Source organism: Bos indicus, chromosome 13, assembly GCF_029378745.1.
Source record: "Bos indicus isolate NIAB-ARS_2022 breed Sahiwal x Tharparkar chromosome 13, NIAB-ARS_B.indTharparkar_mat_pri_1.0, whole genome shotgun sequence".
Classification (NCBI taxonomy): Eukaryota; Metazoa; Chordata; class Mammalia; order Artiodactyla; family Bovidae; genus Bos; species Bos indicus.
The window spans coordinates 21,357,757-21,934,472 of record NC_091772.1 but is presented as its reverse complement, the minus strand read 5'-3'; the positions used below and the strand labels follow the sequence as shown (position 1 = coordinate 21,934,472).

General features: G+C 39.0%; 1 protein-coding gene and 2 long non-coding RNA genes across 7 annotated transcripts; 1 reads left to right on the top strand and 2 right to left on the bottom strand.

Annotated features, from left to right (window-relative positions):
- Nucleotides 1-137,549: 137,549 nt before the first annotated feature.
- On the bottom strand, nt 137,550-562,929 carry PLXDC2 (plexin domain containing 2). Of its 3 annotated transcripts, none has more exons than XM_019973017.2 (14): nt 562,716-562,929; nt 389,238-389,449; nt 344,179-344,325; nt 322,984-323,053; nt 268,344-268,466; nt 262,684-262,802; nt 251,509-251,608; nt 241,070-241,165; nt 240,786-240,867; nt 202,837-202,903; nt 195,541-195,691; nt 194,061-194,099; nt 176,490-176,650; nt 137,550-148,512 (listed from the first exon to the last, which is right to left on the bottom strand). In XM_019973017.2, exons 1-14 carry the CDS (start codon nt 562,825-562,827, stop codon nt 148,396-148,398), a joined length of 1,596 nt encoding a protein of 531 aa, XP_019828576.1. In that variant the 5' UTR covers nt 562,828-562,929; the 3' UTR covers nt 137,550-148,395. The 3 variants fall into 3 exon arrangements, with proteins under 3 accessions (XP_019828576.1, XP_019828577.1, XP_070656906.1); XM_019973018.2 differs by having other exon boundaries at nt 202,843-202,903; XM_070800805.1 differs by lacking the exon at nt 562,716-562,929 and adding an exon at nt 408,387-408,899.
- Nucleotides 521,516-557,703, bottom strand: LOC139186450 (uncharacterized). The gene is made up of 2 exons (XR_011570006.1): nt 539,308-557,703; nt 521,516-539,277 (listed from the first exon to the last, which is right to left on the bottom strand). It is a non-coding gene; the product is annotated as an uncharacterized lncRNA (long non-coding RNA).
- A 1,476-nt stretch (nt 562,930-564,405) lies between the features above and the next one.
- On the top strand, nt 564,406-568,530 carry LOC139186449 (uncharacterized). 3 transcript variants are annotated; one of them, XR_011570005.1, is made up of 4 exons: nt 564,406-565,877; nt 566,190-566,258; nt 566,368-566,526; nt 566,800-568,530. It is a non-coding gene; the product is annotated as an uncharacterized lncRNA (long non-coding RNA). The 3 variants fall into 3 exon arrangements; XR_011570004.1 differs by lacking the exon at nt 566,368-566,526; XR_011570003.1 differs by having other exon boundaries at nt 564,406-566,258.
- The last annotated feature ends 8,186 nt before the right edge of the window (nt 568,531-576,716 follow it).

Sequence of the window (576,716 nt, the reverse complement as noted above, 5' to 3'; positions counted from 1 at the left end):
CATATGTTTTGATAAGCCAGTGTCCTGTGTTTTGAAAGAGTGGGTTTGGTATTTCCATGCAGGACTGATGCTGGAGAAGAGCAAGTGAAACAAGTGTCCTGATGTTCAGAGGATAAATGGTATCCAGAGACAATGCACTCTGTTCCAGTCCTCTCCCCCTATCTGGGTTTGATAATTGCTGAGAAATGATAAATACATAATTGGAACACTCTTACATACTCCATGCACAACAGATAAAGTTAGTTACTAACAGTAAAGTTAGTAACTTAGGACAAAATTGGAATAGAAACATTCTCTGGCAACTGTTACCCCTTCTCATTAGTTGGTGCCTAGAGGATATGTATACTTCTTAATTCCAGCTTTGCCTTACCTCTGAGCAGACAGGAATGACCAAGAGGTAATTACAATGTGTTAGAAGTACAATGCATCCCCTACATACAAATCTTCAGGTTACGAGCTTTCAAAGATGTGAACGTGCATGCCAGCCTCTGTATGCCCATTGTTGTACTCTACTACTGCACTTTTCAAGGTCCTGTACTGTAAGATTAAAAATGGTTTATTGTTTGTTTTTTATGTAAGTATTTGTGTTTGTATTTTTATGTAAGTATGCGTGGTTGTAAAGAGTCAGACATGACTGAGTGACTAAGCACAGCACAGCAAATAAAAAATAAGTAAATGGATGGCGGGGGTGAGCTGAATAATGGTCCCCAGATGTGTCCATCCCTGGACCCTGTGAACATTACCTTACATGGAAAAAGAGACTGTACAGATGTGATTAAATGAAGGACAGAGGATCCTGGATTGTCCAGGATGATAGTCCTTATAAGAGAAAGACTTGAAGCTTCAGAAGAGAAGAGGGTGGGAGGACGGAGGCAGAGATTGGAGTGTGCCTTCTGAGGATGGAGGGAGGGGCTGCAAGCCAAGGAATACAGGTGGTCACAAGATGCTGCAAAAAGGCTAGGAACTAGCTTCTCTCCTCAGAGTCTCCAGAAGGAACTAGCCCTGCTGATAACCCAACTTACGACCAATGAAACCCATTCTGGATTTCTGAACTGTTGAGATTGTCAGAACACAAATTTGTGTTGTTTTAGGCCATTAAGTTAGCGGTCATTTGTAATAATGGCAACAGGAAACTCATACAGGGAGTGAAACTTCTTAATGAAGAAAAACGAGATTTGTGAATAATCATCTTCAAGTAGGCAGGAGATGGCCAAAGATGATGTCAATGTGTCAGCTCCAAGGAGCATGACCTACAAGCTGGCCACTGTGTTCCAGATAGGGGTGTAACCAGAGAGGGGCGTATGGGAGATGCCAAAATACTGGCATTGATCTTTATCTTATGCCAGGTGGCAGGTACATGAGTATTGGTGTTATTGTTTTTTATTATAAATAAAAATATTATATATGTGTGTGTGTGTATATATATATAGAGAGAGAGAGAGACAATTTTTAAAAATCAAGTTTGATGGAAAGAAACAGACTCTCGGAGAATGAATTATGGTTGCCAGAGGGGGAAGGATGGGGGAAGAGATTGTTAGGGGGTTTGGGATTGACATGTATACCCTGCTGTATCTAAAATGGATAACCAACAAAGACCTATTGTATAGCACAGGGAACTCTGCTCAATGTTATGTAGCAGCCTGATGGGAGGGGAATTTGGGGGAGAATGGATATATGTATATATATGGCTGAGTCCCTTTGTTGTTCATCTGAAATTATCACAACATTGTTAATCAGCTATACTCCAATATAACACAAAAAATTTTAAAAACAAATAAACAGGCAAAAAATTAATTAAATTTTAAAAATCAGGTTTGAGTGATTGAGAAAGTGATGTTACCAGTAATAGAAACATCAAACTTCAGGGGGAAAATTGGAAGACATATAAATAGCTTAAGGCACATATTATTCATCAAATCCATAGTACTTAACTAACCTCATTTATAGTAAAGACTGGTCATTCCTAAGAATTCTGGGTGGATGACAATTACAGGAAACAGTTTTAAGTACTTAATATGTGCCAAACACTGGGCTAGGTTCCTGACCAGCACTTTGGCATGAAATTCTGACAACCTGGAGAACTGTATTGACAGACACCAACATACTCATCAGAAGCCAAGAGCAGCCTACTTGGGTTCACAGCTTTGTTCTACCATATACTAGTGCTGGGACCTCAGACAAACTATCGAATCTCTCTGGGTCTCTTTCATGACTTGAGAAATCAGAAGAGTGATAATGGTAGCACCTACTTCATAGAGTTGTTATAAATAATGAATTACCTCGTGAAAAGCCCTTTGAAGAGTACCCAGTACATGGTAAAAATCAATTATTGGGCTTCCCTGGTGGCTCAATGTTAAAGAGTCTGCTTGCCAATGCAGGAGACATAGGTTCTATCCTTGTTCCAGGAAGATCCCACAGGCCTCTGAGCAACTAAGCTTGTGCACCACAGCTACTGAGCCAGCGCTCTAGAGCCTGGGAGTCACAATTACTGAGCCATGTGCTGCAGCTACTGAAGCCCACACACCCTAGAGCCCGTGCTCCACAAGAAAAGCCACTGCAATGGCTTTTGAGAAATCTGAGCACTGCAACTAGAGAGCAGCCCTGCCTCACCACAGCCAGAGTAAAGCCCAGGCAGCAAAGAAGACCCAACACAGTCTAAATAAATAAATAAAATTATATTATAAAAACAAACAAAAAATCAATTATTATAATAACTATGATAAACAGAGGGCTTCCCTTGTGGCTCAGCTGGTGAAGAATCTGCCTGCAATGGGAGAGACTTGGGTTCGATCCCTGAGTTGGGAGTTTCCTCCAGAGAAGGGAAAGGGTACCCACTCCAGTATTCTGGCCTGGAGAATTCCAGTACTATGAGGAGACTCCTGAGAGTCCCTTGGACTGCAAGGAGATCCAACCAGTCCATCCTAAAGGAAGTCAGTCTTGAATATTCACTGGAAGGACTGATGCTGAAGTGGAAACTCCAATACTTTGGCCACCTGATGCAAATAACTGACTCATTTGAAAAGACCTGGATGCTGGGAAATATTGAAGGTGGGAGGAGAAGGGGACGACAGAGGATGAGATGGTTGGATGGCATCACCGACTTTATGAACATGGGTTTGAGTAAACTCTGGGAGTTGGTGATGGACAGGGAAGCCTGGCCTGCTGCAGTCCTCGGGGTTGCAAAGAGTTGGACACGACTGAGCGACTGAACTGAACTGATGATGAACAGAAACCTGAGACTTAGACAATGATCTTAACCAAGAGAATCCAGTTAGTAAACAGTAGAACTGGAATTTCAATTCAGGCAAACTGTGAACACTGATAGAGCTAATTCAATCCAACAAACAACAAGTTCAGTGTAAACAAATCAGCCCAACCAGGATTTTCTTAACCTCTTTGAATTAAATCCGTTCTTCTAGCTTGTTGACATTAAAAATCCTTTTTCTCCCTTAATTAATTGTGTTTGTTCAGTCAGACACAATTTTATTCTCTTGATTTTTCTTCAGAAGAATAATGGGGATCCATAATTTGCTAAAAAATGCAGGTAGAGTTTCCTTTTACTGCCAAATTATTTTCATTGTATTCCTCAACTATTGAGAGAAAAATCTGAAAAGTCCTTAAATATTTCTCTAAGGTACAGAAAAAAAAAATGATTTCCTGCTATCTTGGTCTCTCCTTTGCTGGCCAGTAATAGTTAAAATGGAAAGTGAAAATGTTATTCGCTCAGTTGTGTCCACTCTTGCGCCCCATAGACTGTAGCCCTCAGGCTCCTCTGTCCATGGAATTTTCCAGGCAAGAATACTGGACTGGGGAGCCATTCCTTTTCTCCAGGGGATCTTCCAGACTCAGGAATTGAACCCTCATTTCCTACATTGCAGGCAGATTCTTTACTGTCTGGACTATCTGAATGTTGGGACCAGTTTGTCATTCTTATTAAAAATAACATCTACTCCTGAGTTCCACTTGCTTTTTCCATATGGTGAGGAATTAGCCATGGCCAGAATGAGTCTGTGCAAAATGTTTTTTTCAATTTTAATAATTTTATAATAATTAAGACCAACATTAAAGACAGTCAATTTGTGCAGTTTTAAAATTTTAAATCACTGGGAAGTTTAATCAAACCAGATGTGTTTGAGTAAAACTAGCTTTTCTATTTGAAAAAACAGTGACTTCGTGAGTCTCCAGTCCAATTCACAGAACTCTTTATTAGCTCTTTTTATATTTGTAAAAAATTTTTCACTTTTTGAAGCAGATACATATTGAAGGAATCCAAATACCTCTTTAAAGTGACTTCAAATAGCACAAATTAAATTATTTTTTCCTCAACAGATCAAAAGAGCCTTTTGTCCTTCCCCCTCTGCAGCTCTCAACATACACACAAACACGCATATCAAAACAAGTGGTTAACTAGCTGTTGGCTGTTGCCTAGACTTGAAAAGTAATGCAAAGCCTGTAGGTTGAAATGAAAAACCATGGCTCTAAGGGTACTTATTCCAACTGTGTCTTCAATCAGAAGTAATTCAACCTTTTTTCTTGTTACAGTAGTGTTCAAGGCAATATAGCATCAGTTTCTTTTCATTCTTCAAAGCTCTCCAGATAATTTTTACCAAGCTGAATTCATGATTGGCAGCTTTAAGAACACTCAAGGATTTACCACCTGAATAAGTCAAACTCCCATCTTATTGCTTCTAGGACCACAGAGTGAGATTGGTTGGGGAGCTTCTCATCATAGCCTTGTGCACCTAACTTGCACCAGATCTAATGCTGTGACAACTTCAGAAACCAGCTGCCCTGAAGAAGGAGAAGACCAAAATAATAGCTCTCAATTTGTAGCCTGGGGGATTTTTAGATTCCTATATGTGTGACAAACATTTAGGGGAGTCTTTAAGAAGAGAAGCTATGGACACAGCAAGGGGGAAGAAAAGGATGGGACGAATGTAGAAGGTAGCATGGAAACATATACACTGCTGTATGTAACGGAGAAGGCAATGGCACCCCACTCCAGTCCTCTTGCCTGGAAAATCCCATGGGCCGAGGAGCCTGGTGGGCTGCAGTCCATGGGGTCGCGAAGAGCCGGACACGACTGAGCAACTTCCCTTTCACTTTTCACTTTCATGCATTGGAGAAGGAAATGGCAACTCACTCCAGTGTTCTTGCCTGGAGAATCCCAGGGACGGGGGAGCCTGGTGGCTGCCATCTATGGGGTCACACAGAGTCGGACACGACTGAAGTGACTTAGCAGCAGCAGCAGCTATATGTAAAAATAGATAGCCAGGTGGGAATTTGCTGTATGACTCAGGGAACTCAAAGCAGGGCTCTGTGACAACCTAGAGGGGTGGAATGGAGTGGGATATGGGAGGGAGTTTGAAGAGGGAGGGGACATATGTATACCTATGGCTGATTCATGTTGATGTATGGCAGAAACCAACACAATATTGTAAAGCAATTATCCTTCAATTAAAAGTAAATCATTTTTTTTTTAAAAAGAGAATCATTAGATACCACTGAGAACTAGTCCCGCCTGAGGATAGAGGGCAGACAGAGGGCAGATGTGTTTTTGACTCAAGAGTTTCATTTTGGTGCTTGTGTTTATTTATTTATTTTTTATTTATTTATTTTTTTTTTATTCTTCCAATTTTATTTTATTTTTAAACTTTACATAATTGTATTAGTTTTGCCAAATATCAAAATGAATCCGCCACAGGTATACATGTGTTCCCCATCCCGAACCATCCTCGCTCCTCCCTCCTCCCTCCCCATACCATCCCTCTGGGCCATCCCAGTGCACCAGCTCCAAGCATCCAGCATCATGCATCGAACCTGGACTGGCAACTCGTTTCCTACATGATATTTTACATGTTTCATTGCCAATCTCCCAAATCTTCCCACCCTCTCCCTCTCCCACAGAGTCCATAAGACTGTTAAGAACTTACAGACGAGGCACTTCTACTCCTGCTCAGCTGTTGTCTCTCATGCGGGAAGGTGTTGTATGTCTTCTTCATTAACAGAAAGCAGTAAAGAGGTTTTTATTGCTAAGGGAATGCTCCTTAAACGATACGCACTGAATTTTCAGCTGCTGATTAGTAATGGTAAGTGAAAGATTTTAATGTTTTTACTGACTTTTGCAGTAATGGAACCAGTATGCTGGTGGAAATGATATCTAATAATCTCCTTATTTTCCTTGAATCAGTTCAGTTCAGTTGCTCAGTCGTGTCCAGCTCTGCCACCCCATGGACTGCAGCACTCCAGGCTTCCCTGTCCATCACCATCTCCCGGAGCTTATTCAAACTTGTGTCCATCGAGTCGGTGATGCCATCCAACCATCTCATCCTCTGTCATCCCCTTCTCCCACCTTCAATCTTTCCCAGCATAAGGGTCTTTCCAAATGAGTCAGTTCTTCGCATCAGGTGGCCAAAGTATTGGAGTTTCAGCTTCAGTATCAGTCCTTTCAAAGAACATTCAGGACTGATTTCCTTTAGGATGGACTGGTTGAATCTCTTTGCAGTCCAAGGGACTCTCAGGAGTCTTCTCCAACACCACAGTTCAAAAGCATCAATTCCTCAGCCCTCAGCTCTCTTTATAGTCCAACTCTCACATCCATACATGACTACTGGAAAAACCAAAGCTTTGACTAGACAGACCTTTGTTGGCAAAGTAATGTCTCTGCTTTTTAATATTCTGTCTAGTTTGGTCATAACTTTTCTTCTAAGGAGCAAGGATCTTTTAATTTCATGGCTGCAGTCACCATCCCTGGGCAAAAGGCTCTAAAGAACTTTTGCTAACAAGTATCAAACACACTCATATTTCAGATGAAGGGAAATATAGTATTAGCAAGGCTTATCTTGTACTAAGTAGAATAGTTGCTAACAAAGTTAGTAGTATGACAATCTAAAGAGATGTTGTTCTTTTAGTTGCTAAGTAATGAACTACTGTTTGCGACCCTCTGTACTGTAACCCTCCAGGCTCCTCTGTCCATGGGATTTCCCAGGCAAGAATACTGGAGTGGATTATCATTTCCTTCTCAAGGGGGTCTTTCTGACCCTTGGATTGAACCCATATCTCCTGCATTGGCAGGTGGGTTTTTTTTTTTTTTTTTTTACTAGTGAGCCACCAGGGAAGCCCCAATCTATAGAGATATCCTGTGTTAAATCCTATTTCTATTTCTTCTCCCTAATTCATATATCTCTTCCTTTCATTGTTTTATACCTTTTCTACCTTGTTTTGTGGGGCAGTTCTCCATGGTGATAGTGTGCTGGTGACAGCATTTGTTTAAGACTACCTTTTGAAGGATGTTTGTATAGCAAACACCTCGGAAATTAGACAAGAGTATCTCCATCTGGGTCAGAGGGCAGATGTGTATCATAAATAGTGTACTAAAATGATATCTCCCTTTGGGGTAAAGTTTAAGCAGGTTTGCTTGTAGAACCTCTTTATAAGATTGGGTGTTTCCAGATTGGGGATCTTCAGCGGGGACACAGACCCACTGGACCCCTGGCACACACCTGCATCCATCTTTCTATTTTATTCTCTTATTCTCAGAATCCCTCTGACCCAAGGCATGTTGACAACAGCTTGCCTGTGTTAATTTACTCAATATGGGGAGGAGGGGTTCTTTTACAAAGTAGACAGATATCAAATCATCATGTTTATACTTTAAGTATCTTACAATTTTATTCATCAAGTACCTCACGTCACATGGGGTGTGTGTTTATTATCCATTTAAAAGAATGAATTTGGACCTTTCCTTTCTTGCCATGCTAAACTGGGCACACACTGCTGGTTTTATCCCACAGGACTGTTGATGTCCAGGACCTGGAATTTTGTAGTTTTCCCAAGTGTTTAAATGTAGCCAACACAAGCTGCGCTCTCGGAGGTTTGGTCTACGAAGGTTCCCATTTAATGAACTGTACAGCTGATCCGCCTCAGACCAGACTCAGGATCCGGTCAGCTTAACAGAGGGTGCTCACAGGTTATTTGTCTTCAAAAAGAAAAACACACTAGATGAAATCCTTTATTTTCTAATTTCCTCTTTTTTCTAGGAGGGAGATGAAGGCTAGCTGGTCACTCCCCTTCATCTATGACTCATATTCACAGTCCTTTAATCATCACTGTGGTTTTCCCCTGGGGTGATTCCAAAGTCTCCTCATTCTTCTTTGGCTGAGAGCTCATAACTGGGCATTTGCTCTTCCCCACGCCTGGGAGTCTCTTCTCCAGATTCTTCCCATACTTTGCTCATTCTCATTCTTCAGGGTTTGGCTTAAACCACACTCTACTGAAGGACTGCCTGCCTCTCAAACGTACCCCAGCCACTGCAGACCTCGCAGGTTCTACCACTCAGCTGCCGAGAGAGGGCGCCATGCTCACTGAATTGCTCCTGCAGGGTCCATGAGGTCACAAAGAGTCGGCATGGCTGAGTGAGCGCGCGCTCACACACACACACACACACTCACACACACACACACGGCAGGAGCTAGGTCCCATGCCTGGACCCTGGAAGCAAAGAAATCCAAAAGAATCCATTAGTTTCTTACTTTAGGGAGTGGAATTCATAATGTGGGCTACTCTCAAACAGAGGAAGTGTGTCCCGAATCGTTAAGGAGCTACATGCATGATGACTGTCCTCTCTAGATAGTTATGTTATTGTTGTTTTAGTTGCTAAGTCGTGTCTAACTCTTTTGCGACCCTGTGGACCATAGCCCACCAGGCTACTCTGTCCATGGGATTTCCCAGGCAAGGATACTGGAGTGAGTAGCCATTTCCTTCTCCAGGGGATCTTCCCAACCCAGGGATGGAGCTCACCTCTCCTTCATTGGCAGACGGATTCTTTACCACTCAGACACCAGGAAGTCCAGATGATGAATTATATGTATATGTATATGTATATATAAAGGTGGCTGGCAATTTCAAACAGAAAAACTAGCATCAATAAAGGTCAAATGATGTACTGCCTGGGGAATTGTGTGTAGAACTCACTAAGTTCATGTAGATAAAATCATGACGATACAGCTGCATCAGTGAAGACAATGTTGAATGATGATATCAATAGGTTACATGACCTTGATTTTTATGTCTGAGATTTTTGGAGACCTTGCTGATAGAAACTGGAACAACAGTCCTGAAAAGCCTACATGAAATTTTCTCCATGCATGAGAATGTAGACTTTAATTACTTGCAGGGCGGACTGACTTGTCCATTGGTCTAGAAAGAAAGTCAGCTCCACCAGGATAATAAGGGTGAGTTTAATCCCATAAGTAAGTGAAGTAAGTGAAGTCGCTTAGTCGTGTCCGACTCTTTGGGACCCCATGGACTGTAACCTACCAGACTCCTCCATCCATGGGATTTTCCAGGCAATACTACTGGAGTGGATTGCCAGTTCCTTTTCCAGAGGATCTTCCCGACCCAGGGATCGAACCCAGGTCTCCCGCATTGTAGACAAGACGCTTTACAGTCTGAGCCACCAGTCCAATCCCATAGGTGATAGGAAATCTTTTAAAGGATTTGAACAGGAAAATGGCAATATTCACCACACTCCCTCCAATTAAACCAGAGAGATGAAAGCTGGATAAGAATGAGAAAGAGATTCAACAGAATGTAAAGCAACATGGTACTCAGATTGATGATTTCCTCTGAAATATCTGTGTTTGTGGGAAAAATATCAAAATACAAAATGTCAAAAATAACAAATAGCAAAAAGATCAAAATAGAAGTTTATATAATCACATACTGGTTATTCCATCAGTAGATAATATTAATGCCAATGAAATCATTTCATTATGTAAAAATGAAAGTACGTGGTGAATTTAGTGTAAGGAGACCTCATCATGGTAGGAATCAGATGTCCATTGAGTCTGACCTGAATTCCAGGTCTAGTCTTTTAGGAAATACACCACAGGAGAATGACTAGGGAAAGTGAAAAGCTAGTTTTTCCTTCTGGTCTCAGCGTTTCCTGTTTGGGACTTTAGGTCATGTTCCATGAGGATTGAGTGTTTTTTCCAGACTGTGTCAACATCTCAGGGTTGCCCTCTGGTTGGTCCTGGCTCACTCCCAGTCTCTACCCTTTCCATGGAGAAATGAAGAAGGCGGGGACGAGATTTACTGACAGAGTGGTTCACTGCCTGCATCTCTGATCCTGGTTCCACCTTCAGCAGTTTATTTAATCCCTCTGGGCCTCATTTTCCACAGTATCATCCTCAATAAAATAACAATAGAGCCTTCCTCATTCATCTGTGCCAGTGTCCCACTCTGCTCTAAGCACATGTAAAGCTCCAAGGTCAGGACCAAACACAGAAGCTATCAGTGCTGTCTCCATTATTTTGGAGCAAAGAGTGGAAGGAAGTTTCCATCCCATCCTCTCTTTTTGGTTTCCCACCTCAATGTTTATTTATGAATATATTACCTCCTGTTATGACTGTCAACTGCCATATCAATCAACTGCCAGGAAGGATAGAGATTTTATCAATGTCTATTTTGGCTTTTACTTTCTCTCTTTTAAAAAAATTTTTAAATGTGGGACATTTTAAAAGTCTTTATTGATTTTGTTACAGTATTGGTTCTGTTTTATGCTCTGGCTTTTTGGCCATGAACCACATGGGGTCTTAATTCCCTGATCAGGGATCGAACCCACAACCCCTAAATTGGAAGGTGATGTTTTAACCACCGGACCACCAGGGAAGTCCCTTTACTTCCTCCTTTGAAACTGCTATATAAATGACATATTGTACATCTCCTCAAAGGTCATCCCAAAGGAAGTAAGATTTTAATGAGATGGGGGAGAAGGTCAGCTTTAACCAGGATTCTCACAAGGCTCACTCAGTCACTGCGTTTTTCTGAGCCCAGAAGGCAAGTTTTCCGAATGGGAAAGGGCAAGAAAATATATTCTCTCCTCCCTTCTCTCTTAGGTGAGCAGAGGAAAAGTCAATGATCTCCAGCCACAAAATACATGCCTGACTGTGTACCCGACTCTACTGGGCTTCCAACGTTATAACAGTAAAATCCTAGGCTACCTCCCGTGGAGAGGTTAAAATGCCTGGGGGATCAGCTCAGTGTGGGATATTTTTAAAAATATAATTTTTAAAAAATCTGGAGGGTGTGTAGATTCAGAAACAAATAATTTTCAGCAATTAGTGCTGTGAGAGGTACATTCCCAAATATATAAATGCAATTATAGCTCATAATTTACTCCATTAAATGCTATAAAGGATGCTGAGTGTCACTGCCTCTGAAACCAAGTGTCAGGAACAACAAAACCTCTTGGAAATGTGACTGTTGAACAAGTGGTTAAGTTCACTCACAAGGTAAGTGGGTGCTGTTTTCAAATTTATGCCTCAGAAATATTTCAATTTTGTATACATATTGACTTTTGAGATTGCAGATAACTGATCTATATTGCAGATGCCAGTGAGATAATATAACGATGGTCTTTGTATAAGAAGAGAACAAAGAGCTAAATGTAACGGAAGAAAAGTAACCAAACAAACTTGGACAAACAAAAAGAGGATACCAATAAGAAATAAGGTTAAGGGCCTAGGACACTTCCCCATCTGGTACAAGTTGGTTCTTCTTTTTATTTTTACTAAATATTGAATAGATACAAACACACATTTATAAAACAAGTGATGTATCTAAACTAAATATTAAGAAAAAAACACATACAGTCATATTTATATTTAGCTCAGAGATATTTTGGGTTCAGTTCCAGACCACCACTATAACATAAATATCGCAATAAAGTGAGACACATGAACTTCTTGGTTTCTTGGTGCATGTAAAAGTTATGCTTCCATGATACTGTAGTCTATTAAGTGTGCAGTAGCATTATGTCCAAAAAAAAAAGTACACACCTTAATTAAAAAATACTTTATTGCCAAAAAATGCCAAAACAATCACAATGGTACCATCAAAGATCACTGATCACAGATCACACAACAAATAAATATAGTAATAATAAAAATGCTTGAAATACTGTGGAAATAATTAAAATGTGACACAGAGACGTGAAGTGAGCAAATGCTGTTGAAAAGGGTACTAATAGACTTGGTAGATGTATGGTTGCTACAAAACTTCAGTTTGTAAAAAAAATGCACTATGGGAAAAGTGCAATATAGTGAGGTTATGCCTGTATTTTTCACCCAGTGTAATAGAATGAGAGAAATCATCTAGAATTCCCCACATGTTCCTCCTCCATGCTGCTCCCATCCCACCCTTGTCCACCATACAGATAACACTGTTCTAAACCTTAATCGTCTGGTATATTCATCAATCCGTCGACATTTTGGATTTTCCAAAAGAAATAAAAACATCTGTTTTTAATTACTCATCATTTTTTAGCTTTAGTATCAAAATGCAGAGATGATGGATTTTGTAAGCATCTTACAGCATCATGAAAAATTTATTATTAATCTGCATCTAAATGAAACCTGATTAGAGAAGCTGACATGAAACTATCAGAATTAAAATGAATATTAGTGTTAAAGGAGAAAAGGTAAAGAAGTTCCAGGGAGAAAACTCAATAGACATATGTACACATAAATATTTGCCAAATGTAGGATTTATAATGAATGTGACAAACTGAATTTTTTTTTTTCACACAGTCCTGAAACTGTGGAAACTTGAAAGCAAAAGAGCCGAACTCTGAAGTAATTATGAATGTGTTTGCATAAGTTTTCTTAAGTTATTAAGGCAGCTAAATGAAACACAAACAATGAAATAAAACAACTGCAATTAATGTTCTAAAAGATGAATGGTCTGAGGAGCAAGAGAGCATTAAAATTCTTTTAAAAAGAAAGTGTGTTTCTTAGAAATGAAATTGAAAAAAGCAGTTCTCTGAAAATAAAGTATTTGCCCAGAATTGAAACCACCCCAACTCTGCTCTGCAAAAATCTCTAAGTGAACAGAACTAGTCTTCTTAACATGAAATGTGGTTTTCTACAAGAGAACTTGGTGATTATTATGGAAATGAAATGCTGTGCATTTTTCTAAAAGTGAGTATATATTTATATCATACTCATTTCCCTTTGATAATGTTTCTGTTTTTTGACAACATGAAATTTTAAGCATTTGAATATCATAATTTAAATGCAATTGGAAGTTTCATCATGCAGCTGGCAAATGCTAGGCATTTGTGCTGGTAATAAAGGAGGGAGCCGGGCAATCATTTCATGAACCTCTTGTTGATTATGTGTTTGTATAAGCAGCTGATCAGAAGCATGAACTTGTATTGGAAATAGTTAATACAAAGTAGTGACTTATTTCATCATTTACATCAATTGATATTAATTGTTCAACCTATTGGATATCAATAGTCTTATTCAACATTTGATCTGTCAAAAATAGATATAACTTTAAACACTGGTTTTGCATTTGCCCATTAATTTAAAGTCAAAAGGGTTGTATTTATTTTCTAGATTTAGTTAGAATGTGTTGATGGGTCTGAGGTAAACAAAATTGGAAGCAGCTGTGGGAGTAATGTGGGGCTTCCCCAGTGGTGCTCATGGTAAAGAAACTGCCTGCTGATGTAGGAGATGCAAGAGATGTGGGTTCTATCCCTGGGTTGAGAAGATCCCCTGGAGGGGAAATGGCACCCTACTCCAGTAGTCTTGCCTGGAATATTCCACGGGCAGAGAATTCTGGCAGACTACAGCCCCATGGAATGGGGCTGCAAAGAGTCAGAAACAACTGAGCTCCTGAGCATGTCATGTAGGAGTAAATTCTCAGCTCAAATGATAACTTGCTTTAGAGCTTTGCCTGTTTCTCTGCAGCAGAACTACCCGGAAGCCAGGGGCTCCTCCAGGATTTTCCCAGCAATCACTGCGGCTCATAACGTTAGTTTCTCTTCAGTCTGGTCCATCTTCCTGTTCAGAGTCACAAGCCCCCAAAGGAGTCAGAGCACATCACTGTCTTGCTGACAATCTTCTTGAGTCCCTGTTACTCACAGAAGAATGCCAAGGTTCTTCCCAGTCTGCAACGAACGCCACCCCAGTCTCATCTCCACTGGCCACAGTAGCACCGAACCTCCCCGCCAGATGGCCTGTCTTGCCACCCACAACCGTGTCAGACATTTTATGTCTCTACACATTGCAGTGTGCCCTCTAAATTGTGGCCCCCTCAAATATACTTCCCCCTGGAACCTCAGAACTCACCCTACTTTGGAAGAGGAATCCTTGGAGATGTCGTTAAGATAAGGATCTTTAGATCTTTCTGGATTAGGGCAGGCTCCAAATCCACGATAGGTGGCCTGTAAGAGACAAAACGCAGAGACAAACAGAAGAAGGCTGTGTGAAGATGGAGAGAGATGCATTGTAGGTAATGCACCTACAAGCCACCGAACGCCAAGGATTGCTGGAAGTCGTCAGAAGCCAGGAGAGAGACAAGACGTGGATTTTCCTTGAGAGCCTCCGTAACAATCTAGCCCTACCAATGCCTTGATTTTAAATTTCTGGCCCCCAGCACCATGAAAGAATACATTTCCTTTGTTTAAAGTTACTGAGTGTGTGATAGTGCATTATGTAATTCAGCCCTGAGAAAGTAGGTCAGCTGTCTGCTCGGGATGTCCTCTCTCTTTTCCACAAAGCAAATGTCTTCCTTAAGACCCAGCTCAAATATCTTAATTAATGGCAGAGAAGGAAGAGGAGGTTGGTATATCTTCTTGATAAAAGCAGTATTTATATCCCTACCCTCCCATATGCCAGGTTGGGGATGCCATTTCTCAGCCACCTGCCAAGTCCCAACTCTTGTACCAGGGAAATAGAGTTTTTCTAGAGGTGTGGGCAGTACTTCAGTAGTCATTTTCAGTTCCAATGGAATGTTCAACTACTACTTTTGAACACCTACTGTGTGCCTAGGACTACCAGATATATCTTCTGGTCTACTGCAGCCATCCCCGAGGTTTAGCTAGAAGGGAGTGGGGAAAGAAAGGGATAAAAATTCATACAAATTCTGTGCTACTTACATGCCAGAACTGCTGTGAAATGCTTCATGAGAAAAATGTTAAAGGTACTTTGCACTGATCTCTGTCAGTTGGGGTTCTTTAGCATCAGAAACTTAAATTCTTTAAATGTAACAAAACAGAAAGAAAGAGAAAAAATACATTAGAAAAATAAAGTGAAAAGCTGAACAACTACTGGATTTAGAAAAGATAGGAACCAGAGAAATTCTGGGGATGTAGGTACAGCTTATTCATTCATCCCTTCACTTAATATGTTTTCTTATTGTCTGTGTCCTAGGCAAACACTCTTCTTAAGAAGCAAGACAGAACAGGTACCTGCCCTTTTGCATATGAGAGAAAAATAGAAGAAGTAAATCAATAGGCATACAATAGAAATTCCATTTAGTAAAAACAAGAGGGAAAGACATAGAGCAAGAATAGGGATAGAGTGTGACAGGCCAGAGATGTGGCGTTTCCAGTAAGGTTGTATCTGAGACATGACTTTTAAGCAAAGACTAGAATAAGATGTGAGAGGAGACCACAGAAGTGTCTTGGGGGAATCACACTCTGGTTAGAGAGACAGACAATAGCAAGAGCACTCAATCAGTACTCAACTTGAAAAGCCTCCGAAGACCAGTGATGCTGAACAAAAGTGGAGATAGACAGTAGGAATGGCTGTTTTCAAATTTTATTGCTGTGTTTGTGTTTAGATGTGTTTTTTATTTTATTTTGTTTTATTTTATATAGGAGGATGATTGCGTTACAAGGCTGTGTTGGTTCCTGCTGTACAATGATAATCAGCCATAACTGAGAGTTCTGACAAAACATGGTCCATTGGAGAAGGGAACAGCAAACCACTTCAGATTCTTGCCTTGAGAACACCATGAACAGTATGAAAAGGCAAAAAGATACGACACTGAAAGATGAACTCCTCAGGTCAGTAGGTGCCCAGGTCAGTAGGAGATCAGTGGAGAAACAACTCCAGAAAGAATGAAGAGATGGAGCCAAGCAAAAACAACACCCAGCTGTGGATGTGACTGGTGATGGAAGCAAGGTCCAATGCTGTAAAGAGCAATATTACATGGGAACCTGGAATGTTCAGTTCAGTCCAGTTCAGTCGCTCAGTTGCGTCCAACTCTTTGCAACCCCATGAATCACAACACGCCAGGCCTCCCTGTCCATTACCGACTCCTGGAGTTCACTCAGACTCACGTCCATAGAGTCAGTGATGCCATCCAGCCTTCTCATCCTCTGTCGTCCCCTTCTCCTCCTGCCCCCAATCCCTTCCGGCATCAGAGTCTTTTCCAATGAGTCAACTCTTCCCATGAGGTGGCCAAAGTACTGGAATTTCAGCTTTAGCATCATTCCTTCCAAAGAAATCCCAGGGCTCATCTCCTTCAGAATGGACTGGTTGGATCTCCTTGCAGTCCAAGGGACTCTCAAGAGTCTTCTCCAACACCACAGTTCAAAAGCATCAATTCTTCGGCGCTCAGCCTTCTTCACAGTCCAACTCTCACATCCATACATGATCACAGGAAAAACCATAGCCTTGAGTAGACGGACCTTTGTTGGCAAAGTAATGTCTCTGCTTTTCAATATGCTATCTAGGTTGGTCATAACTTTCCTTCCAAGGAGTAAGCGTCTTTTAATTTCATGGCTGCAGTCACCATCTGCAGTGATTTTGGAGCCCAAAAAAACAAAGTCTGACACTGTTTCCACTGTTTCCCCATCTATTGCCCATGAAGTGATGGGACCAGATGCCATGATCTTAGTTTTCTGAATGTTGAGCTTTAAGCCAACTTTTTCACTCTCCACTTTCACTTTCATCAAAAGGCTTTTTAGTTCCTCTTCACTTTCTGCCATAAGGGTGGTGTCATCTGCATGTCTGAGGTGATTGATATTTCTCCCGGCAATCTTGATTCCAGCTTGTGCTTCTTCCAGCCCAGTGTTTCTCATGATGTACTCTGAGAGGAGCTACCCCACGTCCAAGGTCAGGGGCAGAAGCCGGGAGGACCCCATGGCTGAGGGGCGGTGGCCAAGATGATTTACTGCATATCTAGGTCAGGGGCAGCGGCCGGGAGGAGCTACCCCATGTTCGAGGAGTGGTGGCTGCGCGGGCACAGGGGGGCCTAGAGGAGCTATTCCATGTTCAAGGTCAGGAGGGGCAGCGGTAACATCCAAGGAATGTTAGGCCCATGAATCAAAGCAAATTGGAAGTGGTCAAACAGGAGATGGTGAGACTGAACGTCAACATTTTAGGAATCAGCGAACTAAAATGGACTAGAATGGGTGACTTTAACTCAGATGAACATTATATCTACTACTGTGGACAAGAATCCCTTAGAAGAAATGAAGTAGCCATCATAATCAAACAAAGAGTCCAAAAAGCAGTACTTGGATGCAATCTCAGAAACTATAAAATGATGTTTGTTCGTTTCCTAAGGCAAACCATTCAATATCACAGTAATCCAAGTCTATGCCCCAACCAGTTATGCTGAAGAAGCTGAAGTTGAACAGTTCTATGAAGACCTACAAGACCTAGAACTAACACCCCCAAAGATGTCCTCTTCATTCTAGGGGACTGGAATGCAAAAGTAGGAAGTGAAGAAATACCCGGAGTAACAGGCAAATGTGGCCTTCGAGTACAGAATGAAGCAGGGCAAAGGCTAATAGAGTTTTGCCAAGAGAACGCACTGGTCATAGCAAACACCCTCTTCCAACAATACAACAGAAGACTCTACACAGGAACGTCACCAGATGGTCAATACTGAAATCAGATTGATTGAATTTTTTGCAGCCAAAGATGGAGTGGCTCTATACAGTCAGTAAAAACAAGACTGGAAGCTGACTGTGGCTCAGATCATGAATTCCTTATTGCCAAATTCAGACTTGAATTGAAGAAAGTAGGGAGAACCACTAGACTATTCAGGTATGACCTAAATCAAATCCTTTACGATTATACACAGGAAGTGACAAATAGATTCAAGGGACTAGATCTGATAGACAGAGTGCCTGATGAACTATGGACAGGGTTTCGTGACATTGTACAGGAGGCAGGGATCAAGACCATCCCCAAGAAAAACAAATGCAAAAGCAAAATGGCTGTCTGAGGAGGCCTTACAAATAGCTGTGAAAAGAAAAGTGAAAAGCAAAGGAGAAAATGAAAGATATATCCATTTGAATGCAGGGTTCCAAAGAATAGAAAGGAGAAATAAGAAAGCTTTTCTCAGCAATCAACGCAAAGAAATAGAGGAAAACAGAATGGGAAAGACTAGAGATCTCTTCAAGAAAACTAGAGATACCAAGGGAACATTTCATGCAAAGATGGGCACAATAAAGCACAGAAATGGTATGGACCTAGCAGAAGCAGAAGATATTAAGAAGAGGTGGCAAAAATACACAGAAGAACTATATAAAAAAGAGCTTCATGACCCAGATAATCATGATCACTCACCTAGAACCAGACACCCTGGAATGTGAAGTCAAGTGGGCTTCAGGAAGCAGCACTACAAACAAAGCTAGTGAAGGTGATGGAATTCCAGTTGAGCTATTTCAAATCCTAAAAGATGATGCTGTGAAAATGCTGCACTCAATATGCCAGCAAATTTGGAAAACTCAGCAGTGGCCACAGGACTGGAAAAGGTCAGTTTTCATTCCAGTCCCAAAGAAAGGCAATGCCAAAGAATGTTCAAACTACCACATACTTGCATTCATCTCACACACTAGTAAAGTAATGCTCAAAATTCTCCAAGCCAGGCTTCAACAGTATGTGAACTGTGAACTTCCTGATGTTCAAGCTGGTTTTAGAAAAGGCAAAGGAACCAGAGATCAAATTGCCAATATCCACTGGATCATTGAAAAAGCAAGAGAGTTCCAGAAAAACATCTATTTCTGCTTTACTGACTACACCAAAACCTTTGACTGTGTGGATCACCACAAACTGTGGAAAATTCTTAAAGAGATGGGAATACCAGACCACCTGACCTGCCTCCTGAGAAATCTGTATGCAGGTCAGGAGGCAACAGTTAGAACTGGACATGGAACAACAGACTGGTTTAAGTAGGAAAAGGAGCACGTCAAGGCTGTATATTGTCACCCTGCTTATTTAACTTATATGCAGAGTACATCAAGCAAAATGCTGGGCCGAATGAAGCCAAGCTGGAAGCAAGATTGCTGGGAGAAATATCAATAACCCCAGATATGCAGATGACACCACCCTTATGGCTGAAAGTGAAAAAGAACTAAAGAGCCTCTTGATGAAAATGAAAGAGGAGAGTGAAAAAGTTGGCTTAAAGTTCAACATTTAGAAAACTAAGATTATGGCATCTGGCTCCATCACTTCATGGCAAATAGATGGGGAAACAGTGGCTGACTTTATTTTTGGGGCCTTCAAAATCACTGCAAATGGTGACTGCAGTCATGAAATTTGAAATTAAAAGATGCTTACTGCTTGATAGGAAAGTTATGACCAACCTAGGCAACATATTAAAAAGAAGAAACATTACTTTGTCAACAAAGATCTAGTCAAGGCTATAGTTTTTCTAGTAGTCAGGTAGGAATGTGAGAGTTGGACTATAAAGAAAGTTGAGCACTGAAGAATTGATGCTTTTGAACTGTGGTATTGGAGAAGACTCTTGATAGTCCCTCGGACTGCAAGGAGATCCAACCAGTCCATCCAAAGGAGATCAGTCCTTAATATTAATTGGAAGGACTGATGTTGAAGCTGAAACTCCAATACTTTGGCCACCTGATATGAAGAGCTGACTCATTTGAAAATACACTGATGCTCAGAAAGATTATAGGCGGGAGAAGAAGGGGATGACAGAGGATTTGATGGTTGGATGGCATCACCGACTCAATGGACATGAGTTTGGGTAAACTCCAGGAGTTGGTGATGGACAGGGAGGCCTGGTGTGCTGCAGTCCATGGGGATCACAAAGAGTTGGACACGACTGAGCAACTGGATCGTCACAGAGCACCAGACTGGATTCCCTGTGCTATACAGCTGCTTCCCACTACCTATCTATTTTCCACGTGGTAGTGTGTGTATGTCAATGTTACTTTCTCAATTCATCCTACCCTATCCTTCCCTCGCTGGGTCCACAAGTCCATTCTCTACATCTGCGTCTCTATTCCTACCCCACAAAGAGGTTCACTGGTACTATTTTCCTAGATTTCATATAGTAATAACAAAAGCTAACGCTCATATAGACCTTGAACACCTAGCAGTGTTCTAGGTGCTTGTTTTGTCATGAAGACTTATAACAATCCCAGAAACAAGCGATTTGACTATCCTTGTGTTTCTGATAAGTAAACTGAAGAACCAAGAAGTTGCATAAATATCTCACGGCTGTGTGGCAAGGGATAGAGATGCAGACAGCAAAGCAGATAGTTCGGCTATGGTGTCTATGTTTCAACTGCTTCACTATTCTCTGCATGTGATAATTGCTGGGCTTCGAAATTTTATCTGTGTCATTTTTAAGTTACTAGCAGAATGTGTGTGGAACGGATTGGAGTTCTACAGGGGGATAAATTCATTTTTATCTGAACTTGGAATCTCCAACTGTGTTTCTATCTGGATTTCTTTTAATCTCCCATTGATCCATGCATTTAAATCTGGGGATTGAACTTTGGATCAGCAGGTCACAGGGAAGAATGCCAGAGTCAGGTCTGGCGTATAGTTCAGCCACACCAACAAGAAGCCAAAAATGCTCTTTGGGGGTAATTAGCAGCCTCACCTCTTCGTGTGTTCTTAGTCAGTCTGGTTATCCCAGAGCTCAGACTACTTCCAGGAGATAATTAGGGGCTGCTGAAGGCTGCATTGACTCTGCCAGGCCACAGGGGCATTGTAAATGACGACTTCTCAGAGAGACTTATCAGCTTTCAACAACTTGCAGCACCTCAAACTAATCCCAGAAGGATCCAACATGGGCTGCTTGGATCAGTACATTCTCATTTGGAGGTTTTGAACCTCTTTTTTTTTTGGTAACAGAGACTGATGTCATTTTCATGTGTGAAAGGCAACTTTGGGGACAGCAAGAGAGTTAATGCCATACATCTGGAGAAGCCTGATTAAAAGATGAGAACAGAGTTTAAGGCCTGGGAAAGAGGATTCATCCAGATCTTTTGGATCCATGATGGCTCATATTAATTTTACAGCCAACTTTCCTCTCTTTCTCAAATCATCCAGTATTCTTAATTAGCGCTGGAGAGTTGTTGCTTATAAAATTCCAATTGAGTGCCACATGTTTTTCATGTATTATTTCGAATCCTAGGATAACTATGTTATAATAATCCTAGGAGTAAATCCATAGTGGAAGGCTAAGTGTACTGGGCGTTATTCTGAGCACTTGCACATTTTATACCAGACTACCCGAGAGACCAAGCCTGTATGTTTCATGTCTCCTCAGGAATGTCTGAACCACTCTTATCTAACACTAGTTAGAATCTAACCATTTGGCACTGGGGACCGGTTTTGTGGAAGACAATTCTTCCACGGAGCAGGGTGGGGGTGGTGGTTTCAGGATGATTCGAGCACATTACATATACTGTGCCCTTTATTTCTATTATTATACCATCAGCTCCACCTCAGATCATTAGGCATTAGATCTTGGAGGCTGAGGACCTCTGAATTAGAATATTCTTTTTCTAAGACTATGTTGAGTTTAAGAAATAACAATGCTTGCATAACCACAGCCCAGAATGGCAACTATTAACATGTCGTATATGTTTAAAGACATCGTCTATTACTTAATATGTCTGGTAAACTTTATTCTGCCAAGTAAGCTACAACTCCTGCTTGTCCTGCATGCCCGGATGCATTTCTTTCTTGTCTTGTGGGACAATCCCACATGATATGGAAAAATCATATCATGTGTTTACTTTGATTTATACAAGTGTGTTGGGTTAGCATGTTTTAAAGTCACATAAATGGTTTCATACTTGATATATCATTCTTCACCTTTGTTCATTTAACATGGCTTTTGAGATCTACTCTTACTGCATCAAGATCCAGCCCATCCTGTTTACCACCATCACAGGGCTCCAGCACATCAACATACCGCCTTCCTGTAGCTGGTTATTGGGTGTGTTTCTTATAGCTCATTATTACTAATAGAGAATCTGTGTTTATCTTTTTAAGTATCTCTATTATATACATACAGTTTGTATGGCTACCAAACAAAACACCATAGCTAGGTGTCTTAAATAACAAATTTATTTTCCCACAATTCTAGAGGCTGAAAGTTCAAGAAAAAAGTGTCATCAGATTTGGTTTTTCTTGAAATCCCTCCTTGGCTTGGGTCTGACTTCTCTGTGTTCCCAGGTGGCCTTTCCTCTGTGCACGTACATCCCTGGTGTCTTTCCTTTTTCTTAAAATCACACCAATCATACTGGATCAGGGCCTACCCCTATGACAAAATGAAACTATCTCTTTAAAGACCCAATCTTTAAATACAGTCTCGTTGTGAGACATATTGGGTTAGGATTTCAGCATATGGATTTTGGGGAGGACACAATTCAGCGCCAATAAGGATACCACTGGTCTCCCCAGGTGGTGCTAGTGGTAAAGAACCTGCCTGCCAATGCAGGAAGCGTAAGAGAAGACAGTTCGATCCCTGGGTTGGGAAGATTCCCTGGAGGTGGGCATGAATCCCACTCCATATTCTTGCCTGGAGAACCTCATGGACAGAAGAGCCTGGCAGACTACGGTCTGTAGAGTCACAAAGAGTCAGACATGACTGAAGAGACTTAGCACACAGGCATGCAAGGATACCATCGGAGGCAGTCTAGACTAGGGGTTCCCAGCAAGGGTGCCTGCCTGGGTGGGATCCTGACTGTCCATGTGCTAGCCACATGAGTTTAGCATCCTACCCAACTTGCAGCAATTCATCTACAATAAAACCCATCTGTCTCTTGAGTGATTGTTAAAAGAGCTACCACACTGGGTCTTATTCAACATCAGCTGTTTTGAGGTCTACTTGTGTATATTAAGAAGAGTTTACCTAGAAATGTATCTGATTATGGAATTTCCAAAGCACAAGGAACAATTTTTCAGTTTTTCTATATTCCACCACACTGCTCTCTATGGCAGTTACACCAATGAGCACTTCCACCATGAGTTCTTTTATCCTCGTTTCCTGGCCAAGAAGACATTTTTCCATCCTATTGACAACATTTCTATCCCTGTGATCTTTGAGGGAAAGTATGTCATTGTTTAGTACATTCTTTGATATACATCTGTTTCAGGAGGTCTATAGACCATAAGGGAAAACATATACAGGTTGTTCTATACTCTTCTCACAGTTATTTCCTTGGTATAGTCCAAAGCAAAGACATTCCCAACACAAATGAAGATGCTCTGGTTAGAGTTAAATGGAAGCAGAGGGTCAGTCAGTCTGGTTATCCTTCTCTGATCTCTGGTTCTCTTTCTGTGCTATTAGGGATTTTTCCTTCTTTTTCAGGAAATAAAGAATATATTTTAACTGGAAACACTCCAAAGTTCAGGAAAGTGACATAACTCTTTTCTGGTTGAAGCCATCAACCATTGGCTCTCAAGTCGATTTTGTCCAAAAATCATCTGCAGAGATGGTTAATAAAGCCTGTTTCTGAATTGTACAGTCAGAGATTCTTATTCAACGTTGGGACAAGAGTCCACATTTTTCACAAGTACCTCTTGTGATTTATTTCAGGAAGTCTGTGATCCTCACTTGGAGGAACAGCTCTAAAAATAACATATGTTCTGGATATGTTCCTAAGTATTATGCTATTATGTCCACCCTTGTTAGTTGCTCAGTCATGTTCGACTCTTTGTGACCCCATGGACTGTACCCCCTAGGTTCCTCTGTTCATGGGATTCTCCAGGCAAGAATACTGGAATGGGCTGACATTCCCTTTTCCAGGGGATCTTCCAGACCCAGGGTTCGAACCTGGGTCTCCTGCATTGCAAGCAGATTCTTCACTCTCTGAGCCACTAAGAAAGCCCCCATGTACACCCTTCCTTGTATTGTAACCTAAATAAACATCCAGCCTGCAAACAAATGTTGCAGGCTTTGGAAACGTGTCTTCTTGAGTTTTCAGTCAGTTCAGTCGCTCAGTTATGTCGACTCTTTGCAACGCCATGGACTGCAGCATGCCAGGCCTCCCTGTCCATCACCAACTCCCGGAGCATACTCAAACTCATGTGCATGGACTTGGTGATGCCATCCAACCATGTCATCTTTTGTTTCCCCCTTTTCCTTCCACCTTCAATATTTCCCAGTATCAGGGTCTTTTCAAATGAGTCAGTTCTTTGCATCAGGTGGCCAAATTATTGGAGTTTCAGCATCAGTCCTTCCAATGAATATTCCAGACTGATTTCCTTTAGGATGGACTGGTTGTATGTCCTTGCAGTCCAAGGGACTGTTAACAGTCTTCTCCAACACCACAGTTCAAAAGCATCAATTCTTCAGCACTCAGCTTTCTTTATAGTCCAACTCTCACATCCATACATGACTACTGGAAAAACCATAGCCTTGACTAGACGAACCTTTGTTGGCAAAGTAATGTCTCTGCTTTTTAATATGCTGTCTAGGTTGGTCATAACTTTTCTTCCAAGGAGCAAGCATGTTTTAATTTCATGGCTGCAGTCACCATCTCCTGCTATTTTGGAGCCCAAGAAAATAAAGTCTCTCACTGTTTCCCCATCTATTTGCCATGAAGTGATGGGACTGGATGCCATGATTTTAGTTTTCTGAATATTGAGTTTTAAGCCAACTTTTTCACTCTCCTCTTTTACTTTCATCAAGACGCTGTTTAGTTCTTCTTTGCTTTCTGCCATAAGCGTGGTGTCATCTGCATGTCTGAGGTTATTGATATTTCTCCCAGCAATCTTGATTCTAGCTTGGGCTTTGTTTTGCCCAGGATTTTGCCTGATGTACTCTGCATATAAGTTAAATAAGCAAGGTGACAATATACAACTTTGACATACTCCTTTCCCAATTCAGAACCACTCTGTTGTTCCACGTCCAGTTCTAACTGTTGCTTCTTGACATGCATACAGATTTCTAAGGAAGCAGGTCAGGTGGTCTGGTATTCCTATACAGATTTCTAAGGAAGCAGGTTAGGTCTGGTGTTCTCATCTCTTTCAGAATTTTCCACAGTTTGTTGTGATCCACATAGTCAAAGGCTTTGGTGTAGTCAGTAAAGCAAAGTAAATGTTTTTCTGGGACTCTCTTACTTTTTCAGTGATCCAATGGATGTTGGCAATTTGATCTGTGGATCCTCTGCCTTTTCTAAATCCCACTTGAACATCTGGAAGCTCACGGTTCATGCATTGTTGAAGCCTGGCTTGGAGAATTTTGAGCATTACTTTATTAGGGTGTGAGATGAGTGTAATTGTGTGTTACTTTGAGCATTCTTTGGCATTGCCTTTCTTTGGGACTGGAATGAAAACATTTTTTCCAGTCCTGTGGTCACTGCTGGGTTTTCCAAATTTGCTGGCATATTGAGTGCAGCATTTTCACAGCATCATCTTTTAGGATTTGAGATAGCTCAACTGGAATTCCATCACCTCCACTAGTTTTGTTTATAGTGGTGCTTTCTGAAGCCCATTTGACTTCGCATTCCAGGGTGTCTGGCTCTAGGTAAGTGATCACACCATGGTGGTTATCTGGGTCATGAAGTTCTTTTTTGTATAGTTCTTCTATGTATTTTTGCCACTTCTTAATATCTTCTGCTTCTGCTAGGTCCATACCATTTCTGTCCTTTATTGTTCCATCTTTGCATGAAATGTTCCCTTGGTATCTCTAATTTTCTTGAATGGATATCTAGCCTTCCCCATTCTATTGTTTTCCTCTATTTCCTTGCACTGATTACTGAGGAAGGCTTTCTTATCTCTCCTTGTTATCCTTTGGAATTCTGCATTCAAATGGGTATATCTTTCCTTTTCTCCTTTGCTTTTCATGTCTTTTCTTTTCTCAGCTATTTGTAAGGCCTCCTTGGACAACCATTTTGCCTTTTGCATTTGTTTTTCTTGGGGATGGTCTTGATCCCTGCCTCCTGTACAATGTCACGAACCTCCATCCATAATTCTTCAGGCACTCTGTCTATCAGATCTAATCCCTTGAATCTATTTGTCACTTCCAGTGTATAATCGTAAAAGATATGATTTAGGTCATACCTGAATGGTCTAGTGGTTTTCCCTACTTACTTCAATTTAAGTCTGAATTTGGCAATAAGGAGTTCATGATCTGAGCCACAGTCAGCTCCTGGTGTTTTTTTTTTTTTTTGCTGACTGTATAGAGCTTCTCCATCTTTGGCTGCAAAGAATATAATCAATCTGCTTTCAGTATTGACCATCTGGTGATGTTCATGTGTAGAGTCTTCTCTTGTATTGTTGGAAGAGGGTGTTTGCTATGACTAGTGCGTTCTCTTGGCAAAACTCTGTTAGCTTTTACCTGCTTCATTTTGTACTCCAAGACCAAATTTACCTGTTACTCCAGGTATTTCTTCACTTCCTACTTTTGCATTTCAGTCCCCTAGAATGAAAAGGACATCTTTTGGGGGTGTTAGTTCTAGAAGGTCTTGTAGGTCTTCATAGAACTGCTCAACTTTGGCTTCTTCAGCATTGCTCATCGGGGCATAGACTTGGATTACTGTGATATTGAATGGTTTACTTTGGAAACAAACAGAGATCATTCTGTCATTTTTGAGATTGCATCCAAGTACTGCATTTTGGACTCTTTTGTTGACTATGAGGCTATTCCATTTCTTCTAAGGGATTCTTGCCCACAGTAGTAGATATAATGGTCATCTGAATTAAGTTCACCCATTCCAGTCCATTTTAGTTTGCTAATTTCTAAAATGTCGATGTTCACTTTTGCTATCTCCTGTTTAACCACTTCCAGTTTGCCTTGATTCATGGACTTAACATTCCAGGTTCCTATGCAATATTGCTCTTTACAGCATCAGACCTTGCTTCCACCACCAGTAATATCCACAACTGTGTGTTGTTTTTGCTTTGGCTTTCTCTCTTCATTCTTTCTGGAGTTGTTTCTCCACTGATCTCCAGTAGCATATTGGGCATCCACCGACCTGGGGAGTTCATCTTTCAGTGTTCTGTCTTTTTGCCTTTTCATACTGTTCATGGGGTTCTCAAGGCAAGAATCTGAAGTGGTTTGCCATTCCCTTCTCCTGTGGAACACATTTTGTCAGAATTCTTCACCATTACTTGTCTGTCTTGGGTGGTCCTCCACGACATGGCTCCTAGTTTCATTGAGTTAGACAATGCTGTGGTCTTGAGTTTTATGTTCTCTGTTTAACGTGACTAGGAAATTTCCAAAGGTTCTTTCTAGTCCTGATGTTCTGTGGTCTGGTTCTGTTACGTATCCTTCTCATTTATTGCCAGGTGTTCAGAACCCAATGCAGCAACACACTGACCCACTATCACACCCCATGAATCATTTAGCAGCAACAATAATGAATTTCTCTCAGAAACTTGACGCACAGTTAAATAAGGGTACCCCTTGAAACTTAAATATTTAATTGAACTATATAATTGAACATGATAGATAAGATCATTCCATTTGTAAATGTCCCTTCAGAAGATAGAAATCTCCCAGATTTAAAACAAAGAAACAAACAAAAAAACTGAAACTGGAAGCACAAGATCTAAATCTAATCCAAATTGTTTAGATCTAATCTAAAGTGTTGAATTTAATATGACATAAAGACATAGCTATCAGTGTAATAAGTCTGGAGGAGATAATATGGGAATACAATCATATTGAATATATTCAATAAATTCAAGAAAATATTGAAGTGAAGTGAAGTGAAAGTGAAAGTGTTAGTCATTCAGTCATGTCCAACTCTTTGTGACCCCATGAACTGTAGCCCATCAGGCTCCTCTGTCTGTGGAATTCTCCATGCAAGAATACTGGAGTTGGTTGTCATTTCCTTTTCCAAGGGATCTTTCAGATCCTGTCTCAAAGATCCAGTCAGAGAACCCAGGTCTCTTGCATTGCAGGCAGATTCTTTACCATCTGAGCCATCAGGGAAGCCCAAGAATATATTGCATGTTCAGTTGCTCAGTCGTGTCCAACTCTTTGCGACCCCATGGACTGTAGCCTGCCAGCCTCCTCTGTCCATGGGATTCTCCAGGCAAGAATACAGGAGTGGGTTGTCATTTCTTTCTCCAGCAAGAATATATTAGAAAATATCAAATACATTACAGAATATCAAATACCAAAGAAAGAGTCTAAAAAGCCAGCATGCCTTGGCCTACACATCTCTTCTATCTGGCTGTTCTTGAGTTGTATCCTTAATAATAAAGCAGGAATAGCACCTAACCTGTTTTCTTGAGACCTGTAAGCATTACAGCAAATTATCACACTGAGGAGAGGATGGTGCTGTCCCTGGCCTTATAGCAGATCAGCCAGCAGTACAGGGAACCCAGACTTGTGGTTGATATCTGAGGTGGGGGTGGTCCTATGGGACTGAGCCCTTGGGGGTGGTTAGTGTCACAACTGGATAGAATCCTTGGATACCCAGTTGGTGTCTGGAGAGTTAGAGAACTGATTGTCGGTGTGGGAAAACCCCACAGATTCAGTGTTGAACGGATCCTGAGGGTAGAAATAGATCCTAATAGTAGCAGCACAACTGATATGGGTGTGAGGGCCTTGTGAGCAGACAGGGCCATGTGGACACAGGTCCCTGTGTGTAGGTGGGTAACCAGTGCACTTCCAAATATTTAAAAAAAAAAATCCATTTTGAACCAACTTTACAAAACTGACAACTCTACCAAGGAAACATTACTGGTTTGTCCCTGGCCTCTTGGATGATGTCACTCTTCTCACACTTTCCCCTTTTTCTCTCCCTTTCTCTCTACCCGAATTCTCTCTCATCAGGAAGTCTAATGAAATGTCCCAGTGAAATTTTGTGACTATTTCTAGAATGTAACAAAAAGTTTTTTTCCTCCCTATTTGCCTCTGCTGCTGCTGCTGCTGCTAAGTCACTTCAGTCGTGTCCAACTCTGTGCGACCCCATAGACGGCAGCCCACCAGGCTCCCCCGTCCCTGGGATTCTCCAGGCAAGAACACTGGAGTGAGTTGCCATTTCCTTCTCCAATGCAGGAAAGTGAAAGTGAAGTTGCTCAGTCGTGTCCGACTCTTCGTGACCCCATGGACTGCAGCCTACCAGGCTCCTCCATCCATGGGATTTTCCAGGCAAGAGTACTGGAGTGGGGTGCCATTGCCTTCTCCAACTATTTGCCTCTATTAAGTACGAAAGTGAAGAAGAAAGATGAAACATTCAATTAAAACTTACTTTGATGCACTTCTATATTTGAATACTAGGTGGGATTGTGTGGTATTTTATCACATGGCAGCATATCAGCTTGAGAGTAATAGGTCTGCAATCTTTTACTCATCACTATACTGGACAGATTAAATAATCACTGCCATAGTTCTGCTAACAGATGATGGTGTGCAATTTTGCTGTTGGTGGAAGAAATAAGGAAATCGGAATAAATCATATGTCTTAGTAATGGATTAGATTCCCCCCCAAACCACAGAAACTAAGCTAAGGTAGTTTAAAAAAAGAAAAGAAAAAAGTCTCACAGAACATTGCACAAATAACCAACTGAGAAAGTGAATCTTTTCTCTGGTATCAGAAGGACATTTTTAGTCAAACACTTATGAATATGTATGAATATAATTTTTCCCAGAAATGGTAAGAGAACTTTATTTTAATAAAAATGTTCACTTTTAAAACTGCCCCCTTCCTATGTGACTAGATAGCAGCTTAATAAAGCAATCCTGTGTCACAAGGACACATTGCCCTATAAGGACACTTGCTGTTAACTGAATTCATCACCAGGTCTTGGGGTTGCAGGACATTTGTATTTTATTCTTTGCCCGTGGTTGCATCTTCCGAAAATTTCATGAAGGACCTATGCATTTTCATAGGAAAAACACACAAAAATAATGTCAAAAGTGAAAGAGAATGTGTATTTTTAATATTCTTCCTGCTCTAAAGTCTGAGCTTCATTGGGTTAAAATTCCACTAATAAGAATCTTATTTATAATAGGATCAGGACAGTTTTTGTGTTCCAAGCCAGAAAAAAATAGACATTATTCCCTTATATAGCACTTCATTTACTGATGAAGTTCCCCAGTGCTGCAGATTTTGTTGGTCTTTTTGCCCTGTGCTGAACAGCAGAGTAGTGAGACCACTTAGGTTTCTGGCTTACTGGCAACAAAATTTTTTCTTATTTAGCCAAAAAGTATGCTCAGCCTCCCACCCTGACCCTTGGCAAATCCTTAAGGGGCTCAGGAAGTCTGCCCCACAGTTCTTTTTAAGTTTTTTGCCCTTCTTTGCTTCGCAGACCTAAAATTATCTAGAGGAATATATTAATGAGCAGTTGAAACAATGATGATTTCAGGAATTGAGACATCTGTTTACACCTCTACCTAAAATGCCCTCATGCGTGCACGCTTAATCATGTTTCACTCTTTGAGACACCATGGACTGTAGCCCGCCAGGCAAGAACACTGGAGTGGATTGCCATTTCCTTTTCCAGGGGATCTTCCCAACCTAGGGATCAAACCCCCGTCTCCCACTTGGCAGGTGGACTTTTTACCGCTGTGCCACCTGGGAAGCTCAAACCGCCCTCATTAAGGATCAAAGTCTGGAGCTGCACTTCTGTTTCTTAATTCTTCCAGGAAGTGTCCTCTGCCTTCACTGTTCTATCATTTTCTAGTTATAAGTCTCAAACTGGGTCTTGTCTTCAGCTCTGCCACTTGTATTTGATGTATTTCAGCAGTTTGTCAAAATTGCCAGACCTCAGGAATAATTAAGCCACCAAAATTAAATTGGATTAAAAAAATTCTGATGGATACTGATTGCTCACCTAAGACCTCCCTCTTCTTCTCTCACATAGACATGCCTATTTCTTTCAGATTAAGAAAACATCAGCATGTCCCGCTAAGGAATTGATATAAAACCAAGTTCCAAATTTGATATTTATTGGAAGAAAGTCTTATTGGCAGACTTCCTTTTAGTTCATGTTCATTTCTAACTATCTCTCTATCATCTAACAATCTGCATTTTCTTACCAAATAAAATTTCTGTTGTGAAATAATTTAATATGCAGATTTGAAACAATGGATTCACAGAAAAGGAAGAACTTTCTAAAATTTCATACTGCTTGGTTTTAATTCCAGCATGGAGGGATATTGCCAATGGGATGCACAGAGAGGGGTTATGGGTAAAATTTTCCTGGAAAACTGCAGAACATATTAACAAGTCACAGAGGAGTTAGGGTGCCCCTGAGAAGATACTCTCTTTTCTTCCCCTTGCTCTAGAATATGTCTCAAAGTCTGGTGTGGGCAGGAAAGATTTATTCATGCCCATATTGTGGAGAACCAAACCATTCTGATTTCCAAGGGTTGACAGGATCACAAAGGACTTAAGATAATGGCTAGTTCTATTAGAATAAACTGGATTTCTGAAGATGGCTGGAGATGCTGAGAAGGCTCTGAACAAGAGAATCATACATTTCAGTGATGAAAATAACAATTCTTTGTGTTTTCACTAGGGACTCAATGCTCTAAGAACTTTACATGTTTGATAACCCTGTAACATTGACAGCATCTAATTTGGACACTTGACTTTAAGCATGAGGATAATGAAGGCAAAAAAAGTTACATAACTCGGCTTATGTGACTCAAGGACCCGGGGGGGGCTGAGATTGAGCTATACACAAGGTTCTCTTTTTTTAATCAGGTGCCTTTTTACACTATTCAAGGATTACACTTTAAGTTCGTTGAAACAGAGACATTTGGTAATAAGTCCAGGCAAGTGACATTTTTTAAGTCTTTATTGCATTTAGGTGCTTATAATGGATTAGGGCTTCCCAGGTGGCTCAGTGATAAACAACCAGCTCTGCCAATTCAGGAGACACAAGAGATGTGGGTTTGATTCCTGAGTCGGGAAGATCCCCTGGGGGAGAAATTGACAACCCACTCCTGCATTCTTGCCTGGAAAGTCCCATGGACAGAGGAGCCTGGCCATGGAGTCGCCAAGCGTTGGACACTACTGAGCATGCGTGCACATAATAGATTATGCCACTTTCCAGAAGCAAGTTGTCTCCAAACCTAATGAAAAACAGGTGGAAAAAGAACGCAGGTTGATCACTTCAGGTGAAAGCTTTCTTTTTTTTTTCTCCACTTATTTAGGGCATTGATGTTTTTAAGGGTTTTTCTCCCATCACTTGCGCATTCCTCAGCTTCACCAGGCTAACTTCATTTCCTTACATTTCTAGGCAGGTCGGCTTTTTAATCAGACCAACCAAGGATTTTGATAAACTATGTATTGCCTTAAAAAAAGAATCTCAGCTATATAGATTTTACAACATAGCTATTTTCATGTCTGTCCTCAATTATGTCAAAAAACTTCTTGAAACTTCAGATTGTAAAACGGTAACTTATAATAAATGTCTAAGAAAGTGGCACATCCAAGCATATTTATTTTAGGTCCACTGCTGTTGTTCTGCATTATATGCTGCCTAGAAGGAAGTCAGCCTTTTTCGTCCCAGTGGTGAGCTTAGTTCCAAAAGATCATCACACAGTTGATGTTTTATACATTCGTAATTTGGGGCTTATATGATGATTTTAAATCTCGCAAAGATTGATGATAAGCAATCATGTAACTTTTTCTTTTTTTTTTTTTTTTGCAAAATAGTAAGATGTCTTTTTGCAGAAAAGGTCCAGACTGAACTTGTCAAGTACTGATGTATATCTTACAACTGCTTTTTGTACTAGAGAGGCCTGACTTGGGCTTCCTTATAACTGACTAATGTGAATCGGTATTGGTTTTATAATTACAAGTCTAGATGACTTCTGGAGCTTTTATTTTGTGCCTTTTGGAAAAAATGCTTGGAAAATTGAAGAAGCCTCAAAAATCAGTTTTATGTTGTATACATGTGAAAATGATGTAAGAGATATGAGTAGTTTCCCTGATAAATTGTCAGAAAGATTCAACTCCAACTAATTATTACAGAATTAAAAAGAATAAATTAATGCAAATACAAACAAAGAGGCAAAATTTAATATTCTGTCATGCAGATTTCATGAATCACTAAGAGAGTAAAGGTTTATGAAGCACAATGCCTGGATAATTAGTTTAAATCCATTTTTCAGAGTATGCCTTAAAATAAATTTTTACATTATTAAAAAATGAAATATATTAATAATAATCAGTATATAAAAATTAAGCATATTTTTTCATGAATTTTATATCTCAATGGGAACTAGATAGGGATATTTTTAAGGTCAAATAATAAAATCACTAAGAAAATAATAAAGATAACTTTGTTTTACTATACAAAACATATAAACCTTTCATATGACAGTAATAATGAGCTGATGACTACTGAGTATTCACTAAATATCAGATAGTTGTTCTGAATGAAAACATGAGTTAACTCTTGATTTGCAGAAAGAACCAAAGAAGTAGGTACTGTTATTATCCCATTCTACAGATGAGCAAAGGCACAGAGAAATTAAATCACTTGCTCAAAGTATTGAATAACATGATATTGAAGAGAAGCTTTAAATTTTAATGTATTTAGATTCATCATTCTTTTTTCATGAGTGTCTTATGTCTAGCTAATGCTTCTTGAGTCTCAATTGAAAAATCTGTTCCCTTCCCAAGGTCAGCAACATATTTGCCAATAAAACTAAAAGTTTCAAAGTTTTATATTTAAGTCCTAATCTGTCTGGAATTTATTTTTGTATTTGGAAAGAAATGGGATCCTATTCTATTTTTTTAGTATGTGTAATTTTTTATCTAGCTCTAATCATTGAAAAGTTTGTTGTTTCTCTTGACCTGCCCTGCATCACCATCATGAATCAAATGTTTGTATTTTAATGGGTCTGTTTCTATCCTGCCTATTACACTGGTCACTGTCTACCTCCACATACACCCACATCATCTTAGTTACTTGAGCTTCACAGTAAGTGCAGATGTCAAATAAAAAGGAATTTCCCCATTGTTAGCTTTCTAAAACATTTAGTTTCTCCTTTGCTTGTTACTCTTCCATATACATTTAAGAAAACATTTCTTGGGACTTCCCTGGTGGTCCAGTGGCTAAGACTCCATGATCCCAATGCAGGGGGCCTGGGTTCAATCCCTGGTCAGGAAACTAGAGCCCACACGCCGCAACTAAGGGCTGGCATGCTGCCGCAAAGACCAGACGCAGCCAAATAAATAAACAATTCTTTTTAAAGAATTGTTTCTCAAGTGCCATGAAACATTCTGTTAGAACTTCTGTTGAATTGCTTTGAATCCATAGAGCAATTTTCAGAAGACTGGTATCTTTTGGATAGATGCTATTTTCATTCATCAAATTAGCACACATTTTTAAAAATGAGATGACCTGACACAAATGACAGAAAGCACAGTGTTTATTCTCATACCCAGCCTGAGGGAGTTTAAATTGGTATAATTATTTTCTGAAAAGCAATTTGGCAAAATGTGTGAAGAGCTTTAAAGATCATAACTTTAATCCCACAATTAAAATTTTGCAAATCTATATTTCATAAGGAAATAACTTGAGAATCTATCATGGTTTTACATCTAAAGATGTTTACTAAAGTCTATTAATAATTGAGAAAATTATAAATAATTTAATTACAACAATAGAAATGTGATTAATGAATTATGATGCATTTGTTTATGGAATAACATGTAGTCTTCCTGAAAGATTTTTAATGATATGGGAAAAAGCATGATGAAATGTTCAAGAAAGCATGCTGCAAAGTTGTGTATGCTATATGAGCTCAGTCTTTTAAAATTTCATAGGAAAAAGGCTAGAAAAATATACTTCAATGTCATCCATAATTTCCTTTGGATAATAAAATTATAGGTAATCATTTTTCTATTTCTTGTTACTTTTAAAAAAGTATAATAGATTACTTTTCATTCCCAAAAAGTAAAATGTCTCTCAGTAGCCAAATTTATTTGTGATGGTATAAAATCACAAATGGAATGAGGAAGACTTTGTGTTTCTAATGGTGAAGTTAATATCTGGTATCAGCCACCCTGAAAGAGAAATGGTTCAAAGTTGACTGAGTCCATGAGGTGCCTGGTCTTTCCTTTTGATGTGTCTCTGGAATATCTCAGAAGGAAATTCATTTCCACGAAGACACCTTCAAATGCTTCATCAATATTCCACTGCCCCATTTCTCCCAAGATAAAACTCCTCAGGGTAAAAATGTCCAAGGCTTTGAATGGCAGTAGAGTGTCAGAAAAAGTTTCATTTAGAAATCAGACTTGTGGATCTCAGGCTGCAGGAGCTTAGATATATGATGAATTTTTAAACTGTGGGGCTAACCCAAGAGAACAGGGTGTCTGTGTCTTTGAAGTTTCAGTGCCCAAGTGTCTTTACATGGATAATCAACACCAAGTGCTTAAGTTCAACTCCCCTAATCTCACTGTTGCTATGCAGACTTTCATGTGTTATCCTGTGAAAAGAATGCTTATTGTTGTGTTAGTGGCTAAGTCATGTCCAGCTCTTTTCGCAACCCCATGGACCCTCCAGACTCCTCAGTCCATGGGATTTTCCAGGGAAGCATTCTAGAGTGGGTTGCCATCTCCTTCTCCAGGGGAATCTTTGTAACCCGGGGATTGAACCTGCGTCTCCTGCGTGGCAGGTATATTCTTTACCACCTGGAAAGCCTGAAAAGAATGCTATCAAATGCCTTATTATAAAGCCATTCAGTTGAGCTGAGCGGGTTATATAGCGAGAATCAGTTAGATAAAATTTCCGAAGAAGTTGCTTTAAAGACACAGAAGCAATGCAATTTACATGCATCTGGTACAGAAAGCTATTGCCAGGACCTCCAAGTACAAGATCGTCTGCTGCTGTGTCCAAGTGGGCTGGATCTTCTACAGCCTGGGGAGCATGTGAAGAAGAGCCATAGAAGCTGAAAACCCTGGAGGATTCAATCTATATATACATTGTTGCAAAGATTGTGTTGTTATACTGCATTTTTAAGATATTTCCTTTTTTAATCAATAAAGGGTGGAATCATCTTCGCTTCTTATCAGTCATGGCGTGTTCTACTGGAGATCTGTGGAAACTGGCGTTTGTATGTCGGTGAGTAGACAAGTAATACGGCTGCAACACCCGACACACCTCTAACTCGCCACGTCTTATTTTGCATACCAGACAGTATAGCCATTTTAAAAGCACGAAGTAAATTCGAAGGCAAAGGAACTCCGCAACACAAAATAGGCTTCCTTCCTTTGAAGACATACTACTTAAATAATACTTTCATTGGCAAAAGGGTCTAGAGCTGCCAGTGTTTGTCATTATCACCAGCATCCCTGCTGGAACGTCTGGCAAGGGTTCAAAGTCAGGACAATGTTTCCTTCTTCACTTGGACTATATACTTTGTTAAGATCCAAGTTCTAATAGATGGATTCACGGCACAAAATGTGTGAGGCTGTAAAGGCATCTCATAATTACTGAGATGTAGATTACAAAGATACCCACAATACAATGGAATTAAGTAGAAAGCTTATATTGGATCTTAGCCATAAGATATTCTAAATGTAACTGTCAAACAGTCCTCAATATTACGATCTCTTAAGGTGTAGTGGTGCATCAGAGTATCTGGACAGCTATGTTGCCATGCTCAGTTGTCTTACTCCCATCTGGGGTATTTCAAAATGGTACCACTTTATGCCCATGCTTCTTTCATTTGGTGTTGGCACATGAAGAATATTAATGAAACGCATTTAACATAACAACTTTACAGCCATTGAGATGACTCTGCATCTCACTCAAGTGGATGAGACCGCGTAAGGATATAAATGTCTTAGCAGTTTATCTTCACGTATCCTTCGCATTGCCAAATAACTCTTTTCCTCTCCAGGGTAAAAAAAGATTTAAAGGCTACTAGTCCCAAAATGAAGATGCAAGGATTTGTAAACCGGTATAACAAGCACATCAGTCTTGGATGAATGTCCATGTTTTTTTAGCTTCTTATCCTTAATTACTCAGCTACGATTAACAGTGTTTGCTATTAAAGGAACTTGAAGCTTCCGCTTCTGATTTCTGAAACTCAGAGGGGCTTTATCTAAATCTTGACTTGCTGTTGTTTAAATTGTAGTCGTCTTGAGCATCCACAGTAATCCTCTGCTAGAGAGAATATATTTGGTGCATCCCATTATTGTACTTTAATTCAATAAGCTTTTAGAGCAATCTATTGTACTCAATAAATACAACTGCATCTTTGCAAGAAAGAAAGGAGGAACAAGGGAGAAAGGAAGGAAGAGAAACAAGAAAGCCTATTTATGTGAGGCCAGTACATTTTGTTTATTTTTAAGATTTTTTTTTTTTTTTGATGTGGACCATTTTTAAAGTCTTTCCTGAATTTGTTACAACATTGTTTCTGTTTTATGGTTTGGCTTTTTGGCCACAAGGCCTGTGGAATCTTGGCTACCTGACCTGAGATCAAACCCTCAGCCCTTGTGGTGGAAGAGGAGGTCTTAACCTCTGTACCACCAGGGAAGTCCTGAGGCCAGTACATTTTAAACAAAAGATTTCTAATACCTTATTTTCAGAATTCTTTTCCCTGTAAATCTTGGCTTCTGTAAGGTGATCTTAGTTAGCAAGAGAAACTTGAATGCTCCAGACAGTAACTTGACAAGGAGCTTCCATAGGCATTTTGGTTCTTTGTGTACTGGGCTTCTTTTTCTGTTACTTAGTGAAATTACAGAAATCCAGCGAGATACCTGGAGGCTTGCTTTTCACTGGTGGCTTACAAAGAAAGCTGTATGACCTCTAATACTTGGTCTTGAGGATTTCACACAAGGCATCTTGGAAGCACATATCTTGAAGGGCATAAGGAAAGGACAGAGAGTAGAGAGTATGTAGAAAATTTCAACCCAGAATTGTTGCTGTTTAGTGTGGTATCCAGAAATGTGCATTATCTTTGAAAGCCTTTTTTCCATGAGTGAGTGAACATTGGGAGAGGCAGGTGAGAGGATGGTAGGGTGGATAGGAAACAGGGAAAGTGCTCCGAACCTGATCTTCTGCCCCGAATCTGGAAGTGACATACAAATGGGGGACACATTGCACTAGATAATGCCCAAATGCCACTACAGGGCTGATGATCTCCAAATGGAGCGATGGTCCTAGCAGAGAGTGCAGGCAGCTGGGAATCAAAACATGCATGTGAGCAGGCTAAGTTGTTTCAGTTGTGTTTGGCTCTTTGTGACCCTTTGGACTGTAGTCTGTCAGCTCCTCTGTCCATGGAATTCTGCAAGCAAGAATACTGGAGGGGGTTGCCATGCTGTCCTCCAGGAGATCTTCTCTAGGTATTGAACCAGCATCTCTTACGTCTCTTGTGTTGACAGGTGGGTTCTTTAGCACCACCTGGGAAGCTCAGGAATCAAAACAGGGTCTTTTTTTTTTTCCTCTTTTTTTATATTAAGGTGTAGTTACTTTAGGGCTTCCCTGGTGGTTCTGTGGTAAAGAATCCTCCTGCCAATGCAGGAGACACCAGTTCGATCTCTGGGTTAGGAAGATCCCCTGGAGGAGGAAATGGCAACCCACTCCAGTATTCTTGCCTGGAAAATTCCAGGGACAGAGGAGCCTGGTGGGCTACAGTCCATGGAGTCTCAAAAAGTTGGACACAACTTAGGAATTGAGCATGTATAGTTGCTTTACAATGGTGTGTTGGTTTCTGCTCTACAATGAAGTGAATCACCGTATGTAAATAAAAATCTCCTTCCTCTTGGACCTCCTTCCAACTCCTGTTCCCACCCCACCCATCTGCTGCTGCTAAATTGCTTCAGCCATGTCCAACTCTGTGAGACCCCATAGACGGCAGCCCACCAGGCTTCCCCGTCCCTGGGATTCTCCAGGCAAGAACACTGGAGTGGGTTGCCATTTCCTTCTCCAATGCATGAAAGTGAAAGTGAAGTCACTCAGTCATGTCCGACTCTTAGCGACCCCACGGACTGTAGCCCACCAGGCTCCTCTGTCCATGGGATTTTCCAGGCAAGAGTACTGGAATGGGGTGCCATTGCCTTCTCCCACACCCCACCCATCTAAGTCATCACAAAAGTCCGAGCTGAGCTCCCTGTGCTATATAGCAGCTTCCCACCACCTATCTATTTTACACATGTTAGTGTATATCTGTCAATTCTAATCTCCTAATTCATTCCACCCCCCAAAAACAGTTGTTATTTTTAACGACTATTCTGATTTTGAGCCAGTTTTATCAGTTTGATGGGTCTCGAGTAGCAAATATCGGACTTTTTATGTTAGTACATTATCCCCATTAACGAAGCATGTTTAATTGAGAACTGTACTTTGTTTATATTTCTGTGCAACTGCAAACAGAAAAATGATGGATTTCTAAAAAATGTGAGTACATTTATTATCCTTTTGTCGATACGCATCATAGTGAAAGCTAAGAATGATATATAACAAAATGTGTCTGTTATTGTTTATTATTAAGAATAGAAATGTTTTCATCAATGAAACTCAAATCTACAAAGTGTTTTCAGATCCAGGTTTGTGAATAAGTTGCAAAAATACCATCAAACCCAACTGGAAAAAACACCGCAACACGATTTTTAAATCTCTATAAAACTACAAAGAGCATCGTCTGGAAAAGGTGATGATCCCCGAGACTCAGTCTAAGGCTTTCCATGCAGACAGTAGGATTTAGTAGCTTACACAGTGCATTGAGAACGGTTGACTTGGCCTACACGCTGGCTTGCTCCACAACTTGGAGAGGGCATTTGCACGGTCTTGGTTTCATTTCTCTGACTACATGTGAATTCCAGTCCGAAGTGTGTCTCCTCCTGTTTCTCTAAGGCTTATGTGAGATGAGAGCTTCTTGGCTCCTATCAGTCACCTAGAGGCATAAGTCTTATATTTTGGGGTCACGTGAGTTGTGTACATTATCCTTACAGGCATAACTGCCTGGAGGTGACCGACCAGGTGCCTTTGAAACTGGGGAAGCAAGAGATTGCCCCCTGCATCTCATCACCTCATTTCTGGTTCTCCTCCTTAGGCTCTTTCAAGTACCAATTGTTTTTTTTTTTTTTTTTAGCATTTCACTTAGCAAGTCCAGAAAAGTTAGGCGGAAGCCAAAAGTTCTTTCTCCCCAACCTCCTGTTATAGATCTTATGTCTTTGAACATCTGGGAAAGAATAAGTGTTCTAAACGTTCAGTTCAGTTGCTCAGTCATGTCCAACTCTTTGCAACTCCATAAATCACAGCACGCCAGGCCTCCTTGTCCATCACCAACTCCCGGAGTTCACTCAAACTCATGTCCATTCAGTCGGTGATGCCATCCAGCCATCTCATCCTCTGTTGTCCCCTTCTCTTCCTGCCCCCAATTCCTCCCAGCATCAGAGTCTTTTCCAATGAGTCAACTCTTCGCATAAGGTGGCCAAAGTACTGGAGTTTCAGCTTTAGCATCAGTCCTTCCAATGAACACCCAGGACAGATCTCCTTTAGAATGAACTGGTTGGATGTCCTTGCAGTCCAAGGGACTCTCAAGAGTCTTCTCCAACACCACAGTTCAAAAGCATCAATTCTTCAGTGCTCAGCTTTCTTCACAGTCCAACTCTCACATCCATACATGACCACTGGAAAAACCATAGCCTTGACTAGATGGACCTTTGTTGGCAAAGTAATGTCTCTGCTTTTCAATATGCTATCTAGGTTGGTCATAACTTTCCTTCCAAGGAGTAAGCGTCTTTTAATTTCATGGCTGCAATCACCATCTGCAGTGTTCTAAAAGTTAGAGCTGCTTGAAATTGACTGAAATAATTATTAATATATGTCTTAGGGAGGAACTTGATAGTGGAGAAGAGGTGGATTTGGATTAAATCTAATCAACAGACTTATTTGATTATTAGCCGTAGGGTAACTCAGTGAATTCTCTTTACATAAAGATAATGGTGCATTCAAAACTATTATTATTATTTGGCTGTACCACGTCAAACTTATGGGATCTTAGTTCCCCAACCAGGGATCAAACCCGTGTCTCCTGCAATAGAAATGCAGAGTCCTAACCACCGGACTGCCAGATAATTTCCCCACATTATTAAACATATGTTATTATAGAGAAAAGTAAAGCAGTTCAGAAGAAATTCTTTCTGTGGCCTTCATACATTGGACCAAATAAAAAGACTCACTCCATGTCAACTCTATGAGGCACAATAAAAATTTAGTAAATATCAGTTGCCCGACTGAATAATTGAGTGAATGAATAAAACTGTATCTACTCAGACTATATGTGGTTTAACACTATTCTATTCTCCAGATGATTTGGTCACTGTCAGATGTTGTATAGAATGATTCATGGATTCCCTAATAGCTCAGTTGGTAAAAAATCCGCCTGCAATGTAGGAGACCTTGGTTCGATTTCTGGGTCAGGAAGATCCACTGGAGAAAGGGTAGGCTACCCACTCCAGTATTCTTGGGTTTCCCTAGTGGCCCAGGTGGTAAGGAATCCACCTGCAATGTGGGAGATCTGGATTCAATCCCTGGGTTGGGAAGATCTCCTGGAGAAGGGAAAAGCTACCCACTCCAGTCTTCTGGCCTGGAGAATTCCATGGACTGTAAAGTCCATGGGGTCACAAAGAGACACGACTGAGCAACTTGCATTTTCACTTTTCACTTTCAAACTCCCTTTCATTACTCTAATAATGATATACAGTTAATTGGAATATTACCATAACTCTTTAATTCTCCTGGCCATCATAGACAACCTTGAAATGAAGAAATCTTGATGATGGCCAAGGGCTTTGCCATCCAGCATCACTGTCAGTTACACTCAGGGTTTGTGGCTGGTGGCTCTGTGTTTATTTCAATGTTTGGTCCATTTCAATGTTTATTATCTGGAGCTGGTCATGCCATTTTTGGATTGAATGTATATTTGCTCTGTAGGGATGGGAATAGAAAGATAAGTTTTTGTTTGTTTGTTTAATGAAGCAGGTGACCAGGGAATTCAGGAGAAACGCATTTCATTCCATACCCAGTCAATACACATCAAGAAAAAAGGGAACTGCTTGTTTCATTTTTTTTTTATCACAACTTCCTTTATTATCATTTAACGGGACTAATTACCATTTTGGCCAACAGTTTTCCTTGATTACTTCTATGAATCTGTTTTTCGTTTTCCTTAAAGGAAGACATTATTGTTAGAAGCAGCAAAATCCCTTAATACCCCCTCAAGAATTTATTCTTTTTTTTCAATTACTTTAAAGGCAGAATTCAAAGACTTAAAATTTTAAAATGTTTTGAGAATTCATGCATCAAAGATTTTTATTTTTAGAAGCAAACGGAGATGGCACCAAAATAGCACACCATTATTTTTGGTAAGATCCCTGAAATAGCAATAACAGCGTGCCTCAATTTTAAAATAAGAAGTGAGAAACATATACTTAAAAGGTGTAACATTTTAAAATGTTATAATTTGGTGTAATGGTATGTATCCATTTCTTTTTTTCATTTAAGAGTTCTTGAAGTCAGTATTTGAGCGTGCATGTTAAGTTGCTTCAGTCGTGTCCAACTCAGCAACCATGGACTATAGCCCACCAGTTTCCTCTGTCCTTGGGATTCTCCAGGCAAGAATACTGGAGAGGGTTGCCATTCCCTCCTCCAAGGGGTCTTCCTGACCCAGGGATCAAACGCTTGTCTCCTGTATCTCCTGCATTGGCAGGCGGGTTCTTTACCATTTGTGCCACCTGGGAAGCCCTGAATGCAGTATACCTTACTCTTGACAGGTCAGTTCATCTTCTGACAGTCCTTTCTTTACACCTTCCCAAGGGCTCAGTGGTAAAGAATCCACCTGCCAATGCAGGAGACACAGGAGATGTGGGTTCAATCCCTAGGTCAGGAAGATCCCCTAGGAAGGAAGTGGCAACCCACTCACATATTCCTGCCTGGAAAATTCAATAAACAGAGGAGCCTGGAGGGCTACATGGGATAGCAGAGAGTCTGACATGACTGAGCGCACAAGCAAGTCCTTTCTTTAATTACTTTAAAATTTTCAGAGTCTAACCATGTTTTCTGTAGAAAAAATTGAATTGTGCATGGCTTCACAACTCTTTAGATTTACTAAAAATCTTTAAATTCTATACTTAAAACAATGAATTTTATGATATGTAAATTGTACTTCAGTAAAGTTGTTTAAAATATGAGAAGGTAACCGAGGTCTAAAAGTTCTTTGTGTACTGATGTTCTTTGCATGTTGAATTGATGATCAGATTGATAATAAATGTTATTTTGGATTTGAAAGGAGTAGAAGTGAAGGTTTCTAAAGCACTATTTTTGCCATCATAGTGATTAAAGCAAAGGTTCAAACCTCTCCTTTCCTGTTCACATTCTGGTGTCCTATAATCATTCATTAACAGAACTTTTAGGAAAAGGATCAAGGAAGGTCAAAGTTGAGTGCTGAAATGTGTTCTATTTCACTCCAGGGACATTTGGCTTCTTACTGTTAATTATGGGACACCTAGTGAGTATTTTTGGAGAAGGCAATGGCACCCCCCTCCAGTACTCTTGCCTGGAAAATCCCATGGATGGAGGAGCCTGGTAAGCTGCAGTCCATGCGGTCGCTAAGAGTGAGCGACTTCGCTTTCACTTTTCACTTTCATGCATTGGAGAAGGAAATGGCAACCCACTCTAGTGTTCTTGCCTGGAGAATCCCAGGGATGGGGGAGCATGGTGGCTGCCGTCTATGGGGACACACAGAATCAGACATGACTGAAGTGACTTAGCATAGCATAGCATAGCATAGCATAGCATAATGAGTATTTTAGGTTCTGGTGAGATGACCTTGAACTTCTTCACTCAATTTTCTTAGCTTTGCAAACTTTTTCCTTGCTAATGAGGATCCTTGCCCTTCGGTAGATAAAAAGAGAATCAGATTTCGTGTATCTTAGCCGGCTTTCAGAGAAAGTTAGAAAGAGAGGGTAAGACTGGACAGGTTTTTCTTGTTCTGTTTCTTATTTGTTTGTGAATTCCACAAGGAATAAAATCTAAAACATTTCCTGCCGTCTCTAAAGAAGAAAAAAAAACTGTGTTGTACAGTGTGTCAAAAATTTCCATTTATTTATGGTTGTTTTAAAAAAGAAGAAAACAACTCGACTTGTTCTGAGGGAAAAATAATCTGAAGAGCAGCCCGTCAAGGTGAACATTCCAATAGCACTCTTACCTCAAAACGTTATTTCAAAGAAAACTCAGCAGCAAAATGTTTTCCAGCTAAAGATTACACGTTCTCTGAACACACGTCCTGTTAAAATAAAGATTTTGTATGTAAAATATTATACACAAGGCCCTTTGGTTATACACGTAGTCCAGACCTCCCCAGTAACCATGGTCTTGACCTCTTGCTAGTATCTTTTGCACACTGGTAACCTTCCCATATGTTTTTAAACAGATTTATTCAGTAGTTATTTACATATCATAAAATTCATTCATGTGGCATGTATAATTTAATGGGTTTTAGTAAATTTATAGACTTCACCACCACCACAATCTGACTTAGAAAATTTTTCATCACCCCCTCAAAAAACTATGCTCTAATTTTTTGTTGTTTAGTGCCTAAGTTGTGTCTGACTCTTTTTGACTCCATGGACTATGGCCCACCATGCTCCTCTGTCCATGGGATTTCCTAGACAAGAATACTGGAGTGGGTTGCCATTTCCTTCTTCAGGGGATCTTCCTGACTCGGGGCTCAAACCCACGCCTGGGAAATCATTAATCTGTTTTGTGTCCCTATACAGTTACCTAGTTATTCTGGACATTTCACATACTTGGGCTCGTGAAATCTGTGGTCTTTCGTGCCTAGTTTTTTTTCACTTAGCATCACTTTTCCAGGTTCATCTGTATTGCAGCTTGTATCTGTACTTCATTCCTCATTATTGATGACTAGGATTCCATTCTGAAGAGTCATCCGTTCACCGGGTGATGGAAATTTAGTTTGTTTCTCCTTTTTTAGCTATTACGAATAACGTTGCTATGAACATTTATGTGCCAATTTTTATGTGGACATATATTTTCATTTCTCTTGGGTAAACAGGTAGGTGTGGAGTGGCTGGATCATATGGTAAGCCTACGTGTAGCATTTTAAGAAACGGCCAAACTGTGTTCCAAAAATGACCACACCATTTGCAGTCCCACCTGCGGTGTTGAGGGTTCCAGTTCCCCACATCCTTGCCAGTTTTCTGTGGTGTGAAGTGATATCATACACGCATACATACACCCCTGCCACACACATACAGACGCTGCCTTCAAAATGTTCCAAAAGCTTTATTTTCCTGATGGAAATTCACTAACTTATTTATTATTCATTAATTTTTATTAGAGTATAGTTGATTTACAATGTTGTGTTAATTTCTTTGTACAGCAAAAGTGATTCAGTTATACATATACACATATCCACTCTTTTTTTTTAGCCATACATACACATGTATCCATTCTCCCCCAAATTCCACTCCTGTCCAGCCTGCTACATAACATTGTGCAGAGTTCCCTGTTTTATACAGTATATCTTATTGGTTATCCATCTTAAATATAGCAGTGTGTACCTGTCCATCCCCAACTCCCTAACTATCCCTTTGCCCCCTGTTCCCCCCCATAACCATACAAAAACACTTTTAACATCAAGAGAGAAGTACACATTCCATAGCCCTTCACAGCTAAACCAGTCCAGTTTCTCCCCCATTCATGTTCAATCCATCAAAACTATAATCAAAATAAGAAGATCAGTAATGGTACTTTTCCACTATTAGGGAGGCCAGTTCAGGAATAAAACTTGTATAAGCTATCATCTAAGTAAATTCATCTTCAAAATATATAGAGATGCAGTTCAACTGCTGAAGTTTGGTGTAGCAAAAGCCATAAACAATTGCAGGGTAATAAACTCCAGGATTTAGGTACAATATTTCTTTTTTCCCATTGAGAAGTCAAATAAAAAGTTCAAGAACATTAATAAACTTTGTCCTTACTTTCTGTAGGCAAAGCTTTTCTCTAGTAGATAAAAGAAGTAGAGAAGCCATTGTACTGTTTTCTCACTGATTTGAGCGCTCTCCACTCCTCGTATATTTCCCTGAGACTGCCCCTCCATGTGTTGTTTTTCATTTCAGGAAAATTAAGCTCTAGATATTCCCACCTGGTGTGCAGTCAATTGGTCCAGGTATCTAAGACTATGGAAAACTCTAAGGACTGGGAATTATGACTATGACTTTCTTTTTTTATTTTTTAATAGGGATATAATTGATTTACAGTGTTGTGTTGGTTTCTGCTGTATAGCAATACGAATCAGCCATAAGTATACATATATCCCTTGCCTTGGAGCATCGTCCCTCCACATGCCACCCCTCTAGGTCATCACAGAGCACCAAACAGCTCCTTGTGCTATACAGCAGCTTCCTGCTAGTCTTTTACACATGATGACTGTGGCTGTCTTAATACAAGTACTACATAATCACTAAACAGGTAAATTCCACGTATTTACTTCAACAAAGATACCTCAACTCTTATATTAGTTGACTTTAGTTGGCTTGTGCCAGGCTTAAAATTAACTAGTATTTCCAATCCATTTGAAATATAGGGACTTGGGAGGCAGAAGGGAGGGGAGGATTTCCGCTATATTGGCCATCCTTTCAGATCTTTCATATAGAAATAAATATATACTTGAGTGTAAAATGTATATGAATATGCTTGCATATACACTTAATTAGTGGGTTGACATTATACATTATACTTTCTGTATCTTTATGTTGTACAGGAGGCTGAGTACCAGCTTTTTTTTCTTTAGATTTAATTCACTTTAGATAACATTTCATATTAATGCGTTCATTTAAAAATAGTTGTATAATCTCCTCTATTTGCATGTTGTACATTTAAAAAATTAGTCCCCTGTTGTTGGACGTCTTCCCCTGTGACTCAGTGGTAAAAATTCTACCTACCAATGCAGGAGACCCAGGAGACCCAGGTTTGATCCCTGGATTGGGAAGATCCCCTGGAGAAGGAAATGGCAACCCACCCCAGTATTCTTGCCTAGAGAATCCCATGGACAGAGAAGCCTGGCAGGATACAGTCCATGTGGTCACAAAGAGTCGGACACAACTAACACACACACATGGATATTGTTGAACATTTAGAAAACACACACACCCATACATATCACATCATGCGTATATAGTAAAAGTACAGAAGAGCAGAGTCTAAAGGACTTTTAATTTTAATGCACAATGCCCATTACCCTCCCCAAAGAATACGTTTCCACATTCTATGTACAGGAATGCATATTTCTCAAACTTTTATCAACATATTTGTGGCATTCTGTATCTTTATGTTGTACACGACTCATTTTGCCAATGTATTAAGACCATTAGTATTGACCAGAAATGAAAAGAAAAGAAAGTCATAAATATCGTATTCCTAAATCAGCCACTCTTTGGCCTCTGAGCTGAGGCATCAGGTCTCTTATTTTGCACTAAGGGAGCATAGACTCAGGGAGTCAGTTACTCACCCAGAGCCCCAGATCTCTCAAGAGTCCTTTAAGAGCAAAGGTCACCTTGACTGTGACCCTGCAGGGCTTCCACAGCATAGTCCAGTGTCTCTTCAGTAGGAAGAAGTGCTTCTGATTCACGCCAGCCTGCATGAAGCAGGGCACATGAAGGCGGGGACAATCACCACATGGGATATTTTCCATCTCACTCATAAATGAAGATGATCTGCGCCAGTCTTGTTCTCTGGACTGAGGCAGACAACACATTTGTTTCCTCAGTCTTAGCAGTCAAGACTGTCTTTTCACTGCTGCCATGACTGGAAATATCGGCGGCATGCTCAGCCTCCCCACCATCAGCTTAACTTCCCTCAAGGGAGTGACTGATGCAGTGATACTCAACATGGACACAGGGGGAAAAAAGACCTTCTTTAAAGGACCACAGTGAATAAAAGAACATAATGTGATCCATCTAAGGATGACCGCCAAGCTTGTGTTTACATTGGAGAGCATCTTAGTTCATCACCCCCAAGTTTATTTGGTCAAAGGTGGCCTCCTCTTAAATATGGGATTTTCCTCCTGGTACCATTCTCTGAGGAACAGTGAGCTCACACAAGTAGTGGATCCTGCTCCTTTGTGGATCAGCCCTGAGCTCAGCTTCATGGGTTCAGATCCACTGGAATCTTGGATGTGTGACTCTGGGGCAAGTCACTCCAACTCTCTGAGCATCCGTTTTGTACTCTATCAAATGGACATGACAATGCCTCCTTTTCAGAACATTGTGTGTCTGCTGTGAGTTCACATGTGCAGGGCGGCACTTGACCAAGACAATCTGAAACACACAATAAAACCTTCACATTCTCTGCTCTCTTCTCTTCCTGCCCTTGTCGAGGGAGCCCTGGATTCAGGGGAGGAAGATGAAAGCTGCTGACTAGCTCCTGGGAACTGACAGAGATTTCTGGACTCTGGTTTTAGGAAGTCTTTGGCAGTAAGGGTGGTCTGGTTGGTGAAAGTGGATATGGAGAGTGTGAGTGTAGGCAACAGATGTCAGATAAAAAAAGTTGGAAGATAGGTTTTAGGAGGATTTTTGAGAACAGACAGAGAAAATTTCTGAATTTTCAGTTTGCTTTAGGGAATGGAGGCTTTCAGTGCCAGAAACCATAAACCCAATATGGATCCCCTGCGAGAGAAAGCATAGCTGATAGCCAAGGTCTTAAAGTTGATCAAGAAACATGATTTCTAGTCTCTGGAAGCAGAGCATGGCCTTAAACTCAGGCCAGATGAGGGCCAGCCAACAATGAAAGCTGATGTTAGAGAAATGCCTCAATTTCACTCCAGCCATCATTCTGAAATGTCATCCCAATGGCAATCAACTTACTCGGAGATCCCAGGGCTGGGTGCCGGCAGGCTGGGGCCAGTCAGGACCACACCAGGTGGGCCAGTGAGCTAATCTGATGGGCTCAGAGAACAGAGATGCAGCCAGGAAAGACAGGATGTCAGGAAACTCAAGATCAAGGGGCAAGGATATCTGAACCTAGACGAAGAGGCATGAGCTTCGGGGAAAACAAGCAGGACCCTAAAGGGCCCTTCCAGGCACAAAGCCTTTTTGTGTTCACCATTTCTTATTTGTAGGATGATAGCTTTCAGCCTCCTAGACCTCTGAATTCCAAAGGGCAGATGAAAACAGTTACTAAGTAGGAGAGTGAGGCAATGCAGGAAGGAACAACAGTGCAATATGGGAGAAGGAGAATATAAAAGAAATTTTAAAATGTGCTGTTTGGGCTTTAGGAGATTAAAGTCCAGTTGTTGTTCAGTCGTTAAGTGGGGTCTGACTCTTTTTGTGACCCCACGGAATGTAGCTGGCCAGTCTCCTCTGTCCATGGGATTTCCCAGGCAAGAATATTAGAGTGGGTTGCTATTTCCTTCTCCAGGGGATATTCCTGACCCAGGGATCTCCTGAATTGGCAGGCAGATTCTTTACTGCTGAGCCACCAGGGAAGCCCAAAGAATCCAGTAGAGGATACAAAATCTTTATTGCTGTATCTATTATCTGTAGGTCTATCTATCTGTCTAAAAATCTTTCTCCAAAAGCTGGGAGAACAGAGTAAAGTGGTGAGCATTATGGGATAAATTAGAGAAGTTTCTGGAAAGTTTTGACTCTTGAAATTATCCTAAAGGAAATAGGGAGTGCCAAAGTGAATGGAAGAGGGACTGATAGACATGGGGTTTTGGAGGGAGTGAGCCCCAGTCACCTGGTTCAGTAGGAGGGGGAGTGTTGTATGGAGCAGTGGGAGAGAGTGAGCCCCAGTCACCTGGTTCAGTAGGAGGGGAAGTGTTGTATGGAGCAGTGGGAGGGAGTGAGCCCCAGTCACCTGGCTCAGTAGGAGGGGGAAGTGTTGTATGGAGCAGTGGGAGGGAGTGAGCCCCAGTCACCTGGTTCAGTAGGAGGGGGAAGTGTTGTATGGAGCAGTGTGAGGGTGTGAGGGGTGGAGTTTTACTCAGAATGAATCCTACAGATCCTCAGGACTGGCTTATGGGCAAATAGAGAGGAAGGTCCCAGAGGCAGCAATGCTTCAATGGGACTGGTGGTTCTGTGGCCCTCTCTGACTTATCTGAAAGAGCTCAATCCTGGAAGATGTTCCTATTTGCTTAAGTCAACAATGTTCAACCTTCCAACAACATCTTCTCTACCTGGACACTCCAGGGCGTCTCAGAGAGCCTATGGATGGGGGCCAGGTGGATGTGGAGTCCTCTGAAGATCTGGCAAGTTTTCTTTATTGATTTGTCCTCTGGGGCTCTGCTGCTTTGACCAGTGTGAGTACCCTGGTTGGGGGACTTTGCCATGTATGGGTTAAGAGTTGTTCAGACGATCACATCTTCACAGCCTCTGTGCTTGGAGGAATCTTCCATGGGAGTGTTTATGTCAGATGAGCTCTGCTGTCAACAGCACCACCAGTACCGCCAATGGCGCTCAGTTCTCTATCCATGAAATGAAGATGTATGGGCTTGATGGTCAACAGGTGACTCTCAATTCTAACTTCCTTTGCTTTCAGACAATACACATAGAGGTTGGAAAAACAGCTCTTGGGAATGTCACCATTAAGTGAAACCTCATCTCTGGAGACAAGGATGAAGACTCCATCATAAGATGCTCCTCAATGGCCAGGGACACATGTCTAGTGTGGGGCCAAGTGAGGAGTATGTTGGAAAGGGGCAACAACATACTGTTACCCTGGAAACCCTCAACTCTTTAGAGAAGACATTCATTGTCTGAGATTGTCAAAAAACAGAATGGACTAAACAGGAATTTTGTATATTTGCACATTATGCTGAAACTATCACAATTTGTCCCTTTTTTGTTGTTAAATCAAACTAGCATACCTATATTCTTATTAAAAACCTGTGAGCTCAGGACTTTCTTGGTGGTCCAGTGGTTAAAAATCTGCCTTCTAATGCAGGAGATGCAGGTTCAATCCCTGGTCAGAGAACTAAGATCCCACATGCTGAGGAGCAATTAACCCCCGCCACAACAAAGAGCCCATGTGCTGCAACTAAGACTCAACACAGTCAAATAAATAAGTATTTAAAACAAAAAACCTGTGAGCTATGTGTTTTGTTGTGGTAAAAGGGTGCTGAGTTTTTTTCTGAAAAGCACAGCAGGATATTTCTCAAAAGTCCTATGCTCATATGTTTGAAAATAAGGTACAGAATATGTTTTTATTTATGTGTGTGATGAAATATTACCAAATTATTCACATACAAGATGGTCTTATTATTGAAGTATTCATTATCTGAGTTCTTGCTAACTTGAAGTTATGTAGAGAAACAAAGGTCACCAGAATATTATTGACTAAGGAGCTTAAACAATTATAAAATTAGCACACATTCAAATTTTCCTTCTTTGCACCTAACTGTTAAACATCTAATTATTCAACGCAGGATGAAATAGAAAATCTTGCTTAAAAATATGGGAGTGATGCATTTGATGAAAAGAAATGTTGCTGAACTCTTTCAACTACAGGTCACAGCACTGACAAATGAGAATCTGGCATAGTTTACCAATTAAATTGAGGAAGAGAAAAAAATGCACAAAGTTGACTACAGAATAGTTATTTCAAAAGGGAATAATTTGATTATATAAGGATTAGACAAAACCCCTGGGAAAACTGATGAAAGCTTCAAATATTTTTGCAAACATGACCCTAAGACATGAAATGAAGGATCTTAACAAGTAATCATACAAATAAAGAAAAAACAAAATTACCACAACTTTTATTTTCCAGAATCTATACTAAGAACACAGTTCTAACAATATAGTTGTTTGTTCTTGGCCACACCCCTCAGCGTGTGGGATCTTAGTTCCCCAACCAAGATGGAGCCCATGCCCCCTGCATTAGAAGCCCTGAATCTCAACCACTGGACTGCCAGGGAAGTCCCAACAATATAGCTTTATTCGCAACATACATTTAATAATAAGAATATGTAAGATAAAATAGATTTATTTTTAGAATTCTTGTCTTATTTTTAAAAATAAAGACTCAAGTCAAACTGGATTTTTTAAATTAAAAATCTGGCTTAAAACTCAACATTCAAAAAATGAAGATCATAGCATCTGGTCCCATTACTTGATGGCAAATAGATGGGGAAAAAATGGAAACAGTGAGAGATTTTATTCTCTTGGGCTGCAAAATCACTGCAGATGGTGACTGCAGCCATGAAATTAAAAGATGCTTGCTCCTTGGAAGAAAAGCTATGACCAAACTAGACAGCATATTAAAAAGCAGAGACATTACTTTGCCAACAAAGGTCCATCTAGTCAAAGTCATAATTTTTCCAGTAGTCATTTATGGATATGAGAGTTGGACCATAAAGAAAGCTGAGTGCTGAAGAATTGATGCTTTTGAACTGTGGTGTTGGAAAAGAGTCTTGAGAGTCCCTTGGACTGCAAGGAGATCCAGCCAGTCCATCCTAAAGGAAATCAGTCCTGAATATTCATTGGAAGGACTGATGCTGAAGCTGAAACTCCAATAATTTGGCCACCTGATGCGAAGAACTGACTCACTGGAAAAGACCCTGATGCTGGGAAAGATTGAAGGCAAGAGGAGAAGATGAGATGGTTGGATGGCATCACCAACTTGATGGACGTGATTTTGAGCAAGCTCTGGGAGTTGATGATGGACAAAGAAGCCTGGCGTGCTGCAGTCCATGGGGTCACCAAGAGTTGGACATGACTGAGCGACTGAACTGAACAGTTGATGTACAATATCATGTAAGTTAAAGGAGTATAATATAGTGGTTCACAATTTTTAAATACTACATTCAGTTTGCAGTTATTATGAAATATTGGCTATATTCCCTGTATTGGACAATATATCCTTGTAGCTTATTTTATACAAACTGAATTAAAAAAATATTTACAAAGAAATTTTTGACCCCATCTGGGTACCAACTACTGTCATCTGGTAAAAACCTCCTATAATATATAATTCTTGTAGGAAAGTTATACAAAAAAAACCCAGCAGCAAAACAGAGAATGACCACCCAGAAAACCCACTATTAACATTTAGGCCTAAAAACTTTCAAATATTTTTTTCTATCAAAAATGTACATATAGGCAATTTCCCATGTCAGTGCTTTTCAGCTTTCTATTTCACACGAGCTATTTTGTTTCCCTCCATATTTTCTCTGAAGAACATTTGCTTAGTTCTTTGTATTTAGAAATAACTCCATTTGTGCTGGGCTTCCCTGGTGGCATAGTGGTAAAGAATCCATCTGCAGTGCAGGTGTGCATTCCACACCTGGATTGGGAAGATCTTCCAGAGAAGGAAATGGCAACCCATTCCAGTATTCTTGCCTGGGAAATCCAATGGACACAGGAGCCTGCCGGCCTACAGTTGGGCATGACTTAGCAACTCAACCACCACCACCTACTTGTGCTGCTTTTCTGATCCTCTGCATAAAAGCAAAAGATTCCAGTGCTATAAAACTCACTCATCCGAACATGGCAACCCACTCCAGTCTTCTTGTCTGGAGAATCCCAGGGACGGGGGAGCCTGGTGGGCTGCCATCTATGGGGTCGCACAGAGTCGAACACGACTGAAGCGACTTGGCGGCAGCAGCATCCGAACATTGATTATGTCTGCTGTTACTAAATACAAGTATAAGAGCCTGCATGCCACCTTCCAGGGCAATGTTTCTCCATTTTTCCCCATTATTGCCCTTATTTAGACAATTCCCCCTAATTGCTTACCAATTAGTACCATAGACACACTGTGTATATGTTTATGTTCTGTGGCCCGCGGGGGATGTATTAGATTTCTGTTGCAGCTATAACAAATGACCACAAATTTAACAGTATAAACACACAAGTGTGTTATCATATGTCTGTAGTAATAGAAGTATGACTCACCATGTTAAAATGATGAAGCTGGAGGGATGCATTCCTTTATAGAAACCTAATGGAGAATCTGTTTCCAGCTTTCAGAGGGCACTCACATGTCTTTTCTGGGGTCGTCTTCCTCTACCTTCAAAGCAAACACTTCATCTGTGACTTCTCTTCCTTGTCTTGCTTTCCTCTTGTACTTTTAAGGACCCATGTGATTACATGGGGCCCACCCAGATAATCCAAAATAATCTCCCCATTCTGAAGACAGTAAATTATCAAATTTAATTCCTATTTTTCACATGACATAACATGTTCCCAGTTTCCAGGGATTAGGGCATAGACTTCTTTGATGGGCCAAGGCCAGGGTTAGGGGGACATTTTTCTGGTTGCCATAGAAGGCCACGAACCACTGTAATACCTAACATTTTCTTTGAGAAGCAATTTTGAGAAGCATTTTTCACCCCACTGGGGGCAGTATCACCCCTCTGGGAACACAGGCTCTGGGTATCAGGTCTCCCATCATCTCCCTTTGCCTTTGAGGTTTTTGAGCAGTGTTCGATATCCTTCCAGATGAAAAATTCCTAGTAGACTATAACAACTTTTCCAGATACTCCTGTGCATCTCAATGCACATTTTTCAAAATGAGAAATTAACAAAATACATTTATTTTTAATGACCCAATTCATTACTGCCCACAAGTGAGGAGCCTTTTAATTATTCAGTCAGTCTATGAGGCACATACATAATCATGTCAAATAAAGATTTCTTTATGTCATCATTAGAAATACGAGAAACCAACATTTAGATTGAGGAAAAAAAGTGAAATGTACTTTAGGTTCTTTTGTCGATTGTTCAGTGTTTCTGTCTCTTAAACATACTTTTGCTGTAAATAAACTATCTCTGGGTTTTCTTCTGCAATATGGTATATAGAAACTGCAGGTAAAAACATGCATTCTCCAGGGAAATGATCAAGCACATTGCTTCCTTTCTTTGCTACAGGTATTGCTGTGGAAGCAGCAAGAAGGCTGACATTTGAGGCCTGGAGGCTTTCCACACTGAAGTCTTTTTCTTAAAAAAAAAAAAAAGCCTTGAGGCAAATCATTAGATTTCTGTTCCCTCTGTTACATCAATTAATGGCACCTGAAAATCCAATTCAACTTAATTTTCTTGTAATGGAAACCTAGAGAAAAACTCCTCTTTTTTAAAGGAAATCCACCTGAAAAACTGTCCTGGCTATCAAAGATGATTGTACTCTGGGCTTCAGGATGGCAGAGACAAAGTCACAGTAATGGTGTCCAGAAAATGAGACAATTTCAAAGCACAGCTATATCTATTTAGATAATTGCTCAGGAAGGAAGGCATTGATTTCTGTGTGTTAAAAATCAAATCACTTGTGATAGTTAGAGAGTTCTCTTCATGGAGATGAAACCTCTCCATTTTTGTTTAGGCCATTTTAAAGAATCTGGCGATTCCACTTCCCTTCTCCCCGCCCCGCCTTTAAGATGATACCATGGAGAAGCCACAAGTCCATCAAGCAAGAATCCAGTTCTTAATTAAATTGCACAATAGGTCAAGTAGGTTTTCAATAAGCTTGGTTCGCCAAGTCCCTTAAGCTCAACCGCATATCTATTTAATAAGGAGCCCTAAGTTGGCTGTCTTGATGCTGTGGGTGCTAGAAAATTTCTTCTTTCAGCCTAATTATACCCACAGACCACCCCAAAATTAAGCAAGTTTTCCCCATCCTCTAAAGAATAATCTCTGCTTTCTGAACAAAGAAATGTCCAAAATGACCCAGTAAACCCTTTAACTGGCTCAAAGAGAAAAATCACGAAATCCCAAACATCAGAGCAGTTCTTCACCACCTCCATCTGCAGTCCCTACTCCTTGTCAGTCTACAAGGGTGGGATGGGAGTATGGGTGGGAGGCTCCGCAGGGAGGGGATGAAAGTGAAAGTGTTAGTTGCTCAATCGGCTCCCACTCTTTGCAAGTTCATGGACTGTAGCCTGCCAGGCTCCTCTGTTGATGGAATTCTCCAGGCAAGAATATTGCAGTGGGTTGCCATTCCTTTCTCCAGGGAATCTTCCCGACCCAGGGATCAAATCCAGGTCTCCTGCATTGCAGCCCTATATATATATTTGTGTGTGTGTATATATATATATATATATATATATATGTATGTGTCACACATATATAATTGTGACTAATTTGCATTGTTGTACAGCAGAAATCAATACAACATTGTAAAACAATTATTCCCCTACTGAAAAAAAATAAAGCAAGCTAAACAAACAAGCTGCTGCTTCTCTGGACTTTTTCTGATGGCTCCCAGCTTCAATCCCAGCATCCTCCACTCCTGCCCTTCACAATTCTCCCTGATCCAGAGGGATCTATTTGAAGTGATGTTACGGTTAGATTATGTCACACTGGTTAATTTCTTGTGTCATGCAGAGTAAAATCCAAAATTCTCACATGCCCACCACATATCTTTTGACCTGCCAACCAGTCTGCTCTCTGACATCATCGCCAAACACTTTTGATTCCTTCATGATGTTCCAACCACAGAGGAACCCACACTTTCCCTCAAACACAGCAGGTGTGGTGGCCCTGACTCTGGTCTTTGTACTTACTTTGCACTTTCCTCTGCCTGGAATGTTCTTCCCCCAGATTTCTGGATGGTTCATTCCTTCATGTCACTCTCCTCTGCATAATGCCACTGCTTTGGATAAGTTTTCTCTGTTTATCTCATTTACAATGGCACATCTCTATTCCTCTCTCCCTTTGTCCAGTTTTATTTTATTTTTGCCAGGCTCTTATCACCCTCTAATACACAATTATTTGTTCATAAGGCTTCATGCCTCTCCTCTCTATAATGTGAATTCCACAAGATTAGGGTTTGGCTTTGTTGACTGTTCTACGTCAAGACCTGTGCCCAGCATGTGTTGCTCAGTATATTATTCCTTATGGGGCAAAGGTTTAATGCACATCACCTATGTTCATGGTACAAGGATGGCTCAGCCATGAGGGAGCCACTGCACAAAGAGTGATACTGAAAAGAAGTGAGTGAATAGCATGTGGAGATGATGGGAGAATTCCAGCTGAACCAGTCCAGTTACGCAGCTTACTCGTTTTGAAAGTTTCTGCTCCTGTGAAAATTGATAACGTTTGCCACATCAAATCATTGCAAATATTAAATAAGGTAGATAAAAGTACTTAGCAAGGTGTTGTCTTCTGGACTTGAACCCATGGCTTCTGACTTTTTAAAAAGATTAATTAATTTATTTTAGTTGGAGGCTGATTACTTTATACTATTGGGTCGGGATGGTTTTTGCCATACATCCACATGAATTTAATCCAATACATCTTTCAACCCCTGCAGGTGCTTGGGAGAATCAGACAGCTACATCTGTTAAGAAATGGTTGGGTTCAAAGCACATTTATGCTCAAAATGGTGATCTTTGCTGTTGAGACTGGAAGCAGCTGGGTTCTCACCATTTTAAAATAGCTGCTGTTTTTGAATAGCAAATTCTTTTTCAAAAATAGAAGAAGAGATATAAATCCCTAATAGCATTTTATGCCCTACTAAATGAATGTCCCTCTGCCATGATGACTGCCAGGACGTTTTACCTCAGGCATGACTATTGGTTACGGACGGATGAGGTATATTCCAGCACGTATGCTGTCCCACCTGTTTCATCTTCTGCAATGTGAAGCTTACTTTCTGATTCCTTTAGTAGCTACTCTGTTACCTTTTGCAGCACCTAATCTAAGGGTTTCAAATTTCGTGAATCTAACGATCAGCATCTGAGTACTACTATCATTGCATAATCTCTTTTTTAGTAGGAATTTCTCCTTTTGGATGATACACATCTCAGTAAGTATTGTTTCTAAGTGTCTGTTTGTTCAGTCCTGATGGTTAAGAGGACATTTTCATTATTTTAGTGGAAATAATTTGACAATACTCTTAGAAAGTCCTTTACGTAAACTGAATTGTGTCATCTGTGAAAAGATGATACACACACACATTTATGTTTTATCTTCATTCACATAGCTGATTGATAATTTCTCAGCAGTACTGTGTGTGTGAGGGCATGCACTGTGGGTTGGGATAAGGATTCATTCTAAGAATGCATTTCTTTATTGCTTGACATTGACAATCAGAGAAAACCTATAGAATTTCCATCTCATATACATATATATATTCCTACATATATACAACTTATCTTAATGAAAATTTAAGTTTGAATTTTATTACATTCATATGGAAGTTATGCACTTAGGGTTTTAAAGTTACTTTAATTCCGGAAGTGTTCTCTGGCTTTTAAGCTACGCTATAGTAACAAATAATAACTATATTTGCATTTAAAAATGTACCAAAATATTATGCTATAAATGGATTTTTCAGAGTAGATCGATATAAAATATATGGTATCTAATTTTTATATGGGCTGTGAGAACTATCCAAATGTGTTAATATGAACAAATGGATATTCCCTTTTTAAAATAAACAAATAAAACATAATAGGAAAAATCAAGAATATCAATTACATTTAATGATATCATAAAAATGTAAACTTTGTTTTTAGCTGTAAAAGCTACCAAAAAGAAAACTAACTCTCTTTCTCAGAGAACAAACAGCTCTTATTTATAATTTATCGCTTTAATTATCCTTTTAATTTTATATGCATAAAATAATGAATTGTTCCTTTCAACAGGGAAGGGAAAAGAGGTCACATAAAATTATTTTAGAAACTTTCAAAGTACATAAATACTTCTGAAAAAAAGAAATAGTGGTGTGTGTGCCCTCAATCATGTCCAACTCTTTGCGACCCCATGGACTGTAATCCATCAGGCTCCTCTGTCCATGGAATTTTCCGGGCAAGAATACTGGAGTGCGTTGCCATTTCCTACTCCAGGGGATCCTCCCGACCCAAGGATTAAACTCACATCTCTTGCATTTCCTGCACTGGCAGGCTGGTTCTTTACCACTGCACCACCTAGGAAGCCCTTAAGGAAACTGTATATGACTCTAAATTAATAAATTTCTCTCATTTAACATTTATGTCTTTGTAGTTATAAGAGACCAAGGACTCCTACACTTTTTTTTTTCTTGCTTACTCTTTTCTTTCAGAGAAGTCCAGTCATTTAAAAATTTGTCATACTTTCATCAACCATGAATATGAAACTCTTAGAGATTGGTAAGAACTACATATGCTTTGAGCAGTATTCTAATCTCACTTGTCTGGGTCTGGCTCCCCATAGCATTTTGACTGAAACACTGAAGAAAACCTTAGACTCTTATTTAATCAGGTGGTATCATTAGTCCCTGAGTGCCTCTTCAGGTCAATATACATGTGATATAATATCCTCATTTCTTTGAAATATATTCTGAATGGTTCTGAGGACTCTTTGCCTCTGGGAAGTATAAAGCACAGTCACGATGATGAAGGAGGAAAATCTAGTGAAATGCTGAAGGTTTTGGATTTGTTCCAAGACTATATCAACTCAAATTTTATGACTTTTTTAGATGCCCTTTACTGCCCCTGAGTTCATTTTAAAACTATTCTTTTATCCTGGTAATACCCTCTAGACAGTTCTTAAAGAGGAATTAGGGTAATTTACAATCATGCAATTGAAGGAACACTCAACCATCATGCACTCTCTCATTCACTTGAAGTTTTTCAATTAGATGTCACAGTAGAAAACTCTAGAATTCAGATTAGTCTGGCTGAAGTTACCATTTTATTGATTACAATTACCTTGAAACTCTAAAGAATAATATAATGGAAAGATTTCAGATGTCAATTTACTGCCACAATTCCATGTAGCATTTGGAGTCCAGACTATCTTGACATTGGCTTCTGCTGTCATTAGCCTGAAGCTTCTGATCTCATTGCTCCAGGTGTGTTATGTTTGTATTATTCTGGTTTTAGAGGTGCTATTAAGTGGAAGTTAAAATATATTATTTAAAATTTTCAGTTAGGATATTGCTCCCATATAATGTTGTGAAATCAACGAATATGCAAATGAACAATTTATAAAGAAATGACTAAAAGGAAGTGTAACAAAATAGTCACCATCTTTTTCACTAGGGGAAAGTAATGATTTTTCCCTTTTTTCTACTATTTTGTGTTTTCTAAATTTTTTAATAAAAAGAAGTAACCAATTTTAATGATAAAAACTACTGATTTTAAAACTCATACTGTATTTCTGTAAAGGAATACTTTTACTCTTTAGAAAGTCATACTAAATTATTTATGCACAATATCTGCAAATTCCTCTCAGAATTGTGTAGAAAAAATAATAAGATTTTAAACCTGGTGAACTGTTGTAGGTCACAAGATCTTGCATGCCACAACTAAGACCTGGCCTGGCCAAATAAATAACAAAATATTTTTAATAAAAAAGTAAATAAAGTAGATGAGGATTTGACAACTACATTCACTATGTGGTTCTTTATCATATCCTTGATTTAAAAATGTTATGAAGGCTATCACTGGAAAATTTGGGGAAATTTGAATGTGGACTCAATGTTAGAAAATAGACTGAATCAATGTTAAATTTCTTGAGTAGGATTATTAAATTGTGAAATACCTTCGAAAATACCTTTGTTCTCAGATAATGAAGACTGAAGTATTTAAAGGTGAAATGTCAAGATATCAACTGATTCTTACAAAGGTCATGAAAATAAAAAGGAGAGAGAAGTGATTCCAATGAGGCAAAATGTTGGTAGTTGATGAATCTGGGTAAATGACATGAATGTTCACTGTCTTAGTCTTATAAATCTCCTATAGGCTTAGAATTTCTTAAAATATAAAATTGGGGGTGGGGAGAACTCCAATATGTGCTTTTAATTAAAAATATTTTTGCTACTAAGAAGAAAATGCAAGTTTTGCTTTAACTTATCAGATCAGCTTTCCATATTAATCAAGTAGATTAATCCATTAATCTATATGAATCCAGGTGAAGGTAGTTTATTAACTGTACTTATTAGCTTTATTACTTTCAATTTCATCCAGTGACAGGATAGTCAAACAGAGTTGTATTAGTTCAAGTTCCTGAATTTTAATATTTATGGAGTGCGCTTTGAGCACTTTCAATTAAATGAAACTAGTTCAGGGAGTGCAAGATCTGATTTTTGCTAATGGACAGGTAATGTAAGGTGTTTTAGATTCAAATTACATGCCCCCCACAATGTTCTTTAAAAGTGTGTCTTCTGAAGTAGCGCTTTCCTTTTTAACTGCCGAGAGGAAAATTGAGAAAGAAGGGAAGAAAATGGGGAAACATGGTTTTTAAAAAGACTCCATTTAAAATAAAGCTCTTGTTTTTTTCTTCCAGCTCAAATTTTGGATTCTGATGCAATATCCCAGAAATACCTGAGCTATATATTATAGCTCAAAGAACAGGCACAGCAATTCCAAACCTCAGTAGAACCATCTTCCTGGTCATAAACTAGACTGGTTGGGATTTTTCACGTTATAAATCACCTACCACACACAATAAGTAGTCCATAAAATTGGTAAGTAGGTTTTAAAAAGTGCTGATGGGAAACTTAGAAAACTTCTACAAAACAAGTAAGATATGAATGACCTGGAGCTTACAATCTCCAGAGTACCACAGAGTGGGGATGGGGACTCCAGTGAAAAGAAAATAGCATTTGTCCCCCTGTGTTTCCACAAAACACATTCTTTGGGCTCTCAAATCACTCAACACCTTTCCTTCCCTTGGCAGGAATATCTGGCAGCTTCACCCAAAATGCTCCTGTTTCTATTGCCAAATTTATTTTACCCTTGCAGTGGTTGATGTAGCCCCCTCTTGGTTTCCATGGAAATGTCTATCCTAATGCCCATGTGAGAGTGCTGATTGGCTTGGACCCAGTGGTTGCTCTTATATTACCATCACTCACAGGCTTGCTGTGTGGTCACCATATTTGTCCTTGGTGTCATCTCTCCTTCCTTAGCCTATAGCCAATATGGTAGCATGGTGGCCTGCCCATGCTAGGCTTTTTTTCTTTTCTTTCAGTGTTGCTGTAGTCCTTATGGTCTTATTGTTCTACTGTATTGTCAAATTGGACTTTTATTTCTTTTACTTCCTGTTCTGAGATAATCCGTGCTAGATCTCAAGGTCATGGTCATAGGACACTTGAGATGTTGGACTGGCATGATGCAGGATTGGTAACTTCCTCTCTACTCAGAATGAACTTGCACCCCAGGAAGGGCTCCAATATTTAACCCTCTCCATTCCCAGAATGAGTCATTTTCCCATCCCAGACTTTCAGAAGTTTCATTCCTAGGCATCAGTAATTAATTCCCTTATTCTCTTGTGTCTCTGAAGAGGCTTATTGGAAACTCTATGAATAAAGAGCTCCAGAAAGTCTAATAGTTGCATTTATGAAACGGATAACCTTTTCAGAACTCGAGAGTTCCAGAAAAACATCTATTTCTGCTTTATTGACTATGCCAAAGCCTTTGACTGTGTGGATCACAATAAACTGTGGAAAATTCTGAAAGAGATGGGAATACCAGACCACCTGATCTGCCTCTTGAGAAATCTGTATTCAGGTCAGGAAGCAACAGTTAGAACTGGACATGGAACAACAGACTGGTTCCAAATAGGAAAAGGAGTTCGTCAAGGCTGTATATTGTCACCCTGCTTATTTAACTTATATGCAGAGTACATCATGAGAAACACTGGACTGGAAGAAACACAAGCTGGAATCCAGATTGCCGGGAGAAATATCAATCACCTCAGATATGCAGATGACACCACCCTTATTGCAGAAAGTGAAGAGGAACTCAAAATCCTCCTGATGAAAGTGAAAGAGGAGAGTGAAAAAGTTGGCTTAAAGCTCAACATTCAGAAAATGAAGATCATGGCATCTGGTCCCATCACTTCATGGAAAATAGATGGGGAAACAGTGGAAACAGTGGCTGACTTTATTTTTCTGGGCTCCAAAATCACTGCAGATGGTGACTGCATCTGAAATTAAAAGATGCTTACTCCTTGGAAGGAAAGTTATGACCAATCTAGATAGCATATTCAAAAACAGACACATCACTTTGCCAACAAAGGTCCGTCTAGTCAAGGCTATGGTTTTTCCTGTGGTCATGTATGGATGTGAGAGTTGGACTGTGAAGAAGACTGAGCGCTGAAGAATTGATGCTTTTGAACTGTGGTGTTGGAGAAGACTCTTGAGAGTCCCTTGGACTGCAAGGAGATCCAACCAGTCCATTCTGAAGGAGATCAGCCCTGGGATTTCTTTGGAAGGAATGATGCTAAAGCTGAAACTCCAGTACTTTGGCCACCTCATGCTAAGAGTTGACTCATTGGAAAAGACTCTGATGCTGGGAGGGATTGGGGGCAGGAGGAGAAGGGGACAACAGAGGATGAGATGGCTGGATGGTATCATTGACTCGATGGACGTGAGTCTCAGTGTACTCTGGGAGTTGGTGATGGACAGGGAGGCCTGGTGTGCTGCAATTCATGGGGTGGCAAAGAGTCGGACATGACTGAGCTAATGATCTGATCTGATGAGCCATCTAGTAGAATTGTTATGATAATTGTCTTTTAAAAGGACAGACCTCTCTGGTATGTATAAAGAAATGGACTCAACAAGGTGAATGTTCTCAAGAGATAAGAAAATATCCTTTTATTGGGAATACTATCTACAATGAATTAGAAGCTAAACTTGGTTACTTAGTTTCTTTTCTGTGACTTAAGGAAAATATTGCACACCATGATTTTTTTCCTTTCACTCATTCATGATGGGGTGGTTGTTATGCTGATGGTGAAGATTCTGTTAGATAGAAGCTTAATTTTCCCTAAGAGGAATGAATTGACAAGCTTGCATAGCCAATAAAAATAAAATTGGATAAAAATTATCTTGGATAACTAGAATTTCAAGAACATGGATAATCGTTATATTATAATAGAACTAAACATGAAATTTCAGTGGTAATGTGGCCTGTCTGTTTAATCTCTAAATAGCAAAATCATGACTAAGGAGAATTAAGATTTGTAGCCATTTTCATTCCTTTTAGAGGATAAGACACTCCCCCTTCCCCAAGTGGTGTTTCAGTTTGGTCTTAGAAAAAACACTTTAACTATACTTTGTCTATAAACATGGACTCCTTATTGCCAAATTCAGACTTAAATTTAAAAAAGTAGGGAAAACCACTAGACCATTCAGGTATGGCCTAAATCAAATCCCTTATGATTATACAGTGGAAGCGACAAACAGATTCAAGGGATTAGATCTGATAGACAGAGTGCCTGAAGAACTATGGATGGAGGTTTGTGACATTGTACAGGATGCAGTGATCAAGACCATCCACAAGAAAAAGAAATGCAAAAAGGTAAAATGGCTGTCTGAGGACCTGAGAAAAGAAAAGAAGCTAAGGGCAAAGGAGAAAAGAGAAGATATACCCATTTGAATACAGAGTTCCAAAGAATAGCAAGGAGAGATAAGAAAGACTTCCTTCGTGATCAATGCAAAGAAATAGAAGAAAACAACAGAATGGGGAAAACTAGAGATCTCTTCAAAAAATTATAGATACCAAGCAAACATTTCATGAAAAGATGGGCACAATGAAGGACAGAAATGGTATGGACCTAACAGAAGCAGAAGATATTAAGAAGAAGTGGCAAGAATACACAGAACTATACAAAAAAGAGCTTCATGACCCAGATAACCATGATGGTGTGATCACTCACCTAGAGCCAGACATCCTGGAATGTGAAGTCAAGAGGGCCTTAGGAAGCATCACTATGAACAAAGCTGGTGGAGGTGATGGAATTCCAGTTGAGCTCTTTCAAATCCTAAAAGATGATGCTGTGAAAGTGCTGCACTCAATATGCCAGCAAATTTGGAAAACTCAGCAGTGGCCACAGGACTGGAAAAGGTCAGTTTTCATTCCAATCCCAAAGAAAGGTAATGCCAGGAATGTTCAAACTACCATACAATTGCCCTCATCTCACATGCTAGCAAAGTAATGCTCAAAATTCTCCAAGCCAGTCTTCAATAGTACATGAACTATAAATTTCCAGATGCTCAAGCTGGTTTTAGAAAAGGCAGAGGAACCAGAGATCAAATGGCCAACATCCACTGGATCATTGACAAAGCAAGAGAGTTCCAGAAAAACATCTACTTCTGCTTCATTGACTACACCAAAGCCTTTGACTGTGGATCACAACAAACTGTAGGAAATTCTTAAAGAGATGGGAATACCAGGGCACCTGACCTGCTTCCTGAGAAATCTGTATGCAGGTCAAGAAGCAACAGTTGGAACTGGACATGGAAAACAGGCTGGTTTCAAATTGGGAAAGGAGTACGTCAAGGCTGTATATTGTCACCCTGCTTATTTAACTTATATGCAGAGTACCACATGAGAAATGCTGGGCTGGATGAAGCCCAAGCTGGAATCAAGATTGCCAGGAGAAATATCAATAACCTCAGATATGCAGATGACACCACCCTTATGGCAGAAAGTGAAGAAGAACTAAAGAGCCTCTTGATGAAAGTGAAAGAGGAGAGTGAAAAAGTTGGCATAAAACTCAACATTCAGAAAACTAAGATCATGGCATCTGGTCCCATCACTGCATGGCAAACAGATGGGGAAAAAATGGAAACAGTGAGAGACTTTATTGTGGGGGTCTCCAAAATCATTGCAGATGGTGACTGCAGCCATGAAATTAAAAGACGCCTGTTCCTTGGAAAAAAGCTATGACCAACCAAGGCAGCATATTAAAAAGCAGAGACATTACTTTGCCAACAAAGGTCTGTCTAGTCAAAGCTTTGGTTTTTCCAGTAGTCATGTATGGATGTGAGAGTTGGACTATAACGAAAGCTGAGTGCCGAAGAATTGATGCTTTTGAACTGTGGTGTTGGAGAAGACTGTCAAGAGTCCCTTGGACTGCAAGGAGATCCAACCAGTCCATCCTAAAGGAAATCAGTCTGGAATATTCATTGGAAGGACTGATGCTGAAACTCCAATACTTTGGCCACCTGATGCGAAGAACTGACTCATTGGAAAAGACTCTGATGCTGGGAAAGATTGAAGGCAGGAGGAGAAGGGGACGACAGAGGATGAGAGGGTTGGATGGCATCACTGACTCTATGGACATTAGTTTGAGCAAGCTCTGGGAGTTGGTGATGGACAGGGAAGCCTGGCGTGCTGCAGTCTATGGGGTTGCAAATAATTGGACAGGACTGAGTGACTGAACTGAACTGACTGATAAACCTGGACAGAGTAGAAGAAGGCTGCATGTACTTCCCCTTATGTTCATGTGTTTTTCCCATTTTCTTCTGAACTATTTCTTATTGTTTTATAAGCATTTGAATATTCTAGATCTTTTTGCTTACTGTAGTAGTCATGTGGCTATTGAGTACTTACAATGTGATTTGTCCAAACTGAGATGTTTTATAAGTTTAACATAAAAATTGAAGTTGAAACCAGTATGAAAAAATGTAAACTATCTTTTTACCAGTTTTGGTATTAATTACTTGTTGACTTGATTACATTTTTGATATATTAGAGTAATAAAATATATGTTATTTTTGTCTGTTTCTTTTGATCGTTTTGAATATGACTATTAGAAAATTTAAATTTGCCATTGTGGCTCACATTATATTTCTACTATATACCACTACTCTAGCCTTATAGCAATCTTTGATTAGTAGCATGTGTTTGTGTTCATTTGTGGAGGATTTGTCTTTCACTGTCTTCTTTGTATGTATTGATGAGAAGAAATCGTGGCTCTAGTTGCAGAGTAGAGACTGAATGGGGCCAAGGAGAGAAGTGAATGAATCCCAGAAAATTTTTGGGAAAACTGCAGGTGGATGAGATGTAGTGAGCAATGACATTGAATTGTTAAGGATGACTTGGGTTTTTAGCAAACCATAGTGCTATTTTCTGTGATGGGGAGACCAACATGGGGGAATACATTAAGTGGGGAAAACAAAGTGATTTTCGAGCTGGTAAGTTTGATGCAGCTCAGTGGAGTTATAAATTGGGTAAATAAATCTGGAATGCTCATATTATAAATTCCCGCATGTGCAAGAAGATGAGACTTGTCTCTGTTAGCTATTGTAGTGTGTATAATAACCACAAAATCTTGTGGCATGTGACCATAAACATTTATTTCTCATGCATTTGTGAAATAGTTAGGGTTCAGCTGATCTAGGTCGGGCTTCTCAGTGCAGGCTGGGCTCTGGTCTGGTCCAAAGGTGTCTACTATGGGGATGAGGTGCAAGATGCAGCAGCTACAGAAGAACTTCTTCGTGTCACAATCATGATGCTCATGACAGAACGACATTCTCATGTGGATGTACCCTTCCCTCCTCAGGCTCAGCCGGAATTGGCACATAATCATTTCTGCTCCTATTCCATCGTTCACATAAGCTCAAACACAATGTCAATGGGACTGGACACTAAACTCTGCCTACCTTAGCCACTGATACTGAAAAAGCATGTGGCAAAGTTTGTAGATGTATAAGGCATTGGGATGGGAGGGGGGTGAGCAGTGTGAGTAAAGAATTTTAATAATTTTTTGCGGGGGGCGGGTTGCTGAGCTGTGGGGCCTGTGGCATGCTAGGTCTCTGAACAGGGATTGAACCTGGGTCCCCTGCAGTGGAAGCTCGGATTCCCAACAACTGGACTGCAAGGGAAATTCCCAAGAGTACAGAATTTTGAACAATGATTCAATTGACCACAAAGCTTATCATTTTCAGGTCAAAATAAGGGCGCCAACATGCCTTGTTTGAAAACGATTCTCCAGTTATTAGATATTGCTGATAACTTTTGTAGTCCAGCAGCACAGCAGGGTGACTCCAGATGTGAAGAAGAGTGGTTTTGAGAATACAATAATCCTCACTAGACATGTGGACAGACATGCTGACAGAAAGTCTAGTGCTTTGGGGTCTGTACTTCTCTGACCTCTGTGTGATTAGCCTGACTGAAGAGATAAGCAGAATGAGTCCTATGAAGCTAATTCACAAACTGGGAAAATCAACAGGAGGACTCGGTTTGACTTTCTATTGTGATACTTATTCATTTTCTTTGAACTTTTGAAAGTTTAACTTTCTTGATCCATATAGTTCTCATTTGTGAAGTGGAAATGAAAAACCTGCTTTTCAGGATTATATTTGCTCGTATTTTGATCTCTGTGTCCTATAGATACTTATTTTGCCAGTAACACTTCATTATTGGAGAAGGAAATGGCAACCCACTCCAGTGTTCTTTCCTGGAGAATCCCAGGGACAGAGGAGCCTGGTGGGCTGCCATCTATGGGGTCGAACAGAGTCGGACATGACTGACGTAACTTAGCAGCAGTGGCAGCAGCAACACTTCATTATATCTATTTGTTTACCTTTTTCTCCTCACCCCTCCCAAAATACCACCTTCTTGAGGAAAAATAGATCAACTCTGTAATTGTAATATCTAGTACAATACTTAGGCTTCCCAGGTGGCCCAGCAATAAAGAATCTGCCGGCCGACGCAGGAGAGGTAAGTGACGCAAGTTTGATTCCTGGGTTGGGAAGATCCCCTGGAGAAGGGCATGGCAACTCACTCATGCAGTATTGCCTGGGAACAATGACACAACTGAGCACACACCCGGCATCAGCTCAGCTGGGTTTCCTTACAGTGCTGTTGTTTTACAGTACAATACTCGGCATGTTGTAGGAACTTAGCAAACTTTTCTTGATCAAATTAAATGACTTCTTCATTTTTGTGTTGCAGGGACAAGGGAAACAAAGGAGGGCCTAAGTTGTGGCTGCTGACCTTCTCTTGAATGACTCTATTATAAATCATCTTACCATGCAGTAGAATGCCTTATAGGGCTTCCCAGGTGCCAATGCAGGAGACGAGGGTTTGATCCCTGAGTCAGAAAAATCCCCTGGAGTAGGAAATGTCAACCCACTCCAGTATTCTTGCCTGAAAAATCCCAAGGACAGAAGAGTCTGATGGGCTATTGTCCACGGGCCGCAGAGAGTCAGACACAGCTTAGCGACTCAGCAGAGCACAGCACAGAATGTCTTATAAAGTATCTGACACATATTATGAGCTTGGTAAATCTTATCTTTCTTTCTTTTCTATCTGCAGATTTTTAGGAGCTACAAGAATGTGTAACGGTGAGCCCCTGTCCCATGGGGCATCACGGCACCAGAATTTCTTTAATTAACAGATATTTTAATCAAACTGAAAGTTCCCTTTTGTGAAGCTAATTCTACTAAAGCTAATTGTACAAAACAAATCCATTAAGTGCTTTAGTAGTTATAATGATCAGAGAAGTTTTATTGCTCTGGTGAATGGTTACTTCAGAATGGTTACTAAAATATGACTGTATCAGATAGTTACATAGGAAATGTCCCCCCAAGTTTTTCTATAGTAAAGTTATCCTGGAAAAAATTTTTCACTGCTTATCAAAATTGTCATCCTAAATAAACTATGTAGTGCTCGTTGTATGACATGGACCTAAAGTCCTTCAGGATGCTATACACCTATCTTAATGATTCATTCTTGAAATAAAAATAAGAATGGACATCACCAAAATTTAAGAATTTTGTGCTGCAAAGTCTACCATCAAGAAGATGAAAAAGCAACCAGCAGAAAAGAAGAAAATAAGGGCAGATCATATACCTGAAAAGGAACTTGCATCCTGAACATACAAAAAGTTATGTAACTCAATAGTTAAAAGGACAAATAATCCAGTTAATAAAAGCCAAGGATCAGAACAGACATTGCCCTAAGACAATGAACATAGCTAACAGACACATGGAAAGATACTCTATATCTTTACTCATGAAGAAAACAAAAATCAAAACCACTATAAGCTACCACTACACAGACTAGTATGGCTATAATCAAAAAGAAAATAGCAAGTGTTGGTGAGAATGTGCAGAAATTAAAACTCTCAGACATGGCTGTATGACCTTTAACATGGTTCAGGACATTTAGAAAACCAGTTTGACCATTCTTCAAAATGTAAGACACAAAGTTACCATGTGTTGTGCTGTGCTTAGTCACGACTTAGTCACTCAGTCGTGTCCGACTCTTCGCAACCCCATAGTGTGTGGCCCTCCAGGCTCCTCTGTCCATGGGGATTCTCCAGGCAAGAATACTGGAGTGGCTTGCCACATCCTCCTCCAGAGGATCTTCCCAACCCAGGGATCAAACTGTATTTCAGGCAGACTCTTTACCATCTGAGCCACCAGGGAAGCCCAAGAATGCTGGAGTGGGTAGCCTATCCCTTCTCCAGAGGGTCTTCCCGACTCAGGAATCGAACTTTATTGCAGGTGGGTTCTTCACCAGCTGAGCTCCCAGGGAAGCCCAATGTTACCATATGTGATGGTATTTGGATGTGGGGCCTTTCAGGAGATAAACAGGTCTTCAGGGTGGAGCCCTCTTGATGGGACTATTGCCCCTACAAGAGTGGTCAGAGAATTCAATAGTTCTAAGCAGATGGAGATGTCTACTGAAAATGGCATTTATCACTCAGTGAAACTATGACAGAACATCTCTGTGTTCTATAGACTTAGAAACACGGTGACATTTTATTTCGTCTATGTCACGGTAGAAAGAAAGCTTGTCAGATATGTGAAACCCAGGAAAAATGGTTGACATTCCATATTGAGTTAGCTATCACTCTGTCTTTTGAAGCCCAAAGTTTTTATGTTTGGTCTCAGAGATGGAGGGCAAATTTGATGCTGTGATTTTTACTTGAGAGTCAGTTACACTATCCACAGTTTAACGTAGAAAAAAATTCATTCTGACAGACAAAAAAGACCTTATCATAAATAATAATCAAGTAACAATCAAGCCTTTAAAGGGAGAGTATTTCATTGCCAATAGCTAATACCACTCTAAATTATAGCAACAAATGCCCAAGGAACCCTCCCAAAACAAAGTGGTAATTACACTACTTCTTGGCTTTCAGGGCCAACCCAATTTTCCTTTTTGGTGTTATGTTCATTCACAGGGTTATATTTGGCTACTTAAATACTATATCATTTGCCAATATCTATAAATAGCTGTATATTATTGAGTCTTCAGGCCATCATCTGTAATTCTGGATCATTTCCCCTTTTCATTTCCCAATATACCATGCAACAGGAAAATAACTTTTCTTCACATTTCATGAGGGTGTCAGGAATCATGACAAAATGGAATTATGATTCTGTTATTTTCCTTTTGCAGCATATAATACATTAAATATTAATGTATGATGATGATTCCCTGAGAAACTGTAATTAAATTAGGTTGGCCCCTCTCCTGGACTGTTATTACTATAATATCAATTAGAGTTAAATATGAAAACTGCATATGCCAAAATAGACAAATGAATTTTTTGGAATACTGAGCATAACCATGTAATTTTGAGGTCCTGATGGGATTTGGCTATTGATGGCAATGTGAGACTTAATCCCCCTGATCATTTTATCTTGGGTTTGCTGTTTCTGTTTCTACATTTAAAAATCATAGTCCCATTGAAGGGATGGTTAGGGAGTTTGGGATCATCATGTATATACTGTTTTATCTAAAATGGATAAATAACAAGGACCTACTGTGTAAGCACATGGAACTTTGCTCAATGCTATGTAGCAGCCTGGATAGGAGGGGAGTTTGGGAGAGAATGGATATAGGTGTATGTATGACTGAGTCCTGCAGGGTTCACCTGAAACTATCACAACATAGTTAATTGGCTATAATGCAAAACAAAATAAAAAGTTGAAATAAATAAATGAAAAATATAAAGTCCCATTGAAAAATGTATAAATTCCACTAGCAGCTTCACTTCACTTTTAGTTTCTTGTCCTATGATTTCTTCTAAAGGGTAGGCTTCTATTTTTTTTTTTTTTTTTTTCATTTTTGGGTATTTTTATGTGACTTTTGTTTCAGGGATAGCATTGCTCTTTCCTTTATTTTTAAGTTAATACACTTTATTTTTTTAAGTTTTTTTTTTTTAATGTAGACCATTTTGAAAGTCCTTCATTGGATTTGTTACAATATTGATTCTGTTTTATGTTTTGGTCTTTTGGCTGTGAGGCATGTGGGATCTTAGCTCTCAGACCAGGGGTCAAACCCTCACCCCCTGCATTGGAAGATGAAGTCCTCCTCACTGGGAAGTCCTGGTATACTTTCGATTTTAAAGTAGTGTTAGGTTTGCAGAAAAATTGAGCAGAAATGATAGTTTCCATATACCCCCTCCTCCCTTCAAATCATGATTAAACAAATCTTCCTCCCAACAGCCAAGCATTAAGAGTAATCCTAAATTTCCACTACATGGAATTTTGCCATAACAAAAGGAAACTCTTTCCTGAGTTAAACCATCAGCCAAGGCCCAAACAACCAAAATTAAGTTTAAAAACATTTGGAGAAGTATATCTTAAAATATAAAGCACAATATTGCCAATAATCTGTTATCTAACATAACCATCACCTCAATTTTTATAGTGGAAGAGACTCTTTTAAAAAGGCATTGTGTTAAGGGTACTTCCTTTGTTTCTTCACTGCCAAATCTAAATAGAAATAAGTATTTCCTGGGGATATGAGCCTCAAGGTGTTGTGTGTGTGCTTGCAACAAGTTAATACTTTCTTTGGAATTATCTCCATCCTGTCTGCTACCATCTTTAATCCTTTCTTTCTATTATTGTCCAAATTACAACTTTTCTCTTATTATTTCTCTGCCAATTATACAATTAGCAGTATCGTTATGTTGAGAGAGCAGACTCTGTAGCCACATTTATTTCAACCTTTTTTTTTTTTTTCGGTGGTACCAAGCAGCACTTGGGATCTCAGTTCCCTGACTCGGGATCAAACCCTCGAAACCTGCACTGGAAGCATAGAAAGTCTTAACCACTGGACTGCCAGGGAAGTTCCTATTTTAACATTAAAATCTAATTCTTAAGTTGTAGCGAATGTTTGTATATGTTTTCTGTTATTTTAAAATTCTCTGTTGCTCTTGTTCAGTCGCTTAGTCATGTCCAACTCTTTGTGACCCTATGGACAGCAGCATGCTAGGCTTCCCTGTCCTTCACTATCTCCCAGGCTCATGTCCATTGAGTTGGTGATGCCATGCAATGATCTCTTCCTCTGTCGTCCCCTTCTCCTCCTGCTTTCAATCTTTCCCAGCATCAGGGTCTTTTTCAATGAGTCAGCTATTCATATCAGGTACTGCTAAATATTATTTGTCACCTTCACTTATTGGAACCATTCACTTATACTGATCTATATGAAGAGAACAGTTTATTTGCCTTCCAAATTAATAAACAAATTCAACAAAATAAAAATAACTATACTATAAGATGTTTAAAATTAATACTTTTCTACCTATAGAAGCACTTTATCCTAAAAAACAAGATAGTTTAATATCTACAGTTAACGCCTTGGTTTCCAATTTTGAATGAAGCCTGTGAAATCAGTGTAATATGCATTTAACTACATATTTTTCCTTTATTTATCAATTTTTATCTTTCAGCAGTCCATACATTAAGAACTTTGGAATTTTAAAGATCAAATTGCCAACATCCATTGGATTATACAAACAGCAAGAGAATTCCAAAAGAACATCTATTTCTGCTTCAATGACCACACCAAAGCCTTTGACTGTGTGGATCACAACAAACTGTGGAAAATTCTTAAAGAGATGGGAACACCAGCCCACCTTACCTGCCTCCTGAGAAGTCTATATGCAAGTCAAGAAGCAACAGTTAGAACCAGACATGGAACAAGGAACCGGTTCCAAATTGGGAAAGGAATACGTCAAGGTTGTATATTGTCAACTTGCTTATTTAACTTATATGCAGAGTATATCATGCGAAGTGCTGGGTTGAATGAAGCACAAGCTGGAATCAAGATTGCAGAGAGAAATATCAATAACCTCAGATATGCAGATGACACCACCCTTATGGCTGAAAGCGAAGAGGAACTAAAGAGCCTCTTATGAAAGTGAAAGAGGAGAGTGAAAATCGGGCTTAAAACTCAACATTCAAAAAATGAAGATCATGGCATCAGATTCCATGGCAAATAGATGGGGAAACAATGGAAACAGTGACAGACTTTGTTTTTTGAGGGGGCTCCAAAATCACTACAGATGGAGACTGCAGCCATGAAATTAAAAGACACTTGCTCCTTGGAAGAAAAGCTATGACCAACCTGCTGCTGCTGCTAAGTTGCTTCAGTCATGTTCGACTCTGTGTGACCCCATAGACGGCAGACTGGTGGGCTGCTGTCTATGGGGTCACTAGACAGCATATTAAAAAGCAGAGACATTCATATGCTGACAAAGGTCCCTCTAGTCAAAGCTATGGTTTTTTCAGTAGTCATGTATGGATATGAGAGTTGGACCATAAAGAAAGCTGAGCACTGAAGAACTGATGCTTTTGAATTGTGGTGTTGGAGAAGACTGTTGAAGGTCCCTTGGACTGCAAGGAGATCAAACTAGTCAATCCTAAAGGAAATCAATCCTAAGTATTCATTGGAAGGACTGATGCCGAAGCTGAAGCTCCAATATTTTGGCTACCTGATGCGAAGAACTGACTCACTGGAAAAGACCCTGATGCTGGGAAAGATTGAAGGCAGGAGGAGAAGGGGATGACAGAGGATGAGAGGGTTGGATGGCATCACCGACTCCATGGACTTGAGTTTGACCAAGCTCTGGAAGTTGATGATGGACAGGGAAGCCCGGCATGCTGCAGTCCATTGGGTCCTGAAGAGTCAGACACGACTGAGTGACTGAATTGAACTGAATGTAAAGGAAATCATAACCATAGAATTTGGGGGGTTGAGTATGACAGAAGTGGGAGGTTTCAATATTTATTCCACTTGAATCTCTGCAAGTTATATCTGACTGATGTTCACTTACATTTCTTCAATTGTCCCTTACCTCTTTCCTACATGTTTACTACTAAAATGTGTTATTTGATTGGAATTTCAACTGATACGTGTCTTTTCCTAAGAAATCTATAATTTACTTTCATAAAGCAACTTGTTAAATTTATTGAATTATATATGTTTTCAACCTATTTTGTTAAGACAGTCTCTTGTGTATTATGTTTTATGTCATTATTTATGCTTCTAAAGGTTTTGCCTGAATCCTTCCATAGCCCGTGGCAATGTCCTGAATGAGTCAGCCAGCATTTCACGACCTTTTCTAGCTAGAAACTTACCTGTGAACAACTGAAATACTTGAGATCAATTTTTGAAACAGTAGATATTTCATTTCAAAGTCCAAACAGCTCAACACCGCACAGAAAAGGTAATGAAAGCCTTCAGCTGTAGAAACCCAAGGCAGATCTCTTGACCTTTCAAACCTGTTGTCACTGTCACTGCTTTTGATAAGAAGCTTTTAAGAGTAGAAAACAGCTTTCACTCTTTATATGCAAAGTTTCTGGAATGAAAAAATGACTTTTCTTAACTCAAAAGCATTTCTCTATATTTGGGTGACCTTATTTGATTTATGCATGGTCCTTTGAAGGTGTGATTTCATTTTGTAAATTCAAGATAGGAACTACATGCTGAATGATCCAGGCAGACTTAGAATCACTTCCTGAGTGGAAATGTGGCTATTTTTGAAATGTAAAAATGGAATTTCAATGGCACTGTCAGAGTATCTTCAGAGTACACCCAAGTGTTTTCACTAATGGCTTAAGTAATAATTGCTTAACTCTGCTGTCTTAAGTGTGATTCTCAGACCACCAGTGCAAAAAAAAAAATGCAATTCACTCAGTTGTGTCCGACTCTCTGTGACCCCGTGGACTATACAGTCCATGGAATTCTCCAGGCCAGAATACTGGAGTGGATTGCCCTTCCCTTCTCTGGGGGATCATCCCAACCCAGGAATCTAACCCAGGTCTCCCACATTGAAGGTGGATTATTTACCAGTTGAACCACCAGGGAAGCCCATTTTGCATTTTTGCATTTTTTCAGACCACCAGTAATAGCCTGTTTTGGGAGCTTGTCAGAAATGCAGACCATCAAGGCCTACACTAGACAACTGAATCAGAATTTAATTTTGAGAAACACTGGCTTACTCAACTCCCAGATTCAAAAGGTGAAATCTCAGACAAATCTAATGGTGGATTTTGTGAAGGGTTAAACACAGGCAGTTAAAACATTTTTATGAAAGCCACAATTTGTTGGTGAAGTTGAAAGGTTGTTGCTGAGCTATGAAAGACGCCAGGATTGTTGGCCTCTGGAGAAGAGGAATTCAATCTGGGGCCAGTGACAAGGTTTGATCACTCAGAGCATTTGTGTAGTAAAGTTTTATTAAAGTGTAAAAGAGATAGAGAAAGTTTCTGACATAGACATCAGAAGGGGGCAGAAAGAGTGCCCACCTGCTAGCCTTTAGCAATATGTTATATACCTATTAGGAAGCTGTTAATTAGAGAAAGGAGATGTCTCAAAACTCAGAGTGGCACAGGCCCCTCACCAACAACATGCATTTTGAGATAACACTGGCACCAGGTGAGTCATCCTGGGCCATAGAACGATTGACATGAATCTTGAAGAAAAGCAGGTTTCCAAGTAAATATACAGTTTCATTAACATAGATTAGGAGAACAGTGTATGAGTAAAACATACAAGTTTGTTGAGCCCTTATTGGTTCTGAGTCTTAAGTGGAACCAACTTAAAGGCAGAGTCTAGGGTAAATACATAGTTCACTAATATAGCTTCAGAAAAACATTTCCATAAGAAAAACGCATTGGTTACCTCAAGGTTTGACAAAAGTTAAGTTCAGGTGGTGCCAGGTGTTGTCATGGCAACACAGAATTTTCAGAGCTGCCTCCTTTTAATTTTGTATAGAGAAGGGGGAAAAAAATCTGACATTTGTAGTTTGTTTTTTCCTGCCGCTTAAGAGAGAGAGAAAAAATGTCTGACACTTGCAGCTAGTCTTTCTGCCTGTTACCCTCTCAAAGTCAAGCCAGTTTACATAGCTAAATCACTTGTAAGGGAAAACAGGAAAGCTTAATCTTACATAAAGAGCATTCTCAGGAGCAAGTGTAATTTAAGACACATGTTGGTCTGCTCACTGCCAGGCAGTCCAGATGAAAAAGAAAAGAATCTTACATGTCATGCAGAGACACTCAATTCTAGACATCTGGTCCACCTTCAAGAAATTTGGCGATTTGACTTCAATAAATTTTCATCAAGATTTTTGCCCTTGTATTGACACAGCATTGTTTCCCAGCTCCCTCACAGACTTCTCCAGATGACAAAGCATTTACATATCGACTACTGTATGCTCATGGGGCATGAGGGGTGGGGAATGGAGTTCTTTTCCTGTGTCATTGTAGATTTCCTGAAGCTTCCGGCATTTGGTCTGTGAGCAGACGGTGTTCCCACATGATCCGGGTGTGAAGCTGTTGAATAATGGATCTTGTGGTGATGTTTTCTGATACAGCACTTCAACTGAAGCATATTTAGCATTTTTCACCAATGCATTACCTCCAGAAAAAGTACCTAGAGACATTTGCAACTAGAGAAGAGAGACATTGCTTTTACTTTCAAATGTTCTTACTGGGGGGAAGAATGAGTTCTGATCCTAGTTCCATAATTGGAAGTTCCTAGTGCATCTGTTCCTAAACAGATAAAGGGCAATAGATTCTGAATTGAATTAATTCAACCATTATTTTATCATTAAATTCCCGTAGTCATCTGTTTATCGTTCTAGCTCCAGCTGGAACATTTTAGGATTAGAGGTGACTCCCTGATAAATAAAGAATTATCATTTTACTTATATAATTTATTTATTGTCCTGATAAAATCTTGGCTTATTTCCCCTGTTTTAGATGCAGTTATTGGAATGTTCATGAAATGAGGTGAATCCTATTCCAAATTACATATGAACTAATAACTGTTGTGCCAAAGACAGATTAGCCTATTTATACTGAGACTATGTTTCTTCAACTTGGATTTAGTTGTAATTTTGGGAAAAAAAAAAAAGGACTTAGAAATGGCAAGATCTACAGGTCAACTCATTTCACAGGCAAGCAAAGCTGTGAAGTTAGATAAATATTGTGATTGCAACAATAATACTTTAACAATAAATGTAAATTGTAAGATTCTTTAATAGTTTTCCAGAAAAAAAATACTCTTGGAAATAGAAAAAAGAAAATATGACTTAATTTTCTAGCAACTTTGGTGTAATGATGTCACATTTGTATATTTTCAAAATTTTCATTGTTTCAGAATCTTCTCCCCATTGTTTCTCTAAAGTGTGTAGATTTCTTTACCTCTTCTCTTGGAGTGAAAGAATAAGGACAACGTAGTATAGTAGCTTTTTGTACAATGGCTCCAAATTAGGCATGGCTGTAGGCTCCCAGACTCCCAGGGAGAAAGTCCTTATCCTTTTAGATCATGCAGTCTGCTTAATTTTTCATTAAAGCACACTCTGATCTCATCTCTAGAGCTTGCCTTAAACAAAAGCACTTAAGAGTCAGAAGAATGGATTGAAGTTATTGTATACAACCAGCTTAGCAGAGATGTATTTCTGGAAGATGGATGTGTTTGCATAATCATTGGCTATAAACATAAAGTTCTGCTATATTCTAATTGTTCTCTTACATTCAGTTCAGTTCAGTTCAGTCGCTCAGTCGTGTCCGACTCTTTGCGACCCCATGAACTGCAGCACGCCAGGCCTCCCTGTCCATCACCAACTCCTGGAGTCCACCCAAACCCATGTCCATCAGGTCGGTGGTGCCATCCAACCCTCTCATCCTCTGTTGTCTGCCGGGAGCCGGCATATTGCATATTGAGTGCATATTGCATATTGAGTGCAGCACTTTTCAGGATCTGGAATAGCTCAACTGGAAATTCTATCACTGCCGGTAGCCAGCGTGAGGAACTCCGCCCATGACAAAGGTCATGAGGAAGGAGGCTCGGCATACGCAAAGGCGGGATCGAGCTTCAGGAGTCCCCCTGGAAATTCTCGAGCAATCTACCCCCAAAACCAGAGTCTGCCTACTTTCTGCTTTGTGCTTTCACCTACACCTCTGACTTTACGGGGGGCTGTCCCCCACTACCTCTCTGAAAAAAGAGTTAGCTTACAGCTCCAGTTAATAATTCCTGGGTGTGACAGTGTTTAACCTACAAACTCCTTTGGAAATCCTCTAGCCTGCCTGAATAGGTTTTTCCGGCCACATGTGATTGTTCAGAGCCTCCCAACTGTGAGAGGCAGGAGATGTTCTAAACTGTCTAAACACAGATTCTTTTGAGTAGTTAAAAGATTGATTAGAAATTGTATTGGTGAAGGGATTTTCACTTGTTGGGCCAATGTTTGCTGCTAAGTTTCCATATCCCTTACCTGCTGTGTCCCTGGCAGTGTATTGGTTAATATAATTGGTGTAAATAGTAGCTTTAATGTTTGTAACCTGGGACCCTTGAGTTAATTCTTTTTGTAGCCCACCACACCTTTGCGCTGTACGAATGCAACTTTATCTAATGCTTTTGGAGGGTGGCTCCTGACCAATCACCTTTAGAGAAAAATAAGTTTTCTGAAGAAAAGGTCTTAAAATGTTAACAGGCCTCCAGGCCAGAAGATGATGCAAATCACCTAAGCTTTTGCATATGATAAGTTTGCAGGAAGAAAGCCTGGTTTGCTGCAAGACTCTACCCCTTCCCCCATTATCCTCTGTGCATAACTTAAGGTATAAAAACTACTTTGAAAAATAAAGTGCGGGCCTTGTTCACCGAAACTTGGTCTCACCATGTCGTTCTTTCTCTTACCTTCTGGCTGAATTATTCAGCCTCTTTTCTCCACTGAATTTCCTCACTGAGCTATCCTTATTTCAGCCTCTTTTCTTCACTGAATTTTCCTACTGAGCTATCCTCATTCTATTACTCTTTATATCCTTAATTAACATTTAATTAAGCAATTGTTTCCTGATCTTCGCCTACGCCGTCTCTCCTTCGAATACCCTGGTTCAGCCGGGGCTGGTCCCCGGCAGTTGTCCCCTTCTCCTCCTGCCCTCAATCCTTCCCAGCATCAGAGTCTTTTCAAATGAGTCAGCTCTTCACATCAGGTGGCCAAAGTATTGGAGTTTCAACTTCAACATCAGTCCTTTCAGTGAACAACCAGGACTCATCTGCTATAGGATGGACTGGTTGGATCTCCTTGCAGTCCACGGGACTCTCAAGAGTCTTCTCCAACACCACAGTTCAAAAGCATCAATTCTTCAGCTCTCAGCTTTCTTCACAGTCCAACTCTCACATCCAAACATGACCACTGGAAAAACCATAGCCTTGACTAGACGGACCTTTGTTGGCAAAGTAATGTCTCTGCTTTTGAATATGCTGTCTAGGCTGGTCATAACTTTCCTTCCAAGGAGTAAGTGTCTTTTAATTTCATGGCTGCAGTCACCATCTGCAGCCATCTTGGAGCCTAGAAAAATAAAGTCAGCCACTGTTTCCACTGTTTCCCCATCTATTTGCCATGAAGTGATGGGACCGGATGCCATGATCTTAGTTTTCTGAATGTTGAGCTTTAAGCCAACTTTTTCACTCTCCTCTTTCACTTTCATCAAACTTGGTAATTTTTGAGTTGACTTAAATCATTTTCTTTTCACGTTTAGACTTTGGAACGTTAGCTCACATAGCATGGTGAAGAGTTATGTTCTTGATATTAACCTTAAACTCTTCCTGAAAGACTGAAGAGCTTGCCTTCTTGCTCTAACATCCCAGGATCTGATGAACTAGCTGATGTTCTTCATTCATATCTTCAGCTTTTGCAATTTTTAACATCAAAAATAACCTCACTCAGTCTTTACCTCTCCAACTGCAAATTCTAAACTTTTTCATTTGTCTTCCTTGACATCTCTCACTACAACTCTGGTATCATTTTACTTGTTTTCTCTGGATCTTTTCCAGGTCAATTTTATTCTATCCATTACAAATAGATCTATTAACTTTGTGATCTTAAGCAAGAAGAAAAAAGAGGGAGAGCTGGATATGTAACAAGCCCCATCATTAATTTATATCAATGATTGTTATGTGGCATAAACTTTTAAAGTTTGGCATTTGTTGAGTATTCTGACATGTTTTCAACTCTCTTTTAGTTTAATGATGTTCTTATATTATTTTATACAATTTCTACAATTAGGTAACTCAGACTTTACCATCTGGTAATATGCTGGAAGCTGTTGACAATGAAAATGACATTTGCTAAAAGCTGAATGGTTATTTCTCATCATTCTCATCAATTTTAATGTGTTTTTCTGAGTTTTTGAGTTTTTGCTTGAAATGTTTGTTAACATAATTTAAACCGAAATATTTTAATAATTTTGTTCATGTCTTGCACAAAATGTGAATCTAAGGGTTGCTTTTCTTTAAAAAAAAAACACACACAGAATTCTGCTTCTTTTAGTAGTGAGATTTGTATTATCTTATAAAGTTGATGTTTTCAATGAAATGGACCTTTTGAAACTGCAGGGTTATATACCTTCTGTAATTTGATAACTTTAAACATCTAATTCCCAGACTAGGTGTGACTCTTCCAAGATTACAATTAGATTAGGAGATGTTTTCTGGCTTGTTCTAGAATAATCTTGCTATTATTGCCTTATGCTGTTTTTTTAAAATCATGTGGATTCAATATAATAATTTTGACTTGGGTAAACATATTTAGTCACTTATCCCAGGTCACATTTGATGGAGTATAATTGACAAGTTAAAATTAATTTTAGGATGAATTTATATTAAATTAAATATTATTATTCAATACGCAATTGGAATGTATGAGTCATTTTTTCTTATTGTTTTTCATTCATGAAGCATAAATTCATCTATGACTTTCTTTCCTGGAAAAATTTATTGGCATATGCAAACCTGGGTAGTTCCTCATATATGGTCTCCACCACTTTTTATGTGAAATATGTTTCAAATAGAACTGATCTTTTAGAACTTTATGATCTTTCAAATAGAACTGATCAAATAGATCTGACTCTCTATGAAATTCCATTGTTCACATATTTTCTTATGTGTGACCTTTTATGCCACACACATTTTATTTTATTCTTTGTACTTCCTTTCTTGTTGGGTTGTGGATTTGGTAGAGTATGTATTACTTTGTATTTTCCATAGTTCCTAACTAAGCATGTAATAAATATTCATCAAATTAAATGTCAATTTTCTATAATGGTAAAACAGTTCTATGTTGATTTTCTTAAAACCTAATAGCCTTGCTGTACAACTTTTTCCAAGACATTTTGAAAATTTAAACAAATTGTATTCTCTGTGTCTGTTTTTCCACATAAATATGTATCACCTCCAAGAAGTCGATTGGATTAGTCAGGCATGAGTTATGCTTAAGAGAACCACATTACTTTTTCCAAATAGATTATGTTGAGAAAAATGTTTAGTGATCTGCTCTTTATTTTTATATCAATGCAATTCATTCCAGTCAATCTTCTCTGGTACTGGACAGGAGGATGCCCATCATGGGATGGCTGTCCTTAGAGTATTTACTGTTGCAAGGTATTAAAAGTGTACATGCTGCTTATTCCTATATGCATCTGGGACACATAATCCCTATAAAAATGTCATTCAATTGACAAAATCAGTTGAACACAATAGCCAAAAAGTGGAAAAAACCTGAGTGTCCATTCATCAGATAAATAAACAAATGTGATACATATGTTCCAGGCAAGAGTACTGGAGTGGGGTGCCACTGCCTTCTCTGAATGAAATATTACTTAGCCATAAAAAGGAATGAAATTCTGACACACACTACAATATGTATGAGCCAGAAGAACATTGTGTTAATTGAAATAATCCATGAAGAAAAGGAAAAATATTGAATAATTCTATTTATATTAAATATTTAGAATAGGCAGATTCATTAAGATAGAAAGTAGATTAGAGATTACCAAGGGCTTGTGAAAGGAGGGGAATGGGGAGGTTTTGCTTACTCATTACAGAGTTTCGATTTGGGGTGATAAAAATGTTTTGGAAATAGTGGTGATGTTTGTATACCATTGTGAATATAATTCATGGCACTGAATTGTACATTTATAAAGAGTCAAAATGGCAAATTATGTTATATATATCTTACCAGTTTAACTAAATTAATAATTCAATGTAATAAAAACTGTGACTTTTTATTTTAAATGGGTGAGTTAGATGGCACATGAGTTGTATCTCAATAAAGCTGTTTTCCTTTTCTTTTCTTTTAAGATTTTTTTGATGTGGACCATTTTTAAAGTCTTTATTAAATTCATTACAACATTGTTTCTTTTTTCTATATTTTGGGTTTTGGGGCCCGAGGCATGTGGAATCTTAGCTTCCCTAGCTGGGATGGAACCCACACCTCCTGCATTGACATGTGCAATCTTAACCACTGGACCACCAGGGAAGTCCTTAATGCTGCTTCTGTCTAAAAAAAAGTTAAAGATTGGAGCGGGGACACATATAACCCTCTAGTGCCCTTGTTAAGTTTTTCTTAAATTATGGAACTAATAGTAATAACAAAATGACAAGTTTGCATCCTCACTATAAATTTCATGAAGTCTGAGATGATTCTGGAAACTGTGTGAAAATCAATACATAGATGGCCTTCTATAATGCCCATCATCATTTATGCATTTAAAAACTTTCAAAATAAGGCTTCTTTGGAAAGAATTATTAAATACAATCTCTTCACTCTCAATCTTGGCAGAGCTGGTCATATTTCCAGAATGCTTTTAGGTGCCTGAAATGAATGATATCCCTCCCACCCCCCACCCCCACCTTTCATCTAGGAACTTTGCAAATTGCAAGAACTGCTTTGTAGTCTGAAGGGCCCCTGAGTCTGTGAGCTGTGTGGCTTTGCCAAGATTGCCAGCCTGCCAAATCCTCAGCTGCCAAAAGACTAGCCAGGGCTTCCTCATATAATAAAAGTACAAAAAAGGCCATGTGCTTGGCAGACTGGCCCAATTCCCTCTGCTTCATAGGAAAAAAATAAATCTCTGAAGAAGTCCAAGAGAGAGCTACCATCTGGTCACACTCTTGGCTTTCTCAATATGGCTCCCAATACCTATAGCCAAGTGTCAGGAGGGCTTCCTGTGTTGGATAAAGGCAGGCTGCAGAGAATATGTGAAAGTCAGATGGGAGCCTAATGAGGTGGGACTTGGCAGTCCAGTTTTGACCTGCAGTCTCATCATTGCTTCTGGCACATTCACAGAAGGGTCAACTTTTCAGCAATAAAAATTGGAGTAATTTAATAGCTGGCCCTGTGGTTGCTGACTATCTGTTAATTTCTTTAAGAATCAGCAACCCATCCAAGTACAAACCCACCCAACCACTACAACGCTGTACATCCCAGATGACTTGAAGGCCACACCATTGGGAAAAGTTGCAGAACTGTTTTTACAGTCCTGACACTTTGCAGCTATTTTGGCTCACTTTTTGGACACTTAGCTCTTCAGTTTCAAAAACCAAAGCCAATTTTTTTTTGGTGCAGAGTAGTTCATGCTACAAAAGTTCACTTCTTATAAGAAGCCCTTCTTTTGTGGTAAACGATTGCATGGAATTTTCATATTTATGATGTCATTACACTGGCCTTGGTGATCTATTTGGTTTCAACACTCATCATGTTTATCATTGGATTTTTACCTTTAACATCTTAGGTCGGTAGTAATGAATATAGTCAAAGATTTAAACTCTACTCATAGTTCCAATTTTTTATGACAATTAGAAGTCACTGATGGTGTATGCAAATTTTGAATGGGAAAGATCAGTATCACTTTCTGGGTCTCCATGAGAGAACTACTTTTATTATTGTCTTTTAGATTGAAAAGCAAAGCCAGTACATTAACATTTTTCTTCTCCAATTAAAGACTCTCTTCCTAAGCTCTCCAGGCTGGCAGAACAAATCGCACCCTATGCAAGCTGTTTCTCCTAGCTGGGCTGTGCTCTTGTCATTTCAAACAAAGTATCCAACCTTCCCCACCTCTCTCTCTTGCTCTCTCACTCTATCTCTCTCATGCCCTACTGTTGTTCTTCACATCCCTTTAAAATCTGGGCATCCTCTAAGATACTCCCCTCTCCTTTTCCTTTTCCATCCAATCCAGCATCAGATCCTGATGGTCTGTTCTTGTCTCTTCCTTCCCACCAAAGGGGTTCAGACATGCCACCCCATAAACATTGCCACTTTGAAGTATTATTTTGAGCCCAAGTCACTTGAGAAACTGTTGATGCGAGGCACTCCCTGCCCTGCTCCTCTCCCTCTAAGAGCAGGTCATATGATTTCTGGTGAGAAATCTGCCCTCAAGGCACCGGTAAGAGAAGCTCTTTCTTATCTCTGGAGACTGGGAGTCATCCCCGGACTGAATAGGTACAAACAACCTAAACAACCCCGATCTTCCACTCGTTTTCCCCATTTATTTCCTGGTCACTTGCCCACAATTCACTGTCCCAGCTCAAGCCTCTCTGTCATGTCACTCTCCAAATACATTGTTCCTTTGCTTAGAAAACTTCTAAGGGCTTGGTCCTACCTGCTTCTTCAGATCTTCATTTTCCTCATCAACACTCAGTGTACTTGTAAAAAATACAGCTGACCCTGAACAATGCAGGGGTTAGGGGCGCTACCCTCTGTGCAGTAGCAAATCCTCTGATAATTTGTAGTCTACCTTAATTCCCTGGCAGTCCAGTGGTTAGGACTCCGAGCCTCCATTGCAGGGGCTGGGGGTTTGATCTTTGGTTGGGGATCCCACATGCTGCATGTCACGGGGCTCAGCCAAAAAACAAAAACAAAAATCACCTTACAGTCCACCCTTCATATCTGTGGTTCCACATCTACCACCTGAAGAACCTGTAGTCCAATCACATCTATGTTGAAAAAAAAATTTACATATAGGTGGAGCCATGCAGTTCAGACCTGCTTTGTTTAAGCGCGGACTATATTAAATAACACCTATAGGCTTTTTCCTGTAATCCGTCTTATGGCAATGTGATTCTTAGGCTCAGCCACAGAACCCAAGAGGACAGAAGGAAAGCTTTCCTCCCTGGCTGTTTTCCTTCTTATGCCTTACGTATGGTTACAAAAGTGAACTCCTTTCCTTCCCATTTTTTTTTTTAACCTCTACATATTGTTGTGTTAAATGTTCCTAAATGGTTTGGTTTTGTAATAACTTGTTCAGTTGCTAAGTAATGTCCGACTCTTTGCAACCCCCATGGACTACAGCACGCCAGGCTTCCCTGTCCTCCGCTATCTCCCAAAGTATGCTCAAACTCTTGTCCACTGAGTCAGTGCTACTACCTAACCATCTCATCCTCTGCCCCCCTACTCTTTTCCTTTTGCCTTCCATCTTTCCCTGCATAGGGTCCTTTGCAATGAGTTGCCTTTTTCACATCAGTTGGCCAAAGTATTGGAGCTTCAGCTCCAGCATCAATCCTTCCAGTGACTATTTAGGGCTGATTTCTTTTAGGACTGACTGGTTGGATTTCTGTGCTGTCCTAGGGATTCTCGAGTCTTCTCTAGCTCCACAATTTGAAAGCTTCAACTTTTCTGGCACTCAGCCTCCTTTATGGGCCAACACTCACATTCATATATGAGTACTTTGGAATACCCTCAACCAGTTTAAAAAAGTTCCAAAAAGAGAATGAGAGACAGAATACGATATTCCATATCCAACAGAAGCAAATGAAAACCTACAGATACATCCTCAGAGTCCAATAGGCCTGAGTCTTTTCATTGTGGTCAAGGCGACACCCTCTCCACAAGAGCTAAATCGCTTTATCCTCTGACTGTGTGGTCATCCCAAGCCACAGTCCTCACTTCCCTAAATCCTTGTCAACTTCCCTGAAGATACAGCTTTTAAAAAAATCTGTTACACTTTTGATTATTCTTCATTTTAACTTCATATTGTTTGTATTTATATTTACCTGTCCTGCATGCCTGACTAGACAATGAATCCCTGAGATGCTCCCAGAGTTTGGCATCCTCAGTGGCCACTATGCCATCCTGCATTCATTGACATTTATCCAAATTTATGTTGCCTCTGGTATCCACTGGCTGTTATCTTAGGTCTGAGGTTGTGGCTAGTGAATGCGGCATACTCCCCACTCCTGGAAGCTGCATTTTATTAAACAAGAAAGGAATAGGTCATTGAAAAAGCTGCAAAACATGGATTAAAAAAAATCTGCCACTCTGCATGTGCAGAGTGACCAAACTAACATGCAGGTGACCAAAGGTAGGCGAAAGAGTTCAGGAATGTTTTGTGCGGAAGTGATATTTAAGCTGAGACCTGAAGGGTGAGCAGTAAAGTCTTAATAACTGACAATAACTCTCTAGAAATTAAACTACAAAACTAACTTTAAAGAGCAAATAAAAAGGTCACAGGGGGATTTGGAGATTCAACCAATTCAGTTATGGCAACTTCAACTTACGTGAAAGACAAGAAGTAAAAGAGAGAGCATTTTATTTGATTCACAACTTATCTAAAATCTTCTCAAGGGACTTCCTTAGTGGTTCAATTGTTAAGACTTCACCTTCCAATGCTGAGGTGGTCAAAACATAGAAAGGGTGATTCTTAGAGTCATCTGCTGTAAAAAAAAAAAAAAAAAACAAAACACCAAAAAACAGTTTTTTTCATAGTTTAATCATTTCCTTTGTTTTAATAGCATAGCGACTTCATACCAAAGGGGCTTCCCAGGTAGCTCTAGTGCTAAAGACCCACCCTGCCAATGCAGGAGACATAAAAGATGTGGGTTCCATCCCTGGGTCAGGAAGATGTGGATTCAATCCTTGGGTCCAGAGGATCTCCTGGAGGAGGAAACAGAAACCTACTCCAGTATTCTTGCCTGGAGAATCCCATGGGCGGAGGAGCCTGGCGGGCTACAGTCCATAGTGTAGCAAAGAGTCGGACATGACTGAAAGTGATTTAGCATACATGCTATTCATACCAAAGTGCTTGTGACTGTTACATAAATTAGCCAACATAAAACCTCTTTAAGAGATCAAGATCTCCAGGAATAGAAGATACTTTACTTCTTGCCTTCCTTTGTGTGCTGCAATAGAGGAGGCTTTCTTTTTACAAAGAATTTTAAAGAACAACGATTAAGCATGTCCTTGGATACCATACCACCAATGTGGTCAAATTAATGCCTCCTAAAATTAGATGAAGGCTCATAAAGGTATAAACATGAGGAAGAAAAGGCATTTACAGAATCTTTTCCTACATCTGTGAGATGCCCATCAGCATTAGTTAAAAAATTGTTCTCTTAGTGCTGATCAAAAGTGAATGGAAGGCTGAGGGGTGAGTTGATGGGTAGACACTAATAGATGAAATGATGTGATCTCTTCAATCGCCAATTTATCTCTTACAAAATTTCTGCAATAAATAACTTGACTCAAGAAAGACACAAACTGAGTGACTGCTGGCAGGTCACTGAGCACTCTATATATGTGTGTGTGTGTGTGTGTGTGTATGCAACTACATTAAAAATGGAAGGTTGTGGGTAGATATGTACAGATAGATCTGGAAAGTAAGCTTTCCTATGATTCAATGAAAAGCACATCAGAGAATATCATCATTGCCTCCTATTTTCTGAATTGGTTACAAGGCAGTGCTTACAAGGAACTTAAGAAAGAGAGGGGACTTCCCTGGCAGTTCAGTGGTTAAGAATCCACCTTCCAATGCAGGGGATTTGAGTTCAGTGCCTGGTCAGAGAACTAAGATCCCACATGCCTGTGCATTGCAAGTACTCATCTGCACTCCACAACTGGAGAGAAGCCATCATGCTGCACCTAAGATCTGGCACAGCCTAAAATAAGTAAATAAATATAAAAGCAAAATGACTATTTAAAACAAATAATAATGGCAGAAAAGGGAGAACCTCATATTCAAATGAGATGGTATCTGGAACTCTCAAATAAAGACATAAAATTAAAGGTAATCTAATTGAAAGTGGTAATTAAAACCAACAGTTCTGCTTTGCCAGTGTCTGTGATGATGTCCTGACTCTTAGAATCCCCTACCAGCAAACCAGAACCTTCCTGGGATGGTTAAATCCTGGTTAGTCCGTATCTTCCTGGAAGCCAGGGGATGTTGCAAAGCCTTGGATTGCATGCCCATGGTCTATGGGGGATAAACTAAGAAAGCGCAGAAGGAAGCATTGTCTGAAGTGACAAATTGGAATAGTGGCCCCACCACAGCTGTGCCTACCAAGGGGTCAAAAAAGACAGACAACAGGATTGCTTTCCACGGAAAGTGAACATGCAAGGTGGGGCCAGTATAACTTCCGCTCAAACCAGCAAGCAAGATTTTTTAACCTGGAGCAAAATTTAATTATACTTTACTGAGATTTATAAGGGTATTTGTGTGTCCATATTTTCTTGTTAGGCATCTGCAATAGCTTCATTTTGCATTTCAGTTTTTTGTTTCTGTCATAATATTCCCAGATATAGAATGTGTTTTCAAAATTTAATATAAAGACATAAAAATGTATCAATTTAAAATTAGATTTTGTGGCAACATTTAGCCAATGACTATGAAAAAACTCAACATGGAAAAAGAAAAGATAAAATTTTCATGTGTTAGGAATTTATTTTTAATGAGAAACATTTTCTGTCTACTCAAATGAAGAAGTATAAATCAGTTGACCATAAATTATGAATGCTGATATTTGAAACATGCAAGTGTAAATTTAGACCACTCAAGTAAATGCTATCCTTTCATTATGCAAAATAAAGCATAATCACAGCAGAGTATTGTAATGTGGGGGAAAATAATCCCTAACTATCATTTTTGTCTCTGCCATTCTAATCAGTTTGAAAATAGGGATCCAAGTTGGCAATCTTTTATTCATTTTCTGTTTGCTGTAGATGGCTCAGATGCTTATGACTCCCTCCATAGGAATTAAATTTGGGGGGCAAAAAAGGAGAGAGTAGTCCTTTTTACTTACTTTGTTTTCTTTGTTTGTTTTCAGGATTTTTTCCTTTTCTTTGTTACGGTATAGCTGTTTTACAGTGCTGTGTTGCTTTCTGCTGTACAACGACATGAACCAGCTATATGTGTACATATATCTCCTCTTGCCCCCACCCCACCGCTCTAGGTACCACAGAACACCAAGCTGAGCTTTTTGCACTACACAGCAGGTTCCCACTGGCTGTTTGCTTCGCACATGGCAGTGTGTATTGGGCTTCCCTGGTAGCTCAGATGGTGAAGAATCCACCTGCAATGAAGGAGACTCTGGTTAAATTCCTGGCCTGGAAAGATCCCCTGGAGAAGGAATAGGCTACCCATTCCAGTATTCTTTGGCTTCCCTGGTGGCTCAGACAGTAAAAGAATCTGTCTGCACTAAGGCCTGGGTTTGATCCCTATGTTGGGAAATTCCCCTCGAGGAGGGCATGGCAACACACTCCAGTATTCTTGCCTGGAGAATCCTCATGGACAGAGGAGCCTGGTGGGCTACAGTCCATGGGGTTGCAGAGTCGGACACAACTGCGTGACTAAGCATAGCACAGTGTGTATATGTCAATCCTAATCCCCCAAATTCATCCCATCCCTCCTCCCCACCCCATGTCCACACCTCTGTTCTCTACGTCTGCATCTCTATTCCTACACATACAGAATGAGGTAAGTCAGAAAGAGAAAAACAAATATCTATTAACCCACATACATAGAATCTAGAAAAATGGTACAGGTGAACTTATTCACTTGCTGTTTTGATATTTTTCATAGTCTTGCGTTCAGCTCTTGGTTTGATGTAACCATGGATGTTATTCTTTATCACGCAAACCTATTTGTTGTTTAGCCCTGCGTTATGTAGATATTCCATCCCCTAGTCCAAAAGTGTGCTGTAACTTGAGGATAGTGGAGGAGCAATTTATGACTATGGAGGTGTTGCATCTCCCCAGAGCCCACCCCCCTAACCCAAAAAACTATGATGTGGTTGAAGCACTGTTACAGGCATTTTTATATCTCAAAACCTAAGTCTCCCAGGAATCTTTGCAGACCCATCCTGGAAACATTTGAAACATTCTGAGATGGTGTAACTGCTCTCTAGAGGGTCCTCTGAACTTAGGGATCGACTGCCCCTCCAGCTTTGTCTCCAGAGGAAACCTACAGGGTATAGATCTGAGTCTAATACTTGGAGGAGACTGACCTGGTACCCAAATCAGCTAAGCCACAGCCAGAAGCAGAGTTGCCCAACTGAGCCCACCTTGAAGCCACAGAACCAGAACCAACCTGCAGATTTCAGAGCATGGGAATAACAGCATGTTGCTGCAAGCCACTCTGTTTTTCGAGGGATTGTTCTACAGCCTCACTGCCGCCAATAAGGCTGGTCAAGGTAGAACTTTAGCCCACCTGATTCCAAGTCCTCCTTCAAGACATGTAGGAAGAAGAGAGTATTCAATCAAACAGTGCTTGGTCCAGCAATTTTCAGTCTTTCAGCAGTTGTTTCTCTAAGGGCTGGTCTGCCTGTCTTTCTTCTTTTTCTAAGTTGCCTCATGCTGCTTCAGAATTCCTGAAAGTTGGTACACCCACAGGAAGCATCAGTGCCGCAGGATTAGCAGGAAGTCCAGTAATAAAGCCCCGATTCTCCACTCTTGGGGTTTGTTTAAAAACACAGATGCCAACCACTGCCCCAAATTGAGTGATCCAGATCTCTGGGGATGGAGTCCCAAAATGTGTAACAAATTCCCCCAGTGAATTCTGATAGAACAGGTATAGGACAAATGTCTGCAAAGCACTCGTGTAAAACAAACAGTACTTGGGTTCAAACAAGTATTAACAGGAAAACAGACTGCAGCTTCATCACTGAAGGGTACTTCTATCATTCTGATGGTGATACTTAATGCTAAAAAGGATTTGTCACAGGGATCTAACAAGACTTTGCTGCTCATAAAATACAGGTTCAAGATTTTCATAGAAAAGCCATAAATGAAGTAACTAATGAAATCCATACTTTGAATGAGAGGCAAATCTAACTCCTTATGCTGGTCAGAGTTTGCATATTTTGTCTCTTTAGAAAGAGAGGTTAATAATGTCCTGGAAGAATTATTAACAACCTGGGACTTCCCAGGCGGTCCAGTGGTTAAGTCTCTGCGCTTCTGCTGCAGGGGGCGTGGGTTCAATTTCTGTTCAGGGAACTAAGATCCTGCATGCCATCCTGCAGGGCCCAAAAAATGAAAAAAAAAAAAAAAAAAAAGAACGATTATTAACATCCTACATTGTTTCTAGATTATTATTCTTCCTGTTCAGTTGGTAGAAAACATATGGCTTTCACAGCCACACAAAGACAGTTTACTGGTGAAATTAGAAATTGCAGACTATGTGTTATGGATTAAGAGGGGAAAAAAAAGACCAGAATCTTATGTTGGTGCCCCATTTCTGCTGTTTCTAGGTCTGTGGCTCTGAGCAGGCACTCCATCTCTCTGCTCACTGTGCTTTTATGTCTAGGAAAGAAGTGATATCGCCACCTTCATCACAGTGCTGCTGTGAGAACCCATGTCATGGTGCTATGAAGCTGCTATAAGCTAGTCATATGTGAAACTGATGTTAGGAGCAACACGTCATAACACTGAAGGGCACTGGCTTGGAAGTGACACAAACCTGGATTCAGACTCCAACTCTTTTCCTAGATGTGTGATTTTGAGAAGGTTATTTACCAACCTGAGCTTCAGGTTTCCCTGGCTAAATGGGGTCACAGTGTAAATGAAAGTGGGGCCTGGCTGCTTGCAGCTCAAAGGTCAATAAAGAGACAAGTCAGAGGAAAAGAAAGCTTGCTTTATCTCAGGGGCTGCAACCAGGGGTCGGGGGTGGGGAGGGCAGACTCCTGTCCAAAGGTCGACTACCCCCACCTTGACTGACAACCAGTGGGCAAGAGCTTTTATAGATGGAGGGAGGGGGCTACATGCAGAAACTGTACAGTCAGCTCTGTCATTTTGAAATCGATCTTTGGTGGTCTGATTAGCATCATCTTGATTGTTTTAAGTATAGTTAATCTTCAGTTTCGACGTCCCTGGTGGCTTAGAAGGTAAAGCGTCTGCCTACAATGCTGGAGACCCGGGTTTGATCCCTGGGTCGGGAAGTTCCCCTGGAGAAGGAAATGGCAACCCACTCTAGTATTCTTGCCTGGAAAATCCCATGGATGGAGGAGCCCAGTAGGCTACAGTCCACGGGCTTGCAAAGAGTCGGACACAACTGAGCGACTTCACTTCACTTCAATCTTCAGTTTCAGGGTCAGTTTATTCCCATTTCTTTGAGACCGATTCTCAGAATTGTGGCAACTTATGTCATAGCTGTGTCCCTTGTGGCTCAGATGGTAAAGAATCTGCCTGCAATGCAGGAGACCTGGATGCACTCCCTGGGTTGGGAAGATCCCCTGGAGGAGGAAATGGCAACCCACTCCAGTGTTCTTGCCTGGAGAATCCCAGGGAAGGGGAGCCTGGTGGGCTGCCATCTCAGGGGTCGCACAGAGTTGGACACGACTGAAGCGACTTAGCAGCAGCAGCAGCAGCCCTTGAGGAAGAACCAAAGGTCCTCAACTTTGCTTAATGACCAAACTATTATTATTTAGTCTTGTTGGACTGTTTTCCTTTGTTTCTGCATTTTCTCACTTCTCTGATTATACTTATTCTTGGCTAAAGTTTTTCCACAGACAAATGGCAGGCTGAGGACATGAGAGGCAAAGACCACAGGGTCCTGCTCTGTTTCAACTGCACCTGCTGTAGAGCTGTGAGTCCCAGATGAGATAAAGAATTTGAAACATTTACCACAATGCTCAGCATAGAGTAGGGACTCCCAAATATGGTAGATGGATTCATGACCAGGCATTGTTTTCTCAGCACTTGTTGACACAGTGGTAGCGGATGCAGGCACTGAACCTCAGCAGTCACACTGTTCTTGTGCCAGGGAGAAAGTCCAGAAGTTTGTTGAAGATCTGTTCTCCTTTTCCTCACTTCTGTTATTGATGAGGGCTGCTACTTTCCAGGCTAGAGCTTGTATTAATATCTTCTGTCGTGTCTTCTCCAATGGCTCACCCCACACTGTAACATCTGGGTTAGACTGAGTCCAGAAAGGTCAGCCTTGCCTCTCCCCTGATGACTGTCCCAAATCTAACCCTACATAATTTATTGCCTTACAATTTGGTAATTTTTGTGCCAGAGCGTAATGATGGTTGATTCATATTAAGGAAGACGTATCACTAACACTGGACCATGATTTCAGCTTGTTAAGATAAAGAAGAACAAAAGCCATATTATTGATTGGTATGTGAAAATAGAGAAAACTCATATTCCTCAAATACTGGACATCAGGGGGACATAGGTTTCCCTGTTCTCTATCAATAAATAAGTATTTCCAGGAGAACTAGAGAATTTTAAAATTCACTTGTAAATTCTAATCACTTATTAAGCTAATGTGTTCACTTCATAAAGGAGTTGGCATCCTGTTAGATGTAACAGTTAAGTAGAACATTAAAACATATATATTTAGCTTTATCTCAATGAAACATCATTCAATTCCCATTGTAAGAAATTTAGGAAAAGGAAGAGAAATTGGCAGAAGAATTGAAAGACACACATAGTTCTACCCACAAATGATAATTCTTTACATTTTTGCTGTGGACAGTTTTATTTAGATCATTTCCAAGTGAAATATTTTTATCTGATTGAAGGCTGGATTTCAGAAAAGATATGCCAATGTCAGAAAGCTAGGCCTCTTTCAGACTCACAGTGGTTATTCAGCATCTTTGACTTTGAGTTTTCCAAGCCGCCCAAAATCTGGGCTGGCTTTCCAAGGCATCTATAACGATTACTTAAAGCATAATACTGGTAAAGACTTACTGTCTTAAAAATTTGTGTCCAAATCTTAGCTCTTTAGCTGAAAAATTAAGAGACAATTCTCAGCAAATGGACTTGTGCAGTGTTATTCTCAGTCCTGCTAAAAGAGGCATAATACATTTTAATTGACGATAGCAGAGGCACCTTATTTGGATTTGTTTTTCTGAGTGTCTTCCACATGGGATTTACAAAATCTACACAAGCTCCGAGAAAGCTGCAATTTCCTGTCTATTAAGCCCCAAATGGAAAAAGAACAAATACAATGAAAAACAGCAACCTAGTTGACAGACTAATATATATTAATCCCATTGCCATAGCTGAGAGATGGAAAATTATTATTGAATAAGACTCTTTCATCAAACCAAAGATTTCCTAATACTCCAAAGTACATATCTGGCATTGTTTCTGCTTTACACATCTGCTTCTGTCTTTGAACTCTGATATTAATCTGAAGGTTGCATGCAGCTGCAGTGTTCCAAGATAATTAGTTCTTTCCATTATATATTACAATTGATAGGGCAGACCTCAAAAGCATTCAGAACTTGGATTTGCATAAACTCTGGGCAATTAGAAGACTTTTCCAAAATTCAAATCAATCTTCTGGAAAAACTTGTACAGTTTCCCAGGCCTTCCTGGAATCTTTACATTTCACCTCTCTCTGAATATTTTTTTCTTTTAGCTGATTTCTCTACATTCTTATACTTAATTGCTATCAGGACTTCAGGATCCTTTGGGGGATGTTTCAGAGACAACCAACCTACAGGTGACACCTGCCCCTACAGATATGGGAGCAAAGCTTTGAGTTGGCTTTTTACATTAAACATGAAGGATTTTATGTTGATGGCATTTTCTCCGGAGCTTCAGGTATTTGGAAATATCCATATAAAAATGGCGTTCATGGGGACTTCCCTGACAGTCCAGTGGTTAAGACTCTGCACTCCCAATGCAGGGGGCACGGATTTGATCCCTGATCAGGGAACTAACACCCACCCCCTTCAAAGTGGCATTATGGTTATCTTCCTGCAAGACATGAACCCCACACCTCAAAGGATGATGATGAAACAGTTCATGTCCTGTATTATAATTTCCTCCCATGACTGTCAACCATCCATAGAGAATGTTCCAGGGCTTTTTAAAGAGCAAAGATTCTAGATTTTTTTTCTCTTTTTCATGTTCAGTGCTTTGTGTTCACTGAAAGAGAGGAGGCCAGAGAGGAGGGGAGATGAGGTGAAATCCTGACATCCCAAGTGGGCAGCAGCTAGTCTGTGGGTGAATAAGGCATCCTAGGATGGAAGAATATTTTAAGCAAATTGCAGCAATCGCTTCCAAGAAACTCAAGCTAGCTTGTGCTCATCCTACAGTACCATCCAGGTGGCCATCCTTTACAAAACTCTTTCATAAATGTAGTTGGAAAAGGAAATTTCTACTTGTCAACAGCATTCCTACATGATTTATGCTTACTGAAAATATACATCATATCTTGGTTCTTAATTTTCCCAGAAGATTATCCTTCCCCTCAAATACAAGTGAGTGAAATGGCAAGATGTTTGATTTTTCCGTACAAGGGCACTGTTCAGACATACTGTTGATTTGATGCTCTTTTTCTCTTCCCTACATGTTGTTCTTATTACAAACATATTCTGCTTGGCCTCCAAGTGTCACGGTGTCAAGTTTATTGGGTCTTTACATCCTGCCCACCCCCCTGGAAATTCATGCTATTTAAATGTTTTCTTACTTGTACAAAAACAAAATTTAGATTTATTCAAAACCCTGCTGATAATTTTAACTCAGTAGGAGAGTATGCTATTGTTATTTGTTCTAGAATGTGGTCCATTCAGTGGGGCTGGCAGGACAGCTGATGAGGAGGAGCATATATCCTCTGTGCAGTCTGTCTGTCTCCACTTGCTCTCTTTGCTGTCTTCTGTAAACACTACACTGGCCAGCTTCCCTTCCTCTTCTTCTGAACACTCTCTCTCTTTTATACCATGAGCTACTCCACTGCCTGAACTGGAATTGCTCGATTGTTAGCACTGAACCTTCTTCTTTTCTTGCTCCATACTCTCTTTGGAGTAGTAGTGTTCAGTTTCATAGTTCCCAAATTTATTCATCAAGCGTGGAGCTCTCTTTGGGGATCCAGAGTCTTATCCAAGAGTCTATCTGAAATTTTTTAAAATTGGAATATAGTTGACTTACAATATTGCTTAGCTTCAGGTGTATGGCAAAGTGACTTAATTATATATTTTATATATATATATACACACACACACACACATACATAACTATATTCCTTTGAAAAAAGTTTCCATTTTAATTTATTACAGGATGTTGAATCTAGTTCCCTGTGCTGTATAGTAAATCCTTGTTGTTTAGTTTAAGTACAGTGGTGTGCATCTGTTAATCCCATATTCCAAATTTATTCCTTTCCCCTTTCCCCTTTGGTAACCATAAGTTTGTTTTATGTCTGTGCATCTGTTTCTGTTTTGTAAATAAGTTCATTGGTTCTAATTTTTAGTTTCCACATATAAGTGATATCATATAATATTTGTCTTTCAGTATCTGCCTTCACTTAGTACGATAATTTCTAGGTTCCTCCATGTTGCTGCATTTATTTGCAATATTAACTTGTCTCTCTCAATTTCAGATGCTGAATTGAACTTTCATCTTCAAATCTGCTCCCCCTTCCTTCATGCTTCTCCATCTGTGGTAGATTAAAAATGACTCCAATTTATTTGGCACCACTCCCATAGAGAGGTGGCATCTTCAGCCTGGGGAACTTTGATAAGAATGATGTTGTAAAGTGTCTGGGTTCAGACTTTAAAACACTTACAGCTCCCATAGTATCTCTAGGTGTACTGTGGTGTATCTGGAACAGAATTTGTTACCTGGAGGCAGAATGCAGCCATAACCAAATATCAAAACGTAGTATCAGTGTTAGAACCAGCTAGCAAGTGGAAATTGGAGGTTCCTCAGGAGACAAGTGGGAAGACTTGAAGGACAGTGAGGAAAGCGCTGGAGAGAAGATAACTGTGTTACATCATAGGGGAAAGAACAGAAAAACTATCAGTGTAGAATATGGAAAATAGATCATGTATCTAACGAACTTGTGAATCTAGGTAAGGAGATTTCCAGATAGAATGTCCAAAGATCCAACTAGTTTCTTTTGTCTATGTATGATAACATATATGAAGAGGGAAGGAACTTTAAAAAGCACTTGTTAAGTTTCAATGTGAGTTTAGAGGATCCATCAGATCAGATCAGTCGCTCACTCGTGTCCGACTCTTTGCGACCCCATGAATCGCAGCACGCCAGGCCTCCCTGTCCATCACCAACTCCCGGAGTTCACTCAGATTCACGTCCATTGAGTCACTGATGCCATCCAGCCATCTCATCCTCTGTTGTCCCCTTCTCCTCCTGCCCCCAATCCCTCCCAGCATCAGCGTCTTTTCCAACGAGTCAACTCTTAGCATGAGGTGGCCAAAGTACTGGAGTTTCAGCTTTAGCATCATTCCTTCCAAAGAAATCCCAGGGCTGATCTCCTTCAGAATGGACTGGTTGGATCTCCTTGCAGTCCAAGGGACTCTCAAGAGTCTTCTCCAACACCACACTTCAAAAGCATCAATTCTTCGGCACTCAGCCTTCTTCACAGTCCAACTCTCACATCCATACATGACCACAGGATAAACCATAGCCTTGACTAGATGAACATTTGTTGGCAAAGTAATGTCTCTGCTTTTGAATATGCTATCTAGGTTGGTCATAACTTTCCTTCCAAGGAGTAAGCGTCTTTTAATTTCATGGCTGCAGTCACCATCTGTAGTGATTTTGGAGCCCAGAAAAATGAAGTCCAACACTGTTTCCACTGTTTCCCCATCTATTTTCCATGAAGTGATGGGACCGGATGCCATGATCTTCGTTTTCTGAATGTTGAGTTTTAAGCCAACTTTTTCACTCTCCACTTTCACTTTCATCAGGAAGATTTTGAGTTCCTCTTCACTTTCTGCCATAAGGGTGGTGTCATCTGCATATCTGAGGTTATTGATATTTCTCCCGGCAATCTTGATTCCAGCTTGTGTTTCTTCCAGTCCAGCGTTTCTCATGATGTTCTCTACATATAAGTTAAATAAACAGGGTGACAATATACAGCCTTGACGTACTTTTCCTATTTGGAACCAGTCTGTTGTTCCATGTCCAGTTCTAACTGTTGCTTCCTGACCTGCATACAAATTTCTATCAAGAGGCAGATCAGGTGGTCTGGTATTCCCATCTTTTAAAGAATTTTCCACAGTTTATTGTGATCCACACAGTCAAAGGCTTTGGCATAGTCAATAAAGCAGAAATAGATGTTTTTCTGGAACTCTCTTGCTTTTTCTATGATCCAGCGGATGTTGGCAATTTGATCTCTGGTTCCTCTGCCTTTTCTAAAACCAGCTTGAACATCAGGAAGTTCACGGTTCACATATTGCTGAAGCCTGGCTTAGAGAATTTTGAGCATTACTTTACTAGTGTGTGAGATGAGTGCAATTGTGTGGTAGTTTGAGCATTCTTTGGCATTGCCTTTCTTTGGGATTGGAATGAAAACTGACTTTTTCCAGTCCTGTGGCCACTGCTGAGTTTTCCAAACTTGCTGGCATATTGAGTGCAGCACTTTCACAGCATCATCTTTCAGGATTTGGAATAGCTCAACTGGAATTCCATCACCTCCACTAGCTTTGTTCGTAGCGATGCTTTCTAAGTCCCACTTGACTTCACATTCCAGGATATCTGGCTCTAGGTGAGTGATCACACCATCGTGATTATCTGGGTCGTGAAGATCTTTTTTGTACAGTTCTTCTGTGTATTCTTTAAAGAAACCAAAACTTTTGGGTTCAAAAATAAACTATTCTCAACCCTATTATCACCGAGGGAAAAAATTTCAAAGCAAATGGCTTCCAAGCAAAGAATCAATCTAGGGCTCTACCAGGAAAGCATGGCACCCTTTAGACAGAAACTGGCTCCCTCAGGGGCCAAGGTTTACAGAATTTGCTTTCTGGGACTTTCCTGGTGGACTGGTGGTTAAGAATTTGCCTTCCAACTTGGGATATGTGGGTTCCATCCCTGTTAGGGGAACTAAGATCCTGCATCCTATGGAGCAAGTAAGTCCACGGCCCACAGCTAGAGAGAAGCAACTAATACCTGATAGAGTCATATATATGTATATAAAGTCTTTGACCTCTTTTTATCCTTAACCATCATTTCTGATCACACATTCCCATCAAATTCCCTCACAGTGTAAGGATATTTTAGCCAATCTCCCTGGCTCCAGTCTTTCTACATTCTGATCTATCATTTGAAACCACTAGATTAATAGTTCTAAAGTACTACCTTGATTATTAATGCAAAACATTTCTGTCTATTATGTACAGTTTTAAAACCTGACAGTGAAGGGAAAGAGCAGGACAAATATTCTGTATTTAAGGAGGTCCCTGAATAGTGGGTGAAAGAAACATGCCAACAATAATTATAATAACATATATTTTAAATAGAGGGAAGAATAGGTACTATGAAATGTTTTCCTCTATGCCAAGTAGCTTACATAGCTTTTATTTAAACTAAAATAAAACATGTCAAAAGCTTGCTGCTGCTGCTGCTAAGTTGCTTCAGTCGTATCCGACTCTGTGTGACCCCATAGACGGCAGCCCACCAGGCTCCCCCATATATGGGATTTTCCAGGCAAGAGTACTGGAGTGGCGTGCCATTGCCTTCTCTGGTCAAAAGCTTAGGAAGCAAATATTATTGCCAGGCTGATATTACATCAACTAGGAGACTAAATCTCTAAGGGTTTTGATAAGAGAGAGAGTACGTGGCGAAACTAGACTGTGAACCTACTTTAAGGATAAAGTAGGCAACTGTAACCATGACGCTGTCCATCTTCTCACTGATAGTGTGCTTCTCTATCTTAACGAAAGAGTCTTGGATTATAATAACCACAGAAGTCTAAGAATAAGAGGCAGGATTTCAAACTCCTCCTTCAGATCACACGACCCCAGGATGTTGTTTCCACCACTGAGTGTGGAATGATGGAGCACTTCCCAGACATTACTTAGCTCAAGTGTTCCAGGCACCATTTTTCCTCCCCCAGAGCCCCTGCATCTGTGTCCACACATTATCAAGGACAGGAAACCTTTCAGGCTAATGCACTGGGATTTGAACATCTATCTTTGGAAACCTGGATCCACACCACTCATCCATTTAAATTAATTATGGAGTTCCTAAGAGAGTAGATCATAAAAGTTCTCATTAAGGGGAGAAAAAAAACTGTAACTATGTGAGGTGATGGATGTTAACTAAACTTATCGTGGTGATCATTTTGCAATATCTACATATATCAAATCACTATGATGTATGAGTTACACTAATACAATGTTTTTGCCAATTATGTCACAATAAAAGGGATTCCCAGGTGGCTCAGTGGTAAAGAATCCACCTGCCAATGCAGGAGATGTAAGGAACTCGGGTTCCATCCCTGGGCCAGGAAGATCCCCTGGAGAAAGAAATGGCAACCCACTCCAGTATTCTTGCCTGGAGAATCCCGTGGACAGAGGAGCTTGGCAGGCTACTGTTCATGGGGTCACAATGAGTCAGACATACATTGTATCACATTACAGGGAGCTAAAATCCCACATGCCTTTATGGCCAAAAGCCAAAACCTGAGACAGAGACAACATTATTATAACAAACTCAATAAAGCCTTTCAAAATGGTCCACATCAAAAGAAAAAAAAAATTTTTTTTTTCTAAAAAGGGAAACTTAAGGTGTTTGTGGTCCTGAGACCCAAACATTTCACCTTCAGTATAGGTCACAGATAAGCCCTCACCCAGGGCACAGTAGATCTTTGTAATAGAGAAAAATTAGAAATAAGCTATTTTTTACCAAAGACAGGATGAAGATATTGCTATCTGTCACAAAGAAAATACTGCAGAGCAAGTTAATGAGTGAATTAAATTTACACATCTCACTTCAGATAAATCTTTAAAACTTAGTATTTAACCAGAAAAAGCATATTGAAAATATCATTTATATGAAAATAATACTATATTTTTCAATGGTCACCTACATATGTATGAAAATTGTAAAAATAATTACTGTGATGATAAATGCAAGTCCAAGATAATAATTACTTCTAGGAAGGGAAATGGAGAACGGGATTACAGTGGAATATATAAAGGGCTTTCAAATACCTCATAGTATTTTATTGCTTAAAATAATCTGAGATGTGTGATACAAAATGATCAAGAATTTATAAAATAAGATGTCTTGTGTTAGACCCTTCATTCAATTAGCCTCTATATTACTTGCCTAAATATTTGAAGTACTTTAATTTTTTTTTAAGTTACAAAAGATATTCACCACGATCTTATCTTATTGCTATGGATTGTTAAGATCTGGGAGACTGAGTTATACAGATAACTCAGTCTGGTAAATACAACTGGTAAATACTGGTAAATATTTACTGGTAATTAATAAATAAATAAATACTGGTAAATAACTCAGTCTGGTAAATACAACTGGGAAATAATATGAAAATTAGCAAGTTGACCTGATTTTATTTTTAAATTAGTGACAAATCTTAGTGCAAATCCCCCAGTTCTTATACTTGAGTCTTTATATGATCAAAATCGGGGAATCATTTATAAATGCTTAAAAAATCAGAATTAAGCAATTTAAACCTCTTTAATTGGGATTACTGAATGGCAAGGTGGATAATTACTTTTTATCAATCCTAACAGTATCCTGCCCCATCCAATCCTTTTAAGACCCAGAAATTACTTTTCTTTGAATGGATAATTCAACAGAGTCTTTTGATGAATATCTCTTTATACAGAAGGTAAGGGTAACATGACCCCTTTTTAAAAAATACATAAGCAGGAAAATGAAAAATATTAATAGTTACATGTCTTTCCACACAACTCCCATCTCCCAAATGAAATCCAAGAGATTTAAAAGCTGGTAACCATTTCCTATAAAATAATAGAAACTTTTTAAAATTACAAAAATAAAAAATAACAGTTTCCCCAAAGTTTCTACTTTATCTTCAGAGTTAATGTTTCTTATCTTTTAATTATCCCTGAGACTTGAACCAACACACACCAAATATATTATGCTATCACGTTAGCTACAAACTTTGGTGAACATTTTTTCAACCAATATTCCACAATAAACTTGGTATATATGTATGAGTTCTTTTCTTACAAAAATATCTCTATAATAAACATCATGCTTCCTTCAGTTGATGAAATAGCCTTCCTACTATCTTTCGTTTGCTATCGGTTACTATTAATCTTTCTCCAGTTAAATATTCTTTCTATTATTGCATTTGTCTGAATATCTAATTTTGCTGTGTGTGCTGTTTAATCAGTCACTAATTTGTATCCAACTAACCCTAACCTAGACAGCATATTGAAAAGCAGAGACACTACTTTGCCAACAAAAGTCCATCTAGTCAAGGCTATGGTTTTTCCAGTAGTCATGTATGGATGTGAGAGTTGGACTATGAAGAAAGCTGAGCACTGAAGATGCTTTTGAACTGTGGTGTTGGAGAAGACTCTTGAGTGTCCCTTGGACTGCAAGAAGATCCAACCAGTCCATCCTAAAGGAGATCAGTCCTGGGTGTTCATTGGAAGGACTGATGTTGAAGCTGAAACTACAATACTTTGGCCACCTCATGCGAAGAGTTGACTCATTGGAAAAGACCCTGATGCTGGGAGGGATTGGGGGCAGGAGGAGAAGGGGATGACAGAGGATGAGATGGCTGGATGGCATCACCGACTCGATGGACATGAGTTTGGGTAAACTGCAGGAATTGGTGATGGACAGGGAGGCCTGGCGTGCTGCGATTCATGGGGTCGCAAAGAGTCGGACACGACTGAGTGACTGATCTGATCTGATTTGTGACCCCATGGACTATAGCCCGCCAGGCTCCTCTGTCCACGGAATTCTCTAGGCAAGAATACTGGAGCGGGTTGTCATTTTCTCCTCCAGGAGATCTTCCTGACACAAGGACTGAACCTGCATCTCCTGAATCTCCTGCATTGGCAGGCGGATTCTTTACCATAATAGAGTACATTATATAGGTATAGATATAGTACCGTATCTACTAGAGTACCTCTATTGATACATAAGGCCCAATCATACAGGATGGTAACCTTTGTTCTTCCTGATTGGCTATAAAGAAAATTACAACAAACAGTTATTGAGTATCTACAATGCTGTGGATGTTGTGTTATCACATTATAAAGCTCTTCTAACGAAAACTGTCTAAGATAGTTATGCCAATTGTCAGAGAGGGCTTGGAGAGGTTAAACTTCCGTTTCCGGCCCTGATGGATATCCAAATGATTTGGAGAGCTTTTATTTATTTTATTTTTTAATTGGAGTACAATTGCTTTACAATGCTGTGTTAGTTTCTGCTGTACAAAAACATGAATCAGTTGTATGTATATATATATCCCCTCCTTCTGGAGCCTCCCTCCAACCCATTCCCCATCATAGCCCTCTAGGTCATCACTGAGATGAGACTCTCAGATAAGAGCACTGAGAGCTTTTAAAACACACCAATTCCTGAGATGGAGATTTGCAAGCAGGAGAATTTTTTAAGCAGTGGACCTGGGAATGAAGTCCATAAGGAGGTGGGGGAAGAAGCATGGGACTGAGGGACACCATGAACTGTGATAATGTCACTACAAAAGGGGCTGTCATAGACCCCAAAGCATCATCAAACTGGAAGACGCTCCCACATCATCCCCAAGGGAGGTGAGGGGCCGGAATTTTGCACTGACACATGGATTGCTTTCCTGAAGGCAGTTTCCTGCTGAAGCGGGCAATTGCTGGAGGGAACTCAGCTGTGAGCTGCCAGCAGCCACACTCACAGCAGATGGGGAAATCAGCACTCAGGTACAGAAGACACGATCTGGGTGGCACCTCGCACAGTACTGTTTCTTTTTAACTCCATTCAGTTCATTCAGTTCAGTAGCTCAGTCGTGTCTGACTCTTTGTGACCCCCAGGGACTGCAACACACCAGGCTTCCCTGTCCATCACCAACTCCCAGGGTTTACTCACACTTGTGTCCATTGAGTCGGTGATGCCATCCAACCATCTCATCCTCTGTCATCCCCTTCTCCTCCTCCCTTCAATCTTTCCCAGCATCAGGATCTTTTCTAGTGAGTTAGTTCTTCCCATCAGATGGCCAAAGTATTTGAGTTTCAGCTTCAGCATCAGTCCTTCCAACGAATATTCAGGACTGATTTCCTTTAGGATGTACTGGTTGGATCTCCTTGCAATCCAAGGGACTCTCAAGAGTCTTCTCCAACACTACAGTTCAAAAGCATCAATTCTTTGGTGCTCAGCTTTCTTTATGGTTCAACTCTCACATCCATATATGACTACTGGAAAGATCGTAGCTTTGACTAGACAGACTTTTGTTGGCAAAGTAATGTCTTTGCTTTTTAATAAGCTGTCTAGCTTTGACATAGCTTTTCTTCCAAGGAGAAAGTGTCTTCTAATTTCATGGCTGCAGTCACCATCTGCAGTGATTTTTGGAGCCCATAAAAATAAAGTCTGACACTGTTTCCAGTGCTTCCCCATCTATTTGCTATGAAGTGATGGGACTGGATGCCATGATCATGGTCGTCATTTTAACTCCATGGATGATTGCAAACTAGCTGAACCTCTACAACATGACTTGCCTTTTCGGCCTTGCTATCTGCCAGGGACCCAGAGGACCTTGCCTGCTTGTGTATTCAGAGGTAAGAGAACTGAAGTGGTATACTGACCTGATGGCAGAATGATCTTATTTTTCCACAGTATGTTCCGGATTATCGAAAACTCTTTTTCAGTATTTCATTTGAAACTGGAAATGACCCTCTAGGTAGGAGCAGGTCCAGTTTTACAGGCCAGCACCCCAAGACTCAGGTCTGTAAGTACCAAATCACATATGCAGAAGGTCTTGGATTAATTCAATGGCCAAACCTCAGTTCTTACGGACCCAGGTGCCTGTGTGTTGCAATCTCATGTCCATGAGGCCAGGGTGTTGATAAAACTTCAACCTCCCTTCATCCCTCATTTCTGACAACCTTTTATACTTTCTTACAAAGCACAAGCTCAGCACACCCAATGACTTAAACGTGGAAGAAAACACAAAAACTGTGCATCACTGCATAAATATTTGCTTTATAAGTCACCCTTCCTAAGGGAGCCTATTAAACTATGCATTTTAGCATAAGATAAACCTATTAGTCTTGACACTCACTACATCTTACACATCCACATGTACTGGAAACATGAAATGTCATAGATATGAATGAACATACCTAAGGAAATTTTTATGTGTAGTGTCTCAAGATACAGTGTAACAGACTATTTTAAAGCAATACAGTATGTCAATGAAGAAAAAATATATAGCAAAAACACAACAAAATTTGGCTACTTTTATTTTTTCTACCCATTCATACTTTTCCTAAAATCTGAAGAATCTGCATCAAGTTAGCACCAGGAATGCTCAGGAAATGATGTGGTTGTTATTGAGAGGACCACAGACAAACAATATTTCAGAGATTTGGGGGAATAGATGTGGTCCATATCGGGCCTTCATTGTGTAAAAATGAAGAACTGTATCTGAATTCTTTATAGCATGTGGCTGTCTTAGTCCAACAATAAATTCACAGGAAGAAATACTGAAACAGAGCTCTGTTTTCTGAGTTAGGTTGCAGACTGAGGCTATTCTATGGCAGGATTTTGAGTCAAGACAGATGTTTTAATTCTAGCAGGTATGACTTCTACAATGAGAAGTCCTCATTTTAGAAATTTGGAGATGTTCAGAAATAAAATATGTACTCTGATAGGAAAAGGCCACTTGTTTCTGGGGAAAGGTTCTGCTGGGTGAGGCTGGTGTGAAGGTGGGGCCACTTTCTGGAGTAGGACATAGGTTCTTAGACAGGAAAGGCGGTCTGGAGGGTTTCCAGTTGTTAACATACATGGCCCGCATTTCACCTGAGGCTAAAAAGAGGGGTTCCAGCCTTTACTGGGGTTGGAGGAAGAGGATATTGCATATGAGCCAAAGATCAGGAGAAGAGGGGTGGGGCCAAAGGATTCATAGAAGCTTCCTGTTGGTCGACCTCATCAGAGGACGTCAGCAACTATAGACCAGGAATCCACAGTATATAAACCCAGCCAAGTTTGAGCCCCAGCTAACCTACTGCTTCCCTGTAAAAACTAAAATGGAAATCTTAAAACCAGAGCACAGAGGAAAGAAGCAGTTATGTGTGGAAGTTGGGTTCTATTCCCTGGTAGGCTACAGAGGTCAATCCTAGGAAATCAACCCTGAGTATTCATTGGAAGGACTGATGCTGAAGCTGAAACTCCAACACTTTGGCCACCTGATGCGAAGAGCCAATTCATTGAAAAAGATCCTGATGCTGCCAAAGATTAAGGGCAAGAAGAGAGGGGGACAACAGAGGATGAGATGGTTGGATGGCATCACCGACTCAATATACATGAGTTTGAGTAAGCTCTGGGAGATAGTGAAGGACAGGGGAGCCTCACGTGCTGCAGTCCATGGACTTGCAAAGAGTCAGACACAACTTAAACAAAAGCTACCTATCACATAATGGGACATATCAGGTCATGTCAGTCTTTATTATTATCATGACTATTTTAGCCCTGTAAACACATCTCTAAGAGTGTCAATGCCTCTTTTTCCAGTCTGGATTGGGTGCAACTTTAGATTTCTGCACAGATTTTTTTTTCACCTTGTCATGGAAATTCTTGTCCTTCATTTCTATACCTTTCTCTCCCTTTCTCATCTCCCATGCCCTTCTCTCTTTTTCTTTCTTTCCCTTCTTTACTTCTTCATTTTTATTGGAACATATCTTCCAAAACCCTGAAAACAGATCTACAGGGAATCCACTGCTTGGAGACCTGGCGTATCTGAAAATGTCAACACTTGCACTTGATTTATTATTTGACTGGAAATAGAATTCCATGTTGTAAATCATTCCTTATTTGTTTTGAAGGTAATTTTCCATTCTCTTCTATTTTGGGGGGAGCTGTTGAGAAATCTGATTCCATTCTGAGCCCTTTGGTATGTGACCCACTTCCTCTTCCCTCCTCTTCTTCCTGCAAAAATCCCTCAAACATTGAAATGCTGATTTGAATACATCTGTCAATCTGTTAGACAAAGCATAGTCTCTCATTATTCATTGAAATCTTGGGGACATTTCCACAGGAAGATCAGGCATCACCTCGGTCACATTCTGGATTCTTTTCTACATACCAAGGCAAGAGAGCTTGCAAACACTGATGGTCTTACCAAATGGAGAAATTCTCCCGAGTCAGGACACTGGTTAAATTAGGCCCATTTGTCAAATAGATTGAATTCTGTTCACATTACTCCATTTATCAAATGAGACAACTCTTCTCACTTAGATGTTCCCCCCACTTTCATTTACTTTATGCCATAGAGGAAAGTAGATGGTTTGAGGCTGACGTCAGGAAAAGAAAGTGTTTAGCACGGAACTCTAATGTACCAAGATATAAAATGTAAGCCAGAGAATGGAATGGAAAATTAGAAACTATTGCTGGTCAAACTGATATAACCCTCAAGGAATGTACATTTATATAGCCCTAAAAGAATAGTAACATATTCCCTAGAGGAATATGTTCTTCAGGGAATTAGAGAACATGTTCAATTAAAACATGTTCTTAAAGTTTAAAAATTACATGGAAGTGAAATTCATCACAGTGTGATTTGTTTTAGTTTCATCTTAAATAGGATACGGATGTGCATGCTGAGGAGCTTCAATTGTGTCCAACTCTTTGTGATTCTATAGACCATAGTGCGCCAAACTTCTCTGTCTATGAGGATTCTCCAGGCATGAATTCTGGAATGGGTTGCCACGCCCTCCTCCAGGGGATCTTCCCAACTCAGGGATCAAACCCAAGTCTCTTGCATCTCCTGCATTGGCAGGCAAGTTCTTTACCACTAGTGCCTTATGGGAAGCCATTAAATAGGATAAGAAAATCAAAAGATAAAAAAATTAAAACGGGTCCAGTATAGATTTTAAGCAGAAATTTATACAAATCACAATGGCCAAACAAGCTCAAGTTGTAACTTGCAGAATTACCTGCTCAGAAATACCTGTGCTTGCTCTTCCCCTACACTTGCACCCCCTCCCCCAGGGCTGTGTAAAGAGGGAGGTTTCAGGCTTCTTTTCTCTGGGTTCTGGCTGGCTGTGTCTAACATGCAGCACTGGCAGGAGAGCAGATTGGGTGCTCTCACCCGCAATGGGAAGGATTGCCTTCCCATTCCTCCCTGTGAAGGTCGCCTTGCTGCTTGTTCCCAACTGGTTGTGGTGGTAATTCCACTAAATTTAGCCCCAGGTTCCTGTAACATCACTCCTTTCCTCTGCTCCTTGTTGCCTGTGGGTGTTAATGGCCCTTATTAGATCTCCATGTACCCCGTTATTTCCACATATCTAGTTCCCTTGTTAAATTCTACCCACCTCAAGCCTTTTGAATACCCAGCTCTTCCTCCTGGGACTCTAACAATGCAGCCTGCTCTCTGGCTTCCTCTCCCACCCGTTCTGAGATGCACCCTTTACTCTAGCCATAAAGAACCTGTGCAGATACCCCAAAGCTTCTGAGCTTTAAATATATTATTTATGCTCATTTTTCTTCATATCCATCATTTAAAACACCCTTCCAAGTTTGCCTTCCCTGGAGACCTTTGACTACTAAATGTGACTTAAATGTTTAGACTATGCCTCTTTTCACCCTATTACTACCTTTTTGTTGTTCAGGAAATTATAAATGCACTTTTCTACCCTTCGCAGCCTCCTCCGCTGCCTTGAACCCCGAAGCTTCTTCAGAGCAGATGTCACGTCTTGGTCTTCTTTGACACCCTGGTCTTTGGAGTCTGTTGACTCGGATAAATGAATGGTGAGAGAGTGGAGGCACCAGAGCCAAGGGCAAGATGATTGCAGTAGGTTGAACATAGGAAAGAGAAAGATCTTGGTGAAGACAAATCAAGAAAAAAAAGAGAACAAGAACAATAAGAGCTTAACAGGAAAATTTTTGTGAATTCAGGTGTCACCATTGCCAGAAGTTAGGATGTGCAGAGAGGATCATGGCTTAGAAGAAAGCAGAAGTTAAAAGCATCTTCTAGGATTCAGGGAGAGAGGTAAACTGAAGCCAGGGAGGGAACATGAGCTTTGATACTAATATAGACATTGTTTTTCTTTTAGGGGTTGTGGCCAATAGACTGGCTGAGATTTCAGAGGAAAGTACTCTTGTGTGAGAGCCAGAGATGTGGGGGAAAAACACCAAAGAGGCAAAACCAGTGAAGGAAAGAGAGGCAAAAGGAGAGAAAGTACCATCTCTTGGGGCCACTGAGAGATGGATAAAGGGACCCCAGGAGAAGTTGGGTATAGACAATAGTATCATGTATGAGGAGACCAGGGTTCAATCCCTGGGTGAGGCAGATCCTCTGGAGAAGGGAACAGCAATCCAGTCCAGTATTCTTGCCTGGGAAATACCATGGACAGAGGAGCCTGGTGGGCTAAAGTCCATGGGGTCGCAAAGAGTCAGACACGACTGAGCAACTAACAGACGCACACATCGTGTATCAAGTGGAAGTATCAAAGGGGAGAGAAAAGGTTAGCAGGATTAGTGTTATGAACCCACTGGGTATCTTGGAGGCAGAAGTCATGCTGAGGGGGAGGGATATGGCAGAGAAATGATGTAACAGGAGGAATTCTGGGGAGGTGATAACATGAGGAGGAAGCAACTTTTTGAAATGGGCAGAAAAGATCAAGAAACTGCCTGGATTTCTTTGAAATTACTTCCAAAAGCAGACAGGGGATGTTATTTTCAATATCTACACTCTTAAATCTGACTTGCCTTACACTATTTGTCCCTACTATCCTTTAGTGGACAGATCCAGGCTTTGGCAGCATATGCACTCCAGAGCATATGCCCCACACATCTGTGGGACATTTAATTATCTTCACAAATTTAAACTTTAAATTTAAATACCAGCATATTTAAACTTTGCTTTGCCATGTTGTCCTAGCCATTCTGCGGTTGAGGCTCTCAAAATTGCCTTTTGATCTGTTTAGTGGAGAGACCTGTCTGGTCCCTTCAGATGCTCATGTGCCCTTTTCCAATTTGTAGTTACCATTTTAGGGAAGGGGTTTTAGAGAAATGCATATGGCAAGTCTCAGCATTTGATGGTCCATTCAAGTTTAATCTTTGGGAATTACATTTTTTTTTTCTCTTGGAAAACAGAAAATATTCACCAAGGAAAGCAGTATTAACAGAAAGAGAAATGGCCATATTTCCTCCATTCAAAAAAAAAGAGCGAGAGAAGGGGAAATAATCCATACTTCTTCCGGAGAAACCTTTTTGCCTAGTTAAGATCACTAAATTTTCATTGCAATAGTCATAAACCCAAAATTACTTTACAGGACTGACTAATTGTCTCTTAATTCCCCGCAGGAAAAACTGGAAAGGTGAACAGAAATATGACTGTGATGCTTCCCCAGAAAACAGAAAGTTCAGAGCAAGTTGATGAGACACAGAATAAAATAAACCGTGAGACAGATGCATGTGACAGACACAGCCCCAAAGGCTGCGGATGCAGTGCGGGTGTTATTTCCGTTAGAGAAAGAACAGAAAATGGATTCAAAAATAAAAAAGAAGCTGGAAGATAATAGTAACTGCTGAAATTGAAGCATTGGCACCTTAAAAAAGATGTTCAGGAAGAATAAACCAGCAGGAGAATATAAGATCTTGAAGATGTGTGGGGTGTGGGTTTTTTTTTTTTCCCCTCATCTTGGCACTTAGAGATCTATTCTTAGCTGGGAGCACTGAACCATTTGTATTCTTGCTGTGGAGTTAACAATCTGTACTGCACCTCAGCTTCTGTAATCCAAAAGACACAAACCCTAGAAATCCTATTATCATAGTCTCTGATTTGGTGATAGAGATGAAGAGCACAAATTGTATTATTAATGGAGTGAGTAGATTCCTAAATCTTGGTAGATATCACATTACAGTTTTGAGCCCAGAGATGCAAGTTTTAAAGTACAGCATGTTGATATTTGAGTGTGTGTGTGTTAGTTGCTCAGTCCTGTCCAACTTTTTGCGACCCCATGGATTGTAGCCCGCCAGGCTCTTCTGTCCATGGGATTCTCCAGGCAAGAATACTGGAGTGGGTTGCCATTTCCTTCTCCAATTTGACTGTAGGTCTATATATAATTATGGCTACTTTCTATCCTTTAAAAAACTTTGGATGGGTGGGAACGCTTAAAGTGGTAGATTCTCCATAGAGTTTGAAAACCAGGAAGCTGGATTGCTCTTGGTCACTAGCAAGACTGCTGCTAATGGAGAAATAGAGTGAGCTGGAGTTTCATGGAAAAGTATCTCCCCATCTATTTTTATTTGATGTCTTCTTTACATTTTGACGGCATTTTTAGCTGACTTCCTAGACTCTACGCTGCTGAAACTAAAGCTCTAATACTTTGATCACCTGATGTGAAGAGCCAACTCATTGGAAGGGACCCTGATGCTGGGAAAGATTGAGGGCAGAAGGAGAAGAAGGCAACACAGGATGAGATGGTTGGATGGCATCACTGACTCAATGAACATGAGTTTGAGCAAACTCTGGGAGATAGTGAAGGGCAGGGAAGCCTGGTGTGCTGCAGTCCATGGGGTCACAAAGAGTCAGACACAGCTTAGCAACTGAACAACTGGACTCTAATTTTCTGACTAGGAATATATTTGAATTTTGCATGCATTCTCCCCTAAATAGCCAAAAGATTCAACTTACAAAACAGGAAAGTTTTTTTGCTTTCCTGAAGGATCTTATACTCTGGGCTCCCCTGGTAGCTCAGCTGGTAAAGAATCCACCTACAATGCAGGAGACCCCAGTTCAATTCCTGAGTCAGAAAGATCCCCTGGAGAAGGCGTAAACTACTCACTCCAATATTCTGGCCTGGAGAATTCCATGGAGACAGGAACCTGGCAGGCTATAGTCCATGGGGTCGCAAAGAGTTGGACATGAGTGAGCGACTTTCACTTTCACTTTCACTTTTCTTATATTGTATTTCTTTTCAGAGCCTGGAGCTCAGAGACACCATCTCCTTTAGAACAATAAAAGCCATTCTCCTTGTTGCTAGGAAGTTTATAATTGTTTAAGGAGGGTTTATTACAGTGATGATATGAGATCCCTGATTAAATAGTTTCCTCAGGACATGATGGAAATTAACACTGGGCCTGATTGGTCCTGTGTAAAATATACACAATGAGGTGTAATGTCACTTTTTTCTGAATAATACTTTCCTGAAGCTTCTAAGTAAACCCTTCCCACTGAGGCAGCATCCTCAATAAAGGGTGGATTGGCTGGTGGTGGCGGGAGTGCGTGGAGGTGACCTGCAGAATCAATGGGTCAAGCTTCTGCCTTGAATTGTGCATCTCTGAGAGGCTATGAGTGAGGAGCTCAGCTCTTTCATGTGTCCCTCAGGACTGCAGGTCATGCCCCTTCCATTTATTTCAAGAAAGTTTGTTTCAACTCTGCCCGGATGTTGTTTCCTACCAACTGCAGTAGAGGTTATTGTTTTTGTGGCCAGTGTCCATTTCTACCTCTATTTTCCTTTAGGGAACCATCCTACCATCCATCTCAATCCCCATTGTGGTTGGGGAATTATTGATATTAGTCTGAGCTACAGAGATGGGCAAGTGACTCATGCCTGGCTAACTGGAATACCCCTTTCTCCCAGCCACAGAAATTAGTTCAGGGATGGGCAAAAGTCTTAGTCAGAATAAGTGTGATGAAATCTTTGGACAATGGCAGGGTATGTTGAAGGAAAGATATGTTATCATTTTCTATGTGCCATGAAGGTGTGGGAGTGCAAGCTTAAAGCTGTTGGCAGCTACTTTGCATCATGAGGGAGTAATCACTGAGCATCATACCAACTCATGGGAATCCAGGAGCATAGTAAATGTTCATGAAGAACTGAAATGATTTTCAAAATAAAGTACTACTGCTAGTATGCTAACATAGATCTAGTAATCTGGTTCTTAGGTTTAATTATCTCTGCCTCTGTGCCACTGTTGAGAACTTACTTTCCTTTTCCATACCTTATGGCTTCTGTGTACTCATAGCTTTCAGTTATTGCTTTCTCGCTAGATGTGTCTTGGCTTCTGTGCTACTCTACTGTCTGAGTCCTGTTATATGTTTCTCATATTCAACATGATCAAGTACAGAGGTCTACATATGTTATTCACCAACTAGTACAGAGTGCTGTTGTGTAAAATTTGGGGAGGAAAAACTTCTACCCTCCTAAGTTCTGTGCCTGGCCCTGACAACATAAGATTAACAGGAGAAAAGCATGCAAGTTTTAATATTCTTACCTGCACTCAGGAATCTTGATGAGGGACATGAAGATGTAAAGAAGTGAATTTAGGCCCTAGAGCTTATATATGATTGTAAAAAAGGACAATAAATTGTGAGGATGGGATAAGACAAAGGGACTTGGTTTGGGACAGTGAATTAAATGGCAACCTACTCCAGTATTCTTGCCTAGAAAATCCCATGGACAGAGGAACCTGGTAGCTACAGTCCATGAGATCGCAAAGAGTCAGAGATGACTGAGCGACTTCATTTTCTTTCTTTCTAGGACATACACAAAGGGCTTCCTTGGTGGCTCAGCGGTAAAGAATCTGCCTGCCAATGCAGAAGATCTGGGCTCAATCCCTGGGTCGGGAAGATCTTCTGGAGGAGGAAATGGCAACCAGTATTCTTGCCTGGGAAATCCCATGGACAGAAGAGCCTATGGGGTTGCAGAGTTGAATATGACTGAGCAACTGAAACACACACAAGAAATATATGGGGAAATGAATGGGAGATCAGGGTTGTTTTTATTGTTTTGTTTGTATAGATTCATTTAGGTTTCAACTCACAATCTCCAGTGATAATAATATTTTTTTCTTTCTAGTGCTGGGAGGGCAGATTTTTTTCATGGAAATCTCATGACCAGCTTTTAGATAGAAAGGAGGGTAGAGAGCCCTTCCAGCTATGGTTTCTCAATTGCCTTGCTCTCAAAATAATCAATATGCCAAAGTGGCAGTATTTTAGGATGGCATGTTGTGAACCACTTCAATACTTTAAAGATAATCTATAGGTAGACTATATCCTTTAAAAAGTATTTATTGAGCACCTGCTATGTGCTAGGCATTGTTCTATGCATGTTAACCCATATTCACTTATTTTATTCTCATAAAACCCCACCACAGGGGGTTCAGGATGGGGAATACGTGTACACCCGTGGCGGATGCATGTTGATGTATGGCAAAACCAATACAATATTTTAAAGTAAAAATAATAATAATAATAATTAAAAAAATTAAAAAAAAAACACACCAGGTAAGAACTATTAGTATCTTTCATTGTATGGAGGAGGCAACTATAATAAATAATTTGCCTCAGGTTACATGGCTAATCAGCAGACAAGCATTGTTTAAACTACCCACTATTCCTGTATTGACCTTTCCTCTATAACCACCCAGGCTTCCTCCATCACATTAAGTCATAGGTGTCCGCTTCCTTCCTGCCGATCATTGAACAAGTCTTCCTTCTGTGTCAGGGGCCAAACTCCAGGTGGATCACCTGGCCCAGGAAGTCATGTTAGCCAATGTGTAGGAAAGGGCTTCTGTCCTCTTGGGGCTCTTCCTCAGCACTGGTGAGAAAAATGTCACTTAGGTAATTGTTTTCATTTTCAATGGGATACTTGGTTAAACCGTGACTTCCTCTTACAGGACAGGGGGCACATTGCAAGCTGCTTCCTTTTCCTTTCCCCTCCCCACTCATAGTCTTCTTTCCATTTTTATCACATCAGCTTTCCTCATAGCACTTAGCACAGTGTTCACTTATATTTATCTACCTGTGTATTTATCCCTTTATCTCCTCCCTTTCTATAAGGATGTGAAGTGTAATCTGCTTCATCCATGCTGAGTCATCAGCAGGGTCTGGCTGTGGTGAACCATCCAAAATATGTTTCACATGAATAAATGAGCAAAGAAATGAATGAATAAACTTATCTGGATTTCTTTTTTAGGGAAAGGAAAATCTAAAAATAGAGGTGAAGGGAGTTTAGGATTCACATGTACACACTGCTATATTTAAAATGGATAACCAACAAGGAGAAGAGTCTTTCCTGAGACTTCCTTGAACTGCAAGGAGATCAAACCAGTCAATCCTAAAGGAACTCAACACTGAATATTCATTGGAAGGACTGATGCTGAAGCTCCAATACTTTGGCCACCAGATGTGAATAATGGACTCATTGGGAAAGACCCTGATACTGGGAAAGATTGAAGGCAGGAGAAGGGGATGACAAAGGATGAGATGGTTGGATGGCATCACCGATTCAGTGGACATGAGTTTGAGCAGACTCCAAGAGATAGTAAAGGACAGGGAAGCCTGATGTGATGCAGTCCATGGAATCGCAAAGAGTTGGACACGACTGAGTGACTGAACAACAACAAACCAACAAGGATTTCCGGTGTAGTACAGGGAACTCTGCTCAATGTTATATGGCAGCCAGGATGGGAAGGGAGTTTGGAGAAGAATGCATAACATATATATGTATGACTGAGTCCCTTCGCTGTCTACCTGAAGCTATCACAACATTGTTAATCAGTTATACCCGAAAAATTAAGTAAAAATTTTTAAGTGTCAAAAAATAAACAATAAAATAATTAAAAAATAAATAAAAATAGAGGTGAAAGGGTGAATTCCTTAAGAATGAAACAGCGATTTAGACAAAGAAAATGACCATTTAGAGTACGGCATGAGTGTGGCAGGCCGAACCAAGCTGGATCTTATCTTTGGTTAATATTGCATATGATAGATGCTCTTAGACAAGGTGACCATATGTTCCTGTTTATTTGGGGTAGTCCTGGTTTGCCCCTCTACCTGGCATCCTGTTTGATTTAGCATTTGTTTAGGGTAATGTGATTATATGTAAAATGCAATCTTTGGTGACCTCTCTCCCTTTCCCTGACTCCTTCCAGGCATAAGGATATTTACACCTCCCTTTCAAGGAAAGCATGCCCAGGGCTTGCTGATAACACCATGTGTGCTCTGACAGCCCCAGATCCCCTGATTCTCAGTGTCAGGAGGCTGTGGGAGAAGCACACTGTGTGACTGCCCATGATGCCCACTTGGTGTGCAGCCAAATGTGCCATAGAGCCCAGCAGTTGCTTCAACATATATCAAGCAGCAGCCGCAGTTGGGGGATCAGAGGGGAATAAGGGAAAATTATAGGTTAAGTGGGTGTGAAATATCTATAAGAGATATATTCTTTCCCCCCCCCAAAATGGTACAGAGGAATCTATTTTCAGAAATAGAGACACAGACACAGAGAACACGACTGAGTGACTGAACTGAACTGAACTGAAGCGGGGAAAGGAAGGTGGGATACTTTGGGAGACTAGGATTGACATATATATATATATTTCTATAGATCTGACATATTTATATATAAGTATATATATATATTACTATCTGTAGATAGCTAATGAGAACCTACTATATACAGCAGAGGTGGGAAAAAAAGAAGGTACCTGTTTGTAGGACATATATTAAGGTAACCTAAAACATGCATTCCAGGGCCTTTCCTGTGGCTCAGTGGTAAAGAATACACCTGGTAATGCAGAAGACACAGGTTCTATCCCTGATCCAGGAAGATCCCACTTGCCTCAGAGCAGCTAAGTTTACGCACCACAACTATTGAGCCTGTGCTCTAGAGCCCAGGAGCTGCAACTAAAGAGTCCGTGTGCCCTACCTAGAACCCGTGCTCCACAACGGGAGAAGCTACCACCTTGAGAAGCCTGGGTACCACACTTAAAGAGTAGCCCCTGCTCTCTGCAACTAGAGAAAAGCCTGTGCAGCAATGAAGACCCAGCACAGTCACAAATACATAAAATTATTAAAAATGCACCCCAGTATATTAATATATTAGGTGCAGACAAATACTGTTTGATTCCATTTCCATGAGGTACCTAGAATAGTCAAATTCATAGAGTAAGAAAGTACTCTGGTCGGTGCCAGGGGTCAGAGAGGGGATGGGCTGGGGAGTGGGGATGGGGAATTAGTGTTTAACAGGGACAGAGTTTCAGTTTAGAAAGGTGAACAACCCAGGAGATGGATGATGGTGAGAGCTGCACAACACTGTGAATGTACTTAGTGCCCCTGAGCTGTGCAGTTAAATATGGTTTCCCTGCCTTGATGGGGAAGATTGCGGACAGGAGGAGAAGGGGACGACAGAGGATGAGATGCTTGGATGGCATCACTGGCTCAGTGGACGTGAGTTTGAGCAAGCTCCAGGAGATGGTGAAGGACAGGGAAGCCTGGTATGCTGCAGTCCATGCGGTCACAAAGACTCGGACACGACTGAGCAACTGAACAATCACAAAATCTTTTCTATTTTTAATCTCATTTTCCCCTTGTATGTTTTGTGAATATTTATGATTCTAAAAGTTTTGCTTATAAATGAAGCATCCAGATTCCAGGACTGCCTTATAGGTACTGAAATTCAATAAACTCCAGGGGGAGCCCAGAAACCTGAATTTCAATACGTTTGCTCCAGGATTCTGACGCTAGTGGCCTACAGAACAGCCTTGGGGAAAAGCGCATGTGTCCACAGAGGGGCAGTACTTTTCCAAGGGCAAACTGTGGTGGTAACAAGAATCCTGGACCTGAGTGTGGATCCAGGGCCCTGGAGGAGAGAAAGGATGTGAATTTAGGAAGGAGGGAGCCAGAACCACCTGCTCAAAGTCCTGCTTAACCTACGTGGGTTTTATAGGATCTTTGAACAGAATTTTTTTAAATTAATTAATTCAGCTGCACTGGGTCTGTTTCTGCACGCAGGCTTTCTTTAGCTGTAGTAAGTAGGGGCTACTCTCTCGTTTGCAATGCGAGGGCTTCTCATTGCGGTGGCTTCTCTTGTTGCACAGCATGGGCTATAGGGTGTGAGGACTTCAGTACTTGTGGCACATGGACTCGGTAGCTGCAGTGCACAGGCTTAGTTCCCCAAGGCATGTGGGATCTTCCTGGACAAGGGATCAAACTAGTGTCCCCTGCACTGGCAGGAGGATTCTTAACCACTGGGCCACCAGGGAAGTCTCTGAACAGGATATTGATACCATGTATCTAAGGTGCACCACATGTGAGACTTTACTTGTATATAACTACATATATGTGCCGAACACCAAGCACACACAGTGATTTTTTTCCTGAAGTCCAGGTCACTGGATGATTTGAGGACCTGATATTTAGTCAGCTGCCACTCATATTCCTTACCATCGGTGGACAGGGTTGGGTTGTTCGATTTGTGTGTGTGGTTCCTATGTGCAGGCACACAGGTGATGGCAGTTGAAGAGAATAATGTTGCCCTCAAACCCCAGGGATGATCCTGACACAGATTCCTTGCTTGACTAAACTTAAATCAAGCTCCATCGCCTTTTCCTAGGGCCATTTGTGCACCTGTTTGTAAAATCTCGTTTTAGCAAGAGCCATGTTAATTCAATTTAGTGTGAGTTTGCCATCCTTCTTCCTCTTATGGCCCCTCAATATCTAATTGATTTCCTCATTCTCCATCATCCCCCAGGTCTGTCTTCAGCAAAGGTCCTGTTAGCCAGGTTCAGCCAGAACCCTTCTACCCTTGATGCTTCCTCTTAGTAATTCTTCATCCACTGACCCCCAGACTGTAAATTCCCCAGGGATTTACAGACTGCTTCTTGTCTATAAATCCCTCCTTACTCTGCTGTATTCGGAGCTGAGCCTGGTTCTATACTGAGGTCTCTGTCCCTCTTTTGCAATAGTCTTGAATAAAATCTACTTTCCCTGCTTAACTTCCGTCCAGCTCTGGTTTTCTTTTGCTCTGTTTTTTCTTTACTGGTACTGATATTTACATAGAATATGGCCAGGATGGATGCGTTTAATCTCAACAGGTTGGAAGTAAAAAATTTGATTGTATTTAACTACATAAATACATATTATAGTTTTTCTTTTAGAAGGCACGATTTTTTCTGAGATCTGAGAACATCCTGTTTTTTAAAAAAGTCAATCCATCTGCTGAATTTGCAACGCACAAAAGAAAACGTTCCCAGTTGGGTTGATTTTTCGCTAGTTTCAAGCCATTGCATGTACTGAATTGGTTTTCAATAATAAAAGCTACAAAGATCTACTTTGTTCCTTTCCAAAAAGCCTCGTTTATATTCTTCCTTGAATGTAGTGGTGCCCAGATGGTGCAAAAATGAAGTGAGACACGTGGTTCCTGGAGCTGGCTGTCCAGCAGTCTCTCCACGAGCTCATGGGTGTGCCGTCAGCATGGCCGGCCACGAGGCACATGCCACCAGTGTCTGAGAACTCTGCAATACATTTATGTATGAACGGAAAAACAAAGCAAACCAACCAACAGTATTTGTTAAATGTTGTCACTTAAAAACAACAAAGATTTCAGTGAATTTCAAAGTTCTGGCAGTAGCAGTAAGATTCGGAAGAAAGAGCCCCTTACTTGAAATTAGAATATGGAGGTTGGAGTCCTGTCTCCTCCATGCACTGGGTGTGTGAAAATGTCAAATCTTTGAGGGGGAAAAGATGAAGAATAAAATGATAATTTGAGGAGGGCATGGCAACCCACTCCACTATTCTTGCCCCAAAACTGCCATGGACAGAGGAGCCTGGCAGGCTACAGTCCATGGGGTCGCAAAGAGTTGGACATGAATGAAGCGACTTAGCATGAGGATGACAATAGCTATTGTATATTGTCGTCCCACAGGGACAAATTAGACCCCATGGTGGACCGATTTGGGGTCCCCGAGTCCCTCCAAGATAGAAGAAAGTACAATGAGGAGAGAAATAATTTGTATGTTAAAGGAGGTCTGAATTCTTGCATTTGTCTTTCTGACTCTAGCAGTTTCTAGCTGGGTGACCTTAGGCAACAAATACAAAATCTCTGACCTGCTAAGCCTCAGTATCTATGAAATGGGGAGGAACTGTAGTGTCTATTTCTCCAGGTTACTGTTAGGATCTAGAAATAACATCTAAACATAGATGAATGCCTGGTAGACACAGTACTCAGCATGCGCTGAATGCCATTATTATGATTCCCTTCAGTAACACAACATGAGAATCAACAGCTTTACATGAAGTTCATTAACTAGGAACTCTCTTCACTTGGCATATTCTGGAATTTTCTCTTTTGGTTTCAAAAGCTTTTAGATTCATGATTGAAATGCACACCAGTGACACCCTTAAAATCTTTTCTTTTTAATCCTTTGTTAAGAAAGTGGATTCAATGAACTTCTCTCTGCAGCAGATTTTCTTTTTCTAAAAAAACAAAACGAGAAGCATGGTTTTCCTAGATAAAGTTGTTGTGGAGGGGATAAAAAGGAGTGGGATGGAGTTAGGTGGGGCAGGGGTTTCCTTGGTCAAAGTTTGGGAAACTCCAGATTAACTTTTTTCCTGAAGAAAATTTCAGAGACCTTTGTTGTTCAATAAATACATATTCAGTGCGTATTATGTGCCAGAAATTTTTAAGTGCTTCATAAATATTAACATAGTAATCACATGAAGTAGAAGGTATCGTCACTTCACCTCTAAGAAAACAGATGTTAAGTACATAAGTCTTACAGCAAAGGAATGAAGAGTGGATAGTTGTCCTTAGACTCTGCTTTGAATCCCTTGCACAAGCTAAGAATCAGTTTCAAGCTCCAAGAGGGAGTCTGGCCCTTGGACTCTGTGATTCCCTATACTTATTTGACTAAAGAACCCACTTTTTGACAGAACAGATGGAAACAGAACTAAGGGACTAGTTTTCTCCATAATTCACAAATTCATTGATCTCAGTGGGGAAGGAAATTTACATTTATTGAACAGCTGCTCTATGCCAGGTATAAGGCTGGTGTTTCTCCTCCCAACAGTGATAGGTAGTCAGTACATACGCAAAGCTTTTACCTGAGAATGATGGGTTGTCTTTGGATTTGATTAATAGAGCCGATATGCTGTGCTATAGCTGGGTAGTTCATCCTACTGCTGGATTTTCCTATCTACCAGACACAACTATTTATGCTATCAGCCAGGATGAAATAAACTAGGTGTTGGGATCATAAACAACAATCTCAAATTAGATCACAAATCATTTCTAAAACAGCCAAGCCCACCGTTAAGCTGAAGGTGTTTGCATTAATATACAGCCTGGGTTCCAACCTTCTCTAGGGAGCATCCATCTGTCTGCTCAGTTCCACTCAATCACTTCAGGTCTTTTTTCTCTGAAGCCCTCCCACCACTTGACAAAGCAATGCTGATTGTTCTGGAAGCCCCCTCTGTCTGCAAAGAGACCTTTTTGTTTTTTTTAAAGTCTTTAATGAATTTGTTACAATACTGTCTCTGTTTTATGTCTTGGTTTTTTAGCTGCAAGGCATATGGGATCTTAGTTTCCCAAGCAGGAATCAAACCCAAACTCCCTGCATTGGAAGGCAACATCTAAACCACCAGACTGCCAGAGAAGTTCGGTAAAGAGACCTTTTTAATCCATTAGTTGTGAATTTTAATCTGAAGCCTAAGACAGAGTAAAATCACACTTTGGAAATAAACATGCTCTACTCACTAAATTTTTCAGAAAGTTAAAGGAAAAAGCACACACAGTTTAAATTTAATGAAATGTTCTTTTAGAGCTGCCTTGGCAACTGTAAAATATGACGGCATCTCTGAACTACAGGGCTTGCTTGATTTAAGATATCCTAGGCTGAACACAGAGGCAGAAAAATGGAAAAATGATCATTGCCTCTAGCTTTCACTATGCCTCCAAACCTTGATGACAAAAAGCCAACCTTCTTCTCTAAGCAAATACATTATCTTTATAACTAATTTGTGTTGCTCATCTTTGGTTTCATTCAAATGTGGTTGTTAATGACAATGCCCAGGTATTTCCAACTCTTCCTAAATATATGAGCTCAATATATGTTTTTCTGTGTGTACTTTATTTATCTCTTTAAAAATAATTCAGAGAGAATTTTTGCTTGTTTTATTGTTATGTAAAATGAAGCAGGATAACTTTAAATGTTATTGGATTGAACTGCTATCTTTCTCCAACAGTAGCTGGTGTTATCATATCAGCTTTTAAGATATTCCCAAGAAAATGAAGAAAACAAAACAAAACAAGGAAACAATAAATCAACAACAGCAGCAAGAAATCCTGGAGATTAAAAAAGAGAGAAAAGTTAAAGTGTCCTAGAAGGTTCAGTTTCTTGGAAAATTTTTCCCTTAAAGAAGTACTTTGGAATGCTTATATGTCAAGAATGAGTAAAGGCAAATTTTCCATAAAATTGTATAACTCCAGTAAAATGTTTTTATAAGAAAAATATAGTTATACAGAACCATGAGGGCTTTGATATTTGATACTAAGTTTGATATTTACACTTATTTAGTTAAAAGAGTTTCATTCTTCCCTTTCTTTGGAAGCTCAGGGCTACTCACCAGGTAACTTTTTTTTCTGGCTGTACCTCAATAGGAAAGAGGTGATCATCTGACCAAGCTAATAATAATGTATATATATTTTATGAACATGTCTGTTTTTTTCTTCTTGCTGTTCTGCCTTTTTGCTTTCCCTTCATTCACCAAATGTTCTGCTCCACACTGATTACCTCATGACCCAGATGTGGCAGAGCAGAAAACCAAATTAAGAGGTAAAATACTTTCCTCTCCAACTTTATTCTTGCAGAAGCCTAAGTACTTAGGGGCGTTTAGATGATTTCACACTGAGATAAAAAGGATAGAATTTCTGGCTGCAGATAGCCAAAGTATCTTGGCCTGAAACACTAGAAAAGCTTTTCACCAACCTTGACTGAGCATCAAGAGATGCCCTTGACTGAGTGGTGGGTAAGGTGGGAGATTCAGAGCTTGCCAGAGTCAGGAAGACCAGGGTCAGGGACTGTATATCACATCCAGGACAAAGCCGACCATCCCCAAGTGCATCAGTGTGGGGACAGTTAGCAGCCTAGCAAAATCATCTCCAGTGGTCCCTGACTTTTTGGCGCCAGGAACCGGTTTCGTGGAAGACAATTTTTCCATGGAAAGGGTTGTGGCGGGGGTGGTGTGTGTAGGGGACAGGGGGATGGTTTCAGGATGATTCAAGCGTGTTACATTTATTGTGCACTTTATTTCTATGATTATTATTACATCAGCTCCACTTCAGATCATCAGGCATTTGATCCTGGAGGATGGGGAGCCCTGAATTCTAGACCTTAGTATGTCAAGGGAAAGAGTCCTGGGAGTGCCCAGGGCTATGAGATTGTAGTCCACAGAATTGCTCCCTCCCCCACCCCTGGCCTTGCTTGAGCAGCTCTACCCCAGCCTCTCCCAGGGGCCCCCAAAATTCCTTCCTATCTTTGTCAGTGATGATGATAATGACTCACCAGCAGACAGTTGCTCGCCCGGTGAAAGCCAAGCACTACCTTCACTCATTCATTAATCCATTTTAATTAATTCAACACATATTTATTGAACACTTCCTATTGCTGGGCCCTATGTAGGCAATGGACAGAGAGAGAAATGAGTCTCTCCCCTCACATGTCTTCCATTCCCTTGGGGAGCCCAGCCATGGGCCGCTAAAACACATCAGGTAGCCCCATGAAAAAAAAATAGGGTTGAGGAGGAGAGAGAGAAGGGAGAAGGTTCTAAATATTCTAGAGAAATGGGTCAGTCAGGGAAGGTGGCTGAGAGGATAGAACATCTGAGCAGAAGCCTGCCTGCAGGGAAAGACGGTGGAGGACTTAAAGGCTGGAGGGGAAAGAACAAGAGGGATCCTTGGTTCCTGAGAATGGGACATCAGCTTGGCATAAAGAAGCAGAGCCTGAGTAGCTCATGGGGAGTGGGGGATGGGAAGTGGGGAGGGGGATAGGGCAGCAGCTGGATGGTGAGGAGGAGCTATCAGAGAGTTGGGAACAAAGAGATGACACTTCATAGATCAGTGCAGACTGCGACACTGACACTCCAGGACAGGCACATCACAGGCAATGTACACGATACTTTCAAGTGACCAGGTCAGTGGCATAAAGTGGACCTTGAGTCCCACCAGGGTTGGGATGAAGTCACATGGCCAGCAAGACTTGGACCCAGGCTCTCTGTGGCCCTGACCACTAGTCACCTGCTCTACTGTGCTACCTGCTTCTATACTAATGCCTGCAGGCACTCAAAATGGGACGCTGGTGGTTTCTCCCCATATAAAAGGGAAAATAGTTTCCTGACTGTCAGGCATAAAACAGGTTTAATCATCTTTAACCATCTTTCTCACCCAGTTATTTTAGCCCCATTTCGTAGACAGCTCCATTCTGGCCCCTCCGCTGAACTGTTTTCTGTCCACTCTGGGGCTTTCATGATTCTGCTTTGTTTTATGTTGTGTTGGTCTCCGCTTGGGCTGCTTTTTCCTTCTCTGCACCCCCCAGGGCGCAGTCAACACCATCTTGTCTGTGAAGTTATCCTTTCTCACCTCTTTTTCAAACGTCACTCTTATAGTTCTTGTTACACATTCCTTCATTTCTGCCTTTGCGTGCCTGCTCAGTCACTTAGTCGTGTCTGACTCTGTGATCCCATGGACTGCAGCCCACCAGGCTCCTCTGCCCATGGAATTTTCCAGGCAAGAAAGAATACTGGAGTGGGCCGTCATTTCCTTCTCCAGGGGGATCTTCCTGACCCAGGGACTGAACCCATGTCTCTTGCAACTTCTACGGTGGCAGGCAGATTCTTAACGCTGTTACATTTCACATGAGTGTGATGTGCTTTCTCCTCTAGACAATGAGTTTCTCTGGAATAGGAGCTATAACAAGGATGTGAATCTGTTCTTCCCAAGGGTCTCCTCTGACCATTCCAGGAGGCAGAAGAGTGCCTGGTGTGTAGTAGTCGTACCATTGACTGCGTTATTGAATATGTTAGGATGTGAATAAACTGATTTTTATCACAGGGAGAGCTCAAAAAGGGGGTAAAGCACCTAAGGAATCGATTTGAAAAATAGGGGTTATAGAATAAAAGGAAAAAAGACTATGTTCGTAAATTAACCCTGGTCCTCAATAAAATAAATTTTCTGAAAATGTTTAACTCCTTCAGCTTTTTATATCACAGTGAATCAACTCAGCCACCAAAGGAGTAATAAAGGATCTGGCAGGGTTAGGGATGGTTTCTAAAGTCATCTTAGTCTTTATAAGTGAGTAGTTAGAATTATGAAATTATAAGAAAATGACTTTTATATAAATGAGGAAACTGGTGCTTAATTCTTCACTCTGTTTTCATTCTTATAATCTTTCTTTGGGAGGAACTCATGAACTCAAAGTTTGCTCTGGATTCTATAGTAGGTGGCTGAAGCTGCTTCTTCTTCAACAATTTAATTAATTAATTAATTAAGTTTTTGTCCATGGTGTGTGACATGTGGGATCTTAGTTCCCCAACTAGGAATCGAACCTGTGCCCCCTGCATTCGAAGTGTGGAATCTTAGCCACTGGATCTCCAGGGAAGTCCCTGAAGGAGAATAGGAACTTACAGGAGAGGCCATCAGATTTTCCTTGTGTGTGAGAGAGATCGCCTCCCAAATACATGAATATAATCAAGTAAACCATGACATAATCAGTTAACTTTTTGAGCCACTACTTTCTCATGATGCCTACTTGTTAGAATTAAATGAACAAGGTATATGAATGACTAGCACAGTGCTTTTCACACAGTAGGTTTCCAATAAATGGTAAGTATCAGTTTGGGACATTATCTTATTTTCCTCAATTAGTGCAGTAGCATGAGGGTTTCCTGTGTCATTAAATACACTTTTCAATCATCATTTGTCTGGACTACATTATCCAGTTTATTTGGGACTTACACATTTTGGAATAATTTTCCTTGTCCAAAATGTAATTTCCCCCCTACCTGTTCACTAATATAAATAACCCTGCAGAGAACATCTGTGAATATAAAACTTTAAGTTTCTGCTTATTTCTTCAGGGTGGATTCCAAGAAGAGGAAATGCTGAATTTTAGTATGTAGACTTTGTAATGAAGTTGCTCTTATGTCATGTTAAATTCCTTTCCAGAAAGTTCAACCCAGTTATTTTCCCAATTAGGGTGTAAAATGGTGCAACTGTTTCACAGTTCTCTTGACAACATAAAGTGACTGTTTTTAAACTGCCTCCTAATCTAGTGGTCAAAGTGGTATTGCATTGTCATTTTAACATGTACGTCTGATGGCTGGCGATTTTAAATATCTCTGTGTCCATGAAATGCTTGTTCCTGGGGTTCCCTAGAGGCCAGTCCACTGTTCTTCCTTCTGCTACACTGTTTCTTCCCAGTTTTCTTTGCCCCTTTTCCTCAACTTCTTCTTGTTGGAATGTCCCAAGAGTCATGCATTAGGTCACATTTTCCCTTTATCTACATTCACTTCTTAGATGATCTCATTGGTCCCGTGGCTTTAAATACCATATTCATGTCAAGTGCTCTTGAATTTATATCTTCATTTCAGACGTGTCTCTTGAACTGCAGACTCATAAATCCATTTTCTGTTCAACATCTTCACTGCGATGTCATCAAAATAAAATAAAAAGACATATCAAACACAAAATGTTCTACACTGAGCTTCTAATGTTTTCTTACCAACTTGTTCATTTTTCAGTCTTGCTCATCTTCATCAAAGGCAGTTCCAGTCCTCCAGACTCAGGTTCCCAACCCCAGAAATCCTGCAGATGGATGCCTCTTTCTCTCACATCCCATATCTGACCCAATAAAGTCAAGTCAAATCAAGTCACTCAGTCATGTCCGACTCTTTGCATCTCCATGGGCTGCAGCCTACCAGGCTCCTCTGTCCATGGGATTTTCCAGGCGAGAGTACTGGAGTGGGTTGCCATTTCCTTCTCCAGGGGATCGAACCAGTGGGTTGCCATTTCCTTCCCGACCCAGGGATCGAACCTGAGTCTCCAGCATTGCAGATACTTTACCATCTGGGCCACATAGCAAACCCTATTGCTTCTCCTGTCAAATAGAACCATGACCTGACCAATCCTGAACATCTTCATTGCTTCATTGTCATACAGTGTTTTTCTTTATAATGCTCTCATGACCTAGGTTTTCTTTTTTAAGATTTTTTGATGTGGACTGTGTTTAAAGTCTTTACTGATTTTTTTACAATATTTTTTCTGTTTTAAGTTTCGTTCGTTTGGCCCTGAAACACCTGGGATCTTAGTTGCCCAACCAGGGAATAAACTGGCACTCCCTGCACTGGAAGATGAGGTCTTAACCACTGCACCACTAGGGAAGACCCGAGACCTAGTTTGGAAGTCCTGGCTGATGGCTGGTCTGTTTCCTTCTCAAAGCAGATGATTAATCCACACCCAAACCACTTTCCATACACTTGGTTTCACCATCCACTTGCCCTAATCCCTTCAGGGCCAGAAGTGCCCAACAACTAGCAACACCTCCTATGTTCTGGAGCCTCTCAAACTTTTCAAACTAGCCAATCCTGAAGGGACCCCATGGAAACCTAGCTAACCCCACCCTGGCTGTCATACCTGGGCTGTCCCCCACAGCTCCAGCTTGCTGTTGCCTTGTCCCCAGATGCAAAGTCTGTGTGATTCTGCCTAGCAGAATCATGCATGCTGAGAGGATAAAAAACCCATTGTAGCGACTCTGGGTGTGCCTGCCCACCAGACATCCGATCGTGCAAGACCGTCATTAAAGCCTCGCATCTTGCTGCACCTCAACCTCATGTCTCCAAGTCCATTTCTTGGGTTTGGGCCGATGGCTTTATTTTCCACAGACCACACCAGCCTTCTGACATGCTCCCTGTTTCCACCCTGCCGCAGTCCCACCCAGAAGCCAGAGTCATCGTTCCCAGTCAGAAGTCAGGTCTTGTCATCAGACAGCTCAGAACTCTCCATTGGTTGCCATCTCACTTGGGATCACACCTGGCCTTGCCTTCTCTCTGACCTCCTTCTGTTGCCACTCTGATGTCCTTGCTGTTCTTGAACCTGCCAGGAATGTTTCCTCTTCTGTGTGGCTTTGGACTTGCATTTTCCCTGGAAACTCTCAGGTCAATACTCCAAGGTTACCTTCTCTGATTGCCCTCTTAAAATTAGAAGCCCTCTTCTCCAAGGCTCCTGATTTCTCTTTTCTCTTTTATTTTTCTACATAGTGCCTATTTTGTAACTTATTTTAATGGATATAATTTAGATAAGTGTTTCATTTGTCTTTTTCACCTCCTTAGAATATGCATACAGAGGGCAAAGGATTTCTGTTATTTTGGTCACTGTTTTGTTTGAAAAGCAGCCCAGAGCAGTGACCATGAGCACAGCCCCGAGGCGTGCATCTGGTCTCTGCCTCTCGCTGTCTAGGGGCCTGTGGACCAGTTTCTCAAGCACTAATTTCCTCCACTTCCTCTCCTGTGACCTGGGGTTTCTATTCAGGTTGCTATGGCAAAATACCATAGACTGGGTTAGCCTAGGGTTAGGCTTTATAAGCAACAGAGCTTTATTTCTTATATTCTGGAGGCTGGGAAGTTCAAGGTGAAGGTTCTAGCAGATGTGTGGTGAAAATCCATTCCTCCATAGATATCTTCTCACTGTGACCTAACTTAGAGAAAGGGGTCAGAGAGCTCTCTGGGTCTTTTTTTTTTTTTTTGGCTACACCATGTGGCTTGTGGGATCTTAATTCCCCAACCAGGGATTGAACCTGAGGCCATGGCAGGGAATTACACTCCAGGGAATTCTCACTGCAGTCTCTTATGTTGTCGTGTTTTTGTTTGGTCAATATGTTGTGTCCAGCTCTTTTGCCACCCCATGGACTATAGCCCACCAGGCTCCTCTATCCATGGGATTTCCCAGGCAAGAATACTGGAGCAAATTGAATTTCCTTCTCCAGGGTTTATTCCCCTCCCAGGGATCGAACCTGCATCTCCTGCATTGACAGGTGGTTTCTTACCACTGAGCCACCAGGGAAGTGCTGGGGTCTCTTTATTAAGGGCACTAATCATACTCATAAAGGCTTCATGCTCCAACGTAGTGCCTTCCACAAGGGCCCACCTCCTAATACCATTACAGTAGTGGTTAGGTTTCAACCTGTGAATTTTGGGGGGACATGAACATTCAGTCTATGGCATATGGAGATAGACAGAGCAGCTGTTAAGAGGGGGTAATAACAGAATTCAATAATTTCATATCAAATTTTAACATTAAAATTTAATATGTTTATTTCAGTGTCTGGCATAAGAAAAACAGTATTTATGAAATAAATAAAGTGTTAAATTTCCAGCACATAAAACACTATTTGGCTCTTGGAAGATGATCAGCAAACATTCATAGAATGAATCCTCAAAAGAAAAAATGCACAGCAAAAGAAAAACCAGGGCTTGAGTTGGGGGGTATGCTGATGAATGTGTTTCGTTTGCTGGATCTGGGGGAGCCTCCTGTTTCCTGGTGGCTCAGATGGCAAAGAATCTGCCTGCAAAGCAGGAGACCCAGGTTCAATCCCTGGGTCGGGAAGATCCCTTGGAGAAGGTAATGGCAACCCACTCCAGTATTCTGGTCTGGAGAATCCCATGGACAGAGGAGCCTGGCAGACTACAGTCCATGAGGTCGTAAAGAGTTGGACATGACTGAGTGACTAACATACACTCATATTTCAGAGATGTCTCCTGTGAGTTGCTTCCTGAGCAGTGGTGCTATTTGTACAGGTGAACTGGATTAAAATAACACTCAGAAGCCTTACTTGATTTTTCTGTGAATTCATAAACAAATGAACAAAATCAAAAAAGAGTGGAGAGCTCTTTACATTCTATAACCAAATGTTAATAACACATAGTGCTATCATTGTGTGTTTTTTTAATGTTTATTTATTTATTTGGCTGTGCTGGGTGTTAGTTGTGGACACGGGATCTAGTTCCCTGACTGGGGATCAAACCTGCTCCCCCTTCTTTGAGAGCACAGAGTCTTAGCCACTGGACTACGAAGGAAGTCCTTGTGTTTAATTTTTTATTTAATTAAATTATTTAAACTTTTCTAAAATTTGATTTTTAAATTTTTCATCACTTAGGTTTAACGCTCCCTCCTTTTCACTCTGATAAATCTCTCAGAATAAGGAGAGGATAAGACCAAGATATACAGTGGGGAGGAAAAGGAGACTTGCAGGGAGAATGAAAAACAGTTTCCAGTTTGAGCTGCTTGTTTTCCGATCTGCTCTTGCAGTTAATTGCTGCTGTCTGCTTCTTTGCCTTACCTTTATCTTCTTAAGGACTAAGAAAACACTTTTGTAGCCAAATCAATGCATCCTTCATAGGCAACACAATAACATAACTTTTATTGGACATTGTAAATTTAACACAAAGCTAAATATTTTAGTTTGTTTATTTGTCATAATCATCCTAGGAAGGAGGTACTATTTGACGAGTGGGACTATAGATGATGAAATCGAGCTTCGAAAGGTCATTTGGGCAATGTCACAGAGTTTGTCCCCTTCAATGCTAGTATATAGGGTATGTAGGTATCAGATGGCCTAATAGCTCATATTATTGGTGGAGAGAGAAAACTGAGCTCAGGAAACTGATATATGTAGTAAACCTGAAAGCCCATGCCTGCCTGTGAGCCCTCGGCTTCTGGGGGATCCTGGTCTGACATTTATCAGAAGGGCAAAAAGCAATCACCAGCGGACCTTCCTTCCTGTTTTAGCAAGAACTGCTGTTTTCAGTGCCTCTGAGCCATGACTGCCAGGTCAGTTATCAGTTGTCGTTTTCTATCAAGGAAATCAAACTGACTGCAGCAATCTGGCTGAAGTCAATGAACTCCCACCTCGATGCCTCAAATAAAGCATCATATCAGGTCATAAAGAAAAACAATAGGAAATCCACATGAACCCCCTCTTCCTCATGTACTGCCCCTCTTCCAGCCTGGCTGCTGGGGACCCTCATGTGATATTCATGCTCTGGTTTTCACTTCGTCTCTAACCATGTGCTCCTTTCCTATTGGCTTTGTTACTTTAACCCATTGAGATCTGGTCTTGTTCAAACATCCATTTCCTTGCTAAAATGACATCTAATTAAATCCCAAAGGACACTGTTTTACAAAAGGGATTTTTTTTTTTTAAGCAAACCACCTATCTCTTTCTGGCCATGCTTGATTAATGTCTCACTTTGGGGCACCCTGAGGACAATTTGAAATGTTATACAAGAAAATAAGATGCAAGGTTCTATGGCATTTAGAATAATTTATGCGTGCCATCCTCCAGGCTTAGAGCCAAACTGCAGCAGGAGAAATTCGCTTCACACTCTATCAAGGCTCACACCACAATGAATCCTTTTGGAAGGAAATCTAAATTGCAATTGTACAAAGAAATCTGGGGAGAAAAATAGCCCAGTGTTACCCTGCAACCCCAAAATATTTGTTAAAGTTCACCCCCCCCCCAAAAAAAAATGTCAGGAGACTGTCTGGGAGAAGTTCAAAGACACTGAGTAAAGTTTATTGCAGCCAATAAGAGGAATGCACATTAAAAAGGGGTCAATTAACATTTATCAAGAGGTGCTGGCATTTGTGAAGTGTATTTACTTGGGGAGGCCAAGTGCATTTCAGTGTGTCTTTAAAATGATAACAACTCACAGAAAATAATAAGTCCATCTCTAGGTGGAGGCTGGGGTTTCTGCATGACCTAGAGTTGCAAATGTGATGGGAGTCTCATTGATTTTCTCTCTTTGACACATTTTTGAAATTTCCAAAAACTATAATTGCCCTATGTTTAGATTTGGAGAAGCAGACATGTGGATAACATTTCTTGCCGTGCCATCTGCTTGGATCAGGGAAAGAGCATCAGCTGAGGCAGTAATGTCCTGTCTGCAGTCATCTCTTTTTTCTGTTTCCACACTCCCGTCGGCTCTGCCTAGAGACACACTACACCCAAGAGGAGATGGAGGTGTAAGTAATATCACAAAACTGTAGGTTTCTGTGCTTCTACAGGCTCCTTAGATCATCAAGGCATAAGCTTTACTTCCTCATGAGAAAATGGGGCAGATAGGGAGATGAACTGGGAGATTGGGATTGACATACATACACTGTAGATAGGGGCTTCCCTGATGGCTCAGTGGTGAAGAATCTGCCTGGCAATGCAGGAGACACAGGTTCAATTCTTGGGTTGGGAAGATCTCTTAGAGAAGGAAATAGCAACCGACTCCAGTATTCTTGCCTGGAAAATCCCATGGACAGAGAGGAGCCTGGTGGGCTAGAGTCCATGGGGTCGCAAGAGTCGGACATGACTTAGCAACTAAATGACAACAACAGAAACATAATTTAGGTAATTAGTGAGAACCTACTGTATAGCATAGGAAACTCTACTCAGTGTTCTGTGGTGACCTAAATGGGAAGGAAATCCAAAAGAGATGGGATATATGTATACACATAGCTGATTCACTTTGCTATACAGTAGAAACTAACACAACATTTAAAGCAACTCTATACCAATTTGGGGGGGGGTGCTGCAAAAAAGAACGCACTTGACCTGCAAGGCCATGCATGATCTTTAAAATCTTTAAATACAGAGTCAGGTTCAGGGAGCCAACTGGCCTCACGACTGGCATCTCCTTGATTTCCCTGATGACTAACTCAGGAGTTTATCTGCTTCCTTGGAGAGCTTCGAAATACATCAATATACCCACAAATGATCCAGAGGTGGTTTGCATTGAAATCCTCTCACAACTGAGACCTGACACAGTCAAATAAATAAATAAAAATAAATGTTAATAAAAGTTATGTCTATATTGACAGGGAAGAAATTGATGATGTCTCATTTTCCTATTTTGTCCTCATCATGGAGGCAAGTCAGGAGGTCTTGATTGTCTGGGTTGTCCTGGGATTTTTAGGAGATGAATAAAGAGCTCTTGTAGAAGAAGTTGAAGAGATGGATACACCTGGCCTGGTCTACCTGATTTCACATGACAGTCTGTCAGACTGTGCTGTGCTCTTACTTTGGGAAAAAGGAATGTATAATTTGCTGTAAGGGATGCTTACAGAGGAGGGGGAATTTCTCCCATGCCATGGGGCTGTTAACCCTAGAATCATGCCCCAGCCCCTCCTTCAAGTGGAAACTAAGTGCCCTTCTCTGATTGTCAGATTCAACTACAAAAGGAGGTAGCTGCCAGATGAAAAAGAACTGCTTGGAAACAGTTGGGCCCAAGATAGTGGAGGGCCTGACCTCCAGTAGACCTTGAGACTCATTCTACACTCATTGTAATATGTTAACATGCTAAGTGATGCACCCATCAGTGCCAAGACAGTTGATGGTTGCCATGACAACAACTGGAAGAACCCATTCTCTGTGCAAGTCTTATTTTCTCTCCATTATCTAGGTGGGTCTTATTCTCTTCCCATTGTGAGATATTTCTTAGTCTTGAAATGGAGCATTGCCTCAATTTCTCATCCAAACCACGCCCCTATCCTCGGATATGTCACAATCATTCATTCTTTCCTCTCTTTACTTAATTCTTTCTTTTTTACCTTGACTTTCCTATATATATTGCATCTCAGCCCCAATCTAGTTGAGAAGTTGGTTTGCAAACTAAGTTCCTACTTTTCTATTCATTGACCACTGAATAAACTTGGGATGTTCCAGTGTCAGCATCAGTTTCATTACTGAATGCGAGAATCCAAGCAGAAAAAAGAACCTTCCTGGTGGAGACAAAGGGTCTGACTTGGCTAGGACCTTGGCGTGTGTCCAGACAAGCAATTGATAAACATCGGATTTTATTAAAGGGACACATAGAGGCCAGATCTGAGAACTAAGAAGGAAGAGTAGTCATGGAACAGCAGCCAGACTTGAATAGTTATCTCCAGGTGGTCTCCAGATTTCTCCCCTGTGATTCATTCATTACTTTGCCTACTGGGTCATCTTTCTGAAATGGTCTCATTTTTATGGCTTCTCTGCTTCTTAACTTTCTAGTGTATCTACTGCTTTCAAGTTATACTCTGAAGGCCTGTCTGTGGATGTCATTAAGGGCTTTACTCTCCAGCCATCCTCTCATTGTTTCTCTTCCTTGGCCAGTCCATTTGCTCCTAGCCACCCCATCCTGAAGTATTGGAGCTGAAGCTCCAGTTCTTTAGCCACCTGATGTGAAGAGCCGACTCACTGAAAAAGACCCTGATGCTGGGAAAGATTGAAGGCAGGAAGAGAAGGGGACGACAGAGGATGAGATGGTTGGATGGCATCACTGACTCAATGGACATGAGTTTGAACAAGCTCCGGGAGATGGTGAAGATCAGTGAAGTCTGGGGTGCTGCAGTCCTTGGGGTCGCAAAGAGTTGGACATGACTGAGCACCTGAACAACAACAATAATCCCATCCTTGGGCTGCCTCTGTTGTCCCCTGCTAAAGGCCTACTCACCTGCCAAGATCACGTTCAAATATCACTTCTTCCATGAAAGCTCTCCTGATGGCTTCTATACAGAATTGACTCTCCCCTCCTCTGCAACTTAACTATATAACTGTGTTAATATTTCTATCCTATGCCTGTTATCCTTGATCTGCTGTGTTTGTTTAAAGGTGTCTCTCCTCTATTACACTACAGGCTAATTGAAAACAAGGATTTCATCTTCTTTGTTTGTGTAGCCCTGTAGTCAAGCACCCTGCATAGCATGGGGTATGTATGTATATAAAGTTACTCAGTCATGTCTGACTCTTTGCAACCTCATGGACTATAGCCTGCCAGGCTCCTCTGTCCATGAAATTCTCCAGGTCAGAATACGGGAGTGGGTAGTCATTCCCTTCTCCAGGGAATCTTCCCAATGTAGGGATCAAACCTGAGTTTCCTGCATTGCAGATAGATTTGTTACCATCCAAGCCACCAGGGTTAGCAGAGATTAGACATCAATAAATTTTAATTAAAATAAACCAAGGGGGGAAAAAAAATTCCTGACTGCATGTCAGAAAGCTCTGATTCTAAAAACAATGGTTTGGAATAGAGGACCTGTGAGAAGACTTGAATTTATAGGAGACAGATCTACAGCTAATTTAAAAGTTTTATGATTGTCATTAACATCTTTTCTTTAATATTTCCACTGCATTATTAAAGAGATGGCACACATTAAATGATTTTTCAAAGCACTGGCCTTAATGTTTTTTACTGTTAGGGAAAGTTGCATGATTTACATTAATACATTTTTCCTTTTGGCATCAGGAAGCAATTTACACCATTTAAAATGGTAGTTCTGAATTTACTACGTGATTTCAAAGTTTAATCAACCCAGTTCAAAAGATCCAGACAGAGGTAAAGATTTAAAAAGAAAATCACTATTGAGTTGCACAGAATAATTTTTCAACCAGCACCACTGACTGGAATTCTAGCTTCTGGCACTTGCTTCCTGGCCCAAGTTCAGGCTTGGGCATACTTGGTGTTGATAAAAGAATAGCCTGAGAGTGATAGATCAGAAAAGAGAAAGGATATTTGGAACTCAAAGCATCTCACTTCAGACATTCTACTTTAATTAGCTAACAAAGGGGTAAGATCATTTCCAGTTAGGGAAAAGGGGACGGAATCAGGGAGAACCTTCAGTAATTTCTTTGGAAGGTCATGGGAGTTTGTGAACCAAACTAGTGTCAGAGGCAGGAGCTGAACTTCAGCCCCATGATTTATTCCAGTTTGAGGGTGTTTTTATTTCATACTGGCTGCTCAGATCCTCCCATCTATCTGGTCCAGGAGGACTCAACCAAGTCTCCACCTAGACATCCCAGGTCCTCCGTTTTCTACAGTTCACTCTAGTTGGTATCAGTCTTACACTAGGGCTTGCTTAGAAACAAAAACATGGTCCAAAAGGACATATGCACTCCAGTGTTCATTGCAGCACTATCCACAATAGCTAAGACATGGAAGCAACCTAAATATCCATCGACAGAGGAATGGATAAAGATGTGGAACATATACACAATGGAATATTACTCAGCCATAGAAAAGAATGAAGTGAAGCCATTTGCAGCAATATGGATGGATCCAGAGATTGCCATACTGAGTGAAGTCAGATAAAGAAGGAGAAATGTTGTATGACATCTTTTATATGTGGAATCTAAAAAAAAAAAAGGATACAAATGAACTTATGTACAAAACAGAAACACACTCACAGACTTAGAGAATGAACTTATGGCTGCAGGAGCGGGGGAAGGATGGGGGAAAAGGATAGTTAGGGAGTGAGGAATCCACATGTACACACTGCTATATGTAAAATGGATTACCAATAAGCACCTACTGTATAGCACAGGGACTCTATTCAATGTTGAGATCAGTGGCAGCCTGGATGGGAGAGCAGTCTGGGGGAGAATGGATGCCTGTATATGTGTGGCTCAGTCCCTTTGGTGTCCACTGGAAACTATCACAACGTTGTTAACGGGCTATACTCCAATATAAAATAAAACGTTAAAAAAAAGAAACAAAAGGACTTCCTATCCTTTCACTAGCCTACAGCTCTGGACACTGCACTCAGATTTTCTTCCACAATAGGGAAAATGTTTCAAAGGCTAATGGTGGAAAGGAACAAAAATACCTTGAAAGACAAGGGTAAACACATTTAAGAAATGAAAACAGGGCTTCCCTGGTGGCTCCATGGTAAAGAATCTGGCCAATGTAAGATACACAGGTTTGATCCGTGGTGTGGGAAGATCCCATATGCCACGGAGCAACAAAGCCCGCGCACTGCAACAATTGAACCTGTGCTCTAGAGCCTGTGCTCCGCAGCAACAGAAGCCACTGCGCTGAGCCTGTGCGCCGCAGCTGGAGAGTAACCCCCGCTCCGTGCAACTAGAGAAAAGCCCTCACAGCAATGTAGAACCAGCGCAGTCAATAAATAAATAAAACTATTTTAAGAAATTAAAACAAAACGATCATTTATTGTTTTTAATATGTAGTCAAATATGACAGCAGTATTACACAAATTGCTCCCTTCTCCCCCTTCTAAAAATTCCCAAATATGTTGACTCCAACTGAAAGTGAAAAATAAAAAATAAATGATTTAATTCTGAAAATAGCAATTGACAGAGAGAAGACATATGGCATTTGGTCACAACCAGCTTCCAGACCTGAAAAGATGAATTGTGTCACCAAGGCAGTTGATACACTGCGCTTTCTTACAAAATGATTACTAGGAAAAACAAACAAACCAGATTTTCCACATACTGTAAGCAAAAGAAATGCAGAAAAATTGGTTTAAGAAGCTGAGGAAAACTTCAGTGAATTATTGCAATCATAATGATCCCCAGGTAAGAGATAGATGGCAAATGAATAGACTGTAAGGAAATACATTGAAACTTAGATAATTAATCTTATAGTGAAAATAATCAAGAAGATTGCAGACGTATGTAGCATCCAAATTACTGAATTTAAACAGGGGATTCCAGTAAGGTCTTCTGCTATCATATACCATCAGTGCAAATTCAGATACAATCATTTTTACATTTGCAGGTTCAGGTAAGTCAAGCACGAGGTCATCGAGGAAGTATTTGAATGTGATTTTACTATGAAAAAATGTGATCTCCAGTGTCTCATTGACATGGCAAAAGAAGTAGGAATGATGCCTGGAGGATTGGAGTAAATTCAAAACGCTCAGTTTTCTAAGGATTAAATGAAGTTTTGGAAAAACCTCAGTAAAATTAACCTTCACCTGACAGACATGTCCTTGATTTGAAGCCCAGGGCAGTGGAAAAGAGAAACAAACTCAAAAGTGTGACAGCCTTACCCACTGCCTTTCCTTTTGTTGGGGGTTGACTGGGTGGTGGTATTTAATCACTAAGCTGTGTCTGACTCTTGGCGACCCCACAGACTATTGCTTGCCAGGCTTCTCTGTCCATGGGATTTCCCAGGCAAGAATACTGGAGTGTGTTGCCATTTCCTTCTCCAGGGGATCTTCCCAACTCAGGGGTTGAACCTGTGCCTTCTGCATTGCCAGGTGGATTCTTTACCACTGAGCCACCAGAGAAGCCCTGTGTGTAGAGGGTCAGATTTTCCCCTCAGTGTTCTCTTTCAGCAGCTCCATAGTGAGCTTTGTGATTCTGACAAAGGCTACAATTATACCCACTTTGAAATACATTTACAAATATTCTGTGTGCTGGTGCAACTGGCATGAAACACAGACAGCTCTCCCCTCCCCGGGTGCCCAGTTTCTCCTCCTTTCACCCTTCAGCGTTTCAGATGACTACAAGCGGAATTACCAGAAACAGTAGTAAATTCCTGGCATTGGAAGTTACCATGATCCCAGCTGGCATGCAAAAAAAAAAAAAAAAAAGCCTGTTTCTTTTTTCCCCTGAAAATAATGTTCTTCCCAGGCACTGTTCAAATGCCTCAAATGAGGCAAATGAGAGATTTGTTTTGACCGACCAATGAAAAGATTTCCCTCATCTCAGCTAAGGCCCTGAAATGAGGCAAACGAGAGATTTGTTTTGACTGACCAATGAAAAGACTTCCCTCATCTCAGCTAAGGCCCTGAGATTTAGTTCCAATAAACACAAAATGTTTGTGTCTCAAGAAACTTATTTCATTTCCCTAAAATGATCTTAACATTTTTTAGCAAAGGAAGCTCTGATTTCACTTGATGGTATTTTCAGAGTAGCCACTTACAGAGTAGCCAAAGAAGACACTTTGAATTTTTATTTCCTTGCTAAAAATATGACACTGAGTATATTTTTGTTGAAACTAGTTTTACAATGGTTACTTAGGCATGACCACAATGTCTAGACATGAGTATGGAGTCTGGGTCCCAAGATGGTCAAACTTCACAGAGATCTAGAGCTGGGTCTGCAGAATATTGTACACTTTCCTCAGGAAAAGTATTTTTATTGTATTTTATTGCCTATGTGTGGTTGGATGTCTCATGGTCTCTGGTATAAGGGAATCAAAGTACATGGTTATGCCTTGTAAGTCAGAGCGTAATAAGTGAAAAGTGTCTTTTTGGTCATTACTTACTCAAGTAATCCAATTCCCTGGGGAAAAAGCCTTATGAATTTAGCATTGGTGCCATAGAAGAGGTACAGATGGGTAATGGCTGAGTTTTAGCTAAAATGGGGCCACCTCTGCCTTCTGGATGTCATGTATTTCTTGGCATAACTGGCGGGATCTGGACCCAATGTCTCAAAGTCTGGATGACTTAAATTTGAGCTGATCTTCATTGAATATGTATTTGCACATTGCTCTAAAGAAGTTGAAAATTACGCTTGAAAGCATATTTTGATCTTTATTTTTCCATGAATCATCCCCCATCCACCCATTTCTATACTTCTTCTCATATAGCAAATGTCTAAAATTAGTTTCATGCTATGTATCTATTTGATAGGCACCCAAGGTTTATGGTTACATGATAAGTAAGTGATATATTGGTCATGAATATATATATATATATATACATATTTGTAATGCTAGGGATGGGAGAGACCACTTTTATAAAAAAAAAAAAAAGAAAACAACACTCCAGTGGTATTGACAGAAGTCACTGAGGTTTTTCAACTGAAATAAAAATGAATATATTACTATCTGCCAAGTTAAATCTTTTTACCTTATCCCATTAGGAGAGGCTTTTTTAAAAAAGTAATTTTCAAATGTTAATAAATCTTAGAAATTAGAAAAAGATGAGCAAAAGCACATGTTTTGCATTAGTTAATCTTTTATCCTGGATTTAAAGTAACATAGACTCTTTCAGTGTGGACAGTGATCTGGAAATTAATAAGAATTAACACTGAGAAGCCAATGACGATGTGTTCTATAAATTTGTTATGGAGAATTGATTCAAGAATTTAGGTAATTTTACTTGAGTAATTATCATCTTACTGCTTTGCAGTAATCATTGTGAGAGCAATGGGCATTGGATGATTTAAAATACATGTCAGGCAGGCAATAATTAGGCACACGCATTGAAATTTAAGTTGAAACTGGAAAATCTTAGTCAAAACGTTAAGTATCACCATAGCATCTGAGATGACAGTGGTAAAGAAGGAATTCATACACACACTCGAGGATCTCCTAGGTTGGAGTTTTCTGATTTCTGTGATGGTCTTGGTAGGGAAAGGTCTCTCTGGCTGTTCTTGTCAATACTCTATAGCCTTGGATATTATAATCAAAGCTTTCAATTATGTGTGTATATTAGCAACTTGTAGTAAACAATGAAGAATGCTTCCAAAGTCTGGGTTGGTCTTTTAGCAAAGGAGTAGAGGAAGACCTGATACTCCAGTTGGAGGTTTGTTGTTATTTGTAAGATATTCTTAAGGAGTTGTCTCATAATGTCACCGACTTTTCCAATTGGTGCAGCACAGACTCAAGTACAAACACAGGGTTTTTTATAGTAAATCACTGATCCTACAGGAAAACTAACCTAAGGCACATTGAATCAGCAGGAACTTTGGCTTGATAGGTTTAGATAGTACAACTCAGACATCTCCAACTTGCAATTATTTGGGACAGTCTGGTTTTTTTTCCCCAAAGAGGGACAATAAAAAGAAATCAATATCAGAAATAGAAAAGAAAAAAATATTTCATGTAGATATACTTAAAATTGGACATACCAAACATCAACTTCTATGCACATTTTGAAAGCAAAGACGATGGAGCAAGATTTGCAGATGTGTGAAATACCCAAAAGAAAACTCCTTGAAGTCTCTGAGATACTGAAGCTGTGTGACACCAACTCCCTGACTGAGGCCAACACCCCTGTGGCAGCTATTTCAGGGCAAAGCAAAAACACCAAACAGCCTTATCTCTTGCTATGAGAAAGTAAATCCCCAAGTTCCAGAGATAAACAAACAATCTTCGGATCTCTCAATAAATTTGTAAAACTAGGAGATGATGAAACCGAAAAAGATGATGTTCGGTTGTGATTGAACTAGTGACTTTTACAGTCCCTTCTCATACAAAGAGTTTACGATGCCAAGTCTTATTATTAATTAAAAAAAACTATTTATAATGAAGATTAAGTGCCAAGGAAAAGAGAAACATTTCTTTTTATCTCCTGATATATTTTGTTCATTAGATAATTCAGTAGTTTGCCCAATCTCATCCCAGGGGATATTTGGCAATGTCTGGAGACATCTTTCATTGTCACAGCTAAGATATGCGTGTGTGTGTGTGTGTGAGCTACCAGCATGTAGTCAATGGGAACTTGGTAAGCTGGCAAACACTCTGCAATGCAAGGGACCACTCCACCACCCCATCCCCAGCTGTGAATTATGGGACCCCAAATGTCAATAGGGCTGAGGCTGAGAAAACCTGAGACAATCTAATGAATGACAAACAACCACACATACCTAAAGTGCAAATGCTTCATTGATCTATGGATACTTCCAGAAGACCCTGAAAAGATGGCATTGATAAATCACAAAGCCACAGTAGAAATATGAGAATAAGATAGTGAACTATTATTACATCTAATCAGGAAGAATTCAAATGACCTAAAAAGTCCTTCTGGGACTGGGACAACTTTGAATGAGTAACTTTTCTTCTCATAAGTGAAATTAACACATCATTTGAAATTGAGCAAACAGCAGAGATGGGCAATGATCTATCATATTTCAGAAACATTCCTCAGAAAAGTACTTGAAAGTTCCCTATCTTAGTAGAATAGAAATTAGAACTGGAAATTGGATAGAGTAATAGTGAGCTGATCAATTTGCAAAGTTGTGTTTGAAGATTTTACCCTATTACAATTATCAGTGGACATGCCTGATCTCTTATTGTTTGTACCTATCACTGTATATCACAAGACCTAGCACAGGAACTTGGTTCCAGTAGGTGCTCAATAACTATTTAAGTGAACTGGGTGGTTGAATGAATGAACAAATGAAGAAATAAATCAAAGTGCCCTGTAAAATGTAAAGTGCTTTACGAACACAAGGAAATAGGAGTACATAGTATGTAATGCCACTGACCTCGTAACATTTGCTCCAAAGAGCTTCTTAGGCTCCACTAGTTTAAAAGCAAATAAAAATTGTGATAATTCAGTAAGAAAATCTGCCATGAAGATGACTAGTTTTCATGTACATCTGGGAAGAAATGAAGCAAAGGCAGAGCAATTTTAAGTGACACAAGATAGTATTGCTAACTTAGATGGCCATAGGTAGGGGCATGTAAAACCAGATAAAGACCTTGCAATAACCAGAACTGGAACTACTGGTACCATTCTTAGGACAACCACTTGATGGCAGAAGGTTGATCCAATGTTCTCTATTCTAGGACAGAGCAAAGAGTCAGGATAGCAAATAAAAATTGCTTTTAGGCAGACTGTGCCTTCTAAGGGCTTTCCTAATGGCTCAGAAGGTTAAGAACCTGCCTGCAATGCAGGGGACCTGGGTTCAATCCCTGGGTCAGGAAGATCCCCTGGAGAAGGGAATGGCAACCCACTCCAGTATTCTTGAAACTGTGTGGTTGGCTTTAAATACTGACGGAGGGGGTGTAGGCAAAGAGAATTGGAACAAAAATGAATAGTCAGGAGTTTTAAGATCAAGGCCCACTTCTGATGTTGGGCACATGACTATATCTCTCTGGGCCTCAATTTTCTGATCTGTAAATGAAGAGGTTGGATTAGATGACCTTCCATGATTCTGGTATATAGATGATGATGTCAAAAACTGGAGGCTGGTAAAGTAAAAGCAAGAGCAATCTCTGGGAATTAATAAAATACATCTTAATAAAATATCTAAAAAATGCCTGAAGAAATACAAAGCAAAATAACAATTCAAAGGAGGAAAGAGCCTTAACCGCAGCATCTATTTTTCAGTTAATCTTACTTAAATATTAATTCTTATCACGGAAGTGTCTTGAATCAAGGCATGAGTTTCAGCAAAACTTTTCTTATTGCCCTGGGCAATAGACACTAGGGCATTGCCAAACTTATACTCCCTCAGAATAAGGAAATAACATAAGAATTTACCTTTTTGCCAAAACTAAGAAATCACACTAATCTGAGAATATGTATTATCTGAATATGACAAAATTAAATTTTATTCTTTTTATGTAGTTTGCATTTGCAAATTTTTACATTTAAAATTAAGTTCCACCTACTGTTATATTTTAATGTGTCAGGCCCTTACACTTGTGTTACAGGGAGAAAATGCATATTTGAAATGATTTGTTTGAGGTACTCTCTTCTAAAGAGAAGCCTGCTGGTCAGCTCCTGGGTTTCTCTTTGTTGTGAAGAGTTAACTGGGAAATCAGAAAAAACCGGAGAAGCTCAGGGACACTATACAATAAAGAACAGAGCCCGATGAAGGATGCACCCAGGACTTTGAGAGAAAGCATGGTTGAGGCTGATGTCAGGCAGGGGGAACATAAGAGAAAATATTAATATGGGGAAAAAGGAATTGAAGCGATTCCTGCGTGTATGTTCCTTTGGCATTTCCTCAAGAACTGTACTGATCTGATTGTCTTTGAATGCTTTTAGGATGGATGGACTTTCTTCCCTCAGAATACAAGTTCGTGCTGGTACTGGGCCAAGAGATGTGCTTTATATGGGTTGTACATGAGTGCTTAGTTGTTCAGTTGTGTCCAACTCTGCAGTCCTGTGGACTGTGGACCACCAGGCTCCTCTGTCCAAGGGATTTTCAAGGCAAGAGTACTGGAGTGTGTTGCCATTTCCTCCTCCACCGGATCTTCCCGACCCAGGCATCAAACCTAGGTCTTCTACATTGCAGGCGGATTCTTTACTGTCTAGGCAACCAGGGAAGCCCCATCTTTGGGTTCAATTGACATAAGGTTTTAAAAGTCTGTATGTTTAGTCAATCTATATAATAATAATCTTGCAAGGAAGACAGGATAGAAATATTTTTATTTTCCAAACTTGCAAATGGAAACTTCTAGTGGTAAAAGTGATTTTCCTGAGGACATAGTGGAAACTCAAAACCGTGTCAGCTGGGATTCTTTTCATTATTTTAAGCTGCCTCTCTCAAGAAAAACAGGTCCAGGAACTATCAAATCTATTTTTTTATCCTCCTCCTTTTCTCCAGGAAGAAAGTGAAAGTGTTAGTCGCGCAATCGTGTCCGACTCTTTGTGACCCAATGGACTGTAGCCTGCCAGGCTCCTCTGTCCATGGAATTCTCCAGGCAAGCCATTGCCTTCTCCAGGGGCTCTTCCCAACCCAGGGATCGAACCTGGGTCTCCTGCATTGCAGGCAGATTCTTTACTGTTTGAGCCACCGAAAAGGAAAGACTTCTACAGCAGAGTTAATAGAATTTTCTGCAAAGACAGGAGCGTTCAGTGCTGTCTAGTATGGAAGCCACAAGTCCCATGTGACTTTTGGAGGCTTGAAATATGGCTAGAGTGACTGAAGAACTGAATTTTTACTTAATTTTAGTTAATTTAAATCGTTCAATTTGGCTAGTGTATATATTGGACAGTACATCCTAGAAGCTTCCTGTGAGACTGCCCCATTTGTATGTTCTCAGCTAATAAGTTGTGTCTGAATCTTTGGGACCACACAAACTGTGGCCCACCAGGCTTCTCTGTCCATGGAATTTCCCAGGCAGGCATACTGGAATGAGTTGACACTTTCTTCTTCAGGGAGTCTTTGAGACCCAAGGATTGAACCCCGTCTCCTGCATTGGCAGGTGGGTTCTTTACCACTGAGCTCGACATCCCAAATTAAAATAATAATTGGAGGGAAATCGCATTTTATTATTTAGCTTTCTATTTGTTAGCACATGTTGAATTTCAAACCTTTCATAAACAAATCAACACCGTGGTCAGTTTCACCTCATTGGCTTAAGATATTTTTCTTGACTTTTAATACCTTTGAAAAGTGAAAGTGTGTCCAACTCTTTGCAACTCCATGGACTGTAGCCTGCTAGGCTTCTCTGTCCATGGGATTCTCCAGGCAAGAATTCTGGAGTGGGTAGTCATTCTACTCCCAACCCAGGGATTGAACCTGGGTCTCCTACACCACAGGCAGATTGTTTACTGTCTGAGCCATCTGGGAATCCTTTCCCTATTCACTAAATGTTTTTACAAATAATTAAGATGAAATAACTAACTTCCTCTATAGCACCATTTATCTGATTTTTCTAGAACTTTGTATATGTTCCTTTGCTTTTATTCTCCTTTTACTAGGTTCATAGTATATGAAATAACATGCAGATGCATCTTTTCTAATACATAATATATGAAAAGTCCAAAGCACCAGAGTCCATTCTGAATTTCCAGAAACTCTGTGAATGTCTGCTCTTCCTTTGCAGTAAAGGGGCACCAAGAACAAACCAGAGGTACAGAGTTGAATGAAAGTTTCATGAAAAAAAAAAAAAAAGGATTCAGTCAGCCTTTTCTCTTACCTCTAAAAGATTCATCAACAACAGAAACATCTCACCACCTTTAACTCCTGATTTGGCTGGGAAGTTTTCCCATACTTCAGCAGCCTTTTCACTTTCCCTTATTGCGTGCTCTTGAGCACTGGACAATTCAGAGAGTTTTAGGTTATTTTACAAAATTGGCATTTTTTTAAAAAAATCAAAAGTGGAAGATGAACTTTGAAAGGGATAGAAATTACACCACTACTTCAAAGAATTAAGAAAGGTGTTGGATATATATATGCAGGATTTATATAACTGTCAATCAGCTGTATTGGAAGCCACACTTAACACAAAAGCAAGTGAAAGAAGCATCAACTTATCCTAGAAGGAATCGTCTATGTGTTCCTTATGCCTTTGTAGAATACCTGTTGCACCAGTTATATTGGCAAGTCATTTGGTAATTGCTAACTGACCAAACCTACTCCACAAGAAATAAATTGGTTTATTTCATATCAACTGAATGCAGAGAGCTATAGCAGTCATCACACCCTTCAATCACCTTGCTTGTCAATTTTTTTTTTTGCAATTGTTGTCTAAGCAGGTTAGGGAAAAAAAATTAACACCCTCATCAGGTACTTTAAAATGTTAAGCAAAATATACTTGATGGAAAATGGCACGAGTTTACATCAGACGGTTGTGAGGGTAATATGTGATACTCTGTTAGTGGACCGATGTCATTTGATGTAGACACTGTGTACAGATGCTGAGTTGGTAGTAAAGTGCTACTTACGAGACAGCTCTGCTTCTTGATACCTGAATCTGCAAATGCTGGACATGGGTACCTTATGAGAACCAACAGCTTCTTGGCACAACATGTAAGTTTCATGGGTCGAGATGTTGATAAAATTGTACACACAGTACCTGAATTCAAACTTTAGGAGCTCAGTATATATATTAACCACTTTCCTCCTCTGGGGGTGGAGGGTGCCTTTCCTGTCTTCACTCACAGGGATGGTTCAAAATCTGGACTGTGATTATAGGGCAAACAACAGATCCATCTAAGGAGCTTTTTGCATCTGCTTTATTTTTCCAGGGAGGGAAGGGGTTGATATGAACGGGAGAGCGGCTCCAACAGGCAGGAAAATCGATCGGTGCTGCAACCAGTTGAACCACTTCCACTAAGTGACATAAAAATATTCTAATATTAAGGATTATTTTACAACTCTATGGAAGTATGCAGTAATGCATCTCGCATTTGTTTTGTCTTGATGACAAAATGCACTCTGAGTCACAAGAGCCTGCCTTGTGTTAGTTATAAACAAAAATATATTTATATATATATATTTATGTAACTACTATGTGCTTTAAAGAAAATTACTGTATGATTCAGCAGGGTTCTTTCGCTCTTTTTCTCACCAGGGATATGCTGACTTGAAAGCCTTCTTAGATAGGAATCGACAATGAAATGGGCCTCTCAGACTGAAACAGCAAACAGTTAAAAAAAAAACCAAAACACCAAAAACCTCATATGCTTAGAATCCCTTAAACATTTTTGCTTCAAAAACGATTAAGGAACTCATGGTACTGTGACCTTCTGTTTCCTTCAGCCAAGAACAACTGTGGCTTCACAGGACTTCACAGTTGGGAGGTGGAGGCGATGCTTCTGAAAACCAATCAGATGTTTTACTCTGGGGTGGGGGGAACCAGAAGCCTCGTTTGTCCCTCCCTCTGTCCTCATGCTTAGCTAAAAGGCTACAATCCTGTCACTGCTTACACAGAAGGCATCCAGGAAGAGGGAGGCCAAGTCGGAACTGGAAAGATAAAAGACTCATCCTGTAAAGTAGCGAACTGGTTGGAACAGGTGGGTCTGGTGGTTGGAACAGGTGGGTCTAGACCAGCAAAACAAAATCCTTCAGCCACGTGTCTTGTGGAAAGACACAAAATCTCTTCTTTTGTGTCTGTTTGGGCCCCTGCATCAGCTACTTTTCTCAGCAAACTGGAAATATCTGTCACTGTTCTTTTGAGTGAATGGGTTCAGGCTTTGGAACACAATTATCAGAGAAGAATATTTGAACCAAAGGTATAGATCCCTTGTGAACTAAAGCTTTATTATTATTTTTTTTCTCGATCCCTTTGCACCCTGCACCTTAAGCCAACAGCACTGTAATCTTGTCATATTTCTGATAAGTCCACAGGAGATGTGCTGAGTGAACTATAGAGGTCATTCCACTAGGGAATTTTATGTTCAGTGGTAACTGATATCCTCTATAAGTTTAAAAAAATTTTTTAACCCTTTCTGGGCTGGGCTTGTCCAGAAATCGCATCTCCTTCTGGCTAGAGCAGCTTAGGGCTCCTGTGTGTATGTGTGTGTGTGTGGGTGTGTGTTTGTCTTAAAGGTATAGGCAAATTTTTAGTCTTAACACCTGTAAGCCAGCACTGGTGCTGTTCTGTCCTAGAAATTTTAGCACTGCTCTGATACGATAAAACCTTCTTTCTCTCCAACTGGTTCAACTTCAGCATAGGCAGGATGGCCAGAACCTCTTCGGAACTTCATTGCTGGCCATCTGCTTGGGCGTCTCTGAAACAGAAAAATGCAAAAGGAGTGAAAAGCACGGTACCGGTCACATCATAAGAAAAGTATATTTGCCAACTATTTCAGATGAACTTCTGAATTAAATGTAGCAACATATTAAATGATCTCATTACCACCACAGTTGAAATTACACATGCCCAAAGCACCCTGCTTGACTCTCTATTATGGCACTACCAGCACGTCCCAGATGACAGTCCCTTGGCCAAAGCTACCCCCCAAAGGATTGAGAGTTTCTCAAAGACATGGTTTATGCTTTATGCATATTTATGTCTAAAAGACTCCATTAAATGTCCAGATGTAACTAAGCAAAAATGAACAGTCATGAAAAACAAATTTTCTTAATATATAACCATGGACACCTTCTCTTTAGAAGTAAATAGTGATATCACTTCATTTCATTTATTAATTCACTCAAAAAACCTAAGACCATAAAATTCTGCACAGTTATTAGAAGTGTGCTTCAAATTTGGTGCTTAGACTTTCTAGCAAAAACCAAACTAAAAGATCAATCACCTTAATATCTTAAGAATTAATTTATTAAGCTAAGACATCCCATAGATGACTTTTTGTGTTTGAAAATGAACAGATGTCATGCCCTGAAAACTGAATCCAACGTCAGAGGTTGTGAATAATCTCAAACCCATGTAAATAATTGCACATACAGACAATGGTCTTAAAATACAGGTTACTTGTATTGACACTTCTCCCTAACCCTATGTTTATCAAACAAACCTTTTGTGATTTACAAACAGAAGTGATGAAATAAATTATTAAGTTACAGCAGCAGAAGACACTAAAAGGCATTTCTCAGCCATAGTGGCACCAGAAATTACTATTCCATTTATCAGAGTACCTTTATTTTGGAGTAAATAAACCAATAAATATTAAAGGAAGTTTATTTCTACCTAAGAATTTTAATGTGAAAAATGTTAAATATCAGGTTAGGTATATTGGCATTTGGCAGCTTTCTAGATTGGCCAATTACATTCCACTGTCATGATTAATGGCTGTAAAAGAGTTTTCCCATCAGGTTGGAATGAGTATTATTAGCTTTACCTTCTGGAAAAATACCAGTCATGGTAATTGCATCTTGCCTGTTAATAATATTAGTACTGTCTCTATAACGTTATGTGGTCAAAATGCTTTATATTTATTAGCTGGTTAAGTCCCATTATGTAAGTGAAACTGAATTATCTTTATTTTCCTAAAAAAGAAGGTAAAACTGAGAGGGCTAAATAGCAATTTAGTGTCTTTGTTGCGACTAAAAATCATCATCAATGGAAATATACTAGAGATATAAACTATAAATGTTTCTAGAGAGATGGACACTGTAATTTATGGTCACTCCTGTTGTGGGAAAATGCCAATATGCTCATTCGTTCTTTAAAAAAAATCCCTGGCTGCACCGGATCTTAGATCCTCAGAACATGGGATCTTAGTTTCCCGACAAGAGATCAAACCCAAGCCCCCTGCACTGGAGGTGCAGAGTCTTGACCACTGACCACCAGGGAAGTCCTCCGTGTACTCATTCTTTATAACCCCCACTCTGGTTTCAGCTACTTCGCAACAGGGCTTCTTAGGGCACAGCTGCCCTTGTGTTTCTTGGAGTCAGGCAGCACCACTGTCTGTTCTGAAGCTCTACCTTACAAGGCCCATTTGGCCCATGGGTCCAGCAGGCAAGTACAGCCCTATGGACTAGCACTGATTTACCACTCAGGCCATAAAGACATTGTGTTACAGGTGACCATTAGAAAGGAGTGCTGATTGTCATCAAGAAGACAAGAGACGGCAGGTACTGGTGAGAACGTGATGGAAAGGGAAACTTAGACGCTATAGGTGGGAATGTAGATTGGCCCAAAGACTATGGAAAACAATCAGGAAGTTCCTCAAAAACTTAAAAATGAATCTACTACATGATCCAGCAATTCGACTTCTAGTATATACCTAAAAGAAATGAAAACAGAAGTCTGATGAGATAACTATATCCCCATGTTTATGGCAGCATTATTCACAATAGCCAAGATATGGAAGCATCCCAGGTGCACAGCCATGGATGACTGGATAAAAAAGGATGCAGTATGGATACACAATGGAATATTATTCTGCCATGAGAAAAGAGGCTATCCTGTCATTTGTGACAGCATGGGCGGACCTTGAACACACGATGCCAAGTGAGGTAAGTCAGACAGAGAAAGACCAGAACTGTGTGATACCACTTCTCTGTGGAGTCTAAAGAAGTCAGACCTAAGAAAAAAGCAAACAGTGGTTACCAGGTAATACAGATGGGGAGATAAGATTGATAGTACGTACGGGGATACACTTGTGATGAGTATTAAATAATATTGTACTATAAGCATGTAATACACAGCAACAATATTACAATATATAAATGTATCAAAGTAACACATTGTATGCCTTAAACCTACACAATGCCAAACTTATCTAATTAAAGAAATAAAAAGGAACACCACTGATGAGAATTGTTGATGATGATGCCTGGGAAAGTTACATTTTATCAAACATAATTAATCATATTTCATGCTGTTAGAAGGTGATTTACACACATGATCTTATTTAATGTGTACAACTCAATCCTTTACCTTGCACCCAAACCTAAAAAGCTGGCAAATGGCACATCCAAGATTTAAAATGAGAGCTACAAACTTCCAAAGTTAATTCTCCCACTATAGAAATTAGCCCTTAAAATTCATTACTTTGTGTACAACCTATCTGAAATTTGTGAACATAGTTCTATTTTTATTTCAATCTTAAACTATGACATTACAACAACTTCAGTATTCTAAGCATTACTAAGAATTCTAAGAATTACTAAGTTAATAATTAATTCTCTGTCTTAGGTGAAAAAGTTGCAGGATTATTGATAATGTTTATCATGTTCTTTGTGAACTCATCACAGAGGTTCTCAAAATAGAAAGTACAGTGAAGCTACCACTGTTAACACAGTACAAACGTATTTTCTGAATTAATTTCATGTCCTTAAAAAATTTTCTTTCATCTTACCACTACTCATTAGAGAAAAAAACACCCTAACAAGATTTAAAATCACTAGAGATTCCACCACCCACACATAATTTGGTTCAATCTGTGTATATCACTTATACTCATTTCTAGAAACACTAAATCACAGCAGATGCTGTTTTATGAACTCCTTTATTTCCAATTAAGCACACAAAAAATTTTATGAACTATTCCTCTACAAAATTACTTTTAGTGCATGCAAAAGCATACTACATATAACTCAATATGAGTTATACGGTCAATTTGATTTTGAGATTTTTTTTTTTCCAGACTGTTTGATAGTATAAATAATGCTCCAGTGAATATTTTTGCTGCTAACCTCAAAGGAATATTTCTGATTAGTTCCTTTTATAAACTCACAGAAGTGAAATTATTGATCCAAAGAGAATGTGCAGATTATTTACTAAAAATATCTGAAATGTCTAACATGGTGCAAGATGCTGTTTTGAAGGGCATATGACCAAAGAAAAGTATAAAACATGGTTTCCATATGGAAGATAAAAACTTCTTCAGGGTAAAAGGGGTAAGACTTAATTTAGGTTTCAAATAAGCATTCTAAAGATGAACAAGATAGAATAGGTTGTTATATAACTACAAAATTATTCAAGACTCCTATTTTATATGTACAAAACGGAAAGATTTATACTTACTTCTACAGTTTTTGACTAGATGCAAAGAGAGGGCATTTCCCATAATACTATGTCAAAACTTACAATGAAATCTAGAAATTGTCATGCAACTGGTCTGATTTCATGCAATGAAATCTAGCAATTGTCATGCACTTGGTCTGATTTTACATTCTTTTACCAGTTTTTGATATCTCAATTTTAACCCTAAAAATGCCACAGAGTAATAAGTTTATCAAAATCCTGCTTCCTTTCTAGAATGCTTCCACATATCACAAATCAGTTAAATGATCCTAAATAAATCACTTGATTTCTCTGGGCTTTTGTTTCCTTATCTGTACAATGATATTTGGGGATCTGTCCTCTAAAATTGTAGGATCCTTATACCTGCTTGCCTGAGATAACTGAACACTGGGGAGAAAAGTTACTTAAAAACTTCTCAGGGTCATGGTTCTTCTGATCGTTGTCCCTCCTACCTTCCTCCACTAACTTTTAGGATCCCTAAACTGAAATCTATATAATTAGTTAGGACTATATAAATTAGTCCTAACTGAAGTTGTTTTCCTAGATCAATCTGCAGTTGCTCAGAGAATTTCCTTACAAATGAAAACAAGGGGTCAGTTCTCTGACTTTCACGATTCAATGTTTAGTTCTCATAGAACAATCTGTAAGGTTGGTGACTACCAACCTTATCTTTAAGCTTGGTAGATACCATGAGGCATCTATCCAGTAGACAAATGGGATCTAGAAACTTGGGCATCATGTCTGGCTCTGCCACGAAATATGATGGATGGGTCACAACCCAGCATTTAATACTTCTTTCTTGAGGTTTAAACACGTCCCAGTCTGTGTTCTTTTTAGAATGGCTAATTCGAATTATTACAGAAACTGATGGGGGCCACAGGGTCACTTGTTAACAGAGCAGGATGTATGCTGAAAATTGAAAAATTCAAACCAGACTGTACTGTTAATTCATTACAGAGATGCAGGATGTCATGGCTTAAAACATGACTGTGTGTAATGCATGGGTGCTCTCTAATTTCATTTCTGAGAATTATTTATGCGATTCATCACATTCAGAAGTAAATGTTCATGCTGATATGTCTGCAATGGGGTGGGCCATGCAGGCAGGTATTCTTCCTAATTACTCCTTCAGAACTATTAACTGAACAGTCATTCAGATCTGTCTCAATGGTCTGCGGCGAGATAATTAGCTGAAATATCCACAAACAAACCTGCAGGGTACCCTCCGTTAGCAGTGTACACAAAACTGCAGCTGGAGACTTGTCTTCAAGCTCAGAGAGCAAAGCAGAGAGTGCTTTTTATGCGTTAGATGAACCCTTGAAAAGCAGTTACTAGACGTGAGTGTGAAAGACAAGAGGCTAATTCTGAACTTCCAGGCCTAGCTAGAAGACACCTGTGGTGTTTGATGGTGCTTGACAAGCAGTTGTTCTGAGATTTTGTGCTTTCTTTAGTAAACAGGGAGTAGTGGAAGGAGGCTGAGATTTTGAGGCGTGGACAGCATCTTGGTCCTGTCACTTCCCAGCACAGGACTCAGGCACAGTCGAGTGTTTTGTTAGTTTCCCCATTTGGAAAAGGAAATGAACTAGATAATTTTTTTCTAAGAATTTTTTCTTTTTTAATTAAAAAAAAATTAAACCATAGACCATTTGTTCCAATGAAATTTTACCTGAAGCCCAGACAGGATCACTCAGAGTAAAGGTCTCTCTTCATTATAATGGACGAAGCCCTGCTTACACACTTCCTGAGCCCTGGGGGATCCTGTGCCTGAGCATGGTCTGGGAAACTATCGAACTAGATCTCCATTTCTCACCTTGCAGACAATCACAAGGCATCTTGCTAAAATGCAGATTCTGATTCGGCAGACCTGGGCGAGGTCTGGGACTCTGCATTTCTAACAAGGTCCCAGGTGATGCTGATGTTGCTGGTCCACAGCACGTTGGGAATTGCAAGGACAATGATTCGCTATGCTCTCTGCAATCAGCATTCTTTAAAAGTGAGTGGAAGAAAAATATTGAACTCTGACTTTACTTGGATCTCCGCATACCTTCATGGAAACTCCAGTATGACTGAGTCAGCCTTTTCACATTTAGCTTTGATCACGTTTGACTGTCCACAGGAAGGGAATCATTTCTCTCATCTCCTTATTTTGTGTTGCATATTAGTTCAACACAGGTTATATTCACTTATAAATCTGGGCTGCCAGTTTTAGCAAATGCATCTATAGGCCATCAGTTAAATTTGAATGGCAGATAAACAATGAGTAATATTTTTAAACTATACTTCATGGCACATACTCATACTAAAAATTATTCATTGTTTATTTGAAATTCAAATTTATCTAAGTGTCATGTATTTGATTTGGCAACCCTAAATTCACAGGAAAACACAATATAATATCTGTGGGCCCTGGACAGTCAAACTTGCAATCTAATTAAAGTAAATGACTCCTATTTGTGGCTGTGTCTCTTTGCTTCAAAAATTGGAGGTTACTTTTTTCTTAAAAAGAGAACTCAAATGGATTTGTCTGGCTTCTGGTGTGACCAAGAATTCTAAGCAATAACTCTTGTGTGAAACAAAGCCTGGGTGTTTTGGGGTTTTTTTGCACAGTCTCTACTCATCCTATTTTAGTTGCTTTTCCTCACGTGAAAGTTGTTTTACTATCCTGCAGTTGCCTCTTTTCCAACCGAAAATTATATATTCCCAGTGGTCTGTTCCCTTCATTTTAGAACTGTGTTATGGATAAATCCTGAAGAATTAATTACTATAACCATAGTTAATACATACCCCAAATGAAAATTGTCCCAAAGCATATGAAGAATGGTTATTTACTGGGAATAACAAAACTATCATAATACTCACATGATTTTCTAAAAGATAAAGTACCCTTAAAGGGGGGATAGATAGATAGGGAGTTTGGGATTGATAAGTACACACTGCTTTATTTAAAATGGATAACCAACAAGGACTTACTATATAGCACAGGGAACTCTGCTCAATGTTATGTGGCAGCCTGGATGGGAGGGAAATTTGGGGGAGAATGGATACATATACGTGTATGGCTGAGTCCTTTTGCTGTCCACCTGAAATTATCACAACACTGTTAACTGGCTACATTCCAATATAAAATAAAAAGTTTTTAAAAGGAGGGAATAGATTGGGAGTTTGGGACTGACATGTACACACTAATATATTTAAAATAGGTTAGGACTTCCCTGGTGGTCCAGTGGTTAAGAATCCACCTACCAATGCAGGGGCACGGTTTTGATCCCTGGTCTGGGAAGATTCCACATGCCTGCTGCTGCTATTGCTGCTGCTGCTAAGTCGCTTCAGTCATGTCCGACTCTGTGCGACCCAATAGACAGCAGCCCACCAGGCTCCACCGTCCCTGGGATTCTCCAGGCAAGACTAGGGGCACCTAAACCCATGCGCCACAACTGCTGAACCCATGCACTGCAGCTAGAGAGTAGCCCCTGCTTGCCACAACTAGAGAAGCCTATATGCAGCAGTGAACACCCAGCACAGCCAAAAATAAAATTAAAAAAAAGATAACTGGCAAGGACCTACTGTATAGCACAGGGAACTCTGCTCAATATTCTCTAATAAGCTAAATGGGAAAAGAATTTGAGAAAGAACAGATACATGCATAACTGAATCACTTTGTTGTATACATAAAACTAATACAACATTGTTAATCAACTATACTTCAATATAAAATAAAAAATTAAGAAACAAAATAAAATGAAAATTAAGTGATTATTGGCTGCTAAATTAGGGAAAGAAATTTTGTAATATGGGAAGAAAAATCTTGCAAACATACATTTCAAACAATGTCCTTTTTTTTTTTTTTTTTTTTTTTAAATATAGCCCACTGGATCTCAGGGAATTTCACTTGGGGAAATTAAAAAAAATTATTGAAGTCAAAGCCCACCTTGGCCAACTGATTTAGAATCTATCACTGGGGCTCAGGCAGTGGATTTTTTTTTTTTTTTTTAAGTTCTCTGGGTCAGTCAGATGCACAGTAAGGGTTGAGAACCACTTTCCATGTCTATATCACATGCTCTCCTACTTCTGAGCCTTTGCCTGTGGCTCCCCTTACCTGGAATGCCACTTACTTCATCATTTTTACTTATGTAAACACTATCCATTTCATATTATTTCCCAGAAAGCTTTCTGGATTTCCACCTACAGATTAGAAGTTACTTTTCATCTTGCTATGTTGTCACAGACATTTCCTGATATTTTAGCTACATGTCTTATCACAGTTTAGCTCACATGGTTATCGCTTATGTGGTTGCATACATGCACCGTACGTATCTGTCCTTCAGGTCAACGTCATATCTGTTCAACCCTGAACTAGCCATAGCAGTGTGTACTGAAAATCTGGAGTAGATCTGACATCTGGAGTAGATCTCTTTCATACGTAACATCTGTCTCTTCTGCAAGATGTTATTTTCAGTCATAATTGGAAAAGGAAATGAATAATAATAATGACCGGAAAAGAAGAAGACAGTGAAAACCTTCCTGTTTTGAACTTCATAGATGTAATCACATCAGCAAAAAACAAATAAAAATACAAAACAAATATTACTGCACAAATGGTAAAATAGAATGACAATGTATTTTTGAAAAAAGGTGGAAAAGACACATGAGGGAATATTGCTAAATGGGTGAGTACCAGGTTCAGAGAATGATTTGCACTTTGTAAAAATAGAACTGACGTGACTCAAGTTCTTTTTTTTTTGTCTTCACAAACACAATGGTGTCATTCTTTATTTTGAATCTATTGTTTTAACACAGATGCTTGAAGTACTGGTGGGTTGGAGACCTGTTGATTCTGAACACATAAAAAGACTAGACTTTTATGGAGTCATGATTCATAAGAATTCATTCATCCTCTAAATGAATGCATACAACTGAGCCTGTTGTCAGGTGCCAAGCATGCAACTGGGGGTTCTCTGAATTAACTTTCATGTAGAAGACAATATTCACTAAAGGAAAAGTAAAAAAAAACAAAAAAAACAAAAACAGGTGCTGAGTTGAACTTTACATATATACTGTGTTAGCAAAACTCAACAGTGACTGAATCAACTCTTTAGACCTTAGATCAGCAAAAGTTTTTAACACAATTTAGAATTTCAAACACACAGTGATAAGAAAAATCTTAGCTTATTTTGGTTTGCCATTCTCTGTAGACAATCCCTCCCCTCCCCACTTATGACCTGAACCTGGGGGTGACTGTGCTCAAAGCCCTGTCCTTGGTTCCACATTGATCCACCACGTCTAGCAAAGTATAAGGCACAAAGAGACTCATATCGATTTGCATAGATCTTCTTCTCCAAGTTATGCCTTGTGAGATACTAGCATCCAGAGTCTTCTTTTCTCTTTTGACATCAACCCATTATTGGGCATTTTGTTGCCCCAAATAAGAATGACTGGTTGATAGTGACTATTAGTGCATTCATGTGGGTATAAGTGCATTCAGTCAGCCAATAAAATTGTTATTTAAGCACCTATATGTAAAACACAACACTAACTCAAGGCATTTAAAGTATATTTAGGGAAAATAAGGGATTTGCATACAAAAGATTGAATTCACTTAAAGCTAAAAACATACAGACAAGAGATTTGATTACTCAGTATAAAATCAAGTATGTGCTAAAAGTATTTGAAAGTAAATTTTATGAGTTTGGAGGAAAGAGGCATTCCTTTGGATTTGAGTCATCAGAGATGCTTTTATGAGCAGATTGAACATGAAGGCAAAGGACAGAATGAAACTCTCAGTGCAGCCTGGAGGCTACTGGCTGAACTCATTCCAGGTCTTTAGAAAACCTCAGCCTCTGGTTTTGTGTGCTTTGTTTTTTCTCTTCTACTTTATCCCCTCCAACAACTTTAAAAACTTCAACATTCTCTTCCTCAGAATTCCTCCCCGATCACTTTGAAAATATCCACTTCTGTCTCTTCTATATTGCTCATCGTGTCTCATCTCAAAACAGCCATTTCCAAGGCCTGGCCATCTCCCTGCACTGCACTACCTCTAATTCCTTTAGATTAAGTTCTTCCCGCTGTATCTTAAATTCTCATCCTCTACATTTTCCTATTCCAGACTCTAAGCAGTGACACTACTGCAGAAAAAAGTCACATATTCAGGCTAAGCCAGCCCTAAAGGATTAAGGCAGGAGATAGATGGGCCCCAGACTAAGCAGATAGAGTTCATTTCCTATGGACAGAAACGCCATAAAACAGGATAACTGGAGAGGCTGAGCCCTGCCCAGATAAAAGATAAGAGACCACATATTTCTCATTCTCAAAGTCAAGGAGACCTTCTTGATTAGAAAGCTCCTTGGAGGTCAAAAGGGGAGTGATGTCAATCTACCCATAGGCCTCTTTGTTGGAATCCATCTTGCTAAGAGATGTGCACATGGGCGGATCCTAAGATAAATGAAATACAGATTCAGAATCAGGCAAATAGAAATGACTGGCCAAAGGAAACCTGGAAGAAATGCCCCCATAAGTGATCCAAACTGCCACCGGGGCGTGACTCTATTTCTGAGTCACCCTGTGTGTCTCTCCACACTCCTCTTTTCCTCCTAATAAACACTTTACTTATTTCACTATCTTTGTGGGAATTCTTTTCTGCAACAATGAAGGGCCAGGGCCTTGTCACTGATCACTGGTCTAGTGGCTATGATTCACCGCTCTTACTGCTGTGGCCTGACCTCACTCTCTGGCCAGGATCCGAAACCCTGCTTCAAGCTGCTGCAGGCTGAGGCCACCTGAGATCAGAATCACACTCTTTCAATTGTGAACTCAGTGATAAGTTCATTCTTCTCTTGTTAAATCCGTATGATGCACCCAAACTCCATCCAGTTCCAATTCTCTCTCAATCATGTATTTCATCACCATTTTTATTGAGAAGATTAAGCCACTAAGATGCTAACCCTTCCCCTTGTTCTTCACTAAAGACTTCATATCCACTGATCCTTTCTTCTTGTCTGAAATAAAATGATAGTCTCTCTCCATGGCATAGCTAATTGCATTTCCTACTCAATCCTGTGCACCTTAAAAAAAAAAAGTTCATTTTTTTTTTCTTTACCTTATGCCTACACTCAACATCAGAAAAACAAAGAACCGCCTTTACTTGATTTTCTTTGGGGGGGGGGCCTCATTACTAAATCTCTCTTGAATGTCTGACTGAATCCTCTGCCTTCACATTATACAATTATTTTCGCCCCTTAAATCTGATGTCCCCACCTTCCCTTGAAATTGCATCCTCACAGATGACAATCTCTTTGTCAAGTTAGTACCTTTTATTGCTTCAAATTCTTTGGCGTCTCTAGAGCTGTTTATAATGATGGGTACTCTTCATTTCTGATATTCTCCCTGTTGTTGGTTCTCTAAGATGGCATATATTCTTGCATTTGGGTTTTTCCTTTTGTTTTCTTTTTTTTTTTTAATCAACTGTCTCCTTTGCTGGTTTCTAAATGCTAAATGTTAAGATGTCCTAAGAGAGCCATGAACTCTCTGATCCCTCTTCCCAGTGGCATTCTTTATTCTCTTGGAGTTCAATTCTCACTGTTGTAACTTTCATATTTTCTCACCTGACTGCTTTATCTTAATCCATTCCTTCCCTTCAGTTGCTTTTTTGAAGAGGCCCAACTGTGATTTGACCATCAGCTCAAAACAAACATGCTTAAAATCCACCCCTCTCACTTTCTTTCCTAAGCTAACTTTGTCTTCTGATGTTTCTAATTCTAATAACCAGAAAATTTTATGTCCCTGTTTCTCAGATTTTGTACTTTGGAATTATCTTTGCTTCTTTCTTCTTCATCCCACACTTTCAACGCAAAGAATCAGGACACCCTCTCTACCATTACCATGAATTAGCTCTAGGAGTTTTAGAAATTGCTTAACTTCTTCAAGTTACCTTCTCTGTACAACAATGACTACATTTACGGATCTCACTGAGAACCAAAGAAAATTAACTGAAGGCACTTTCAGATACAAAGTATTAAGCAGGTGAAAATGGCTGAATTCTGTCTTCTGCCTTCACATGGCTCTTGAATTAGCTTCATTCCATTCCTTCTATTAATACCCTACTTCAGCTCCCAGTTCTCATGTCACACATGAACTACAAATACAGCCTTCCAGCTCTCCTGTGTGGGTCCTTTCTCTCTTCTCCAGCTGTCTCCAGCCCATTTTCCTAATGCCTTTTCAATTTCTACTTCTTTATTACATCACTGATTTTGACTGCCTGTAGACTGAAGCCCAGATTTTGTAGTTAGTTCTTCAAAATCTGTCACATGTAATCTCCATCTGCATTAAAGCTACTCCCAGTACTTACCATAGATACCAATATACAGTTGAATAAACCAACCAATCTGAACCTTCCTTGATTTAACATTTTTGTAAAATCATAACAGACCCTACTTGCATGTGAATGCCATCTCCTCCTCCACAGCCTGGCACTCATTTGAGACTCTGCTCAAATACTGTCTCTTTAATGAAACTCCCCCTGATTAAATTAATCTCTGTCTCTCTTTCCTAAGAATTTTTCAGTCCTTGACTGCACTATTTTGCCCAAGAATGCTCAAACCATCGCACAATTGCACTCATCTCACATGCTGGCAAGGTAATGCTCAAAATTCTCCAAGCCAGGCTTCAACAGTATGTGAACCGTGAACTTCCTGATGTTCAAGCTGGTTTTAGAAAAGGCAGAGGAACCAGAGATCAAATTGCCAATATCCGTTGGATCACTGAAAAAGCAAGAGAGTTCCAGAAAAACATCTATTTCTGCTTTACTGACTATGCCAAAACCTTTGACTGTGTGGATTACCACAAACTGTGGAAACTTCTTAACGAGATGGAAACACCAGACCACTTGACCTGCCTCTTGAGAAACCTGTATGCAGGTCAGAAAGCTACAGTTAGAACTGGACATGGAACAACAGACTGGTTCCAAATAGGAAAAGGAGTACGTTAAAGCTGTATATTGTCACCCTGCTTATTTAACTTATATGCAGAGTACATCATGAGAAATGCTGGGCTGGAGGAAGCACAAGCTGGAATCAAGATTGCCGGGAAAAATATCAATAATCTCAGATAGGCAGATAACACCACCCTTATGGGAGAAAGTGAAGAAGAACTAAAGAGCCTCTTGATGAAAGTGAAAGAGGAGAGTGAAAAAGTTGGCTTAAAGCTCACAATTATGTAAAGTTTAAAAAATAAAAAAAAAAAAAATAAAAATAGAAAAAAAATTTTTTTAAAACAAAGAGTTCTAGCATAAAAAAAAAAAAAAAAAAAAAAAGCTCATCATTCAGAAAATTAAGCTCATGGCATCTGGTCCCATCACTTCAGGCAGATAGATAGGGAAACAGTGGAAACAGTGACAGACTTTATTTTTTGGGGCTCCAAAATCACTGCAGATGGTGACTGCAGCCATGAAATTAAAAGACGCTTGCTCCTTGGAAGAAAAACTATGACCAACCTAGACAGCATATTAAAAAGGAGAGACATTATTTTGCCAACAAAGGTCTGTCTAGTCAAAGCTATGGTTTTTCCAGTAGTCATGTATGGATGTGAGAGTTGGACTATAAAGAAAGCTGAGAGCCAAAGAATTGATGCTTTTGAACTGTGGTGTTAGAGAAGACTCTTGAGAGTCCCCTGGACTGCAAGGAGATCTAACCCGTCCATCCTAAAGGAAATCAGTTCTGAATATTCTTTGGAAGGACTGATGTTGAAGCTGAAACTCCAATACTTTGGCCACCTGATATGAAGAACTGACTCATTGGAAAAGACCCTGATACAGGTAAAGATTGAAGGCAGAAGGAGAAGGGGACAAGAGGGGATGAGATGGTTGGATGGCATCATCGACTCAGTGGACATGAGTTTGAGCAAACTCGGGGAGTTGGTGATGGACAGAGAGGCCTGGCATGCTGCAGTCCATGGGGTTGCAAAGAATTGGACACGACTGAGTTACTGATCTAAACGGAACTGAATTGACTGCACTATTCAGCATTGAATAAACCTTTAATGTTCCTTGTATTATTATTAAATTCCTATGTGGCTATTTGGTCATTCAAGTTTTTATGTTCTACAATTTCACCTATATAATAAGCTGGCAAATGTGATTATACAGAGGATGACCACATGACATTGTCCAAATTAGGACACTTTGAGAGGGAGTGGGAGAACTATTAACAACTATATCAGACAATAGATATAAACTAGGAGTTACACCTCTGTGATATTAACAGCATCTACCAGATTGCATTTCACAAGTAGGAGCTTCAGTTTGGATTGATTTTCCATGATATAAGTTGTGAAGATTCCAGTCCTCCTTAGTCTTAGCTCATAATACCATATTGATAATGTAGCCGGCAGTATCTCTTAATTTTTGAACCAAACTGCCACGAGTGGTTGTTGTCTACTAAAACAGTAGTAATTTGCTGTTAGGCAATTTACTCTGAGGAAAAGCAATTTGCAGTGAGTGTGGAAACAAGCCAGCTCACGGGCACCTAGTGACTTGGTTAAAAGACGAGATAAAGCTACTTTGGTCATAAATGTTCTAATAAAAGTTGAATGTGAGTTAGTGCTGTTCTGAACAACGACAGGACTGGCTGCGGTCCCCGAGAGGCTGTTCTCATAAAGTAACTTGTATCTGGAGCATCACTGTGGGGTGAGGTCAGTGAGGTCAGTGAAGTCAAAGAAAAGCAGCAAGTTAAACTCTAATTAGCCATGACCTTAGGGATGGTAAATGGTGAACTATCTTCTGTCCTAAAGGGATTGCATGTTTTAATCCACATTTAATCAGGAAACAACCCAACTGACTGGTTTGTGGGCCAGTGGACCCCAGCCATTTTGGCTCCAGAGGCTGGTTTCATGGAAGACAATTTTTCCACAGACTGGGGTGGAGGAGTGGCTTCGGGATGATTCAAGAGCATTACATTTCCTGTGTACTTTATTTCTGTTATGATTGCATCAGCTCCACTTCAGATCATCAGGCATTAGATCCTGGAGGTTGGGGACCCCTGCTTATTCCATCAAATCCAGGGGTGAACCCTATTTATAATGACAATTTAGAGTAATGCTTATCAACCAAGCCAGGACAAAAAGAGATCTATAGTATTTGACTGGTATCTCATGACGTGTTTAATTTGTATATGTTTACATAAGATGAAAAGGTTTAGAAAAACTCTAAATGGCAGATGGCAAACTTTTTATCTATTTAAGGTACTACAGAAAAAAAAAAAAATATATATATATATATATATAATATGCTCGTGCTGCTGCTGCTAAGTCGCTTCAGTCGTGTCTGACTCTGTGCGACCCCATAGACGGCAGCCCACCAGGCTCCCCCGTCCCTGGGATTCTCCAGGCAAGAACACTGGAGTGGGTTGCCATTTCCTTCTCCAATGCATGAAAGTGAAAAGTGAAAGTGAAGTCGCTCAGTCATGTCTGACTCTTCTCGACCCCATGGACTGCAGCCTACCAGGGTCCTCCATCGGTGGGATTTTCCAGGCAACAGTACTGGAGTGGGGTGCCATTGCCTTCTCCAATATATATAATATATGTCTTTTTTAAATTTGAGAAACTTGTCCTATTTATTTTGGAATTTTGGATACATACTATCTCTTTTCAAGTCAATTCAGAAATTGAAATAAACAATTATGATCCTATCTATAAAAAAGTGAATCACTGTGTTGTACCATTGAAATTAATACAATGCTGTACATCAGCTTTGTTGTTGTTTAGTCAAGAGGTATCCAACTCTTTTGTGACTCTATGAACTGCAGCCCACCAGTTTCCTCTGTCCATGGGATTCTCCAGGCAAGAATACTGGAATGGGTTGTCATTTCCTTCTCCAGTGGATCTTTCTGATCCACAGATCAAACTCAACTCTGCTACATTGGCAGGCGTATTCTTTACCACTGAGTCACCTGCGAAGCCTGTCCTTCGACTGTACTTCAATTTTAAAAAATAAAAAAGTAATTAAAATCCTAAGAAGGGGAACAATATAGCATTAGGATGGAAGGAAAAAAATGTTAAGCATATCTGCTATTAAAGATCATTGGAAGGGGTATTACAGATGCATTTATAGCTATTTTCATACAACGTTGTAACTGACTAATATCAGTGTTTAATGATTCCTTACTTAGAGCCTCCAGTGATGTTCATTTCTATCCTTTACAAAGACTCATGTAATTTCTACAAAAGCTTAGTTGAAAGCGCAAGACATTCATCCTGTGATAAAGAAGTAATGATAACCACTCTAATGATATTATGTGAGCCAGGTTACAGTTCTGGAAGTAACTCCAACATTCACAATGTTTTTAAAATGAAAGAAAGAAATAAAAAAATCAAGATGTCTAAGACAGACCGATTAGAACCTATAAAAATGACTTTTATTGCATAATCAGTGGTATTAAACCCAGGGGTTGAGAACCTGGTTTGTGAATTATTTACATCATTCTAAATCACTTTTTTTCCTGCCTCTTCTCATTTGGATAACTCACTAGTGTTTGCTTAAGAAAGGAGGGTTGAGTATGGGAAACAAATGAACCCCTCCAATATATACAAGAAGGAAGCAATGGGAAAAAGATAAATGAGGTGAAGTGAAAGTTGCTCAGTCATGTCTGACTTTGTGATCCCATGACTGTAGTCTGCCAGGCTCCTCTGTCCATGGAATTCTCCAGGCAAGAATATTGGAGTGGGTAGCCGTTCGCTTCTCCAGGGGATCTTCCCAACCCAGGAATTGAACCAGGGTATCCTTGAACCAGAATTGAACTGGTGGATTCTTTACCAGTTGAGCTACCAGGGAAGCCCAATGGGAAAAAAGATAAATACCTCCAATAAATTTTGGCATTTTTGGCTAAATACCAATTTTTGGCTAAAACTAATGATTATCTTTTTAAAAATAGTGCTTTTAACACAATGCTGATGAAGGCACCTTGGGAGGCAGCAAATGTGCTTTTAATTCCTGGTTGCATTACACAGAGAAGTTAAGGAATTGACCAAAAGTCACAAAGTTAGTAAATTAAAAGCTAGAATTTTTGCAAGGTCTGTCTGCTTTGCACTGATCTCTTTCTACTTACTGCACTTAGCTGGTTCCTGCTTCCATTACTGTCAAACACTAAGGTCTCAGGCAAATCACTTCCCATCTCTTATTATTCACATTCTCATCTATAAAGTGAGAAAATGGACAAACACTGGTTCTCTACTTACTATGAGCCTATAAGCTCCAATTAGCCTTATAACTGTTACATATGTACCAATGATTTTTTAAAAGGGCAATATTTTTATTTATTTTTAAAAATTAAAAAAAAATATTTTGTCTGCATCAGATCTTAGTTATGGCAAGTGGGATCTAGTTCCCTGATCAGAGGTCAAACCTGGGCCCCTTGCATTGGGAGCTCAGAGTCTTAGCCACTGGCCAACAGGGAAGTCCTGAAAGGGCAATATTTTAAATCAACATTAATTTTATGCATTTAAAACTTACAGTGAAAGATTCAACTAAAATATTCCGATAAGATTTGCATTAAAAATGTCCAAATGCATCAAGTCTTATAACACCAATGTTGCAATTTCAAGAGTTACTTATAGTTCCAAGCACACAAAAGTTTATTCAGGGAAATGAAGTTTTAATTTCTCTTCAGGTGAGACATGTAATGCAAGAGTTGGGACCACTGCATTTGATTTTTCCTTAAATTTCCTGTTGTCTCTAACTTTCTATCATTTTATGATTCTGTTATTGACATTCCACTTGGATTATTTTAGATGAGACTACTTATGAATCCACCTGTCACTGCAGGAGACAGGAGATGTAGCTTTGATCCCTGGACCAGGAAGCTCCCCTAGTAAGAAATGGAACTTGAAGTGGTCCATTTTCAGGATGAGGTAGCTGGCCTTGTGTGGAAAATTATCAACCAATGGTTTTCCACTCAGAGTCAGCCATTTTTTCTTGGAAAATTATTGGCAAGTTAGTGTTGTCTAACAGCTTATACCTGGAGGGTCCCTAAGCTAACAGGATGTTTGGGAAGGGATAAACTAAAGTCCTTGTTGAGAAATGTGGACTTCGTATGGGAAGGGAGTAGAAAGAATACCCTATGAGACCTAGACGATGACATCTGGGAAGATTTTAACCCCATAGTACGTAGCCAGTGAGGAACTGGGGAGGGATCTGTGTGGTAGGGAATAAAAGAGCTTGCTGTAACTTCAGGGGTGTACTTGTCCATGAGATACCTCATCCTGCAAGACCATCATTCAAAGTATCACTTCTGCTGTGCTTTGGGCCTCGGATTCCATTCCTTGGTTTGAAGCTGGTGAGCATATTTCTCACACCTGGAGAAGGAAATGGCAACCCACTCCAGTATTCTTGTCTGGGAAATTCCATGGACAGAGGAGTCTGGCAGACTACAGACCATGGGGTCTCAAAGAGTTGTACACGACTGAGCACATATGCACGCATTTATTCAGCAAGTATTTACTAAGCATTGTGCTTGTCCTGGGGATAAAAACAATGAATGAGACAGATGTTCTATCCCCTGGGGCTACCATATATTTATTAAAGTTCACTAAGAAGCAAAATAAAATAATACAGTGAGGGAAGTCATTCTGATTTTGTTTTAAAGACAGTCCCCTGAAAGATCTGATCAGTTAATTCCACCTATTAACCAGAGTTAATAGAAAATAATTTCAAATCTCATAACCTCTGGTTATTCTTCCACTGAAATACCATAAATCATTTCATTTAAAAAACAGATATATACTGTTTCCCAATTACACTAAATATATTCTCCTAAATAGCTTTTACAGTTGGTAAATAAAAATTTAAATCCAAAACCATGATAATTACTTAGTTTTTAAAAAATATATTCTACTTTTCCTCTTCTGTACTCCTGAAATTTTTATATCTTCTTGTATTTTGATGTTGTTATTTAGTTGTGTTCAACTCTTTGCCACCCCATGAACTGCAGCACACCAGGCTTCCCTGTCCTTCACTATCTCCTGGAGTGTGCTCAAACTCATGTGCATTGAGTTGATGATGCCATCCAATCATCTCATTCTCTGTTGCCCCCTTCTCCTCCTGTCCTCAGTCTTTCCCAGCATCAGGGTCTCTTCTAATGAGTTGGCTCTTCACATCAGGTAGCCAAAGTATTGGAGCTTCAGCTTCAGCTTCATTCCTTTCAATGAATATTCAGGACTGATTTCCTTTAGGATTGACTGGTTTGATCTCCTTCCTGTACAAGGGACTCTCAACAAGTCTTCTCCAGCACCACAATTCAAAAGCATCATTTCTTGGGCACTCAACCTTCTTTATGGTCCAACTCTCACATCTGTACATGACGACTGGAAAAACCATAGCTTTGTCTATGACTTTCTGTTATTATAGCTTTCTCCCCAATAATTTCATTTCTTTTACATTTGGATTTGTTGCTATCAATATATTTATCAGTTTGGTTTTCTTTTGACTTTGCTCAACATGTTCAGTGGTTTTTAGTTCATATGGCCTATTTTTTATATATCTCTCTTTCTAAACAAATTCTAATCCAATTATGTTGTTTGTTAAGACATACCCATTAAGACATACCCAGTCCAATATTTCTCCTAATATTTCATTATCCTAATGAATTTATTGGGCTTCCCTGGTAGGTCAGTGGTAACGAATTGAACATGATTTAGTGGCTAAACAACAACAGGAATGAATTTATTATGTGTCTTTCCATCCAAAGCATTGTTGTTTTTGTTCAGTCGCTCAGTTGTGTCCAACTCTTTGCGACCCCCATGGACTGCAGCATGCCAGGCTTCCCTGTCCTTCGCCATCTCCTGGAGCTTGCTCAAACTCATGTTCATTGAGTCAGTGATGCCATCCAACCATCTCATCCTCTGTCATCCTCTTTTCCTTCTGCCTTCAATCTTTCTCAGCATCAGGGTCTTTTCCAATGAGTCCGCTCTTCACAGCAGGGAGCCAAAATATCGAAACTTCAGCTTCAGCAACAGTTCTTTCAATGAATATTCAGGGTTGATTTCCTTTAGGATGGACTGGTTTGATCTCCTTATAGTCCAAGGGACTCTCAAGAGTCTTCTCCAACACCACAGTTCAAAAGCATAATTCACGATAAATTATTTAGTTTAGTTGTTTTATAATGCTGTCCTAAAAATCACACTATTTTGAATTGGTGGAAAAATAATCTATAGTTTAATTTATTATGATTTCAACCCAATTATCATTGCTAAATTAAAGTTTATAGTCTCTGTCTCTATAAATAGACTTAAGTATTTATTTTAACCAAAGTCAGACACTAAAGTCAAAAAGAAGAAATTATTTAACAAAAGTCAGATACTAAAGTCAAAAAGAAGAAATTATTCAACCGTTGGTATTATAAGTAGAGCAACCTTCTTTTAAAGAGCTAACAGAAAGAAAGACTTGGAATACTTAAAACATATATCGTGTTCTTAAAGCAACATAATTCAGGTTTAAAGACACCCAAGTAGACTGTAGTTCTGTGGGTTTTTATTTATTTATTCACTTGATTCTTTCATCTTTTAAGGATCTCCCTGTGGAATTTCATACACAAGTGTAAATTATATGTGTGTGTGCGCTTGGTCCTTCAGTTGTGTCCGACTCTTTGTGACCCCAGAGCCCGTCAAGTTCCTCTGTCCATGGAATTTTCTCCATTTCCTCCTCCAGGTGATCTTCCCAACCCAGGGATCAAACTCACACCTCTTGCTTCTCCTGCACTGGCAGACAGATTCTTTACCAATGTACAACCCGAGAAGCCCCATAAAAAATATATATACATATAAATATGTATGATAAAAATATAATATGAATATATATAAAATTTATTTCATGGCTTTATGCACCATTAAAAATAATGAGTTATGGTATGGTAATTAAGGGGCTTCCCTGGTGGCTCAGATGATAAAGAATCTGCCTGCAATGTGGGAGACCTGGGTTTGATCCCTGGGTTGGGAAGATGCCCTGGAAGAGGGCATGGCAACCCACTCCAGTATTCTTGCCTGGAGAATCCCCATGGCTAGAGGAGCCTGGTGGGCTACAGTCCCTGGGGTCACAAAGAGTTTGACATGACTGAGTGACTAAGCACAGCACATGGTAATTAAGAAGCAATTAGAGCAGAGAATTCAGTGAGATATTAAATATTTTATTCACTATTTTTAATAATTCTTCCTGATGAAGAAAATATTTTATTAATTTAAAAACACTATAGTCTTGCCTGGAGAATTTCATGGACAGGGAATCCTGGTGAGCTACAGTCCATAGTGTTGCAAGGAGTTTGACATGACTGATGCAACTTAGCATATACATATACACACACACACACACATATACATGTTATCCAGAAAAGTAAATGAAAGATTATAAAGAGATCTTATTTTGGTAACTGCATAAATAAAAGAATCACCATAAACTTAAACTGATGTCTCAGAAACATTCAGTGATGGACATGAATAAAATTCCAGCATTTTAGACAGATACACAAAAAGTGTCTTTTTAAAAAATGCAAATGATTTTCACCTTTTTTCACATGGCTATATTTCTGGAAAGTTGCCATCTAATAAAACAACTTCTTTAAGGAGAGTGTCAAACCATTTAAGCTGGATTTTGCCTCATCTTTTCTTCACAGTAGTTCATCAAAAGTGAATGCCCCCTTTTGCCTCCTCTAAGAAATAAAAATAAATATTTTCTTTCAAGAACCTACTTTTTCCTGGAGTTTACTAAAGAATGCCTTAAGGGCAACACTCAGTTATGAAAAAAAAAGAAATGTGACTTCAAGATAAAAAAAGATCCATGGGTCTATGAAATGAATTCTCTATTTACTACACAGGTTAGTCAATGAATCATGTCTTCTTGTCTTCCAAGTGCTATTCACTAGGCAGCTGTAAAGCAAGATGCCAAACTTTTAGTAAACACTTTTTTTCTCCCCAGCAGCAGCCTCTTGAATCCTTGCCTAGCTCCTTTCCTCTGGTTTCTTTCCTGGCAGCACTCCTGATTGCCAGGAAAAGTTAAGGGCCACAGCTGCCTGTCTTTCTTTCATCTCACTCTCCATGGGTCCTTGTTATTCACAAATATTTCTTGGGGTGAGGAATTCCTTGAATGACAAACTGCTCAGGAGCCTGTGGTTATGTGGGTGCTATAGCAGCACAGCCCACAGGCCAGATTAGTCCCGAGTTCAAGTCTTGGCTCTGAAACTGGCTGTCACATGCCCCAAGTGAACTGTTTCACCATGCTGTGTTTCTGTCTCTGCACTGGAGTTGCCTCCAAAAATGGTGGAGGGGAGAAAGGACACTGGCCACTTAGCTTTCAGGAACAGTGTGCATGTGCGTGCTCAGTAGTGTCTGACTCCTTGTGACCCCAGGGACTGCAGCCTGCCATGCTCCTCTATCCATGGAACTTTCCAGGCAAGAATACTGGAGTAGGTTAAAGTATTTAGGAATAGAGGGGCATTTTCAATAGTGATATATGATAGTATTTAACAGTGGGCAAACATTTATGTCTATAACCCATATTCATTCTGTATTATAAAACCACAGAATCTATGCCTAGAAATGTTCAGCAAACATTAAATTTCATGTAGAACCCAAGGCATTTTAATTCTTCCAAAGAAATAGCAGCTTCATGAAAATCTATTAAAAATTAAGGAACATGTGCTTATTTGAATATTTGTTCTTTGCTATTTTATTTCAATATAATGAACCCGATTTCCAAAAAGGACTTTTAAGCATGTTATTCATTCATGTATAATGAGATAGGTTTTAGTCAAACTCAAGTATCTGTTTGAAAATTACTGAGAGAAGCCAGATAGGTCAATGCAAATGAAAGCCATCTAGAAAAAATCAAAAGAAAATGCTCAGTTTAAGACCTGAAGAGGATGACAGAGAAATATAGAAGATAAGTTTATGAAAAATAGACTATTCTGCCAAATGAGTAAAGAGTGACTGTCTCAGGAGAATGGAACTCTTAGCCCCGATCCTCTAAGACACGAGGTGTAAATAGTCAGCTCAATTATTATTTAATTACACAATATATGAAGTCATGATTTGGTTTACCATCAAGACTTCCTCATTCTCAACTACTTTTCTCTTGATTTTAATCACTTGAGTCACATTCACTGAGCATTCCATGTAACAATGAATTTTTAGAATTTAATCCTTGTTTCATCCCATTTTCTTTCTATAAGAAAAAGTTTAAAAGCTAAAGTCCAGGTAACATATGAGGAAGAGTGTTTGCATCCACATAATACAAAGATAATAGCTACTGTCATTATTATCTTCACTAAAACAAGACAATAGCAAGGACAGCTACATAAAGCGGGGTACACCTTTGGGCAATGATTTTGGCAGTATTTGTTAAGTGCCTTTAAGATGTTTCTTTCTTTCATGAGATCACACTTCGGGGCATCTGTTCTAGGAACATAATGTATGTCCTTAGATACACATCTTCCTGGGCTTCTCTACTGGTGCTAATGGTAAAGAGCCTGCCTGTCAAGGCAGGAGACATAAGACACATGGGTTTGAACCCTAAATTGGGAAGATCCCCTGGAGGAGGGCATGTCAACCCATTTCAGTAATCTAACTTGGAGAATCCCATGGACAGAGGAGCCTGGTGGGCTACAGTCCATAGGGTTGCAAAGAGTCAGACATGACTAAGCAACTTAGCACGCATGCACACATCTTCCTACATGGCTACATACAGCGTGTGAAGCAAGCCCCTTTCCACAGAGAGACAGCATAGCCTAGAGGTTAAGGGCATGATTCTGGAGAGCCTGGGCTGAAACTCTGACTCCACCATGGACTAAATACATGATACTGAGCAAGCTGCTTAAATTCTGTGCCTTATGGTCCTCATCTATGACATGGAGACCATTTTAGTGCCTCACAGTTCTCTGTGAGGACTAAATGAGATAATAAATACAAGTCATTTTCACCAGTGAATTTAGTAAATGTTCACTGTTATCATTATCATGTTCATTATCATGTTCATGGGGCCAATTATAAGAGCAAACAATGGTAAGAACCCCAAATGCACCAGAATACAAGATGGGTGCATAAACTGTGGCCTATCCACTTAAGGGCCAAGTTATTAAATTGTCATATGGAGTGAAGTAAGTCAGGGAAACAGAAATATCATATGACATCCTTTATATGTGGAATCTACAAAGAAATGATACAAATGATCTGACTTAAAAAACAGAAAGAGACTCACAGACTTAGAAAACAAACTCATGGCTGCCAGTGGGGAAGGGATAGTTAAGGACTTTGGGAAGGTTATGTACACACTGCTATATTTAAAATGGATACCCAACAGAAAGCTATTGTATCAATGTTATGTGCCAGCCTGGATGGGAAGAGGGTTTGACGGAGAATGGATACATGTGCATGTATGGCTGAGTCCCTTCACTGTTCATCTGAAACTATCACAAAATTGTTACTTGTTTATATCCCAGTATACACTGTTTCTGGTATTAAAAAAATAAATTAAAATAAAATTAAAAAAAATTCATCACAGCATACACTTTTTTTTAGCATGGAAACCAATTTTTATAAGTGTTTAATGCAGTCTGGATTTCGTGGTGAAATACACAAGAAACATACTGGGTCACATTTTAACATCATGGACATTGGGATGTGTCTTAAAGTCAAGGGCATATCCCAGTTTAATGAGAAGTGTGTGATGCAGTTCACATTTGATTCAATCTGTGATAGGAAGAATAAGGGCCTCCCAATGATGTCCATGTCCTAACTGCAAAAACGGGTCAACCACCAGATAGGCGAAACAGACTTTGTAGATGTGATTAAACTAAGGCCCATGACCTGGGGGGGTTATCTGGGATCACAAGGGGCCTGACGAGAAGACGGTAGGGGTTGGAGTTAGTAATAGAAGATGTGATGACAGAAGCAGAGATGGAATGATGAGAAGAAGGGGCCAGGAGCCAAGAAATGCATGCAGCCTCTAACAATTGCAAATGGTAAGGAAATGATTCTTCCTAAAGCCTCTAGAAGGAGTCAGTTCCGCCAACACTTTGACTTTAGCCTAATGAGACTGAGTTTGGATTTCTGACCTTCAGAACTGTAAGAGACTGTGTGTTGTTTTAAGCTATCAGGTTCATGGTAATTTGTTACAGCAGCAATAGAAAACTAATGCACAGTTGAATTGGTTGAAATAAGGTTCTTTTTACTTCAAGGCATTGTAAATAATGTTAGGCCCTTGGTGTTTCTGAACTCTCTTCACAGCATATGGGACAATCAACTTAAAGCTGTTGAATGAATGTTGAATGGAATAGCATACAGCCATCAGAATGATGTTTCAAAAATAAAAAGTATAAATTTGCATGTCAGTTAAATCATAATTATACTAAGTAGGCAGACACCAAGTTATGCATGTAAAAATTACAGAAAAACACAGTTATAGTGATTAGTTCTGTACATTAGGACTCTAAATGACTTTACTTTTTGCTTTTATGTTTCCACAGATTTTTTTTTTAATAATGAAGAGGTACAACTTTCTTAATGGAAAAAAGCACATGAAATTCGCCTAAAAAGCAGACAGTAGTATAATATAGAAGATGAAAAGCAATTTAGACAATATTGATAAACACAATCTCTTCATGCACCAATAGCTCTAATTTAGTTAGTAATTCAAATCTTTGAATTCATAGGTCTGGCATGTCAGTAAAACTGGGCAGTCATCATGCATTTCTGTTTTGATTTTGCAGACATGGATCAGCTTTAATAATAGTACAATTATGATGATTATCTTAAAAAATCATCTGCTGACCAGCCACTGTGAGATGCATGAGGACGGCAGGGTGTCAAAGAGCCAGTGATGGAGGCAGAATTATTGGCAAATGACTCAATGGCAAGAAAAAAGGCAAAGAGAAGAGAAGCTGGGAACCTGAGGAATAGGTGTGGAAAGACGAGGATTCTTCCTAGAACTGTGGCTCTTTGACCTTGGGGAAGGCGATCCACCACTCGGCCTGTCTCTTCCTTTGTGTTATGAGAGTATAGGACACAGGGCACTAAAAGGCTTAAACACGTGAGGGTTACAGCAGCAGCTTGGTGTCTGGTCAGTCACTGAAGATTTACAGCTTGTCACCTGTCAGCCCTTGGAGCAATGCAGTCATAACCTTGGGAAATGACCTTTCTTCCATCAGAATTAAGATGGAAGCACATCAACAAGACTTAATATGAATTTTCCAACCAAACACAATGTCTCATCATTATACAATTATTACGACTTTGGCTTCCCTAGTGGCTCAGACGGTTAAGAATCTGCTTGCAATAAGGGAGACCTGGGTTTGATCCCTGGGTCAGGAAGATCCCCTGGAGAAGGCAATGGCTTTCCCACTCCAGTAAGTCATTAAATTATCACTTTAAATGAGAATGCCAGTTTTGGAAGACATTGTGTGTGAAAATTTAGTGGAAGTTTGAAATATCCTAGGATATTTATCTTTTTTCTAGAAAGTACTTATAGAATACCCTTATTTGAAAGAGATTTCAGTTATTTAATTGAAATCTCGAGGAAGTTAGAAGTCTTCAGGGTGGAATAAATCACCTATATATTTAATGCAAAACAGAAAGGTAAATACCAGAGAAATATATAGATGTATTACTATGGATAGAATTTCAGAGGAAAGAGAGAATATGTGCGGCTGTCCTGGCAGAGCGATGGTAAGGAAAGCTTACAGGGTACATGGTGTTGAAGGCTACTGGGATCCAGAATTCAAAGACTGAAGTGTAAGAGGGGACTTTCTCGGTGGAAGGAACAGAAGGAGCAACGTCTTGGTGGCATAGAGAATTTGGGGTGCGTGTGGAGAAGAACATGAAGTGAATTGGATGGTACTGAACTCCATGTTGAAGGCGGCTCAGATGGTAAAGAATCTGCCTGTGATGCAGGAGACCCGGGTTCAATCCCTGGGTCTGGAAGATCCCCTAGAGAACAGAATGGCAGCCCACTCCAGTATTCTTGCCTGGAGAGTTCTATGTACAGAGGAGCCTGGTGGGTTACAGTCCATGGGTGGCAAAGAGTCGGACACAACTGAGCAACTAACATGAATTCCAAGTTGAGGAGCTATGGGATTAAAAACCGAACTGACAGACAAGATGGAAACAGCCAAGGTCTTGAAGGAGGTCTGAGAAGACTGCACTTCACTCCACAGACAGCTGAGAGCCATAGGGGACTTCTGAACAATTCTTTAATTGATCTGCATTCACTTTCCACTGGTACAGAGGCCAAAGGTAAATCTGTAGTTTAAAGGTCATCACAATTTCTCACTTAACACGTGAATAAAATTCTAAGTGACTATCTGTATATCACCTGGTGAGCTGGAGAAGATTTAAACTTTTCAAGTTGGAAGCTCTGAGGGAGGTTTCCTTCACTGCTCTAGTATTTATGTTGTGTTGAAGAGCATTGGCTCCATGATGTTGGGATGGAAGCCATGCACACAGAGGGACCAGGAAGCCAGTTGTCTGAGAGATAGAAGGTGACTTGGTCACATGGACCTTATCCTGTGGCCCCCAGGCTTCCCAGTCTCAGGCCTCCTGGATACCAGGGCTTGGCTCTGGCCCTTTGTACACCAACGCTGTTCCTCCTACCTATTGCTCTTGGGCACTGGCATGTTGTACATGCAAACACAACACTCATTTGGCTTGGTGCTCTCACTGTGTTTGAATGAGTGTGTGTGCATGCATATGCATTTATATATATATTGATAAATGTATAAAAACACACACGTTCACACAAAATGGCAATGGCACATACCATTATCTTATTGTTATAACTGTTATTTTGTAGGGAAATCTATATTTTTCCTAAATGTTTTGTAAGCATTTTAAGAGCAGGCCCATCATAGTGTACTATGAACCCAGCTAATACTCAGTATTTATCGATTAGTTGATTTAAGCTAAGTCCCTCAGCCTGTGGCACATGGTACATTCCTTTTAGGATCAGAAGAACAGCTGGTTCACATACTTGCTGTAATGAGACAAAAAATATGGTTTCTATTTTCTTTTAGGTCTGGAAAAGGCAAGATGGCTTATTTCTTTAAAAGCTCCTGAGATAAGGTAACTGAACTCAGCACATGAAAGCCATCCATCAATACACGCGTGCGTGCGTGCGTGCGTGCGTATGTGAAACCAGCCAGCTCCCAAGTGCAAAGTGGAGAAAATGTGCTAAATATTAAATGCAGGTGGTGTTAGCAAATGGCTACAGTTCATCAGTTGGCAAGGTTTTCACGTACTCTACTTGACACTTACCTCGATAAAGAAGATGCTGGCTGCTGATGTCGGGTGGTGATACATATAGACTGTCACAAGGATGGCCGCGGCTATAATGAGGACCAGGATGAGAATCCCGACGATGAGACCGGCATGAAGGGCTCCTCCTTTCTTCTCGGCTGCACTGTCATCTGTAGAGGCTGGAAGAACAGCACCGCTGTCAGACATTCATGGGTGCACTCATAGATCTGCATTTTCACTCAGGGGGATATTCATATTCTTAATAAAGTACCAGTGAATTTTTTTTTTTTTTTTAACTTTCTGAACGACTTTTCTTTTCCGCAACACCAATTTTAGAAGTTAGGTGCTTGGCAAATGAAAAACCCATACTCTTAATGATTAAAAGCACATTTATAACTGTGTTTTAATTTATGGTTCAATAGTCTTTATTCTGTTAAATAAGGCAAAATTAATAGCCTTTATTCTAAAAGTACTGGGGAAAATCTAAAACTCTAATTAACTGTGTAATAAATTTAACTTTGATCTTTCTCATTAAACCACTGGCACTGTTACCTATGGAAAAATTGATTACTTTTTGAAATCTCCTCTCTCATTTTCTTTTGGAAAATGTGAACTGAAGAGTACCAAACATCTTTTGGTGGGCTACACAGGCATTTTGAGAAAGTCTGTGCATGAGTTCAAAGGATTATTTTCAAACTCTGTTTTAAACTGAAATGCTCTATAAAAGTGTAACAGATGGATGCTAAATGACCCACAAATAGTTTATCACTATCTAAAGGGAACACACAGCATATGAAAATATTCTACTATGCCACAGACTAATATCATTTTCTGTAATTTTTACTAAGATGCTCTCCATTGTAATATCCATTTCAGAGAGTAAGGAAAAAGGAGAAATTAAATTTTGAAAGCAATAATTAGCCAAGCCAAGCCAAGCAACCAAATAAAGCCAATCTCTAAAGTCTTCTCTTGTTCTAAGATTCTATAATATTTGATGTCTACTCAGGCATTTAGAGGAGATATTCTTAAATTATGTGCACCAGGAAATTGTACCTTATTACATAATATGATGGGTATTTTTGAATCATTAGACAATTCTTTAAGACTCATAGAAGTTCTAGAACAGTGATTCCTAATCCTTTCATTAGCAATTTACATCTTTGTTATTTCCAACTTTTGCATCTATGTTTTAAACATTTTTTGGTCTATTAAACCTCAATTAATAAGCACTGATTTATTTCTTTTATCATAATTTTATTAGTAGAAAAAAACCAGACATGACTATCTATCAGAATGTGTGGTAAATACAAGACAACAAAATTCCAAATAGAGAAAAGAAATATGAACTCCCAATTCTTCCCATCCATGCTTTCAAGTTTTGTTGCTATTATTTGTTTATTCTTTGCATGAGACCCATAGTTCGTATTCAGTAATTCTTCTCCATGTCTAATGGGCTTCTCTGTTGGCTCAGATGGTAAAGAATCTACCTGCCATGTGGGAGACCTGGGTTCGATCCCTGGGTTGGGAAGATCCCCAGGAGGGCATGGCAACCCACCCCAGTATTCTTGCCTGGAGAATCCCCATGGAGAGAGGAGACTGGCGGGCCACAGTCCACAGGGTCGCAAACAGTGGGACATGACTGAGCAACTAAGCACTGCACAGCACTCCACAGCTAATAAAGCTTAAATTCCTAAAGCTTTCCCTTAACATAACAGAAGTTCATTAGTCACGGAATGTATAATTTAGAGTAATCCATTATGTAAAAGTTCATTTTCAGAGGATTCTGGGAAGATGGTAGAGGAAGAAGTATCAGGAACATGTCTTCTCACATTGACAATAATTCAAATGGCAGAATCTGACAACTCTGGACTCTACTGAAGGCTTGTAACTTCCAGGAAGAAGGCTCACACTGCACGTTGTAGTTAATTCAAGCCAATTTCACCACTTAGGACAGTTGGCTGCTCAGCCATGGGGTGGGCAGCTACACACCTGCTCCTAATGTAGCCTGCTTAGTCTTTGGTTAGGCCCTCTCTCCATGTCAGTAACAGTAACTATGCCATAGGGTTGCTGTGAAAATCAAACATTTCATACATATTACATACATAAGAAAGCACCTAGCATACAATAAGTACTTAACTAATGTAGTTATTACATTATTATATTTTATATGAGGCAGATTGAGGCAAATTACACTGTCAGATTCAGGACACTGCATAAATTATGTTTTGCCCTTAATATTTGTTACTTTTAAGAGTCTGGCTTCATTCTTAAGTACTTGTATTACTGCATTTTGTACACTTGGCTTTTTTTTTTATTTTTAAAAGAGGGCGACAGATTCCTTTCATGGAAAAGTAGGATTAATTTAAAATGTTGCACACCGAGGAAACCAGAATTGAAAGAGATACGTGTACCCCAATGTTCATCGCAGCACTGTTTATAATAGCCAGCACATGGAAGCAACCTAGATGTCTATCAGCAGAAGAATGGATAAGAAAGCTGTGGTACATACACACAATGGAGTATTACTCAGCCATTAAAAAGAATACATTTGAATCAGTTCTAATGAGGTGGATGAAACTGGAGCCTATTATACAGGTGAAGTAAGCCAGAAAGAAAAACACCAATACAGTATACTAACGCATATATATGGAATTTAGAAATATGGTAACGATAACCCTATATGCGAGACAGCAAAAGAGACACAGATGTATAGAACAGTCTTTTGGACTCTGTGGGAGAGGGAGAGGGGGGATGATTTGGGAGAATGGCATTGAAACAGGTATAATATCATATAAGAAACGAATCACCAGTCCAGGTTTGATGCAGGATACAGGATGCTTGGGGCTGGTGCACTGGGATGACCCAGGGGGTTGGTATGGGGAGGGAGGAGGGTTCAGGATGGGGAGCATGTGTACACCCATGGCAGATTCATGTTGATATATGGCAAAACCAATACAATATTATAAAGTAATTAGCCTCCAATTAAAATAAATAAATTTAAATTAAAAAAAATAAAATGTTACTTTGGAGAATATGTGGCAAAAATATCTGCTAGAGTCACGAAAGGAAGTCTTGAATGTTTATTCAAATCTCATGTATAATTCCATCCAACTACCCCTCCTTCCATCCATTCATCCATCCATCTATCCATTTATCCATCCATCCTTCCATCCACCCATCCATCCCTCTTTATATCCATCCATCTCTTCTTCCATTCATGCATCCATGCATGCATGCATGCATTCATCCATCTTGCTCTCTTTTCATTCATGCATCCATCTATCCAAATAGCATCTGGTTCTATTTCTGGGATTAGTAATCTTTCAGAAGCATCATAAAGTCTAGTTTAATTTTGTGTGTGTGTGTATGTGAAGATGGGGAGGGGAAGGAAAAGACACCTGTGACTTGACCTTGGACTGTGATTTCTCAAATGGGCCAGAGACCCAGAGCCTGTTGAGAAGGCAGCAGGCAAGGGACAGTTATCTTAGGAAGGAAGAGGAGAGCTAGGGACATGTTTCACTCAAGAACTCAGCAGTTCTTGTCAATAAAACTATCTATGACTTGCAGGCCATATGTTGCCAATCTTTAGAATAAAAAATCATAATCATAACTGCATTTATTCCTTGAAATCCACTCACTCCTTTTATTTAGGCATAAATGCTTACACTCACAATGATTATTAATCTATATTTCTAATAATGGCTACTTATAATATCCTCCTTTACAAATTCTTCTTTGCAGTGCTGGTATGGATGTTAAGACACCATTTCATATCTAGTGAAACCTGTACAGAATGTAGTTTGTTACAAGCCAAGAAGCATTTTAAAACATCTTTGGATGATGATGATTTTAACAAAATAAACTATCTTCATGGATTTTCACAATATTACTAACCAGTAGACAGAAGAAATACTTAGGAACCCATGAATGTGCACATGACTTTAAGACGTGTCATAATTAGAACAAATCATTTAAGGAGAAATGTAGCAAATTTCAAAATATTACAGAGGTATCTTGGTGTCCCAAGCCCATGCTATTTCTAAATACTTCAGAAATAATCAAAATGAAGTGGCAAAAATTGTACTCATATTTCTGGAGAACTTACTCTTCTGCTCTCACTATTTAGCCAAGCTTTCTGCATCTCTATTCTAGCTGCTTTCTTTATTAACAGGTATTATGATGGCACATTAAGGAACATTAAATCTGGAGATAAAGTGAATACATCATTGATGTGCTTTGATTTCAAATTATTTCACTATTTGGTTTTCAGTTTGATACCACTTTTCAATTAAAGGGACTAGGGTTTACACACTTACGGGAAACTGCAAATAACACAGAGAACCCTCTGTGATAAAAATCATGATCACCTCAAACACAAGTTGAAATTTAAAAGGTTTAAGGAAGTGCTAGTAATTTCCATAATTGAAATTTAGTTCATTCACCTCGAGGGCAGACTGCTCAAATAAGTTGATTTCATTCCTCAGAAAAGACAATGAACAGAGATGTCATCTCTGACAATATTCATTCCTGAGGTACAGCTGATTATTCTTGGCAATCAGTAGAAAGAAGTAGGTCGAAGAAGACTCTGAACCTGTTTCAGGTACAAACTTCTAAAGTTCGTCAGAGTCTATATGAGTTGGGGGAATATTCAAAGAGGTCAGGAGGAATCTAGCCTGAAAACCAAGTTCTTATTCTAGTCTTAGAAATGTCTTATGCTCTTTCATTTACGCCCCAAAGTGAACAAAAGTTGAAGAATTACTCTTTCTCACACACATAGTATCACACAGAGGACAGCTCGAGTCTTTCATTGTTTACCTTTACCCTGTATATTTAAATACGATGAGTTAATGATAAGAGACAATAAGACCCCCCGAAGGGAGCCTCAGAGCCAAAAACAAAAGAGGAAATACATAAATATATTTGAAAAGGCTACCAAATCAAAGCCTTTTTTCTGCTCTCTTGTAGACATACTTTAAAACATAAATGAAGCACAGAAAATCAATAGTATCAAAGATAATACACTCCCATCTAATCCACAGAGTGACCTATCAGTTCTTATGAGTTTCTAACTTTTAGTACTTTATAAAACACAGATCAATATTTAGACACAGAGAGGACTTTGAGAACTGTCAAATCAATCAAGGCATTATACTATCTTTTGGTAAGTTTTATAGCTACCATGATAGCAAAGATGACAGATTTTTAAAAGGCTGCACATTCTGAAAATATCCAGGACCTCATGTAAATGTGTTTAATTTTCTGCACTCCAAGAAAAGTTCATAAAGTATTGATAAAAGATAAGATGAAAAAAAGTAGAAGAAAGACGATAGGAGGAAAGAAGGGAAAAAAAATTGACCTTTTGTTTCTTCAAGGTGTAGCATTTAATTTTAGACCACTATGTCTCCTAGGTCTTTCTACGTCTGTTATTTTTTTTTCAGTATTTATATGTATGTAGTATTATTAATGATATTTAGAAGTACAATTCTTGAATACATTAGAAGTTTTAATACACTGCTGAAATGATCATACCCACTTTTAAATCTTATCAGTAACTAAAGTCCAGCAATAAAGTAAAACTAAAGTAGAAACATTCCTTGTCTGAAATTTTATTCACTTTAAAGAGTTAGTTCTAAATCTAACTATTCTCTTGGCTTTTAAAAAAACCTATAAATTCCACAATATAATGTCTTTTGGGGGACCAAGAGGCTTTGGGAAAAGTCTTGCATGAATTTGTTCAAAAATCCATAAATCTTATACAGATGATGTCAAGTGTTCTTTTTTAACACTTCAGAATGAAATTGAACTACAAAATGCTTAAAATGTTAGTGTTGCATTTTTGGATTGAAAACACACGAGTTTCCCTGTGGAATATTATTGAACCCATTTATGAGCTACCAAATATAACAGCAGAAAATCAAGTAAAAGTAAAAATTTTCACTAAACTGACTTTTCCTTTGGAAGTTTCCCTTGCAACTGATCTCATTTCGTAGCTCACATAATTTCCTTCATGTCTCTTTTATTTTTATTTATTTATTTTTTTAAATTTTCTACAAACATGATCATGACCTTGACTTCATTTAGAGTTTCTCTGGGTATTTTACATACCTTCTTATTTCTCATAATTCTCTTTGTTCTTTCATTTTCTTAATCATGGTGTCCCTATTTTTTCTTTTGGATGCTTACCAATCTGTCAATATTATTTGGGTATTAGGGTTCCTTGAAACTATTATACAAGCCATACTTAATCCACAATACGAATCACTGTGACCCTACATTCATTTATAATTCACATGATGACATCTCCTTAGGAGGGATTTGAGTAAGTACTGTGAAAAGATATTAAAATGGTGCACAAAACACAGCTAAGTGCATTATGTGTGGTGAGAATAATATTCTGGCAGGGGCAGCTGGCCCAGCTTCTCGTCTGCAGCCTGTGCTACTACAGAGCAGCTGTGAAATTTCATTCAGGGAAACATATAAAATGTTCTGGCTTAAAAGAGCTTAGGGTATGACAATCCTTTTTAAACAATAATCCGCTACCTTTTATCTCAGGAAAATAAGGCTAAATAAAATTTCCGTGAAATCATATTAAAAGAAATGCTTGATTCCATCAAAATGAGGGACTTTGGAGAGTAGTCACCACCCAGTCTGCTACTAGCTTTGTTATGTGATTAGTGCTTTTGTGCATGTGTGTGTGTGAGCATCAGAAACAGGGGATTCACCATATCTATGGCTACTGCAACACCAAAAGCAAATCCTTGTAATGATCCATTCTGGTTTTCATTTCTTATTTGTATGTGCTATGTTTTGTAATAATTGACCTGTGTCTCTAATATTTTCAGCAACCAAGATCTTTATAAGATCTAACTTTTAAAGTTTTCCTAACGTCAGCTTTCTATATCAAGTTGCCTTGCTTCTTCAGGGTTCAGGATGGGGAGCACATGTATACCTGTGATGGATTCATTTTGATATTTGGCAAAACTAATACAATTATGTAAAGTTTAAAAATAAAATTTAAAAAAAAGTATATTTAAAAATTGTTTTCTAAAAATCTCTACTTTTATAAAATAACTCACAGAAATCTTAGTACTTAAGTTTCCCATCTAAATAGTAAACATATTAAATATATATGACAAATATATTCACAATTACAATGGAATACCAAAGAAGAGGTTGACAATGTACTTTCAAGATCTGGGGGTACAGAAGAGAGTGACTCTTTATGCCATTTAATCCTGTCCATTTGAATTAAGTCCCTTATAGTAAAACAGTTCATTTATATACAAACATATGAATGAATATACAAATGCAATAAATGTTCACTTCCCTATCAAATCCATCATGTTTTCTGATCATAGAGAAGGAACCTTTTCACCTTGCTCCCGTCTGTGTGGAAAGATAGATGTGTGTCCAAACCACTTAGCTAATGTGAACCCTTGCTATTGCCATTTCTTTTAATCATGGCTGTCTTACCAAGTCAATATGAGGATTTCTTGAAATTATTCATGGAAATGGGAAGCTTAAGTGCATGCTGGATAAAGCAAGGATGTCTTAGTGAATAGCTTTTCCAGTGGAAAGATCAAGATCAATCTCCATGTACCTTCACTGTTGACCCCTTTGAAGGAAAACAAACCACCAAGCTCCGTAAGAGTTAACCTGTCTCTCCCCAGACTCCAGCAGTAACTGGGACATGGCCATGCCACATAGAATCTGCACACAGTATCTGAAAAACAAAAGCCCAGCTGCTGTGGTTTGGTAGGCTGTCTAAACAAAATTAACCTTATGGACAGCTTCTTTAGAAAACTGCTAAATATTAAGCCAGTCTCAAGTTCTTTGGCACCTGAGTTTATATTTACAATTAATGAGAACCTAAGTGCTTCCTATGAAAGCATGGGTTAACTTAGTTGCTGGAGATGTCAATTTGGCCCTTGTGGGTACCTCAGGATTGAACATTAGCCCTTGATGTTAACAACCACACAACCTTTTGCTATTTGTTGTGGCTGACATATGAAATCTCCCAGGAGGGTAAATGGGCAGGACTATATGAATGTATCTCAAAAAGACAGAATTGGAAATTGGAAAAAAATAAACTTGGGTAGAGCTTCGAACTATATTTTAATGTGTGTTACCAGAGCTAATAAACAGGCACATATATCAAGGGTGGAAAGAAAAAACTGAAACCACTTGAGGACCAGTTTTGAAGGGTATGTTTCACATCAGAACTGCCAAAACATGGCTCAGATAAGGGCTTTAATGGGGGCAAATTCAGCTGGCCTGCTTGGGAAGGAAGAAGCATGCTAAAAAAGTGTGTTTATCATGGCTGTCTTCCCTTAGGTCCTGGAATATCAAGTTTCCTGGAATACAGAGCTCCACACGTTGAATGTGGGATAGAATATGGTTACTTCTCGAGGTGAGCACTAGTCTCAGCCTTACCTTTCCCATTAAATCAGCTTTGTGAACTGGCCCCACACGTGGGTATAAAGCACTACTATGAATCTTACAGTCACCTGTCGACAGTTAACCTGTCGAGGGATGGGCTCAGAGGACCCACGGGGCTCATTCTGATCATGAACTGACACCTGGAGCTGTCTGTGTTTGCTGAGATCCTGGATGGCTTTAGTAGAGGCAGAGTGGCAGGCAAATGGCTACAGTGTCCACGCTTTCATTCAACATGCATTCAAGCTTCAGTGAGAGAAAGGATCCCATTTCTGTGAACAATTTCAAGGAGGCTTCATACTGACCTGGTGGTACAGCCGTGACTGAGCGGCGTGCAGGTGCTAAGGCTCCAGATTAGCTCAGTGGTTTGGACACACATCTGTCTTTTCACTCTGATACGTACAGGGTGAAGAGGATTCTTCCGTTATATTCAGTGCCACAACTGGAGAAGCTCTCCCAGGTTGCAGGCCAGGATGGCTATGGGGAGCATAGCACATGCTCCGACAGCAGAGTGTTTAGTGTTGTAGCCAGGCTACATCCCTTACAGATTAGGGACCCCAGACAGAATACTTAAATCCCTGTCCTTCTGATATTTCATGCGTAAAATAGGATTATAGTATGACTTTCTTCATGGGGTACTCTAAGGATTAAATGAGATCAACATGCAAAACCCTTAGATGAATGTCTGGTGTACAGTAAATCCAATAATTGCAAGATAACTTTATCACTATTAGCAACTACATGGGACGATTCTAAGAATAATTTAAAGTAAACCATGAATCAAGTAATCAGAGGCATTACATTTTATGCTTATTAATTAGAGAAGCTTCTTTGTTAAGGATAAATCTTTTTGCTCTCTTTTGTTGAGAATTTTAAGAAGCTTGAAAAAATTTACTCATGAGAGTTAAGAAAAAACTATCTAGTTCATGAGAAGTACATCAACATTTCTGTTTTCTTTTTTTTCCCACTAAGGTAAAATTTGCAACCTTGAAATGCACAGATCTTATATACCAAAGAAATCATCAGCCAAACCAACATACAGACTATTTCCATGCCTTCAGAAAATTTTCAATCAATCAGTCGATTGATTCCATTCCCATCAATCCTGACCTTACCCTGCCATGGAAACCACTGTGCTGATTCCTCTTACTGTAGATTAGTTTCATCTATACTGAATTTCACATAAATCAGATCATATTATATATACTCTTTCATACCTGGCTTCTTTTACCTAAACTAATGATTTAAAGTTTTGTTTATATTATTGCATGTATCAGCAGTTTATTATTTTTTTTCTGCTGAGTAGTAGTCCATCTTATGAAATATTTAATTTGTTTATTCTATTGACAAACACCTGGATTGTTTCAGTTATTGGCAATTATGAATACAGTTGTTATGAATATTCTGGTACAATACTTTTATGGCTATGCTTTCTTTTGAATACATAGAAGTAGAATTTCTGACTCATTTAGTAAAATTATTGGTATGCCTGAATTTGGTCTTCCATTTTGCTATTTGTTTCCTTCGTGTCCATCCATCATGTGGTCCATTTTTTCTTCCTCTCTTGCCTTCTTTAAGTCAAACAGATATTTCTTAGAATTCCATTTTAATTTAACTCTATATTAAAAAATTTTTTTTCTTTAGTAGTTGCTGAGCATAATGTTAAGACATGTTGAAATCACTTATTGAAATTTGATCCAATTAGTTGCTAATTCACTACTGTAACTGAAATAATAACATTCGGTCACAGTACTTACTGTTATGAATTAGTGTTAAATAATTAACGCCTGTCCTTGCTACCCAAGATACATTTTAAATCTTGCATGGTATTATTTGACCATGCAGAATAAAATTCAAGCAAAAATTAGTCTTAATGGAACAGTAAGCCAGTGAAAACCTAGCTGCTAAAAATATTAAACTAAATTTACCATTTAATAGATTCAAATACTGTCTTTAAAGCTTTATGTCTTAAAAAATAACATATTCTTTCTCTCAAAGAAAATTTCTTCTTTTTTTTTTTTTTGGTTGCTTAAGCTGGATCAGCATATTTCATGATTCCTTGAATCAATAAGTATTGATTCAAGCACACATGAAAACATTTAGTGTTGATGTCACCAAAGCACAAGGATGGTCAACATGGTCAGCAGGCCCCAAATTCACATTGGCACACCCTTCATACATACATAGGAGGCTCCCTTTTCCATTTCCTTCAGAAATGTGCTATGGGTTATTTCAACTCCTGGACCCCATACTCTGACCTCTCCCACTCACTCTTGCCATATTGCTGTCTCCTATTACACTGAGAAAACAACAAGCCCAGAGGAATACCCTAGATTTCTCCCTGTTACCCATCTCCTCTCATCCACGTGGACTGACCCATCCCTGCTTACACATATATTGCTTCATTCTCAGTCATCTCTCACTCCTTTTCTTCATGTCTTTTTTTCTTCTCAACACCTCTAACATATAAATACACTCCTAAAACAAAACAACAGAAATCCTACTTCCCTTCTCACCAAGCTTCTTTAAATAGCAGCATGTCCCATTTGACTTCAATGTCCTTATTGCTCATCAACTTCTCAGATTCTCTCTGGGGACTGTGCATCTGTGGACTATAGAACTATCAGGTCAAGATCAACCAATGTCAACTTACTATTTAATTCAATGGTTACCTTTCTTTTTTTTTTTCCATTTGTCTTTGGCATTGTTCACTACTTGCTTCTTGAAATTGTCTTCTTGTTTTCTGTGAGTCCAGTTCTTCTGATTGTCTTGCTGTGTTTGAGTTCCCCTCCCTCCCCCACAAAATCTCAACTGCTGTGTTCCCTTACGGGCTTCCCAGGCGGTGCGAGTGGTAAAGAACCTGCCTGTCAATGCAAGTTAGCCATGACAGACGTGAGTTTGATCCCTGCGTCAGGAAGATCCCCTGGAGGAGGACACAGCAACCTACTCCAGTATTCTTGCCTGGAGAATCCCATGGACAGAGGAGCTGGGTGGACTGCAGTCCATGGGGTCACACAGAGTTGGACACGACTGAAGTGACTTAGCATGCATGTACGTTTTCCCTCATTAGTCCTTTGACCTTTTCATTTTTACTTTATTCTTCTGTGATCTCATTCACTCTGATAATTTCAACTATCATTATATGCTGATGATGCCTAAATTTATAGTTTGTTTGTATTTCTTAAGTAAATTTCAGATTTGCATAGATTCTATCTTTCCCTGATGTCTCCAATGCTTCTTCATATTTATGAAGCATTGCCTCAGACCACCTGTTCTTGATGGAACTGTATGTGGGAATTGCCTGAGGGCTTAAAAAGTATTGATGCCTGGATCCCAGATCCCGAGGTTCAGATTTAAGTGTTACGGAGAACAGCCTGAGCACTGGGGTTCTTAGGAGCTAGAATAATAAAATGAGAATAACCAGATGATTCTTATGTACATAAAAAGTTGAAAAACACTACTCTAAACAAAATTTTAGAAGAGAATTTCTTAATCCATACGGGACATTCAAAATAATATTCTGAAGTGTAAGAAATGTTCATTATTATGGCACTTGTACACTTTCTTATACAATTAGTGCTATCATGAAAGTAGTCACACAGAGCAAAACATAAAACCAAATGCCAAGTTATTTTTACAGTTTTAGAAACAGTAAGTGATAGATACTCAATAGTCTGTCAAAAGGTAATAACGGTTTCCCTTTGCTTACAAGACTGTGATCGCTGCTAAAGAAAAAGATGAAAAAAAAAATAGCAAGGGAAGGTAGGAGAAAAAAGTGAAAGATAGGTGACTTTGATGATTTATGTATTAAAGTCAAAAAATAATGTGACTGAATGATAAATGAAACACTAGACACTTGATCTGTCACTACACACTAGGTAATAAAAATATAACCTTAGAAGTAGTCTAGTGAAAAAGTCAGAATAATGTTCTAACATTTTATCTTTGGATAAAAGGCCTTATATGTTCATAAGTAGGAGATTAAACACAACAGATTCAGAATTTAGACAAACCACTCCATAATTCATTCAAAGTAATATTTCTGTATTAACTCTTTAAAATTAATTATTTTGCAGATCTGTACTCCAGAATTAACTTGATCACATTCTGCAAACTGCTTAATGTAGTTACTTTAGCATCCTTTTGATGAAGACCCCACCTTCCGACTCAAGAACACAGCCTTTCAGAATCCAGGTTTAGCAGACTTCCTACCAATGAGAAGAAATGACGAACACAGTGCCACCTGCAAGACACACCAGTGATGTCTCGGGTGCTCATACTTTAAATATCATTAGTAATTAAGAACTTACATGCAAATATGTTTTTTAAAAAGAAACATGACTTTATCAGAAGGAAGAATCTTTCGAGGAACCAAGAGCGAATGCAGCTTTTGGTATTATTATCATAGTACCAAATCTCAGTCAACAAATTTTAAATAATAAAATTAATCATAGGATTTTAGAGCTTGATATAATTTTAACATCTGCAGTATAGCAGAATGGCACAACTTCATTTGCTAAATTGAGCTGAATCTGGTTGAAGATTTCACTTCTCAGTTAAGAGACTTTGCCATTGATTCAACTCACAGACCTATTTCGGCCCTAAATATAATTTTTTCCAGTTTGCATCTTGAAGGCATTTACATTTCTATTTAGGTGGTGAGTGTCATTTGGAAGCAACTAATTAAATACCAAAGAAGGCAGTCAATAGTGGCACCAGCTAAAAACATACAGCTAGGTAACTCCTTAAAAATGTGACTTTTCTAAACAAGCTTTTGCCAGAATTCGAAAACCCAAGGGAGATGTAGTTTTAAATGCTTATAACCATTATCCACAGAAATACATATTATTTAAAGAATACATTCTAGGAACCCCTTAATAGAGAATTAAACTTGAATTTCTCGAGAAACCTAGAAGGCTGAAAGAATTTAGTTTTTGAACATAAACAAAGAATACCCCTGCAGTTTGCAGAATACATGCCAGTGTTTCAGAAAGGACTCAGTTACACAGGGGGATCAATGCATTGGGATTTTCAAAGAAAGGATAAAATGAAAAGTAAGGCATAATTACATGGCAAAAGGAAATTTCATTTCTAAATACTTATACGTATAACCAGTTGTTATAAAAGAGGAAAAAGAATACTGGAGGTGGGAATGAAACTCCTTGGGTTGGCGTCTCCCATGTGAAGTTTCTAAGAGGACTGTACTACTCAGGAGCAGCCATACTGTGAGGCTGCCAGGGTCCTGGAATCCACTTTAAGACTAAGTAGATTCACGTGGCAGCTCTGCCACTTACCAGCCAGGTAACCTCACCTTTCTGTACCTCCATTTCCTCAGCTAAAAAATGGAAATATGGGCAGAACTAGTCACAGGGATGTTGTGTGAATTAAATGAGTTAATACAGGTACATTTAGAAGAGTGCTTGGAGCATAGGAAACAAATGTTTTTCCTCTGCTTTTTCTTCGATTCTCCTCCCCCCTCCCTCTCCTCCCCCTCCTCCTCCCTCTCCTCCCCCTCCTCCTCCCTCTCCTCCTCCTTCTCCTCCTCCTCTTACCTCCTTCTTCTTACCTGCCTTTCACATGAATAAGGAGCAGAAATGCTACTTAATTAGACATATATATTACTTGCAACTTAATACCATAAACACGCAAGTAGGAACATTTCAGTTGGAGACAAAATACTATCTGTATGTTGGTTCCTCTGAGTTTTTGTATTCAGCCATTTATAATGGCCAATCAGTGCTAACTTACTAATGGCACCTGCTTCATTAGGAGTCATTCTCTTTGTCTAGATATTTTTTTCAGTCTCTTTTCTCCAACTTATTTAGAGAACTGAGGATTTTCACTCAATGCCGAAGACTAATAAAACGTCTCCAATCAAACAACTAACTGGAAATATGCAGAGGCTCTTCCTAGACCTGATCTAATTGTAGCAGGAAACACAATGCACAAGTGACGATTTATCAAGAGTGATTTTTGCAGACTGGAACTCAGTCTGGGTCCTGTGAATGAGAAGCCCTGTTGTGTGCCTCTGGTGTCCAGCTGCTCAGAAGTATTTTATGTTTTCATATCAAAGATGAAGGGAAATCTCCTGGAAAGTGAATATATAATCAGGTCAGCTGTGGATACCACTGAGAAAATCAACTACTTTAAGTCATAGAAATATTCTAGGAAGACTCAGGGCCAAGGTAATCCAATATCTAAAGAAGGTGATGTACGGATGTAAAGGGCAGAGTATAGCTACACATTGAATACTTTGATAAACATCACCCTCTTCTAGAAAAGTACAGACCTCTAAATTAAAATGGTTTTAAGAGCAGCCAATTAAATTAAAAGAAAATGTGCTGAATTTCTCTGCAATACATAGCAATTTACACAAATGTCTTAGCTTGCATCTAAAAAAATTCTCACTAAATGTGAGAAAGCATTTAGACATCCTTTTCCATTATTACCTCAATCTCAAAAAAAGAAAAAAAATGTGAAGCTGGAGGAAAAGAACAATTCTGAATTCTGTTTTCAACATGTTTAATTAACTAATGAAGTTGGATTTAAATTGGCAGTCCTTCCTACATTTCCATATTCCATAAAATAAAAAGCAGTGGTAGCATGCTAACTTAATAAAGTTGCTATAAAAAGGAATCTGCAATCTCAAGTACTCTTTGAAAGGAACATTTATCTTAGCACTGGTCAAGTTGGTCTGCTCTAACTGCACATTTAGGAAAAGTGCTTCATTAGCAAACCTGGCCATGAAAAGAGTTCCAGTGTATAGACATATTAAGTCTCATTGTGATATTTTGGAACTCTGGCGGGTACCTGAGGCATGCTTGTGCTCAGTAGCTCAGTCATGTCTGACTCTCTGCACCCCCATGGACGGTAGCCTGCCAGGCTTCTCTGTCCTTGGAATTTTCCAGGCAAGAATATTGGAGTGGGTTGCCATTTCTTACTCCAGGGGATCTTCCTGCTCCAGGGATTGAACCCTCATCTCTGGTGTCTCTCTGCATTGGCATTCTTTACCATTGTGCCACCTGATGCATATCAGTGATCTTATATAATCTGAAGATCCAATAGTCAATTTTTCTAGTAAGATGAAAAAAGAAAAGAAGCCCTCCATTTCAATCTTGGAATTTACTTAACTTGATTTCTCAGTGTCATAAGATAGTTTTAATACACTGCATTAAAAAAATCTTCAGAGTTTTACTATTCCTTGCTGCATTAAACAAAACTAAGGATTTTCCTTGGGATAACTGGTAACATTCTAGAAAACTATTTCCCAAAGTGTATTCCACAAAACATTAAGTCAGAAAAATTTTAAGACCAAATAGTGGAGAAATGCCAGATGCTAAATCTTTATCACCATCTTGGAAGTTTCTTTAGAATCTATGCTTTCTGAAAGCCAGGAATTTGTCTAAACCATTTTCACTACCATAGCTGCAAGCATATACAATCCCTTGCAATTAGCAGGCACTTGGCAGGAATAAGTAAATGAATGAATGAACGGTAAAAGCTTTTAACAGTTTTCCAGAAAGTAAATTGCTTACATTTTTTTTTCAACCAGAATATCTCATAGCTATTTGATAACAGGAATCTTTTGTTTTTTCTATTGTTGTTGGTTAGTCGCTAAGTCATGTCTGACTCTTGTGACCCCATGGACTGTAGCCCACCAGGCGCCTCTGTCCATGAGATTTCCTAGGCAAGAATACTGAAGTGGGTTGCCATTTCCTTTTCCAGTTTTTTTTTCTGTCAGCATTATAGAATATTTTAGTCATATTAAAGAAAAAAGAAAAGACAGAATCGAGAACAATATAACAAACACATATAACTACTACCTGTGTTAATAATTAAACATAGCAAATACAACAGAAGCTTCTGGGGAACCCTCCTCCATTCCATTTATCTCTTTTTAACATCCTCCATCCAAAGGAGGTAACCCTGACATTAGGACTTAGGTTCACCAACAACCTGCTCTGAGAAATGTTGAATGGGGGAATTGCTAAAGTCCCTTCAACACTAAGATTTTATTTCTAGCTAGTGTATATGTGGCAAATGGCTACTTGTGAAGCTATCCACTTATTGCATTAATACAACAATAAGTAAATAAATGAAATAAAATATTGTGATACAGAAGCAAGACAATGGAAAACTGATGTGATAATGATATATATGGAGAGGCTAAGCAACTTTTAAGTGGACTGATCTAAATACATATATATAGATATACAGTAACCTAACAACAAACAGAAATATTTGTTTCTTGACTTAGACTGAGTAATTTAGAAACTATTCTCTACAAATACAGAGAGAAACATACCTAACACCATACATGTTGGATTCTGACTTACTCAGGTTATCGCCTGGGGCTGCAAAAGTGAGACTGTGTCGAGATCAATAATACAGTGAACCCACATTTACATAAAAGATGCTGCTAAGAGGAAACCCCCTTCCTGAGCTGAATAAACAGTTACTAATATAGTTACATCTCTTTTATGAAATCCAGCATTCTATGATAGAGTTGCACATATGACCTAACATAATTTAAAAGGAAAAGAGCTATTTGAAAAATTTTGGTCAATATCTTTTACAGACTTGTTTTGGTAAAGCCTTTCTTCCTCAAATTTTCATGTACTATTACATACATTCCTAAATTGTCTTAGAAAAACTCTAGTTATCTACTTATTAACTGTTCTTCCTCAAGTTTCTTTTTGTCTTTTTCTTTGCATAGAAGATAAAAACGCCTAGTAAAAGTATATTTCCATATTGCTCTATTTCTTAATTTTAATTATAAATGATGTTGAATAGTCAATGTAGTGAAAAACAGGCTTGAACCCAATACTGGTAGATAGCCACATATGCAACCAATAAACCGAGGGCTCCAGCAACAAGAAACAGCAAGGAATGTGGATAAATTTTCACTTTACAATTGGTCAGTGGCGTCCTGAAGTTTTACAGGCAAACACTGAGATTAGAATTTCACTCCGCTATTGAAATAATTTGACTTTTCAAGTCAACCATTGAATTCTTCCTGTGTTAAACACCATGAAGGAGTAAAATATGACCTCACTCTACATTTAGAAGCCCACAAGTTCTTTCTCATGCTTAAATGAATGAAATAGATTAGTATCTAAAAAATATTTATAAAAGAAAAATGTCAGTTCCTACCTCCATTATCTTTTAGATGTAGAGCTATCTTGGTATCATCTGGAAGAGAAAGTCAAAGTTACAACAAAAAAATTTTTAAGGTACATAAATCAATTGTCTACTAATGCATTAACTGTTTAACAGGAATGGATTCTGATACTTTACTGAGTAAATTTCTAGGTCAATGAGAGTTAGTCTTACCTTATAGGATGTAGTACTAAACTTTCTGAGATTGTAAGGTCAAGATTGTAAAACTTTAGTAAAGTTTTATATGACTCTTAAGAGCTATGAGAAAAGTACACTGGTATAACTTTGACTTAAAATACATTTATCTTAATTTTCTAAAATGATTTACTGTAATTAGACTCTAGAAGTTCTTATTTATTTTAAAGGCCAAGATCAAGGAAATTCCAAGTTAACTGGAATAGTAAATATTTGTCAATATTTACAAACTTGACTTCAAAAGTTAAATGCTTATTCATTGCTAATAAATATGACCAAAATAACATACAAAGTATCTTGTCCTACAAAATGTAGAATGTGCTTTTAATTTCAATGGTATATTTCATTCTAAAGGGGAGGATTTGAATTACAGAAATATTTTTCTCAGGCTACATAACAACCCCAAATAAGATGAATTAAAATATAATATTGGTTTTAAAAGCATTAAAATGTACTTAGCAGCTGTCCTTCACCTCATTTTAACACTTTATTCTAGTTAACTTTAAATATCCAATTAAACTTCAATTAAGAGCAAAAGATTCAAGTTTAATATCCTATTCAAATTAAAGCAAGGCTTATGAAAAGAAATAAGACCATGTTTTCCCCTCAAGGCTTACTCTTGGCTAACTGGTCTCACATTTCTCCCTAGTGGCACCATTCAGAATAAATGACTAACAAATTTGGGCTAATATCCCATCTTTCCCCAATGAGCTGTGTGCATGCATTCATGCCCTCTAGTATTTTTGCCTTTCCTGGCAAAGGAAATGCTTCTCTAGTACAATTTCTGTGTCATACACAGTGCTTCTCTATAAGGTTATAGACCAGCATATTTTACTGACTGTATCCACGCAAATATAAGAATTGTGTATTAGCAGAATTACCTGTTATTCAGAATACAAAATCAATGGACATTTTCTATGCATTTTGCCTTCCTATCCTGTGATTAAAATGTTAAACACTGTTATTACAAAGTTCAGCAAGAAAGGAAGGAAGGACACGAGAGGAAGTTCTTTCTTTCTTTTCTAGAGACTCTAGTAGCCAAGATCACCATTAAAGACTAAATCTTAATAAAAGGCATCCATACATTAAAAAAAAAAAAAACACAAAAAAAACACAGCACATAGTTTTACTCCACTATAATTTTGTATTTTCCCTTTTAGACATTCCTAAGAAATCCAGTTCGCTGAAGAAAAAAATTTCCCCTGGAGAACCTCTCCTGTACACGTCAACAGTGAATTTTCCCCCCTTCAGTAACAGAGAAAAAGTGTCTCCAGGGCACCTTCTGTGGGCAGGCTGGTGGGCAGCTGGGAGGTGGCTGCTCTTCTGGTGGTCGTCAAGACCCTGAATTGTGTGGTTGTTGCACGTATGGTGGTGCTGGTTCGAGTAGAACTTTCCGCTGGCTCTGTGGGGTCACACATCTTCTCTTTTGACTAATAAGAGAAACAGAGGGGGAGACAATGGAGGAGTGATCAGAGCTACATTTTAAAATTATATCAAGGAGAAAAATAATAGAAGAAACAAAAGAATAAAAAGAAGCTGGGCTGTAAAGCACAAAGGCCTCTCAAATCAAGATGAGGAATACTTTTTTTACAGGACTACAGTTATAGATTTTACTGACTTCATATATATATTTAAAATGGGATGTTAGAAAGCATTTCCATGTCTAGATATTTGGATTCCGTCATTTCTGAGTTTAACTTTTCATATTACTGTTGATCTTAACCCAAATTTTATATCAATATATTTTTAAAAGACATGATGGGAAACAGACCAGAAGAAAAATGTATATAAAGAGAAGGTTTAAAACATGGTTAAGTGTGTGAAGAAAGAATGTATTCCATTCACATCAAATTGCTAATGCTAAATTTGAAACATGTAACTGCTCTATACTACTCCATTGTTTCAAAAATAACTTCCCACAGGGTGAATGGATATTTAAGATTAAAATTTTGCCTTCCTTTATGAAATATTCAGAGCCACCCACGCAAAGGATTGAACAGCACTCAGGCAATCACTTAGAATATTTTCTCCCTAACCGAGCTACACGAGGACATGGTGCATATCGTAGTTTTCATTTATAGCCCACAAGAAGAAACAATATGACATTTACCAGTAACGATTTCCAACATGCAAAGTTTTATAGTTTAGAAGTTGGTATTTCTCCCTACCTCTTTGTGCTTCAAAGGACTTCATCCCTCTGGTGGTCCTTGACAATTAATAGAAGATAACTACGTACACATGGATGGTACTTATCCCACAACTGAAAAGTTTTATTAAATAAATACCTTTTTTAAAGTTCTCTTGTCATTAGGAACATGCAATGCACTGTACTGCTGGTTCAGGAAGAACATCCAATATGGTTTCCTTGTCACTAGTTAGATATGATCCAGCTTACTCTCTCCAACATCCTAGCAGCCCATTCGATCCCACAGACTTTCGTTCCTGCATCTTCTCAGCCTCAGTAATCTCACGATCTCCTCCTTGACTCCACTTTAGTTATCATCCCCACACCTTGGACCTTCTCTGCAGCTGGGGATGCTTTAGTTCTGAAATCATACCTTCAGTTATCCTTTTTCCTGTCTATTCAGGTAGCTGTTCATGAATGTAGCTACTCACATTCTTCTTATCCCGTGATTCTGTAGAAAACCCAAGCACAATGATGCTCTCCCTTTAGTCTTGTTTTTTCCCCATCAGTTCAACCTCTCTTTTCAATATCTTTAAGCATCTTGCCTTGTTTTTGTGTGTATTTTGTTTTCCACATCACCTTCTTAGAAAATCTGCAGTACCAAATACAGTAAAAACTCTGCCTTTCCTTGCCTGCGCCAAAGCTCAGAGTGAGAGAAAGACAGCGAGCGAGCGAGCGAGCTGGAGAACAACCACACATCCTCCCACTGGGAGCTCCACAAACTCACCTCCAGCATCCCCAGCAAGGGCTTCTATGCTGCCTGGCAATACTGCCCAGCTTTGCTGACCTCCTCTCTCATTATCCTCAACATCAATTTCAAACCCTCTCCACTCTACTTAGAACTGCCATTCCATAATGTATCCCCCAATTTTACCCTTGGCCTCACTTTTTATATCTTTGATAAGTGAGTCATCAGCAAGAATTTTAAAAATTTATTTACAGATCATCATCCCATCATCATCTGTACTGACCTGTCCTTCTTCCTCCTGTTGGGATGGACAAGTCCACTGTTAACAGCTGTTCCCCCATGTGTCTGCTCTGGCCCAGCCCAGTCTACCTTCTCAGATATTGTGAACCTGCTCATTTGACCCCCCTCCTTTCTCCTCAGTATTTAGTCTTAATCCCCTTTTGCCTTGTTATCATCAGCACTTTACCATACTCAAGCACATCCCAGCTTATTTTAAAAACTCCATCTTCCCTCTTCTCCACATGCATCCTGGGATCATCCTGCTTTTCCTTCCATTCACAGTCGGAATTCAAGAGAGATGGACCAGCCTTGGGCTTTGCAGATGCCCACAAGTTTGTTTTTGTCCAGCACAACTTAACTGAAACTTCTTATACCAATGTTTCTAAATATTTCTGTATTTATCACACCTTCCATATACACTCAATATTTCACTAGCATTTGGCACTGTCTGTCCATTTTCTAACCTTAGAGTCTGTGACACACACTCATCAATTTTCTGACTCCTTTCTAACAACTGCTTCTCCAACTGCTTCTTCCTTCTTTGCTTTAAGGGTTGGTAGTTCTTATGGATCTTTCCTGACCTGTCTTTTATCTATAGGCATGGTCACTAATAATTTCCTCCATACTTATGACTTCAATTAACATCTTTATGTTAATTATGCATAAATGTCTATCTCCAGTCCACATTTTTCTCTTGGATTTTAGGCCCAAGTATTCATCTATTGACTTATATGCATGTGGATGTCACAGACTTCTCAAGCTCAATAAGTCTAAGACGGAATTTGTCACACATTATTCTTCCCCCGTGGTTCTATTTACACACACACACACAAATCTGTATATCAGTATTCTTAATCACCCTAATGGTTAAGCCAAAATCCTGACCTTTGTGTTGCTCATGGCAGTAAAGGCACACTACAGATCCTGAATGGTCCTCCTGCCATAATATACGTGGATTCTGGATAAAACAAGAATTTTGAAGCATTATGAGGATTTTCAGGAAGTAGAGAAAAGTCTCTGAAGGGGCCTTTCTTTTGTCTCCACCACCAAAACAAAATAAAGCAAAACCTGTGTGCTATAAAGACAGCAGGAGCAATATACATAAGGTAAAGTAAAAGTGCAGGGTTTGCTCTGAAGGTAAAAATGCCAAAAACTAATTATGCTCCAAGGAGATCAGCTTGGTACCAACAGTAGATGGGGGAGATTAATCCAAACCTCTCCTCCCCATAGTAACGCAGGAACAGATGGCACCCCCTGAAGCCCTCAGGTTTTCATCATCAAAACCTCTTTAGTGGAAAACATCACCTACCTACATCCTAGAAATTCCCATGGAATAAGATCAAACAAATGCACTGCTAATTAAAGGACACAAAAAGAAACACAAAGAGAAAAAGAGTAGTCTGACAAAGACCAAGCAAAAACAGAGAACAACATAATCAGACTAGCAAAAACTTTTTGATCCCAGATTGGGATCATCCAGTGTGAAACGTATAGAAATTATACATGAAACATTGAAATAAATAAATAGGAAAATTTAAAAATAAACTAGTAAACAGGCTATAAAAATGATACAGCAGATTGAGTAAAGATTGACCCTAAAAAATGAAAAATACCATTGTTGAAATTACTACCTCAATGGATAGGTTAAAGAGCAGATTGAACAAGAGGAAGAAAGAATTAATAAACTGGCAAATAGATCTGAAAAAATCCCCTGGGATGCAGCACAGAGAAATAAGAAAATAGATGATATAAAAGAGAGGTTATGCAAGGAAGTGATGAGCAGGTCCAGCCTACCTCCAAAGAGCTCAGAGGTGAAGATGAAGAGAATGGAGAGAGTCTGACTGACTTTATCACGTGCCCAGAATTTTTATCATAATCTTCTCTGCTGTAAATATCTTTGTCACATGCATTTTTGCTGAAAATACTCTTGTCGCATAACTAATTGGCTGTAAGGCAATTTTGCTGTAAAAGATAAAATATCTGGCTGGTGGTTTGGTTGGATATACACAGTACAGAAATCATGACAGATGATGATGATTTGCCCAAGTTGGTTTTTTCTTCTGAAACACAAGACATGGCAGGAAAGAGGCTGAGGACCTTGAAGGCACAGAGGTGAATCTGCGTTTCCCATAAAACTTTGTAATGTCTACTGAAGGCATGTGACAAATGCCAAGAACACACAGCAGTGCAGAGGCTTTTATGACACAATAGAAAGCTCGGTTACAAATATGCATCCTAGCATTTGGAATTGATGCTTCTCTTCAAGAAGGAAGAAATTTTGCTGAAAATAACATTGGGATGTTGAACAAGCAGACAAATTAGTAGCAAAAAAATGTGTAATACTATGAACAAAAGACTTGGAAGGCAAGTGCTTAGGTTCAACCCACAGAATAAAGTCGCTTACTTGCACAATATTGCTGTGAGTCTCCACACACATTAAGTGTATTCAGATACTTTGTACTTCTCAATAAAATCTTTTCAATTTTGCTATTCACTTTCTTGTTTCATTATATCCTTTCTAATGTCCCTCTTTTATTTTTCCTTATTGTATCTTTAGTGGCAAAATTATGACCTCATGGCCATTTACTTGGCAAAAATGTTTGTGGCCAAAATGTTTATCGTAAAGAGGCTTATGGTGAAAATACCTAGAACCCATTTATCCAACTGGATAACCAATCAGTTAGAAAACACACATCCTTCTGAGCACATGTAGATCTTTGTTACAAATGACTCACTGACTATTCCATTAAAAGCTCCAACTAATTTTAAAGAATCAGTGTCATATAGAATGTGCTGTCTGGCAATTCAATTAGGTAAGAAGTCAATAATGAAAAGATGAAATTTAAAATTTCCATTTTGGAAATGCAGTGTAATTCATAGTTCAATGTAACTTCAGTAAAAATGAGGGCCTTCCCTGGTGGCTCAGTGGTAAAGAATCTACCTGCTAAGAGGAGATGTGGATTCAATCCCTGGGTTGGGAAGATCCCCTGGAGAAGGAGATGGCAACCACTATTCTTGCCTGGGAAATCCCATGGACAGAGGAGCCTGGCGAGTTATAGTCCATGGGGTCACAAAGAGTTGGACACAACTGAGCAACAGACTTTGAGTAAAAATATTGACAAGATTGACTGACTACAGATATTGCAAGCTTATTTTAAAATTTATACGAAGAACAAAAGTTCAAAAGTTGTCAAAACACCTGAGAAGATGAAAAAGTAAAGTCTGTTCTATAGCTAGTGATATTTCTTATAAAACTACAGTAATTAAGACAGGGTAATATACAATGTATTCATTCTTCCAAAAAGTCATTTGGATCATATCATCCCCTTAATTAAAACCCTCCAGATAGCTTTGTCCTGCCTTTAACATGAGGCTCAAACTCCTTCAATGTTACTGGGTCCTGTTCACCTCACCAGTGTTACCTCTCACCACTCTTATCTTCAGTTACCCCTCAGAAGTCATTAAATATCACCTCCTCAAATAAACGCTCCCTTATCCTGCTGAACAAGACCATGCACCTCTTTGCCGGGGTCATTCTCTAAGTGTGGTTCTTTGTTCAGTGTGTGTTTCCCCTGCTACACACATTTCTCACACTTAAATTAGCAGTACTTAGAACAGTAAATAGTACATTCTTATATTAGGATCTGCACTTATTGAATAAATTCATCTCACAAGATCAGAAGGAAAATTTAACCCTAGTTTTAGGCACAGAAAATAGACTGGATTTGGTGACCCTCTTCACTTACCTGTAACAGAAGTCTAGGATTGCTCACAATAGAGCTAGTAATGTTGACAATTTAGTTATGGAATAAAAAGGAAACACTGGATATTATAGAATGTGCTAGAGTCTGAGCTTCTTGGGAAGAGGGAATCATTTAAAAAAAAAATTAGTGCTTAGCACAGACCATAGGACACGGTGAATTCCCCACACATATATTTAGGAGGGCTTAGAATGTGGTGGATTCTTCTCAATAGCTTCTGTTTCATACTGGGCCCACACTGAAGCAAGAAAATTACGAGGTCTCAATTACACTTTTGATATCCAATTTCAACATTTTTAATTGAGGTAACTGTGATTACCTGAAAGAAATATCAACCTTAAAACACAACAATGACTCTCATTAATAGATTTTCTTTCTTAAGTATCATTGTTAAATAAGTGAAATGAAATACTGTTGATAAATCAGTATACTGCTACTGCTGCTAAGTCGCTTCAGTCGTGTCCGACTCTGTGAGACCCCATAGACGGCAGCCCACCAGGCTCCCCCGTCCCTGGGATTCTCCAGGCAAGAATACTGGAGTGGGTTGCCATTTCCTTCTCCAATGCATGAAAGTGAAAAATAAAAGTGAAGTCGCTCAATCGTGTCCGACTCTTAGCGACCCCATGGACTGCAGCCTACCAGGCTCCTCCATCCATGGGATTTTCCAGGCAAGAGTACTGGAGTGGGGTGCCATCACTTCCTCCGATAAATCAGTATACATTATTGTAATGCACCTCCCCCACCCCCAACCAAGTGTCAAAAAGTTGATTAAAGGTACATTGGCAGTAAGTTCAAGAATATCCTGAAAAATGCATTTCTCAAGATATTTATGAGACATCAAACAAAAACTTAATTAAAAAGGCTTTAGTAACCAGGATTCCCTAATAGTTTTAAAAACAGCTCTTTGACATGATATGCTTCACTGAATGAGAAAGCTTGTAGAAGTGATAATGGTTTTTGTTAGAAATATATACCCTAAAACTTAACAAAGGGAGAAGGAACAAATACTACTTTTCTCTGTGAACTTTATGGGATACTTTTATGTAACTCTGAACTCACAGTGCAAATACAATTCACTAAAAAACTTTTAAACACGTTAGAATCCCTTCTGCAATTTTATTTACTTGCTTAAATCACTTCTTTGCATCACTGTATCCATGATATTTGCCTGAGACTTACTGTTTCCATGTTAGACCACATCTACCTTCTTCTATTATGCTGATTTACTGCAATCTTTTCCTCCATACCACTGATTTCCTTATTTGAGTGAAAAAGATGAAGAAAAAAAAAAAAAAAGATCTCAAAAAAGCAGCAAATATTTAAGACAGCTGCCCTTTGATCGAAAAGATTTAAATCCTGGTTTTACGATTCCTGAGTCACATCTCTACCTCCAGATTCTTTCTTTCCACTTCTACCTGAACATCACCCTTCATTCTTTTCTCTTCCCCTCTTGGTACCACGGAGGCAATAACAGCTCTGATCTCATAGGATGGGTATGAGAATAAATTGAGATAATACATGTAGAGTTAAACCCAACATCTGGTACCTATAAGGGCTCAGTGACTGCGGGCTCTTTTTATTAAATTAGACCCCATTTTCATTAAGTTGCAGCAATAATATACGACAGCGTGGTCTTAGCAATCTCATCATAATAAAGCGCACCTGTACCTCTTCAGGGCATCCACTGTCCACCCAGTCCTGCCGATGGCGATCAAATCCACTGGAACATCTTCAGAGACAGCCATGTTGTAGATCAGAAAAGAAAGTATGGGGTACAGAGTGGAGGTAGAAATTAAAAGAGAAACTCTGGTAAGTAGTTAATTTTCAAATGTGCACAACAAAACATTTTTTTCTATAGAACTGTTAGCTGGAGCAGTGGATGAGCATTTCCAGAGTTCTGTGTAACCACCCATGCACACCTTAGGTAATGATGCCGTTACGTTTGCACGTGACAGCAGATCACTCTACTGAGGTTCCCACACAATACAGAGATCCCCATACAAAGGCGAGACAGTAGCCATTCTATGGAGCTGGCTTTTCTTTTCCTCATACGTATATATTTTTCATCATTACTACAAACAGATGCAAATTTTTTTGCAGGCATTTTTCAGGATTTCAGATCTTATTTGTTTTACTTACATTTTAAAACTTAAGATCCACAGTCACAAAAACTCTTTCCCTATTGTACAGTAAAAGGTTAGTAAGTCAGGTTTGGGAGGTTCAAACCTACACATTCCAAAGAGAGAACTGGCCCTTGTCCAGGGAGATCACGTCTAAGGCTTTGGAATATCCTGCCTGATAAAAGTGTCTTTGTATATCTTGGGTCTTGGGCTATGCTAGATAGTTCACACCAACAACATGATTTATAGTGCATGTCTGTTTTTATTTGCTTGGAGCCCTGGGCCATGCTGCATCAGTTTGACCATTGCGGGGGCTGGAGAATAGAGATAAAGTTGGTAATGGAAAATTTCATATCTATATGATGGCCCTCAGTAAAAACCCTGGATACCAAGACTTGGATGAGTTTCCTTGAGTGGCAATACTTGGTGTGTGTTTTCACGAACAGTTGCTGGAAGAATTAAGTGTCAACTCCACTGAGGGAGAAAGACTGGAAGCTGTGCCTTGTCACTCTTGGATTCCCCCATGTTCCTTCCCTTTGCTGATTTTAATCTGTGTCCTTTTGTTGTAATAAACGGCAACCTGGAGCACAACATTTTCTCCTCTCTGTCAGTTCTTTCAGTGAATCAGCGAAGCTGAGTGTGTTCCTGTGGATTCCTGCCTACATAATTCCTAAGATTAAGTCACGCCTAAAAGGTCAGATTCACAAGGAACTCTACTTCGTGCTCTGTGGTGACCTAAATGGGAAGGAAATCCGAAGAAGAGAGGATATATGTATATGTATAGCTGATTCACTTTGCTGTATAGTAGAAACTAACAGAACATTGTAAAGAAACTGTACTCCAATAAAAGTTAAGTAAAATAATAAAAATAAAAGGTCAAATTAAGCAAGCACTGGGTTGTTGAGATTTGGCTCACTCCCACTTTCTTTCTTCTTCTTTTTCTAAAGTTTTTGACTGGGCTGTGTGGATGTGGGATCTTAGTTCTCCAACCAGGGATTGAATTCACAACCCTGGCATTGGAAGCATGGAGTCTGAACCACTGGACCACCAGGGAAGCCCTCCACTCTCTTTCTTGATTGAAATAATTTCTGCCCTCCCTACAGAAAATCTAACTACAGTTCATTCACTTTTCAAGACTCAGAAATTACTACCCAGAGCCCATTCTGATAAAGCTTCATCATTGGTGTGCTCACATGTTACTTTACTATTTAACTTTTCTCATTTATATACAATTTCATGGCCTTATGTCTTATTGGGCTTCCCTTGTGGCTCAGCTGGTAAAGAATCTGCCTGTAATGTGGGAGACCTGGGTTCAATCCCTGGTTGGGAAGATCCCCTGGAGAAGGGAAAGGCTACCCACTCCAGTATATTGGCCTGGAGAATTCCATGGACTATACAGTCCACGGGGATGCAAAGATTCAGAAACCACTTATTTACCAAACTTGATTGTGAATACTTTAAAGTTAGGACCAGTGTTATATTTAAGCATTCCTAGTATATCTGATGGAGAAGGCAATGGCACCCCACTTCAGTATTCTTGCCTGGAAAATCCCATGGACAGAGAAGTCTGCTAGGCTGCAGTCCATGGGGTTTCTAGGAGTTGGACATGACTGAGCAACTTCCCTTTCACTTTCCACTTTCATGCATTGGAGAAGGATTGGCAACCCACTCCAGTGTTCTTGCCTGGAGAATCCCAGGGACGGAGAAGCCTGGTGGGCTGCCGTCTATGGAGTTGCACAGAGTCGGACACGACTTAACGTGACTTAGTAGTAGCAGTATATCTGAAACATGATTTTTTTTCATATATTTACCTATGAAAAATGAAGTGTCTGCTGTTACCCTGTTTGTTTACCCTATACGCTGAGCACATCATAAGAAATGCCAGGCTAGATGAGTTATAAGCTGGAATCAAGATAGATGGGAGAAACATCTACAAACTCAGACAATGCAGATGATACCACTCTAATGGCAGAAAGCAAAGAGGAACTAAAGAGCCTCTTGATGAGGGTGAAGGAGGAGAGTGAAAGAGCCGGCTTAAAACTAAATATTAAAAATCTAAGATCATAGCATGTGGCCCCATTATTTCATGGCAAAGAGAAGGGGAAAAGGTGGAAGTAGTGACAGATTTCCTCTTCTTGGGTTCTAAAATCACTGCAGATGGTGACTGCAGCCACGAAATCAGAAGATGACTGTTTCTTGGCAGGAAAGCTATGACAAACCTAGACAGTGTATTGAAAAGCAGAGATATTACTCTGCCAACAAAGGTCCATATAGTCAAGGCTATAGTCTTTCCAGTGGTCATGTACTGTCGTGAGAGCTGAACCACAAAGAAGGCAGAGCACCAAAGAATTGATGCCTTCGAACTATGGTGCGAGAGAAGACTCCTGAAAGTCCCTTAGATAGCACGGAGATCAAACCAGTCAATCTTAAGGAAAATCAACCCTGAATACTCGTTGGAAAGAATGATGCTGAAGCTCCAGTATATTGGTTATCTGATGAGAACAGCTGACTCATTGGAAGAGTCCTTGATGCTAGGAAAGATTGAGGGCAGATGGAGAAGAGGCTGTCAGAGGATGAGATGGCTGGATGGCATCACTGATGCAATGGACATGAACTTCGATGCAATGGACCTGCAATGAACTTGGGGAAATAGTGAGGGACAGGGAGGTCTGGCATGCTGCAGTCCATGGGGTTGCAGAGTCAGACACAACTGGGTGACTGAACTAGTATATCTGACACATGATTTATTTTTCATATATTTATGAGTCTATGAAAAGCAAAGGTTTACATTGATCCTGAATTTTAATATATAAATATATATACTTAATACATTATAAATATAAATCCATGTTAATAATCTAAATAGATATTTATGTATTTTTCAAAATAAATGGAGGCTTTTTGTCTTATATTCTTACAGGCTGTTCAATTTTAGTCTCATGTTTTCTTACACTGTTACTTCACAACTTCTTTTTTCACTTGTTTTGCAATGAGTCCACATGATTTTTTCCTAAGAATCCTTGCCAGAGATCATGTACCATAGCATGAATGAGCACAATTTAATTCAAGTGGAATGTGAAAACAGCTCGACTGTCAACAGAAAAGACCATATCTATCATTCTGCTTGGACATGATCCATTAGAGCTCAGCTATTTTATACCTACCATCTGTGCTGAACAAGCTCAAGTGTGAAATAAACATCAGTGTGTGATCTAGCATCCTGAGTTCAGAGTCCCCAGTTGGTCAAGGCCATATCTGGTTACCCAAAGAGATTCTGACGTTTAGAGTCCAATTCCAGATGAATCAGACGGTTGTTGCCTCTTCTCTTTCTCCCAAGTTTGCTTAAATATTGAAAAGTATACTGATATTCTCTTTTGCAAGACAGGAATCTATCAATTTTCTACAGAGAATATATTTTGGGAATCATCTGACAAGTAATTAAACGCAACAGATAATTTTAAAATGCAGTCTGTCTTTACTTACTCCATTCTAGACGTACTCAAAGCCAGTGGGAAATAATAACTTTTACCTTATATTGTAAAAAGACAGTACCAAATCTTAAATTTATGAGTCAATTTTATCTTAAGTAATTGGTCCCTTAAATTATTACATTAATCCCAGGGAAAAGTATAGAAACACTGCAGTTTGCCTGAGTTATTAAATACTCTCTCAATTATTGTGTGTGAAATTAGGTTCTACTGAAAATATGTAATTCAATTAAGTAATTCATTCATTTATTTATTCACAATTGATTACCTATTAGTTGATCCACAGCTTACTAATGTCCAGGGTGGGAAGGATTGACAATGGAAAAACACAAATAAAGTTTGGTTTGAAAAAGTCATACATTTTTGTACCTTATGATACCTTTACAAATTAACAAAACAGGACTTTGCCTTTTCATAATTTAATTTTAAAACCTAGTCATTTAAACCGCATCAGAAACCAATTATAAGCAAGAAGATGTGTCTCTGTGTGTCTCTCTGTGTGTGTTGTACCAATCATTAAGAAAAGCTATCTTTCTATTATTTCAAAATTCTAAATAATGATCCTGATTCTGGGAAAGATTGAAGGCAGGAGGAGAAGGGGCGACGATGATGAGATGGTTGGATGGCATCATCCACTCAATGGACATGAGTCTGAGCAAACCCCGGGAGATGGTGAAGGACAGGGTAGCCTGGCATGCTGCAGTCCATGGGGTCTGACATGACTGAGCAACCGAACAACAACAAATAAGTAAAAAAATCACTTCTGAAAACACCGTCCTCCCTCCACTGAGCTGCTGTGTTGTTTCTCTGAAACATCACGACATTAACCACGTTGTACTCTAGCAGGTTGTTTTCCAGAGTTCTCAGAGAGGCTCTCCTGACCTGGAATCACCTGGTGTTCCTGCTGAAATGCAGATTCCTGGATCTGAGTAAGATTCTCCTGCAACTTAGGTCCAGCAATTCCATTGGAAATAGGTGTCCCGGGTGATGCTCATCACACTGAATTGGGAAACCCACTGACTTCCTACATGATATGTCTACATAACAGGCCTCTTCCCGCTCCACCAGCCCATCTCCTGTGCTTATTACCCCTCTCTGATTGTGTTTCTCTCTTTTTGAGTCTCTGCCTTTGAACATGCCATTACATTTGTCTGGAGTACCTTCCTCATCTCTAATTAGTAAACCAAATATAATGCAAGCCTTATCTCCTTCCAGAAGCATCTCCTTTTGCTCTTACCCAGAAGACATAGCACCCTGTTTTCAATGTCCCTCAACATCAGTGCTAATATCTACTATTACACTACAATTGGTTGTTTTCAAGCTTCTCATATGCATAAGACTTTGCAGGGGAACATAATTCAGATGAAAAGTCTAGGGTCAAACTGCTTGAGTTAGAAGTCTGTTTTGGCCACCAAATAGATATGTGATCTTAGGCAAGCTATTTTTCCTATTTAAACTGGTTTCCTCATCTGTAAAATGATGGAGGGGGATTAGGTGAGAACTAAAAGTAGAGTGTTTGGTACACAGTCAACATTTAGTAAATGTCAGCTGTTTTTAACACCTAAGTAATGTCTTTGTAGTATGTACGTAACAAGGTCAAGAACTCTCGAAAATGAGTACGTGAGATTTTCACTATATAGATAGAAGTTACAAAATGTATAGAAATTAATGCTGTGTACCATGATAATATGAAATGTCTTTTATACTTAAAAATTCCTCCATCACCATATTTGGAAATTAATATTATAGAATCTTATGAGAGAAAAATCTGAATTGCTCTCAAATATAGAGCACATATTTATTCAATATTTATAAATAGAAATTATGTGGTTTTGTAAATATTCCTTAAAAAATGATTTCAACAGTCTGAGTTCCTAACTACAAAAGATTTCCAATGGTTTTATTTTCAAGCTATTACCTTCTTCTCACTATTACCTAATATCAAAGCAGATTGTTAGAGAGTGATACTTCAAGTTAATTGTACTATTTTCCACTCAGCTTCAATGGGATGTTGATTTCAAAGCCCCCAGGAACCATGTTAAGTGAACCCCATTTAATAAGGCAGCCGAGAAAGGAAACAATATTCTCCTAGTTTGCAGCATCTATTCAATTGTGAGATTAAAGCATTGATCTCATCATGTCTCTAACTGATCTCAGTTTGTGGAAAGGGCTTCACAAATACAACTTACTTTGCAAAGGTTGTATGTTAGGATAAAGAAAACAGAGTACATGTTAAAATACATACATAAGGAATAAAAATGAAGTCCATGTCTTTCTATACAATTGAACATGTGTTATTTCACCAGTAAGATGAAACTGCTACAAAAGAAAATTCTGGAGAAAACCTTCACAGATTCCTGAGATCCAATTAGGAATTAGTTTGGAGATTAGGAGTCAGATTAAGAGATTAGGGGAAAAAAAACAGGGTACTAAATATTTTAGGCTTTGAAGACTACACAGTTCCTGTCATAATTATTAATACTTAACTCTGTGATAATTGAAAAAGCAAGAGAGTTTCAGAAAACCATCTAATTCTGCCTTATTAACTATGCCAAAGCCTTTGACTGTGTGGATCACACTAAACTGTAGAAAATTCTTCAAGAGATGGGAATATCAGACCACCTGACCTGCCTTTTGAGAAATCTGTATGCAGGTCAGGAAGAAACAGTTAGAACTGGACATGGAATAACAGACTGGTTCCAAATAGGGAGGAGTACGTCAAAGCTGTGTATTGTCACCTTGCTTATTTAACTTATATGCAGAGTACATCATGAGAAACACTGGGCTGGATGAAGCATAAGCTGGAATCAAGATTGCTGGGAGAAATATCAATAACCTCAGATATGCATATGACACCACCCTTATGGCAGAAAGTGAAGAACCAAAGATCCTCTTGAAAGTAAAAGAGGAGAGTGAAAAAGTTGGCTTAAAGCTCAACATTCAGAAAACTAAGATCATGGCATCTGGTCCCATCACTTCCTGGCAAATAGATGGGGAAACAGTGGAAACAGTGACAGACTTTATTTTTTGGGGCTCCAAAATCACTGCAGATGGTGATTGCAGCCATGATATTAAAAGATGCTTGCTCCTTGGAAGAAAAGTTATGACCCAACTAGACAGCATATTAAAAAGCAGAGACATTACTTTGCCAACAAAGGTCTGTCTAGTGAAGGCTATGGTTTTTCCAGTAATCATGTATGGATGTAAGAGTTGGACTGTGAAGAAAGCTGAGTGCTGAAGAATTGATGCTTTTGAACTGTGGTGTTGGAGAAGACTCTTGAGAGTCCCTTGGACTGCAAGGAGATCCAACCAGTCCATTCTGAAGATCAGCCCTGGGATTTCTTTGGAGGGAATGATGCTGAAGCTGAAACTCCAGTACTTTGGCCACCTCATGCGAAGAGTTGACTCATTGGAAAAGACTCTGATGCTGGGAGGGATTGGGGGCAGGAGGAGAAGTGGACAACAGAGGATGAGATGGCTGGATGGCATCACTGACTCTATGGATGTGAATCTGAGTGAACTCCGGTGTTGGTGATGGACAGGGAGGCCTGGCGTGCTGCGATTCATGGGGTCACAAAGAATCGGACGCGACTGAGTGACTGAACTGAACTGAACTGAACTGAGGCCTCAGGTGTATTTACTGGCATGGTATCTTAATGGGAAAATCAATTGTACATCTGTTACGTTTTCTTGCCGTAGTCTGCAATAGTGTGAAAAATGATCCTCTGGCATTAAAGAGATGGAAAGTACTTAAAAAAATAAGTGTTTTAGATGAGAAACAAGTATAATGATAAACAGCTGTGACAAAAACTAACTCATAACATATTTTGTTATGAGTGTGGAGCTGTAAGATACGGGAAAATGATTTTGTTTCGAAATACTGAAAAAATTTCATTAGAAAGGTAGGTCATAAAATTTAAAATGTTGAGTACAATAATCATTACTGTCAATAAAAAGTTAGTAAAAAAAAAGTCATATCTCATTTCCCATATGGGGTATGTTTGTTCCTAATTGGCTTCAGGCATGAGATGGATGATTTAATTTCTAAAAGCATTTCTCCTAAAATCAAGAAACTTGAGCTTAAAGTTTTTCAGAATCTTCATACCTGAACTACTCATTACATAGAGCTCTGGGAATGATAGATGAATTTGAGTACACAGTAATCTATTACGGAGACAACACTATAGGACAAATTATGAAATTTTACATCATTATAATATGCAAGGATATGGAGCATGTTGCCTTCTAACAAAAGCTCTTGATATTAGTTGTAGCCCGGGATCGTAAGCCAATGCCATTAAGAATAGTTATCTGCAGAACACAGGAACTTTGCAAGTGAAGATGAGTTTCAGATGGAAAATTGGGGTGAAATCATCTGGATCTGATAAGCAGAACCTTGTCATATCAGATGTGGCATCATGCAGAGCTGCAGGTTTTATAAAATAAAGACTTACTATTTCTTTAGTTTTCTAGAGTCTAGAGCACCCTAATATGTGTTTAAAAGCATAATATCAGGGTCTTTTACCCTTCCAATTCTTGTATCTCATTAAAAATATTCACATCTTATTTCTTTTTCCTTCCAAACTATTGGTTCTATATATATATATCCTAGGAAATACATGATGCATAAAAAGTCATTTATACCCTGGACAATCCAATAAACCCACTTTAGTGCAAAATAATTAGTGATAGTACAGTGCTTTCACCATGTTTTAATCAGGGAGATGGCAACTGTACCCAGATTATTAGATATCTGAGTATTTATTTTATATCTACATCAAAAAGTCTCCTAAGATACTACTTAGAAAGGGCAAGAGAATGAAGTATTCACCCATATGGAAACAGTTAAAAAGTATCTGATTCAAAAGACTTGGACATACTTGTTTGCAGTAAAATTCAATTTTTATCTTTGCTCTTCCTAACTTTTAAGTGCTTCTAGTGAACGCTGAAATATGCTGGCTCAGGAAATTTTAAATTATGCAAGTTTGGCTGTGTATTGACTTAAAATTATCCTTCATTACAGAGCATCACATAATCTCTGTATTATTCACAAATTTAAGCCATATGTTTAGACATTATTATTGTTATTTTTTTAAAACCGATAGTAGCTTAAATAGTTAAATCTGGATTCCCACCAGAAGTAGTTGAAATAATTAACTCTGAATTCCTCAGTGACCTCCAGCTTTGTCCTAATTCACCTGCATGAAGTGGATGTGACTGCATTAGTAATATGAAGTATGCAATTTCAGAAATCTTCAATCTATCAAAAAACAGATTACTCCAAGGTAGTCGAAACTTTTTGAAATAAACCATACTAAGAAATAGTTAACATTGTTTAATCATTTATATATCTGGGTATGTGTTATGGTTGTATGTTTGTGTGTGCTGAAACTACATATTTATTGTGATGTTTCTTTTTTCAAAACATCCAAATAAAGCACAGAGATATTTTGTATTCTATTCTATTTCGTTAACAAAAGTGCTGATTGCAACCCACTGGGTAATTGATAGCATGACCCTCCTGAATTGAAACCCTCAGTTTGAATAATTCTATCCTTGTAGTTCAAAATTTTAATCATATTTATGCTTTAAATAGCATTGCCTGGTTTGTAAAATAATCATTTTAATAGAAAATTACAGAAAAGTATAGAAACAGAAATTAAAGTAAATAATATCCCAGTGCTAAGATATTGCTAGTTTTATTTCCCAACCAATCTTTATTTAACATATAATTACATATACTTATGTATTAATCAAAGTGGAATCATATCATGTGATAACTTGTTTTTTTACAATTAATATGATAGTCTTCGCATTTTCCAAGTCCATAAATACCCCTTGAGAGTTAATTTTTAATGACAGCATATACTCCATTATATGGCTTTATAAACATTTTATTGTATGATCCATAGGAAAGTTTTAAAAGAGTAAATTCTATGTGTTACTATGAAAGAAAAAAATTTTTTGCTTTTTCTCTCTTTTTTGCATCTATATGAGAAGATGGATGCTAGCTTAACCTATTTTGGTAATCATTTCACCATATATGTTAATCAAACTATCATGATGAAAGCTTTAAAATTATATGGTGAAGTATGTCAATTATTTCTCAATAAAACTGGAAATAATAATTCAACCTATATATCAGCATATGGGCTTCCCTGGTGACTCAGTAGTAAAGAATCTGCATGCCAATACAAGAGATGAGGGTTAGATCCTTGGTTCAGGAAGATCCATTGGAGGAGATGGTAAACCCACCTCAGTATACCTGCCTGGGGATTCCCATGGACAGAGGAGCCTAGTGGCTACAATCCAGGAATTTGCAAAAGAGATAAGACTTAGCAACTAAACGACAATATTGTAAGCATGCATATGTCATTTTAACCCTTATAAAAATACATACCATTATTCTTTTTGCAATTTGATGGATTAAAAGTGACAGTTATGTTTTATTTAGCATTTCTCTATTACAGGTGAGGTGAAACTTCACACCGTGTTTAACAATCCTCATTCTATCCAATTGGACTATTTTTTGTTTACAGGTTTTCTATAAAATAAGAGCATTAAATTTCTGTTAAATATATCATCTGTCTGTAATTTGCCATTTAATTCTAAATATGATTTTTTTTTGCCATGCAGTGGTATGTATTTTCACACTGTAACATTTTTAAACCTTTTGTTCAAGATTTATTTTTTGCTTTTTTGCTCAGAAAGGCCTCCACTATGCTGGCATTACGTAAAACTTGCCATAGGCTCTACTAGTTAGCTCATTATTTCATTCTTTACTTTCAGTTCTCTAATCTGCTTTAAATTTATTGTAGTATGTGGCATGAAGTTAGAACCAAATCTAAAGAGACAAATTTTATTCAGATTGGTAGCTAAGAGTCCTCAGATAATTTGTTGAGTAAGAGATCATTTGTCCATTGTTTGGAACTGCATGTTACACTCATATGCTAAGGTCTATTTCTGAAACTGTATAATCTTCCATTGATTGCCCTGTTCCTTCTCATGCAATTCCTATAATGACTTCATTACTACAGTTTAATCTAACATTTTATTTAGACTTAGTACAGTCTGCTTTCATTGATCTTATTTTTAAATTTTTTCTCAACTTGTCTCACTCTTTATGCTTCTCTGTGATTTTTCTAATTACATTCTGATGCTCCAAATAATAGTGTTATTGATGGAACTGATGTGGAAATAATGATATCTTAATCTATTCTGGCTTTCCATCCATTAAAATGTTTATTCAGGTGTTCTTTTAAGTGTCTCATCAAACTTTCATTACTTTCCTTATATGGAACCTACACATGATTAAGCTTGTTAGTAAGTATTTTATCATTTTTGCAATTATTAAGGAACTTTAATCTTGCATTTTCTAAATGGTTATTTCTGACATGGAAAGCTGTGAACTTCTGTGTATTTTGTATCAGGTTCCTTTACTTACAAAAAAATAGCTTCTGCTTTCCAATAGTTTTATCTCATTTGTTTCTTTTCTCTGTGTGTTACACAGAGTTATAGAATTTTGGTACATAATAGTAGTAATCACACACATGTCTTCTTCCTTGTTTTAGTGGGAATGTCTCTGGGGTATTTAATGTTTGGTATACTTTTCCATTGTTTGAAACAATATTTACTGTCATGTTAATATGTATCTATTTCAGCCTGCTAACATTTTTTTTTACTTAGGGCTTCCCTGATGGCTCAGATGTAAAGAATCTGCCTGCAACACAGGAGACTGAGGTTTGATCCTTGGGTTGGGAAGATCCCCTGGAAAAGGGAATGGCTACCCTCTCGCCTGGAGAATTCCATGGACAGAGGGGCCTGACAGACTCTGAACAATTCTTACATAGAAAAAAGTTGAATTTTATTAAATATATTCCTATCTATTAATATGACTAAATGATTTTCAATACTAGTGCTATAAATGGCACAAATAGATTTCTTTAAACCAAACCATGTTTGTTTTCATGGGGTAAATTCATTATTTGGCAATGTTTTAATTATTTTGACTTTGTTAACTATAATGCAAGAGCTCTATGAATAATCTATAGCTAACATCAGATAAAGCAATGGCACCCCACTCCAGTACTCCTGCCTGGAAAACCCCTTGGACGGAGGAGCCTGGTATGCTGCAGTCCATGGGGTCACACGGAGTCAGATACGACTGAGCGACTTCACTTTCACTTTTCACTTTCATGCACTGGAGAAGGAAATGGCAACCCACTCCAGTGTTCTTGCCTGGAGAATCCCAGGGACGGGGGAGCCTGGTGGGTTGCCGTCTATGGGGTCACACAGAGTCGTACACGACTGAAGTGACTTAACAACAACAACAACATCGTACCTAATGATGAAAGACTGAATGTTTTTCTCCTAAAATTAGAAATGAGATAAAATGGCCACTCTGACTACTTCTAATCAAGATTGTACTGTTCAGTTTGAAGAGGCAAAGTTAGAACCCAAGAAAGTGAAGTTTCAGCAAAATAGTCAAATCATTAACTGCTTCCTGCTTCGCATCTTTCTTCTACGAATGCAAAGTAAAATAAGAAGTCAATGCACAGCTTGATTAAGTGGCAAAAACAAGGTACACATAGCAAACTTCAGAAGAAGTACCGAACTGCTGAGATCAGAACAACCCTTGACAGAGATATAAAATAATATTTGTTATGATGTTGGAAAGCTGAAAAGCTAACAACTTCAATACTACAATGACTAAAATCAGCTAGAATCCAAGGTGTATCTTAGGGTTAAATGTTCAGAGAAAAGTGGGTAAAGTTTTTGAGCAGGCTAGAAATCATACACTACTGAGATGACAAAAATTGCACACATTCCTCTTTTTGAAACACTGGGATTTGTACGCATCACCAAACTAAACCAGACATTTCTGTTCACTGAGTCATATAGTCTGCTTAAGAAATGATCTACTCTAAGGTTTCCAGAAGAGGGTAGCTGGTGGGGCATAGAGAAAACTGAGACTCAAACAACAACAAAGACTCAGCATTTCCATTTGCTTTCTACCAGCTCTTTTCCAAATCATTTCCCTCTAATCTCTAACATCTCTGGTTTGCTTGCCTTCTGTTTCATTGCAGTCCCCTTTCTCCTTCCATCTGACCCATCTCTTCTTTGGATTGAACCCAGGCTGTGCTCTGGGAAGGGTTCTTTGGTGAAGGATTTTCCTTCTCCCAGATGCAATTTGAATCAAGATTCAGTTCAGTTCAGTTCAGTTCAGTCACTCAGTCGTGTCTGACTCTTTGTGACCCTATGAATTGCAGCACACCAGGCCTCCCTGTCCATCACCAACTCCTGGAGTTCACCCAAACTCATGTGCATGGAGTCGGTGACTCCATCCAGCCATCTCATCCTCTGTCGTCCCCTTCTCTTCCTGCCCCCAATCCCTTCCAGCATCAGGATCTTTTCCAATGAGTCAATTCTTCACATGAGGTGGCCAAAGTACTGGAGTTTCAGCCTCAGCATCAGTCCTTCCAATGAACACCCAGGACTGATCTCCTTCAGAATGGACTGGTTGGATGGATCTCCTTGCAATCCAAGGGACTCTCAAGAGTCTTCTCCAACACCACAGTTCAAAAGCATCGATTCTTCGGCGCTCAGCTTTCTTCACAGTCCAACTCTCACATCCATATATGACTACTGGAAAAACCATAGCCTTGACTAGACGGACCTTTGTTGGCAAAGTAATATCTCTGCTTTTGAATATGCTGGCTAGATTACATGGTGCCTATTTTTAGGGCAGGAACAGTGATGCACATGCAGAGAACAGCCTTGTGGACAGTGTGGAAAGAGAGGGTGGGGAGGATTGAGAGTAGCACGGAAACATATACATTACCGTATGTAAAACAGATAGCTAGTGGAAGTTGCTATATAATACAGGGAGCTCAGTGAGGTGCTTTGTGACAGCCTGGGAGGGGGGATGGGGTTGGGGTGGGGGGGAGTTCAAGAGGGAGGGAACACATGTATACTTATGGCTGATTCACACTGTTGTATGGAAAAATCCAACACAATATTGTAAAAAAATTATCTTCCAGTTAAAAATAAATTAAAAAGATTACAGCACCCAGCTTGAGAACAGAACATGTACTATCTGATAAAAGTTACCCAATTAGAGATGAATACAAAGTCTTCAGTTTACCAAAGGCTCAGTCATGTCCGACTCTTTGAGACTCCATGGACTGCAGCACACCAGGCTTCCCTGTCCTTCACCATCTCCCAGAGCTTGCCCAAACTCATGTCCATTGAGTCGGTGATGCCATCCAACCATCTCATCCTCTGTTATCCCCTTCTCTTCCTGCCTTCAATATTTCCCAGCATCAGGGTCTTTTCCAGTGAGTCAGCTCTTCACATCAGGTGGCCAAAGTACTGGAGCTTCAGCTTCAGTACCAGTCCTTCCAATGAATATTCAGGGTTGATTTTCTTTAGGATTGACTGGTTTGGTCTCCATGCACTCTAAGGGACACTCAAGAGTCTTCTCCAACACCATGATCTGAAAGCATCTGTTCTTCAGAACTCATCAATTCTTCAGTTCTCATCCTTCTTTGTGGTCTAACTCTCACATCCATACATGACTACTAGAAAAACCAAAGCTTTGACTATATGGATTTTTGTTGGCAAAGTAATGTCTCTGCTTTTTAACATACTGTCTAGGTTTGTCATAGCTTTTCTTCCAAGGAGCAAGCATCTTTTAATTTCATGGCTGCAGTCATCATCTACAGTGATTTTGGAGCCCAGGAAAATAAAATCTGTCACTGTTTCCACTTTTCCCCCTCTACTTGCCATGAAGTGATGAGACTGTATACCATGATCTTCGTTTTTTAAATGTTGAATTTTAAGCCAGTTTTTTTCACTCTCCTTTCACCTCCAAGAGGCTCTTTAGTTTCTCTTCATTTTCTGCCATTAGCCTTTCTACTAAAGGCTGTTAACATTTAAAAACAAACTTGTTATCCCAACTTCAAGTATAATATTTCTTCATTGACTGACCTTAAATATGCCTTTTGCAATTTGCCAAAATCTGACTGAAAACACATTTTAACAATTTGGCTTTTTCATTATGAAAGATTGCAACTCCTTTAGTAACACTGCAACTCTTCAAAGAAGACATGGACTAATCGGAGGCTGAGGTATGGTAACTGACGGTAGACTATTACAGTTACATAAGCAGACAGTTCATTTTGTTTTTTCAAATTATAAATACATGAATAAGATGTCAGGTAGCTTTTATTTTAGAAAAACGAAGACTATTTATTAATAATTATTTCTAAGAACAAAATTAATCATTTTTGCAGCTTTTAGAATATGTGTATAAAGTGAGCATTCCATTTTAAAAGCAATGTCCTTTTTCCACCTAACTAAATGTGCAACTTTTGCAGTCTTTAATATGGGCAGCATTCTAGCACATTCTCAAGAATCTGGGGAGCACAGCACATTGTGTCACATTAGAAAAGAGAATTCTCCTTAAACACTCAACTCCCCTTCTGAATTCAGGCATTAAGAGCAATGGAGTCTCTAAACTTAAAGTAATAACTAACTTGATTAATAATTTCAACATGCTACTGGGTCATTGACAGGAAAAAAACAACATTGCCTAATATACTACGGGTACAATGGGAAAAGAAAAGGAAGGAAGTAGAGGTTATTGACGTCATCTGAGCATGTAGTAGTTGACATGTGTTTAATAACTGTCAGTTATGTAATTCTTATGCAAATCTGGCAATATTCCTTACATTTATCCCCATTTGACTCTTGCAAAAACTTGTGACTGACTTATTTAGTGGAAAGAGCATGAGCTTCAGAACTGTATACATAAAATTAGGTTCAGTTCTCGACTCTGCCATTGATTGATTACGATCCATCTCCAAGTTATTATAGAGATTATTGGGTGGGATCTATGGTGAGCTATTACTGGAGATTCAGTTTCTGTAAACTGGAGACTGTAAAATATACATTCACTGGGTGAGGATAAATGAGATAATATAGATGAAGCACTCTTCTGGCATTTGACACAGTAAGTGCTCAATAAATATGTTATTTTATGCTTTCTTACCACCCATAGCACTTAGCACAGGTTGAAAAGTACTTGCTGGAAAAAAAAAAAGACATTGTAACCTAACTGAAAATCTATAAAATAATCTTCAAGTACTGATCCAGCGTCTTCAGCCATAAAAGTTAGGGATATAAAACAAAGAACAGAAGAAATCTTCTCTTTTTGATAAATTCTTCCAGGATCTAAAAATTCCTTGCCAGCATTCAGCTTTGCTGTGTTGATAGAATAGAAATGAGAGTTGAATTCTCAGGGAAAGAAAAAAAAAAGAAGATTCCTCCTTGTGGCTGTTAGCCATTGAAGCAAACACCCTGCGATAAACAAAATTTCTGGCCATTTCAGGATTCTGACTTTTGACACCCTTTCTTAGAATTTCTTGACTTCTTACCAAATATTATACTTGAAGGGCACTTTCAAATTCACAGAGGTGGACAGAAAGAGCAGTGACTTTTCCTTTAATGTTGGCTCAGGAAAAGGAGCATAATGTTTTGTGGATATAGGTGTGCCATACCTCTGTAAGATACTATCCATTTGCCAATAAGGTTTTATTCATGGTGCTCAAATGAATGACTCCCCGTCTTTCAGAGCTGTCCATCTTCTTCAGGAACATCAGTGATGCATGCATCAACTCACCTCTGTTCTGCCAAGATAGCAGTGCTGGGCTTGGGTAAGGAACCAGAAATTCCTTTGAGGAGATGATTATCTCATCAAGGAAATGTCTGTATTCTAATTTATTTATTTATTCTTTACTATGAAAAGTTTCAGAATTTTATTTGGAAAGCTGAGATTTATAGAGAAACAGATAAAGATGGTACTTCTAGTTTCTCAGAGAATCCATAGCATGAACTTTTCTTTACCTTCATTTACCATTTAGGAAAGGGCTATAAGGAATAAAAGAGACATTTATCATCATCTCTCCAGGAAGGGAGAGGACATGGCAACCCACTCCACTGTTCTTGCCTGGAGAATCCCGTGGACATAGGAGCCTGGTGGGCTGCCTTCTGTGGGGTTGCACACAGTCAGACACAACTGAAGCGACTTAGCAGCAGCAGCAGCAGCAGCAGCAGCAGCAGCAGCAGCTCCAGGAAGAGCTACCATTAAACTACCCAGACAAATCAGTTTCTTTCTCCTCTTCCCCACCCCTTCCTTAAGAGGTGTGTGTGTGTATGTGTGTGTGTGTGCGCTTAGTCACCCAGTCACCTCTGATTCTTTGCGACCCTATGGACTGTAGCCTGCCAGGCCCATCTGTCCATGGGGATTCTCCAGGCAAGAATACTGGAGTGGGTTGCCATGCCCTACTCCAGGGGATCTCCCCAACCCAGGGATCGAACCCAAGTCTCCTGCATCACAGGCGGTATCTTTATGGAAGTGTTTCTATCAAATCACAGTACATTTGGGTCCTGGCAAATCATCTGTAGAAAGAACTAGTGAACTAGTTAAGTTAGTATTTTTAACTAGGACAACTTGCATTCATCATGGATTTTCAAGTTCTAATTTTAACCAATTTGTATTTGAGGTTTCATTTTTCAAAAATGTTTTTCCTGCTTAAGATGAAGAATTTTGAAAACCATTTTATTAAGTCATTTGTATATCCCATTAATTAATCTAGGCTTATTATCATTATATTTTACAATGTAATTAAATCTTTTAGACAAGTACGATGAGCTTATTTAAAATATGATAATATAACACTGACATGGAACTCCAAGAAGAGAAGCAACTTTTTCTCTTTTTCTCTCTGTATATCTGTAGGAGAAGCAACTTAAGGCATTTTAATGCCAGAGATAATGCATGAGTGAATCTTACAATGATGAGCAGAACCGTGTCTTTTAAAAAATATTTGCTTAATGATTTTTGATTGTGCACTTCTATATCCTTCAGAGATATTACATTTGTGAGATAATTTTTCTAAGATCCTGAGTAACTGTAACTTTCAGTTGCTCAGCTGGATCGACTCTTTGCGACCGCATGGACTGTAGCCTGCCAAGCTCCTCTATCCATGGGATTCTCCAGGCAAGAATACTAGAGTGGGTTGTCATTTCCTTCTCCAGAAAAATTAGAACATCTCTTATATACATGTGGTCAGTCAGTCAGTTCAGTTGCTCAGTTGCGTCTGACTCTTTGAGACTCCATGGACTGCAGCAAGCCAGGCCTCCCTGTCCATCACCAACTCCTGGAGTCTACTCAGACTCATGCCCATTGAGTTGGTGATGCCATCCAACCATCTCATCCTCTGTCATCCCCTTCTCCTACTGCCTTCAATCTTTCCCAGCATTAGGGTCTTTTCCAATGAGTCAGTTCTTCACATCAGGTGGCCAAAGTATTAGAGCTTCAGCTTCAGCATAAGTCCTTCCAATGAATATTTAGGACTGATTTCCTTTAGGATGGACTGGTTGGATCTCCTTGCAGTCCAAGGGACTCTCAAGAGTCTTCTCCAACACCACAGTTCAGAAGCATCAGTTCTTTGGTGCTCAGCTCTCTTTATAGTCCAACTCTCACATCCATACATGACTACTGGAAAAACCATAGCTTTGACTAGATGGACCTTCGTTGGCAAAGTAATGTCTCTGCTTTTTAATATGCTATCTAGATCGGTTAACTTTTCTTCCAAGGAGAAGCATCTTTTAATTTCATGGCTGCAGTCACCATCTGCAGTGATTTTGGAGCCCCCTAAAATAAAGTCTGTCACTGTTTCCACTGTTTCCACATCCCATCGTTTTACCATGAAATGATGGGACCAGATGCCATGATCTTAGTTTTCTGAATGTTGAGCTTTAAGCCAACTTTTTCACTCTCCTCTTCCACTTTCATCAAGAGGCCCTTAGTTCTTCTTTGCTTTCTGCCATAAGGGTTGTATAATTGGCGTATCTGAGGTTGTTGATATTTCTCCCAGCAATCTTGATTCCAGCTTGTGCTTCCTCCAGCCTAGCATTTCTCATGATGTACTCTGCATATAAGTTAAATAAGCAGGGTGACAATATATAGCCTTGATGTACTCCTTTCCTGATTTGGAACCAGTCTGTTGCTCTATGTCCAGTTCTAACTGTTTCTTCCTGACCTGCATACAGATTTCTCAGGAAGCAGGTCAGGTGGTCTGGTATTCCCATCTCTTGAAGAATTTTCCACAGTTTGTTGTGATCCACACAGTCAAAGGCTTTGGCATAATCAATAAAGCAGAAGTGTTATCTGGAACTCTCTTGCTTTTTTGATGATCCAATGGATGTTGGCAATTTGATCTCTGGTCCCTCTGCCTTTTCTAAATCTAGTGAACATATGGAAGTTCAGAGCTCACGTACTGTTGAAGCCTGGCTTGCAGAATTTTGAGCATTACTTAACTAGCATGTGAGATGAGTGCAATTGTGTAGTAATTTGAACATTCTTGGTATTACCTTTCTTTGGGATTGGAATGAAAACTGACCTTTTCCAGTCATGTAGAAACTGCTGAGTTTTCCAAATTTGCTAGCATACGAGTGCAGCACTTGCACAGCATCAAAATCTTTCAGGATTTGAAAGAGCTCAACTGGAATTCCATCACCTCCACCAGCTTTGTTCATAGTGATGCTTCCAAAGGCCCACTTGACTTGGCATTCCAGGATGTCTGGCTCTAGGTGAGTGATCACACCATTGTGATTATCTGGGTCATGAAGATCTTTTTTGTATAGTTCTTCTGTGTATTCTTACCACCTCTTCTAATATCTTCTGCTTCTGTTAGATCCATACCATTTCTGTCCTTTATTGTGCCCATCTTTGTATGAAATGTTCCCTTGGTATCTGTAATTTTCTTGAAGAAATCTTTAGTCTTTCCCATTCTATTGCTTTCCTCTATGTCTTTGCACTGTCACTGAGGAAGGCTTTGTTATCTCTTCTTGCTAGTCTTTGGATCTCTGCATTCAAATGGGTATATCTTTCCTTTTCTCCTTTGCCTTTCACTTCTCTTCTTTCACAGCTACTTGTAAGGCCTCCTCAGACAGCCATTTTGCATTTTTGCATTTCTTTTTCTTGGGGATGGTCTTGATAACTGCCTCCTGTACAATGTCATGAACCTCTGTCCATAGTTCATCAGGCACTCTATCAGATTGAATCCCTTGAATCTATTTCTCACTTCCACTGTATAATCATAAGGGATTTGATTTAGGTTGTACCTGAATGGTCTAGTGGTTTTCTCTACTTTCTTCAATTTAAGTCTGAATTTGGCAATAAGGAGTTCATGATCTGAGCTACAGTCAGCTCCTGGTCTTGTTTTTGCTGACTGTACAGAGCTTCTCCATCTTCAGCTGCAAAGAATATAATCAATTTGATTTTTGGTATTGACCGTCTGGTGATGTCCATGTGTAGAGTCTTCTCTTGTGTTGTTGGAAGAGGATGTTTGCTATGACCAGTGTGTTCTCCTGGCAAAGCTCTATTAGCCTTTGCCCTGCTTCATTCTGTACTCCAAGGCCAAATCTGCCTGTTACTCCAGGTATTTCTTGACTTCCTACTTTTACTTTCCAGTCCCCTACTTGAAAAGGACATCTTTTTTGGGTGTTAGTTCTAGAAGGTCTTCTAGGTCTTCATAGAAATGTTAAACTTCAGCTTCTTCAGCATTACTGGTTGGGGCATAGACTTGAATTACTGTAATATGGAATGGTTTGCCTTGGAAACAAACAGAGATCATTCCCTTGTTTTTGAGATTTTATCCAAGTACTGCATTTCAGGTATCCATATTTATTTATATTAATCATTCAAACTTGAAAACAGTCATTGCTCCATTTCATCAACTTATTTTGCTCAAGGAACCTATTTCCCCAGGCATATCTTTAGCTCATGCTAAACTCAGCTTTTTCTTCTAAAGTCTTAAGAGTGATTATTCCAGTTCTAGTAACAGGCAAATTTGGCCTTGGAGTATGGAATGAAGCAGGGCAAAGGCTAATAGAGTTTTTCCAAGAGAATGCATTGGTCATAGCAAACACCCTCTTCCAACAACACAAGAGAAGACTCTACACATGGACATCACCAGATGGTCAACACTGAAATCAGATTTATTATATTCTTTGCAGCCAAAGATGGAGAAGCTCTCTATACAGTCAGCAAAAACAAGACCGGGAGCTGACTGTGGCTCAGATCATGAACTCCTTATTGCCAAATTCAGACTTAAATTGAAGAAAGTGGGAAAACCACTAGACCAATTCAGGTATGACCTAAATCAAATCCCTTATGATTATACAGTAGAAGTGAGAAATAGATTCAAGGGATTAGATCTGATAGATAGAGTGCCTGATGAACTATGGACAGAGGTTCATGACATTGTACAGGAGACTGGGATCAAGACCATCCCCATGGAAAAGAAATGCAAAAAGGCAAAATGGCTGTCTGAGGAGGCCTTACACATAGCTGAGAAAGGAAGAGAAGCGAAAAGCAAAGGAGAAAAGGTAAGATATAAACATCTGTATACAGAGTTCCAAAGAATAGCAAGGAGAGATAAGAAAGCCTTCCTCAGTGATCAATGCAAAGAAATAGAGGAAAACAACAGAATGGGAAAGACTAGAGATCTCTTCAAGAAAATTAGAGATACCAAGGGAATATTTCATGCAAAGATGGGCTCGATAAAGGACAGAAATGGTATGGACCTAACAGAAGCAGAAGATATTAAGAAGAGGTGGCAAGAATACACAGAACTGTACAAAAAAGATCTTCACGATGCAGATAATCACAATGGTGTGATCACTGACCTAGAGCCAGACATCCTGGAATGTGAAGTCAAGTGGGCCTTAGAAAGCATCACTATGAACAAAGCTAGTGGAAGTGATGGAATTCCAGTGGAGCTATTTCAAATCCTGAGAGATGATGCTGTGGAAGTGCTGCACTCAATGCCAGCAAATTTGGAACACTCAGCAGTGGCCACAGGAATGGAAAAGGTCAGTTTTCATTCCAATCCCAAAGAAAGGCAATGCCAATAGGATTATTCCAAGAAGAAGTAAATTGATTTTGATGGAAAAACTTCTAAGATTTATAGAGTTTGCTGCAACGTTAAACAAGAGTTCCTCATTACTTAAAAACCGCATGTTTAAATATTTTAAAATATATCTCTGTCTTTCTATCTACCTACCTACCTATCTACATTTGAGTTCAATTTGCCTCTTGAAGTCTAGATTGTAATACCAGTGCTTAAAAAAATAATATGTATAATTTTGTAGTGATTTTTCATATATATAAACCTTTGTTTTCTTTTTAAATTTTATTATTTAAATTTTTATTATTCTCTCTTCATATGAATCTGTGGACTCACCTGGAACGGTCTGTTTCTAAGCCTATAGCAAGTCCGGGTCCTTATGTAGATTATGAACAATGTATTAGTAAATTCATTCCACTTTAACGAATGATTCTGGTTTTCAAAGAGTGTTCTGCTTCCTAATTTCCTTGCTTTATTGTATATCAGATTTGTCAGGCATATAAAATATCAAATTACTAAATGCTAATTGTATTAGAGTTCTATGCAGCTCATGTGTACAAATGTTCTATGTCTTGTTAAAGACAGCAAAAAGAAGGATTTTAAGAATTTGGATGTAAAGCAATTTTCTGCTTCATAAAATACAGTTAGTGTCACCTTATGTTAACAGAAGCATTTTTGGATGTGTAGCTTTTTTTCTTCAAGTTTTCTTTTAATGAAACTGACTTGGTATTCCAGAGCAGTCCTTCAACACAGATCAAAAAATTATTCATAGTGAAAGCTATAGAAGCATATGGTGAATATTTATCTAGACCTGAATCTTCATGCTAATAGTTCAGAAGACCCATCAATTCAACATTCTCAAAATGAATTCTTTATTATTCATGTTCAAACACCAAGATATTCATTTGACCTTGTCCTTCATTTACTGTCTGCTGTTTCCTTAGGCGATAATTATTACAACCACCTTGTTCATCCCAGTGTCACTGTTTACTTCATTAAACCTCTCAAAAGCAGTCAAAATCTTCTTTCGAAATAATGTATTTGGAATACATGTTTTGCTTTTCTTCTTCTTAATCAACATATCTGTTACAGGTCCTCCATTTTTCTGGCAAGGTTTCCTATAAAGGCTCAGTTAGTAAGTATTTCAGGCAGCTGGTCTTGTGATCTCTGTCACAGGAATTCCTTTATGGAGAATAACTGAACTTAACCTAGGAATTCTACTCTTTGCCTTAGATCCTGAATACGCAAATGTAGTTAAAACTTAGACAAGAGCAAAGATTTCCATAATGGTGTTAGGTAGGGTGACCATATAATTAATGTATAGTGGGAACCACTACACGTTGGAGAGAGAAAGAAATGGGGTATTGGGATAATAGGGCTAATGCAGGCTTGTACTGAGAAAACTGGGCACATGGCAATTGGAGCATGAATCTAATCCTCACACTTCACAGACATTTCTAATAGACGAATTCTGTGCTCAATTTTGGTAAATCTTTTTGTCAGGTTTTCTAGTATATTTATCTCCTACCACATTCGCTTTATCTTAGACAATCTAGGTTTATGCTTGCATACAAAAATTTAAATCTGTGAAGCATTGTGCACCACTTCCTCCAAAATATGGATGGCATCAAGGATTATTCTCTGTTTTCACAGACTGAGTGCATGGACCCATTTTAACTCCATCTTCTGATATGAGTAGAAAACTTGACACGGACAAAAAACGATACAGGACTACCTCTCCTATCTGAAATAAACTGTCCATATGCCATTTTTACTGCATGCAATCTTAATAGATTATTTACAAATAGTTTCCCCCATCTATGTGATATTTTTACTTTCTGCAATTCCCAATTTTAATTTTTTTTTTAAATGAGGACTCTAGCTTGCCATTTACTCACTTTGCAAGGATATAACTTCAATTATTAAAGGAACCTTTATATGTATCTTTTATAATAGATAATTCAGATAAGTTTTGAATAGAGGTTAGTGTAAATATGCTATTAATAATAAACTCCTTTAAGTGGGCAAGGGGAGGCCTTCTGTTTTGGGTTGCTCATCCAGTTTGTGAATGTTCTTAGCAAAGTCACATACACTAAGTGTAGGCATAGAAGCCTAATGGAGATACTTATTTATTTTTCTCTTCATCTCTCCAACCACCTATCTTTCAAAATTTTTTATTTTAAATCCTGGCTCCACTGGTTACTAATGTCAGGACCTTGGCTAAGCTTCTCAACCTTCCTAATTCTCATGTACTTAATCTATGAAACAGGGATCTTAAAAACCTCTTAATGTGATTGCAAAGACTGAATGAAATAATGAATTTAGAATTAGAAGATTAGTGAAGTAAAGGCTTTCCTGTGATGCCTAGCACATGGTAATAGAGAATAAAAGGTAGGTACTATAATTATGTTAAGCATCTCCAAGGTAAGGCATTCTTCCCCTTAAAACAACTCCCTTGTCTTTTCTTTTAAAGCTCATGCAGTTTAGTGGCAGCAGGAAATCTGGGCAAAGATGAAATAAACCTGTGTGCTAGCAGAGTGCAGAGGAGAAAGAGATGAATTCTGATCAGGGCACAGTTCAATACAGAGGTCTTCTCTGGTGGCTGAAAGACATTATTTTAGGAATATAATATCTGTGTAATTTTTCGAGAGCCTGTCATTAGAAACTGTTGCAGACAAGGTCATGATACATGGAAAGAACAGTCCCCCCTCAAAATATGAATTGTCATTGAAGGGAAAATTTGAGATCTGGGATGAAGGAGAAAGTGGTTCTCTAGAAAGGAGAAAAAAAAATGAGTGTCACTAATCCGGAATTTGCTGATCTATTTTATAATAACCCAGAAAAGGAAAATTGGAATGCTAGTCTTTGTTCAGGCTTCCCTGGTAGCTCAGCTGGTAAAGGATCTGCCTGCAGTGCAGGAAACCCCGTTCGATTCCTGGGTAGGGAAAATCCCCTGGAGAAGGGATAGGCTACCCACATCAATATTCTTGAGCTTCCCTGGTGGCTCAGTGAGTAAAGAATCTCCCTGTAATACAGGAGACTTGGGTTTTCTCCCTTGGTTGGGAAGATCCCCTAGAGGAGGGCAAGGCAACCCACTCCAGTATTCTTGCCTGGAGAATCCCATGGACACAAGAACCTGGCTGTCTGCAGTCCAAGGAGTGGCAAGGAGTCAGACACGACTGAGTGACTAAGCATAGCACAGTCTTTGTTCAACCAATAGATCACTTTTATCCTGAAATATCTTCTTTGTTTTTCCCTAATAAAGTGTTATTAGCTTGGTCAGATTGCCTTAAAGTCATATAGAAAGATACCTCTCTGGAAGAACACTATTTAGATGTTCGTAGAGCTAAAGAAATAACAGCATTGTTAATTGCATTGTATCTCTGACTCAAGACTTGAGAGAAAATAAACTCTTTAGCATTTAGAAAATTTCTTAAAAGTCTTAAGTAGTATGTTCATATCAAGAAGTATAAAATAATCATATTTCAGCTTTTCTCAGAGAAAGATTTTCAGTGCAGTTCAGTCACTCAGTTATGTCCAACTCTTTGCAACACCATGAGCTGCAGCACGCCAGGCCTCCCTGTGCATCACCAACTCCTGGAGTTTACCCAAACTCATGTCCATTGAGTCGGTGATGCCATCCAGCCATCTCATCCTCTGTTGTCCCCTTCTCCTCCTGCTCTCAATCTTTCCCAGCATCAGGGTCTTTTCAAATGAGTCAGCTCTTTGCATCAGGTGGCCAAAGTATTGGAGTTTCAGCTTCAACATCAGTCCTTCCAATAAACACCCAGGACTGATCTCCTTTAGAACGGACTGGTTGGGTCTCCTTGCAGTCCAAGGGACTCTCAAGAGTCTTCTCTAACACCACAGTTCAGAAGCATCAATTCTTTGGTGCTCAGCTTTCTTTATAGTCCAACTCTCACATCCATACATGACTACTGGAAAAACCATAGCCTTGACTAGACAGACTTTTGTTGACAAAGTAATATCTCTCTGCTTTTTAGTATTCTGTCCAGGTTGGTCATAACTTTCATTCCAAGGAGTAAGCGTCTTTTAATTTCATGAGAAAGATTTTAGCAGAAAGCAAAAATTCAGAAACTATCCAATAATACTTTTATCATTTTCTTATGTAAGTGTTGAAAGAGCTGACTTGAATATGAATATATTGTATTTTGAACATTTTTATACATCTTGACATAAGATTTCCAGCAAAACAAATATTTAAACCAACAGACTGTTTTTACTAAATGTTCTCTTCTTACCACAATATGTCTTTTCATTATAAGACTGTTAATCTAAGGTTCACCTAATACTCAATAGTCATTTCTATTTTTTTAACATGGAAGCCAACTGTAAACTTTGGTTTTTACTTTTAAATGTTGGTTTCCTTGTCCTTTAAGGATCTTTTTTCCTCATAATAATTTAGAACCTACTGTTTTTTAATTGAAAAATTCAATTTCATTCTTGGACAATTAAATTTTAACTATTTCCAGGGGAATTCATTATTGCATTAGTACAAACCAGCTAAGGGAATGGAATATGTAATTTAGCACTAGAATGATCCCTTTTTAGCTACTCCATATATGTTTGTTAGATTGCATTTGTTGAAGTTTAGTTTTCTAAATTATAACCAAATAAAATGCAGCCACCACAGTTGGCTAACACATAAGCAAAACTTGAAAATCACTTGGATAATCTTGAAAAAACAAGTATAAACAGATGTGATGCTAAATAATTCTACAGATTTTATCTCTAGTTTGCCAAATGGTGCTCAGATGGAATGCAAACACAGCATCATTCACTGACTGGAAAATCAAAGACAACTTTAAAGATGCCTTGATATTTCAGGTGGGACTTCATTACCAGGAGACTTGGCTCAAGCACCTGTTGCTTTAGATTTTGGAAAAAAGAAATCTGGTTTCCAATCTGTATTCACAGTTACCCACCCAGAGAGACTGGCAGATGGCCAGTGGCAAAAAGGAGGCAGAGACCAAAATGCAAAATATATGATAGATGAAAGACAGAGAGCTTTAGATTATAGATAGATAAAATACATAGTTCAGTACATTTCTTTTTTAAAGAATTAAATGCATTTTATATCCAAAAGGCTAATAAATCCAATGCATCTCTTCTGGAGAAAGAAATATTGGCCATACATTCAGCATTGATAATTTTCTGTTCCTGAAAGGCTCTTTAACTTTAGAATCTTCTGAAAGAGTATCCAAATTTTAATACACTTTAACATATATTTCCTTTCTTTTAATATTTATTGATTGATTTGGTGTAGGTAACATGTACATATGTAAGTTCAAACTCTATAAAAGGGAATCTGATGAAATGATATTATCTTTTTATGTCAATTTCCAATTCATGGCAGTTTTTCCAAAGGTGAACTCTGTTACTAGTATCTCATGTACATTTTCTTTTTTTTCATTTTTTTTTCATGTACATTTTCAAAAGTACTCTCTATATCAGAATACACTGACATCACACCTCATTATACTAGTAGAATTAATTCACACACAAAAATCTGTACACTATTCAAGCCGACCTTGGAATGCTTAGAAGTAAATAAAAATACACTCTAAATCTGTATTCTTAAAAGACAACTTTGTTTATGCTATATTTCAAGATAACCTAATTAAGAGATGTACTAAGATTCTTTATTTAAATTTGAAGGATTATAAAGGGACTTACACTAAAATGATTTCAAAATTCAATTCACTGCTTATAAGTCCTGCATGTCAAAAACAATTATCTTGGATGTATAGTATTTCTAGAAGTATCTTTGCTCTTTTAGAACAGTGAATTTCTACTTTGGAAGCAGTAATTTAAAATTTAATTTAAAAATTCAGAAATCAAACATATTCCAACAATTCTAACTAGCCAACAATGTTCCAAAATAATCTTATTTATTTATTATATATGCTGCTGCTGCTGCTGCTAAGTCACTTCAGTTGTGTCCGACTCTGTGCGACCCCATAGATGGCAGCCCACCAGGCTCCCCCGTCCCTGGGATTCTCCAGGCAAGAACACTGGAGTGGGTTGCCATTTCCTTCTCCAACGCATGAAAGTGAAAAGTGAAAGTGAAGTCACTCATATGCTATACTTGGCCAAAATTTTCTTGTTTTCTATTATTATGATCTATTTTTTGTTAACTCTTGATAGATTTTAACAACAAATATTTTTGCCTTCAGAACTTTTTTTCCGTAGTATTTCTCTATTTGAAATTAAGAACAAGTGTTTCCACACTGCAGGTTTACAGGATTCTTAGCCTACATGTGAAAGAGCAGCATTCTCACTATACCAGTCTCCCATTACCCCAGGCTCCCCTGAGGAGGGCTGTTAGAAAGTTAAATCCTTGGGCTTCACTCTGGACTTACTGAATATGAATCCCCTGGAGGGCTTCAGAGATACTTGCATTTTAACAAGCTTTGGTAGCAATTCTCATCTTTTTTTAATTGGAAGATAATTGCTTTACAATGTTGTGTTGGTTTCTTCTATACAACAATGTGAATCAGTCGTAAGTATATATATGTCCCCTCTCTGTTGAACTGCCCTTCCATCTCCCACCCCATCCCACCCCTCTGGCTTCTCATGGAGCACTGGGTTGAGTTCCCTGTTTTATACAGAAACTTCCTACTAGTTGTCTACTTTACATATGGTAATGTATATGTTTCAATGCTTTATTAGCAGTTCTTCACTGTACTTGTGTGTGAGAACCATTGAGCTTACAGTCATTCAGATGCAAAGAACATAAGAAGCAAACATATCTAGGTGATATATTGATTTCACATTTTAGCATATACAGTCAAAGAGCTTTATTAATTTGTCCAAGGTTAGTCAGTTAACTCTTGGCTGTGGCTCTAGGTGTTCAGACATCCAGTCTGAATTTACTTCAGACAACAAAACGTGGCTTCCTCTCTAGTTTCAATTTTGGGAATTTTGATTCCTTTTGAATAACTCAGGAACACGTCCTCCATTTAGGGCTCCTCTTGAAGTTTGGCTGGTTAGTACTCCCTGACACAGAAAGTCCAATACACTTATAAGTATACACTAAAGAGAGAGAATTTCATTTAGTTTAGATTTGTGCTACTATGGTCACCAGTTTCAGATTTATGGGCAATTTATCCACTGTTGCTGAGTGTATATAATTAAAGCCTAATGTTTCCTTGATGCCTTCAATTAGAAGTGACAGCAATTGTTTTCTTGTCTATCAGGAAGAACATTTAGAACTGGACATGGAACAACAGACTCGTTCCAAATAGAGAAAGGAGTACGTCAAGGCTGTATATTGTTACCCTGCTTATTTAACTTATATGCGGAGTACATCATGAGAAATATTGGACTGGATGAAACACAAGCTGGAATCAAGATTGCCAGGAGAAATATCAATAACTTCAGGTATGCAGATGACACCACTGTTATGGCAGAAAGTGAAGATCTAAAGAGCCTCTTGATGAAAGTGAAAGAGGAGAGTGAGAAAGTTGTCTTAAAACTCAACATTCAGAAAACTAAGATTATGGCATCTGGTCCCATCACTTCATGGCAAAATGCTGCGGAAACAGTGGAAACAGTGACAGACTTTATTTTAGGGGGCTCCAAAATCACTGCAGATGGTGACTGTAGCCATGAAATTAAAAGACGCTTGCTCCTTAGAAGAAAAGTTATGACCAACCTAGACAGCATATTAAAAAGCAGAGACATTACTTTGCTGACAAAGGTCCGTCTAGTCAAAGCTATGATTTTTCCAGTAGTCATGTATGGGTGTGAGAGTTGGACTATAAAGAAAGCTGAGTGCTGAAGAATTCATGCTTTTGAACTGTGGTGTTGAAGAAGACTCTTGAGAATCCCTTGGACTGCAAGGAGATCAAGCAAGTCCATCCTAAAGGTAATCAGTCCTGAATATTCATTGGAAGGACTGATGCTGAAGCTGAAACTCCAATACTTTGGCCACTTGATGCGAAGAACTGATCATTTGAAAAGACCCTGATACTGGGAAAGATTGAAGGAGGAGAGAGGGATGACAGAGGATGAGGTGGTTGGATGGCATCACCGACTCAATGGACATGAGTTTGAGTAAATTCCAGGAGTTGGTGATGGACAGGGAGGCCTGGCGTGCTGCAGTCCATGGGGTCACAAAGAGTCAGACATGACTGAGCTACTGAACTGAACTGTTCATAAGTAGGCAAAGTGACAAAACATTCCAATTAATTTTTTATCAATGAAATAATTTTTTTGTATCTGACATAAGTACATAAGTAAGGAGATACCTTCTATCAAAGAAAAAGTAGATTTTGCTATAGTTATGAATAACTTTCATATTTTGTATCTACATCTGACATTCCATTTATATACTGAAAAGAATAACATTTTTGGCAATCAAAATATTACTAATCAGTAATTCTTTCAAATAGATAGAAGAGATTTCAACTTGAAAGTCAGTATATTGGAACACACATCAATAAAATTTATTTAAAAAATTAAAAACTCAGTGAGTTCTAAATCTCCATCTGAAACTAGGTACATTTTCAAACAGAACTTTATTCTACCCCAATCCACTGAAATAAGTCTAATTATAATTAAATGTGGATCAGGGCTTCTAGATTTCTTAATGGCTTCTATTTGATTATTAGGTCTGGACTTCACACCTTATCACGAAAGTTAATAGGTGTCCTTATGTGAAAAAAAATCATATAAATGAATAATTTACAAGTAGCTTCCAATGTGAATTTATTAGACCATAATGTCAAAAGTGTTACAGACTAGAGCTTTGTCCAAGATATAAAAGGTGCATTTAAACAGGTAAAATTACACTCAATCTACTGACCTATCTTAATTTTACAAATTTCAGACTTGACCATAATTTCAGAGTATATGGTTTGTCACTCAAGAATCATAGGTTCCTGATCCTCTCCTTCAATCTTAAAACCTTGGATTAAATTAAGCCTTACGATTAAATCAGACCAACTTTATAAGGCTTTGTATGGCCTTCTCGGGCTTCCATTGTGGCTCAGCTGGTTAAGAATCCGTCTGCAATGTGGAATACCTAGGTTCGATCCCTGGGTTGGGAAGATCCCCTGGAGAAGGAAAAGGCTACCCACTCTGGTATTCTGGCCTGGAGAATTCCATGGACTCTATAGTCCATGGGGTCACAAAGAGTTGGACACGATTGAGCGACTTTCATTCATTCATTCATTCATGGCCCTCTAAGGATTATAGTGGAGTTGCATGTTACTTCAGGGCTACATATTGAGGGGGGTAATTTAAAAATCATACTCAGTCAAAATATGCTTGGAATTCCCTTAGTTACAGCCCTCTCAGGAGTCTGACATTCTGTTCTTCCTTCAATATCAAAATGGGCTATGGAGTGTGAGGTTCTTGGTGATGAAGTTGTTGGCTTGCTTCTTTGAACCATATGATAATGAAAAATACCCACTGTGTCTTTAAACACTGGAGTCCCACTCAATGCAGCAAAGGTGCCTGCGTTAAGGGGTACAAAAGACCAAGATCAAAGGACAAAGATATATTCAAGTCACCCTGGTGCTATTCTTTAGAAGCAAAAGATTACTGACTGGTGAAAGGTGAGATCAGCTGCACAATTTAAATTTGTTCTCTCCAACTCCCTTTTTTCTCCCAAATATAGGCAATTTAATTTCTGAAAGCTCAATGAAAATATGAGAAGAATTTTCTTTTAAAAAATTAGATGTGCTTTTATTTGTTGTTGCTGTTGTTGTTTAGTCTCTCAGCCATATCTGGCTCTTTTGGGACTTCATGGTCTATAGCCCACTAGGCTCAGGTGTCCATGGGATTTCCCAGGCAAGAATACTGGAGTGGGTTGCATTTCCTACTCCAGCAGATGTGCGTTTATATCCTTAATTAATTTAGGTTGATAATATATTTCCTATTGTTAATGAATTACTGGCCAATATTTCTGACTTTATGTATTTTCAAAATTTTTGAAATGTATTACATGTGATTCTTCCTATTTCTCTTTTTGTTACTGCAAAGAAACCCAATTCATTTAGTGGAAAATAACAGGCAGTGCCAGAAGATGCTCAGGGAGATGCAGTAGAAATAATAGGTAAAAAAAAATAGAGAAGAGTTATTCAGAAACAACTCTCCCTCATCTCATATTTTTTCTTAAGTAAATATGTTATAGTATTCTTCTGTAGATCCATTAGGAGAGGTTTGCCTATTTTATTTATTCTTTTGATGGGTGGAATCATAGAATATATTTATTACCAAATTTTTACCAGTACCAGTCTTATGACTTTGACTGGAACTAAGTAATTATAAGGTGGAAAATTCTTTTAAAATGAGGCACCAAGAGACTAACTCCTCAGCGTTCAGAGTGCTTAATGATAGATGTTAACATTTTATGTGGGGCATCCCCATAATTCTTTCTACAGCCACGTGGTTGACACTGACAAAGCCAATGGGGAGAAATGGCCAAAGGGGGCAATTACAATTCCCAGTAAAGTGGAAATTTCTGGCCTCAATTATCTCACAGTTCAGTCCAGCCTGTATGTATTGGAATCCTTTATTAGGTCCAGTGCTGTGTAGGGTGCTGTAGGAGACATGAAAATGAGTATGATTAAGATTGCATTTCTACCTTTTAAAGAATTTATGTTCTTTTATGTCCCCTTTGTTGGTTCCTCCTTTATTCATCAACTTCATGTGGCAAAATTCAAATCACAGGAAAGAGTATATAATGAAAAGCAATACTCATTCTCCTCCTGTCCCTGTTCATGATCATTTCCCTGGAGACAAATACATTTATCAGTCATTTAGATATTTTCTCTGAGATATTCTCTGTCTAAACAAACATACATGCATACAAATACTTTAAATAATTTTATGTAATGGAAAATCAGCATCATACCTCATTATGCCAAGCCATAGGCTGGTTCCTGGGATGTCTTCTATTTTCAATTTATGTTCTCTACACAGCTGATCTCATTCAGTCCACTGAATTTAAATGCTATTTATATGATAATAGCTCTCCAATCTGAGCTTCTAGCCATAACCTTTTCCTGGAATTTTTGGCTCATATATCCCTACCCACCCAGTATTTCTACCTGGAAGTCTGACAGGCACCTTAAACTTAAAATCTTTATTTATTGAAGAGTTTACCCCAACCAAACTCTATATTTCTCCCTACCCTAGCCTCTATCTCGTATGCCATCTTGCCTATCTCAAAAAGTGAGCACCAGCATCCATCAAACTGGTCAAACAAAAATTTAGGAAGTATCCTGGATTCATATCATTTTCTTTGCCTTCATTTCTAATCCATTACAAAGTAATTTGTCTCCCTTTGAAATGCTCTTTCCTTTCACTTTGGTGTAGCTGGTTCCCAGCTGTTTTGTTGCTATTCAGTCACTAAATCGTGTCCGACTTCTTGTGACTCTATGGTCTGCAGCCCACCAAGCTCCTCTGTCCTTCACTATTTACTGGAGTTTGCTCAAATTCATGCCCATTGAGTCTGTGATCTGTCTAACCATCTCATCCTCTGCCGTGCCCTCCTCCTCCTGCCCTCAATCTTTCGCAGTTGTTTAGAGTTAAGTTTAACTGTCCCTTTTCCCAAGAAGCCTTACCTGGCCACTCAGTCCAGAACAAGGACCAGCTCTCTAAACTTGACAGACCACTCATCATCAACTGACTTTTTAATTTAATTATCAATTCATTCATTTTCTAGCTTAAGACACTACACTCTAAGCTCCATGACAACTTTGCCTTGATTGATGCATCACTAGGTTTCTAACTACTTCAGTGCTTAGACTAACAGTTGCTGTTCAGATCAATGTGGAAAGCAGTCAATATATTTTTAAGTAAATGAATGAGTAAATGGTACTTTAAGAGCCAAAATATACTGGCTTTGTCAAAATGTTTGTAACATCCATAACAGCGTATGGAAAAATTATAACGAACTTTTTGACCAACCCAACATTTTCAGTTAAAAACTAAACATTTGGAAGGTGATGGCTGATGAAACCAAGGTCTCTTCACAAAGACAATGGTTACTTAGCATGAAACCAACATGTACACTCCTGTTATTCTTATCAGTTTTGCTATATTTTACCTTCTGATATCCTATTTATTTCTTTTGGCCTAGCACTCACCACTACTAACTTTATTTCCTGCATATCTCTTTGCTTAAACTCTATCTTGCTTACTAAACATTTAAGCTCTATGAGAGAAGTAATTTTCTCTCAGTTACTATTGACTTCCTAATCTAGGATAGTAACTTAAACATGAGATACTAAATTTTTTTGTTGTTGAATAAGTGAAGATAAAAGGTATGGGTAAAAGTGGTTGATTCAGGTCCTCTCAGCTTTCAGTGAAGAAATAAAAATAATCTTATCTAGAAAAAATGACCACCTATCCCAAGAAAATTTTTTCAGTGGGCCATACTGAATGGCTTACAGCATCTTAGTTGCCAGACCAGAGATTGAACCCAGGCCCAAAGCAGAGAAAGCATTGAGTTTTAACCACTGGGGAATTCCTCTGAGAAAACATTTTTGATCATCGATCTCATTAAATGTTCCTATAACTCAAATTCCTTTAGACCTTGGATAAGCCATTATAAACATTTTGCCTTGGTTTTGGTTTGTTGAAAAATGGGAGTTAAAGGAAATAAACAAACCAATTAAAATTATCTTTTTAGAGGAAGGCCAACTTGAGAATTCAGTAATTGCCACCAACTGATTATCATTCAGGGATAAGAAAGCACAAAGGGAAAGGTAAGAAGCATGGAAGAAAAGAGTCTGAGAGGCAATTTTCATGCTCCTTAGGATAAGATGTTTCTTGTTTTATTGAATTTGTTAACAAAAGCTCTAAAGTCTAGGGAAATGCTACTGGGCAGCAAAAGTGAAGTTTTGATGCTCACAGGCCTAAGGAGAAATTAATAAAATGCAGTGGGGAAATTAAGTTGAACAAAAGTGCAATGAGCCATAGTTAAACCAATTAATTAAGCAGGTCTTGATATGTATATAACTGAGTTGCTGATGAATTAAAAATAAATCCAAGATTTTAAGCTAGTGTTTGGTATGCAACCAAACACCAAATGGTAACATGCAGAAAACTTGAAGTTTTCTTTAATACTCTTCTTTGACAAATTCCTTCCTCATTCATATGCATCATCACCTTTCTTTTTCCATTAATCTTAAAAAACCCCTATGCTTTCAATAATATATAAAAGTCATGCTTTGCTTGATTCTCTTCTGCATTCTTTTCATGTCAACTTCAAAACCATGTAATTTTCTTGTACCCTCAATTACAGAAATATTCATTTCCCACAGTATGTCAACTGTTTATCAAGAAGTGGTGAAGATTAAGTAGCTTAGTACACCTGTGGCCTGGTCTGTGTGAGGCAGAAGAGGTGAGATATCAAAATGGCAGGCTGGAGCCAACGCAACACTGTAAAGCAACTATCCTTCAATTAACAAACAAACAAACAAAAATCCCCAGAAGGCCAGAAGTCACAGAGATTGAGTTTCAAACTCATCACTGAAGAGCTCTGAGATCATATACGAGTGACTTAGTTCCTGGAAGCCTCAGTTTCCTCAACTACAAAAATGTTGTGTGAATTAAATATCTTTGGAAATTCCTTGGAACGATATATGTCAGAGAAACTTCTCAATAAAATGGGAGCATTAACAGTACAAAGAAGTTTGTCACTTGATGCGTTTTGATTGTCAAAATTGCTTGCTTGGAACCCTAAACATACATTTCCATCAAAAATGTTTTAAAAAATAATGAAATGGTTAGTGGAAGGTAGATTTCTAGACTAGTGTCCCAAACCTTCATTTATAATATCATTATTTCAGTTGAGAATTGTCCTAATAGTTCTCTAGGTGAGGTGGCTAGTTCATCCTGGTTTTCTGTCAATGTTCCTGGTTTCAGCACTGAATATCCCTCATCCTGTGAGACGTTTCATTCCCAAACTAACTCAAGATTCCATCATTTGGAACCTAACCATCAGTCATTCACTCATTCATGTTTCTGCAGTAGCAGGTACATCCTTAGGCTGTGGAGATATGGAGACAATTTACTTTTAATAAACTCAGAGCCTAGCAGACGAGACCAATAAGGGACAAACATCCATAAGCCCTGAGCAAGATGCTAAACATAGAGGTTGGTGCAGAATGCCAGGAACCACAGGCTTCCCGGGTGGCTCAATGGTGAGGAATCCTCCTGCCAATGCAGAAAACTCAGGAGATAAAGGTTTGATCCTTGGGTTGGGAAGCTCCCCTTGGAGAAGGAAATGTCAACCCACTCCAGTATTCTTGCCTGGGAAATCTCATGGACAGAGGAGTCTGGTGGGGGCGGGGGGGTGGGGGGCGGCCTACAGTCCATGGGATTGCAAAGAGTAGGACAGGATTGAACAACTGAGCACAGATGTACCCATGCCAGGAACCACAGCATTTGGGCACCTCACACAGACTCAGATGAAGGAAAGTTGGTGAACACTAAACTGGAACTTGAATTAAGTTTGCACCTCAAATCAAAACCTTCTACTTCATTCTTCTGGGCATTTTTCATGTTTTAGTTCAGTATTACTTAAATATACATATTAAAACGCCATATCTTTAGATTCATTTTGGTCATCATCTAAATGGATTTTGACTAACTTCTGATCTGCATGTAATTTGTATGCATTGTCAGCAATATCTGAATCTAAAGGATTATAAATCCTTAATTTTATAGCAGTTCTTCCCACTCTGGAGAGACAGCCAAGAATCTACTTTTAAGAACATGAATAGCCTACTTGATTTTGCATTATTAGCAATTCATTGCACAAAGGAAATTATTGGAACAACATGTTACATTGAAAATAAAGCAACAGTTACAGTAAATACTACTACTCTCTCTATGATATTATAGTGGTTGTCCTAAAGTCAGCAAGTTACACATGTTTCCAAAAGCTTGTTATCAAGGAATTGGAATTCTATTCTTTAAGCTTCATAACTTCTAAAGTCTTCCTGAACATGCCTCTATCATCACAGCAAAGGCTGCAGTAAGATGATAAGACACCGGCTTCTTATAAAACAGAAAGCTCTGGTGGAACATGTAGGAACCTGAAGACTCAGTTCTCCTCCTGGAGCAAGAAGCAGATTTTTCATGAACTCTGAAGGTGAGAGGGGACCTATTCTCAGACACACTGGAAGTTCCATGGTGGGCAGTGAAGTGAGTCACTTAGTCGTGTCTGACTCTTGCGGCCTCATAGACTGTAGCCCGCCCGACTCCTCTTCCTCTGTCCATGGAATTTTCTGGGCAAGAATACTGGAGTGGGTTGATCTATATGACCCACTGCTGCTCTCCCAGCACTTGGGACATAACCGATGCACAAAATGGTTGAGTAAGACATTTAAATGTCTTCACTCTGTATTTCCAACAAATGATCATCCAGTCTCTGAAAAACCCTACAGACTGAAAAATCCTCTTTGCATTCATGAAAATTGGTAAACCTCTTTGACACCAGCAGGTGATGCAGCTTAAGTTTCGAAGTCAGTTAGTTACAACCCAGGCCCAAACCACACATTGTATTTATGTAGCACAGATCAGTTAGGGTCATCACATTCCTCAGCCTCCGACTAGACCTCTAATCCTGGTTGGTAACCTCTGACATATTTATAGGAATTTGCTAAGACTGTTCATGTGATTAAACATAAAACATCCTTGTTACTGTGAAGATATGTCATATCATGATTTCTGAAGACTATGAACCAATAGCATCAATTTATAGATTCATCCATCACCATCATCAATCTTAAGCCCCATCGTGATTAGAAGTAGGTCAGATGATTATCGTATGGACTACAAAGATTCCTAGTCATTTTGAGCAAACATAGAAAAATATGACAATTCCCTCATCTGAGCATTTTGGTGTATTTTTTTTTAACACGTGTATATTTGTTCATGTATACCCAGTCAACACACCTTACACATTCAAAACTCAATGGAAGAGTACAAGCAACACGTCTTCACAAAGTTTTTAAATGTTTTGCATTATTCTCTTTTACCTTTGAAGTTTGCTACACCAACTGCAGTTGAAGCCAATCTGAGAGGATACACAGGGGCCGCAACCATTGAATTGGAGACACGCTAGGAAACAGGAGAGAATGGATGCATCAAGGCTAATTGGCAGCATGAAGAGGAGAGGGAAAAAAAAGATAACTCCACTAACATTGAAATCACCCACGCATCCCCATATATATGCAGGATCCAGAGACCCATGCATAAATAGACCAGATCATCAAACTTGCAAATTGTTTCCCCACCCAGTTTTGTTTCCATGTTAACTTACTAGGCAGTGGGGTCATCTCCACTGCTGAAATATTGGTGATTTTTGACATCTGTAGTTCCACTCGGTGGTATTCATAAATTGTTCTTCTTCGAACATCTGGAAAAACAAAAAATAGAAAAAAAATCCCCTTTCAACATTTTTTCACTTATAAAAAAACTGCACTTTAATAGTGAATGTAGAGTTACATGCTTTTCACGTGATGGGACTTTAAAATAAAAAATTTAAATAATCAAAGCCTGTAAAAAGATTGAGTATCAAAATCTGAAACTCCGTGACCATGTACCAGAAATCTTTTCATCAGGAAATTGAAAATGTTGATTAGGGTCTCAGATTTCTCACTTATTTAACAGGGTTCAAATCTATTTTCAAACCCAGTGTATACTTAAGATAATTTCTTGATAGATTTATACATTTTGAAAGAACTTGACATATGAAATCAAGAAGGTAAGATAATCCCACTTCTCTGAAGCTAAAGTGAGTCCTTTAGGAATGGGTAGCAATCAAAATTTTTTCATAGCATAAATACACCCGGTTTAGCTAGAATAAGAGTCTGTTTTAAAGGTTTAGGGTAAGTTTCTGTAATAAAATTGAAGACACAACTTAAATCATTAAATCAATATTGCTATTTATTAAATATACAGTGTCATATCCAATGAAGGCTAATAATTAACACTTATATTGCATGTAGGAATTTATAATAATTCATCAGCAAATCCAGCCATGTTCCTGAAGAATAGGTTAGATGAAAACTTTGAGAAGAACTTTAATAAGTAAAAATCAGATAAATACAAGCAAGTATATCTTATACCAAAACAAGACACTGATGATATGTATTCAAAATCTACTTTAAAAAAAGACCTGAGCCTTATACTTATTAGCTTGCCTGACTTTGGTAAGTATAAAGAGAAATGTAATATTATCAGCATTTTACCTAGCTCTTGGAATGGTTACAATAACAGGAATGCATTTCTTGATACTATGATACCTATCAGGAATTATTTGACAGGCTATAAATTATATTTAAAACATTGATTTTAGGAAGTCATATGTCATAGTGTTAACAAAAAAATTTATGCATTTGAACAGTCTGGTTCAAATCCTAGTGTTGCTACTAGGTATGTCATGACCTTGAGCTCTTGTTATCCTTTCTGTCCTTCACTTTTCTCATCTATAAAATAGAGATAATAGTACCTATATCACAGAGTTGTTTTGAGGATTAAGATGAGATAGTAAATGAAAGTTGCTTAGAATAATCCCTTTCACACAGTAGGTGTTCAGAAAATGTCAGACATAATTTTTGTCTAATTTCAATATGGCAACCATAGATCATACTGCATGTAATGATCTAATTCCTATAGATTTAGGCCCTGAAATTAGGCTTCTGGGATTTTGTCTCCCATTTTATATTAGGGAAGGTTAAATTTTGATTGAAGTCAACAGACCCAACAATGATGCCCTCTAGGACATGAAGCAGGAGTGTGGTAACTCAGAAGACAGAAAGCTGTCCGTTAGTAACCACGATCAGGAAATGTAGATATCCACACATCTGGGAGGGAAGTCAAATATTTACTCACAACCTACACACACTTCCTTTTCTCTCCACACATATTCTTTCACCCACTTCTGATTATTCTCCATGAAGTTCTACAGCAGAAGAGGAAGGGGAGGGAGTAGCCCAAAATGAACTCTGTGGGGACTGGGGATGCATATAGAGCCCTTCACTGAATACACCTTCAGGTTTCTCAGATTAGGAAAAACTGCTTAGAAATCCAATTCACATCTTTTTGGCATAAACAAAAGATGCATATATAATTTTCAAGTGAAATTTTATCCAACATTAGTGAAAATGCTAATTTCATGGTATTTAGTAAGGTGTCTTGATATACATGAATCATGTCTTCTCTCTCTCTTTTTAACTTTTAAGGCATATGAAACCATCACTCAGCTTCTGCCTAAATGGTATACATTCCTATATACTGGTTTCCTATACGTTTTGCTAAACAATTTAGCTCTCAGAAATAAATAAATAACATGGACTTGCCCTGGGATCACTGTGATGGGGCTTTATGAGCCTTCTTCATCCTAAAATTTGCATAGTATCTATCATATTAGTAGGTGCTTAAAATACTAGTTTTCTTTTAATTTCATACTGTACTTTGAAAAGCTCAAACAATGGGCATGACAGTGAAGCCTCTGGGAGTTTATTATTGATGAAGCAGATGGGGTAAGGGGAAGGAGTGACCTTTTTTGACCTTTTTCTATCACCTGCTCAGACACCTCCAACAATTGGGAGGAGATGAATTTAACAAAACCAAAATCAATAAGAATGAGTTTTGTTTGATGACCTGCCAATTAATGACAGCTTCCAAATGGTCATTTCTGTTGTATTTCAGACATCTCCCTGTCAAAAACAAGTAATTAGGAATGTATTTACTGGTAGCTCCTGCCAGTGCTAGAAACTTTCATTTGATTCCAGAAATGTATTTCACTCATGTGTCTTCTTAGGAAGCTAGCCAAAATAATGGTGAACCAAACATTCTGTCTTGTTGTGATGCAGCTTCAACTGTTTTATTACATCTTTACAAAACCAAGATCAACTATAATACCCATGAAGGGCTTTAAATTTTTTTAAATGAAATGAAATAAATCTCTCAGCAGCTAACACATAGAGAATAAAATTCAATAATCAAAATCTTAAGGCAATATGATTCAAAGCATAACCATCAAATTACACTTTTTTAGATATTTTAAACAATATCAGCGGGAGGGACTGAGTGATCATATGGAAGCACCAGGAATTCTCTCCAATCAATATCCATTCTAGCTCAAATGGAAACAGTTTAATGAGTACCCTGTGGCATGATTAGCGATGATCTAGTTTATTTGTCTGCTTGAAAACTAACATTCACAGAGAGAATGTATGAGTTATTTCCTAAATTTCCTAAATTGTCTGATTCTTACATTTATATAAATATTTTAATATCTTGTCTGAATTGTCAAGTAAATGATTAGCTAACACGTTCTTATCTATGTGTTGCAATGCTTAATGACTGGTCCCTGAAGATTATTTATTTTCTTTTCTAGTCCCAACTGGGCCTAGCACACAGCACCATTTTGTGAGAGTACTCTTTAATGTAAATATCATATATTGCAAAACTCAATGACAAGTTCATTCCCAGCATTAAGACTCGGAAAAAAAAGACTCTTGAGTGAAAAAGTGCACTATTACAGAAGTCATAAGCTTCCCACACAAAAATCCAATACATGAAAAGAATTAGCCGGTTGGAGCTGTGAAATAAAGCATCTACAATAGAAGATACTTCTGCCTCAAACATTTACAAATATTTATTTATTCTTATTTATTTAACTGCACTAGGTCTTAGCTGTGGCATGTGAATACTTCGTTGCAGCATATGGATCCAGTTCCCTGACCAGAGATCGAACTCAGGCCCCTGGCACTGGGAGCACAGAGTCCTAGTCACTGGATCACCAGGGAAATCCCTGCCTCAAATGGTTTAAAATTCTCTCTATAGTTCTAATCCTATTAAACAATAATATAAGTTAGCACTGAACAAGGCAACATAAAATTTAGGTGACCATGAGGTGCTAATCTGAACCTCTCAGATTTTCCTCTCATTATTCTTTTGTGTTCATAAAAATTCTAAAAAAAATTTCAATTATGTCAAAATTAATCAGTGATTTCTAATATCTAAAAAATTCTTGTTTTTTGCTTCTTTTGAAAAATCAAGATCAATCAAATAGGGTATGGGAGAACCATATGTATTAAAGCAATAAAATATCACTTTGCATAATGCTTTCTATCTTTGAAGAGTTTTATGAGCGGTGACTTGATGGGGAAAATGTCATGATTTCTATTTCTGCTTCCTTTTGTTGAGCCTGGAGTGAGCTAGTATGTACTTGACAACGGAGTGCCTAATGAAGCTGTGCAGTAAAGAGAAGCAATTTTATCTTCTGTAAAAATGAATAATTTTGAAGTGTTTTTCATTTTGAGGAGAGACAAGGTAAGATGACACAATTTACTGAAGGGTTTGTAGATCGATCTGTCATTAAATGAATGAGAAAAGTCCTGATAACTTTGAAAATAATAGATGAGGTTCAGGTCTTCTGAAAAAGCTTTAATTGCAGTGTATAAAAATTAAGGAAAAATATTGTCAACATGTTCTTTCATTTTAGTTACTAAGTAATTATAATAGATGTGTCCTACTACCAAATCCAAAATTATACACATTTTTTTATGGGCAAAATCAGTTAAAGCAGAATGCTTAAATTTGAAAATGTAATACTGAATCATTTCTAAAATCCTAAAGCCTTTCAAAAGGCAAAGAAGAAGTAAAAAGTAGGTTAATATAAATATTATACTTGAAATTTAATATTTTATTTCAACACATACATATGGTTCATTGTCATTCTATTCAATATGGTAACCATGAGTCATACATAACTCTTACAATTGAAATTAATTTAATCCAATTAAAAATTCAATTCCCCAGTCACATTTCAAGTGCATGGTAGTCACGTATGGCTAGTAAGTCCATACTGGACAATTCAGGTTTAAAACATTTCAACAGCACAGAAAGTTCTATTGAATAGTATTGGTCTATGCTGTTATTATTATTATTATTTTTTAGAATTAAAGCTTAAGGTATTTTGTATAATAAAAGTGCATCTCTGTTTCTGTTTAAGTTACATTTTTTTTTAGTCTGTGCACATCATTTTGATCAAGCTCTTTGAAAAATTGCTGCCTATTCTGTAATTTCATAAGGAAACCATGTATGGTAAACTATATACAGTGCTAAAGAGTTCCCTAAATCTCTAAGTATTTTTAAAATACATTTGCTTCCCAAATTATTTTTGAAAATGCTATTTCTCATTGAGCTGTGAATAATAATAACCAACAAAGTGAAGGCACAAACAGTGTCAGTATATTTAAAATAGTACATGCCGATGAGAAAGGGACTGGTGTTACGAAAGAGCCAGTTAATGTATGTTGGTGGGAAGAAAAAAGTGGAGTATTCTAAGGGATTGAGAAATTGTCATTATTTTAACTTGTAGTAGAACAATTTCAAGTTAGGTCAGCTGCTTTCCAGATTAGTTTCTAGTACAGGAATTCTACATGCAGTTGTAACTTTGACGTTACTGAAATGACATAGCTTTGAATTTCCAAATAAGCCAACCATGGAGACACGAGTGGACTTTCAGCATTTCTTGCTGGAAATGTTATGCTCATTAAGCTCAGAAGGTGAAGGAAAAGGTGAGGGATGATGGGGAAAGTCAGCACTCTGGAGACTGAAATTCAAAATGTTAAATGGGAGGAGAGAAACAAACAAGTATGAACGGTATCAGTGAGCACTGTCCATTTATCCAAGACCTCTACGTACTGTGTGAAAGGATCTGGAGGGACATAAGCTGAGACTGAGAAACAATTATTCAGTAGAGCTACTTAGCAAGAACGTATGGCAATTATACATGATCTATGAATAGATGACAATGTTAGAACTTTCTGGTAATCACAAGAATATTAGAGCAACAATGAAATACCATGTTCTGCATATCAAATCTGTGAAGTTTAAAAAATGATAATATTGTCTGAGAGCATTTGGGGAAAAAGGGTATGTAATATGATGCTGCCAGGGGAGTAAATTGTTATAGCCTTTATAGAAAACAATTTGTCAATGTACATAAAAATCCATTAACATTTAAGGGTTGCATATTCACTTTTTATGAATTAGATATGTGTAAACATTTAAAAAGAGGATGTTCAGTACTGTTGTTTTACTGATAATTAACATGAAAAGCAACCTACATGACAAACCAGTACAGAAACAAATTATATAAATTATGAAACAAAGGAATTTGTTGCAGCTATTGATGACCACATTTAGACAGGTATTTAGCAGTGTAGAAAAAAAAAATGTTGTATATAAGAAAAACAGGCGCTAAACGAATTTACAGGATAATACCAATTTTCTTCCTGTGTGTGTTTGTATACACTATAAACAAAATACTGGATGACGATACAAGGAAATATTGATTGTTATCTCTCTGTAGTAGATTTATGGGCACTTTAATTTCCTTCTTTGGGTTTTCTATTGTTTTAAAAATTCCCTTGAATTAATATGGACTGTGCTCATAATCCTAAGTATGTTTTTACCTCATATTTCTATAATTTATAAACAAGTTCCCTACATGTAGACCTATTTTTCACATCTGTTCCTTTGGGGACTGAACTGACTTATCTCTGTGGCTTTTGTTCTAAGTTCTATAAAATATTTTATGAAAAACAGAAGGTAATGCAGACATATACAACCAACAGACAATACAATAGGTTAACAAACAAATGATGTCATAATCAGAAAGAATGAGTTTCAGAGAGAGTGTCAAAGTGTCCTTGAGTGGAAATTCCCTGTGGCCTCACTCTCCAGGGCACTGGGTCTGGGTATGGACACCTCAGTCAGCACTACTGTCTTTTTAAAGTAGCAACGTTGATTCTGATGAATAAACATACATGCAAATACAAATACAGTGTTCCTTTGTGCCAGGTACCACATGCTATACACACATTGTATCTTTAGATACCAAGATGGTCATTTTGCACATAAAGAAAGTTATAGAAATTAAATAAAATGTTCAAGGTCTCATAACCAGTATTCACATGACAATATCCCTTAAACTTTCTGGACTATTAACTAGCTTTTATCTTTTACTTTTTTCAAATATAAGGATTAATTTCATCATAGACATTTTTCATTTTTTTTTTTGAAGGAGGAAAGGAATTTCCCTTGTAACCTCAGAACTGTTTACTAACTTACTAACAATGCCTGAATTCCCTTTGATATTTTAAACTATCAGACCACCTAATCTTTTTTGAAAGGTAAAGTCTATTTTAATAAGCCCTGGTGAAAGCAATAAGGAAAACATTTATTATTTGGATGCCTTTAAAAACTGAAAAAAATTGTTTTGTTGTCGATGTTATGATGAAAGGGAGGTGAATCTTCATAATAAACAAATTCCATTTGCCTTATACCTTTTTGAGTGCTTTACCAAACCTTTACCAAATCTGATAAGAATGGTATACTAATTGTGGGTCCACTGGGAAGAATTATTCTCATGGTTGTCATACTTTCCCGTGTTGTCATGGCTAGATTAAGCGAAGGATCTACAGTCTATAACCCAGGTAACCAAAATGATTGTGTGTTAGTTAGTTGCTCAGTCGTGTCCAACTCTTTGCAACCTCATAGACTGTAGCCCACCAGGCCCCTCTGTCCATGGGATTCTCCAGGCAAGAACATTGGAGTGGGCTGCCATTTCTTTCTCCAAAAGGAACTATAGAAAGAGAGAAAGTAAAGTCACTCAGTCCTGTCTGACTCTGCGACCCCATGGACTGTAGCCGACCAGGCTCCTCCATCCATGGCATTTTCCAGGCAGGAGTACTGGAGTGGGTTGCCATTTCCTTCTCCAACCAAAATGATTAAAAGAATAGAAAATCGATCTTATGAGAATGAGATCCTGTATAATATTGCACCTTGGAATACAGAAGAAATAAAACCACCCATTACTGAAGATAATGATCAGTTTTCCCTAAATTCACTCAGGAGAAGAAAAAGGGGTAACAGAGATAGAAGATTTAAATTCCCTATAAGGATGACTCCTAATAAGCAAGGTTGCTAAGTAAGGGAACAGAATCTTGAAAAGAACTTAAATATTTATCTAAATTCTGATTGTGCAAGTAAGTAGCATATTGATCTCTAGGAATCATCTAATTCCTCAAAAAAATATTACTTGTGTAACTTGTATTACGGTATTCTTGGGTTAGCCTAATCTCTGGCATAAATAAGTAAGCTGTTTTTTTTTTCCCCCTGACTGAGAATACAATGCAACCAAGCAACCATGTCTTTTACATTGAACTTCCTAACACATACTGTTACACTTTATAAACGTGGGAACAGATTTTCAAGGAGATTAAAATTTCTCTGTTTCTCCAAAGACTTTTAAGTAGAACACATCAATTCCAATGTTCTTGCTAAAATATGGTCCCATCTAACGGCAGGGATGAGTGGACTGGAAACTCAGGACTTCTGTTCCTTCTTGGCAAATTTTCTCAAGATGACACTGAGGTTAACAGGAAATGTGAACATCACTCTTGCGCAAAGCCTGCCTGAGAGAAGCTTCTCCCTGAACTCAAAGCTTGAGTACTTCCTTTAGATGAATGCTGAGTCCCAAACTTCAGATGTAATCTGTTCTCAAAATTTATATTAACGTTGCCAATTTATTCAATGAAATTTATACTTAAGAAGGATATTTTCCCCTCCAAACATAAGGGTCACCCTATTACAATGTCACAAGGGATGCAAAAATTGCATTTAGGGATGATGCTGTCTGAGGACAATTTTGTCATCTGTCAGTTCTGACAGTTTTGTTTTCAATTTGGTCCTTTTCCCATATATTTTTTAAGTTGATATGTCATATTTTCACTTTTATTCAATTCAATAAATTTTCTATTCCTTCTTCTTATTTATTTATTTATTTTTTGCCTCACCTTATGTGGGATCTTCAGAGAAGACAATGGCACCCCACTCCAGTACTCTTGCCTGGAAAATCCCATGGATGGAGGAGCCTGGTAGGCTGCAGTCCATGGGGTCGCTAAGAGTCGGACTTGAGCGACTTCACTTTCATTTTTCACTTTCATGCATTGGAGAAGGAAATGGCAACCCACTCCAGTGTTCTTGCCTGGAGAATCCCAGGGACAGAGGAGCCCAGTGGGCTGCTGTCTCTGGGGTCACACAGAGTCGGACACGACTGAAGTGACTTAGCAGCAGCAGTATGCGGGATCTTGGTTCCCTAACCAGGGACTGAACTTGTGCTCCCTGCAGTGGAAGTGGGGAGTTGTAACCACTGGACTGCCAGGGAAGTCCCCTCTGATACAATAATTGAATATTAAAATACATTTGCAAAAAAAAAAAAAATTCCTTTACTTTGGTGGATCTTCTTCTTCAAACAATAATATATCAGAATATCAATGTGTACCAGGATGGCTTTTGAGGAAGCTGCAAATAAAATTCTTTCTGGGATGAAAGAAGCCACAAATAAAACTAGCGATCCTTTTACTTGAGTGATAATTGGCTCAGGTCATGCTTGACTGAAAACCTCTGAAAGGAAAAATGTGAGAACATTCTTCCTCACACAGGAATCAACTTGGCCTCTTCCAGGGCTCAGCCTCTTGTCTAAGAGTTCTGTCAGGATGCCTTTATGTTGCCTGCACATAAGGATATGTCTCTGCTCTGTTCACAGTACAGGTTTGCTTCTGGAAAATCTGCCTTGATTTAACAGTTGGCTGGAATATTACCTCCCACAAATTCTCAGTGAACAAGGAGAAACAGCCATGGAAGATTCACTGTCTTCACCAAACAGAACTGCCACAAATGAATGTCATTCTAAACTGTAATTATAAGATAACCCCTATAATGTTTCCAGCCAATCCACTGCTCTGAAAAGTCTAATTTGCACTGCATTTACTTTCTATATTTGAGAGATGACATAATTAAACAGATGTAGCACAAGTCTAGAACAAACAGCATACGCATGTGATAAATCAAGTCTACCGCTATAAGGAAATAAAAGAGGAACAAGACCTTTGAACAAAAGGGAAAGGAATGATCTAATCTTGAGACGTATTATATTGTAACCTCTTGCTTTACATGAATACATCCAGGACACAAATAATAATCACCTTTGGTACTACCATACCCAAGCAACCTTTAGGGCTATTCTTGAAATAGAGGGAGGTTTCTGAAAACAGAAGCTTTCAAGAAATGGCTATTTACATGATCAGAACTACTACAAATAGCAGTTACATTTTTGATTTTTAATATGATGACCAGCTGCCCAAGTAACATATATGTTTTTATTCTAAAAATATAAACTGCACTAGAAAGGCAAAAGTGATTTAAACCAAAAAATAAAATATATTATGTGATAGGTATGGCTCTGTCAATATTTTTTAACCTCAATTTCTATACTTTTAAAAATAAATCTTCCTTTAGACTCTCAAATAATTTTATAAGAATGTTTTAAATATAGAATGGCACAAAGCTGTTCTTTTGCTGAGAAATTTATGTAAACTAAACAGTCACACAACTATCAGTCAAATAACTTGTCACTCTTTTAAGCTCTTCTTCCTATTAATAAAAGAAATATATCTGCACAACCAAACTATTCCAAAGAATCCAAGCTGTCTTGGCTTGGCTATTTAATTTCACTCCTCCTAAATTATTAGTTCAACACTACCAGAGAGATAGCAAATGCCAATTAGACTTATAAGCCAAACAATATAATTAAGAAGCAGCAATTAGCCTAAATCAACCTCCTTTCAATTTACCCCTACAGCACTCAGACTCTGAGATTACCCTTCTTCTACATACTGGGAATTTGTTGGATCCTGTGGACAACGACAAATGCATCTGACAGGCCCACTTTCACTGGGTGATTGGTCGAACTTATCTGTGTGACCAAGACAGGAATCTGGAAAAGAAAAAGCATATTGTTATGAGTTAGATTTGAATTTCATTCAGGGGTAGGGGTGGGGAATGTCATCATTCTGTTTAATGGATAAAATTAGATGATGGAGATGAAGGGACAGAGAGAGCAGGAAATAGTAAAGAAAAAAGACATAAATATCTGAAAATAACATCTGTTTAGAGCTATTTGATGGGTTAAAGTGACAAGAGGGTTCCTAGTCCTACAGATGGGGCTATTTGATGATGAAAGTAACAGATTCTCCGAGAATCAAATGGATGTTGAATGCTGAAAATTTATCACACATACTGGCACACCATGAATGCATGTAGTGCTGGCTATCATTTCAGAAACACAGATTTTTTTTGGTTTCATTTGTTTTCCCTAAAGACTGTATTATATATTCATTTTCATAGTTGAAAAAAATCCTTGTTTTCAAGTGGCCTTGTAGATATAAAATGTAGAGAAAGATAATAGTGTGCTCTTAACTACATATTATTAACATACATTTGATTATTACATTGATTAAAATTAATATTAATAGATAAATTAAAACTAATATTAATATAGTTGATTAATATACAGTGAGATTTGGCAATTGTTTGTTAATGGATGTCAAACTTCACTATCCTCGGTAAAACTCATATGGAAAACACATTATTATGGGTCAGTTTAAGGTCATATCTCCTAAATTTAAATCTCAATAGAACCAAAATCTGAATATTATAGACATCTATAATGCATTCATTTTTAAAAATTAGGACACACTGAGAATATACTAAACATGATACAACAGTAGTAAGACAAATTCTTACTACTAGTCATTTTTTCTAGATTAAGAAAAGAATCATTAGAGGTATGATTACTATTTTTACTACCAGTTTTATAGAGAAAAAAAGGGGAATGAATAATTCTATTCACCATTACAATGAAAAGAATAAAATACTTAGGAATATATCCACCTAAAGAAACAAAAGACCTATATATAGAAAACTATAAAACACTGGTGAAAGAAATCAAAAAGGACACTAATAGATGGGAGAAATATACCATGTTCATGGATCAGAAGAATCAATATAGTGAAAATGAGTATACTACCCAAAGCAATCTATAGATACAATGCAATCCCTATAAAGCTACCAATGGTATTTTTCAGAGAACTAGAACAAATAATTTCACAATTTGTATGGAAATACAAAAAACCTTGACTAGCCAAAGCAATCTTGAGAAAGAAGAATGGAACTGGAGGAATCAACCTGCCTGACTTCAGGCTCTACTATAAAGCCACGGTCATCAAGACAGTATGGTACTGGCACAAAGACAGAAATATAGATCAATGGAACAAAATAGAAAGCCCAGAGATAAATCCACGCACCTATGGACACCTTATCTTTGACAAAGGAGGCAAGAATATACAATGGAGAAAAGACAATCTCTTTAACAAGTGGTACTGGGAAAACTGGTCAACCACTTGTAAAAGAATGAAACTAGAACACTTTCTTACACCATACACAAAAATAAACTCAAAATGGATTAAAGATCTAAATGTAAGACAAGAAACTATAAAACTCCTAGAGGAGAACATAGGCAAAAACACTCTCCAACATGATCCTCTATGACCCACCTCCCAGAATATTGGAAATAAAAGCAAAAATAAACAAATGGGACCTAATTAAAATTAAAAGCTTCTGCACAACAACGGAAACTATAAGCAAGGTGAAAAGACAGCTTTCAGAATGGGAGAAAAGAATAGCAAATGAAGCAACTGACAAAAAATTAATCTCAAAAATATACAAGCAACTCCTGCAGCTCAATTCCAGAAAAATAAATGACCCAATAAAAAAATAGGCCAAAGAACTAAACAGACATTTCTCCAAAGAAGACATTCTGATGGCTAACAAACACATGAAAAGATGCTCAACATCACTCATTATCAAATTCAAATCAAAACCACAATGAGGTACCATTTCACGCCAGTCAGAATGGCTGTGATCCAAAAGTCTACAAGCAATAAATGCTGGAGAGGGTGTGGAGAAAAGGGAACCCTCTTACACTGTTGGTGGGAATGCAAACTAGTACAGCCACTATGGAGAACAGTGTGGAGATTCCTTAAAAAACTGGAAATAGAACTGCCATATAACCCAGCAATCTCACTGGAGAAGGAAATGGCAACTCACTCCAGTATTCTTGCCTGGAAATACCATGAGCAGAAGAACCTGGTGGGCTACAGTCCATGGGGTAGCAAAAGAGTCAGACATGACATGGCAACTAAGCAAGAACAAGTCATACTTAGTATCAATATATGTGGCTTGAAGTATACTAGGTAAGTGGTAAGTATAGGAGCTGGAGTGGCAGGAAGATGATTCTTGGTGAGCATGTCATGGATTTAAGGAGAGGGAGAAGAAGAGAGTCAACAGCATCATCAAGACTTCTGGTCTTAGTAGCAAGAAAAATGGCATCATGCTTTTCACTGGGGCCAGTGTGCTGCACAGCTTCAGGGTTCTTCCCATTGCTGTCTATGAGCACAGTGTCCTCTGCTTGTGCAGAGAGGACAGCTGTGAAGAGCAGCATAGAAAGGTCCAGAGAAGGAGGAGACTAGGGGCAGGAAGCGATGCAAAAGGAAGAGGACTGCAATACCACTGGCCTCGAGCGCTATTCTTTCACATTTTATAGAGTGCATGAATAAAAGCATAGAATTTCTAAAACTCTGCTATTTTATCCTGATTAAATATTAACATGAAAATGTACAAGAAGCTTTTGACTCTCCACATTTTCCTAGAAGCCAGCCAAGTCTTTTAGGAAACGATTACATATCATGTTTAGAATAAAACCACTTTTATCAATTGGATGAAATGCTTAATTTGGGAAAAGATTAATGAGGCCAAGTGTAGGCTTTCTCTTAGATTTCTTTCAGGAACACGTCTGCCTCTCTTCACCTGATACTGTCCTATCTTTTCCACTTTGCCTTCTTGGGCTGTTATCTTTTCACTTCAAAACCTCAAAGGCGTGGGGTTGTTCAGCATAAAGATGGTTCATCTACTCACTTACTGCAGTAAGTAATTGGGCCATGTGAGCTCCCTGTGAGCGAGTCAGGCCAGGCTTCACAGCTTATAATGAGAGGCCATTTGTTAAGCTAAATCAGGAGCATGGCTAAAACTACATTTAAAATGAACAATTTTTTTTTTTTTTACTAACATCAACAAAGCAATTGTGTGTGTGCATATGTATACAAATAAACTGTCTAGAATTAGAACTGAGAGTGCACAAAATTAGCACAAGGACCTGTCATAGTGTCACAGTCCCCTACTCTATAGCAGACTCTGTATTGGATACAAAGTACGCAACTCAGAGAAGCCATAGCCAAGGGTAATGTCCAAGAACAAAAACTCTGAAACTCTACTTATGGAAGCTATTCTTTATCCTTTCTCCAAATTTATATTCATCCTTAAAATGTCTCCTAAGTTAGTTCCTGAGGATGTCAGTCAGGAAGCCAATCTGCATACAATCTCTGAACAACACCAGCTTTTAAAAAATGTGGCTTCATTATTTTCAAGAGCCTGTAATACTCACCTTTTTATGATTAAAGCTAAGCTTAATTTTCACTTGACCTCTGTATGATTTGTAATGAATCATAAATTTCTAAGAACAGGTTTTTCATTCCACAGGACAGATACAGAAAAGGAGTGTTAACACCAGTTAAAATATGCTTCCATTTCGGCTTACACAAGCATTTGTCAATTCTTTTCTTTTAAGGTATTTTAATTTTCCTTCCATTTCATAAGACATAGATAAATTTGTTACTTAAGTATAATTTTTTTCTAGAAATGATACAGTGAAGCAAATGAAGTATGGAGGCAGAAAAGAGTTGGAATAACTAGGTGAAATTAAGGCAGGAAATGGTATCAGGCGTCAGCTTAGGGCAGAGCATGCAGGGCTTTGGCGGAAGATTCAGAGACAGAAATTGTTCTCTTTTCCGTCTGTGGTATTATTCTCCAGGACACAAGGGCCAGACACAGTACTGAAAACGTGAACTTTTATGTCTGTCTCTATAACAGTTAGGTGGGTAAGAGCATGCTGCTCGAGTCAGAGGGAACAGAATTTTATTTTTCTGTGTGTTCTGCCCTGCAAACCTTGCCAAAACATTCATTTGTTTCCATTATGGCCCAGCTATGTATCTAATAGGCAGCACAGCATCTCAGCAAGGGTCTGATTGCAGAGCATGTGCTCCCAAGTATGAATCATATGCCTAGCAGAATGCAACTGGAGAAGAATTACTTTAAACTCATTTTTGTTCACTCGCTAACAACAGCAACGTGGTGTCTAATAGCTTATACATGTACCTTAAAAAAAACCCAAAGCTTGCAATTTTAACCACTCTTACCTTCACTTAACCCTTAACTTCCTACCTCATCTCCCTTAAAAATCTAATTGGGCTTCTCCTTATGCAGTAGGGCATCCAATTTTTAAAAGTCATGCTCTCTTTTATTACTATCAAAGCAACACATAAAGTCCTGAGTATTAGGGCTTAGTTGTCTGAAAACTACATTTGAACAGCAGGGCTTTCAGTTAAATTTGACAATACAAACATCCATTTGCTTTCCTGAATATCGATGCCAGTTCTCACAATTGTTTTAATCTGCTTCTAGCTTTCAGTTTCTGAATGTTTTTCATATGCCAGCTATTCAGCAATGCACTTAATGGCCTGAAAGCAAAGATGAGCCATAAGTTAAAGATATATTATTTTTAATATTATTATTAAAAATTATTTATTTGGCTGCATCAAGCCTTAGTTGTGGCACTTGGGCTAGGTTGCCCTGCAGCATGTGGGATCTTAGTTCCTCAACACATCACCTGCATTGGAAGGCAGATTCGTAACCACTGGACCACAAGGCAGTCCCTAAAGCTATATTCTTAAAATGCTTCCTACTCTCATTTTCATGATTGTACCCCATAGAAAATCTGGAAGCAGACAACAGGATGAAATTGACAAGAACAGCTCTATATTAAAAGAGGGGCTTCCAACTTCATTTCTACATAAGTTAGAAATGGTCTTGGGTAGGAAAGAAGAAATTGATGAGGGAGACATTGGAGAGAGCACACCAAGAGTAAATTTTCTAGCCAATCGCCAGTGATTGGAAATGTAGGATGAGTGTTCCAGGGCTTCTGATTTCTCAAGAAAGGAGACAAATCTATATTTTTATGTGAAATCTTCAAATATCTAGATGTGGGAAATATATCCATTGGATGAGATTGTTGGATGGCATCACTGACTCAATGGACATGAGTTTGAGCAAGCTCCGGGAGTTGGTGATAGACAGGGAAGCCTGGTGTGCTGCAGTCCATGGGGTCTCAACGAGTCAGACATGACAGAGCGAATGAACTGAAGTGAACATATCCATGTTTTAAATACACATCACTGAACCCTCTGACTTAAAGACTGCCCATTACTGAACTGACAAAGTAGAGCTGGAGCATCTTTTAAAAGAAGAGAGTGAGGCAGGTACCCCCTGAAGAAGCCTGTACAACTTGGCTCAGGATAATGAAAACCATAATGGGGAGATCTTCTGATATGATAGCTGGATAAAGGAATTTGCCTAAACAGTTGGGAATAAAACAGTGAGGGAAAGGAAATGGAATTAGGAAGCATACCCTGGATTTGAGGAGGCCTGGGAAAGTACAAGGCCTTTTGCCTCAAGGACAAATTAGCTCTTAGGTTCTGGAATCCTCAGAGCAGAGAAATGGGATATGGCCTGATATGGACAGGAGCCCTGTGTGAAACAAACCTCTCCATGTCATCTCAAAGATTAAAGGGAAGTGGGGCTTAGAAGGAGAAAATGCACCCAGGACGATCAAATACCTTGTCCAAGGACAACATAACCTACTAGTTGCAGGGCGGCATTAGAATAAACTTTCTGTTCTAAATATAATTATTTCTTGTAGGTCATTGATTCCTACTTCCTTGCTACTTTATTTAGTTATTTTCACTCCCAATATTATAAAGGAAGAATGGTTCAATCTGTCATTATCTTGTACTATGGGAAGTTTTAGAAAATGAAGATATTGGGGAGCTTTAGTATGTGAGATAACAAAATTGCATAAATGCAAATTAATTAGAGCCTAAATAAAGCCATGCAGATACAATTTTGCACTTTATGTATTTAAAATAGAGGGAAGTGATATGATATAAAAACATCTGTATCTACATTTTTCTTGGAATTATTTCTTGATAGTTTAGTGTTTTATGGTTTGCACTTTATGTATTTAAAATAGAGGGAAGTGATATGATATAAAAACATCTGTATCTACATTTTTCTTGGAATTATTTCTTGATAGTTTATAATTAGCGTTTTATGGCATCTGGGTTTTCTGAACCCTGTATGATACATTTATCAAATAAATTTTATTTAAATATATAAATATATCTATACACACACACACACACATATATATATATATATAGTTTCTGGGATGCATATACATTATATTAACAATGTTAAGCATTCTAGCATACACAGCAATAGCCATAACAGCAAATCACTTCATACCTAAGTGGCAACTGTTTCACTGTTCAGTTCTTTTTGGCTTTCTCCTTTTCCTTTGAATTTTTTTTTTCCCTATAAATTTTACAAGCTCACCAAATGTTCACCTTTTAATACTTTCAGGATGATTATCATGAATGAAGGATCATTACAGTTTAAGTAAGAGAAATAGTTCTCAAAGAAATTTTAAAAATGCATTTAGGTTGCCAGTTAAACCCACAACCAATTGGCAATGATTTATTAATTATGCATCCTTCCACAAAAACAGTAAATGTTACACTAAGGAACATTAGGATGAAATACTTATATGGTAGAAGAGATTAAAACGTAATTTAACCTAATAAACAGTAAAGTTCCTCTATATATACTTCCTCTAAAATTTGCTGCAGGATGAGGTAATAAGTATTGGTATTCAACCATGAAAATGGATAAAGTAGACTGACTCTAAGGTAGGACATGTATTCCTCTATGGCCATAAAAAGACTGCATGACTTTTCTTTTTAATCGTATTGTCTGAAACCTCCCACGAACTAGTGAAAAAAAAAATAATCAAATTTACAATAGTCACAAAATGGATCACTTCCTTTCCAAGTCTGTATCTGAAGTAACAATAAATTCAAAATATAATAGGAGAAGAAAGATGAAACAAGTTAGAGAAATGCAACTCCTAAAATATGATAGTATACTAGGACAGGCAGCATCAAGAACTGTAAGAATTCTGGTTTCAAATCTGTAATGTTTTTGGAATAATATTTTTTGTGTGTGTGTAAACAGGCAGTTTCCTTGTTACATTATCAATAGACCAAGAATTTCAGGGTCTGTAGTATAATCAAGAGCTCTCCTGGTGGCTCAGTGGTAAAGAATCCGTCTGCCAATGCAGAAGACCTGGCTTTGATACCCGGGTTGGGAAGATCCCCTGGAGAAGGAAAAGACAACCCACTCTAGTATCCTTACCTGGGAAATCCCATGACACAGAAGCCTGATGGGCTACAGACCATGGGGTTACAAAAGAGTTGGACACAACTTAGCGACTAACAGGGCTTCCCTGGTGGCTCAGATGGTAAAGCATCTGCCTACAATGCGGGAGACCCGGGTTCAATCTCTGGGTTGGGAAGATCCCCTGGAGAAGGAAATGGCAACCCACTCCAGTATTCTTGCCTGGAAAATCCCATGGATGGAGCCTGGTAGGCTACAGTCCATGGGGTCGCAAAGAGTCGGACACGACTGAGCCACTTCACTTCACTTCTTAGCGACTAACAAGAATAATTGTAAAGCAAACAAACATCACTATTCAATGGTAACTTAAAAAAAATATACTGAATCTGTGTTCTATTATGACAGCTAGTTATTCCTATTAACAGAACAGAAATGGTAATTTGATTTTTCCAAAATCCATTTATCTGAGAAAGGATCTATGTTTTTATCATTATTTTCACTTATGTACACCTTCTTTTCATTTTTTTTTTTAATTAACAAAATAGGGTCTTTCCTGGTGGCTCAGTGGTGAAGAACGCCTGCCAGTGCAGGAGACACTGGTTCCACCCCTGATCCTGGAAGATCCCACGTGCGGGCAGAGCAACTTGGGTACCACAACTACTGAGTCTGTGCTCTAGAGCCTGGGAGCCACAATTGCTAGGTCCACATGATACCACTGAAGCCTGCATGCCCTAGAGCAGGTCCTTGGCCACAAGAGAAGCCCCCACAATCAGAAACCTGCGTACCGCAAGTAGAGAGTAGCTCTTGCTCTCCGCAGCTAGAGGAAAGCCCTCACAGCAACAAAGTCCTGGCACAGCAATAAACAAAATAAATAAATAAAAGTATTTTAAAAATTAAAAAATAATTTTAGTTCTGTATATTTAATCAGAACAGGACTATAAAATTATACTCCTTTATGTTCTTACAATTTCATTAGCTCTATAGCTTAACTCCTGACTTTATGGGACGATAATTGTGTAATATATTGGAGTCCGATGGAAAGATTATTAAAAAGCAATCATTAAAACATATTTATTGAAATGAAACAAATGAGAAATAGATTTGTGACTTGTTGTACATAATCTTCTTGGGAAAGAAAAAAACGTTGAGGTGTCCTCGGGTCACCACATTAAAGAATATTGCTGTGGATTGTCCATATGAAGCTCTGTAACCTCAGGCATATCAATTAACCTCTCTGTCTGCATAGCTGTAAAATCAAGGTAATTGTGTATGACCTAACTCCATAGTCAAGCCACTCACATTTACTAAACACCTTCTATGTGCCTGTGCCTTTGTGGAAGGATAAGAATATAAGATATTGCTGAAGAATTGAAAACTATCATGTGTATGAAAGCACGTTGTCAAGGATAACACATTAGGCAAACAACTATGTCACACTCTCAAATTATAAATGCTTTTCTAGAAAGGCCAGGAGCACCTAGCTGTAACCTCAAATGGGCAGGAGGGTCTTTACTGTGGCAGATTTTACAAGCAGAACCTTGCCTTAGAAAAATAAAATACAAGACAGTTATCAGGAAGAAAAAAGTAGAACAGAAAACAAGGAACTGGTTTTTAACCAGGAAGGAGAAAGGGCAGCAAGGCAAATGACAAAGAAATGACTTCCTTTAGAACTCTAAATTCACAAGGACTGATAGTCTGGGAATATCAAGAAAGTGTTAAAATTGACTCTCAGCTTAATATTCCCATGACAATACAGGAAAATCACAATGGAAAATTTCTCTTCAGTTAAATAAAGAAAAGAAAAGGACATTTAAAAAATATCAATCTCACTACAAAGAGAGAATAGGAAAAATAAACTGTTACTATGCAGTGTGAGACACCCATTGAGAACAGTATAAATAAAGATGACAATTTTGATAATAAGGTTTAGAGAGAGAGAGAGACCACAATAAGAACACAAACCTCTGTTTTGACAAAGCCTACAGTTAGTGCGATTTCAGATTCTAGACTTTCTGACTCTTCATCTTTCCAGAAATTTTACCACTGTTAGTTACAATGTCGAAAATAACATTGCATAACATTACTTGGCAGTTCCAGCAATACACTGGATTACAATGAAAACCAGGAATGCATAAGTCCCTTTAAGCAATATTCTCTCAGATTCCAAGGAGCGTGATGTAAGGAACAGGTGGGCTATGATATCAAAACAGCTTTGGGTGAGGATGCAACAAGCAGAGTAGATCTTCTCTTCTATTCTATGTCCACAAGTGCCCCAAGTAAATGATTAATTCCACATGGAAGAATTCTTCAAAGGAATGGAAACATTTAACATGGTTACGAGATTTCCAAAAGTTGGCCTACTTAACTGAAACATAACCATCCCTCACTTTATAGAAAAGATAGATTTCAGAAGACGTGACCAAAGTGAATCCTTTTAAAATCATTGGCATCTTTTTTAGAGTCAGGGATTCATTTCCCAAGGGAAAAATAACCCTTCAGTGGGAAATAAGATGGTGAGTCAGTATTGCAGTATTATAAATACTCATTTAGACATGGTCAATAATGCCCATTATCAATTCACATTGTCAGAATTTCTCTCACGATTAGTGACTGCCTAAAACATCATTTCTGATACTTCTGAAACTTTATTCTTAAATTCTTTGCTACCTTCTCCCCAAGTTTAGGTTGTCTAATAGATCTTAATTACATTGTCAACAGAGTGTTAAATCAAACATGCTATTATTCTAATTTAGACATTCTGTAAATTTAAGGTTGCAATCTAGTCAATTTCTATTCTCTGTCAGCCTGGGGAAATGAAACAAAGTTTAAATTTCCTTATTCATTCTGTCACTTAGATCTCTAATTAATCTTTGCTGCGTGCCTGCTTAGTCTCTTCAGTTATATCCGACTCGTCGGGACTCTATGCACTGTAGCCGACTAGGCTGCTCTGTCCATGGGATTCTCAGGCAAGAACGCTGGAGTGGGTGGCCATGCCCTCCTTCAGGGGATCTTTCTGACCCAGGGATCGAACCTGTGTCTCCTGTGTCTCCTGCTTTGCCAGCGGATTCTTTACCACTGAGTCACTGGGGAAGCCCTAATCTTTCCTATCAGGTAGCAATAAACACTAGCCAAAGGACTTGTGGACTCAGCTGTCCTGGAATGCTCTCAGTATTGGGTCATCGAGCCACACAAATCTTCATGTCTATTAACACTTTGAAATTAGAGTCAAAAGATGTCACAGAAGATGATGAGGCAAAAACAAATAATATAAACATAAACAATCAGATTTAGATGAAAATCCTTCCAATTGGGAATATTTTTTTTTCTCAGAGACATTTCTTTATACTATCACAAGAATATAATTATTTAATAATTTTAATGAAATTCAAGGGTCATAATGCCAAAGATATGAGAATGCAAAAATAAAACCCCAAAATAACCGGTGTTATCCAGCAGATTTTAAAAACTGTATTTTTTTAATAAAGCAAAAGAAATCAAGAGGTGAGAAAATGACTTGAGGTTCATGAATGTTAAATGCCCTTTACTTGACACCTGGAGAAAATGATAGAGGTCAAAGGGGAAAGAACTCATCAATGTATTACTTACTTCTTTATATCCAAAGATGATGCGTCCATCCATGAGGAGGGTTGCTTGGAATGTGAAGCTTCCCAGGTTGTAATTATCCTGGAGATGTACATGGTCCCATTGGACAACAAGCGCTGTGCCTATAAACCCCATTGGAACAGAAGAAATGCGATGAGAAAAATAACTCAATCAGTTCTGGTGGGAATCTTCACAAAAGCATGGATCTAACTTTCTCATCTAGTAGTTGTGCTACTTGAATTGTATATAGTTAACTGGAATTCTGTTACTGAAATAGCATTTGGGATATTTATAAAGAATTGAGTATTCTCTAAATCTAACCTCATACTGAGGTTAATATTGAGCCCAGTATGGGGGAATTTTGCCTTAGGAAGTCCATTAATGTTAATGGGTTTACTGTCTGCTTAAATTTCCATGAGCCACTTTCAAAATGCAACCCAAGTGACTTGAATGAACTTCAAATACATTTGACAAATGCTGAGAGAGAAAGGAACACATTCAGGGAAGCTAGCATCACTTATAACAGACTTGAAGATGTCTCTTCCATATTTAGAATTATACTCTTCTGTGCTGAAGACATTTCTTTAACACTAATGGGAATTTTCTTCTTTTATTCACAATGCCTGCATTTCTGTCTTTGTAGTATTGCTTCTAGAAGGTTGCAAGGTAGCTTTAAGTGCCCCAGGCTAAGATTTCTGAAGCCCCCTTGAAGTACACTGGGATGACTCTTCAGTGCTATATACCACAGTCTGATAAGTCAATCTGCCAATGTTTACTATAAAATTATTAACATGAAATATTAATTGAAACACAGCTTAATAGCCACCAATGAGACAACAAGGATGAATCTGGAGGGGCACTAAGCTAAGTGAAATAAGCCAAAAAGAGAAAGAGAAAAACTGCATGGTATCACGTTCGTGTGAAATCTTAAAGCAGGGACTAGAGTCTGGGGCAAAAAGAAATGCTAACAAAAGGATACCAACTTTCATTGATATAATAAATAAGGTCTGAGGATCTGATGTGTAACACAGGGAATACAGTGTCTGGCACTGGAGGTATGTGTGCTTGCTCACTCGCTCCAGTCATGTCCAACGCTGTGACTCCATGGACTGTAGCCTGCCAGGCTCCTCCGTCCATGAGATTCAATTCTGGGCAAGAATACTGGAGTAGATAGCCATTCCCTTCTCCAGGGGAACCTTCCTAACCCATAGATCTAACCCATGTCTCCTGCATTACAGGTGGATTTTTTACTGTTGAGCCACAGGGGAGCCCAACACTGTATAATATAATCAAAATTTACTGAGAATAAAACCTAAAGAGTTCACATCAGAAAAACAAAAGGTACATATGTGAGGGGATGAATATGTTAGTTAATTTGATGGTAGAAATTCTTTTCCAAGGTATACATATACCACATTATCACACTGTACACTTTAAATACAGAAAAATATTTGTTTCTTTGAGGTAAAACTTTATAAGTAAAAACATTATTTTTGACTTTTACCTTGGTATGTTTAGTCATAAGCAGCACCTAAGACATAGCCCTGTTTTAAGTGAAAATCCATGTCTCTTCCTTTCATGGGCATCTCTGTATCTCTACTACTTTTTTTTTTTTTTTCTAAACTGGAAAAGGCGAGGACAGTAATAACCAGGAAATTTTCCATAATTGTAGAAGTAAAAGGGTCTTCTGATCATGAAATGCCTCTTAACAACAGCTTCTTTTCCTTCACACGTGTCCACACCTTTCAAGATCTGGTCTCCTCGTAATTCCTATCCTTGCTAATTTCTATCTTCACTAATTTCAATCAGCACTTTGATGGTGCAGAGAGAACACGGAATTGGCAGGCAGATGATCTAGACTTGGGTCCTGCCTCTCAAACTTTTTGTGTGACTTTGGACACAATCTGCTTGAACCTGTATCTTCTGCAACATGGGAAGACTAATTTTCACTTTCTAGAGATTTCTGCATTCAGCTCCCAAATACATAGTTTCTGCACATTCTTGTGCATAAAAGAGGTCTACCTCTTTTTGAGTAATTAAATGTTTTTAATGCAAATTCTGATGATGATATTCTCCCCATATTATTATAGCAGGCTTTATAAAATAACACTAAAATGTGTGAATAAGTCCTATCACAGCTCCTCCAACATTTGTTAATTTAAGTGGGTCTACTGGTAAGATTGCTGTTGTTTAGTTGGTAAATAGTGTTTGACTCTGTGACTCCATGGAATGTAGTCCACCAGGCTCCTCTGTCCAGGGAATTCTCCAGGCAAGAATACTGGAGTGGGTTGTCATCTCCTCCTCCATGTGATCTTTTCGGCCTAGGGATCGAACCTCCGTCTGCTGCCTCTCCTGCATTGGTAGGTGGATTCCTTACCACTTAGCCACAAGAGAAGCCCACTAGTAAGATTAGTTGAGTGTAAATGTTATCTTTAAATTTTAAAATTACCTACATTAAAATTACCTTCTTAAATTTTAAAATTATCTCTATTTTGTTTTATGAAATAATCAATATTTCAAGTTTCACCTGTTATTAAATCTAAAACCCTATAGTCCACAGGTTAGTGAGAGCGGCTTCTAGAGATATAATCTTATATTTCTCTTAGCAGATAATGATCACATATTGCTCTCTAGGTAGCACCTAACACAGGAAGCAACTAGATAAGTGAATCAAAAAACATTTTCTTTGGTCAGCTACGAGGTAGGAGAATAACCTGTCAAGAGCAAAACTTGGACTCAAGCATGGAATTTACCAAAGAGCTGGGTTAGAGTGGTGCATCTCTTGGCTTATGACTGACAATCATATGTTGTTTCTCTGATGATGGACACAAAATCTAATGGCACAGTTCCTCCTGGTGGAGCTGAAGTTGTTATTTAAGCTCATGTTACAGACTACATGAGTTACTGCACCATCCTATGTGCTTAACGGAACTGAGCAGCTGGAACTTAGTATCGCTAGGGTGATCATCAAACTTTCTGATCAGTAGTGGATGCCAATTTTTTAATCTCCAAAATAAAAACAGGCAAGTAGGCTGATCTAGGGGCATTTAAGGTCACTATTAACTCCAAATTTTCTGATTCTATGTTTGATTAGGTTTATGATTTCGATAAGAATTATGCTTCTAACCTGCTATTTATGAGCCATCAAATTATTTTTCTAATAAAAGATTTAGTTTAATAACTTTTCTAGTTCTTGTGCATTAATATTCTGTGACTTCCTTACACTCCAGTAGTTATCTAGTCTGGCTATCATATCTGGAAGCATCGTCTGATTTTTAAAACCTAGTGTTTTAATACTGCAGAAATTTCATCTTAGAAGAAATGTTCTAAACTGCCACTGTCTCCTTTAGAGAAGTTTTGCTTTCCTAAAATGTTGAGTTTCCCATCCTTAAGCACTCCTTCAATGATCCTAACCAATCAGAATTAGAAATATTTCAGTAAGTTGCTCTGGTATGAAAGGACTTTGTGAAGATCCTTACAATATTGAGAAGTGCTTCTATCATTTAATAAAACACAGAAATTACTAGCTTTTATTATTATAAGAACTCAGTATTCCCATTGATTACTACACAGAAGATATTTCAATAAAGTAAAAATACAATAGTTCTTGAGTATTTGTACTTTCACAAGTCTCAGAATTAAAAATCAATTTACATACTTAATTTTTTTCATTTATTCATTCATTGTATAATTATTGAGGACCTACTGTGTATTGAGTTCTCGTGCCAGGTATGCAAGAGAAAATCATTTCTTATAAATAGCCACTGGCCTTTAGAATCCAGTTGAAGTGGCACATATCAATTTTTCAAAATCATTTTAATAAAGATAAAATTTAACTACGGAGCTACTTAGGCACAAGATATGTGAGAGAGTGTATGGGGAAGGAGACAATATGTTTTATGATTTTGATGTTAATGATATAAACACTTGATCAACAGAACCTTGTGTCTATGACTAAATGTCTCAACATAATCTAGTAAGTGACAAAGCTTGGAAAATACTCAACTTTCTAAACTACATAGGGTAGATTCCTTAGGTGATTCAGGAAATAAGCTTCAGATAAGTTGTTCACTGTAGCTCTGTCTAAAGTATACTCAAAATCTGCTTGTATATCTTTGACCCTTTGTACGTCAATTTCCTTTAAGTGAGAGGACAGAATATAACAGTTCTTAACATAACCGAAGGAAATAATTATTATAGTTAATATTTAGAGTTAACTTCATTTATTGGAGCATACTTTGGTGTTATTCAAATTGTTTGAAATCTGTTTCTCAAAGTGCACATCTGAATGTGTTTAGTTGTCTTCCTCTTTTGCTATTTTGACTTGTAAAATGACTTTATCACACTGGCCAGATCTCTTTCAGCAAAGTGATGTCATTTTCCCAAAGCTGAGGTCACCAGTAAGTCTATGCTACCCTACGGTTAATTTCTCCCTTGGTCATTAAGGCAAGACAAGAGGAGAAATAACTCTGTTCAGGCCACATGCTTCTATTTTTTAAAAGATGATTCTCATATGGGCAAATAAATAATATTTTTGTATTGTAAAGAGTACAGAAATTTCTATTTTTAAGTTTCCAAAACAAACTCTCTTTTCCTATATTCTTTTTCTATCATAGTTACAGTCTTAACTAAGATGTAGACAGGAAAATTCATTTATGTTTTTAGGAACATCAATTTCTTACTTAGGTTTGGGGGCATTTAGTGACATAGTCTACTTCTTCCTTGACTATTTTGTGTGTTCCCCTAAAGAATTAGTAGGGATAGACTGTTGTCAGTATATACGATAAAATTTAACAGCTCTATTTCATATTTCAAAGTCAGGAAAACTTTTTCCGTAAGTGAATTTTGTTGTTTAGTTGCTGAGTTGTGTCTGACTCTTCTGCAACCCCCTGGACTGTAGCCACCAGGCTCCTCTGTCCATGGGATTTCTGTACTGGACCGGTTTGCCATTTCCTTCTCTAGAGGATCTTCCCTACCCAGGAATCATACTCACGTCAACTTGGCAGGTGGATTCTTTACCACTGAGCCATCTGGGAAGGCCAAGTGAATTTTAATTACTCACTATCCTATATTTTCTGGAGAAGGAAATAGCAACTCACTCCAGTACTCTTGGCTGGAAAATCCCAAGGATGGAGCAGCCTGATAGGCTACAGTCCATGATGTTGCAAAGAGTCGGACACGACTGAGTGACTTCACTACTACACCATCCTATATTTTCAAAATATACAAATAGTTTATAAGTTTTAGAAATTTAATATCAATATATTATGCCACTTGTCTCTACCTAAAAATCAGAACTAAAAAAATTTCCTTATTTACTTCTTTTTAGTAGGAAGGACTTACTTCAAATAGCATCAAATAAATGTGTTTGCTTTGTCCAAAACAATGTTTGCTGCAACTCATTTATTATATTCCCTAATACATGTTAATAAATGTTTGTTAAATGAGCAAATGAATGAATGAATACGTGAGTGACATTTTACCATATACTTTATCCACTTGTTATAGTATTAATTGGTGCAGTATAACATTCGTTACCTCAGGCTATTTGCACCAGTTAACAAATCCAGTCTAAACCCAACATTACAAAAATATTAATATGAATCTGATGATCAGTGTTTATAAGTATACATTCAGCAAAATATAGGCTAACCAACACATACCATTATCAAAATATCTGACAGTTGAATTTCTGGATACACTGGGATCAAAATTTGCCATTAAAGGTGCTATGTACTGTGTGGCCGTTAGCATTCGGTGCACAACTTCACCAGTGTATATGAAACCTGTAATTAGAAAAACAGGAGGTTGTTAAGAAAAAAACAGAATATTTAAATTAAAATATCCCAACTCCACTTCACTGACATTTTGAAAAATCACAGTAGCTAAAAAAAGAAACATAATTAATATCTTAATATCTGATCAGCAATAGTTGAGTCTGGATTAATATGGTAGCAGAATAATATACAATATGGTAGCAGAATAGTAATCATAAACTTATTATATGTACAATTAAGTGTGTGACTTAAAGTCACTTAAAGTGACTACTATCCCAAGAGATTATTAGGGTGAAAAGGCTAGGATAGTACTGTAAGTAATCCAAACATTAAATCTGCCTTTAGTAATCCCTTGTTATTTTTATACTAGTCAAACAGGTAAGCTCAGTTTACAAATTAATGTATTCTCATGATGTTCAGTTACACATTCTTAATCTCAGTTTAGGACATTTTAGAATTCACACATACATATATTTAGTACTAAAATGCAGAAAGTATTTTGAACCATCTATTCAAAGTTGAAAGGAAGCTAAGCACTAAAGGATAAACTTCACATTTCTCAGATTGCTCAAGTAGCACCGTATCAAGGAGTTAGTCTATATGTAACCATTGATAATGCACAAATACTTCTCTATTTAGAGAGTTATCGATGTCAGCCTATTTCAGCTATTGGATAACGAGAGGGAATTTACTATGGAGAACTTCATCTTGAATTAAATTTCAATAGCTCCCATGTTACAACTCTACCCACTTTCAATTATTCACACTGGGTTTATTTACTTTGTGGATTATCCATGACAAATTGTTAATCCTATACTGGCTTCTGGCCTCCAAGGTCTTTAGCTGCCTAAAAGGAGAGTCAGTTCAGGAAATACTAATTTCTAATATTAAACTAGGAAGTGCACAATTAAGAACATATAAAAACATTCATATACATACATTAACCAAAGAAAATTCAAAGCAAGTTATTTGTGACAATGCAATTGTAATGTTTAGGTAATCATAAGTTAACTACATATCTGGGGTTACTATAGATCATTTTTACATTAATATTTTCATAAGAATTAATTTAATTTTTTTTAAGAATTAGTTTTAGAAAAAGCAGAATTAAAAAAAAAACCCACAAAATTATGTTGAATTTAAACCCCTTAAAGTGTAAAACTTTTATCTCATTTCATGGTCTGAATAAAGCTTTCATTAGCATATCATGGCCCTCATTGCTTCAAATTCTCTATTGCAATTTCTACTAAGTTATTGGAGAATTAAATCTGTAGTTTGTTATTGTTGTTTAGTTGCTAGGTCGTGTCCAACTCTTGTGAGACGCCATGGCCTGTAGCCCACAGGGCTCCTCTGTCCATGGAATTTTCCAGGCAAGAATACCACGGTGGGTTGCCAATTTCCTTCTCCAGAGGATCTTCCTGACCCAGTCTCCTGTACTGGCAGGCAGATTCTTTATCACTGAGCCACCAAGGAAGCCCTAAATCTGTAGTTATTTAGTTTGAAATCAATTTCTGTCTTTCCAGCAGTGTCTTCTTTCCTTTGACTTCCTTTTTATTTTTCACCAAAGGCATAATTTAATCATAGCCATTCAGGTTTTAAAAAGATACTTAAACTGGTAAAATCTTTAGCATGTTATAGTCATCAATTACTCTTTGTTCCTCATTCACCAAAAAAAAAAAAACTTTCAAAATAAATTCCCAGTGTCTTGAGCAGAACTTTGTAATTTGCAATGTCACACAGCTCAAGTGTACTGAAAGATGACAGTAGGGTGAAAGTCATTGCTTTTACTTGATTTCCCTGTGGATTCTCAGAGTCATGCTCTCAGTGTTCAAAGTCCAACACCCTTAAAATTATAAAGATGAAGAGTGACTATTTTTCAGGGTCTGTGATTTTTTTCTCTTATCCTCACCAGTGTGCCTTTTATAATTTCACCATTAAAAGGAAGACAACAATTCTATAAATATAATCTTTTAAGGAAAAGATTGATTTACACTCTGAAAGTGTTCTTTCAGGGTCAATATCTCTGGATAGTTATTCCTCTACTTTAAATTTTCCATGTACTAATAAGAGAAACTGATTGAATTAAAGAATAAGGAAAGCAGTAATTCAAGGCAGTAAGATAATTTTAAATCAATACAATATTCATTCATTGAAACAACTGCAGTAAGAAATTGCAGCAGCAATTCCTAAAAACAGAATTGAAAAATACAGTCATAAAAGATTTCAGACATAATTCTCACTATTTTTAAAATAAATAAGATTACATTTATTTTATAGATTTCTCAAAATGTTATTCTCCATTCTGTATAACCCAGTTTTCAGATAAGGAGAATCACTCTCTCGCTTCTTCTCATCAGGAAAAAGTTTTCCAGGACTAGAATTTCTCAGATTTCAAAGGTGAAGTCTCAAACTGTTCCCAAAGAACTAAGTGAAAAGATGAAAGAATTTGCTAATGTGTAAAAGCTATATTTGTATGCTAAGTCACTTCAGTCGTGTCCAACTCTGTGTGACCCCATAGACAGCAGCCCATCAGGCTCCCCCGTCCCTGGGATTCTCCAGGCAAGAACACTGGAGTGGGTTGCCATTTCCTTCTCCAATGCACGAAAGTGAAAAGTGAAAGTGAAGTCGCTCAGTCGTGTTCAACTCTTAGCGATCCCATGGACTGCAGCCCACCAGGCTCCTCTGTCCATGAGGATTTTCCAGGCAAGAGTACTGGAGTGGGGTGCCATTTAAACTATAGGAGTATTACAATTGCTACAACTTCTATTAACAAGAAGAGAAGTGAAAAATTGCTCAGTCATGTGCGACTCTTTGCGATTCCAAGGACTTTAGCCTAGCAGGCTCCTCCGTCCGTGACATTTTCTAGGCAAGAGTACTGGAGTGGGTTGTCATTTCCTTCTCCAGAGGATCTTCCTGACCCAGGGATCAAACCCAGGTCTCCTGCATTGCAGACACTTTACCCTCTGAGCCACCAGGGTAGACCCACTAACAAGAAGCTGCTACTATAATTACTAGCACATCTGCCACTATGATTAATCTGCTGCCACTATTACCATTAATACCACTACCGCGAAGACTAATGTGAAAAACAATTCAAGAATACAAAGATTCCACTACTCCATACAATGAGTTTAATTTTGCTAATTCAGAGAATATTTGTTTTCTTTAGCCATATGAAACCCAATTCCTCCATTATCTTAGGTTAGTTCTTAATGACTATAAAGTAAAATGCTTGAATGTAGCCATGGGCCCCACTGAGTTCTCCTTACACTCCTAAGTTTTAAAAATATCATTTTAGAAATGATTAATAACTGAGTGGAGAGAAACCTTCCAGGCCTGCTGAGAGCAGGGAGGGAAGTGTAATCAGGTGTTGAATAAGAACCAGCTATGCAAAGTAAAGCATCCTTTATTTGAATAAATTTTTTCCAAATCTTCAAAAGCACTCATAGCTGTCTCTTGTCTTTAGTTATCTAGGGCATGTCCACTTGTACAGAAAAAATATTTCATTTTTCTGGTCCTTCACATTTTAAGGTAATTTAGGTAACATATATTTACTGTTTTTAAATTTTTTTTTTTTTATTTTCAAGCTTGGTTGTAGCCACTTGAAAAGCTGATCACAAAATGTCTCTTTTACTCATTACGTATTTCTAGTTTAAATAGAATTTATCTACCTGGTCATAAGATTTGTAGAAAAGTGGTTATTACTGAGCAAATGTGTAACTCAGTGATACTTCCACTTAAAAAGTCCAAATAAGAGAAACAAATGTGTTTAGATTTTTGAATTTCAACAGTTACACACTTCTCTTGCTTTCATTACTAAGCCTAAAGTCAAGTTCTGAGCTCAGCTATAATTGGCAGATTTTCTCTTGCAACTGAAGGATCTACTTTGCTATTTCTGTAGATGGTCTCTGCTGCTAAGTCACTTCAGTCGTGTCTGACTCTGTGCGACCCCATAGATGGCAGGCCACCAGGCTCTCCCGTCCCTGGGATTCTCCAGGCAAGAATACTGGAGTGGGTTGCCATTGCCTTCTCCAGTGCAGGAAAGTGAAAAGTGAAAGTGAATTCTCTTAGTCAGGTCCGACTCTTCGTGACCCCATGGACCAGCCTACCAGGCTCCCCTGTCCATGGGATTTCCCAGGCAAGAGTACTGGAGTGGGGTGCCCTTGCCCTCTCTAGTCACTTGAATAATCTATAGTTCTAAATTTGTACACTTCCTCAAGCATTTGAGAATTCTATCACTGTAAGTCCTGATATGAATAACCCCTACACAATAATTATATATTTACTAACCATGATTACATATTTATTAACCACAAATATTATTCTGATAATTGTGAGATTAGCCAATACCTATGTGGTGCTAGTTCGCTTTAATCGTATTCCACTCTCTCTGACCCCACAGACTGTAGCCTGTCAGTCTCCTCTGTCCATGGGATTTTCCAGGCCAGAATACTGGAGTAGGTTGCCATTTCCTTCTCCAAGGGATCTTTCTGACCCAGGGATTGAACCCACATCTCTTACATCTCTTGCATTGACAGGAGGGTTCTTTACCACTAGCGCCACCCAGGTACCCCTTTCCAATAAAGTCTTGTGCTTTTTCAGTACATGTGTCTTCCTGAACAATTCATTTTAGAATATTAAACAAGAGCCTGCTCTTGGGTCCTGGAAGGGGTCCCCTCTCAGGTAACAGTTTCACTCAGAGGGTGGCACACACAGAAAGGGCCTGGAAACTGCACACATACACCCTTCCCCTTCCCTTTGCCTTATGCATCTCTTCCATTCAGGTGTTCCTGAGTTGTATCCTTTATAATAAACCAGTGTGTATATGAGTGAAAATTGCTTCGTTGTGTCTGACTCTGCAACCCCATGGACTGTAGCATGCCAGGCTCCTCTGTCCATGGAATTCTTCAGACAAGAATAGTGTAGTGGGCAGCTGTTCCCTTCTCCTGGAGATCTTCCCAACTCAGGGATGGAAACCAGGTATCCCGCATTGCAGGCAGATTTTTCACCATCTGAGCCACCAGGGAAGCCCAAGAATACTACAGTGGGTAGCCTATTCCTTCTCCAGGGGATCTTCCCAACCCAGGAATCAACAGGGGTTTTCTGCATTTCAGGTGAATTCTTTACTGGCTGAGCTACCAGGGAAGCTCCAATACCTATATGCGTGTGTGCTAAGTTGCTTCAGTTGTGTCCAACTCTTTGCAACACTATGGACTATAGCCTGCCAGGCTCCTCTGTCCATGGAGATTCTCCAGGCAAGAATACTGGAGTGGGTTGCCATGCCCTCTTCCAGGGGATCTTCCTGACCCAGGGATTAAACCCGTGTATCCTATGGCTCCTGTAGTGAAGGCAGATTCTTTATCACTGAGCTACCAGGGAAGACCCCAATACCTATACGGGCCTTACCAATTACATAATTTTTATATATTTTCTTCAATGTGTCCTTATAATAACTTTGAAAGGAATTACATTATTGATTTTGTTGTTGTTTAATCACTAAATTGTGTCTGACTCTTTGTGACCCCATAGAATGTAGACCACCAGTCTCCTCTGTCCATGGGATTCTCTATGTAGGAGTGGGTTGCATTTCCTTCTCCAGGGGATCTCCCCCACCTGGGGATTGAACCTGCATTGCAGGTGGGTTCTCTACCTCTGAGACACCAGGGATGTCCACGTTATTAATATTAGTATTATTACTATTAGGCTTCCCAGGCGGCACTAGTGGTAATGAATCTTCCTGCCAATGCAGGAGATGCAAGTTTCCATTTATTAAATGAAGCATGTAATGAAGCTGGATAATTTGCTTAAAGCCACATGGCTAAAATTGGTCTCCAAATTTTATGACCTCTTCACAACATACTTTAGAATTCATTACGTGTCAATAACTAGACATTCTCCCTCACTGGATTTCATTCTTAAAGAGTTTGAGGAAGAAAAGACCTGTTGTCTCTGTGAAAGTTCCAACACCTCCACCTTACAGCAGAGCGGCAGTCCTCTTAAGTCCTGCTACTTTTACTGTACTGCTTCAGCCTCTATTCTTTTAACTGCAAATTGAATAAGTAGATTTAAATTAGATTACTCTAGTGAAAGTGAAAGTCGATCAGTCATATCCAACTCTTTGTGACACCATGGACTCTTTACCAACTGAGCTAGGAGGGATGTCCTCTATTACAGTCCCCCAAATGACTCTCAGATTGGTAGGTGAATGACATATGAGTAGAGAATGTATTTAATGGTGAAATCAAGTTATTTCGAATAATTTTACTTAAGTTCTTTGACTTTAGTAACTTAAGTTCCTTGGCCTTTCTGTGCCTCAGATCTCTAATCCATTAAATGGAGGAATAATCATATCAATATCATTGGATTGTTATGATGGTTGAATGAGTTAATAAATAAAAAACACCCAAAGACAGTGTTTAAAACAAAAATGTGCAAGAAAAAAACAATCAATTAAATTCTCCCTAAAGGGGATGGAAAGTCCCATGGGCAGAGGAGCCTGGTAGGCTGCAGTCCATGGGGTAACTAGAGTCGGACACGACTGAGCAACTTCACTTTCACTTTTCACTTTCATGCATTAGAGAAGGAGATGGCAACCCACTCCAGTGTTCTTGTCTGGAGAATCCCAGGGACAGGGAAGCCTGATGGGCTGCCGTCTGTGGGGTTGCACAGAGTTGGACACGACTGAAGCGACTTAGCAGCAACAGCAGAGGGGATGGGAGGGAGACCCAAGAGAGAGGGGATATATGTATACTTATAACATCTATTTCTGCTTTATTGACTATGCCAAAGCCTTTGACTGTGTGGATCACAATAAACTGGAAAATTCTTCAAGAGATGGGAATACCAGACCACCTGACCTGCTTCTTGAGAAACCTGTATGCAGGTCAGGAAGCAACAGTTAGAAATGGACATGAAACAACAGACTGGTTCCAAATAGGAAAAGGAGTACATCAAGGCCGTATATTGTCACCCTGCTTATTTAACTTATATGCAGAGTACATCATGAGAAACGCTGGGCTGGAAGGAGCACAAGCTGAAATCAAGATTGCCGGGAGAAATATCAGTAACTTCAGATATGCAGATGATACCACCTTTATGGCAGAAAGTGAAGAAGAACTAAAAAGCCTCTTGATGCAAGTGAAAGAGGAGAGTGAAAAAGTTGGCTTAAAGCTCAACATTCAGAAAACTAAGATCATGGCATCTTGTCCCATCACTTCATGGCAAATAGATGGGGAAACAGTGGAAAAAGTGACAGACTTAAGCTCCAAGATCATTGCAGATGGTGACTGCAGCCATGAAATTAAAAGATGCTTACTCCTTGGCAGGAAAATTATGACTGACTTAGATAGCATATTAAAAAGCAGAGACATTCCTTTGCCAAAAAAGGTCTGTCTAGTCAAGGCTGGTTTTTCCAGTAGTCATGTATGGATGTGAGATTTGGACTGTGAAGAAGGCTGAGCGCCGAAGAACTGATGCTTTTGAACTGTGGTGTTGGAGAAGACTCTTGAGAGTCCCTTGGTCTGCAAGGAGATCCAACCAGTCCATCCTAAAGGAAATCAGTCCTGAATATTCATTGGAAGGACTGATGTTGAAGCCGAAACTCCAATACTTTGGCCACCTGATGCAAAGAACTGATTCATTTGAAAAGACCTAATGCTGGGAAAGATTGAAGGCAGGAGGGGAAGGGCATGACAGAGGATGAGATGGTTGGATGGCATCACTGACTCAATGGACATGAGTTTGGGTAAACTCTGGGAGTTAGTGATGGACAGGGAGGCCTGGCGTGCTGTAGTCCATGGGGTCACAAAGAGTAGGACATGACGGAGCAACTGAATTGAACTGGTGTGTGTGGTGGACAACTTGCTTGAAGCAAACAAATGAAGTTTTTGCATAATTCAACTTGCATTTTGCACAAATGCCATTTTATGAATCATAATACGTTATCCCTTGCTATCTAAGCCAACCTCTTTCAGACAAATACATGCCTATAATTCAGTCAGGGTTTTAAACAAAATCACATGTAGCAGCAACTGCTAATATGAAAATTAAGAGTTGTGGTAAGTTATCTGGTAAATGTTTGCCAGATGCAACTATACAATGATGGGTTTCATGTGACTGGCTTCCTTGAGACAAAATTGTTGCTAGCAGATCATGCAGTTCACTCTGAGGATACTGGTATGCACATGCAACTTCATTAAAGGAAAAAAGAAAGAAGAAACATTTCTGAAACTCATGTGAACTTACTAACCATGGGTACCTAGGAAGCAAACTATACTCTTCTCAATCATCAAATACATTTCCTCTACAATTCCAACCACCTGTTAAGGTAAAATACATCAATCATATTTTATATAATGAAAACTTATATATGTCAAATGGAGAAGGCAATGGCACTCCACTCCAGTACTCTTGCCTGGAAAATCCCATGGACGGAGAAGCCTGGTGGGCTGCAGTCCATGGAGTCGCTAAGAGTTGGACATGACTGAGCGACTTCACTTTCACTTTGCACTTTCATGCATTGGAGAAGGAAATGGCAACCCACTCCAGTGTTCTTGCCTGGAGAATCCCAGGGATGGCGGAGCCTGGTGGGCTGCCGTCTATGGGGTCGCACAGTTGGACAAAACTGAAGTGACTAGTAGCAGCAGCAGCATATATGTCAAAGTACATCAACTCTCAAAGACTCCTTTATTCTATTGGCTTAAAGCCACATTGGGGATTACAAATTACAAGTTATCCTCCGGGGAAGAAAAACAACCAGTGACAGCTTGGTTATTGGCTGTAAATTATATACATGAAATTGCCAATATAAGCATTTATGTTGAGGATACGAAGTGCCTCTCTTCAACCCCAGAAGGGAAGAACAGGAGCTAGAATTGTGTAGGTGAGTAAAAGAAGAGAAACAAAAACTTATAACTTCTTTTGTTTTTTCATGTTTTCCAAGCTGTATGATCCCAACTCATGTCAATACTTACTCTCATTGAGTTGCAATTTCTTCTATAAATCAGACTAAAATTAACCCCCTTTTAAACAACACTGCTGTGTGCATTAGCTGGTGAAAAGGTTCTCTACAAATGTGGGTGCAATTTTACCACACAGAACATATACATCGAGCATTTCATTGCTCTGACATACTTTTAAAATCAGAGCTCTGGGGAGGCCCATCTGCCACTGCATCATTGATTCCTCTCCTCTTTAGCTCCTGATCACTGAGGTCCTGGTCAGGCTCGAACTTCTGTGATATTTCCACCCTCTTGAGACACATGCCCTGTTTACAGTCTCAGACTTGTGATCTTAATTCTGTTTTCTCAGATGTTTGGGTAGTTTGGTCCCTTAAGGTGATGAGTGCTCAATGAGAGGGACAAAACAGCCATAACAAGAGAGCACTGACCCAATTGTACATTCATACTGCACAACTTGCACTTTGTACTTTCAATATGCCCTCCAATTTGAACACTCTAAATGGAACGCTGAAAGAAAAACTCTATTTGGGAAAAGAAAGAAATTTATAACGTATTTGGCTTTGTTTTTATACACATATGTGTGTGTTTTGTGTGCATACACACCCCTGCTGCTGCTGCTAAGTCACTTCAGTCGTGTCTGACTCTCTATGACCCCAGAGATGGCAGCCCACCAGGCTCCTCCATCCCTGGGATTCTCCAGGCAAGAACACTGTAGTGGGTTGCCATTTCCTTCTCCAATACACACCCCTATATATACACATATGTATATGCATACATAGGTATATATACATACGTGTATAGAGAGCACGTGCATGCACATCTTAGAGTACAGAGATTTTGTAAATCCATTCAAAACACATATTGAGTATCTCAAAATCTGAAGCACAATAAAAATCCAATCAGCTTATTTCTTCTAAAAGCATTTTAAGTATGATTTTACCCATTTTGCTGATTCCTTTTGCACAGCCCTTCAATATCTTGATTAATACCAACTAGATTGGGCTTTTAAAAAGAGCATTTATTTTCACTGATATAATGTATTCTTACATAATATTTATCAACTCTGTTTTGGGAAAACCTGTAGTTACTGAGAGCAGTGAGAGATTAAAAGAAGCCCTAAGACCTTTGCGCATTTATAATAATTCTAATAATTCTCTCCCAACTCTTTCCCTCACAGTACATGAAAAAATAAACAACCAAAAAAAATCAAGTTTGTTTATTCAAGGTCATCCCTTCCTAGTGTTGCCTCAGGGGAGAGTTTATGAGGATGTATATTCTTCCACCAGAGAGTTACTACACAGAGCTACTCATATTCATTCAGGATATGGTCAAGAGGCAGAAGAGAAGAGAATTTGGTTAGAATTACTATATATCTCACAAACTAGATCCTAATTCAAATGTTAGAGATTCTATTTCTTATAATTATTATGAAAAAATTGGATTGAATATATTTATTTTGATACAAATGCCAATAAAACATTTTTCCTTGACCTTTGGAGTCATTACAAAGATTGCTTAGATTCTAAAATGCTTAAGTACATATTCAAGCATTCATACACATTCAACTAGGGACATTTTTGATGTTCAATGAATTTCTGTTTGCTTTTATATGTGCCCATGTATTTTTCTTCTTACTTTGTACATACCTTAGACAGAGAATCTAAACCACGAATCCTTAGATATCTGAAAATGTTATTTTCCTTCCTACTCTATTGCTGCTGCTGCTGCTAAGTCGCTTCAGTTGTGTCCGACTCTGTGTGACCCCAGAGACGGCAGCCCACCAGGCTCCGCCATCCCTGGGATTCCCCAGGCAAGAACACTGGAGTGGGTTGCCATTTCCTTCTCCAGTGCATGAAAGTGAAAAGTGAAAGTGAAGTCGCTCAGTCGTGTCCAACTCCTAGTGACCCCATGGACTGCAGCCTACCAGGCTCCTCCGTCCATGGGATTTACCAGGCAAGAATACTGGAGTGGGTTGCCAGTGCCTTCTCCATCCTACTCTATTAGGGATCTTATTTTTCCATTTCCTTCTCAACATTTTTACTTCAATTATATCTTAACATCTCGTTATCCAACTGAAGGAAAGCAGTAGCAAATGTTATTCAAAAAAATGGCTCATTTACTTCTCATTTTACTGAACCTTTGACCAGAATAATACTGGAATCAGGCAGAAATGGATATAGGTATGTGGCGAACAAAAGGCAGTCAATAGAACCACAACTCTGGGACCACCCAGAGTGAAGGAATAATGCTACACCTGCTCTTAGGTTAACTGGTACGAAAAGTAGAAAAAGACCTTCCATATGCAGTGGCAACACTTCATTGCCTCCCAGGGAAAATGAAAGAGATTTGTATATATATATATTTTCAACACCTTTACATTTACATCTGCCACAAAGGCTGGGGGAGCAAAGCTATCATCTTCTTGGGTTGAAAGAGGCACTTCTCAACGGGGACCTCAGGAAGGCACAGCCACTATTCTGTAATTGATAATCTGGTTCTCTAATATGTAGCTTTTGAGGCAGAGCAGCAAAAACCCATATCTTAAAATGTGCTTTTGTGTAACTGATTCAGACTGATCACAACTGAAGGGATGGCTTTTCTTTTATTTCACTTTGATGTTTGCTAAGGCAGAGCATGAAAAGGTCCTCCATGCTGGGAAGAATTCTTTCCTGAACATCCATCTGCAGGTCCTGATCAATGTGTGAATGGAGCAGTCAGGTGGCTGCTGGTGAATTTGGCCTCGATGACATAACGCAGTCATAATAGCACTCCTTGTATATATGCCCAAAGCTCAACAAAGCCAGGGAAAGCCTATATTCAATCAGACCCCAGTGCTAAAATTATACCCCTTTAAATTTATTAAAATAAAAATGACTGATGTTTTAACCTTTCTACAAATCTGGGGTACAGGAGGCCTGGGGAAAAATAGGCAAGGTTTATTAGAGTTCACTGTCCAGGCTTCAACATTGCCATTGTCAGAAACCCTGCCTGGGTACAAATGACTATCAGCTGTCTCCTTCCTATTTAAATCTCTCAGGAAGAATCTGGTGAATTATTGTGTACTACAGTGTGAATGGCATATGATCTTTACCATGGTATCCCCTCTCAGGAGTATTTAAATGTTATTTTGTTATTTGAGGAAGAGGACTCTCCTTAAGCTAAAAAAAAAAAAAAGGTTCTCTCCTGTTTTTACTAACAAAGGGTTGAAATTACTCAAGTAGGCGTCTACTCACTGCTGACCTTGGGTAGGAGCGTCAGCACAGGTCTTCAACTAAATTCATACCATCCTGCAAAACGTGGAAGGTAAAGTCATGTGAATGTGGGTCATCACCCCCTTCAGGTGACCATTGTCATCATCTGTAGGCTCTGCAATGCTGGAGATTTTTAAAGACTTGATACCACAACACAGTTCATCTCAAGTGTTAGAGTGACATGCCGGTCCCTCTGGCTTATGGCTGCTACCCAATGGCTTTGAAAGTATACAAAACCTCAATTTCATTAGATATAGCCATTTCAGAGAACCTTATATTGGAAGAGAAAGAGGTTTAAAAAATTTCATTGTGGATTTATCTCCTTCTTGTGCTATTCAGTTGCTCAATTGTGTCTGACTCTTTGTGACCCCATGGACTGTGGCCCACCAAACTCCTCTGTCCATGGAATTCTCCAGGCAAGAATACTGGAGTGAGTAGTCATTCCCTTCACAAGGGGATCTTCCTGACCAAGGGATCAAATCAGGGTCTCCCACATTGCAAGCAGATTCTTTATGGTCTGAGCCACCTGTGAAGCCCATGGGCTACAGTCCATGGGGTTGAAAAGAGTCGAACATGACTGAGAAACTAACACTTTCACTTTCTCCTCCATATGTAACCTGGGCTTTGATACTCACAGCTGTCTGTGGGTGCCAAGGATTTTATGCATTTTCACATGCTGCTTTTTCTGATTGAAATATGCTTTCCTCCTTTTGTGTCCTGGAAAATCCTATTCATTTTTCAAGCTTCAATTTAAATGTCTCCTCTTGTGTGAAGCCTTCTTTTATCCTCTCCAACCCCGTAAGATCTGATTACACCCTTTGGAGTTCCAGCCCTATGCTCACCTGACTTCTATTACAGGTCTTACCACACTGAGTTACAATTGTTTATTTTCATATCCATCCCCTTACCTCTCCTCTCACTTATCACCTGTTATAGACTCTAGAGGACGGAGACCGTGACGTCTTCATATCTGTGTCTCAACACAAGTTCTGACAGTCATTCATGTCCACATCCATTTGCAGGTAATAGTTGAGTGCTTGGTATGTTGGAGAGGTTACATTAGGCACTGAGGTTACAGTAGGGAGAGGACATTTTTTGGACTTTGCAGAGAATGGTGTGTGTGTGATGAGGTTGGAGAACAACAGCCAGGGGTCAGTTCTGGGAGGTTGTGCCAACCATGGGAAAGGTGTGGGGACTTTTTTTTTTTTTTAAAGCCACACCGTGTGGCTTGCAGGATGTTAGTTCCACAACCAGGGATCAAACCTGGGCCCTCTACAGTGGAAGTACAGAGTCCTAACCACTGAATCACCAGGCAATTCCTTGACCTTTTTTCAAAGGCTGCAGGAGCACACTGAAGGGCTGAATCCAAGACTTAACACAATCAGATCTACTTTACTGGAAAAGCACTTTGATAAACACCACACTCAGAAGAGTGTTTATTTCCAGTGAAGAACACATGGAAAAGGGTACATAGCAAAATTCAACTGTGTCCGTTTTACCCCCTTCAGTCAGTATTGGGTACACACGTTTTCTGTATTATTCATATTTTTATATGGCTGAAAGTTTTTGTATGGAAGTTTTTTGATCACTGATTCAATTTTCTTACAAATTACAGATATGCTCACATTTTCTGTTTCTTAAGGAGTCAGTCTTGGTAGGTTTTATGTTTCTAGAAGTTTACATATTTCTTCCAGTTTATCCATTTGTTGGTGGATAATTTTTCACAGTAATCTCTTATGATTCTTTACATTTCTCTGATATAACTTGTATCCTCTTTAATTTCTGATTTGAGTCAATTCTCATTTTTCTTAGTCTAATGGTTTGTCATTTTTGCTAATCTTTTCAAAAACCAAGTCTTACTTTTAATGATTTTTCTATTGTTTTGTTGTTCTCTTTTTCATTTATTTCTTCTCTAATCTTTATTATTTCCTCCCTTCTGTTAACTTTGAGCTTAGTTTGTCCTTCTTCCTGTTTCCCGAGATGTGAAGTTAGGTTACTTGAAAACTTGCTTCTTTTTTTATAGCTATAAACTTCTCTCTTAGTACTTCTGCTAATCCCATAAACTTTGGTATGCTATGGTTTTGTTTTGATTTGTTTCAATATATCATCTGGTTTCCTTTTGATTTCTTGTTTGACCCATTGGTTGTTCAAGGGTATGTTCTTTAATTTCCACATATTTGTGAATTTTCCAGTTTTCCTTCTGCTAATAATTTCTGATTTCATACCACTGTGGTTGGAAAATATGCTTGATATGATTTCAGTCTTTTAAAATATGTTAAGATTGTCTTGTGGCCTAATATATGATCTATCCTGGAGAATGTTCCATGACTTGAGAAGAATATGTGTTTTGCTACAGATGAGTGGAATGTTATGTATAAAATGTGAGGTTCATTTGGCCTACAGTGTTATTTTGGCGTAAGCCTGCCATTTCCTAACTGATTTCTGTTTGGATGTTATTTCCATTATTGAAAGCAGAGTATTGAAGTCTCAAACTATTACTGATAACTTCTCCTTGCAGTTTGCTAATGTTTGATTTATATATTTTGGTGCTCTGATGTTGGGAGAAGGCAATTGCAACCCACTCCAGTACTCTTGCCTGGAAAATCCCATGGACGGAGGGGCCTGGTAGGCTGCAGTCCATGGGGTTGCTAGGAGTCGGACACAACTGAGCAACTTCACTTTCACTTTTCACTTTCATGCATTGGAGAAGGAAATGGCAACCCACTCCAGTGTTCTTGCCTGGAGAATCCCAGGGATGGAGAGCCTGGTGGGCTGCCGTCTATGGGGTCCCACAGAGTCGGATATGACTGAAGCAACTTAGCAGCAGCAGCAGCAGCTCTGATGTTGGGTGCACATATATTTATAACTGTTATAGCTTCCTGATGAATTAACTCTTTTATCATAATACAGTATATTTTGTCTTTTGTAACAGTTTTTGACATAAAGTCTATTTTATGTGATATAAGTATAGTTACTCTGTTCTCTTTTGGTGCCCATTTGCAAGAAATATGTTTTCCTAATCCTTCACTCGAAATCTGTATACATTCTTAAATCTAAAGTGATGGCAGATAGTTGGATATACACACACACACACACACACACACACACACACACACACACACACATCCATTCAGCTATTCTAAGCCTTTTGATTGAGGAGTTTAATATAATTATATTTAAAGCAATTATTATAAAGAAGGACTTACTGTTGTCATTTTGTCAATTGCTTTCTGCCTTGTAGTAGTTCTTTTGTCCATCTTTTATTCTCTTGCTATTTTACTTTGCATTTCATTGATAATTTAGTAATGGTATGCTTTGTTACCTCTCTCATGTATCTTTTACATGTGTTATTTTTCTGGTTACCATGGAACTTACATAAAACATCTTATAATATTAACAGTCTCCTTTAAGCTGAGAACACTAATATTTGGTTATTCTTAACCAATTTTAAAATGGAGTAAATATGTGGCAATGACTACAGCATAATTTTTTATAATGTTTATTGACAAAGCAAACATTCCACTTTGACATTTTTGGTTTAAGCTTTTGAACTAAACAAAACCAAATGTTAGTTTATAAATACGTATATTTTGCTTGGAAAACATCTACAGTCCAAGTGAAATATATTTTTCCAAATCTCAAGACAAATGTTTTCAAAAAGTCTACCTCTGGATTAAAAGAATTACTTATCTTTCAAATTATAAAACATCATCACCAGAGCTGTTGGTGTAGATTAAAAAAAAATTAAAAAACAATTCAGTTTTTAAAGTAAAAACCAATTCGGTTATTTTAAGGGATTCCGTTTTTTTTAAGTGTTTAAGTAACCATAGCTGCTGGTGTAGATTTAAAAAACAATTCAGGAGTTATTTTAAAATGGTATGAAGAGTTTACCATCAAGGTTAAAGTAAACAAGGTTATGTCAAAGTAATAGAAAATGATAGAAGAAATTTTAAGGCATTGTATTACCTAATTTACTGAGTAACTAAGGTTTACCAGTCTGTGACCCACACTAAACTGAAGGTCCCTATGGAGCAGGGAATGCATCTGTTACTGTAACCCCTTCTGCTTACTGCTCTGTGTAGCAAGTAACGGGTTCTCAATAAATGTTGGCTGATTTCTATTGTGAAACTAAGCAGAAGGGAGAGTACTAAAGATATATTTTAGTTTAGTTTGGTAGAATTACATTCCTTTTTGAGGGAGTAGTGGTAGACGAGAAGCCCAGCGAGGAGCCAGAGGTGATTAGAAATAATTCAGTGTGAGGTGACCTAACTGTTGGCAGTGAGAATGGAAAACAAGAGATGGGTCAAACAGAGTTTATGAGGGGAAACAACAGAGAAAAGATGATCAGAAGGAAAAAAAAAATTTTTTTAACTTTAGAATGTAGGAAAAAAGTGGAGAGATGGAGGACATAGGGAGCAAGGTTTAGGAGGAGAGGTGATGATTATCCAAACCTGAAGTCCTTAGAGGCTGGCCACCTGGAAAAGCAGAGTGGAGGTGGGACAGGAGGCTGCACATCACCGTGGTCAGTCTACAGAGGCCGGCCAGAGGACAGGGATGCTGGAGCCAGCCTTCCTGATGGAGGAGAGTGAGCATGGAAGGAGACAGAGGAGGCCAGGAAAAGAGGGAATGAGCTGGGAAAGAGCATCACAGAAATCCAAAGAGGTGACTGATTTCAAAAGAGGGTGTGTCTATAATATAAATGCATTCAGTTAAAAAAAAAAATACAATAGAAAATTTCTGATCAGGGCATCCCTTGTTACTACTTATTATAAAAGAAAAAGGAAGAGAACCCATTTACTGTAAAAGGTGATAATAAAACAGCTGAGTGGCATGGTGTAACTTTTAATACCCTCCTTGAGCAGCAATAAATGATCTATTCGGTTTTCTCCCCAGATAGGCAATGGCAGGTCTTTTCCTTTCACTGTTTTTCCCGTTCCTTTCTTCACACTCTCTTCTCTGTTTCTCCCTTCCAGAAAGCCTTTCTCCCCAGCGAACTACTCCTGACAAAATCGCACCTTCTTCTTCAGCTTTATCTTTTTCCTGAGCCATTTTCCATCCTACCAGGCAGATGTTCTTGTATTCCTTTGAACTTTCCCATCATCTTTCAACTTTCCCATGACATGGAGAATATTTTTGGAACTTCTACATATTTTGTGTATTTGTTTCTTTTGCTAGTCATATTAATTTCCCTTCGAAGATGGAAACGATCAGACTTAGCATTTACTACATCTCCATGAATGTTTGGAAAACTATGCTTTACATATTTCATTTATTCCTCCATTTATCAATTGGAGGGCTGACACAGGCCAGATGTTATTTTCGGGGATGGATATAGCGCTGAAAGATAAAGAGGGTCTTACCTTCTGGGAGCTTACTTTTAATGTTTTGGATGTACATTGACATATTGTAAAGTTTAAAAAAAAAAGATTTATTACTTTAAGGATCACTTCTTAATTATGGTGGTATTTTTAAAACATACCTATTCTCCACTGAGATAATCTTATAATTCTTTTCCATCTGAAAGGAGATATTAGAAAGACCATTTAAAAATAGAAAATTACTGATTACAATTATCATTAAGGAGAGAAACCTTTAGACAAGATGTTTTCTCAGACAAAATAATCAAACTGATCTAATTCTTTAGAGCTAAGCTTACAAACACTGGGGCAGAATACCCTAGAAGAAGAAAGATTTTGCTATAATTAGTTTTTAATGTTTTTAGTGCATCACTGGAAACACAATTTAATATATCAAGCTAAGAGAGAAGCTGCTTTTCCAATCAAGGAATAATAATATCTAATATGCTCAAGTTGCCAATTTGTATGGAAACATTTAAAACCACTACAAGCCCGTAATTGCCACTGGAGGCAGCAACATGGTATCTTAAAAAATAATGCATTATAAAAAATGATGACATATTATGTCATTTAGACAATACCCCAAACTCACAGCTGTTGCTAAACACATCTTGGAAACACGGTGATGAAAACATATCATAATATGAAGGTTAATTGGTATAAGCAGAAATTTGGGAAAATATGATATTTTATTTAAAAAAATTTTAAAAAATATAAATATAAAACCTCCCTGAGTTATAGATCAGCATTTCAAATCACAATAGTTGGAGTGCCTTCTCATTTTTTAAACCAGGCTATGTATTGTCCCACAATTAGAAAAAGTTCAAGTTTTTCATTTTCTCTTTCAGAAAAATGATCAAGATATTTGTTGATCTGATTTTTTCATCCTTTATTTTATACATAAACAAATGAAACCTTCAATCCATATAACTTTTTCTTGATTGCATTCAGTTCAGTTCAGTTCAGTCACTCAGTCATGTCCGACTCTTTGCGACCCCATGAATTGCAGCACTCCAGGCCTTTCACTCAGACTCACGTCCATAGAGTCAGTGATGCCATCCAGCCATCTCTTCCTCTGTCATCCCCTTTTCCTCCTGCCCCCAATCCCTCCCAGCATCAGAGTCTTTTCCAATGAGTCAACTCTTCGCATGAGGTGGCCAAAGTACGGGAGTTTCAGCTTTAGCGTCAGTCCTTCCAAAGAAATCCCAGGGCTGATCTCCTTCAGAATGAACTGGTTGGATCTCCTTGCAGTCCAAGGGACTCTCAAGAGTCTTCTCCAACACCACAGTTCAACAGCATCAATTCTTTGGCTCTCAGCTTTCTTCACAGTCCAACTCTCACATCCATACATGACCACTGGAAAAATCATAGCCTTGACTAGACGGACCTTTGTTGGCAAAGTAATGTCTCTGCTTTTGAATATGCTATCTAGGTTGGTCATAACTTTTCTTCCAAGGAGTAAGCGTCTTTTAATTTCATGGCTGCAGTCACCATCTGCAGTGATTTTGAAGCCCAGAAAAATAAAGTCTGACACTGTTTCCACTGTTTCCCCATCTATTTGCCATGAAGTGATGGGACCAGATGCCATGATCTTCGTTTTCTGAATGTTGAGCTTTAAGCCAACTTTTTCACTCTCTTCTTTCACTTTCATCAAGAGGCATTACAAAATCTTTTTTTTTTAATAAATTTTTTTCTTTTATTTAAATCTACTTTTGATCTAAACTTTGCATCTATTGCAAACTTGCTATCCATTGAATAATTCTAAAAAAACAAAATATGTTCTGGAGATCTACTCTATAACATAGGTCTTATAGTTAAAAATATACTTCAAATTTTATTAGGAGGGTAATCTCTTATCACAAAAGAAAAATCAATATAAAAATCAATCAGTCAATCATATGAGAGGAAACTGTGGGAGGTAATGGATTTATTTATGAGCTTCTCAGGTGGTGCTAGTGGTAAAGAACCCATCTGCCAATGCAAGATGTGGGTTCAATCCGTGGTTCGGGATGATCCCCTGGAGGAGGGCATGGCAACCCACTCCAGTATTCTTGCCTGAGAATCCCACAGACAGAGGATCCTAGCAGGCTACAGTCCATAGGGTCGCAGTGAATTGTACACGACTAAAGCGACTTGGCATAAACACACGAATTTATTTATAGATTTGATTGTGGTGATGGTTACATGGGTGAATATTTATCTCTAAACTCATAAAGTTGTATACATTAAATATTTACAAGCTTTTGTATGTCCATAGTACCTCAATAAGGTGACTTTAAAATAACAATATAAAATAAGAAATTTTTAAAAACTAAGGCAAATCATATATGGGGTTGGCCCAAAACGGGCCAATCCAGTACTTGGAAAATTCAAAAGGCAAAAAAATTAGAAGATTGAGGATGAATGGGGATTTGGAACAATAGCAAATGACATAACCTCTATCAGAAAGAGATGATGATGAGATCTCCTTCAGTTTACATATTCATAATAGCCCCTATCCATCCTTTTCAAATACTGATGAACTGGCATCAGTCCTTTTTTGCATCCATAGGATTTTACCTGACCTACCATGCACGGAACTTCTAATTGCCACTAACATCTTTCTCTTTTCTCTCATGTAACATGTATTTAATACCTACTGTGCACAAGACATTGGAGAAAGGATAGGAGAAACTTAAGACTGCTATTGTATCTGTTTTCTGTGCCTTGATTTTTTTCCCCTTAATGCTTTATTAGTTCAGCTTAGAATAGTATTTTTGAAAAATTTTAGAATGCCTTAGAGTTTTTAATCTAATGTACATTTCCGAGAGGGATTTTTGGTATGTGGTAATCTACGTTTATTTGAGCAGAATATGCTGTTTTTTAAATATCTGCCTATCGCTCAGCCCTACAGACACAACTTGAGAAACATCACAGTAGAGTGAAAAGGGCAGAGCAGGAAGGTCCAGGAAGAGTCACTGCTAATGTTGACCTGCTGACCTGCTGTATTGACTCATTTTCCATTCAGGGGTTACTGGTAACAAGACATCATCTGTCTTTTTTGAGAAAGATCGACTAGAGCTTCTTGTTTAACAATCAGCTTTTGTCCTCAGAGATTTGTCTGTTCCCTCAATTATGCCCTCCCCTTGATTATGATACAAGATTCTGAATTAAATTTCTTGAGCAAATAGATGAAGAAAATGGAAGATGAAACTTTTCTTCAGGGAATTGCTAAAGATGTATTGAAGATTTATTTCAAATATTGCAAAGTCTGAGTAAGATACATAAGCAGAGAACAGGAACCCAGGAAGTCTGATAGAGAGGACTGCAATGTATTTAACTTGTACCTGGAACCATTTATAAAACCTAGGACAAAGATCAACCTAAAAGAATTATTTAAAGATAACTTCCTTAGGAGTAATATTCTAGATTAATTTGTTGACTTTTCCTCCTTTTGTTTATATTGCCTCTTGAAGTTGTTTTCTTTTAGATAAATATGCACATCCTTACTGCTAAGAGGTACATACTTTTAAATAATTTTCATTCTAAGGATATGAATCCAAACACTGAAGCTAAAATACCATAAACTGAATAAACTCTAACGTTAAAAACACCCAAAACTGAATAAATCTTTCTCTGCGTTGGCATCTGTTCATCAGGAAGACTTTTGAAAGTCACCTTTGCATAATAACTCTCCCAGAACAGTTTCAGAACCTTGAGTGTGACAGTGAAGCAAGACCACTGCAAATCACTATGCTGAGGACAGTGTCTCATAAAGGTAGACTTAATCTTATAATTCATTAGAATAAAAAAACCCAGAAGTTTACTTGTCACATGTTAGAAGCTTATTTCTGCTTTTATGTTTGCCCAAGCTCTTCCATTCTTCAGTTTTCCATCCATTATATACTTTCCCTTCAGAAATCTCAAAATTAATCTCTTCTGGAAGAACATAATTCATTATTCAACCTTCAAAAAGCATTTATGGAGGCACTAAGTATACAATGGTAAACAGCAAAGACATGGCTTCTAGCCTGGCAAATCTATTTATTGGCGAAAAATATCTAAACAAATAGCCAGAAACATTAACATATACGATGGGACAGTGACAAATGCTATGCTAGGAAGAAAATATACTGTATGCAGCATAAAGTTGACATTATACATTATGTAGTGTATGGAATATAGCATGTATAATAGAGTCAATAGCATACAGCATGTAGCACCCAGTGTGTGGTATATAGAATTTATTTAGCATAGTATATAGTGGACAGTTAGGTGAGTGCCCTGAAAGGCTGAACTGAAGGATGCTCAGGAATTAATAAGCATGCATTGGTGAGGGAGAGTTCCAGAAGAGGAAAAAAGCATGAATGGCCTTGACATGGTAAGGAGCATGGTTCCTTTGAAGACTGAAAGGAGGTTAGCATTGCTGAGCCACAGCCAACATGAAGGAAAGAATACCTCCAAATTAAACTCCCAAGTTGTCATTCTACCTCCATCCAAACACTACCCACTCCTTGTCCGTCTCCCCCCACCCGCCATACACACACACACAGTCCACCTCCGTGTGACCCAGCAAGGAGCTTGGTTGGGGCCGGAGAAGAGTCATTCATCTCAAAGGATCATCTGGAAGGACATCATTGAGCAAATTCTAGCACGGTGGCCACAGAGAAGGGATGCTAGCATAGGTATTCTCTTTACTACCATCCACAGATACTGGAACACTTTAGGGAGTGCTGTGGGGCAGGAGGCGAGGAATGGAGGTGAGAATTTGAGCGAGTAGAGGAGCAGAGTCCTCTCTCACCTCCTTCTTGCTCACCTCCCCTTCCCTGCCTGCCACACACACCACCCCACCCCGCCCACCCCGATCTCAACCGCAAGTCTGTTCTGCAGTTAGCAAGCTCTTGGTCTCAACAAAACCGGAGATATATTTGGAAGGATGGGGGCACAATGAGATGCGTCTAGTTCAGAGCGGGGATTACATGGCCTACAAGGAGAGAGTAAGCTCTGCCACAGAAGGAGAGAGAAAACCCACGTGTTAACAAAGAAGACCGGTATCTAAGACCTTTGTGTCCACTGATGCATTCAAACTAAGAACAGTAGTAGCAACCTAGTTGCTAGCAGTGAAGATTTGGTAATTTCATTATGAAAACAATATATTTACACAGAAAACAGTTAAAATAACATAATATATGAAAAAGAGTACCATCACACACTGGAGATTGTCTCAGTGGAATTTCAACATGTAACCGGATTTGATCCAGGAAAAATTCATATAGAAAATAAAAATCAAGGCAAGATACAAAGAATAGGAAGGCTGTGGAGTTTTAAAAAATTATTTTTAACAGTTTTATAAAGCATCAAAGGACTGCTGCTGAAGCTGAAGCTCCAATACTTTGGCCCCTGATGTGAAGAGCCGACTCATTCATAAAGACTCTGATACTGGGAAAGATTGAAGTCAAAAGGAGAAGGGAGCACCAGAGGGTGAGATGGTTAGATAGCATTAATGACTCAATGGACATGAATTTGAGCAAACTCCAGGAGATAGTGAAAGACAGAGGAGCCTGCTGTGAAGTCTGTGGCTTCACAAAGAGTTGGACACAACTTAGTGACTGAACAACCAGGCATCGTGTTAAAACGTTGAAATGTAGTTCCATTAAAACATGTTGAAAACCAAAATTATACAAAGTAAAATAAAAATCAAATTTGCTTCTGCTACCCAGAGATAACTACTGTCGTTAACATTCTCAGCTTTTTTACATCCTCTCTCCCTCAACAATCTTCTTACATTTCCCTAGACAATCCATTCTCTCAATATATAAGTGACTACTGAATATTTTGTCCTCTCCTCAAATCTCCCACACACTTCTCAGACTGCCTCACTCCCAGCTGATGATCTTATTTTTTATCTCACAGAGGAAGCAGAAGCCATGGGAAGAACTGTCTCCCATCCAAGACTGACTCATCCCACTGGTTATCTTTCCAACACCCTTCTACTCTGGAGGACTCTGCTCCACCAATTGTATCTTCTAAAAGATATGGCTTCCTAGTTTCCCAAACACCCACACACCCACACACACACACACCCATCTCCTCTGGCTTCACCCTGAAGCCACACCTATCAGGTTTCTCTTCCCAGGACTCCTTCCAGACTATTCTTATCAAGGAGAGCAGCGGTCCCCCACTGCCCATCCAGTGCTCAGCGGAGCTACATTAAGACCTTCAAGGGGACTTTTTTCCATAAAAAGTACCTAAAAAGGTATTTAAGAATATTAAAATTATAATTTATGTGTATTGTTATAAAAAATATAATATAGGCTGGATTCATTATTATATTTATTGTTATTATATTATATTCATATCTTCTTTTTGGGGCTTCCCAGGTGGCACCCATGGTAAAGAACCTGTCTGCCAGTGCAGGAGACATAAGAGATGCAGGTTTGATACCTGAGTCGGGAACCCACTCCAGTAGTCTTGTCCGGAGAATCCCATGGACAGAGGAGCCTGGTGGGCTATGGTCCACGGGGTAGCAAAGAGTTGGACACGACTGAAGCGACTTAGCACGCGTGCAGGTAGTGGAAAACCTGGCTGTGACAGTGACTTTAAAGTCCTCATCTTACTCAGACTCTCAGGAGAATTCCACATAATTGATTACCCTCTTCTTGAAAGCTATTCTCAAACGTCTTCAATGACACTACAATCTTGGTTTTCTCTTTTACGTTGCTAGTTTCTGAGAGCCATCCTCTTGTCCTCTATGCCTTGTAAGAGTGTCGTGAGTAGATCAGCATTATCCCACCCTCTGAGATCTTTAAACATAGTATATTATCTGCATACTCCATTTTCAGAAGTCATGGTGTCCCCAAGCCAGATGCCATTAATGATTTTATCTTTAATCATACCTTTTCTTCATCACTTACTTTCATCACTACGTGGAGAAAAATTTTTGAAATAGATGAATGGCAGCCACTAGCCAATGAAAGCCTTGACATCTTAATGATAACAAATTCAAACTGAATTACTAACCTAGAAAGTGAGGACAACATAATATGATATGGTGATTATCTTGTAACTGCCAATACTGCTCACAATGAGTTTCTTAGACTTTTTTCTTTTAACTTGTGTGGATATGACTTAAACTGCTGCTGCTGCTAAGTCGCTTCAGTAATGTCCGACTCTGTGCAACCCCATAGATGGCAGCCCACCAGGCTCCCCCGTCCCTGGGATTCTCCAGGCAAGAACACTGGAGTAGGTTGCCATTTCCTTCTCCAATGCATGAAAGTGAAAAGTGAAAGGGAAGTCGCTCAGTCTTGTCTGACTCTTCGCGACCCCATGGACTGCAGCCTACCAGGCTCCTCCATCCATGACTTAAACTGCTAATACCTAATACACAATTTTTATCTCAGTTTAGATGAATGCCCAGCAGAAACTGTGTTTTAGTGACGAATATTTTTAAAATCAACTGAACCACAAACCAAAATGTAAAATGCACCAAAAAAATTGGCAAAATTATTTAAATGACCAAAAGACTGCCCTTTCTGTCCTATCACTTTTGTATCTCAAAGGAGATCAAACCAGTCAATCCTAAAGGAAATCAGTCCTGAATATTCACTGGAAGGACTGATGCTGAAGCTGAAGCTCCAATACTTTGGCCACTTGCTGCAAAGAACTGACTCACTGAAAAAGACCCTGATGCTGGGCAAGACTAAAGACAGGAGGAGAAAGGGATGACAGAGGATGAGATGCTTGGATGGCATCACCAACTCAATGGACATGAGTTTGAGCAAGCTCCAGAAGTTGGTGATGAACAGGGAAGCCTGGTATGCTGCAGTCCATGGGGTTGCAAAAAATTGGACACGACTGACTGAGTGAGTTTCACTCATTCATTTACTTAGGGGGAGGAGAGAATAGCAACAGGAATGACATGACCTGATCAACGGAGTTACAGTCAATTCTCAATTACATTGAATGCCTTCTGAACTACACAACATGTCTGCACTTGGGTGATACGCCCACCACATTTACTGTACTTCCACCCTTCACCTTGGAGGAAGAAGTTATTTATATCACATCACCTCCATGTTATGGATTTTCTGTTTTGCTGCTATGGAAACCTATTTTCTTTTTCTTTTCCTATCACACCTCTGCCCATATCTATATGGAATTATAAATGGAAACATAAGATGCATTACAAATTTATGAAAATATCATCACAAAATCCTACATGCAGACTAAGCAACTGATAACTTGGTCTCAATGAGAAAGAAGAGGATTAGAATTTCTGTACATGAATCATGGTTTTAATCAGAAACTCTTTAACACTTTCCCTCACCACTTCTTATGGTTTTCCACAGCTAGGAATACTTCCGTGGAGAGTCAGCATTTGCTAGAATGACATTCTCTTACTCACTGTGCCCTTACCGTGTATTTATCTCCAGCAACAAGATAGAGACAAAGTTTGTTCTCTAGAAGCTAGTCTCTCAGTTTCCTCCTTGAAATTCTGAGACAGAATAAGTTGTTAGACTCACACTTTCCATGAATTCCTTTTCTGCATATGAGAAATGTTTTGTTTCCCTTGGGCACCAATATTAGATATTGATTTTATATTTTAAGTTTTGTTAAATCACAATTATGCTGTATTACCTCTTGCATAAAGCTATTTTACATAAAAGTTATTTAGAGAATGTACTGCTGAAAGAAAATAGCAAAACAAATACGATTTCTATCAAATATAATTAAGAGAAGCTCCTTAGCAACATAATCATTTACTCAGTCAACCTGAACTAGATTTTATCCTCCTGGAACTTTCTGTTAGATTTCTCAATGGGGAGGGGGAATACTGTGAAAACAAGGAAAATTTTCTTATGGCTCAGAGATCCTCACTTAACCTAGTGCTTTTTCCTTTTTGCTGTTCATGTTCATTTTACATTTTATTGCTAAACCAAGAAACACTAAACAACAACAATGAAAAGCAACTCTTGAAACATTCATTCGAGAGTCTGTGGGAAAAGTGGGTTGCCATTTCCTTCTCCAGGGGATCTTCCCGACCCAGGGATTGAAGCCGGGTCTCCCACATTGTAGACAGATGCTTTACCATCTGAGCCACCAGGGAAGTTTGGGAAATAGACTGGAAAGGAAAGTACTTAAAATATTCAATTCTTAATTTTTAAATAAAAGTTCAATAAAAAATGATGGATCACCATGGAGATATTGATTTTTCAAATTAGTATTTACTGACATGAGAACACGGTCATAACATAATTAGATCAAAAAGAACGCTCTGAAAGATCCCTTTTGTATGGCTGGAAGAATATACTACAAAATGTTAACAGTGATAATTCCTGTGTGCTGATGTTAATAGTGATTTCTTTTTCTATTTTTGTGCTCCTCAGTATTTTTGAAATATTTCAGTATATATCAGTTAGGAGTGCTTTTGGTTGCAGTAACTGAAAGTCTGACTAAGTGGCTTCAGCAAATATCAGTTTAATTAATTAATTAAATATTCTTATATATCAAGAAGTTTGGAACAGGAAGTTGTTGGCATTGCTTCAGCTGCTTAATAATGACCTTCTTTCAATTCTCCCATCTTTGGCTTTGTTACTTTTTTCCCCCTTAAGGGCTTTTTTGCCTCATGATCACAAATTGTTACCTTAGTAACAGGTAATCGTATCTGATTTCAAGGCAGAAAATGGGACCAGAAATAGCATTAGTCATGCCTGTTCCATTTAGGTTCTTTACTGAAGCCCCTTTCTGAAAACTAACACCCAGACTCATTTTCTTTTCTGTGTTTTTTTTTTTTTTTCCACATCTCACTTGCCAGAACTGGATTACAGGAGCATCCCCAGCTGCACCGCATGGAGAGACTGACCGCCAGAAGTGGTTTAGATTCATTGTGAGTCAATGACAATACCTTATAGGAATACTGAACCTTGAACAAAATCAGGATTCCATTAGCAAGGAAGAAAGTGGGAATGTGTATTTAACAGTGTCTTAGACTAAAACATCCTCCACCACCCCACCATCACCTGCAAAGATATTCACATCCTAACCCCTGGAACATTTGAATGTTATATAATTCGGCAAAAAAAGATCTCTGCCCATCCTTGGGTGTTAAGGATCATCCTGGATTGTCTGGATGGACAATGCAATCACATGTATCCTTGAAACAAGTAGCACAAGGAGATTAGACATGAGTGTGTATGTGCACACACACACTAACAAATACACAGGAGAATACGATATGAGGATAGAGCAGAGAGAAATTAGAAGACACTGGCCTTGAAGAGATTCAGACTGGAAGAGGCAAGTGACACTCCTCTCCAGAGCCTATAGAGGCAGTGCGACCCTGCCGACCCTGATGTCAGCCTAATGATACTTGCTTTGGACTTCTAGCCTCCAGAACTGAATACATTCTGGTTGTTTTAGGCCATCTAGTTTATGGGAATTTGTTACAGCCATCAAAAGTAACTAATACAGCTGAAAAACTGACATGTTATGTCTGCCACATAGACTATATATAGATATATATATAGAGAGAGAGAGAGAGAGAAAGAGACAGAGAGAAACAGACAGACCAAGTAATATAATACACTATTACTTTCCAAATCATGTATTATTACTTTAGAAGAGTATTATTTTTAAAATGAAATAATTTGTAAAACAGAGAATTAATTCTTCCCATATTTCCATCAAAAGGAAATAATGTCTTTTCATCAAGGTGCTGCCCTCAAATTTAAACAAATCTTTATATGATCCACGGGCACCTATAACCAATTTCATTGACTTCTGTAGAAATTGCATGGCCATTTTCAAAACTGGATTTGGTTACAAAGGCTAAATTTTTTCCCATTCAATTATAACTTTAAGTTTGGAAAAAGAAATTTATGAGTAAAAACAAATAGATTCATGATAAATCTAAAAGTTATCACTGGAACAAGTTTTTAAGGAAGAAATTAAGGAAATGGGAAAAGAGCACTGCCTCACACTTTTCCTACAGAAACACAGTTAAAATAGTAAGAATATCTGTAATCTGCCATGGAAAATAAGTAAAGGATGACAGAATATTGGTATTCACTTCAAAGCTAGTTATTAAATTTTTCCCTTTTCCTCTCCAGAACTCAACAGGACTCAGGCTATTTTCAGACTGTGATCTCTGTTTCATCAAAGTCAGCACTAGCTGTGAAGACCACCTGCTCCATGTAATTACCTTAAACACACTCTCAGAGTCTCCTGATTCAAATGACCTATTTCTTGGTGAAATAAGATGTTTCTTAACTTGGGCTGTGTGAAGTACGCTCTCAACTCTAAATTACTTATTCACGGGAGACAAATGCCCTGGGATCAATTCAAGGTACTGATTTCTCCCAGTGGGCTCATTGGAACTAGATTCCCAAAGCACAACAAGAAGGCAATCTGCAGATTACCGGATAGAAATAACAACACAGGCTGAAGACCAGCCGCAAGGAAAACCTGCAGAGCTGCTCTTCTAAAAACCTTATGCAGATAAATCTAAGAAGGGAATTAATTTTGATTTTATTCTTGTGGTGGTGTTCAATTGCTAAGTCGTGTCTGACTATTTATTCATGTAGGAAACAAATATTCAGATCCTGCCTTTAGGAGAGAGAGCACGCTGTTTGCCCAACGCCTGCCAAGAGTTATATTCATCAATGAACTGTTTTTTTTTTCTGAATCCTTTTCCCAACACATATACCTACATATTTAAATAAGTGGAGGAATACCTATACAAGTCTTGGGGCCAGGCATGGCTTCTGTGAAGAAGTGTATCAGCTGAGACCCAAAGGCCTGACAGGGATGATGCAGGTAATGAATCTGGGAAGGAAGAGCCTGTGAAGAGGCCTGAACCAGGGGATAAAGTAACTATAACCCTAAGGTATTTAAAGTGTGGCTGAAACTCAGTACAGAAGGGCTATTTTGAGAAGTTGGAAGCATGAACAGCCATTTCATGGAATTCCTGCTGACACAGAAAAGCTGTGCCTACCCACCTTTAAAAGAATACTTTATCATAGGGAGAAGAGTTTGGAGAGACAAGATGAGAAGAACAGCAATAACGTAAGAGGGTACATGAGTTATCCAGGAGGGAGGCTAACAGGCAAAACACAAAGACAGAAAGTAGTTAGAAAAGTTGTTGCATTAGAGAAAGATTAAAAAGTACACTTGTTCTAGACTTGCTAACACAAGAGTTGGTGAAAGAGTGAAATATGAATGAGAATGACAACAAGACCTCAGGTCTGGACAGGGCAGTGTGCAAGTTTCCATACAGGACAGTGGGGAACATGCGGGAAGGGTGGGGACCCTGGTGGTGGGAGTGGGGCATGGAATGTTGAATTTGGTATTGCCTTTGAGGTGGGGCCTTGACACAGAGTTGTCCCGAATGCTAGTGATACCTATATGTCAGGATCCCCAGGAAGTTCTGGAGAGATCTGCACAGTGATGTTTTATTTATTTTCAATTTTATTTATTTTTAATATTTAATTATTTGGCTGTGTCAGGTCTTCGTTGTAGCACGTAGGATGTTTGTTGCATCATGCAAGCTCTTTTGTTGTGGTTGCACCACGTGGGATTTCTAGTTGCAACACACAGGCTCCAGAGTGCATGGGCTCTGTAATTGTGGCACACGGGCTGAGTTGCCCTGTGGCATGTGGGATCTTAGTTCCCCAACCAGGGATAGAACCTGTGTCCCCTGCACTGGTAGGCAGAATTCTTAACCACTGGACCACCAGGAAAGTCCTCACAGTAATGTTTTAAACCATGGGGAAGCCGGCAATGATCAAGTTCACAAGGCTATCTCTACCCTGGGTACAACCCAGGTAGCAAAATGATTTATTACCTATTACCTCAGGATTCTGAGTCTCGAATTTGTTCATTCAGACATTTGATTGGATATTCCAGTAAAAAAAAACCAAAAACTAATATTAGAAATTGCATGAATGGATATCATATTAATGATACTGCTAATACTATTTAAAAGTATGCTTCTTTAGCTACTATTAACATGTGATAACCTTTGCCTTTTGGATACAGGGGGGATTGTTTTCTGGGGCTTTCCATAAAAGAGGTAAGTAATGATGATTTATATCAAGTCATTTTGTTTCTAATGTGCAACTGTATGCAGTGATTATGGAATATTAATATATTATGTAGAAGAAACATCTTACAACTTCAGAATTTCAGAACTTTCTCTGAAAGTTTTTAACTTTAACTCTATTTAACACAGTAACTGTAGCTTAAATATTACACTTATAAAGCACAAAATAAGAGAGGCTGAACCAGTGAGCAGAATGAATATAGATAGCAAAGCGAAGTTAAATGTAAGCACGTCTCACTGCAAAAGCCTATGATTCTAGGAAAGATTGAGGGCAGGAGAAGGGGGCGGCAGAGGATGAGACGGTTGGATGGCATCACTGACTTAATGGACATGAGTTTGAGCAAACTCCAGGAGATAGTGAAGGACAGGAAAGCCTGGCGTCCTGCAGTCCATGAAGAGACCAGTACCCCATAACATAGTGACTGAACAGCAACATTGTTTCCAGGACATGGATGCAGAACTCCACAGCCTATCTCCCTCCATGTTCCCCTTCTATCTAATTCATTCATTCTGCCCCTCACCAGAGCTACTTCCTGCTTAGATTGTATAGTTTCCTGACCCTCCATTGTTATTTCAGATTTTGTTAATAAACCTAAGAATGATGTCAGTTTTACTTTTTCCTTTGTTTTTCTGTGGAAAATAGTTCCTGTTACATGATTTTTGTGGAAATCATGCTTGAACTTTAAAAATAACCTGCTATCCTAGAATACATATGGGCACTTCCCCCTGCTGCTGCTGCTGCTGCTGCTGCTGCTAAGTCGCTTCAGTCGTGTCCGACTCTGTGCAACCCCATAGACGGCAGCCCACTAGGCTCCTCTGTCCCTGGGATTCTCTAGGCAAGAATACTGGAGTGGGTTGCCATTTCCTTCTCCAATGCATGAAAGTGAAAAGTGAAAGTGAAGTCTCTCAGTCGTGCCTGACTCTTAGCGACCCCATGGACTGCAGCCTACCAGGCTCCTCCATCCATGGGATTTTCCAGGCAAGAGTACTGGAGTGGGTTGCCATTGCCTTCTCTGCACTTCCCCCTACTTACCATATAATTCTCTTGCCATCTACAAAACAGAAAATGGGGCAGAGGACTGGGATATGAACCACCATTTACATCTGTGGGCACCGTGCACCCAGCAGTTAGGTCAGCTGGTTTACCCAGTGGTAAGGCTCAGCTCCATTTGTGGTGAGCCAACTTCCTTGACATTCAGCTGTGCCCAGGAAAACGCCACCACACAGGGTTTACCAGGGTGTGCAGGTCAGGGGAACTGTGAGATTTTCCCTCTTTGTTAGCCTATTACAAAAAGGTCTTGAAAAAACATAAACACACACACACAATGGATATAGAATCCAACGTCCATTTTCCCCTTTAGCTCATGTGACCATAAAGGTGGGACTGTCACTAAATGCCTCAGAGTGCTATTTACCCTTTGTTTCTTGTGTTGGTTCATGGTTATTCTCTCCTGGACTTCTTTCACTCTTAATGAACCATCATGTGTAAGAGTTCTGTCAATGACCTATCACCACCTCCTTTAATTTCCTTTCTAGTCTTCTGTCTTGGGCCAATTTAGATCCTATAGTTTTTTAATCACATACTGGAAACGATGACCAGGATCCTGTATTTCATCCATCTTTCACAATGGAAACAAGAAGCAACCATAGTAATCCACACAGTCTTCAACAGTCCCATCTTAGTGGTTATAAAATTAAGTTCAACCTTCTCCTAATATCAAGGACTTTTACATAATGTTTCTAACCCATTCCTTCACCTTCTCTCTTAGTAAATATCTCCATATCCCATGTACAAGTCTCTGGACCACTCACCACCTTCCACGTGTGCTGAAAACAGTTCACTTAGACATCTTCCCTTGCCTGCAATTCCATCCCCCAGCTTCTCAGCCTGCCAAAACCCTACTCTTGCTTCAAGATTCAAGTCAAATGCTACTTCCACCATAAATCCATTCATGACATACGAAGTAGGAATCAATTTGCTTTTATCTGGGCTCCCAATGCCATTTGCAATATCTCTACAATGTATGCCATGCCGTGCGATGCCAAGTCACTTCAGTCGTGTCCGATTCTATGTGACTCTAAGGACCACCAGCCTCCATTTCCATGGGATTCTCCAGTCAAGAATATTGGAGTGGGTTGCCATGCCTTCCTTTAGGGGATCTTACTGACCTAGGGATTTAACTCAGTTCTCTTAAGTCTCCTGCATTGGCAGATGGGTTCTTTACCAGTAGTACTACCTGGGAATTCAGTTTAGTTCAGTTGCTCCGACATGTTTGACTCTTTGTGACCCCATGGACTGCAGCACACCAGGCCTCCCTGTCCATCGCCAACTCCCAGAGTTTACTCAAACTCATGTCCATTGAGTCGGTGATGCCATTCAACCATCTCATCCTCTGTCATGCCCTTTTCCTCCTGCCTTCAATATTTCCCAGCATCAGGGTCTTATCCAATGAGTCAGTTATTTGCATCAGATGGCCAAAGTATTGGAGTTTCAGCTTCAGCATCAGTCCTTCCAATGAATATTCAGGACTGATTTCCCTTAGGATGGATTGGTTGGACCTCTTTGCTGTCCAAGGGACTCTCAAAAGTCTTCTCCAACACCACAGTTCAAAAGCATCAATTCTTTGGCGCTCAGCTTTCTTTATAGCCCAACTCTCACATCCATACATGACTACTGGGAAAACCATAGCTTTGACTAGATGGACCTTTGTGGCAAAGGAATGTCTATGCTTTTTAATATGCTGTCTAGTTTGGTCATAGCTTTTCTTGCAAGGAGCAAGCATGTTTTAATTTCATGGCTGCAGTCACCATCTGCAGTGATTTTTGAGCCGCCCCCCGCACCCCGCAAAAAAATAAAGTCTGTCACTGTTTCCACTGTTTTCTCATCTATTTTCCATGAAGTGATGGGACCAGATGCCATGATGTTAGTTTTCTGGATGTTGAGCTTTAAGCCAACTTTTTCACTCTCCTCTTTGACTTCATCAAGAGGCTCTTTAGTTCTTCTTCACCTTCTGGCATAAGGATGGTGTCATCTGCATACCTGAGGTTATTGATATTTCTCCTGGCAATCTTGATTCCAGCTTGTGCTTCATCCAGCCCAGCATTTCTCATGATGTACTTTGCATATAAGTTAAATAAGCAGGCTGACATTTTACAGTCTTGATGAACTCCTTTTCCTATTTGGAACCAGTCTGTTCCATGTCCAGTTCTAACTGTTGCTTCTTGACCTGCATACAGATTTCTCAGGAAGCAAGTCAGGTGGTCTGGTATTCCCATCTCTTTAAGAATTTTCCACAGTTTGTTGTGATCCATACAGTCAAAGGCTTTGGCATAGTCAATAAAGCAGAAGTAGATGTTTTTCTGGAACTCTATTCCTTTTTCGATGATCCAGTGGATATTTGCAATTTGATCTCTGGTTCCTCTGCCTTTTCTAAATTCAGCTTGAACATCTGGAAGTTCACGGTTCATGTACTGTTGAAATCTGGCTTGAAGAATTTTGAGCATTACTGTGCTAGCATGTGAGATGAGTGCAATTGTGTGGCAGCTTGAACATTCCTGTCATTGCCTTTCTTTGGGATTGGAATGAAAACTGACCTTTTCCAGTCCTGTGGCCACTGCTGAGTTTTCCAAATTTGCTGGCATATTGAGTGCAGCACTTGCACAGCATCATCTTTTAGGACTTGAAATAGCTCAACTGGAATTCCATCACCTCCACTAGCTTTGTTTGTAGCGATGCTTCCTAAGGCTCACTTGACTTCGTATTCCAGGATGCCTGGCTCTAGGTGAGTGATCACACCATCATGATTATCTGGGTTGTGAAGATCTTTTTTGTATAGTTTTTCTGTGTATTCTTGCCATCTCTTCTTAATATCTTCTGCTTCTGTTAGGTCTCTACCATTTCTAGCCTTTATTGTGCCCATCTTTGCATGAAATATTCCCTTGGTATCTCTAATTTTCTTGAAGAGATCTCTAGTGTTTCCCATTCTATTATTTTCCTCTGTTCTTTGCATTGATCAGTGAGGAAGGCTTTCTTATCTCTCCTTGCTATTCTTTGGAACTCTGCATTCAAATGGGTATATCTTTCCTTTTCTCCTTTGCTTTTTACTTCTCTTCTTCTCACAACTATTTGTAAGGCCTCCTCAGACAACCATTTTGCCTTTTTGCATTTCTTTTTCTTGGAGATGGTCTTGATCCCTGCCTCCTGCACAGTGTCATGAACCTCTGTCCATAGTTCATCAAGCACTCTATCAGACTGAATACCTTGAATCAATTTCTCACTTCTACTGTATAATTGTAAGGCATTTGATTTAGGTCATACCTGAATGGTCTAGTGGTTTTCCCTACTTTCTTCAATTTAAGTCTGAATTTGGCAATAAGGAGTCCATGATCTGAGCCACAGTCAGCTCCCGGTCTTGTTTTTGCTGACTGTATAGAGCTTCTCCATCTTTGTCTGCAAAGAATATAATAAATCTGATTTCGGTGTTGACCATCTGGCGATGTCCATGTATAGAGTCTTCTCTTGTGTTGTTGGAAGAGGGTGTTTGCTATGACCAGTGCGTTCTCTTGGCAAAACTCTATTAGCCTTTGCCCTGCTTCATTCTGTACTCCATGGCCAAATTTGCCAGTTACCCCAGGTATTTCTTGACTCTCTAATTATGCATTCCAGTCTTGTATAATGAAAAAGACATCTTTTTGGGTGTTAGTTCTAGAATGTCTTGTAGGTCTTCATAGAACCATTCAACTTCAGCTTCTTCAGCATTACTAGTCAGGGCTTAGACTTGGATTACTGTGATAGTGAATGGTTTGCCTTGGAAACAAACAGAGATCATTCTGTCGTTTTTGAGATTGCATCCAAGTACTGCATTTTGGACTCTTTTTTTGACTATGATGGATACTCCGTTTCTTCTAAAGGATTCTTGCCCACATTAGTAGATATAATGGTCATCTGAGTTAAATTCACCCATTTCAGTCCGTTTTAGTTCACTGATTTCTAAAATGTTGATGCTCACTCTTGCCATCTCCTGTTTGACCACATCCAATTTGCCTTGATTCATGGACCTAACATTCCAGGCTCCTATACAATATTGCTCTTTATAGCATTGGGCTTTACTTCCATCACCAGTCACATCCACAGCTCTGTGTTGTTTTTGGTTTGGCTCCGTCTCTTCATTCTTTCTGGAGTTATTTCTCCACTGATCTCCAGTGGCCTGTTGGGCACCTACTAACCTGGGGAGTTCATCTTTCAGTGTCCTATCTTTTTGATAGGCATATAAATGTGTGTGCACATGACTGTGTGCCTCTAAGTAAGTATAACAGCAGATCTTTGAATTTAGCTAATTTAACATTTCCTATTTTGACTATTTGTGAGTGGTTCTAAATGACCATGACATGCATTATTTATGTTTTTACAGAAGCAATGACTGAATTACCCACTGTGGGGAGAACATATTTGAATGAATTCCCCACCTAGCTGTAAGCCCAGCTTGTGCCCTGCAGCCCAGAAGCTCTGTTTCCCAGATAAGGTCAAATACAATGGGGGTTGATGGTCAGGCACTAAACGTTGTAGCAATATTCCTAAATTGTGGAAGAATTATATTCCTCAGAGAATATATAAAGTTTCTAATCTTTATTCAGTGTTTAGCATTTGCCAAGGACTGTCCTATGCATTTCATACGTATTGTAATATTTAATTATCACTGCAATTTGTATGGCAGAGGCTATTGAAATACCCAATTTACAGATTAAAAAGCTAAGGAAAAGATGGCAAAAAGTATTCAATGCAAAGGCAGAGTATGAACCAAGGCCATATTGCTCTAAAGTTTGCACCTTTAACCAACCCACTCTGCTTTCTGTGTGTGTGCTCAGTCACTCAGACTCTTTTGTGGCTCCATGGACTGCAGCCCACCAACCTCCTCTGTCCATGGGATTTCCCAGGCAAGAATACTGGAATGGGGTGCCGTTTCCTCCTTCAGAGAATCTTCCTGACTCAGGGATCGAACCAGTGTCTCCTGCATTGGCAGGCAGATTCTTTACCACTAAGTTACCTGGGAAGCCCACTCTGCTATCTGCTGCTAAGTCGCTTCAGTCGTGTCCGACTCTGTGTGGGCCCATAGATGGCAGCCCACCAGGCTCCTCCATCCCTGGGATTCTCCAGGCAAGAATACTGGAGTGGGTTGCCATTTCCATCTCCAATGCATGCATGCATGCTAAGTCGCTTCAGTCGTGTCCAACTCTGTGCAACCCTATGGACAGCAGCCCACCAGGCTCCTCTGTCCACAGGATTCTCTAGGCAAGAATACTGGAGTGGAATGCCATTTCCTTCTCTGCTATCTACCAGGTGGTAAATATGAATGACCTACTATAGGTATAAAATAGTACACCTGTACAGGTATATTGTATCTCTACCTCTCTAGGGCACCAATATCATGCCTTTTGGTTTGTCTCATCAACAGTGTCCAGCATGGTTACTTGTAAATAGCAGACTGTAAAACTAACAGTAGGTTCACTAAAATATCGAACCTCAATACTTCTTTCTAACACAGGAAAAAGATTTCATTCACTTGTAATTCTTTCTTCTTAAACGTAAGGCTATAAATTCTCATTTGCCTTTGGGTTTTTCACTAAAAACTGACTTAATACATATTGGAAACATTTAGCTTCGTCACTGCAGCTATGTAAAGTAAGCATTGGCACACTTTGCATAGTAGCATTAGGAGAAATCCTTCATCTACACTTACAGACCCACTTGTCAGAAACAGAATTAAAATAGATTTGAAACACCTCCAGGCAGCTTAGGTCCCTAGTGCTGTAAAGTATTCAAAGTTGTACTCTTTGACCCATTGCTGTTTAGATAATTTTGATTTTATGAAAAAAGAAAAAGGAATAATGAGCCTGGGCAGTGGGGATTTATATACTCTACTCCCCTCATTCTGTACAGTCTGACACGCATTTTATTAACATTTCCATTAAAGCACAGGAAGGGTGTTGTGACCAAGTGCCAGAACCAACATATCCTTGATTAAAACACTGGGGATGTTTAAGGATATGGCAGAAGTAGTGAGAAATCATTAATAAAAAGACTAATGAAAGGACCACAGGATGTGGAAACTGCAGTCCACCAACAGAAACGCTGCTTTCAGATGTAGCCTCGCTTGTTTTTCTCTTTTAAAACAAACTGCTAATACATTGCTCCTAGTTTTTAAAAGATCAAGTTCATTAGGGTGAGGAATTACTTTTTGACTGCTGTCATGGGGCTCTTCATCAGGGATAGTGTGTCCGACTGCCAAAATGTCAAGATCTAAATACTCAAACTGCATCTATTGGAGGAAGAAAAATCACTTAAGGTTAGAAGGTCCCCGTGGTTTTAAGATTGCTCAGGATTTTACATCTAGAGCTCGAGAAACAAATATCTCACTGGACAACATCGATATGTATTGGCTTGAAGCTACTCTGTGTGTAAGGCAAATGCAATGAAGGTGATGGATTGTGGTTTGCTCCATGAAAATGGACAACTTGGCAAATTAAAAAAAAATTATTTAGCAAGCCAAACATTTTCATCCTGTATTCAATGTTAATAAGTTGTCTTAGGTAGTCTCTGAGTTACAGGTAGATTCTCAGTATCTTCAAGCTGAATGGCGCAGAAAGACTTCCTCTTCTAGCCCAAACCTAGGTGTTAGTGAAATTGACAATCCTGCTATGCAGTTCCCGGATATATTGCTGGGGTCAATGCTGGCCTGCAGGGGCCTAGAGGAAGCAAGCTGGACACTTCACAGGAAAGGCTGGGCAATGTGCATTTGAACAAACATTCCAGAATAGATGGATGGGTCATAAAATCAAGATCATGTAATGACCGTTTTTGTTTTGAATTCTTAATTATGAATTTCTTCTTCATCCTTGAGAATTTTAAAGAAAACGTTTTATACACTCTTTTGCCTTCTATTTAGGATAAAAAGCCTTCTGTACAAAAGACTCTCATCATTCTATTTTTTTCATTGTTTTTAACACAAGCCGAGCAGAAGTGGCACAGCATTTGCTCAGACTGGTGTTTACATCCCTTCTCTGAAGGTAAGTGCTCTATTGTACCCGCAGGCTCAATTTTTCAAGGAGCTACTACAAGTGCCGTTCACTTTGAGGATGGGTTATTTGAATGAGGTGCTTGTAACAGATACTGTTTCACTGAATCACTGAAGTGAAAAAAATAAAACTCTTCTCTTCTATCCCCCTTAGAATTCTCACTCAAATGGCACAGCACTGAAATGTTAACTTGAAGAGGCTGCCCAACATTTTGCGTTTGGACCAACCTAGGAGGAGACTGTCAACTATGCTTCATGTTCTGGAATGTGATACGAATATACATAATGCCCTTATAACCCAAAGAAAACAGCATAACGAAGAATGGGGCAGGAGGGGATAAACCATATTATTGCTTAGAACACAGTTTTGGGGAAAAGTTAATGAAAGTTACCAGGCACAAACTGTCTTTAAATACTGCCAGACGACAAAATCGTGAAAATAATGAGTCCGTGTCCCCAGTAGAAAGCTCTGGAAGACAGACACAAAGCAGAGGTGACATTGAGGCTTGTAAGAACAATCTTATGCTCTGCCGTCTAAATCTTGACCTGCCAGGCAAACTATTACAAGGAAGTAATTAGACCTGCAATCTGGGGATGAGAAGTGACTTTTTTTCCCTTTTACAGTTTATAGGCAGCTGCAGTTGAATTTATGCCTGAAAACTCTAATTGCTTTCTTGATGATGTAAGTAGAAAGATGTTTATAAGTTCGTTTTTTACTACAGAATCTCCACTGAGATTTATATAAAAGTGCTGTTTCTTAAAATGTGTTTTGTCCCATTTTCTTGTTCAGTCACTCAGTCATGTCTGACTCTCTGTGACCTGATGGGACTGCAGCACACCGGGTTTCCCTGTCCTTCACCAAACTCTCGGAGCCTGCTCAAACTCATGTCCATTGAGTCAGTGATGCCATCCAATCATCTCATCCTCTGCTGCCCCCTTCTCCTCCTGCCTTCGATCTTTCCCAGCATCAGGGTCTTTTCCAATGAGTCAGGTCTTCACATCAGGTGGCCAAAGTATTGGAGCTTCAGCTTCAGCATCAGTTCTTCCAGTGAATATTCAGGACTGATTTCCTTTGGGATGGACTGGTTTGATCTCCTTGCTGTCCAAGGGACTCTCAAGAGTCTTCTCCAACACCACAGTTCAAAACCATCAATTCTTCAGCATTCAACCTTCTTTATGGTCCAACTCTCACATCCATACATGACTACTGGAAAAACCATAGCTTTGACTAGATGGACCTTTGTCAGCAAAGTAATGTCTCTGTTTTTTAATACACTGTCTAGGTTTGTCATAGCTATTCTTTCAAGGAGCAAGTATCTGTTAATTTCATGGCTACAGTCGCCATCTGCAGTGATTTTGGAGCCCAAGAAAATAGCAAGCATAATAAGCATGAGGATCACCTGGGGAATTGTTGAAAATCAGATTCTTGGGTTCTGCTGCCAGGAAGTCCAATTGAGAAGAGGGTGGTGGTGTCTAGAGGTGGTCTGTACTCCCCATTATCCACATCACTTTTCCATATCTCCCCAAATAAAATAATAATAATCAATTAAAAGTGCAAATCTTACATGTACTTTGAATATGAAATATTACAAAATTTTTCTATTAAAATGAAATAGAATCTGGGAAAAATAGAGTGTGTATGCTACACAAACTCAACTTAATGACCATTTGTCTAGGTTAGTCCCATGCCCTCATCTTCTAACCTGGTCCCTCATCCCTTGCCCCTTGAACATAGACATTCTAGAGCAGTTGTTGTCTGCGGGTGTGGTGCAGGACCCTGATATCCACATTTTTAAAAAGCACTCCAGGGAATTCTGAGACAGAACTTGTTATTCATTCTAACATTTTATCAGTTCCATGGCATCCACCTGCTAAGCCTGAAGTGTTGAAACACAGTTGCAGTTTAGTTTATGAAACTAAGAGTTTTTAAACTGAACTGTATAGCAGCTCCACCCCACCTCCCTTGTCTCCAGTAGGTGTGAGCCTAGTACTAAAATAGTGTCAGACTATAGGATAAGTGCCATAGGATCAACCACTGCCCAAACAACCGATCGTCTCTAGAGGTAAAAGAAATGCATGCTTGTGTCCCTGACCTGAGTGGTATACCATTTATATACATACTGAAAAGGCAAGTAATTTATATATTCTACAGGTTGAAGAGCCAACTCATTGGAAAACACTGATGCTGGGCAAGATTGAAGGCAAAAGGAGAAGGGGGTGGCAGAGATGAGATGGTCAGATAGCATCACCGACTCAATGGACATGAATTTGAGAAACCTGAGAGACAGTGGAGGACATGGGAGCCTGGAATGCTGCAGTCTGTGAGCTCACAGAGTCGGACACAACTTATCTACTGAACAACAATGTATATAAAACAAATGCAAAGGTTATGTAACATACAAGGAATACACTGAAATAAAGAAGGCTCCTGGACAGTATTAATAAGACACAGATTTCTCAGTAGAGATATTCTTACAAACAGAGAGCTAATGTAATTCCTTACCTCCACCACCACCTTCATGCACACTTTCAGTGGCTGGTCCTGAAATTCTTCATTCTACACATTCTTGAACAAATATTCAACTGAGCTATTTGTGGGCTCTCCCATCAGGTCATTCTTCTCTTCTATCCAACAGCAAATCCACTGGGGGCAGCCCACAGCTGTCTGTTGTCCTGTATAACTGTCCTTCTGGAGAATCCTGTGGTCTGGAAATCTTCCTCTGGCTGGCACTAGTCCCTGGACCCTGCACCTTCTCTGAGGAGTGGTCATCTACTACCTTGCACAAGCTGTCTCTGTTATTCCTAATGCTAATCTGCTTTGGCTTCTGCCCTTCTCATTCTGCCACCCTGGCCAGCCCTGAAGCCCAGCCTGGCTTCTGCTTCTCTGAGGCTGGCTCTGCTCCTTATAGCTTGGCCAAAGGACAGGTTACTCAGAGTCAGGACATTGCCAAGAACTTAAGTATCACTTTGGTCCAGAAAATCTGAACTTCTGGAGTCTGTCTCCCACCTTGTTGAAAGTCCAAAGTCATTAAGCCCTTTGGACATCTGTATTAGTCGGCTCAAGCTGCCATAACCGAACACCATTGATGAGGTGCTTTAAACAATAGAAATGTATTTTCTCACAGTTCTTGAGGCTAGAAAGTCCAAGATCAAGGTTCAGGCAAGGTTTGGCTTCTGTTGAGGACTCTTCTTGACTTGCAGATGTGGCCACCATGTCGCTAAGTCTTCATGTGGCCTTTCCCTGAGTGCACACAGGGTGAGCGTGAGCTTGCTGTGGTCTCTTCTCTTAAGGACACCAATCCTACTGAATCAGGGCCCCTTCCCTATGACCTCATTAACCTCAGTTACATTCTTAAGAGGCCTCATCTCTACATAGGAGTTTAGGGCTTCAACATACGAACTTAGGGAGGGATACAGATACTCAGTTCATAACAATATCCTCATTAAACAATGTCTAGCACCACAGCAAGAGGATCTCCACTGGTATGGCCTCATTCATTCCTGATTTAACTTCTCTTCCTCACAGGTCCACCCTTGAAGCGCTGATACTTCTTGCTGCCAAATCTGCAGACTTATGATAATAGATACACTCCTTACATTTTCCTATTTCTCCTTAGAAAATACTCAGCTAATTGTTTCCAGTTTCTAATTATTGATACTATTTTGTCAAATAAACTGTTTCTAATCATATCAAATATGTGTTGATTAATTAAATGGTGATATCTTCCCTTCTAATATGACCAATATATTTAAACCATGAATCACCCAAATCTTTTTTCTGCCCTTCTTTCAATGTCACATTTAGCAATTTGATGTTAATTTGGGTTAATCCTCAAGAAATTTAGATATACCAATAAATACTTCAATAAACAATTTAAATGAACACGATAAAAATGGCAACTTCATTTACTACCTGAAACTCTAGAACATAAGAAACTTTTGAAAAAAACTCATTACAAAAAAATTTGATACCTTACACTCTGAAAACTCCATTGTTTTCAAATAACTATCTACTATAACAATTATCAAAAAGAAAACAAATATATGTACTTCAGGGATTTATTCCTTATGAGTTCTTACCAATAAGAATGTTAAATCCTAATAGCATTTGAAGGGATAATACATGAACAAAGCAATCGTTTGATGTACAGATGACTGTGGAATTTGTCTCCTTTTTTCCCATCTCCAGCAATCTACCAATTCTTCTCTTAAGAGTAACCACTGTTAATAGTTTGCTATATATCTTTCCAGCAATTTCTTTGTGAACTTAAAATCATATCTCTTTCAAACTGTTTCAGAGATAGTTTATGCATGTTTAAATATCCCTGTCTGCAATCATATACATGCACACATATATGGGTGTGACATTGTTCTGCGCCTTGATTTTTATGGAGCTGTTCATTCTGTTTAAAGGCTACACGGCATTCCATTCTATGAGTGCATAATAATTTATTTCATCTGTTCACAACTTGAACAACCTTATTAACAGGTTGTTTTCAATCTTTAGCAAGGGATAGCCTTATACATTAGTTCACACCTGTGTGAATGCACCTAAAGGGTATATTTCTAGAAGTGGAAATGACAATTATGCATTTTATATTTTAATAGATTATAATTGAGACTATTTTTCTCTATATCCTAAAAAATTATTGTATTATAAAACTTATTTTTCAAACATCTTTACAAATCACAAGTAGAAAAGATACCTCATTGTTTTAATTTGTACCTCTTTTATTAGGAGTATGATTACACATTTTCCATATATTTAGCAGCCACTTGTATTTCCTATTTTTTTTTAAAGAAATAAGTTTTTTATTATTACTAGGTTTAAATTTAGTGAAAAGCTACAAAGATAGTGCAGAATCTTTTCATATACTCCACACTTGGTTTCTCATACTAACACTTTACATTAGTATGTCATTAGTATGACCATATCGTGGTCAAAATTAATGAAACAATAATGATACATAATAATTATCTGAATTATTAAGTAAACTTCTTCAGATTTCCCTAAATTTTTGCATACTGTCCTTTTTATATTCCAGCATCCCAGCCAGGACATCACAGAGTATTTAGTTATCATGTCTCCCCAGGCTCCTCTTGACTATGACAGTCTCTCAGACTTCTCTTGTTTTTGATGACTTTGACGTTTTAAGGAGCACTGGTTGGGTATTTTGTAGGAAGGTGTGATTTTCTCTGACTTCTTTCAAGAATTTCTCATGCATTCTTTCATGTGTGTGTGTGTAGTTTGAAACTGATATGTCCAGCTGTGCTTTCTGCTGTCATTCTTTTTTTCCTGGTTAGTGTTCTCTGAGATTCCTGGTTTGGTGTCTGTCATTAATTTTGGAAAGTTCTTGGCAATTATTATTTCAAATATTTCACTGCTCTGCTCTTCTTTTCTCTTTGCCGACATTCCAATTATGTATACATTACATCTTTTATTACTTACAAAGGTCTGTCTAGTCAAAGCTACGGTTTTTCCGGTAGTCATGTATGGATGTGAGAGTTGGACTGTAAAGAAAGCTGAGTGCCAAAGAATTGATGCTTTTGAACTGTGGTGCTGGAGAAGACTCTTGAGAGTCCCTTGGACTGCAAGGAGATCCAACCAGTCCATCCTAAAGGAAATCAGTCCTGAATATTCATTGGAAGGACTGATGCTGAAGCTGAAGGTCCAATACTTTGGCCACCTGATGTGAAGAACTGATTCACTGGAAAAGACCCTGATGCTGGGAAAGACTGAAGGCAAGAGGAAAAGGGGACGACAGAGGATGAGACAGTTGGATGGCATCACTGACTCAATGGACATGAGTTTGAGCAGGCTCTGAGAGTTTGGTGAAGGACAGGGAAACCTGGTGTGCTGCAGTCCATGGGGTCACAAAAAGTCAGACAAGAGCAATTGAACTGAACTACGTCTTTTATTATTGTCCCATAGTTCTTGGGTGTTCTATTTTTGCTTCTATTTTTTCTCTTTGTAGTTCAGTTTTAGAAGTTTCTCAGCCTTTAGAGGTCCTGTGTCTTTGGACTGTGACCTTCACAAATGCTTCTCCAATGGAATAGGTTTTTCTCTCTGCCACCTACTAAGAACAGTAAGCTTTGCTTACAAGAATGTACTGGTATAAAGTTTTGGGAAACAATTGTGTTTTGAAGGCATTTTGGAGGAAACTGATAAGTTATCTATGGAGATTACCACTTAAAAAAAGAATAATCAGGAGGAAAAACTTATTCGGAGCAGTGCTCAATGACTACACTTAATAAATAGTATGGTAAATCTTTTGCTATGTATATTGCCAACAATTTTTAAAACATTAAAAGACTTTTTATCATTTATATAGAATTTTGTGGGTTTTTTTTTTTTTTTTTTTTTGCAAAATCTAATTGTTCCAAGTACTTTTACTTTTTCTATGTTCCCTCAGCAATCTAAAAGTGCTATTGATTTTCTCCACAAGCTATTAACTAAAAGATGCTTGTTTTTTAAAGGAGCTGTGGAAATTGATAATAAAATAATTAAAAAAGCTTTTCCCCTCCATTTTCTTTGCCTTCAGCAGAAACCTCTCATTTGAACCATAAGCAGATTAAATGAAAATCTCACTGTAGCCCTCTGGCTAGTCAGATCAACAAAGTAATCTAAATCTACCATAATCCCATTAGAAATAGCCAACAAAATATTTATTGTTTAATAATATGTCCCAGCTCCAGAGCTGTACCAGTTGAAGTCAGAACACAATTTTGAGTTGTTTCCACATTATACCTACTGGTTTCCTGTGATGTAAACAGGGGAAAATCCTGACAATAATGGTTAGCATTGAAATAACTTTATGCTTCCCAAGTGGCTCAGTGGTAAAGAATCTGCTTGCAATGAAGGAGACGCAGGAGATGCGGGTTTGATGCCTGGGTCACAAAGATCCCTTGGAGGAGAGCGCAGTAATTCACTCCAGTATTCTTGCCTGGAGAATCCCTACAGACAGAGGAGCCTGGCAGGGTACAGTCCATAGGGTTGCAGAGTTGGACATGATTGAAGCGACTGAGCACGAATAAAGAAAATTGTCTCCTAATTCAAAGGCAAAACATCACACATAAATTTACCCAAATGAATGTTTAATTTTGCATTTGGGGTTGGGTCTTCAGTATATTTTAGAGTTGGATTATTAGCAGTTAATCAAATCTCATGTCTATGAAAGGCAACCTGGATGAGATGCCACCAGGCAAGTGTCATCCCCACCCCCCATCATCTTACCCATAACTAACTTTATGCTTTGATGACTTGTCCTTAAAGCTCATGTTCTACAAAGGGCAGAATAAGAAGCATCAAGATATGGATGGCTTGCTGTTGATAATTATGCCTGTTATTCAGTTATGACCCATAATATCACAATTAGACCAACATTTCAAGATTCTTCTGCCATGTGTGAAATTTTGTAATACTTTCAGAGTTGCAGCCCTGGGAGGCCTTTAGAGGAGCTTCTGCGGTGTACTTAGAGATGACAGATATACCCACGCTAACAAAGAGGACATCCGAGTCATCTACACAGGCCTATACTTCCCAGTTAGGAACGGATGAGCCAGACTTTAAAAGGAGATAATGAAAAGGTAAGTCCCTAAGCACCTCCTGAGCTATGGATCATGTTACCAAAGAAAACAATAGACAAACTAACAGGCAAACACAACTTTACAGCAAACATATTTTGCAAAGGAATAGAAGAGAAACAAATACATATTAAAAAAAAAAAAAGGACAGTAGTAACAATACATGCTATTTTTGTAGCTTTTTCTCTGAAATAAGTATCACTAATACATGTTATGTCATTAACTCCTGACAAAAGTCCTTATGAACTAGGAGCTTTCATTATGCTATTGTACAGATTGGGAAACTGAGGCAGGAGAGATTAAGTAATTCACTGAAGGTCACAATAGCTATGACTGGTGTGATTTATGAAGACCCACATTCCAATACAAGAGTATTTATCTTAACCTAGGTATCAGACTGCTTCTTGGAGACTGCTTCTCCAAGAAAATGAATTTCAATTGCTGACTTCAGTAAAAAAGAGAACACTTTTGAACTTATTCCTGAAAAGTCCAGTGTGTGTGTGTGCTCAATCAAGTCCGACTCTCTGTGATCCCATGGACGGTAGCCCACCAGGCTCCTCTTCTGTCCATGGTTGCTATTTCCTTCTTCAAGGGATCTTCCCAATCCAGGAATCAAACCAGCGTCTTTTGTGTCTCCTGCACTGGCAGGCAGATTCTATACCATCATGCCACCTGGGAAGCCCAGCATCTAAAGTCAATCCTGCCTCACTTAATATTTTTCTCTTCTTTCTAGGACTGAACAAAGTTAGAGCAATTGCTGTACTTTGTTACTTTATTAGTCATCTAAACTCCTTTTGTTTTCAATTGGGTGACGTATCTGAGCATCTAGGTAATACTGTTATTTATCTGAACTAGGGAGGAAAGCAAATATTTGCCAATATTTCAAACAAAGCCTGGATCCACAAGAGACTAAACGGTGCCTTCCGTGTGCAAACATTCCTAAGTGAACAGTGAACGTCCATTGATCTGTGGACTTCTCTGTGGCTGCTATGGTGATGGAAGGGGCTGAGCCTGGAGAATCTGCTTCTTACGCAGACTTTCACTTTGATTAATCAACATTTCCCCATTCCTGTCACCAATCATCACTTATCCACCATGGATCAATGATCCTCTCTTTTTTAAAACTGTACTTCTGTCTACCCATATTTCTGCCTCTGGTAATTTTCATACTGACTCTAGTCTATCTCCTGGGTGGCCCCTTTCTGCATCTCTTGTTGCTCTGATCTCCAGCGACACCTCACCCCAATCCCAAGGAACCAGTGCTGATGAAATACAACACATTGATACACAGGAGAAACAAAGGGGCTTGTGAACATGCAATTCATAAAGCCTCAGGGAAAAGAAATTCAGTAATGTTGGTGAATCTGCTCAATCTACTGAGGGACACTCGACAGTCTGGGGGAGTAAATTATCAAGAAGGACAATTGAGCTGGACTTTCAGGACATATATCCAGAGAATCACTCAGACACGGCAGAGCAGACATCACACAACTTATCTTTCCATCCAGGAATCTTTGAGACTTGAGTTTGTTACTTTAAATTAGTGAACCAAATTGGAATGGATTTTCTTTTGTGCAACATCTATCCCTTCAATATCTCCCTGCATGTATCAGATCTCTAGATACACATAATAACATAATGATAATAATAATATAAAATAATGTCATTTACTTTTTCACTAGATTCAGAAAGATAATGGATGCAATAAAGTTCTGTTATATCGAGGTTATATACTTGGAAGATTACAGGGTTGGTATTTTAAATCAATCATCCTGAGTAATAACTAACTCTCTTCTGCTGTTAAAAAGCCTTTCATAACTGTTATTAATCAAGTACCTCTAAAAAGCATGAAAGTCCTTATTTGGGACTACAATTAAAATATTGCTTGGGACTACAAAATAAAATATTATTTGGGACTACAATTAAAATATTGCTATTTGAAAGAAAGAATAAAAAAGAAACTGGAAGATTTGGTAATATACTTCCTGAAAACCCAATCAAAATAATATGCACTATTTTTTTTAACCTCTCTTATTAGGGACTTAAGGGGGAAAAAACAAATGACTATTAACAAGATATAGGAAATTAGTTTAGATCTGATTGCATACCATAACTCAAAGAGTGGGGCTTCCCTGGCAGCTCAGTGGTAAAGAACATGCCTCAAATGAGGGAGACACACATTCAATCCCTGGGTCAGGAAGATTCCCCTGGAGGAGGAAATGGCAACCCACTCCAGTATTCTTGCTTTGGAAATCCAATGGACAGAGGAGCCTGGTGGGCTAGAGTCCATCGGGTCACAAAAGAGTCAGACACGATTTCGTGACTAAACAATAAACAACAACAGTTTAAAACACACACACACAAATTAATTTATTTTCACCTTGGGAGGAGTACTAATGGATTAGGAGGCATGGGAAGAAAGGAGATACAGTTGTTCTTCTGTCTCCCAGACACAGCCCCATTTCCATACCAAAATCCCCTCAAGCTCAATTTGTATACAACCAACACATATCCTCCCACATACTTTAAATTAACTCTAGGTTGTATAATATCTCATACAATGTAAATAATTGCTAATACAATGTAAATACTATGTAAATAGTTGCCAGCTCACAGCAAATTCAAGTTTTGCTTCATGGAACTTTCCAAAAAATTTTTTTTCAAATATTTTTGATCCATAGTGGGTTGCATCCCAGGATACAAAACCTACAGATATGGAGGGCTGACTATATATATTTTACTTTTCCTTGTTTGACTTTTTTTAATGCCATTAATTTTCCAGATATTAAATACTGATTACTTAGTGGACATTTTACATTTTATTAGTTAGCATCTGTCAAACAAAAGAAAACAGAACTAAAATTGACATCTTATAAAATGCTATATGTCAATTATATCATTAAACCAGAAGAAGAGATGTGTGTGAAACAGGTTTTACAATAAAACTGTTTTCATACCCTGACAAAAAAACCTGAACAGCTATCTTCTTATATCTTCAACTAGAAATTCACAAAGAAAGGAAAGGACAGTAAACCTTTACATAACCAAAGTTGCCTTTTAATTCATATCATCTTTGATTCCTAATCTCATGTGTGGCTTGCTTGCAATTCTGCTCACTCATTTTGAATTAGCCTATATCTACATACTTAAAATTTGGGGTCAGAATTGTCTGGATAATGTCAACTTTTCTCTTCCCCATTATATAAGGCATCAATTACCATTCTTCCACCTCTCACTTTCCTCTCATCTAGTTAAATGTAGTGCCTACAATGAACTCATGAAAAAGATATCATTACTAGTGATGGTTGCAAGAATTAAAAAATTATATCCTCAGATGTAAACCTGCTTTTTTTTTTTTTTTTTTTAAATTTTATTTTTTTTTTAATTTTATTTTATTTTTAAACTTTACATAATTGTATTAGTTTTGACAAATATCAAAATGAATCCACCCCAGGTATACATGTGTTCCCCATCCTGAACCCTCCTCCCTCCTCCCTCCCCATACCATCCCTCTGGGTCGTCCCAGTGCACTAGCCCCAAGCATCCAGTATCGTGGATCGAACCTGGACTGGCAACTCGTTTCTTACATGATATTTTACATGTTACAATGTCATTCTCCCAAATCTTCCCACCCTCTCCCTCTCCCACAGAGTCCATAAGACTGTTCTATACATCAGTGTCTCTTTTGCTGTCTCGTACACAGGGTTATTGTTACCATCTTTCTAAATTCCATATATATGCGTTAGAATACTGTATTTATGTTTTTCCTTCTGGCTTACTTCACTCTGTATAATAGGCTCCAGTTTCATCCACCTCATTAGAACTGATTCAAATGTATTCTTTTTAATGGCTGAGTAATATTCCATTGTGTATATGTACCACAGCTAAACCTGCTTTTTGAAGCTTTTCAAAGATGACCTTAGAAGCCTAAAATTTAAAAAGAACCTATTAAAGTATTCATCTTGTTGCTATTTAGCTGCTCACTCATATCTGACTCTTCACGACCCCATGGACAGTAGCCCGCCAGGCTATTCTGTCCATGGAATTCTCAAGTTAAGAATCCTAGGGTGGGTTGCCATTTTCTTCTCCAGGGGATCTTCCTGGACCAGGGATTGAATCAATGTCCCTTGCATTTGCAGGCAGATTCTTTACCAATGAGCTACCAGGAAGTCCATATATAAAGACAGATCACAGTAATTTGTGGACACATTCAGGGATAACTGGCAGTCAATAGAATATCTTCTTTCATTTTGTATCATAAAAACCAATGTATTCCTATTGAAAAATTTCAGTTCCTGGTCTATTTGTAATGGTCTTCAGTCTACTTTATTTAACCTGACCTGTGGTTTCTATTTTTCTTGTAAGTTTTTCATAGTTAACTACTTTCTCTAGTTTTGTAAAATGATGAGCATTTGTCAGGTAGGTCTATCTGCTTATACCACCTATTTAGTCAGAAGAGACCAACTGAAAATCTATGATTCAGAAGTTCTCTTCCAAGCTGTTCTTAGCTTTACTCACCTGTGTCCTAATGAATCCTGTTGCCTGAAAACCTTTGCAAACACAATGATTAGACAACTCAAATGATGTGCCCTTCACTGGCTTCTTTCTTTACCTTTAAACCTGCCTCTTTCTTTACCTTTAAACCCCTCACCTTATCCTATCCTCCATTACCAGATCAGGCCAGATCTGTTATTTACTCAAAGAAACCCAGTGCTTGCTGGATATCATCCAGATGTCTAAAGTTAAAAGTATTTTACACCACTCTTCCCAGTTCCCATTCACTGAACTCTTACTTTGAGTCTCCACTCAAGACAAACAGATTTACTTGACAGCCCTCCAAATATGCTCAATATGGACTCAGCAAAGTCACTTAGCTCAGCATCCCTTTGTCTAGATATTCCTTCCCTCTTCACCTCTTTTCAACCTGCTTCTCTGCATACTAAAATTCCACCTTCCTTTAAGGCCAATGTCAAATGTTAGCTTTTTTACAAACCTGTTTCTGATTTCCTCAATAAGAATGACCCTCTCATGGGGCACCTTTCTAATCCTCCAACACTCACAGTCAACCTTGTCTTATCACTTAGTCACATAATCCTTCCTCTTCTTAGATTCTAAGCTCCTGGAGGAACCACAGTTTATTCTTCTCTGTACAAACCAAAGTATTAATGTTATGTACTGTGTCTTTCACATAGGAGGGACTCAACCAAAATTGATTGAATAAATAAACAATGGAGGTGTAGACAAGCTATTTATTTAGTTGGAAACTTTTACAAGAGATTCTGGTTCCATTTTGGAGAAGCCTAGGTCAGTGTCTAAATTATCTCATTTGTGCCTCTCTAAACAGGGTATGGATTTATATATGCAAGTGCCATACTAGCATTTCTTAAACAAAAAATAGAAAAAGGCTTTTTTACATTATTGTTTTCTTCAAAGAAGATAGAAATCATTCAAGACACCAGATTTTTCACTTATTTTGAGGATCTTTGCAAAGAAAAAAGGTATTTTGAAGCAGTAAACATGACATAGCCATCTGTTTGGGTTTTTCCCCACCAACTCAGCTAAGGGAAATCTTACTTCATATTGGCTAAATTGCTGACATGACTTTTAAAGATAAAATGATTTGAGAAACTGAAAATGCAAAGCTGCCCATATTTTTACCACTGTGTGTACAGATTTTGAACAAACATAATTAATGATTCACTTTTAAAAATTCAGTAGAACACTGGTAGCCTAAGTCTCAGAAAATATGCTTAATGTTCATATTATGAGATAACATGTTTACATCATACTTTAAAGATGTGAGTGGACATGAAGTAATTCATGGTTTATAGGAGCAATCTTTTAATTTGCCTTTCTCCTTTTCATTCAATCCTTCAACATATTAATTAAAATGTCTATTAAATGCCTGGCAATATACTAGCACAGAAATACACAGTGAACTCATTAAGACAGAATCTGTGTGTAAATTTTACTTATATATAGGTCCGTTTTTACATAAAATGTAATAGCTTCTGGACTGAAGCCCTAAAAACAGTTCTTTTGCTTAGAGTTTGTAAATTTTTCTAATAGCATCATTTCTCTCCTATGGTTTGAAGCCACAGAATTACCAAGGTCCTCAATGGCAACCCACTCCAGTACTCTTGCCTGGAAAATCCCATGGATGGAGGGGCCTGGTGGGCTGCAGTCCATGGGGTCGCTAGGAGTCGGACACGACTGAGAGACTTCACTTTCACTTTTCACTTTCATGCATTGGAGAAGGCAATGGCAACCCACTCCAGTGTTCTTATCTGGAGAATCCCAGGGATGGGGGAGCCTGGTGGGCTGCCGTCTATGGGGTTGCACAGAGTCGGACACGACTGAAGTGACTTAGCAGCAGCAGCAATATTTGTCACACTTTCAACTATATGCACTAACTTCAGTCTTTTTATACTTTAAGGCATTACAAAGTATCTTGATTCTGCTTTGTGTTTTTATTTTTTTAATACCAAAAACATTTTATATTGGATTATAGCCAATTACCAGTGTTGTTAATGTTGTTTCAGGTGAACAGTGAAGGGACTCAGCCATACATGTACATGTATCCATTCTCTCCCAAACACCCCTCCCATCCATGCTGACACACAACATTGAACAGAATTCCATGTGCTATACAGTAGATTTTTGTTGGTTATCCATTTTAAATATGGTAGTGTGTACATAACCTTCCCCAAATCCTTAACTATCCCTTCCCCCCAGCTATCATGAGTGTGTTTTCTAAGTCTGTGAGTCTCTTTCTGTTTTGTCAGTAAGTTCATTTGTCTCATTTTTTTTAGATTCCACATATAATCTTGGTTATGCTGCTTAAGTTTATCACTTATCTAATCAAGGACTAGTGACTCTAACTGACTTTTGAGGCAGTGTACAAAATTGTCCCAACCTGCTTTTCACATCTTAACATTTTTTTTTTTAAACCTACACATCCAGCTTCATTCAAATTCGGTTATTTACTGTTTCAAAATACTCCACCAATTTTCTCTTCTGTATAGTATTTATTCAAGATATTCTTCCCTGTGACTTATTCTTCTTTCCCTACACAATCACAGAAATTCTAACTTCCTTCAAGAAATATCTTAAATAATTTTTCTATTAAGTCTTAAAGGATTCTCACGTTTGAGCTTTATCATCTCTGGAAACTCATATTTCATCATTTGTATTTTCTAAGGAACTCCCCCACTCTGCTTCACCTTGTGTACTAGGTTACATGATCCTAAGGCAGAGGTAGCTTTGTTTGCCAGTGCTTAGAGATGGTGCTTAAAACTTTTCCTTGATTATTGGTATTCCTGATTACAAATCTTCCTCTGAATCCTATATAACTTCTAAGTCTTTTACTGAAATATGATGAGTGACCAACCTGGTTTCCATACCATCCAGAAGACCAAAACCCAGGGAAGGAAAGGGACTCTCTCTGGTGCTTTAGTATGAGCCATCCACAGACCTTTCATCCTATCTGTGTATTTCATTTATTAATAATTTGCTCTTTACTTTTCCATTTTTATGTTTTTCTCTCTTTCTCCTACTTTATCTACTGCTCATTATTAGGCAAACAGTAATATTCTCTGGCATTTTGCTTATTTCTGCTAGTAGCATTCAAGGAATACATTTTTCTGACTCCTATATGCTATAAAAACAGATAATTGCATTTCTAGGCTATTGCTAATCTCTAAACTAACCTCCAAAGTTTGTGGAGAAAAATAAAATGAAGAGAATTCAAACCGAATTTCAGTGTTCATTTTTAAAATTCTCAGTCAACTTAGGTGGCATTAAAGGGGGAGGAAAAAACCAAATAACTAAAGCTAATAGAATGTGTGTGTGTGTGTATACACATATCTCAATCTACTACATAAGTTAAAAGAAAATGATACACTTCTATAGCTTCCTTAAGCACATTTTCTTTATAATTCTGTTCCCTTTCATATAGTCTTCCATATTATCAAAAATGAATGAAAACTTGAAAAGAAAGCAGAGATGAATCTATGCTGAAAATTATTATAAGTACATTTTTTTTCTACAGAAAAGTTTTCCCCATAGCTGTACTTTTCTTAGGTTTTATTTATACCCATGACTTTTTGATAGAAGACAATGGCTTTCCCAATAAATGTCCCTTTTGAAATATGGAGTAAATTAAAAATAATAACTGTAGTGAAACTGTAGATTATTTAGAGTGAATGGGTAGAAAACCACTTACCCCCAGTTGCCACAGTGATTTCACGTAGGAAATGGCCATAAAATGGAAAATCGAAGGACAGATTCACTCTCTGCAAGGAACAACAACCAGAAAAGAAAATCAATAATGTGCATAATAGTAAATGTAAAATGAAGAGCCTTCTACCTTAAAAAAAAAAAAATGCTTCTACTTTACCCCACTATTATTGTAGCTGACTTTTCGAATCTGAATCTTGGATGGAAATAAAAGAATTTTTTACCCTCTGATAATTAAATGTTTAAAATATGTGAAAAAATAAAGTTGGGCTGTTATGATCTGTTAATCTGTTCTTCACTTCCAAAGAGAATCTAACAGTTTCAGCTCTGAATCAAGCCTTTCTCTTTAACATCACCACTACCTTTCAGTTGATCACTACAAAGCAGGTCAACCATCATGATCAACAATTTATTTAGGGTTATTTTTTGTTGGATTAATCTTCTCCAAAATAGTAGAGCATGTTACCTGTTCAGTTTTACTGAATAAAAAGTAAAAATATTTTAGTTTAGGCAATTATATAGTCAACTTATCTTCTGTATAGAACAAAAGGCAGTTTTATAGAACAAGATACTTTGCACCTACAGATCTAAACCTGCAGATATTTTTCTTTTTCAGATTGTGATAAACTCCCCTGATTCAGTATACAAATGACCCTTGAACATGGGTTTGAACTGTATTGGTCAGTTCTACTTATAACATGTTTTCTTTTTTTTTTCCCCCCAATAATATAGTATCTGTGTTTTCATTAGAGAGATCTTTAAATTATTGCAGTGTTGAGAAAAGTTTGATTAGAGATCACAAAGTATGAAATCAAAAGGACTAGGGTTTGAGTCCAGATTCTATCCTGCCCTTGGGTGAGTCACTCATTAATTCCTTTGTTTTTGAGGCAGAGGTACCACTGTGTGGATTTTCAACTGGGTGAGGGCTGGCAGCCCTGGCCCCCAGTGTGTTTGAGAGCAACCACTTTATGTACACTTTAAAGGCATGGGATACTGATAATTAAAAAATGTTGGTTACTAGAAAGCTACTTTTACTTTGTAGAGAGGAAAACTGGAGAGACCGAGGAATAAAGTTCATAAATTTTGCCCCTCTTTTTTTCTGAAAGAAGATCTGAAGCTTTGGATATATATATATATATTTATAATATATCTTATTGTTATATATTATACATACATATGTATAGTAAGATAAAAAACAAGACACAAAAAAGCAAAGCAAAGAAAAAGAAATCCTAGATTTTTCATATGTTTGAAATGATATGAATCAGATTTATTATTATTAGGAAGGAAACAAAAAAAAAACAGTGAGCTATAACAAAGATGATCAACTGAAATAAAAGGATCCATAGGGAAATTAATTAGCTGATTTAGAGCCCAATAGAATGTACAAACCACCTATAATAAAAGGTTATTATGTTAAAATTCAACAATTTCAATATTATATCTCTCCTAACATACAAGCTAAAAAAATAGAGCAGTATAGTTAGATTGAATTTGGCTCTTTCCAATTGTGCAAATGATTGCTTTTTATATCCATCAGAGATTCCTAATGACTTATTTGGCATGATATTAATCATTTAAAATTTACAGTGACTTTCAATTAGTTTTTTTCCCTTTCCTTTTTAATGAAAGCTGCATCTTCAGAAGGGTTTATCTTCATTTTTTAATTTATGCTGACTAATGGGAACAACAAAACCTATTTTTACGGCACTGACTGAAATGAGTGGTTACTAATAACCCTAAAATAAAAGCTTCAGTGGCAAAATCATATATTTCAAAGAAGACATCAGACACAGTTTTATAAAGGCACTTGGTCTAGTATATTGTTCTCCATCAGTCTAATTTTTTCCATGCCATGGACAAATTGGTAAAATTTGGAATTCTCACTTACAGAATAAGAGTTTGGTTTAAACATCTATCACTAACAAACTCTATCAATTACTACCAAAGATGAACCAGAAGAATATGACAATTTCTCAGCCATGAAAAATATTTAAATATATTTAGAATCAAACTGAGAAAAACAAATACATAAGTTAAAGATTATTTTTGATAGTAAGTTTTCACAGAAAAATTTGCTAATATATTATCCTGAAGCACAATATCAATGATTGAAATGTCTCCCCATTTACTGTCTAAATGACCAGCTTACCTTAGTTATCACCATGGCCTGCTTTGCACTAATAGCAATGACAATTAATAAAGGTGTTACCTTCTCAATAGTTGTGAAATCTACCCTTTTCTCTTCAGGTACTACTGACACCCTTCCCTAAGTGTAGGTAAGTTTTATCTCAATGACTTGCTTACAGGTATCTTGGTTCCATTTTCCTTGGAATTTGTTTTCCTATACTATCTAGATAGAATATCACTCCCCAATCCAAATCTTTCGATCTAGAATCCCACTGACCCTGGAATCATGCAAAAATAGTGAAAATGAGTTTTAAGATCCACCACTAATTGGTCTCTGCTATCTTATGGTTCTCCCTTCACGTTCTCTACCCTGGCCAGCCTTCTAGAACAACTTTCACTTCCTTGAAAATGCCACCCTTAATCTTGGGCTCCAGTTCTTCAACATGATGTCTCTCTTGACTGTAATGATCTCTCAACCTTGGTTGGCCATGGCTCCCATATTCTTCAAGCCTTGGCCTAGTTTCCTTGGTGCCGTAAACCTGACATAAGGACTTGGGGCAGATAGTTTGTTTGGAAGGTGATCCTAGGAAGCATTTGCTAGGGACGTGGGAAAAGTGAGACACAGAGAAGAGAAAAACCAGTAACAGTTACTGGATGTGTTACCACTACAGCCAGGTCTCCCTTGGAGACCTTCTGGGAGAGAGTAGGGAAAACATGACTCAGAATCATCTCACTGGAGGTTGGGAGGTTGGGATATTGATCCATCCACTCTGATCTCCTGTTGATTGACAGCGGGCAGATGATTCCCTTCTTCCCCAGGATTATTCTCAGGCAGAAAGAAGAGACACAGCACTTGAGTTGGGATGTTAGCTGGTATCCTGGAAATTGCCTCCCATAGTTTCAATTTTCATTGAGCTCAGGGAGGCAGAAGGGATGTGGGGCAAAGGATCAAGAGGGACCACAGAGTGTCATCCTCAGAGTCCTACCATTACTTCTTGCAAAGTTATACCTCCTACCGTATCTCATCAACCATTCTCTCTATATGCATGTACACATAAAACAATCACATGGGGTTCAGATTTTAACTGCTTCAAAGTGAAACTAACTTAGCACCAGAGTCGTTAAGAATGGCCCAAAGTGTCAGTCGCTTAGTCATGTCAGACTCTTTGTGACCCCATGGAATCTAAGCCCGCCAGGCTCCTCTGTCCATGGAATTCTCCAGGCAAGAATACTGGAGTGGGTAGCCATTTCCTTATCCAGGGAAAAATGGCCCAAGTGGGACACCAAAACTTGAACCCAGATTTGAAAGACAACAAAGGCAATGCTCCTAATTACTGAAATATTGAAAGTAAATAAAAAGTATCACACTTAAGGGCAAATTTCTGAAAATTATCATCCCTCTTTACAACACATATAGACACAGATACACAGAACAACACATCCACACAAATTATTAAAACAAACAGAAATGATTAAATGCTAGGATTTCATGGGACTCTTTGAAGCTAAATTATTATATATTCCATGTAATTACTCCTGGGTAATTGGTTCATTATTGCTTCCTCCCCTGGTAGCTCAGATGGTAAAGAATCTGCCTGCAATGCAGGAGACCCAGGTTTGATCACTGGGTTGGGAAGATCCCCTGTAGAAGGAAATGGCCACCTACTCTCGTATTCTTGCCTGGAGATGTCCATGGACAAAGAAGCCTGATGGGCTACAGTGGCTACAGTCCATGGGGTTGCAAAGAGTCAGACATGACTGAGGAACTTCTACTTTCACTTTCTTTTCATGGTATATTAAACAGGTATTCAGTGAAGCTAAAGGACAGTTTTATTCATTCATTCATTCATTCGTGTAGTCAAAAATCATTGACCTTATACATACCAGGCACTAAATCCAAGGATGAGCCTCAAAGAGTAAGACCCAACCAGTTTCTCCCTTCAAGGCGTTAAGAAGGTGATGCAGGAGAGCAACATGGAAGGAGAAACTAATAGGCCCAGGCAGGAGCAGAGTAAGGACCTGAAGAGGACACCTAACCCAGAGGAGATGCACGGAAGCTCTTCAAAGGGGACTGCCAGACACTAGTCAGATGAGACCTGAAAGCATGGGAGTGAAAGGCATGGGTAAAAACATACGTAGAAAATAATACTGGAAGGATCATAATTAATTGAAATCATAATTAAAAGTTGGGCTTCCCAGGTGGCTCCAGTGGTAAAGAATCTGCCTGCCAATGCAGGAGATGTAGGAGACTCCAGTTCGATTCCTGGGTTAGGAAGATCCCCTGGAGAAGGAAATGGCAACCCACTCCAGTATTCTTGCCTGGAAAATCTCATGGACAGAGGAGCCTGGTGGGCTATATTCTGTGGGGTCACAAAGAGTCAGACACGACTGCGAACACACACACACACAAGTTGGGAGTGAGGGAGAGAAATCTAGAATAAAGGACAGGTTTCTAGCTAGGTGACTGGTGGACCATAATCCACTAACTGAGATGATGAATACAGGAAAAAGACCTATTTTGGTTAGGTGTGAGAAGACCTGTTGTGTCACTAATTAATTACACATCCTTTAACCACATCATTAAAATTTTTTAGAACTTGAATATGCAACAAAAACTCTTCTGCAACCAGAAATGTAAACAAAATCCTGGACAACATCACAAAAAGCCACTGCAAACAAGAAGCATAATATTGGAATTCACTAGATTTAATTGATGTACATGACACAAATGGTGAATATTTTCCTATTTTGGATCTCATGCAGTAAGAAATATCTAAGGTAAAAGAAGGGCTTCACAGGTGGCTCAGGGGTAAAGAATCTGCCTGCCAATGCAGCAGATGCAGGCTCAATCCCTAGGTCAGGAATATCCCCTGGAGGAGGAAAATGGCAACCAACTCTGCTGTTGCTGCTAAGTCGCTTCAGTCATGTCTGACTCTGTGCAACCCCATAGATGGCAGCCCATCAGGCTCCCCCATCCCTGGGATTCTCCAGGCAGTCGTGTCCGACTCTTAGCGACCCCATGGACTGCAGCCCACCAGGCTCCTCCATCCATGGGGTTTTCCAGGCAAGAGTACTGGAGTGGGGTGCCATCGGCTTCTCCAGCAACCTACTCTAATATTCTTTATACATATTTTTCTTATGCTTGTTGCCATCTGGGTTCTAATTATTATGATCTCTGCTAATTCTTTTTTAATAACACAAGAATTATAATCCTATGTAGAGAATGATCCTGGAGAATCCCATGGACAGAGGAGCCTGGTGGGCTACAGTTCATGGAGTTGCAAAGAGTCTGATATGACTGAGCGACTGAGCACGCATGCACACACACACAACATAAAAGGAAGAAGTGTTTAGAAAATTGTCATGTAAAGACAATAAATTAATAGAGCAAAATGTAAAATAAAAACTCAAAAGTGAAACTGTAAAACGCATGTGTGACATACATAAAATCAACTGAATTTGCTAATTCCTTATACTTGGCAGAAAGCGAACTATTTGACAGGAGAGGTATCATAATTCTGAGACAGGCATAAGAAGTATCATATGCGGGACAAGAAATTTGTGAAGCGTTCTTTGAAAAGCTTGTAGAAGTAGGTAAATAGGGGCTAGATGGTGTGCTGCAAATTTATAGCAGGTACAGCCACATATGACTGTGAGTTTTGAAACCGAATCATGCTGTTCTACAACTTGCCCCATGGAATCACTGTGGGGAATTGACTATCAGAGGAAATTAGGGCCATATTAATAGATTTCTTTTTTTCCAGCCATGCCACGCAGCTTGTGGAATCTTAGTTCTTCCACCAGGGATGGAAGTCAAGCCCCTGCTTTGGAAGGGGGAGTCTTAACCACTGGACCACCGGGGAAGCCCCTCTCATAGATTACTAAGCACGTCTACCTCTTTTATTGCCTCTGTTACATATTTTTCTTACGCTTGTTGCCATCTGGGTTCTAATTATTATGATCTCTGCTAATTCTTTTTTAATAACACAAGAATTATAATCCTATGTAAACACTGCTCCAGTTTTACTTGTTTGCCTATTTCTCAGTGGTATTACAAAGATAAATTAATCAATGCTTTCAAGACCTTGAAGACAGAAACCTCCTAATAAGAGTTAAAAAATCTGAAGTGGGTGCATTTATAATCCTAAAAACCATTGAGAAAGTCACTCATAAAAAATGCCTTTTGTTTTAAGACAGCTTCTTGTTTACAGGAGTAAAGTTACACTCTTATTCTTTATAAGGTATAATCCTCATGAAGGCAGCCTGTTAGTGGAGAAGGAAATGGTAACCCACTCCAGTATTCTTGCCTGGGAAATCCCATGAAACCTGGCGGACTACAGTCCATAGGGTCACAGAAGAGTTGGACACAACTTAGTGACTAAACGACAATGACAAGCTTTTAGTAATTGCTGATCTCACAAGTTCACGACAGCAACAAGTCCAAAGAATATAGGTGGTGTCCATTTATTTAAGAATAAATTCATGGGTTAATCATTAATTTCTATACATGTATTTGAATGTGCTATTTTTATTTTATTTTTTTTGAACGTGCTATTTTTAATCATTCAAATAATTTCATGTTTGTAGGGCACGTGTTTGTATCTTGAAGCTATTAAATAAGCAGGATGAAGATGGTGATGACTGACAAAGTGAGATTTGTATTAATTTTTCCAAAAAATTAGGCCAAGTAAATTGGAGTGATAGCATTTTCAGTTTGTTTATTGATGCCAAGTATTATTAAATATTATATTAATAACTTTGGGAGGAGTTGAAAATTTAAAGGAAAAAATACATGTTGTTTTATTTACATGGCTATTTCTAATGATACGGGTTTTCATCCAAAATACCTGAATAAATGACCAAATGACACCTGGACCTTCATAAGCTCTGAGTCAATGGAGTCAATGATAGTTAACATTGTATTATATACCTGAAGGGTTTGGCATAGCAAAAGTTCCTTAAAACTAGTTTCCTGAATAATAACAGCTCCTTATCTGATTTCTAATAAGGAGGTGGAAATGATTTGATATATGTTGTTTCTAATAGCAATCGAGGCAAATTGCTTTTGTAATAGAATCACATCACAATTAGATATTATGTTTCGCAGAAACATTATGATGGCTTCATTTTTGTTATATTGAAATGATCACAACTAGTGTATTTACTGGTGTTATAAGACTGGAATTAGCTTTTAATGTATCAGACATCATTCTAAGTATTTTGTCTGCATTGAATAAGTATGAATGCTAAAACTAGGTGAGAGTATGACAAGAAAGAAGATGTTTTGTATGCACAGAGTATCTCCTCCAAAGATACTTAGTAATTAGAAAAGGAAAAATAGTAAGTTTACAGTAAAGAAACAAAATCTGGTAGACATCACCTTAAGCAGGTGATCAAAGTTAACATGGCTGGTAATGAGACGTGATGACATCAGGTACCTCCTGATGTATGCATGATGACAGACAAAATACCATTCCCTGGGTATTCTTTTTTTTTTTTTTCTTCCACACTGTGTATCTTGTGGGATCTTACCCCACCAGAGATGGATCCCTGGTCCTGGGCAATGAAAGCCTGCATGTTAACCACTGGACTGCCTGGGAAGTCCCTCCCCTAGTATTCTTGCTAAAATAGAGACCTGTATTTAACCATGAAGCAGCAGTAGACAAACCTCAAATCAAGATCACTGTACAGAGACTGGTAAAGACTCTTCAAAATGTCAAGTTCATGAAAGATAAAGAAAGACAGAAAATGTGTCATAGATTGGAGGAGGTGCGACTAGAAGATTTGACAAATAAATGCAATGTGGGTCCTATATTGGATTCCAAATAGGAATAAGGGTGGTTTGGGGACAGTTCACAAAAGGTGAATATAGCATGTAGATTAGTTAAGAGTATCACACCAATGGTAATTTCTTGGTGTTAGAAATCGTACCATGAGTATATAGTGTTACTACTTGGGGATGCTTGTTGAAAGCTATATGGGAACTCTTCGATAAGTTTTCCAAGTTTATTTACAAGCCTGAAATTATTTCAAAACAAAACTTTACAAGTTGTTCATTCGCTCAGTAATATGTGACTCTTTGTGACCCCATGGACTGCAGCACACCAGGTTTCCCTTCACCATCTCCCAGAACTTGCCCAAACTCATGACCATTGAGTCGGTGATACCATCCAACCATCTCATCCTCTGTCATCCCCTTCTCCTCCTGCCTTCAATCTTGCCCAGCATTAGGGTCTCTTCCAATGAGTTGGCTCTTCGCATCAAGTGGGCAAAGTATTAAAGCTTCAGAATCAATTCTTCCAATGAATATTCAAGATTGATTTCCTTTAGGACTGACTGGTTTGACCTCCTTGATCAAACTTTATAAGAAAGGAAAACTAATAAGTTCAAAGCACCAGAAGCAGTAGAGCCAGGATTTCAATCCAAATGTGCTTGACTCCAAACTCCTAAATCTTGCCCACTACAGGACATCGCTCTCTCTCCCTTATACTAGGTGATCCTTTTCCTACCTATTTTCACATCTTCTATAGGCATTTTCTACTTGGTACTCTTAATGTTGTCAGTGACTGATGTTTTTGTTCTCAGTTAACATAACTTAATTTTCTTTAAAATTTAATAACAGCGGAAATAGAAAGCTCCCGGATGCCTGAGGCTAAAGCCACACACACAAAAAGAAAATCTGGAGAAGGTACAGAGCAGTCTTTCTGATGAAATCACAGGGACTAGACTAGACTAGACTCGACTCGACTCCATGCTGGGCTGCATGGAGCTGTCATGAGCTGCACACCATTGAGGTCTGATGGTAACGTGGTGGTCTCTTCTCACTGGATGATGGGAACAGCCTGAACTACTCATTTTGCACATTTGAGGATTAGATGCTTCCGTTTCTTATCTGCCAAGGATAGATCCAAGGGCCTGTTTTCTAAACTTACACAACATTCATTTATTTATTTATTTATTTAGTAAATAGACTCCTAATTTTTTTTTATTCCTTTTTTTTAACTTTATAATATTGTATTGGTTTTGCCATATATCAACATGAATCCGCTACAGGTATACACGTGTTCCCCATCCTGAACCCTCCTCCCTCCCTGTACCATCCCTTTGGGTCACCCAATGCACCAGCCCCAAGCATCCAGTATCGTGCATCGAACCTGGACTGGCGACTCGTTTCATATATGATATTATACATGTTTCAATGCCATTCTTCCAAATCATCCCACCCTCTCCCTCTCCCACAGAGTCCAAAAGACTGTTCTATACATCAGTGTCTCTTTTGCTGTCTCGTACACAGGATTATTATCATCTTTCTAAATTCCATATATATGCATTAGTATACTGTATTGGTGTTTTTCTTTCTGACTTACTTCACTCTGTATAATAGGCTCCAGTTTCATCCACCTCATTAGAACTGATTCAAATGTATTCTTTTTGATGGCTGAGTAATATTCCATTGTGTATATGTACCACACCTTTCTTATCCATTCATCTGCTGATGGACATCTAGGTTGCTTCCATGTCCTGGCTATTATAAACAGTGCTGCGATGAACATTGGGGTACACGTGTCTCTTTCAATCTGGTTTCCTCAGTGTGTATGCCCAGCAGTGGGATTGCTGGGTCATAAGGCAGTTCTATTTCCAGTTTTTTAAGGAATCTCAACACTGTTCTCCATAGTGGCTGTACTAGTTTGCATTCCCACCAACAGTGTAAGAGGGCTCCCTTTTCTCCACACCCTCTCCAGCATTTATTGCTTGTAGACTTTTTGGATCGCAGCCATTCTGACTGGCGTGAAATGGTACCTCATTGTGGTTCTGATTTGCATTTCTCTGATAACGAGTGATGATGAGCATCTTTGCATGTGTTTTACAATTGTCAATGGTAATGACTTTTCACTGGTTTATTCACCTGTTTAACAAATATTCACTTATAAAAGTAAAATAAACTGAAAGATATAAATATGAGTATATGGGCTTCCCTGGTGGCTCAGATGGTAAAGAATCTGCCTGCAACGCAGGAGATCCAGGTTTGATCCCTGGATCTGGACAAACCCTGGAGAAGGGAATGGCTACACACTCCAATATTCTTGCCTGGAGAATTCCATGGACAGAAGAGCCTGGAGTATTAGAGTCCATAGGGTCACAAAGAGTCAGATATGACTGAGCAACTAACACTTTTCAAGTTGGTATACAGGTGTATGTATGTACATACAGATAGAAAAATTTGAATTAACAAGTTTCTACAGCAAGTTACTACCAAAGAGAGAAAATGTACTATGGAGAGGCATTTCCATGTGGCCGACAGCAATGCAAGCTTCTTTTGATATATCCTAAAGTCAGATCCTGCTTCAAGGCCATAAATGAGCTGAGTATTTGCCAGGAATAAAATAGCTGCAGTGGGCAGGATGCTTCACGCCACTTTTACCATGTGGAATTTTTACAAAATGGAATTTAAACAAACTCTCCCTCTTGCAGGGGAATGAACAGGATATGGGTCGTTAATCCAGTGACAGAAAACACTGGAAACCTAATTAAAAGGTCAAATTGTTCAGGAAAAGGGGCTAATCAATATGCAAATATACAGGCAAGGGAGTGGCTCCTTTCAGAAATAAAGCCCATCAATCGAATTGATTTTCTGGGTTAGAAATTCTAACTGCTTCAGCAGTTTTTTGTAACCGACAACTTAATTAACCCTGCATATTGAACGACACTGCATGGGGCTACATGTAAATTAGAAAATAACATATGAACATTTTGCAGTTACCCATTGCTTGTTCATATGAACTTGAGACTGAGTGAACATCATATCTTTTGATCTCTTACACTTCCTGGTTCCCAGCAACACTTGGCTTATGGTTGCCTGCCTATACTTGCACGTTTTGAGAATTATTCAAATGAGTTATGTGACTGTTTACCATTCAGGGAGAGTGCAGAGCATAAGTCTGTTTAAGGGCACAGAGGGTAAGAATAACCAGGATTTATAAAGGAGCCCTGGGAGAGTCAGTGGGGGAGGGGAGACCCAGAGGTCACATCCGGATTTTCCACACTGCTCTGAGAACAAGGCAGTAATTCTACCAGACTTCTCCAACCTGAGTGTGCATGGTAATCACTTAAGGTTCTTGTTAAAAATAGACTCTGCTGCGGATAGTCAGGGGTGGGGGGAGGGAACTAAAATTCTGCATTTCTAACAAGCTCCCAGTGCTCCTGAGACTGTCCCAGAAACCCCACTTGGAAAGTCAAGACTTTGTGTCATATAAATGGTCTTTGAAACTCTAAAACAGTGCTGTAAGGAAGCTTTGACAAGTGTGAAATGGGTTAAAAGGATAAATAGACTTGATTCTGGATAACATCATCTCACTTTGCCTGTTAGCACTCATCTGACCTGAAATTTTCCATTTAGGGCAGGAAAGGATAGGGATACCTCCTAGCACAGCACCTTTAAAGTAATGATTTGCAAAAGCTCTTTGCAGCCTCAGTACACCTAAGGACAAGGACATGGTGGCTACTTCCTTGACCAGTGACCCTCAAACAGGGCAGGACAGGAAATGTATTCCTATGAGCTTATCCGGGACAGTTTGAAAATGCCCTTGCTCATCTCCGTGGATCATAATCTGTCCTCCCTTCTCTCCTGTCACTGGAAAAATGATTGTTTTAGAGTTAAAATGTCTGTATGACAGTGATTAGTATCAATACTAACAGTCATCTAGAGCAGCCACTGCTTAAGCATAGTACAAATGTTATTAATAAATCATTCCATTCTAGTGAAAATCTTAGAAAGTAGGTACCATCATCATTCCCATTTTACAGCTGAGGGAAATGATTAACATAAAGTAAAAACACTGTAAGTTACCCAGCTTTTAGCTGGCAGAAGTGGAGACTCTTGTGTAGGCAGCCTGTTTCTAAGTTGACATGCTTATACACTCTATCAAGCTGCCCCTCAGCTGACATTGAAACAGCTCGAAACACTGACCAACTGAAACTGGTTTTGCTCCCTAAAATCAGGCTGTTGAATAATCAAAACCTGGGTTACTTTACAGAAACAGCAGTGCACATGTGCAAGATAGAAACCGGTGTCTCCAGACTGACCCTAAACCAAGAAACTTCAATCTACGGATCTCAAAGAACCGATAAGTTGCCACTGGAGCCCTTTACAAAGTGAGAAGTCAGCTTCCAGCAGCACAGTAACTAGAGACTAGCCAATCAGCTTCCAAGTTTTGAAATCCCCTGACCCCTTAAATTTCGCCCCAACCTTGAATCTGAGAGACAGATTTGAGCCTTGCCTGTCTCCCTGCAGGTCAACCTCGCAATAAAGCCCTTTTCTTTCTCAAATACCTGCGTCACAGTATTGGTTTCTATGCACATCAGGTAGGGTATTAGGATTTGGAATTCAGTGCAGGCAAATCTCAGCAGAAGGGTGACTAAATCATTCAAAATTTGACCACAGGTTGAAATGAAAATTTAGGCCAGGTCCAATTTTAACTCTTCATCCTCCTCCACTAACATCCCCTCTTTTATTTTTTTATTTATTTATTTTTTTAACATTTTATTTGGAAATAAATTCAATGAAAGTTACAATAATCCAGAGAGTCTCCTATATCTTTTATGCAGATTCACTGGTTTTTAATAGTTTGCCAAAGTGGCCAACTTTTGGATTTTTCAAAAGCTAAATAAGTAAATTGATGCCTCTCAACACAGCTTCCAAGAGCTGCTCCTTTACCCACCCTACTCATGTCTACAGCTGGTCCTGCAGGGATCAGGACTCAGGTAGCTAAACTCAGCCTGTCTATCAGGAGTGAACCTTACTTGACATTTGTGTCAGACATTGGCTGCATAACAAGAAATTCCTTGCAATTTATCACTCATTGAGAGTGACTAAAAGTGTTCTACTTCCGGTCCCATTGGCATAGGAACAGAGCACCTTCAGTGAAGAAGGGATGAGACCTACATTCTGGGGCTGGAATTTCAGGCACAACACATGTTCCTGATGGGGAGGCCAACTTATAAACAAACAATGTGAGATCTTGACTATTTCACCGAAAGTAATCATCCACCTAAGTCATAGGCTATAATTTAGTAAGAAGAAATGGACAAAAATAAAGTTACTGAAAACAGACACCAAAAAAAATTTTTAAAGGATACTAGAATACTAACTTGTTCAGGAAATTTCAATTCCAAAATGTCTGAAGTCTTTTATCTTCTAAGATTTTCCACAAGACTTATACCTAGCTGCTTTTCGTTGTATTTACTCTTAGGGAACATTATATTCCATCTACATTTTGCTAACTTTTCTGTGCTACAAAATGTTTTCCTTGAAAAGAGTCCTGTGGAAGCTTTATCATTTAATAACTTCAGGATGAGACTATGTTTTACACTCAGGTTATCTAAAATTAACCCTTGTTAAGTCTTCATAGGGTCCTAGAGAGATCAGAAAGGATGATTAAAAATGGGTTTGATAAGACAACCTATGATGAAAAATAGGAGTAACTGGATTTATTTATTTCACCTGAGACACAGCTGCTTGACTGTGGGATCCCACTTTAGCAGCCCTAATTATAGAAGATTAATGTGAAACCTCCAAGTATTTGCCTCACTTGTGACTTTAAAAAGTTGAGTAGATAGTTATCTATTTAGATTTACTTTACAGTCATCACAGACAACGGCGAATGTATGATTACTTCCTATGACTCTAAATTTATGTAAAGAATGGTGCCTGTCCTCTACTAAAGACACAACATGGAGAAATGGGATGAAATTAAACTGAAATACGATGAACTCAAGGATGACTTTTAAAAAGAAAGTATGTTCTTGCTTTGGAAAACAAAGGTTAGGAATATGCGTAAAAATTGGCCACTATCTTCGAGAATTTCCAAAGTCGCTTCCATGACTAAAATATTAGATGGGAATGTTTAGCCTGAGTCATTAACACCATCTGTGGAAGAGGGACTAGATCCTTCCATGTCCACTGGCTTTGGGACAAGCAGACCAGCTCACCTGCATGGCATGCAAAGGAATTCAGTTACTCTGATCTCAGATTGGTTTTGTGGAATGGGGGAAAAACACAGCCTTTCTTTTCCATAAAAGGCCCTCAAATAATACTTTCTTCAGGACAGATAATTATTCTCAAAATTTATAATTTCAATATGATAATATTAATAGTAAAGTGAATTAATTAGACAAAAATTAAGTTAGAGAAACAGTTGTACAGACACAGCTTATCCTAGTCTGTTATTAAACTAGAGAAAAACCCCATGAATGAAGACAAGTAAGGACAGGTTGATGAACTGTGTATGTCTTGTGCCTGTGTGTCCAGTCGTGTTCGACTCTTTTGCAATGCTATGGACTGTAGCCTGCGAAGCTCCTTTGTCCATGGAGTTTCCTAGACAAGAATACTGGAGTGGGTTGCCATTTCCTCCTCCAGATGTATGTCTTACTTGAAATGAAACAACTCACAAGAGAGAATGCAGCAAGTTTATTTACCAGTCAAAATAAAAATAAAAGCAACTTATTGTTAGACACTGTGAATAGGATACAGACAAAAATGTGTGGTCCAGATAATAGCCCGATAGAGATAGCAAATTAAATTGCCTTTTGAGTTAATAATTTAGAAAAATAATCACTTATCAACAGATTTTCTAATGCACAGGAAAAAATAAAATTCTGCAATATACAAAAACAATTGACTTAAGTCACCACAAGCATCAGAATGTAGTTCTCCCAACATCAACATTATGCAAATTTAAGACCAATGGAAATGCTAGTCAAAATGCTGTTATTTTTCTGGGGAAAAAGAAAATACCTCCAGAAAGCCTAATTTTTGTTAATGAAGGTTTCGGTATGTTTTTGAGTAGTCTGAAGATCCCCACAGAGAACAATCCAATTTTTAAATTTTAAAACAGTCTATCATCAAAACTGTACCAGTCTCATCAAAAACTTTACCAGCTTTATGGTAGACAGGACAGCAACAATTCATTTCATTGTGCTAGTGTTTCTTACATAAAGAATCAATCTTCTTACTAATACATAGAAAAATAGTTTAAAAATTTTAAGGGCAGGGTATGTTTATGTCTGACAAAAAGCACACTGGCAATTTCCTGGCCAAAAAAAATTATTTAAAGATATATGGATATAAATATATGGGTGCATATCTATCTATAGAAAGCGACTCTGAGAGATTACTTAGGAATTAATGTATTTAGGGGTTAATATGTTTTGTTGTGAAGAATTAGGACTCAAACAACAATGCTTCATTACTGCCTCATTGTTATTTGATGTTTGCAGTGTCCTTTCATATTTATTTCACTTTTATTCTTGAAATAACACTGGAGGGGAGTCAAAGCAGGCACTTTCCCCTTTGTTCTAGGTTATAACATTGAGGTCCAAAGAGGCCTGAACCTAAGAAAATGACTTTTGGAGTCAAGGTCTCATAACGTCTGTAACCCCAGAATCCTTCCACTGGGACAATGGCGCTTCTGTAGAAATTGTGAATCAGAACTTCATAAACTGTGGTTTCAAAAGACACATGAATTCTAATTTGGTTGTTGAATCAAACTGTGTCCAGCAATAAATTAAGTTATATGGACTGAGAAGTACAGAAGAAAATCTCAAAATGGTGGCATTTGAAGGTCTCATAGAAATTAAAAAAAAAAGAAGAAGAAATTTCAACTGGTTCCCAGGTTTGTAGTCAGAAAGTTCTAGGTTTGCAACCTGATAACTATGGACTTTAAATAAGGAACAAAAAACCCAAATAAGTACCACTATTTGAAGGTAAGGTGCTTGACTCATTGCTTGTCATGTGATAGGGACTTATGCCAATTTTTTTTTCCCTTTAACTACTGTTTGAAGACATGCTTCTTCCTTTAATGTGTCCAACTGGAAAACTATGTTTTAACATCTGTTTCTACTGCAAATATGATTTAAGAATTGTTATTTAACTCAAAAAGAACAATGGGGATATTTAAACAAAAAAGGACAAAGGGGAAATTGAAGGAACATGTAATCAAATTACTACATACATATATATATATCAGATCAGATCAGATCAGATCAGTCGCTCAGTCGTGTCCAACTCTTTGCGACCCCATGAATCGCAGCACGCCAGGCCTCCCTGTCCAACACCAACTCCCGGAGTTCACTGAGACTCACGTCCATCGAGGGAATGATGCCATCCAGCCATCTCATCCTCTGTCGTTCCCTTCTCCTCCTGCCCCCAATCCCTCCCAGCATCAGAGTCTTTTCCAATGAGTCAACACTTCACATGAGGTGGCCAAAGTACTGGAGTTTCAGCTTTAGCATCATTCCTTCCAAAGAAATCCCAGGGCTGATCTCCTTCAGAATGGACTGGTTGGATCTCCTTGCAGTCCAAGGGACTCTCAAGAGTCTTCTCCAACACCACAGTTCAAAAGCATCAATTCTTCGGTGCTCAGCCTTCTTCACAGTCCAACTCTCACATCCATACATGACCACAGGAAAAACCATAGCCTTGACTAGACGGACCTTTGTTGGCAAAGTGATGTCTCTGCTTTTGAATACGCTATCTAGGTTGGTCATAACTTTCCTTCCAAGGAGTAAGCGTCTTTTAATTTCATGGCTGCAGTCACCATCTGCAGTGATTTTGGAGCCCAGAAAAATAAAGTCTGACACTGTTTCCACTGTTTCCCCATCTATCTGCCATGAAGTGATGGGACCGGATGCCATGATCTTCGTTTTCTGAATGTTGAGCTTTAAGCCAACTTCTTCACTCTCCACTTTCACTTTCATCAAGAGGCTTTTGAGTTCCTCTTCACTTTCTGCCATAAAGGTGGTGTCATCTGCATATCTGAGGTTATTGATATTTCTCCCGGCAATCTTGATTCCAGCTTGTGTTTCTTCCAGTCCAGCGTTTCTCATGATGTACTCTGCATATAAGTTAAATAAACAGGGTGACAATATACAGCCTTGACGTACTCCTTTTCCTATTTGGAACCAGCCTGTTGTTCCATGTCCAGTTCTAACTGTTGCTTCCTGACCTGCATACAAATTTCTCAAGAGGCAGGTCAGGTGGTCTGGTATTCCCATCTCTTTCAGAATTTCCCACAGTTTATTGTGATCCACACAGTCAAAGGCTTTGGCATAGTCAATAAAGCAGAAATAGATGTTTTTCTGGAACTCTCTTGCTTTTTCCATGATCCAGTGTATGTTGGCAATTTGATCTCTGGTTCCTCTGCCTTTTCTAAAACCAGCTTGAACATCAGGAAGTTCACGGTTCACATATTGCTGAAGCCTGGCTTGGAGAATTTTGAGCATTACTTTACTAGCGTGTGAGATAGTATAAATACTAATCATTTTAGTTTACATTATTAAAGGAAAGAGAAATCAGGGTGTTTTGGCACGTGAAGAATGTGAATTAAATGGTAAGTTTTACTCTGACGGCATAATAGTATTGTGGATGGGAGAAAAGAGACAACTGTTACTCTATGTCCAATATTCCTCCTTTTCTAGAAAATTAACCCAAGATCCCAAAATACTGTTCAGACCACATTTATAGATGATAGTGGTAAAGGGGATAATATTCTTTAAAAAGTTATGTTTCCAGGTCAGACACTCCTGTGTCTTCCTGTGACCTACTGGGAGGAAGTTGGGAAGGGCAGCCATCCCAGTTTTCAGCTTTCTGACTTCCTTTCCCTTTGCCCGGGGCTGGTTAGTTAATCAGCTGCCCTTGAGTCTCCCCTAGGCTAGATCTTTCTGTTCTCTTCTTTTGTCTAACTGGCTGACAGAAAGGATGCCCTGGGTATGCAAATTTCATCATTTGGTGTTAAGACTTAAGAAACTCCCCTCTTCCCTTAGAGGTTAAACTTAAGTCCTGTTTCCTGCCAAACTACCAGAGGGGGCCTGCGTGCTGTCGCTTCAGTTGTGCCCATCTTTGTGATCCCCTGGACTGTAGCCTGCCAGGCTCCGCTGTCCATGGGATCCTCCAGGCAAGAATACAAGAGTGGGTTGCCATTCCCTTCTCCAGGGGAATCTTCCCAACCCCAGGACCGAACCTGCTTCTCTTACTTCTCCTGCATTGGCAAGCAGGTTCTTTACCACGAGCACCACTTGGGAAGTCCACCAGAAAGCTCTGCATCAAGGATTTTGATGATTATATCAGGAACCTAATCTATGAAGTGGATCACGGTTTCCCATTTGCTGTTTTCCCTTGGGGTTAAGCCTCTCAATAATATCACAGAGGGGAGAGTAGCTGTGGCTGAGTGTCTGTGTTGTGTGTATGGAGAGGGGTGGGGGAAGAGGCTGTATGTGGGCACCGTTGAGTCCCTGGCCATAACACTACCTTAACACTGCAATTCTGTCACCACCTCTAAAACCTGGTTCTACTCCAAGGCTGGCATAATAGAGAGGGAGTGAAGAGAACAAGGCAGGATTGGAAAGATGAGCAGACCAGTGGAAGAAATAGTGAAACATGGATCACTTTCTACAATTTGGAAATCTTCAAACAAATATATAACATCATATTTCTGAAAGAAAGAATGTAGGAAACTTTTATAAAATATTCTAGTAAGAAAATTTGTAAGTTCCAAGATATAAAACTATTTGAATGAAAAAGTCTAAATGGCAAATTTTTCCTGAAAAAAAAGTAACTACATGATATTATCAACTTTATTGTTATAAACTGAACTTATTAATATGTACTTGGATGTGAATGCGCATGTGTGTGTGTGTGTGTGTGTGTGTGTGTGTATGTGTTCTGTTGGTGTGTATGTGTATGTGTTCTGTTGGTGGTGATAGGGATAGTGGATTCAGGACTAATTTCTAGCCGGAAGAAATTCTTGACAATGGTTTAGATTCTCACGGAAAACCAATGGCACAGTAACTAAAATAAAGGTTTCTATCAATGATATATATTTAAAAATCAATGCATGGAGCACCAGATAAGTTTCAAGCTCAAGCTCGAGTCTTTCCATCTGTGTTTTAGCCAATCTTTGGTGTTCAAACCAACAAAGTCACAATCACAGTAAGAAAAAAATAGATCTTTATATCATCATATTTTTTCTTGAAACTATCAGAAAGTTGTTACGAGGCAACAAAACTCTATTCCAAAGAGAAAAAAAAAATCTTCTTTAAGGAAAGACAGGACACACGAACTACCGCCCCTGTGGGCGAACATTTGAGAAAGTCTAAGAAGAAATCAGCTAACATTATAACTGATGAACTTTTTCCTTTGCTTACAGACAAAGACCTAGGTCATATTCTGGAATCTCCATGTGGACATGCCAATGTTCAAACTCTTATAAAGTATATATTATATTATTAGGGACTGTGATATAGTGGGAAGATTGTCAAATGCAATACATTCCTGAAAATCATGGTATTAATCCAATATTTCTCATTTTCTCTTCTTTTGAAGATCTGTTCTAAGCCAGACCATGAATCATTTCCGAATCTGTCATCTTCTCTGAGACTGCTTGAATATGCAAAGGAAAAGGAATGATGTAATTCAGCAAGGGGTGGTGGCTACTTCATCTGCTTCTGAACTTCAATGAAGCATCATGATACAATTAATTTCCATTTTCACTGTTAGAAGGTGATCTCCTGATATAGGAACATCTACATATACACAATGAAGGCTGATGGTCAACATTTTTGATATCTTATATTTACCACATCAATGCCTCTTTAAATCAGATCAGCCATTACTCTATTAGTTCTATCTTTGTGTCAATAATATCTGGCAATTGCACTTGAAAAGGTCAAGTTATTTTGTTTTCACTGCACATCTTTCTAAACTGAACAGGACATTGCTTCACGATAGTAAGATCACCACTGTAATCAGCGGCAATGAAACTAAATAACGTTTGAAATGTTAAATCAGGAATCATCTTTGACAAAATGATTATCAAAGAATATCCTGAGAACCGAGAGTGGTAACGTTTACACATACATTTTGAACGAGGGACTGACTGCCTAGGTTCGCACCTGAGTCACACCACTTACTAGCATGAGAACCTTAGAGAGGCTGGTTATTCCAAGGTTAAGTTCTTCTATCTGCAACACCTAGATGGTAAGTGATATTTAAATTATAGAACTGTTGTGACAACTGAAAAAGTTGGGGTTCCTCGGTAGTTCAGTGGTTAAGAATCTGCCTGCCAAGACAGGGACATGAGTGTGATCCCTGGTCCAGGAAGATACCCCATGCCACAAGGCATCAAAACCCGTGGGCCACAATTACTGAGCCCCCACTCAAGAGCCTGTGCTCTGCAACAAGAGAAGCCACTGAAATGAGAAGGCTTCACACCACGTCTAGGGAGTCTCCCCAGCTCTCCACAACTAGAGAAAAGCCCTTGCACAGAAACAAAAACCCAGCAGAGCCACAAATAAATAAAACTTTTTAAAAAAGCTAATCCATGTAAGCATTCAACCTGACAGGAAGAATACAGTATCAGTGACCATGTAAGCTAAGGGAGACCTGCTTCAATATCTCCTGTCCTCCCCACTGTATAGATGCAGAAACTGTGCCTCAGAAGATTTAAATTACCTTTTAAGGAACCACCACTGGAAAGTGATTTAAGCTTGGGCTTGAATTACGTTTGGAGCCTTCTGGATTTAATTAATTATTTTCTTTTATATTAAACTTCTCTGCTTACCACATGGAATTTAGTCTACATGTGTTATTTGAATTATGAATGTGTCTAGTTAAATCATCTTCAGACCAAGAGTAATAAACTCATATAAAATGGAAGATTGTGAATTAACTGTATTAAAAATATTGTCTAAATGCATGGATTACAAGAAAACTGAAAAGTATCAAGATAAACCTCAACTCTAAATAGAATGTGCAACTCATGCTACTTACTGGAGAAATCAGTGGACAATTAAATTAATTAACTAATGGTTAAATTAATACTGGCTTCTCAAAACAATTCTTTATCATATTCCACATCTTATCTGTAATCTAAACTGCAGATGCAGAACTAAATATATTTGAAAAGTGATCACAACAAACAATGTCAGTATGTCAGGTAAAGCAAAAATTTTTTCACAGCAGGAAAAAAAAAGAAATTCAAAATGTCAAAGCACTTACTGCAGCCTGGCGATGAGTATTGGACAGTATTCCATGAATCTTCACTTTGTCCTTTTCCATTTGGTCTATATTCACCCACAAATCCCGGCTGGCAGAATCAGATGGACCATATATCCTAGATATATAGTAATTATGATCTGTGTCCTCCTGTAATGATAGAAAATAAGGCACATCAAGAATACAGAAAATACAGACAGACTTTGAGGGTATTGTACCAAGTGAAATGTCAGCAAGAGAAAGATAAATACCAAAGACCTTGTGGTATCTCTTATATGTGGAATCTAAAAAAGCCAAACTCATGGAAACACATGAGAATAGTGGTGATGAGGGGCTGGAAGGGGGTAAAACGGGGAGATGTTGGTCAAAGGGTACAGACTTCCAGTAATAACATGATTTGTTCTGGGGATCTAATGCACAGCATGGGTGATTATAACTAAAAATACTGTATATAGAGTAACTATATGCAGGTCAAGAAGCAACAGTTAGAACTGGACATGGAACAACAGACTGGTTCCAAATCGGGAAAGGAGTACGTCAAGGCTGTATATTGTCACCCTGTTTGTTCAACTTATATGCAGAGTACATCATGAGAAACCCTGGGCTGGAGGAAGCCCAAGCTGGAATCAAGATTGATAGGAGAAATATCAATAACCTCAGATATGCAGATGACACCACCCTTCTGGCAGAAAAAAGAACTAAAGAGCCTCTTGATGAAAGTGAAAGAGGAGAGTGAAAAAGTTGTCTTAAAGCTCAACATTCAGCAAATTAAGATTGTGGCATCCAGTCCCATCACTTCATGGCAGATAGATAGGGAAACGGTGGAAACAGTGGCATAGTTTATTTTTGGGGGGCTCCAAAATCACTGCAGATGGTGACTGCAGCCATGAAATTAAAAGACGCTTACTTCTTAGAAGAAAAGCTGTGGCCAACCTGGACAGCGTATTAAAAAGCAGACACATCACGTAACCAACAAATGTCCATCTAGTCAAGGCTATGGTTTTTCCAGTAGTCATGTATGGATGTGAGAGTAGGACTATAAAGAAAGCTGAGCACAAAAGAATTGATGCTTTTGAACTGTGGTGTTGGAGAAGACTCTTGAGTCCCTCGGACTGCAAGGAGATCCAACTGGTCCATCCTAAAGGAAATCAGTCCTGAATATTCATTGGAAGGACTGAGACTGAAGTGGAAACTCCAATACTTTGGCCACCTTATGTGAATAATTGACTCACTCGAAAAGACCCTGATGCTGAGAAAGATTGAAGGTGGGAGGAGAAGGGGACAACAGATGACGAGATGGTTGGATGGCATCACTGATTCAATGGACATAAGTTTGAGTAAACTCTGGGAATTGGTGATGGACAGGGAGGCCTGGCATCCTGCAGTCCATGGGGTCGCAAGGAGTCAGACACAACTGAGTGACTGAACTGAACTGAACTGAGAGTAACTATATAGTAACTTTTCCAGTAGTCATGTATGGATGTTAGAGTTGGACCATACAGAAGTCTGAGCACCTAAGGACTGATGCTTTTGAACTGTAGTGTTGGAGAAGACTCTAGAGAGTCCCATGAACTGCAAGGAGATCAAACCAGTCAATCCTAAAGGAAATCAATCCTGAATATTTATTTGAAGGACTGATGCTGAAGCTCCAATACTTTGGCCACTTGATGTGAAAAGCTGGCTCATCAGAAAAGACCCTGACACTGGGAAAGATTGAAGTCAGGAGGAGAAGAAGACGACAGAGGATGAGAAGGTGGGATGGCAACACTGACTCAATGGACATAAGATTAAGCAAGCTCCAGGAGATGGTGAAGGACAGGGAATCCTGGCGTGCTGCAGTCCATGTGGTTGCAAAGAGTTCGACATAGCTAACTGACTGAATAACAATATAGTAACTTGAAAGTTGCTAAGACTGTATATCTTAGAAGTTATCACCACTAAAAAAGTAATGGTAATAGTATGACATGTTGGAGATGTTAGCTAATGCTCTATGTAAGTGTATCAAATCAGCATGTTATGCTCCTTAAACTTACACCATGTTACATGTCAATTACATCTCAATAAAGGTAGGAAAAAAAGAGAAACATTTATTTTCTTTTCAGAACCTACTCAGTACTAGCTAAATTTGCCTAAACCATTTTACTTTCTAATTTAGAATATAAAAAAAGTATAGTTTACTTATGACCTTGGCAGCTTGAAATTTCTCCATTTCATAAGTTTATTTTGCTCTTTCCCTAGAGTTGTTTAAACATCATTTTACCCTAAAATTGAGAGTATGTCAGAATTGTGGCAAGCAAAGATAGAGGTAAGCATATTTGGTTCTTGTTATAAGCTTTGTGTTGATTCTGACTGCTATTTTAAATAATACTTCTAAGATGAATCCACTTGTAACAATTTTTTTCTTTTTCAGGTGAATTTAGTGCTACATTCAATGTTTTTTTTTCACATCAGTTAAATTTTTAATACTTTTATTGTCCTAGGATCAAAAAATAATTTTCTTTCTTCCGATTCCCTTTTAAAAAGAGAAACATTAAAAAAAAATAAAAAGAGAAACATTTAAATCATTATACATCAAAATTACATAATTTAAAGAGTTATATATAGAGTTTTGGGCTTCCCGGGTGGGGGTAGGGGTAAAAAACCTTCCTGCTAATGCAGGAGACTCAAGTGACACGGGCTCAACCCATGGGTCGGGGAGATTGCCCTGGAGGAGAAAATAGCAACCCACTCTAGTATTCTTGCCTGAGAAATCCCATGGACAAAGGAGCCTGGCGGGCTACAGTTCATGGGGTTGCAAAGCGTGGGACACAACTGAGCACACACACTCCACCTGGAATACTTCATATACAGTTCATTATAAAGAAGAAAAAAGTCAGCCCCCAGAAGAAAAAAAAAAAAAGAAGAACAGAGGTGTTCCTAAAATTCATAAAAAAACAAACAAAAATGATTCTATTGGAATTAGAAGTGTTAGTATTCTTCAAAATAGCCAAATGAATTAAATAATCTCTAAGGAAAGTGGGGCTTCCCTGTTGGCTCAAAGGGTAAAGCATTTGCCTGCAATGCAAGAGACCCGGGTTTGATCCCTGGGTCGGGAAGATACCCTGGAGAAGGCGATGTCAACCCACTCCAGCACTCTTGCCTGGAGGATCCCATGGATGGAGAAGCCTGGTAGGCTACAGTCCGTGGGGTCGCAAAGAGTCGGACATGACTGAGTGACTTCACTTTCACTTTCAAGGAAAGTGAATTAGATTTTTAAAATATAAAAGTAATAAGCCTCTTTAGAATAAACTGTTACATAAAACCAAAACATAAAGGCTAGTGAGCAATCTGTGTACAAGGGTCTTTCCTAAACCAGTATGTTAGGTTTCTATTTGCTGCTGCCTAAACAAAAAATGTCACTTTTGGAATTCAGTACAGTCTAGTCACACACACACACATTCTTTGCGACCCCATGGACTGCAGCACCCCAGGCTTCCCTGTCCATCACCAACTCCCGGAGCCTCAAATTCATGTCCATCGCATCGCTGATGCCATCCAATCATTTCATCCTCCATTGTCTCCTTCTCCTCCCACTTGCAATTTTTCCCAGCATCATGGTCTTTTTCCAGTGAGTCAGTTCTTCGCATCGGGTGGCCATAGTATTGGAGTTTCAGCTTCAGTCTCAGTCCTTCCAAAGAATATTCAGGCCTGATTTCCTTTAGGATGAACTGGTTGGATCTCCTTGCAGTCCAAGGGACTCTCAAGAGTCTTCTCCAGCACCAGAGTTCAAAAGCATCAAATCTTCTGCGCTCAGCTTTCTTTATACTCCCAACTCTCACATCCATACATGACTACTGGAAAAGCCATAGCTTTGACTAGACAGACCTTTGTTGGTAAAGTAATGTCTCTGCTTTTTAATATACTGTCTACGTTGATCACAGCTTTTCTTCCAAGGAGAAGCATCTTTTAATTTCATGGCTGCAGCCACCATCTGCAGTGATTTTGGAGTCCAAAAAAATAAAGTCTGTCACTGTTTCCATTATTTCCCCATCTATTTGCCATGAAGTGATGGGACTAGATGCCATGATCTTAGTTTTCTTAATGTTGAGCTTTATGCCAACTTTTTTGCTCTCCTCTTTCACTTAAATCAAGAGGCTCTTTAGTTCTTTGCTTTCTATCATAAGAGTGGTGTCATTTGCATATCTGAGGTTATTGATATTTCTCCTATCAATCTTGATTCCAGCTTGGGCTTCACTTGGCCCGGCATTTTGCTTGATGTTCTCTGCATATAAGCAGAGTGACAATATACAGCCTTGATGTACTCCTCTCCTGATTTGGAACCAGTCTGTTGTTCCACGTCCAGTTTTAACTGTTGCTTCCTGACCTGCATACAGATTTCTCAGGAGGCAGGTCAGGTGGTCTGGTATTCCCATCTCTTTAAGAATTTTCCACAGTTTGTGGTGATCCACACAGTCAAAGGCTTTGGCATAGTCAATAAAGCAAAATAGATGTTTTTCTGGAACTAGTCTTTTCTAATAATGTGAACTATAATTACTATTGAGTGACAACAAATTCAAACTTCTCCTTTTAAACTAGGATTTGCCCCTGCTTTCATTGAATGGTCATAGAAATTGAGTTTTCTAGACAGCATATTAAAAAGTCTAGATAAACTTATTAAAAAGCAGAGATATTACTTTGCCAACAAAGGTCTGTCTAGTCAAAGCTATGGTTTTTCCAGTAGTCATGTATGGATGTGAGAGTTGGACCATAAAGAAACCTGAGCAATGAAGAATTGATGCTTTTGAACTGTGGTGTTGGAGAAGACTCTTGAGAGTGCCTTGGACTGTAAGGAGAGTCAACCAGTCCATCCTAAAGGAGATCAGTCCTAGATATTCATTGGAAGGACTGATGCTAAAACTGAAACTCCAATACTTTGGCCAACTGATGTGAAGAACTGACACATTTGAAAAGACCCTGATGCTGAGAAAGACTGAAGGCAGGAGGAGAAGGGGAAGACAGAGGATAAGATGGTTGGATGGCATCACCAACTTGATGGACATGAGTTTGAGCAAGCTTTGGGAGTTGGTGATGGACAGCGAGGCCTGGAGTGCTATAGTTCATAGTCACAAAGAGTTGGACAGCACTGTGCAACTGAACGGAGCTGAACTGACTGAGAAATTGACATAATACGTCTCTTCCCTATAATGTGGGTTGCTGAATGCCATTTTTACTTGAATTATCACTATTGATATCAGTATGGTACCTGTCACAAAACCTTTATTTTTCTTGTTTCTCACTCACTGAATATTTACATGTTTTAAAAAGCATTTTTGCTGAGGAACACTCAGTAAAATCATATTATTCTTGACTAATTTGAAACACAATTAGGTTTTCTGTGGTTTATTTTCTCATGAAATGTAATTTGGCTTATCTATTTGAGGAGTCTCTAAACAGAACCCACTCCAGTGTTCTTGCCTGGAGAATCCCAGGGACGGGGGAGCCTGGTGGGCTGACGTCTATGGGGTCGCACAGAGTTGGACACGACTGAAGTAACTTAGCATTAGCAAACAGAACATATTTGAAAACACTCAGGTATATGTAAGATTTATGGTTCGTGAACAGAGGGTCTATGATTAGAATAATAAAATTTGGGATAAAGTTTATCTAATGCCTTTATTATTTAAGTGCTAATTATATAAAATATAATTATCCTTGAGATCCAGTCTAAATAAGAATCCCATGTACCTTTTCTTAAGTACCATATATGGTACTTACCCTAACCTTAACCCCTACATAAAGGAAAGGAATATGGTAAGCAAAATCCTAAATAGATCTTTAATTAATCCTAAATAGATTTTGCTTCATGACTAAAAGAAAAAATATGACCCCAAGTGTAAATCTTGAGAAATGTGTTTAAATGTTAACAGTAAATTAAAAAAATAAATCCTAGGAAAATCTCCAATTAAACTCTATCATATACAAATTACATGTATACCCATGATTAAAGATAAAGTGCAGCAGAGAAGAAGAAAAAAGGAAATACAAAGAAAGAAGTAGGAATAAGAGTCTGCAACTCAAAGGAGCTTCCATCTCAATGATTTTCTGGCCCTCCCTTCCAGAAGGTGATGACACGGACGGCCCGGGTTCTAGGAGAGTAACAAGCTTTGTGGTTGTGCTTCAACTCCTTCCATTGTCTGGGGAAGCTTTCAGTGGTGAGACCCTTTCTTGACTTTGGGCACAAGTCCTTCTACAAGTGTCATACTTCTGGCAACAATGGCTGATTGTTAGGATGAGCGTATAACCTAAGGAGGACCAATTAGTGAGACATCCAGGGACCTATGTAGAGAGGAGATAATTTCCCTGATTCTGATTGTTTAGTTGTGTAGCTGTGAGACTTGGAACCACTGCCACCATTTTGCTACCAAGGGGGAACCTTGCCTGAAGACCAAGCAAACAGATAAAGACAGAACCATAAGCCCATACGTAATGCAAAGAAAGAGCCAGATCCCTAACCAGTAAAGTGTGCCAGCTCCTAGACTTGTTCAACCACTTAGATGAATCATTAAATCTCTTGTATTGTTAAAACATCTTGAGTTGAGTTATTATGAACCAAAAGAATCCTGACAAACAAGTTTTCTTAACTTGCATGAAAAGAGACTTAAGCAGTGTTGAATAAGACAACCTTATCTACACATTTATAGATCTGGATAACAAACATCTCCCACTTGTATCTAGTATTCCATCAAATCACATAGCAGGAATGAAAACTTTTATCTAACCTGCCAGAAATCATCAAGTCTGAATAACAAATGATAATGACTCATTTAATTTTTCAATGAATGGTATAATAGAGTGGTTTTGAAGAAAATATTCAATGAGTTTAAATTAAAAAATTAATTTTTCTTCCTATTCCTAGTATTTTTACAGAGTTCAGCATCATTGAGGTCAGAGATATAATCTTTATATGAGTTATGTAACAGATTTTATGATAGTGCCAAATTCTTATATAATTGCAAAATAGATATTTTCTTTAATATTACAAATTTTCAGTATAGAGTTCAGTATAATTGTTGCAATCAACATATCTAAAATGACTTCTGTATTTCCTTTAACCTCTAAGTCTTTGTAACGAATCAAGACATAGTCTTGAAGTTAACATAAAGAATAAGAGTATTGTTATGCTAAACAATGGACTTGCTGCAAAAATATACATTTTGGGGTCTGTAATAAGTAATTATAATTACTGATATGGCTATGTGAACATACATTTACATTTTCACTTAAATCGGAGCTTCTCAAAACGATATTACATCTTTGAAAATACTGAAAGCTAAAGCCTTTTGACTTCTTGGTGTTTGCCTTCTATAGCCCAAGCTTGCCAGGTTGTCATGGAAACTTCTATTCAAAGAGGAAGACAATTTATTGTTTACCTAGGAATTTAGAGACAGAAGTTGTTAAATTCCTGGGAGAGGTGTTTGGCTCAGCTATTCAGGAGCGCCATAAACTAGATGTCTCAAAAATATGACATCTTAGCACTACTAAATTATTCAAACCACATCTTGTCCTTTATAGGAGTAATGGTACTTAAAGCTTTGCCAAAAGCCACTTCAGGCGTAAAGATTTTCCTATTCTGCTCAAAAGTAAACTATTTCTAACATCATAGAAAATAAAACAAACCACCACTGTGATATGACTACTTGCCAATTCATTTAGGAAACCAACTGTTACTGAAAGTGGATGGCACAGTAGGTAGCTATAAATCCTATAAGTCCATGCTTTTCAGACATGTCTGGAAATGTGCAGCTGTAAACAGAGGACATACACCAAAAATACAGAGAAAACGTCTTTGCGACTATAGCCTAACCATTCAGCAACAATCAGTTCACTCAATTCCTAACCCATGTGTGGTCTTCTCTTGTTTTCATAGGTATTAAGTTGATTTTATGTTAAATAATTTTTATGGATGCCTCATATTGCCTTTTGTGGTAACAGCATTTGAATTCTAAATTCATTTCATTGAGAATTATTTTTAAAAATCATGAGTATATTGTACGAACATCACTGTGCTAGTCATCTGAAATATACAGATACATAAAACATAGCCAAAGATCTTAGGTAAAGTTATTTAGCATTTAATGGATTGATCACCTTTCAAAGATAGTTTCATAATAAATAAAGAAATATTATAATTTGAATGGTTCCTGCCAGGTGTTAATATACACCAAATATGTTATATTCTTATGTTAATGATTTCACAAGGGTCATATAGTATATTTAAAGGTAAAGCCATTTTAAAATATTACTTGTGTATATAAACCTCCTTAAAAACAATAAGTAACAAATAGTGAAATGAATAATCAATTTAAAAAATCATGTTGATATAAGAAACCAAAAGGATATGAGCAAATTACAAAAAGAAGAGAGTGAGCTGACAATTACAAAGGAAAAAGTTACGAGATTAAATCATTAGTAGAAACAAGAGCAGAATATGTGTGTGTGTGTTTGTGTGCACGCCATCCCTCAGTTGTATCCAACTCTTTGCAAACTCCATGGACTGTAGCCCACCAGGGTCCTCTGTCCATGGGATTTTCCCAGGCAAGAATATTGGAGTGGGTTTCTATTTCCTACTCCAGGAGATCTTCCTAACTCAGGGATCAAACCCACTTTTCCAGCATCTTCTGCATTGGCAGGCAGATTCTTTACCACTGAGCCATCTGAAAAGCCCAACAACAGCAGAATAAATGTAATTAATTACTAGGCAGGACATAGGGAAAAGTCTTGAGAAAGACACAACATGAAATGGAAAAGAAGAATGAAGTATATATATATAAGAATGATAAATTATTTTAAAATGACATACATTTTAAAAACTTTATATATTTTAAAATAACTTGATATACATACACACACATATATATCCACACACTTAGTTGACTTAGATAAGTCTCTTTAATTATGTTAGAATAATTTTTTTCTGAGATAAAGACCTGAATCATACACTATGTCCCAAGTAAATTTGCAATAGAATTTTGAATATTAAGAAATCCTCTGGTGAAATTTCTCGAAGGTTAAAAAAAAAAAGAATAAGAAATCTTGTACATATCTAGCAAGACAAATAGAGTCATGTATAAAGAGTAAAAAACCTTGGTTAGGCTGATACTTCTCCATAATTTTCAGTGGAAACAATGGCTGTACCATGTGCGAGAAGGAAGTTGGGATTCAAGGAATTTTTGCCTGAGTTGTAATGTAATTATAAAGGCAACACACATATTTGTAATACCCACAAATACAGAGGGATATTAACCAAGATTTTCACATCTGGGCTCCTCGGTCCATAGGATTCTCTAGGCAAGCATACTGGAGTGCGTGGCCATGCCTTTCTCCAGGGAATCTTCCTGATCCAGGAATCGAACCCTCATTTCTTATGTCTCCTGAACTGACAGGTGAGTTCTTTACCACTAATACCACCTGGGCAGCCCTTTCTTAAAAATGGAACACCTAATTACACAACCATTTCAACTGAGGAGTGCATCAAACATGGTCACAAAAATAGAGAAGCTGTTATATTGTTTTTTTCTAGATGATGGGGTTTGGAGAGTGTTTTGTCCCCTTAATCTGTGTTACTGAATTACTGAATTTTGAAAATAAACATTACATGTAACCACTTTCTTTTTTTACATAAAATAATAACAAATCCTTGAAGATGCTTCAAAGTATTAATTGTTGATTATTTGGAATCAAATTACCACAATATATCAAGAGACACAAGACTACAATGTTATACACCGATCATGTAGAATATCTATAATAAGTACCCTGAAATAAGTACCCTGCTTAAAGAAGACTATAAATTAGATAGTCATACTCAGTGAAGAGCTTAAAGGTCAATAAATTTAAACTGCCCTGTGAAAAAGCCAATATATAAATTTTCATTAAACCTTTTCTTTAAAATACTGGTTTTAACAACCTAATTGATATAGAGTGAAATTTTTTTCACTACTTAAGGAGAATGAAATCAGTGTTAATAGAAACATGAAAATAGTCATTTCTACTAAATTTTGAAGGAGAGGTTGCTTAGAGTTTGAATCTGTATAAAATGAATTTATGTTTAAGCATTTTATACAAGTATCACTAAATTTTCTCTCTTCATTCATTATGCAGAAATCATTTGTTTCGTGTGTAGAAGACACAATATATTTTAGCGAGATACATTTTGACAGAAAATACAGGAGGTAATGCTGAAGAATTCTTCAATGGTACAGCTTCATCTTGGCAATGGCTATAATTCTACCCAGAGACTTTTCTTTTAAAAAAATTGGAATACAATTGCCTTACAATGTTGTGTTAGTCTGTGCTGTATGAAGTGACTCAGCCACATGCATACATATATCCCCTCCCTCTTGGACCTCTCTCCTCCGTCTCCCCAGCCCACCCCTCTGGGTCATCACAGGGGACAGAGCTGAGCTCCCTGTGCTAGTATACAACAGCTTCCCACTAGCTATGCATTTGACACATAGCTGCGGTGGGCTGCCATCTACGGGGTCGCACAGAGTCCGACACGACTGAAGCGACTTAGCAGCAGCAGCAGCAGTGTATATATGCCAACCCCAATCTCCCAATTCGTCCCACCCTTTCCTTTCCCTGCTCTGTCCACACGTGCATTCTCTAGGTCTGTGTTTCTATTCATGCCTTGGAAACAGGTTCATCTGTATCATTTTTCTAGATTCTGCATGTATGTGTTAATATACGATGTTTGTTTTTCTCTTTCTGATACTCCCAAATTCCTTATGAGAGACTTTTAATGAGTTGCTTGTGCTTTGCTTTTAGTTATTATCCTAGTATAATCTCCTGGCTTATTTCCAGGAATGTTATGAAGGATCTCAAAAAGAGGGAATATGCTGAGGCGCGGCTACATTCTGACAAAGTCGCGGGCAGAGGATGGAAGGCAGGGAAAGCTGCGGGGAGGGGAACATGATGTGGACTACAGCATTGAACGTGAAGGCAGGTGATCTGCTCCGTGGTTCTCACACGCTCGGTCACTAATAGATTCTGTCAGTTCAGTGAAGTCAATTACGCCTTCAGTTCATTTCAGTGGACTCAAAGTGTGAACTTCCCTGGGCTCATAATCCTTCTTTGGCCAGAAGTAAAATCACACAGGGGATGGCAGGGGTCCTGGACCTACAGGTACTGCCCAGTTGATCTTCCGGGAGAATTGAAGACACCATTAGACAGCAGTAGATACACGGAAAGAGAGGTGGATGAAAAATCCACGGTAACCTCCACTTTTCCCAGCTACATTACAAGAAGGTGACCTACAGGGAAGGTAGTATAGGAAGATAGTTAGGTCACATGAGCGTCTCTATTAATAAAAAGCCAGTGAGAGGATTTAGCTTTCTGTCACTGTATTGCCAAAGAATGAAATTAGACCAACATATTTAAGCACATTTGAAGAGCATATGGACAGAATATAAAGAATTATTAAATTAGCCCCATACAATTTTACCACGATAGGGACAATTCCATATTAGCTTCAAATAGCCTTCGATATACATCAGCAAGTACTATAGCAATACCCTTTTTCAGACACTCTGAACAATTATGCAGGAAAAAATTCAACTTAATGTTATGGTGTCAGAAGAATTAAAATCAATTCTGTCTCCTGTTGATTATATCAGATCATTGCGCCAGTTCTCATTATGCATATCTTTTACACATTTTCAGTTTCTCACGGATTCCTCTACCATTTCTCTAAGGGTTTTTACCTACTTGATCTATTTGCAGTGTGGTCTATCTCCCTAGAAATCTTGTCTAGACTCTTTAATTTATCAGTTCTTCATAAGAGTTTAGTTAAATGACGATCCAAGAATGTAAGATTAGTTGGTGTGTGTGTGTGTGTGTGTGTGTGTGTGTGTATGCTGTGTATGTGAATTTATTGTGAGGTCAGCTTACTATGTGACAGAATAAAATGGGATCCCAGCAATATTTCCATTATAAAATAATTTTCATTTTCCCAGTAACAGTTTCTTTTAGATGAGATCATGTCTCATGCTATGTAGAGAGAGGTAAAGTATATGTACAAGCAAGCATAATATATTCATTTATGATCTTTCAAGATAATAACAAAACCAAAGCTCCATAATTCAGTTAAGTGGCTGCTTAGCTCTCCAGGCATTTTGGAATGTGTTGGTATGTGTTTGTGTTGACTCATTTATTAAATGAAACAAATAGCAATTTCTATCTGGATATATTAATAGTATACATTTATCTCCTCCTGGTAGAAACCTTTAACCTTTGGAAGAATAAACTTGGGAGAGCGCTCCCAGTCTTAGAAGGGTGAGAAAGAATCCACCAGAGAGAGAATCTGGGGTAGTTTTGAGTGAATTAACATCTCAATTTACCTTTTATAAATACAAGCAAGTGAAACCAAATCAGACAGTGGCCACTTAAGAGATGCATTGGCAATTTACAAAGAACCTCTGAAGGCTCAAAAAAAAAAAAAAAAAAAAGAAAAACTACAGAAAAAACATATGCATGAAAAAAATTTTAAAATATGTAGGAGATTTCTATTTAAAAAACGCAAAATTAGCATCACAATAACATTGCTCAATGGGGATTTGGGTTGAAGTACAGTTTTTTGTCTCTTAAATAGCCACTATAAGCCACTTACATTCTATGTAAGAAATTGAACTAGATGTCTCTTAAAATGCCTTTCAGGTCCCAAGATCCTAAAGCCACAAGAAAAATGGGAAGACATTGCTAGGGATGAATCAGAAGACTTTGGTGATACCCACCAAAAGAAATACAAGTGTGCAGTTTGAAGAGAAGGCACGGGTCTCTAGTTATAGTAACTGGATAGTATAGTACAATTTCAATAGGTCCCTAACATTTTTGTTGGTAAGTTATAGACTGGCCCCAAAATTGGAGGCAACTTAACAGACTTGTTGCAAGGAGTGTATGAATCCCTGGGGACACTACATTATCTGTGCAAACTGAAAAAAAATCACAGGTCTTGTATTTGTATGCATTATTTTTTAATTTGTATTTGAATGCCTTTTTAAAATGCACAATATATCATGATGCATAAAATTTGTGATCATTTGATAGTATCACTGAATTTCTCTATAATTCTTGGTATATTTTTCTCATCAATTGCAAAAGACAATGGTGTAAGGGACCTCAGAATGTTCTGGTAATCAGAAAAAACCATCATAATTTAAAATTATGAACACTTCTATTCTAGATGTGCATTCATGCTAGGGCAGGAACTGGGGCACCATAAACATACTGTCTTAGTCTGCTCAAGCTGCTGTAACAAAAGACCATAGACTGGCTTAAACAACAAAAATTTATTTTTCACAGTTTTGGGTTCTGGGAAGCCTAAGATCAAAGTTCTGGCTGATGTGGTTTTTGTGAATGCTGTCTTCCTGGCTTGTAGATGACAGCCTTCTTGCTATGTCGTCAAACGGCTGAGAAAAAGTTCTTTAGTGTCTTCCTCTCCTCATCAGGGTTTCCCTGGTGGCTCAGATGGTAAAGAATCTGTATGCAATTTGGGAGACCCAGGTTCAATCCCCAGGTCGGGAAGATCCCCTGGAGACGGAATGGCAACCTACTTCAGTATTCTTGCCTGGAGAATGCCATGGACAGAGGAGCCTGGTGGGCTATAGTCCATGGGGTCGTAGAGAATCGGACATGACTGACGGACTATCACTTCACTTCACTTCACTTCACTTCTCCTCTTATAAGTACATCAATCCCATTGGATTCAGGCTGCACCCTTAATGACCTCATTTAATCTTTACCTTGTAATGGCCCTATTGCTGAACACTAGGTTGGCCATAAAGTTGACTCAGGTTTGCCCATATGATGTGACAGGATAACCTGAATGAACTTTTTGGCCAACCCAATATAACCATGTGGGTATGAGGGCTTCAACCTACGAATTTAGGGAAGACAAAATCCAGTTGATAGCACATACAGATAGTTTGTTTATTAACTTTGGATTTGTAAAAACAAACAAAAAAACCCCCTAAATTTAATACCTTTGAAAATTCATGTCATTCTCTAGTATTAATCAAAATTGCCACCCAAGCTTTCTAAAATAAGAGGGCTTTTTGAAAATCCATACAGTTCCCTGTCTTGGCCTATTTCTTAGGAAAAAAACTGAGAAATAACTACTATTTATATTTTTACAAGAATTATGGAAAAATTTACTCTAGACCAATTTCTAAAAATTATAACTCAGTTGACAGTTTTCACATAACCATTTGTGGAAAGGCTGGGTAATTTCCTCCTATGAACTGACCAATCTTTTCATTTCTAAGGTGACTGTTACAGTCTCCAAACTATCCAGTCTTGTATTTCAAGTGACAGGTATTAATATAATTATCCAGCTTTTTTTCATATTATTACATCTTTAATGTCAAAGAATAAAATTTTCCATGTCTTCTTTTCAACCTCTCATATCTTTAAAAACAAAACTTGAGACATTTTATATTTTATGCTACTAACCCTTACTGAAGCATGAATTCTCCTCAAACATAATAGTTTCCACCCCTGAACAAAATCCACCTTTTCACCAAATTTCATGTAATTGCCTTGCCATTTTTATTATCAAAATATTTCTCTAAAAGCATAGAAAGTATAGCAAACAAAGAAAGTAATTTCATCATTAATAGTATATGTCACATTATGCTAGTAAAGAGAAGCACCAGGATATTTAACCTAACTATGTTTGTGAGAATATTGCTGGCTATTACAGAAAATTTGGTATCCAGTTCTATCAGTTATCTAGCTGCTGCTGCTAAGTCGATTCAGTCGTGTCCGACTCTGTGCGACCCCATAGACGGCAGCCCACCAGGCTCCCCTGTCCCTGGGATTCTCCAGGCAAGAACACTGGAGTGGGTTGCCATTTCCTTCTCCAATGCATGAAAGTGAAAAGTGAAGGTGAAGTCGCTCAGTCATGTCCGACTCTTAGCGACCCCATGGACTGCAGCCTACCAGGCTCCTCCGTCCATGGGATTTTCCAGGCAAGAGTACTGGAGTGGGGTGCCATTGCCTTCTCCATATCTAGCTACAGGGACTGACAATTACCTCTAAATAAAATTATATTAATGTCATTGGAATTTTGGAATTATATTTGAAAACCTAACATTAGGACAGATAAAGAGGATATGTTACTTGGGTAATTATTTCAAATTTCTAAATTTGGTGAAATAACAGATAATTCTTCACACTGTCTCCATTTATTTAAATATATTTTTAAGCCCTCTCCATCACAATTTTCACATCTTTCACATTAAATTTTTTAAAAAATTAATTGATAATATATCTCATATTATTTTAGTTTTTCTCATTTGCAAATTTTATAGTACTGGTTTTGAGGCAAAATTAATATGTGGAAAATAGAACAAGAATTAGGAGAAAATACAGCTTGGAAGCAAATTGTATATGTATATTTGATCTGTGATAAACATACTTTACAAAACTGTTAAACCCAATAAAACATGAAAAGAGCTATGTTGCTTGGTAAACTAGAAGTAGATAAATATACTCTCATACTTGGAATGACAAAATGATGGAAAAATAGTCACTTACTTTGTGTTTCAGCAGCCCCTTATTAACTGGCCTGACCAAGCATCTATATCTAATATTGAATTAGAGTTCTATAGTCTCCACATATTGAAGTCATTTGCTCTGTCTTTGCCATCTATTATTGGACTTTAGCTAGTAGGTCTTTGTTTTAGATCTTTTACTTTAAAACTAAGAAAATGTTAATCACATATTTATGAGAGCTGGTTAATAAGTGTAGCTAACTCTCATAAGTGCAAATTCTCAGCCTGGCACATAATATGCATTATGCATATAATCTTTACAAGTCAATAAATTGTATGGATACTAAAGTTCAGAAATACCAACTAAGTTGCTTGGCATCACATAAAACCCAGGGATATACAAAAAAAAAAGTCCTATATCTCTCCAATGTCTATGTTCTTTCCACTTCTAAAATGCCTGATAGGTATTAAATTCTCTTGGGACCTCAACAAATATTACCTTTGGTCACATTGCTTTCATGAGGCTAGTGCTCAGGCCTTCTGTAATAGCTGTCTCACAGGTCTCCCTGCTTCTCATCTCGGTTCCCTTTAGTTTATTCTCTACAAAGTAGAGTAATCCTTTTAAAAGAAATCCTTTTAAAGCAGAAACCTGATCATATCCCTCTCCTGCTCTAACGAGATTTCCCTTCACACTTTAGAATAAAACCCAAAGTCCTTACAAACACTGGAGCCATCCCCTCCCCTTCATCTTCCTCATGACATTCCTCACCAACTCTGCTGGCTCTCCTGCTGCCCCATGAGCACGCAGTGCACCCCAACACCATACTGTGCACCTGGTCTTTTATGCACTTCTCCTAGTCTGCCATGCTTTATTTCTGAGTCTGCTTTAATTTCCTTTGTAATTTTTATCTTTGGACTTAAAAATTTTTTACTGTCCCCCTGTTTAAAATCTCTCTCTCTCTTTTATTGGGTTCACAGCTGTATTCTAAATAGTAAACATCGGTACATCATACTCAGTATATGCAGGTTATAGACCTTCTTTATATTTTTCAAACCTAGTTACTTGGGCCTTATTACCTCCTAAGAAAAGATGTTACCATGGTTAATTCTTCTTAATAGCAAAGTACAAGTAAAAAATCATAAACAAACCAATCTAATTTACTTATATATTTTATTCACTATTCAGTTTATTATTCTTGAAATTTCCATGATCTATGACAACCCCACTGCCCTCCCACCACAAGCTACTTCTGTCAGGAGTTATTGCTGGATAACCAACGACCCCCAAACTCAGTGGCTTGAAACAACCATTCTTTTGTGCAGGATTCAGCTGAGGTGAGACTGGGGGCAGCTGGGCATTGCTTCTGTCCTACATGGTGCCAGCTGGGTTCACTGCTGGTCTGTGGCCAGTTCTCATGTCAGTTGGTTCCACATGGACTTGGTCACCCATTTAGGGTCTCTATCTCATTGTGCCGTCTCAAGCCCAAGGAGAGCAGACTGGGCTTATTCCTAAACTGAGAGAATCCAAGCAAGTAAGGGTGGAGGCTGCAAGCATCAGGAGGCATTGCTCAGAAGGAGTTCAATGTCACTTCCGCCTCGTCATTTGATCAGAACAAGATACAAAGCTTGTCCGGGGTACCTCTTCATGGGATAAACTGCAGGAATTTTCAGTCCCATGGACGGAGGAGCCTGGTGGGCTATAGTTCATGGTGTCGCCAAGAGTTGGACACGACTGAGCGACTAAGCAACTTTATTTTTCACTTTCATGCATTGGAGAAGGAAATGGCAACCCACTCCAGTGTTCTTGCCTGGAGAATCCCAGGGATAGGGGAGCCTGGTGGGCTGCCATCTATGGGGTCACACAGAGTCAGACATGACCGAAGCAACTTGGCAGCAGCAGCAGCAGCCATGCAAATGTTCTGTGCTTGAATGGTTGAGCTGTTCTGCTAAGTATACATAAAGTTATTTTGACTATACTATTTCCACTTCGCTGAGAAACCATTTTGACAATACTTGTGGGCAGCTTCAATTAAAAAAATCTGTAGTTGCTTTTCATTTAGCATAGAGGGACTTTCAAGACTGTAAATCTTCCTACTGCTTTCAAAATACGAATTTTAAAAGCCCATTTGAAATTATAAATTCTTCCAGGATTCCATTTTAGAAGATGGAAAATCTTGGTGCAAACTCACTGAACTCAAGGTAGCTGAGGCACAGGTCAGAGAAGGGCAGATCCAAGGCAGAGAGGCTGCAGTCGTTTTCATGAGCCATTAAAAATAAAGAAGCAAGAGGAAAAACACAATCTGTTGAGGTTTTGTTTTAAAATTACCAATTCTAGATTCGGAAAAATATTTTCACAATATGGTTTTTGCTGACTTTGCAGAGAGATTCCCTCTCAGATCTATAAAGCTGGTATTTATCTCTTGCAATCAAATTTTAAGATAGAGAGGAGAGATTTTATTCCTGTACAGTCTGAGGAGCAGGCTTTCTTTTTTTGCTTCTGTCTTACAAAATCACACAGGGGAAAATCGGTGTTATGAGCTTCTCACTTTCCTAAGAACTAGCTGGAAAGGCTGCCAGAAAAATGCACGGAGGTAAAATATTCAAGAGAACATAGTCTAATGTAGAAGGTGCTATAAAACGGCCTATTTATTTACAACCATTTCTTTTAGTTGTCACTCATACAAGCTAACAAGTATTTATGTTTATGTATGTGGGAGACCTTGAGCTGGCTGCTGGGAAGGGCGAAAGATGCTCAGGACACAGTTTTTGCTCTCCAGAAACCTGCAACAGAGTGACATAATGCAGGTACTCAGATCTCCCTACTCCAGACCAGCAGAAGATAAGGGCTGTACTAATGGCAGAGTCATTTCCATAAGCCTTCTCAGAAGGAGAAAATCTCAGTCGGCTTTAGTTATAAAATATAGGGTTCATAGAAGTCATGATAATTAATCTGGGCTTTAAAACATGAATTGAGAGGGTAATTCTCCGAAGGACTGGTCTGAGCCCAGGGGAATGAGCAAGAAAAAAACTGAGAAGAATACAGAAACTAACTGGAACAACAGGGGAGTAATGTGAAGTGAGTGCAGTTAGATAGGTAGAACTTTGATGCTATAAACCGTTAAACATCAATCTTGAAAGTCTGAACTTGATTCTGCATAAAATGAGAGCCTTGGAAGTTTTAAGTGTAGACTTAGAAGAAACAATCTAGAAAATAGAATGGGCTGGATAAGAGAGAGATCAGAATTATACATTGGTTGGAAGCTATTATAAGAATAAAGAATAAAAAAATGAACGAATTAATTACTTTTTAGAAAAAGAATAAAAGAATCAAGAACAAAATCGTAACAGCTCAACCAGATGACTAAGAGAAAGAACAAAAGGGAAGAGGCTGTTGTGAGAAAGACTGAAGAATCCAACAGACTTGCCGGTATTTATGAGGGAGAAGAGCACTCAGAAATGACCCTGCTGAATTTAGTCAGGATAACTAGGACCGCCTGGACAGCTGAGAGGAACGATGCCAGTTAACACGTCATTATAAATGCTAACAAACAAGTACAGAAAAATAAATATCACTGGTTCCCACACACAGCGCATATACCAATGGTCACAGAATAAGGCCCAAGGAGTAAGCAGATGCGAACCAAGAAGCTCTCCCAAATTCAAGCTGGGCTTCCCAGGCGGCTCAGTGGTAAAGAATCCACCCACCAACGCAGGGGACGTGTTGGGGTTGGGAAGATCCCCCGGAGAAGAAAATGGCAACCCACTCCAGTACTCCTGCCTGGGAAATCCCACGGACAGAGGAGCCTGGTGGGCTACAGTCCATAGGGTCACAAAGAGCCAGACACAACTTAGTGACTAAACAACAACAACTTCAACAACAAACAACCCATATTCAAGTAACAACTGTATTTCTTTCTCTCACCGAGTATTCAAATAAGTGCTCAAGGCAGAGGCGGGAGGAGTACAAGGCCATGAGTTAATGAATGCCCTTGAACTGCAGCAGTAGTTCCCAAACTTGTCTGCACATTCAAATCAACTGGAGATAATCTACAAATTTCACAGCCCGGATCATATTCCAGACCAGTTAAGTCAGAATCAGGGCTGAATGCAGTGTAATCCAATGTGCAGACACAACTGGGAAACACTGAATAAGAGCAAATATCACCCTATTAGCTGAAATTCCCAATATGCAACTGAACATGTTCTATATCTATATGATCATACCAAAACCAAGACTTCAGAAATATATAAAAAATTAAACTTTTCTCCAGTGAGTTTACCAGAATTTAAGAATTTCATTTCTTAAAACCTTGAGCTTAGCACTTTCCAAAGCACACACAGCAAGGTTTACATTCCAGAGAACTGTAGGAGTAATAAACAGCCCTTCATCTGTTTTTGAAATGTTGATCCTTAAAGTTCCCAATAAAGATGGCTGAGTCCAGATTTCTATTCCTTAGTGAATATGACATCTGGAGAACTTCTGATTTCTCAGATCTGGAGCTTTCTGAATGTTTCATAGGTTGCATCTATACACGTCCCAAACAGTATAAATTTGGAATCTTCATATCATGGCTTTGGATGAATTCTTTAGACATACAATTTTATGTATTTTTTCCCTTCAGGTATACTAGCTTTGAAACAAGTGTAATGAATGTGCTGTAACGCTTTGAGAGGTAAGGTGAAGTCGCTCAGTTATGTCTGACTCTTTGCGACCCCACGGACTGTAGCCTACCAGGCTCTTCCATCCATGGGATTTTCCAGGCAAGAGTACTGGAGTAGGTTGCCATTTCCTTCTCCAGAGAATCTTCCCCACCCAGGGATGGAACCCAGGTCTCCTGCATTGTAGGCAGACGCTTTACCATCTGAAACACCAGGGAAGTCTATTGCTTTGAGATATCAACACAATTTTAAAGATCATTAGTCTTCAAGCATGATCATCAGACTTTGCATAAACATGCAGTGCAAAGAATTCAGTTCAGTTCAGTCCAGTTCAGTCGCTCAGTCGTGTCCAACTCTTTGCGACCCCATGAATTGCAGCACGCCAGGCCTCCCTGTCCATCACCAACTCCCAGAGTTCACTCAGACTCATGTCCATCGAGTCAGTTGCGGTAAATTGAATGTGACTATTTGTTGTTCAGTGGCCAAGCTGTGTCTGACTCTTTGCAACCCCATGGATGTAGCCTGCCAGGCTCCTCTATCCATGGGATTTCCCAGGTAAGACTACTGGAGTGGGTTGCCATTTCCTTCTCTAGGGAATCTTCCCCACCCAGGGATCGAGCCTGTGTCTCCTATTTGGCTGGTGGATTCTTTACCACTGAACCACCTGGGAAGCCCTCCTGGATATAGTGGAGACTCTATATAACTTACGATGGCCTAGAGGTTTTTGGTTGCAAAAAACGCCAACAACGGTTTGCAAAACATGCAGAGAAATAACAGGCATAATTTTTAAAGCCAAGGAAGAAAAACGAAAAGATTGCCTTGAAAACAGAAAGTGATCATTTCCCCCAGAGTATTTCATGAAGCAATAAAATCATTTGCTGGTCAATCTTTTAAATGAAGGAGTTTTGGAAAGTGGCTACGTGAAAAATAACTTGTTTGCATACTTATCAAAGAATTTAGGATAGAGACAAAAATGAGATCCACAGTAATGAATTCATAATACAGTGGTTCTCAAAGAATAAAATGCAAGAAAATGACAATAACTTAATGAGTTTTTTAAGATACACTTGGTTATTCACCTATCATTACTCTAATATCATGTTCTATTTCTTGTTAATGCTTTCTCTTTCTGAAAAGATAGGTTTTATAGATAACGCATATTTTAAAATGCCATTAGTTTGCAAATGAAAACGTTGAGTCTTTTTTTTTTTTTCACTTTGGTTTTATGATATCCAAGTTCCAGAGGCCACTGCCACAGTGCTTTTTCCCTTCCTCTTCAGAGCAGATTACATCTTTAAAGAACCGAAAATATTGGTCATAAAACTGGTGAGCTAAAGCCTAGAGAATTTCTCATACTCCTCATACTCTGACAAAGTTAACTCACAAGGACTCTAGGAAAGTTACAAGGTTTCCATCTTCAAACTCAGACTCCCCCCTCACCTCTAAAAGCCACAATAAAGAATCTAGCATATGAGAATTTACATGTGTTTACACTTCCTCTTGGTAGGAAGCTCTAAAGGACTCCCAAGGTCACTCCGGTGCTTAAGAGTGGCTGAAGGGCTTTTGTGCAGGCATAGAGAGTGGCAGTCACCTCCTCAGAGCAGGGATGTGGGGGTGGCGAGAGTATTTACATGGTACTGATCTTCTAATCCTTTTTCCAGGAACCAGCCTCTGAGGTCCTCTGGGGATCAAGCTGTTCCTAGTACAAATAATGCACAGGAAGTAAATTATGCCCCAAAGATATGCAGACTCCTTCACCGGGCTTTCAAAGATCTCTGGACTTGGACTTGAATTTCAGGTTCTCTTCCTGAGCCAGTCTCTCCCCACCAACCTTGGAACCATGGCCTTCCTCCAGTTCCTGGAATATAGCCACCTCCTCCCTACTCACTGCCTTCTCAAAATGCCGCTTTTCCCATCTGGAATATTCCATCCCTGTGGCTCCATCATTTAAGTCTCAACAGAAATTTCATCCATCGTATCTCAGAAACCCCTGGCATCCCCAGCTAATGACTCTTGTCTCTTCACCTGCTTTGTTTCTTCATCTTTATGATTCTAGATTTCTTTATTTACTTTTTATTTCCACCCCCACTTAATTGTGGGGCTTCCCTGGTGGCTCAGATGGTAAAGAATATGCCTGCAATGTAGAAGACCAAAGTTCAGTCCTTGGGTCAGGAAGATCCCCTGGAGAAGCAATGGCTACCCACTCCAGTATTCCTGCCTGGAGAATCCCATGGACAGAAGAGCCTGGCGGGTTAGAGTCCTTGCGGTGTAAAGAGCTGGACAAGACTGAACGACTTTCACCATTACCTTACCACTTAACCGTAGCTCCAAGAAGGCCCAGTTCATATATGCTTTATTTATGAGAAAAAACAAAAAACCTAGCAATAAATATTTGTTGAATGACTAAAATAAATGGATGAATGAAACCTAGGAACTTTGCTTTATTTTATTAAAAAAAATGTATTTTGAGTTCCTACATGTCAGTTTCTAAGTAAATGTATAGAGTCTAAACAGATTGCTACTACTTTCCCAATAGTAAGTTGAGGGACAGTTGCTAGTCTGCCCCATAATAGTTTCTTGACAAATTCCTGCTGAGTACAATTGTGAGTTCAGCATTTTAATAACAAATGAAATAAAATGTGGCTAGAGGAGAAAGATCTAAATGGTTGAGGTTCTGTAGGTCAAGTCATGTGAGAAATGAATGGGAAAGAGTCCACTGGATGGCAGAGAGGAACTGGACTTACTTTACCCAAAGGTCAGAAGCACAGTTCATCTGTGATTTTCTGTGGATGAAATATTCAGGCAAGGATCAGAAAACAGTTTAATAAATTAAGATGTCAAAACCAAAATTTTCTCTCTTAAAAAAGGATAAATTCCCATTAGAAGACTTTGAGCAAAGGCTGTTGGGACTATTACGGGTAAAGTTTCATGTATTTGTATAAGAAATGCATTTTATACTATCTCAGATTATTTTGACTATCTTTAAGCATATTTAAACTATATTTAATTTAGCTATATTTAAAACTACTTCCCGAAGTAATTGGTGACTAAATAAATAATTTGCTATTTAGATAAGAAATAAGCTGAGATCAATCTGAATTTTCCAAAAAAAGACCTAGATTATTTTTCATCTTCACCATCTTTCCCTTCCACATTCTATCTCTGACTTGTACTCATTCATTGGGGTCAATGCTCTTAGGACACTCTTTACCTTATATGATGTCTCATTCTAAATAAACAAGGCTATCTAGGGTACCAGAAGAAAAGTATCATTAATTGATATTTAATTTTCTCACCCGGCACTGATTATTGAACGATATGTGCAACTCTGAGTGATTCTAGCCACACGCACAAACTTTGAAGGATTTAATTAGATAATTCAGTTTCCAAAACACTGTAACCAAAACTTTCAGACCATTAAGGAAATGCTGTTTACAAATAGGGAGTCCATATGAATAAAGAGAGAAAGTGTGCACAATGGTAAATTGACCTTGCTACTTTTCTTGGAGAGAGAAATTATCATGGGTTCACTGGAAAATACACCATGAGGAAGTGGGGTGGAAAGAAGATACAATAAGAGATTCTATTGTGGGGATCCCTGCAGCCAGTCACAGGACTGAAGAGAGTAGGATTCTCATTAAGAAAACAGTACCACCTAAGTTCAGTGGTCATGTATGGATGTGAGAGTTGGACCACAAAGAAAGCTGAGCACAGAATAATTGATACTTTTGAACTGTGATGCTGGAGAAGACTCTTGAGAGTCCCTTGGACTGCAAGGAAATCAAACCAGTCAATCCTAAAGGAAATCAATCCTGAATATTTACTGGAAAGATTGACATTGAAGCTGAAGCTCCAATACTTTGGCCACCTGATGCGAAGCATGGACTCATTGGAAAAAATCTTGATTCTGGGATAGATTGAACGCAGGAGGAGAAGGGGATGACAGAGGATGAGATGGTTGGATGGGATCACTGACTCAATGGACATGAGTTTTGAGTAAGCTCCAGGAGTTAGTGATGGACAGGGAAGCCTGGTATGCTGTAGTCCATGGGGGTCACAAAGAGTCAAACATGACTGAACTGACTGGCTGACTAAGTTCAGATTGGAAGGTTACATGTTCTAGTGTCAGAAGCTTCAAAGGACCCTTTTAAGAAAACGTCATAGAGTAAACTGTCTCTTCACACTTGCCAGGCGTCTTTGTTCATTCAAGCTGCCATGACTAAATACCATAGACTGAATGGCTGTAACAACAGAAAGTTATTCTCACAGTTTTGGAGGCCAGAAGTTTCAGATTAGGGTGCTAATGCCTGCAGATCCTGGTTCAAACCCTCTTCCTGACTTGCACACAGCTGCCTTCTTACCATGTTGTCAGGCTGCCTGATCTTTTCTCAGTGTGTATCTGTGGAGAAAGAGCTATGTCCCTCCTGCTCTTTGCCTGAGACCACTAACTTTATCAGATTAGGACCCCACCCTTAACCTTGTGCTATGCTTAGTCATTCAGTCATGTCCCGCTCTTTGCAACTCCATGGAATGTAGCCCTCCAGGCTCCTCTGTCCATGAGATTCTCCAAGCAAGAATACTGGAGTGGGTAGCCATTCCCTTCTCCAGGGGATATTCCCAACCCAGGGATTGAATCCAGGTCTCCCACATTGCAGGCAGATTCTTTACCAGGTAAGCCACAAAGGAAGCTCATTAGGTTTAACCTTAATCAACTCCTAAATTTAACCTTAATCATTTAACCATTTAACTTTAACCTTACCATTAACCTAATCAACTCCTAAAAGCCCTACCTTCAAATACAGTCAGACTTGTGATGAGGGCTTCAACATCTGACTTGGGAGAAGGATAAGACTCAGGCCAGTGCACCAAGTATCAGTTATCCTGGCGTCAAGGTAAAGAGCTACAATGCAGTGATGAGTGGGGAGGGACTGGCTGACATCAGGGGCAGAAACAGGGGATGTCAGTCCTTATCCTGGCTCTGCCAGTGATCTGAGCTGAACGCAGTTACTCCATCGGACTTCTAAAGCAAGTGTGGCAGGTAAGGTGCCACTTGTATCTGGTGCAACATCTATACAATTGAAAAGAAAAAAAGTCTCTGTAAGTGTGCCCCGAGTCAGTTTATTTGAGTTTCAGTCTCATTTTCCTCCATATCTATCTGCAGATTAGAAAGGCTGTGGCTATTTTATACATACACAATACTACTGAATACATGGTGATCATGCAGTTATACAGTTTAATCCATTTGTTATTTATTTAATTTTTTAGAAAGCTAGTTATAGACATCATGAAAAAGTAGTGAAAGTGTTAGTCGCTTCGTTCATGTCCAACTCTTTGCAACCCCATGGACTGTAGCCTGCCAGGCTCCTCTGTCCATGGGATTGCAACATTTCTAAAGACCAAAAAATAATCTTAGAAACATTCTTCAACATAACCAGTGAAGGTGAGACCTTTCAAACCATCTTTCACTTCTTGTTTTCAACATCAAGTCATGTTTACAAGGGACACAATAGGAAGCAGTTCATCAGCACTGTACTTACATAAAATAAGGGTGGAAGAAAAGTAGGACAGAAGAGATCTGGGATAGATCTCCAAGAATCAGATTATATTCGACTGAGTTTAACTCAGTATAGAGTATGCTGCCTCTGGGGTACACATAAAGACAACAGGGAGGTTCCTCTCAGAACTTGGCCCTCTGGGATATGACCTAGCAAGTTTATATTAATTATTTTATTATTAATATATCAGTTATTTGTTTGGTATAGAGTAGAAATAGTCTCTGTGTGGATCATTGGGTCATCATATAGTCACTAAGTCGTGTCCAACTCTTGCAACCCCATGGACTGTGGCCTGCCAGGCTACTCTGTCCATGGGATTCTCCAGGCAAGAATACTGGAGTGGGTTGCCATTTCCTTCTCCAAAGGATCTTCCTGACCCAGGAATCTGGGTCTGAACCCAGGTCTCCTGCATTGCAGGCAGATTCTTTACCAACTGAGCTACAAGGGAAGCCCTGGACCATTTGATAGATGGGCCTACGGACATGTTTTATTTTGCCATCATTGTATTGGTCCAGGTGTGATTAAGAAAAAAAAAAAGAATGAATGAACAACTTTAGAGTGTTTGGGTATCTTTTGAGAAACTAGAAACTCTGGCAATCTGTGCCCACACTCCCACATGGTTCCACTCTGTTGCAGCTGCCACGGTTCTATCCCCATGCCCCATCGTTCTCCTGTACCCAGGAATGCAGTAAATCATGCCACCTGTGATGAAATCTCTGGTTTGGTTTTTTGTTTTTTTAAGTTTTTGGGAATTTTGCCACCATGACCCCAAGGGCTGAAATTTGCCAACCAAATGTAAATCCAGTGATTGTCTTCAAATACAGGACTGCAGAGTTTCAGATCACTCAGAACCCAATCAAGGCAATTGTACTTACATGTCATGACAACAAATCTGGCATGTGCTAGTATAATAATTAGAAAGGGATTTAATGAACTAGATGGAATTGTGTTTGGAGGAAGTCTATGTAAACCAAAAGGGAGTCATCAATCCAAAACAGTGGTTAATACAGCCATTTTAAAAAATGGAGTTTTATTACTTCATGTTAGAAGTAGGCAGATACATAATCCCTCAAGAAAATGGGGGGAGAAATTCCAGATTGATCACATCAAAGGGGAACTTGAAAACAGGTCTCTCCTGATTCCTGATAGGAGGCTAACACGTGGATTAGTCTATTAAAAGAAGCCTTGCACCACGGATGACTCACCAAGGAGTGAGTGGGTGCACCACCCTGTAAGGGCCCAAAGTTATGCTGAACCTTTCCCTCCCTTTTCTACCCAGATGCCCAATGGCTGCTGCCCACCTGGAAGCATTATAATATTGCTGTTGTCAGGGAAAGGCCAATTAGCACCCAAGGCAGGTGGTCTAAGATTCCCAGCAGTGGTTTCGTGTTTTCCATCATCACTGGCAGGGACAGAAATCAGTAAGGTGCTTCTCTGTTCTCTCTTTGCCTCTCTCTGTCTCCAGGCACGTGTGCTTTTTGCAGCATTTCCTTTCATTTCACTGCAACAGTCAGAGGGGAAGCAGAAGGAAAGGCAGCAAAGGGGATAAGAACAGCCGCAGGAGAAGCAAATCGACTGAAGTAAGAGCAGCAGCGCCAGAGCCAAGGGGACGCCTCTCTTGCAGGTGCACCCTTGTTTTTGCAAAGCATGGTGGCTTCACTGCTCTGCTCCAGAACACTGCGTGGATCCGATGCTGCAGATGCCAGCACTGCTGTCGCCTCTTACTACTACTTTGTATATGTGGACAGCTTTAAATGTAACGCTTCAAAACACAGTTTATAGGGGGTGGGGGAGCAAATTTGTGCAGGTAGCAGGAGCTTCAATCAGTGCAAGTGGATGGGGACTTAGTCCAGCGGAAACAAGCCAGGGTTCCAGGTAGGCACCGAGGAGGCGTCACTGTGCCTGAACCCGAGGGAAAGGGGTTTCTACACCACAACCATGAGAAAAACGCTTTCTCGGTAACCACTTATCCTCATTCTTCATCTCTTCTTTTGCAGAAAAAAATTGTATTCAGATCATTTGAGTATGAAAACAAATTTCCTGTCATAGGAAGAATCCCAGTAGACAAGCAATGATCACATACCCCACTTCACTACTCATTCAAAGGTGGAAATAGCCAACGACAATGTCAGGCTTTTGTTTGGTCATCTAGTTCTAGCCCTTGGCACATTCTACTTTATTTACAGTCCAAGCCACAAGTGAATCTTGGTTTTCTTGGTCAGAAAGGAAGTTGAGTCTCTCTACCCCTTCTGGGTTTTACGTCTAACCCTCAGTTAAATAACTGCTCTCCATGCCGCCAATAAAATTTACTTCAAATCGATGAATGATTTATGAATGTCAACAAAGGATGCAGCATTGTTTCATCTTTCACAGAGGCTGTAATCTGAGTTAGATTTCCCTAGACTGGGTCTTTTGAAACAATCTGGTCATTTCTTGGCTATATGATTTAGGTGGATATTCACAGAGTTTCTCTTGCCAAACTATGCTTTAACTAAAGAGGCCCTTTCACTTATTCTAGAAGAGAATCTACTATTTTTCATAGGAACTTGCAGGAACAGAGAGACAGGATAATGACTTCAGACTATAGAAGTTGTTAGCGGTAACACGAGCTTCCAATCAAGAGAAAGCCTGGCTGCTTCTTGGTTGAGAGGAAGGGGAAATTTGCCCCCAAGGGAGAAGAGGGGCCACGGAGATTGAAACAGAGCCAGGTGAACCAGGGCTTTGTGTGCATGTGCTGAAATTTGCCCCCAAGGGAGAAGAGGGGCCACAGAGATTGAAACAGAGCCAGGTGAACCAGGGCTTTGTGTGCATGTGCTGAAAGGGGCACAGTGAAGGAAGACAGGACTGGAGAACCCTGGCTGCCCCACTGTCTTGGGCTCATAGTCACACCTCCCTTCCAGTTTTCATAATTTCTGATTCCCATTATTTCAAAAAGCCCATTATGCTTTGATTTCCTTCACTGTGTCTCATCCTTCCCTCCAGAACTATAATCTAAAGAACATATTCAAAGCTTAAGCCATTCACTGAAGCAAAGGGAACCTTAGCCATGTCTTCCAGGTTGCTGTTTAATTTTTATTGTCTCCGTGAAAAAAAATATATATATATTGGTTTTTGCTCAGAGAAATAAGTGTCTAAGTATAATGGAGAAGGGGCTATCCAGCCACTGTTTATTTTCCCCCACAGAGGTAATTTTTATTTACAATGATTATGAATAATGTAGACACATGTATATGTCTACAGACACACACAAAACATACACACCCAAACATATATAGATAACACATACATTTACAAATGACTAAAAGTTCTTTTTACAGGCTTTGAAAAAAAAATCTGTAGTTTATAGCAACCTTGCCTACACAAAAGGATTTTTAAAACCACTACCTACAATGCCAAATTCTTTGGTTTTTAATTTTGCAACTTCAGCCCAAAGGAAGACCAAGACACTTTGGTACAGAGGCTACTGGGCAGATGGAAGATCACTGGTGGAAAGCACTGCTAGAATGAAAAGGAACAAAGTGAGAAAATTAATGTTTGTCCCAGATTCTGCTTCAGTGCTGTCAACTGGCTTCTAGCTTTGTTTCAGGGACTGTTTCAAAGTTGGAAATCATTTTCTCTTAACCAGAGTCTGCATTACCAACTCTTACAAAGTCAACAGAAAATCAGGAAGAACAGTCATTTACCACTTACTCTAATTTGCATTCAGAAGTAATCACCAACTGAAAAAAAAAAAAAGGTTTCCTTTGAAGATGTTTAAACATTTTTCTTTTGGAAATTAAAATGCAGAGTTATTTTTTCTTTTGTCCTTTGATGCAAATGATTTAAATGCAGAAAATGTCACCATTCTCTTTTTAAGAACGAAGTTAGAAATACACCTTTACAAAGCGAAATTAAAAAAAAAAATCCTTCAAGTGGCAGTTATGATGGTTCAGCAACTAAACTGCCTGAATAAAGCATATCAAATACATTTGAAATCTGCTCAGACCGTGGCAAACCTATTCGATGAGGCAAAATAACATTTCAACCATCGTGGCAAAAGTGATTTTGATTTCTATTTAAGTTCTTTGTGGAGCAATAAGTAACTGAATTGCAGCTGTTTTCTTTGTAAAATCTTCTGCCTAAATACAGTCACATTGGCTGGACTATTGGCAGAAGGAAAGAAGGGGGGCTTTTCAATGAACTGATCACTTTATTTCCTTAGGTTTATGGTAGAAAATATTACTTTCCACAGAGTTTCTGAGGAACAGTGACAATATAAAGATTTGTCTAAAATTTTTAACTTTAGAGGATAAATTTCTTATCACCAGGTCAAAACAGTAATGTGAGAACAGTTTCCAATGAATACTTATTTTGGCCTGCACATTTCTGTATTTATTCATAAAGTTGTTTTCTTACTCTTTGAATTACACCTTTCCCATCTGAATATGACATCCTTCTACTCTGGTAAAGATTGATCTCATTCTTTGTAAAAATGAAATAAATACTACTACTACTACTACTAAGTCGCTTCAGTCGTGTCCGACTCTGTGCGACCCCACAGACGGCAGCCCACCAGGCTCCCCCGTCCCTGGGATTCTCCAGGCAAGAACTGGAGTGGGTTGCCATTTCCTTCTCCAACGCATGAAAGTGAAAAGTGAAAGTGAAGTCGCTCAGTCGTATCCGACTCTTAGCAACCCCATGGACTGCAGCCTACCAGGCTCCTCTGTCCATGGGATTTTAATAAATAAATAATAAAATAATAAAAGATTAATCTGCTTCTTGTAAAAATAATCTGCTTGCTCAATGGACAGAGAAATTTGACAAGTCATTTTTTGTTCAATAAGAAGGAGAAAAATGATTGTTTATACTTGATTTTTTAAGATAACAGATCATCTATAACACTATTTACAATGAATAAATGAACTGTTTTGAGTTCCTTGGAGACGTTTTTTATTGTTCTCTGTAAACATTTTCAGAAACTAAAATTTTAAATCATCTTTTGCTCTACATTAGTTTTATATGACAGAACTAGTAAAGATTTGCACTCAAATATGAATACTGGGCAAAGCACTATAAATTAAGAAAATTGGAAAATATTATAACCTAAAATGTTCTCGGAAAAAAAATCTGATGATCATAAATCATAACATTCAACTTTGAAAATTACAAGAATTTATAGAGTAGAATTCATGAAAGCTTAAAAGGTAGGCAGTATTATATTTAACTGGAAAAATCCTATCAGAAGATGAAATATTTTTAGTTTGGCAAATATCTAAAAGACTTCTTTAATAAAAGGTGCTGTGACTAAGAGAAATGTTTAAACAGTAAAAAATGTGCTTGCTAGTTTTTCATTCAAATTCCTTTGGCCACAAGTGGGATCAGCATTGTGAATACAGAATTATATAGCTAGATAAATGATAGATAGAGATATTGTCTAAAAGGTGAATGTTAGTGTTTTCCATAGCTTTGCTTTTTAAGCTAGAGATCATGTAAATATATGAAGTTTACAAAAGAGCAAAGAATTACTTGTAAAATAGAAATAGTTTCAGCAGTATTTAATCTGTTCATTCAATTCAGTGCCATGGATTCCAAACTATTTTTTCAATTTAATAGCTCAGGCTTGAAATACCATCAGAAAATAGCTCAAAACAACCGTTCCCAAGGGCTGCAAAGTTCAATTCTTTTCTCGTTTCTAGACAGATTCAGACATCTATGCATTGCTGGGGCATGAACAGAAAGGTTTTCTTTCGGACACACAAAAAGAAAATTAAGGCATTCTCTATTCATTCCGAATGTTAAGCACCCCTTCTTAAAAAGACCTTTGGATATTTGATGCCTTCCTGAATACAGTAGAGAGTGACATGTTGGAAAATTTCTTTATGACAAATGCAAAAAACAAAGAATATAAATATGCGTATGCATGCTTTTTTATAGAGAGACTTTATCTACATTATACTTCTCTGGTGGCTCAGATGGTAAAGAATCTGCCTGCAATGCAGGAGACCCTGGTTTGACTCCTAGGTTGGGAAGATCCCCTGGAGAAGGGAACGGCTACCTACTTCAGTTTTCTTGCCTGGAGAATTTCATGGACAGAGGATCCTGGTGGGCTACATGGGGTTGTAAAGAGTCAGATACAACTAAGCAACTAACACACTTTCATTTTATCTACCTTAAAACTGCTTCAGAAATATACAAGGTGAGATAAAAGTTCCCTGAACACTTGACAAAATATATTATACATCATTGTTTAAGAATAAAACTATACTTTATCATACTGTAAGTTTAAAGCAGAAAATTTTAAATACTTCCTATATAAGCAATGGCCCACTTATGTGGAGACCTAATAACGTCTCCATCTAAGTCATAATATTTGGCAAAGACACATGAGACGTCTTTGACAAAGGTCCATAGAAACTTCTGGGTGCCATACAAAATGCCAGATCATCGTTGTTTATCAGAGGCCTTGTCCTTATTTTTTCAAAGCATTGGTACTAAACTGCAGAGTTTAGTAACTAACATTAATTTGTTAGATAAAATAAATGGCAAAGACTTGGTATGATTTAGTGAGCTCAGTTGGTATTAGTATTTCTAAAATTAAATAAGTTAATTTTACTTAATAACATCATAGGGGCTGGCAGATTCACTATGCCACAAATCTTCAGATGATTAAGTAGTGGCCTCAATACTCTTCCAGATGTAGTAATAAAAATCATGTTATTGGCATACCTTTATCAATCCAGACTTATTGAGCCTTTGAGCTACAAATAAGGGCTTCCCTGGTAGCTCAGCTGATAAAGAATCCACCTGCAATGCAGGAGACTCCGGTTTGATTCCTGGGTTGGGAAGACCTGCTAGAGAAGGGATAGGCTACCCATTCCAGTATTCTTGGGCTTATCTTGTGACTCAGACAGTAAAGAATCTGCCTGAAATGTGAGAGACCTGGGTTCTATCCCTGGTTTGGGAAGATACCCTGGAGATGGGAATGGCTACTCACTCCAGTATTCTTGCCTGAAGAACTCCATGGACAGAGGAGCCTGGCAGGCTACAATCGATGGGGTCGCAAAGAGTCAGACATGATTGGGTGATTTTCACTGAGCTACGATTACTTATATTATCCTGCTTCTGAAAGAGTCACATAAAAGACTAATCCTTAAGGCATAATCCATTAATACAGAATAGGCTGTCCAGTGACTGACCCCCAAAGCTGTCTCTTTGTTGCCCAGAAACTAGATAGCTGAGAAGATGAGCTATGTACCCAGCAAGGAGAAGGACTAAGCCTGAACCCAACTCTGCATGGAACCTGGCAAGACCAGCCCAAGGTACTGGCACTTCTTAATCCACTGGTGGGTCAGTCTGGGCTGCTTGGCGCTTGATCCTAAAGTGTGTCTTTCCCCTGTACAATGCTCCTTTTCAATTTGTCCAATAAAGAGGAAAAGCAAACAGGACACAGCCCTCCTGAGCCACTGTCCACTGGCAGACACCCCTCCATCAGATGCCAGGAGAACAGAGGACTCTACTGGCTTTTCTGCTACCAACTTCTAGTCCCTCCTTAGTGATCACTTGTTCCTTTACCCTAGCCCCTTCCTCAACATACAAAGACTGGACACATTCTGGACTATCAAACAATTAATCATTTCTTCAGCATGATTTAAAAAAAATCAGTTGGATAAATGATATAGACTAATAACATTGAGCTGTACTATAATCTTGATAATAATAATAATTTTTATGAAAGCATATTTTAAACATCCTGTTGGAAGTTAGCCTAAGGAAAGACAAAAAAGAAGATTGCAAGATGACAAGACAGAAATTCAACTGGTTAACCTGGTGTTTCCTGTATTAGAAGTTCCCTATCACGATCCTATTAATGTGAAGAAAGGTAGACAATATGATACAGCCCTCATGAATGGCTAGGAAACTGAGGTTGGAGAAACTCAAGAGCAAGATTCTATTAATCTCAGGTTCCTGGTGAGGGGAGGTTAAATACGATATTTCTTTTCATGTATGGAGAATGTAAGAATATTATTCCAAAATAAAATTCTTGTTCTAAAAGTAAATCATATGACTATAACACACTTAATTTTCAGTTCAGTTCAGTCATGTCTGACTCTGTAACTCCATGGACTGCAGCATGTCAGGCCTCCCTGTCCATCACCAACTCCCAGAGTTTACTCAAACTCATGTCCATTGAGTCAGTGATGCCACCCAACCATCTCATCCTCTGTCATCCCCTTCTCCTCCCACTTTCAATCTTTCCCAGCATCAGGGTCTTTTCAGATAAGTCAGTTCTTTGCATCAGGTGGCCAAAGTATTGGTGAAGATTCAGCTGAAATTTTACAACCTGTATATATCTTTCTGAAGACTATTTACATGCTCTTACTGTAAGCAAACTCAATTAACTAACAGTGAAGCATCATAGAGATAATTCCGTTATTCTTTATGGAAATCTTTAAAGGACAGTTATGGATCTTTTTCCATTTTTGTTTCAATAAAGAGCTGACATGTCAAGCTCAGAATAATCTATAATTGAGCAAGATATATGACACTCTATTTTAATCCTCATTATCTTTTTAGAGGGTGAGCAATAATTGCAGATAAGTTCTGCCTGATTTACTATTTTCAGTGGATTTTCTTCCTTGAAAACTGAAAGTCATCATCATCAAGATTCTAAAAGAAAATGAATGGGATTAAATCATAAGTTTGAAACTGTGTGTTTTTGCCAATTTCCCCCCAAAAAGGAAGTGAAACAGATTTTGTTGTCAGTTCACATAACCTTTGGCAATACAGAGTTGAAGACATGAGTTCAATTCCCAAACCATATGAGATAGGTGCTGTCAAGGTTGTAGCTGGCCACCCTGCCAGGGAAGGAAATGACCAGGATCTGTAATTGCCCTCAAAATCAAGCAAACACCAGAAGTTTGGGTATAAACTTGATCATAGTGGTTAATATATGTTATTGATTAGAAATCTAAATATTCCTGAAATTCATATGCTCATTAGCAGCATTCCTCTAACTACTATTTCACTTTACTTCACAGTAATTCTCATCTAAATTTAATCATCTTTCCACTCCTTAGATTTGTGTTTTCAGATCCACTTCTCCCTCAGCCCCCCATAGTAATATTTTTGGAGCACCAATACAGTCTCGCCTTTCCCTATTTAAAACTTTTCAGTAGCTTCCAAGTACCTTCCTGATAAATCCCAAACACCTTAGCGTAGTGATATGAACTGAACAGTTGTGTCTCTCCAAAATTCACATGTTGATACCTAACCCCTAATGCCATGGTATTAGGAGGGGCCTTTAGGAGGTGATTAGGTCACGAGGGTGAAGCCTTCATCAGTGGGATTAGTGCCCTTATATAAGAGATCCCTGAAGAGCCTTCTAGCACCTTTAGCCATGGGAAGACACAGCAGAAAGAGAGCCCCCCACTATGAACCAGAAAGTGGAGTCTCATCAGACACCAAATCCGCCAGCTCCTTGATTTTGGACTTCCAGCCTGCACTGTGAGAAACAGAAGTCTGTTGTTTAAGTCACCCAGTCTGTGGTATTTCTGTTGTAGCAACCTGAACAGACTAAGACACACAGTATATAAGGAAGTTTGGAATCCTGTCCCTGCTTATCTGTGCAAAACTCTCTGGCTAGAAATACCTTGATACCTGGCTTCCTTCTAACTCTCTCTCCGTGACTGGGTTCAGATGCTAACTTGTCTCTACACTAATCCTGGCTCTCTACAGAATAAGGGTCTTCCTCTGGGTACCGATTAATTTATGCAGTATTTCTGCTCCTTTTTAATCAGAGGCCCTCACCAAACTTTCTTTCTCATATTTTGTGGAAGCTGATCTGACATCCCCATGCATTTAGGAAATTTCAATTCACTCTTGAGTCAGAGAAGTGTGCTTCTTCAGGATTTATCTTAGTATTCCCTTTGCACAGCTTTCTGATTCTGCAACCACAGAGAGATACCTCCGCAAGTTTAAGATTCCCCTGAGATGGAAATGCTTCATTAAAAAATCTACACCAGCTTTTCACATTCATAATAAGTATAGTAACAGAAATTTCCAGTATCAGGTGAGACTTTTCTTTCTTTTGAAAAATGTCACAAATCTGTATTATAATCACATCCTTCTCATCTATAAGGACTGTCTTCCATGAGTTCCTAAGCAGAACAGTGGCCTGAGGCAGAATCAGCATAGTAGTATTTTGCAAATTTCCATTATTTCTGTGAAATGGGATGCTGTGTCTTATTACTTCTACTGATATTTCTATTTAGAACTGTTATTGTCAGATCTCTGAAATTAAGAAAGCATATCTAGGCTTGAGACACACAAGCAGTAGAATTTCATTATCTAAGAATATTCTGATGCATTCTCTATCCTGTAAACATACCAAGGAGATTATGCCCACATGAGACATTATGAAATTTACCTTTGCTTTGTAAAATGCCATTAAAGCAACCACACTCTCTTTTAGATCAAGGATTTGCCAGTGACTTCTTTCTTGGCAAACAGAGTACCTACTTATGAACTACAATAAAATATTCGAATGCATACAATAACCTGTGTGCAGCAATTAGCAACTGCTAGCTTTTTCAAGAAATACAGAATTTGTGACAATATGATACAGATACAATTGACAATGTGCCACAGCAGATGATCAAAAAAAGAGCTTTTATATACGCATTTGGGGAAAAACAGTTGATCTCTAGTTTTTTTTTTTTTTTTTTAAGATTTATTTATTTATGTATTTGACTGTGCCTGGTCTCAGTTGCAGCACCCAATCTTATGGCATGTGAACTCTTACATGTGGCATATGGGATCTAGTTCCCTGACAGGGATGGAACCCAGGTCCCTGGAATTAGGAGCTTGGTGTCTTAGCCATTGAATTACCGGGGAAGTCTTTGATCTCTAGTTTTTAGCTACAACTACAGCACATTCTTGGGGCTTCCCATGTGGCTTAGTGGTAAAAAAAAATCTGCCTGCAAAGCAGGAGATGTGGGTTTTATCCTGGGTGGGGAAGAAGATCCCCTGGAGAAGGAAATGGCAACCCACTCCTGTATTCTTGCCTGGTAAATCCCATGGACAGAGAAGCCTGGAAGGCTACAGTCCATGGGGTTGCAAAGAGTCAGACATGACTTAGTGACTCAACAGCAATATAGGGCATATTTGCTAACCATTCTCCAGGATACTTTCCTTAAAGATAAGCTTTAATGTAAACAGAGGTGACACAATTGCTAGATGTGCCTGCAATTTTTATTTGGTATAAGAATGTGAAATCCATGAGCGATGTTGGTAGTCAGTGCAGTTTAATCTAGGATTTTTCAGAAACGTACATCCTCAAACCTAACAGCTAAATCTGCTCTGAGCTCTAACTCCTTGCAAGGCCAAGTGTGGCCTATGGTTTGGCCATATCTGCATCACCAGAGAGGTGCTGGTCAAGTTCACAGTGTCTCAGTCAGTCTGGATCATGGAGTTACACTTATATGATCCATAAATCCTATTTTTAACCTTCCCTTCTTCAAGTCATCCAGGTAATACGGAATCAAAGCCAAAAACAAAATCACACTTGACAAGCCTTTTCAGAAATATATTCACTGGCCCAAGAGAAGGAATATGAAGTTCCAAACACTTCATGTGAAAGAAGTGGTGAACATGTGTACACCCATGGCGGATGCATGTTGAGGTATGGCAAAACCGATACAATATTGTAAAGTAAAAAAAAAGAAAAAAGAAAAATAATAAAAATAACAAATAATAATAATTAAAAAAATAAAAAAATAATAAAAAGGAAAAAGTGGTAAGAACCACGTATTTGCTTCCTTGCATTAGAAAGGAATTTGTGACTGATTTCTGTAAAGTGAGGAACTGTAAGTTACCAACAGTATTACACAGGAAGAAACCCAAGAACCATAGCTCTATAAAGACTGGCCATTCTCACCAAACACTGCTTAAGCCTCCTCTTTCTTACAAGGCCCCCTCAATGCTGTAAGGGTTCTGCCCCAGAAAACAGAAGGGCAGTCAGCAGGGAGGAGAAGGTCCATGTGTTGCTCATCCATGCATGTGTCCCTGGGGGCATGGAATTCACTGAAGACTGCTCAAACAAGGCCGAATCATGAATGGAATTCAGTCTTACCTGAAATTCCTTGAAGCCCTTATGTTCCCAAAGTAATTACAAAAAGCACGCTAGTGACTGCTTTAAATACCCACTAATCCGAAGGAAGAATGCTTCTTTCGATCTGCCCAATTGGATCCCCTCTGTTCAAGTGGTCATACGTCCACATGGTCACACGTCCACACGAACAGAGAAGATACAAGAAGAAAGTTCTCGTGTCAATTAACATCCAGATCAACAGGGGCACTTGTCAACTACTGAGTCCCCACTTATTCACCAGGAAATACAAATAGTTTCAAAACATCTTTATATCTTCATGAAAAGAATGTAAAAAAAAAGAAGACGATGACAACAACAACGAACCTTCCATTGGAAGCATTCTTTAACTGGGATACTAAGGTTTATAATCCCTCCATTATCTGTTCTCAGGCAGAGCCAGAAAAAATACTGTCACAATTTAAGAGAATAACAGCCTTTGTTTATTTCAGAATGAGCCTGTGCCAAAAGAGTAAATATACTATTGTCTTTTGTTTTCTGTCTTTGTTCAGTGAAACTGGGATATAAAGTCTAGATGGTGGCAGAAGTTGGGGAGAACACGCACATGAATGCCATTCTGGGTGGTTTAAATCTCACTGGGATACATATTATTTTAACAGCCGCTGCTACAGTCAGGCTCTTACGCAAAATAATTCTGATTCCTGACATCGACTTTGGAAGCTTCTAAAAAGAAAAAGCATACAGAGTCTCTCATGCTCATTGCTTGTATTACGCAACATAAATCAAAATGCTTATTCCTAAAAGATAAGAAAGATCTTGTCACAATGCCCAGGGCAGAGCAGTCACTGTCTAACCATTTGGTTCCTTTCTTTCTTATTCCCATTTAACTCAATCAGACAAAAGTATTCCGCTCCCAGCCCCCAAAGAGATGCAACAGTGTTCAAAAATACTATTTCAAGGGCCAGGATAAATAAACTTTGCTGAGAAGTTTCAGATGTAGGCTTTTGCTTCCAGAACTAGTGGCGGTGCCAAGGAGTGACTTACGGAGCTTTAGATCCCCAATAATCTCAATCTATCCCCAGAACCCCACAAAAACCAACTTAAAATAAAAGCAGTCCTCTTGTTATGAAATCTAGCTTCAAGAAAATTCCCCTTCCACACAGATTGAAACCCCAGGGTTACTCTATTGATATTCAGGTGCTGCCACTATCCAAAAAAATTACCCCTCGTGTTAGAGGAAGTCAAGTAATAAGGCTGTCTTGAGAGCTGGGCAGCCCTGGCTTGAAAGCCAGCCCTTTATTCATTAATGAGAGAGCTTAAGAAAAATACTAAGCCTAAAAATCTGCAAGTCCCCTCATGTAAATCACTGAGATTAGCCAGTGAACCTGGGGACGCAAGTCCTGTCTGGTTGATGAGAGGACCAGGTGAGATGATTCCACAGGGCACCTGGCAGGTCTCAGCACCGAGAGTACTCAGCGAATAGCTCCCTCCATCACCCTTCCTCCTTTCTACTGGTTCAGAATCTCTGACATCATGTGGTCTCCCTCTATTTTTATTTTATTTTATTTTTTAACTTTACAATATTGTATTGGTTTTGCCATATATCAACATGAATCCGCCACAGGTATACACGTGTTCCCCATCCTGAACCCTCCTCCCTCCTCCCTCCCAGTACCATCCCCTCTGGGCCATCCCAATGCACCAGCCCCAAGCATCCAGTATCGTGCATCAAACCTGGACTGGTGACTTGTTTCATATATGATATTATATATGTTTCAATACCATTCTCCAAAATCATCCCACCCTCTCCCTCTCCCACAGAGTCCAAAAGATCACAACAGACAACACAGAAATGCAAAGGATCATAAGAGACTACTATCAGCAATTATATGCCAATAAAATGGACAATGTGGAAGAAATGGGCAAATTCTTAGAAAAGTACAACTTTCCAAAACTGGACCAGGAAGAAATAGAAAATCTTAACAGACCCATCACAAGCACGGAAATTGAAACTGTAATCAGAAATCTTCCAGCAAACAAAAGCCCAGGTCCAGACGGCTTCACAGCTGAATTCTACCAAAAATTTAGAGAAGAGCTAACAACACCTATCCTGCTCAAACTCTTCCAGAAAATTGCAGAGGAAGGTAAACTCTCAAACTCATTCTATGAGGCCACCATCAGGAATCCCTCTATTACGGTAGAAAAAGAGAAAAAGTGGCTGAATAACAAAATCATGACTATACTAATGACTAGGACTAATTTTGAGAAGTCTTCATATATCTCTGAGCAAAAGGACTTTTCTATTTGATAAATGATAAGAAAAAGTCAGCATCCTGCACAGAGACCACAGAGTTCTAGGAGTCCGTGTTCTCCCCTTTTAATCTCTACAGGTTACTAGCTTAGTTCTAGACAGAGAGTAAACAGCTCTGCTTCTGTTCCGCTCGCCTTGCTTTCTGCTGCACCCTGGCCAAAGAGCAGGTCAGAGAAGAACTGCGTTGCCCACTCTGAGTTGCTATAACTACATTGTTGACAAAATAGCAGACACCCTGCAGGAGGCAGAATGGCCTCTTGGAAGCACTATATGACTTCTGCTACTGGCACATCCTCTGTTGCCTGTTAAGGGGCTGACTTGGGGCATCCAGAGATCCCCCAAAGTCACACACTAGCTAAGCGGATGGAGAACGGCTTTAAAAATCGCTGGGACTCTCACATCCATAGAATCCCAATGGCCTATGCTTCAGATCTGAAGATTGCTCTTACCCTGAGGGAACAAAACAAAGCCTTGATACTATCTGCAGAACTATGTCGCATCTGCTTCATGAAGTTGAGTTCTCTTCCTAAATAATGAGTATTTCAGGGCACCAAAAAGAATGCTGCCTGGTTCTTTAAAACATAAGCGTATTACCTAGACGATGGTAGGAACTAAAACTTCAGATGGAGAGAATATACAAATGGACAATGTCCACACCATGGATAAAAACAGAAGTCTGACCTCAACTTCTAGAGCAACTAATCCAGGAGCCAAAATTCAATCCTGGAAGCAACTGTACCAGAATGGGCAGGACTTTATTGACAACTGATGGTTTTTCTTTTTTTTGTCGTTACTCTGCCCAACTCTGGACCAACCATGGAAAGCCAAACATCCCCCAGACCAATCCCACAAGATACTTGGCTTCTGACTAGCACACCTCTGGCTTCTCCATGCCAACCACCTCCAGGCAGAGCATACCTGAAAGCTTCTTTTTTTTTTTTTAAACTGAGAAGCTTCCTACTCTCCTTCCTTCTTTGAGTCTCTTCTGAAGGCCAGTGATGAAGGCTCACTCCCTTGCTGTAACAAACTGAACAAACAGCTCAGTTCTCATTCCGGCGGTTTTCACTTATTTCCATACGATTCATTTGTTTCTTTTTGTTATATCTAGTGTACTAACAAGATCATACTTTACCATCTACAATGCAAAGGACCGTGGAAACCTAGATGCTTTTGAACTGTGGTGCTGAAGAAGACTCTTGAGAGTCCCTTGGACTGCAAGGAGATCAAACCAGTCAATCCTAAAGGAAATCAACCCTGAATATTCATTGGAAGGACTGAGGCTGAGGTTGAAGTTCCAATACTTTGGCCACCTGATGTGAAGAGTCGACTCACTGGAAAAGATCCTGATACTGGGAAAGACTGAGGGCAGGAGGGGACGAGGGCAGTAAGATGAGATGGTTGGATGGCATCATGGACTCAGTGGACATGAGTTTGAGCAGGTTCAGGGAGATGGTGAAGGATAAGGTGTGCTGCAGTCCATGGGGTCACAAAGAGTCAGACATGACTTAGCAACTGAACGACAACAACAATGGGAACCCAAGCAATGCAACACCACCCTTGAGGCCTCTGGGCAATCCCAAAATCTGCCTGGAATGTGCCTTCAGCAGCGTTCCATACTCACCAAGCCCACCTGCAACCATCCTTTTCTTTCCACTTCATGGCTCCAATTATCATAGAGAATTACATGTAATAACAGAGTAACCAAAAAAGATGTCCTTTTCATTATAGGGGACTAGAATGCAAAGATAGGAAGTCACATTTGCCTGGAGTAACAGGCAAATTTGGCCTTGGAATACAGAATGAAGCAGAGAAAAGGCTAACAGAGTTCTGCCAAGAGAACACACTGGTCATAGCAAACACCCTCTTCCAACAACATAGGAGAAGACTCTACACATGGACATCACCAGATGGTCAATACCAAAATCAGATTGATTATATCCTTTGCAGCCAAAGATGGAGAAGCTCTATACAGTCAGCAAAAACAAGACTGGGAGCGGACTGTGGCTCAGATCATGAACTCCTTATTGCCAAATTCAGACTTAAATTGAAGAAAGTGGGGAAAACCACTAGACCATTGAGGTATGACCTATATCAAATCCCTCATGACTTACAGTGGAAGTGAAAAATATATTTAAGGGACTAGATCTGATAGACAGAGTGCCTGATGAACTATGGACAGAGTTTCGTGACATTGTACAAGGAGACAGGGAGCAAGACCATCCCCAAGAAAAAGAAATGCAAAAAAAGCAAAATGGCTGTCTGAGGAGGCCTTACAAATAGCTGTGAAAAGAAGAGAAGTGAAAAGCAAAGGAGAAAAGGAAAGATATACCCATTTGAATGCAGAGTTCCAAAGAATAGCAAGGAGAGATAAGAAAGCCTTAGAGAAAAAAATAGAATGGGAAAGACTAGAGACCTCTTCAAGAAAATTGGGAATACCAAGGGAACATTTCATGCAAAGATGGGCTCAATAAAGGACAGAAATGGTATGGACCTAACAGAACCAGAAGATATTAAGAAGAGGTGGCAAGAATACATAGAAGAACTGTATAAAAAAGATCTTCACGACCCAGATAATCATGAAGATGTGATCATTCACACTCACCTAGAGCTGGACATCCTGGAATGTGAAGTCAGGTGGGCCTTAGGAAGCATCATTATGAACAAAGCTAGTGGAGGTGATGGAATTCCAGTTGAGCTATTTCAAATTCTAAAAGATGATGCTGTGAAAGTGCTGCACTCAATATGCCAGTAAATTTGGAAAACTCAGCAGTGGCCACAGGACTGGAAAAGTCAGTTTTCATTCCAGTCCCAAAGAAAGATAATGCCAAAGAATGCTCAAACTACCGCACAACTGCACTCATCTCACATGCTAGTAAAGTAATGCTCAGAATTCTCCAAGCCAGGCTTCAGCAATATGTGAACCATGAACTTCCAGATGTTCAAGTGGGTTTTAGAAAAGGCAGAGGAACCAGAGATCAAATTGCCAACATCTGTTGGATCATCGAAGAAGCAAGACAGTTCTAGAAAAACATCTATTTCTGCTTTATTGACTATGCCCAAGCCTTTGACTGTGTGGATCATAATAAACTGTGGAAAATTCTGAAAGAGATGGGAATACCAGACTACCTGACCTGCCTCTTGAGAAACCTGTTTGCAGGTCAGGAAGCAACAGTTAGAACTGGACATGGAACAACAGACTGGTTCCAAATAGGAAAAGGAGTACACCAAGATGTATATAGTCATCCTGCTTATTTAATTTATATGCAGAGTACGTCATGAGAAACGCTGGGCTGGATGAAGCACAAGCTGTAATCAAGACAGCAGAGAGAAATATCAATAACCTCAGATACTCATTTGACACCACCCTTATGGCAGAAAGTGAAGAACTAAAGAGCTTCTTGATGAAAGTGAAAGAAGAGAGTGAAAAAGTTGGCTTAACGCTCAACATTCAGAAAACTAAGATCATGGCATCTGGTCCCATCACTTCATAGGAAATAGATGGGTAAACAGTGGAAACAGCAGCTGACTTTATTTTTCTGGGCTCCAAAATCACTGCGGATGGTGATTGCAGCCATGAAATTAACAGACACTTGCTCCTTGGAAGCAAAGTTATGACCAACCTAGATAGCTTATTAAAAAGCAGAGACATCACTTTGCCAACAAAGGTCTGTCTAGTCAAGGCTACGGTGTTTCCAATAGCCATGTATGGATGTGAGAGTTGGACTATAAAGAAAGCTGAGCACCGAAGAATTAATGAACTGTGGTGTTGGAGAAGACTCTTGAGAGTCCCCTGGACTGCAAGGAGATCCAACCAGTCCATCCTAAGGGAGATCAGTCCTGGGTATTCATTGGAGGCACTGATATTGAAGCTGAAACTACAATACTTTGGCCACTTGATGCGGAGAGCTGACTCATTTGAAAGGACCCTGATGCTGGGAAAGATTGAGGGCAGGAGGAGAAGCGGACGACAGAGGATGAGATGGTTGGCTGGCATTACCGACACAATGGACATGGGTTTGGGTGGACTCCGGGAGTTGGTGATGGACAGGGAGGGCTGGCATACTGCAGTTCATGGGGTCGCAAAGAGTCAGACACGACTGAGCAACTGAACTGAACTGAACAGAGTAACCAACCATCCTAGCTTGCCCAGAACTTCCCCATTTTAAGCACTGAAAGTCCTACATCCCTGGAACCCCCTCAGTCCCAGGTAAACTGGTATAGCTGGTTGGTTACCATATGAGACTCCATGCCTGTCATCCTGACAGTCAGCCTTTGAATGTGTAATTCATTCTGCCAGCAATCTTCTTTTACTATTAACAGATTATCAGCCTGCTGAGCTCCTCTCAACCAGTTGAGCCTGAGCTTAAATGCCCACTCCTAAGCCTCTTCGCCAGCAGTCCATCCCCCAATTGCTAGCAGATGATACCCCTCCTCCACACCACACTGGCCTGTACATACTTCTGTGCATATCACGTGGCTATGGCAGCTAGACTTTCTGACCCTCTGACATACTGATCTCCCAGCGGGGAGGAGCTTTATTCTCTCCCTTCACTGTCATCACCACACCAAGCCCCTGTTTGTCTGTTTCTTGAGTAAGTGAATCTGTGGATGATTAAATAGCTTCGCTATTTATTTATTTATATTAATTAATTAATTCTATTAATTTATTTATAATGAGTAATAATTACTTATCATTGAGTTCCTGACTATCAACAAATTGTATAACACATAATTATTGTTATATATTGTGATTATTGTTGTTACCATCATTAATCAATTATTAATTAATGAATTAAACTGATCCCTGCAACAAGGTCCAAAAGTTCTAAATTGAGCCAAAGAGACAGCATAATGTGGAATTTGGGTGCCTTCCAAGAAGCATACTCATTAATCCACCTCAATCACCCAGATTATCGACCCACCTCAATCTGGGTGGTGTTGTCCTGCCCATCGTCCAGGATCAGGTCCGTGAAGCCTCTGGGCTCTGGGGAGTCTTGGCCCAGGCTGGCTCGGTTCGAGTCTACGGCCTTGATAGAATCCAAGTTCCTTTTCCACCGGTGGCTGAATGCATGTGCATCCACCTCCACCTCCTCTTCTGTCTGTGGGAAGGCTTGAGCTACCTGATACTGCCCATCTGTTTGAAAAAATAAAATAAAATAATGAGTTACCACCTGTCAGACATCGTTCGCATGCTTTCTCATAGAGAAGAAAAATATCCTGCCACTCATGAAAAGAGGAAACTAACTCAGAACAGTGAAACTCGTTTAACTGTAATATTTTGAGTTTGGTATGAACAACTCTGAGTAGAAGGCAATTTCAGGACATGCCATAAGTCATGACAATGCTTAATGTGCAGATCCAGCAGAGTCCCCAAAACAGATGTGCTGCCCTAAAGCAATGCATTTTTATTCCCTTCCTTCCCCGCCCTCCACACACACACTTCATAAACATTCTCTAGTTGTTCCGAGAAAACAAGCTGCAAAACAAACAAAGGAATGGAACTAAGTGACTCCCTGCACATTTGAAAATACAATCCGACATCATTAACTTGCAAGTTGATATTGTTTCACATAAGTTATGCTGGGCAGCAGAGAGATAACAGAGCATTTGAACGGGTTAAAAAATACATGGGATGATCTTCACGTCAATGTGATAACCTGCCTTGCAGCTCACAAGTCAGACTTGGTTCACTGCCGAATTCATTTATTTAATAAGCAACGTCCCTGGGAGGCATCACAAATGCTTTGTTCATTTGGGCTGTTCTCACCTTGGAATCTTGTCAGAGTGGTTAAGGATGACAGTGATAGGCACTTAGAGAAACGCAAGGAGATCAAATCACAGAGGTATTTTAAAGCCATCTGCGGGGACTGGCTTTGCTGACCCAGCTCATGCTGCTTCTACGGCGGCGGGGGGGGGGGGGGGGGGGGGGGGGGAGGGCAGGGAATTAGATTTCATCATTACTTCTAGTCTTTCACTTCAGGTGGTCAGCAGGAAGGTGTTCCACAAGTGTGGGAAATTCAGCGTCTGACCAAGAACAGTTCTCCTCTAGGCAACGATTACCAAAAGATATGAATTGACAGCCTTTATAGCCGGCAGGACATGGGTTCAAAAGGGCTAAGAGAATGGTGATTAAATCACAGCTGTGATGTTGCTATCAATACAAGAAGATTCCAAGAAACCAAAATGTATTTAATGAAACTTATATTTTGGCCACCTGATGCAAAGAGCCGACTCATTGGAAAAGACCCTGATACTGGTAAAGATTGAAGGCGAGAGGAGAAGGGGAAGACAGAGGATGAAATGGTTAGATAGCATCATGGACTCAAAGGACATGAATCTAACCAAATTCCGGGCGACAGTGAAGAACAGGGGAGCCTGGTGTGCTGCAGTCCATGGGGTTGCAAAGAGTCGGACATGACTTAGCAACTGAACAAAAATAACAACAAATAATACCATTAAATCCATTACTTTGAACTCTAATAACCAAGTAAAGGCTACCACTACTAGTCACATGCAAATGTCTAAAACATCTCCCTTTGAAGTCCTGAAGATGCTAATCACTTCTTCTTGAGGGGATATCCTTTGATTTCACTGTGAATTTAAAAGATCTGCCATTGTTTAATGCCTTAGTAGAGACAGCCTAGAGCAAAATACTACCGTAGTGTAGGCCATCTAGGCCTTTCCATGGGCTTGGAGAATATTAGAGTGTAAAAGAATCATGGAAATGGAAACGACCAAACATTCCATAGAGAGGTAACTGAGAGCCAGACAATGCAGCACTGTGCTCAATTCACAGAACTGTTATAAGGCTAAAGAAAAAACTCGGGTACATGGAGGGTTGATCGCAGTGCCTCCCACCTGCCACGCAGTAAATTTCAGCAAGTATGTCTAAAGAGGATTTTACAGAAAATGTTTCTTTTTTAAGGTGTTATACCCACTGGCCATTGAATAGTGCTCAATAAATGTTTGTTGACTGAATGAATGAATAATAAATAAATTGTAGACAAAGATGATGAGAGCAGGCAGAATTAGGTAAGGGAAGAAATGCAAGGATTCTGGAGAACTGGGGTGGAATTCTTTCTGTTAGGTTTGCTGAATAGGGGATGTTGAAAAATTTACAAAACTCTCTGTGCTTTTGTTACCCTTTATTTCAAATGGGAATGAAAATATCTCACCTGCAAAAGCAGACCGCTTTTCTTGAGTAGGTGTCAGGCTCTAAGACTTATGATTCTAGGTAAAGCTACATAAAGCAATTTGATTTGATTTATTTAGATGTCCTGCTTCATTACTAAAAATACATGATGTAGCTTACAACAAAAGTACACAGTAAAGTTTTATAACAACCAGGTAAGGCCTCATAGCACAACACTTAGACTAAACTTTAGAGCCATGCATTCACTTTGCCCTAGGGGTGGTGGCGATCTGAATATAATTATGTAGGAACAACTGAAAACCTATAGTATCCGTATTATAACATCAGTCTAGATAAGAAAGATAGCAAATATAATGCAGTCAATGGGTCAAACAGTCCTAGATATAAGTGTTTTTGTTTTTTAACATCACAGAAAGGGAAAGGCTCCAGCCAGAGGTTTATCAGTTCTTTATAATATAAATCAGAAAAATGTACCTAAATCTTCAAAGTAGTAGTCTTCATTAAACTCTTCAAACCAGAAATTCAACCCCACTGTAGGTTTCTTTAAAATAGATGTTATCATTGGATATTCACTGCCCAACTTTAACTTCAACATTATCCTTTTAGGTTTTTATAACACAGGACAAAATACAGTGCTTTTCATGAAACTGTTAGGTCCGAAACATCACGCTAGCCCCTGTGGTCCTGGCACAAGGCATGTAGTAGATGAAAAATGAACAATGAAGGAGCTGTCTGCATAGGAAGTCCCCTTTCTCCTTTTCTCCCTTTCTGGCTTCTTACCCTAGAGAACAAATAAAAAGAGCTTCAAAACATAGGGAGGATAAAGTCCATGTTCCCCACTATTAAATTAATTAGACAAGGAGGCCATCAGACTGAGGAGTCTTTGATGGCTTTAGCAGCCTATGTAAGCAACTTAAAGCTGAGCCGGTAGGTGCCTCAAGTCTGAGAAATCAAAACCTAAGGACAACAGTCACAAACTCCCTATTAGACTTTTCTGAATCAGGCAGACATTTAAGCTACAGCCAATGAAATAATTTCCCTGTTTTCTTCTGTCTTTTCTCCATAAAATCTCTCCCCTAGTTGGGGTCCTTGGAGTGTTCCTAACCACTTTTGGCATGCCACTGCCCTGTTGAAACTGATTTTTGTTCAGGTAGGCTCTTAAAATGTTTAGTATGCCTCAGTTAATCTTTTAACACCACTTAAGCTGAAATTTGGAAAGTCTGATGAATGTGTCAAACTCTTGTTTCAGTGATGAACATTCCACCTCATCCTTTAGCTAGATTACTGGGGAAGGTGAATTTAACAGACAGATAGGCCTTCCACATAAAACAGGCATAAATGCTTCCTCTGGAATTTATTAGGTTGGCCAAAAAAAGTTCATTAGGGTTTTCCTGTACCATCTTATGAAAAACCTACACAAACTTTTGGCCAATCCCATATAAAGGTAAGTCCCCAGATCCATATAAAGTATTTGTTTTTTACTTTTTAGTGATGTTACATGCTTTTTTTTTCCTTCTTGCTTTCTTTACTGTTGTATTAACACCTATTACAGCTGTTGATTAGTTTGCTTCCAAGATGGACATGCTTGCTCCTCCTAGAATTTACCACCTTGAACTCTGAAAACCAATAGCTCAATCACTTGCTGGCTGACTGTGAAGAGTAAACAAAGGCTAAGGAAGGACCTATGCGGCTTCCCTGGTGGCTCAGCTCGTACAGAATCCACCTGCAACGAGGAAGACCTGGGTTCAATCCCTGCGTTGGGAATATCCCCTGGAGATAGGGAACGGCTACCCACTCCAGTACTCTTACCTGGAGCATTCCATGGACAGAGGAACCTGGTGGGCTACAGTCCATGGGGTTACAAAGAGTCGGACGTGACTGAGTGACTTTCACTTTCACTTCTAAGAAAGGACGTAAGGGCTTTCCAATGACAAAATTTGTGAGTGTTAGAGCCTAGACTCTGAATTTTCCTTGGGGTTGTTGCTTTACATGTAAGTCTTCTTCTCTGCTTAGGTTATGGATAAGCAAAACTACCCAATCACGCATAGAGGAAACATTCCCTATTTGTTCATGACTCGGTAGTACATGGTTCATTAAGACGAAAGTTTGACATTGGCTTCGATTTTGACCCCTTTTCAGAATGATTTTTAGAAGAGATAAAACAAGTCAAAAATGGAAATAAAGATGGAGAAAAACTGGTAAAGCCACAGTCTGGTTATCTACATTGTAAATTATTCCTATTCACTTCATGGGCTTTCCAACTCATAAAAATATTTCAAATAATTCTTTAAATCACCACCAAAACAGATCATTCTGAAGCAAGAGGAAAGGATATATGTAAAATAATCTTTCCCTTCCCAGCTGTAGTGAAAATGAAAGCAACAGGAGGGATCATTCAGTAGTCTGGTTGAACAGATTGTTTGCTTTCTGTCTGCTGTATGTTAATTAAACCACTGATGGAAAACCTTCCAAGATAATTTCTGCTAACACACTTTGCTATAGTTGTTAATCACATAGTTCATGGAAACATTAAATATATCTAAGAACTCCCGTTTGGATATAAGGAGAGAAAGCTAAAAGACACATTTTTGTACATTTAATACATAAATTGACCTTAACACATTCTTGAGATATTTTATTCAATAAAAATTGCAGATAAAATATTATTGAAAAAGGTTCTTCACTACCTTTCAAATAGATCATCATTATGAAACCCAATAATGTCTAGTTAATCTTGAGAGCAAAATAAGAAACTCATGTACCCCTTCATGTTATTCTTTGCAAAACTTGCAAGTTTCTTTTATGCTATCATCTACTATAAAATAAAATCATTTAAAATAAAAACAAAAGGGAAGAAAACTGTTCTGGGTTAGCTATGTTTATATTTGCATCTCATCCTAATGACTTTAATTAAATACATTATATTCAGTTAATAGTTGAATGCATTTTTAACTGCATTTTTTTTTTATTATAACCCCAGCATGATTTTTTCTATTGTTTATTTACTTTTAATTGGAGTATAATTGCTTTACAATGTTGTGTTAGTTTTAGCTGTACTGTATTTCTTGAGTCTTACATACAATCATATACACAATATATGTCAAATGAGCAAGGAGTAACTACATAAATTGACATGTATTTTGTGTAGTGAGGACCCACCATGACTGTACCTTTTGGACACACACTTTGGCTTGCACTTCACAAATGAACGAAATCACCCTTGTGGATCCTGTGCAAAGACTACAATTTTTCGCTACAAATAGATTTACTGGCTTGATTCATCCAAGAATAGGCAAATTATTCAGCTAAGGTAGACTGCTGTATGCTTTCACACACCTCAATTTATGGAAGTGAAGGGGAAATTCCATACAAATGGTTCTATTACTGGTTCTGTCCAATGACGAGCTGGTTATGTAGTGGGCTTAGAGGTTTTGCCTGATAGCATTACAGAGAAGATAGCTACAGAAGAGCAAGCATGCAGAATGTTTTGTTGAGAGGCAGTAGAGGGTTTGAGTGGGACCTGGACATTATTTCTTGTTAAGCTTCACACATGTTTCTTCATGTCTCCCAGTTGAGGACCACTGCTCCATGCTCTCGTCTCACCACAGGTGCCTAAGGTCACGTCTTCATCATCTCTTGCCTCCTGCCTGGTCTTACTTTCTTCAAACTCTTCCTTCTCCAATATTTTCTCCATCTGCTGTCAGAGATAGCTTTCAAATTTATTCATTTCTCTCTTTTTATTAAAACCTCTAAGGCTCCTTACCACCCAACAAAATGATAAAGCACTTCATGCTCTTGTTCTAACCACTCTTCCCTGACTCTGCCTCCCTCATCAGCTCTATGCTCCCACCACACAGAATCTCTCAATAACCTCTTTACCTGCAACAAATATATTTGCATGGGGGGAAAGTCCTTCCTTATTCCAGGCTTTGGGAAATCACACAACACCTTCAACATCTAGTTCAAATAGTGTCTTGGTAAATGGAGCATCCCTTGACTCCTTCAAGCAGAGCTGATTAAGTTTTCTTCTGTAGGCCAATGCCTCATTCTCATCAAAGAATCTTCTCATCTGATTCTTTAATCATTCTTCCACCTATGCCCACTTCAATGTGAGACTGTACAGAAAATAGTTGAGACAGCAGGTCTGAGACTGCCATCCTTAGTAATCTTGTTTGTAAGGTTGGCCCTTGGCTGGCACCTGGGAACTGAGATTCGCAGGTGGTGGTGGGGGGGTCCTCACCTTTCCCTAACAGATAAGAGAGGCTTACTGTGGCTAAACTGCCTGGGCAAACAATATTGCTTATGCTGACCACTTGTCTTCCTTCCAGGAGTGTGGAATTTAGGTACATGGCAGACAGAAAGTGGTTATGTGAACGGTTCCCAGTACAAATCCTTGGGCACTGAGTTTCTTGTGAACCTCCCTGGCTGACCATATTTCAACAGTTGTTATCACAACTGGTTGCTGGAGGAAGTAAATGCTTCCCCTGTGATCCCACTGGAGAGGCTCTTGGAAACCTGCCCTGCTTTTCCCAGACATCACCCCGAGTGCCTTGCCCTCTGTGGATTTTGCTCTGTAGCCTTTTGCTGTAACAAAGCACAACTGAGTCTTGTGAGTCCTCCTATCACGTCACCAAAGTTGACAGTGGCCTTGAAGTCTCCCAACACAGAGATGTTTCAGAACAGGACTTCGATCTTATTTATACTTTTTGTCCCATCGGTACAAACATGGTCATTGACATATGATAAATACCCAAAGTTTTTTCTTTTTGAAAAGCAAATGAGTGAATGAGTAAGTGAATAGTTGGCCAGGCTGCTGCTCATCTGAGACAGTGTCTTAAAGGATTATGTATGTGATCCGTTGTCCAACTTCTTAAGACTTTAATTATGTCTCTTGTTCAGTCAGATGAAAGGGCGGAAGGAGAAAATTACGGGAAAACAAAGCTATAGCAGCTTCTCCTTATCAGATATGAGTTTGACTCAACAAAAGCTCACTGGCCAGTTGGGTGACGTTCAGCAAGACTCGTGGTTGCAGTTCTTCCCGGTTCATGAACTCAGTAAGAAACAGAATACAAGTCTTTGAAGAACGTGGGCATGGTCCAGTGAGGTTAAAAAGGTATGAAGTACTGGAAACAAGGACATTTAAAATAAAATGTGGAAAATAAATGGAGACTACTCTACAAGTCTGAAGCATTAGTCCAGTCTCTGAGGCACAGAGTAGAAGAACCACAAAGACCGAAGACAAGATTAAGTGTCCAGCATACCCCTACTCTCCACTCTTCCCCTTCTCTGACTTCTGAGTCATCACAGGGTTTTTGGTTGCTCTGCAGTATTTTTCCAGAGAAGAACATTAGGTGGTTCAAGAAAAAACACACAGGAAATGAAAGAGAACGGGAAAATGGAACCAAATAGTCCAAAGTATGTACAGAAAAAATTTACACATTAAAAATTTAATAGTTTTCTAACTACTATTAAATAAGATAATAAGCAGACATCTTAATCTTATATATAAAATAGTTAATTATCCTATGGAAAACATGATTAGCTTTATGAGCAAAGGTTAACAATATTTAAGACAATGTTAAGGTATTGGTCCATATTTACTAAAATCTTAAAAATAAAGAGAAAATAAAACTGTGTTAACAGTTATAGAGGTGATCTATGTACTGTTTCTAATAATGGGTTAATAATAATAATATTAGTAATAATAACTGATCTTCATTTAGGATTGGCTGGATGTAACGCACTGTTCCAAACATTTGCATATGTTAATGTACTTGGCATCTACTATTTGGCATTTCCTATTTCACATATGAGGAAACATGTATATGACAGGGTGAGTGATACACTAGGAAAATAAGCAGAACTGGACCCACAGGCTTGGTATTAACTGTCATCTAATCTACTTCAGACTCCACTCCAGTACTCTTGCCTGGAAAATCCCATGGATGGAAGAGCCTGGTAGGCTGCAGTCCATGGAGTCGCTAAGAGTTGGACACGACTGAGCAACTTCACTTTCCCTTTTCACTTTCATGCATTGGAGAAGGAAATGGCACCCCACTCCAGTGTTCTTGCCTGGAGAATCCCAGGGACGGGGGAGCCTGGTTGGGCTGCTGTCTATGGGGTCGCACAGAGTCAGACACAACTGAAGCGACTTAGCAGCAGCAGCAGCAGCAATCCACTTCAGATGAATCTTCGAGGGGTAGAATTAGACATCTGTCAGAAAGTCTACTGATATGACACAAAGAAAGCACCCTGATGCTGGGAAAGATTGAAGGTAAAAGGAGAAGAGGGTGGCAGAGGATGAGATGGTTGGATAGCATCACCGACTCAATGAACACGAACTTGGCAAACTCTGGAACAGTGAGGTACAGGGAGACCCAGGCATGCTGCAGTTCATAGGGTCACAGTCAGTCAGAATGACTTAGTGACTGAGCAACAACAATACGACACAAAGAATCTAAAAGAAAAAATGTATCAGACGAAATACACTATTTGAAATGGCAAAAATATGTAAACAGTCCAGCAGTGAAAGCAAATAAAGAATATAATATTTCATTTTCATCAAGTTGACTCTGCCAATGGGAAGAAATGAAAAAATGTTGATGTAAAAACAGCAGAAAATAAGAGCACTTTAATACTGATTATATTTTTTAATGCCTTGAAAAGTTTCGAAGTGCTTTAAAACAGATAATTAATCTTGTTAACTGAGTATTTTCTATTAAAACTCCCTAGTAGAAATTTGAAAGAAAAACTGAATTCCTTCAAGTAGACTTCAGCACTTGTTTTACCATGATGATAGCCTCCTATTTTATTATAACAAAGATGACTGTCAGAGAACTCAGGCTATCCACTGATTTTTTTCCCAATAAATCTGTCAGATTTGGAGAATAAACTCATTTCTACATGAGCCATAGCCTACAAATAACCTATGGATAGTGAAAACAGCATGTAATTAAATCTAAGGGTCTATCTTTTAATAAGGTTTTAGGCTTTTCTACAGAAAACACAGCATCATAAAGCCAGAAAGCACATGGAATTTTTAGGTTACATGACCCTAGCCATGTGTAAAATAAGAAGAGGCAGATTTATAGCTTTTACAGTTTCTCCTAGCTTATAAAATTCTATCAACTATTTACTTTGTCCACCTCATGCGAAGAGTTGACTCGTTGGAAAAGACTCTGATGCTGGGAGGGATTGGGAGCAGGAGGAGAAGGGGATGACAGAGGATGCGATGGCTGGATGGCATCACTGACTCGATGGACGTGAGTTTGAGCGAACTCCGGGAGCTGGTGATGGACAGGGAGGCCTGGCGTGCTGCGATTCATGGGGTCGCAAAGAGCCGGACATGACTGAGCGACTGAACTGAACTGAACTTGCTAGCTAAATATCTCATTAACATACTTGAGGCTATTTGGAATCATATATTAAATATTCTATACATTTGTTTTCAGGTTAACTATTTGTGAGAATCCATGTATTATAAAACTTTTGAGTCTCCACAGCACAATAAAAAAGTAAAGCTATTTGATGAAACACCTCAATATTTCTCTTTATTATTGGCCATCCGCAACTACTCTTATTTCTTGTATTCAGACCGATGTAAAAACAAAAGGTAGATCCAATGTATGAAAAGTGTGACTCTGCCAGCCAATGGAGATGGAAATTTCTGTAAACACGGACCAGTCGTGGCCAATAGACTCTAAGGCAAGTTTAGTCTCCTGAGCCAAAATCAGGGCAGATAGAATCAATTGTTATAATGGTGCCCCATGTCAAAGATGGGGCTTCCCTGGTGGCTCAGAGGTTAAAGCATCTGCCTGCAATGAGGGAGACCCGGGTTCGATCCCTGGGTCGGGAAGATCCCCTGGAGAAGGAAATGGCAGCCCACTCCAGTATTCTTGCCTGGAGAATCCCATCGGCGGAGGAGCCTGGTGGGTACAGTCCACCGGGTCGCAGAGAGTCAGACATGACTGAGCGACTTCACTTTCATGTCAACGATAACACCCAGATGCCTATGACCCAAATCACTAAGGGCCTTCCATTAAGTTATGGCTGCCGGATGTCTGATAGACTCAGTTTCACAGAGTGTTGTCATCAGCCCATATTCAGTTTGTGAGGTCAGATCCATAAAGGAGGGCTTCCCAGGTGGCGCTAGTGGTAAAGAAGCCGCCTGCCAATGCAGGAGATGTAAGAGATATGGGTTCCATCCCTGAGTAAGGAAAATCCCCTGGTGGAGGGCATGGCAACCCACTCCACTATTCTTGCCTGGAGAATTCCACGGACAGAGGAGCCTGGCAGGCTCCATAGGGTCACAAAGAATCAGTTGGATTCAACTGAAGTGACTTAGCACATATGCATCCATAAAGGAGCCCAGACTGACTTAGCCAATGACCACAGATGACAGACAATTCATGTATTAAATGTATTAATATTTCTATCAGATTATGTTTTTGTAACTTTGATTTGAAAGTGAAGTCACTCAGTCATGTTTCACTCTTTGTGACCCCATGGACTGGAGCCTACCAGGCTCCTCCACCCATGGGATTTTCCAGGCAAGAGTACTAGAGTGGGTTGCCATTTCCTTCTCCAGGGAATCTTCCTGACTCAGGGATTGAACCCAGGTCTCCCGCATTGCAGGCAGACACTTTACCATCTGAGCCATCAGGGAAGCCCGATATAAATCATACCATTATCAAAATATCCCCATATTTCAACAAATTAACATATTAACTGCACCCCACTCTCTACTTACCCCCCAAAATAATGAGCAATGCCCTTCACATAATCCAACAACTAAGGAATTAAAGACCTGGTTAGCAAGGTCAAGGCTCAGCCCTATAGCCTGTTCTGTTCCCATTATTACTAAACAGATAATATTAGTTGTTAGTGTTGAATATCATTCTTGGATAAAGATGAAAAGTACAATCACAAACTCTGTAATTTTTGACTTTCTACTGTTGCCAGAGTTGATAATATAGGCTCAAAAAATATGCTTAAGGTGCTCAAATTTGAGCATCAAACACACACACAAAGACATTAAAAAAACATTAAGTAGAAAATTAAAACAATCCCATTTCAGTTTTATATAAATTTAAAAGGCCAGCAGGAAAAACATCAATAGCACATATTAATATTAATACTATGTATATCTATTCAATTTTTTTAAATTTTATTTTATTTTTAAACTTTACATAATTGTATTAGTTTTGCCAAATACCAAAATGAATCCGCCACAGGTATACATGTGTTCCCCATCCTGAACCCTCCTCCCTCCTCCCTCCCCATACCATCCCTCTGGGTCGTCCCAGTGCACTAGCCCCAAGCATCCAGTATCAGGCATTGAACCTGGACTGGCAACTCGTTTCTTACATGATATTTTACATGTTTCAATGTCATTCTCCCAAATCTTCCCACCCTCTCCTCTCCCACAGAGTCCATAAGACTGTTCTACACATCAGTGTCTCTTTTGCTGTCTCGTACACCGGCTTATTGTTACCATCTTTCTAAATTCCATATATATGCGTTAGTATACTATATTGGTGTTTTTCCTTCTGGCTTACTTCACTCTGTTTAATAGGCTCCAGTTTCATCCACCTCATTAGAACTGATTCAAATGTATTCTTTTTAATGGCTGAGTAATACTCCATTGTGTATATGTACCACAGATTTCTTATCCATTCATCTGCTGATGGGCATCTAGCTTGCTTCCATGTCCTGGCTATTATAAACAGTGCTGCGATGAACATTGGGGTACACGTGTCTCTTTCCCTTCTGGTTTCCTCAGTGTGTATGCCCAGCAGTGGGATTGCTGGATCATAAGGCAGTTCTATTTCCAGTTTTTTAAGGAATCTCCACACTGTTCTCCATAGTGGCTGTACTAGTTTGCATTCCCACCAACAGTGTAAGAGGGTTCCCTTTTCTCCACACCCTCTCCAGCATTTATTATTTGTAGACTTTTGGATCACAGCCATTCTGACTGGTGTGAAATGGTACCTCATAGTGGTTTTGATTTGCATTTCTCTGATAATGAGTGATGTTGAGCATCTTTTCATGTGTTTGTTAGCCATCTGTATGTCTTCTTTGGAGAAATGTCTATTTAGTTCTTTGGCCCATTTTTTGATTGGGTCATTTATTTTTCTGGAGTTGAGCTGTAGGAGTTGCTTGTATATTTTTGAGATTAGTTGTTTGTCAGTTGCTTCATTTGCTATTATTTTCTCCCATTCTGAAGGCTGTCTTTGTGATCTATAAAATTTCAATCATGTATATTTTCCTTAATATACACACGTATATCCTATTTAACAAATTTTTTAAAAAGACTAGTCCTCAAATTTAAAAAATAGGCAAATTCCATAAATAGATAATTCACAGCAAAGAAATATAAATACTACCAAATATATTAGAATATTTAACATTTTAAGAAGTCAGAGAAATACAATAAACTGTAATTTTTTATATACTACACTCACAAAGATTTATTGTAAAATTGTACTTGTCAGTATGTGATAAGGTTATTTTATGAAAATAGTATTGTACTCTCTAACATTGGTAGGCAGATTCCAATTTTAATCAGAATTTCATATGTGCATATTTTCCATCTGTAGTAAAAATCTTCTAGGATTTGATGCTGTGGAAATCTTAGATGTGCAAAATGATTTATGAATAAGTATAAAAAACTGCAATAGTATTGTTTGAATTGGTTAAAAGGAAAACCATACATATGCACACAAAATTAAGAAGAGAAATACATTATAGTATTACTAGTGATTTTTTTCTGTTATACAAGTTGTAAGCAGTCAATTTGATTTGTTTTGTTCTTTTGGCATATCTTTATTTTGTACATTTTCTATAATGTGTTACTTCTATAGCAAGGGAAAAAATTCCTATGTCTCTACCTTTTGAAAGTCAAGTTCAAATATTCTGACTTGGTGAAACCTTCCCTCATCACCAATAGAAGATTTTCCTAGGCAGAGTATTTTAATGTGATCTCATAGAACTTTAATCAAACCCATTTCTGTGTTCTTCTCCTGAAAGTGTAATTCTTGATTAAATGCCATTCCTTCACAAACTACCATGAACTTATCCATGGGAGGTGTCATGTCTTTATTCATCTTTGTGCTTTTTTTGTTATTATAATAGATGTTCACTAAAACTGCCCAGGCTATTTCCTTGCGATATGTCCTGATACACTTAGGGTGGTGACCAGGCATTTTCTATCATAGCAGCTCTTGCTTAAGGCACTCTCAGTTCTCTGCTTAAAATTCTTAGCCTTGTATACTTATATTTTGGGGGGTTATTTCTTGAGAAAATTAGATGTAGCCCTATCAATTTCTGTGCAATTTCCTATATTTTATCATCTTTTTCTATATGTGTTTCATCAAGTAAAGTATTAGTGTTACAACATTCTATCTGTAGCATCCTTTAAAATGTTCAGAGAGATTAATACAGCAAGACAAAGTGATTTTCCCCCAAGTTATTCTACTTCTCACATTTAATTCATATATTTAATGCAATATATTTTCACATGACCTGAGAACCACAAAGCAATGGGCAAAACTATTCAGCTTTGACATCTCCAAATAATTTTACAAAAAGTTCTTTAAAAGAAATCACAGGAAAGATTTATGCTTCTGAATATCAAAGGCATTGTTAGGCAAGGATTCATAAATAATATATTAGTTACAGTAGGAAGCATATAATTCTTTAAACAAAACTGACACTTTGCTATCTATATTTAAATAAGAAATACTTTATATACAAAGATGTATTCATTTCATTAGAACTTCTTGAGTATTTATTAGCTGAAAACTTCCATGATTCATCTCCTTGCCTAATTCCCCTTAAGACAACTCAAGATAGTATTGGGGTGAAATATCTTGACACAGAAAAAATATTTCTTTATGTAGACCTATGATTTTCAGTTTAAAAAAATCATGTTCCAAATAGCCTCTTTGATAATGATAGAAATACTTCAAATAAAAAACTGGGACAATAATGAGGAATAGAACTGGGAATAAGAGGAATAATGCAAATTTAGTCAAGAAATTTTGATGTTTTTACAAACTGTATCATATTTATAATACTATATTTTTACTCCATTGAATTCACTGTATTTTTCCCTTTTTTTTTTTGAAAAGAGAAATACTTAAATTTGAATATCAACTACCATTCCAATAGCAGTTTTAAAATACAGTTCCAAGAATTTCTAAAATGCTATGAATATCTGAATTCTGTAGCTACTTTCTTAAATAACATTGCCTAATTAAACTGCTTGATTGCATACATTTATGCTGATTACACAATTTAACTCACATTGTAAATAAACCACAATCAACAAAATTACATTAAAAAAGAAATTAAGACAGTAAAACTGTACTAAAGTTAGATTTCAATTTCTCTGATATATTCCTGAAATAGTCAAACCACCAGGTAAGAATTAAGCCACCAAAGTGAGATAGAAATCCAAAGCAACATTTTAACCATGTATAGATCAGGAGGACACTGAAACTTTTTTTTTTTTTTTAAACTTTACAATATTGTATTAGTTTTGCCATATATCGAAATGAATCTGCCACAGGTATACCTGTGTTCCCCATCCTGAACCCTCCTCCCTCCTCCCTCCCCATACCCTCCCTCTGGGTCGTCCCAGTGCACCAGCCCCAAGCATCCAGTATCGGGCATCGAACCTGGACTGGTGACTCGTTCCATATATGATATTTTACGTATTTCAATGCCATTCTCCCAAATCATCCCACCCTCTCCCTCTCCCACAGTCCATAAGACTGATCTATACATCAGTGTCTCTTTTGCTGTCTCGTACACAGGGTTATTGTTACCATCTTTCTAAATTCCATATATATGCGTTAGTATACTGTATTGGTGTTTTTCTTTCTGGCTTACTTCACTCTGTATAATAGGTTTCAGTTTCATCCATCTCATTAGAACTGATTCGAATGTATTCTTTTTAATGGCTGAGTAATACTCCATTGTGTATATGTACCACAGATTTCTTATCCATTCATCTGCTGATGGGCATCTAGCTTGCTTCCATGTCCTGGCTATTATAAACAGTGCTGCGATGAACATTGGGGTACACGTGTCTCTTTCCCTTCTGGTTTCCTCAGTGTGTATGCCCAGCAGTGGGATTGCTGGATCATAGAATCTATTGCTTCATTCTTCCTTTATCCTTGAATTATTTTTTCTAAACATTTTTTTGACTCATACAAACAAATTCCAGATAAACTGGAGTAGTCTCCAGTTTTAAGTACTTATTAAAGTAAATACTTTAAGTACTTATTAAAGTAAGTACTTTAAGTACTTATTAAAGTAAGTACTTTAAGTACTTATTAAAATACATTATAAAGTATCTAATTAGTCATCAATTGTTGAATTTTTAAGTTGATTGTAGAGGTTAACTTTTGTGAGCAGCCTTAACTCTTTTTCAGGAACAATTTATGAAAGAGGAATCTGCACTCTTATGTATTTAAACTCCATCAGTCTACAAAATAACCAGAAGGACATGAAGCCAGATATCCCATATTTTCATCAATCACTTTATGGTATCTTAAAACATTTATTTTTGCTTATTTGTTCAATGAAAAAACAGAATCTCACCAGTTTAATTTAACAATTTTACAATTTAACAATTAAAAAATTTAACAATTTTTGATTGTTAGTGAGTCAACATTTTTAATGCTATTCCCTTGTTTCTTTTTTGCTATCCTATTCAAGCCCTTTTGTGAGATAAGTAACTCATTTTTTAAATTTAAGGGATTGGTCAGCTTAGTAAAAACTCTATAAAAATTTTCAGAAAATCATTCATTATATAAATCTGTCTCAGACAAAGTTATTGAAATCATGATATATTTTCCTATTATATGAGACTATTATGTTGTTTAAGTACCTTTGTATGGTTATGACATAAAGGGAAGATACAGGGATATGTTTTCATATAAAGCTCAACAAACATGGTTTATATATTATGTATACATATATGTGTGTGTGTGTGTGTATATTATTCAGCCATGAAAAGGAATAGAAATCTTATGTATAATACAACTTGGATAAACCTTGAAGAGTGTGCAAGCTGAAATAAACTAGACACAAAGGACAAATGTAATTCCATTTATCTGAAGTAGTCAAAACGTTAGAGACAGAAAGTAGAGTAGAGGTTACCAGATACTTAAAAGGCAAAATAATGAGGAATTATTGCTTAATGAGTACAATCTGTGATGAAGAAAATGTTCTGGTGATTGATAGTAGGGATGGCTGCAACACATGATGAGTGTAGTTAATACCACTGAATTGCATAATTAAAAATTATTAAAATGGTAAATTTTCTGCTATGTGTATTTACCACATAAAAAATGAACCCTCATCAAAGAGGCCCATAAGCAATTATTGAATATTTGATGAATGAATGAATGAATAGAATTCATGAAAAATAGTAGGAAATCATTGGTTATAATTCTGGGAGGGTCCAAACTCTTATAAAATATTGGAATGTCCTCTTTTTTTCTGAAAGCTATCCACCCATCTGGTATTTTCCAGTTTTGAGTTTCCCTAGATATCAGGTAGACTTCCAGAGACTTTCAAAAACACTGAAACTTCAAAGCCCCAACAAATGAAGTGCAGTCTCATACAACAAACAACTCCAAGAGCAGATATACAAATGGCGAGTCTGGTTCCAAATCAAGGACAAAAACACTGAACTCATTCATCATTTAAAAAAGGCCACAGGAAGAAAAAGTGCAATTATTTGGGGGAAAGATTCCAAATTTTAAACAAGATAGAGTAGGGGTAAAGTAATAGAATATAAGTGAAAGTTATAATGCTGAACTCGTCCATTTTGTTAACAAAAATTTTAAACAAATAAAAAATTAAAAAAACAAACAGCATAAAAAGCTAGAAAGTCAACCTAGGATAACGAAGGATGGCAGGTATACACTAATATTTAAATTTTAATCAATTTAAACCCAGATATCTATTCACAATACCCTAGACACCAAAAGGAAGAAATTAAGGTAGTAAGGAGTGTAAGCTAAAGTATTGAATGGGTATAAAAACAAGTCATGGGGGAGGTGGGATACACATTACATCAAAGAGCCAGACAAGCCTTTTGATTAATCTAGGAAAAGGAAAAAAGGAAAGAAAAAGAGGTTTTAATTGAAGTATTTAGATCCAACCAGTCCATTCTGAAGGAGATCAGCCCTGGGATTTCTTTGGAAGGAATGATGCTAAAGCTCAAACTCCAGTACTTTGGCCACCTCATGCGAAGAGTTGACTCACTGGAAAAGACTCTGATGCTGGGAGGGATTGGGGGCAGAAGGAGAAGGGGACGACAGAGGATGAGATGGCTGGATGGCATCACTGACTCAATGGACGTGAGTCTGAGTGAACTCCGGGAGCTGGTGATGGACAGGGAGGCCTGGCGTGCTGCAATTCATGGGGTTGCAAAGAGTCGGACACGGCTGAGCGACTGATCTGATCTGATCTGATTTAGAAGAAAAATGACAAAGTGAGAAAATGACAAAAATTTACAAATTATTTATGTAAAAATAATTTGGGGAGTTGATTAGAGAGAATTCTTTTGGAGTTAGCAGCTGGGCTGTCATATGCTTACTCTACGCAGATGTGACCTGCTGTGGTTTGCTCTGCATCTGGATCTGGGTCCATTGTTCTATGTTCTCCAGACAAAAGGAATGAACCTTGGTTGTCCTTTTACACTATATTGAAACCTGGGTAACGGTTGTACTCCATTTATAGCTTAATTAATTTAACTTAAGAATGGCCACGCTAAGTTGTTTCGGTCTTATTCAACTCTTTGCAACCCTATGGATTGCAACTGGCCAGGCTGCTCTGTCCATGGGATTCTCCAGGCAAGAACACTGGAGTAGACTGCCATTCCCTTCTCCAGGGGATCTTCCCTACCCAGGGTTTAAACCGGCATCTCTTATGTCTAACCTGCATTGGCAGACAGGTTCTTTACCACTAGTGCCACCTGGGAAGCCCTAAGAATGGCCGTACTTGAAAAAAGAACACTGGGAAAGAGAGATATCAAAAAATTAAACATATATGTACAATTCTGCCCCTAACCAATTCACACTTCAAAAACTGGTGATAACTGGCCATGAACATTTCCAGTGTTCATACACAGAAATCACAATTTGAACTTAACTCCAGTCCTACTCCAACATAAGCCTCTTCATCTCTTGTAGAATAAATTAACACACATTAATATGTTTTTATTTCTACACAGATAATTTTCTTTCACATTTCCCTAGAGGAAAACACAAAATGCTCTGAGGCAAATTTTCAAATGTATTGCTTATAAAGAATGGCATGTGAATAAAGAGAAGAAAACATGTCAGCTTGTTCTTGCTTTAACTTTATGTAATGTCTCACATCTCACAACACACTGCTCTAGAGTGAAGTGTTTTAACCTGCCTTTTGTTATGAATTACTTGGCTGGGTAACAGACAGGCAGTCTGGGATCATTTTTGTAAAGCCATCAATATCCTTCAGTGCTATTCAGAATGCCAAGAGAATGCTTTCTTCCTCTTTTTACTTATCCATCAAATACTTCATGAAGTTTAATTAAAATTAAGTCAAAAATATTCTGTGTGCTTGTATAAACCTTAAATTTGTTAACCTATTATTGGATTTTCAAAAATACCTGGTTAGAAAACTGATTTAATTTTCTATTTATATGTAAATTTGTTTCTAAGCTTAGATGCAGGTCTGCTCTGAGAATGCTAATCCTAACTTTACCATATTTAAACTCATTCTGGGGCCAATTAGAAAGGCCTCATGCCAATCCATAATACATTTACCAATATCAGACATTTGAAACATTTCAAAGCACTCCCCCAAATGCCTATGTCACTTCCTGTTTAAGAAAAGAAATGCATTCTTCTCAACTTACTGTACATTCATTCATTCATTCATTTGCATGAATTACATCTTGTTACAGGCCATCTTCAAACTTCCCAAAGGCTTCCCAGCGGTATGTAGAAGAAGCAACCAGAGCTGTGGCACAGGCAGGAAGGGACATTCTACTGGAGAATCTGAAGGAGGAATAGTGTGTTTGGAAGAGAAGGAGCCTGGGCAAAGGGCATAAGAGTAGGCTGGGGAAGTGAGGAGGAACCAGATTACATAGGGCACTAGCAGTGTGTAAGGAAGTGGGGTTTTACTCTGAGACAGATGGAAAGTCAGTGGAAGGGTTTAACCAGGAAAGGGCATGATCTGACACATGTTTTCAAAAGATCACCTCCACTACTAGGAATATAAGTTGTTTTTTTATCATTTTAGGCTCTACTGATAACAGTAAGAAAGAAAACACTTTTATTCTGAAGATGTTCAGCTGCCATATAGAAAGACTAACATGTTCACTCAATAAGGGCTTGACTGATTCCAATGAGCTGTCAATTAGCATAAAAGAGTGGACTACGGTAAGAAAAATGAGTAATTAAGGTGACAGGTGACTAACAACTTAAATGTCTAGGATCATTAATTCTCATTTCATGTATTTAATAAGACACATAAAATATTTGACTGTGAATTTTATATATGAAACATCATCAGCAATGTCTCTAAGAAAAGGAAAAAAACTAGTGTCCACTATAATCTACTACTATAGTATCTCCACGATACTAGAATATACATTTAAATTCCATATATTAAGGTGTGGCATGGAGGAGCAAAGAACAAGATTTGTTCTGTCTTTATTTAATACCACAGTAGGTAGAAAGAATAGCAATTTTGGCTTAAAGTAAAAGAAAAGGCAGTACAGTGCGGGAGGCGGGGGGTGGCCCTCAAAATTTAGGGTGGCTTATTTTTCACAAGCAGAGACTGTGTCCAAAGTTCACATTTCTCCCAAAAATCTAACCAAAGATCATTTTTAAGTATTTATTGCCCTAATAAATTAGGAATGCAAAACTAATAATGAAGCGGTTTTCTTTGACAAATGATAAACCTTTAAAGTTCTGTTAGATGCTTAATAAATTTTTTTGGAAAGAATGAGTTAAATAACATAATCTCAGGAAAAAAAGTGGAAGTACAATTTCCTTCTAGAAGAGTAAATATGAAAGGGGAAATTACGGGTAGCTGTTATGAAATCAAAAGGCCTATGTGTTACACTTTAATAAATTTTTCCTAAAACAGCAAAAATGCACTCAAATTAGTTTCTCAGGCTTTAGAATGCATCAGAATCACAGTGTCCCTGAAGATTCCTAAAGTCCACTCTCTTTAAGAAGGCCACTGGAGATTCTGAGGCAGGTAGACCAGAGAACAATGCTTGGAGAAACACTGCCATAGTAAAACTCCAAAGAATTTTATCTCCTCTGTGTCCGGAATTAAACATCGTATGTTTATACCTTGGGGGCACCTTTCAAAGTTACGGAATATGGAGGAACATGAAGGAAAACATTAAATAGTCTGTGGATATTGGCTCTGATGTTATTCTGACATAGAAAAGACTTCTCTTCCAATATTTACAGCCTTATTTTAACTCCTTATCTGCCTATACTACTTTGAAAAGTACTTTCTAAACCATTATCTACTTTATTTTTCTCAATAGCCCTTGAATTATGAAAGGCACTATCATGGAAAATTGAAGAAAACTGCTTCTCTCCTCTCTTTTTGATTTTCACAAGAAAATGGCATTGTCCTCTGATTTGGCTAGATTCATTTAGAAAAAGGGATGGAATTAAGCAATTACCCACTGATTGTTGTTGAATCTACTATTGATATTTATATCAATTGATTCACTAGTGAAGATTCATGGAGAAGGCAATGGCACCCCACTCCAGTACTCTTGCCTGGAAAATCCCACGGACGGAGGAACCTGGAAGGCTGCAGTCCATGGGGTCGCTGAGGGTCAGACAGACTGAGCGACTTCACTTTCACTTTCCACTTTCATGCATTGGAGAAGGAAATGGCAACCCACTCCAGTGTTCTTGCCTGGAGAATCCCAGGGACGGGGGAGCCTGGTGGGCTGCCGTCTATGGGGTCGCACAGAGTTGGACACGACTGAAGTGACTTAGCAGCAGTAGCAGTGAAGATTCAAGATTTAGAATTTTCTCATTATTGATTAAGTTGGGGTTACCTGAAGAGAGTTGCTGCTTAGAAGATTTTTTATCCACTAAATGAGATATGAATAATTTTAGATTTAAAAAATATACTAAAGCCCATATAAATGGAATAAAAAAGCAGGTGCTGATATGAACTTTATGATAACATATTTATATTTTAGCAGATTCACTTCTCACAGAGATAAACTGACTTTTAAGAGCTGCTGTTCTTTGTTCAATAATACCAATCATAATAATATCACGCAATGATTCAGTATCCCTTCAGCAATACAAATGATGTCCCTGTAGAATGAAGGTTATATTGTTTATTTCTGTACAATTCTGTTTTGCAATGAGCATCACTAACAAAGAAGCTGATTTTTATTGTGTTTTTTTTTAATGCAAAACCTGCCAACTAGATGCTGAATAGGCATCTCAAAAAAAAAAAAAAGATGTCCTTCAGGAGGTGAATGGATGAATTCATGGTAGTACATCCAGGCAATGGAACATTATTCAGCATTAAAAAGAAATGAACTATCAAGCCCTGAAAAGACATGGAGAAAACTTAAGTGAATATTAGAAAGTAAAAGAAGCCAGTATAAAAAGGCTGCATACTGTGATTCCAACTATTTGACTTTCTGCAAAAGGCACAATTATGGAGACAGTAAAAAGATCAGTGGTTGCAGGGGGTTAGAGGATGAGGAAAGATGTAGAGGGAGAATGCAGGGAATTTTTAGGACAAAGAAACTACTTCAATATTATAATCAGGGACATATCTCATTGTCCAAAGCCATAGAATATACAGCATTAATAGTGAATCTGAATGTAACCTATGTACTATGGATAATAACCATGTGTCAGTGTAGGTTCATAGATTGTAACAAATATGCTGTTCTGGTGAGGAGTATTGATAGTGGGATAGGTTGTACATATAAGTGGCACAGAATAAATGACACATTTTTGTACCTTCTTCTCTTTTGCTGTAAACCTAAAAATGCTCTAAAAATAAAGCCTATTTTTGAAAATCTCTTGCTATTGCCCATAAAAAATTTAGCCAGTGACCATGATTTCCATATTTAAATGATATAAGTGCATTATCACTTTTAAATTAAAAAAAAGATTAATTTTGCTCCACTTAACAAAGAATCAAAGTAATAAATCAGACAGGTATTATTATTTGGATTGTATTCCAAATCCCATAGTGGAAATAAGCTCATGAGTATATGATGTTCAAGAAGAAAAATGATTGTGAAGGTTATGACTAAATCAGGATAGTGAAAAGGGCTAACAGAATGCAGGGATGACTCTGACTGCATCCATAGCAAATCAGACACAAATGACCAACAAAGAACTCTAAGATTAAAACAAGTCATGTGAAGTGTTGTTATTTCTTCCTCAAGGAAAAAGATTCTAGTCACCTTAGGTGACTCCCTGATTTGAAGAATGTTTTACAAAAATCCAGCTTCAAAAAAATGAGTGCATATACTCTGTTGGGGGAAAAGTCCTTGTTATCTGTGTCTAAAAGTCAAATGGCAGCATAATACGCAGAGGCCAAAGTCAGTTGAGAAGACTATGTATTTTGAGCTAATGATAACACCATTTGGGATTTCTCTTTTACTCTTTGTCAAAGAACTTCAGTGGTTTTCCCATGTATTACCCATCTAAATCAGTAGTCACATATGGATGTGAGAGCTGGATGATAAAGAAGGCTGAGTACCAAAGAATTGATGCCTTTGAAGTGTGGTGCTGGAGAAGACTCTTAAGAGCCTCTTGGACTGCAAGGAGATTAAGGCAGTCAATTCTAAAGAAATCAACCCTGAATATACACTGGAGGGATTTATGCTGAAGCTGAAGCTCCAATAATTTGGCCACCTGATACAAAAAGCCGACTCATTAGAAAAGACCCTGATTCTGGGAAAGATTGAAGGCAGGAGGAGAAGGGTATGATAGAGGATGAGATGGTTGGATGGCATCATCAACTCAATGGACACGAGTTTGAGCAAGATTCGGGAGACAGAGAAGGACAGGGAAGCCTGGCGTGCTGCAGTCCATGGGTCACAAAGAATCAGACACGACTGAGCGACTGAACAACAATTGTATGGTGATGAATGGAAATTAAATTTTTGGTGGTGAGCATGCTACAGAATATACAGAAGTAGAAATACAGTATTGTACACATGAAACATAAACTAATGTTACTTCAATTTAAGAAAATAGAACACTCAGTGCTTTCTTTGAAAGCTTTGGAATGTAATCCTTAATAAATTAATCAAGACCAGCTCAAAATACATTTTATAAAACCAGAGGTTACGGACTGAATTTTGTGTCACTCCAAAATTCACAGGTTGAAGCTCTAACATTGAGTCTGGCTGTATTTCAGATTTGGCCTCTCAGGAAGTCATTAAGGTTAAATGAGTTCATAAGAGTGAGCCCTGACCTCACAGGATTAGTGATACAATAAGAAGAAACAAAAAAAAAAAAAGAAGAAGAAACACCAGAGGAAAAGCTATGTGACAACATAGTGAGAAGGTGGCTGTGTACAAGCTAAGATTCTTACTAGAAACTGAATTTGCCAGCAACTTGGATTTCTAGCCTCAAGAACTGTGAGGAAAAAAAAAAAATTGTTAAACTGCTCAGTGTATAGTATTTTTTAATAGCAGTTTGAGCACAATAAGACACTAAATCATGTCATCGTGCACTTGTGCTCAATTGTGTTTAACTCTTTGTGACGCCATGGACTGTAGCCTCCTGGGGTCTTCTATCTGCAGAATTATCCAGGCAAGAATACTGGATGGGGTAGCCATGTCCTCCTCCAGGGGATCTTCCCGACCTAGGGATCAAACCCGCGTTTCCTGCGTCTCCTCCATTAACAGGTGGATTGTTTACCGCTGAGCTCTCTGGGAAGCTGTAAGACACTAGACTTACCAACAAATGTTACCTGATTCTCTACTGTGTGTTTGGTATTTAAGTAGCTTTTGTGAAGGACATACAAGAATATCAGGCTCCCCCCCATCCCCCGCAAATACACCTTGATAAAATACACTGACACACTACGACCTTCAACTACATATATCCACCACAAAGATTCATTCATTTAAGCAAAAAATAGATACAAAAGAAATCATAACATTTTGTTATTTAAAAAAATGCAAAGACCTGCCATCAGATCGACATTCCTTCTCATCTTTTCAATATCTTGTATGTTCACAGTTTAGCAAAATATAATTGAAATAAGAAGCCTGAGGCACTACAAAAATCATCAAAGAGAATTTTAATAACACATAAGATACTTTGATATTACTTCAAATACACCCAGCACATATGACATTTAACTGACAAAAAGAACCATTTTTTAAAGAGATTTTTAATGATATAGACTCGATTGGAAATTGAAGCAACTGCCAACCTCTCAGATCAATCTGGATTGTTTAGGCTTAGCCATTTCTCCACTGTGGATATGTCAGAGGCAAAGTTTATTTCAGGAGATGGTTTAGAGGCAGCTCACATTATTACATATGCGGGAACTTAACTAGCCCCTGGTTATAAGGCAAACCAGATCAGTTGTACCTTCAGAGAATCTAAGATAGGGAGGGAAAAAAAAACCCTCATACCAACTCAAATGATAATTTGAAGAACTTGCTTAAAATTTATTTATAAAAAAGTAGTTTATCCAAGTTGGCTCAGGTTATTTTGAAACTATTTAATGAGTATGTGCCAAATACTGAACACAGTTCAGGAAACACAAAATTCGCCTTGTGCAGAGGTATCACGAAATAGTTTTACCATACGCCTTCCCATTCCAAGGTGGGAATGAGATTTCAAAGAGTCAGACATGACTGAGCGACTAACACTTTCACACACATGTAGCTTTGGCTTCCCTGGTGGTTCAGGCAGTAAAGAATCTGCCTGCAGGGCAAGAGACCTGGGTTCAATCCCTGGATAGGGAAGATACCCCAGAGAAGGGAACAGCAAGCCACTCTAGTATTCTCGCCTGGAGAATCCCATGGACAGAGGAGCCTGGTGGGCTATGGGTTACAGCCCATGGGACTTCAAAGAGTCGGACATGACTGAGAGACTAACACTTTCCTATTCCAATGGGAGCATTTCTTAAAGTGCTGTACAAAAACAAAATAAGCAAAACAAACATGTTCTGCAGAAAACAAAGTTTTCAGGAAGGTTTGGTTAAACCAAGTCAAATGTATTCAAAGGCTGAAGGACCACTCATAGTCATTACTATGTTAAAGTGTAGCAAGATTCTCCAACCTGGAGGTTTGGCAACTTGGAGAACTTTTGTCCAGAAGCATTTCATGTGATTCTTGTTCCGCCTGCATACACACATTCATAGACACACATACATATATAAGAAAATGTTCATAAGTAATCATAGTCAATATTACCAAGTTCTTGTTTAGTCATTTCCAAAGTTACAAGAAACAATAGTTGTGAGAGCATTGTGTTGTAATCAATACTTTGCAGAGTGGTCAATAACCTGTGACTAGAAAGCATCCAGCTTGCAGTGTGTGTGTGTGTGTGTGTGTGTGTGCGCGCGCACACGCTTAGTTGCTCAGTTTTGTCCTACTCTTTGTGACCCCGTGGACTGTAGCCTGCCAGACTCCTCTGTCCATGGGATTCTCCAGGCAATAAAAGTGGAGTGGGTTGCCATTTTCTCCCCGAGGGGTTATTCCTGACTCAGGTATCAAATCTGGATCTCCTGCACTGCAGGCAGATTCCTTTCCATCTGAGCCACCAGGGAAGCCCCCAACTGCAATATTACTCACCAAATAGCAGGTCTGGTGATAATTAAAATGCTTAAAGTGCTTGGTCTTACATGGAATTATGATTGATTGATAGCACTTTATAATCTTGTTCAGATGCCAAGTAATTACTCAGGGGTGAAACTGGAAATAAGACACACATGATATTTTTGTGGTTCTGCAACTCTTAATACCCCTAGACCTAACAATAAATTCTGATGGTGTTAATTAACTTTGACCTCAGAACTAGGTTGCAATTAAAGCTTGAGCAATAAAATTTCTTTTTATAAAGATTTTTTTTTTCAAAACGGGGTATGTAGAAAATTTCTACACAAATAAATCCTGTTTAACACAGCACTATTTGTTGCTCACATAAAATAACTAGAAATGACAGAGCTCAGATTTTTAAATACTGGGTAAAGACAAATTATAAAGAAGCAAGTAAGTGTACAAATAAATAATAAGATATATTTATTCTATAAAGATAGCAAAGAAATTGAGACATAAAATTTGAGAGTCAGAGGAATTTTAAAATTTAGTCTACTTCTGGTTAAGGTGGTAAACTACATCTGCATATTTGCTTCTGATCTTACTTTAAAACCCAATAAATCAGAGTGCAGGACTATTTAAATACAAAAATCCATACAAAAATTAAATGGAAGAGAAAGAAACAAATACAAAAGTTTAGCTGTCAGAAAAACAGACCAGAAACCAGACAGAACCAGAAAAACAGAAGGCTGATTTGCTCAGAATTTGGATATACCTACTATATCAGGAAGTAGGCACAGATGTGGGGCAGAAAATTGGGGAGGATTAAGAAGGCAATGGCACCCCACTCCAGTACTCTTGCCTGGAAAATCCCATGGGCAGAGGAGCCTGGTAGGCTGCAGTCCATGGGGTCGCGAAGAGACGGACACGACTGAGTGACTTGACTTTCACTTTTCACTTTCATGCATTGGAGAAGGAAATGGCAACCCACTCCAGTGTTCTTGCCTGGAGAATCCCAGGGATGGGGGAGCCCGGTTGGCTGCCGTCTATGGGGTCACACAGAGTTGGATACGACTGAAGTGACTTAGCAGCAGCAGCAGCAAGAAGAAACTAGATCATCAGATTCTCTGTTCACCTTAGCAAAAAGTTGGAGGCATATTATCCAGAAAGGATAAAACAGAAGTGACACCAGATGCTATGTTTATGTTCCCCCAGGTTTTAAATGTTAAAGCCCCAATTTCTATGATGATGTTATTTAGAGGTAAGGTTTGGGGATGTATAATAATTAGGGCTAGATTGGGTCACAAGGGTGGGGACTTTACCAATGAAATTATTGCCCTTATAAACTTTCCCCCATGAGAGGATACAGCAAGAAGGTGGCCATCTGCAAACCAGGACATAAGACTTCACCAGATGCTCCACCTGTCAGCACCTTGATCTTGGACTCCCAGCCTCCGAAATTGTGAGAAACAAATATTTTTTCTTTAAGCTACCCAGTATATGGTATTTTATTAAGGCAGCCCAAACAGACTAGGACTTCAGGCAATAATGAAAGCAGGGACACTGCCTTGTAATCAGGAAGATTACTTAAAAGGTTATCATCTAAACGTGGAAACAGCTGCCCTCTATGCCATCCCTCACTGGCCTCCTAGGATCCTGGTGTCTGGGTTGAGGAACTGCAAGTAAATGAAGAGATTGTTCTCCATGGGATCCTGATAAACAGTAGATTCTTATCAGAAGCTTTGGAGCAGCAGCCAGATGTTCTATTAATACATTTAACAAGCTTACAGATGATATGGATGCTGTTGGTCACAGCCTATACTTTTAGTGACAAGTCCTAGAATCTGACCAACATAAAAGAAGGATAGAGACTGATACTGAGATTTCTCAACAAATGAGACTCAGCCAGATCAACCTAGAGTGAATGCAGTTAGCTTTATAGCACTCCATTCTACAATAATGAGTGAACAGCCAAGGACTTCCAGACATCTGAGGAATGTCTCTAATATAAAAGAGTTAAGACCAATCAGATACAGACAGGCTGAAGGGAAATGATGTTATGCAATGAGATGAACACTACCATAACTATCCTTAGAAATACCAGAGATAATATTTCACTCATGAAATAAGAACACAATTTTATTTCTTAAAAAAAAAAACAGGGGAAAAGAACTCTAAGAAACCAACTTGATGTTAGGAATAAAAGAAGGCTTAGAAGAGAACTTTGACAGAAAAATTTAGCAAAAATTTTTAAAATGGGTGGAAAAATAAGAAGCAGCAAAGTGGAAAAAAAGACAGAGAATATTAACCTAGAAAGCCTTACTCTAAACTTAACCCGAATCTCACAACAGGAACTCCAGAAAGGGCGGTGGGGGGCACAGATGAAATGGAGAAGAGTAAAACATTAATCAGCCAAGTAAGGAAATTTCCCAGAAATGATGAGTTTCCAAACCGATAGAAACCACTGGGTCTATACACACACACACTTGGCAGAGCAGCATGAAATTTTTGAACACTGTGGATATGACAACCAAAATATGTTGAAAGAGAGATGAAGAATAGACCACAGACCAAAAGGTGAAAATGGTTTAAGACTTCTCAAAAGTGTAACAGGAAACTAGAAGAAAAAAAAAAAAAAAAAACCTTCAAAAATTGTGAAGGTAAATGAATTCCAACTTAAAAATTCTATATGCAGTCAATTTTGCATGAAAGTACAACACTTAAGATATGCCAAGTCTCAAAAATCTCTCTCTCAAGCATTCTTTTTCAGGAAACTACTGGAGCGTATACTCCTGTACCAAAATCACGTCTTAAAGGAAATGCTAGACCAAGAACTTATGAAGCTAGAAACCCAATTCAAAAGAGAGATGAAGGGAATCCTAATACATACATAGCTCAGCGCCAAAATGTGCTTTCACAGTCCAAATAATGTTAATGTTTGGAAGCTGGAAAAGATGGTGTGTAATAGGAAGTTGGGGTTAATACAAAGAGCTAAAATCTCATTTTGCAATTGTGTATTATGAGATGGTAAAGTTGAAAAACCAAAGCTAGCACCATAAGCATACTATCTAAATATGTGTTAATAAATATCAAGAGGAATAGTTAAAAAGAAGTGAAAACAGCCACCACTGTCAAGTGGGAAATTATAGGCCTGTGGATGTGGGCTGAGGACGGTTATTTGTGTTTTGTTTTGTTTTGTTTTGTTTTTTGCTGTGGACCATTTTAAAAGTCTTGATTGAACTTGTTTCAATATTACTTCTGTTTTCTGTTTTGTTTTTTTGCCCACAAAGCATGTGGGTGGAATCTTAGCTCCCTGACCAAGGACTGAACTTGCAACCCCTGCATCAGAAGGCAAAGTCTTAACCACTGTACCACCAGAGAAGTCCCCTGACGATATTTATTCAACTCTTTAAACCATTTGACACACTAGTGTCTATGAAAATGGGAAGAATAACAATGAATTAATCAACACTCATTTTAATCATGAAGAACCCGAGAGACTCAGAATTATGACCTTTTCCTTGGTCCCTCAATAAGTGGCCTTTAAGAATCAGGACCAGAGTATTTCTTTGTTTCATTATTTAACCTGGCATAATTATGTTCTTAAACATAACCACAGTCATAAAACTTTAGATAATTGTTCACTCAGTCATTTCACAAAAATCTACTGAGTGCAAACTAGTTCTCAGGGGTAAAATAGGGAGCAAAACTAGACCCCGTCTCTGTCCCCATGGAGTTTATGAGTTGCTCGGAGACATTTTATATGACATTTACTGTTAACTAGAAGACCATAGATTTGGAAATTAAGTCTCCTAGTCATATATTCATCTGTTTCTTTCCTATATTCCTTCTGAACGTTTCTACCCACATCCAGTCTAACTCTTGACTTCATTTACTGACACAGTAAGCACTGAGACATTTATTTTTCCTTTCTTTCTCCGCGCCAAGGAAGGTCCGGCCACCACCAGCATTTCAAGAGTGGCCTTTACACGACTTCATGTTTCCATGTCAGTGCTGCTTTGTCGCCAACATTTCAGCCCACAGACTGGCTGACAGCCCCGCCAGAGCCACAGAAACCACCAGCTGGTTGGGGAACCAACGATTTACATCTCGTGGTGCAATGAGGATTCTGTAAGTGGTAGATTTTGTTGAGGATTGTGGAACTACGTGAGAAACTGGCCACCTTCCGACTTCCTGATGGAAATGTGACATACGAAATTCTCTTAAAGGAACAGTACTACAATCTTGACAGACATGGGAACCATTCTCCGACCTTTCAAATATAACTTCAAACGGCAAACTGTTTGATGTGCTCTGTCAATCTTGCTCTCCTCTTATTTAGGTTCTCAAAAAATTCAAGTATCACATATTTTAAAGTTCAAAATATTATGCATAAAAGTTGTGCATCCTAACTCCTTAAAGTTACTCACAGTTAACTCTAAAGATTCCTTAGTTTCACTCATGAAACTCCCTTGAAAAAATAAAATGTTCTAATTTTAGTTATTTATTCTTTATCTAAAACGAAGGCTTCTTCAGTCTGTTTTTGGAAGTGTTTTAATACTCTTTCATTCATTCTCTTACTGACTGTCCTGAATGTCAGACGGAGGCAGAATGGCGCTCTCCCAGCAAGCTCAGACCCCATAATGATAGGTGTTCAACCCAAGAGTGCTTATTAATGGTTGTTCTTGGGGCTTTCTGGCTGATGGGCTACCATTCCCTTACCACTTCCTCTCAGACTGGTAATTCATCATCAGAGGGAAAATTCCATTACTATAACTTTATTCTGTAGCAGCAAAACTGGCATTCCTCTTTAAAGGTAAACCTGAAGCTTAAGCTTTTGACTCCATAGTTTCCACCAGAGCAACTTTGTCATATATTTCTTCTTACTAATTTTAGGCTTTAAGTAGAAATTAGAAATTTCTAACTAAAAACCGAGAGGCCAAAACATCCTTAGTGTTAGTCGCTCAGTTGTGCCTGACTCTTTGTGACCCCCATGGACTGACTCGCCAGGCTCCTCTGTCCATGGAATTCTCCAGGCAAGAACACTGGAGTGGGTAGCCATTCCCTTCAAAGAGGATCTTCCCAACCCAGTGATCGAACCTGGGTCTCATGTGTTGCAGGCAGATTCTTTACCATCTGAACCACCACAATATTCTTTTTTGCCTCTGAATCCCTTTATGATAATGAAAACATTGAGGTTACCTTGACAGCGCTGGCCAGAGTTCCAGCTAGAAAGCATCCTGTACATTCTCAAATCCCAGAGGATGTTAGACAACCGAAAGAGCTGCATCAATTGCAAATGACAAAATTTCTCAAAAAACATAGAAATTAACTGAAGTTATAGCTTATTTTTATTTTATTTTTGACAGAGTTGCCCAATTCATAGGAGAGTTAATGAAATCTTATGGGTTTTTCCTTTAGCAAAAATAGTAATTTCTTTAACCCTTTCAATATTTTTCTTAATTCTGACTCTCCTTTCCAGGTAGATAGGGAGTAGGGATATTTTAAATTTATTGTCTCACCACGGCCAAAAAATTTTTTTAAAGTACCTAAAGGACATTAATTAGTTCAGATTCCTCCAACTGCAATTAAATGCCACTTAGTTTTCATTTCAACTTTAACACCATAGTTCATCTGGTTATATTACTTCTACATCCTAATTTCTTAACTGTATCCATTCTCTCCTCACTGAAATCTCCCTTGCTCACTGTTGCTAGATACGTCATGATAGAGTCAAATGACCAGTTCAAAAACTTCTACTGGCTCATAACTATTGACAGAATAAAGGCTAGACCTATTAATCTGATACTAAAAAGACCATTCCAAATGATATCCCACCCGACTCTACAAACCTTCCAGCAAAAATAAACTGCTCCTCCACTCCCAAATAATCCTTGGACATTCCTACCTCAATGCCTAGTTTATGCCACTCCCTTGTCTTCGATTGCCACTGCCCCGCCGACCCCCATCTATTCTGTTCTTAAGAATGTCATGGCACCTTTGGAGAAGGAAATGGCAACCCACTCCAGTGTTATTGCCTGGGAAAACTTGTGCACAGAGGAGCCTGGTGGGCTTCAGTCCACGGGGTCAAAAAAGAGTTGGACAGGATTCAGTGACTGAACTGGAGAAGGCAATGGCACCCCAGTCCAGTACTCTTGCCTGGAAAATCCCATGAACGGAGGAGTCTGGTGGGCTGCAGTCCATGGGGTCGCTAAGAGTCGGACATGACTGAGTGACTTCACTTTCACTTTTCACTTTCATGCACTGGAGAAGGCAATGGCAACCCACTCCAGTGTTCTTGCCTGGAGAATCCCAGGGACGGGGGAGCCTGGTGAGCTGCCGTTTCAGGTCGCCCAGAGTTGGACACGACTAAAGTGACTTAGCAGCAGCAGCAGCAGCAGTGACTAAACAACAACAACACGGCACCCGGCTTGATTACTTTTCTCCTCCTCATCATGGCAACTGACGTATTCTGACTTACATCACTGGTAATCCCATCTTTTCTCTCCATGATGCCTGCATTGGGCATTGCTGTGTTAAAAGGGTTTAATAAATGTTTGCTGAGAGTGAATAAAGGAGAAAACCACATGCCAAGCAGAAGTCTAGGACAACATAAGTTACCTAATAAACCATTAAATGTAGAAAACCCAAATGTGCTTCTTTTTCCCAGGCATTGTTCATTTTCCTTCATCCTAGAATTCTGACCTTAGCAATCTTTACCCTTGAGCGTGACCCCTTTGCAGGCTACCAACTCACTAGGCTATGCAACTTGCCTCTCTTGCCTCAGAATATAATCCCCTCTTCTCAGGCCTTTTATTTCTTCCTTACCTCTGATTTAGGGCATAGCAACCTTGACTGTCAAAGTCGAAACATTAACTAGTCTATAGTGGGCTTCCCTAATAGCTCAATTGGTAAGGAATCCACCTGCAATGCAGGAGACCTGGGTTTGATTCCTGGGTTGGGGAGATCCTCTGGAGAAGGGATAGGCTACCCTTCTATAAAAAAAATCTATAGTACTTTTCCACATATTTATGATAAGAGGGAACTGAGACTGTGTGATAGACCGAAATACACAGGGTTTTGCTTTGGTTTTAGTCCATAATTTTCACCTCTTAAAACAATTCATTGATCATGTAATAATTAGCATATTCAAATATTGGTTTATTCTCTCTCTCATAGCGTGCTGAAGTCCATGGGGTCACAAAGAGTTGGACACGACTGAGTGACTGAACTGAACTGATAGCTCCTTGAAAAATAGAAATAATTAAAAGGTAAGCAGTAGAATGCAACAGTAATATATTTGCATAATTTAGCAACCTCAAAATGTACAAAATAATCACAAACTGGCTCTGCTATAAATTAATCATATCTATTTAAAAATTATACTTAAACTCAAAAATCCTACTAAGGAAAAGAGAAAGGAGCAGTGCAGGATGTGAAAGACACTGGGAACAGCTGCATAATTTAATCCTAACACATCCGAGGGATTTTACACTTGTTAGGCCCAAGCCAACTTCTGACAAATGACTCTGTGATGTTGGAATGAAAATTGGGGCGCGACTCCCATGGTAGAACATGTTTAGTCTAGATTCCTTGGGACTTGTTCAGGACCACTCAGGGGTACCAGAGGGACTCCAGGTTTGTCGTCCATGACATTTTTACCACCCTAGTTCTTGGAGGTGCCAGCAAGTTGCATCTTATTCCCCAGAAATCCCTTCCTGAACCATGGTGGTATGCTTGGGGGCTACGAAGCCATACCAGAGGATCTGCATATCTTATAGTCAGGAAACTCTAAAAGATGCCTTATGTTTGCACAATGTAACTGCTGGAAAAATTCAACAACTGTCTCCTAAATAACAAGAGTATGCCAAGGTAATGTCTTCACAGGATGTAGAGGAAGTTACTACATGTGCTTCACAGTCAGAAACTGCTCAGAAATCTGAAGGATTATGTGAGGTAATCCAATAGTGTTTCCATTGGAAACAGCTGAAGTCCACTTTACAGTTACACACAACACAGAGGCATTCACTGTCTACTGCTTAATTCTATCTTTCTCACATGAACTGCCTTGGAAATGTCACTGTAGTCTGCCAAGCGACTTACTGTTTCTAAATTTTAATTGTGATTAGATAGTTGATGCATAAGAGGTATGAGGACTGTCAAGAGCAAAAAGTTGCTCCCAAGCAATAAATCAGTCACTCATTACCTGAATAAGCCAATAAAATACAAAGCAGGGGCTTGACAAAAGACAATCATGCAAAATGCTTCCTTCCAGTTAAATGATGGCTCAATGTCTACTAAAAACAATGCAACCTGTGAAAGTAAAAGATCTCCTGAGACGGGGGAACCGGCTGGGGGACACAAGGTAATGCACAACTGTAGGGTAAGATTTAAATTCCACCAAGTCTATCGATCACTCTTCACTTAAACTAAAAATGTAGCCATTTTGTGACAGAGAATTCTGCCTTATAGTTTTCCCTATTCCTATGGAGAAAACAGAAAATGTGACACCTCTCTCTGACTCACATGTAGTGTATTGTCCTTTGACATTAACAAAAGACTGTATTTTAAACCATTACATTGTTTTCCCTTATATATATTTGTATCCTTTTTTATGACCTGTCTCAATTGTTATAAGTACAGTATCCTACTGTTTCAACAAAGCAAAAGTTTTTCTGATGAGTTACCCAGGGTATGATAAGAAGAAAATTTATCTCATCATATTAATGGAAATACTGGCCAATGGCATAAAGGCATCTACAAAAATGTTCCCATGACACACTAAAAGATTTCTCTCCAAACTGAATAGCCTGCCTTTCCACTAAATCCTCCCCCTCCCCAACATTTTCCAAAGATGCTTTGAAGTATGAGAACCCAAAAGTTGGAAAGTGCCGATTTGGGATAATGTTAGCAATTTAAGTCTTTATTTCTTATCTATCAATTCCCCTTGAATAAACTTTAATTTGCTCCCACATCCATTGGGGAGGGGCAAGAGGGCAGTGGAATAAAATGTCAGAAAGGCTAGTAACATACTTTTAAAATGAGCATTTTCAGTTCAAACCTCCATTTGGTTTTTGTGGGATTTAATTTCCACTGAACAGAAACCAAGTACAGATGTATTTGATTTCTCCTTAAGGGTTGGTTATGGATGAATGCAAGGACCAGAGAAATGCAGAGAAACACTGGAGCAGAGTACACAGAGGAGTGTATCTTGCCTTCTATCACGTGTTTATGAGCCTTTCACATTACAGAAATAAAATGTCTGGTACATTGCAACTTAGGTTAACAAAGTAGAAGAGAACAAAACACTTGTCAGAGGTGATCAGCTACAATATATATAGTATATTGAAATTCTAATTAAATAAAGCTGTGAGGTCCTTCAGCTATTAAAAATGTCATCAGCAATTAAGCTAATTTGTGTCTGACCAAGGCTTTTACAGTAACTGATTACTTACAGATGCCAAGTGCCCCAGGGAACTTTTGTCACCTGTTTCCAATCTTTGGATTGGCAGCCTCACCCTCACAAAACTTACCGGTCTAACACTGGGTTGTGTCATCTGTTGCAAGGAATAATCATTAATTTTTACAGGATCCCATCTACATTACCAAAGGACATTTTATTTTAGCTTTTCCCCCATATTCTAGCCACTATTGATAATATCTAAAAATGAAATGTCCCAAATGAATGGCACTATTCAAATGTCACAATCTGACATGTTGTTGAATGAATTCTAAGTGGCATTCTTCCCCTAACCAAATATAGAATAGATATGAGGTCATCATACTTAATCACTCATGCAAAGTGGAAATTTCTTCCACTATACACCTGAAAGATCGATCTCACCTTCTCTTTGAACATGCCAACATGCTCAGCCATGTCTGACTCTTTTCAATCCATGGACTGTAGCCCGCCAGGCTTCTCTGTCCATGGAATTCTCCAGGTAAGAATACTAGAGTGGGTTGCCATGCCCTCCTCCAGGGGATCTTCCCAATCCAGGAATTGAACCCAGGTCTCCCACATTGCAGGTGGATTCCTTACCAATCTGGGCCACTAGGGAAGCCCAAGAATACTGGAGTGGGTAGCCTAGCCCATCTCCAGCGGATCTTCCTGACCCAGGAATCAACCCGGGGACTCCTGCATTACGGGCAGATTCTTTACCAGCTGAGCTACCAGGGAAGCCCACAAACATGCTTACTATCTCCCAAAGCAGTCCATTTCTACTTTAAAGAGCTGCAATCTTACAAGACCCGTCCTGACATTGAGTGGAGACTGGTTTATTTGAAACTTCAACTTGCTGATTGTTCTGCTCATTAAATTGATGTCAGTGAAGCCCAAACCACTGTCTATATGACAGTCTTTCAAATATTTGAAATAGCTATCTTTCTCTTCAAGTCTTTTCTAAATATTCCAAATTCTTTCACCTAATTCACATGATACTTGTGTTCTTTTCTTCTTAACGTTATTGTTATAAACGAAATCCATTCCGTCAATGACAGTATAAAAACCTTTCTCTGAAAAAGTACACAATACTAAATAACAGTCTCACCCAGCATACAGTCTGATTTTTCCAGAAAAATTGTGACACATTGACACTAATGTGTCAATATAACCTACTAATACATTCACTTTGAGGCATCAGGCTCCATTTTTTTAACATTGTGTGCGCTTTTTTTTTTCCATTTTAAAACAAGAAAGCAAGCAAGGTCTTCCTTCTCTTTAAGTTGTACCATAAAAATTGTATCACCTATCTACTCAAGATTGTTCCAGATTCTAGACACAAATGAGTAAGGTGTTACTAGCAATTATTTCAGTGCACTGAAATGTGTCTCCTTTGTACCTGAAATCGTAAACTAATTTTAAGCAGTGAAGTATGATTTCAACATAGGTTATTCCTTCTTTACATGTTTTTAAAAATTATTACTATTAGTACCATTGCTGTTATTATTATTATAGTGGTTTCATCTTCATATGCTTATTTTACCTTTTCTAGTTTGAGTATAGTATATCTTAAGAGTAAGGAATGAAGCAGGAAATAAATTAAGTGGTTTTCCTAGGTCTGAGCCCAAATATTGAAATCATACAGTGTTTTGAGCTCATTTTATTCACTTACTTCATCTTTTCAAACTCCCTTAATTTTCTGAGTTCATCCAGACGTAGATAAAATCCTTTTTTTTTTCTCTTTGTCTTTGATACTACTGTCATATTTCCATCTCCTGGGACATATTTTTGAAAATCTAGCCCAAAATGGGTGTCTTGATGAACACACCATATAGGTTCCCCATGTTGTTGTTTTTGCTGCACAAGCCCATTTGTGATTTTATGTCAACAAAGGTTAGGAATAAGCAGTTAATAGGAAAACATGGTGCTCTATACTAAAACATGTATATTTAAAAAAAAAAAAGGTTTTGCTTTTTAGAGCTAAGGAATGTGATGGTGTCACGATGGTCACATTTTACACAAGGTTGGATGTTCCAAGTGCACATAAGATTTGCACCATAAAACAAGTCTCGCCATGAGGTTGCCATCTGTTAGCGCAGACAAAGACAGGCTGGATTTACATCCGGACAGGCCATTCAGAGCTCCGGAACGTGGCTGTGGACACAGCGACCCCAGTACCAGCTGCCGCAGTCGCATTGCTAGGTCCTCAGAGCCATTTCCCCAGCATTTACCCTGCCTTCACATTCCAGGCTGGCCTACCTTGGAAAAAATGTTAATACCAATTGTTCTCTTCTCTGGGAGGTCTCACCCACTAAGGGCTTCAGCACAGTTGGGAAAATCTCAGGTCCAGTGTGGCTGGACTTGAGTGCTGAGGTCCCGCTTTTTTGTTTATCATACTTAAAAAGACAAAGAGGAAGAGAGGAGAGGGAAGGGAAGGGAAGTCATATTATTATGACTGATAATAGAATGCAAAACTGTACAATCTATTCATGAGGCAAAAGAATACAATAATATAAGCTCATATTTCTCCTATTTGAGTATAAAGGTAACACATAAACAGCAAAGATTTCTACTTTCTGTTATTTCCTTCTATCCAAAATGATACAGAATAGGTATGCTGAATAATTATAGAATAATTACTGACATTTCACTTCTAGATTTACAGCGGTGGCACTATTTAAAAAGGTAACCCAAATTATAATATTATCTGTTTCAGTATGAATATCATACACCCATATAGACCTATCTATCAATATACATACAGAGAAAGAGATAGCCACATAGCTGTGGTTCAATGTTTGTGTCATTCTTTAGTACCTGCAGTTCTATATTTACATATTTCTCTGATTTATAATCATGGTGATCACAAAGGTGATTATAACAGCCCATCCTACCTTTCCCTAATTCAGGACAGGAGTTCAAGGTCTGCTTGTTCCATTTAACTGATAGCTAAAAGAAGCATCTTCTACAATTGAGAATGGGATCCTATTAGTAAGAACATTGTAAACCCATTTGAGGACTACTGGGATATAATTAAGTAGGAACTTCATTCTAAAACTAGGGCACGCAAGCCCGGGGTTAATAATAGCTGTTCTGGGGCATGCTGTAGAATCTAAACTTAATCATCCTCATATCTGAGATTCATACATTTAGACGACGCCATTTCATTGTATAACAACAACAACAAAAAAAACCCCAAAAATATGTTTTGCAAGGAAATCTACTGTGCTCTTGAGGATCTGTGGGTCCAAACACACAGTCATAGGTTTTCTCACTGGCTCTGCTTCACCTAAGCCTGGGGATTTGCTGCTGCCATAGACAGAGCTCTGTTATTCCAGATGCAGACGTCACATTCTTTTGGCCACATGATACACAAAAGACATGGGAATGGATTGTCTTTAGGAATCCCAGGTAATTCTAAGGAATTAAGATGATAAAAAGGTCAGTTCAGTATACTTCACTCCATGAGACCAAAGGCACATATTTACATTTTCACTGGAACCAGGAAAAAAAAAGTTGACCCATAGTCCATGCCAATTCTACAGAATTTTCTGAGAGACTTTCTGACTGCAGTAGAACTCCTTCTCAAAAGAGTTTATAATCTATCTGGAGATTTTGCTGCACTAATCACAGCTAAGCCAGGTCATTCTAATGTAGAGTGGCAGAGAAATTTTTAAGAAGTTAAGGAATCTAATGGATTATCTAGTTTAATAGCAGCCTCAGCAAAATGATGCATGCTGCTTTTTAATAAATGCAAATTATTTCATGTTTCTCTGAAATGTGCTGCTATAGAAAAGTGGCCAGATTTCCAAATATTTCATTATGCAATATTCAAAGCCCCATACATTAACTATTGTCTTTGAACTAGAGATCTGCATGCAAGAGGTCTGTTGTAGCATGCCCTCAGCTTGTTAAGGGAAGCAGAATTAGGCAGAGGGAAAATTTTAATTGTAATGTAGTTACAGCAGAAAGTGAAAGTGATAGTCATTCAGTTGTGTCCGACTCTTTGCAATCCCATGGACTGTAGCCCACCAGGCTCCTCTGTCTATGAAGCTCTCCAGGCAAGAATACTGGAGTGGGTTGCCATTCCCTTCTCCAGGAAATCTTCCCACCCCAGGAACTGAACCTAGGTGTCCTTCATTGCAGGCAGATTCTTTACCAATTGAGCTACTAGGGCTAACCCCAGGAGGATCTCTGGACTAATGTGGCCCTTCAGAGCTGCCCTCTACAGAGGCACAGAACCCATGCAAGCACGTGTTGTTAATCAAGAGTTATGCTAAGGTTTGGCAATAAGGATAAAAAAATGGTGCCTGACCTCAAGGATCTCAGGGTTTAGTGGAGCAGAGAGCAGGTAAAGAAGGATACAAGGCAGGGTGATAGGTCTGGAACAACAGTGTGAGGAAGTGCCAGTGGAAGTGCCTAGCACACAACCCACAGCTCAGAGGCATTACTACAAAGACATTGCTGGGATGCTGTGTGCTTATTTTCCCTTTAGTGATGAGTTTTCTTTAGTGTATTGCTTCTTTTGAATTTCTGAGTTATTTCTACAGTGATGAGAGATGGAGAGTCTTTATTACATTGTGTGGAAGCGGGAAGCTAGTAGCTGGAAAAAGTCCAACCCTAAAACATTTTTGCTTACATAAAGGAACTATATTGAAAATCTGAGGGTCATCTTCCTTCCTATTGTTAAGCTCTCTCACCTGAAAATAAACAAACAATAAAGCTGTAAGCTTCTCGTGGTGTGAAGCCAGCTTCCAGGAGTCAGCTGTGAACATCTCTTGCCAACGCCATTTTCAGTGATATCTGGTTGGTAGCATAAAAGTGGTCTTGGTGGCAGAATCTACACCAAGGAAATTGGCTAGTGCTACAAGTCAGACCTATTTTCTTTCCTCAAAGAGTCAGTTTTTAAACATTTACTGGCACGCTGTTGCTTATAACTAATGCTATTATTTTGGCAATAGAATTTTCCTAGTTGCCATATTCTCGGCAATGAATTAGCAATTTTTGCATTTACAGGAATCTACTTATCAATGTTGGCAGAAGGTGAAAAATCACTGCTTCTCCTTCCCAAAGAAGACCTTTCCCAGTGGTTAAACTCATTTTCTGACTACAGACATGACCTAAAACCTAAAGAAAGAAGGTTGGCTCTAATCAGTGATAATCAAAAGGGCTCTCCAGATATTTCCCATCATGTCTCCTGAAATCTGTATCCTTGAGTTTAGTACATCAAATGTCAGATGAAAACAACCAGTAATGAAAAATGATCATACCCTTGAGGGTGCAACAGAGTGTGTCACTTCTGATTTCAGGGGACAAGAGTATGGCATGGAATACCTGCCCTCTAAAGTTTATTTCTGAAATACTGTTAAGCCTGCTGTGTCAAGTGACTAACAGAGTACAGAAGAACCAGGACAAAGGCGTATCCCAGAGTGAGAGGAGGGCTCTGAGCCATAATCCATTATAAATCGGGAGAGGGGAATAAAAATCAATTCACAGAGAAAGATGGCTGCAGACACTTCAGTACAAATGACAAGAAAAAGTCAAAATGGCTCCCCTAAAATACAAATATCATGTAATCAAATGCTTATTAACAGTTCATCAGGATCGATTAGATAAATTAGATGCTAGGTTTCTCAATAATTAAATCCAGATTCTTAATCTATAGCTTGTGTTCCTTTCATTCACCAAAAAACATTTTTGAATGTCTTATCAAAAACTGCCCAATTTGGTGAGCTCTTTAAGAGGAAGACTACATTATAAAAAACAGAATTTAAAATGTAGAAGGGTTTTCTCTTCATTTTACAGTGACATTGGACACACAATGACACAGGAACACTGGACACACAAAAGTATAACACACATCAAATTTTACTAGAACTATGATTCTTCTGTGATAGCATTTATTCACTGAATTACAAGAATGATTGGTTAATATTCACATCCATCCTCACTCACATTTAAGCAGTATCTGACCTTTATTTAGACCAGTGGTTCTTGAAGTGTGATCCCAGACTAGAAGCATCATCCAGACATACCAGTTAGATATACAAATTCTTGGGCTTCACCCTAGACCTACTGAATCTAACCATAACTGACAACACTGTATTGCATAATTGAAATTTGCTGAGAGAGTAGAACTTAAATGTTTTGTTGTTTTTTTTTTAAGGGAGGAGGTAAATATGATGGTGATGAGTGTATTAAATAACTTGATTCAAAATGAATACTTATATCAAGTTCCAAGATGTATACTTTAGAGACTTCCTTTGTAGCTCAGTTGGTAAAGAATCTGCCTGCCATGCAGAAGACCTGGGTTCAATTCCTGGGTCAAGCAGATCCTCCTGGAGAAGGAAATGGCAACCCACTCCAGTATTCTTGCCTGGAGAATACCATGGACAGAGGAGACTGGCAGGCTATGGTCCATGGGGTTGCAAGAGTCCGACACAACTTAGCAATTACACCACCACCAAGATGTATACTTTGAATATCTAATAATTTCATTTGTCAATTATACCTCAGTGAAGCTGGAAAAACAAAAAGATAAATAATTTTTTTTAAAAAAAGAAGAAATTGGTAGCGTTCAATGATCTACGCGTTGAAGAACCCTGCAAGTGATTCTGATCTCAAAGTTTGAGAACCCCTAGTTTAGAAGTAAAAGATAAGTCAGGGTATATTCTAATTCGCACAAAGATGGACTGATAGATGGCACATGCGAAGGCACAGATTATGTGTATCCTGTATCATTACTATCTTCCACAGTGTCTGCCCATGGTCAAGGTCAGTAAACACTTCCTAAAAGAACAGCCTTCCTTTGCTCTCTTTATCCGACAAAGAAATGATGCTAACTGAATACATCAAAAAATCCTCAGGCTCCATTGCCTTTAGTAAAATTCAGTTTGGGGTCCTGCCTCAAAATTCCTTTTGATCGTGTTTTATCATATTACTATTTTAGATAGAATCTTGTTTCAAATAAATGGTCCAGAATCTATTCCCTTTCACTGTCAGTTCTCCAGGGGAAAATGATCAGGCATGAGAACACCCAAGTGCTCTAAATTCAATATGATTTGACCTGTAAGGCTCATCCTTTTATTTTCTGAAATAAGTCTTTCCAATACAAAAATGTTTACTAAATTTCATGTTTATTGAATGGTTACTAAATGTTTGGCAGGTAAAGAACATCTGATTTATTTCTTTCCATCTTTAAACATACAAAAAGATACCTAGTCACCAAAAGACACCTCATTTTCATTCTAAAAAGGACAGTGTGTTCAGTATCATTTGCTCTGGAAAAAGGAAATCCCAGGGACAGAGGAGCCTCGCACGCTACAGTCCATTGGATTGCAAAGAGCTGGTCACCACTTAGTGACTAAACAACAACATCAGGAGAGGTGGCAATGAGAGCAAGTTACTCTGTTCAAGTACACAGCAATTGTCACAATAGAAAATGGATCCATTAAGGTTGTAGGAAACTGCTTCTCAGCAAGGGCTTGATACAAAAGACAAAGCATCATTATTTTGAGGGGCTTTCTACCATGGTTAAAGGCATCAGGGTAGAGCAATACAGTTTCAATTCAGAAATCAAGGCAGGCTATGAGGAAGCCAGTCAGATAGAATCCTTTCACAGGTCACTGAAATGCTTCTCTGAGCAAACGTTCCTCCACGACCTCTTTCTGTTTAATGTGCCACCCAAACATCTCTGCACATCAACACCATTTGACTCATATATACAACACTCAAATTAACAGAGTTCACTTTGAAACCTCTGTAACTTGATGGAAATTAACATGGCTCATCTCAAGACATGATTGGTGATCATAAGACAAAAGATTCCTGCTAAGCTTTCTTTGTGCTTCTGATCTTACTGTAATTTTTGTCACTTTGAGTATATGAGATTCTGCTAATATTTCTTCTCTCCTAAGGTTTCTTTAATGCCACCCCTGCATCAAAAATTTAACTGAATGCTAAGTACAAGGGGGTTCAAGTTACACATATTCAAACGTGCTTAGAGCTCCATACAAGTTCACCTGTGGCCTGACACTGAACGTCAGTGCATCACTATCCTATCTGGTTAGACTTCTATGATCTTTGTTGATGCATTTGGTGAAAATCAATGGCTAGTATTTTGATCTTGAAAATAACGAGTCGGCATATATACATTGCTGCTGTTGAGTTATAGCCACATCCATGACCCCAACAAAGTAATCATCTAACTGGAGGTTCTTCAACAGTGTGCAAGAAAATATAGATGTACTATCCATAAACCCTGCAGAAAACTGTTGTGAAAACAAGCAGGGAGTATTCTGCTAACAGCAGCTAAGTGAACGCAAACACAATCCCATGCCATACAGTTAAAACCAGCAGTTTCCAGAACGGCCTAGATATTACAGGTGTACAATGTAAAATGAGGTCTCATGGCTCAAGGTAAGTAACTGACTGCTGCTCTGCTTTCTAATGCACTAAAATAACTGCTACACTTATGCCTTCATAGATGTTATAGTTTTTAGTCTGGTCAGTGAGCTATGTACATTGATGACTTGTACTCCAATTGATTATGCAAAATGACAACTGGGGGGATGATAAGTTATTCATGGCCTCTGCAAACTGACCTTGTGGGCTGTCACGGTTTATTATAAATTTTTTGTTGTAACGTGGTGGAGGAAAAAAAGGTGTACCCTGGCACCGTGGTTCCTTGGCTGAAGGGTGGAAGGGAACTTTCTTTGCTTGGGAAAATTTCTCAACAAGCTTTTGATGGTATAAGTGCAAGTTCATGGGAGCTGGATACCATTTAGTTACAGAGTATCAAGAGAGAAGTTTTCTACCTGCATGGAGAACAGAGCAGAAGAGACCAGAGGAGAGAACAGGGAGGAAAAGAAAAGAGGAGCTATGAAGAGCGTGAAGCTCTCTCCTAACAAAGACTATGACACTGGAGTGTGCAAAAGACACTGCAAAAATGGAGATAATCCCTGTTCCATTTTTCCAGTTTTTTTTTTTTTTTATAACATTTTATGGAAAAACCCAAACAAACTTTTTGGCCAACCCAATAGTAGAAAAATCTTTAGTTTCTGTGTAAGTAGTCTTTGTGGGGACTCAAAGATGGTGATGATTTTCGTATCTATGCTATATAGCACAGTATGGAGAAAATATGTAAGAAGTGGAACTCTAAAGCTAGAGACAGAGAAAATGTCCTAGAAAATTTTAGAAATCCTGACCATAGCTCTGTATTTCTGTAGGGCATAGAATTGGAGGTGAAGCTGTTGAACAAACTTCTGAGATATTCAAGATATGCAGGTCCCTAAGGTTCTATTTGGAGAAGACAATGGCACCCCATTCCAGTACTCTTGCCTGGAAAATCCCATGGATGGAGGAGCCTGGTGGACTGCAGTCCATGGGGTCGCTCAGAGTCGGACACGACTGAGCGACTTCACTTTTACTTTTCACTTTCATGCACTGGGGAAGGAAATGGCAACCCACTCCAGTGTTCTTGCCTGGAGAATCCCAGGGACAGGGGAACCTAGTGGGCTGCTGTCTATGGGGTCGCACAGAGTCACACACTACTGAAGCGACTTAGCAGCAGTAGCAGCAAGGTTCTATTTAGCTTATTGAATATTTTATATTCTAAAGAAATCTGGCATCCCTAAGGAGAGGATATTAAAAAGGGGATACATAGATTCTAGGTTTAGAATGACTGATTTAAATAAAGACCTTTGCAAGTCACTCTACAGCACAGTATATTCAGATATGAATGCTTCTAAATTTAAGTGCCAAGCTACAAACTTTTTAAAGTTTTGTAAATTAAGATATGAACCTTCAACTTACACTGACCATATATTTAATGAAAACCAGGACAAAGTCCTTGCCAAGAAAGGAATCATAAAAACTCATGGCTGTAAAGATACCCCTTTTAGGCGAGTTGTTTTCCTCTCAGAGGTGAAATGTTCTCTAGTAGCTTTTTATCAAAAGGTAAAGTTGGATAAGACTTCCTTTCAATTATTTCTAGTAACACGATCTTTGATTTTATTTTCCTTTTTTTATTAGCAATGTGTTTCTCAGAAACACCAAGATTATCATTGCAGGTCCCTTTATGACCCCTTTAAAAAACATTCAATCCCCATTTTGAAAGATAAAAGGAGTTCATTGGCTGGAGAGTTGGATGATTTTTATCAGGAGATGGTAATCCTTAAATTGTGTGACTTCTTAGGACTACTTTCTTCATTTGAAAAATAAGCATTCAATGGGATAACAGCAAAGGTCCATTATTTTCCCTCTGTTCAGATAACAGAAAGAAAAGTAACTGCTTTCTATTTCTACCTCAGTCAGAAGCCTGTCTGCAACAGGCCACAGAAACGAGTTCAAAATTTCCTTTGTTGACCACAAGATCATATGCCTTGATAGTCTGGCTAACTGCTCCACTTACTTTTCTGGGAACGAGGTCTATGCCAGCATGGGAATTTAATTTGAGGAACAACAACAATAGCAAAAAAAAAAAAAAAAACCTTACATGAGGCTTATCTAGTCTAGGATTAAACACAATTTTTTTTCGATGATCTATTCTCTCCTTGTACCTCATTAAAAAAAAAAAAAATCTCCCCAAACTAATTCTGAACAACATCAACAAAGGCAGCTATGGAATGGACTTCAAGTATTGGGCTTCATCATGGCCTTGGAGAAGATGTGCTAAATCCCAAATGCCCTGGCCAATTATATTTCATAGACAATTCCAATTAATTTTAGAAAGACAGAACTGCTTACAGAGATACTTGGCTTTATCAGACACTTTACTGAACAGACAAAGATGTTGGTTTTTCAATTCTAGCTCATGTGTTTAAATGTCACAGAACAGTATAGGTGCTGCTATTGCTAAGTCGCTTCAGTCGTGTCCGACTCTGTGCGACCCCAGAGACGGCAGCCCACCAGGCTCCCCCGTCCCTGGGATTCTCCAGGCAAGAACACTGGAGTGGGTTGCCGTTTCCTTCTCCAATGCATGAAAGTGAAAAGTGAAAGGGAAGTCGCTCAGTCGTGTCCAACTCTTCACGACCCCATGGACTGCAGCCCACCAGGCTCCTCCGCCCATGGGATTTTCCAGGCAAGAGTGGGGTGCCATTGCCTTCTCCGACAGTATAGCTAATAGGTTACAATGATTTGTTTTAGATCTGTAGGTTTTATCAGTTATTGAATCAAGCACATAAAGAGTGACCCAGAACTTTATCTTGGTTCAGAAAAGGGTCAAACATTTACTTTCCACAACAGTGTAAGTATAAACAAAGTCGTGAAATTAGTCATTTGTGTCTCTCTTATATAGTAATTGTACAACAGGAATCTTATCACTATAAAATCAAGCTTGATTATAGTCTGAGATAGTAAAGAAATAGATGATTAAGTTCATATGGTCTTTCTCATATGAAATAGCCGCAAATGTACATAGAAAAATAATTTTCATTTAGGAACATGTGTTAACCCAAGAAGATATTAGATCTAAAGACAAACAAGTTAAGTCTCTAGTTAAGAGCTGAATTTACAAGAACATGCTGATCTAAGTCAGATAAGTTCAAAGGAACAGTCTAAATATTTGATCACCAGGAAATCACAATGAGAAAACAGTATGCATATCTGCTAGCCTTTCTGGTATCACCCAATACAAAAATAGGTACCAATATTGTATATAACTTGAACATGAAAAAATAAACCTATTGTCCCAATAACTAGATTTGCAAAAATTAGATTTGTATTGCTAGGGAATATGAAAACAGAATATAAACAGGCACAACTTTTCTGAAGACAATTTGGCAACATGTATTAATATCACAAAGAGTTGGACACTTAGCGACTTCACTTTCACTTTTCCCTTTCACGCATTGGAGAAGGAAATGGCAACCCACTCCAGTGTTCTTGCCTGGAGAATCCCAGGGACGGGGGAGCCTGGTGGGCTTCCGTCTATGGGGTCGCACAGAGTCGGACACGACTGAAGCGACTTAGCAGCAGCAACCCTTGCTCCACCAAGGTCATATGTAGAAATTTTCCTGAAGAACCAGTCAGATAAGGGCACAAAGACAGGTGTGCAAGAAACTTCACTTCAGTGTCACTCAAATCAAAAATTGGGGAACATCACGATGGCCATCATCAGGAGCTTGGTTACATATATTATGATGCAGTAACTTCATGCAAAACTATGCGGCCATAAGAGAGGTAGATAATTCCATGTGCTAACACGGAAAGATGATATTTTCAGCATACTATTGAATCAAAAACTTATGCAATTGATGCAAGTTTCTTGTAATATTATATACATGTAATCTAAATGTACATAAGAATGAAAAGCTGCTGGAAATTTGTGTATGAAAATATTAAAGTCGCTAACACTGTGTATCAAATACACAACTCTCTTTATTTGTGTGTCACACTTTCTATATTTCATATTCCCACGGTGAGCATTTCCCATGCCTATAATCCACAAAAGAAACTGGAAAGAGATCAATATGCCTTTTAAAATGTGACACACATCAGCAGAATACTCTATCTGCTCTAAAATTAATTTCCACACTGTCCTAGTTTGAAGACTGGAATTAGAGATAGAACTAAATTGGTGTGAGCTGGCTTGCAAACTCCTTAAGTCCCAGTTTTTCAGTAAGCATATATATCTTTGTCACAACTTGTAAAATTTCCAAATTGTTCATTTTCACAAATTGAGTTGGTTTGTAAGAAATGAGACACCTTTACGTTGACATTTTACAAATTATACAAGTGTCCAAAGAGTAGGTATCTAAAATTACTCTTTAATTAAATAGAGGTTCCCAGAAGCACTTCTTAATTGCTAATATTTCTGAGGTTTTCAGTATTTATACTATAAAATAGGGATAACTGTAAACTTTTAACAAAAATCTGACTTCTAATGGAATCATACGTCAGTCTGTACACGTGCATGCTAAGTCGCTTCAGTCCTGTCTGACTCTGCGACCCCATGGACTATAGCCTGCTAGGCTCCTCTGTCTATGAGATTCTGCAGGCTAGAGTACTGGAGTGGGTTGCCATGCCCTCCTTCAGGGGATCTTACCGACCCAGGGATTGAACCTACGTCTCCTCTGTCTCCTGCATTAGCAGGCAGGTTCTTTACACTAATGCCACCTGGGAAGCCCATGTTGATCGAGATATCCTCAAAATGTGCTATATGAGACAGAATCTTGCCATTACCCGGAAGTGCCACCACTTGTACCACACATGTGCTGCTTTCATTAGGTATCCTATGATAAATCTTTTTATCATTTTCATGACTGTAGAGTCCCTGGATTTTGAGTATTTCTCAAATGTACACTTTCCTCGAGTATGTACTGTGAGTTCTGTTATCAAAATATCCTTAGAATAAATTCTGGGTTTGAAAGACAACCCAGGAGACCTACACACTCCATTTATCTTTCAAACAAGTGTGATGGAGAGAAAGAAAGCAAACTTTTACCCTTTCATAGCAATGTGACTTGGCCTTTTTAGAGAGAGGGCATTTCCACAGCAGAAGAGAGTTCATTACTGAGCACAGAAGACAGAAAAGTCAAGAAGAAAACTGCTGAAGGATACTTAAAATTGAAGAATACATTCATATCAGGAAGACTGAGTGGCATATAATGGAGTGCAAGCAGAAACCATGCAGAATGCATTTTTGTTTCAGCTGGTTTTGTTTTTGAGACTTCATGGAGGATCCATCAAGTCCTTTAAGACAGAAGGGACCTAGGAACTGCTGATGGGCTACTTTAATTTAATCACCTGAAAGCACAGCTTACCAAACTATCTATTGATTTTATGTGCAAACAGGAGCAGCGAATGCTCTTAAGAACAGCCAGATAGTCATCTTTCTGCATCTTGGGCAAGTAAATTTCCCAATTCCCTTTATCAGAATCCACTGTTTCTCCATTGCATGAAGTCCTCTATTTTCAGTTCAGTTCAGTTCAGTCGCTCAGTCATGTCTGACTCTTTGTGACCCCATGAATTGCAGCACGCCGGGCCTCCCTGTCCATCACTAACCCCCAGAGTTTACTCAAACTCATGTCCATCGAGTCTGTGATGCCATCCAGCCATCTCATCCTCTGTCGTCCCCTTCTGCTCCTGCCCCAATCCCTCCCAGCATGAGACTCCTTTCCAATGAGTCAACTCTTCGCATGAGGTGGCCAAAGTATTGGAGCTTCAGCTTTAGCATCAGTCCTTCCAATGAACACCCAGGACTGATCTCCTTTAGAATGGACTGGTTGGATCTCCTTGCAGTCCAAGGAACTCTCAAGAGTCTTCTCCAATACCACAGTTCAAAAGCATCAATTCTTTAGCGATCAGCTTTCTTCACAGTCCAACTCTCACATCCATACATGACCACCGGAAAAACCATAGCCTTGACTAGATGAACCTTTGTTGGCAAAGTAATGTCTCTGCTTTTGACTATGCTATCTAGGTTGGTCATAACTTTCCTTCCAAGGAGTAAGCGTCTTTTACTTTCATGGCTGCAATCACCATCTGCAGTGATTTTGGAGCCCCCCAAAATAAAGTCTGACATTGTTTCCACTGTTTCCCCATCTATTTCCCATGAAGTGATGGGACCAGATGCCACGATCTTAGTTTTCTGAATGTTGAGCTTTAAGTCAACTTTTTCACTCTCCTCTTTCATGTTCATCAAGAGGCTTTTTAGTTCCTCTTCACTTTCTGCCATAAGGGTGGTGTCATCTGTATATCTGAGGTTATTGATATTTCTCCTGGCAATCTTGATTCCATCTTGTGCTTCTTCCAGCCCAGCGTTTCTCATGAAGTACTCTGCATATAAGTTAAATAAGCAGGGTGACAATATACAGCCTTGACGTACTCCTTTTCCTATTTGGAACCAGTCTGTTGTTCCACGGGGTTGCAAAAGAGTCAGACACAACTTAGTGACTAAACAACAACAACCTTGGATCCCAGTGGTGGGAGAAGCAAGGTGTGTACTGCAAGATGGATAGGATCTATGAATTTCCTGGGGATGGGGTAGGGAATGTTTTTGGGGAGGGGGGAAGCACATTGACCATTGCGGGGTTGGAGGTACCAACCCTCCACACAGTGGAAAATCCTCCTATAATTTATAGCTGGCCCTCTCTATACATGGTCCCTACATACTCCATGTCTGAACCCATGGATTCAACCAACCACTGATCACTACTGAACAAAATCCACATACAAGTGGAAGCACGCTGTTCAAGCCTGTGTTGTTCAAGGGTCAACTATAGTTCAGTTTGGTAGGAGATCAAGGAAGGACAGAACAAGAAACAATTATAGAAGATTAGTATGGACAAGGCCACTTGTAGTTCCCAACTGGGTTTGTTAGGGTAGAGAGTTTTGAGCTAAAACATAATTCACACATCCACTTTAGGAGAAGTGTCCTGAAGGAAGTCTACAGGACAGGGATGGAGCTGTTGTCATTCTATTGCTCAGTCGTGTCCAACTCTTTGCAGTCCCTTGGACTGCAGCACGCCACTCTTCCCTATCCTTCACCATCTCCCAGAGTTTGCTCAAACTCATGTCCAGCGAGTTGGTGATGCCATCCAACCATCTCTTCCTCTGTCATCCCCCTCTCCTCCCACCTTCAATCTTTCCCAGCATCAGGGTCTTTTCCAACGTGTTGGCTCTTCACATCATGTGGCCAAAGTATTGGAGCTTCAGCATCAGTCCTTCAATGAATCATCAGGGTTGATTTCCTTTAGGACTGACTGGCTGGATCTCCTTGCTATTCAAGAGACTCTCAAGAGTCTTCTCTAGCACCACAGTTCAAAAGCATCAATTCTTTGGCACTCAGCCTTCTTTATGGTCCAACTCTCACATCCGTATATGACTATTGGGAAAACCATAGTTTTGACTATATGGACCTTTGTCACTAAAGTGAAGTCTCTGTCTTTTAATATGCTGTCTAGGTTTGACATAGCTTTTCTCCCAAGAAGCAAGTGTCTTTTAATTTCATCCTCTTAAGATATCCCTAAAGTGACTAGCTCTTAAGCAGACCAAAAACCATCCTGAGAGTTTTCTGACTGCTTAAGTTATGACAGAAAAATGTTTTTCAAACTTATATCCATCTTTCAATATGAACAGATTATGCCTTTATGCCTACTTGTTCACTATGAAAACAATCTGCATTAAATAGCTTATTAACTCAGAAAAATCAATACATCAATATGCGAATTACCTGAGGATTCCCAGGCAATAGTTTTCTAGTCATTCTACATTAATTTAATTGAAGTAAAAATAAAATAAATTCAAGTAAATGAGGTTATACTGTGAAAATGGAATTACAGCTGTATTTTTGTTCTCTCCAATGAAGGCCTAAATAGATAAGATAGAATACATAGGGATCAGCAAAAGTCAAATATCAGATGTAGATAATAAATTATTCCATTCTATGAAATGGAAATCCTGTGAAATATCTGAATGGACATAGAATGCAAGGTGCTTTCTCCCGATTTTTTCCTTTAGATGGGACATACAATGATTACTTTAGCTGTCTATTGGTAAAGATTGGCTTAGAGGAGATTTTCATTCAAAATGTTAGTGCGAATAATAAAGGGTAAAAATTTTGTCCTCAGGAAATAGTGTGAAAGGGGCTGACAGAGAAAGTCAGTCAATATGCAAGGCTTGATCTACTTTTTCTAAGTACCATCAAAGAAATTGCTTTAAAAGATAAGCCCATATATTTTGCTTAACTAAGTCAATTGTGCTTTTTTTACATTATTATTTGCATAACCTCTGCCTGTTCCAATGCCTACATATCCTGTTGGTTTTTCATCAGTTTCAGCTCACTGTATATCATTTGCTATAAATTACTAAACTTCTAACAGCTCAAGTCAAGCTTTTAACATGATTTAAATGCACGCTTCTGTCACCCCTCTCATACTTCCAAAAGTTAACAGCTGTCACTTTCTTTTCTGGACTCTCTGAAATTAAAAGACAATCACCAAGGCTTGGAAGAACATCATTTCATTAGTGAAACAGAATATTCACTGTCGCATTTAAAAGAAAAGAAATAGGTCACTTTCTTTTCATTCTATATCAAGGATGATTTATAGTGAAAAAATTTTAAATCATTCCTAGCAATCACTGAAAACATGGTGATTATAAACCTCTTTAAGGAAAACAATTTTAGTGTTCAAGAAATATATAAGCTTGACGGCTCTGAAACAGAAATTTTATCTTTCCCCTTCCAATCTTTCTATTTTAAACCAAACCCAAAAAAATGCATTTTGATGCCAACACTTACAACCTGCTGTAAGTCTGAACTGTTTTTCCAAATTGTAAATAAGAATTGTATTTTTGATAGACTTGTTCTTCTGTTTGACTGTTCAAACCAAAATACAGAAGTTCTCCTTGATTTCTCCTGCTGCCTCATCCTCCATTTCTCTACATGCTCTTCACCCTTAACTACCCAGGGTGTATGTATTCTCTCTCCTACACACAAACACACTCACAAACACATACATGGAATGCTTTAGCAAGTTCTAATGCTTCTGCCCCCAGATAAAACCTCAAATGCCTCTAATCCTCCCCCTCCCCACTCAACAGCCCTCGTCCACATCACCATCACCTGGGCCTGAGCTTCCGCAACAATTGCAATGGTCTCTGTTCTCACTGCTATATCCCTAAAATTCATTGTCTACACAGCAGTCTAAATATTTAAAACTATAAATATTTAAACTATAACTATAAATATCATCTCACATCCTTGACATTTTTCAGTGGCTCCACTTGGTTTCCAAAGTGCTAAAGAAGCTGAACACTGGCTTTGATATCAACTAAGATCAGTCTCATCCTCTTATTCATAAAAGCTCCAATGACATTTCTCTTCAGAGTACAGAAGGCTTTATTTGCCTTAGATCCTCTTTTTCTAGCTAAAGCTGGAACTTTCATATTGTCAGGTTTGGGCTCTAATGCTCTTCCCACCTTTCCTAACCACCTTAAGAAATGGGCAGTTTGACACCCCACGACACCCCATGACATGTCACCCCATGACAGTTATGACACCTAAGCTTGTCAATTTCCTTCAGAGCATTTTAACATTTGATAATACCTGGTTTACTTCTCTGCTTGTTTACCCCTATCTCCCACTAGAACACAAGCCTCATAAAGCAGAAACTTTTACTGTCCATTCTACTGCAGGATATTAAATGCCTAGTATTACGTGTTGACATGTAGTAGATGCTCAATAAATATGTGTTAAATCGGTTCAATAAATAATGCATAAATATTGCATTTGACATAGTTTTGATACATCATTCCTATTAAAATCATTTACTTTTTTCCCAAATATTGGGTTTCCAAAAAAGTTCATTTGGGTAGAACTTTTTGGCCAACCCAATACTATAGAAAATTTACATTGCAAAATTAACTAGTAGCATAAAATAAGGTCTAAAAATGATGACCACAACATCTGGAGTTCTCAATTTTAAAACAATATACAGAAACTACAGAATTCTGTGTTATACATGTAAAGTCAACTAAAAAGAGATAAGATTAAAACCTCCCCCACCCAAATCAAATAAAAAAAGAAAACCTGCCTTTAAGCTCACTGCCAATAGGCCAGACAAGAACAAGTTGGTCTAGTCTGTTTAAAATATGTCCCTATGTCTCAGAAACTTAAAGAAAGTGACAACTAGCCAATTTCTCTGTAGAATTTACTGACAGTTCAATATATTTCCAAGATTGCTGCTTTTCTAATAGGTACACAGGCAAGCAGGTCCTTTCATCCCAAGCAACCATAACAGAATGTCATATATTTAACATATTTTTCCCTGTATATTCTCTGAACCGACCGTGGAGGCAATGCTCTGATTAAGTCTGGAATTGTCTAGGGGTCTTGACTGCTAAATGGAACTTCCTGCATTTCAAATCCGATTAGTTTCATACAGTCAAAGGTTTAATTTTAGGTGAACAACTTTGGGTTTGGTTTTGAGATCCTATGGGAGAATCCACACTGTATTTATTCAATTAAAGTTGAATGAATTGAGGAGGTTGACTATCATTACTTATGTGAGGGTCATAAAAAATCAGTGTCACTTCCTGAGAAATAGCAGCCAGTCAGCTGGTGGAAAGGCTGACTTAATATGTAATCCACTGTATCTTCTAAATAACAGCTGCTGTTAAGTACTCGAGTAGGTCAAGAGAGATCTTTTGGACACTTGAGTTCTTAGATAAGTCCATTTGTAATTCAGAAATTCTTCTATTTGAGTCAGAATCTGACACTAAAGAGAATAACAGACAGACCAGTCTACAATGCCTGGAAAAGCTGACCATGAGGCAGAGGCTACCTGAAGTCATAACAGCAACCTAGAGTGTGATTTTGGCAAAGACAGAAAAAAAAAGTGTGATTTTTTAAAATATCAAAATCTATATTATTGATGAATTTAAAATCACATGAATTTTAAAATAAGATATAAATCTTGAAGCTTATTAGTCAATTAATAATTAATAATCTTCTAGCTTATTAGTCAGACCTTATATTCAGATTTCTTAAGAGTGTCAGAAACTTCCTCAACTTCCTCTTTCGTTAGGGGTATTTTAATGGAGAAAAAAATCCAGGGAAGTACAATTTTTGGAGTACTTTCAGTACGGACTTCAAAGTTCCCTGAATTAGATGAATCAATATGAACTTGTTTTTGTTTCTTTTCAATTTCAATTTAACATCAGTAGACTGTAGAAGGAACATTAATGACCACTCATCTCTCATATGACTAAAATTGGCCAAATTTGGTCATTTCTAAATTTGTAGAAAACAAATATTAAGTAAATATTTTAAATCATAACCTCTGAAGCATTTGTGTGCAGGATAGAATATCCTGCATCAGCAAATTCAGTAAACTAACTCCTTAAGTCCAAACAATAAGAAGTTATCATTGTAAGTTTCATAAGTTTCTAAGGAATCATGAAAGAGTTTGTTTTAAAAGGACAGTAACATGCAGACAAAGACGCTTATTTTACTGTAAAGATTGACAGTCTTGTTAATGAATCAATCTCTCAACAAATATTTATGCCAACAAAGGTCTGTCTAGTCAAAGCTATGGTTTTTCCAGTAGTCATGTATGGATGTGAGAGTTGGACTATAAAAAAAGCTGAGCACCAAAGAATTGATGCTTTTGAACTGTGGTGTTGGAGTAGACCTTTCAGAGTCCCTTGGACTACAAGGAGATCAAATCAGTCAATTCTCAAGGAAATCAGTCCGGAATATTCATTGGAAGGACTGATGCTGAAGCTGAAACTCCAATACTTTGGCCACCTGATGCAAACAACTGACTCATTGGAAAAGACCCTGATGCTGGGAAGGATTGAAGGCAGGAAGAGAAGTGGATAACAGAGGATGAGATGCTTGGATGGCATCACTGACTTGATGGACATGAGTTTGAGCAAGCTCCAGAAGTTGGTGATGGTCAGCGAAGCCTGGTGTGCTGCAGTCCATGCGGTCACAAAGAGTCAGACAAGACTGAGAGACTGAACTGAATTAAACTGAATACTTTGTTCTGAAAGGGATGTTTCAAAGGAACTAGTTACAGAGTTGCGGGTTTTGTTCTTAATGAATCCAGGTGACTACAAGCATGAATTAATCTACAAGCCAAGGTGCTGGTGCGGGTCAAGATTGTTTGGCTAAAAACTACCAAACCAAGTTTCAGGTTCATATACTGATTTTACATTCAGGATTCACTCATGTATATTCAGTACTGAAGCAACCATTTTATAGTCTGGATATAGTAAAATCTTCTACAAGCCACTAGTGTGTGGTATTCCAATAGAGACTTTACTAGGAGTATGCCACAGCAACTAGACCTTGGGTTTGTGAGATGTTTTCAATTATTTTCAAAACTATTCGTTAGCTTAAGTACAGACTCCATTTCATTTTCCAGATTCATAATGAAAATGTCAGAATGGTGTTAAACCCAATTTTCCTATTTGGGGGTATCTGGATAAGTAAAGACAATACAAAAAATTGAGTTCCATAGCTTCAGACCAAGGTTGTTCACAGGGAGGCATAGAATTGTAGTTATCTGGGGACAAGAGGTTAAATTCAAGATATTACTAATATCCAGACAAAAGGGTTGAGAAATCTGATATGTTGAGATGGGAAAGAAGTTGTACTTGGGGTAGAGGGTGGAAATTTTAGATTAAATGGCTAGGGAAAAATGACTTTTGAAGATCCGAGGAAAAAGTTCAGATGATGTGGGAGATTGATTTCAGAGACATATCACTCCCTGACATACTATTTATCTTATTTGTCTTGTTTATTATCTGTCTCTTACTTGTCTAATTTATTATCTTACAAAGTAAACTGCATGAGGTCGAGAATTTTTGCCTGTTTGATCACTGTTCTTCCCCGCTGCCTAACATATAGGAGGCATTCAACAAATATTTGTTAGAAAAGAAGGAGGGGAGGAATGAAGAGAGGAGAAAATACCACATTAAAGAGAGTTTGTCCTTCAATAAGTCACTTTGGTTCCCAAAAGTTGGGCTATAACAATAAGCCTGCCTATTAAATATGGTTAAAATCATCAATATGTCTTGTACAACTTAGTTTTTCTAAAAAAATGTTATTAGGTTATGACCAACAGGACACATATACACACACATACACACACACGTATGCTAATTACTCTTTTTTCAAGTTTCTACTTTGTAGTCCAATGTGTAAGTAGTCCCACTGACAGAAAATTCTCCATTATCAAATTAAATTATAATTTTCTATTAGATAGTCACACACAAATCAGTTTATATTGAGAAATGATATTCTTTTTACATCCTAATATAAGCACCATGGGCTTCTTTTGTGGCTCAAGCTGGTAAACAATCCACCTGCAATACAGGAGACCTGGGTTCAATCCCTGGGCTGGGAAGATCCCCTGAAGAAGGGAAGGGCTACCCACTCCAGTATTCTGGCCTGGAGAATTCTATGGACTGTATAGTCCATGGGGTCACAAAGAGTTGGATACGACTGAACCACTTTCATAAGCACCATTCCTATTATTTTGGGCTTCCCAGGTGGCTCAGTGGTAAAGAATCCGCCTGCCAATGCAGGAGACACAGGTTCAGTCTCTGGGTCAGGAAGACCCCCTGGAGAAGGAAATGGCAACCCAGTCCAGTATTATTGCCTGGGAAATCCTTTGGACATGGGAGCCTGGCAGGTTATAGTCCATGGACATGAAAAAGAGTTAGACACAGCTGAGCAGGAGCACCTATTATTTTAGCCCCCTAATAGCACTCTGAAACGTCAATTTCATGTATCACATTTCAACTGAGGTTAAAGGTGAATCTCTGATTTACCCTTATTGTTCCTATTAATTGTTTTTCTCTGTATCTAACCTCATGTGCTCCCAGAGGATATTCAGGTACTTATGCTCTGACCAGCACTGGAAAAACGACCATGTCAGTATAGCTGTTAATTCTTTCATTTCTGCATATCAGAATTTTTTCCCACTTGAATATTAAAGGTCAAATTTTCAACTAGCCTTCAAACACACAAAGAATTAGTATTTTGACATGGACAATGCTCCTGCCCAAATCAGGCTCTTCACAAATGAATAAAGGAGCATCTATTCTGTGCATTAAACTAGCTTTGCTATCTAAGTATATACTGTATGTGTGTTCTCATTTATTAAATAATAATATGACACTTTACTCTTTAAAATATAAAAGATATACAAAGCAGAATTTTTGAAAGAGTAATAACTGTTATGTTTAAGATAGATTCTTTTATTATTAATAGCTTTACATAAGAAAAGAGAAGTTTGGACAAGCGAAGCTTGGCTCAAAGCCACAAAAGTCCCAAGTGACAAGGCTGGAATCCACATTAAGCTGTCTCTTTCTCCAGAACTCAGAGCATTAATTGAACTAGCACACAAGGACAGAATTTCCTGATTGCAACCACAATTTTCTGTTGAAACTATCAAGCATAATTTATAGAGAAAACTTCCAGCCATAAATGGAAAAGTGGATGTAGGAACCATTGGTCACGGTGTATGAAATAGAATAGAATATCAAAATCAGTCTTAATTGAGGGCATTGCGTTCTCTCTAGTCCTCCAGACACAGAGAAAATCATTCTGCAATGCCATCCTCTGCTTGCTTGCGCTAAGACCCTTGTTTATTTTCTCCATTTTCCCTTCATTAGAGTTTGAGACTGGACACCAGCAGAGGGCTGGGGCAGGAGGAAAGAGAACACGTCTCTGTCTATTTTCACCCTTACTCGAGGCCCTGATACTAATACTTTGAGCATTTGAACCCTGCAAAGGATACCTCTGGGTGCTAATTTTAATATTTAAAAAATGTATTACAAATTGTCAGTTGTGAACTTAAAAATTCATTTTACTGGAATTGCTTGAATAAGTTTATTTAGCCATTTCATCCTTGAACATTTTAAAACCCTTCCTGGGGACATGATTTCATTTATTTATTAAAATGGGTAGTATAGCCTCCAACAACATCTTATGGAACCCTTAATTTTATAAGACTCAGGTTTTTCTTGTGGCCTAGTCATAAAGAATCTGCCTGCCAATGCAGGAGATGTGGACTCAGTGCCATGTGGGGGAAGATCCCCTGGAGAAGGAAATGGCAACCTGCTCACTGATTCCACAGAGATTTAGGGACATCTTTAACAAGTATTATACTTTCCAAATCCTTAGGGACGGGAGATTCAAATGTGAACACAATCTGTCCATATTTTAAAGGAGTTTAAATAAAGTAAATACAATGCCTGACTACAACAAAATTTGCAACTTGATAAAAATAAAAATGTTAGAGTTGCACCAAGAAAAAAACAGAGAAAGACATAAATTAGCCTGATGGGATCACAAAAATTTTTAAGGAGGACAGAACATTAGTGCAGGATTCAATAAAATAAGTACATTTTTTCCCCAAGTAGAATTATGGGCATAAAATTAGCAAACTATGATAGCAGTAAAGCACAAGATGTTTTTTGGAGAAAACAGTTATCTAGTTATCAGAAACTTCAGTGAGTAGGGGAAGAAAGCCAAGTTGCAGAAAACTTCAAGAAACTTGCCCAGGGACACAAAGCTCATGTCGGCGTCAGGATTCAAGCCTGGCTGTCTGGGTTCAGAGTCTGTTTCCATAACTACTGCACTATACAACACTGTATGAGCTTTTTACTGTTGCAACAATTTAGCATTAACTTAGGAGCTGATCGGAGAAGGCAATGGCACCCCACTCCAGTACTCTTGCTTGGAAAATCCCATGGACAGAGAAGCCTGTTAGGCTGCAATCCATGGGGTCGATAAGAGTCGGACACGACTGAGCGACTTCACTTTGACTTTTCACTTTCATGCATTGCAGAAGGAAATGGCAACCTACTCCAGTGTTCTTGCCTGGAGAATCCCAAGGATGGGGGAGCCTGGTAGGCTGCCATCTATGGGGTCACACAGAGTCGGACACGACTGAAGTGACTTAGCATAGCATAGCATAGGAGCTGATATAACACAAATTTATTATCAACAGTTATGGAGGTTAGAAATTCAAAATGGCCCCACTGGGCTAAAAATTAAGATTTCCCCAGAGCTGCATTCCTCTTGGAAGCTCTTGGGGATTGTTTGTTTCTCTGCATTACCCAGCTTCTGCAGGTCCCATCACTTCCCTTTCTTGCCTCATGACCCCCTTCCTCATCTTCCAAGCCAGAAGTCTAATTAGCATCTTCCAATCTGTCTCTCAGGCTTCTGACCCTCTCACTTATAAGACCCTTGAGATGACACTGAACACACCCTATTAATCCAGGATAAGCTTCCCACCTCAAGGTGGCTGATTAGCAAACTTAATGCCTTTCTAAACTTGCTTCTCCTTAGCTATAACATAGTCATAGGTTCAGGGGAATAGGGGGTGGACACCTCAGGAGAGGCTTTACCTTACCTACCACAAATAGGATATTATATTTGGTTAGTGCAAAGGAATGGAGTGGAAGCTGAAGATGGAAAGAAAGGTTATGGAGCTCAGTGAATGCTAATGAGTCTAGGGTTCAAAGTCCGTATAGTCAAAGCTATGGTTTTTCCAGTACTCATGTATGGGTTCGAGAATTGGACCATAAAGAACGGTGAGTGCCGAAGAATTGATGCTTTTGAATTGTGGTGCTAGAGAAGACTCTTGAGAGTCCCTTGGACTGAAAGATCAAACCAGTCCATCCTAAAGGAAATCAGTCCTGGATATTCATTGGAAGGACTGACGCTGAAGCTGAAGCTCCAATACTTTGACCACCTGATGAGAAGAGCTGACTCATTGGAAAAGACCTGATGCTGGGAAAGATTGAGGGCAGGAGGAGAAGTGAGCAGCAGAGGATGAGATGGTTAGATAGCATCACCAATTCAATGGACATAAATTTGAGCAAACTTCAGGAGATAGTGAAGGACAGGGAAGGGAAGCCTGACATGCTACAGTCCGTGTGGTCTCAAAGAGTCTGACAGGACTTAGCGAACAACAGCAAGCGATGAGAGGCTCCTCCATAGCCCCTCCCACATTACTAGAGCTGCATTGTAGGAGTTAAGTCATTCAGGCAGTGGTATGTAGAATTAATTAAAGGACAAGACAATTGGAGTCAGGGGATTCAGCTGAGCTGCTTTGAGAAATTCTCTAATATACCAGGACTGATTCATGATGATGTTGACAATCTTTTCAAAGTTGAAAGCAGTCTGCCTGAGCCATCCACATCCTTAATCAGTGGGTGGAATAAATTTGAGTGGTTCATCGTATCAGGTCCAACTTGAATGAAGATTCTCTTCTGTGGTCTTGTCCAAAATTATAACAAGGATTTTGGAAGCTGGTGTGAAAATACATTTCCAGTCCTCTGGTAACTCTTTTCAACTCAACAGGGTAGAGGATGATATAAATCTTTCATATCTGATTGGAGTGAATTTTAGGCTCTGTCACATCAACTGAAAGTGCTTTGATGGGGTTATATGTAGGCTTTTCTCCCTCCACAAGACAGTTAATTCACCAATATCAAGAGGCAATTGAAGGGGAGAGTGGAGAAAGCAGCATCAACATATATACTATTAGATGTAAGATGGATTAGCTGGTGAGAAGTTGCTACGTAGCATGGGGAGCCCAGTCTGCAGCTCTTGATGACCTGGAAGGGTGGGATAGGGGGAGGGGAGGGAGGCTAGAGAGGGGGGCGGATATTTGTATAATCATGGCTGATTTGTATTGTTGTAGGGCAGAAATCAATGTAACAATGTAAACTTTTAAATATATATATATATATATAAATTCAAGATAGAAGAAAAATAAAAATGAAACAAACCAAAGAAAAAGGCAACTGAATTTACTTGAAGCATCTAAGTGCACTTACGAAGGACAGGCAAGACGATGTGAAAAGACTGTGGAGTCCTTTGCAGGTCAGATGAACCTGAAGACAATTCAAGTCACATACAAACTGCTCACAGCTAAGGATTTCACTAGTGCTTCAAGGCTAAACGCTATCCCCCAGCTCCATCAGGACTGCATAGGGAAAAATAAGACACCCAGGCCAAGAGAACTGAATCCAGGCCAGCGTGGCCTTGGCAAGGCTGATGGTTGGTGAGTGTTGCCAATATGGCATTCATTTCCAAACAAATTGAAGGCTTACAGGATGGGGATAATGCCTGATCACCAGCATGGCCACATGACTTCGCTCTGCTACAAACACAGTAAAATTTTTTTAATTGTTTCATCAGACTATCTTTTTGGCCACATGGACACTGACAGAAAGACAATCTCCTCAATGATGAGCCTCTCAGTACAGTCAGTAAGTCAGCAGAGGAAGCCCTAAAAGGACAAATAAGACCACAAGTATTCATGTATCTGAACAGCAATATTAATATAAAGTTCATTATGACATGCACCAATCTGAATGGTTTTTTCCAAGAAAAATTACTGAATACAGAAGTTAACAAGTAAAGAAAATACATATTTCAAATCTATAATATGTAGCATATCCATGCAAATTAATATATATTCTAAAGGCTTTCATGTCAGAAGTTGGAGAAAAAACAGCTTCTTATTCTGGACCTTATTTCCATGTCTTTAAAATACATCAGCCAATGAGATGTGACAGCTTCTTAGTCGAACTATACCATCATTTCTCTATTTCTCTAGAGAATATTTATTATTACCAGGCTACAAGAAAATCCCTCTAAAGCAATTGTAACTGAATAAAAAAGAAATACTACACCTCCGAGAAAGTATATCAGACCGATTCCTGGTTTATAAGGATGTTACAGATATTTATCTTGTGATTATAATCTAAAATCCTTCAATCATTATCAAATTTACCATGGAGCTACTTCTGCATAACAGCTACCAGGGAGTTAAAAATAGCCCACAACTTTTCAGAGGAAAGGGGCAAGAGTTGATAGCCAGCTACTTTAAGGTACAAAGACCACATTCTATCAAATGTGGCAAATGATCTTTCCAGTGAACAATGCACAGCAGAAGTCTATCTCCTCCATAAAGAAACACAAATCACCTTTATGACCATCTGCTCTTCCAAGTAAACAAGTCCCTGAAATAATTCATTTTCTTCGGATGGGTCGATCAGATTTCACAGGTCTAAACAGACAAGAGAATACTTCTCCTATTTTAAGTATTTCTTCAGATGACTGGTACTGTACAAGGGAGACAGGAAGATAGGAAAGAATAGGAAGAAAGTCCAGTGGCACAGGGAGCTTTGTTTGGTCTAATATTTTACAAAGTACAGCAATTATTTTTTTTATTTTTTTTGCTTTAATAGATCTTGACCAGCAAAGCTATGCCCATAGCATATGGCAATGCTTATGTGCTCAACTACTCTGTGAAATACATCTTACATAATGGCTGCCCCATTAAAATACTTTCACCCTGGCAGAGGGCAGAAGTGAGAGCTCTGTCGTCTACCTTGTTTCTGAAAGAAAGATGGCAAAGACAGAGAAATCCTTAGCATTAGAAGCTGAGAATATTCTCGGAGACCTAAAGAGATTGTACAGACCAATAGAAAAACACTTAGACTCAGCAGCAATTAGGGTACATGCTTACATCAAACAATGTCCTGTTGTTATAAAACTCCTATAGCAGGAAAAATGCCCCATTACATAAGCAAGCAGCCAAGCAGGGTTAAATCTGGATTATTCAGTGGCTAAATATATAACTTGTGGGGGGGACTCCATTCTCTGGCTGCTGCTTCCTTCTCTTTTGAAAAGTTCTCAAGCTACACTCTGAATTTTAGCCATTGTACTATTAATACATGGGCTTCCCTGGTGGCTCAGCAGGTTAAGAACCTGCATGCCAATGCATGAGGTGTGGGTTCAATTCCTGACTTGGAAAGCTCCCCTGAAGAAGGAAACCGTAACCCACTCCAGTATTTCTTGCCTGGGAAATCCCATGGACAGGGGAGCCTGGCCGGCTACAGTCCATGGGGTCCCAAAGAGTGGGACAGGACTTAGCCACTGAACATCTATCAAGTACGTAGAGATAGAAAGTAAGCCTTACTTAAAACCAAAATAGCATCTGTAAGTAATAGTATGGAAAAAAAAAGAAGCTTTTTTTCTTTTTTTAAGGTGAAGAAATTATAATTAATGGCTAAAATACTGATTTTGAACAAACTGGGGTCGTCACTCTTCATTATAAGCATCTCCTCACTATTACCAATAAGCACTGGTTGCCTTGGCTTTTCCCCCATAAATATTTAAATTACAATTTGGTCAACTGAAAATGAAACCATATAATATATTTTGGACTGCATCTGAGAAGAAAAGATTAGACTTTTCTTTGCAGTATTTTTGGAGAATCCAATTAGGATTCATGAAAAATCATGAAAAATGTTTGAGCCATGTAAAATAGTATATAAAAAGTTACAAAATTTGCCTAACATAGAGGACATTTATGAAATCTGTTAATGGAACCTCCATAAGATAGTACTCAAAATTATTAGGGAAAACAACTACAAAATATCAGACAACGAAAATCTTGTTATTTCAGGCACAGCAGACGGTGTTGTATAATGCTACTCGGCTCGCCACATGATATTCAACAGCTTTTACCATCTGGACAATCTTTTCTTCTCGACAGCATTTCTTTTCAATAGCATTTCCAATATTTCAACGTAAGTCCATTTATTCTTTCTCTGGCCTTTGGAAAAGATACAGAATGGTTGCAAAATTACTCCCATCTTTACAAAAGAGCAACCATGGCTAGTTATGAAACCTTGCCCTTCAATCAAGATAAATAGCACCGGAGTCTTTTGCTTTTTGTGCACAACTCTTCCATCACTGTGGAAACCTGTCTCTAAAACCAAAGTTCTTAACTTTTGAAATTTCAAACACAATCTAAAAAAAAAAAAAACGGGTTGACTGAAGAAGTGTACCTCATCTCATGAAAGGCAAAAATATACATTTGGCTGAAAGGAAATAAGAAGACCTATGTGGAACATAGTACATGCCACATAACAGGAATTCAGTAAATGAGAGTTTGGAATTCAAAGATATGAACTGGAAGGGGCGGGAGGGACAAAGACAGACAAAAGGAGATGAACCTTGGGTGTCCTTGTGCATTTCCGTGAATGAAATATAAAGTTCTTTGCAATGTTCATAGTCACAAAAGGCATTCTTCTTTCTCCCATAAAGATGTTTAAAAGGATAAACATGAATTAGGCATCATTTCAAGTAAGACTTCCATTTGACCTGGCTTTAGAGAAGATTTTTTAAAAAATTAAAAAGGAATTTCTAACAAAGATTCACAGGAGACATAACAGATGTGGGTTTGATCCCTGGGTGGGGAAGATCCCCCGGAGGAGGGCATGGCAGCCCACCCCAGTATTCTTGCCTGGAGAATCCCCATGGACAGAGAAGCCTGGTGGGCTACAGTCCATGGGGTCACGAAGTGTCAGACATGACTGAAGCGACTTAGCATGTGGTGTGCTATGACGTAACCCGGTACAGCTGGCTCCCTGGAATGACTAGAACCCAGAACTGGAAAACCAGCCAGGCTCCAGCAAAATTCTCTGCCTATAATTTTCCACAGAGCAGCTTCCTCTGCTCTCAGAGCTATGCAATGCCACCTGTGGGTGCCAGCATTCACTGAGACAGTGCAGGAATCAGAGTTTAACTTTCTGTCACAGTTCTCAGTTCCAGGGGGAGTGGCACTGACTAGCCCATCTCCATTCAGGCTTCCACACTCGGTCTGTGCAGCAGCTCAGGGGCCCACCGGTCATCACTGCTACAGTTCAGGGGCAGACACTGGGGTTGACCATCAGAGCACATGCGTGACACCTGAGAGGGACACATTATCTCCCCAAAGGGAGAATACAGAGCAGACACGTGCAGTGCTGCCTTATAAATTCCAATTACTTTGAAACATACTTTCAGGGAAGTGTCTTTGAAAGCTCCCGTATCTAGGGATCAAGAGCATTTATTCTTGAAATAAAATGAAACAGAGGCATGAGGAATCCTGTTAGGGATTAAGAGCCCTGTTCTTCCACAGCATAGCTTTGTCAGTTAGATCAAACCCAATTTGAGTTCTGCTTTTATTAGTTTATTTACCTGTAGAAGTAGAGCACTGAATTTCTTGCTCTGAAATTCTTTAGGTCTAGAAATAAATGATTCTAGCACTCTATTTCTGGAGAAGGAAATGGCAACCCACTCCAGTGTTCTTGCCTGGAGAATCCCAGGGACAGGGGAGCCCAGTGGGCTACCATCTATGGGGTCGCACAGAGTCGGACACGACTGAAGCGACTTAGCAGCAGCAGCAGCACTCTATTTCATAATGTAATACCAGATCCTGAATCTACAAGATAACTTTTGAAGTGTTAATCACCCCACATCCCAGACAGATCTCAGATTAGAAATATTCAATGATTACAATTTGAGAATTTGAAAAGTTATTAACAACTGCTCTTTGAGAGAATTTCTTCAAGCATTTAATTATACTGCCTCAAAAAAAAATTCTTGTTAAATTTCCAAGTACCAAAATGTCTCATTCTTTTATTAAGCTATAAGGGCAACAGGTGATTGGGACATGCTTTTTATCTATTGTTCAAGGAGGCAATAATGTGTGTGTGTGTGTGTGTGTTTTTCCATATTTCAGTTGAAGAGCTCAAAGTGAAAGTAAAATTGTTAGTTGCTTAGTCATTTCCTACTCCCTGCAATCCCATGGACTGTAGCCCACCAGGCACCTATGTTCACGGAATTCCCCAGGGAAGAATACTGGAGTGGGTAGCCATTTCCTTCTCCAGGGGATCTTCTCGACCCAGGGATAGAGTCTGGGTTTCCTGCACTGCAGGCAACTTCTTTACCATCTGAGTAACCAGGGAAGCCCATAGAACTCAGGCACTTCACAACTCTTGACTAAAGGTACTAGTATGCTTTCTCTGCAGATGATGAAACACAATGAAGCTAATCAGAGAATCAAAAAAGCCAAGCAATTCTGAGAACCAATTTAATCTGTCTACTCTTAAAAAAAGCAACTATTGGGCAGAGAAATGGGGTGAAGGAGGAGACCCAACCAACAGAGATGCTCTTTCCTTCTTCCACACAGGTTTAAACACTAGTAAGATCTTAAATTCAACTCTATTGACTGAAGAAAATTAAAACGCTATAAAAATTTAATTATTTCCAGAATGCTACCTTAGAAATGGTTGAGCATCCAAAAACATCGAGGTTTTTTTTACACAATTAAATAAACTTTTATAGTGAAGAAATGTATTTGTACATACCCAACAGGTCTTCCCTGTAGCTCAAATGGTAAAGAATCTGTCTGCAATGCGGAAGACCCAGGTTCAATTCCTGGGTCGAGAAGATTCCTTGCAGAAGGGAATGATAAGCCACTCCGGTATTTTTGCCTGGAGAATCCCATGGACAGAGGAGCCTGGCGGGCTAGAGACCATGGGGTCACAAAGAGTCGGACACAACTGAGTGACTAACATTACAACTACTAAGGGATATTCAATGAGTATACCTGTCTTGTAAAATTCAAGTAAGAAAAAAAAATCTTATTCCTTTACTATCCAATTAATTGAGGCCAAAATTTAGATTCATTTTAAAGGGATAAATCATACAGATGATTTCTTAGTTCTATATATCATTTTTAAAATTAGTGTGTATTTAAAACTCATGACTTCCTAGCACTTGATTTTTACTAAAAAGCTTAACAGTGTCACTCGATAAATCCTGGAGTCACAACACATTTTCTTGTTATGTTGGAAAAACCATGTCCCGCAAGCTAATTTGATGAAATTTAACTTCGTGGAGAAACTCTGACCTGGGGTTGACCTTGATTGACAGGAACGGATGTTTTGTCTCATTAATTTATACAGTTCCCAAACAGATATCCCAGAGGGGACATTCAAATGTGTTAATTGGTTAATTTGTACCTGAGTCTCTTGGGTTTCCTGCATTGGCAGGTGGATTCTTTACGACTGTGCCACCTGGAAGCCCATATATGTATGTGCGTGTGTGTGTGTGTGTATGTGTAAAAATCTTACTGCCACTACCGTAGTTAGAAACCTCGCTACTTCCTGGGAGCCTACATCATTACTTACAATACTACACTATTGTAACAGACTTCTCACAGGATGTCTGCATTTTATTTCTTCCTACTCTAATTTATTCTGAGAACACATGCCAGCTGAACCCTCCCATGACCTGAGAGTCAAGCTTCAGTTACTTCTGGTTGCCTACCCCACTCAGGTCCATCTCTGCAGTTCTATTTCCAGGTCACCCACAACTTGGTCTCCCTATATTTCCATCTCCCTGTAGAACCAGGTAACTGAAAATCTTGTGTGTGAGAGATCAGACTCCTGCCCTAGGAACTATTTAATGCTTGTGCCTGAGTTAGAGCCTTGAGCTTCCCAGCTGTGCGACTGGCATCTGGCAACGTAAGATAAGCTACACCTGCTATATTTAATGTATTGCAACGTTGTAAGAATAGGTATGGCATTTGCAAATCAGGAAGGCTAGTGATGCCACCACATGAACAGAGGTTTTGAGTTTTTATAACCATTGAGAAATCAAATGCAAAAGCCATCCAGGGCAGAAAGAAATGTGTTAGCCACTGCTTATGCTGGGCCGAAAGCCGCAATTACAATCTGTGTCCCACAAAGCCAATGCCACACCCATAGAAGTGTGTTAAACACTCTCCCAAAGGTGTTCTGGAGATAATCAGTTAAAAGAACTAGTTCCTGGCTTGTTCTCAAATTTCAATTTAACCAGGAGCCCTTCTTCAACCAGAAAGAAATTCTTTAGATGTGCCTACCCAGGGATGGCAGACCCTGCTATGAGGCGTGACAATAAGCCCACGTTATTACCTTCTTGGGTTTCCCTGTTTTTCTGGCTTACATTCCAGCCACCTGTTTGTATCCCAGCAGAGTTATGGTGAGATGGTATGAAGAAGCCTCTGTCCTCATGAAACTCGCAACTCAATGAGAGAGGCAGATAAACCAGCAATCGATTAAAACACAATGGGACACACGTTATAACAAATGTTAAGCTCAAATGACCATAGGGACACAGATGAGGGTACAATTCATTCTGTTGTGGATGCGATAGGAAGGTGGGTTGGAAAAAAGTCGAGAGTGAGGAGGTATCATGGAAACTGGCCCTTACAGATTAGGTGGAAATGACATGAGAAGATGCATCAGCATGACCAGAGGCCCTGGAGTATGCTGAGCAGATAATGGAGATGAGGGATTGGGACAATACATGACTTGGTGAAAGGGACGATGCCCAACTTGTGGGCACTGGGAACTATTAACATTAGCAAAACTATTCCAGTATTCTGGGAACTATCAACAAATAGATACGTGTCACACTTTGGAAAAGGCAAACTTAATGACAGTTGTGGAGGATGGGCTAAAGGTGCAGAGGACCAGAGGACATTAGCCAATTCTAGGTATAAAAAGCTGAGTCAGGTGTACATCTCAATGTAACTGGAGACTGGGGCGGGGGGCAAGTGTCAGAGACGTTTCCAACATCATCAAGAACATCAAAGATCCAAAATTAGAACATAGAAAGTGCTAAGATGAACTCTCACAATCTGCTAATATCCAGAAATATTTCAGAATATGATCATCATTTTGGGATGAAACAGGTAATAGCAGCACATTGTGGACAGAGGAGCCTGGTGGGCTGCTGTCCATAGGGTCACATACAGTCAGACATGACTGAAGTGACTTAGCATGCATGCCTGCATTGGAGAAGGAAATGGCAACCCACTCCTGTATCCTTGCCTGGAGAATCCCAGGGATGGGGGAGCCTGGTGGGCTGCCATCTATGGGGTCGCACAGAGTCAGACACGACTGAAGTGACTGAGTAGCAGCATAAAAGACACTAAGCATGTTATATACATTATCTCTGGGTGTTTCCATAATCCCATTACAAATGAAGAAACAAAAGCTAGGAGACATGAAGTGAATTGTCACTAACACCCTATTCTTTCACATTCCAAAGCAAATGGGGAGTAGGGGATGGCATGTTTTGTAGCATTTGCCAGTTTCCATGGTGTAAATATTCCACTGAAGTCACTGATTGCTGAGCTGGGAAGAGATGCGCATAGCTGGTCCTCAGGAGCTAGTGTGAGCTGGCCCCAGTGCACCACTGGATTGATCTCACAAACATACCAGCAGGCATTTATGTAAAGCAGAGGCTGGCAAACTGCAGCCACACACAAATTCAGCCAACATCTGTTTTTGTAAATAAAGCTTTGTTGGAACACAGCCATCCCCAAATGTCTATGTATTGCCTGTGGCTATTTTCACATTGCAATGGCAGAGCTGGATAGTTGCAGTGGAGACTTGATGCCCCCCAAGCCTAAAATATTTGTTGTCTGGCTCATTAGAGAAAATACTTGCCAACTAATGATATAAGTGTAAAACAGGCAAAACCAATTTATATGATGACAAGTCAGAGTAGAGGAGACCTCAAGAGAGATGAAGTGGGGAAAAGTGATCAAAAAAAGCACACAGTACTTCTGGGGTACTAGGAATGTTCTATTTTATCATCAGGGTGCTGGTTCCCTAGTAAGAAGATATCATGCTTACAATTAGAATATGTGCATTTTTATATATGCAAATTATACTTCCATACATAAAAACGTTTTTTAAAAAAGAGCAAGATGTTCTGAGAACAAATTTAAAAATTTTTTTTAAACTTCTTTATTTATATCAGAAGGGAATTAACACATACTTGTCTGTTTCATTTACAACAGATTCTGATGAATTCTATATGTATCCATAATAGCAATAAAGGCATCTATCTGTCGGGTGTTATTCTGCCAAAACTTTCAATAGTTTACACTAGTCTTTTCCCATCTCTACTGCCCTGGCAGAGTTTTCATGGTTCTGTCTCCACAGTTAGTGCTTTCAGAGTTTTCATGGTTCTGTCTCCACAGTTAGTGCTTTCAGAATGTGAATTCGTTTGAATAGCACTCACACCAAAAGGCTGTCTATGGGCTCAGTGCACATCCTTGGGGAGTGACTCTTCACTGCTGTGATTATCATGAACTGGACTCAAAAAAAGCAGGAGGCAGATCAATCATGTCAATGCTAACCCCCTGTTAAGTGGCTGGGCTAAGAGAAAGAGATGCCTGGCTATGGCCGATCATCGGTGGGAACAGCCCAGATGTGTGCACTGGAGCCAGAGGAGCAGCCATGGCCAAGTCTGGGCTCCCACGGGAGATTCTTGAATATGTGCACCTCCCGTGACCAACCCAGAGAACCCACATCTCCCTCTGAGATGAAATGAGAGGAGCCGCAGCTCTCGCTGCCTTGGCTCTTCCTCCTGCCAGGTGCCAGCTTGGCCACTTTCCAGATGGGAGAGGATACTCCTCCAGTGCCAGGCCACAACACCTGTCAGCTGTCAGGGCATTGTGTGCTCTGGCTGCAGCAGCCAGCCAGCCTGTTACCTGATGGTGATCACACACAGAGGCACTGGGTGCTGGTGAAGCCTGCAGGGAGACCATCAAGACAGCAAAAGCGCCTTAGGTTCCCTCTGTCAGCATCTACCACCCGTGACTCTAAGGCCAGCCCCGATCACAAAGAAGTATGTGTTGAAGACGCTGTTGTTTAGTGGCTAAGTTGTGTCTGACTCTTTTACGACCCATGGACTGTAGACTGCCAGGCTTCTCTCCAGGCAAAAATACTGGAGTGGGTTGCCATTTCCTTCTTCCAAGGGATATTCCTGACCCAGGGATCAAACTCATGTCTCCTGCATTGGCAGGTGGATTCTTTACCACTGAAGACGAGAAGAGGCCAAAAACCCTAACAGTGACTTGTTTACATAACCATGATTTTTTCAAAACTTTCTCTACTAAATCTTCAGTGGGACCCTATTTCCTCTTTCTGGAAATGGAGCAGCCCTGAGGCAATACTGAGGCCAACACTGCTGCTGAAATACTCTTGGCTTTATGAGTCAACGAGAGAGGGTTTTCTTTGGAAATTTTTCTTTAAAGGAAACCATTGATCAGGATGGAGGGCACATATGTATACCTATGGCTGATTCATACTGATGTAGGGCAAAAACCATCACAATATTGTGAAGTTATTATTTGCCAACTAAAATAACTAAATAAATTTAAAAAATAAAGTACACACTAGGCAACAAAGGTTTACTGTATAGCACAGGGAACTATAGTCAATTTCTTGTAATAACCTATAATGGAAAGTAATTTTTAAAATAATATAAGTGTATATGTATAACTGAATCACCTTGCTGTGTACCTGAAACATTGTAAGTCAACTATACTTCAATAAAATATTAATTAAAAAATAAAATAGACCATTGAAAAGTCTGCTTCACTTTAGTGAGTGAATCACAAAAGGAGCAGAGTATCACTTAGGGCTGGATGCTGTGCTGGGCTCAGTTGTGTCTGACTCTTTGCCACCCCACGGAGTGTAACCACCAGTCGCTTCTGTCCATGGGATTTCCCAGGCAAGAATACTGGAGTGGGTTGCCATTGACTTCTTCAGGGGGTCTTTCCAACCCAGGAATAGAACCCACTTTTGACTTGACCCAAAGTCATGGACTTGATTCTGCGTATCTCAAAGGTAATGGATTACTTAAGCAGAGCACGATGAGTTCAGGAGAATATCTAATTTGGAAAGGATGGTACTCAACCATGCTCAAAAGGAATGTTTTGTGTTTTTTTTCCCCATAACATTCTGACTTTGGGCTTTGCAACCAAAACCTCCAATGTGAGATATGAAAGTAATCTATCAAAAGATTGCTGCTAAGTCACTTCAGTCGTGTCCGACTCTGTGTGACCCCATAGGTGGCAGCCCCCCAGGCCCCCCCGTCCCAGGGATTCTCCAGGCAAGAACACTGGAGCGGGTTGCCATTTCCTTCCCCAATGCATGAAAGTGAAAAATGAAAGTGAAGTCGCTCAGTCGTGTCCTACTCTTCGCAACCCCATGGACTGCAGCCTACCAGGCTCCTCCGTCCATGAGATTTTCCAGGCAAGAGTACTGGACTGGGCTGCCATTGCCTTCTCCAAATCAAAAGATTACAATTTACTTAAAAGTCATTTCATGTGAAAAGCTATCTTTTGTGCTCCTTCAATTGACTGCACATGTGGGTGGTGTCTCACTGTGCAGAAGAAAACATAATCCTAAAGCAGAAAATCAAAAATAAAAGGAAATCAGAAAATTCCATAGAGTGTGCCAAACAAATAAAACTAAATGAAAGAAGCTGAAGAGTCTTTGAAAGTACATGTTTATTTTAATATCTGTCAAAAGCGATTCGGAAGCTTGTCAGAAGAGCCTCTCTGATAACTTCAGTTGACTGACTGCATGATCTTGGCATAAATAGAAAGTCTAGAAGGTAAGATGATCAAGATCAGGAAAGATACATATCGTATTCATTTCAAGAGGAAAGAAAATAAAGAAACTGGGAAGAAGGACAAGAAAAATGGAAAAATTTGACCTTTGGAAAAATCTAGAAGATAAGTAAATCAGAAGTAAGAATAATACCAGGAATTGAGCTGGTATCTGTTACTTTGTCAAATTTGTAATGAAAATTGCAAAAGCTATGTTCCATGACACAAGCAGGAAGAGACGTTGACCGGACAGCCACTGGGATGGGTAGGATATTTAAAACAGCACGTGATGTGATATACACTTGGAAAAATCTGTTTGAACAGACATGCAAGTCCTTTAGGCAGGAAGTTTTTACTAGATTTCATTATTTAATTTAAATACACACACGTACCCAAACTTCCCAAATTAGAAGGTATTTCCTGTTTTGAAGCTAAACACATTAGGTATTATTTCCCAAATTTGTCATCCTTGAAGATCTAGTTATTTATGCGAGTGTGTGAGTTTTCACTAAGGTTCATTCACAGAAATAGGGAACTTGCAGGAAAGCCTGAAAGGACACTGCAAAGCAGGAAAAGAGAGTCAGAGGTATTGTAGACAGTTTGCCTCCCTCCTACCAAACCATCTGACCCTCCTGTGAGGCACGCAGCAACAAAATTGATAAGGGACCCTATTTGTTGGGGGAGGAAGGAGACGGTGGGATATGTGGAAAGAGTAACATGGAAACATACATTAACATATGTAAAATAGATAGCCAATGGGAATTTGCGGTATGAATCAGGGGCTCTGTAATAACCTAGAGGGGTGGGATGGGGAAGGAGTTGGGAGGGAGGTTCAAGAGGGAGGGGACATATGTATACCTATGGCTGATTCATGTTGATGTTTGGCAGAAACCAACACAATACTTTAAAGCAATTATCCTCCAATTAAAAATAAATAAATTTATTATAAAAATTGATAAGGGAGCTGGTGAAGCTGAATTTGGACCTCTGCAGAGGGTAACAGCTTGAAAATAAAGCTATACCCTGCTTTCAATCCATCAAATATATACAAGGCCAAACCTAGGGTCTGCTGATCATTACTGACATCATAAAGAGATCCTTCTCCCTTCAAGAAAGATTTGCTATAGGGTTCCTTTAATAAGAAAGCCCACCAGAACAAATATTTAAAATACATTTTTTAAATGATTTACGGGCACCTTTTAAATAATGTATTAACTGTGAATTGCCCAACAATGTGTACCTGTAAAACATCTGTTTGGCTAAAGCTTAAGGATAGTCATTAATATCAGCTTGGCTCACAGCCTGGTGCCCTGGGCAAATCAGAGGCTGCTCACAACATTCAGAGATGAGAGTGGAAGGGAAGGAGGCAGCGGTGCGTGCTGGAAAGGAGAGGAATGTGCCAGCTGGAGCCCGCTCCTGCTTCTGAGGAACCTGAGTTCAATTCCCAGGGGGAATGGGCTCACTGACACCCTCTTCCTGCACCGCATTAACACTGAGTCAACAAGGGTATCTGAAGAACCAGACAAGCTTTCCTCCCCCTGGTTCTTGACATTTGAGGAGGTAACACATGCTGCTACCTATCCCATCTTTCAACACCTGGAACACCTGTGCTTTTTCTTTGTAAAATCTGTTTTCGCTTGTTTAGCCATCTTCCCAAACGTAGCTGACACATTTTACAAAATTAGCCTACACTTCTGCTTATCATGGTATGCTATTTTTTTTTTTCAGTTTTACTATGTATGTGGAATAAGTCCAGTGTGCTTGAAATTTTTAAAATCTGACTATAAATACCAGCCTGACTGCATTTCATTGATAAAAGTCAACATATCCTCTAAGTCGGCAAATATTCCTCTCGACAACCATGAATTATGCTAAGATCACACAGCTAAAGACCTTATTAGTGGTTTATAGTGAGCTCAAGTGGAAAAAACATCCCAGCTGTTATTTTTTTAAAAAAGAAAGATTTTTCTTTAAACCAGTAAATGTTTGCTCCTGAAGTTCAATTTCCAATTGAGATATAGCATCTCCACTTTAAAAACTGATTTCAGTCATCTTCTTAATGAAATAATCTCCCAGGCTGGAATTATCAAATTGGGGGCCTAGAAAGAGTATATTTCATACTGAAATGGTAACAGGGAATTTGGGGAACTTAAAATGTACCAAAAAGCAAAGAAAAAAACGTGCTGGGAAATGAAATCCTTGGGGCAAAAAAAAAAAAGGAGAAATGAGAACGTACTCTTTCAAGAGCATGAACTGATGGCTGAAGGACCTTCCTCAGGACACTGGAGAAACTGTCCTTCTGGAAATCTCTAAGCAGACCAATCACCCAAGAAAACTCAATTCTACAGTGATTTCAGAATAACGATTGTTAGAAAAGTTCTAGTTTTAGAGTAATTTTCAACAATTAAATATGAATATCCCAGAGAATGAAGTGAGTTTTCAGAACACTAACATAAAGAGGCAATGAAAACTATTCTTTCTTCCCTTTTCTCAGGAGGTGTAACCAATCCATAGGTTCAGGTATCCGGGGCTATATTTCAGAGCACATGCGTGCTCGATCGTGTTTGATTCTTTGCTACCCAGTGAACTGCCAGGCTCCTCTATCCAGGGGAGTTCCCAGGCAAGAATATTGGAGTGAGTTGCCACTGCCTCTTCCAGGAGATCTTCCCATCCCAGGGACTGAACCCGTGTCTCCTGCGGCTTCTGCATTGACTGGTGGATTCTTTACCACTGAGCCTCCTGAGCAGTCCATAATTCTGAGTGTCTGGATAAAAAGGCAGATTTGTCTTTTTTTTTTTTTTTCTCTTCCTGACCCAAAGCTTTGTGTTAGCCATCGCTTATACTCTGATTCTGGCCAAGAGAAGAAAACCTAATCTCAAGTCTATATGTGTGTACAAATAGCTTCAAAGACAGAAGGAAATTGATTTAGGCAAACTTTAGAAGATGACTTTTAAAAGATTACTGTTTAAAAATGTATCAATCAGTTGTTAAAAGGTGAGAACAAATTTCCACAAAGAAATATAGATTCCCTTGACAGTCTATTTCACATTTCATATTGCTGAAGAAGAATCATATGATTCCATGTACAGAGGCATTTCTAGAATCACTTTAGGCTTTAGGCTAACTCTCACGATGGAAATCTGAGAGCTGGGTATACAGCCAACGTTCAAGCCCCACTGCAGCTTTTCTGTAGAAAACCAACCCCCTCAGGCTTCCTTGGTCCAGGGGTTAGGAGTCTGACTGACAAGACAGGGGACATGGGTTCGATCCCTGGTCCAGGAAGATTCCACAAGTCATGGGGCAACTAAGCCCACAAGCCACAGCTACTGAGTCCACGTGCCTAGAGTCCACACTCCGCAACGAGAGAAGCCACCACAATAAAAAGCCTGCACACGGTGACTAGAGGGTAATCCCCATTTGATGCAATTAGAGGAAGCTGTGGCTGCAACAAAGACCCAGCACACCCAAAGATAAAATTAAAAAATAGATTAGAAGGAAAAACAAAACTGACACCCTCTAGAGAGTGGGTCCATTATTAAAGGATAAAAAGCCTTTATCTCCCTCTGGGTCACTCTAGGATGGAAGAGAGGATGAGGGTCCTATCTACAGTAAAGCCCACCCAGCCCAGACTGTACTCCAGGCTCCCTGTCACAGGAAGTTCAGCTAAGCCCCACCCGAGGGTGACCCTTGGTTCTGTCCATCACCAGATGGACTCCCCAGTGTCCCACCCTGTCAGTGGGATGTGAGTGCTCTTTATCTTCTGCTCACTTGTTTTTCTTAATTTTGCAATAAATATGGTCTGTTAGCATTAAAAAAAAATAGGCTATTTCTGTAAAAGCCTTAACATACTTGTTCATTTCCAGATGCCTAAGGCAAAAATCTTATAAAAGGGTGGACAATGCCCAACATAACCTTGTACTTACTTCCTCCTCCAGACTTCAAGTCCTTCACAGCCTATCATGAACTTAAGACTTAGTGCCATTGAACCTCTTATTATTCTACGAAGACACTACACCTTTTCACGATTCTCTGCTATTGTAAATTTGTCTCTTTACCTGAATTGCCCTTTATTCTGCCTTTATCAGAAAAATGTCATCTCATCTTTTGAAAGCCAAGCCAAATACCAATTTCCTCCGGGAAGCTCTCACACACTCTGCCCGCCCTCCCTACCCGGCCACTGTGTGTCCAAGGCACGTGCTCCATCACCTAGCGTGTTTCACCGTGCTTTACCGCTTTGCACGCTAGTTTCTCAATGTGGGGTTTACCTTTCCTTTTATCTTTTTTATTCTCAGAATTCTAGCAGAGCATCTGAAATGTGTTAAACACTCACAGTAAATTGGATGGATGAATGAAAGAGTAAATTTTGTCACGAACATCAGTTTTATGGTGAGTTGGACAGCAGTTGAATAAGGCCAGAGAAGGGAAAGGAATCTGGGACTCAAGCACTAGAAATGAGAAAGAGAAAAACAAATATCATATATTAATGCATACATGCAGAATCTAGGAAAATGGTACAGATAAACCTATTTGCACAGCAGGAAGAGAGATGCAGACACAAAGAATGGGTGTGTGGACATGGGGTAAGGGAGGATGGGACATATTGCGAGTAGCATTGATATATATACACTGCCATGTTTAAAACAGATAGCTGGTGGGAAGTTGCTGTTTAGCACAGGGAGCTCACCTGGTGCTCTGTGATGACCTGTAGGGGTGGGATGGGGCAGGGAGGGAGGCTCAGCAGGGAGGGGACACGTGTATACATATAGTTGATTCACTTTGTTGTACAGCAGAAACTAATGCAACAATGTGTATTGATTATACTACAATAAAAAAGAAAGAAGGATGAGAAAAAAAATGGAAAGAGTTGGGACAATAATCATTATCCAAACTGCAGAACCCTCTACATCAGGAGATACCAACTTCTCAAGTCTATCTTAGTAGATAATGCAGTGATCAAACTTTCAAGGGCTGCCATTCACTTCGTGTCAATAGATATGGCAGTCAGCATCCTGTCTCGCTGAAATGCCACAGGACATGTCTCTTTTCAGCAGTTCTGCACAGCACCACATGCTTTCTCATTTCTTCCCACAAGGCCACTTTTCTCAAAGGCAGTGTTGGGAATGGGGGAGGACATACTTTAAGCAAGACTGACATTCAAGAGTCCACTCTCATTATAATGTCTCCTCCACAATATGACAACATCCATAGGAAAACATGGAAATAAAGTCTGCCTTGGTCCATTTCCCCCCATCTTAGATCCTTGAGAAAGTGATTCCATCATCCTTTCCCTGAAGTACTAGTACATTTCCCAGCCACAGTGGGCTCAGTGCTGTAGTCCTGTAGATTTCTGCCTTCAGATGCTTCCCGTAAGCAGACAATCCCTTCTCTACGCCTTCTGGTGATTTTCAGACAAAATAATCCAACAGACAAAAAAAAAAACCACAAAAACCGAAAAACATCCTCATGTAGATTGTTTACTCTTTTCAAAGTTTACTCTTTTTACAGTTTATAAGGCCATTATATCCACTAATTAATTTTTCATTTGAGTCTACCTACTCAGTGCAAAACTGTAATGCCCATTAAATTAAGCTAGAATGGTGACAGTGTCCATTCATTTGGGGACATAATCTCACCTGGATCCTTGACTAAGCATGAGTACACATTATTATTTTTCTCACTTTTATTTGCTTCCATGGGATTGGTATAAAGTCGCAGATACAGAAACTGTGGAGACTGTTGTGCAAGAAACTGGCAATTATGCTTCTTTAAATTTACTTCTGGTACAAATCTGCCAGATAGAATTGTATTTTGTGTCACCTCTTTTAGGCTCAAAAATTTCCTCATTTACTCTTATTTGTCCTATATTGAAAAATAAGGGAAAATACCAACCCTATCTTCCTGATATTACAATGCTCTTGTTCTGCTTAACGCACCATGTGGATGCACGTGGGAACTCTTCTTTCAGTGGTAGATGTAATGAATGTACTGCTTAGCTGATAAACCCTGGCACAGAACAGTCAACGAAAAACTTCTCAGGCTACATGCTTTCTCATTTCACTGTGTGGAAAACAGCAGGCAACTCCCACTCAATGAATGCTCCTTATTCCTCACTGAAGTACCACCCTACAGTGGCTGATGAAGGCCTATTTTAGGGATGGGCAGATACGGAGCAGAAAAGCCGACTCAGACACCTGTGATTTCAACTACTGCCCCATCACACTTCGTGCAAAATGCAGGTGAGCTAAGTAGAATATAATTTGGCATAAACTTCCATGATCAAACACTTAGATCTTGTCCTTTTTTTTAAAGGGTGTTCATGCAGATGTCATTTACTTAAAAACAACAGCAACAATAAAAGACCAAGGCTTCCACATGCCCTTCTGACATGGAATAGAAATGAATCAACACTCCTAGCAACTCCCTTACTCTTTTGCAAGTCTGTTATACCTACCAGACTGTCTACACACAAGGCCCATTCAGCACAAAATTGCCTGAGTGCTATCATGTGCCACCAGTGGGCAGAGGCTACTAAGCTCTCCACGCCTTCAGCTTCCTCAGGATGCCAGCTGAGCTGCAATAAGTTTGAAAGACTTTCCTGTGGGACCTGGGTGACCTTCTCTGGCACTTTGATGTTAAATACAGCTCACTGGTGTCACGGCTGGAAGTTAAGTGAGTTAACTGTGCTGTCTGGAGCAGGCCCACGAATTTATATTCTCTGCACTTGCAGTTTGCAGACCTTCAACTTCACCCTGATTTTGAATTATTTTCCTGCCAATCTCCGTTCCCCCCTGCAAAGCATGGAGAGGTAATAGATAAGAAATACAACTTCATTGTCATATGGAACAAGCCATTATAGTATCTCTATGGATGGCAATAGAGCGGGCTCTAGGAGACTACATCTGCCATCTGGGAAGTATAGTAGGTTTTACTCGTGCTCACTCGTCACCTGAATTGCAAGAGAACCCGCAAGCACCAATACCTACGCTATAAATTCAGGAATTGAACCATCAAGAAGTTGAATGTCTTTACCTTGGTAGGAAAAAACTGGACACACATGTTAGGTCATCTTTCCAGATCTTCTCCAAATGATTTACACAGACTGCCTGAGGGTTAAGTACAAGTGTGGGGATTAAAAGCCTTTTTTCAAAAAAGTTTTATTCAGAACCCTATTAATTCCTTCGCTGCTCTGAAAAATTATTTTCTACTTCTGTGTCAATGTTTTCACTATGAATGGATAAGGACATTATAAGCCCTGTTATATAACCCTGCTAAGGAAATAGGGCCCTCCACCCAGCAGGAATGTCAACATAATTGCTAGCTCTATATCAAATCTGAGAGAAGTGGATAAATTGTATATTAATAACTAACAATGGGGGGATCAGTTGAAGATGCTCAACTTTATTATACAAACATAGAGCAGCATTCACACCTCAGTTTTGGCTAGAAAAAAAGTCAATCAACCTATTCAAGTGGAAGCACCAATGGAGCTTGCTAAGTTCTCCCCTCCCAATCCCTCCTTCTATTGAGTGGCATGAATTTTTTAAAAGTTATCTTTACTTGCCTTAGTGTGGTGGTGATGGTTTAGTCAGTAAGTTATGTCCTACTCTTGCGACCCTGTGAACTGTAGCCTGCCAGGCTCCTCTGTCTGTAGGATTTCACATGGCAGGAATACTGGAGTGGGTTGTGATTTCCTTTTCCAGTACCTCAGTGTAACACTTGGGTAAGACATTTTTTCTGCCAACACTGAAAACAAGTATTTGTTTAATGAGTATATACACCAATACCAAACCCTCAGAAGAACATGGCACAACATCAAGAAAGATAAATCCTTGGACTGATTTTTACTCCTGTGGGACTCTTTCATAAACTTTTCTCTTCTATTGTGTTGAACACAAATATATTTATATTTTGTTAAAATGATAATCATTGTTTTAATTAGGGGAGACTTTTCTGATAGTATATCTAATGCTAAGAGAAATTTCAACTGTTATGTGATGTTTGGAGTGGACGGTCAGTGAAATAAATCTGTTCACAAACACATGAAACCTCATTCTTTCTAAATAAAGCTAAAACTCAATAACATACTTTCTGCTTAATGCTGGCGACTGCAACTTCCTGGCTGAAAGAAATAGAGCGCCCAACAGTTTATAAAATGACTCAAAAGATTTCTCAAATATAAGTGTCTTTGGCCAAATAGCATTTGGATGAGTTAAAGATAGACAACAACAAAATTCAGTATGTATATTGATACATTGTGACCAGATTTCCTTTGAAATCCCCAAAGTCTCAAGATTAAGAGGTTAAGAGAGCTTTGTAGTTAAGAGACTCACAGGCTTTGAACAACAGCTCATTTTTTCAATCCTCAAAAATGTTTGGTACCACATCTGTTAATAAGGAAACAGTTCGATGAGTCAGTGTCTGAGCTCTCATCGCCTTGAAGGCAGTCCAAAATGGGGATTTCTGGCACTTTGGGCCAATTTTATGAGCTTTAAAAAATATGCTGTAGTTTTAGAATCACTGAGCTATATTTTGCTATTCAAATCACCAACTCTCAGATATGCTCCCTGAAGTGTCACAGTTGATCCTCTCTTCCCAAGGAAGGCTCATCCCAGCCAATTAACCGTAAAGGAGAAGCAGCAGGACCAATCCAGAGGAGGTCCTCAAGTCATCCTCAACAGACGAGAAGAATGACTTCCCACCAGCAACAGGTCATTCCCACTGATCCACAGAACAAGGGCTTGGACAAAACATCAAGTACACAATGTTGGTTTGTGTTTAATTACTCTCCACTCCTTCCCTGATGGCTTCCTGATGAGCTTCCCTGATAGCTCAGTTGGTAAAGAATCCAGCTGCAATACATGAGACCCCACTCAATTCCTGGGTTGGGAAGATCCACTGATGAAGGGATAGGCTACCCACTCCAGTATTCTTGGGCTTCCCTGGTGGCTCAGCTGATAAAGATCTGCCTGTAATGCCGGAGACCTGGGTTCAATCCCTGGGTTGGGAAGATCCCCTGGAGAAGGGAAAGGCGACCCACTCCAGTATTCTGGCCTGGAGAATTCCATGCCAGAACTTTTCAGTTTCATACTCTAAAAAGCATTATTTGTGATGTAGCCTTTTACAAAATCATCTTAACTTTTACGAGCTAAAATGGACAAAATAGTTTCATAGACATCAGTTAAGAGGGACTATATAGTCCATGGGGTCACAAAGAGTCAGAGATACTGAGCGACTTTCACTTTCACTTCACTTTCACCCTCCACTCCAACACACGGATGTAATTCTACTCTCAAGGAATAGCCCCACAAAGGATAAGTTATGTTAAGCTTTTACCCACACTGGCAAACTGTCCCTCAGTCCATGGTGAGTAGGCAGAGACACAAACCAGAACATTAGAGTCGAGTGTCCCTGCGTTGGGCGCTTAGGCAGAGCTGTCCAACGGGCCCCAGGGCACTGGGCTTGGTGAGCAGAATTCAAACTGCCTTCAGCCCCTCACCTCCTGGGGCCAGAGCCTCAAGGGCAGAGCACAGACCTCACAACAGTTACACAGCAGCCTGTCTAGCAGCATTGACCCCATTCAGCTAAAGCCAGAGCCTCAAAGAAGAGAAGAAAATAATAAGCATAACTGAGAGTTCAGTGAGGAAAAAATGAAGCTAAAATTTACATGTTGGGCTTTGGTTTTTTTCCAATTACATATGCTGCATGGCTAAAGTCAATTAACCATCTCAGAATCATGTGTTATTGGAATCCTCTCCAAATCTCTGGGTGAATGTCATGCCCATCCAGAGGGAGGAAGGATCTCAGTATTTGGTGATGAGAAGAATGGTCAGCAGAGATGAAACTGCCCCTCTGAAACGTCCACAAGGGAGTAGCACTCTGTGCTTAACTGGCTGTCTCCTAATTGATGTATGTGAAACTATCTTTTCCATTTTAGCTCACAAAAGTTAAGATGATTTTGTAAAAGGCTACATCACAAACTATGCTTTTTAAATTATGAAACTGAAAAGTGCCATTTTTTTTTTTAAATCATACAAATTGAAGTTGAGTAAAATGTTCCCTTAACCAGAATAAGTGAACTTCCCTGGTGGCTCAGACAGTACAGAAACTGCCTGCAACAGATTGCAGTAGACCCAGTATTTCAATCCCTGGGTTGGGAAGATCCCCTGAAGAATGGACTGGCTACCCACTCCAGTATTCTTGCCTGGAGAATTCCATGGACAGAGGAGCCTGGAGGGCTGCTGTCCATGTGGCTGCAAAGAGTCAGACATGATTGAGTGACTTTCATTTTCAAACAGAATAAAAATCAATAGAATATAGCCCATCATTTTGAACCGTTAAGTATCACAATCATGGATACAAAAAACTCAGATGTCAGGAGACAAAACTCAAGTGTCTAGAGGTTTAATGAGTACCATTAGCATGACAGATTGCCATGTGTAATGAAACCAAGGTGCAGGAGCAATGATAAACAGCTATTGGTGTTGGGTCTCAGTGCTGGGGATCAGCACCAGGTAGAGAGAGCAGGAGATATTTGTTTAATTTGTTGTGGGCTGAGTATTTGTGTCCCCCAAATTCATATGTCAAAACCCTCATCCCAATGTGATGGTCTTCAGAAATGGGGCCTTTGAGAGGTAAAGTCATGAGGGTGAAGCCTTCATGAATGGGATTAGTGCCCTTATTAAAAAAAAAAAGGGCCAGACAGCTAGTTAGTTCTCTTTTTGTCACCTGGGGACACGAGTGCAGCCGTCCTCTCTGAACAAATGAGCAGGATCTCACCAGACACTGAATCTGCCAGCACCTTAAACTTGGACTTCCCAGACTCCCACACTGTGAGAAATAAATGTTTGCTGTTTAAGCCAGCAACTTACTGTATATTTGTTAGAGTAGCTCAAATGGACTCAGATAGCCTCAAAAGGTGGTAGCAACCAAGCTCCAGTCACGTATTGCTACGCAGGAACGTTATAAAATTATTTGGGTGTGTGTTTGGGGTTGATAAAAGTGGCAATTGGTTTTCTTTTAATCCATTGGACCTAAATCAACTTCCTAGAATTAGGCAATACATGTATCTCTAGCTTTTAAAACACAGTCTTTCAAATTCTAGTAGGTGGTTTAGGATGTCTTGGCCTAATCTTTCTTCTGCAGACTAAACATTGCTGCACTTTACAATCAAGTACTTTCCCTCTCTAGTTGCCCCCGTGCAGTTTGCTTAACGTCAGTATTAAAGTATGGTGTCTAGAATGGAGTACCAGATTGACTTTATATACCCAATAGCAAAAGTGAAGGTTTAAGCAACAAACAGCAGGGGAATAAAGGTAAAATAAACTAGGTCTTAGGGGTCAAAGTATATTTCAGCAGTATATTTTTAAAGAAAATGTGAAAAACTGACCATCTCCACTAGAAACAACCGTGGATACAATATACATTGCTTCCTTTTTCTGAATTCTTTTTGCTTCCTGTTTTTAATCGGGTAGATTAAGTATCAGCTCAATTTGCTAATTGCTTTCCTTAAAACAATTAACTATTAATTATAGTCACTGTTATTAGCTGTCTCCAATTCTTTCAAGCTGCAGATGTTTTTACAGCAGGCTCCTAACTAGATTGGCAGTGTAAAATATTTTCTGCCAGCAAATTGCAGTCCTTTTAGCAAGAGCCTAGGCTCAGTGGTAAAGAATCTACCTGTCAATGCAGGAGATGCACAGGAGATGCACAGGAAATGCAGATTCGCCCCCTGGGTCGGGAAGATTCCCCTGGAGAAGGAATGGCAACCCACTCCAGTATTCTTGCCTGGGAAATCCCATGGACACAGGAGCCTGGCAGGCTACAGTCCATGTGGTTAAAGAGTCAGAAATGACTGAGCACACACACATACCTTGTATATATGTAATTGTAAAGACTGTCCTTTTAAAAATAAGGTTTTGGTGCAAAGGAAATTGAGCACCACCATGTAAATACACATATAATAGCAATTAAAGCTAAAGGGTCTATAATATGAATTTTTATTGTCACTTTTTTGGGATAAAAATCCTACATTGCATTGACTAAAAAACAATTTTCAAAAAACACATTGTTAGGAATAATCAGAAGCCACTTATAGAGAGTGAGACCCTCTTCTGTTGACATTTCTCCATAATTTATAGTCACCGTGGAATACAGTAAACACCACATATTTACAAATGCAAGGTCTAAGTTAACGTGATTGACACTTCACAAGGTGTATACCCTTCACAAAGTGTATACTAATACATCAAATGTCTTCACTAACTGCCCAGGGTGTTTCCTGTGAGAAAACTCCAAGGAACTCAGCAACAGTGATGCATATTTATACTTGAGTTAATGGTTCTCTATATGGCCTGCAACTCCACTTGTACTGCATGCATCATGCAGTAAGTTCTAAATAATTTAGAAACACTTAGCAGTCTGTTACCTGCCACTGAAAAGGAAGTCATCCTTACAGATGCCCTTTAAGAAAGCTGTATTTGCTCTCTGAGCTAAGAAAAGCATATAATGATCAACTTGCTCTGTACTTACCTTCCAGGAGTGTCACTAGTAGAGGACAGAAAAGCAGTGCCTGCCTTAATTTCTTACTTTTCTTTAGTGAGCACTTTCCCACAATTTTCAGCCCTCCCAATCCCTACTCAAGCCAAGGCAAGCCTCTATTTTTTGTTGTCTCAAAACAGGTATTAGTTCAAATTTGTATTCAATTAAAAAACAGCTGCATCAATTTGCTCGGCTTGTGTTTAATATACTTGATGTTAGAAAATATCAGCATGCTCATAGTCTTCCAGACCCATCTATGTTTTTTATCATTTTCACAGACCTTTTACAGAATTTTCTTCCTACAGAAACTGTGGTGATGCTGAACTCTACCTACTCACATGCTTCTAATTACCTAGGCTGTTAGAAGTTCCACCTCCTATGCAAAGATTTTTTTTCAACCATTGCAGCCCAGGTTAATTACATTCTATTCTGAGAAGGAAGGCTGGGACTTCCTGGCTCTGCTATGAACCAGCTGAAAGTCTTCAAGCAACGCTTCCTTGATCTCTCACAGCCTTAAGCTCCTCTCTTGTAAAGTGAAGGACTAGATGAAAGTGGTATTGCATAGTGTAGCAATCTAAACTCAGGGTTTGACCGGCTTAGCATTTCTGGCAAGAAGACAGTGTTTATCTAGTTACGATGCACAAATTAACCAATGGCTAAATGGAGTGTAAGAACTCAGTTCATAGATTGAAATCCAAGAAGGCTGACTCCAGGAATGGGGCACCTGCAAAGAAAGGGTGAAAGCATTTCCCTAGCTCATTCAAGCTGGAGGAGAAACGTGCTGTGCCCAACTTGGCATCATTCACCAGGAGCGTATGTGCTGTGAACTTTGCAAATCAGCTTCACTGCTTTAGTCTGAGGAGAAAACTATGTATGTTTCCTTTGTTACCCAGATCTCTAGTTCATGAGCTATTCAGAGGAAGTTGAAGCATAATATAGGCATTTAATTTATTGTATTAATTTAATTGATTTAATTAATTAATGTATTGTATTAATTTAATTTATTGTATTATAATACATTCAGATGAGTAGGTTAACCCATTAAAAGTAAACCCATTAAAAGGTTTACTCAGCTGTTGACACAGATCACAGACTTTGGAGAATTAAAGGTTAAATTAAAGGTTAAATTGTTGTTCAGTTGCTAAGTCATGTCTGACTGAGTCTGACTGCTTGCGACCCCATGGACTGCAGCACGCCAAGCTTCCCTTTCCTTCACCATCTCCCAGAGTTTGCTCAAACTCATGTCCACTGAGTTGGTGATGCCATCCAACCATTTCATCCTCTGTAGCCCCCTTCTCCTCCTGCCCTCAATCCTTCCTGGCATCAGAGTCTTTTCCAGTGAGTTGACTCTTCGTATCAGGTGGCCAAAGAACTGGAGCTTCAGCTTCAGCTTCAGTCCTTCCAATGAATATTCAGGATTTATTTCTTTTAGAATTGACTGGTTTGATGTCCTTGCTGTCCAAGAGACTCTCAAGAGTCTTCTCCAGCAATCTCTAATAAGACACCCACATTGTCTGAATCCCTATCTTACTGATGTGAGAAAACACAAACAGCCTAAACCTAAAAGGATAGTTATTGAAATTCAAATTGAACATGAGCATTTAACAACTAGAAACTGCATTCACTTCTCATCGCTAAAAGGATTGGAGTTTAATTGAGTCAGACATTCTAAAGAACTGCAAAACCATCTGGGAGAATTTATGTCCAAAAGTTAAAGGACAGTCATAGAATTTGATGAGTATGAAGCATGATTTAAGTTTCTGTAATAGTTTTGAAGATCGGCTTCGGGGTGAATCGAAGGTATCATGGAAGGACACTGTAGTTTATAAGAAGGGCTGGCACAGCTTAAATCGCAGCCCACCAAGGACATAAAAGATCCTTCATTTGGTTACAGAAGTACATGAAGCCCAGGTCCACGCTGCTTCTGTGGCCACATTCAGAGCAATGCTCAGGTTCTGTGAGAGTGCTCCTTGCTCAAATGGCATGGCTGGAACCAAAGCTCTGTGCTACTCTGAGTAACACAAAGCAGGGGTCAGAATTGAGTCAAGCCCTGACTAAACAAACTCCACAATTTTCTAAGAAGAGTTGAGACCTTTTAATACCAGCCTTCTAACTTAAATGATGAAAATCAGTTGATTTCTGCAAGTGAGACTTCTATAAAGAAGAAAGGTCTTCAGACTCTTTTGGCAATGCATTTATCATGGCTAAATATTGCCTGTTTTCAACAGCTTTATTTAGCTAGAAAATTTTCCTGTGTTCTGCTCTTGAACTTTACTGCTGGAGAACCAGGAACACAGTCAGATCAAATGAACCTTTAAACTACAAAAAAATCATAATTATTCTATATCTTCTATTTTGGAACATCAAGTGTATGTCAGGTACTTCATGTGTTTATTTCTGCTGCTGCTAAGTCCCTTCAGTCGTGTCTGACTCTGTGCGACCCAATGGACGGCAGCCCACCAGGCTCCCCTGTCCCTGGGATTCCCCAGGCAAGAACACTGGAGTGGGTTGCCATTTCCTTCTCCAATGCGTGAAAGTGAAAAGTGAAAGTGAAATCGCTCAGTCGTGTCCGACTCTTTGCAACCCCAGGGACTGCAGCCCACCAGGCTTCTCTGTCCATGGGATTTTCCAGGCAAGAGTACTGGAGTGGGGTGTTTATTTCTGGTGTTTATTTCTAACACAGTGATATTTGAGGGGAAATTTGAGTTCATGGAAGCACCACTACTGTAGAGCTCTGTGAGACTTGTCTCTGAGCTTCAATTTTCAAGTCTGTTAAATAGAAATAAGAATAATGGTCACTTCATAGAGCACTATGCAGATTAAAATAGTAAAAAGATTAGCAGAGGGCCTGTAAATAACTGTTAGCAGTTACTGCTTTAAGATTTACCTGAGTGTTTTCCCAGCTTCAGTTCCTCATCCATCTATAAGTATTTTGAGAAGAAAGCAAAGGAAAAATTTCTTCCACATAATTTCCTCATTGGCATTTTATCTACTTTGCTGCAGCTCACTATATTCTTCCCCACAACGTTTACAAGTCAGATGCACTCTGGACTAATGAGGTGAATACTTAAAGCTGGCTGTTAGACCCTAGACTCTGAGACAGAGAAAAGGGGAAAGTGAGCTCATCAGCATATTTCTGATGTTAGCTAGCTGTACTTAAATGAGTAGGGGTGGTGGGGACTTCAGTTCTGGAAGTATGGAGCAAGCACATCTCCCCCTTATCACACCTAAAACCCTGGTTAAAATGAATAAAACCACCAGCAGAAAACTCTAAAAGGTAGAGACAAAAAGGCAGACTTTCTAGGGAACCTTGCTATGCAAAGAATGTCTAATTGACTTGTGTTAAAAGAACTGATGAAAACAGAGAGGGAATGACAACAGAAAAAAACTTGGAACATCAGAGCAATCAACAGAACAGGTAAGAGTACTGGTAAATAAAATATACTACTTATTCTTTATCCAGTTTTTAAAATTCTTTTATAGATATTTGAAAGCAAAACTATAATAGTTTCCAATGTGTTTCTCAATATACAGAAAGAAGTTAAACACTTAACACACTGTCAATTACTTCATTTAGTATGAGTGTTCTAAATAGGCCAATTGAAGGAGAGAGATTGGCAGAGTGGATTTTTAAAAAATGCTCCAACTATGTGATGTCTATAAGGAGCTCATTTCTAATATAATGATATAGGTAGGATGAAAGTAAAGACGTACTATGAAAATACTAATCAAGGGCTTCCCTGGTGGCTAAGTGGTAAAGAATCTTCCTGCCAATCCACGAGACATGGGTTTGACCAGTGATCCAGGAAGATCCCACCTGCCCCAGAGCAAATAAGTCCATGCACCACAGCTACTGAGCCTGTGCTCTAGAACCCGGAAGCCATAGCAACTACTGAGACAAGTGCTGGCAGCTACTGAAGCCCGTGTGCCCTAGAGCCCATACTCTGCAGCAAGAGAAGTCAACGCAACAAGAAGCCCGTGCACTGCAACCAGAGAGTAGCCCCTGCTCGCTGCAATGAGAGCAAAGCCCACGCAGCCAGGAAGATCCAGCACAGCGAAAATAAATACATAAACAAAATTATATTAAAAAATACCAATCAAAAGAAAGGTGTAATATCACATAAAGCAGACTTCAAACCAAAGAAAGTTACTGGACACGGAAAGGAACATTATATACTGATAGACGTGTCAATGCACCAAAATGAAGAGTGTTATGGTTTCAAGTATAAGGATATGAGGATAGACCTTGATTATAATACTGGTAACCCTGGACTTCAGTTTTCTGTACGTTTCTCTAAGATTCAGTGTTCCCATCTCAAAAAATATAGGAATAATAATGGCCATGCCTTGGGTTGTTCAAATGTATAAATGAGGTCAATACATAAAAGTAGCATGTTTTTGTTTGTATCTCCACTACCATATAAATGCTTTGGTCTGAAAATGGACACAAGAAATCCTCAAAGTAACCTTGACTTTCCAATTTTTGACATATCGCTTCTCATGAATAAGCTTTATTCACAGAGCACAGTGTTTTGCTGTAAAACATAAGAGGAAAAATGTGCTGGTAAATTAATAACAGTCTAGGAAATATAGAATTCCAATTAATTTCAGAAATTACTATGTAATTATGGATAAATCAATGAAAATTCTGTTGACATAGAATATAGTAATTACATATGCCAATAGAGTGGAATCCATAGTGGAATCCATGTGGATCCTTACATATTTTCATCTGCCTCTTCTTTTCAGATTTAAAATAGGAAGGAAAGATAAGGAATAAGAGAAATAAACTAGACCATGTAATGATTTAGTGGCTCAGCTGGTAAAGAATCCACCTGCAATGTGGAAGACCTGGGTTCAATCCCTGGGCTGGGAAGATCCCCTGAAGAAGGGAAAAGCTACCCACTCGAGTATTCTGGCCTGGAGAATTTCATGGACTGTATAGTCCATGGGGTCACAAAGAGTTGGACATGGCTAAGCGACTCTCACTTCACATGCAATTATTTAATATTCCACAAAAAAGAACAAAAAACTATTACTCAAGTAAACACATTTAATATTTCCTTCCTTCCATCCTTTCTTCCTTCTTTATTTCTATTTTTCTTTTAATTTTCTGTGTGTACTTCTCATCTTCCTATTTGCTGGGAATGGAGGCATTTTTCCTTTTAACCATCATCCTTATCAATGTGTGTGTGAGTAAATGTACGTTTTAATTATTGTAACTCAAGTGATTCAGGTAGAATTAAAGTAACAAGCTTCAGTAGAAATTAACGTTTCTTACAGGTCTAGGCCAAAATTTACCATTCCAAAAGACACTGCTGCAGCTGCTGCTGCTGCTAAGTCGCTTCAGTCATGTATGACTCTGTGTGACCCCATAGATGGCAGCCCACTAGGCTCTTCTGTCCCTGGGATTCTCCAGGCAAGAATACTGGAGTGGGTTGCCACTTCTCCAATGCATGAAAGTGAAAAGTGAAAGTGAAGTCGCTCAGTAGTGCCCGACTCTTAGCGACCTCAGGGACTGCAACCTACCAGGCTCCTCCGTCCATGGGATTTTCCAGGCAAGAGTACTGGAGTGGGGTGCGATTGCCTTAAAAGATTAAAAAGAAAATGAAAAAGAAAAAAAGTGTTCTTCTCCAAAAGGTATACTACTGTTTGAGCATCCCAAATAGTAGGTATCATTATTTTCATCCATCATAACTGACTAAAATAATAGAGTGAAGCACAGGGATTTACTAATTTATACTATCTAAATTTTAATTTTCAGAAATGACTTAGCTACCAAACAAGTTGCTAAATGAATAATTGAAAATAAATGAACTGAAATATAAAATTTCAAATAACCTAATATTAAGTTTGAAGTTATAATTTATTAATAGAAAAAACTGATGCTCACAGGTTTTTATGGGAATTCAATTCATCGCATGTTGTTGCCTTCAGAAACATTCAGATACTCTAAAAACTTGGGAGATCTCAAACATGAGAGCTTATTAAAAGTCAAGCTGTCCCAGGTCAAAGCTGAAGAAACCAGTCTTTAAAGCTTCATTTTAGATAATTAAACTGCCTTAGGAAACAGTTCCAGATTAAAATAGCTCCAGTTTCTGGTTTTCTCGACTATATACAGTTAGAAGAACTAGTTATTTGAAAATACAATTTGAGCTTTGGGTGCTTATCAGAAGAAAAATTTTACTGTCCAGCTAGATATAGAGCTAACTAGCACATACATTTCTCATATTTAAATGCTGTCATGTCTCTATTTTCATGTTCTTAGATTTTATATACCACCAACTTCTGAAAGAATTTGTGACAGCTTAAAAATTGTGTTAAATGTTACCTGTGTGTGCATGTACGTGTTCTCAGGTGTCCGACTCCTTGAGACCACATGGACTGCAGCCCGCCAGGCTCCTCTGTCCATGGGATAGCCCAGGCAAGAATACTGGAGTGGGTTGCCTTTTCCTTCTCCAGGGGATCTTCCTGACCCAAGGTTCGAGCCCACATCTTCTGCATTGCAGGCAGATTCTTTACCACTTGAGCCACCAGGGAAATATGAATGTTACCTATGTTTCTTTAAAACAAATACAATATACACCTTTAAAGGAGAAAGGAAAATAGCTGTTACCAGTATCTATTTTATGAAGATATTACTAATATCATTTTTCCTACTGACCATGGCCACTGAATTTGACTCTGAAAAAAAATGTTATGATATTAAAGTCAACCGTAAAAGTAGTCATGTATGGATGTGAGAGTTGGACCATAAAGAAAGCTGAGCATCAAAGAATTGATGCTTTTGAACTGTTTTGTTGGAGAAGACTCTTGAGAATCCCTTGGACTGCAAGAAGATCAGACCAGTCAATCCTAAAGGAATCAGTCCTGAATATCCATTGGAAGGACTGATGCTGAGGCTGAAGCTCCAGTACTGTTCCCACCTGATGAGAAGAACTGACTCATTGGAAAAGACGCTGATGCTGGGAAAGATTGAAGACAGGAAGAGAAGGGGACAACAGAGGATGAGATGGTTGGATGGCATCTCCGACTCGATGAACATGAGTTTGAGCAAGCTCTGGGAGTTGGCAATGGACAGGGAAGTCTGGCGTGCTGCAGTCCATGGGGTCGCAGAGTCGGACACAACTGAGAGACTGAACTGAACTGTACCATAAAGAAATTAAAGCAGTAATTAGCACTTTACTTACATACATCAGAGATGTTTGATAAACAGTTTTTCTATTCACCTCCCAATGTTTCCTCCTCTTCATGGTATGGCAAAATTCCAGCTATTATAAGGTTAGACAACTTACTAGAATGTTCAAAAGAAAAAAATTCAGATTGATTTCTGTTCATTTGGTTAACCTGACTTTAAAAGGAGTTTGTAAAAATCTAAATTTATAGACAAAGAATAAAGTAAGTTTTTGTTTGCTTTTAAATCTCAACTGGTTTATGGAAGGACAGGCAATACGAAGACAAAGTATTTCACATCTCAGCTCTAGTGCCTCTGTATACTCAGACTGAAATCCTTGCAGAATGCCAAGCCAGGGAAATGCTTCAGGGCCATTCATCCAAAGTCTTGAGATGCTGTGATTGAAAGTAGCATGTGGAATCAGTTTGAGAAAAATAAACCAAGTTGGAGGAAAATGACATGCGTAATAAACTAAGATAGAGTGGAGACTATTAAAAAATGGAAATTGCTTCAGGGAAATATTTTGAGATGCAGCAGACAGAAATTTCAAAGCTGGAGAAACAGAATTTGCTTACACAGAACATACACTCTGAAATATTATGTGTCTATTCACTATCTGTATTTGCAGGAAATTGCTTTAAATACTCATCTGTAACCCAAAATATATTATAATAAATCCCACTGATAAAATACTTTTGTTCTTTAATGAACTGAAAATAGAAAAAGGTGTTTCTTGGCATGGTAGGAAAAGCTGTATACTACAGGCAAGAGAACAGGATTCTACCTGGCTTAACCACACATATTGTACTGGGTTCAATGTGGATGTCATTTGGCTTCTCTTCTAAGTATAAGGTGAAATGAGGTGACCTCAACGATCCCCCTTCCTCTGCCTGTGAATCCATAAGTCTAACACTTCCCAATGCTTTTGGTATTTAACAAAGGTTTGCTTGGCTAACATTACAGTTTTTACTATCACAAGGATATTGACTCAAATATAGGGTAAAATATTCAGGAAGTTTTGTAGGGCAAAACAATAACCTTAGGAAATTTGAATGAGACAGGTACAAAGGTCTTTTTAAAAATGATCCCAGAGCAAATTTTAAAGAAATATTTAGAGTTAAAGAGAGGCATCGGGTATTTGAAGTTAAATAAGAATGGTGTTCAGAATATATATCTTAAGATGCACAGACATGAAGCAGATGCAGAAAGATAACCTTTAAATCTTTATTCCATTCAGCAGAACAATTTCAATTTTCCCTACTATTCAGAATGATCAAAAAGCTCACTGGTTACAGAAGTCCTATTTGGAAATGTCCTCTGCTTGGTGCTTACGAAGTTTTAACACTCCGAAGAAATGCATCATAGTACGATTCTGATGAATAAAATAGATTGGTTATAAGGAATAGTAAGTACTGAAGTTTATGATCAAGATGGTAAGCATTTGTGTTCTATCATGGGTACACAATAACCCAATGTGAAGAATACTGGTACAAAATAACTACTAATTACCTGGTGATATATCTTGCATATATTTTCTCATTTACTCCTCACCAAAGCCTTTAAGACTGCTTTGGAATACTGACCATAGTTTTCCCCACATTTTAAGGGAAGGAGGTATTCAAGACAGAGGTCACTGAAAGCTCTGTTCTTACAGTGGGGAAGATAGTCTTCTTTGTTGAGCATTGTTACTGTTAGGATCAGCTAATTTGTCTTAGTTTTGATCATTAAACAAGTTTTGATTATAATTTCACCACCATATAAAGTTCCTTTCAAAGAAAGAATGCACTGACAAAGCCATCTTCACAACTGTTTGCTGTGGTATGTGTAACGTAACTGTTGGTGCTCTATTTTGTATGTCAGCCTCTCAGGAATTTGCATGGTGTGTGTTATTGTGTGATAACCCAGATTCTATGGGCAAGAACTGAAGCTCTGAAGGGACCTATGAATAAGGCAGTAGCCTCAGCAAGGCTGACAATTCCTGAATCAAAATCTCAGAAATCTTGGTAACTGTTGTGTGGCAGAATTTTATACACACACACACACACTTGAGAACATGAGGCAATCACATTTCTTCGTTTAGATTCCTTTTTATCTTGCCCAGACTAGTTTTTACTTCTGGTTCATAGGAAAAATAGAGTACACCCCAGAGTCTTACCACCTCAGCATTCTAGAATCCAAACTCAACTTAGCAAGAAGAAAGAGATTAATAAAGCTTGTAGAAGCCAGCATATATTCTACCAAAGTCACAAATCAAAGTTGACAGCAGCTTGGCAAGAGACTAGAGGAATGATCGGATGGCCGGGGCAGAATAGAATATGACCAGCAAATTTATTTGCTCTCATTTACTTGCTCTCAATTATTTGATTATTCATTCATTCTTTCATTCATTTATGTATTGAATTACTCACTTATTAATAAACACTTATGGGGTCGAGCAGTATTCAGTGTACTAGAGGAATCGAGAAGACTAAATCACGATCCCTGCTTTGGGAAGCTTGCTCTCTGATGGCGAGAGGGAATAGACAGGTATAAGTCATCACAAAGATGAAGACGATGATGAAAGCTCCTTCCATCAGCCTGACTAGAAGCCAGGTGCTGTTTTGAGTTCTAAAACTCAGATGCTCTAAGTGCTATAAGATGTGGTTAAGGGACTTCTCTGGAGGTGCAGTGGTTAAGACTCCATGCTTCCAATGCAAGAGGAACAGGTTTGATCCCTGATTGGGGAACTAAGATCCTGAGTGCTGCACTCGATGAGGCCAAAAAATAAATTAAAAAAAAAGAAGACTTGGCAATTCCCTGGTGCTTTAGAACTCTGAGCTTTCACTGCCATGGGCCTGGGTCAAAAAAATGAATATAAAATAGAATCTGCGAATAAAACAAACCAAATCTATTTTAAAATGTAGTTAAAATGTACAGCTCTATTGAACCTGCAGGCAAATAGAGTACAGTTTACTAATTCTTTCATGCTGTTGTCCCTGGAGTTCTGTGCTAAGATGTTAGTATTCCACAGTGATGACCACAGAGATGGCAACATCACCCTGTACCACTCAGGCCCTTTGAGTGTGTGTGGCTGATTTACACAGACACAAGTACTTTGTTCTCCACAAAATATTTTCTTTAAAGATGGGATTACAGGGTCGCTGGGGGCTGAGGCAGATAATTTAGTAGGAGTATGGCATTAATAGATACACACTACTAAGACTGGTAAGCAACAAAGATTTACAGTACAGCACAGGGAATTATTTCAATATCTTGTAATAACACATAATGGAACAAGAATCAAATAATAATAATATATATACATATGCATATGTATATATATTACTCAGTCATTTTGCTGCTGTATGCCTGAAACTAACACATTGTAAATCAACTCTACTTCAGTTTAAAGAAAAAGAGAGAATTCCAGGGCCCCAACTACAAATGCACCATAACATGTCATCCTAATGAGTGTGTCTGTGTTAATCAGCCACGCACACTCAAAGGGCCTGAGTGGTACAGGGTGATGTTGCTATCTCTGTGGTCATCATTGTGGAATGGTAATATCTAGACAGCAGAGAACTCCAGGGACAAAGGCATGAAAGAGTTAGTAAACTATACTCTATTTGCCTGCAGGCTCAATAGAGCTGTACTTGTAAACTTCTTTCAGATTACAAGTACACCACCCACCAACACTCACCAACATTCACCCCTGCCATCTCTTTTAGAGGTATATTTCCAATATTTTTGCTTTGTATGTTTAAGAACTATCTGTCATAATATATAGTATACTTGGGCTTCCCAGGTGGCTTAGTGGTAAAAAATCTACCTGCCAATGCAGGAGACATGGGCTCGAACCCTGGGTCAGGAAGACCCCTTGGAGAAGAGCCTAGCAACCCAGTCCAGTTTTCTTGCCTGGGAAATTCCATGGACAGAGGAGCCTGGCAGACTATAGTCCATGGGTTCGCAAAGAGTCGGACATGACTCAATGACTAAGCAACAACAACTCAGCGGAACTAGAAACATCTAGATCCTTACAGGAAATGATAATGTGGAGTTACCACCATCATCTAGCCTCAGAACTTTAGGCTCCCAGCTCCCAAGAAAATAAAATTCTAGTATCTAAAAATCAAAGGAAAATTTAATAAACACATTTCCATGAGAAAAAAAGGTTCATATGCTACAGTAAACTTTTTATAGTAGTTATGTTGCCATCTCTTTGAAGTTGACCAACTTTGATTAAGTATGAGTTGAATGCATGCTCCCTTAATGCGGGTGGGGAGCAGGGAAAGCAGAGAAAATAAATGAATCCTCTAACCAGTGACAAATAGACTTGGGTAAGCGGCTCAAGTGAGGGACTGAAATCCAACTCATGCACTTGCCATCAAACTACAATCTCCAAAGCTATAAGGTCCAAGAGGGAGCATCTTTTCCTTGTTCATACAAAGGTACAAATAAAGCTAATGGTGGCCTGCTTTTTATCTGACTCGGACTTCTCACTTTCCTCTAATCTTCAGAAAATCATATTGGCTCTACCTTCAGAACAGACCCAGGATCTGATCAATTTTCACAAACTTCAATGCTACTAGCTGGGCCCAAGCCCAGCTTGCCTGGATTGTTGCAATAGCCTCTTAACTCAGGCCTCCTGCTACCACCTTATTCCTCCTGTAGTTTATTCTCAGCATAGCAACCAGAATAATCATACTAAAGCATAAGCTGGGTTGTGTGGCTCCTCTGCTTAAAACACTCCAGTGTCCCATTCCAGTCAGAGCAAATGCCAAGTTTGACAGTCCCCACCAGGCCTCTGTGATTTCCCCTTTTGCCCTAGATCTCTGAACTCACCTCTCACTTTTCTATTCACTGATTCTGTTGCGACACACAGGTCTCTGGATCGTTCCCTTAAACACCATGCATGCCCTTGCCTGAAGACATTTGCACACACTGTTCTGTTTGCCCAGAGTCCAGACATCCGCTTACACTGAAACACTCTAACACAGGAAGCCCCGAGGTACTTGTTATTTCCAAAACTATAGTGACTTTGTAGAGGATTTTACCTGAATACATGGCATACAACTCTTTTTTTCTGTATTGAAGAAAAGTTTTTGCTTCTTTTAAAGAAATGGCATGCATTTTTCCTAGGGGACAATTGTGAATAATGTAACTGCTTCTTTCCCTTTTGGCTTTAGTCATCAGGAAGGTCACAACCAAAATTTCAACTACGTGATTGCTGAGAGACATGTAGCTTAAAAATTATCGTTACAAAGTACCACTTCCCACCATATACCTCTTAGTCCTAATTTGACCTTTTGATCCCTGTATTCTTTCTATTTCTCATTTGCATCTATTTGTATTTTAACCTCATTGCTTTTCAAGCCCTTCATTAAATGATATTTTCAAATTAAGTAGGGAAATGAAATCACATTTGTTATGTGGCTTTGCAGACAATCAGTAGGACAGGGAAAAACAATTTTATTGGGGCCAAATTGAAATCCCCAGGAAGTGTGATGGATTTCCTAGCTTCATGTCTGTATCTTTTTTCCCATCATGATGTATCTAGAAGATTATGAATAAAATCATGCTCTAACCATGTAAGAAAATATGACAAAAAACTGAATAATCAGAAGGTTTTTTTTTTTTTTTTTTTTTTTGGCTGCACCAAGTCTTAGTTGTGGGATCTTTTTTTTTTTTTTTTTTGCCACATTATTTATTTTTTAATTGAAGGATAATTGCTTTACAGAATTTTGTGGTTTTCTGTCAAAAATTGATTCAAGAGATAGAAGGATTTGAAATTAAAATAAAATCAGAACAGGTGAGGCAGACATTTTCATTAAAATACTGTAGTTTTATTATGTTATTTTTGGGGAAGATCCCCTGGAGGAGGAAATAGCAACCCACTCCAGTATTCTTGCCTGAAAAATCCATGGACAGAGGAGCCTGGTGAGCTACAGTTCAAAGGGCCAGAAAGAGTCAGACACAACTGAAGTGACTTAGCATATCATAAGGGCAAGTTTTAAAGAAATATAAAATAACACACATTGTGCTCTTATACAATGAACTCAGGATCCTATCATCTTCTCACCTTTGGCAAAAGTGAAAGTGAAAGTGAAGTCGCTCAGTCGTGTCCGACTCTTTGCGACCCGTGGACTGTAGCCCACAAAGCTCCTTCATCCATGGGATTCTCCAGGCAAGAATACCGGAGTGGGTTGCCATTTCCTTCTCCAGAGGATCTTCCCGACCCAGGGATCGAACCCAGGTCTCCCACATTGCAGGCAGACACTTTAACCTCTGCGCCACCAGGGAAGCCCTTGGTAACTATGTGATATTTAATTTGGAAAGATTTTTAAAAATTTGACTTCTTTCCCCAATAATAAGAGTTTAGTGATACTTTCAGATCAAATACATCCATCTGAGGTACCCCTACTAGCAAAGTACTGCTCCTTTCTGTACTTTAATTGTAGTGATTTGGCCTTACAAGGTTCTTTTTGAAGCTACTTGATATGGTTCGTGAGTATTTATTCTCATATTAATAGGTGCAATCAATAACCCTGCAATAATTTTGCAGAAATGATGTTTTAATTAGGCAGCAGTTGGCACCTTAAAGGCCAGAATGTTTAACCACCAGAATATCATCAGCTCAAGCAGTAGATGGAGGGCAAGAAGGTTGATCTATATAAATGATCTAGTTGGGAAGGAAATTGGCCATCATGCTTACTATTATTATCCCTTAAGTAGTTAATGTATCAGTGAAGTGTGCAAATCTCCCACAAGCATAATGCAAAAAATATGAGAGACAACTTTAAGAACAAACTGGAGAGAAACAGCTGGTAGAGAGGTCCCAGAGGAGACTGGGGATGATGTTCTGTGATGACAGGAAAAGCAGATGTGAGAGGTAGGACATCTAGGAGGAGACAGCAGAAGTCCAAGTTGGCTTCCTCTTCGCAGAGTCGAAGTGAACTCTGCATGTGATTAACAGGTTATCTTTTGAGTTTTCTGTTTCAGTTTTGTAGCACCAGACAAGATGCTAAGGAAAAGAGGGTTGAACTCCTGAGGGCAAGAACTGCGTATATGGAACCTAGACTAGTGGCAATACTACAGGTGCTAAGTATATACTGATTTATCTCAATCATTCATTCTTTAACATATGGGATGAATACCTGCTGTGTGCAAGGAACTGTTCTAGGTCGAATGTTCAAAACCACAGAACAAATACTTGTGGTTTGACAATTGCGGTCATCTGCCTGTGGAACAGTCCTCAGCCTAGACTGATAAGGAAACTTTCTCATCCCCTCTTGTTCCAGGAAAGAGGTAGGACCTCAGAGGCAAAGAAAAGAAGGGATATAGGTTTGCAATCTATGTGTCCTAATCCTCAAATTAAAGTCACCTTCTCTTGTTGCTGTTAAAGTTAACTTTTGTTGTTGCTGTTAATTTTCTATTGCTTGTGCATGACTGACTAATCTAAAATCAGTTTTGGAGGTTGTTGTTAATTAAAGCTAATTTTTGTGGTTGCTATTAATTTTCTACCGGTTGTGCTTGCAAGATTGTAAATTAAGATTAAGACCTGTTTCAATAGTTCCAGATATGATGGAGTGGTAAAATTCTTAAGTGAGTAAGAGAAGTGGTTACATATGCATAACCAGAACAAAAGGTGATAATTTTATTATATCTAAACTCTTTGATGTCAAGTTGGAACTGTCTTCCCTATTCTTAGTATTTATTGAGTGAATGATTCAAGGCTAAGATTTTAGTCATCTGAAATATGAAAATAATGCTACTTATTTTTATATCTAAAAAAAATGAATCCTAAATGGAACTTCCAGAGTATGGTAGCCAAGATAAAATCTATTTTTTTATGAGTTGATGTTATAGGTAGAGGGTGTTCTTCAGTTTTGATGACTGAAAATGCTTGGTAGCTGATAGCATAATTTCTGATGTTGCAAAAGCAAAGTTCTTAGCCAGTCCTGCTACTTGAAAATCACATTATTACATTATTATTTATTAATGAACTACCTATTGCAAGTGTATTATTATATACAAAGATTTATCACATACAATCACATACACTCCAGTTAGGGAAATCTAATATCAATTCCTAGCTCTGCTACTAACTAGCTGTATGATTTTGACCAAGCATTTAATTTCTTAGGCTTTGGTACTTTCAACTGAAAAACTGACAATAGGCTGGATAGCCACACACACACACACACAAAATATCCCACTATGCATAGTCGAAAAAATAAACATGTTAAAAATTTTAAATACAATAAAAAGCATGAAGTATATTCTCTATTTTCTGTTTCTGAAAATACTTTCCACATTTTTTTGATAACACTAAAGAAAAGAGTCATGAAAGAGATGTAACAAAAAGAAAAGTATTCTAATATATTTCTGGAATATGGAAGATTCCTAAACAAGACAAGTCTTGAATTCATCCACAGAAGGAGATCTATCATTGCCCCCCTACAGAAGACCATGATTCCAGGCTCATGAATTTTTTTTTGTTGTTAAGAAAAGTAATCCAGTTAAGAGGATCTACAAGGAGATATGGGCTTCCCCAGATGGCTCAGTGATAAAGAATCTGCAGGAGCCTCAGGAGATGCAGCTTTAATCCCTGGGTTGGGAAGATCCCTGGAGGAGGGCACAGCAACCCATTCCAGTATTGCCTGGAGAATCCCATGGATAGAGGAGCCTGGCAGGCTACAGTCCATGGGGACGCAAAGAGTGGGACATGACTGAAGCGACTTAGCATGTATGCACAAGGAGATGTGTGAACCAATGAATATCCCCCCTCACCTCACTTTGACCTCTAAGGAACATATGAAAGGCAGAAACTGGAAAGTGGTTAATGCAAACACATCACTGATTCATGGGACTATGACACATAGGGGAACTATGCTATGGAAAACTTAGGGGAACAAATTAACTTCTTAGACTGTGATTGAAAGTGGAAAGTACCAAAAAATAAAAAAAAAGAAAGTGGAAAGTACCAATCCTTTGGTTTTCCAGGGATTCCTGTGATTTTAAACTCCAAGGACACCTTGGAAATTCCTTTTTTCATTAACATCTACCTTTATATTCCTCCAGAAGATTTCTCACAGCCCTGGCTCCTGCTGTACCTCCAGCCTGGGGAGGAGTGCCCAGGCTAGTTTTTCCTTCTAAAAATTGGGCTTTGACTTCCTCTGCGATCTCAGGACCAGTGTGTTTCTTTGACTTTATACCGTTTCAGAAATGGAACTCCATCAGGTCCAACCCCTGGACACTGGAGTGGGTTCACTGTTAGCATGGTTGACTCCCACATTTAAGTCATTTATTAAATTCTATTCTTGAATATTCAGGTTTCCTCTTCAAAGTTCACTTATGCTGCTTCAAGAAAGGAATCATTTCTGAAAGGCTGTGTTACTAGTTGATCAGATCCCCAGCTGCCATGTGCTTTTGTGATATGCTGATGGAATAGTGAAGAGATCCTGGAGAATTGTTTTATTAATCACAAAATTTCACTTCCTTGGGTCTTGTCTCTAAGATTATTTTCAACTGTTTATTATATACACTCTTTTTTTTTTTTTCACTATTTCAGGAAAATGTTATTGTAAGAGCAAGGTAAGCCATTAATAATTTTTAAGAATAAAATATCATAGTTCCATTTTCAGAAATACAGAATGCTTTAAGGCTGCAGAGAGGTGAAAGACTGAAAATACTGTTACAATATGTATTGATTACTTCATAATGTTTTAGGACAATCAGTATGATATTATATATGTACCAGTTAGTTTAGCATATGATTTTGTGTCTGGTATCCAACACAACATCGAGGGTACACAGTCAAAGAGAGATTCACTTCAGTTCAGTCGCTCAGGCATGTCCGACTCTTTGAAACCCCATGAATTGCAGCATTCCAGGCCTCCTTGTCCATCACCAACACCCAGAGTTTACCCAAACTCACATTCATCGAGTTGGTGATGCCATCCAACCATCTCATCCTCTGTTGTCCCCTTCTCCTCCTGCCCCCAATCCCTCCCAGCATCATACACTCTTAATGCACTGCCCTGATTTCAGAAGGATTGCTTCTTTGCAAAGGAAACATTATTATTATGTTGAACCCAGACATACCTTCTGTAAAAAAAGCCTTAGAATATTCAGATGGATTTGATGGCCATTCTTAAATAAAGGAATACTTCCCCCAATTATTTATGTTATGTGACTTTCTAAAGGAATTTAGGACTTTAAGGATGAGCATTATAAAAATGCATGTATAAACAGTCATTATGTAAAAATTACGTAGCCCAGAGAACACTTGATTATAAGCTCTCAACTATCTCAACTGATGAAGTATCAGAATATGGTACTTTTTATTCCGCCAAACGTTGTTTAATGCTTCCTGAAACAAACATGACAACTGTTATACACTGAAGATGTATATTGAGCCTTGGAAATATGCAGTAAGACTTAATATTCAGAATAACAATATTTTATATGGATACATTGGCAATTTTTTCATCATGAACACAGAAAACTCTGAGCAAAGCATGTTTTATCATAGCCACAACCATTGTAAGTCCTGCATCAAATCAATTCCCCACACCCAGGAGTCCCCTGATGGGCTGCATAAACTGATCAGTAAAATATGATTATGCATGTCAGCCCCACTGAAACAGGAGTATTACCCTTCATGGATGACAGTTGGAGCCAAGCCCTGAGGACAAAAGTTAGATCTCTAAACAGCTATCCAATTGACCTGCCTTACATGAAGCTACCCCTTGTGATAACAATGGTGAATCATTACCGTGGCAAAGGGCACTCACTGCTTCTAAGCCAACAGCCAGGAAGAAGTTTTCCTCCTGCTGTCTAACTTGGGCCTTAGTCTGTTCTGCACACCAAGGGTTTTATTTGGAGATAAACAAATCCATATTGAGACTTATTGCTGTTGTTGGCACACCAGAGAACATCAAAACCTACTGCTGTACAAAGTGACCATCAAAGGTGGAGGCAGTTTGGGGGAGGGAGTGGAAGGAATTTCAAAGTATAAGAAGCCAATGTTTATTTATAGAAAGTATTGTTTCCTTTAAGTAAAATTCTGACCAAAGGATTGAGTTTTAATGACCAAGGATGAAGTAACACGAATAGTCTGAATTAGGAAATCTTAGCAATTAATATTCCTGTATAGGATTATTGATTTTGTGTACATAACAGCCAGCAATTTGGATTGCAGTCACAGTTGTAAGTTTACATCTGAAATCTTCATGAATAGAATTATTTCATCAGGTATCTTTGATATACAATGTCATGAACAAGCCTGGTCTTTATACAGGGGATGGCAGTATACACAGTGGGAGTAGGAGCAAGCCTCTGGAGCCAGGGTTTGAATTCCCTGCTTAGCTCCTTACTGGTTAAGAGACCTTGAACAAGTTTAAGTCATTTAACCTCAGTGTACCCTAGAGCTAAACCTGTAACTCAGGAACAAGAATACCACATACCTGTTTAAGTGGCTGTGAGGATTAACTAAGAATCCTTGCAGGGTGGCTGGCACATAAAAGAAATATTTCAGTACTAGCTGTTATCATTGCTCAATAAATATGGATCAAGTACCTACTAAGCACAAGGAGCATATGACTCTTCTATAGGAAATGTTAATGTGGCCTGAAATTTCTTTGCACTGGAAATATTAACATTCTATATTTCTAAAATTCCTTGTTTTCTTCTAAAATAGGGAAGTGTCTCTTCACATGAGTTCTTTTTTTCGCCATAAACAAGAAAACTGGTCAAGAGAGAACAATCTAACATGAGAATGAAGCTATGCTACCTTTTGTTTCAGTAAGGATCTTTTATCCTATGAAAATAAAAAATCCAATTTTTATTTTTAAATCAAAGAAGCAATTTCCCATGTAATATCACTTGGCGTTTTCTCTGTTCAGACTTGGAAGGTAAAACCAATTCTTTGGGTCACTGGACTTGAGTTTTACTTCAAAAATAAGTTATAACGGGTAAATGGAATTAGTGTAGAAGTAAAAGAGAGATTTCCTTAATCACGCCTAGCTTTAAAATCACCCCAGAGGTGATCAACCTCCCAAAGGCAGTGGGTCTAAAATTAGGCCTAATTTCTGTGTAGGGAAGAGGCAAGGAGCTTTTAAGCAGTAGGCAGAGGTGGGGACCCCGTGGCTTTCATTTGACAAAGCCCACAGCAAGCCCTGGAGGAGAAGGGAGCAGAGCTCAGAAAATAGGATTTCCCACCTTAGAGTCTGTGGCTATGCCGGTCAAAAGCCTGTAAGGCAGTTTAACAGATGTGAAAGGTAATTACAGGAGACTGGGGAAGAGAAACGGGACGAGAGAGAAAGCGGGGGTGGGGGCGGGGAAGCGCAGGAAGAAGCGAGTAAAGAACCAGGTGCGAGTATTCTTTAAGTCAGAAACACTGAAAGCCGACAAACAACAAACTTTTATCCAGAGTAAGTGACATACAAAGCACCATAATGTTGTACTTTTGTATTACCACAAAGGGAAGAGAAATACTAACTACCCAATATTTTTAAGAAAAGAGAACAGGGCGTATTGGGTTATCTCCTCAGTGCTTTAGCTGTGTAATTCTATTTTCCGGTGGCTGGGAGACAAGAGAGGCATTTGAGAGAGAAATCAGGGAACTTATGGAGGGAATAGCACAAGCAGGAGAAAGCGCGGCAGAATAGTTAGAGAGGACCAAGGGCGATGGTTGAAGCCACAGCTGCTGCAGGACCAGTAGGAGAGTCGAAGATTCGGAAAGAAAGGAGTTAAGTCGGGGAGCCGGTGGTGGGGGGAAGGCTGGGGGTGGGTTGGGGGAATCCAAATCCAATGGCCCAGAGCAGAATATTTCCAGAGGTGACATGTTTTTTAGACTTCTACACACAGGGCATATATATGTTAGAGACGATCAGCATAAAAGGGGGATACACTCATATTAGCTACACATACGTGCATGTACATCCATGTGTCACAGCAGCAAGAACATTAAACTGTGTTAGGTAAACGTATGCTATATGCTTATGCATAACCTGAATTTAAAGACTGGGACTCCGCAACCCTTGGTTTAAGAAAACCATTCTCCGTCATGACTATAAAGTTTAAAGGAAATGGATGAAGCTCAGAGCTACCCATCCTTCACTCTCAGTAAGCTGTCAAATATGTCACAGAGAGCATCAGTGATTGTAAGAGGAATGAATGAATGAGAGGCCACTGAACTGTGGAGACGGAAGGGCTACTGACTCGGCTAGGATTCCAACCCTACCATTTGCCTGGGACTACTCTAAGCTTCAGTTACTTCATCTGTGAAATCTAGGTGAATATAAAAACCTATAGCCCATAGTTTGGGAGAATTCAGTGAAAAAACTGAAATAGAGATTTAGTCCAGTGCCTATACGTAACACTTTCCATTATATGGGCTACCTGCTGGCACTGTAATGGAGCCCATCTCAGACTGTAAGGTGTAAGATCTGTCTTGGTCATTGATTTTCTGGTCTGTGGATGCCTAAAATTAAGGTTGAGGAATGTGTTAGATTTTGAAATTGCAAAACTACAAGCTTTTACGATATTAATATATATTTGCAGTTGATACCTCAGCAAGCTATTGGGAAGGCCACAGATAGACAAAAGATAAGAAAGGAACTCAGAAAAGTAACTCAGTTTACTTCCCAACTCTAGCATAATTGTGGTCACTTAACAAATTCCCTTTTCAAGAGTGACTGAGTCATTAAATGAGGATACATTTTGGGGGCACTGGGACACTATTTAATTGCAGGCTCCAGCAAGTTATTAAGAGAGGCCCTAGTGATTTGAAAACAATTAATGCATCATTTAATGAATCGAACACCCGTATATCGGGAGGAGCCCAAGTGGCTTGAATGAGTTAATGCATGACCCTAAATGCACAATTAATAACAGGAGTGTCATGGGCATTAGGAGAAATAAAAGTAACTGACAATGAAAAGAATCAACAGTTTGTCACCATATAATTTTAAAGAGTGTACCAAAAAAAGAGGGAGTGTACCACTTCCAAAAGATTTCAAAGGGCTCTTAAGCATTTTATAAATAAATCCTAACATAAAAGAAAAATGAACACTAGCACTGAACTGAACCCTCTTCCAAAAACAACAAAAATTGGGCTCTATTGTATTATCATAAAAATGTTTCCCAGAGGAAAATGGTATTTTTTTTTCAACTAAATCCTGGAGAATGTAAAATCAAACCACGGGCTAAACTCAAAAAAGAAATTTTGTATCGAATTAGTCCAAACTATTTAATCAACACACATAGAGCTGAAATTCGTTTGGAGATGGCCTCCAAAGAATGCCTGTTGGCACCATCAAAACCACCACTCTTGCTCTACGTGCTCTGCTGATAGAGGATTGTGCCTGATTTGCAGCACGTGTCTCTCTTTAACGGCACTTTCAATAACTGAGCTTTTTGTTGATTTTACTCCCCCTCCCCCTCCACCCTGGATCTTCCCTGTAGCTCAGGTAAAGAATCTGCCTGTAATGCAGGAGACCTGGGTTCAATCCCTGGGTCAGGAAGATCCTTTGGAGAAGGGAATGGCAATTCACTCCAGATTCTTGCCTGGAGCATCCCATGGACAGAGGAGCCTGGCGGGCCACAGTCCATGGGATCACAAAGTCGGACACGACTGAGAGACTAACACTGCTACTACCCCTCCATCCCAGGTATGGCCAGACCCATCCCAGACGCCTGCTGTCAGACCTGTTTCTCAGATGCCCGTTGCTTGGCCATCTCCCTCTGTGCAAGAATGGGCTGTGTCTCTGTTCCATCTGTCTGCTGTGACGTGTCATCTGTATCCATAGTGAACCTCCCTGATGGGGACCATTTGCCTGTGGCCTGCTGCCTTGCTCTGGTTATAATATTGTCACCCGGCCTGCTCCTCTTCTAATCTCAGGCTACTTCCCTGTCTTTTAGAAACCAATCTAATAATATGTCTAATTCACCCCAATCCATTGCACCCTGCTGTAGGGAATCCACTCCTGAGCATTTTTTTTTAAATCATAATTTTGAAGGCTGTTCAACAGCCTGCTGGAGATCAATAACCAAAATAATTTTTTTTAAAAAGGACTTGTCTAAAAATAAATATGTCATTTATACCCAATCCTATACACACATGAATGATTTCCCAGTAATTTTAATACTCCCAAAATTCTCAGGGACCAAAATTCGTATCACCTTCAGTCAGATAAATCTTTATTAAATGATACTTGCTTATCATTCTCTTGGCAAAGCTGACAACTCAGTTGCTAGTTTATGTTTGAAATCTCAAATAAAATGAAAATATGAAAGGAAAGCTCTTCCAATAGTGAATGCTTTAATTTTGGTAAATCCATTAATATTTCCCCACAGATGGACACCAAAGCATATTGCACTGGTAGAAGCAGAATGATGTGTATTCTTCTCCCCAGGACTGCATCTCAAAGCAAAATTAAACAGTTATAGATGACAGAATGTGGGCTGTGTAGATAACTCAAAATCTTGTTTCCTTCCCTATTTTAGCTGGCTCAGGGCTAATGTCATCTTTAAATGACTTACATCCTGCTGATGTTGTCTATGTAATTGTAAAAAACTGTCCATCCTATTTCAAGCAAAAAAAAAAAAAATCTATTTTATTTTTACTTTTGTGTCAAATAACCTGAATAAGTCTTAACACCTTTACGTTCAAGACAGGGGCAAATACCGTCTTTGATACCATGGCTATTTTTTTGAGTGACCCGTATTACTTCATTCTCTACTGATCAACAAGGAATACATTCATGTTTAAAATGTAAAGTATGTACCTGTAAGCACGCTTATGCCCACACATACACTTTTTATATTTAGCCTCCTCACTCTTGAGCCAAACTCTTGCTTAGATAAAGCCCCAGTTTTAATCACTAGTTTCTCTGATGAGAAGAGTATCACTGAATGCCAATGATCCAGAGTACAATGAACACATTATCTGTAACCACCAGAGAGACATAATTAGAAGATTAAAAAATAAACGGACTATCCAGTTCTCTTCAAAGTAGTGTGTTCCGGGGACCCATAGGTGTTCCTGAGACCTTTTCAAGGGGCCAGAGGTCAAAACTATTTTCATAATATCACTGAGACATTTCAGTTGATACTTGAACAATACGAAGCTTAGGGGCACTGACACCCACTCAGCTGAAAATTCTCACATGACTCTTGAATCTTCAAAAATTTAACTAGGAACAGCCTACTGTTGACTGGAAGCCTTACCAAAAACATAATTGATTAACACATGTTTTGTATCGTATATGTATGACATACCTTTTTCTTAATGTTTTTCAGCATTTCCAGGCTGCATGGTTAATATGTCAGTTTTTTCAAATTGCCAAAAATCTCCAATATATTTTTTTAAATCCACACATAAGTGGACCTGTGCTCTTCAAATCTGTGTTGTGCAAGGGTCAAATGTATTTGTCCATTTCACTCTCATTCTATCATGAGTCTGTGGTGGAACTTTCTAGGGGTTGTGTGCATGCTCGGTTGCATCCAACTCTTTGCAACCCTATGGACTGTACTCCACCAGGCTACTCTGTCCATGGGATTTTCCAAACAAGAATACTAGAGTAGGCTGTCATTTCCTCCAGGGATCTTCCTGACCCAGGGATTGAACCCACGTCTCCTGCATCTCCAGCAGGGGCAGGCAGATTCTTAGCCACTGTTCCACCTGGAGTGATGTGTAACGCAACATAAGAGACTGGATGCTGAAGCATATGGATGAATATAGCCATCTTCCATTAAGCTGAATTGGAGAAATGTACAAACATGCAAAATATATTGCCACTCTTCTTACTGTTTTGTCTTCAGGAATATATATATATTTTTTTCCCATAAAATGGCATTTATCTAAACCTAAAATGGGTTTGCTATTTTTAAATGAACTATTAGGTAAATATTTTAATTCACTTTTCATTTCTAGTATAGTAAATACAGAGATATAACTCACAATAGACAAGTTACTGGAAATTTTTAAAGCGTCAAGGGATCCTGAGATAAAATCAAACATTTGAGCATCACTGATCTAAATAAAGATGAGCTTCTGTGACACTGACATGTTTGAAGAGGGAGAAGCTGGATGATGGAGATGTATATAGAATCTGAGGCCAGAGAATTGAACTGAGTTTTGATTTTCACTATCTTCTCTTGATTTCTATGATTGTTTTCAAGCCTAGGAAAAAAAATTTTTTTTAGAAGAAAAAAAATCATAGGAAAAGAGAGATCAAAATATTGATCTTAGGGAGCACTATTGCAATATTCCAGAGTGGAATAAAAAGTGACAAAATTTTCAGCATTCGTTTCTTCCTCCTCATAGTAAAAGACCAGCCTTTTGAGATAAACCATTATACACTCATGTAGGACATACAGTGACTTATAGAGAAGTAACAACAGGTAGAACATGATACTTTTGAGTTTTGAGTTTCATGCTGTAGACTTTAAATCTTAACAAAACACATCAATATATTGAAAAGAAGAAGGTCAAATTTTGAGGACATCTATCATGACCAACTAGGCTTTCTAACAGTGACTAAACAAACACCTTCCATGTTTTTTAATCATTCCTTATAAGCCAAGCATTTTTAACTTCTACTGCTTTTATTTTCTAAATAAATTTTAGTTAACTTGAAGTGTAAGATGAACAAAGAAACCATGACTCAAGTCCAAGCAAACAATATAAAATAGGACTCTCATCTTATTTGTTCTTAATTTTGTGCTTCTTTTAACACTCATCAAGGGGTCTTGGCTGGCTTTGTCAGAGTGTTGACTAATATTGAATTTACATTAAGCAAATGCTTTTGACATATGTTACTATTTATCCACAACTCATCTATTTGATCACAGTAGTTTCTTTGAATCCAGTGCAGAATTTTATATTTGGTTTTATAAGCCTTTCACACTCTTATGTCCAGTTCATTGACTTACCTCTACCACACGGCTTCATGACATCGTTTATGGAAGCAGGACAACAGCTGCCTGTTGTTCTGCTGCCTGACTTTGGAGTTAGACGGAACTGGGTTTTAGTCTTGGATCTGCTGGCTGACTATCTGATTTTTCCAAAGCCTGACTAAGCTCTTCCTCCATCCTTCCATTATTAGCCTAAACAAAAGGTCTAGATATTGACCTTCTGGACTTCTTATTCTCTTTGATTAAATGATATAAATTCTCTGATCCCTTATTCCTTATTGCTATATTCAGGTGAACATTCCTACTGCAGAATAATGAATTGATGTCTAATATGTAAAGTTGTAGCAAAAATAAAATGAAATTTTTAAGATCTTGTGATGAAAAGCAAGCAAATCTGAATTTGTGTTACCCTGAATTTTATTATAAACATTCAAATTGCTTCAGTAGTAGCCAGAGTTCCATAATGAGGAATACATTAAAAGTCCACTGATCACTTAACTATTCACTTAGAAATTATTCAAGAGCAACTTTAATTGAAACATGTTGAATTTTATACATGAACTTGAGCTGGAATCAGCGGTCAAAAGCTTACCAAAATATTTGTCTACCATGGGGTTGCAAAGAGTCAGACATGACTGAGCGACTTCACTTTCACTTTTCACTTTCATGCATTGGGAAAGGAAATGGCAACCCACTCGTGTTCTTGCCTGGAGAATCCCAGGGACGGAGAGCCTGGTGGGCTGCCGTCTACGGGGTCACACAGAGTCGGACATGACTGAAGTGACTTAGCAGAACCAGCAGCAGCACAAGATAATTGTATGAAGAAATAATTGGAACATTAAGTTAAGCTAAGCTAGGTATTCTTTCAGTCCCATCAGAAAGACAACACTGATAATTTGTAGAGAGTAAATATTTAAATATGGGCTCTGTATAATAATAAGATATATAAAATTTAAAACTACTAACTACAATGCCCTCCACAACATAACAATAGTGGTTATCTACATTTAATCGCAGTTTTAATAATTGAGAAATTTATCATTTCATTTAGCCCTTTCATTGACCACTAAAGTTCTTTAACCTTTTTCCACTTATCAATAATATGATAGATCTTTAAGTTTTTGCTGTCACATCTGCCTTTTCAAGCAACTGAGAGCAGCTTTGAAAACTTTGTATATGGAATGTTAAAACAAGTTGTGGAAAAGTAGAAAACCTCTGTTAGAAACTCTGCCACCATATAGTTGATGTCAATCAGCAAATGTAATAGCTATTTCACAAAATTACAGTTACTTCACAGTTACTACTTCAGTCAAACTAGTTTTGTAATTAGCCTCAGCTGTAGGGGTTAAAAAGTCTCACAATGTAAAGAGCACATTGGGGGAAAAAATCAAAAGACTCCATTCTTGAAGGAAATGTACATCTTATACACGAAGTTCAGAGGCAAGAGAAGTGGGAGGTATCTAAGACACCAGTTGCAGGGTGGAGAGGTTGGGGAAACAACTCTTTATAAGACTTAATAAGCTTCAAAGCTCATTTGAGCACAACTTCACTTTAAATTATTCTTCTGTAAACATAATATTCAAAATCTTATAAGATTATTATAAAAATAAAAGTCTAAAAAATTTTAATTATAAAAATTAAATTTTTGAGATAATAATAGGAAAATGTTTTGAAAACTCCTAAGAACTATAAATACATGAGGGTATTTTAAAAATTATCTAGCTATTGTATTTTAACGATCCTAAAAGAAACAGAAATTGAGATGACAAAGAACATTCCAGGGGTAACAACAGTTTGAAATAAGGGAGAAGCATTAAAGTACAAATATAATGTAAGTTGACTGGGGCATAAGGTCTAGACAGAGAATGAGTTCAAGCAAAAGAAGTCAAAAGATAGACAATTTATGAAAAGCTTTGGATGCTTTATTTCAACAGTTCAGTTCAGTCACTCAGTTGTGTCCAACTCTTTGCAACCCCATGGACTGCAGCACGCCAGGCTTCCCTGTCCGTCACCAACTCCCGGAGCTTGCCGAAACTCATGTCCATTGAGTTGGTGATGCCATCCAACCATCTCATCCTCTGTCATCCCCTTCTCCTCCTACCTTCAATCTATCCCAGCATCAGGGTCTTTTCCGAGGAGTCAGTTCTTTGCATCAGGTGGCCAAAGTATTAGAGTTTAAGCTTCAGCATCAGTCCTTCCAATGAATATTCAGGACTGATTTCCTTTAGGATGGACTAACTTGATCTCCTTGCAGTCCAAGGGACTCTCAAGAGTCTTCTCCAACATCACAATTCAAAGCACAAATTCTTCGGCAGTCAGCTTTCTTTATAGTCCAACTCTCACATCCATACATGACTACTGGAAAAACCATAGCTTTGACTAGACAGACCTTTGTTGCCAAAGTAATGTCTCTCCTTTTTAATATGCTGTCTAGGTTGGTCATAGCTTTTCTTCCAAGGAGCAAGCATCTTTTAATTTCATGGCTGCAGTCACCATCTGCAGTGATTCTGGACCTCCCCAAAACAGAGTCTCTCATTGTTTCCATTGTTTTCCCATCTATTTGCCATGAAGTGATGGGACCAATCCCATCACTTCACGGCTTTATTTCATAGAGAATTCAAAAATATCCCTCTGCCTAACACACTATGTATGACTATTAATAATACTCATAATGGTTTGTTTTTTTTTTTATGTTGTGGTTTTTTTGGGCTCTTAGCTTCCTAACCAGGGATGGAAACCAAGAGCCTTGCATTGGAAGGTGAAGTCTTAACCACTTGACCACCAGGGAAGTTCCAGTAATGTGTTTTTAAGAGTAAATATAATTGACAGTACTTTTCTCACTGATTTCAAATAGGAAAGAATTTTTAAAAATCATTATTCAAGTTGGCCTGTCCTGTAATAGATACAAAGAAAGTGAAAGTGAAAGTCGCTGTCATGTCCAACTCTTTGTGACCCCATGGACTATACAGTCCATGGAATTCTCCAGGCCAGAATACTGGAGTGGGTAGCCTTTCCCTTCTCCAGGGCATCTTCCCAACCCAGGGATCGAACCCAGGTCTCCTGCATTGCGGGCAGATTCTTTACCAGCTGAGCCATAAGGGAAGCCCAACAGATACCATAGAACACCAAAAAATAATTCATTAGCATACTTCAAAAAAGTGGCACCCAAGCTTTAAAGTACTGATTATCACATTGTGTTGTTAATGTTTTGAAACCATGCCTATTTTATCCTTAAGAATGGTCAAAAGTATTATCTTGTAATTTCTTAAGCAGAATGCTTCTACTGCCTGCGTGCATGCGTGTGTAAGTCGCTCAGTCATGCCCGACTCTTTGCGATCCCATGGACTGTAGCCCCCTAGTCTTCTCTGTACATAGGATTCTCCAGACAAGAATACTGGAGTGGGTTGCAATTCCTCTCTCCAGGGGATCTTCCCAATCCAGGGAATGAACCTGGGTCTCCTGCATTGCAGGCAGTCTCTACTGTCTGAGCCACTAGGGAAGCCCAAATGCTTCTATTATTCCAGAATAGTGTCACATGAGTCATACCAACTGAGAATTTGTTTCAAAACCCCCCATAGGAAGATTTTTATTTTTCAATTGCACAACAGAAGGAAAGAAAAAATTTCCTAGATCAAGGGTTTCTAAACATTCATTATGGTCAAGTTTCCTAATCAACTTACCACCAATGAAAATCACAAGTAGGTCAGCCACAGTCTTCCACTGTCCACATGTCACCTCTATTACCCACAGAAGGTTCCAAACTGGTGTCTCACCATCACTTCCTTCATATTTAAATCCATCTTAGAGAACACAGCTAAAGTAATGCTTCTAAACACACTTTCACAGCATGTTTGCAATATGATGTGTCCAGTGGATTCTCAACTTCCTACTGAAGTAAGTATAACCTCCTCAGCTGGAAATGCAAGGCCTTCTACAATATGGTCATGGAGTGGTTCATCTCCCGAGTCCCTCATCTTACCCCTAGGTCTACATGATAGTCCACAATTCTGAACTAATTCTTAATTGTCAAATATGCCTTATGATTTCCCAGAAGTATACCTCTGATAATGCTCTCCCTTCCCACAAAATAGGCACTGCCTGCTTACTGCACTGAACAGCATTAGTCACCCCCCACCCCCTGCCCTTTTTTTACACTTCTACTGGTTCCATGTGCCATCTTTGTCTGGGCAACAGATATCCTTCTAGGGTGATCCTTCACTTGGCAACTCAACTACGCAGATGCTGTAATTTCTTCGACAAGATATGCTGGCTTCAATCTCTGAATTTCTAGAGTACACTTCAGCTTCTAAACTGTTTGCTCACTTGCTCTGTGTCCAGTTCTATTTGTTCTGTCCTGCATCTTCTCCCTCACCTGCATCCACAGATCCGTCTGACTGCTCTGCCCTAAATATCTTTTGGAAGGTAGAAAGGTATAATTAATTCAATAAATGCACAATTTGGTTATAGTCTCTTTAAGGCAAAAAAACAATGTTTGCTCACAATTGAGTGAGTGTCCTTGGTGCTTATAAATAACATGGTATCAAAACTACTTTCATTGCAGCCACAGTTTTTTCAGGACCTAACAGACTTATTCGCTCAGTTGTGTCCAACTGTTTGCCACCCCATGGACTACAGCCTGCCAGGTTCCTCTGTCCATGGGGTTTCTCCAGGCAAGAATAGTGGAGTGGGTTGCCATGCCCTCCTCTAGAGGATCTTCCCAACCCAGGGATCAAACCCAGGTCTCCCACATTGCAGGCGGATTCTTTACTGACTGAGCCACCAGGAAGGCCCAAGAATATTGGAGTGGGTAACCTATCCCTTCTCCAGAAGATCTTCCTGACCCAGGAATTGAACCGGGGTCTCCCACACTGCAGGCATATTCTTTACCACCTGAGCTACCAGGGAATACCCCATGCAATACTAAAATAGCTGAATGGAAAAAGAAAGTTATACACAAACAGGTTTTGTATATAAATCACTAAACATTTATATTTGTTAAAATACAAGCACCTGGTAAAGTGTCCTAGTCTATAATGGGCATTTCAAATTTAATAATAGAATAATTTGATATATATATATATATATATATATATATATTCATACATAGAGATACAAAACTCATGGACTGCCTGAATTCATGAAACATGACATCTAGATGTTCTAGATAAATAAGAACTTGCATTTTAAACAGCAAACCTCAGCTGAATGCATTTCATAAGCCCAGCACTATGCTACCCATGCAATATTTTATAGGTCATTAATGCTAATGAGAGCCTAAAAATTTATAGTGTAATCAGGCCTATACTTTGCATTTTCCTCTTAATGGTGTTCTGCAAAGTTGCAATTCTCAGAGTTCTAATTAGTTGTCCTTGTATTGCTTTTTTCCTCTAAATGAAGTATTTTTCTTTACAGGTGCCTAAGAAATTTGGATCTCCAGATTGTGCAATGATTCTCTGGCTGATACTATTGGCAGAGATAAGAACAGCTCGCTGACTTTAAAGACTGGTCAGGGTGCATGGGTGGTTCAGTGGTAGAATTCTCGCCTGCCTAAAGACTGGTCAGTATACCAAAGACAGTGGCATCAATGAAAACTAAGGAAGTTTAGAAGACAATATGATACAAAGGAATCATTCTCTACATATGTTGGAGAGAATCCTTATGTTCTAGCTTCCCCATGCTGTGACTCAAGTTTGCCGTCAATTCTGAAAGAAAATTAAAATACCTATTGAGAGCTATTTCAAAATAGCATGATACCCAGAAAAAGCCAGAGTTCATTTGGTAGTGCTTGCTAATATGTCAAAGAGGACAGGGTGATTTGAAACTGAAAAATATTAGCAGAAAAAAAACCTCAAAAACATTTGCTTGAGCAATAAAAACAAACTGAGCTGTGAAAACTATACAGTGAGATTAATAAATCAGAAAGACTTTCAACCACTTTGCTGCTGCTGCTGCTAAGTCGCTTCAGTCGTGTCCGACTCTGTGTGACCCCATAGACGGCAGCCCATGAGGCTCCCCCATCCCTGGGATTCTCCAGGCAAGAACACTGGAGTGGGTTGCCATTGCCTTCTCCAATGCGTGAAAGTGAAAAGTGAAAATGAAGTCGCTGAGTCTGGTCCGACTCTTAGTGACCCCATGGACTGCGGCCCACCAGGCTCCTACATCCATGGGATTTTCCAGGCAAGAGTACTGGAGTGGGGTGCCAGCTTCAATTAAATATTGCAGGTCAGGCTAGCTCATTGATGGATTAAATTATCCACATGCCAGTGAGCATGTTATATATTATAGATGTTTGCCTAGAATTGAGCACTGTAGTTATCCAAAGATTTTTCTTTGGGAATTCCATCATTCCCCCCAAAACTATTCTACTTAAACTTGACTCAACCCAGCATTTATTTGTGCAGTGTGCAATTTGCAAAGTTTTTAAAGTGTTTATTCCTTTTCAAAAACTATATACATTTTTTAAAAATCTAAGAAGTGGGAAAGAGCATTTATAAAGATAACATTCTAGATGTTTATTTTTAAAAATTCTTTAAGATGTAAATCAAAATTCATAAACATTTTTAAAGTGGGAAAATAATATAATCCCAGTCTTCAGTTTTTATTTAAGACCATGAATAATAAAATGTCAAGTCTGATGAAAAGTGTAAGTGATGGTCATGTGATATTTTCCAAGTATTTATATTTAAACATATCTTATAATTGATATTTTGTAGGAAATACAAAATTTCTAATTTACTAAGTAGTATTTCTGACATTTTTATTCCTTTGCCAAATTCTTTCTTGCTCAACCCAATTCTAGGTAAATTCGCTTACCCATACCTATATTCTCCAATGCATCTTCCCAAAAAAGCAAGGTTGCTGCTACAGCAATGTTACCCGAGGCTGCTTTAAGTTCCTCCCATCCCAAGGTACTTGGCATTAGGTTAAGTAGCACATATTCTTCCACTGATGTTAACCCCTGCTTAAGACCAAGGAAGAGGAAGGAAAACATATCAATGTTTTATAGAATGTATTTTAACTACTATAATAGAGGGAGACAGAAATTAAGGGGGAGTGAGTGGTTTTGCTCCATGAAGTTTTCTAGTGACCCAGCTCCCTTCTACTTTATTCTCTGCTATGGCATTGTCCTTGAATTCCTCATTGAAGCTGGTTCATCAGCCCTCCATTCTAACCCCCTTGGAGGGGAAGCAGTATTTCTAGGCAATGATGCAGGCACTGCAAACATCATTTCTATGATTGGCAAAAACCTAGTCACATGGTCACACCTGGATGAATAGGTAGGTGAGAAAAAAAAAATCATTGCTCTCCGGGCGGCCATGTGCCCAACTAAACACTTTATAACCCTGGAAGAAATGGAGAATGAATTTTGTGAGCAAAGAGCAAACTAGAGGGTTGCATTTGAATACAATGTAATAGAAATAATGATAATCCAGGAAAGCTTGATGTAGCCCCAGTTCTGATGCTACTTATCTGCATGGATTGTAAAAATCACTTATCTCCTCTTTCTCTGCCTTATTTTGTGTGTGTGCATTAGTCACTCAGTTGTGTCCAACTATTTGCAACCCCATGGATTATAGCTCGCCAGGCTCCTCTGTCCGTGGAATTCTCCAGGCAAGAATACTGGAGTGGGTTGCCATTCCTTTCTCCAGAGGATCTTCCAGACCCCAGGATCGAACCCCGGTCTCCCACAATGCAGACATATTGTCTATCATCTGAGCCACCAGGGAAGCCCCCTGCCATATTTTGGTCATCTAAAAATTGAAGAGTTTTAACCAAAATATTGCTATTCTCATTTTCTCTCCACAGAATTCAATCTTTTTGTATTCAGTGGGCTATAAAGAACTTTTATATAGTTCTTTATAGAGAACTTTTGAGGTCATTTGTACATCCCTGAATTTGCAATATAAATTAAATCACCTGTTTTCTAGGTTTCAATTAGGCAACCTATAGCTAATGTTAATTTAATTAACAAAAGATGAAATATGTTTTGTATGAGATTTCTTAAGAACCTGCAATGTAATATCACTGATGAAAAATCCAACTTTCACAACTGTAACCTAGCCAAAAGATAATATTTAACCTGACAACAGCGAACAGTTATTAAGAGGCAGAAATGCTTCCATCTGCCAAGAGATTAATGTCATAATCAGGAATCTGAGAAACTGTGAAATTAAATGAAAAAAAAAAAAACCAAAACCCTGATATATTGTGGCTGCTATAACTAGACACGCTCAGGAGTGATTCTGTCACAACTATTCACATTTACTGATGTTTTGTTTCATCTTAAAAGAAAATCTGTTTTTTAAATTTTTAAAAATCTTTCCCTATTATGAGGAAACCGGACCAACAGCACAATGTTGGTTGAGAAACCAGACGTTACAGTTTGTATACATTTCACCACAGTCAAACAGGAGAATATAATCTAGTTTCTACAAAGATTTTTCAGTCTTGATACACAAGTTTTTCTTATTGGTTTCAAAATAATTCTCTGAAGTTAGCAAAACTCATTTTACCACAAAAGGAAAAGATCGCTTACTCTGTAATCCTAAATCCCTCCCACATAACCTATTTTTTCCCCCTTTCTGGTTCCTTTTGCACTCTCCAAGAACCATAGTGCAAATAAGACTTGAAAATAAGAAATGGGGAAGGATCAATTATGGACCAGATTTTGGACTCATAATCTCGACCACTGATTACCATCTAATTTTGTGGAGTATATTGGAACAAAAAGCTCCGAACAAATGTCAAGATTTTTTTGTTGTTGTCAAAAGGCAAATGGTTACCAAAAATTTCAGGAGTAAATCTGCATTGAGTGCTCGTGCCTATATCAAGAAAATCAACATTCTGAGCTTTGCTCTCAATTAAAATGCCCCATATTTTATATGACTGAATGAGAGATTATAAAATCTCTCTGATTCTCAGATGAAATCGAATTTTATCTTGAAGGAAATCTTACAGTTCAAGGAAACAGAAGTTTTGCTGTTGATTTCTTAGAAAAGTTGAACTAATTACATTAACTCGTATTTCCATATCCACTGTAAGACACAAATTCACAGCAAGAACTCTAAATCCCATATGTATTTAGCTGAGCATTCTGGAACAAATGGAATAGCAATTAGCTTGTGTGCCCACACACCCATGCACGTGCACACACACACACACACACACACACACGTTAGAGAACATCTTTATTTATATTGCAGTTATTCCAGCAACTGTCCCAGAAAATGCCACTCATTCTTCAAACCATTGGTAAGAACATTCTTTTCACTGATTTCATTGGCTGCCATAAGCAATGATAGACACCTGCAATCATAAGTGTGTTTAACTGTGCAAACCAGATATTTATTGAGGTAAGTTTATCTTCAGTAAGAAAAGTTGTAGTTACATGTAATACCACCTGCTTTTCCTTGGCTACCCACAGGTAGGTCTGAAATTTGAAGAATATGGATACCTGGTTCCATGATTTAAAAAACAAACAACTCTCATGGATCTTTTATCATATAGCCTCATAAGAACTGCAAATTTGTTCCAAGGATTGACTCTCAAAACTTTCCTGACTCCAGATCATTTCAGTTCAGTTACTCAGTCATATCTGACTCTTTGTGACTCCATGAACCACAGCACACCAGGCCTCCCTGTCCATCACCAACTGCCAGAGTCTACTCAAACCCATGTCCATCGAGTCGGTGATGCCATCCAACCATTTCATCCTCTGTCGTCCCCTTCTTCTCCTGCTCTCAATCTTTCCCAGCATCAGGGCCTTTTCAAAGGAGTCAGCTCTTTGCATCAGGTGGCCAAAGTATTGGAGTTTCAGCTTCAACATCAGTCTTTCCAATGAACACCCAGGACTGATCACCTTTAGGATGGACTGGTTGGATCTCCCTGCAGTCCAAGGGACTCTCAAGAGTCTTCTCCAACACCACAGTTCAAAAGCATCAATTCTTTGGTGCTCAGCTTTCTTTATAGTCCAACTCTCACATCCATACATGACCACTGGAAAAACGATAGTAACTTCAGGCTAAGAATAAACACTGGACCCCCAGATGGAACCAGAAGGCTGATGATTGAGATTTCTGAACACCAGCCTGCTACCTCAGTTAGTCAGTCAGTTCAGTCGCTCAGTCGTGTCCGACTCTTTGCGACCCCATGAATCATTTAAAGCAGTACAAAGTTCCACATGGAGCCCCCACACCCACCTAATCCCATTTTGTAGTGGAAATAGGTCTTTGTAATACCAAAGAAGTAATGTTTAATGAAAGAACAAATTTTATACATTGTTTACATTATGATTTTTTTAAATAAATTCTTTGGATCAATTCCAGAATCACTGTAAGTATTGAAAAACACTGGATTAAAGTGATTCTCCCCTAGTAGAAAGCCATGTTAGATCTAAGTTTTACGCAGATCTTCTACAAAAGAGAAAACAAACAAGCATACAGCTCTGCTAGGTGTGTAATACAATAAGCATAGACCCGGCAACTTTCCATAGAGCAAAGCTGTCCTGTTCCCAGCACTCCTCTGGGCACCCCTCCTCCATCCTAATCTCTGCAGCAAAAAACCCTGGGAACTCCAAGGGCAAGCATCAGCCCTGAACTGTGGTGCACTTTGGCACACGTGATAAAAACACTGCATGAACACCCTCGTTTTGAACCAGCAAAGACCCTTTTGCAGTATTAGGAGGTTTTCTGTCAAAACAATTCTTTGTGTAAGCAGCCAAAATGTTCTGTGAGGAGTTTGTGCAATCATTTGAATCAGCATAAAGATCAGACAAGTGGAAAAGGGGAGTTAACAAAACAGTCCCAGACTCCTCCTCGCATCCTGGTGACCTTCAAGCAGATCCAGAGAAACTTTAAAAGCATTTCTCAGGGTGCAACAAAATGCAGTTCACTACATTTGGGTTGACTTAGCCCAGAGAAAAATCTATGTCCTGTGACCACAGGGCCTCATGGTGGAGAACACCCTGGAGGGAGGTCATGGGCATTTACCCAACCTCAACTATCCCCACCTTGATCCTAACTCTCCGCCCTGCAGCCCCTCACTCCACCCTGTTGCCCAACTCAACAGCTGCCGCCCTCTCCCTCTGGAACATTTCAAGGCTCCAAACCACATTTGTCTAGGTGTGGCTGAGACGCTTCTCTACTGAGTTGAGCTAAGCCAATGTCGAAATTTTTCAGAGAATTTTACTAGGCATTTAAGGGCAAAACTACAAAAACACAGAAATAAGTACAGGGTGTTCTTAGGATAAAAGAACTAGAGATGGACACCATCTCTGCTGGGCGGATTCTCAAGAAGCCACAGATTCATTCCCTGTCCTGATTGTCATTCCTGCCAGGTTTCGATGTTTCTCTGGCCTGTTGCATTCTCTAACAGGGCTGTCACCACTGTCCAGTTAGTGATATTTTGTGATCTCCCGAAACCTAATCTCAGTATTTTCTTGACATTCGGGAACTCAGCATTATAGGATTGAACTAGCCTGCGATTTTTTCCTCTACTTCAAATCAGTTGCCTTCACAGATGTCATCCTTCACTTTCAGGACTATTTTATGGCTAATGGTCTCAGAAATTCCTGATTTTCTTCAGAAAATCACCAATTCCTCCTAAAGAAAAATAACTCACCCATTATTCAAAATGAGCATTTCAGCCTAATTATCCCTGAAAAGGTACTTTTCACTCCTTCAACAAATATCTATTAAATTATTATTTGTTAATTAATATTTATTATGCTTAATATGTACCAGGCAGGCATCTAAGCACTGTCGATTTAGGAGTGAATAAAACAGACCTGTTGTCTCTCTCATTTGAAATCCCTCTCTACGAGAAAGCATGAAGTCAGATCCCAATGGTGGTTAATAGCCAGTCTGCCTGGGTTCAAATCCTAGCTCTCATCTTGGGCAATTCAGACTAAGCCTCAGTTTGCTCTATCTGTGTACAAAGGAGACAATGATGGACCCGACCTCACAGAATTGCTGTGTGTATTACATGAGCTAATGCATAAAAAGCATTTAACACACAATCTAGTGCACAGTGAGCAGTCAGTAAAATAAGACACACTTTCCCTCCTTAGCTGAGCAATCAAACATCACAGTAGTAACAGAAGTAGAAGCACATAGGAGCGGGAGTAGCAGTAACACTGCTCATCTTCACTGAGTACTCACTCACACCAGGAAATGACCTAATCATCTTACATACAATACTTCAGTTAGTTTATCACCTTCAACTCTGTGTGCTTGCTAAGTGGCTTCTGTCCTGTCCAGCTCTTTGTGACCCTGAAGGCTGTAGCCCGCCAGGCTCCTCTGTCCATGAGATTCTCCAGGCTGGAGTGGGTTGTCATGCCCTCCTCCAGGGGATCTTTTCGACCCAGAGATTAAACCCATGTCTTGTATGGCTCCTGCACTGGTAGGCAGGTTCTTTACCAACAGCCATGCTGCTGCTGCTGCTAAGTCGCTTCAGTCGTGTCCAACTCTGTGTGACCCCATAGACGGAAGCCCACCAGACTCCCCTGTCCCTGGGATTCTCCAGGCAAGAACACTGGAGTGGATTGCCATTTCTTTCTTCAATGTATGAAAGTGAAAAGTGAAAGGAAAGTCGCTCAGTCGTGTCCGACTCTTAGCAACCCCATGGACTGCAGCCTACCAGGCTCCTCCATCCATGGGATTTTCCAGGCAAGAGTACTGGAGTGGGGTGCCATTGCCTTCTCCACCAATAGCCATATTTAGAGATAAATAACAGACATCACATTTTCCACTTTCAATTTACTGAAATGCCTTAGTAGTTTCAACCTTTTCCTTAGGAAGTGCATTTCTTCTCCTTCCTGTCGTTTCTTAATTGTGCTCATATTCCATAGCATCTCATTAATTTAAATAATTTTATAATCGGCATTTGGAATAAGACCCCCCCCAAAATTGTTTTCTTGGCTACATTTGTGCAAAAACACCTTGAGCAATCCTTACTCTGTCTTAACGAGCCTCCTGGCTTTGCTTTCAGCATTCCTTTGGTGGTAAGGTCTCACCAGAAATCACCTTTACTTTAAAATCATGTGAATTCCATTTACCTTTGATGTCTCAGTGTTTCAAGAGATGCCCAAAACCACTAGGAGTGCTTTTATAAAACAACACCCAATGGCATTCTCACTAGGGCTTATTAAATGTTTTGATGACTACTGCTGCTACTGCTACTTAGCAGTAGCAGCCTTTCTGCATATTCCTGCACTATGAATTTTATTTTATTTTTTTTATCTTTTTATTTTTTTATTGCACTATGAATTTTAAAATATATTTTCATGAGTTTTCTTCACAACAAACAGACATGTTTCTAGCATAATCAGGATGTTTAGAAATATAATGCGTTGCTATTACACTAAGTAAAGTAAAAATGTTTAATGTTCAATAATAACAATGTTTATTGTAGATAAACAAACACTACTCTATAATAAAAGTAATAAAATTAATTACACACTTCAACTTAAGAGTAAACATTAAAAAGTAACATAGCAATAACTAACTATATTGTTTACTCTCATTTTAATCTACTCAAGAATTCTGTAATATAATAATTAATATTTTATACAAATAAGAAAAATGTTTAGACAAAAAAAGGTTAGAGAAATTAAATTATCTTGTTCATAATTACTAAGAGTAGAAAGGGGCATAGCAAAATCTTAGGCCTGAAGTTCTCTGACTCAAGACACCTGTATGGATTTATTCTAATCTATTTGTAATAATCTATAGGATAGGCTAGAAGATGCTAATATTTATATAATTAAAAATCACCAAAGGATATAATCAGGTGGTGATAGGAAAAAAAAATCAGAAGAAGCAAAAATATCTTACATGTTTTAACATAAGATTTGCAGTTTCTCATGAAAACTTTTGAATTAATCATAAATATGTTTCATTTTGGTGGTTCCTATACAATCACTATGCACTGAAATAATATTTGAAGTATAGTGTGAAGGTTAAAAAAGAAAAAGTGGGCTGATAAAAACACTACAAAAATTATTTTTAGGATAACAAAGGTGATTCAGTAAGCAAAAGGGATGCTTTTTCAAAAATCAACAGATTTTTTTTTTTTCCTGTTATTTGGGCAATTATTTAACTAAATAAAAATAAAACAATTATGGTTGCATATGTCCTTTAAATAGTGTAGCTTTGAACCTACTTTTTAAGCAAATTTTTGTGGCTCAGATGGTAAAGAATCCACCTGCAATGCTGGAGACACAGGTTCAATCCCTGGGTTGGGAAGATCCCCTGGAAAAGGGAACGGCTACCCACTCCAGTATTCTGGCCTGGAGAACTCCATGGACTGTATAGTCCATGGGGTCGCAAAGAGTCAGACATGACTGAGTGACTTTCACTTTATAGTCAGAAAATAGACGGCATTGAATTCAGATCCTGTACAACCAGTGTTGTACACTGGTTTTCATTTATCCTCAAAGTACAACACTGGTTTTTATTTTTAAAAGTGTGTCAATAGTTTGGAAAACATGTGAGGAAATCCTCAGTACCATGCATCTCCTTTATTTGTATGCACTTGAAGACAACGTGAATAAGATTTTCTAATCTATGTCTTTGTTGTTTAGGCTCTAAGTCGTGTCTGACTCTTTGCAACTCCGTGAACTGAAGCCTGCCAGTCTCCTCTGTCTATGGGACTTCCCAGGCAAGAATACTGGAGTGGGCTGCCATTTACTTCTCCAGAGGAATCTTCTTGACCCAGGGATCGAAACCCTGTCTCCTGCATTAGCAGGTGGATTCTTTTTTTTTAATTGGAGGCTAATTACTTTACAATATTGCAGTGGTTTTTGCTACACATTGATATGAATAAGCCATGGGTGTACATATGTTCCCCATCCTGAACCCCCCTACCACATCCCTTCCCAGCCCATCCCTCAGGGTCATCCCAGTGCACCAGCCCTGAGCACCCTGTCTCATGCAACAAACCTGGACAGGTGATCTGTTTCACATATGATAATATACATGTTTCAGTGCCATTCTCTCAAATCATCCCACCCTCGCCTTCTCCCACAGAGTCCAAAAGACTGTTCTATACACCTGTGTCTCTTTTTGCTGTCTCGCATGTAGGGTCATCGTTATCATCTTTCTAAATTCCATATATATGCCTTAGTATTCTGTATCAGTGTTTTTCTTTCTGACTTACTTCACTCTGTATAATAGGCTCCAGTTTCATCCACCTCATTAGAACTGATTCAAATGTATTCTTTTTAATGGCTGAGTAATATTCCATTGTGTATATGTACCACAGCTTTCTTATCCATTCATCTGCCGATGGACATCTAGGTTGCTTCCATGTCCTGGCTATTGTAAACAGTGCTGCAATGAACATTGGGGTACACATGTCTCTTTCAATTCTGGTTTCCTCGGTGTGTATGCCCAGCAGTAGGATTGCTGGGTCATATGGCAGTTCTATTTCCAGTTTTTTAAGGAATCTCCACACTGTTCTCCATAGTGGCTGTACTAGTTTGCATTCCCACCAACAGTGTAAGAGGGTTCCCTTTTCTCCACACCCTCTCCAGCATTTATTGTTTGTAGACTTTTGGATCGCAGCCATTCTGACCATTGTGACCATTCTGACCATTGTGGTACCTCATTGTGGTTTTGATTTGCATTTCTCTGATAATGAGTGATGTTGAGCATCTTTTCATGTGTTTGTTAGCCATCTGTATGTCTTCTTTGGAGAAATGTCTATTTAGTTCTTTGGCCCATTTTTGATTGGGTTGTTTATTTTTCTGGAATTGAGCTGTAGGAGTTGCTTGTATATTTTTGAGATTAATTCTTTGTCAGGTGCTTTGTTTGCTATTATTCTCTCCCATTCTGAAGGCTGTCTTTTCACCTTGCTTATAGTTTCCTTCATTCTGCAAAAGCTTTTAGGTCCCATTTGTTTATTTTTGCTTTTGTTTCCATTACTCTGGGAGGTGGGTCATAGAGGATCCTGCTGTGATTTACCTCAGAGAGTGTTTTGCCTATTTTCCCTCAGGGAGTTTTATAGTTTCTGGTTTTAGGTTTAGATCTTTAATCCATTTTGAGTTTATTTTTGTGTATGGTATTAGAAAGTGTTCTAGTTTTATTCTTTAACAAGTGGTTGACCAGTTATCCCAGCACCACTTGTTAAATTCTTTTAGTACTGAGACACCAGGGAAGCCAATCTGTGTATAAAAACATCAGTTATATTTGAATAGATTCTAAAACTGTAAATAACAGCTTTAATTTCTAAATGCAGCATACTTACAGATAATAAGTTTAAACCTAGCTGAGATCCTCTATTCGTTTTTAATATTGATGTTTATAGATTTCATGAGAATCCTGTTTATGAATATTGACAGCAATCAAATTTCATAGGGTCACTCCTTTTGGATTTTCAAAGATAGATTTATAGACACTAAGTATATTCTTCTTCACTGGATTTTCTTCAGTGGAATTACCTCCACCCTGGTTGTTATTCTCACATTTTAGAATACTAAAATGAGAGACTGCATATGATTATCTTTCTACTCAGTTTATCCAGGAAATTTCACCTCATTTCCTCTTGTGTTAATCACCTAAGAGCCAAGAAAACTACAAAGCTCAGCAACATGATTTTCACTATAAGGGTGTTCCAATAATCCTTTTTTTCAGTGGCAATAAAGTATAAACAAGGATGAAGGTGTGACTCCCGGAGCTGACAGAAGAGCACAAACATTTCTGGTATGGCTGAAATAACAATAACCAGTGGGGCAGTAACAGAATCTGTATGTCTGCCAGGAAAGGGAGGGAGGAGGGTGTGAGGGCATCCATGTGTAGGTGTTCATCCAGTGCCCGTAGCTGGAAGTTAAAGCTGTGCATTTCTCAGAGATGCCTGAAAATGACGTGTTAAACAATTGTGAAAACCTGCCTTAGTCTTATGACTGTCATAGGAGTTTGTTCTTTCTAAATGGTCCATTAAAAAAAGAAAGAAACAAACAAACAAACAAAAAACTTCAGTTCTGTATAGAGTTTCCTGAGATGAACAAGGCTGAAACAGAAAGTAAAAATCTTCAACTTGAACTTCCATGGGAATATTCAGGAACTTGGAGGTATTTTAGAGGGTTTTTTTTTTCTCTCCCTATTGTATTTTGGAATGATAAAATGTGGAGAAGCAGCGAAGTAAATGATAATGATGTAAGAAAACCTTAAAAACACAAAGCCAAACAGGGTATCTTTTGATCCATTCATTCTAGTGATGAGAAGGCAGGACCTTCAGAGCATATAAAAGCTTTTTTCTTTTTTTCCTAAATTTGCAAAGTGAAGCACAGCTCAATTCTCTGGGAAAATACATTTCATAAGAATAAAAAAAGTGCTAAGTTTTTCCACCAACCTTCTTAATTCTTATGCACAGGAAAAAAGCAAAAGAATTTAACCCAGAGGGTAGACAAGTTGGGCTTCGCAGGATTCATATCTGCCTGCCAATGCAGGAGACGAAGAAGATGTGGGTTTGATCCATGGGTGGGGAAGATCTCGTAGAAAGCAATATGGCAACCCACTCAAGTATTCTTGCCTGGAAAATCCCATAGACAGAGGAGCCTGGAGAGTTATAGTCTATGGCGTTGAGAAGAATCAGACACGACTTAGCGACTGAGTACTCACTAGACAAGTTCCCTACAGCATGGAGTATCCAGAAAGGGAATCTTTCCATCGTGCAGGTTTAACTTTGAACACAGGTAAAGTGCCCCTGAGGTTTCCAGAGCTGTTCCAACCTTCATGGCCATCTGTAACTAGATTTACTTCCCTCTCCATTTTTTTTTTTAATCGACATTGCATCTATGTGGAATACAACATTGAGAGACGATCTAAAAACTACTCCTTTGCTGGTAAAACACCTAAAGCAAAACGAGTCTTACCTCTGCTTCCTCTTCTACTGTCTCCTCCAGCCACACTGAACCATGATCTTTTTCCCAAGTGTCATCTTCTCTGTCTCCACAGGGCATTGATTAGGGCATTGATTAAATTGACCTCCACCTCCAGGAAAACCTCTTGTCCAGGCTTCCCCAGCTCTCACTTACCCTTTTGAACTTAGGAGTGCTGTCACCTCTTCCAGGAAGTCCCTCTTGACTCACTCTTTAAATCTACACTAGATATCTCTCATCCCCTTCTCCTCCTGCAGGATAAGAGGATAAGATGGTTGGATGGCATCAACGACTCGATGAACATGAGTTTGAGCAAGCTCTGGGAGTTGGTGATGGACAGAGAAGCCTGGTGTGCTGCAGTCCATGGGACTGGAAAGAGTTGGACACAACTCAGCAACTGAACTGCGATGTCTCTCATATGTGACTAAAGCCCAATGTGAATTCCTTCCTGAGTTCTTTTCCTACTCTCCTGAGAATATATTTACATATTTATCCAATCTATTTTGCTACACTCTCTTTGAAGGATTTGTATACTACGCATCATTGCATCTTCATTGTCTAGCACAATGCATATAACGATTGCCTGTGAATACTCATTGCAAGTATAATTTGATTGGTTAATTCTCATCCAATGTCCATTTTCCCCTTTTCCAAAACATCAACATCTCATCAGCACTTTCACTATAATCTTCAGAATTAGCAAAAAGGCACATTATTTTAATAAAATGTACTTCCTTAAATTATTCTATTTTTTAATTTTCAAATCATTTATACTTTAGTTTTAGGAACAATACGAAGCTTAAGAAAAAATGGCATTTGGTATATATAAGAATGTTAAAGCAAAATTGTAACTGATTTTTGAGGAAAATGCTACCAAATCTAGTTGTAATATAATTTCCTGTTAAACTATAAGGCAAAGCATGTGAGGAAATCTAATTCTGAGCATAGCCACATTACTAGTCAAGAGGATGTTAAACATAAAGTCATATGACAAAATTTATCATTACTATAAAATTAAAAACAAGATATCCAATCAAATGTATAATATATCCATAAATAATATGGATATATTATACATAAAAAATAACTTTACAGCAAATGATACCAACCAAAATATATGTGGGGATATTTTCCTCAAACGCTCTTAAAGGAAATACATTTAAATCAGCAGACAAAATCCAATCAAAGTCAGGATACTAAAAAGGCTTTGCAAGTGCTACTTTCAGATTTTACCTACAATGGTGTTAGGTGCCTATTTTAGCCTAAAACATAACATGATTAATCAACAGGAAAGCATGCTTTCTCATACTCAAATTAAAAAATCTTCCTGGATTTATCACAAGTGGCATTTTGTTTCAATTCATTCGCTGGGTCCCTCTCTCAAGAAAACAATATGTTCTTTGTGTGTGAATAATTAGTGTGAATTGGTCAGAGCCCCAACACATATTTTCATGAATTACCATATTTAAATCACATTTCTAGCAGGACCGATATTCTTTTCCTCTAGTATTTAAATAACATTTTGAAAAGTATGTTTGGTTTATACCTTCCATTAAAAAAAAAAAACAGACCCCCCCCCAAATTTTTTTTTTTTGCTTTCTCTCAGCTAATATATGGCCAATTATCTCAAACCAATAAAAAAATGTTTGTTTTTAATATAAAACCTATAGAAATTTGGACTCTGTTTTCTTAAAAATACTGAAACAGCAATCCTTTGCAAAGAGACATGACAACAAGTAAAAAATTATACTGAATTAAATCAAGGGATATATTAATAGTTCTTGCTCCCTAAAGGTACTGAATATTAACTCATTCATTCTTTGAAGAGAAACATGAAGACAATAATTCCATTCTTGGAGTTATCCGTACAAAACAGCATTCAAATAAGGAATTGCTGCAGGACAATCCCAGGGCTGTTTGGGTGGAGCAGCAATGCTCATCTGTATCCTAGGAAGTCCTGCCCAATATGCTGTTCCTCACAACAATTATATTAAATATAATTTCTAAGGAGCCCAGCTGTCAGTTCATAAGTGGCAAATGTAAAATGCTACATGCAGTGTATGAGCCCTGCAAACACCTCTATAATGTAATGTCAGCTGGCAGCTGTTTCAGAACAATTCCCAAAATTAAAATATTGTTCCGAACTGGGATCTGCACAGATGTCTTTGTCAACACAACTTCTGCAAGAACATCTACCCAAGGTCCAAGATTCATCTAAACAAAACTGCTGGGAAAAAGGAACCCAAAACATCATAGCTCACTGTTCACATCCTTAGCCATCTCACATGCTGTTAAAAATTGAAATATACCATGAGGACTCAAATAAGAGAGAGGTGGGATCAGTTTTAGATCTTAAAGATCAAAACCAGCTCCTCTTAGCCTCTAAATACACAACAGGGGGAAAAAAAGGTTCCCATTTGTTAATTTTATGTTTCTTAAGAAGAAAAGTAGAAAAGAGTTCATGCAGAACAGGAACCACTCCAGCAGGTTATAGGAAGCTCTTCCCAGCTTATTTCTGCTATTCCTCAAAGCAGATTTAGAGTTGGGGCGCCAGACAGCTTCCATCTCTCACTTCTAGATTCTGAAGGAATAGGAGATCAGGCCCCAGGGACTGATGGCAATTAAAAGAAAGCGGATGCAAACCTACAATAAGTCTAAGAAGCTTGGCTAACTCTTGGCAGGGTGTAAATAGATCTTAACACCATTTGCTTCTATTTTCCCTGATTGGAGAGTTCAGTGTTAAAAAGAAAAGAAAAATGAGTTGCTGTAGGGTAGGTGTTGTGTAGCGTAGGTATTATAAAATGCCTTTAATAGCAAAACATAAAGCAAGTAAACTTTCTCATTCACGACTAATGAGCCGATTCAAATTTGTAAACTTGAAGAAGACACAAAAAGAAAAGAACTCTCTTTGTTTCCCCTTCCCATGATTCTATTTCTATCTTTACTGCAACTCTTTAGTTAACTACTGAATTTCTATTGACTGGAAAACAGTGAACATTTAATAAATACCACGACTCAACTAATACTGGCTGCAGAAAATCTTTGCTTCTGGACTGAACGGGGTTACTTATATAATCTAGTGTTTTACACAAAAGTACTACATCTGAGTTGGACAACATATAAATACTATTTCTATGCTGTATAATTATATATAGATATCTAAATCCAATCTATTTATGCACACTCTATGTTTACATATATAATTACTATTTTTAAATACTAGATAAATACCATGTAAGTACTAGGCAAAAGAGTATCCCCAGCTTCGCAGAGAAGACAAATAATTAAAGCTATTTAATCAAAACTAGTTGGATTATGACACTTTCGTTTAAATTTCCTTGTCAGATTATGCTATGTATTAATTATTATAGTCATTATTAATATCTTATGCCACTCTAAGTTCTACAAAGAAATACATGTTTGGAACATATCTAATATTATTTCCCATATTTAGACCTGAGGATCTTTACTTTCTTTGAGGTGTTTTTAACTTCTCCTTTTAAAAATAGTGTTCTGACACCACATTAAGTGGTAGTGGCATTCTTTTTTTTTTTTTGGCCATACTGCACAGCATGTGGGATTTTAATTCCCCACCAGGGATTGAACCTGTGCCTGCTGCATTGGAAGATGAGGTCTTAATTCCTGGACCACCAGGGACGTCCATAGACCTGAGTATCTCTACATATCATCAAATAATATAATGATAATCCCCAACAAAATAACACTTCAACTTAATGATTTTTTGACTTTATGACTGTGCAAAAACCATATGCATTCAGTATAAAATGTTCTAATTTTGAATTTTGATCTTTTCCTGGGCTGGCAACATACTGCATAGTACTCTCTCATTCTGCTGGGCAAAGGTCGTGAGCTGCAACTCCCATTCAGGCATGTGGTCAGAAGGGTGAACAACTAATACACTTACAACCATTTTGGATTCAAACAACCATTCTGTTTTTCACTTTTAGTGTAGCACTCAATAAATTACATAACATATTCAACACTTTATCATAAAATAGGGTTCGTTTTAAATGACTGTGCCAATTGTGGGCTAACGTAAGTGTTCCGAGCACATTTAAGGTAGGTCAGGCTAAGCTATGATGTTAGGTGCATTAAATGTGCTTTCTACTTAAGGATATTTTCAGCTTTAATGGGTTTGTGGGGGCGTAACCCCACTGTAAGTCAAGGAATTTCTGAATCTCCTCTATTTAGAGTTTAAGACTCTAGCATTTCCCTAGGAGTTTTAAATTAACACCACTTACTAATCCATATGAATAATCCACAAACAAAACCTTCTCTGTCTGAAAGACCAGACTCTTGATGTAGTCCCAGGTAAGTAAGGAAGCCTCTCTGCCATCAAGTGCATAGTCCAGTGGAGACACTAGTGGGAAGCCAATTATCTTATAATTCAGAAAAGTTATAAAAGATGTGCTCCAACTCTAACTGAGGTGGAGTTGGAGGTCAAGAGGACTATAGGAAAGGTCAAAAATTGGACATTTGAACTGTGGCTTCAAAGATGAGTAAGAAATTGCAAAGCTGAAAAGAGGGGCAGAATGGCACCAGAGACTAGGTGAACAGGGAATGAATATGAGAGAGGATAGTGCGTTTAAGCAGATGCAGGTTGTTAGTTTAGGGGAAGCTGAGAATAGAGTGGCCTGAAAGGAGGCTAAAATGGTGACTTGAATGCTGTGCTAATTGAGGGGTTCAGACAATCTCATAGAGACTAGGGAGACATTAACATTTTAAGCCAGGAGGTGGCAAAGTGAGATTTCTTCACTTCGGAAAAGACCAATCAGGCAAGAAGAGGAAGAAGCAAGAAGACAGTGACCAAAAGAAGGTGAGCTGCTAAGTTGTTGTTCGGTTACTAAGTTGTGTCCAACTCTTTGCAACCTCATGGACTGTAGCCTGCCAGCCTCCTCTGTCCTTCACTATCTCCCAGAGTTTGCTTAAATTCATGTTCACTAAGTCGGTGATGCTATCTAACCATCTCATCCTCTGCCATCCCCTTCTGCTTTTGCCTCAAGGGAGACTCCAAAAAAACAAGTGGCCCAGGAAAGAAACGCGAAGGTACCACAGTTCAGGGGGTAACTTAGGAGCCAGAAAGAACTGAAGAAATTTAAGAAATACTGAGATGGTAAAATGATCAAACTTTGACAACTGTGTGGTCGCAGAACGGAAGCAAAGGAGATTAGGTAAAACTGACTCTCAGATATATTCCGGCAATGAAGAGTGTATACATAATGATCCAATACCAGAAACACGGAAGGAAAGGGGTGTAGTTTGGAGCACATTCATTACCCAGTTAAATCATGTAGATGGAGGGACCCAGTAAACTGTGTATTTGACAAATACGTATTGAGCATCTGGTTTGTCCCGCACACTGTTAGGCGCTGGGCCCAGTACGTATTGATGGTGAACAAAACACCCATGCTCCCTGTCCTCATGGAAAGAGGGTTTCTCACAAGGGAAACAGAGAGCCTGACTAGCGAGAAAGATGTCTTCAGAAAACGATGACGCATCACTTCTGATCAGTTCTCTGTTGGCTTTTTTCCCCCAAGTATAGGCAACTCTCAAGCATTTTTCCAAAGGAGCCAGGACACTGCATACTTGGATACCCATTGAACCTTATGAATGTGAGCTCATTCATTCACTTTTTTTACTCCTTGCACCACCTCTATTATTTATGAAGTGTCTGTTCTGCGTCAGACACTGTGTGTTAGACACTATGCCAGATGCTCTTACTGCCAGGGAATTTTGGTGGCGGGGCAAGCACACGGCACTGGTGACCAGACTTGGCTTGTTCTTGACTCGTTTTGCCAAGTTTCTAAATGTCACTGGATTTCTTTCACCAGTAAACAAGTGTAAGTGTTTAGATCACTGACTGCAAACTGCACTGCAGAGCCAGACCTCTCCACAGAGGCCAGACCACCTGGGGGGAGATGGGGAGGGAGAAGAGGAAGACGTGCTGAATAGGTAGGGTGACCACCCCAATTTGCATCTGTGTCACCCTCGCAAGGCAAAGTAAGATTTTCCTTTTTAAAAAGAGATTTCTGAAGCTAAGTTAAAAACCCACTGAGTTGGAAGATTTCTAAGATGTCTCAAAATTCTAAAATGTTACCCTCTGCATTTTCCCCATAGAAAGACTTTAATGAATGGTGATAGGCCCTTGGGTCAACTCGCTACAACTTACTTCACCCATAATATAATACTATTCTACATAATATAATACAATGTAATATAAAAGTCTGAAATGCAATACTAATGATATGGCCTGAAATACAAGCCTTGGGAACAGGAAAAAATTTAGCAAGGAAAGGAAGGGAAAGATTTGAGGCATTTTAGGAGAAGGCAATGGCAACCCACTCCAGTACTCTTGCCTGGAAAATCCCATGGACGGAGGAGCCTGGTAGGCTGCAGCCCATGGGGTCGCTAGGAGTTGGACACGACTGAGCGACTGCACTTTCATTTTTCACTTTTCACTTTCATGCATTGGAGAAGGAAATGGCAACCCACTCCAGTGTTCTTGCCTGGAGAATCTCAGGGACGGGGGAGCCTGGTGGGCCGCCGTCTATGGGGTTGCACAGAGTTGGACACGACTGAAGCAACTTAGCAGCAGCAGCGGGCTAACTCCTGGGTACCCTTGCCATTTCTCCTGCATCTTGAGACTTCTAATTTACCCACCTCTCTTCCTTTCTAGTGGCTCCTATTACCATGGCAATGCCTGTTGTTCTCTCCTCCCCCAGTGGACCGACCACTCTTCAACCCGAAGTCTTTTTTATCCCTCAATCTACTCACTTTCCTTATTTCCAAACTCTCCCCCACCCTCAATTTAAATTCACCTGGTGGCTCATGTGGTAAAGAATCTCCCTGCAACATGGGAGACCTAGGTTTGATCCCTGGGTTGGGAAGATCCCCTGGAGAAGAAAATGGCTACCCACTCCAGTATTCTTGCCTGGAGAATTCCAAGGACAGAGGAGCCTGGCAGGTTACAGTCCATGGGGTCACAAAGAGTCAGACACGCCTGAGTGACTTTCTCTTCTTCAGTGAAGCTAATCCCAATTACATGTTGAGAAAAAGGACACTTAAATGTCATTCCCATTAACCTGAGAGCTCCTTATCTTATCAAAAGTATTTATATTTTTTACAAGGCCAGGTTGCTAATTCAAATGAATGACTGATTTGATGGACTGTATCTGCAGTCCTAAAGTTAAAATGAGACTGGCTTTGAGAAATGATTCTTTCACTTATTCAGCAAGTATTTATTGAGACTCTTGTTTTGTGCTTGATACTGCATCAAGTGTTGTGGATTTCTCTTTGAAAAAGGGGGACTTCCCTGGTGCTCCAGGAGCACAGATTCAATCCCTGGTGGCGGAATTAAGATTCCACATGCCACACAACCAAAAAAAAAGAAAAGGCAGTAAATAATCCACCCTCAGGAGCCATACAGTGCAGGAGCCATACAGTGCAGTTGGGAGATAGAAATGAACTGCATGGCACAGGCTGCTGGCAGATGATGCACCACAGGAGGAGTGAGTGACGAAGGAAGATAGCTCTGGGGACCAAAGCCAACTCTAGGGAGTTTTCTGCCTGAAAATTTGCCCTCAGAAATCAGAAGCTCAAAACAGTACTTGTTATTCCTGTCTCTCATCTTTCTCCACTTCGACATTGATTCCTCCAAGAAGCCAGCTGGCTGGCTGACTGAGTGTCTGCGTGTTGCTCCCAAAACAATAGGAATAAAGGCAAACCAGAAGAAGGGGAGGTAATAGTTTATAATTTCAAGGCCATGTTTAAGCAAGTCAAAAGCAAGTCCAATGAGGAAATGCCCTTTAACAGTTGACATCTCCCCAACAAATTTATTGAAAATACCCAATTTCTGGAGGAAAACATAGGCAAATTAAAATACTCTAATAATGACCCACTGGCCAAGGGTTCATTGATTCAAATTGAGTAAATACTACCTTTGCACATCTATTCCTGTGGCTATTGTTTGGCCAACATACTTCTTTAGAACTTAAGCTTGCCCAGCCCTTGAAAGGAATGAAGAAGAGGCATATATCTAAAGTACAACATCTCTGATGTCTTTGTCAAATTCCTGTGTGAAGCCTGAATTATGATACTATATGTCTTGAGCCACAGATAAAAACTTTCCAAATTAGAAAAAGAGCCTTCTAACAATTGCCACTAGAGATGATTATTCCCTAATCAACACTGAAGGAAATGAGAACTGCCCCTCTGTATTATTCCCAGATATCTTCTGGAAGTGTTGAGAAGAATATTTAAGTGAATGATTGTTAGCCAAAGGGAAAAAAAAAAAAAAGGACCCAAAAATGAGTGATTAATTCCTCTTAAGTTCTAATTAGGAGCATGAATTATCTGATCCCTTAAACTGACTGTGTGCAGGCTATACTTGTAATATTAATACAGGCTTTAAAAACTGGGTAGGTTATGATTCTAAAGTCAAGAAAGATAGATTTAGTTCTAGCCAATCTTTGCTTTCTCCTGACACTGAAATATAAGAACTGTATGATTTTAATTACACTGTGAAAACTGAAATAACAAATAAGTGACTCCCTATTCTGGTAAAGGTCTGCCAGCTCTGTAACTTGCTAGATGTAGGACTTTGGGCAAGTAACTTAATATGTGAATTCTTTATTTCTCTTAATGCAAATTAAGGAATCTATAGTGAGTCTAATGAAATGATCCATGTAAAATGAATGCCCTAATGTGTGGCATATAGTAAATACTTAATAAAGTATGTTTTAAAATATGTTAGCCACAGTAGAAATCCAATTTGTATAGTCCTAGTCATTTTGTACATGTCAATTTTTCCTGATTGATTTTCCATGAGGAAATGATTCAGCAATAATTTTTTTTATCTTCATCACTGCAGTGAAGTATATATCTTGAAGAAGGCAATTAAATGTATTTAAGAATAATAATGAAATAAGAAGGGAAAATTTAAAATTTTCAAAATTGTCAGAATTTCAGTACACGCTGTTTGCATTTCTCTTCTTCATGTATGCCTGGAATCATGAACTGTGGAGGAAAGCAGACAAAGAGGGTGAAATGCCAGAGCAGAGTTGTCAGGGCCAGAAGAGACAAGGATGTAAGAGATGGATGAGCACTAACACCTCACAAAGCCTGAGTCCTCCCTGAGCTCCCAGTGACTGACCAACAGTCCTTGAGCTTCACGTGGATGCTCAGCACCAAGTTTTCAGTGCTCAACTCTGCTTCCAAGTTCAGCACAGATCATCAAGCTGGCAGATAACGATGTTTGTCAAACCTGATTTCACTTCAAGGAGATACTGACACATGGTGTGAATGTGTGTGTGTGTAAAGTTTCAATTATTGGGTATCTTTAATAAAAATGATAGTATTTTTACTATAATTTTCTCATGCTAAAGTCTAAAGACCCCAAAGTAAGATTCTGGTTAAAAGTGTGATTAAAGAAAAGAGACATTTCTGCTAAAGAAAAAATCACTAAATGATGTGCAACACTTGTGAGAAATATATAGTTCACAAAAAAGACTGGGCTACTAGTAGCAAACATAGTGACTTGACAAAATACCTTCAAATAATAAAATCTGATATGTTCAATTTTTAAATGGCATGTGATACTGAGTGGCATTTTTTAATTGATTTTTAAAATATATTTATGTTTTAACTGAGGGATAACTCCTTTACAGAATTTTGTTGTTTTTCTGTCAAACATCAACAAGAATCAGTCATAGGTACATCCATGTCCCCTCCCTCCCATCTTCCTCCCCATCCCACCATTCTAGATTGTTACAGAGCCCCTGTTTGAGTTCCCTGAGTCATAGAGCAAATCCCATTGGCTATCTATTTTACATGTGGAATTGTAAGTTTCCACGTTACTTTCCATACATTTCATCCTCTCCCTCCTCCCCTCCCCCATGTCCATAAGTCTGTTTTCTATGTCTGTTTCTCCATTGCTGCCCTGAAAATAAATTCATCAGTACCATCTTTCTAGATTCCATATACATGCGTTAGTATACAATATTTATATTTCTCTTTCTGACTTACTTCACTCTGTATAATAGGCTCTAGGTTCGTCCACCTCATTAGAACTGACTCAAATGTGTTCCTTGTCATGACTGAGTAATACTACATTGTATACATATGTACCATGGCTTCTTTATACATTCATCTGTTGATGGACATCTAGGTTGCTTCCATGTTCTAGCTATTGCAAATAGTGCGGCAATGAATATCGGGGTTCTGTGTCTTTTTCAATTTTGCCTAGTAGTGAAATTGCTGGGTGCTTTTATTCCTAGTTTTTTAAGGAATCTCCATACCATCGTTCATAGTGGCTGTATCAATTTACATTCCCACCAGCAATGCAAGAGGGTTCCCTTTTCTTCACACCCTCGCCAGCATTTATTGTTTGTAGACTTTTCGACGATGGCCATTCTGACTGGTGTGAGGTGGTGTCTCCCTGTAGTTTTGACTTGCATTTCTCTAATAATGAGTAATGTTGAACATCTTTCCATGTGTTTGTCAGCCATCTGTATATCTTCTTTGGAGAAATGTCTGTTCAGGTCCTTTCCCCACTTTTTGATTGGGTTGTTTGTTTCTCTGGTATTGCATCGTATGAGTTGCTTATATATCTTGGAAATTAATTCTTTGCCCATTTTTTCCTTTGCTATTATTTTCTCCCATTCTGAGGGCTGTCTTTTCACCTTATTTGTAGTTTCCTTTGCTGTGAGAAGTGACATTTTTGAGCACTTGGTTTATTATAGGCACTAAACCAAAACCATTCGATTAACTCATTTAATACTGTGGGTTTTATAAAAGAAGAAACTATGACTTAAAAAGTTCAAGAAAATTTCTTAAAGTTGTATGAGGCAGAATAAGGACTCAGATCTGGGTCTGTTTGATTCCATAAATATAAATATCTACGAGACTTAGCAAAGAATATTCTTTTCAAAACTTCAAGGGCCGAAAGTTGATAATAATTTGAAATGACATCAGACATTTCATTGGCCTGATGAGTCTGTTATATCAGTTAACTCAGACCAAAAACTTAAAATGGTATTTGAGCTTTAATTATGTGGGTATTTGTATATTACTGTCAGAAACCTCATTTCTACTAATACAGATGAAAAATGATACTCAACAAATATTTACAGGTTATTTGCCCAGTAGTGAGGTTGCTGGGTCATATGGTAGTTTTATTCCCAGTTTTTTAAGAAATTTCCATACTGTCCTCCCTAGCGGCTATATCAATTTACATTCCCACCAACAGTGCAAGAGGGTTCCCTTTACTCCACACCCTCTCCAGCTCTATAATACAGACAGCCCAGCCTGGCACTCTATGGTGACCTGGATGGGTGAGAAGAGGGAGGCTCAAGAGGGAGGGGATATATGTATAATTATGACTGATTTGCACTGTTGTATGGCAGAAATCAACACAACATTGTAAAGAAATTTTCCTCCAATTAAAAAATAAATTTAAAAAAACCAAACGTTTATTATATGAACTAGGCACAATTTAAAGCTTATTGGATACATTCAGGAATAAAACCAAGATCCCTGCCCTTACAGAATTTGCATTTTAGTTCCATTACAGTTTAGTTTGTCTATAGTAAAAACAGAACACCCAAGGAGATGCTTGATCTTGCATGTGCTTCTGGGAGGGGGCAAAGTATAGAGGAGTCAAAGCCCTATAGAGTGAGTTTTGATCAAAGAGAAACAAAAGATGGGAGAATCCAGGAAACAAACTGATCCAGATAAAAATCTGTTCCAAGACATTATAGTTTCAGACAACTGCTCAGGCACAACTTGTGGGACTAAGCATCCAGCTATGTTTTCTTGTGAAACTGTGGCCACTTCAGCAACACTGTTTATTGGCCTGTCTGCTTTCATTTCTCACTTTCCTTAGTCCCACTCCAGCTTTCTAGGGATTGCACATCCTTCAGAAAAGCAGTAACAAAACACTTCTCAAGCTCAGTATTCTACACACCCCACACTAAGAAACTAAAAAGAAAATGGGGAAGGGAGAAGATCAGAAACAGAAGGAGAAGATAAAATTGTTACAGCAAAGTAGTAATATATATGTCCACTTCTCAAAAGTTCTTGGAGTTCAGATAACAAAGGACTATGCATTGAATACCTTGTCCAATCCTTTAGACTTTAAAATGGAGCTCTTATTTTCTGACTTTTCTGTATCTGTTGCCTTTATGGAACACTTGAAAACACATACACATCACAGAGTAGTCAAATAAATGGCTTTTTTGAGTGGGGTCCAAGACTCAAATTACTGTGATTAGTTCACATCTATAAAATTAATAAAAAGTCTTCTCACTCTCAGCCTGGTGATGATTACATTGTTTGCTTTATTGTGTCAGCCTAAGACTACGATGCAGTTAGAAACTATCATAACAATATGAGGAGATCAAAAAATATTCTTAATAATCCAGACTCTTTTGCTTAATAGTCGACTCATGATAAGTCACTCGCCTTAGAAGGGCCTTTTGATACGGACTATTCTGCGGTCTAAACAAAATAAAAAACACATTCATAAAAATGCAGATTTTCATTATCTGGCAGGTACAAGTAGTGTCCATTTTACTGAATATATGTTTCGAGGTCTGGATTCTCCTTCATTTCCATATTATAATTCCACAGACTTTAGATGAATTATAAAATGTAACAACATTACCATGGCTAAAAAACTTTTGTCTCTAAAATCCATTTTTATTTCGTACTTTTCAATGATTTATCCTATTTTTCACTGGCTCTAGACTAGATCTTCTTAAAGTTTAATGAATGAACCACGTGCGAATCTTTTTCCAAAGTCGATTCTGTTTTAGTAGGCCTGGGGAGATTTCAAATTTCTAAAAATCTCTCAAGGGAGCCTGATGCTCCTTAAAAATATCCTAAAAACTCCAAGTAGAATACTTTGATTCAGGTCAGCTAAGCAACTCTTTGTTGTGCTTTTATTATGGGAGAGGCCCTAAGCTGTGATGTTACATGATTCTTAATGAATGATGACAAGGGAATAAGAGAAAATCAGTCCTTTGTTTGGAACATGACCATCCCTGGCAAGGATAATAGTTCTCCACTGATGTCCCAAAACAGCACTATAAAATGCCATTACTTATAACAATTATCAGTGTCATAAAATGTTTTGTTTATGTGTCTATTTTTGTCTATTGTGAAATCCTTTATTTTTGAAAACTTGCAAAAACAAGAAATAGGTCTTATCATTCTCTTTGATTCTTCTAGGGTTACATCGGAGGAGGCAATGGCACCCCACTCCCATACTCTTGCCTGGAAAATCTCATGGACAGAGGAGCCTGGTAGGCTGCAGTCCACGAGGTCGCTAAGAGTCGGGCATAACTGAGTGACTTCCCTTTCAATTTTCACTTTCATGCATTGGAGAAGGAAATGGCAACCCACTCCAGTGTTCTTGCCTGGAGAATCCCAGGGACAGAGGAGCCTAGTGGGCTGCTGTCTATGGGGTCGCACAGAGTCAGACATGACTGAAGCGACTTAGCAGCAGCAGCAGCAGCAGCAGGGTTACATACCTGAATGCTTCATATACTGCAAGCACTAATCAAATGTTTGTTAAACCAAATCGAAGGCAACCTGCTCCAGTGTTCCTGCCTGGAGAAGTCAATGGTTAGAGGAGCCTGGTAGGCTATGGGATCCATGGGATCCCAAAAGTCATCCGCGACTGAGCAACTAAACAAGAGGGTTGGCTATCCCAGAACAAGATACCCCTCCTCTAGATCCAACAGCAAAGCACTTGAACTTTAAGTAGAATTCACTTGTCATTTAGCTCTAGGGTCTAGGTTTGCCATTCAGTCAAAAATTCTGAGTAAGACACAATTTGCTTTCTGGTCAGTTGCTCAAAAATTCATTAAAATTCATGTCTCTCCTAAACTGCGGTATATAGAATATTTTTAAATGCATATTTTGGTGCCCTGATAAAGAATTTAACAGATAGTAATTCAAATGCAGATTATTTGCTTTAGAATCTCTCAGGATGGGGTGGGTAAGTAGTGGTCTTGTAGAAACTGATTAGACTGGTCTTTCATGATTAAACATCCATGAGATATTAATCTTTTAAGCAAATTTGCTTTCTACTTTGCTGTTTAATTATAATACCCCGTAAAAGAGAAGAGGTTCAAAAGTTTTAGGACACAGCATCTATAAACAACTCAGCTGACTTCTCACTGAAAATTTTTAAGTAGGGAGACTTTTACTAACGGAAAAATGAGTACTTACGTACTCTAAATTACTGTGTGGGAAAATACATATTCAATTTTTTTTCCTTATTCAAAGAGCGTGTGTGTGTCTGAGGAAATCTGTCAGGCAGGCAGGTGCAGTTTTCTTCTAGGTAAGATAAGGGGTATTTCTAATTCAACTACCCAGAGCAAGAAAATTGACAAGGAAAGCAGTTATTGTCCATGCTTAGTGAGGTTAGCACTGACCTCCTCAGTGAGGTTAGCACTGAGCATAATCCTCCTCCTCTGTGCTCAAAATTAATGAAAGTTGCTGAAGTGGGACGTCAATTATTGATACTACTTTAGGGCTATCAGATTACTCTAACACAATTTAGGGAGAAAGTACAAGTAACTTAGAGAACTATGTTTAATACTCCCAAAGACTGTTTGGCCTGGACTGTCCCTGCTGCCCAATTCTCCAGACAAAGCAGCCCTCACAGAAATCTGGAAAACTATTTTCTTGTGTACCGTCTCCTGCTCTTAGGTGCTTATTTCACTTCAGACTTCTTGAACGTCAGAATAGTCTACCCCACACACTGGGAAAGGATAACACATATCATATATAATATATCAGAGTTCATTTTGTAGAATTGTTGCTGTTTAGCTGCTAAGTTATGTCCAACTCTTTGCAACCCTGTGGACTATAGCCCGACAGGCTCCTCTGTCCATAAAATTTCCCAGGTAAGAATGCTGCTGTGGGTTGCCATGCCCTCCTCCAGGGGATCTTCCCAACCCAGGGATCAAACCCACATCTCTAGCGTCTCCTGCATTGGCAGGTGGGTGGGTTCTTTACCACTGAGCCACCATTGTAGAATGTGGTTTTCATTAAAAATGTTTATGACTTTGTGTGTGTGTGTGTGTGTGTGTGTGTGTATGAGAGTATTTGTTTATATACATGTATACTAATTTATATCAATAAGTCTATCACATGGGAAAGAAAAATGTATTTGGATTATTTTACTGTATTTGTATTTGTTTATTTCCTTTATCTACAATAAACCTGTTTCTATTGTAATAAGACTATTTTTCATTTAAAATATTATACATGTGTGTATATGCATAGAAAAACTTAGAAATTCTACAAATCACTATATTTAAATAAAAATGCATGGACTTCTAAGGACCATAAAGGAATGATAATCTGCATAAACACATGTGATGAGATATCAAAAAGGCATTAGTAGGAATTCCTTCTTCATATGATAAAAATCTTAATTACCACTTAGAGTTTAAAACTTTTGTCCCATAACTTAGACTAAAACAACAAAGTAAAACAGTCTTTTCTGAAAGCTCCCTTTCATGGGATGGAGAGTGAGTTCATTAAAAACTCTGCCATCTCCTTCTTCCCTTCAAAACCCTTTGAGGCAAACAGAATCATTTCAATAAATTCAGGTGCGTGGGTGCAACAGGGAGAGGAAAGACTATGCAATCCTAGTGGGTACTTCATGGAAACATTTGAAATTCATCTTAATCTGCATTAAAGGTGTTTGGAAACTCAAATTAAAAAACAACAGTTATCTCCAGTTTTGGTACTTTGACTAAGCATTTCTAATTCATTTTTGCTATTTCACAGCAGTGTTTCAGGTGGGCTCCTCCTTAACCTAACCTAAAACAGTATTCAAGGACTAGGAAGAGAGTTTATAAATATCCTTGTTAGACAACAAGCCTTGTTGGAAGCCTACCAGGTACAGAACCCTGCTGGGAAACTGAGAGAAGTCACCAATAAAAGATGTAGTTCCTCTCTTGGAAGAATTTGCAATTCACTTGAGGGATTCGATGTAGGAGGCATGCAAATAGCATAAACCCACCAACCTGCAGGAACAGAAGACAACAAAAATTGAAAGCAAATGCCTACAGAAATGATCCATTCCACAGAGAAAATCTGAGAAAGCTTCCAGGAGTTAGGTGCATTTTGAGACTGATTTTAACAGCAGCCACAGAACTGGATTAAGGAAGAACAGAAGCAATATTTTCTAGGTGAGTCAGTACACAGAGGAAGTCGGCACACAGAGGAAGTCGGCGAAGACAGATCAATTTCCCACATAAAATGGGATCCCACTGGGTCTGAGACAATTTTATTCTAACCCAAGCGTTCACGACTTTGCATTTGATAAATATATCAGAGATATAGTTCTGTTCATTAGGTGCACAGATTTAATTGTGAAACAGGCTGGACCCCAGTCACTGCTGCTCACTAATTGTGTAACCTCGGGAAAATTTCTCTCCGTAAGCATCCATTACTTCATCATTAAAATGAAGCTAATTATAGACTTTCTGTTACAGGGTAGTTCTGAGAACAGGATAATGCATGTAAAGTGCTTGGCACACACTATGATACAAATTAGAGCACGGGGAATGTTAGCTAGAGTTAGAGTTGTTGTTGTCTAGTCGTTAAGTCATGTCTGACTCTTTGCAACCCCATGGACTGTAGCCCACCAGACTCCTCTGTCCGTGGGATTTCCCAGGCAAGAATATTGGAGTGGGTTGCCATTTCCTTCTCCAGTGGATCTTCCCGACTCAGGGATTGAACCCTCATCTCATGCATTGGAGGTGAGTTCCTTACCACTGAGCCACCTGGGATGCTATTAGACTGAAATAAATTAAGTTCAGGCCTCAGGAAATGAGAGGGGGGTTTCCTAAAGTAAAGATAAGTTTAGGCGGTGATTCTCAAACTTGAGTATCTATCAGAATTGCCTGGAGGGCTTGTTAAGTCACAGCTTGCTGGTGCCCACTCAAGTTTCCAATCCAGTAGACCTAGGGTGGGAGAAAACTGAGACTCCACACTTCTAGTAAGTTCTCAGGTGATGCTATGCTCCTCACTTTGGGAACCACTGAGTTAAGACATGTATACCAGGCAGGCATTTTTCACCTGAGAAAACCCCTTGCCTATGTGATTCTCCCATGTGTTCTATAGGTCTGCACGAAGACCAAAGTGGTACTTTTGAATCTCTGGGATGTGTGCTCCATTTATTTATAATGGTTACTCAGAAAATTTGTTTTTGCTATGTATGAAAATCTGCTATTTGAAATAACCTGAACTCTACCTGGGCTTCCCTGGTGGCTCAGAGGTAAAGAATCTACCTGTGATACAGAAGACACAGGAGACCTGGGTTCGACCCTTGGGTGGGGAAGATCCCCTGGAGAAGGCCCTGGCAACCCACTCCAGTATTCTTGCTGGGAGAATCCCATGGACAAAGGAACCTGGTGGGCTATAGTCCATAGGATCGCAAAGAGTCAGACACAACTGAAGCAACTGAGCAGGATCTCTACGTGGGGCCAAAAAGAAAGCATGTACATTCAAATATTTGGTGCAAGAAGCTGTAAAACATCTTATTATTTTCAGTAAGGACTTGAACTAGAATGGAACAAGTAGTGTTAGTTGCTCAGCTGTGTCTGACTCTTTGTGATCCCACGAACTGTAGAATGGAACAAAATGACCCATAAATTCTTTTTGTGAGGATATTTGTCACACTTCTCAAATGACCACTAGATACCAAGTCAGTGATGTGCCTAAGAATGTTGCCTCAGAGACTCTTCTCTCTTCTTCCCTTTTTCCCACATTGCGTGTCTTGACGTTGTTTCCCTGAAGACTAACTGATTTTTGTTGTTGTTTAGTTACTACATTGTGTCCGACTCTTTTGTGACCCCAAGGACTGTAGCCCAGCAGGCTCCTCTGTCCATGGGATTTTCCTGGCAAGAATACTGGAGTGAGGAAGGAGAAGGTGGAACGAATGGAGAGAGTAGCATGGAAATATATACACTACCATATATAAAATAGATAGCCAGTGGGAATGTGCTGAATGACAGGGAACTCAAACGGGGGCTCTATAACAACTGAGAGGGGTGGGATGGGGTAGGAGGTGGGAGGGAAGTTCAAGAGGGCGAGGACACTGCCATACCTATGGCTCCTCCATGTTGATGTATGGCAGAAACCAACACAATATTATGCATCAGTTAACCTTTAATTAAAAATAAATAAATTTTAAAAAGAAAAGAGAAGGAATACTGGAGCAGGTTGCCATTTCCTTCTCCTGGGGATCTTCCCCACCCAGGGATCAAAGTCATGTCTCTTGCGTTGCAAGGTAGATTCTTTACTGCTGAGCCACCAGGGAAGCCCCTCTCTGAAAACGTTTTGGGAGATGAAGGAATCCTGCCATTCAGGGCTTATTATGAGCACAACCAAAAACCTCAATTATGTTTTTGTGGACAAAAACTATTCCCAGTAAGGTTTATTCCTACAAAGAGAGCTATTATATATGAAGAAAAGATGATTAGAGTGTTTCATATCACTAACACTGTTTTTCAAAAGGTAAAAGGCTCAAGGAGAAGCTGATGCAATAAGACTTATTTTTTGCCCTGGATCTGGATTCAAACACTTCACAAAGCTGCTGTTTCCCCCTTCCACTCTTGTCTCGGGCAAAAATATTGAGTCACAAGAAAATAAAGAAGAAAGATAATTAATGCTTTTTTCCCTTTCATTTTCTCCTCCTCCTCCCCTAAAAATAGCTTTCCTGCTACTACCAGATCCAAATTACTCACCTTTGGCACAAGCACCAGCTTTATATTTACTCATTAGGGTGGTTTCCATGGCTACCCTGGAGGTACCTAGCAAGAAGTGAGAGGTCTGACTCATAAAATCTAGTGCAGCTTGGTAAAATTTTGGTGTGGTCAGAATATTATGGAAATAAGAGAACTGACTTAAAAGAATTAAATAAATGGCCTTCGGAGATGGGGCCCTATTGGTTTGGTAACTACCGACCTGGTGTTACTAACCGAGAACTGTTTACTGCAGGGCTTGACTCTATGATTGACAAGCAGGAGAGGAGTTCCCACAGGTTCCAGCAAACACCTGTTCTCCTCTTGGCAAGGGTTTAAAATTACACTTCACTGCCTGCTGACAATAAATTGCCCCGATTCTACACAGCTTGGCTTAACATTTCATCTGACAAGAAGTCACCATAATTGCCTCTCCAAAGGTGTAGCAAAAAATAAATCCTACACATTTATTACGATCTATCGGGCACCTGTGACAGCCATATGTTATGGCACACCTGGTAAGAGATCCAGAACTGGCACAAGGGCCTTCTTAGAGAACGTGAAAAACAGAGAGGTGAAGTGACTTGGCTCCATGTGAAGGGTGGAAGGCTCACCAAAGAGAAGCATGTCCAGGACCAGTGGTCTTGCTAAGCGAGAACTTGCAAGTATGTCCCAGTAAGTTCCTACCAGACGTAAGAGATGAATAACCAGAATAAATCAAAGCGAGACATTTCCTGGCACAACTAGATTCCGAAAATATTGAAAGAAAACAAATCTGGGCTTATGTTTGTCGTTCCAATGTCCAGAACTTTGAATTTTGGAGATAATAAATGACCTTGTATGTGACCTTACAACAACATGGGAAATCCCACATTTCTATAATCTTTGGGAAGGAAGATCCTCTTCTATCTGTGAGTGTTGGTAGTTAATAGTTGGTCATTTGACTGAATGAGTCAAAGCTAGTTGTGCATAGCCTTCGATAGCACCCATGAAAATAATTCCCCTTCCTCCCTCATCTTCTAAGGCAAGATGTTAGCAATTTTGACTGGAGGTCTCTATTCACATGGCTAGAAAACCTTGTTTCAAGAATACATTTACCAGATAAGCTTGATGTTAATCCTGTTTCACCACTAAGTATCAGATTTATTCCTAAACAAACTGTGCTTTTGCTCTTCACAATCATGTAAAATACCCTAGAAGGGAGAAACTCAGGCAACTGATGTTGAGACCTCTGTCTATGTAGACAAAGGTGTCTTCCTGCATTATTTGTTCTTTATTCACTTGCTCCCCACCCTTGTTTCCCACTTCTTTGTTTCCTAACATATCTTTCTCTCCCAGAAAATATCTTAATAACAAGTCCTCAGCAGTATCCACGTTCTTATGAAGACACTCTGGACATAGCAGTAGTTGATTCTTTAAAATTCACAAGAAAATTTTCAAATATAGAAGAATAAAGTATTGAATAATTACCAATCAGGTCATCTCTAAGGTCTAGATTTCAGTCCATTTGATTTGAAGCCAACATGTACATTAGTTGAGGGCTTCCCTGGTGGCTCAGGGGTAAAGAATCCACGAGCCAATGCAGGAGACACCAGTTTGACCCCTGGGTTGGAAAGATCCCCTGGAGGAGAAAATGGCAAACACCCTCCAGTACTCTTGCCTGGGAAATCTCACGGACAGAGAAACCTGGCGGGCCACAGTCTGCAGGGGTGCAGAGAGTCAAACACAATTTAGCAACTAAACAACAACAAAAGCACATTATTTACTAAAGATGTTCATTATGCCATGACGTACACAGGTGGAAAAATAGAGAGAACAGAAGAGAAATCAAGAGAGAACAGGCTGTTGGGGGCTGTAATTGTCAGGAAACTATTATGATGAAGGAGGGGTGGGATATGGGTAAATTTAGCTGAACTCTGAAAAATAATCTCAGCATGTAAACCTGCTACTATAGGCCTGTGGTTATTTTAGAGGCTTCAAACTAAAGCATCATAAGATGCCCTTAAGTCACATCTCCTTTCTGTAAGAACACATAAATTACTGTTAGAGAGTACCAAGTTTTCAAAATAAATGGAATCCTATCCCAAATCTGAAATTTCAAAGTAAATATGGTCATCTGAAGATATTGATAAATATTGTCATTTATCTTTCCTGCAAACGTCCAATGTCCTTTGCCAAGTGGTCTCCAACGTGGGGTACGGCAGACCATCCATTGGGATATCTTGTTCCTTTTAATTTCTATTTTGTTTCTCTTTTATAATGTATCCACTACTATAACAGGACAGGCAAATAAGATATAAATAAGAAATGAGGAATACAAATCACCAGCATTTGCTGAGCCTTTACTATGTGTCAGGCCCTCTGCTAATCACTTTACATGAAGTAATTTATTTAATTCTCAAAGTCACCCTATGAGGTAGGGGTTTGTTATTGTTCCCATTTTATAGAGGAGAAACATAAGGCACAGACTTCTGTCTGAGTCTAAGGTTAGTAAGTGGTGGAGCCAGAATGCAGCTTCCCAGGGGCTAGGGGTAAAGAATCCACCTGCCAATACAGGAGACACAAGAGACTCAGGTTCGATCCTGGTTCCATCTCTGGGCCTGGAAGATCCCCCAGAGAAGGGAATGGCAACCCACTCCAGTATCCTTGCCTGGAGAATCCCATAGACAGAGGGGCCTGGCGAGCTACAGTTAATGGGGTCGTAAAGAATCAGATGTGACTGAGCACTGTACGGCACTAGACCCAGAATGGATGGAATAAAGATGATACATACATAAGAATTTTTTAAAAAAGAAAAAAAACACATCAAATTCTAATATTGGTCATTTTGGACCATTGAGTGGTGGGCAAGATATTTCCTCTGTGCACTGCTTTGTATTTTGTAAAATATCTATACTAAACTTGGAAGAAGAAAAAGCACAAAATATTAAAACACGGTGACTTGGTGAGTCAAGGTTAAAAAAAAAAAAAAGAGAGAACACTGAGAAACAAGGAAGAAACTTATGTAACCTGGAAAATAAAGAATGAGCATGACATATTCTGTCATAATGCACACAATTCAAACTATGATGGTTAAATAAATGCAAACAAATTTTTTAAAACAAACAAACAAAACCCTCCATCTGTAAAAGTATGCTTTGGAAAAATAATTAAATTACTTTGAAAAAGATCTGATATTTTAGAGAAGGGTTGGGTAGCTGATGCTGTTATTTGATACATCGAATCAAAAACGTTTTAATGCACATTTTCTTTGAAATTGTAAGGAGAGAGGGAAAGAGATCAGTGCCTACTCTATACAGGCTGAGGAAAGTGATTTGCTTCATAAGGATTCCAGGCAGGTTTCTAGAGTTAAATTGGTGGCAGTAATCATGTTGTTATTAGTGTAATTGCTTTCTGACATCTGTTTCCCTGTCATAATCAGTTCTTTGATAATAGCAATGACATGGATGGTATATATCTAATCAGTAATGCTCAATGCTTCACCAAAAAAATAAAGAAATTATATGCGCTCCTCGCCAAATTCTCTTTGACCATAGATATTAAATATATATTAGATATAGAATAGTTATGAGAATAGGATAGCTCTTTCTATCCTCTCAAAGTAATTATAGTCAGTAATTTTATGATGCTATATAAGTAAGAAGATCCTTTATGAAAGACTGGTGGGGCTGAGTTCGAATGAAGATCTGACTCCCTTGTCTTGACTACCAATCAGCACCACTCATGGCTTCCCCTTGTGACCCAGCCCAGCACGTGGTGGTGGAGACCTGTCTGCCCACTATGGGAGTGCCCACAGGCAGGACAGGAGAAGGAACTAGCAGCAGGCAAACCAATAGTCAGCTCTGCAGTGCACTCTTTCCCCCCAAAGCGCTACTGTTGAAAATGGAAAAACATACAGTCCCTTAACCTCCAGGGTTAAAAGTAAATCAGTTCACAAGTACTGATGGAACTCAATGCCCATATTCCTCCTTGCAAGATAGAGAGCAGTTGTCGGAGAAACAAGATTTACACAGGGACCAAGTGAACTGTGAAATGTAAAACTGATCAGTAGATTAACAGGTGTACCCAATACAAGCAGGAACTCAGAAAAAAAAGGCAAGGGAATGTGAGAAGATGGAAGCCATGAGTTGAGTTGCTTTTCATCCTAATATTTCAGTTTTTTGTTCTATAGTAATTGACTTAAGGCATCTGAACTTACAGGTCTCAGAATTGTTTCAAGACCTTCATTAGGTTAAGGAGTCTAACAAGCCGATTTGTCTTTTTTATTGTGACTTAAATATACTTGATTACAAGTTTCCAATGCTGTATTACTAGGGCTTCCCTGATAGCTCACTTGGTAAAGAATCCACCTGCAATGTGGGAGACCTGGGTTTCATCCCTGGGTTAGGGAGATCCCCTGGAGAAGGGAACGACTAAATAAACTTGATTACAAATTTCCAATGCTGTATTTATTATTACATGTTAGAAAACACTACACGGTTAACAAAAATATGTAAAATATGAAAAATTTGTGTTTTCATTATTTTATACATTAACAAAGCATTATATCATCTATTCTAGACACGTTAGTGTATATTTAGAGCCCGTAAGTTTTACTAAAAGTGACATAAATTCACTGAATTATAACTATTTTTCTTCAAATACAAGTGCTAGAAAAACTAAATGGCTTTATGCTAGTTTATCTCTCACTAATATATTGTCAGATTAAGTGAACAAGAAATGTAAAAAACACAAAAAATTAAAAGGAGAGGCCTGTGTTTCTGATTTACAGGAAAGCATATGACAAAGCCACCAACATAGACAATGATAAATGACCTAACGAGTTCAGTTACAAGCTGAAGGATCACTGTGGATAGATGCATATTTGTAATCACATTAGCATTTCTGCATGTCTTATGAAACAAAATTTATTCTGCATTTTATCGTTTTGGTCATTGCAATGCATTTCAAAGTTAAAATAGGATAGATATAATTTAAGAAAGCACAAACTAAGTAACTTTATGTATATATCCAGAAATATCATTAGATTATCAGAAAGCCATGTCATTTTTCATCTTTTACTTTCTTCGTCACTCATCACTTCCCAACCCCCTCCCCCAACCCCATTCCCAACCCCAAACACACACACTCTCTCTCTGTCTCTCTTTCTCTTTCTCTCTCTCTCTCTCAGGCATGGACCAATGTTCCAATTACAAAGAGAAACAAATTTACGATCTTTCCCAGGTGCTGTGGTGGTAAAGAATCCACCTGCCAAGCAGGAGATACAGTTCCATCCCTGGGTTGGGAAGAGGGAGGAAATGACAACCCACTCCAGTATTCTTGCCTGGGTAATTCCATGGACAGAAGAGCCTGGTGGGCTACAGTCCATGGGGTCGAGAAGAGTCGGACATGACTGAATGACTGAGCACGCGATCTACAGCTAAGAGGGTTTTATTGCTCTTAACTTGTGTTCCTGTTTTTAATCAGCCTTTAATTAAGGCTGATTATTTTTTTCTTAACTTCAAGCTGGTCAGGAATGTCTTGCTGGGTAGCATGTTACAGATGATAACAATCAGTCCTTTTAAAGGTTTCTAACAATTTTATAAAACAACTGTTGATAAAACTCCAACTCACCTTGAAGGCAATATTGGAAGAAAATAAACACTTCTTTTATAAGAGTTTACTGTTTCCTAGGAGAGAGATCCAAAGTTTTTATGAAAAAGTATTTTGGTCTTATTTCCTTGATTGCTTATATACAAATAAAGGTTAGAAAACTCATAGTTCACAATTATTTCCTGAGTATGTACTATGTGCTGGGCACTATTATAATCACTATAAATATTCATCCATAAAGAGCCATAAAAAACAAACTGCAGCAGGTGAAACAACTCCTTTTTCATAGTTTATTATTTTAATACTGGTCCCTATTGATAAAAGAACAATGAAGTCATTACTCCCATTTCCTTCAGGGTGTGATGCTGGTTTAAAAAAAATGCACAAAAACTAAACAAGTTATATTTTAAATGCCCTTTTCTCTCATGTACTTTATTTATCATGTTACAAACATTTCGCAGCCCAGGCTAAACTGATAAAATAAATGAAACATTCATTTTTCTTGTTGCTACTTCTTAAGGTGAAATTCTCTTTCCAACAAACTTTATTTCTAAGGTTTCATGGATTTGATGACTTCAGGGTCCACAAATGTGATATAATCCAGCCTTAATTAAATTTTTATTAGATGTCCCATCAATTTTCTTACATGTAACATAATAAAGGATTCCATGAGTCAAGCTGCATTTTGGGAGAGCTGTGATCATTCTTTCAGAGACAAAACATAGTTTATTATATTTATAGAATATTATATTTATACAGTTTATTATATTTATATTCTCAATCTGCCCAGCTATCTATTGGCTGCTTCCCCTACCTATGTGTACGTGTGTGAGTGTTCAGTGGTGTCCAACTCTTTGTGACCCCATGGGCTGTAGTCCACCAGGCTCCTTGGTCTGTGGGATTTTACAAGCAAGAATACTAGAGTGGTTGTCACTTCCTCCTCTAAGGGATCTTCCCAACCCAGGGATCAAACCCACACCTCCTGCGTCTCCTGCCTTGGCAGGCAGATTCTTTACCACTGAGTCACATGGTCAGCCCTGTAAACAGGTTCAAATTTCCCATCCTGGCAAAACCTTCTCTTGACAGTAAGTACTTCCTCCCCTTCAGTTCTTTCCCAGACATCCTTTTATTTTCTCTAAAGACTGTAGTTTCCTCCAGATCACTAACTTCTCTTACTTTCATCACTTATGAAATCTGGCAAAAGTGGGCCTCTCATTCATCCACCCAAGCTAAATTCTGACTGAATTCCCAGATGCCACTCCTTGCCAGTTCTAATGACCTGCTTTTCCTCAGACAGATTGGCCTCCCTCTTCAGGTAATTCCTCCTCATTCTCCCTCCTGAGCACCCTCCTCCATACATCCTTCCCAAACCACTTCTCTAGGACTCTGACCTTGACCCTCTGCTCTTCTCCATCTTGTCATGCTTCTTCACTGGTTTTCACTATCACTTAAACATGTTGATTCAACATCTCAATCTCATCCAAGACCACCACCTGGTAGAGCTGGCATCTATCTCCCCAGGAATGTCCCTTAACCATCTCAATACTCCACATGTCTAAAGCTGAACGCATTTGTCCCTTCCCTAAAGCACCTGGAGAATCTGGGAACTGGTTTAGACGTTCTCCTGTTATTGGAAGTCTTCATCACCTTTCATCCTTATCAATCCAATCATTTCTAAATCTGGTCTGTCTCCAGGTCTGCCCCTTCCATACCAATACTACTTTTCTGAGAGGCCCACCTGAGTTTCTCTCTCAGCTGACAAAAATCTGTTAATGGCCAGCTGTCACCCGCAGGCAAGAATTCAACACCTTTCTATGACAGAGGAGACCTTTCTTGGTCTTTCAACTGTTTCTCCCCACAGGTAATGGCAGTTGCCAAAGAGCCTGGAATGGCACCCCACTCCAGTACTCTTGCCTGGAAAATCCCATGGACGGAGGAGCCTGGTAGGCTGCAGTCCATGGGGTCACTGAGAGTTGGACATGACTGAGCGACTTCCCTTTCATTTCGTTTTCATGCATTGGAGAGGGAAATGGCAACCCACTCCAGTGTTCTTGCCTGGAGAATCCCAGGGACAGGGAAGCCTGGTGGGTTGCCGTCTATGGGGTCACACAGAGTCGGACACAACTGAAGCGACTTAGCAGCAGCAGCAGCAGCAAAGAGCCTGCTGTTTCCTGGCTCCAGGCCATTCTCTGTGTTGGGAACATATTTCCATCTTCTCCACACTCCTAAATCTTATGCATGCTTCAAATCAAGACTGAAATATCTCCTCAAGGAAGTCTCCCTTGACCCTTTAACCTAAGTCCTGTGGTCCTTTTTTTTTCTAATCCACAGTGCATGATCAGAAAATCATGAGGTCCCTTCTCTTCCTCTTACCCATTTTCTTAGAATTATCTCTTTACCTTCCTATTTCTAATACTGCCCTGTAACCTCTACCTGGCAGGGACTGTATGTTTTCTCTCTTTATAACACAATATTTGGCACCTAGACTACAGCTAACAAATGTTTGTTGAATGAATAAATAATTCTGAGAAATAAACTTCATCAACACCAACTTAATGGTCTATTAATTTCAATGTAATTTATAATGTAAGACACATTTATGTGGCTCTATGAGAGGGATGGAACAATTCCTGTTCATACTGATCATCATATAATTAAGCCAATTTCTTCCAGTTAATGGGCTAATCCAATTGGATAATTTGGATATACTGAGAAGTTATTACTTTTGATTATATGAGCAAACAATGTAATAGTCGTTGTATATTAAAATGGGAGCCTAGGCACTATACCCTACAGGGACACACACGGAGACATCGTATACGGGTTTGGTCCTCCAAGCCCACCCAGCTCTCTGCAGCAATTCTCTATCAGCCCCCCAACTCTGGCATTCCTGTTCCTCTGCCTGTTCCTGGCATTCCTGTTCCATACACCTTCACACACACACACACACCTGCACACACAAACTTCACATCGGCATGCACATGCCCACACATGCTCTTAGTGACTTCTTCCTGTTCTTGGTCTAACCGGGGGCCTGCCTGCCCAGTCTGCTTGAACCTGTATGGTAAATACCTGTTTTGCAAGGTTTCAAACAGAAAGGCTGTGGGTGGCTATTGCTTCTCCTTTTATTTTTTTATTTTTTGCTTCTCCTTTTAATACTGACATTTTCCACAACACATTACCTCAACCCAAAACACCACTCTCTGAAGTTAGCAGCCACAGACACAGTAGTGCAGGGGACAGAAGTTGGAAGTTTTTCCATGACTCTCAAATAGCACCGTGAGTGTATTCACCTCTTCCGCCCATGTACGTAGGGCTGGTCTAACTAAAGCACCGGAGGCCTTCTGTAGTTCTGCAGGAAAAATGCTAAATAGGAACTGCTCAGAGAACTCTGGATGTTTAAAGGTTTTTTTACTCATTTCTTATTTTGACATTTCTCATCTTCCATTCACTGATGAAACCTCAGGATAGCTGTCAGGCTCTTACACATATACTGCTTAACTTTTCTGATAAATTCACTAAGACACACGTAGCATTTTGGATCTCTTTATACACAGAACATCATAATAAATCCAACAAAGTTACCTGATCACCGAAGGGAGTTGTGTAATCTTATACAGCAGTTTATTTACCCCAGAAGCAAGTATGTTATTAATAATAAGGTCAAAGAATTCTTTTCTTCCTTCAAAGTAGATGACGCAGCAGAATTTTATTTTGTGTCTTCAGCACAAGCCAAAAAAAAGAAAACTGTTTCTGGGAGCTTCATCTCATTTTACACAACATGAGTCTGTTAAAAATAAATTATTTGAGTGTTCTTTTAATGTACATTTTATTGGAATAATGTTCTTCAGATCCAAAGCTTGCCCTAGGCTATGGCTGAGTGAGGTCGAGGATTCTGAAAACGAGCAGTGTTTTGATTCTGGGACTTGCCATGCAAGTCGGAGCCTGTTGGCGGGGCCTCTGCATGCCATCTGATGCTCACGTGGCCATCAAAAGCACTCACTGGCCTTAATTCTTCCTGCACTTGCAACAGTACCCCTGCCTGTGATTATTACTACCCCAAAGATGATGGTTTAATCTTGGACAGTCTGAAATGGATACCATGGTAGTTAATATCTTAAATTATCACTGAAAGCCTTTTCAGTTGGCTCACCATTCTGTGGAGCACTCCTTCCCTACTTCTGCCCTACTTTTTTCCCTCTTGTTTAGTTTTTCCCTTCACTTACTGCTTCCACACTTCCTTATATTAATATTTCTATGGCAATCTCACCAAACCTGCAGAGAACAGAAATGTTCAGTGCAGATAAGTAATTTTGTTCCCACATTACAGATGAAGAAATGGAGGCTCCAGGAGTTAACATTTTTGCTCATGGTCACTCAACTGGTAAATTGTGAGCCAAGGCTGTCTGGCATCAGAAGCTTCCTTTAACAACCATACAGCAATCAAATGCTGTCTTCCCAAAAGGCCTTCTCCCAACCCCTGCCAACCCCTGGACATGGTTCTTCTATGAGATTCATGCTATGTCTGTGCTTGTGTTTCCCTGTGGGTCACATTCCTTAAGAATAGAAACTAGTTTATATTTTTCCAAGATAATAAAATATGAAATTAAATTGATTGAACAAACACATCTTTCAACTGTTGGGTAGTTAGAATAGGAAACAGGAGTCCAGAATGGCGGTGGCTAAAAGACAAGGAAGAGAAAAGCCCGTGAAAATAAGAACAAAGGAAGGTCCGAGGACCAGAGTGAGGACCTCAGGTAGAACAAACAGCACTCCTGGCTAGCCCAATTTACATAGGGCAGGCCCAGGGGGAGAAAAAACATATAAAAAGAGGAGCCAAAGGGCTAGGGGTCTCTCTCTCTCTCCCCCCCACACTGGGGTGCTCTTCTCTTCACGTCTTTGAGTCGACATGCCCTCACACCTCGAGGATGGATTTTCCTGCTATTATCTAAATAAAATGAGCTATAACACGGAGCTGTAACACTGATTTGTCTGAGAGCTATAACACAGTCTGTCCTAGACCCGAGAGCTGTGACACGCCAAGGGCTTTAACGTCCGTCACTCCAAATCTTTGTTGTGACGAGACAGAACCGAGGGGAATACACTCGCCTGACACAACTAAAATTATCCCATTGGAGGAACAGCTGAACTAATATATGAAAATTGGGTGAACAGAACTTTTAAATGGATTTCAATCGTACCATGAAAATGTCATATATTTTAAGCACTCATCACACATAAACGTGTAGCATATGGCAGACCTCAACTTACATATAAGTTACTTACGTATGTGAGATAGAATGGCTAGGTTTCCAATTAATCTACAAGAGCCTATTTCACTTTTTAAAAAGGCATTGATTTATTCCTCCATTTCTTCCTTTTTTTTTATTTGATTACTTATTGAATGAGTGAATAGATAGAGGAATGAGTCAATGCATTTTAAAATTAGAAGTGAAACAGGCTTTTGTGGGTCTTTATTTAATATGTAAGTCAACCAAGTTTAAATTGAGAAGTTACTATGTGTTTGGTGCTATGTTAGCATGTAATCTTACTATTTTTGTTTTTTTTTTTTTAGATTTTTTTTTAATGGTCTGGAAAATTCCAATAAAAAAGAATTAAGCAATAAAATTAATAAGCACTGGCTATGCATCAACTATTTTCTGCTTGATGTTTGTTTGCCTCTTAATCCTGGGTACAGATTAATGGCCTAAGAAAAGCTATGATGTATCATCCATTGAAGAGTTAAGATATTCTTCTTTCTATTCTCTGGAATATATATCTAGACCCATAAGAAAAATAAAATGATAGGAATTGCAGGGAAAGTAAAAGGAAAACACCAAATTAAATGTGAAGAGAGATTAGAAAAATAAGACTCAGTTAAGAGAATTTAATTTGTAGAATGAGAAAGGGACAAAGAATTACTTAAGAAAACCAACAGGGAAAAATCTATTGCAGTTGCAACTTTGGACTCATCTGATAAATCTCACCTGATGTCTGAGCACTGAATTATTTTACCAGTCACTGAGAGAATATTTCCCAAATGAACTTATTCGAAACTTCCATTTAACAAATATTTATCGAGTACTTTCTATATTCCAAACACTATGAAAGGTGCTAAAAAAAAAAAAAAAAAAAAAAACAGAAAACAAATGTGATTCCTACTCTCATGGAGTTTACAGTCTAGTGGGAGAAACAGTCCTCAATCAAGTAATTACTCAAATAACACTATAACTGAAAACTTTGATGTATTTACTAAGACTCAGAGGCAAGTAATACATCTCAAGTGAAAACTGAAATTTCCTGACTTATGCTATCAGGAAGTCTAAAAGTCAGAGGGATCAGTCGTGTCCAACTCTTTACCATAGCCCACCAGTCTCCTCAGTCCACGAAATTCTCTAGACAAGAATACCGGAGTGGGTAGCCTTTCCCTTCTCCAGAGGATCTTCCTGACCCAGCCATCAAACCTTTATCTCCTGCATTGCAGGTGGGCTTTTTACCATCTGAGCCACCAAGGAAGCCCATCAGGAAGTCTGTCTATAGATGGCTTTAGATGTATATTTTCCCAATGCAGCAACCCCCAGAATAACTTCTATAAAAAAGACTCTCTCTTCCAGAATATGCATGTAACATTTAAGCATAAACTAATAGGCCTAAAGTCCAAGATGAAAGGTTATTATGAGTATCCACCTTTGGGACATATGCTAAACTATCTGGGGAAGCACAATATAATGACAAAGACCCAAGTGAACAACACAGAGTCAGCAAGATGACCTTCCTAAATGGTGGTGACACGCTGTTTCTAAAAGACTGAACATCCCCAAATAATGAGAAGGTACTGTTACAAGAAGAAGGGGGTAAGAGACACATATCAGATGTTCACTCCATAAAATTAGTATGACATATCGGAAGGCCTTTGGAGGATGTTTCTAGAAAAGCAATAAATAGAAAGATATGGTGAAAAAATGTGCTTGTAGAATAACAAATACAAGTTGTTAAATACATGAAGGATGCTGACCAAAACTTCAGCAAGTGAATCACACTGAAAACCTTGGAAAGACTTTAACTCACATCAGTGAGGTAACTCCCATTCTGGATACAGATTGATGGCCTAGCAAAAGCTAAGATGTATGAAACATTAAGAAATCTTTTAGGATCTTGTTGAAAAAAATGTCTAATAAGTTGCCCATTGATTTGTATCTGGAACTCTTGTAAGTATATCATCTTAGAGCACATTTTCCAGTTTGCATCTTTAGCTTTGAAATACCTGGAAAGCTCTTCATGCAGATTTCATGGTTCAATCTCTAATTTCTATTTCATTCACTGTTTATCCATCTATGCTTTTTAACCATGGCATTCTCTCACGAGAAACAAATGAACCAATTTTAACATCTTACCAGACAATTCAAATTGTTGGATTACAAATCACTCAAGTATCGCTTTCTCTATTCTTCTTAGCTTACGGAGTGACTTGATCATTCTTAAAGCATCATTTGTGAATGAATTCTCAGTTCTTCACAAACATATGACAAATTCCTTTACTCTGATGTCAGTCTCTGGTTTGTCTACAGATTATAATCATGGGTATTTAAATCCAAGGTGTCATGTGAAATAAATTATGAGTGAGACTGCTGCTGCTACTGCTAAGTCGTTTCAGTCGTGTCCGACTCTATGTGACCCCATAGACGGCAGCCCACCAGGCTCCCCGTCCCTGGGATTCTCCAGGCAAGAACACTGGAGTGGGTTGCCATTTCCTTATCCAATACAGGAAAGTGAAAAGTGAAAGTGACGTCGCTCAGTCGTGTCCTACTCTTAGCGACCCCATGGACTGCAGCCCACCAGGCTCCTCCGTCCATGGGATTTTCCAGCCAAGAGTACTGGAGTGGGGTGTCATTGCCTTCTCCATATGAGTGAGAAATTCTGCCCAAAGAAATATGTAGAAATAAGCTACAAACAAAACCCTTTGTCTGAGTGGTAAATCTAAACAAATGAATTGGCTCAGACAGTAAAGAATCCGCCTGCAATGTGGGAGACCTGAGTTCGATCCCTGGGTTAGGAAGATCCCCTGGAGGAGGGCATGGCAACCCACTCCCATATTCTTGCCTGGAGAATCCCCATGGACAGAGGAGCCTGGAGTGCTGTGGTTGATGGGGTCACAAAGAGTTAGGCACGACTGAGCTACTAAGCACCCATTAATAGTACTATCATACAAAGTAGAAGACATAACAAGACCCCTCCATTCTACAAATGTTCAGTGGGGCTTCCTGTACTGGGAGCTCTTGAGGCAATGGTGATCAGTCCCAGACAGCCTCTCACCTTGGGCAGCTCACAGTCAAGTGCAAGCACAGCCTGTTACACCACTGATGATGAGTGACACCATGAGCGTGTGCGGAATACACTTTGGTGAGGGACTCATCTCAGTCTTGGAGCTGACAGAGAAACACTGAGGAATGAGTCAATGATGCTGAAAATCCAGATGAAGCTGGGACCTGAAAGACAAATAGACAGGAAGAGAAGGAAAGGATGCTTCAAAGAGAGGGAATGGCATATGTAGCTTCATGGGGAGAAAGTGTGGGAAACCTGGGAGAGCAGGAGGAAGGAAGTGATGACCTTGAACCTGAAGAAGTAAACCAGAATCAGGTAATCGAGGCCTCTGACCTCTAGGGTGAGAGCCTGAGGAAGACTTGAAGGCATTTTCAGCAGAAGGGTAACACAGATTTGCATTTCAGAAAGATCTTTCCAGCTGTGGAATGAAGAAAGGACTCCAGCAGGATGATGTTGGAGTGAAAGTGGGACACTACTGAAATGAACAAGGCTAGAAAGGATGGTGCCTGCCAGAGCTAGGATAAGGGAACTGGGGATACGGAAAGGCAGTCTCAAGTCAAACATCAGTGCTTGGTTTGTAAAAAATCAGTGTCTCATTGGTTGTGCCTATTTTACAAACCGCTCTTCTAAAAACAGCTTGACCAAAACTAAGATTGCACAAATCTGGCTTCCTGTCTAAAGCTGTTTTGCAATGTGTAGACAATGAGACTATCATCCGCAAATGATGTTGAATCACGCTTGTTTTTAAAAATATCTGAAATGAACAACAGATGTTAAAAAGATAATGAAGGCTAAATAACAAAGAAATAAAACAGCCTGCCCAGCCTGTCCATTTACTCCCTATTAAAAAACATCCAGATCAGCAGGCAGGGTTCAGAGCAATGGCCAGACATAAACTGGGCTAAGAAGGAGGTGCAATTAGGATTTTCAAATGAAGCAAATTATAAACCTTTAATTTATTGTCTTACAGTCTAAATAAAATCATAAATTTACTATCTTTAAATGGAAGCAATTTATAAAGTGTACTCTCTTTCAATGTAAATCTGCCATGGAATTGATATTAGTTAAAGAGCAAACATTAAGGAGAATCCTAAATCTAGAGGATTTTACCATTCTCATCAGAACTGATGCTTACAAAGCAGCAAATTTCACGTCTTGCTTGGAACTGCTATGCTAATCGAGATAGGTTACTAAAATGACACTGTAAAAATGTCATTTCCTGGTATTATTTGCCTGGCAGCCACCTCTCATTTGTGATAGTTCCTAAAAAGTTAGGAATTAACATTCTTTTCTTTAGTTGAATTGTTCATTTTAATCAACCTATGGTTTCCCCCTGCTATTTCCCAAGAAACAGCTAGATGCATGTTTAGTATCGTGATGTGACCAGGAAAACAGCACTAACATTCAATCTAAGGACATTGTTTCAACTAAAAAAAGGTCACTTGCCAAATAGTCACTATTAACAATTTGTCATGTACAGTGGTACCTGTTGTGGGTTTAGCTGTTGTAGAAAATAAATTACATCGTTTCCAAGTTGTTTTGAAATTGAAATCTTTACCAAATGACCCTAAGATATAAAGTGATTTCCATCAAAACTTCAATAGAGTTGTTAAAAGACTTATTAAAAGCTAAAGTAATTAAGAGTGTGGTATCTAAACAGAGATAATCATCAGGGTACCATGCACCTTTATCTTTGAAGCATTATCTTTGGAACAGACCTTTGGAAGGTCCATCAGGGTTTGTCCCAGGTTTTACCTTTTATGGTAGAACATCCACAACCCCAATAACCCATGAATTCTACCTCTAAATAGAAGTCCTACATATGAACATGAAGAGATGTATGCAAGGCTATACACAGTACCAGTGTTCAAACAGCACTGACAGGCCAGGGAAATTAAGAGGTACAAACTTGCAGTTAATAAAATGAGTAACAGGGATGAAATGTACAGTTTGGGGAATGCAGTCAATGACTGTGCCAAAGCCTTTGACTGTGTGGATCACAATAAACTGCAGAAAATTCTGAAAGAGATAGGAATACTAGACCACCTGACCTGCCTCTTGAGAAATCTGTATGCAGGTCAGGAAGCAACAGTTAGAACTGGATATGGAACAACAGACTGGTTCCAAATTGCGAAAGGAGTAAGTCAAGGCTGTATATTGTCACCCTGCTTATTTAACTTATATGCAGAGTACCTCATGAGAAATGCTGGGCTGGATGAGGCACAAGCTGGAATCAAGATTGCCAGGAGAAATATATCAATAACCTCAGATATGCAGCTGACACCACCCTTCTGGCAGAAAGTGAAGAACTAAAGGGCCTCTTGATGAAAGTAAAAGAGGATAGTGAAAAAGTTGGCTTAAAGCTCAACATTCAGAAAACGAAGATCATGGCATCCGGTCCCATCACTTCATGGCAAATAGACGGGGAAACAGCAGAAACAGCAGCTGACTTTATTTTTGGGGGCTCCAAAATCACTGCAGATGGTGACTGCAGCCATGAAATTAAAAGATGTGTACTCCTTGGAAGGAAAGTTATGACCAACCTAGACAGCATGTTAAAAAGCAGAAACATTACTTTGCCAACAAAGGTCTGTCAAAGCTATGGTTTTTCCAGTAGTCATGTACGGATGTGAGAGTTGGACTATAAAGAAAGCTGAGCACTGAAGATTTGATGCTTTTGAACTGTGGCGTTGGAGAAGACTCTTGAGAGTCCCTTGGACTGCAAGGAGATCCAACCAGGCCATTCTAAAGGAGATCAGTCCTGAGTGTTCATTGGAAGGACTGATATTGAAGTTGAATCTCCAATATTTTGGCCACCTGATGTGAAGTCCTGACTCATTGGAAAAGACTGATGCTGGAAAAGATTGAGAGCAGGAGGAGAAGGAGATGACAGAGGATGAGATGGTTGGGTGGCATCACCGACTCAATGGACATGAGTTTGAGTAAACTCCAGGAGTTGGTGATGGACAGGGAGGCCTGGCGTGCTGCAGTTCATGGGGTTGCAAAGAGTCGGACACAACTGAGCAACTGAACTGAACTGAACTTGATAACATAACATCTTTGTATAGTGACAAAGGCAGTTAAAAGGTACAAACTTCCAGTTATAATTACTGGGAATGTAATACACAACGTGATAAATGTAATTAACATTACTATACATTACATATCAAAGTTCTTAAGAGAGTAAACCTTGAATTCTCCTAACAAGGCAAAAAAATTTTTCCTTTGTCTTTTACTTTGTACCTATATGTTCATTCAACTTATTGTGGTAATCATTTCATGATGTATGGACATCAAATCATTTGCTCTCTACCTTAAACCTGGGTTCTATCCCTGGGTCAGGAAGATCCACTGGAGAAGGAAATGGCAATTCACTCTGGTATTCGTGCCTGGGAAATCCCACGGAGAGAGGAGCCTGGTGGGCAAGAGTCCATGGAGTCGCACAGAGTGGGACATGACTCAGTAGGCACACGCACCTTAAACCTACACTGTGTTATGTATCAATTGCATCTCAGTAAAACGGAAATAAAATATGCCATGCCCTCGTTCCATTTTAAGAAAAGTACTGATTTTTTATTGATGGAAGATTGGATACACCCCTTATAGAAAAATAACTGGAAGACTATATAAATCGGTTGGGGGATAAATCAACTGGGAAAGTTAGGACCAACACAATTACATGTGATACATATATACAAAATTCAGCCTCAATCAAAATTGTTTCATAACCTATAAAAATTGTACAGTTCTTGCCATATTTACAAATGTCACTACAGTGTTTTGATACAGGAAATAATATTACGTATACTTCACATTAATCTAAAGCTTTCATAAAGTCCATTTAAGTTGAATAAAATAAATAAGCATTTAGAACACTACATAAAATGTCAAAATTCAAATTATAAATCCAAACAGGTAAAAATACTATGCAAGATATACAATACCCTATGGCTGGATGGCATCACTGACTCAATGGACATGAGTCTGAGTGAACTCTGAGACTTGGCGATGGACAGGGAGGCCTGGTGTGCTGAGATTCATGGGGTTGTGAAGAGTCGGACACGACTGAGCAACTAAACTGAACTGATGATGTTATATCAACATATGAAAATAAAACATTGAGCAATACCTTTATAATGTAGCAAGAACATTTTCAAACTAAAATGTGAAATGGCTTTTTTTTTTAACCTTACAAGTCAACTTTACTTTTATAGGGCATTCAGAGTTTTCAAATAGGTGTTAAAATACTCTTTAAACTTTTGTTGCATGACAATAAACTCAATGACTCTATTCCTACTGCAAACAAACAAGAACCAAAGATGCAAATACATAGCAATATGCCTTTTAGTTCAATTCTTGTTTCTTGGAATACAGAAAATGGTAAATAATTGAAATGAAAATAGATTTGAAATATGTAAATTAGAAATTACTACTACTACTAAGTCGCTTCAGTCGTGTCCAACTCTGTGCGACCCCACAGATGGCAGCCCACCAGGCTCCACTGTCCCTGGGAGTCTCCAGGCAGGAACACTGGAGTGGGTTTCCATTTCCTTCTCCAATGCATGAAAGTAAAAAGTGAAAGTGAAGTCGCTCAGTCGTGTCCGACTCTTCGCAACCCCATGGACTGCAGCCTACCAGGCTCCTCTGTCCATGGGATTTTCCAGGCAAGAGTACTGGAGTGGGTTGCCATTGCCTTCTCCAAGGAATTAGAAATCAGTGATATAAAATTAAAAACAAGTTGACTGTCTACTAAAAGGGCTAAGTTACCCTTACAGTTACCCGTACCCTTAAAAGGAAAAAGTAATTATAGGTGTATGTTCCCAGGAAGTATATAAATACTAAAAGGTCACAATTAAACTAGCTAATATCAATCAATCATACTTCAATTAAAGTCAATAAATAAGACAGCTAACATCAGATGATATATTTGAAAGAAGTATGCATATTAGTGCCCTATAGCTAATTTTAAACATAAAACTATGGTCTAACAAAATAATTGAGTTTTTTTTTTTAATCAAAAGTTCAGTACAGGATTCCTTTAAATATCAAGAACCCATAAGCATTGAAAATATGAGTTAGTATAGCAAAAATTAATTCCTGTACACTTTTTCAGGACTATTTTGCAATGTAGATTACATTGATATAATTTCTTCATAGACCCTTTTGAATGTATTGAAGGAAATGGATAACAGATGGAAAAGGGGAGGGTGCAAGCAAAAGAAGTCAGATACTGCTACATCTGCAGTAAGGTTAATAGGCTCTTTTAACCAAACAAAAATACACCAACTGAATAATCAGGTTCATTGGGTCAGTAGTAGCTGCTGTCTAAGCTGTATCTTGGAGAGAATTATGCAAATACGTATGTACTATATGTACATAGACTCAGAAAGAGCTGTACCTTAAATGCACCTACAGGACTATTTTACATCTTGAACATCATTACTATTTATGAATTTCACATTGTAAAATAATAAATTCCACCTAGCTTACTTCCCTTTCAGGGTTTAGGGAAATAAATATTTAATACAATGTCCAAATTATGATTTCAGAGAGAAAAAGTTGGGAGCTACTGCTACAAACAGATACATATAAACACAGGAGGATATTACTACTATCTAAAAATCATCACTGCATACTGCATATTCCAACTGGACCAAAGAACACATTAGCCTGATCTAAATAAACCAGGGTATACTTACCAAGCAGCAAGCTTAGAGAGAATTTATTGGCTTTATGTAGACTTCTCCTATCACTGAACACTCCAAGGAGTATGTACAAACTTGACTTTTAAACATTCTGATTCTTATGCAGTTTATCCACAGGGCAAATTCCCATCAGGTTCTCTATAGTCCTATAGCCACAGTCAGCTAAGCACCTTACCTAGAGGATCAGACCTTGAACAATACGTATTCAAGGGAAAATTTCCAATTAATGAGTGAAAAATAATAGGTGGGGGAAAGAGAGGAACTAAGTCATAAGATTCCAGAAAAGTAAAATGGAAGTCATTTTGCATCCCTGCCTTCTTGACCCTCTCTTGACAAAATCACAGGCCACTGTCTACCGTAATGCCTGAAGCAGGGAAGACAGTTGATTTTAATTTGGAGGGGAAAGGTGAGTTACTAGTGCTCAGATGTATTTGGATGGCCTCTGGAGGAAGGGATTGCAAGTCTGTGTTTCAAGGAAGGTCATACAGTTTCTGACCCTGTGTTCAGATCTACAATCCTTAACAGGCTATCCTAATTGCAAACAGGCTCCTGACAAGACCTCTAATTCTATTTAAATACCCAAATCTGTGCCATCAATCCATATCTTATCACCTTTTTAATTAAAGAGGGAAAAATAGAAACAAAGAAAAAACATGCAATGAGTTCAAAGTCTGGCTACAATACAATATAGAATATTTTCTATTCTCCTCTTTCCTTGGATAGTATTCTTTTGGCCAGGCAATACATGACACAAGAAATAGTGGGAAAAACTGTCCTAGAAGAAGCATCACTACAGTACTGTCTGTCATTCTGTAGCAACTTCCTCAGCTGAACAGAATTATAGTCTGGGGGATAGTGAGAGAAGGCCTCCTGTGTAAACCTCAGGGAAGAAGAAAGATTTCTCAGAATGGGATACTAGAGATAATCAAAGCTTCATGAAATATGTGCTCAGAATAAAGACAAAGGACTGAAATTAGATGAAAAGAAAGCAGAAAAGAAACTTTGTAATATACAACCTTATGTATTAGGGTGATTGCTTTTTATTTACTTATTTCCCCTCTCTAAAACTAATACAAGATTTTAAGTGAGAAAAGCTGGACACAGCTAAATGAAAGTAGGGAAAGACAAGCTGAAGACCTAAGTAAACTAGTACAAAAAATGCACACCAGAAGGTTCATATACTTGTTGGACTCGAGCCACAAACTGTGCTCTGAGCTTTCAAAAAACCTCGTTTTTTTAAAGTAATATTTCTGGTCACTATTCATAATGTCCAAAAGATACAAACAAACCAGTTCACAAGAACTATATCATTGTTAAGACACAATATCTTTCTTTCCCTCCCTCCCTCCCTCTCTCTTACTTGAGGAATAATTACGAGCAAAGCATTGCACCACACCACCAACCGCCTTCCCCAGAAACATTTACCATAACGAGTTTTGTGCTTAGTCGTGTCCAACTCTTTGTGACTCCACGGACTGTAGCCTGCCAAGCTCCTCTGTCCATGGAATTTTCCAGGCAAGAATACTGGAGTAAGTTGCCATTTCCTACTCCAAGCAATCTTCCTCACCAGTGATCAAACTTGCATCTCCTATGTCTCCTTCATTGGCAGGTGGATTCTTCACCACTCCACCACTTGGGAAATCCAATAATGAGTTTTAGGAGACTGTTTTTAAAGCCACCTTCAGTGTAGGTTAATGCAATGAGGCCTAAGCACAATTCAGTTCAAAAGTAATTTCAAAAAGAACTGCTGCTGCTGCTAAGTCGCTTCAGTCGTGTCCGACTCTGTGCGACCTCAGAGACGGCAGCCCACCAGGCTCCCCCACAACTGGGATTCTCCAGGCAAGAACACTGGAGTGGGTTTCCAAAAGAACTAAACTTATTTAATAGTGTTCATCTCCACTGAAAATAGAGCACCACCACTATATACACATAATATGTATACACACACATATATACATACATATATACATATATATATACATACTATGAGTATACACTGTACTTTAAGGTATTAGATTAAGTACACGAGAGAAAATATAGTCAGAACTCAGAAGTGTAGCAGAATAGTGTGAGGAACTTTTTGAAAGTTCTATTAACAGAAGGTTTAAGGCCATTATCACAGACCTTTGGATTCTCTTCTCTCATTTTAAACTATTGTTCTGAGGCCTGTTGTATATTCATTTCCATCTTACTGGTAATGGCCATGCTGAAGAGCCTGTTTTTTTGTTTTGTTTTGTTTTTTGTTTTTTAAATAAAGAAAGGTAGTTATTGGCTCATATAACTGAAAAGTCCAGGGGATATAATAGCTTCAGGCATGGTTGGATCCAGGGGCACAAACATTGTCAACAGGACTCAAGTTTCCCCATCATGTGGCTCTGCTTTCCTCTGACTAGCTTCATTCAGAGGCTGTGGTTCATGTAGTGGGAAACTGACTTAAGATTTTAAATCTCATAATCATGCTTGATCAATTCACTCATCTCTATGAACATTCTGTTTCTACAAGGGAAGATACATTTTAGGAAGCAAAAATTGAGACCAAAACTATTGAAAAGAATCCACAGTATCCACATCTTTGCATGGAAGTATCTGATTCTCGCAGACAAGAAATCTGTGGGGAGTGAATTAGTATTTTCCACTCCTAAGTTTTACTCAAGCACATTCTTCTTGATAAGAACCTCTTTCTAAAGATCAAACTTAAGAAATGCATAAATGGTCCTAATTGTAATGATTCTGAATCTCTCTGCAAACATCCATGAATTTCAAACCTTACTTCTGAACTGAAAATTCGAGATTAGTTATGTCTCATTCCAAACTTACCCAGCCTCAGGCTTCAACTTCTATCTATTCTCTAAAGAAAGAAGACTCTCACATTCCATATTTTAAAAATGATTTATATGCAATTCAGAGTCATTGATAAAAAAATATTTTTTTAAATTTTCTAATAATCTGACACATGCCCATTTTATAGAGAATATTCACTTGAATTAACCCTCTGTCATAATCTTTTGCTACAGATATGTCTATATATAGTGACAGTACATCTCAACAGAAATACTCTCATAGCAAACTCCACAAATTAGTGGTATTTCAAACTAAGTTTTTAAACTCTAATGAAAGCAGAAAATAATAGAAAAACATCCAACTAGAGAAACAACTAAATGTAAATGATTTGCTAAAAATAAACTACTTCTCTCTACAACAATATTAGAAAGTTTAAAAAAAGTGAAAATTCCTTGGGGCCCTAAATTATCATTGCTCTCTCTATAGTGGTAATGAACTTATTGTTGCATTAAATCACATTTAAGAGCACTAATGAGGCCAAAGTATAACTACATACTTTTAGACCTTTTTTCCTGATTTAAACTTTTAAATTCTTTAAGATTAATGCATCTATCTCCTTTGACATTGTTACTAAACTTTTACAATCAGTTCAGGATATAAAGATGAATGTATAACAATATGGAAATGATTTGAGACTTATAAAATTAAACATTATTCTAGGCTTATTTTTCTCTAAATATTGGTTGAGGCATACTATTTGGTATGAGCAAATACTTTTCAGATATAAGAATCAATACAACATATTCAATCTTTAAAAAAGTTCACTATACAATAACGAACTTTTAATCATAAGACAGATTTTTTTCAAATATATTCTTGGGAATTCCACAATAATGTGGTAATAATTGCCAACAGTGATGAAGAAGAGAGCATTTGGGGTTTTCCACTACTTATTATGCCACAAGAATGTATTCAAAGTATAAGTCTACATGTAGGAAGTACTATATAAATGTTAAATGAATATTTAACTTCAATGAAAATTGGAAATAAAATAAACTCTCATTATTTTAAGTCACCATTCATTTTTAAATGTCAAGTTGAAATATCAACAAATACTGCATATAGGAAAAAGAAAATATTGAGGATCAGTAATCCAAGGTTTGGGAAAGAATGGGAAGGAAATTAGCAGTTTCTTTGCCCTCTGGTGGCAACAAAGTCAACTGCAGCATTTCTAAAGTAATGCATAATAAAAATGTTTCTGTTATGAAATCAGGTTTCTCCCCCCTGTGTCAAAATGTCTGTAATAAAAATCCTGATTGCTACATGCCAAATTCCAAGACTGTTGGACTTTTTAAAAATTTCACGTTTTGAACTTCTAGCTAGTCTGTTTTACAAAGGAAACTATTTTTTCTCTTCCATTTCATTCCTATACTTTATATTTTACAGTATGCTAACTATTTAATTCCAAGATGATTTCATGAAAGTAATGGAGATTGATATCTTGGAAAGAAGCTACTTCACTTTGTAATATATCTTTAAAAAAAAACTGCCAAGAAATTTAAACTATTCCTTTTTACTTAAGCCTATAAATATATGGGCTTCTAGAGTAGTTTTCCATCAGAAATATTGGTTTACAACACCTGCAGATTTATGTTGAGCAATATATGTATTTTATAATCCCCAAAGCAAAAGCTTTTAATTATATGACCAATTTTAGAGTGGAGTGGATTTTACCCTCAATTTGAGAACTTAGTAAACATATATATATATATATATTGTTCTTTCCTTAGTAACATATTATTAATGAAAAAGGTTCAGGAAAAAATAAACATTTGTTGACTTTTTTTTTTTTTTTTTTTTACTGTAAATGCGTTATTTACTTTGAGTGCCAAAGAAGTTTTCAAATAAACAATTTAGAATGCATTCTGGCACACACACCTCTCTAATCTCCTTTGGGATATAATAAATTGCTTTCTTTAAGCATTTATTTATTTCATGAATATGCCCATGAAAATTACTGTTGCCCTTTTTAAAATAAATGTGCTGCATCCCAGACGAGTAACAGTTTTATTATTTTTTTTTACCAATGAAATGTATCAGAGAAATAAACAGAAGGTATGATGTACTGATATAAATAACACCTTGTCAGGAACAACCTATGTTCTTCTATGCACAACAAACCGACATCCAGGAAATTTGCGTTTTATTCACAGCTTTAAAAGTGGTATCTTATTGCCCACTCCCATCCCCAACACACACCCCTCTGATGATAAACTGGAGCACAGTCAGAATCCGTTTTCTCTGTAATATTTTCAGAAGGAGCAGACACAGTGTTTCGGGCTGTCTCAGGTTGGTAAAATTTCATTTAAGGATTTCCTTCTAGATTCACCTCACCTGGAATCCCCAGGTGCTCTCCCTAGCCCTCCCTCTGAGACTTGCAAGTTTGACATTTGTGGACGCCAGAATACTTTCCGAGGAATCACTTATTTCCCCTCCTCGGAATTAAAACAAAATCTTGATTATCCTAACCAGCTAGCGTTTATTTCTCAAGTGTTTTTCCCTCATTCACCTCCTCTCAAAGTCTGTGCATTTCTTCGGGGGGGGGGGGGGGGCGGGGCGAAATGGGGAGCAGATATTCGGTTCACGGTGGACAGGGTCCCGGAAGGCAGCTGGACCTTCCGCTCCGCATAACCTGGCCGGGAGAAGCCGGCGGGCCCCGGCCCGGGGCTGCATCGCAGGCTCAGCGCTCGACCCCGGGGGCGCGGTCCTGGGCTGGACGCGCACCTGGCTGGCGCAGCCGCCCGAGCAAGGGGCGCCTCCTCTGGGCTGTGCGGGGCTCCCGGGCTCCGCGCGGGGGCAGTGCCAGGCCACTCGCAGGAACCCCTGCACGTTCAGGCCTGTCCGCGAAGCCGGCCGGCGGAGGACAATGGGGCGGGTGGTTGGTCTCCAGAGGCGCGTCCACCCGACCTCTACCACCTCCTCCCCTCCCCGGTGTTCCGCCGCACCCACCCCGCCCCACTTCCAGCGCCAGCTCAGCCCCAGACAGCAAGAGCGAGCCAGAGGTTGGGACCTCCTGCGGGAGGAAGGTGCGGCCACAGGGAATTTTCTCCAGCAGAGGGGAGCGCTGCAATCCCCGGCTGCCACCACATCCGCCACAATGCACCCCCTTAGTTTATCTCGGCAGGAGGCAAGGAGGAGGGGAAGAGGAGGAGCCCGGGAAGACACGGAGCAGGATGCCAGCTCCTGGGGAGGTACCCGCGGGAAGGTTTCTTCTAACACCGAGCCCTCTCAGGACGCCTCGGGGGAAGACAGTACCATCCCCTGCTTACCGCTCAGGTGAAGCAAGTGGTAAATCCTTAAGAAAAACCCTCAGTCCCTACCACCCTACTCATCCAGCCAACCTTCTGCTCATCTGAGAGTCCCAAGTTTACTTGAAATGCAATTGCAGTAACTTTACCAAGGGCAGATAGATGGAGTGGAGGTGGGTGGAGAACTGGGTACCAGAGAGGTCTTCGACTGGGTAGGAAAGCAACAAGCGAAAGTGCATCTTACCATTGACTTGATTTCCAGGCTTTCCTTCAGCGAACTGAAGCCGGTCCATTAAAAAGTGGCAAAGTAACACAACTCCTGCAGCAGCCAGGTCGGCCCTCCGGAACCTCGCCATGCTGCCGCCGCGATCTCCCGCTCCCCGCCAGTCCTTCCCTGGCGCCCTGTGCTGCTCCGGGGTTCCCGTTGGGAATGGGGACAACGGGGCTGAATGCTGCGGACCGGTCTCGGAGGGACGCAGAGGCTTTTGTAAATTTCTCTGGGATTGCACACCCAGGAGCCGGGACGAGGAAGAAGCGGGTGCGAGCAGAGCGCAGTCCTCTCCGGACCTCCAGGTCTCCCTTCAGAACTTCCCACAACACTCGCAGTCCTCACCCCAGACACAGAACAACAACTGCGGAGACGAGAGGCCACTTGCAACTGGGGCTGGCAAACTCTCTGTTCCGCACAGGCAGCGCCACCCCAGTGCCCGCAGACGGTGACTTCCGAGCCCCAGCGATGCGCTCCACTGGGTTCAAAACAGATCTAATTCCACAGCCAGCGCGGGTGCCTCCTCCAAATCCAAGAGGGCTCAGAAGGAACTTTCCCCAGTCTTGGGATGGCCCCCTCTAAGGAGGCTTAGGTTTGCGGGAAGGGGGTTAACAGCGGGCTGGCGAAAGCCCTCCGACAAGTTTTTCTTCTTTTCTTCGCCCTACGCAGGGCGCGCGTCCTCGCCCGCAGCCGGAGGGATGAGAAGCCCCTGGGCAGGCTCAGGCTGCAGCAGTCTGAGGTCCGAAGGCAGAAAAATGTATTGGGAAAGGGGGGTGGGGAGGGGGGAAGAAACGGGGAGGAAAAAGTCAGGCTGAAACCTATTGGGATAGGGTTCCTCCTGGCGAAGGAGGAGGTGGACCCGAGCCTCGGAGTTTGGTGGCGGAGGAGGCGCCGCCGCCGCCGCCGCCGCGCTCCCCCGCGCTCCAGCTCCACACTTTGGGGAGGGAAGGCGGCTCGCAATTTGCCAGATCCGCCGCTGCACCCTCCTCCCGCCTCCTCCTTCCCTCCCCCTCGCTCCTCCCGGCGTCTCCCACCTTCCTCCCCGAAACCGGCAGCTAGCACCGACCTGTCCAATGGCTGCACTTTCCTCGGGGCTGGCAGAGGAGTCGCCGAGAGATTAAACCCCGGGAGGAAAGCAAGGGGGAGTAAGAGGGCAACTCCAGCCCGGCGTGCCCCTGGCAGCTCGGCGGCCAGGAGCTCCGGGAGAGGAGGCGAGAAAGGCGAACGAGGAGGGGAGTGCCGGACGGCACCTCGGCGCCGCTCGGGCGCCATCCCCGCACTCTGCTCGCCCCCACCGGCGGCGGGCCAGCAGCGCCCGCACCCACCTGGCCCTGGGCGGCCCTCACGCCCGTCTGCGGGGCTTCTGCGGCCCAGCAGCCGACCCGGGGGCCACTCGCCGCTGACGGGGTCTTCCTGGGCGCTAAAGGGTTAATTACAGCTCGCCATTCCTGGGAGGGCGTGTGCTGCGGAGATTGGGGGTGCGGAGAAAGCAAACCCAAGCCAGTTCGGTTACTGACCCAGCGAAGCCCTTTCGGACCCCAGACCCGCGGGGCCGGTGGAGGAAGGGAGCGCGCGGCGGCTCGGACCCGCAGTGGCGGCTTTGTTATAAAGTGTCAGCGGGAGCGAAAGCGAGAGTTTAAAGAAACAGGAGGCCCACAGAATTTCCTACGGGGGCTTTAACTGGCTTTCGCTGGCTCGTTTGTTTTTGTTTTTTCAGCTCGCGGAAGTGCTTCAGCGTTAACCCTTTCCAGACCTCTCAATAGTCTTGTTTTGAATAGTTAACTTTATTTTAATGGGGGTAAAGATTTACAAAAAAAAAAAAAAAGGGAAGCAGCACGTCGGTTAAAATTCTAGAACCAGACTGGGTTAGGATTCCACCTCCCCTACTGATTAGCTAAATGGCTTTGTTTTTCTTAAGTGTCTCAGTTCCCCATCCATCAAATGGGGAGAATTGTAGTTATACCCTTATAAGGTGGTTGCATTGGACTAAATGCGTTAATACGGAATAATTAAAGAGTTGAGAACAGTGCCTAGCACGAAGTACATGACTTTATGCTTCTTAAAGAGAAGAAAGGGAAGGAAGAGGAGACAAGGCGTTATAAATCAAATGGAGAAGTCGCTTTAATGTTCTAAGTGCAAACGGTCCTGTTAGTCTTTTCCGTGCTCTGAAAAATTGATGGGTGCCATCCATAACCACCTTAATTTTGTCTCAATACCCACTGGAAGTGGAGCCAGATAATTAAACTACTCTTCCAATTTGATGCCCAAAGAATGCCTCTCTGATGGTTACTTGGCTGGTGAGCAGAAGAGAAACAAAAAGTGTACCCTGTTGTCCTCAACGCCATACTCAACTTGCTATCTATTTTGCAAATGTTAAGCACACACACTTTTTAATGCTCTTTGCTCTCTCCTGAGTTTTCTTCCAACCAGTTGATTGTCCCTCTTCACCTTATTTACACAACCTGGTTCTTTTACTTCTGCCCAGGCAAGCGTTTTTAAGTTCTGGGTAACCTTACACCCAAAGCTGAGTACCTGAGATACTTATCTATTTAACATTAAGTTGAAAAAAGTAATCTTCCTATCAAATTCTGATTGTCATTTAATTAACATTGATTTTTTTTTTCTCTGTATCCCTGGTGACCTCACTACTTCATGAATCCCTGAAGAAATAAAACGTTCAGTGCAGCTCCATGTCCCATTTATACACAAAATCATGGGGACCCAGCAGGAGCCATTTCAAGAGCATCTCTTCCTTAGTCTGGAGTGTTTCCCCATCCCCTTTCACAGTAGAAAAATGGGTATTTCCTGCTTTTCAAAGAAGAAACAAGTCCCTGCCTCTCCTGGATATCATTTTCTATTTTTCCTTTATTATTATATGTGCAAATTAGCAGTGCTTATTTTTGTTTGTTGTCAGCAATGCTTTGGCCTCCTGATGGAAGCTATATACCCTAAGAGGAAATCTGATGCCAAAAATTGAAAGGGAGCCAAGTGGTAATTCAGAGTGACTCTGGAGAGGCTTCTGTGTGTTTTGTCTATCTCACTGGTGCTGTTTCATTTTACTCATATCTTATGAACAAGTACATCTTATTCTGAAGAGCAGCCCACACAGAAAATACTTAAGTATGGGAGAAGATGCAGGTAAGCAAAATTCAATCATGCATGATGATTTAGTGCTCAGAACTAAGAAAGAAGTGCACCATCATAATAAAGTTAGGCTTTGGTACATTGCCTTAAATGTCAACCAATGATTATTTGTTAAAAATTATTTTTCCTTTACATTATAGCAGGTGACAAATAACTAAGATATATGTAGGATGGTATGTTCAGGGTGAAATGGAAAGTTCATTACTCATATAAAATCCTGCTAATTAAAGGTAGTATACTTTGTGGCCTAAATGATCTAAGTCTGCCATACATATTTCACCACAGAATAATCTATTTCACTTTCAGGGAAACAAATTAAGATGTCTCGAAGGAAAAAGTTTCATCTTCCATCTCACTAGAAAGAGAAGAGTTACAGTGAGTGGGGTTTGTTTCTATTTACTGTAGTTATAAGAACTGAATTGCTGGGATTTTTTTTGTTTGTTTGTTTTTTACTCACTGGCTTAATTTTAACTAACCTTTCAAGGAACAAATGAATCAACAGTCTTCATGGAGCAGTACTTGAGTTCCTTGTCCATGACAAAAGATCTGAAATTCACTGAACACCCTCCTTTTAAGATCTTAAAACTGTGTGTGAGAATCACTCTGGCCAACAGAGAACTTTGGGCGTTCATTAGCACCTGAGGTAATGTCTATACAGATTTCAGGCCTGTTCACAGCCCCTTATTTATACTGACCTTCAGAGCCATTTCTGCACATTTCAAGTGCAATACTATCTACCTGAAGGTAATTACAATTACCCATCTCATCCCACCTCCAAATTTGTCATCTCTCCTAAACTGAAACTTGGCTAACAGGATACTCAAGAAACCATCATGCTCACTTAGAAAAGAATTGAGATGTAATACAGGCTGTGGGGTACTCACTATTTATTGTAACCTATTTTTTGTTATTTCAGGACATTATTATTGTTATTTCATGGACAGCAAGGAGATCAAACCAGTCCATCCTAAAGGAAATCAACCCTGAATATTCATCGGAAGGACTGATGCTGGAGCTGAAGCCCCAATTCTTTGGCTACCTGATGCAAAGAGCCTACTCATTGTAAAAGACCCTGATGCTGGGAAAGATGGAAGGCAGGAGAAGAAAGGAACAACAGAGGATGAGATGGTTGGATGGCATCATCGACTCAACAGACATGAATTTGAGCAAACTCTGAGATGGTGAAGGACAGGGAAGCCTGGCATGCTGCAGTCCATGGGGTCACAGAGATTCAGACATGACTGAGTGACTGAACGACAACAACAAAAGGGAAATTACTATTAGTGGATTCCTTTTATTTAGTCCTAATCTAATATTACGACCTTTTCCTCCAGGTCTAAGGCATTTCCTCTCCCTTACCATTTGATAAAGCTAATCTTTTTATCTTTAGCATACAATTACAAGAGTCCTTTCTTCATCTTGGCTGATTTTTTTTCTCAATTCATCCAAGCCTCTCCTTCCCCCACCCTCTCCATCCCCACCATGTCTGCAAGTCTATTTTCTGTCTGTATCTCCATTGCTTCCCTACAAATAGGTTCTTCAGTTCCATCTTTCTAAATTCCATATATTTATGTTAATACACAATATTTGTTTTTCTCTTTCTGACTTACTTCACTCTGTATAATAGGTTCTAGGTTCCTCCACCTCATTAGAGCTGACTCAAATACGTTCCTTTTTATGGCTGAGTAATATTCCACTGTCAGAGAAGGCAGTGGCACCCCACTCCAGTACTCTTGCCTGGAAAATCCCATGGATGGAGGAGCCTGGTGGGCTGCAGTCCATGGGGTCGCTAAGAGTCGGACATGACTGAGCGACTTCACTTTCACTTTTCACTTTCATGCATTGGAGAAGGAAATGACAAACCACTCCAGTGTTCTTGCCTGGAGAATCCCAGGGATGGGAGAGCCTGGTGGGCTGCTGTCTATGGCAGCAGTCACTGACATGAATGAAGTGACTTAGCAATATTCCATTGTATACATAAAATATACATATATGAATATTCCATTGTACAATAGTCCATTGTACCACAACTTTTTAATCCATTCATCTGTGAATAGACATCTAAGTTGCTTACATGTCCTAGCTATTGTAAATAGTGCTGCAGTGAATATTGGGTACATGTGTCTTTTTCAGTTATGGTTTCCTCAGGGTATATGCCCAGTAGTAGGATTGTTGGGTCAATAGGGTAGTTCCTTGTTTTTTATTCACCTTCTTTGACTTCTGCTCTCAGAATCAACTGAGAATTCATTATACTATTTCTGGATATTTCAGCTTTTTGCTGTTTTATAATCTTAAGTAAAATTTTTAGGAACAGAGTGTTTTGAATGAAATACGCATTTAAAAAATTATATGACAGCTAATAGCACTCTTTTTTTTTTAGGGACATTAAGTATGCAAGAGTACTTAATGGCTTTTATCCTCATGTCAATAGTACATTTACTGTTTAGATGAAATTAAAATATAATTATATTTGGCTCACTCATAATGAAATAACATACTGCATTAAAATGGCATACATGTTTGTACTGTCTTCTGAATCTTAATAAGTTAAAGTTTTTTGACCAGTAAATTGCAAAGTACAAAAATGTGCAGTTCAAAATAGTAGAAAACAAATTATTAAAATGGACTAGTACATCCATCGGAGAAGGCAATGGCACCCCACTCCAGTACTCTTGCTTAGAAAATCCCATGGCTCAGTCCGACACGACTGAGTGACTTCCCTTTCACTTTTCACTTTCATGCATTGGAGAAGGAAATGGCAACCCACTCTAGTGTTCCTGCCTGGAGAATCCCAGGAACGGGGGAGCCTGGTGAGCTGCCGCCTATGGGGTCGCACAGAGTTGGACAGGACTGAAGTGACTTAGCTGCAGCAGCAGCAGCACACCCATATATTATCAGGCCACTCAAGATAGCTGTTCTCTTCCTCTCTGTACAGCCTCTGCTAAACCAGTCCCTGCTTCACCTACACCCCACTCAGGCAAAAGTGCCTGCCCCCTGCCCCAGCTAGTGATTGTTCTAATCTTTAGGTCAGAAAGACTCCACCTGCTAATTTATTATAAGAAAACATTTGCCCTCCTGATGCTCATTAACCTCAGGGGCTGTAAGGGGCAGGCGCAGGCTGCTGGTTTCCATGGTAACTGACAGTAAATATAAGGGCAATTCCCCCTATAAATAGCCCCTACTTTACTACTATAAATAGTAGTAAATATGGCTTCCATGTCGCTTGCCTGTCGTACCTTGTCGGGTGTCACAGCATGACCCTTTATTTCAGACAGGTGAGCTCCCTTATCCAGTATTATTGATGTCTCTGTCACTGTTTTGAGGCTCTTTCTTCAGTATCCAGGCTGGTGAACTACAAGGCTTGTGGACTTGCCCAGTGTGACTCAGCAGCTGGTGAGCTAGTTGGGACGCCAGGGAAAATCCCTTGAGTACAAAGATGTCAGGAAAATATAACAGGGAATGGAAGATTGTGGGGTTAGTCCCAAGGTGGCCATCCACCCAGCATGGGGGACTCTCTGGCAGCTATCTACCATGAGAGAGATCTTTCTCTTCCATTATGTTGATAATATCCTGTTAATCTCAGAGTCTTTGAAGTTTAAGAGTAGAAGTCTTGTGCTGGTGGTTTATCTTGACTACACAGGGATGACTGGTGAATACAGATAGAACAGGGTCATAGATTATTCACAAAATGCAAGCACACCCCTGACCACTGCCCCTAAACTTACAGGCACAAGCTTTAAGGATACTAACTCAGGAATAGACTTGTGAGTTAGACATGGGCAGTCACCTGGGTTTGGCTAGGGGCTGTGACAATGGCAAAATGAGTGTACCCTTTCTCGTCACAGCTATGGAAAGCGGCAAAGCAACAATACAGTAGGAAGGAACGACAGCTACATGCAGTATGCAATGCGTTACAACAGGTGGAAGGAATTACAGAATGCCTACGTGAGTCATCAAGTAATGCAAAAACCCCCTATTCAGGGTATAGAAGAGCTGTGCGCAACATACAGGACCCCACGGACACAGTGACCAAGGAACTCAATTCACCTGCCACAAAGTTCAGACATAGGTCTATGAAAATGACATATGCTGGCGTTTTCTCCTGCTCTCTGCGTTTTATCCTGCTCTCTCAACTTGTGGGCCAGGAGGCTAACTCAAGCCCTAGGAACTATAAAACTGAACATTCCAAGAGCAATCGTCTCAGAGCCTACCTCACATTAAGCGAGAGGCTACTAGTCAACACCTTCAGAATTCAACTGTTGACACCAAAAGATGACTGCCAGTTATAGGTCAGGACAGTAACTTGCTTTTGCCCTCACCATCGGTCTATACCCCCGAGGAACATAAAAAAGTAACCTTGGGACTAGCAGGTAAATCCTCAATAGTTTGGGTTTGCTAAGCTATATGTGGAATAGAATTAGAAAGGTCCTTGCAGTTTTCATCTGTCTTTTCCCTGGACTCACTGAAGACTACTAAGGTAAGTAATCTGGCCCCCCAAATGAGAAAAGTACCATTATATTAACCTGTGGCCTGTTATTCTATCTCTCCAGTCTATTTGACATTGGCTGTGGGTATGACAGGCCAGGGCGAAAACTACAGGTAGGAATGATATGATCTCAGAATGCTGTTTATGGCTTGTGTTCTGCCTAATGGTCATGATCTTCCCTGTACTGTACCTATTAAATATCTTATATTTCGCCCCTTGCCTAAGTAGAGGGAGTCTGTTTGTGGGCTGGGCAACAGCAGTGGCCTCACTCACTGCCAAATGAATTTGATTGTGTGGTCTCTGGCCAGATGTCGTTGTTGTCCTCCTGTGGACGTCCATAAAAAATTGACCCGATAAGAACCTGTCTCCAAAGTTTGCCCACTTCTTAGACTCTGTATTCTATGTGTAGTATCTGGTTGCAGTATGCCTCTTCATACTTAAGCTAGGTATATTGCAGAAGAGGGGTGGACCAAGATTGTAAGGGTGGTGCAGGGTGTGTAGGGGTGTGATGTATGGTCAAGCCACTCAAGATGGCTGTTCTCCTGTTGCCTGTACATCCCCTGGTCGACCAGTCCCTGCTCCAAGTGTACCCTACTTATATGAACTTGTTTGTTTCCTGTCCGAGCTAGTGATTGTTTTCATCCTTAGGCCAGAATGGCTCCACCTGCTAGTTTATTAAAGAGAAACACTTGCCCTTGTGATGTTCTTTAAACTGAGGGGCTATAAAGGACATTCCCAGGCTGCTGGTTTCCCTGGTAACTGATGAACCAACCTGATGTCAATTCCCCCTATAAATGGTAGCTGCCTTCTCTACTGAGTAGTGAATATGGCTGCCATGTCCTGTCTGCCATACACAGTGAGGTGTTGCTCCAGGAGTCTTTATTTCAGACATATAAGATCCCCTATCCAGTGTCATTAACTCTGGTGCCATTTTCAGATTCTTTTTTCATCTTTGGGGCTGGGTCACTGCAAGGCTTATAGGCCTGCAGGGTGCTACCCAGCAACCCCTAAAAAGGGTGAGGGCATTACCTGACATTTCTTTTCATGTAGCAACAATGAGTACTAGCAACATAGACCTTATTCCTCGGTTATTTGCAAAGATAAATTCAACTCCTGCATTTTGCTAAAAAGGAAAATGGGCAAGTACTCAGCAAGCACTTAGTGAATTAATAAATGAAATATGTTAAGGAATATGCTGCATAATGCCTAATAGGAAACACTCAGAAAAGTTCTGAAAATGCGGATTTGTTGTGGACATTGTCAACCCAGGCTTTTCTGAACTGATCAAAATATGTGTGAACCTCAAGAAATATGTTTTCTAAGTGTGGGACCCAGCCGAAGTTGTGCTTCTGCAAACCCCGGGTGGAGACTCTCACTCCTAGCACAGATCGTGGGCCTTGTGTTCACTGCTGAAGTGCTCTGCACACAAACCACCATGTGACCAATATTCAGCCTTGAAGGCTTCTCCTGCACTTCCTTTTCTCACCTTGCATTAATCTTGTTTTCCTTTTCTCTAAATTTCCTCCTTTGCATCTTCATCATTTGAGTTTTTTATTGATGTAAAATTTAATTGGCATATATAGCTCTAGACTCATTCGTTTAAAGTGTACAGTGGATTTTCTACTTCCAGAACCATATGAATCACTCCCAAAACCTCATACTAATAGTTACTTCCCATTGTCCTCCCCTGGCCCAGCATCTGGCAACCACTAATCTACTTTCTGACTCTATGGATTTGCCTGTTCTTTATCCCTCACATGAACAAAATCAGACAATATGTGATTCTGGGCCTGACTTCTTTCGTTTACTGTGTTTTCAAAGTTCATCCATGCTATTGCATGTATCAATACCGTACTCCTTTTCATTGCCAAATAATATTCCATTGAGTGGATATACTACATTATATATACTCACCTGATGGACATTTGAATAGTTCCCACTTTGTTGCTATTATGACTAATGATGCTGTGACATCACTTACAATATATGTGGATACATGGATGATACACTGAGTCTTTTTAACTTTGTGAGGAAATGACCAACTGTCTTCCATAGTGGCTACATCTTTTAAAATTCTCAGCAATGTCTGAGGGTCCCAAATTCTTGTCCTCTTCACTGACACTTGTTATTTCCCATTAAAAAAAATACTTATATGGCCATCTTGGTTGGTATGAAGTAGTATCCCATTATGGTTTTGATTTATATTTCCCTTCCCTTGTAGCTCAGTCTGTAAAGAATCTCCCTGCAGTTCAGGAGACCCGGGTTCGATCCCTGGGTTGGGAAGATCCCCTGGAGAAGGAAATAGCAACCCACTCCAGTATCCTTACATGGAAAAAAATCTCATGGACAGAGGAGCCTGGTGGGCTGCAGTCCTTGGGGTTGCAAAGAGTCGGACACGACTGAGCGACTAACACTTACTTCAGATCAGATCAGTTGCTCAGTCATGTCCGACTCTTTGTGACCCCATGAATCGCAGCACGCCAGGCCTCCCTGTCCATCACCAACTCCCGGAGTTCACTCAGACTCACATCCATTGAGTCAGTGATGCCATCCAGCCATCTCATCCTCTGTCGTCCCCTTCTCCTCTTGCCCCCAATCCTTCCCAGCATCAGAGTCTTTTCCAATAAGTCAACTCTTCGCATGAGGTGGCCGAAGTACTGGAGTTTCAGCTTTAGCATCATTCCTTCCAAAGAAATCCCAGGGCTGATCTCCTTCAGAATGGACTGGTTGGATCTCCTTACAGTCCAAGGGACTCTCAAGAGTCTTCTCCAACACCACAGGTCAAAAGCATCAATTCTTTGGTACTCAGACACATCCATACATGACCACAGGAAAAACCTTAGCCTTGACTAGACGAACCTTTGTTGGCAAAGTAATGTCTCTGCTTTTGAATATGCTATCTAGGTTGGTCATAACTTTCCTTCCAAGGAGTAAGTGTCTTTTAATTTCATGGCTGCAGTCACCATCTGTAGCAATTTTGGAGCCCAGAAAAATAAAGTCTGACACTGTTTCCACTGTTTCCCCATCTGTTTCCCATGAAGTGATGGGACCAGATGCCATGATCTTCGTTTTCTGAATGTTGAGCTTTAAGCCAACTTTTTCACTCTCCTCTTTCACTTTCATCAAGAGGCTTTTGAGTTCCTCTTCACTTTCTGCCAAAAGGGTGGTGTCATCTGCATATCTGAGGTTATTGATATTTCTCCCGGCAATCTTGATTCCAGCTTGTGTTTCTTTCAGTCCAGCGTTTCTCATGATGTACTCTGCATATAAGTTAAATAAACAGGGTGACAATATACAGCCTTGACGTACTCCTTTTCCTATTTGGAACCAGTCTGTTGTTCCATGTCCAGTTCTGTTGCTTCCTGACCTGCATACACATTTCTCAAGAGGCAGGTCAGGTGGTCTGGTATTCCCATCTCTTTCAGCATTTTCCACAGTTTATTGTGATCCACACAATCAAAGGCTTTGGCATAGTCAATAAAGCAGAAATAGATGTTTTTCTGGAACTCTCTTGCTTTTTCCATGATCCAGAGGATGTGGGCAATTTGATCTCTGGTTTCTCTGCCTTTTCTATTAAACATCTTTTCAGTTGCTTACTGGGCATTAGTATATCTTCTCTGAAGAACTGTCTATCTACTCTTTTGCTCTTTTTTAATTGGTGGTTTAGTTGCTAGGCTGTGTCCAACTCTTGCGACCCCATGGACTGTAGCCTACCAGACTCCTCTGTCCATGGGCTTTCCCAGGCAAGACTACTGGAGTGGGTTACCATTTCCTTCTCCAGGGGATCTTCCCAACCCAGGGATCAAATCTGGGTTTCCTGCATTGCAGGTGGGTTCTTTACCACCTGAGCTACAAGGGAACTCCTTTTTAATTGGGTTGGTGTTTTTCATTATTGAGATGTAAATGCTCTTTGTATATTCTGAACACTAGGCTCTTGTCAAGATATATGAATTGCAAACATTTTCTCCCATTGTGTGGACTGCCTTTTCACTTTCTTGATAGTGTCTTTATATGCACAACTTTAAAAAAATCTAATTTAAAATCAATTTAAATATATTTCATTGTTTCTGCTTTAGGTACCATATATACAAAACCCAAGTATATTTCTAAGTCACAAAGATTTATACCTCTGTTTTCTAAGAGTTTTATAATTTTAGCTATTTTTTTAAGGTTTCTAATTCATCTTGTTTCAATATTTGGATTCAGTATGAGGAAAGGGACCAAAATTATTTCTTTGTATGTGGCTATACAACTGTCTTGGTAATTGTTAACAAAATAATTTTCTCACTGAATGAACTGGCATCATTGTTGAAAATCTATTGGTCATAGACTGTTTTATTTTTGAACTCTAAATTCTATCCATTAATCTATATGTGCATCCTAGTACTAGTACCAAGCTATTCTGGTTACTGGGCAAAAATAGTAGTTGGAATTTTGATAGGGATTAAACTTACTCTGTAGATTAACTTGGGAGACTTTTGCCATGGTAACAATAAGAAATCTTGCAATCCATTTATATGAGATGTCTTTCCATTTATCAAGGTCTTTAATTTCTTTCAAGATGGGAGTTTTCAGTGTACTAGACTTGTACTTCTGTTATATTTATTCATAAGTGCTTTTTTATGTTATTATAAATGGAATTTTCTTAGTTTAATTTCTGAATTGTTCATGGCTAGCATATTAGTTTGCTATGGCTGCCGAAACAATACCATGCTGTGAGTAGCTTAACATAAATTTTCTCAGTTTTGGAAACTTGATCAAAGTGTCAGCAGGTTTGGTTTCTTCTGAGGCCTCTCTCCTTGGTTTGCAGACAACTACCTTCTCTAAGTGCCCTCACGTAATCTTGGCTCTGTGCAAGTGCTTCCCTGAAGTCTCTTTGTGTAAGTCTTTATGTCCACACTTCCTCTTATAAGGACACCATTCAGACTGAATTAGTGCCTTCACTGACAGCCTCATGGTAATATAATACCCTCTTTAAAGAACTGACCTCCAAATTCTGAGGTACTGTGTATTAGGATTTCAACATATGAATTTGGAGGGCATACAGTTCATCCAGTAACAACTAGTATAGACAAATACAAATGATTTTTTTGCTTATTAGTCATGTACTCTGCAACCTTGCTGAACTCATTCTAAAAGTTTCTTAATATGTGTGGATTCTATAGTTTTCTGTATGTAAGATCATGTTTTCCACAAATAAAGCTCAATATCTTTCTTTTGAATATAAATGGGCTTTTTCCTTTTTCTTTTGGCCTGATTACCTCGGATGGAACCTCCAGTGCAATGATGAATAGAAGTGTTGAGAGTGGTTGTCTTGGTTTTAGAGGGAAACCTTTAGTTCTTTGATCACTAAGTATAATGTTAGCCATGGGTTTATCATTGATTCCCTCTATTAGGCTAAGCAATTAGGGTCTGTTCCTGGTTTTTTTTTTTTTTTTAATCATGAATGGATGTTGGATCAAGTTCCTTTTTCTACATCTGCCAATATGACTGTGCATTTGTTCCCTTGGTACGTGCTCAGTTGTGTCCGACTCTTTGAGACCCCATGGACTGTAGCCTGCCAGGCTCCTCTGTCTATGGAATTCCCCAACAATAATACTGTCGTGGGTTGCCATTTCCTACTCCAGAGTATCTTCCTGACCCAGGGATCTAACCTGCATCTCCTGAATTGTAGGCAGATTCTTTATCTCTGAGCCACCGGGGGAAGCCTGAAACAGGATACTGGCCCCAGATAGCTGAGGTAGATATCAAAGGAATGATTTCAATGAACTCAGACTCTAGTATATTCCCATACATAGAAAAGCACTAAATTCAATAACTTGAAATGTCTATTTTTATTCATGTGTGTTTAGTCAGTCCTGTCCTACAATTTGTGACCCTTCAGACTATAGTCTGCCAGGCTTCTCTGTCCATGGGATTTTTCAACTGAGAATACTGGAGTGAGTTGCCATTTCCTCCTCCAGTGGATCCTCTTGACCCAGGGCTTGAACCCATATCTCTTGTATCCCTTAATTCTATTGGTATAGTGTATTGACAAGCAAATCTTGCAGTCATGATATAAATTCCATTTGGTAATGGGTTATACTCCTTTTACTAAGCTTCTGAATTGAATTTTCTAGTATTTCTTGAGGTTTATAGCAGCCATCTTGGTAAGAGATACTGATCTGTATTTCTTCTGATACTTTGTCTAATTCTGGTATCAGGATAAAACTAGCCTCTTAAGTTGGTAAGTGTACCCTCTTCTATTTTTTTGAATAGTTTGAAGAATTAGTATTCTTTAAACATATGGCAGAACATTCCAATGAAGCCACTTGGATATGGGATATTCTTTGTGGAAAGCTGTCTTG

Bases quoted from the DNA above. Each gene is read 5' to 3' on its own strand.
- PLXDC2 (XM_019973017.2), bottom strand. From the start codon at position 562,827: ATGGCGAGGTTCCGGAGGGCCGACCTGGCTGCTGCAGGAGTTGTGTTA. The intron at 202,904-240,785 runs GTAAAAGAGAAT...CTGTCTCTGAAG, and splicing joins TGGTGTAGCAAACTTCAAAG to ATGTTCCAGTGGATTTGATC. The intron at 176,651-194,060 runs GTAGGAACTGAC...CTGTTCTTCCAG, and splicing joins ACATCTAAAAGATAATGGAG to CCTCTACAGATGACAGTGCA.